The sequence below is a fragment of the Pipistrellus kuhlii genome, unplaced genomic scaffold (genome assembly GCF_014108245.1).
Source record: "Pipistrellus kuhlii isolate mPipKuh1 unplaced genomic scaffold, mPipKuh1.p scaffold_m20_p_1, whole genome shotgun sequence".
Lineage (NCBI taxonomy): Eukaryota > Metazoa > Chordata > Mammalia > Chiroptera > Vespertilionidae > Pipistrellus > Pipistrellus kuhlii.
The window spans coordinates 20,225,349-20,802,064 of NW_023425404.1; the positions used below are offsets into that span (position 1 = coordinate 20,225,349).

The 576,716-nt window shown below is 38.7% G+C and overlaps 3 protein-coding genes, 1 long non-coding RNA gene and 1 other non-coding gene across 5 annotated transcripts; 4 read left to right on the forward strand and 1 right to left on the reverse strand.

The window, feature by feature from the left end:
- Window positions 1-2,565: 2,565 nt before the first annotated feature.
- LOC123651017 lies at window positions 2,566-24,661 on the forward strand. Its single transcript, XR_006741230.1, has 3 exons — window positions 2,566-3,493; window positions 23,223-23,371; window positions 24,370-24,661. It is a non-coding gene; the product is annotated as an uncharacterized LOC123651017 (long non-coding RNA).
- A 2,236-nt stretch (window positions 24,662-26,897) lies between these two features.
- GPHB5 (glycoprotein hormone subunit beta 5) lies at window positions 26,898-30,133 on the forward strand. Its single transcript, XM_036434620.2, has 2 exons — window positions 26,898-27,255; window positions 29,848-30,133. The coding sequence occupies exons 1-2, from the start codon at window positions 27,052-27,054 to the stop codon at window positions 30,034-30,036; spliced, it is 393 nt and encodes a 130-aa protein (XP_036290513.1). The 5' UTR covers window positions 26,898-27,051; the 3' UTR covers window positions 30,037-30,133.
- A 12,464-nt stretch (window positions 30,134-42,597) lies between these two features.
- Window positions 42,598-125,221, reverse strand: RHOJ (ras homolog family member J). The gene is made up of 5 exons (XM_036434627.2): window positions 124,337-125,221; window positions 68,493-68,551; window positions 58,495-58,659; window positions 54,968-55,063; window positions 42,598-45,064 (listed from the first exon to the last, which is right to left on the reverse strand). Exons 1-5 carry the CDS (start codon window positions 124,575-124,577, stop codon window positions 44,921-44,923), a joined length of 705 nt encoding a protein of 234 aa, XP_036290520.1. The 5' UTR covers window positions 124,578-125,221; the 3' UTR covers window positions 42,598-44,920.
- A 92,627-nt stretch (window positions 125,222-217,848) lies between these two features.
- KCNH5 (potassium voltage-gated channel subfamily H member 5) lies at window positions 217,849-470,206 on the forward strand. Its single transcript, XM_036434639.2, has 11 exons — window positions 217,849-218,854; window positions 240,754-240,877; window positions 250,697-250,803; window positions 255,773-255,901; window positions 263,606-263,721; window positions 268,917-269,309; window positions 288,782-289,208; window positions 370,330-370,529; window positions 397,266-397,518; window positions 410,569-410,765; window positions 465,059-470,206. The coding sequence occupies exons 1-11, from the start codon at window positions 218,782-218,784 to the stop codon at window positions 466,004-466,006; spliced, it is 2,967 nt and encodes a 988-aa protein (XP_036290532.1). The 5' UTR covers window positions 217,849-218,781; the 3' UTR covers window positions 466,007-470,206.
- LOC118710785 lies at window positions 332,331-332,462 on the forward strand. Its single transcript, XR_004985527.1, has one exon. It is a non-coding gene; the product is annotated as a small nucleolar RNA SNORA11 (small nucleolar RNA).
- Window positions 470,207-576,716: the final 106,510 nt, after the last annotated feature.

Consider the following 576,716-nt stretch of genomic DNA (forward strand, 5'->3'; position numbering starts at 1 on the left):
GTGCAGCATCCATTCCTACAGCTGTTCCATTTCATCTAGGTCACTATGCTTTTCAGTTCTAGCCAGGATCAGCCTGTTCTCCACTCTCATGTAAATATATTCTCCTTCCTTCCTTCCTTCCTTCCTTCCTTCCTTCCTTCCTTCCTTCCTTCCTTCCTTCCTTCCTTCCTTCCTTCCTTCCTTCCTTTCTTCCTTCCTTCTTTCCTTTTCTTTTCTTTTCTTTTCTTTTCTTTCTTCTTTTATTGATTTCAGAGAGAGGAAGGGGGAGAGAGAGCGAGAGAGAGCGAGAGAGAGGGAGAGAGAGAGAGAGAGAGAGAGAGAGAGAGAGAGAGAGAGAGAGAAAGAGAGAGAGAGACATCAATGATCAGAGAGAATCATTAATTGGCTGCATCATGCATGTCCCACACTGGGGATGGAGCCCACAACCTGGGCATGTGCCCTAATTGGGAATTGAACTGTGACCTCTTGGTTCATAGGTCAACACTCAACCACTTAGCCACCCTGGCCAGGCCCTGTTTCTTTTTTTGAAAGACTCACTTTTACTTGTCTCTTAGGAAAACAACCTTAATCAGGGTGGCCTTGCCTTGTAATTACCCCCAGGAGCCTTTAAGTTTCTGGTCAACTTTCATTAAAACTCATTATCTGTTTTCCCCTTTTGTGTGGATTGGTGTGTCCAGCGTTGTATGGATAACAGTAATTTCAGTTGATGTGAGAAACTGGTTGTCTTGGAGTGCTCTTCTAAGTAGAAAATGCTAATTCTTTAAAAAAACACACACACCATGCAACTCAAGTAATTCTTGTGTTATTAGTTCTTTTGAACTGGGCTCCTGTTCAGTGCAAGGTCACATTGTTTTTGATTGTCAAGTCTGGAGTGTAACTCGTCTGGAGGGAAGAGCACGCAGGCTTTGCAGAGGCGAGTGTACAGCTCCTTCACCCTGCCCACCTCCTCTCAAGAGCATTGGCCTCTTCCCTCTTCCCTTTTCCTGGGCTGTAGTGAGTACCGTGATGGCCCCAGAAGATATGTTCACCAGAACCTGTGTCCTGACCTGATTTGGAGTGGGTCCTTGCAGATGTAATTAAGGATCTAGAGGTTAGATCTTTCTGTATTAAGGGCGGGCTCTAAAACAAATGTCTGGTGCTTTTAGGAAAGAAAGATGGAGTGAGACAGATTCACACAAAGATGTAGGCATACAGAGAAGATGATGCGAAGATAGAAGCAGAGACTGGAGTTATCAGCTCCATACCAAGGAACATGGAGGGTGCTGGAGCCAGGGGAGGGGCACTGAGTAGATTCTCCCTAGGAGCCTCCAGAAGGAACAAATCCTATTAACACCTTGATTTTGGACTTCTGGCCATCAGAACTGTGAAGGAATACATTAACAGGTTGTGGTAATTCATTTTGGCTGCCATTGGAAACTCAGACATAGGCCATACGCAGGGATGTGAGATGTTACTATCTGTAGTGTTTGTTTGGATAATCTGAGTTCCCTTAAAGAGAGAGAATTGGGGACTAGCAGGTTATTTGGAACTGGTGTCATGGGTCCACAATGGCTATTGCAAGGTCTTTGAGGGAGGAGTGGGGTGGGGGAGAGACAAAAAGGCTGGAGGCCTCCTTGACCTCACAACACCAGGGATTTGGCTGAAGAAAGACCAGAAGGGACGATGCCTCTCCTTTGAGACCAGTCCGTGCTCTCTGGGGAGAAAATGAACACTTGCTGGGATAAGATTTCTTTGCACATATTTAATTTGTGAGGAAAATGACCAGAGGAAGTGAGAGGGATAGAGCTATAGAAATACCGATGAGATCAACTGCCTTCTGAACATCCCCTACCAGGGATCAAGCCCACAACCCAGGCATGTGCCCTGACCAGGAATTGAACCTGTGACCTCTTGGTTCATGGGTTAACCATCAACCACTGAGCAACGCTGGCTGGGTGAGGCTAGATTTTCTTTATATGCATCACCAATATTATATACCATAGCAGACTGAATACAAAGATATCTATGAGAATTCAGATGTTTCTATAATTTATAAATGTGTAAAACAGAACAGTTTCTCTTAGTCTTTCTTTTGGAAAACATAATTATTTTTCCTAAAAATGTCTTATTTATGTTAACATGTAACGGGCTCATTATTGTTATTTTAAAATTAATTAATTAGATAGATATATTTTTTTAAATTCTCAGTTTTAGTTTTTACTATGTTAGATACCTATGGGCTGAACCTACAAAAGCTCTTGAGAATACACAATACTTTTTAAGAGAATAAAGGGATCCTGAGACCAATATGTTTAATCATGTACACATCCAATATTATTCATGTGATAAAGTCTTTAATTTCAAAATTCTCAGAAGTGAAGCACAAATTACTTGTATGTAAGATACACAATGATTAAGATATTTAAATTTTTACGCATTACTCTTGGTAGTTAATTATTCTTTTTCCTATAAAATACGGTTAACATCAATTTAAATGGGGTTGTTGCTGTATGTATGTAAATGTATGTAAAAAGATATTTGTAGACTGCATAGCAGGATTCCATTTGTCTCTCAATACTCTATACTTTTCAAGTACATTATAAATATGCTTAAATACGTTGAGTTAATCTGGGTTGTATTCCTCTCTGGTGGCTTTGTGAGCACATTCCTGGGTGGTATGGTTAGTCCTACAGCATTGCCCCTCACCACCAAATAAAAGTGTCATGTAAAGAATATTTTAGATATTTTTCTTCATGCCCCATAAAGAGAACAGATCCAAGTGGTAATCCCTCAGTAATGATTGTTGTTGCTTCCCTAAACAGAAAGAGTGACGCGGCCTGCTACAGAACGTTCTTTGTGGAGAGCTGAAAAACGGCCATGACACCACGTTGTCCTGAGGCTGTCTCAGAACCTTAGTGAACCTGAGTGACAAGTTCCTAAGAGGAGAGATTACAGAATTCTTTTGGTGCACTGAAAAATCCTTACTCACTACCTTTTCTTTCCCCCCCTCCACTTGACGAAATGCCCCTAAAAACTGTTGCCATTACTACTATTTTCTGTTTTTCTTTTTTCAGATTTACCTACAACCCCTCTAAGAAATCCCTGGTTACATTGTCTGAGATTTCGGAACAGAATGGCTCATGAATGTGACTAGAAACCAGATAATGAAATTTGTGTTTGGCTTAACTACCAGGGAAAAGGGCATGGAAAAATAAGCCACATGTAGCCCTTCTAGTATTTTCCTTTGATCAAATGTCATGATTATGAATACTAGAAATCCTGGGTTAGTTGGAAAGTTGACTAAACAGCACAGAGTTACTATGTTATTCTGAAGTAAACAAACACATCTCTGTTGTCTCTAGTTTCTTTTTACAGATGTGCTGAAAATGTTTTACGTTTTAACCATATGAATTTCATTACCATCGATGGCATCTGATGGACAGATTATGAACATGAACTGGAAGAAAATTAATTCTTTAATGTTGGGAATGGCTGCAGGATGTTTTGTTACCAGGTAGGAAACTTTTCCAGTATCCAGTCATGGGACAGAAACCCTGCTTATGGTCTCCTGGAAAGAAACTGGATAATAGAACTGTCCAATGAGTACAGAGATTAGGTAACTTGGACCTGAAGATATAGTCCATAAAAGCCAGGGGGCTCTCTGATAGCAGGTCTGCCTTTCAACTTTAGAAAAATATTTATTTTTATTAATTTAGAGAAGAAAAGAGAGGGAGAGAGAGATAGAAACATCAACGATGAGAGAGACCCATTGATCGGCTGCCTCCTGCACACTCCACACTAGGCATTGAGCCTGCAACCTGTGCATGCGTCCTGACTGGTAATTGAACCATGACCTTCTGGTTCTTAGGTCAATGCTCAACCACTTAGCTACACCAGCTGGGTTGCCATTGAACCTTTGGATAGTTATTGCACCCAGTTAGTCTCTAAGGAACTCATCAGATCAATTAACCATTGCTGCATTGTTATAGTTGTAACAATACTACATCCTTATGTATGGATTTAATATGACATTGAGAAAGTACCTATTTTTCCCATGTTACTAAGAATTTAAATATTTTAAATCGGAAATAACCTTTGTGTTTATTTTATCACAAGCTTTTGCAGTCTCTGTTGAGATGACATCATGTGTTTTTCCTCCTTTCATCTATTAATACAGAGAATTATGTGAACAGATTTCCTGTTACCAAATCATCCTTGCATTTCTGGAATAAACCCAACTTGGCCACGATATATTGTTTGGTTAATATAATGCTGGATTCAGTTTGCTAATATTTTATTTATCACTTTTACATCAGTATTCACATGAGAAATAAGATTATAGCTTTCTTTTCTGGTGCTCTCTTGTTCTGGTTTTAGTATTAGTGTCTTTGAAAAGAGAATTGGGGTGTTTTTCTACTCTCCCTGAGATTGTTAAATAGTGTCAGCATTTTCTTTCCTTGGAGATTTAAACAAATTCAGTTTTTATGGTTAACACAATCTACTCACCTTAAAAACCCAATTATTTTTTATATAACTTTCCAGTTTTTATCCATATGCTTGCATAATTGTTCAACAGATATAGTTATACCATTTATCATGTATAATTTACATTCTGTTTTTTCCTTTAAATTTATTTCAAATGCTTTTCTACCTGCTGCAGTCTCAATGATAATTTCAATGAATGAATACTTTTCCATTGTGTGGATGGACCATAACTTAATAATTTCATATTCTTGCATAACTAGGATGTTTCTTGTCACTGTTTCTGAAAAATAATACATCAAAAAGGCAGTTTGCATAAGCTATATTATAATTTTAGGTATTTTGCTTTAGATAAATTCCCAGGCATGGGAGGGTGTAGAAACCTTTCTATGACTTTTTAGACATGTGGGTCAAATTATTTTCCAAAAGGTTTGTAACACTATACTAGGTCTTCAGAATTTGGGGACATAATTTGCACAACACTTTTGTCAGTATTAGGTATTTATTATATACTAGAGGCCCAGTACACAAAATTCATGCACAGGGGGGTGTCCCTCAGCCCCGCCTGCACCCTCTTCAGTCTGGGACTCCTTGAGGGATGTCCGACTGCCCATTTAGGCCTGATCCCACCCCAGGATCAGGCCTAAACAGTCAGTCAGAGATCCCTTTCACAATCCAGGACTGCTGGCTCCAAACCGCTGACCTACCTGCCTGCCTGATTGCCCCTAACCATTTCTGCCTGCCAGCCTGATCACCTCCTAACCACTGCCCTGACAGCCTGATTGATGCCTAACTGCTTCCCTGCTGTCTAGATTCCCCTAAATGCCCTCCCCTGCCAGCCTAGTCACCCACACTGCCCTCTCCTGCAGGCCATCTTGTGGCAGCCATCTTTGACCACATGGGAGTGGCCATCTTGTGTATTCGAGTAATGGTAATTTGCATATTATCTCTTTATTTTATAGGATATTTCTTGTCAGTAGGTATGAAATGGCACCACAAACATCTAGTCTGGAGTCTCAGGGGTGGGGTAAGGAGGAGAGAACTTCCCTTTAATGCTGATCACCTTTCTGATTCCGGAGCTGAGTTAGTTGCTGTTGTTCCTCAGGTTTAATGAGCATCCATCCAGAGGTCTGTCTGGGCCCCGGCCCCAGCTCTTGGATGCATTGTCCTAACTGAAGTCAAAGTTCAGAACTCAGACTTTGTTACCTTTTTGTCTTTATTTGTTTAGCCTTTTAATGAATATTGACTGAGCTCTTACTATATGCCAAGCACTAGGTCTTAACTGCATTTGCTTAGTTTCCAAGCAAGATACGATAGTTGGGAATACGAGGACTTCTCCAGGCAATGGAGTAGGAGCCTGCATCTGATGGCCTCCTTTCAAAGACAAAACGCCCTCCTCCTCTGCTTCCCCTCAAGACCTCTAATACACTGACTGTAAACACTAGTCACAATCTTCTGAGTAGGATGGAGGCTGGCTTAGGGAGGGGAGATAAAACCTTGGCTCCTTGACACTGAACTTGTAGTTCTTACCTAGTTAATCTAGAAAAAACAAAACCTCTGTTCGCCACCTCAGCAGAAGAGACCTCTTATTTTTGTGAAATCAAAGTACTTTGTAACCATGACGAATTTCCAGTGTCAGTAAACCGTCCCCAGGGAGAGGTTCTGATTATAAATCCTCACGTAGGATAACCAGGCTCGCCTTTGCTGGTGCTGGAATTGTCACACACGTGGTGTCTCCGGGAGGGAGCCTGGTCTCTCCCCACCTGCCAGGGGTGTTGACAAGGATTAACTGCAGCACAGAAGCCAGTTGACACAGTTTCTATGGTTTTAAAATTTAGTTTAGTTAAGTGAGTTCAGGCAATTCAGAAAAAAGAAAATACTCCTGTTTTCATGGTGATCAAAAGAAACAAATGGTAGAGTCTAGAAAACAGACTTCTGTTCTTACGCAAGTAAAGAGAATGAAGGGGTGTGTTCTTAGATTAAAAATCATCTTGAGTAATATGCTAAAGCCTGGCACTTCCCTGAATTTGAAGCACATCAGACTTGCTATTTTTTGCCTTTTCTATTAATAAACATTTATTGAACATGTAGAATATTCTTAGTTGTGTTTTTGATCCTGGGATTACTAATTCAAATAAAAATTTGTATCTTATGAAGGGGAAATAGCACATGGGCATGAAAATGATGGATGTTAGGTCAAGATGTGGTGGGAACCCTGAGGAGATAAATACTTAGTGCAGATGAGCTGAGTACTGAGCTCTGAGGCTTCTTATTTGATTTCTTGCCCCTCTTTTCTCCTCTATACCTTTCCTGGGATAACGTGTTCATCCCCAAGAGCCCTACCACTCCTGTGTGCAGATGACTCAACTGTCTTCTTTGTTGACCATCCTCTGCACTGCAGACCCATGTGTCCACTTGTGAGAACATGTCTCTACTCAAATACATGGCAGATATTTCACAGTTAACACAAAGGGAACTCATTTGCCTCTAAGCCTATTTCCACAGGTTTTCCTGCTGGTCAATAGCAGCATCATATACTGAGTCTGCAAAGCCAGCTACTTGGGACCATCTGAGATGCTTCCCCTCCTTCATCCTTTATACAATAGCTGCATCTTTAAAAAAAAAATAAATTAAAAAAAAAATATATATATATATATATATATATATATATATATATATATATATATATATATATATTATTGATTTTACACAGAAAGGAATTGAGAGGGATAGAGAGTTAGAAACGTCGATCGACCAGCTGCCTCTTGCACCCTCCCCCCCACCCTCATTGGGAATGTGCCTGCAACCAAGGTACCTGCCCTTGACCGGAATTGAACCCAGGATCTTTCAGTCCGCAGGCTGACGCTCTATCCACTGAGCCAAACCGGTTTCGGCTATAGCTACATCTTGTCGCATTAACCTCCCAAATAGATTTTTATTGCTCTATTTTTTTCTTTTATCCACACTTCCATTGTCTTAGTCGACACTCTTGGGATTTCTCCCATCACTACCTCAATGGCCTCATGCCGGTAGGTGTCTCCTTTCTCCAGCCTCACCCTCCCTTCCCTACTGCGCACACACTTCAATTATCTGAGTCAGAAGGAGCTATCTGGTCATATCACTCCTCTGAATAAAATCCTGCAGTGTCTTCCCTCCATCTCCTGTCACTCATCCCTATGCCCAAATGACTTCCCATTCCCTGACCCTTCTGAGTTCCCTCTTACTTCTGAGTGTTCTCATGCTCTTTCTCTGCCAAGTTTACTTTTCCTTTTTCTACATGTTTAGTCTCAAATCCTTCCTGTGCTCAGAAGACATCTCATTCCAGGAAGCCTTCCCTTCCTCCTCCAGGTTGGGTTAACTGTCTCTCCTAACCTAGAGCCTCTATACATATATCTACCATAGCCCTTATCACTGTTGAAATTATTGATTTATTTTTCAGTTTTTCCTAATGGCAAGAACTATTAATTTGTTTTTCATCTCTAACTCAATACCTAAAATAAGTGCTGAATAAGTAACTGTAGGATAAATGTTGAAGAGGCAACTAAAACCAAATGAAAAAAAGTGGTCAAGTATTTAGGGCCGAGTGAATGGCATTCAGATAGATCTTACAGAACTGATAGCAGAACCACCGCTAGTGAACTCTTGGAAGCATGGAGGACAATAAGAGAGACAAGAGATCAGCAAATGCTGCTTAAATAAAAAGCAAAACAAAACAAAAGGTGAATTTTTGAAGTTAGGTAAGATTGATAGGTGTACATGCATTTAAGAAGGCACGAGTTAAGAGCAATCAACATAAACTCACAAAAATGTCATGCCAAACTAAAAAAATTACGTACTTTGAGAGATTTATGAAGCCACTAGATAAGGAGGCTACAGAGCATATTGATTTTAGAAAAGTGCCTCAGATATCTTATTTTTTTTCTTTTATTCAAGATGGAGGAGAGACCCAACATGATGACTGTCATTAATGATATTCCAGGGGCTCTGTTTGTGGCCCCATCTGTTTTCTCAGCCCCTTCCCTCTCCCCCTAAAACTATTTGGGAAGATGGGCCCATTGGCCAGTAATTTTTAACAAGAATTGAATGAGAAAGAAAATACTTAGCTTTGGGTTCAAAGAAGATTCCATCTTGGTGCCCATTTGCCTATCCCATTCGTCCCTCCTTGACATTTTAAGTCATCATAGGTCCTTTGTGGGAACTTTGGGTAGGATGAAGAAAAAATTATGCAAACTTTTTTCTCCCTCTCTTCTCTTTATTGAAAACCCAAGTAAAAGTTTTAGCAAAGAAATGCAGTACATAGTTAAAAAGAGCTAAATAAAAAAATGGTGTTTTCTTGTTCTGTCCCACCTCACTCCAAATTCAGCTCTCCTGCAACAACCATTTTTAATACTTTTTAACAATTTCTTTTGTAATTTACTTCTTTATTTCCAAGTAATATGCCCCTACTGCTATTCCTACATGTATAAATTTTAGCCTCTCTGTATTGACTTTGAGCTATGGAAGATGAGAGGGCAATATAAGCTAGGAATAATGGTAAAATAGAGCACACACATTGCCAGTTCTCTTCCCCTTTCCATGTCCTTCAAATGCAGTTACCCTGTACCCTCATGCTCCCATTTGAGCCTTTATACAGCTGTTATTTCTGGGCTTCTCTTCTACACTCTTATATCGGATCCCTAATTCCTGCTTTCAATGTTTTCTTCTTCTATTATTTACTTCCTTGTTTACATTCTTTTGGGAGCTTCCTGAGATGATGCATGTGTGAACATTTATTTTTTTCTTTTTAATCCTCACCAGAGGATATTTTTCCATTGATTTTTGAGAGCGTGAAAGAGAGCGGGAAAGACAGAGAAATATCACTGTGAGAGAAATACATTGATTGATTGCCTCCTGCACAAACCTTGACCAGGGCCTGGGGCAGGGAGGAGTCTGCAACCTACGTACATGGCCTTGACCTGAATCAAACCTGGGACCCTATGGTCTGCAGGCTGACAGTTTATCCACTGAGCCAAACTGGCTAGGGCTGATCATTTCTTTATTCTACTCTCATGATTGATTGAAAAGATGTCTGAGTATAGCATTTTCCAAGATGAAAATAATTTTAATTAGAATTTTGAAGGCTTTGTTCCATATTCCTGTGAAGAAGCTGTGGTGGAATGCTACTATATGTTCACCAATGTATTTCGTCTCTTCAGGCCTACAGGACAACCTCGTTCCTCAGCCTCATTGGCAGTTAGGTCAGGGTTGTCCAACTGAGTTATGGCCAGTGGATGTGGGCAGAAGGGATGTACCTCCTTCAGACTTCCACAGTCCTCCAGGCTCTCTCTTGCCCTTCCATGGGTGTCTTAACAGGCTATACCTTGGAGATGGTGGCACCACAAGATGGATTCTCTGTCCCTTAATGTTTGCAGAGCCCATCTCTCTGTTTTTGCTGGCTGTGACTGATTTTATTGTCTTAAGTCATTGAGATTTGGGGGCTACTGTTAGCTGACCCTGATTCATAATCAAAACTCATGCCATTCTGATTCTAGTTCCCTTTTCCATGACTTGTTTTCCATGTGACCTATTTTTCTCTTTGGAAGATGGATGGGAAAAACACAACAAAGATATGTTATTTGAGCACATTTTTGAGGGAAGTGTCTGTTGAGCAGAAGGAGCAGTATAAGCTAGGGTACAATGATATAATAGAGTGTGTGCGAAGAACAGTGGAAATCTGCACAGAAATTTATTCATTCATTCACTCACTATTTATTCAGTGTCTATTACCTGATAGGTACAATACTAGGATATATAAGAAAAAATGGGTTAGAAATAGAAATGTAAGCAAACATTTATAAGATAATATTTTAACACTGTAAGAACAATATAACATGTTGACTAAAGTCATGGGCTCTGGATATAGGCTGCCTAATTCAAATTATGTCTCCACCAGCTTTAGATGTGTGACCTTGGGCAAATTACTTTCCTATGGTTTCTCCATAGGTAAAATGGAGATAATAATATTTTAATAATATTATTTAAAAAAATATATATTTTTTTTTACAGAGAGGAAGGGAAAGGGATAGAGAATTAGAAACATCGATCAGCTGCCTCCTGCACACTCCCTACCGGGGATGTGCCTGCAACCAATGTACATGCCCTTGACCGGAATTGAAAAAGGGCCTTTCAGTCTGCAGGCTGATGCTCTATCCACTGAGCCAAACTGGTTTTGGCAACAATATTCTTGTTGTGAGAGTAAAAGGGACAATGAAATGTAGAGTGCTTCACAGAGGAAGACTAAAAATATTGCCTATTATTATTATTCAGTATATAGGTGTAAGCTGATGCTTGGCTGGGAAGGTTCTGATATGTCAAGGTGTTTGCTATAGACATTAGCAATTCTTTCAACTCAGAAATGAAGGAGAAATCTATTTTTTAGTGCCTTGTCATTCTACTTTCTTCCAAAACTCAATTTTAAGGGAACAGCAATTTTCCTAAACTTTTATAAGCCTTTTACATGGCTACTCTCAATAGCATGCTTGGGGCATGTTCACAAGTTCCTATTTTTATTAAACTAGTTTCAGAGTTCATCATTCTTTCATCATATACTAGTTCGGCATGTACTAGTTTTGATTTCCCAAGGCAAATGTGAGTCAAATTTCTTCCTTCCGTAGCATATCTGAGGCTATTGTGATTTGACTTATTGCTTCGAGACATTTGAATGCCAGGGCTGGAAGGAGGCTTTGGAGATGCTCTCATCCAACCTCCCAGCTTTCCAGATAAAGAACCTAAGGGCCAAAGGGGTGATGGTGATAGATTTTCCTATAGTCAACAATGCTCCTGGCAGTGATTGTTAATATTTGGGGATAATAAGTAATCATGACCCTTTCCTTGCTCTGAGCTGCAAACTAATAAAATAAAAATAAAAATAAAAATAAAAATAAGAGGCCTAGCTGGTTTGGCTCAGTGGATAGAGCATCAGCCTGAGGATCTAAGGGTCTCAGATTTGATTCCAGTCAAGGGCACATACCTTGGTGTCAGGCTCCTCCATGGCCTAGGCCCTGATCAGGGCACATGCAGGAGGCAACCAATTGATATGTTTCTCTCACATTGATGTTTCTCTCTGTCTTTCCCTCTCTCTTCCGTTCTCTCTAAAAATCAATGGAAAAATATCCTTGGGTGAGGATTTAAAAACTCCTCAAAAAAACACACAGAAATCTGACAGGAGGAAGTAAAAACATTGGCTTTCATACTGAATGAAGTTAAATTAGAGAGCGCAACTTGATATGTAGTCACATGACCTTTGTTCTGAATTGAACCAACACATTTGACAGGCCCTGGTGGCTGTCTACTCTACAGATCTTCCTTGCCTTTTCCCATGTTGGCAGAGCTGCTCTTCCACTGTAGAGGCTTGAATACCAGAGCCTTCCTTACAGCTGTGACCTGGCCATGTGGCCTGATTCTGGCCAATGTGATGGAAGAGGAGTTGGCAGGAAACTCTTATAAGAGCTTTCTCTCTTAAAAGATAAATGCTTGTGACAAGATACTTCTCTCTCTCTGTCTCTCTCTCTCTCTCTCTTTCTTTCTCGCTCGCTTTTGGGCACTGTTGCTGAAGGACACTAAGCTTGGAGCTGCGGCAGGTCACAAAGGGATGCATGCCAACATGGCAGACCAGAAAAGAGGAGCAGCAGGTCCCTGGTGACAACTGCAGAGCCACACTGACACTTCCTCTCCCCAAGTCTGGGCTTCTTGTTCCTTAAGCCTAAGTACATTCATGCCACCTGCAGTGGTTTGTACTTGTTATTTGCAGCCCAAACCATTGTAACTGATAAACCTCCCTGAACTCTAACCTTTCAAGGTGTGGAGTCACCATGTTTATTGACCAATCTCAATCAATCAATCATCAATCAGATAAGGGTTTGGGTGAGTGTCTGTGGAGAATGGCTACAGTGTTTGGACAGGTTCAAGCCTTGGGCTAATGAGAGGTCACAGTCCTCTCCTTTCCACGTGCAAGTCCCAGCTTGGAGGGCAGTGTCCTCCCAGCACAATGATAGCCAACAGCTATAGTGTAAGCTTAAACCTATGGTCCGAACACATGACCCCATGTGCCTGAGTGATATAGGCTGCAAGTAAACAAAACTTGATCACTTGCATGTAATTGAGTAGGATCAAAACCCATGGGAATGCTGTAACCATCTTGACCACACCCTTACTTTGCCTCAAAGCATCTGGAAATAAAATAAAGACACGGCTTGTAGTCTGTGGCGCTGTCTCTCCATCAGAGAAGCAGCATCCCACCGGGACCCAGCTTGTGTTCTCTTGTCTGTCTTTTCTCAATCCTTCACCGCCCCCTCTCAGGGTCACTGAATCTGGCTGAGCTGGTGTGGCACATAAGGCGCCCTGGGGCTGAGTATGCCATGGCCGTGCCAGCTCGCCACAGTGTGGAATAGAGAGATGGAGGCCTGAGTGTCCCATCAGACTTTTTTCTCTTGTCTGCTTCAGAAAAATGAGAGTGGGAGATAAACACGTCCTCCCCCAACCAGCTCTGATCATAACAGTGGGAGGAAAAGATTAGACTGGTGTCTAAAAAGAAAAAGGATCCTGTATCTTGTAATTGTTTAAATGGATAAATTGGACCCATAATTTTATGTGAACAGAGTTGATCTGTGTGTCTGTGTATGGATGTGTGTTCTGATAGTGCTTCTAAAGAGTCACGCCTTTGGCTCAGTCTGCTGTGGGCCTCATGGATCTTCAAGGCAGTTCAGACAGCAGAGCATCAACCACAGCGTTAGGCCGGCCTGAAATACGTGTCTTATTTCCAGAGTCCTGGGCATGAACAATGCAAAAAGGATGACTCTAATGATTACATCTTTGAGGCACAGTAATTTCATTATGAAGTTTCCTTTTTCACTTTTGACCCTGAAGGGAACGGATGATTAAAATTATGTCATTACCTATTAGGCTGTCAGAAAAGGCCAGCTCCTTAAGAGAGCTCTGGAATAACAGCAGTGATGGAAACGAATAGCTCTCTGCCTGGCAAATCTGATTTCCACACTCTCCACATTTCTTTGAGGAGGTATTTCAAGCTGCAAAGAGGGAAAATATTTCCCCCCTCTCCACGTAAGTGAAATTAATCACAAAACCCAGCCAGACCAATGTGCCAAGGAGCCCATGTGTGCCCTGTTCAAATTGGTGGGGGGTGGAAACCAGGAGGTTTCCTGTCCTGAGATGGGCAATAAAATAATTGCTCGCTGCCTGAGTCAGTCCGCACCCCCACATGTGGCCCCACTGGCACTAACTTGAAGTTTGAGGCATTTCATGATGGTGCCTGTGCGGACCCACTGAGTTTTCACTTAGATATGGGAAGGCAAGTCTTGTTGAGTAGACTATTTGCTCTTCTGGATATATTTGCTACACTATAATGGAGACTGACAAAGTTCTGAGTTGGAGGAGAATGCAAATGTGATATTTGCTGTTTTAATTGTTTATTGCCTATCATGTGTGGGCATTGGGGATGGAAGGGTGGTCAGATGATCACAGTAAAGCTACTTGGAACTAGCATCCGGGGGCGGCTGGAGACAAGGGAACTGTGAAAGGACCTGTGACAGGGAGGCAGAAGCCACGATGAAAGCAAGTGACTTGGGCACCCACCTCCGACTTGGAGGATCAGAGGAGGCCTCCTGAAGGATGCAGTAGCTAAGCCAAGTCCTAAAGGAGGCATCTGGGTGAAGCTGAGGTAGGGGTTGGGGCGGGGAAAGGGCAAGGGCGAAGACCTGATGGGAGAGAGAGTGGTGCTTGGCTCAGTCTGTAAGTCCTGAGCTTGGAGTGAGCCTGGGGAGAGGCAGGAGGAGGGGTGGCGGGGCTAAGCAGAGAGCTTTGGTGAGGAGTTTGTATTTTGTCCTGTGTGCCTTGGGGAGCAGGGCAGAGTTTCAACCAGAATATATTGTACAAATCAGGACTAGACTAACATTTACAAAGGACCTCTCCAGTTACAGTGAGCAGAGAGGAAGGAGCCAGAGGCATCAGGAGGAAAGGTCCTCAAGGATTCTGAATTAGGAAACGGAGTGACAATGTGTATGGAGATAGAACTGACAGAATTGTGTGTGTAGGGGTGTGGGGTGCGGGACAGGGAGGTGCCTAGAATGAAATCTCAGGGGTGTCATTTAGAGATGGGGAATGCCAGGTGAAGGGTGGCGGGGAGGGGGGGGGGATGGGAGAGCCTTGAGAGAAAGATAATGAACTTTGTTTGGGACATAATAATGTTGGGGTGTTTCTGTGATATTTATATAAAGAGGTCATGTATATAGGAAGGAAATCCATTAGATATTTATATGGTGACATTCAGACTGTTTCAGCTTTGTGTTCTGGGCTTAGTTGGTTTATTATCCATGGCTTGTTAACTCAGAATCATGGTTTAGAGACTTTGACTATACTCAGCTCTGAGGTCCCAAACTATACCTCTAATCCTTGGCCAGCATTTTGTAAAGACGAGTCAGAGGTTCCAAGAGATGCCCCGGCCCCAGGGGCCACAGCTAGAGAGAGAAATGGGCCTTTGGTCTGTCTACCCTTTATTTATTTTTATTTTTTTATTTTTTTTTTTTCCTCAGCGATGCTCTATCCACTGAGCCAAATCAGCTAGGGCTGTTGTTTTTTTTTTGTTTTTTTGTTTTTTTGTTTTTTTTTTTTTTTTTTAATAAGTTTTTATTGTTCATATTATTAGAAATGTTCCTTCCCCCCCCCCCACCATTGCTCTCCTCCACCAGGTTCCCACCCCACCCTCTGCCCTTTCCCCTCTCCCCATTGTCCTCATCCATAGGTGCACAGTTTATGTTCAGTCTCTTCCCACGCCCCCCTCTCCCCTTTTCCCCAAGAATCGTCAGTTCACTCCCCTTCCATACCTCTGATTCTATTATATTCAACAGTTAATATTGTTCATCAGATTTTTTTTTTAATTTCCTTGGTTTTTAGATTCACTTGTTGATAGTTACGTATTTGTTGTTCATAATTTTTATCTTTGTTTACCTTCTCTTCTGAAAGAACCCCCTTCAGCAATTCATATAATTCTGGTTTGGCAGTGATGAACTCCATTAGCTTTTTTTTTATTAGTGAAGCTCTTTATCTGGCCTTCGATTCTGAGTGATAGCTTTGCTGGGTAGATTATTTTTGGCTGTAGGTTCTCGCTATTCATCACCTTGAATATTTCTTGCCATTCCCTTCTGGCCTGCATGGTTTCTGTTGAGAAGTCAGCTGACAATCGTATAGGTGCTCCTTTATAGGTTACTACCTTCTTTGCTCTTGCTTCTTTTAATATTCTCTCTTTGTCTTTTGCTCTTGGAATTTTAATAATGATGTGTCTCGGTGTGGTCCTCTTTGGATTCCTTTTGTTTGGAGTTCTGTGTGCTTCCTGGACTTGTAAGTCTAATTCTTTCACCAGATGGGGGAAGTTTTCTATCACTATTTCTTTCAGTATGTTTTCGATATCTTGCTCTCTCTCATCTTCTGGGACCCCCATAATTCTGATGTTGGTTCGCTTGAAGTTGTCCCAGAGGTTTCTTACATTATCTTCAATTTTCTGGATTCTCTTGCCTTCTAGCTTCTGTGGAGGAGTGTCTTCTGGCTCTTTATGTTCCAAATCTTTGACTTGATTCTTGCGATCTTCCCTTCTGTTTTTAGGACTCTGTAAAATATTTTTTATTTCAGACAATGTATTCTTTATTTCTTGTTGATCCCTTATCATTTCTTGTTGACTCCTTATTAATTCTAGTTAATCTCTTTTCATATCCTCATAGGCCTTATCCATCTTTTCTAGGAAATTCTTGAAAAACCTTGTAAGCGTAGATTTGAACTCTATATCCAGACGCTTTTTGTCCTCCATTTCTTTCGTTTGTGATCTATTTTGTTGTCGCATTTCGCAGTTACAGATGGGATGGGGTTTCAGGGTGGAGCCTGCGGCTTTGGCTTCCGTCAGCCCTGCCCTATGCGGGTCCTTCAGTGCTCGCTGCCGGCGCCTCTGAGAGAAAGGTGCCCTCGATTTTCGCCTGCTGCCAAACAGTCTATGCTCTCCCCCAATGAGCCCGGAACTGGGGTTCAGTTCAGTTGGAAGTGGAGTTGGAGGTGGCGTTCAGAGCAGTCTGGAGCCCCAGTCTCCTTCCCGTCAGGGCAATCCCGCTGCACAGCCGGCCGTCCCTTCTCTGTGCGCAGTGTGCGCGCCGCCGCCGGGACCTCCTTTCACTGCTCCCCGGGGTTCTGCCTTACAGCCCGGCTCCCTATGGCTGAGCCTGAGTCCCCGGGGTCTGGCTTAAAACTGGGGATCAGAGCAGTCGGGGGCCCAGCACAGTCGGAGTTTTATCTCCTTTCCGCTAGGGAACGCCCGCCAGGCACTCGGCCTCCCTCCTCTCCGGCTCTGTCCTCTCTGCGCGCCGCGTCTCCGCGTCTCCGTACCTTGGCTTTTCCAGCTCCTCCGCGCCTCCTTCTGGTTTTCTCCTTGCTTCTCGCTGTAGAATTTCCAGTCAGTCAACCTTCCTGTAGTTCTGGGCAATGTCCGTTTTATATTTTAGTTGTATTTTATTGAAATTGTTGTGTGCGGCTGCGGCTAGGTGTTCACCTGGGCGCAGCCATCTTGGATCTGTCTACCCTTTATTATGAAATTCCTCTAGCCCCAGATTATATTAGCTTCCCTTCTCTCCATCTGATTACTCTGCGGGCTCCATTGCTCACGAAATGTCAAGGCCATCTCTGCTTTGGAGAAATTTCTCTTCATAATTTGTTTTGGTGCAGGCCCTTCAGTGACGCTAGGTAAGAACCCGTGCTTCAGTCAGGCAAACAACCCATTTCCAGAAATCTAGACTCTCAGACAACATCATTAGGCACAGCGGATCAGAAATCAGGTTCTGGATAAACAAGCCGTTTGACAAATTCCCAAACAAAAATCTTTTGTGGGCTCTTGGCCGCTTTAAGCTTTGAAATTCCCCGTGCATCAGCTGCACGGGCTCAGCTGGCGAGGACTCAGAGATATCAATAAGGTTGATCTAATAATCCCTTTCTTGTAGGCCATGGTTTCTCGCTGCAGGAACATAACAAGTAGCCATGGCAGCCGAATGCAGTAAAGGTCAGTGGATTTGAATCCTAGCTCCACCATTGATTCGTCAATTTGTTTAACTTTTGGGTCCCAGTTTCCTCATCATAAAGGGTACGTAATAATACTTCATGGGGTGTTGTTGTAGAATTCACAGGCATGCCACATGAAATAGGGATAGAAAGAGTTCAAATGATGACTCCTTTCCACTGGGTGGTAAATCTGCATCTGGCCTGCACTGTAGCTCTTGAACACGTGAAGTGTGGCTGGCTGGTTTGAACTGAGATGTATTTATTGTCAATTATATGTGTTATCAATACAAATCAGACCCAAAGACTTGGTGTAGGAAAACTATGTAAAAAGAATATAACATCTTTTATTAGTAACTAGAGGCCTGATGCACAGATTTGTTCACCAGTGGGGTTTCTCAGCCTGGCCTGTGGGGGTGGGGCCGAAACTAACTCTCTAACATCTCTTGAGGGGTTCCAGACTTTGAGAGGGCACAGGCCAGGCTGAGGGACCCCGCCAGTGCACGATCGGGCTGGGGAGGAACTGCAGGAGGGCTCCAGGGCATGTCCGGCCCATCTCGCCCAGTCCCCATAGGCTGGAACCCAACAGCATGCTAACCTACTATCAGAGCATCTGGTAGTCTGTGCACGTCATGGCTACTGGTCAAACGGTTGAATGAACAGTTAGACACTTAGCATATTAGGCTTTTATTATATACGATGTTTTAAATTGGTTACTTGTTAAGATATAAACATTTTGGATAATATTAAGCTAAATATAATGTTTTATTTGTAACACTTATCATACTGGAATCAATTATTAAATGAACCTAGTGACCCCGGTGCTCGACAGTGCCTGGCCTACAGCAGTTGCTTAATAAACATGTGTTAAATTCTGTAATGGCTACTATGGGGAGTGGAACAGCTCCCATCGTCTCCTCTGTACTCTCCTACCACCTTGCTCCTTCACCCAGGCACAAGCATGGACACACACAGATACACGCACGCACTCTGGGGCCACAATCCTAGGAATACGTTTCTGGAACAAAGCCGATAACTAACAAATGAGATGCTGTTGCTTCGTAGCTTAGCAAACAACAACGTTGGCCTTCTCTATGCGACTGCCTGGGGAATTACAAATGAAGGGTTTGGGGACCCAGCCACTCTGTGGACTCATTCCAATGAGAATACAGGGTGCACTTGAAATAAAGAATGCCTCTTTGTGACTCATTAAGCTCCTCTCTGTTCCTCTCTATTAGGCATGTGTCTGCCATGCCCTGCAAAGCTATGACATTCAAAAGTGGAAGAGTCAGGCAGAAATAAAAACATTCCGCTTCAGTGCCTAACCGTGTGCCCTTAATTTGGAATAAATCTGTGGCAATTGACAGATACTTCTTTCAGGCAGCTGTGGAGGAAGGCTCGACTTGTCCTAGCAAATCAGACACAGGCTTCATTATTTTTAGTATTGTTAAAAGAAAAAGTCACCATAGCAACTGTGCTATCATCTAGCAAATGCTATCTCTTTAAGTCAAAATGAAGAGCCGTCCCACAAATACCCAGCTCTGTGAAAGGAAGAAAATGACTTTTCAGTAAAATAATTTCTTCCAAGACATCGCCATTCATCTTCATTTGTAATTTTAGAATTCCCCCCTCTGTCAATAAGGAATATTACAAGCAACATACAACTTTATAAAATCCAAGGCTAACCTTTCTTGTATCTGGTTTTGGAAAGTCATTAATTTTATTACTTCCTTGAGACATGTAGCTTTATTTGTGGCTTTTTAAATTCATGCATAGGAGGCATAATGCTGATGAATTTGACCCTTGGACAGAACATTGTGTATTCTGAGAGGACAATGGGGAAAAGCATAGGGGAGCAAGCACATCCTTTCTCAGCTCTCAGGAGAGCGCTCATTGTAAGGGATGCAGCCAATGGCTTCGTCCTCTGGGTCCTTACTTCAGGGTCTATGGTCCAGAGAGGGTTTGCAGGGCGTGTTGATTGGCTCAGTTAGTTTGACTCCATTCTTGGTCAGAACTGAAATTGTTTGGAAGCAGTCATGAAGATTTATTGACATATTGAATTTTGCTAGTATGGTAAACCCTACACCCCACAAAGTGTGATTTATAACTTAACAATTAAATCTAACACTTCAGCTTTTTTTTCTTTTCTTTTTTTTTCTTGCTGCAAAACATGTTAGTTTTAGTGTTGGATCAGAGCCCCACAGGCTGATTTTGCTTGGTACCCAGTCTTCCAGTTTCAGAGCCTTGATGAGGTCTCATCGCCCCCAACGACTTTGCTTCCTCTATTCTCAGAAACATTTTTCTACATTAAATACCTTTTGATATCAGAAAATGCCTAATAGATAGTGACATGTTTTTTTATTTATTATTATTATTATTTTCAAAAATTTTATTATTTTTATTATTTTTTATGTATAATTTATTGATTTCAGAGAGAAAGGGAGAAGAGAGAGAGATAGAAACATCAATGATGAGAGAGAATCATTGATGGGTCGCCTCCTGCATGCCCCCAGCTGTGGATCGAGCCCACAACCAGGGCATGTGCCCTTGACCAGAATTGAACCTGGGACCCTTCAGTCCTCAAGCTGATGCTCTATCCACTGAGCCAAACTGGCGAGGGTAAGAAAAAAATATTTGAAATATAATAATGTTACATGCAATAAACATTAATATTTCAAGAAAAATTATTTTAAATATGATAATGTTACATGCAATAAAAACCAATATTTCAAAAAATTTTAAATATAATAATACTAGTGGCTCAGTGCACAAAATTTGTACATGGGGAGGGGGGTTCCCCTCAGTCCAGCTTGCACTCTCTCCAATTGGGGACCCCTTGGGGGATGTTCGACTACCAATTTAGGCCTGATCCCTGTGGGACATCCCTCTTGCAATCTGGGACTGGTGGTTCCTAACATTTCACCTGCCTGCCTGCCTGCCTGACCACCCCTAACTGTCTCTCCCTGCCTTCTTGATTGCTTCTAACCCCTCTGCCTGCCTGCCTGCCTGATCGCCCCTAACTGCTCTCCCCTGCCAACCTGATCTTGCCCCCAACTGTCTCTGTCTGCCTGATCACTCCTAACTGCCCTCCCCTTCTGGCCTGATCTTGCCTCCAACTGCCCTTCCCTGCTGATCTGATATCTCTCCCAGCTGCCTTTCCTGCCAGCCTGGTTGTCCCCAGTGGTCCTCCCCTGCTGGCCTGATCTCATCCCCAACTGCCCTCGCCTGCCAGCCTGGTTGCTCCCAACTGCTCTCCCCTGTTGGCTTGATCTCGCCCCCCAACTGCTCTCCTCTGCAGGCCTGAACTCACCCCCAACTTCCCTCCTCTGCTGGCTAATTTGGTTCTGATTGGCTGGTTTCTATGCCAGTTAGCATCAAAAGCTCCACCTCCTAGGCAGCCATTGGCTCCTCACAGTTCACCCAATTTGGTCTGATTGGTCAATTTCTATGCCAGTCAGTGTCAAAAGCTCTGCCTCCTAGGCAGCTGTTGGCACCTCACAGTTCACCAGATTTGGTTGGTTTCTATGCCAGCCAGTATCTCTAGGTCTATCAATGGGGCCTGATCAGAAAGACAGGGCTGATCAGAGAGATGCAAATCAAAACAACAATGCGATACCATCTCACAACTGTCAGAATGGCCAACATCAACAAATCAACAAACGACAAGTGTTGGTGAGGTTGAGGAGAATACAGACTGGTGCAACCACTGTGGAGAACAGTATGGAGTTTCCTCAAAAAACTGAAAATGGAACTCCCATTTGACCCAGTAATCCCACTACTAGGAATATATCCCAAGAAACTAGAAACACCAATCAGAAAGGATATATGCACCCCTATGTTCATAGCAGTACAATCTATAATAGCTAGAATCTGGAAACAGCCTAGAAGCCTGTCAGCAGATGATTAGATCAAAAAACCATGGTACATCTACACAATGGAATACTATGATGCCATAAAAAATAAGGAATTCTCAACATCAGCAACCTGGATAGAACTAGAGAGCATCATGCTGAGTGAAATAAGCCAGTCAATAAAAGAGAAATGCCACATGACCTCACTTATTTATGGATAATAAAGAACATTATAAACTGATGAACCAAAAGTCAGATATAAAGACAGTAAAGCAACAAGCAGACTGTCAAATTACATCCGGGAGGGTAGGGAGATCTGGGGGAGATAAGAGATCAACCGAAGGACTTGTATAAGTATACATGCATATAAGTACAACCAATGGACACAAAACTCTGGGGAGGGAGGGTATGTATGGGAAGGGGGGCAATGTTAAAATATGTACACAGATAATAATTTAATTAAAAAAAAAAAAGAAAGACAGGGCTGATCAGTAGCCCTGGTGGAGGCCTGGAGAGAAATGGAGGTGCAGCTGCTGGCCCACCCCAGAGAGAAAGAGAGAGGCAAGTGCTGAGCAAAAGCTGCCACACAGGCTACAGATTAGACCCTGCTTCTCCCTTCAGGCCTCTCTCTGGGCCTGATTTGCAGCCTCCTCAGCAGTCAGTGCTGGTTCACCAGGCCTGCAGCCACAGCAGTTAGTACTGGGTCACTATGGCAACCCAGTACTGACTGAAGGACTGACTTCTGGCTGGTTGAGACTCTGGTTGTGATGGACCCAGGGTTTTTATATATTAGGATTACCAATACTTATATAGTATAGTATAATGTCACAAAAATTGTTGGAAATATTAAAAATCTGAAAATAACAGGATTACTTTTATTATATTCTAAATTTTTCCCCCTCTGGCTCTTTTTTGGTTCATCAGTTTATGTTGTTCATTATATTCTACAAATGGGTGAGATTATGTGATATTATTATCTTTTTTAAAAGAATATTTTAAAAATTTACTTCAGAGAAAGGAAGAGAGAGGAAAAAAGTAATAGAAACATCAATGATGAGAGAGAATAATTGATCCACTGCCTCCTGCATGCCCCCTACTGGGGATAGACCCCAAAACCCAGATATGTGCCCTGACTAGGAATTGTACTAGAGACAGCATGGCTCATTGGTTGATAATCAACCACTGAACCACACTGGTTGGACATGACATTTTTTTAATGGCAGCTTTTTATTTCTCAGGGGTACATACAATGGTGATGAGATAAGAAAGAGAAACTACCTTTATTGCCTATTTATCACATATCAAGAACTGTGATGAGCAATTTTTGGACATAATTTCACAGAATCCTCCCATGAACCTTATGAAGGTGGCATTTTCAGTTTTGTGGGAGGCTTAGACTCAGAGGGTTACAAGACTTATCCCAAGATCATAAGTTGGCAAGTGTCAGAGTTGAGATTTGAACACAGATCAGGATGGCTTTATTATAATATGAGCCTTTGGATTCTCCAGCTGACTGTCCCTTAGTTTGTTATGGTCATAGAATAGTTTGCAAACCTTTAAGTTCTGGTGCTAGGAAGGACCTTATGATCACAGGGTCCAGTTTATCATGTTACAGAGGAGGCAACTGAGGTAGAGAGAAGTGGGTTTCTCCGGGCAGTCACAAAGGAAGTTGTGGCACCGAGAATCAGCATGGCCGAGGGGACCAGTCTCGGTTGCCCATCATCTCTTGAGGTACTGGCACTGAGCTCATTCCTCTCCTGTTGTCTTGCTCCTTCAGACCTCGGGACAGTTGCTCACCCATGTCCTTTCCTCCTCCCCTAACCCTAGAGAACCTGTATCTTGTGACTCACCCTCTGAAGTGACAATGAATGCTTATGAAGATGATAATGGAAGAAGATGAGAGAAGATTCTCTGGGGCTTTGCCTGGAGACATCGCCCATACCTTTATTTGTTACCTCAAGAGAGTGACTTGAATGGTAGGAATGCCAGCGGAGAGGGAAGGGAAAGTGGTGGATGTACAGACTATGGCGGTGATGCTCTCGAGCAGTGGTTCTCAACCTTCCTAATGTCGTGACCCTTTAATACAGATCCTCATGTTGTGGTGACCTCCAACCATAAAACTATTTTCATTGCTACTTCATAACTAATTTTGCTACTGTTATGAACCGTTATGCAAATATCTGTGTTTTCCGATGGTCTTAGGTGACCCCTGTGAAAGGGGCCACGACCCACAGGTTGAGAACCGCTGTCAGGGGTCGCCGAAGACCATTGGAAAACACAGATATTTACATTATGATTCATAAGACTAGCAAAATTACAGTTATGAAGTAGGAACAAAAATAACTTTATGGGACGCCACAACATGAACTGTATTAGAGGGTCGCAGCATTAGGAAGGTGGAGAACTACCGGTCCATAGGGATCAGAGCCTCAAGCACCTTTGTCTCACACAGCAGCCCCTCACTCTGCCGGTAGAGAGGCAGGTGACGGGGCCTAGTGTAAGGATTGGCCTCCATGCACCGTTCCCCTTCTCTATCCCCAGGCGAGGCTGATGGGCCTCTGCCCTCCACTGGGAATGGGTTCAGAAGCCTTTTTAACAGGGTTCCAGACAGAACCTTTCAACTGACCCCGGTTGGTTATAGGGATGAAACACCTATGTGCCATCCCCAGTATCATCGAAGGCAGATGACAAAATAGCTGAGCCTCCATTCCTCCCAATGGGCAAAGGAGAAAATAATCACAGAACTGTGGTAAGATTTAGAGAATATAGGTGAGAGCGCAGCAGATTTTGCAGAGCCTGGTCCTTATAGCTGCTCAGCGACTACCAATTGTCATTATTATCACATTAATGCTGGGGGCGGGAGCGGGGAGGAGAGGCATGCTGGCACAACTGCGTTCTAAGGAAGTTAGCGATTGTAGAAGAAAGGTACTCGTGGCCTCCTTTTGTTATCTCCCTTTACCGTGTGACATTGCAGACACAAGTCCGGATGTTTCAGGTCAAATCTAAAAGGGTTGAACCGTTTTCTTGAGAAATCCACTTCAGGATGACAGCTCACCGCCCACTGGCTGGCTCTAGACCCGGCACCAGGTAAAGCAGTCTGTCCCCATCCCACCCAAGTTCTGATCATGCTACTCACAGGCAGAGGGTTGAAGAAAGTCCCTTATTCCCAGACTAGTTCAATTTTCTATAAAACCCATATAATAGTCTGACTCTAGAAATAGGTATGTTGATACAGTGATGGATTCACTGAGAGTTGTTATATGTCTTGGAAAAAAAACAAAAACAAACCCAAAACAAACCCCCAAACATTTAGGGAGTAGGATGTATGTTTAAAGAACACTTTTTATTTTGCAGAAATTGGGAATGCTTTAACTTTTTTTTTTTTTTTTGTATCATTTATCCATTTAATGTGCATCCTAAATGTCTCTGGCTATGTCATTATTTTCAGTGATATGTAAACTCAAAGGGCAAAGGTGATGTCTGCTTCATTTATTTTTTAGAGCATCCAGAACAATACCACGGACATGAGGTCTTCAATCCATTTGTGTGCTGCTGTTGCAGATTTGAGTACAAACGCGTCCCATACTCCTATAGAACACTATTTCATTCTCATTTTAGACTTTTAAGAACCAGAAATCATATCATTATATGTAGCACAAATGTAACTTATTGGTTTATTTTAATTTTTAAAGTATCACTATTCATTGTCTTTCTATTACAGAAGGCTGCTCAATGTAGAAAATGTGAAAAATGCCGAAAACTCTGTAGAGGACATCCAATGTCATTAACTCCCATGCTGGAAGATAAATCGCTTTGAACATCTTGGTATTTTTCCCCCCCTTAATGATTCATTTTCAAGTGTTATTAATATTATCTAATCCTTAACTCATCTTAAGACTTTCAAAATGATTCTTCTCCCTGCGATTTCCATCCTTTCAGCTAGTGATCCAGTGTTCTTTCCAGGAAGAATTATTGCTTTGTTATTTCTCAATGCATTGAATTGCATTGTGAGTTAAGGGAAAGAGTTTGCCACGAGCTACTAGTGACTGACTCCTGTTTCGAAGGAAAGTTGTGGTTACCACGAAGGAAAATTTAATCCATCTTGCCCCAATGCATTTGTTGTCCCTAGAGCCAGGTGAACTACCTTTGACTGCTTCCCTAGGATTATGTCACCCACCGAGGTAACTTTCTGTTTCAGTAGGTGATGTTAAGAAACAAAACAACACCCTTTGAGTTGATCAGTTTTGGAAAATAGAGACCTGCTTTATATCCCAGGTCTTTGATGTGCTCGGTGGCTCCTGTAAGGATCTGCCTCTCTTTTGTGTTGACTGACAAGACCTTTCCTATATATATGTGAGCAGTCAAGCAGCCCGGTATCCGAGGGTAGAGACATTTACCCAGAGCGAGCTTCTGCCACTCATCGTGACTTGCTGAGTCCTTGGGCAAGTGTGAGCTCTGAGAGAAGAGTTGGCTCCGGCAAGAGCAGGTGAGTGCATCTCATCTCTGGAACTTCATTCCTCACCAGGGGAAGTCCAAAGAGCCCTGCTGAGCTGACAGGTCAGAAGCAAGAGCTGGGAGGTCAGGTTTGGAAATAAATAACTCTGCAACCTCTTTTAAGTGATAATGAGTTGGGGGTATTCCATAAGTGCAATGTCCACTCTCACTGTAATACCCATATGTTCTGTCTAGTGGGCCGAGCATGTAGGGAGAGGCTCTGGCCCCCGAAAGAGGCAGGGAATGATCAAGATGCAAAGCGGGCAGACTCACAGTAGACTTACAGGGATTATGTTTTAGCATCTCCAAGCTTTTCATCATCTGGATTTAAATGGAGTCACAGTGAGGGGCCATGGCAGCAGAGGCACAGAGCTGAGGCCCCGGGCAGTGAAGGGGGCACACTTTTATGGACGGCCACCAAGTCAGGTGCCAGGTTTCATAATATCTGTTCACATCCAGGCTTTGTGGAAAGTTGGGCTAGTAAAAATATAAAAAAAATAATTTATTGATTTTTACAGAGAGGAAGAGAGAGGGATAGAGAGTTAGAAACATCGATGAGAGAAAATCATCGATCAGCTGCCTCCTGCACACGCCCCACTGGGGATGTGCCTGCAACTATAGTACATGCCCTAGACTGGAATCAAACCCGGGACTCTTCAGTCTGCAGGCTGACGCTCTATCCATTGAGACAAATCTGTTTCGGCTGAAAATATAATTTTAAACAAACATGCAACATGGCACCAAATACAGTGGACCTGAAGAAAAATAATGTGTGTGTATCCAAGTAGCATGTTAGGATATGCATAATTTTGGGTGTGATTCATAGTCTGTGTTCATTGAAACAGCTTTTTTATTTTTAATTTTGATTTTTAACACCCATTTCAAGTCCAGCAGTTGAGACACAACAAGGAAAAGCCCGAGGTTCCCCTTGGAGGGCTGAGTGTCCAGTGAGCACACGGGCCTGTGGGATCTGTATTGGAGTTGGTGAGAGGGAAATAAGGGCCCCTATAGTGGGGTTCGTGGGCATCTGCAATTTCATGGCTTATTTCTTCTGAAATGCCGAGAGCCAGGCCCCTTTGGTGTCAGCCTCGTTGGCTGCCCCACGGAGGGCAGCTGGACCAGCTAACAGACTCTCCTTCCTCTCCCTCTCCCGGGGAGCAGCATGAAGCTGGCATACCTGTTCCTCGGCCCCCTGGCCCTCCTCCTCCTGGCCGGCTGCTGCTGCGTCCTCAGCACCTCCGGCGGGAACCTGCGCACCTTCGTGGGCTGTGCCGTCAGGGAGTTCACTTTCCTGGCCAAGAAGCCGGGCTGCAGGGGCCTTCGGATCACCACCGATGCCTGCTGGGGCCGCTGTGAAACCTGGGAGGTGAGTCCAAGACAGGCCCACTGGCCTGATTTCTAAGCATCTGCTTTTTCCTTCGGATTAAAAAAAAAAAAATTTTATATTTCCCTGGCTGGTGTGGCTCAGTGGTTGAGTGTTGACCCATGAACCTGAAGTCTAGGTTTGATTTCCTGTCAGGGCACATCCCCAGGTTTTGGGCTCGATCCCCAGTAGGGGGTGTGTAGGACTTAGCTGATCAGTGATTCTCATCATTGATATTCCTAATCCCTCTCTTCCTTTCCCTTCTTCTCTCTGAAATCAATTAAAAAAAAACCTCACACAATTATTTGGCATGCTCAAAAAACAAAACAAAAACGGAAAGAAATCCGATCTTGTCCCTCTAACAATGCATTGATAAAATTAATAATTTTACTTGTGTGTATCTGTGTATTTGGGAATCATCTCTAGGAGGTTAAGACCTGCTGTTATTCTGCCCACTTCACAGATGACATGGAGGAATTTGAGGGATAAGTAACTGCAGAGTCATGTTTATTCCTGGGGTGCAAAGGTGGGAGTAAATTCTTGGTACAAGCATGTAACCAAAATGCTCAGTGTTCTCCCAGCAGCGAGGAAGCCAGCCAAGAGACAGCCATCGAGCGGGCGAGGGTGGGTCCTCGGTGCCTCTCCCAAAGCCCTGCCCCCGCCCCACCCACCTGCTCAGGATTATCATGGGCAGAGCCACTAAGTTCCTTTATATTGAATTATAATCAGCCTTTTCAGCGGCATTGCATTTTAAATGGGGATAAAAAAATCTCAAATTTAGAACCCTACAGGGCTGTGTTGAGGATGTGTTTGCCCGGTGAGAAGAAAGAAGGTCATTCAGCACCCCATCAGATCACAGGGAGTGACAGCTAGCTCTTCCCCCTGAGCTCTGAATTGGTTATAATGAGGGACCGGCTCTGATCTTGTCACCATCTCGAAAATCATTAAGGACCACCCACTCCTGCCAATTCGGTGCCCAACGTTCAAGGTCCTTAGCAATGTGACAGTCTGGCTGGTTCCCAGCAGTTACACGTAGCCTGAGGCCTGGCCTTTGTCAGATGGATTTGTAAAGGTTTTATTAAACACCCTTCGTGAGATCTCACCTTTGGTTCTCTTTGTATCCTTTCTCCTTCCCACCTGTCACGATCAGACTTCTTCTCTGAGGCCCATCTCCGGAGCTGACTCCTCCCCAGGGGCCCTCTGACTCCCTGGGCGGCCCATGACGCTGCCCTGCCTTGCTTCTCACTTCCTTGCCTGCAATACAACTGTAGGTTTGAAGATTTTTCAGGGCATGGGTAAATTCTTGCACCTTTTACAGCTCTTGTCAAAGTCATGTATGAACAAAGCATTCGTAAGTACCTGCTGAATTCCATGGGATGGACTCTCCCGGGAGTTACGGTGTTTCTCCTCTAGCTTCATTCACACCAGCTTAGAAGCCCTGAGCACCACGAGGGGACACACTGCCATTGGGAAAACTGTGCTTCTGTTCAGGGACTCAGGCAGCAATCTGCTATTGCTTAAATGACTGGGTTATGGTGATGAAACCTCCGAATTAAATGAAACACCGAATTAAGTTTTATTTTTGCATCATTTAGGGGCTTGAGACCGAGTAGCCATATGAAAATGAGGTGGCCCAGGATGCTGTGGCTGTGACTTGACATCACACAAACTCAGGGAACTTGGACACCTTCTCATCCTCAGGGTGTGGCCTGATGGGGAGCCCTCTGCTCCAATTCCATGTGGGGGCTCTTTGGAGCCCAGGTCTCAAGCCACCATGTCCCTCAATCCTGTCTTCTCTTCTCCTTATTTATTGAGGAATGACTTTAATTGGATCACGGTCACCCAGAGGAGGTCCCAGGAGAAACGGAGGCAGCAAGGCCATGAGAGACAGGATTCTCCTTGATGCTAGCTCGCTTTTATTTATGCCTTGATCGTGGAAAGGGAGGTTACTTACAGAAAATAAATAAAAGGCTGAGATTTACTTTCCCAGCAATCTGAAAATTTCTGAGATAAAAAGCATTTATTTTTATCTGGGAGCACATCTGAAAATAGGATGTTCCTGACGAGAAAGTGGCTGCATTTGCTTTGAAGGTCGGATGTTGCTGAAAATAGCCTTCGCTCATGGCCTGGGTTTAGGGTTTCCAGATTTAGCAAAAAATAAACCCAAAACAGAACAAACCCACAATGCATTAAACTTGGATGCCAGATAAACACAACTTTTGGGGGGGTACATGTCTTCCCTATACCGCCTTGCTCTTGTTGTCTTGGCTTTTATTTGACCATCTAAGTTAGTGGTCGGCAAACTGCGGCTCTCAAGCCACAGGCGGCTCTTTGGCCCCTCGAGTGTGGCTCTTCCACAAAATACCACGGCCTGGGCGAGTCTATTTTGAAGAAGTGGCATTAGAAGAAGTTGAAGTTTAAAAAATGTGGCTCTCAAAAAAGAAATTTCAATCGTTGTACTGTTGATATTTGGCTCTGTGGACTAATGAGTTTGCCGAACACCGATCTAAGCTATTGCATGTTTAACAATTCTTGCTGCACCTCGGTTGAATATGGCTGTCCTAACGGTTCCCTGTTTTCTACCTGTGGGGACAGAAGCCCATTCTGGAGCCCCCCTACATCGAAGCCCATCACCGAGTCTGCACCTACAACGAGACCAAACAAGCGACCGTCAAGCTGCCCAACTGTGCCCCGGGGGTCGACCCTTTCTACACCTACCCCGTGGCCGTCCGCTGTGACTGCGGGGCCTGCTCCACCGCCACCACCGAGTGCGAGACCCTCTGAGGCGTGGCCTGCAGCACGATGGCAGCCTCGAACCTCGCAGACCCTTTCCCCCCATCCCCCACCCCGCACGGGCAGCACCAGCAGCGATTACCCCGGATTGGAGGACTGTTTACCTTGGACCACACCGTGGAGGAGGTCACCTGTCTCCCTTGGCTTCAGCTCAGGCCCAGGCCCAGGCCCAGGCCCAGGCCCAGGCCCCGGGGGCAGCACCCAGCTAACGAAGCAAAACCATATTTGTGCCTTCGCTGGAGCAATTTCTCTAGCTCACACACCTGCAAATTAATTTTCCTCTACCTTGAAGCTCAGGACGCCATTGGTATAGCACCACAATGGGTTGATAGCATGCCAATGGTTTCAGGGCAGCGGGCGTAATCAGGAAATGGGGCTAGAAAGCCTTTAAATCCTCATGTCCTCCTGACTGACAGGCCTCCCATAGAGTTATGGCGAAAGGGCCAGAAATCAATAAAACCAATGCTCCAGTCCCCATGCCTCCGCCCCAAACCCCACTGAACGCTTCCTTAGGGAAAGTCCTTCCTCTCCTTTGAAGTGGGCAGTTATTAAAGGAGGCAGGGAGATGGTAACTCAAAAGGAAAGGAATCTGGATTTGGGTGATTCATTTTTCAAGCAAAATTCCCTAAATCCCCTCAAGATCCTTACGAACGAGGTTCCTTTTAAATAAACGTTCTCTGAAACAACAGGGAACAGCAGCTGTCCTTCACACTTAAACACTTACTAAACGAAACTCATGTTTTCAGACTCATGGGATGCTCTCCCAAAACGATGAACCACAAACATTCTTTCCCATGTAGCTTATTTTAAATGGAAATTGTAATTTCTTTTTTAAACTCAGAAGAAATGTTTGTAAGGGGTAAGACTGCATTGCTGGCTCGTGACTGTGTAGCTTCTGCCCTCTCTACAGCCTCCGGCAGCTGGTTCTCTGGGGCTCTTTTAAAACTCTAGTGCTTTGCAAGTGTCTTTAATGCTGACATTTTGGGGGTTGACATTGACCTGGCTTCTTTCCCACAGTACGCCATAAGAATCTTATTGCTGCAAATAAAGCCTGTCTTCTGTCTTGAGAATTGATGAGAACTTTCCAAAATGGTTTTTCATACACCTGGGATAACAGTCACAAGCCCTCTTTAAAATGAACCGGGACGTTACTTTTACATCAATGTGGGATGTCGTGTTTAGGAAGGAACATGGAGCCGGCTGGATAGCATGAGTCCCTGGAGTGGCTCTGTCTGTGTTCCTACCCCTGACGCATCCCAGCTGGGAGCCAGGAGTCCTCGCCGAGGGGGGGAATAACGAGTCCCCACAAAATCAGTAAAGCAAAAGTTGGGATGGACAGTCAGGGACTGGGAGGCTGACATCTGGGAGCAAAATCCACCCCACTGGTTAGTGCAGGTCTGTTTGGGAGGCAAGAAAGTCAATGCTGGCATGGCAAGTAGTTGAGAGCGTGGGGCCTCTGCAGGGACAGGGGAGGTGGGCGGCGACAGGGGATAATATTGAGTAGCACCATTCTAATGTTCTCAACCCATTCCCGAGAACGTCCCTCAGGACCCTTTGAGAGAAAGGGCTGCTTCTTAAGGAAACTTTGGGTGCAGAGTCAGAGGTTATGGCTTGCCAGAATTTGAGAAATTCATCAGTAAGGGTCCTGGCAGGAAACCAAGGATGCACTGCAATGGACATTGAGGAGGGTTTGAGCAGAGTTAGGGAAACCAACCAGGGCTGTGAAACACTTCTAAACACTGGTTTAGAAGCAACGGGCAGCCCTCGGCGAAAGGAACAAGAAGGGGAAGTGACTATCGGACCCCAGAGAGAACTGTAGGAGAGGGAGGCATAGGAAGAGGCAGCCATCACCAAAGTGAGGCCAGGAGGCTGGCACCCCCTCCTCCCTCCCTCTGCTCCCATGCCTGGATCTCCTGCCGAATCCAACGGGAAGGCAGAGAGTGAGGGAGCCCATGGATTCCGTCCATAAATGCTGGCCTCCCGGGAATCGGGGGGCTGCGTGCACCCGGCGGGTCCCGTGGCCACGGCCCTCCATAAGGCAACATAAGGAGGGCACAGGGGAGGGTGCGTGCCTCATGGGAAGGCTGGGTAATGGCGGTCCCTTGTAGACTGGGGGTGATGGCAGGAGAAAGTGCCCTGACACGGAGCTTCTCGGTGCCAGGGGAAGGGAGCGGGGTTCTGGAATAGCAGACCAGTGGCGACACGTGGCTGTAAGCGGCATTATTGCTGCCCCAGGCAGCAGAGCAGAGCGCCTGGCCGCCAGGGCACTCTGATCTTTGGGGTCCCTGGGGCTGTTCCTTGTCCGTGGTGTTCAAAGACTTCTATAGTAAATACACACTGCAATCAGAAAAGTTATTAATTACAAGAAGGAGCCCAAACCGGTTTGGCTCAGTGGATGGAGTGTCGGCCTGTGGACTGAAAGGTCCCAGGTTTGATTCTGGTCAAGGGCATGTACCTTGGTTGCGGGCACATCCCCAGTAGGGGGTGTGCAGGAGGCAACCGATCGATGTTTCTCTCATCGATGTTTCCAACGCTCTATCCCTCTCCCTTCCTCTCTGTAAAAAAAATCAATAAAATATATTAAAAAAACTAAAAGGAGGAGACTATCTCTGTCAGTGCTGAACTCAAATCTTTCCAGATTTCTCTCTTCACCTTTCCTTTCTCCTTCTCTCTTTCACTCCTCTCACTTCCACCAATATTTACTAATTCTCATCTCGTGCAAGGCACTGTGTTTGGGGAATCAAGCTGTAAATATTACTACATTTGATGGATTTCTGACCACGAGCAGGGCGCTTTCTATTAACTCTTTGTAATTCCTGTGTCAACCACACTCAGAGGCGTTGTGGTGACCCTTCTCCAGAGGATGACGCCGAAGCTCAGAAAGGTCAGGCACCTTGCCTCAGACAGACAGCTGACAGACAGCACGCCCGGGTTTCTCCGACCCAGAACCAACCTCTCCCTACGGAGCACGGTGGCTTCTGGGAGAGCTCCTTCCGAGGCAGGATTCCTGCCGGAGCGGCCTTTCCGTGGATTGCTGCCAGCCTCTCTCCACACTGAGCAGTTTCTGCTGGAGGTGTTTAATGCAGACTGGGGTTGTTTTATGGAGACTGCAAATTTTCTCTCCTTTCCTGTATAACCGCTAGGAGGACAATGCTTTCCTGTTGCTCAAATCACAGCTCACACCAGGAGAGACGGAGGTGGGGGGCGGGGGAGGAAAGGAGCAGGGCCTTGATGGGGAATTCAGAGAGACCTCTGCCGAGCGGAAGGTTGTGTGCTCACAACTCGCTGCCCAGGTAATGTGAACGCTGGAAGTAGGCCAGTGGTCGGCAAACTCATTAGTCAGCAGAGCCAAATATCAACAGTGCAACGATTGAGATTTCTTTTGAGAGCCACATTTTTTACACTTCAACTTCTTCTAACGCCACTTCTTCAAAATAGACTCGCCCAGGCTGTGGTATTTTGTGGAAGAGCCACACTGAAGGGGCCAAAGAGCCGCCTGTGGCTCGAGGGCCGCACTCTGCCGACCACGGGTGTAGGGGAATGACTGCCCCGGGCTTGTAGGGGAGCTCTGGATAAAACCAACTCTCAGCAGCTCCTTACTCTTGGAAAGTCACTTATTTTGCAATTAACAGAAGGTAAGGGGAATTTCCCGGATCCCCCCTCACGAGAGCATTTTTGGATGGAGAATATAGATTCGCACAGCTCATTCTCCTTCTGGGTTTATTAGCTCCATTGGTGAAAATGAATCTGATTGTTTGAAGGCCTGGGCTTACTGGCTGGTTGCGGTGATTCTGGAGTGAAGGGGCTGCTGATGGCTCTGAGGGGATGGTTTCTGTGGAAGGAACGAGAAGAGGGAAAGGATGAGAACAAGAGCAGTGCGGGCGAAGCCCTGTGACGGGAGAGGGAGGCAGGGGTTTGTTTCTGATGGAGAAGAATTTGAGGGTTATTCTATTATCTGCTTCAGGTCCTCATTATGAGGAGTAAACAGTTTCGAAGGTTTTGGCTTTATGTTTGACTCTAAATTCTTCCGGCTGTACCACTTCTTTAGCATCCTGGATAACTGAGTTAACCAAAAAGACTTCCTGATGCAAGAATCAATTACATCCTTTGTCCTTGATTGGTAAAAAATTGGGGCTTTTGGCCCAGCCGGTGCGGCCCAGTCCTTCAGCATTGACCTATGAACCAAGAGGTCAGCCCACTTGGGGCACATGCCCAGGTTGTGGGCTTGATCTCCAGTAGGGGACGTGCAAGAGGCAGCTGATCAATGTTTCTCTCTTATCATTGATGTTTCTCTCTCTCTCCCCCTCTCCTTTCCTCTCTCTGAAATCAATAAATATATATTAAAAAAAAATTGGGGTTTCTGAAAAGTCATTAAAACCTGCAATACAACTACCTCCCCATAGCCAACCAACCAACCAGACAACATTCCCCAAAAGAGAAAAAAGCATTTTATTTTAACAAAGAATATCAATATTACCAAAATGAGAATGGTAACTTGTTTTTTTAAATGATATTGAAGGATTTCCAGGAAGGAACAGATGAAAATATCCCCAAGTTGCAAATAATATACAACTTAAAATCATTTGAAAGAGCATCTGTTCACCTAAAACATAGTCTACCACAATAAAGGATATAGGTGCATCATAGTCATTATCATGAGAAAGTGTACATGCAGGATTATGCACTTAACGTGGAAAGTTAACCTTGTTTGTTTGCACGTTCCTTCCACTGGAAAGGCCCAAACAGCTTATGCCTCACTGTGTTGGTCATGCAGATGCCTGAGGCGCCTACAACACGGGGAGGAAGGTGAGCTAAGTTTCGAGGCTCTTTTAAACTTCCACCTTCCATCTCCTCTTGAAATCTGCATATTGAAATGAAAATATTTTGGGGGACCAATGTTACTGCGTGGAATTAAGCCATTCAGCCTTTTAAAATGTGTGGGAAGTTTTTTAAGTTGAAGACTTTGCTCAGCTTTTGGCTCCTGCTTGTGCGAGCTCAGAAGCTCATGCTGAAACGTAAGTGCCAGGTAATGAGAACCGAGCTCAGCTGAGATCGGCTGCAGATTCCGGCACTAACAAACCCCGAGCCAACGTTAGGTCAAGCCAAAGAGAACTGATCTAGCACCCGGTCACTCATGCCGACCTCCGGAAGCAGCAGACAGGTGGAGGGAGGGAAGCCAGTGGGTCCTCTTCTTGAGCACTTAATTCTTTCTTTCTTTTTTAAAATATGTTTTTAAAATTTATTTCAGAGACGGGGAGAGGGAGTGAGAGAGAGAGAAACATCAATGATGAGAGAGAATCATTGATGGGCTGCCTACTGCATGCCCCTACTGGGGATGGAGCCCACAACTGGGGCATGTGCCCTTGACCAGAATGAAACCTGGAACCCTTCAGTCTGTAGACCAACACTCTATCCACTGAGCCAAACCAGTGAGGGCAGCACTTAATTATTTCAACGTGCTTCATTCAGTAGGAACATTTTTTATTCAAATGAATAGAGGCTTTCAGATATCTTGGACTCGGGTTTCATGTTATTGTCACTATACTAGTAAAGGGACAGTGAATCAAACATTTAAAAGTTACAGGTAAATAGATTCTTTTTAAAAAAAAAAATATTTTATTGATTTTGTACAGAGAGGAAGGGAGAGAGATAGAGAGTTAGAAACATCGATGAGAGAGAGTCATCGATCAGCTGCCTCTTGCACACCCCCTACTGGGGATATGCCCGCAACCAAGGTACATGCCCTTGACCGGAATCGAACCCGGGACCTTTCAGTCCCCAAGCCGACGCTCCATCCTAGGGGTGTCGAACTCAATCAGAGAAGGGGCCAAAATCTAAAATCCAGCCTAAATCGAGGGCCGAATGGTTTACTGAACAGTCGTAAACTGTCATTGTGATGGAAACGCAGCGGAATGCAGTGATGACAGCGCGGTGCGGGCCACATTGCAAGGCCTGGCGGGACGGATTTGGCCCGAGGGCCTTGTGTTTGACACTTGTGCTCTATCCATTGAGCCAAACCGGTTTCGGCGGTAAATAGATTCTTGAAGGGAGATTGGTTATTGATGCCAGTTCTCTTGCCTTATTCATTTCTCCTGAAGGAGATAAAATAGACTTTACTGTATGGCCTGGGGAAGGGAGTGGATGTGGGGGTGGGCAGGGCCGTGGCAGGCTGCAGGAGGGCAGGCAGTCCCCGGTGTGAGACACTTTGGGCAGCTCGCACCAGTGGTTATGAGCAAGAACTCAGGGGTGCATCTGCAATAAGGAACACAATCCTTGGTAAGACTCTGTTTCTGGATTTGATAAAACCCTTCCAAGAACACCAGCCACGTTGGGTAGCCACGCTGCTCCCAGATGTAAACACTTTCCCAGTTTAAAAGCCTTTCAGTTAACAGCATCTTGAAGACAAATGGGTTCCTGCAGCCTGGAGCGGGAAGGCAGGCCTGCGGGCAGGGCCAGGGGAAGCTGCCGCAGGGAGCGGAAGCCGGTCCGGGCAGAGGAGGTGACGCGTGTGGCCTGGCTGTGCTCAATGACATCAGGCACTTATTCCTCCATTTCCAGGTGCAGAGGGAGTGGCAACCCTCGTGCTTTTTCTTCGTTTGCTTGAAGGGAGCTATGATTTGCCCTCAGAACTTCTCCGGCAACAGTGGAACTTGAATTAGACGGTAGGCTTCAGCGTTTTGTGTGTGCACGCACACAGATGTGTGCTTCCTTAAAGGGCTCTTCCACACAAGGTGGGAGGTGGGTGGAAGAACAAAGCTGGCTCCCTGTGATGGTGAGTAAACGCCTGTTGAATAGGCGACCACCACTCTGGTCTGCGCTCGGGGCCTGCAAACAGGAAGAACTCCGCTTAGAGGACGAACTGTTTGCAGTCAATCCTTATTCTGGCATCTGGAGTGCTGTGTCTTAATGACGTTTCACCAGAAACTTTATGCCTCAGAGATGTGTTTTAGCTCCCTTTTCTAACTTCCTGTGATATGAGTCTCTCTTATTTCTTCATGGAAAACCATTCTAGGGAGTGTTTTTATTTTTTTATTTTTTTATCTCCCTTATAATCACCAGAGAGGCTTTCAGAACAGCAGTCCTTCAGAGGTTGCAGAGCTTTCTCTTTTGATTCCAAAACATGGCTTTTTCCTTTTCTGCAGCTGGGCAGCACATGACAAAAAAAAAAAAAAAAAAAAAAAAAAAAAGAGAGAGAGAGAGAGAGAGAGAGAGAGAGAGAGAGAGAGAGAGAGGGCTTCCAAAAACCTTTTTATCCATCCAATAAGTGAACAACTCAAATATTAGCTTAAGGAACACCCAGAAGGGAGCATCTGAGAGGCAAGCGAAGCTGACGGTTTCTTCAGCAGGTAGTGATGTGTCTGGATATAAAGGCTGGTGATAAACTTGGCTGTCTCATAAATCAGCATTCTCAAATATTACTGTGTACATGATTCACCCAGGGTCTTAGTAAAATGCAAATTTGGGCCCAGCCAGCATGGCTCAGTGATTGAGCATCCACCTATAAACCAGGAGGTCAAGGTTAAATTCCCAGTCAGGGCACATACCCAGGTTGCAGGGTTGATCTCCAGTGTGGAGCATGCCTCTAGGAGGCAGCCAATAAATGATTATTTCTCATCATTGATGTTTCTCCCTCTCCCTCCCTCTCTGAAATTAAAAAAAATAATTAAAAATAATAAAATGAAATGCAGATTTGGATTCATTGAGTCTGGAGTGGGCTCGAGGTTCTATAGTCCTAACTAGCTCCTAGGAAATGCTCATGTTGTTGGTTCCTGAACCACACTTTGAGTAGCAAAAAGTTAGACAATATTCCCATTTTTACAGAGGCCCAGGAAGGCAGTTTCCTTGACTGGCTGCCTGAGACACCCTCAGACTACCCAGAAATGAAAACAGGAGAAAAGACTAGTGACTTAAAAGTCAGAATATGGCACAAAACAAATTGCAAGGTTCAAGAGAACATGAAATTATATTCCATTAATTATGATAAGTAGACATAGGAAAGTCATTATGTAAGAAGAAGATTGCGAGAAAGCCAACCATGAGCAGGTCAGCCATCCTTCCCTTGTCAGATCGTTTCCTGTGTAGAGATCACATGGGGAGGAACAGGAGCTGTTTCAACTGGGATGAAATTCTGCTGAGAAGTCCTTACACAGCAATTGCTATTTACTCAGAACAAAAAGCAATTTAAGTCAGGCAACAAGAAGAACATAGAATTTTGAACCTTCTGGCCCAGGGCTCCTCTAGGGAGAAAATAATTGATTTATTTGATAGTGGGTGATACTTTTAGGTGTGTATTTTCAAAGTGCCACAAACATATCACCTTAATTAACCATGAAAGAGTGTTCATTATTTCTCCAAAGAATGAACATGAACTCAAAAGACCGACTTATGCAGGGCCTCTAGGAGGCGAGGTAGGTTATGATGGCTTCTGGGCAGGAGTCACTTCTGGGCCTTGGGGACCCTTCTCAGGTTGCCCCAGACATCATATTCTTAAAACAGGGATCAGAACCTGTTCACCAATCAAGATAACTGCATATACTGGAAGGCTCGGAGGACGTGGCTGAAAATGCAACAAAATCACTTCAGCTAGAGAGTATCCTCAAGTTTCTGAGTCACTACAGAACTCAGAACAAAATGCAATTACCAGGGCAGAACATGTTTACAACACATGCACACACACATGACTCTAGATTGTGATATAATATTCCCTAAGGGGGGGAAAAACAGATTGTGACCAAGATTAATCATGCATCCCTTACTCTAATTTCCTGTAGTGGATATTAAAAGCCAAGAACTGTTGTTGAACTTGCATCCCACAAATTCAGAGATGAGCCACACCCTCCTGACTCACTCCTGCCCTAACCCTGAGAGCTCTCCGGGGGAGCAGGGCCAAGCCTCTGCTGCCTGGAGTGCCTCTGGGTAGAGTTTGGCCCTTGTCTCTCCTTTCTGATCTTTGCTGGCCATGGAAGCACCATCAGTTGTTGCTTTGTCTCGTGCTTTTTTTTTTTTTTTTTTTGTGCTCCATGATTGCTGCTGTGCATTTTACATGCAATGTTTCCATTCAGATATATTTCACTAACGATGATTAAACATCATTCGTGAAATATAGTGGCAACCATATTTTGGTAAAAACTGCTGTTTGAATTTTAACCCGTCTAGTTTAGCCCCTGCATCTGATTAAAACACAGGGTACTTACCTCAGCTTCCAGGTGAAGGCCTGGAGGCTAAGGCAGTTTTCCCTTGCCTGGGACCAGGACCACAGGAGAATGATTCCCACTGACTCAGTAGCTTTGGGGATAGAAACTGTAGATAACCTTTAGAGTCTAACCACTGAGCTCTGCTTCTGTGTTATCGCTATCGCAAGATAGGGCCACATTCCATGTCCAGCAGGATGTGACTGGGAACCAACCCTGCGGGCTGTCCCCAGTCTTTAGAATTTAGTCTTTAGGATTTAGAATTTAGAACAAAGGAAAATTCCTGTGGTTTGAACCTTTAAAAGGGACTGCCCACCCCTGAAACGGTGCAGTCATTTGGAGTCCACCTGCGTGTGGTGCTCTTGTGGCTGTCCTGGCCAGTTCAATAAATCCTTGCTAGATTTTTTAAAATTAATTAACCAGCCTCCGGTGGTCTTATTTTGAACCCAGGGTTCGCCCCCACAACAATTCATACAAAGAACTGTCTTTACAGATATCCCAAAGTCATGCATTTCAGGTTTCGAGTCATGTCTCTTCCCAAGGAAACTTTCAAAATGCTTTATTTATTCATGTTTCTTGGCGAGTTTCCCTTGACTGCCTGTTCTGTGTTAGCAGAGAAAGTATGAGGGTTATGACTTGCCCTGCTGTTAAAGAGCCCCCGACCCCCCAAAAAACCAAAGAGCATTTTGTCCATTTTTAATGCATCGTGGGGTGGGGTTATGGAGGATTATCACACAATTTACCCTGTTGGTTGACTCTGCTTAGATACCGGGAAATATGGAACGCTCTTCCCATTGACAGCCCTCCCTTCTTCCCTGTGCCTCCAGAGGCCAGGCAGAAACCTGCAGTTCTCTGGGAGAATTTGTCAGGTGTGTGTTTGTGTTTGGTTTTACTTTTCTCTCCATTCTCTAAACATTTCCTTTAAAAAAGTACTTAACTTCCTTTGTAAGAAACTCAGTTTCCCCGACCTTCTCTTTTCTGTAGAGAGCGCCTGGGAAGGCACATGGGCATTCTTCCTTAATGATTGTCAGCTGAACCCCAGGCGACATGTAAAGCTGAGTCTTGGTTACACATCTTACCAAAAAAAGAAAATGTGTTCTCAGCATTGACTCTTATCTTTGCCCAGGTGTTGGGAACAGGGTTTTAATATGTAAAACCAGTCAAGCACTAGGAATGAGTAAGACTTGGGCCTATTCAAGAATGCAAATAATCTTCATTGTCTTGACTTTTGGTGAGATTTCCAGGTATTTGGGGGTATAAAATAAACAGGTTGAATCAGCCCTGGGTCACTGTCTCTCCATCAAAAGAGGGCAGCAGTCCACCTGGTCCCAGCTTTTCCCCTCTATCTCTTTGTCTCTTTCTTTCTTTTATTTCTTAATCCCCAGCCCTTCTACTCAACGAACCTGATCATCTCTCTTTTTTGTGCTGGACTCGGAAAAGAGAGACCCCGCCATACTTTCACTCTGTGTTCCTAATGGTCCTTGAAATGAAGATACTTAGTTGAGTTTCCTGATTTGTCAGCCTACACAATGGCTCTCAAGAGAATACCTGGTGACCTGTGGCATTCTCTGTTGAGATAAAATGCACATTTTGCATTCTGGCATCTAAACATAGGGGTAGATTTAAAATCAAAGACAAACAAGGTTAGATAATCGTGTCCAGTATGGTATCAAACAGTCCTTCAGAGCAAAACCTCAGTCTCTAATCTTCCATCACTTTGGTGTCATGGAGAGTTTGCCTTTAGGAATGCAATACTGCATTGTTAAAGGCTTACCTCAAGTCAAATATTTCTTCTTGAAGACCTTCCACTTTGCAAGATCATTGCTCACAAGAATTTAATGCTCTAAATAAGGACATTTGTTTGGGCTTCAAATTCTGGGTTTAAATTTTTTAAAATTTCTCCTTAAATTGTGAGCATGGTTGTGATTTATTCTTTATTATTATTTAAGTTTTATTTCCTTCATAAGTTGTACTGTTTTAAACATGTTCTACCCTGGTAATTGCATTTTGTTCTGAGTTCTGTGAAAATAGCGTATGCTTATATCCACTTCATCTGGCACTTACAGACCAGGATCTTTCAACTGGTTCTTTGAATATCATGACCAGACATATTGTTATCAAAGCCTTATAACTAAAAGTCCCTCTTGTCATATGTGTATGACTTATTTTTTTGATTTCTCAGTTTAGTGCTTCCTATTTGGGATTGCTGTAGTTATTATAGTTATTGAGTTACTGTTCGTTGAGTATAACTTTTCTTGGCAGAAATCAGCCCAGATTTCTTCCTTTGACATAGCTTTGACTTGTGTCTTAGTACTTTTGTGTTTCTAAAATTGTTCAAATAGTCCATTAATTCTACCAAACAACCAATCATCTGATTGGAAAAAAAATACCTGTCAAACTAGTTATTTGAACCATTAGAGTTGGATTACATTACTGTATACTGTGCACTTAAATTAGGGTTATATTATATTGTATACTGTGAATTCCAGGCATATCATATGTTGATCAAATTCCTGTCTCTAGGTTTGATGGATTACCTTTGTATAATGACCTAAGTCATGTGTTTGAAATATGGCTGGGATCTATAGGAAAAACAAATGCATTCCAGTAATATACCTACAAACGTCCAATTTAATGTCTGTGATAATGATATAGTATGGAGTCGAAGGGCACTGGGTGGGAAGTAGAAAAGCTGAGATCTGTCCCAGCTCTGTTACAGAATGTCTTCTTTAACCCATGTAGGCTTAAGTTTCCTCACTGTGCGATGAGGGTATTGGACTATAGTTTCTGAGGTCTCTTCCAGCTCTGAAAAGTTAACATCTACCAGCAAATGGAGATGGGCCGACCCTTCTTATCTTTGGAAAATGGTGTAGAACATGAAAGGACACTTCTTCAGATTTCTATGCCTCTTCTCATGGTTGGCTTTAGGATATAACTGTATTCAATTTTCTGGAAGAAAATACTTTTTCATGAAACAAACTACATCTTGCCATGAAACGTGATAAATGGGTAATTGGTGTAATGATAATAACTCATTTAGATTGCTTTGTTCTTCATTATTTCATTCAATCATTAGCTCATAAGACCTCTCGGAGCCTATGTCCCATCCACACCTAACAGTCCCTCCAAGTTCTGGTTCCAGGAGAGAGTGAGTGTGACCTCCCCGCTGTGACTGAGGTAATCCCTGTGGCCCATGAGGGAGGGGATGGCCTGGGAACCATTTGCCTGTCAAGTGTACCCATCTGCACAATTCTCCTTGGCTGCGCAAACATACTGCTCTCAATTTTTCATTCATATCAGTGAAAGGTGAGGCGAGGCCCTCTTTTAAGATATAACTATGCAATCATGTAACAAAACTGGCTAATGGCACTTCATTTATTTCAGGGCTAAATGCTCATTATTGTTTGTAAAGGATGAATTTATAACCTCAGCAGAGTTAAGTTTATACATGGTTGATTTCTTACAAAGGTAGGAAGTCCTTGTGTTCTTGTCAAGCTTTGACTTACAAAACTTTCGTTTTCTTTTAGGTTGGTGTGTGTGGGTATCTAAGAGAATGTTAGCAACTAGATGGGGGAGAAGGGATATAGAATTTGAAATGTGGAAGAAGGGAAAACACATTTCAGAAATTGTAAAAAAACACACACACACACACACACAAAACCCAAAACACTGAGTGGGTGTCATGGGCTGTCTTGACAGAAAAGACCCACACATGAGCTCCTGTGTTTATGTGCTTCCTGCAGGGGCTAGGAAGACTGGATTTTCCTCACGGAAGGAGTGTGAATCTGGAAATTCTTAAACGAAAAGTGGTGTAATTTCATGCTGCAAAGAGGCACTTGGCTTATGCAATTGAAATAAAAAAAGTAAAGTGCCTACCTGAGTGTTTCTAGGGTAATTGTAGGCAAATGAGACTAATTAGAAGCCTTTGCAGTCTGTAATTAAAAGCTAGTAAGCAATGAATTCTGTGATGAAAGATCCCTGGATGTTTGGGAGAGTCATACAGAAAGAATACTAATCCTTTTGGGGGGTTTTTACACATTTGGGACAATGAGTGTAGGAAATAGGGAGAGGCAATATTTTAGTACCAGTTATAGTTGGAAAATGACATTTAAATAGAATGGGAGCTTACAGGGGCAAGCTGAGAAGTACAATTGTCTCCCTTTATTTGTGAGGTACATATTCCAAGACCCCTAGTGGATGTCTGAAACCAAATCATATATATATAAAATTTTTTCTTATACTAGTACACACATCCCTTTTCACTTAAAGGAAGCACTTTACAGCTTCTCTTTGGCATGTCTAAATTGCTAACATCATTACTCTTGCGCTTTGGGGCCATCATTAAGTAAAATAAGGATCACTTGAACACAGACACTGCTCCTGCATGGCAGTTGATCTGATAGCTGAGATGGGTACTGAGTGACCAAGGGCAGGGAGCATAAGCTGTGTGGATACGCTGGACAAAGGGATGATTCATGTTCTGAGTAGGACCAAGTGGATGGTTTGAGGTTTTATCACACTACTCAAAATAGCACGAAATTTTAAACTTATGAATTGTTTGTTTCTGGAATTTTCCATTTAATATCTTCAGATGGCAATTAACCATGGTAACTGAAATGGCAGAAAGGGAAAGCACAGATTGGGGGGCATGTGGAGAACTATACTTTCAGTTGAAGCAATAGGAAAAATTAACTTTTGGGGACTTTTAAACACATACTTTTTCACGCCCCATAGCCAGACCCTTTGTTTAGATCCGGTTATTATTGGAAATGGGAGAAGGTGTGAAAGCAAAGGAGGTAAAGGGAATGCAATGGGGAAAGGAGGAAGCAGGAAAGTCCACTTTGCTGAATAAAGAATATTTCATAGGATAAGCCTGACATATTCTCCCCCCAATCAATTTGATTAAAAAGCAAAAATGCTACTTTTAAAAACACAGTTCATTCCTTATTTGCCATGACAATATATAATACAGAGAAAATACGGCTACCTATCAACATAAGCATTTCCGGGGTGAATCTTTGGCAAAAATGTAACCGGCAACAATTCATTCAACCAGGTTCCAGAATCATGGCCCTGAACTTTCCAAAAGCTTTCCCTCAGAAAGGCTTTCTTGTATCTTCTCAGCCAGGCATGCAGAGGTCCACGTTGGTTCTAATCTAATAGCTTTGGTAGAAACAGGCTGAAGACGGACATGAATACAAAATACTTTGTCTGTAGGCTATTTTGGCGTGGATGTGTAAGGCCCGAAGACACTGGCAGATTAGTAAATTTCTTAAAATAACACCAGTGACGGTAAGCCACACAGGTAGAATAGCCGATGCAGCAGAAGAGGTCAGCGCTGCATTCTCATGGTTTGTAGAAGGCATCTGAGTAAGGCCACCAGGACAGGAAGCAAGTGTCTCTTTGGGTTTTCCCGCGATGATTTCCCATCAGCTGCACGTTCACGGGAGGGGGGTATGCAAGGCAGCCTTGGACTTTGCTCCCACGCTGTCAGCAGGCTGCGGCTGCAGGGAGGACGTGGCAGTGGGCTGGCTAGTGGCTGTGCGTGGAGGGCTCAGGGCGCAGAGGCCCCCGGTGCAGGGACTTCCTCTCGGTCCGCCCTCCGCAGGGGCTTGAGCTGGGCTGCAGAGGCTGGCTGGCTGCCCTTCTGGTCCTTGAATGGGGTGGCGGAGGGTCCCGCCACCTCAGATGATGGAGCAGCAGCGGTGACACCCAGAGCAGCGTTTCTTTTTCTTGGGGTGGAAGATGGTGAAGATGGCTTCGTCGAACACCGCCTTGAGACCTTTCTGGGTCAGGGCCGAGCATTCCAAGTAGCACTGTGCTCCGATCTTAAACACACAAGGGAGAAAGGCGTGAGAGGAGAAATGGAAAGGGCACCTGGGGTCAGCCCTCTGCCCACCCTAAAGGGCTGCTGCAGCTGGCTCCTCAAACAGCCTGGGCTTGGGTTTCTGTTTGTTTGTTAATCCTCACCCAAGGACATGTTTCCATGGATTTCTGGAGAGCGTGGGAGAGGGAGAGACAGAGAGAAACAGCTATGTGGGAGAGTCACATCACATGGATTGGTTGCCTCCCGCACCCACCACAACGAGGGAGGGGAATTAAGCCTGCAACCCTTGAACATGCCCTTCCCTGGAATCGAACCCTGGTCCTTTCAGTCCGCCCATAGGCCAATGCTCTATCCACTGAGCAAAATCAGCTAGGGCAGATTGTTTTGTTTTCTTTTGCATTTCACTTTGCCTCTGCTATCTTGATTTTTTTTTTTTTGTATATTTTTTACTTTCTTCCATTAACAATACATGGTTATGAATCACTTTTGGTAAGCAATGCATTCTGAAAGTCATCCATAACCATTTATTCTTTATATAAAATTATGAAAATAGAGGATTGTATTATGGTCTCAATATATTTTTGTGAACAACAGGTGTAAGCATCCTCTCATTTTGTGCCCAGAATGTATAAATTTGGTACAGTGAAATATATTTATCACCTTCGGTACATGGTAAGGCAAAGTGTCGACTTGATTGATAAAACATGAGGAGAGAGTGGGTATATGGTTTTACAGGTCATTATTGAATACAATACACTTTTGATAGGGTATTTCTCAGAAAGGTAATATCTAGTTGATATTATTATTATTATTTGGTTTTAAGACACTTGAAAAGGCATATTTTTAAGCAGTTAAAAAACCCAAAGCATAAAAAAAAAATCATAAAATGCACTTATTGACAGAGACTATCCTTGTCAGTAGATAGTCTATGCACTATTTAAAGATAAATAATTTGTGCTTGCTTAGAGCTTTATTTCAAAGCTTTTAATGATTTCATCCTATGGTATACTTGATATCACAAAATTCCTGTGAGAAATATAAAAACTCAGAACTACAGATTGTCATTAGAAAAGCTGTAGGGCAAAGCAGATCATGCTTTGCAGTCAACTTTGTGAGATAATTCATGAGAGGGCGATCCCGAGTCTTAAGTTCTCACAACCTCAGTATGAGCCAACCATTGGATGAGGGCCTTTTAATATCAAGGACCTATAGAGAAATGCTTCTATTAGATGCTTCGCATTACAAGAATAACTGAAAAATTAAAGCAGGTTTAGAAGAGGGTGGCTGAATGGCGAGCTCCCAGAAACCAGAGCAGATTAGGGCCAGCAGCTTATGCCAGTGATAAAGCAGGGCTAGTGCCAGGTGACAGGGAGTGGTGGGGATTGCTGTGGACACCAGCTCTGGAGTTGGCGGTATTACTCAGTTTTAGGTAATGTTGCCATGCAGGCATGTTGGTTCACTGTTGCCCAGCTTTGTATTTTTCAAGAGGAGTTGGACATTTGGATGTTTAGTTAATGTTTACCAATTTTCAAAATGCTCTGTGGGCCAAGCAAAAACACTGATGTGGGATATCTTTGGCAGCAGTCAGCCAGCTTGTAATGTGTGGACCAAAGAAATTTATGGCTTAGTTTAGCACAGAGTGGGAACAGCTACAAGAAGGTAACATGAATTGTTTAAGGACACCCAAAGAGAAAGTGAAAGAACTAGACCAGAACCTGAGTCTCTTTTCTGGGTGTTCTTTGCCTTGTTCCAGGATAGAAATTGTGACCCTTATCACTCAGCCAGAAGCTGGTCAAGTAGACAAGCAAAGAAGTGAGGTTGTGTACTCACGCAAAAGCCCAGAGATATAAAACGAAGCATGAAATAAAATTGTTCTGATTGAGTTCAGATATTATGCACCTTTTTTTTTTTTTTTTTTTTTTTTTTTTTTTTTTTTTTTTCTTTTTTTTGAGTAAAGAATGGTTACTGTCTGAGCCAAAGGAGAACACCCAAAGAAAAGATATTGGATCTTGAAGATCGATTTTATGGCTTTTGTTTTACCATGGCTCTTTGAGCTAGAACATAACTTTTTTTTTTTTTTTAAATAATGAAAAAAAAAGTTTCAAGAGAGGGATAAAAGGTAGAGAAAATTTTCTTAACAATGCTATGAAATGTCATTTGTCACATTTTGGGATTGTGTCCAGTGCTCAATGTAAACACCTGTGAAAAGCACACTACCCTACTGAATGTGTCAACTGAAGGACTGCTTGAAGTGTGCTAGCTCTTGTCAGTCATCCTGAAAAAATGCCCAGAAAGTGGGGGCATTCTCTCTGGAATACCTCCCCACGAATGATCATGAGCCTCAGCAGATTCTGGAAATTACAGGGGAGTTGGGCTGAGCTCGGCTGGCATATGGGGTTCTTGGCTGTCTGGTCTACAGATGGGCCACGTACTCTCTCCTTATCCTCCCCTCAACCCCCACTGCTGCTGAGTGTGTCACTATTTGCCTTTTGATGGTGCAAAAGGAGCCCAAACTTGTCTTTTCCAATTCAGACATCCCTGAAGATAATGAAATAGTAGATCAAGGGTTACTGTAATATTATTTTGTACTCATAGATCCAGGAAGAGTAGCAAGCAGACTACGGGTGTGATTTAGGAACTGTGTATGAGAAACAGAACCCAGGTAGGAGGTGAGTACTGTTAACCAAGTATCAAGTGCTCTGAAGGTCAGAGGGAAGAATGCATCCTGGTGCAGGGAAAAGGCACAGCCATGTTATAGAGATTGCTAACAAACAAACAAACAAACAAATACGCCACCCCCAACTAAAACAAAAGCACACCATTTGCACCTCAAAGGTGGGAAATGGAATACTGATACTGTCTCAAGGAAATACTGCTTTTCTTCTCAAAAAATATTTTTATTGATTTTCAGAGAGAAAGGAAGAGAGAGGGAGAAAAAGAAACATGGATGTGAGAATGAAACACCTGTCAGCTGCCTCCTGCATGACCTCTACTTGTGATGGCGCCCACAACCTGGGCATGTGTCCCAGCTGGGAATCGAACCAGCAACCTTCTGGTACACAGGACGATGCCCAACTAACGAGTCACACTGGTCAGGGCAAATGTTGCTTCTCTACAGCAGCTATGGCCTCTGCTTCTCGGAACAAAGTGACCTACATAGACATGGACTTTAGAACCAACCTCTAAGAGCTCAGGATTTGCAGACTCTTGCTTAGATAAACATGCCAGCAATCTGGAACATGCCTCACAAAGAGGATTTCTTTTCAAGAAAATAAAGGAGATTTAGGAAAGTATAATAAACTGAGCAAAAACTTTTCTAATAAATTATAATAGCTAAGATTCATTGTCTCAAAGCTGGGACACTTATCAGACAGAGGTGTGCAGAACTTAAAGTATCTGGTAAGAAGAAATGGAAAAGAAATAAACAAACCCACAATGACTAACCAAGCAGAAGAAAACTTGGTCCTCCTTCCAGGCTGTCCTTGCTGAGGTGCGACAGGGTTCAGAATAAGGGTGTGACTGGAAGGAAAAGAGGCAAAGAGGTTTTCCCCGCTGTAGACGTGTCTGAGGGGGCACACAGATCCAACAACTATCGTTTGCTGAGCCAGACCTTGTGTTAAATTAGCTAATTTAATCGTCCATGAGAAGCTTTTGAAGCAAATCTATCACCATCCTCATCTGCAGCTCAGAAAACTGATGCCCAGCGAGGTCAGGGAACTTCCGTCAGGCCTCACAACTGAGATATTTGAATTTGTTTGTCTCCAGAGCCAGAGTCTTAACCACTCTGCCAGGCTGTGTCTAGCCAACGTAAAGATGTGGCTGAAAGAGCACAAGTGATGAACAAATAGAGAAGGAAAGGAAAGGTAAGGCGATTCCTATAAAAGGGAGGTTAGCAGAATAAACAGAGTAAGCTGGAACCTAAAGAAATGGCTAATAGCAGGGAGGCTCTTTATTTCTTATTTAAGAACTAGGAACGATACACAGAGAGGGCAACTTGCGAGCCAAGACACGGAAAAAGAACCGAATGGCTGTGCGGGAAAATCCATCTCCACAAATCAGTATTGTAATCAAACTGCTGAAAGAGGAAAAGCGTCTGCAAGCGCAGTGAATCCGCTATTGATTTCTTTTAAGACTATAGAGAAGAGATTGCCAACTCAAGGGCGGATAATGTGAGTGCATTGCTTGAGTGCAGGTAATATACAGTGGTAGGGATGGTGGCAAATTGAAGACTTACGTCTTGTCTAAAACACTGTTTAGAACTTGTAGTTGATCTGGAAATGCTGGCTACTTTGGACAGACCTGATTTTTTTTTTTTTTTTTTAGAAGCCAGAAATGCATATATTTATGTAAAGTTTTCAAATTGTTCAACGTTGGCCACTAAATCACATTAAAAATATCTGTGTGGGCCAATCAAAAGATTTATAGGTGAAATTTGGCCCATCACTTGCCAATGTGCTCCTCAGGCTTTAAAGGATGCTTATGCATGTACTGGTCCCCCTATTTGAAAATTTTCTCCCCAGTCTCCTATCTTTGCCCCCCTGACAAATATCCTTATCCTTAAAACCTGGCTCAGATACCGACTGCTCCAAATTTTTTCTCTGAATTCTTCTCCCCTGAATGTATCCGTTGCTCCCTTTTCTTCGGTACATGTGCTGTGTTTATTCAGTTGGCATGCTCTGTTTGCCTGTCTCTGCTCTTCTAGCCTTTTGAGGGCAGGGGCTGTCTCTCTCATCTCTGTAACTCACACCTCAGTGATGAAGTGACAGGCTTCGATGACAACAGGAGAAAGAGGACATGGTTGGTATACAAAACCAACCACGGAGGGTAGCAATGACTTATGCCATCAGGGGGAGAGTAGTAAAGCCTACAGTTGATGATTATGGCTGGACATCGATGACAGGATTTTTGCAGCAATTTTGTTGCTTTAACCCCTCCCTCTTTCCCCCATGCCTATTATAAGCCCAGCAAGAAACAGTGCTGAACCAAAGGGAGGGAACAACAATATATAGGCACAAGGTGAAGAAAATGGCAGGGGGGAGGAAAGGGGGCCAAAGACAGAAAAAGGAAAAATGGTAGTACTGTAAGCGTTTTAGTAAGAAATACCGAACGACTGAGCTTAGAAAATCATGTTTAGGTTGTATCAGGAAGAATTGGGAAAAAGACACACAGAGAATTATAATCTTAGAGCTAAAGTGTGGCAAAGCTTCTGGTACATACTGGGTATTCAGTCAATTATTATTGAATATATCTAGCAATGTGGGCATACACAATGAGCAAAGAATGGGAAAAGAAGGCTGACGATGAAAAAATGCAATGATGAAAAGAAGAGGGAGGATCAAAAAGTACAGGGATAATAATAAATATTTATTATAAACTGATAGAAAGTACTTATGTAAACAGGATTGACTTTGAAGTGTAAAAAAATTAGAAATATATATGATGCAAAGATGTCCTTTAAAAATAAAATGCTATCAAGAACAAAAAAAGATGGTAGATGAAAAATGCTTTGGAAAGCGAAAAATACTAAAAAAAAAAAAAAAAAAAAAAGGAATTGGATATGAAAATCTCAACTTGCAAAGTGTTTATGTATGGGGAGAATATGCACATTAAAATATGGGCCTTAAGTATGGCTGATGTGGCTCAGTGGTTGAGCATTGATCCAGGAATCAAGAGATTGCAGTTAGATTCCCCGTCATGGCACATGCCCGGGTTGCAGGCTCAATAATTGGAAGGGGGCATGCAGGTGGTAGCCAATTGATGATGTTTCTCTCATCAATGTTTCCATCTCTCTATCCCTCTCCATTACTCTCTCTAAAAAAAAAAAAATAAAATAAATATTTTTAAAAATACAGGCCTTCAGCATATAAAAAGAAGCCCTGAACCTAAGGATTTCTTTTTAGATTAGGGGAGAGGGCAAAGGAACGTTATAGTTAAAGCCCACTTTCATATCTCAGCTCTGCCACCTTCTAGTGGTGTGATTTAACTACGCTGAGTGCCAGTTTTCTCCAGGAAAGTGCAGATAATAATATACACGCCTCAAGGGTTGCTGTGAGGATTAGTGAAGACAAGGCATGCGAAGTGTTGGCACCAGACCCAGCACACTTGCGCACACTCTTTAATGCCAGATGTTATTATAAACTGCTTGACAGGAAAGTGAGGGGGCAGAGAAACTTAACGCATCTCTATGATTACATGAATTGTGATGAAACCAGTTAAGCTCTTGTTTGGTTTTCTTCTAAATTGGATCTTGTAGGCTAAGCATATTCTCTCTGTATCTGGTAGCAGATTTGTATGGAACCACAAAATACCCCAAAGAGCCAAAGCAATTCTGAGAAAAAAAGAATGAAGTGAGGGAGCAGAAATCACATTACCTGACTTCAAATTATATTGCAGAGCTACGATAATTAAACAGCATGGTATTGGCAGAAAAACAGACACATAGACCAATGGAACAGAACTGAGAGCTCAGAAATAAAACCACACATATAGGAGCAAATAATTTTTGACAAAAGAACCAAAGACACACAATGGGGAAAAGAAAGTCTCTTCAATAGAAGGTGCTGGGAAAATTGGAAAGCCAAATACAAAAGAAAGAAACTACGACAGTTTGTCCTCAGGTGCAAAAATTAATTCAAAATGGAACAAAGACCTAAATATAAGATCTGAAACAATAAATTACATAGAAGGAAACGTAGATACTAAACTTTGGACCTTGGTCATGGAGAACATTTTATAAATTTGACCCCAAAGGGGAGGTAACGGGAAAAGTAAACGAATGGACTGTATTAATCTAAAACCTTTCTGCAAAAGAAACCACCAGTAAAAAAAAAAAGGGGGGGGGTCAACCAACTGAGTCAGAGAGGATATTTGCGAACAACAGCTTCGACGAGGAGTTAATATCCAAAATATATAAAGAACTCATACAACTCAATACCAAACAATCCAATTAAAAAAAAATGGGCAGAGGACATGAATAGACACTTCTCCCAAGAAGACATACAAATGGCCAACAGATATATTAAAATGTATTCAACTTCACTAGCTATTAGGGAAATGCAAATCAAAACTATAATGAGGACCACCTCACACCTGCTAGAATGGCCATTATCAACAAGATAGGTAATAACAAGTGTTGGAGAGGTTGTGGAGAAAAAAGAACCCTCACTCATGGTGGTGGGAATGTAGACTGGTACAACACTATGGAAAACAGATGGCAGTTCCTAAAAAAAATTAAGAATAGAGTTACCATATGACCAGCAATCCTGCTTCTGGGTATCTAACAACAACAACAGCAACAACAACAAAAACCCCTCAAAAACAGTTATTTACAAAGATATATGCATCCCTATGTCAACTGCAACATTATTCATGGCGGCCAAGACATGGGGAAAACCACAGTGTTCTTTGAAGGAGGATTAGATAAAGAAGATGTGGTATCTATAATAATAAAAGGGTAAAGGGGCCCAATATAGAAAAGGAAAAAGAAGCCCCAACCCAAGGGGGCTTCTTGTTTTCAGATTAGAGGAGGGGCAGAGGCGATTAGTGGTGGTGAAAGCCCACTTCCATATCTCAGCTCTGCCACCTTCTAGTGGTGAGGCTTCAACAATGCTGAGTCCCAGTTTTCTCCAGGAAAGCGGAGATGATAATATACACACATCAGGGGGCTGCTGTGAGGATTAATGAAGACAAGGCATGTAAGGCGTTGGCACCAGGCCTCGCACACTGCGCACACTCCGTAATGCCAGAGGTTATTATAAGCTGCTTGACAGGAAAGAGAGGGAGCAGAAACACTTAAAGCATCTCTATAATTACACGAATTGTGATGAAACAAGTTAAACTCTTGCTTGATTTTCTCCTAAATTGGATCTTGTAAGCTAAACAGGATCCTCTCTGTATCTGAGAGCAGTTGCTAGGAGAAGCTGGCAAAAGGCAATAACGTGGTGAACTCAGCCATTGTTCCTAAAATAAGTATGAAATGAGATGGGAGGTTCTGGAACAACTTCTTTTCAGAGGAAAAAACACACACAAAACTTCCCAAATGAGAAGTCAGGCTAGGATGCTGATGATGGTGGGAGACAGGCCTAAAGCAAGGGATACAGAAACTGCACTTCTTGAAAAAAAACAAAAACAAAAACAAAAACCTGCTGGTGCTGAGCCTCGGGGATCTTGTGAAAAACATGTATCTGGGAATCACATACGACTATGTGTGGAGGTATATATTTACGCACCTTCGCAAGATCGTTTAAGCTGGATGTTTGAGGAGAAGGTAGGAGAACTTCTAGATCTACCTACCCATTTCACAGGAGAAAAAATAAATGGTTGGAGGAGACAGTTTACACAATGGTCAGGGGCGCAGGTGTGATGCCTGCAGAGTTGGAATAGAATTGTTGATGCTGTCATCAGCTGAGTAAATCAAACATGGCTGTCTTCCTCAGACTCTGTTTCCTCACCTGCAAGTTAGGACAAACCCTATCTACTCGGAAGAGTTGTCCTGAAGCTGAAGTGAGACAGCTGGTGAAGGGCAGAGCATACTAAGAACCGCGAGAAAGGCTCACCCGGGAGCTCTGACGTTATCATCCGCAGAAGTAGGAAGCATTCAGCCTCTCAGGTGTGTGTGAGATATTCTCTTGCATCACACCCACACAAACATACTGTTATGGAATGGATTTCTACTCAAGTGTATCGTGATTAGTTTTTGGTACCTAGTAAGAGGAGTGCATATGCTTTTATTGATGAAGCATTTGTAGTTCATTCGTTCTTCCTCACTTTAAAAGGGTGACTCCTAACTCTGCTTGGGGCATGCATTGGGCAGGGTTAGTTTCTTCAGAAAATAAAAGAGATTTCTGAAAACCGCTGGCTTGAGTGGATGGGTTTGTCGCTAAATTAACGAAGAGTGGATTCAGGTTATGGAAAATAACTTATAATCCTTTTGCTTATTTTAGTGTCTGTTTTTGCATACATCTCAGTGGTAATCGGGAGACAAAGATTTGGTGTCTGGCAAATGCTTTTTAAAGTATCTCTTCCCCCAACCCTCAACTCCTTAAATTCATGTTAAGAGTGAAGAAAGGGCCAAAACCGGTGTGGCTCAGTGGACAGAGTGTCGGCCTGCAGACTGAAAGATCCCAGGTTTGATTCTGGCCAAGGGCATGTACCTTGGTTGCGGGCACATCCCCAAGTTGGGGGTGTGCAAGAGGCAGCTGATCAATGACCCTCTCTCATCAAGGTTTCTAACTCTCTATCCCTCTCTCTTCCTCTCTCTAAAAAATCAATAAAATATATTAAAAAAAAAAAAAAGAGTGAAGAAAGGTCTGAGAAAACAATCCAGCTGCGAGCGAATTGCTATTGTCTGCAGCTTGGGTTCTCCAACTAGGTACCTTTCGGTCTCTTTTACTCCACTCGATGCTGTTTGTGACACCAGCCAGCCTCTCTACGTGGCTGTGCATTATGTGGTGAGAAAAACTGAACAAACATCACCCTGCCAGATGCTTTACCTAAGTTTCTCCCAAGAAAACCACAAAATGCCTTTTATGGGGTCGTTTAAATGAGTTACACCGATAATAAGCAGTGCGATTTACAAATACATATCTAATGACTCTCTTTATTCATACTAACTACGGCAAATGGATATTCTGGAGGTTGCTAAATCACATGCTAAGTGCCTCAGCTGTTTGAAAATCACCAAGTTTCTTTCCTTAATGAAAAACAGATAATGCTGGCTGACGAGAACGTCCACCAAACGGTCCCTTTTGGCCTGGCGGGAACAGAGCGGGAGAAGATGAAGCCGAGAGGAGGTTCTGAACACGGTGCACTTGAAGAGCAAAAGCCTACGCAGCACATGCCTTCCAGAGCGGACAGCAAACCCCCCTCGGCGTACGTTTAAAACGAAATTCAAACCAGACCCTACCGCCTTGGCGAGCTTCACACCGTGCTCGTAGGTGAGAGGTTTCTCCTTCATATACAGCAAACGGGCCAAGGTCTTGGGGTCATCGCGGAGATCAATCTGCAAAAAAGCATCCACGCATGTGATAAACTTCTTCTCAGGTGTGACCAGGTATTATTTTATTTTATTTTATTTATTTAATATATTTTATTGATTTTTTTTTTTTTTTTTTTTTTTTTTTTTTTTTTTTTTTTACAGACAGGAAGAGGGAGGGATAGAGAGTTAGAAACACCCATGAGAGGATTGGTAGAATCAACATCATCAAAATGTCCATACTTCCTAAAGCAATCTGTAGGTTCAATGCACTCCCCATTAAAATACCAACGACATATTTCACTGACCTAGAAAGAACTCTCCAAAAGTTCATTTGGAACAATAAAAGACCCCGAATAGCCACAGCAATCTTGAGAAAGAAGAGTAAAGTAGGAGAGATCTCAATACCAGACTTCAAACTATATTACAAAGCCACTGTTCTCAAAACAGCCTGGTACTGGCACAAGAACAGACATATAGACCAATGGAATTGAATCGAGAACCCAGATATCAACCCAAATCACTATGCTCAATTAATATTTGACAAAGGAGGCACGAATATACAATGGAGTCAAGACAGTTTCTTCAATAAATGGTGTTGGGAAAATTGGACAGACACTTGCAAAAGAATGAAACTAGATCACCAACTTACACCATTCATAAAAATAAACTCAAAATGGATACAGGACTTAAACATCAGATGGGAAACCATAAAAATACTAGAAGCATCCACAGGCAGCAAAATCTCAGACGTATGCCAAAAGAACTTCTTCACTGATACTACCCCTAGGGCAATGGAAGCTAAAGAGAAAATAAACAAATGGGACTACATCAGAATAAAAAGCTTTTTTACAGCAAAAGAAACCATCAACAAAGCAACAAGAAAGCCCACTGTGTGGGAGAACATATTTGCAAATGATACCACTGATAAAGGTTTAATCTCCAACATCTACAAACAGCTCATACACCTAAATAAAAGGAAGATGAATAATCCAATTAAAAAATGGGCAATGGATCTAAATAGAACATTTTCAAAAGAAGACAGAAGGAAGGCCAAAAGGCACATGAAAACATGCTCAAAGTCACTAATTGTCCGAGAGGTGCAAATCAAAACAACAATGCGGTACCATCTCACACCTGTCAGAATGGCCAACATCAACAAGTCAACAAACGACAAGTGTTGGCGAGGTTGCGGAGAAAAAGGAACCCTCGTGCACTGCTGGTGGGAATGCAGACTGGTGCAACCACTGTGGAGAACAGTGTGGAGTTTCCTCAAAAAACTGAAAATGGAACTCCCATTTGACCCACTAATCCCACTTCTAGGAATATATCCCAAGAAACTAGAAACACCAATCAGAAAGGATATATGCACCCCTATATTCATAGCAACACAATCTACAATAGCCAGAATTTGGAAACAGCCTAGGTGCCCGTCAGCAGATGACTGGATAAAAAAACCATGGTACATCTACACAATGGAATACTATGCTGCCATAAAAAAGAAGGAATTCTCATCATTTGCAGCAACCTGGATGGAATTGGAGAACATCATGCTGAGTGAAATAAGCCAATCAATGAAAGAGAAACACCACATGACCTCACTCATTTGTGGATGATAAAGAACATTATAAACTGATGAACCAAAAGATAGATATAGAGACAGTATATCAACAAGTAGACTGTCAAATTACAGCGGGGAGGGGAGGAAGATCTGGGAGAGATAATAGATCAACCGAAGGACTTTTATACATGCACATAAGTACAACCAATGGACACAAAACTCTGGGGAGGGAGGGGATGTATGGGAGGGAAGGAGGGGGGCAAAAAAAAATCAATAAAATATATTAAAAAAATAATAATAATAAAAATAAAATAAATTATATTGGTAGCCTGGAAATGCAAAAAAAAAAGAAAAAAAAAGAAAAAAAAAGAAACACCCATGAGAGAATCATCGATCAGCTGCCTCTTGCACAGCCCCTACTGGGATGCACCCCCAACCAACGTACATGCCCTTGACCAGAATCGAACCCAAGACCTTTCAGTCCACAGGCCAATACTCTATCCACTGAGCCAAACCGGTTTCGGCCATGACCAGGTATTTTAAACTGTGACATCACAGATCTCTCCCCTCCCCTCCATGACATCTATGAGGTTGATACATCTTCTTTAAGAAAGCACACGCACATGCCCATGTTAAGTCTAAACATGACGGTGACTTCCTCGTCAGTGTATGCACCAGGCTTTCCTTGTCCTCTCCCCTTCAAAGCAGTTACCCGGGGGCTGAGGACTGTCTCCAAGGATTCGGTGGCTGTCTCAGATGTTTTGGAAATTTTCTCTTTATTTCTAGAGCATTCTGATAGGGCATACAAGATAACTGATGGGTCTCATTAGCTTGCAGTGATGCTTAGTTGATCCTACACTATATTATTCATTTTTAATAGTTTATTTCCTGGCAAAAAGAGATATATGTTGGCTTTTTAAAACCAAATCCTCCCCCTCTCAGGACATTGTAACAAATACGCTGCGGGCTCTGAAGGAAAGTCCGAAGGAGAAATTTCCAAAGGGTTTGTTTGCTTAAGGAATAAGCATTCATCTCTCCAAAGGCAAGACGACTCTGCAAGTAGCATGTATGTTTGGTTAGGTTTTATAGTTTAATTAAATATTTTAGTTGCTATAAATCTCACTGTGTATGAGAACCCTGGCATGCATGAATGTGTGTGAATGCGGGCCCATGTCCTTCAGCATCTTCCCTTTCTGTGTCTTGGGGCTAGTACTTTGGGTTTAACACAAAGAACAAAATCTACTTAAAACTATAAAAAGTTGGAACAACATTTAACACCTTTGTGCAATTACTGTGGGAAATCCAAGCAGCGGAACTTCATTAGCTTTGAAAACACTTTAAAGCCTTTGTGGTCGCAGTTTAGCTTTTCTGGAATATCTGTCTTCACTTTGTCCTGAGATCTGGAAGACCCAGGTGCTTACGGGTAAGAGGGAAGAGTGAATCTGTTGGCAGGAGCGTCACCAAGGCTTTCCTGTACATCCTGATTGCTGGCGTTACTTTGCTATTCACACCTATTTTGGAACTTAGTTATACAAAATATCAGCTGGTAAGTGTACTTGACATCCCTTCTTCATTCTTCTGGCTCAGGGCAGGAGAAGGGTGCCAATTTCAAAAATTACTTGGTTATTTAAGAATAAAAAGCCAAGTGATTCATTTTGAAACGTCACATTAAAACTTCCTGTTTTGAATTACATAGCTCTATTCTTTTCAACTATGGCTAAGTAATTATGCAGACCGTAAGAACGGCTGGGCTGTTTGTAGGATTGATCTCACCTGAGATCCTCTTCTGCAGTGTTTGGTAGGAAAAGGATGTTCAAGATATTCCCTCAAAGACCTTCCCTTTTATGGCCACCTCCCACCAGCCCCATCCGCCCTGCCATCGCCCCCTTTATGTAACCTGGGTCCCGATGAGGACGTAAGGCACGTGGGGCATGCAGTCCTTCAGCTCCGGGACCCATTCCTCCTGGACGTTGTGATAAGAGGCAGGATTTACCACCGAGAAGCAGATCAGAAACACGTCCGTGTTGGGATAGGAGAGAGGCCTCAGCTGGTTGTAGTCCTCCTGTGGGGAGAGGGGGTACAGCCTGGTGAGCGGGTCCCGTTTGGTTCCGTGGAATCCTGACACAGGCAAGATCCCACAGACCCTGTGCCTTCCCTGCCCTGGAACCTGGTGCTTCCTCATGTTACTAGAAATAAAGGAGCCATCAGTTAGAAAACATCTTTTTGCTATGTGTGGAAATGATAAATTGCTCCCTTTTAAGATGAACTTTAAAAAATATTTTTAACAGCTTCAGTGAGATAATTTACATACCTCAAAGTTCACCCACTTAATGCACACACTTCAATAAGGATTATTGCAATTCTGTCACATTGGAACCGTGTTGTACTGAATATGTTTTTGAATTAGTGGGCCATTGGCCAAGGCAGTGAAATGCTCTCCTTGTTCACTTTTTAAAAGTTGCATTTACATTTAACTTAGAAAAGCTAACTAAAATGCAAAATAAGGAGTTGAAGAATTATGTTGTGTGAAGGTTTAGAGCTCAGAATTTGGGATTTGTTTCTAAGTCTAACTACCACCCTAGGGTGGCCTAATAAATGTAATGCCAGTTTAGTTGTTTTCTCCCCAGAGACTTTTCCGAGCAGAATATGCCCTGGTAAGAGGCCCATATGCTAAGAACACTCCCTCCCAGGCCATAACCTACAACTGCTGATGACACCACCTGCCCTTTTCACTTATTCCTCACACCTGCGGGGTCATAAACGGAGCAGGACTTTGTGGATTTTGTCCTCATGCCCAACTTGTACTCTGTTCATGGCAAATGTTCCATAAATGCTGTTGACTGATGAGATGACCTTGGTCTTCAGTGACCTGCAAATGAACACATGGCTTTTCCATGGGTCACTTACTGCGATAGAATCACCTGGGGAGTTTTAAGACCATCTTGATGCTCTGTTAGCCAACTACCTGCCCTTACCCACTCTCCTACTCTGGGGCCAATTAAATCAGAATATCTGGCTTGCATATTTGGGCATTTTGACTTCCTTGATCTGGAATTGAGAACAGTTAATTACATAGTCATCATTATCACCTCCATCAACTATATATATATATATATATATATATATATATATATATATATATATATAAATGATTCATTCTTAAAGGCCAGCCATTGTTTCAAGCACTTACATGCATTATCCTGTTGAATCATCACTACTGGAAAGATGGTACTATCAATGTCCACATTTCATAGAAGAGGAAATTAAGGTTAAGAGAAGTTCAGCAACTGACAAATGTCACAGAACTATTAAATATCAGGATGGGATAGTTAGCCTGAATCCAACTCTAGCTCTTAATCGTGACCACACTATTGCTTCAGAATTTTAAGTGGCAGATTAAACATTTTCTCAAAAATTCAGTTACCCAGGAATCTTAATATAGACTCATGCTTTACCCAAGGGGCTAAGAAATATAGAGACCACATGGTGTGTGTGTGTGTGTGTGTGTGTGTGTGTGTGTGTGTATTACTATATATATATAGTAATCTCCTTCATTGCCTGCATCTATCAGAAAATACCACCAGATGGCAGCAAACACTGTATATTTAAAACCTCAAAGTAAAAAACAAAAAACAAAAAAACAAACCCCAAAAACAAAAAACAAAACAAAACTGGGAGGAATGTCACAGCTAGACGAGGTAGGAGCAAATAACTGGGAGTCGGAAAGGATCATGACTTTCTACCCAGAAGCTATCAAATGAGTCCCTCCAGCTGAGGGGCTTCTGACCGTGTCCTTCATCGGACCTTATCCTGCTCTGTATTCTGATCTCTCTTGTGTGGAAATAATACTCTTGCTGGGTTATTCCCTTTAAAAATGAGTATTAATTGACTCCTGAATATGTTATGGATGCCATAGGAACTATAGAAAGTGAATAAGAATTGTCAATCCAGTCGGGAGAAAGAAAGGAAAATATGGGAAACAACTCCATTTATGTGGAAGTGAGATGGGTGAATTATTTCTTGTTCTTTGTTAGCTCCATGATCATAGAATAATGAGAATCTTATTTATTTTTATTTTTAAAAAGTATATATTATTGATATTTTACAGAGGGACAGAAAGCTAGAAACATTGACGAGAGAGAATCATCGACCAGCTACCTCCTGCACACCCCCACCAGGGATGTGCCCGCAACCAATGTACATGCCCTTGACTGGAATCGAACCTGGGACCTTTACAGTCCACAGGCTGACGCTCTATCCACTGAACCAAACCAATTTCGGCAATAATGAGAATCTTGATTTGCCTGAATGATTTGACAGTCAGTACAGTGGCTCCCAAAAGCATGGTCCCCTGCCAGCAGCATTGGCGTCACTTGGGAGCGTGGTAGGCATGTCCACTCCAGCTCCCGCCCAGCCCTCCTGGGGCTGAGGCTCTGGGGGAGGGGGTGCTGCACCCTCTGTGTCTCTGTGTGCCCTCCAGGTGACTCTGTATCATCATGTTTCAGAAACACAGGTTACCATGCTTCCCTTCCACCCCAGCCAATTTTGTAGTTTAAGAAACCCCAGCCTAGGCAGATTATCTAAGTGACTGTATTGGGATTATAGAGCAAACATATCTTTATTTTAAAAAAAAATATATTTTATTAATTTTTTACAGAGAGGAAGGGAGAGAGATAGAGAGCTAGAAACGTCGATGAGAGAGAATCATCAATCAGCTGCCTCTTGCACACCCCCTACTGGGGATGTGCCCGCAACCAAGGTTCATGCCCTTGACTGGATTCGAACCTGGGACCTTTCAGTACGCACTGAGCCAAACCGGTTTCGGCAAGCAAACATACCTTTAAAGAAGCCTCACACCTGGGCCGCCTGGGCTCTTTCAGCCCCCATTTGCCACTGGCCAGAGCTGTGAAGTGTGGCAGGGGCTGGGGATGAACAACAGGGAGCATCTCCTGGGACTGAGAGCAGGGCAGTGTGAGGTCGAGAGATCTGAATGTGTACCAGCTGATAACGAAGTGATTTTTATGTTTGTGAATGAGCACAATGAGAGCCTAGATTGGAGGTTGAGATGGTGTAAAAGGGCTGAGGGAAGTGGGTAAAAAGTCTAGCTGGTATTTGAAATGACTGGTAAGACTGGACGACCAGTGCTTGAGTGCTTCTTGAAGGGACAGTGTTTTAATCTAAAAGAAAAAAACTCAAATGGGCCTTTGGAGGGTTAAAGTGGACAAAGAGGTTGGGGTGAGGGTAGGGGCGGAAAATCGGGGGGATGGATATTAGGGAGAGATGTGGGGAAAGGTAGGCTTTGTACTTCCCACCTAGCTACACCCCAAAGAGAGTAGAGTGGTTTGAAGGCAGGCCTGGTGTTCTGGGAGGACTGTGGGTGACTATTAGAAAAGTTCAGGGACCCCCTTAGCATCCAATGGTTCTGGTGGTGAGCGAAGCCATTAGACCAGCCCTCCTCAGACTTGATGCACATTTGAATCCCCCGGGATCTTGTTAAAGCGCAGATTCTTAAAAAAAAAAAAAAAAAAAAAAAAAAAAAAATATATATATATATATATATATATATATATATATATATATATATATATAATTGATTTTTCACAGAGAGGAAGGGAGAGTGATAGAGAGCTAGAAACATCGATGAGAGAGAAACATCGATCAGCTGCCTTCTGCACACCCCCACTGGGGATGTGCCTGCAACCAAGGTACATGCCCTCAAGCAGAATTGAACCTGGGACCCTTCAGTCCACAGGCCGACGTAAAGCGCAGATTCTTATTCAGCAGCAGGTCTGGGATGAAGCTCGAGAGTTTGCATTTCTAACCACTTTCCAGGTCACGCTGACCCCGCTGGTCCGGGGACCACACTTGGAGCGGCAAGGACAGTGCTTCGCACATTCCTTCCACCTCTCTTATCCCGCAGTCAGTTGGAAGTAGGAGTCTGCTTCCAAGTCTTCTTGGGTTTAGTGACATTTATCCCAGATTTCCAGCACAAGTCTCATTTTCCTATTAACCCATAAACACGCTCATAGCTGTCAGGCTTGGCTTGGAAAACCTGGGCAACATACCTAGGGCGGGGGTGTAGCCCAGCGCTTAAGAGCATGGGCTAGGGAGGCACATTCTCTGGGTTCAAATCTCACCCTGTCCCGTGACTACTGTGTAGTCTTGGGTAAGCTCTCACTGCCTCAGTTTCTTCCTCTATAAACTGGTTGGCAATAGTGTTGGCATCATAGGACTCTGATGGGTATAAAAGGTGTTAATATTTGTAGGCCACTTAGAACAGAGCCCTGAATGTAGTAAGCTCTTCAGTAGTCCAGAGTCCATCCTGCATCCCGTGCCAACGATTGCTGCAGCGCCCTTATCTTCATTGGAGAGCAGGGCTGAATCTGAAATGAGCTTTTCCCTAAACTGAGTAGTAACGAGACCCAAATGTTTACATGCTCTGGTCGAAACTCTGATTCAATGTCTCTACAGATTCATTTTTCAAAATGTGGGGGGAAGTAAGATCGTGTCCTAAGGTTGTCATGTGGGGGAACTGCTACCTAACCCCCAATTTGCACACTCTCAAACCACAGTAAGAAGCGTGTGATCAAGAAAGGGTGGGTTACTCATTGAGGAAAAACAATTATTTTGAGGTTTTAGGCAAACTTTCCATGGAGGATTGAAGCCAGGTTCTGTTCTCCAGATGGCCCCACTGGGTGAGCCAACAGCGAAAGGGAAGACTGACGTCCATCCAAGTAGACCCTGGGTTGCCTTTAATGAACCCCAGCTGTACTTGCCGCCCTGCCTGTCCCATGTCTCTGCAGCCCACTGGGGAAAGGGACCTTGAGAAATCGGGGCCGGAGCAGCCCAGGCTGAGGCGTGCAGCTGACGGCCTTTCTGCTCCCCCGCGCCCATGGTCGCTGGTGACGGACAGGCTGCCGTGGGCTGCGGTTTCTCAGTGACACACCCATTCTGTGCTTGCCCACATGCCGATCCTGCGGGGCTTGCATGCAGGGAACTCGGGGATGTACCCTGCTGAGAACCAAACTCCTGACACCAAAAGATTCTCGTTCTTCTCTGGCAGCGCCACCAACAGCCACTTCTGCAGATGTTGCTTTGAGATATGTCCATCCTGGAGTTTGGTCCGAGAGGCCTCCATTTGAGCCGCGGTTTGCCCATATGTAAGCCAGGGCCTACTCAGAGAAGGAGGCAAGACGTCTTAGTACCATGGCTGGCTCCACTCTGGGTGGTAGGAAGACGCTGGGCGCAGAGCCATGACCCGGGAGAGACCCCTGTCCTAGCTTGGCATTCCTCGGCCTGCGAAGGGCTAGGCGTTGCTCCAGCATCCCCACCCCAGCATCCTGCTCTCCATTGGCCTCTCATGATGCACTCTAAACAACTGGCCTGCAAGCACGTCATGGAAAAGTTGGCTCTCGGATTCTTTGAAGCTGAGCCAAAGACCTGAACTCTAGAGATGCCTTTCAGAGAGATGCTCAGAAATACACTCCTAGGGGGCATGTGCCGGACAGGATGAGACGGCAAGACTTAGAGGGATCTGGCTCCCAGGCCTGGCATTATTGCCTCCCCAGTGTGAGCTGAGGGGCAACATGCAGAGTCACCCTGAGAAACAGCCCTTATTTCATTGACTAACCCAGTGATTTTCAACTGGTGTGCTGCAAGTGTTTTTAAAACATGCAATATCTGACTTAGGGGCACTGACACTTTTCCCTTAGATTGTCAAATAAAAAAGTGATAAAAGCCAATATAACAAAAGTTGTCCAGTGTAGCTGAATCAAAATTACACTTATTTTATTTTATTTTTTTGGTTAGATTGGGAAAAAGAACAGTCTTTGGTGTGCCACAGAATTCTGGTAATTAGCTTATGAGATGTAAAGGGTTGAAAATCCCTGGCCTAACCTAATATTTGGAATTCTAACAGATGAAGCAGAGTTCTGAAGAGACTGTTTGTAGAAGACTCTACTCCAAGTCCAAATATTAGTTTGTTTCAGGCTTTGGGGAGAGAGCTAATGCCTAACAGCAGCTGCCATGTGCTGGCAGTGTATGTGTGTGACTTCATTGTGAACTGTTTTTATAAAGCAAATGCTTGGCTGGCTTGTCAGGGCTGGGTTAAGGTCTTAGTTGTGCCCAAGGCCAATGAAATGCAGCCAAGTGGTGGGAACAGGTCAAAAGATTTGTTCAGGGGTAACTTTGAGGGTAGAAATAATGAATTCCTATCAATTTACCTTTCAGAACACGTGCTTTTTGAGGTTGGTTTCATTAATTCTGACCCAGAGTTAGCTCAAGCTAAGATGAGGGACTCTGCTCCTTGGTTTATTCATGAAATAAAATTATGCACAGCAAGGCATCTTGCTGGGAACTCTATAGCCGGGCTCAGAGACTTATTACCTTTTTGTGGTTTAAAAAGGAATCAAGTTTGAGATCACAGCTCTTTCTTACTAGCAACTTTGGCCAAATGAGTGTTTTTGAGTTTGTTATAGATGTTTCTTAGCCTCATGACTGCACCAACATTATTAGACTATAATGGAGGAGGGTGACTACTCTATCTGAGGCAGGGAGTGGAAATTTTGGGACAATGCTTCTAAATTAAATTTATCATAAAGACTGATTGGCAGAGTCATTGAACCATGGAAATCAACTCAAGTAATATTTTTCACCACCTCTTCCTAACACTAGGAACCATGCCTCAACCACCAAGGACTTCTAGAGGGGTGCTTCTCAAATTTGTATGTGCACATTAATCACCTGGGGGTCTTTAAAAATAAATTTTAGAATGTAGTAGGTAGAGGTGGGGCCTGAGATTTGCATTTCTAATAGGGTCACTGGTGACATTGATGCTGCTGGTCACTGGAACATACTTTGAGTGACAAGGATGGTGTACAGACCAATAGCAGTATCATCAGGAAACATGTGAGAAAAGCAAATTCTTGAGCTCTACCTGTAGAACAAGAAATTGGGGCTGGGGCCGAGTGGCTGGTTTTTGTGTGATTGTGATGCCTGTTCAAGTCTGCGCACTGGTCTACAAAATGGACTACCGGTCATCCTTAGTGTAACAGATTTCAACATTTAATAGTTCTTTAAAAAATATATATTTTAGGGATAGAGAGTTAGAAACATCGATCAGCTGGCCCCTACACACGCTCTACTGGGGATGTACCCACAACCAAGGTACATGCCCTTGACCGGAATCAAACCTAGGACCACTGAGTCCATAAGCCGACACTCTATCCACTGAGCCAAACCAGTCAGGGCAACATTTAATAATTCTTTACTCTGAAAAGTTTCCCTTAGGTCTAGCCTCAAATCATTTTGCTTAATTACTCTATTTCTTTTAGTCTTTCTTAGAGTCATCTTTTTTTATTTTTATTAACTTTTTAAAAAATATATATTTTATTGATTTTTTACAGAGAAGAGAGAGGGATAGAGAGTTAGAAACATCGATGAGAGAGAATCATCAATCAGCTGCCTCTTGCACACCCCCAACTTGGGGATGTGCCCCCAACCAAGGTACATGCCCTTGACTGGAATCGAACCAGGGACCTTTTAGTCAGCAGACCAACGCTCTACTGCTGAGCCAAACTGGTTTTGGCTCTTTTTTTTATTTTTAATTCTCATCTGAGGATTTTCAAAAGAAAGGAAGGGAGAGAGAGAGAGAAGACATTAATTGGTTGCCTCCTGCACACCCCCTGTTGGGATCAAACCCATAGCCAAGGTCCTTGCAAATGCAAATGCCCTGATTGGAAACAGATCCCACCACCCTGTGATGCCCTGGATGATGCCCAACCAACTGAACCAATCTTGGAGACATCTTTTAAAGTTCCTACCCATAGAATTTGAGGCCTAGAGGAAAATGTAAGACATGTTTTGATTCTATTTCCTCGTGTTTTATGTTCCCCCAGAGCTTTGTCTACCTCTGAGCTTTCAAAGTAGCTGCTGGAAAACATTAAAGTGAAAGTTAAGTTGAAGAAATACCTAAAACCATTTGTTGTTATATTTTATCTGTGCCCATCACTTTCCCCTGTGTCAGAGGTTTAGGTCATTCTACTTTCTTCAATTTGGTGTTTAAAGATATTTTTGCCCTACCTTTAGAGCTTCAACTCCTATACTAGTATAAATTTTTGTTTTTCTAAAAAGGACCGAGCAGTGGGAAAGAAGAATTTAACTCCACATGAGCTTTTAAACCATTTTATTGAATTTGAAATTAAATAGAGGCCTGGGGAGGTTGTTCTGGGGACAATTAACTCACAGAAGTTAACAATTGCATGGACTGCTATACAAGGGGGAGGGCATGAGGGGCACAGAACACTTTTTAGAAGGCACGGGAAACAGAGGTTTCAGAGTCAGGCCATAATTCTTGCTGTACAGAACTTTTAAAACTGGATTTAATATCTATAAAACCTGACTATAGGGGAGAAGGGTGTAAACTCCTCTTTCTTTAAGACTGTGAGTCCCTGATGAAGGGGAATACCCCAATGATTATGTGATTGAGTTTGGCAACTCCAGACCAAAGAGCTGCACACCCTTCTTGCTGGAATGCTTTCTGGTGGAGGAGTAGCCAAGTATGAGGCCCCTGTACTTAGCTCAGAGGAGATGAACCAATCTTCCCATATTGGGGATCTGGGGGTATCCTGTTCTAGTTCTGTGTCTTGGTATTACTGTGAGTTCCCACTTCCTGAGAGTAGATGGCCCAAATAGCCATCTGCTGATGAGGGGAAACTGGATGCTCTTAGAAATCTTGAGTTTGGAGCTAGATTCTCTAGGTTCCCCACTTCTTAGACCTGCCCAATATTAGCCTTTGATGTCCCGCAGACATTTATACAGTGGTCCTTGCAAATGACTACAGAAATCCTAAATAAAATTCCATTTACTTTTTTTTTTTTTCTCTCCTAGTAAAGAGCTTTCAAGTTGAGCAGAAAGACATATAACCAGATACTTGGGAGGAGTGGGGAGAGAAAGGGGCGGGGAAGGCCTAGACAAATGTATAACTATAAATAACAATTACCAGGAAACTCACAGTGGGAAAGAGCGTGGTCAGATATTCACTCGAAAGGACTTAAGATGTAAAACTACACAACCCACTGATTTTGACCTTAACAAATGACCCAAGACATATGGTAACAAAAGCTCTATCAAAGAAATTGGCCCACAGCTATCCATTGCTTAACCACCTCCTCTCCAGCCGGTGAACTTGTAACATTAGAAACTTTTCATAATGGAGTATGGGGTGTTTTGAAAGAAAGTTAAGGCGGCATTTTCACCAAGTGGAGCATGTGCTAACTGATTAAGTGTTGAGAGTTCTAGTTCATTGCTTTAAGTTGATGGTTGGCCAGGTTTTCCAGACTTGAAGAGATATATCTAACAGAGTGAGAATATTTAAAAAATCTTAGAGACGTGAGAGTCAACTTCTAGTTATTCACTTTTGGAAAACATCTAGTTCTGGTTTTTCTTTCTCCCAACACTTACTCTGTTTTCTTCCTACCCCTTACTCACCATCTCCTATCTTATTTGGAACCTTTTCACAGCTCATTAGGCAATTCAAATAAAGGGTGGACAAAGAATATAGTGCAAAAATATAATGGGTGAAACTCAAACTTGAAATTGACTCAGTAATCCTAGATCTGGAATTGATATGAGTAGGAAGAACTTGAGAGTCTTGGCCAAATACATTATTTTGGTTATTGTTAGTCATCAATCAATGAATAAATTATTATTTGCCTATTAACATCTTGAATCATATAATGCTTAGTTTTTTTTTTGTAATTATAAATATTTTTAAGATATTAAGAATAAGCTTTGGTTGTCATTTAGGTAGATAATAAATTTGCCCTCAATGATCAGAAGAGGTAATATCTATTGAAGGAACCAATATAATAAAAATAAAACAAGATAATAATGTACCTGTCCTGCCGTGTCATACAGTCCGAGCAAGTGTTGCTTGTCTCCCACGGTCACAGTAACTAGGGGAGAAGAGAAAAAGAGAGTCCATAAATACAAGCTTTAATCAGGAGCCTTCACATTTCTCCATGCCAACCTCTCTTTGGGCAGCGAGGGTAAGCATATGCCTCATCCGTGTATATTCTAAACCAAGATGACAGCATGGTTTCCAAATGAAAGACAACCTTGGGCTGCAGTAAGAGTGGATGGGCTGAGCCAAGACCAGATTTTTCAAATGAGATTGTTATTGGGGGAAGTTGGGGTATCACTCTCCTATTGACTGCCAGAGTTGGAGTCCTTATGATATCTAAAGAAAAAGAGTTTTCTGAGACTTGCATGTGAAGATGAGTGATTAAAAAAAAATATTTTATTGATTTTGTACAGAGAAGAAGGGAGATAGAGAGTTAGAAACATCGATGAGAGTCATCGATCAGCTACCTCTTGCACACCCCCCACTGGAGATATGCCCGCAACCAAGGCACATGCCTTTGACCGGAATTGAACCCGGGACCCTTCAGTCCCCAAGCCGATGCTCTATCCATTGAGCCAAACCGGTCTCAGCTGAAGATGAGTGATTTTTATTTGCATGGGATTACATCCCTGGGTTTCGAAAGTCCCATTTCCCTTAATCGAGTCCGGGAAGAAGTATAATTGGGGTTTTAGTAGAGCTAAAAGCAAAACCAGTGCCCAGAGTTTCCTTTCCATGTTGCAGATGGGTCCAGTTCAGCATTAGTCTAGTTTCAGTCCATTAGTTCATTGTGTGTGGGGCAAATGCAGGTGAGTCAAGAGAGCATTACCCCCCCCCCCCCCCCCCTGCTGCCCCGCTCCACAAAAGAGTCCCTAGAGAGCAAAGAGAGAGAATTTCTTTGTTCAGGGGATTACATATTCTGAATTTCTGGCCCTTGCAGTGGCCACACCCATTCTGGCCAATGACCTATTCCAGGTGTGACTGACAGGAAAGCACCCTCCCTATGTCATCCCAACTTTACCGGGCATTTATCTATCTTCCTTTGCTGGACCCCTGGAAGTGTAAAATTGTAGCTTCCTGGCAAAGCTGCCCAAATGACATGCCTATAAAACTGGGCCTTCCCTTTGCTCTTTTCCTGTTATTAATAACTAGGTTAATTACAATGATATTAAGATGAATATTAATTGATGACCTAAAGGCACTCTGTAGACTTCTCATTGATTCTTATTAAGCCCTAGAATATCAAGCTTCTGAAGGGAAAAAAATGCCAAACTTTTTATTGGTTAGGTTATTTTTTCATTCCATTTGTTTGAGCCACCTTTCAGGACACAGAATTGTATAAGCATTCTCTCTGTTAGAAATCTGTTTTTATCTGTCTTTGAAATGTTAACAAAACCTCCAAAACAAAGAATATTAACCCATCTGCATATTTTATAATCTCTAAGGCAAAGCAAATAAACAAAATGGACTTCATATTTATTTTAAAAAGTTTCTTAAATTGAATATTCTGTGCTTTAGCTCAACTGATTCATTACACTTTTGAACCTTAGTTGCAGGAGGACATGTTGTACGGATTCAGTTTCGCATACCTAAAGGTGTATGTAGAGTGAAAAGTGGAGAGTTTGATTTACCCAGTAGGCTTACTGCTTTGCCAAGCAATTGTACCCAAAAATGAGAATAGAGGGATACCATCCAGTCTGTACATGTCTGGCAATGAAAAAAAGTCTCAACTTGAAACTAAACTGAGATTGAGCAGATTGAATGCATAATACACTTCTCTTGGTGAGTAGAAAGAGCAAACTTAGATTTCAAAAAAAAATTGATTTCTCTTTGGAAAAAGGATATAAAATAATAAAGGAGAATGTGATTCTTCCTATTTGATTAAAAACTGCATATACAATGGAAAGACGCCTCCATTAGCTATGCAGGAAATGAAAGGGAAACTGAATTAGCAATCTTTTATTTTTATTTATTGGTTTTAGAGAGAGAGGGCGATAGAGCTAGAGAGAGATCTATTTGTTGTCCTACCTAGTTATGCATGCATTGGTAGCTTCTTTATGCGTCCTGATTGGGGATCAAACCCACAATCTTGGCATATCGGGGATGACACCCTAGCCAACTGAGCTACCCAGCCAGGGCTGAAGTAGCAACCTTTTAACCAGTTAACTACCACGATATTTTGAATTTAATTTAAAAAGTCCACTGCTTGCATCTATAGATGCTTATGATGTGCAAATGGTTAAAACCCTATCTCTAACATATGCCAGCCAAATTCTCTAGCCTGCTGCTCAGTAGCTGCTTTTACTTTTATTTGTTTTCAGGCTGATGGGCTACATGTATGCAAAGTACTTCTTTTTTTTTTTTTAATATATTTTTATTGATTTTGTACAGAGAGGAAGGGAGAGAGATAGAAAGAAACATCGATGAGAGAGAGTCATCGATCAGCTGCCTCCTGCACACCCCCCACTGGGGATATGCCGGCAACCAAGGTACATGCCCTTGACCGGAACCGAACTCGGGACCCTTCAGTCCCCAAACCAACGCTGTATCCATTGAGCCAAACCGGTCTCGGCCAAAGTACTTCTTAAGTGGCTCCTTTCTCGCAAAGCACTTGTTTAAAAGCACTGCCTCCACAAACACTGGGATTTTTTATTTTATTTTTAAATCTGTACAGGTCAACATGTATTAAGCTTGATAACATCGCTGCAGCCACTCAGCTTTTAAATGTGTACTTTAAAAGTGAACCTGGCTCCATCCAACCCTGGTGACAACACTGACAGAAGGGATTTTAAACATTTTCACTTCTCTCCAAATGCCAGGCTAGTGGTGGAAGTGACGGTGAGTTGGCGTGGCCTGGAACTCTTTGTCCTGCTCTGTTTTTCTCTTCCTGAATGTTTTTGCTTAAGTCCAGCTGTATGTTCCTGAAATCTGATTAAATGCTTTCTTTCGTGGCCAATTCACTACCTAGTCATGGATCAGGAGCAAAGGGAAGAAAGCCAGCCATTTCCAGGAATTTCCTAACCCTACCAAGCCCAGAACATGCAGGTCAGGGGCAGCTGTTCCAGGGACCTCCTTGGACCATGCCACGACCCACAGGCCCAGAGCCTCCTGTGGCGCAAGCCCTAGTAGCCGAGTCATCCCGGGGCTCCACGGAGAACCGCAAATATTCCTGAGCAATGGCCCTGACCTTTGCCACCGGAGCCCTGAAGCTCCTGCTCTGGCTTTCTCAGAGAACTATGCCCTCCAGTCTGCTTGTCCTCAGGCCTTACTCTTCCTTCCCTTGGCAGCTTTGGGGCCAGTGCCAGCCCAGGAAGGGTGGGCTGCGGGCGGAGAGCCTTCTTTTCTCTCAGGCCTTCCCGCCTGCAGGGTGTTTGAGCTCCTGGTCCTCATTATTGGGAGTAGGAAGACTGTCCAACTGGAGAGGAGGGGTTACCAGCAAGGCGTGGGCACCCTGCAACATAGTGAACTCCATGCCAGGGCAGCGTGGAGGCGTGGGAGCTCGCAGAGAGATATTACTGTGCGTGCGTGCGTGCGTGCGTGCGTGTATGTACACGTGCGTGTGCGTGCTGTGAGGCGTGGGGGCACCCGAGGGGGCCCTGCTGGGTGTGCGCATGCGCACTTCTGAAGCTCGGTCAGAGAAGGCTTCCCGGAGGACGTGTGTGAGCTCAGGCCCCAGGATGGTCACACGTTACCCAAGGTGCATTGGCAGAAGGGATGAGGGCGGTGCAGGAGCCACTAGGGTGTGCTGGGGTGGGCAAGGGGTGGCGCCCTAGCTCCCTATGCTGCCTGGGGAGATGGGGCAGAAGAGGTGGGCATGCAGGGTGAGGCTAGACCAGTGGTCGGCAAACTCATTAGTCAGCAGTACAACGATTGAAATTTCTTTTGAGAGCCACATTTTTTAAACAAACTATATAGGTAGGTACATTGTTATTAACTTAATTAGGGTACTCTGAAGCTGGCCTTTATTAAAAACTCAAGGGTCCAAAGAGCTGTATGTGGCTCACAAGCCGCAGTTTTCCGATCTTGGGGCTGTTTCACGAATGTAGCCTTTATCCAGAAGGCTTTGTTTATCAATGGAAGCCCCCAGTGCTCACTCTTTCTCCTCTCACTTCCCCAAGAAACTGAAAGAGAAGGAATGAAAACAATTTCCTTGGGTTCTGGCAAATGGTGGGAAGATGGAGGGTGACATGTTGGGGTGGGAGTGGTGTGATTTTCAGCTCTGCCTGGGAAGTGTCTGTCTCTGTGTGCCTGGCCAGCTCTGCTGGAGGAATCGAAAGGAAGGGAGCAGAGCTTGTGCCCCTGTCTCTGGAAATCACGTTTATTCTCTCTTCTCTGCCCTTCCATTCCCCCATTTTATTGGAAGGGAGATAAGTGGATCACACAGTTGATGCTAGAGAACATCTAGGGACAGCTGGAGACAGATCCGAGCGTTAATCACAGATGTGGGTTGTCCAAATGGCTTTGTGAGCCCTTATCTCGGACCAGCAGTGGAGGCCTTACTGTTGCCAACAGGCTGCAGCGTCCTCTGAGGCCCCTTCGTTTGGAAGTGAATCAGCCACAGTAGCACAGCAGGCAGCTGTGCCCTAAAATGCTAACAGTAAATGCAGTGAGGTCGAAAGGGCAGGATCTTTGAAGCCAGGTGGGTCTCATTATAATCCCACCTTTGCTATTCGCTGTCTGCGTGGCCTTGGGAAAGTAACCTAACATCTCCGTGTCCTTATTTGTTAAAAATGGGGACACCGAGGCCTACCAAGGTGAGGACTTGTGAGAAGGAAATTCAGTGAGAAAATGCCTGGCACACAGCCTGGCCCATTCGTAGCGGGTGATGAACAACTGTTCTTTTCTCTCCGCCAGCAAATGCTTATTAAACCTCTTCTAAGGACAAGTCTGTCTTGCTCTCCACTGTATGCCCAGTGCACATTAACCGGCACATAGTAGGGTCTTGATATTTGTGAATTACCCGTCACTTTCTATCCTAAAGGGTAGCTATTTAGATCTTTGTCTTATGTCTCCCGCTGGACAGGAAGACCCCCGCGGACAGGATTCCCATACCCCATGTCTCACACAATTTGTAGCACACACCCTGGCAGGTGTAGTAGACGCTGAACACGGAAATGGAGCACCAGGGGGCAACTCAGGCAGAGGAGAGTCCTTCCAGCTGTGCAGACCTGCAGCTTGAGGCTCCCGGCAAAGCACTAACTGCTGGGAAGTGCCTGCAGCCAGCAAATCTGCCTGGCAGACAGTGGTCAAGCTTAAAAAATCCCAGGCAACCTTCTCTTCTCAGACTATTAGCGCTGTTTCCGAGTTTGGAGAGGATTTCAAGAGAGTGGGTCACGTGACATGCTCCGACAGTTCTCTCCACAAAGTGGGAAAAGTTGTCAGTGACCCGTTAAGGATGTGAAATGAAGGCCTTCTTTGTAAACCTTTTGCTTCTCTTGTGTTTCTCCTCTGTGCAGATTGAAGTGGCTTCTGTGAGTTGGAGTGAAACCTAAGCTCAGGCTTTGATTTCTTTCACCCAGAGAGAATTTACTCTCCTCAGCATGTCGGCCACCTCACAAAACCGCATGTCATTTGCAAGATAAGGACGTGTTGGTCATTTGTAAACCAGCCCAGCCAACCTGCCTAGCCCATCAGCAGCAATAGGAAACTGGCTCAAAGCCCCTTCCTTGCTGCCTGGAGGGCTGGCCTTCTCAGCTGCCAAGAATGGGCTTTTGAAATCAATATTGTGAATATATGATGAACCCTGAAAACTCGAAGGCTGGAAATGTCAGGCCAGTTTGGAGGAAGCCTCGAAGCGCCCTTCTATTCCCAACATAGAGCCAGCTGACTGCATCACTCATGTCGAGTGTATTCTATTTGGCAGGCAGAATGAGGCAGGCCTGATGAGGTGTGTGGATGTAGTACCGTAAAAGTGCTATTTTGGAGGAAGAAACACTAGATTATAGACATTGCGAGAAATAGAATTTTAAGAAAGTTAAAATGTGACTCTCATGGAATATACAGGATGAGGGTATGTCGAAGATTTATTAACTCAATAATGAGAGGACCAGTAAGATAGTAAATCTTATTCAAAGGGCATTTTGAGGAAGCAGGCATCGATGGGTTCTTAAAAAGCAAAATGTTGGAATATGATGACTACATTCAATAAAAAGCTGGTTATTGTCCTGTGGAAAAGATAGCCTTTTGTGTTTTCTTTTATACTAAACAGTAACTATTGGCATCTGTACCCAACAAGATTTACAAGTTAGCATGCAGCTACAGGAAGTCTAAGCTTTTAGTTAATAGTAGAATCAAATGAAGGTATATTGCCCTAGATTGTTACTTATTGGGGGAGGGAGTTAAACACTGCCCCAGCAGGACATCGGACATTAGAAGGACAATTGCATGCTCTTGGTCTTATATCCAAGTTTCAGATAAATTTTCTCCATGCCTGAATTCAGGTCCCTACTTTGCTACTCATTTGGGGAGATGTTGGGCAACTCTGTATGTCTCCCTCTCACCTGAAAATGAACAAATCATGTTTACCCTAAAAGTGCATAAAACTCTTTATACGTCATTCAGAAGTCAGGGGGTAATCATCACAGCAGCTTGTCTGTGTCTAGGGTGTGGCAAGAAATGGGGAGTTTAAATGGAAACTCACAATCCTGAACCTCATCATACTTACTGATTGGCTCTCTTCAGCAGCATCCACTCACCTCCCCCTTCCCCCAACCCATCCCTCTTGTACTGATCCTCATCTGCTGCTCTGCTTCCTTCCTAGAAGATCTTGTCTGGGACTGACTCACCTGGCTCCAGTGTCCACTCTAGGGGCAGCTTGTGTGTGTTTGTGACCTGGCTTAAACCTTGCAAATATGCATGCACATTTTATAAGGAACCATTTTATAAGAGGCCTCTGGGATGAGAGACCCCTCAAGTTAAAATAAGTTAGGAACCAGCATGAAACTAGAAATAAACAATACATTTTCATAAACAGGAATGGTGGCGAATTCCTTCCTGGTGAGGTCACATCCATCCCACATACGTGGTCTTAATGTGGCTTGAAACCCTTCTTACTCATCAGCATGGCTCACCTCAGCCTGCTCTTTTCCCTTATTTGCTAAGAATGCTTCTTGTTTTCTGAGCAGCAGCCTGTGTGTGTGTGTGTGTGTGTGTGTGTGTGTGTGTGTGTTGTGTGTGAAATAAAAGTTGCTTGTGGCTCAGGGAAGTCTTGTTTGACATGTTTCTATAGAACAAAGACTGAGGAGAAAATCTCATAGGCTTCCTGAAAATCTGTTCGGACTCTGAGTTGAGGGCTTGCTTTTGTGAGGCTTGGGTATCCATCCTGCAGTAATGGGAGTCCCTGTGAACAGGGTAATGCGTCTGCCACACATCTCCCTCCCTGGTCATGTTTCTTTGATCTGTTAGGTAAGCCTGTTGCGACAGGGCATTTGGTTTGTAGTTATTCCAAATTGTAACCACCCGGAATTTAAGAACTGGTTGGAGCCCTCAGCTTATTGTGAAATAACTCTGGGGCCTTGAGCAAGCCACAGCTTTCCTATGTCTCCATTTTTTTTTTTTTTTTTCCTGGCAGAATGGAATTTACTGAGGAACAAAGGAAATAATGAATATGAAAATTTTGTTCACCAAAGCTTACACAAATGTAAGGTGGCATACGGAGCACATGGCTTCTTAACAACACTTGGGAACAGAGGTTGCTGGAATGAAGTTGCACTGGTTCTGGGTGTGGGAGGCTGTTCAGGAAAGATCTTTCCTTGCCAGCACTTGTTCGATGATGGAAGGGCAGGAGGGAGAAGTGTGGGGAAAGGAGAAGGGGAGGACTTGGAATTGACTGGGGATGGGGCCAAACCCAAGACAGAGCCATGATTCCATGACATCCACATCCTGGAATTTCAGAGGCTTGGCCTCACCCCTCCTCAACATTCACTTGGTCTCCATACCCTGCCAATTCTGCTTGCTAAATATCTCCAGAACCTAACTTCTCTTTCCCATCTCTAACTATCTCACTGCAGCCCCTCACCCTCATTACAGAGGGCTCCCGGTCTACATTCGTTCCCCAGACTCCATCTTCTGTGCTGCTTTTCCCTCACTGCCACCAGCCCCACAGTTGTGGCTCTGTCGTCTCTAAGACACAACTCAGATACCTTCAAGAGTGTACGCAATCTTTGTAACCTGGCTTCTGGTTTACATTTCCAGATCTCTCTTATTTTTTTCCTGTCCTACAATCCAGAGTGATTGCAGTCTGTCATACTCATGATGCCTTTGCTTAAGCTGTCCCATGTTCTTGGGAAAAGAAATTCTAGAATGCTTTCCCTATCCTTGTCAGCCTAGAAAACTCCCATAACCTGAAAAACTCACTTCCATAACTCCTCTTTGATGCCCGCCTAACACCTTAAGCCCCTCTTCCATGCTTGCTTGCCCACGGGGCCATAAAGTGCTGTGTCTTATTTATTCTCATGTTCCAGCATCTAGAATGGGCCGGGCACGTAGCTCCATAAATAGGGGTTGAGAGACTGACAGTGCATTAAACGCCAACCAAACTGGAGGTTTTCTCTGAGGCCTCTGTTTTCTCTAGATTAATCTTTGGCATTTCCTAACGGGTCACCATGAGTGTTCCTGGACACTAAGGGGCAGGATGGAGTCACCACCGATGACATCCTACCCTGATGCTGGCCTGCTTGTTGTGAGGGGATGCCATGGAAACGTGGCTGTCCTGAATGGCCTCTGTGCTTGGGGCACTTTCCCACTTTTCCAGGCAACTTTCACCAGCTACAGGGCTGCCAACTCCAAGACAGTGAAGCAGGGCTAGGGGCAGGGCTACTGCCAAGGTGTCTTGAGGGTCACTGTGATGGCAAGTTATAGTAGTTAGGCTTCCTGGCGGCAGCCACAGGGTACAGGGAGCTATCTTTTCATTGAGACTTTGGGAAGAAGTGACTGCATTATAAATGAAGCCTGCGTGTGGAAGCTTGTGGTCTGCAAACCAGAGCATACTTTTTGCAGGATCCCCTGAAAAAAAAATCTTAAAAAAAGTGCAAGCTCCTTTAGTCATGTTCATATATAGCTAGGAACTCACAAAAATCCAGCTGCCATTGAGGGATGGTAGGATAAATACCTAAATTAGAGGCAGGAACTTCAGGTTTTAGCCTCCACTTTGACTTGGTGATCTTACATGCACCATAGCAGCCACCAGGGGAGCGAGTTAAAAACACAGATTCCCGGGGTTGCACACCCTACCCCTAAGATTCAGAGGAAATAGGTATGGGGTAGGGGCCAAGAGTCTGCATTTTTATCAGATTCTCCAGGCGAGATCTGAACCTCAGTTTCATCATCATTAAAATTCTGAGACTAACAACTCAATTACTCTATAGTATCCCATCCACTTTAGACAGGTTTTGTGAATAATAGATGAAGCAACATGAAGGAAAAAACTTAAAATTTATAAACTCCTTCAGAAAGATTATTTTTCTGATTATATCTGTCTCACAGTACAAAAGCAGGCAGTCTGTTTGTAGCAACTCTCTCCCCTTCTTGTCTAGGAATAATCATAGAGGAAATTCAAATACCACGTGTTTATAAAAGCGGAATAATGTGTTCCTACCAAGAGTTCTTAAAGAATTATTAGGCTCATAAAAATTCTATCAGGTACCAGCTAAAACTAGTTAGAAAAAATGATGGAAAGTATTATTTTCACGACAACAACAAACGCTGTAATATGTCTGGTAATGTGCAAGACCTTTATGAGAAACAGCACAAGAGGCACTTGGTTGAGATACATAAAGGAAGACAGATGGGGAAACAGCTCAAGGTCTTGGGTGGGAAGCTCTGTGTTGTAAAGAATGTTACAGCTCCTCAATTAATAAGTTTAAAGTAAGTCTGATAGGATTTTTGAGTTTGGGAACATGACAGAGTGATTATATTTGATACATAAGCATGCTTACTAGTCAATAAAGATAATAATTCAGAAGCAAATAAAGCATAAAGACAACTTATAAATAAACAAAGGGCCAATAAATAATGGAGTAAAAAAAATTCAAATTAAACAAGATGAAATCTCTGGCCTGTCAAATTGACAAAGACAGTGAGGGATAGCCAGTGCTGGTGAAGCGGCACTCACATACTGCCGCAGGAAACGTACATTGGTTCAAGTGTTCTGGCAAATTGTTTGGCGGGATAGATCGAAGGCCTAAACGAGGGTCTGTCTTTGACTCAGCAAGCCGATTTCTGCAATGTGCTCCCAGTAATAATCATACAAGCGTAAGTACAACAATATATGTGTAAAGGCAGTTCATCAACTGTTTATTATAACTGACAGCTGGACACAACCTAGATTTTCAAGAGTTGGTGACTGGTCCTCATCAGTTATGGGGAAACTTACTATGTAACTTTTAAAAACATTTTTACTGATTTCAGAGAAGAAAGGAGAGGGAAAGAGAGATAGAAATATCAATGATAAGGGAGAATCATTGATTGGCTGCCTCCTGCACCCCCCACACTGGGGATTGAGCCTGCAACCCAGGCATGTGCCCTGCCCAGGAATCCAATTGTAATCTCCTGTTTTATAAATTGACATTCAATCACTAAGCCATGCTGGCTGGGCTATGTACTTTTTAAAGAATATTGAGGAATGTGGCAAAGTATTGAGGATATAATGCTAGCTAGTAGGAGATAAGATTCTACATTGTATATGTAAATCAGAAAAAGGTTATGTTGTTGTTATTACTGTTATATACAGATATGATTAAATGTCATCACATTTAAGTTAAATTGTCTCCCATTACTTAACTTCTACCATTTATTCTTGGTCCTCTCTGACTTTGTCTTAGACTTGTCTAGATTTACGTTAGCCTGTAGGGCCAACCTTGTGTTTTTATGAGTAGAACATGTGATGAACAGGCCTGCTGCAGTGCAGATTTATAAACTATAAATTGCAAAGCAGCTTATCTTTTTCAGAGAATTATGATGAACCACTAATGCTTTACTAGGTACCAAAGAAATATTGTGCATTTGAAGTTGCTAGAATCTGCCAAAAACACATCCACTGCAAACTGAAAGAAGTATATGAGCTGTAAAGACAACAGCAGTAAATTGCTTCTAAATAGCCCTTTATTGACAATGTCTGGGCCTAGCAAGATGAACTAGTCAAGTGAATATTTGGAGTGTGTGTTTTTGCTCTCAATAACTTCTTTTCCACAGTATTATAAGATTAATTTGGAGAATGTGATGAGATTGTTTCTAGTTGTGCATGGTGGTTATTTTAGATTATACTTACTTGTCTTCCTGATAGTTACTCAGGATCCTAGCATTTTATGTATTTGTGAGTTTTTTTTTCTTTTTGTTTCACTTATTTTAGTCTAATATCCCTAATCAAAATAGGTGTTCTTTTCTGTAACTATATATATTTTTTACTTTTTAATGTTTTCTGGTTAATTATGATTCAAGAAGGATGTATGTATGACAGTTTGAGATAAAACAGTTCTTGGATTCTTTCTGCAATGAATATTTGGGAGCCCATCTCATAACTTTATTTATTTTCTCAAAGTTTATATAAGGTAACAGCTACCACTTCTATGTCCATTTTCACATATTTTCCCAACAATTGTTTCCCCCCCCCCAAACATCTAAAAATAAAAGTTTAATTCTTGATGCTTATCAGCAATATAAGGTTCATGGCTAGCCAGTCCTATTAAGGAGAGCCAGTGAAGTGTTGGCTACCATTAGAATCTATGTTAAGTATTATTCAAAGCTAGGAGGCCTCATGAAGTGCTTGGCACTTGGGGTCAACTGGGTCAATGAATTAGTAATATGAAGCTTTGAATTCTTTTTTATTTTAATTTTTTTAAAAATATACTTTAATGATTTTTTTTTTTTTTTTTTTTTTTTTTTTACAGAGAGGAAGAGAGAGGGATAGAGAGTTAGAAACATCGATGAGAGAGAATCATCGATCAGCTGCCTCTTGCACACCCCCTACTGGGGATGTGCCCACAACCAAGGTACATGCCCTTGACCGGAATCGAACCTGGGACCTTTCAGTCTGCAGGCCGACACTCTATCCATTGAGCCAAACCGGTTTCAGCGGCTTTGAATTCTTATTCTTTATTTTGCTGATGTTTTTTTCTGTTAGGTTCTAAGTGAGGTACAATTAACCTAGTAGAGTTTCTGTGCATTTTCAAAGATTTAAAAAATATAATAGATAAGTGGGGACCCATATGGTATGGTCTCAATATAGCTTCACATTCAAGGACACAACACTAACAACCCAAAGTCCTTAAAACCATTCTGACATTAAGAGCAAGAGCAAGACATCAACTTCTCAGTATTTTTCATAGACTAGTTCAGCCTTGACCCAGCATACCTTCTGTAAATATTTTAGTTCTCTTTTTGCCAACCTGAGAAAGACTAGGACGTGACTGGTGCTCTTCTTTTGGGCTTTGGAAGAGAGGGAAGCTGAGTAGCCAAAGACACTTTCTCTTCTCATCAGAAGCGGGAGGGTTTGAGGGAAGGGAAGGATTGTAGGCATTTATAATTTAACTAGTGGCCCAGTGTACGGATTCATGCACATTGAAAGGAAATTAACTAGAAGAAATATTTTAATTCCACTATTCACCCTTTCTCTATAATAGAAGTGTCAATCAAATTCACAATTGACAATGACAGATTGAAACACATGTGTGCTTTTGGCACCAGCAAGATATACATACATACATATATATATATAAATTTGCTTAACACATTGCAGATGGATCACAAGAATTCTTGCGTTTTAAGGCTTGTGGCCAATCACGGGGATTCTTTAAAAAAATATTAGCTTCTAAGAACATCTAATAAATAACTTCAAAATGCAATGGATATTTAATTTTAAAGTGTGCCTTTAACGTTTATATAAAATGTTTTTTGTACTTGTTCAATAGAAACTTATCTGGCCACTGGGTAAAGCTAGCAATAAAACTACTGGTCTGCAATGTATTAATTAGAGCTGCTTTCTGATTTAGCTAAACTTTTTCCAGTTCAGTGAAGCACCCCACCTTCTCTTTTAGGTAATTGTCAGCAACACAGCAGTAAATATCAACACAAAGCAGATTATTATTGCAGAGCACGCAGGGAGAACAAAGGATAAAATATTTAACTGCAGCAGTGTTTGACTATATTCTGCGCAGTGAAAAAACCTGAAAAAATTTTCAAGGTGCACCATTTCTTACTTCTTTTCAGTTGGGTCAAGTTTCTAAGCTTTCTAAAGCTCCATTTTCCAGCTAATGAAAAAAAAAAAAAAAAAAAAAAAAAAAAAGGGATTCCACTGAGTCTCCTATCTATCCAGAGTGACACTCTCCAAAGGGAAAACCAAACCTGTTCTGAAGGAATATTAAAGTCTTGGTTTGAACTGGCTGTGGCAGGAAGAGTGATTGGGCCTGGTCCTGGGCTCAGCTCTTTCAGGAATAGCTATTAGGGATGCCTGGGACTAGGTGATAAAGAAATGCTCATTGTTTCTGTCTAGCTTATTCTTTTCTGCATGGAATTATATGCTCCTGATCCCTAGCCTCCATTGAGGGCGTTGGTAAATGGAAAATGGTAGATGAAGGATGTTGCAGAAGACCTAACTCTTGGCCTAGGAGGAAGGATGCACCAACATGTCTATAACCTTCACTGTATTCTGGTGACCCACCTTGTGATGCTGGTGCCTCTCCCTCCCCTTCCTATCATGAATTTCTAATAAGGCTGTGATAGTTCATTTTATGTGTCAACTTGGCTTGGCTATGGGGTATCTAGATATTTGGTCAAACATTATTTTGGGAATTTCTGTGAGAATGTTTTGGAATGAGATTAAAATTTTAATCAGTAGAGTACAGCAGATGTCCCTCCATAATATGGGTGGGCCTCATCCAATTATCTTAAGGCCTGGAACAAGGAAGAAAAAAAAAACCAAAAAAAAAAAACAACCACTGACCTTCCTAAGAGTAACAATGAATTCTCCACTAGATTGCTTTAGGACTCCATTGGTACCATCAACTTTCCTGGGCCTTGAATCTGCTGACACAGCCACACTGCAGATTTGGACCTACTAGTATCGATAATCATGTGAGCCAATTCCTTTTAATAAAAGTCTCTGCCTATATATATTCATATCCTATTGATTCTGTTTCTCTGGAGAACCCTGACGAATACAAGGGCTGTGTGTTAGGACTGCACAGTCTGACCTCCAGGCTCTCAGCTAGAGGACAAGTGTCTAGCACATTGTTTGGCCCACTATAGGCGTTTAACAAATGGATTTAACAAATAAAAGGATATGTTTAGTCACGGCTTTTTAGGTGAGAACTGATGCCAGTGCCAGTTGATGTATAGTGTGGTAGGTAAGGGACGCAGGGATGAGGTGTGTTAGCATGAAGCTGATGAATAAGGTGTGAAGATGATTTTCAAATGCCTTGTTCAACAACGACACAGACCACCCTTCTGTTCATGATGGAGGAGGCATCCTTATTGAAGCCAGTGCAAGAGGCACTTCTTCAGCCACCGAGAAATGTGGTTCCAACATAGAGACAGAAAAGATAGCACATGGAGTAGTGGCCCTTCAACTGAGTGGGAGACAGGAGAAAGCAGGGCTGGAGCTGTTTTTATCCCCTGCTGCCATTAGAAGGTGCATTTGAACCATGAGGATGGTGAGTAGGGATGGTGGGTAAGGATGACGGGTAGGGTGGATCTTGTTGAAGTGCCGATGCTGACTCAGTTGGTCTGAGTGGGGCTTGAGAATCTGCTAGTACATTTCTAATAAACTTCTGGGTGGTGTCTCAGCTCAGCTACTGATCTGCAGGCCACACATAAGTGATAAGGCTCTCATTCCTCCTCCTCTTCCTCCTCCTCCTCCTCCTCCTCCTTCTTTTAAAAATATATTTTATTGATTTTTTTTACAGAGAGGAAGGGAGAGGGACAGAGAGCCAGAAACATCAATGAGAGAGAAACACCGACCAGCTGCCTCCTGCACACCCCCCACCGGGGACTTTACATGTGGCTCTTTGAGCCCCTCAGGTGGTTGACAGAAGTGCTGTCTACTCCACTTACTCCACCAAAGCAGTGCAGGAGGAACAGACTCTGAGCAGTAGCAGGTGTACTGGCTCTCACCTGCCCACTCACTGGTCTTCAGAAATGAAGGGGTCCAAGCCCAAGGCATCTGCTCTCAGGAAGCCTGCAGAGAGGGCTACCGCTTCCCGCGGTGGAGGTTTGAGGCTGGGAAGGGACTTGGGCCAAAAAAAGAGGACTGTAAACCGACAAAATTATAAACAAGTAATTTTGAGGCCCGGAAAATGTTGCCTCACTCCCCTGGGTCATCGCTGAGGGGAAATCGACCTCAAAATGTGAGAGCATGAGTAAAGGAGGGAGGCAAGCAATTTGGGCAAATGAGACCATAAAAAGGGCTGATTTTCCCAGTCATTTATTTCAATATTTCAGTAGGTTGTACTCAGCAGCTTGGAGCATAATAAAAACTAATGTGTTTCTTTCTATGTAGGGATTTCTGAGTATCTTTTTGGAGTTCTGTGACCTAATTTACAAAAATGTGCTTCTGGACCTCAGGAAGCACCTACTGCTTGTCTGCCTGCCTCCTAACGGCCTGGTGGACATGGTGAAGTCAGACTAGTTTATCTTCTTAGGCAAGCTCCCTTCACCCCAATTTCTCCTCTCTGGTACTGTGATTAGTCTCCTTTCCTTTTCTCCCTTATCAAAATCTATCTTCTTTCCAGTTCACTACACACCGAGGTTCTGCAAATGATTAACTGTGAACTCCATACACACAAAGACAAACCTCTAAGGCCCAGCATCTTATCTTGAAAATAATGTACATTCAACGGATACTTGCTGAATGAATGGATAGCTTTAGATGACCCCCACCCCCAGGGAGGATATTCATTTTAGAGGATCATGCCAAACTGCTACATCTCTAACTGGGATCCCAGGAGCAGCTGGCAGGCTGGGGTGGGGAGGATTGGGGAAGGGAAGGAGTTTGTGGAGACTTGCAGCTTTCCTAGCACTCAGGAATAACAGCAGGAGGTCCTGGAGATACTTTCAGGCATGGATGCCAAGGATACAATTGCAGAATTGAAAGTGATCAATTCTAGAAAACAAAGAAAGCTATTGAGTCCATGGCTTGGTCACACTCTAAGACAGACAGTGATGGAGTCTGGCTAGTTCCCAGCACTACCAGTTGAGATGACACTGATTCAGTCTTAAGGGACAAAAGCAGCCATTAAGGGCGCCAATTTTAGGGGCCAAGGGGAGCAGCCCAAGCCCTTGACCCTAACCTCTTCCAGGAAGGGGCTCCATCATCACTCACACCGCCATGCTGCCGGGAGGACTGTGGGGAATATTGTGAGAGCTGCAGACTCTGCTTCCAAATCTGACTTCCCAGCCAAGGAACAGAGAGAAAGATAGCAAAGCACACCTGCCAAATACGTTTCAGTAAAAACAAACAAACAAAACTAGTGAGAATAAATGAACACTAACCATAGCTCTTCAGACAAATCTAGTTTTGCTTAAAAATATAAATAAATAAAGTCATCACATTGGCTGATCCTTGAGAGGTCAGCAAAAAGTTTTCTGTTTTAGACTTTGGTCTGAGGGTCAGGTCTTCTGGTTCTCCATGAGGTACTGCATTTGTAACGAGTTGTCTTAGATATATGACCCCAGGAAGAGTGAGAAGAGAGTAGCCCATCAATAAGTGCTGCCACACGTAAAAGCAGAAATAGCTGGGGGGAAGCAGAGATAGGCGAGAAGTGGGCAGTGATCTGAACCAGTGAGAGTAAATACTAAAAAAATGATTTAAAATAGTATCTAAGACCTACATGTACAGCTGACCCTTGAACAATGGAAGGGTTTTAGGCCCTGATCCCCACACATTTGAAAATCTGCCTATAATTGTTGACTCTGTAGTTAAGTCTCTGCATCCAGGGATTCAACCAATTCTTGTGGGGTTGGGCCTAAACTGGCAGTTAGACATCCCTCGAGGGGTCCTGGATTGGAGAGGGTGCAGGCTGGGCTGAGGGAACTCCCCACCCCCTGTGCACAAATTTCATGAACTGGGCCTCTAGTTAATAACAAAAGTTTTGTTATGTGCATGACACAATGCTGGATTCTTGAAGGACTTTCACCTTGAGAATTATAGAGGTCTTGACCTTTTGGTCAAAAGTAAGAAAAGACAAGAAGAATGAACAATATGTATATAAAATATCTAGAGCTAGCAGTAAGACTAGAAAAATTGTCTAAAAATCCAGCCAAATTCATCTTAAAGAGTTTTAGGGAATTTCCTAATTTCTCTGTCAAATATTACCTCGTCACCTTTCTGTTGTTAGGAGATGCGTCTCATCCCATCCTCATATCCCTGTTCAGGGGCTGCTGGAGTTCTGGGATGGGATTGGAGGCATGAAGGGAAGGTAGGAAATGAGAGAGAGAGAGAGAGAGAGAGAGAGAGAGAGAGAGAGAGAGAGAGAGAGAGAGAGAACGAGCGAGAGAGTGGGTGAGCAGTGTGCAGGGAGGGTCTGGGGTATCATAGAGAGGGTGGTGAGTTCCAGGCAGGAGGAATAGCAAATAGCTTCTTTCATCAAAGCTGCATGCTAGAGGGCTATTGATTAGGAAGGAGTGACATTTTTCTTAGGGTTAAAATCAATTGTAGAAATATCCCTGGACTACTTTTCCAGGGTGAAAAAGTATTTTATATCATTTCTTTGGAATTCATGTTGGAATGCATGAATTGGCTTGAACGGCTGGTACTGGACTGGTAACAGTTCTTTGATATGGTTTTAAACACATGCCTAATTCATACCTTGGCATTCTACAGGTACCTAATTACTTAGTGTGATAATAGTAGACAGAATAATCCATATTCACCCCCACCCCAAGCAAAATAATTACCCATCTTTTAATTATCCCAACCTGTAAATAGGTAACCTTATATAGTAAAGGAACTTTATAGATATGATTTAAGTTAAGGATTTTGAGTTGAAGAGATTATTCTTGATTACTTGGTGGTCAGAGTGGAAGTAGGGGTACAAGGGGTGTAAAGGAGACCGTGAGCCAAGGAATGAGGGCAGCCTTTAGAAGCTGGAAAAGGCAAGAAACAGGTTGTCCCCTAGAGCCTGTAGGAATGCAGCTCTGTGTACCCTTTGGCTTTAGCCCAGTGAGATACATTTCTGATCTCTAGAAATGTGAGATAACAAGTAGTGGTAATCTGTTACAGCAGCAGTAGGAGATGAATACAGGGAAGTTTATATGCTAGAATATGTACCAGCTGAAATACATGCTTTGAAGTGGATGATGTTTGAGGAAGAGGATATCCTTCCCCTTGGCTTAATGTTTGCATGTGAAGGACATCACTTAATGTTAGCACTCGGACCTGCTTGCTCCCAGGGGAGTGGAGACCATGGAGAATGGTCTGCTTGGTAAATTTGGGAACAGTAACTGGGAAACATCACTTTCCCTTTGAAGTCTGTCTGCCTAGGGACGTAAAAGCTCTGCTCTCTCTCTGTGGATACTTAGGCCTTTGTTTTCAATGCTTTTTGTGATGGATTAGGAAGCCTACTGTTACCCATGGTCCTAAGCCCATCTGGTCTTTTTCTGTTTGACTCTTTTTTTCTCTCTCAAGCAGGGAAAAAAGTTATTTTTTGACTCCCCTGAAACACAGTTAATCACATAGATATTATCTCTTTTCTTTGAGTGACTTATTTGTCACTATTTCATTTAATTACTATGTCTTGCTTAGTTCTAGAGAGTATTTAAGATGGGTTATAAGTACATTATAATTAAAAATGATCAGAGGAAAAACAAAGGAAGGATGTATTGGATGCAACTGGAGGGAGATTAGATGCAAAATACATATCGTGAGAGTGTTCTGGAGCTGGCACGGGTGAGCTTGGGGAGGGCCAGCATTTGGCTCTGAGCTTCTTATCAGTCAAAGCAAAGAGGGACGCCTAATCGGGTAATGATTTGCAGAATCACAGAATCAGAATAAAATGATTTATGAAATATGGCAACAAAACACCAACTGGTTACTCAAAGGAAGCCTAACTATTCCTAGAACTGATTCTGTGAAAAACTCTATCTTATGGGTTTTTGTAAAGAGAACACTTGCAGAATGTAGTCGTTTTGAGTAAATAGGGTTGTCTTCTTCATAAGCTATTTCTGACAGTATTCCTACAATAAGGACACATGCCCTATAGCATTGAGAATTTTTTGAAAATCTACTCTGGGTTGGGGCAAAGGTTGGTGCTGGGGCATACATGGGTGAGCAAAACAGAATCATCATTGGCTTCATGGAACTTATGGTCTAGAGGGGAGCCAGTTAGTATACAAGTAACGCCACACGATGAAGGTATAAAATCAGGCACAAGTAATGCCACACGATGAAGGTATAAAATAAGACAGTGTAAGACAGGGGACTCACTTTATTTTTAAAAAATACATTTTATTGATTTTTTACAGAGAGGAAGGGAGAGGGATAAACATTGATGGGAGAGAAACATCGATAAGCTGCCTTGACTGGCATTGAACCTGAGACCCTTCAGTCTGCAGGCGGATACTCTATCCACTGACCCAAACCAGTTAGGGTAGGGGAACTCACTTCAGATTAAGGGTGAAGGACAATCTCTTTGAAGAAGTGACATTTAAGTTGAGAGACCTTAGTAGTAAGTAAAGTGAGCAAGCAAAGGATGTTTGTATGTGCAGTGAGAAGAGATCAGGGGTGTGTGTGTGTGTGTGTGTGTGTGTGTGTGTGTGTGTGTGTAGAATATTTTAAACAAAAGAAACAACACATCCAGAAGTACTGAGATGGAAAAGATGGAGGAAACGAAAGGTCAATGTAGCCAACATGTACTGAATAGGGTAGTGGGTGGGAGTGAGCAGACAGTGGCCTGGAGAGCTTGTGTATTTTGTAGCATAATCAGTGGAAAGCCTTTGAAGGTTTCTGAGGAAGGATATGACATGTTATAATTTATATTTTAAGAAGCTCAACTCCAGCTGCTATGTGACAGCAGACAGGCCCTCCTGTCTTTGGGAGACTATTGCAGGGGCCCAGGGGAGAAGGTGATGGTGGCTTAGACCAGGTGGTGGCAATGAAGATGAAGGTGGCGGGGACAAAAGCATGCACAGATAGGTGCTTGCTGATGACCCAGAGAACATTTCTTCCTATTGCCAAACTTGATTGAATCCTAAATCAATGTTAACTGTTTCTTAATGGATTATAGCATTTAAATTAGTTGCAATTGCAAATTGGGCATGTTTCCTAGGAGAGACATATTTGTATCTCTAACAAGGTTCTGCTTAGAGCAATGGCTTTCTACCTTGGCACACCCTGGATCAATGAAAACAGCATCTCTGGGGCTGAGACCTAGGCACAGATATATTCTAAAGCTCCCCAAGTGATTCCATGATGTGGCTAAGATGAAGACCCGCTGACTGAGAGCAGTAGATTGATGCTGTAGTGTAACATGTGAGTTAGAATGAAATCCAACATTCAAGATGATAAACAAGTTGAAGACAGAATATTTCTACTAACGCGAGTCAACTATTTACAGTTTTCTCTAGCCAGCTCTACATGGGAAAAATTAAATCGTAATTAGCTGAGGAAACGAACATCCTTGCAAACACTGTATTTCAGCATCTCATGCCAAATTTATCTGAAATCTTGAACTTTATAAATAACTGTGAATTCTTAGGCACTGCATGAATCAACGTGTGGGCTAATTGGACTTGAAAGGTTTCATCTCTAAATCACCGCCAGGGGCCAGCAGTTTTGAACATATGGTAGCTGCTCAGTGGCAGTTTTGAACAGGTCAGCCTGCATCCTGTTGCTATGGAAAGATTCCCAGGATACACACTTGTTGGCCTTCATGTGCCAGAACTGGTTCACACATGCACTGAGCTGATGGGTTCCCATCATCCTGCCAATTCTTCAGAGGCTACCACTTCTGCAAGGACAGGGAGTATAGTGTATGTATCTTGTTCCTTCCAGCATCAATTTCACACCTCCCTCTGTTTTCTAAAAGTGCCCTGAGCTTCTCAGCATTATGCAGTGGGCTCTGACTGGTTGTAGCGGTGAGCTGTGATTACTGTAGGTCTACAATGTATATCCGATCCCAATGAACCAAGTCTTACCAGTTGGAATCAACAAGACTCAATTCAGGCTCTTATTTGAGCCACAGGGGAATGGATCCTCTTTCTGGTTGGAAGTGAATGGGCAAAGAGGTAGGTCCAGGAGCTGCTGGTAGCTTTTTAGGAACTGTGAAAAGAAATCTCCCTGAGAATGAGCCAGTCCCGAGAAGGCAGGGCTGAAAGATGTGCAAGTCGAGTACAAAGCTCCATCTGAAGCTAGGACTACCCCTGCAACTTGCAATGATATAGGGACTGTGGCTCCAGCACGACAGCAAATGTTTGTTGAGTGAATGAATGGTAAACAGAGAAAAGAGAATAATGTTAGGAAAAAAAAAATCAGTGTTGAGCTTATGTATTTGCAGAAGAAAAGTCGGTTATCTAAGAAGCAAAACTTTTATTGTTTTTCCGACTCTGAAATCTACTTAAAATAGCAAAATATGGAATTTCCTTCTGACTACTTACAATGACAAAGAGAGCTAACATGGGAAAGATCAGTAATAAGTAATAAATCTGGCTATGGGATGGACAGGAAAGAGCAAATCTTTTTTCCATAACACTAGTATCAAGGGAAATCTGACTCAGATCTAGGCATGTAAGTCAGTGACTTCCCAAACTGAAGTATTTTATCATTTCCTCAGCTTTACAAATGATTCACTTCATTTAATCACCTTTACTTTGACTTAAATTATTAACACTTTGCCCATATTTGAATTTGTAGAATCACCATATCATGAAAGAAAATATGTTCATGTGTTTCAATACACTTATCACTACACTATAACTTGTTATATCGTAAGTTGTTGGAGGCTACAAAGATACTTTATATAAGAAATCTGTCTCATTTCACTCATAACATGTGGGTGAGAAAACAGCAAAAGAAAGATCTACTGCCGACTTCTCTGATGACTTTTACCCAAGGATGTATTCAAATATGAGAAAGAGACAATTTTTATAAATGGGAAAAAAGATAGTTTGTATTTGCCAATTGAATCTTATATAGTTTCTTCCCAGACAATATACAATGAAAATATCATTTCTTCCTTTCCTGATTTCTCTCTCTCTCTCTCTCTCTCTCTCTCTCTCTCTCTCTCTCTCTCTCTCTCTCTCTCTCTCTCTCTCTCTCTCTCTCTCTCTCTCTCTTTCTCTGTCTCTCTGTCTCTCTCTCTCACCTATTCACTAGAACACACTAGATTCTAGGCTTGCAGGAAAGAGGAAAGCAGAAACAGAATGAAAAAAAGTGGGTAGAGTCTGCAAAGAATAAAATTTTTAATTTCACATTTCATGCTTTGGAAATCCAGATAAATTTGGTGAGCAGTTAGTCACCACTGAAGATGCTACCTTAGAACTCTGAACTAACTATAGAACGGGCCCTTGTAATTCCATTGCTTAAGAAACTTGTTGAGGATCAAAGGGGACAATGTAATCCTGAGTGTCCACACTGAGAGAACCTCAGTGTATTATCTCAACACAGTTACATAAACTTTTGCTTAGTCTTTGATCTGGTTACTCTATCTTCACTTCATCAAACTTTACAGGCCAAGAGCCATATATCTATTGGGATCCTCTCTGATTACTATCTCTAATTCTTTCTGAGCCCAGCCTTGTTCTGAATCCCCTTCTAATTCCATCTCCAGACCTGTGACATAGAGCTTGGGAGCAACCCAGAGGAAAAGTTAAAAGGAATTTATCACTCTATTTCCACAAGGGCTGACTCTAAATCTTCTCTTATAAACCTGTAAACAGATTGTGATTTGAATTTGTCAAGCAGAATTTGCAACTTGGAATTTATTCCCCCTCAATCCTCAATGTTTAGGTTTTTAGGCTAGTCCACAACAGCACATAATAAAGCCGAATTCTTATGAATGTATATAAAAGCAGTAGAAAGTTTTTTTTTTTTTTAAATTGAAGTTATTTGGGTGATATTGCTTAATAAAACCACATAGGTTTCAGGTGTGAAGTGCTATAGTACACCATCTGTATATTGTTTTGTGTTTCACCGCCCCAAGTCAAGTCTCCTTCCATCTCTATGTATCCCCGCCCCACCCCCCTTTCACCTCCTCTACCTTCTTACACTACATACTGTTATAGAAGAAAATTGTTAAAAATGTACCTTGAATCTTAGTGGTGAAAGAAAAACGAGGTGAGGGAAATAGGAGGAGGACACTAACAGGATTAATACTAGCTAACATTCCCTGAATACTTGCTATGTAGGCACTGTGCTAAAGTGCTTTACCTGAATTATATAATATCATTTAACAGTTAAGGGAAAAGAATCTCAAGTTAGACAATTTTCCCAAGAACACACTAGTAGTAAGAGTCAGAGCTGCGAGTGGAATGTAGGTTGGTCTGATTTCAAAGCCCAGGCTTTACGCAGTATGTGGTTTCTGTAGAGATTCTGAAGAAAATTCTGGACACTTACCAGGCTTTTGATGTCATTGGCTTTATTATTAAGTCCAATTTTCCTAAACACTTAAGACTTTTTAAAAATTTTTTTTATTGTGTGCTGTGCTTTTTAAAAGCTTATACATGAAATGTTAGAGGAGAGACTAAAAGAGAAGTATTTTGAAAACCAAGATGAAAGATGGGGTTAGAGATGAGTGGTAAGAAGTAAGAACATGAGGAGAAGGCAGCAGGGGAAAGTGAGTATGTGAGAAGGTGATAGTAAACAGACATGGGGTTGGGCCCTTTCCCAGAGTTCAGCCCAGTTCCTTTGGTTGTTGCCAGCAGAGAGCTGAGGGGAGGGAGGAAGGAAGGCTAAGACTGTCCTAAACTGGGTCTTTTAAAGATGGGAAATCCTTGTTTTAACTATGTATGGATCCTTGCACTAACTATGGGGTGGGCCTCCTTTGACTTTAAGAAATGGTTACATATCATCTGTGTATAGCTACACAGTGAATTGCTGATTAAACTAGAATTAGAATCCAGGTCTATAAAATTCAAAGGCTGGGCTCTAATCAGTTCCTTCTTTCGATGTCTCTGATGGTCTGAGCTACTGTGTGTGACTCTGGATATCTGGATATCTTCTGTGACTTCCCTCCCTTTGGTGGATATGGATCTTACCTTTTCCAAACCCTCTGATTTATAAGCATTTGCCCATGAAGAGATCATAGGCCCAGATTTATACACTGGTCTATACTTAGGTCAGACTTGGACAGTTAAAAAAATATATTTTTCTCAGTAATATATACTGTGTATTGATGAAGCCAATGGAGTCTTTTGCCTTTTTTCCCAATGAAGCAAAGCCATCTTGAACTTTTTCCCATTGTTAAGCTTACATCGTGATGACTCTAAGGTAAGAAAAGTAATGCTGACAAGTGACAGCACTGAGAAAGTAACTTATGGCATACAAAGTTCTTTAGAACTCATTGGAAGCTTTTTGGGTTAAGTGTTTCCATAGATGTGATTGAGGTGATGAAGAAATGTTTTGTTTTCAGTTATTCAGTGAGTTGATGTTAGGTTGTACTGGATCAATTATTTATTAATAATTGATAAGTTGTTCAGTTTTATTCTTTATATGTCCAATATTATACTTTTTCCAGAAAGTGTCTAAGGGGCTGGTCAAAACAAATACAAGAGTTTTTTCAAGTAAGAAAATCAGGTGAAAATAAAATTAATGAAGGAAAACTTAAGTGAAGGCAAACAAAATGTAATACAAAATGCACCATCTGAGCTCCTCTACACTGACTCATAAGAGGTAGACATGAATTTGGTCGTGCACTTTCCACAGTCAATGTGAAGGAGGTCATAGATGACTCTTCGAAGTTTGTATAGGTCTGTTATGTAGTTAAGGACACAGGTGTGCAAAGAGGGTCACACAGCTAGTCAGTGCTGGACGTAGTATTTAAGTTCTTGTCTGTCTGACTCCAAGGCTCATGCCATTTTCAGTAAGCTGTGCTGCTTTTGTGCACAAATACCCATGTGTGAGTGGACTCACTCAGAGACAAGAAAGCTAAGGCTCTGCATGCCTGAAAATGCCTTTATTTGTTGAAAATTAATTTTTATGTAGTATTGTGACCTTGGAAAATTAATTAATGTATTTGAGTTTGTTTCCTTGTTTTTGGAATTGGTATCTAAATACCTATGAGCTACTGGTGTAAGGATTAGAGATAATGCGTATATGTATTGCTAATATAATGCTTGATTGAGATTTGACAGGTGTTCAAAAACGATAGCTGTTAGTAATTTTCCAAGCTGTGCATTTTATACCAGGCATTACCATGATTTGCTCACATCTCAAATTGTTTTACCAATGCCAAAAATAATAGTAATAATAGCTAAAATGTATTGTCTTCTTGTGCTAATCGCATTTTTTTTTTTGGTGTGTTGTATCTCAGGTATTCCACCCAAAAGTCCATGAAGAGAGAGCTCTACCATTACCCTGTTAGAGGCAATGAGACTGAGGATGAGAAGTTAATGGGACCATCTGTTTTGGAAATGCATATTGTATGTGTTCTGAACAGGAATAGGTGTTATTGACCAATTGATGTTATTCAGTTGTAGGAGTTCACCTATAAAACCTGCTTGTTATGATACTACCCTTGCTAGCCTCACATCAATGATATTTAATAGCACCTTTTATACAGCTATGTAAATGATTATGTTGTCTTAGAAGAGTCTGCGATTCTCATAGTCCAATTCAAAAGAAGATCACTATTCTAGAGTAGTTGCTGTTATTGTGTTTCCCCCATCATGTTTTTTTTTTTTTGTCTAAAGTTTTATCAATATATATGTCTTCTTTTTCCCCAATTGAAATCCCCATCCCCCACAACCATTCCCACACTGGGAAAGCCCCCACTGTCTCAATGTCTATGTGCATTGGTTACCGCATCATGTTTTGAGGAGTCATGCGTTAAGCCTTCCTCAGTTGCTGGAGAGTTGTTTCATGGCCATGTTTTTCAGGGTGTCCTTGCCATTTAGGCATAAGATGATGTGGGTCATGGGTAGAATTCTTTGCTAGGACATCAGAAATACCAAGTTTCATGCCACGATGTCATTCCAAAGAGCAGAGGAATAGGAGGAGCTAGCCTTGGTTCTCATGGGTGGGTCATTCCAATTGAGAGACCAGCTAGTGATGCCACCTGAGTTATCTCAAGATGTCTAGGGAAGCAATAATTTTCTTTACTTAGTTTTTATTAGCACTTGTTCAGATTGTCATTAGGGAGAGACTGATGGTATATTCCATCACCTTTTTCCTTGGAAGTTATTTTTCAGATTACTTTAAGTTTAAATTAAGAAATATTACAAGATACATGGAACAGACTGACACCTGTCAGAGGGGAGGGGGCAGCGGGGACTGGATGAAAGAAGATGAAGGGATTAGCCAAAGAACATATATGTATAGCTCATGGACACAGACAACAGTGAGGTAATGTCCAGAGGGAAGCCGGAGGGGGGTGAGGGGAGGGATGCAGCTGGGGCTGGGTGGAGGTGAGCAAAGGGCGGGGTAGGAACGGGACCATCTGTAGTCATGTCAAAAATAAAAAAGTAAAAAAATTACAATGAGGTGCAATTACTATAGTTCTCCATTAGGTCACCCTATCATTTTGAATATTTCTATACCCCTAGAATCCAGTGGGTTCTTGGTATTTGGCGATATCGATGACATGGCATATGACCCCTATTGTTTTGAACTGTAAAACTCAATAGAAAATGAACCTTTATTTTTGTATTATTTGTCAGAGTTTTTCATTTATATAAAAATAATATATGTAGCAAATAATTGTGGCTATTTCATGTTTCATCTGAGTTATCTGTCTTACATAACCACAAATATAACATAACTGCCTGCATGGGTCTGTTGACAGTTGTATTTACTTCGGATAAGAGCTTATGGATTTTTCTCACAAAATGGGAGTCGGGAATGGCTTATTTACGGAGAACGATAGTGATTGCTTATGTGTGCCTTTCCCTCAGGGCCAGGCTTCTTAAACAGGCAGAACAGAGGTACTTCGTCCTATGTATCAGCTCCCAATAAAGCAACCAAATAGAAGGCCATTATAGGGGAGATTATAAAATTCATATGGATATTAGAAATAAAACATGGAACTTCAGAAAAATCTTTTACTTGCCATTGCTGGGTATACTCTCCTACATTCCTCTCCCGCCCCTACCTCCCCCCCCCCCCCCCCCCCACCCCGCCAAAAAAAAAAAAAATACAGTTGGTGGAAAATCTTGAGAGGTACTGATGATTCTACTATGATCCTTTTATTCACTTGAGGGTAATGCGGTTTTTAAAAATAGTAAATAGTATCCTTATACCATTTATTCATTTAATACCATGGGATCTCCTGGCCTGAATATAAATGACCTTGACATTTAGCTACTGAATCAACTAGTGCCTGCAGGGGATCTGCTTCTGCAGACCCCCTGCAGGCCTCAGGCTGACTTCCTAGTTGGCCCTGGATGCCAGCCTGCCCTTTTTTGTCTTCAGCTCTTAACAGCTTTACTAACTGCTCTGCAGAGTTAACTGGGCATTGATGTCCCTGTCAGCTATAAAGCTACAGAAAGCACATAAAGGTAGTTGATGTGATTGTCTTTTGCTTGTACTTACATTTCTTTATATCAATAAATCCTAAACCCTCCCTTTGAAGTGACCCCAAACAATTGGCAAGTCATTCTTCTGAATGTGTGCCTAGAGACAGGGGGAACAGATATCTGTTTAAAAATTAAAAATAGACCAGCTGGCATGGCTCAGTGGTTGAGCATCGACTTATGAACCAGGAGGTCATGGTTTGATTCCTGGTCAGGCCACATGCCCAGGTTGCAGGCTGGATCCCCAGTGTGGGGTGTGCATGCAGGAGGCAGTCAGTCAGTGATTCTCTCTCATCCTTGATGTTTCTCTCTCTTCCTCTCCCTTCCTCTCTGAAATCAATAAAAATATATTGAAAAAATTAATGATGAGATTAGAAATCTTTCTTTTCCTCCTCTTTCTCTTGAATATTTATGACTGTATCAAAGACCTGGGAGGATGCTAAAGATTTTTGGTTCTTACTTTCTCAGAAGCTTGGAGGACAGAAGATCAATACTACTAGGATGGCATTGCATTTTTGACTCACAGTTTAAAAATCCACATTAAAAAAAATGTCTATGGTCAATGACGTGAAAAGAATGCACATGTGGCGTGGCCTCTTGGTGTGCTTGCCCGGCCCCTGAGCAGCATTTGGTGAGGCACCCAAGAACTGGTAATAACTTCACAGCAACTTCCCTGTGCAGTGCTCCTTTACAGGTAACTACCTGCTTTTCTCTTGCTGCTTTTAATATAATAATAAATACATACTGTAGAAAAGGATAGGATCCTTAATTTCTAAATAAATCTAAATAGCTGGAATTTATTTAGATTAGTCATTATTTTTCATGAGCACCCTGGGAAGAAAGCAAGTGAAATATTGAGAGAGGACTTGCCATGGGTTGAATCAGAAATCAATAGCTTTAGGTACTCAATCCGCTGTTGAACACGCTCTTATCAAACTACAGTTTTTATCTCACGGAACCATTATGACAAACGGGAGAACAAATGCGGTGGAATCCTGTGACAAATGTCTTAGTGACATGAACCAAGTTGAATAATTTCCCTTAAACATTGTAATTCCATGGGGGAATGTCCTGATATAACTTGATCTCATTATTTTTTACTTGTTCTGTAAAGCTAGTAGGTATCTATGCAATATCCTCTGTGAGGCTTAATAACAAGATTCTAAAGTGGTCCCCTAGTCTGTGGACTTGTTTTCTTCTTGACAGCTGCTGCTGTGTATTGATCATCTGCTCTCTGCTGCTTCTGCCGCATGTTCCATGTAAATATTCAAGTAACTTTCATTTATTCACTATTTCCATTCTGTTGCCTGGAGCCTTCCACATCTCCAGTCACATCATTTCCCCCCTCTGTTTTCAGTCAGCTAGCAGTATTTAATTGTTATATTGTTGTGGCAGGCTTTGCAGAAATTAAGCTCTAATTTCTAAAGGAATGGGGAACACTTCAGTTCAAATTGCTTTGCCTAGCAACTAGTATAGTAATATTTCATGCCAAAAAGTACTTAATGGGCCCAGCTGAAGTGGTTGAGCATCAGCCTATTAACCAGGAGGTCAGGATTCAGTTCCTTGTCAGGGCACATGCCTGGGTTGTGGACTCGGTCCCCAGTAGGGGATGTGCAGGAGGAAGCCAATCAATGATTCTCTTATCATTGATGTTTCTATCTTTCTTTCACTCTCCCTTCCTCTCTGAATTCAATAAAAGCATATTTAAAAAGTACTTAATGGTTTTGATGAAAATAATAAATACATACTGTAGAAAAGGATAGGATCCTTAATTTCTTTTATTTTTTATTTTTTTTAAAATAAATCTTTATTGTTCATATTATTACAAAAGTTCCTCATTTTTCCCCCCTCCACCAGGTTCCCACCTCACCCTCTGCCCTTTCCCCACCTCCCATTATCCCCATCCATAGGTGCACAGTTTATGTTCACTGTCTTCCCATGCCCCCCTCTCCTCTTTTCCCTGAGAATTGTCAGTTCACTCCCTTTCCATACCTCTGAACAGTTAATATTGTTCATCAGGTTTTTTAATTCCCTTGGTTTTTAGATTCACTTGTTGATAGTTACATATTTGTTGTTCATAATTTTTATCTTTATTTTCTTCCTTTTCCTAAAGAACCCCCTTCAGCAATTAGCTTTTTTTTTTTTTTTAAATTTTTAAAATTTATTTATTATTTTTTTTATTAGTGAAACTCTTTATCTGGCCTTCAATTCTGAGTGATAGCTTTGCTGGGTAGAGTATTTTTGGCTGTAGATTCTTGCTATTCATCACCTTGAATATTTCTTGCCATTCCCGTCTGGCCTGCATGGTTTCTGTTGAGAAATCAGCTGACAATCGTATGGGTGCTCCTTTATAGGTAACTACCTGCTTTTCTCTTGCTGCTTTTAATATTCTCTCTTTGTCTTTTGCTCTTGGAATTTTAATTATGGTGTGGTCCTCTTTGAGTTCCTTTTGTTTGGGGTTCTGTGGGCTTCCTGGATTTGTAAGTCTATTTCTTTCACCAGGTGGGGGAAGCTTTCTGTCACTATTTCTTTCAATATGTTTTTGATATCTTGCTCTCTGTCATCTTCTGGGACGCCCATAATTCTGATGTTGGTTCACTTGAAGTTGTCCCAGAGGTTTCTTACACTATCTTCAACTTTCTGGATTCTCTTGTCTTCTTGCTTCTGCAGAGGAGTGTCCTCTGGCTCTTTGTGTTCCAAGTCTTTGACTTGATTCTTGCAATCTTCCATTCTGTTTTTAGGGCTCTGTATAATATTTTTTATTTCAGAGAATGCATTCTTTATTTCTTGTTGATCCCTTATTATTTCTTGTTGATCCCTTATTATTTCTAGTTGATCCTTTATTATTTCTAGTTGATCCCTTTCCATATCTTCATAGGTCTTGTTTATTTTATCGGCCTTTTCTAGGAGATTCTTGAAAAACCTTATAAGCGTGGTTTTGAACTCTAAATCCAGTTGCTTTTTGTCCTCCATTTCTTTTGTTTGTGATCTGTTTCCTTGTCTTGGCATTTTTGCTGCTTCCCTGAGTTGCTAGGGTGGGAGGATCAGCTGTTTCTATGCCAGGAGACAGCCTTATTTGACTAGACTTGGAAAACTGCAAGATCCTCTGTGCTCAGCTTGGATGGGGCGGAGTTTCAGGGTGGAGCCTACAGCCTTGGCTTCTGATTAGCTCCACCCTATGAGGTTCCTGAGTCTCAGTATTCCTCAGTGTCCTTTGGTACTCGCTACAAGCACCTCTGAGAGAAAGGTGCCCTAGAGTTTCGCCCACTACTAGACAGTCTAGTCCAGGCATCTTCAAACTACGGCCCGCGGGCCACATGCGGCCCGCAGAGGAGTCTGATCCGGCCCGCCAGGTTTTTTGGGCAGTGAGCGCAGCCGAGGTGTTACAGTAGGAATTAGTAGTTAATATAGTCCAGCCCTCCAGCTCTTTGAGGGACCGTGATCTGGCCCCCACTTTAAAAAGTTTGAGGACCCCTGGTCTAGTCTCTCCCACAAAGAGCCCGCAACTGGGGTTCAGTGCAGTTGGAAGTGGGGTTAAGAGCAGTCTGGAGCTTATGTCTCCTTCCTGCTAGGGAAATCCATCAGCTCAATCAACAGTCTGTCCTCTGTGCAAAATGTGCGCAACTCAAGGGCTTTGCCTTTCACTACTCCCCTGAGCTTCTGCCTTACAGCCCAGATTCCCTCTGTATGAGCCTGGGGCCCTGAGGGTCTTGCCCAGAACTGGGGTTCAGTGCAGTCGGAACTGGGGCTCAGCACAGTCTGGAGCTCTTGTCTCTTTCCCGCTAGGGAACGCCAGCCAGTCACTCAGCCACCCCTCCTCTCCGGCTCTGTCCTCTCCACGCATGCAATATGTCTCCATACCTTAGGCTTTTACAGCTCCTCTGATTTTCCTTCTGGTTTTCTCTTTCCTTCTCGTCGTAGAATTTCCAGTCAGTCAACTTTCCTGTAGTTCTGGATAATGTCCACTTTATATTTTAGTTGTATTTTTTGAAATTGTTGTGTGAGGCTGCAGTTAGTCGGTTACCTATGCTGCCATCTTGGTTTCTCCTCCCTGTATTCCTTAATTTCTTTTAAACACAACCACATAAAACCTATTCTAGAAAGTATATTATACTCTTAATATAAAAACATTTATGATTTTTTAAACCATGAATAACATTTATTTCTTCCTATTAATCAAATTCAACTCCTTTATGGTTTTCTCAACAGCCCTATTTTCAATATTATGAATTATTCATTTTATCATTCTTCCATACTTTCATAGTACTTACTATACAGAATAAAATTCTGTGACACTTTATAAAGGAAATTCAAGTCAGGGCCATTATCCCTGAGGACTGGAAACAGTGACATTGAGACTGCCATAAGTTTTCTATTTTAGTTCTTCAGAATTTCACATCTGGTCTTCCAGCATAGAGCCGACTTGTTTGATACTCTCCCCTTTCTGCTCTTCATTCCAGAAAATATAACACAGGTTGGCGAAGAACCTTCTCGTTTCCTTCCCCTACTCATCTTGAGAGGTCTGTTTTCATGTCTCTCTGTCCTGCAAGTAGTCAGCAGTGCCCATCACAAAATTATAGCCACGGCATCCTAACCTGACTCCCTGAACCCCTGAAGTAGAGAAAAGTCCTCAACAGATGCAGTGGGTCAGATTCTGACAACTAAATTAGTGGTTCTGGTCAAAGAAACTTTCAGAAATAACATGTAGCCATTTTAATCCCCCAAAGGGGTCAGTAAAAGTATTTGGACTGCTGACTTCTCATGTTCTTCTCATGATATGGGAACCACAGAAATTCTGTGAGGCTTGCCCAGAGTTTCTCTGGTAACACAGGTCAAATTTGTTGGATGAACTCTTCTTTCTATTTCTACTTTAAAGTGATTTGTTACTCTTTGAATAAGTTATGGTCCAGCTGTGTGCAGTGACGTAGAAAGACCATGGGCTGAGTTTGGGTTCCCAGACCCCCAGCACCCAGCCTAGGCTAGGATAGGCAGTGTGGTTTTATGGTCTGAGCATGGGATGGAATGTCAACTCCGCTGCTTGCCTGTGTGTGATGTGACCAAGGACACATTCCTTAAGTGTACTTTATTGTCCTCATCTCCAGAAGTGGAGAAATCAGAGTTACCTCCCAGGATATGTATGAATGTCCCCATCACAGTTCCTGAAGTGGGAGCTATGTTCCATAAACTCCAGGGTGATTATATCACCATTCTAAGCATGACCAAAAGTACATAGTTTAGGACTTTCCCTGGCCTTCATTTCTCAAAAGCTCGTGTTATATGATCTGATGATGACTACAGCTTTAACAATTTCCACAGCTTCCTAAAGGTGGTCTGCTCTGAACTTTATAATTTTCCTATGTCCCAGGAAAACAAAGAAACAGGTGAGTAACCAAGCAAAATATTGGAATGACCTTTAATAACACCTCTAAGATGGACTTGACTCTGCATTCTAAATATACCTGATCACTGCAGTTTTCCCCTTCAGGTCTTACTTAGGAGTTTTCAAGAAAAAAGTTTTTCCTACATGAAAGATTTGTCATGCTAAGCTGGAAGCTACTGCTGGTGGAAACCAAGGCCAAGAGAGACCCATTAGAGTGAATCTAAATTGTGTTGAGCACAGTCTGGAGCTTGCCAACGCTTGGCAGCTGTAGGACCAGCAGAACAAAGCAGGGTGGAGTGCCAGCCAGGCTTACATAGCAGGGAAAATTCCTTTCATACCTAAATTGTAGTCGCTAAAGAATGAGAAGCATGTGAAAAATCCCTTGACCTCACTGTGACGTGTAGTAACAGGACCAGGTGTGATGGAGATGGTATGATGATACCCATCAATTAATTCAGCCTAACCTGCAAATGCAGTAGAAGTTCATGATTAAATCTGACTTACAAAATGGACATCTGCATTTCATCAGCATTTCTGTCACATCTCTTGTTTCTACCATATTTGAATACAACTTGGAGCTGAATTAACCTGACTGCTTAACAAGTGCATATTTGGAGGTTTTGATTAATTGATCGCTAATTGAATGCTAGGTTACACAGCACTCTCTTGTTGTTGGCCTCCAAGGGAAACCAGGAGAATTTAAGAAATACTAATGACTCTCAAGAGCAGATCTGTTTTAATGTTTAAAATGAAAGTTTCCAGGAACTGGTAGTGATTGGACATTCATACTATTTTCAGTGTTGCATAGCATACTTTGGAAACTAAAGGAAATTATTCTTTTTAAGTTTTAAAGTTTTTTTTTTTTTTCTCATGAGATAAACCGAATTGGTTAATGTTTTGGCAGATCATACTTTTGAGCTTATGTCATCTTGTTTCCTGTTAGCACCAAGCTCTTTCTTAACAATAGAGAAACTGATTACCCACCCTTGCTCATATTTTCTCTCATTTCTGTAGACAAACTATATCTCATGAAACACCCTCTTTTGTCTACCCAGTGTTCATTGAAATAAGGTTTCCCACTGTGTGTGTGTGTGTGTGTATGTGTGTGTTTCAAAGTTCTTTCTCCAAAGAGAAAGTTTCAGACCCTTCACTGCTTTTTGGCCACCAGAAAACATTCCGTGACACATACGGACTTGGGAAAGAACATCCCAAAAGGCATTCAGCTGGGTCATCTACCATCACAGCTGGTTCACATAGCACATTTCGTTGAAAGGGCTTTTTTAGAGGCAAAGGAACTATGTCAAGTGCTTTATGAGACTTGCATCCTCTCTCTTGGAACTTGCTGGCCATTTAAGAGACTTTTTGGAGTCACAGGAGAAAGGACATGGAAGTGGAGATTTGATGTATGTAGAAACAATTTAAACTCTTTGTGAGTGCTGTGTTTAGCTTTTAAAACATTGAAATAATGAAGAAATACGTTTATGAAGGGAAATTTTTTCTACGTGTCCCATATGCGGACTTTTCTCTTGGGAAATTATTTAAGGAAAAAAAGATATTTTTAAAGAAAGTAATATATTTCCTTGATGTGTGAAAATAATTCTAAGCTCAAGTGGTTTGGTAGGTTCTAGAGTAGGATTAGGGAAATTAATAATCTGATTTAAACACAGATCTAGATATAATAATCAGAAACAAGCCACTTCTGTAGTGTCAACTTTAACAACACACTGATATATGTCTAATAACAAATGACCAGCTCAATTTGAAAAGTGTGTGTTATAGCATTAATAAACACACAGAACTTCTTTAAAAAGGACTTCATCCCAATTTTTTTGTTTTGAAAAGTTGAAAGAATGAACTCTATCACCCACCTAGATTCAACAGTGCTAACATTATGCCACATATACTTTATTTCTCTCTCTGCACACATTCTTTCCTCTCTGAAAGCATTTGAAAGCGAATCGCAGACATAGTGACACTGCACCCATAAGTACTTTAGCAGCATCTCCTAAAAATAAGGACAGTCTCCAAATAATCAGTGTTGTTATATACTAGAAAATTTCCCACAAAACTGTTATAATAAACTAGAAAATTAACATGAATTTTCTCATAGAGTCAAAAGTAATTCATATTAAAAATTCCAAGTTTTTCTTTATATTAGGACCCAGTCTGGTTAAAACAAGCCTTTAATCTAGAGTGGTATTTACCTTTTTTCCCTACCTATAATAGTTGCTACTTTATATATATATATATATTTTTAAAAATAAGACTCCAGGCCAGTTTTCCTATGGAAAATATTACACTTGGAACTAGTAATAGTTTTTATATGCCTTTCAATAATTTAGAATCACAGAAGTAGCAGCCTAAGAGCTTAGTTTAGTATATCAGTAAATAGATAGTTACCCAAGTGGTAAATGCTTTCATAATATAGAAACCACAGGAGATTTATATAAAAAAGAATACATTTGGCAGGAAACATCATAGTATCTTGGGATCACAGTGTTGACAAGTTTTCTGGTTTTTAAATATTCTACAATCAAAAGAAAGGGAACTCATTTCTTTACCAGGCCATCTTTCCTCAGTGGATGTGTTTAGCAAATGGCTAAGAATGCCAGTTTGAAGCCTGAAAGAACAACTGTGGCTAAAGAAAAACAGTTATTTGTACAGCAGACAGAGATCTGTGGGAGCAGGAACCTTCACCTTCACCACACGTACAGGTTCACATATGATTTTTAGAAGTGGCTCTAAGAGGTAGACTGTTTTCCTTGTTGCCCATTTCCCAGGCACCCCAATGTAGCTTTCTGCCTTTTGCTTTCTCCCTTTGCTCTTGTCTGAGTACTCCTTGAGATGATAATCTAGCAAAGTGTAGTTTGGGGGAAATAAGACAGCTTTTCCTATCCATCCTGAATTTAACTGTAATAAGCGCTTTTTGAAAAATTAGTCTTTTCAAGTATCAAAAAGGAAGAAAGTATGGCCAAACACCCATGAGTATAAGAATTTACTCGAGGCAGGTAGTAATAATTCTCTAGTTGAAAATGATTTAATGAAACCTATAGCGTGGGAATGCTTTACCAAGAAAGAGGAAGTGTAGGTTTTATCTAGAAGGGACCCCAGAAAGTTGTTTCATATCGTCCACTGCCTCAAAGCATGTCAGTGTCCTAACTACCCAAGCACTGTCATTTTCTGTTCTTTCTACAGAGAGATATTCATATATACACACTCCATAAACTCCCATCCTCGTCACTGTCTCATGAACCAAACCAAGTTAAGATTCATTCTGTACTGGTTTAATATGTGGACATTTTGTGTTGTGTACTCTTCCCTGGATATTCGAAACTGACCAGAGTCAGGGAAAATGCAGCCTAGGAGATCAGATGTCACAGAAGAACACAGAAGTTGGATTAAGTACCTCTTCCACATGAAACACATACACAATAATAGCAAAGCCACTGATGGTTATTCAACAGTGATGCATATGTTGACACATTGGCTCACCTCCTGTCCTTGATGAATCAAGTCCTTATAATGTCCCCATTTTACAAATGAAAAAACCAGCTTAAAGAATGTAAGTGAAGCCACGATGAAACTACCACTGAAAGGCAGAGCCAAGTGTCTAATTTAGGTATATTTGATCCAGAGCACATCTTGACTACACGTGCGTGCATCCATTCCTACCATGGTTGTGCAACATAGTTATAGGATGAAATTTTGTAAAAGCATGACTAGTTCTTTGCCCAAATAACCAGGAAAAACAGTAGTTCAAGTATGGCATGTTTTACAGGAAGTAATTTTGATTTGTTTCATTACTTGTAATATCACCCAGCAAGATGGTTGGGGGTTCACTGAATTATGAAATTATTTAAATTTTCTGTGCTTATTCATAAGTATGCTCTAATATCTACTATAAAGGACTAAAAAAAAATCAGAGGGAAAAGGTGGATATTAATAAAAATTTAAGAAAAAACCAAGGTATAAAAATAACTAGAAAGTGAAAACCCTTGTAAACTTTAATCATTCACTCAAAAGAATGATTTTTAAATGATTTTACTAGCCCTCATCTTAATGGACACATGGTAAAGAAATGTGCTATATATCATGTGGTGATAAATTCTGCAAGGTAAGTGGAAGTAGTTCATTATTATATAGAGAGACTGGAGAAGACCTTACTAATTAAGTGACATTTGAGTAGATCTCTGAAGGAAATGAGCAGGCCAGTTGTATGGCTATTGGGGACAGAGTGCCAGGCAGTGGGAACAGCAAAAGCAAAATCTCTAAAACAGAAATTTACTTACAAGGAACAGCAAAGAGCCCAGAATGAGTGGAGGAGAGAGAGTAAACTTAAAAAAAAAATACCGCTAATATTTTTCCTTTATCCAAGTGCATCATCTTGTAGTTCCCATAAGGTGTTAGATAAAAATGGTAATATGGGAATCCTTATCTTATTTTTGACTTCAGTGGAACTATTTCTAGCCTTTTCCAGTTAAGCATGGTCATTGCTTTTGGACTGAGATAGATAAGCAAAATACCCAAGAGTAAGTGGTCTATTGCTGTATGAGAAACCATGCCAGAATTTAGTGACTTAAAACAATAATCATTATCTCATGTTTCTGTGGGTTGACTGGACTTGGCTGGACAGCCTTTCTGCTTTATAATATGTCAGTTTTGGCTGCAGTCTTCCAGAAGCTTGACCTGGTTGGAGCTTCCAAGATGGCCCACTTTTGTGTGTGGTGTTTGGCGTTGACTTGTCAGGAAGCTCAGCTGGCTCTGTTGATCAGAGTGTTTTAGTTCTCTCCCCCCCCCCCCCCCCCCCACTATGGCTTGGATTTCACAACATTGACAGTTGGGTTCTAAGAGAAAGGAAGTCCTGAGTTTTGATGTATCAGAAAACCAATTCCTCTTCATTCTCTTGGTCAAAACAGTTACAGGACCAGTCCAGATTCAAGGGTTGGGGAATGAACTTCATGTCTTGAGGGTGGAGTGACATAGTTATATAGGGAAGGGAGAAATTTGACAATGGTCATCTATCATATCATTTCTTATTTTGTTATTTAAATAAAATAATTAATAAAATAATTTATTATAATTCTTTTTCAATCCTCTTGAAGATGATTATACTACTTTTCTCCTTAGGCTTATTAATTTTATTAACAGATTTTTCTAACATTGAAATATTCTTAAATACTTGCCAGAAATCTCTCTTGCATCTGCCTTTATTTGATTCTTTATGAAGTACTTAGCTTCTGTGCTCTGAACCAGGTCTATGGAGGCTCCTGACATCTTCAGGTTATTCTCTTATCTGGACTCTCTTATGTACATGGGCTATAGATCTGTTTTTCTTCTAGGTCTATCCCTCACTTTCTTCAAAAAGCATATTTTTTGTTGGCAGTTTTTGAGACCTATCACTAATAGGATCTCTCTCAGCTTCTTACTACTCCCTTTCTTTCTTCAGAGAATTCTGTTGTTTTTGGCATTCTTTAAAAAATATTTTGGAATCTATGTCCTGATTTTACTGAAAATACAGTTTGTATTTTTATTTTCTGTGTTTTTTTTTTCTTTTCTTTTGGAGGTTTTCAAGAAGAGGAAAAAATTAGATTTTTGTAATTATGGTTATGAAAAGTCTCAATGAAATATTACTAATTTTATAGAAGTAAATATCAAAATATTAAATTGATTTCCACAAACTCTGAATAAACATTTTGGAGTTGAAATTGCTTGAGAAGGGAAATATTTATGGAACTTAGGGATGAGATTATTATAAGTTAATAATTTATCTTCTTTGTTAACAAACAGCCTCTGGAAAGCTTAGAGGCAATTTATATTGCTCAAGGGAGAATTTATCTCCTGCCTCAACTTCCAACTATAGCTTAAAAATGTACCAGTGATAATTATTTAAGTGAGAAGAGTTGTTTAAGTGATAGTTGGATGCAATTAGGGAAAATGCTTTTTCTTGATGGGGTTCAAGGGTTGAGGAGGAACAAGGCTGGGAGTTAGCGAGAGTCCCCAGGATGTGGGTGTGGGATAAGGGTGATCTTGAACTTTAGAAGTCAGAGAATGCTAGGGAAATCAGAAAAAAAGCAGACAAAATCTTCTAACCAACCAACTTCTGCATTGATCCCAGGAGGGACTAACTGCACTTATTAACTACTTGAAATTTGGTATAAAGTAGGCCTGGATTTTTCAGTAGGCAATAAATTGTTTGAGGTACATTACCAACAGTAAACAGTAAAATTACAATTATGTCTTTAGAATAGAGTACTTTAATATCCAAATGTTCTTACTGCGAGTCTTTTTAAGGTAATAAAAATGGATTTACATGTTTGATTAGAGATAATTTTTTTCTGGTATTGCAGCTGGATGGCTTGGGCTGTGGAGACCCTTACACTCCCCTCTCATGTCTGCTGCTGAGATAACGCCAGCAATTCTGAGGCGTTTTACACCCACAGAAGGAACCAGCAGCCTGTGTGCGTGAGGTACAGCACACAAAGCAGAGATCTCTGGTCCTGAGCCTGATTTCTGGCACTGGAGCATCCATGCTGCTTAGGCATGTGTAGAGGAGCAAATAAGGATTGACTGCATTCCTAGGGATGTGGTCCTAGGGAAAGATGACGTTTGGTTTTATGCCTTGGCTGTACCCTGTGGCTAATTACTTATGTCATTCTATACTTGTAGTGCATTTAATAAATAAAGTGATTTATTATAACTAAGAAAAAGTAGCATTTGATAGTGTTTTCTAGCACACAAAATGCTTTCATGTGCAGTATGGAATTTGTAATTTCTTAAGAATGTTGGGCTAATACAGATTAGTTGCCTGGGGAACCTTACAATATTGTTATCAAGAAGACAGGTTACTTCCTAGATAACTTGTTTTCAATATAAAATTTCATGAAATCTGGCTAATCAGGAGCTGCTTGTCAAGCTAATATGGCACTGCCTTTCTTTTAGAAGTGGGGCCTCCCTGTCCTCAGAAGGGAAGCAAAGCTCAGGTACACACCAAAGCAAGTTTAGGGTCCTTAAAAAAAGAAGTAGGAGAACATGAAAAGACTTAATATGAACCAAAACCATTTTAGTGTGGCTCTTTCTTGAATATGTCATATATCTTTCAATAGCAGATTATTGATTTTAAAAACCATGAAAAGAAAAAAAATGTGCACTAAATCTTTTAAAGTCACCATTTTTGGTTACTTTGTTTAAAGGTCTTTGGTGCCCTGTTACAAAGAAAGAGAAAAATGTGAACAATTTTTAATGGGCCAAATGGGTCATTCTGTGGGCTGATTCATCTCGACCTAAAAATGCTTTATTTGGTGCTCATTTTCTCTGGGCTTTGAGTAAATTGCAGGGTTTGTGACAGCAACCAGAAGTTGGCTGTGAAAGTGGAACTAAGTGTCTCCTTCAATGGACTAGAAATTCTCTTCCCCATTTCATAGTCAATGGGCTTCTTCACTGTTTACGAGATGATGACAAATGGGAAAGTTGAGGCAGCGATGATTTCACATAGGAAAGCTATGAGGGATGTACTAGCTCCTTGTTACAGTGAAAGCAAATAAAATGTTGTTTGTTTTTTTTTTCCAACTGATGTGTGGATCCTTTGAAAGCTATGCATCAATGAATCTATTTTCCTGACCCCCTTCCACAGCTTCCCTACTATTGTAAGAGCTAACACTTGGGTATCAGTTGAAATTTTGGAAATGACTTGAGGACACAAGTTATAGTGAAATAACTTCTTTTACTGAGTACATTCCTATACTTCAGGTTAGTTTATAATGTGGTAGGGTCCAAAATAACTTATTACTTCTTATAGATACTTCAGGGTTTGTGTATTGGTTGGCATGAGGTTTTCTTTTTGCATCCAGAAAAATCCACGGAATTCTAGATGACCTTGGACCGAGTTCTAGATTACCATGGAACATTTCTTTTGCAGAACTGGAATTCAATCTGTGATCACTGGTGAAATTGCTAAATAGCATGCTTGGCTGATGTACACTACTCTTAAGAAGGTTTTACTATGTTAACGGATAGGAAGTGAAAGGAGCATAAAAGTCAGTTAGGATGATTTGTAATCTGCTGCATACTAAATCCCAGGAATACTAGCTTGTCTGTTACAATGTCAGCATGAGTATTCACTGCTATAAAACACAGTGATCTATTGTAACCACAGGGACCAAAATGTTTCCTGTAACACCAAAACACGTGTCAACCTAAGAACACCTTATTTTCCTCATAACAAGGGCAAAAGACATCAGATAGTGGTGATCAAAAAGATTATTTTGTCTAGACTTCTATATCCTGTTAGGGCTGCACCTAACCTGTTGACAAGATACCCGTTCCTGCCAAACAATTACAAAAGCTACTGTGCGTTGGCTATGGATTTGAACTACAAGTTGTTTATGATGGACTTGAAGTGAATTCTTGAGAAGCTTCCCATTAAAAACGGGAAAAGAACAGGTCATATATTTAATGGGCGTTAGAAAGGTCTGGATGTAATTATTATCTCAGGATGACAAGGCTGAAAATTTCCTTGATTTTTAAATTCATTAAGATTCATTATTCTGCGCATGATAATGAGGGTTTCACTATCCTTGCTGAACTTGTGTGAGAGGAAGTGCCTTTGATCTGCCACCTGATTAGTTTCACCTAAAAGGGAGGCTGGCATAGAGAGTTATTAGGAGGGTAAATGAATGAAAAGAATACTGTAAAATCTCCACAGCAGCATTTATGCCTAATATTGACACTTAAGATTGAATATTCACTCTGTCTCTCTTGAAAATTTTGGTTAAAACCTGTTTATTATTAAATATTCTTAAAGCTCTTATTTATCATCTGAAACTACTGCAAGTGCCACATAAAATTCATTTTAGTTGAAAAAAGAAGCATTTAGGGCTTATAATACAAGCTAATCCAATATGATCAGAGGGGAGAGCGCAGAGCCATTCTTCACTTAAAAACTCTGACAGTATAAAGTGCCCCATTATTAATACATATGAACATGTTCATTGAATTTCTTGCTAGCATACCAGCTGAAAATTAGTACACTTTCTAGAAAATGAATGGCTGCAATTTATAAACATCATTATAATTCTTAGGAGGTTTATATCTGATATACATGAAGGAGATTATTGACTTACTATTTTTTCTCTTAATTTATCTCATTATTTAAAAAAGTGGTACAGTACATACTTTAAGGATTTAAATTTTTCTTTTTTTGCTTGTAGTATATGACATCTGAAAAACAGATATTAAATAGAAATCTTTAATATAATTGGGAAAACAACTTTTTTTGGTGTAAATTATTAGAATTCATAAGTTTGGAATTTGATTGGAAGCAAAATCTTTTGGAATTTTTTTCCTAAAAAAAATAAAGTTGTTTTACATGTTTTAAACAAAGGCAGTACAATATTTCAGAATGTATATTAATGATGCTTAGGATATATCCTTTTAGGATGCGGGAGGGTTAAATTAAACATAGAAAATTATCCTGACACTTCACACAGGTTTCTAACTTTAGTGCAATGGATAAGACTTGTGAGATGCTTGGATGTCATTCATTCATTCAACTAACCAGTCATTCAGTAGATATTGTGGGGTTGCAGCCCTATTCCCAGGCACTGGGGACATAAAAGTAAATGAAACAGATAGAACTTTGCCTCCATGAAGCATATATTCTATGGGGATATAAGCAATGGACAATGAAACAAACAACATAATAACTACAGAGGGAATAAGCAGGTTTTGAAAGGGAGCCAATTTGGTCAGGGTGGCCTAGCCTCGTTGAGGAGGTGACATTTGAACTAGGTAGATATGAATGTCCATTCTGACACTTAGCCATGTGATGTTGGACAAGTTACTTCTCCGAGTTTCAGTTTTCCTGTCTATGAAATGAAGATACTTATGACCTGGAGATAATGTAAGGCTCAAGAAAGATAGCAGTGGTAACACAGGGCTTGACACATATTCAATAATTAGCTAATTACTATTTTATTAAGTAACTGTAAATATTGCTGCAAGACGATCAGGAAGCAGTTTTGTTCCGTATGGTGCATTTGCTTCAGCCACACAGATCATTGTTTCTCTGCTGTTGGCAAGTAGAATCACACTCTAAGTCCTGATTTACTAATTTGCTTTAAAATAGCTGGAGAGGCGCCAAAGGAAGGCTTGGTTCCCCACTAGCAAGAGCGCTTATCAATTGATTGTGCAGATAAGGTTGTCCGAGTCCCAGTTACGCAATTTCTGCCTCTTACATAATTTACATGCTGTCTCTTTCAGGAACCAGATTCTAGTCCAAGCTAAAACTTTTTGGACTCCGAGAAATTAAATTTTAGGCGACTTTCCATTTTTTTTCTCCTTTCCCCCAAATGTTAGGTCAAAGCATGAAGAACAGAAGGATTTGCAGAAGAGAAACAGATGTTTCTGTTCATTTCACAATAGTAGAGTTGGATGGATATGGAAGAACTATAACAGCGTCCAAGAAAGAACCACCCCAAAACACCCCAAGGATTTCAGGCTCTTTCCTGTTTTTTAAGACTCCTTTGCTCCAGAGGGTAAGTGTTCTTTGATTTCCCTCAGTGACCCCTGTGAAGGTCTGACAGTCTTGCTGATTATTGTTTTACAGGCAGCAGGCCCAGCCAACAGCCATTCATACTTATAAAGCTTTGCTAATCAGGACTGAGGCCTTTCTCCCAGCAGCTCATGCTTGGTGCCCCAAGTTAGCCTGGTTAGTATCCCTCCTGTGTGGTGCCCCCAAGTTAGCCTGGTTAGTCTCCTTCCTGTGTGCTGCCCCAAGTCAGTCTGGTTAATTTACCTTCTGTTTGGTGCCTCAAGATAGCCTCCTTCTTGGGTGCTGCCCCCAAGTTAGCCTAGTTAGTCTCTCTCCTGCTTCGTGTCCCCCAGGTAGCCTGGTTAGTCTCCCTCCTGTTTGATGTACCCAAGATAGCCTGCTTAGTCTTCCTCCTGCTTGGTGTACCCAAGTTAGCCTGGTTAATCTCCCTCCTGTTTGATGTACCCAAAGTAGCCTGGCTAGTCTCCTTCCTGCCCTGGTTTATAGTCCCCACTTATCTCTGTTCTGAGTCTCTGAGGCTTTCCCAGCCTTGTACCAGCCGTCTCCCAACACTTTCTAGTTCTCAGCCTTGTATGTTCTCTTTCGTTCTGGGTCTCTATGTCCCAGCCATGGGTACAGAACTTTTTGGCAAGCCCTCTAGTTCCTCTTTTAGGAATTTTCTAGCTGTTTTGGAGCAGCTCTGAAGGCCTCTTCTGGTTTTATACATTTCCTCCTATTAAAAACTATCAAGTCAAGAAATTTTATATGTATATGTATTAGAAATTGCATGTTATTTTTATTTATAAAAATAAATATAAAATTTGTTATTTTATATTTATATATACACATAATTCACATATAAAATTATTTATGTATATTTTATATATTTTAAATTGCTTTTTTACTGATTGATGGTTGAATATAGAATTGTTCTTCTTAATTTTATTTATAGGCACCTTTATAACATAAAGAAGGGTTTTCTGAACTTGCTAAATTACATTAGATCAAACAATGAACTTACAATCTCCAAATGGTATTGAACTCTAACATGGGAGCTTCATAGGGTTCATCTGATCAGAAATGCCTCAGATGATTGTAGAAGTTTATATTTGCAGCTCTGTTTCTTAGTGGGTCTGGCATAGCAGCCTTGGATGACCAAAGACTGCATGCTTAACAAGCAGATTTTTCTGATGACCAGGCAAACTCAAGAAATACAGGCTTGTCATTTGTAGTTGAGTAAACACCTGACTAAATGTGATGCTTAGGGCAGTTTATATAGTTATGTGGGTCTAGTGTGTTTAATGTAAAATCTATTAAAACCAGTTTGCTCTTTCTTTGGGCCTATAGCTCACCTCTTTTACAATTATGTGTGGCCGAGGGTCTAACTTCTCTCCAATGAAATGTGAACAGAACTAGTGTGTAAGTAGCTTGTGGACCTGGCCCATCCATTACTCCTTGCCTTCACTGCTTCATATTCGTTCATCTCTCACTGTTTAGATACAGAGCACTACAAAGTCCTACGCAACAGCCGAGTCACACGATGGAAAGAAGTCTGTCTATGAATGACCACACGGAACGAACCATCTCACCAATGTGAACACTTGCTCAAGTCTGTGATCTGAGCAAGAAATAGAATTCTAATAGTTTAAATCACTATATATTAGAGCCTATTTTTTTATAGCATCCTTTCCTATCTTGTGTGCTGCTCTCATTAAAAACAACAACAACAACACTTAAAAAATGTTGTCTTAGCCATTAAGTGGCAGGTGATTAAAACAAACACAGAACAGGCTGGAAAGATAAAGATCTTTGTTATTCTGTGGCAAAATATTTTACAAGGCTGTTGGCTGTGGAACATGGAAAATAAACCTAGATCCTACAGAGTCTATAGCATTCAAAGGAAAGGTTGGGAAGTGCCAGAATTCTTACTGTATTTAGCAAGGTGTTACAAGGAAGAAAAGAGCTGAATTTGTTGTTTTTAAAGCAAGGGTAAATAGAACACATATTAATGGCCTTATAGAATTGGAAAATTAATTATTTTTAAAAGGTATTTATTTATTGTCCTGACTGGTGTGCTCAGAGTTAGAGCATCATCCTGAGTACCAAAGGGTAGAGGGTTTGATTCATAGTCAAGGGCATGTGCATGGGTTCTGGGTTTCCTCCCTTCTCCCCTCCTCACAACCTTGGCATATTGGGATGATAATTTGGCCAACTGAGCTACCTGGCCAGGGAAAATTAATTATTTTGGATTTCACAAATAGGAGATACAATTAAAAAAGGGTTTGAGGAAAAAAAAAAGATTTGAGCAACAATATTCATTTCTTTATTTAAATAGAATCATCTCTGTGTCAAAGATAAGACCCAACAAGTATTGCCCTTCCATCTAAGCCTACTGCTTCATATGGCCTCCAGGTAGCCAAGGATAATTTGAGAGCAAAAGGCATTGGTTAGAGGAAGCAGACAAATAAAGCATGTTTAAGAAATTATGTCTAGGAAAGACACTTCAGTCTTAGATGTGGTTGCTGACACATGGAACTTACCAGAAGCCCAGTAAATTTTGGAGAGTTGTATTTCCAAAGAAATGTCAAGCTTGGATTAAATATGCTATGATTACAAAAAAAAACCCAAAACAAACAAACAAACAAACAAAAAAACCCCACACACACAAAAAAACCCACTTGAGCCCCCAAACTGCACAAGTAAGAAACAGGCTCTGAAGTTGTACAGCCCCCAAGGAAAACCTACCCTCTAAGATCCAATTCAGATGTGAGTCCTACAGGATAATCGATGAGGAAGAAAAACCTTCTGAAGAGCCTCGCCAGGGAAAGTCAAGAAGAATGATGAAGGAATTCCTCTCAGGGAGCAGCATTAGGATCAATTCCCCCCACTTCCAGCGCAGGGTCTTCCTTGCGTTTGCCTTCAGGGGTCTGTTATTGCTATGGGTCACACATTCTTCCCTTTTCTGAAAGGAGGCTGGAATATATTAGCTATCCCATTCCCACCTGTCACTGTCCAATGGGTGATTGTGTATATAGGACCACAGGAGTCACATCTCCATCAAATGGAAAGGAGAGTGTGCCATCTGCAGATGCTAGACTTTGACCTGCTTCAGTGACAGAATGGAACACTGGGTGGTTCCTCTTAGGAAAGGGGTGAGTTTGCTTTGTATGTGGGAAAAAGTGTGCAGGGATATCTGGTGACTGGAGAGTCTGATGCAGGCAGAGATGACTGGTTTCCATCAGAGTCCATTCTTCCTTCTTTTAGCCACGTAGATGGGCTTCATTGCCCAGCCTCACTTCGAGTGAGGTGTGGCCTTGTCACTAAGTTATCCCCTCTGGAGAGCTACAAGAAATGATGTCTGTCACTTCCAGACCTGGCCCATAAAACCTTCTATTCAAATTTCTCCATGTTCTTTCTCATTAGGCTGCTTGGGTGCAGATAACTGGAGATCCTAGGGGACGGCAGGGTCACAAGGTGCAAGGAGCCTAAGTCCCTAGATGACCACATGGAAGAAAGCAGCCCCACTGACTTAAATGCCCGTCCAAGACCATAACATTAGCAAGGAACACCCTTAACTGTGGTGTTAATCCCTTACATGTTGGGGTCTGTTTTTTATAGCAGGCTAGCTAATATTGACTTTTTGATTAATGTTGTTAGCTTAAACTGATACATGGCTTACTTGTTTGTTTACTATTTCATGGTCTTCCCTTCTTCCATTACAAGGTCTCTGACCTTGGGCAAATTGGTAAATATCTTTGGGCCCTGATTTCCTCATTAGTAAAATTGGGAAAATAGTAGCACCTCATAGGGTCATTGTGAGGAGGCAACCATCGATGCATAAAACACAAGTGTGACTGAAGGACTATAGGAGTGTACAGTTGTCGTTATTGCTATTAACACACATTCTAGTGGTGTTTGTGTTTCGTAATTAATACTACCACATACTGAGATTGGCAATGATGAACACCCTGGATAAAAGCTGCATTATGATCTAAGACAAAATGCTGAGTGAATACACATGAATCAGCTCTTTTTGTTTTGTGAACATTGGGCAAATCCAAAAGTTCAGAGTAGCAGGAATGATGCCAGGCTCTCCGTTACTCACAGACGGTCCCTACTGAATTCATGATGGGATTTATCCTAACCATGCTACACCCGGAAAATTAACTGTTTGGATTCTTGTTCATGGTAAAGTAATTTTTCTGCCTGATCAGAACCTGTTTCCCCACACAGTGGGCAGGGCCTCCACAGGCCTTTGTGATTATGTGCTCATGACTGATGAGAGACAGTCTCTGTTTTCTTCCCTCTCCTGTCCCAAGAGGCCTTGTATTGTCCACCTTTACCTACATTTGTAGAACAGGCCTACTGTATCAAAAAACAGACATCCAGTGTACTGAGCCCAATTTGCTATTTGACTCACAAAAAGAGGAGAGATGGAAGATTTTGAGAAAACTATCCCAGAGATAAAATACTGTTTACTTGAAGCCCAACCTCAAGAGGCAGTTAAGTAGTAAAATTTATGAAGCATTTCCCAGCTGGTCAGCAAAGGGAGCCAGGCTCTGTGGAATTAGAAGCCTCAGTTGCTGGAAGACTGTTTGCTGAAGCCTGAATTGGTCACAGTCCTTGGTTTGTGGGCAGCTAACACTGACAGGTAGGCAGGTTCTGCAGGTGCAGTTTCTAAACCAGGGAGCATGGCTTTTCCTGGATCACTCTGGTCATAGATACTTAATCTATCTTCCTTCCTTCCTTCCTTCCTTCCTTCCTTCCTTCCTTCCTTCCTTCCTTCCTTCCTTTCTTCCTCCCTTCATCCCTCCTTTCCTTCTCTTCCCTCCCTCCCCCCTCCCTTCCTCTTCCCCTCCCTTCCCTCCCTCCCCCTCTCTTCCTCCTCCCCTCCCTCCCTCCCTCCCTCCCTCCCTCCCTCCCTCCCTCCCTCCTCCCTCTCCCTCCCTATTCCTTCTCCTCCTCCTCCCTTCTTCTCTTACCAACTCTGCACTATACTTTTGCTTTCTGAGTGTAATTTCTACCCCTGGAGCCTCTGATGGGTCTCATAGGCATCACAGTGTGGAAGGCACTAGCCACTTAATTCCTATCACTGTGCCTTTGGTGTAGCCTCCCAGAGTCCAGAAAAAGCATTAGACACCCATCACAGTGCTGCAAAAAAGAGATATTGGGGGGTTGGATACCTATGAGACTGGGCTTTGAGCATCATTACATTTAGAAGGAATAGAGTGAATGATCCCACTGACTCATTCTTGTCTCCCCTTTCACTAATTTCTTTTAGATTTGTATCTAAAGTTAAAATCCTGGTGATTTATTTCATAGACTCATGAGAGTTGTTTTAGGTTTCCTTTTTAAAAAAATATATTTTATTGATTTTGTACAGAGAGGAAGGGAGAGAGATAGAGAGTTACAATAGAAACGTCGATGAGAGAGAGTCATCGATCAGCTGCCTCTTGCACACCCCCTACTGGGGATATGCCCGCAACCAAGGTACATGCCCTTGACCGGAATCGAACCCGGGACCCTTCAGTCCCCAAGCCGACGCTCTATCCATTGAGCCAAACCGGTCTCGGCTGGGTTTCCTTTTTGGCTTACAAAACATGAATTGGATCCATTCTCCAGAGACTCTCAGGTGTCTTCTGAAGGAACAAAAGATAAACTATTGAGTATATGTTTTCAAATGGGCAGAACTGTGTCACAGCTCTGTAAAGGCCTGGAAGTTTTAAAAATTTCACTTTTTATTTTATGTTATTCCTCCCCTCCCACCCCCATCCCCGGTGCAAAGTGGACCCCACCCTCTGCTTTGGCCATTAATGTTGTGGTTGAATCTACCTTGGACCATTTAATTAGGTGGAAGAAGTTAGAATTGACTTTCAACTCTCTGTGAAAACTTCCTTTTACATATCACTCAGTTGATAGAGTAACTCGATTCCTCCCCTTTTCCACGAATTGTGTTAATTTCCTGCACAGGCAGCCTGGGTTTGCAAATAGTGGCTTAAAATGAGTTTCCAAACACAGGTGGTTTTCAACAAGCTCTAGGAGGGATGGGTGTTAAAAGAAAGAGCCACAGACAAAATCAACTCTGATTCTGAGAGTGATGGAAATGGTGCATGAGGTACATCTTTCCCAGATTTCAGCTGAATGGGCTTATTTCATACACCCACACACATAAACATACAAACCACCATCACAGTCTGACTCAACATGCACTCTGACTAAACTCAAAATGGAAGTGCTATCCTTTAGTCATGTCATGTGAAATATTATTTGCTAGTACTTTCTCAGTGGTGGGTCTGCTTCAAAACTCAAAGCTTACAGACAGGATAAAAACAGGGTTGGAGAAGAAATGTGGTTGTTCATGGTAAGCTGTGAAAGCTCTAAAGGTTGTTAGGGCATCTTGAGCCATCCTGAGGGGAGGGGAGAGAAGGGCCCAGAGATATTTCTTAGGTACACCTGTAAAAAGCATGAGTGACCTTTTCTACCATCATTCTACTGCCCCCAAATTTTAGTCCTAGCCCTTAGTTGAACTTGGGGCTATCCCAGAACATGATCTTTATACAAGAACTTATATGTTTGAGTGTGCCATCCAAAATTTAGGCAAGATTTTGGATATCTGTAGGAATTTTAATACATCCATTTGTTACCAAATGAAGTTTACAATTTAGACGTACATATTTGATAGATCTGATATTGGCTACACAGGTCAAGTAAATTCAATGATGTATTATAATTCCAGCAGAGATGAAATGATTATTTATTCTAACATGTGAACAATATAGTTCACATGTTAGATAATAAATGTACTAATTTTATATGTTCATTCCTAAAGAAATAACTATGGGATCAGCAATTTGTTCATTTATTCATCAAAGCTTTAATGGACCAGGAATTATCTTAGCACTAAAGGGCCCCAAATGAGGAAGGCATACTACAATAATTCATTTATTTAATGCTTATCTATTGAGGGCCTATATTGGGCTCTATTTTAAAAGCTGAGGATAGAACAAGACAAAGTCCTTACCCTTATGGAGTATACATTTCAGTGTGGGATACAAATGGTAAGCAAATATAAGTATAATGCCAGGTATATTAAACATTATGAAGAAAGACATAGCAGGATGAGAGATTAAAGAGTGACTCTGCAGATCTAATTGGTTTGGCTCAGTGGATGGAGTATTGGCTGCGGACTGAAGGGTCCCGGGTTTGATTCCAGTGGAAGGCACATGCCCGGAGTTGCAGGCTTGATCCCTAGTGTAGGAGGCAGTCAATCAGTGATTCTCTCTCATCATTGATGTTTCTGTCTCTCCCTCCCCCTTCCTCTATGAAATCAATAAAAAAATTTGGAAAAAAAAAGAGTGACTGTGTGTATGAGTGTGTTAACTAGCATAGTCAGTTGAAGTTGAGGAGGATCTGGAGAAATAGTGTCAGGCTGGATACTATAGAGGAAGAGCAAATACAAAGTCTTCCAGGGAGGACAGAGTTGAGTGTGTTTGAATAATATCAAGATGGCTGATATGGCTACTGCAGGAACACCGAAGAGCAGAGTTGGGAGATGACGTTGGAGAGATAACAGGGATGGAGTCATGGAATGCCTTGTAGACCATGATAAATGATGGAGTCTGAGTGTGATGGAATTTGGGGTCTGAGTGTGATGGGGTCTGAGTGTGATGGAGGATTTGGGGCTGTGGATAATCCTCCTGCCAGTCATGTGCAGAACTGACTATAGGGGACAAGATTAGAAGCAGGGAATCTGGAGGTGTTTACAGTAGTTTGGTTGAGGAATGATGGTAGCTTGGAGAAGAGTAAAGGCAATGGAGGTGGGGAGTAGTCAGGTTTGGGATATATTTTGAATATTGAGCTACTGGCAGAGGTTGGATGGAGAGAGAGAGAAAGGCGTGGTCAAAGGAAGAAAGAACTTAAGGAGAGTACCAGCTTTTTCAGGTTTTTATGGGAAACCTAGGGGAGAATTAGATTGGGGGAAATAAAAAGTTCTGTATTGGTCAGGTTAAGTTTGAGATGCCTGTTAGATACCCAAGTGGACAGTGCATATCTCAGCTGGGTCTCAGGAGGTTATTGGGGGTGAAGTACATATTTGGGAGTCATGTGTGTCTAAGTAATATTTAAAGCAATGACTCAAGATACAATCAACAAGGGCATGAGTGTAAATAAAGAGGGCCAAGGACTGAGTTTGGATGGATGCCAGCACTTAATGGCTGGGAAGAGATGGAGGAAGCAGCAGAGAAGATGGAGAGAGATCTGCCAGCGAGAGCAGTATAGACCAATAGACTGTGGTGCCTTTGAAACCAAGTAAATAAAGTGTTTCAAGGAGAATAACAAACTATAAGTAAAGCCTCCGAGAGACCAAGTAAGAGGAGGACTGAGCACTGAATACTGATTTGGCAAGATGTGACCCTTTGCCTCAAGAGCTCTCAGCACAGTGAAATTGGGAACCTAAGAAAACGGATAAATTGTTATCCAATGGTGGAAGTTGTGTTCCAGAAATTTAATACATTTATGGAGATGGGTTGAAGATGGAGCAAGGAAAGCGTCATGGAGGAAATGTACTTTCGGATTCTGGCACATAAGGAAAAGGGGAAATTATTGAGATTCTAGTTGGTTATTGATTTTTCTATAATCACTCATGCACAACTGATATTTCATCTCCCAAGTGAATATCTCACTATTATAACTCCGTGTGTACATATTTATCAATTTTCATACTCATGATAACTATAAGGACAGTACACATACTCCATCACACCCTACTCGATGTGGAGGCTACTCTTGGAATTATATATTTTTTGTTATAGTCTTTATCTTTTAGTTATATTTTAATTTGCTTTTAAATATGTGTGTAAGTGAAGAGACCCTATTTTTAATGATAATAGCTATGATGTACCTAATGCCTACCATTGTAAGGCACTGTTGTAAGAACTACATGTATTAATTTATTCCCCCCCACCAAAAAAAATCCTAATACCTTTATCATCTATTTTATTCCATTTGTGATAATTGAGGCATAGAGAGGTTAAGTAACTTTCTCAAGGTCACACAGTAATGGCAGAGCCAGTATAAGAACCAGGCTATCTGGCTTCAGAGCTTACCATTTTGAGCGGTATGCTGTACTTCCATCCTTACTATTTTATCTCTACCTTCCTGGGAAGGCCATCTATTAGGGAAACATATTCAAGGGGTAGGCTTTCTTTGACTTGAACTATAATTTTCTAAAGATTCAGTAAGTCAGTTGCATGCAAGTTTTTATTTCAGAATAGTGTGGTAGGACCCAGGTACTGGATACTAATTACTCCACATGGAGAAGAGACCATTAGTTTTATTTTGTTTTAACAATTGATTATAGGTTCTCATGTGTAAGAATTTAGCTCATAGATTTAGAAGATGGTGTTAAAAGGAACTAGAGTTTTGTGATGAAGAAGATCCTTTTATTGATGGAAACATTCACTTCATTACTATCCTAGATGTATTGGCTCATGTCTTCATTTCCTTTGTAATCTAGTTGAAAGCACATGAGAATAGATTGCCTATTTAAAAAGCTATAAAGCTCCAGGTCAGTATGGTTCAGTAGTTGAGCATTGACCTATGATCCAGTAGGTCATAGTTTGATTACTGGTCGGGGCACATGCCTGGATTACAGGCTCAATCCCCAATGAGGGGCATGTAGGAGGCAATAAATCAATGATTCTCTTTCATCATTGATGTTTCTATCCCTCTCCCCTTCCTCTCTGAAATAATATATATATATATATATATATATATATATATATATATATATATGAAAGAATATATATATTATATATTATATATATATATATATATATATATATATATATATATTTTTTTTTTTTTTTTTTAAGAAGAGGTACAAAGTATAAATTGGAGCAACAATGTTTGGCAATGCCTACTATGTGCAAATAATTGCTTTGGGTATAAGGAAGGGCTGTGATTTCTTAAGAGCTAAAATCAATGAGTAGTCAAAATCTTTAAGATGCCTTGATGTTCAAATAACAATAAGTATATGCACAATTCTAAATAATAAAAGCCTAGGTGGAATCATGCCCTCACGTGACATCATCCCAAGATGATCGCCACAAGATGGCTGACAAGGGAGGGCAGTTGGGGTGAACAGGCCAGCAGGGGAGGGAAGTTAGGGGCCATCAGACTGGCAGGGAGCAGTTAGGCATCAATCAGGCTGGCAGGGGAGCAGTTAGGGGGCAATCAGGCCAGCACAAATTTTATGCACTGGGCTTCTAGTTGAAATATAAAATAATTTGACTGTAGTGGAATTCAGTAGTGGTTCAGCCTTTGATCTCTAATGTTTTTGGTTTTGTTTGTTTGTTTTTTATTGGCTGACTTTATCTGTAAAGATGGTGTTATTTTCTTTCTTTCTGACACTACACTGTAATTGCTTCACCCAAGGATGGGGATGGGATACATGTGTTTCAAAACAACTTGAAACCTCTTCCTTTAGGATATTTTGAGTTCCACCTTTGATTGAAACACTTTTTAAATTAGGTACCAGCCAGTTTTTCTTTTCTGGCCGAAAGAGAGTGTGGAATAAGTAACCTTACAACTATCCCAGTAACTTTAAGTTACAGACCCCATAGTTTCATTATTTGTTCTTTCCCCTCAAGGTGAAAGCCTACCTGTTCTTCTCTTTATTCTATTCTCATTAAAATATTCTTCTCTTGGCATAGTCATTTTCCTATATAAGAAAAGGCTAATATGCACATCGACTGAACGGGAGAATGACCACTCACTATGATGTACACTGACCACCAGGGGGCAGACACTCAATGCAGGAGCTGCCCCCTGGTGGTGAGTGTGCTCCCACAGGGGGAGTGCTGCTCAGCCAGAAGCCGTGCTCATGGCTGGCGAGCGCAGTGGCAGTTGGACATTCCCCAAGGGCTCCGAACTGTGAGAGGATGCAGGCCGGGCTGAGGGACCCTCCATCCCCTGAGTACATGAATTTTATGCACTGGGCTTCTAGTATTTTCAGAAAAGCTTAAGGGAGCCAGCATTCAAATTCGCTCTTAATTTCTACAAACACAGAAAACCAGCTGGGAAATGGAGATTGTGGCTCTGTCCCTGTCTGCTCTGTAATATTGCCATAAGCTATGGAAGCTGAGGAGGGGTGGGGAGACTTAGGTGATTGTTTAGCTCGGGAAAGAAGCTACTTCCTGCAGAAAGAGGCTTCCAAATGGCTCCATAACAAAGCCAACACTCACACAGGTTTCCTGTGGGCCACTTCCCCTCTGGGGCGTCTGTCCCAGAGCCAAGGGGGGGAGGAAATTCTCCTCTTACAAAATCTCAAATCTCTGATAACTCACCGAACTGATCACTATTTTGAAAACTTATAAAATCGAGGCTATTGTGAACTTCTGAAGAATCTCATGAACATGCTTTTAGGAAATTAAATAAGATTTGTTTTGGAAATTGAGAAAAAAAGAGTAAAATGGAAACATTTAGATAAGATATCACATTGATAAGCAGTCTCACTACGAACTTTAGAACGCTTAAAAATATACATACCTAGAAGAATTAAGTCGTGACTAAAGTATGTTAACTATCATGCTTTAAATTATTTTATCCCCAAACTTGTCCTTTTGGGACATACTTTAAAAAGTTTTAGATTTTATTTTTATCTCTATTTTTACTTTGTAAAACCTATCAATGAAAAATACTTCTTTTCCTTCAAGATACAGATCGCCTAATAAATACTTGAATCCTTTTATGATTCCCCCCCCCCCCGCAGGAAAATCAAAGTATTGTATAATAGTACAGCACCAATTGTTATATCAGCATAAAAATTCTGATGCTTATTATTCCCAACATTTTCATTTCTGAATGGCCTGTGGTGAATATAGGAAAAGTGGCAAGAACACTTCTTTCACCACTTGTGTGGTTAGTGGTGATTTTTAAAAAAAAGAATTGTGGTGCAATTACACTATATTTTAAAATATTCACAATAAAAAAGTTGATGAGTCTCAGGTGCATTTTAGGGAATTTCCCCAGTATTATTCATTTGATTTTTTTTTTTTTTTTGGTGGGGGGGAGAGTTACAATACAAATCGATGTGCCAATTGTTCTCCTAATAATTCCAGCAAAGTCCTTGGTTGCATGTCATGCTAAGTTACCTGTCTATTGCCAGGCCCGCACCCAATACTAACATCAGAAGCCAGCCAGACTCCTGGGGAGGGGGGTGTCGCCTCCGCCTCACTCACCGTGCAGGCAGGGACCGGCCTCCCCGCTCCTGCTCCTCTTACCTGCATAGTGGTCAAACACGGTGGGCACGTACTCCTCTGGGAAGGCGTCGTTGGCATAGCTCATCAGCAGGCAGGTTTTGCCCACGGCGCCGTCCCCCACCACCACACACTTCAGCATCTTCTTCTCCTCGCTGCCCCCGCAGCCGCAGCTGCTGTCACTCTCCTTGCAGTTCATTCTCGCCGCTCCAGCTGCTGTGCCTGAGCCGCTGCTCTGGCTTCTCCCGCTTCTCCCAGAGCCCATGGAGCTGCGGGAAGGGATCTCAAGCACCAGGCTTGAGGTCACTTTGCTTTACTTTGGGTACCTGGGGTCCCGCAGACTTGTTGGAGGCAGCTGGCATACGCCCTCTGGCTTACCATGCTGGCAGAGAAAGGTAACACACACTTGGGAGAATTACGAACCCCTTTTGCCTAAGCAGTGTGAGTCCAGAAACCCTCATTTTCACCGAGCACTAAGGGCAGTCTGGAAATTTCACCAGCCTGCGGGTTTCACTCTGCTCTCCCCCTCTCCAGCCCGGCTGCAGACACGGGGTTTTGCTGAATCTTCCCCATTTCCCCCTTCACAGCTAACATGGAGGAGAGCCGGGCTTTTTAATGGAGTTTCCCCCTGGCTTCCTCCAGCCTGCCGAGTGTCAGGAAATCATGGGTTTCCTGCTGCATTCCATATTAGGCTCCGTGGGCTGGGGAAGGCTGCAACAATGGGAGCTCTGTGTGCGTGTGTTTGTACTTCTGGGGAACGCTGCCAGGACCTGAGTGGGAAAGCACTAGGGGTCCCACTGCAGACTCAAGCTGTCAGACTTCCTGTCCGTCCGCTGCTGGGGAGGCTGTTTGCCTGTGGCTGGCCGGGAAGAGGCTGATGAAAGGATGGAAACTGGGGAGCACTGTCTGCCCCAGAAACAGGGGAATGGCTTAAGGGAGCAGAGAGAACCACACCAGCCGTGCTAGGATAACATATGACATCATCCCTCTCTGAGTCACCACTTAAAAGCTCTGCAAATGAAAAATGGACAGTTCGTCACATACTTAAATGAGAAACCTTAAGCAATTCCTTCCTGCAATAAAGAGAGAGAGAGAGAGAGAGGGGAAAAAAACACACCAAAAACCAAAAAAACCATCCAGGATTAGTTAAGGATTTCAAAAGGAAAGTTGGATCATAGGTATAACGTGTGTTCAGGATCGAAAGTTGCCACAGTTGAGCACAACGCTCAAACAAATGTGTATTCCAGACACAAGCCTTTTTATGGTCATAGCACATAAGAAATCAATCAGATGTGGGACATTTGCATCTTCTTATTAGTGAGGAAACACACATGTGCTTGGCTCACTCTTACTCTTGGAAGGGAGTGTGTGGGATGGCTGCATTGATTTGGCTCAGGCCCCCAAATGCTGCTTTTACTGGGAGGGTTCCCTGTTTGATTTAGCCCCATTCCCTTGGGTCAGCCTGGTTCCCTTCAATTACAAAGGAACCATGGGCAGCTAATTTATTTGTCTGTTGGATCACTCAGAATGGAGTCCCTTTGAAGCTCTGAGTTTGATTAATGTACTTGGTCTTAGAAAAGAAGTGGAACTCAGCAAATGATTTTGACAAATAAGTCAAGTCCTTTTTTGATGGAGCAACTGTGTTTCTTTGAGATTTTTGAGCACCGACTTTTGAGTATTCAGGATATCTAATTGACTTGAGGAGGTTTCTTTCTGTGTGTGTGTGTGTGTGTAGAGGGTGGGAAAGTCTCTGTATATCCACATATACACTGAGTGGACAGATTATTATGATCTCTGAAAGCATAATAATCTGACCACTCAGTGTGTGTGTGTGTGTGTGTGTGTGTGTGTGTGTAGAGGGTGGGAAAGAAGTCTCTGTATATCCACATATACACTGAATGAACAGATTATTATGATCTCTGAAAGCATAATAATCTGACCACTCAGTGTGTGTGTGTGTGTGTGTGTGTGTGTGTGTATACACACTCATGCACTGGGCCTCTAATATATATGTGTGTATACACACACACACACACACACACACACACACACATTCATGTATTAGAGGCCCAGTGCATGAATTCGTGCATGGGTGCGATTGGGACATAGTGGTTGACTGGCCTGCCTACTGGTCGAACTCCTGGTCAAGGGGACAATTTGCATATTAGCCTTTTATTATATAGGATATACACTGAGTGGCCAGATTATTATGCATTCAGAGATCATAATAATCTGGCCACTCAGTGTATATACTACTGTGTAATAGATACAGCCTAGATTTCTCCTATAGTTACATTTGCCATATTGCATCATGTCCCAAAATCTTTCCTACAAAGGGCTGGTGTTTCAGTCAGGTTACCTAGTAGATATACTAGGCCATGTTGCCATGGAAAATAGCTCCCAATGCTCAATGATATAGAATATCAGGTGTGTTTCTTGCATCTGTAGTGTGTCTTTTTGTCACCTTCATTCTGAGATCGAGGCTGATGGAGCAGCCACCTGGAGCACATGGACGATCACCTCCATGGCAGAGGAAGAAATCCGTGTGGGAGGTGGCGTTGGCTTTCAAGGCTTCCTTCTGGAGGCAACACTCAGTTGTCTACTTGTCAAGTGCTGTGGCTGAGGGTTTACCTGTGTGTAGATGACTGCCTTTTCCTGAGCTTGTGCTCAAGTTTCACACGGGCTGGTAATCCAACCTGACCCCATCTCAGGGCTTCAAACGGGGATCACCGTTCTCTCAGTTGCTGGGTTGGCAGCACCCAGGTTCCAGGATAGCCCATAGGGACTGCAAACCAGAGAGAATTTGTGGGACTCTTGTCTAGGGGTCACTGGTGGTTTAGAAACCCAGAGATCACGTAGTTGAGGTAGAATTAGCAGTGCAAAAGTTGAATTGTTTATGCTTCATGCCGTTCTGAAGCATTTGAAAGCTCCCATTACTTCATGCATGTGATCTATGTACTAGTATTTTCATCCAGTCTACCTGAAACATCTGGAATATGGTGTAATGAAATTGCAATTTGAAAACTTATATTTTCCTTCTAGAAAATAGGCTCAAGGGTGGAAGTGGCAGCCAGATAAGCCTGTGCTGGTGAAGGAGTGACTGACAGTGTTGAGAACTCCATCCTGAGGATGAACAAGATCACTTTGAGCACAATGTGATGATACATATTTGGAACACCATTGAGGAGTTTTGCCTTTGACCTTTTCCCTGAGAGAAGGCAGTGAATGTGGCCTGGGTAAGTATGCCATTCAAATACCATGTGCTGCCCAGCCTGAACTCCTCCGTTACAAATAGGCCCCAACCCACTAAACACTTGGTCTGGGAAAAAACTGAGAAATTGGATTGGGTAACATTTTGCTACATCCATATATAACCTAAACCTTGTGCCATCAGACACAGATATTTAAGTTCGTGTCCATTGCTATACCTTAATTAAAAAAAAAAAAAAAAAAGAGAGAGAGAGACAATTAGGAGAAGACACAACCAATTATGGGTCTTTTACCGCTGACTCAGAGGGTAGGTACATTTACTAGATTGGATCATATGCAAACATGGACCAAGGCTGTTGAGGATGTTGGCTATATTTCTCAAACTTGTTTCATTATTCTTACTGGACCCTCCCTCCCTCCATTGAATTTGTACAGGGAGAAATGTTTGGGACATTCATGTAAAAATGGCAGAAGAGTTAACAATTTAATAATCTGCTTATTATATAGACCAATTTGTCCACGAAAGAATAAATCTTTTTAAATATTAAAAGATATACCTGAAGCAGAGAAACAGATTTTTTTTTTTTTTAAAGATAATTCATCATTGTCCTTACAGGTTCACAAGTTTAAAGAATTGTGATTTCTTGCCCTGGTAGAATGGTCAAGAATGTACTTTAATTCCAAAGGCTTCTAGGTATGAATTTAGAAGTGCTATGAAGACCGTTTGCTAAAATGTTTTTTACTAGATGCCTGTCCGTCAGGATCCTGGCCATCTGCAATGACTGGGGTGTGGTTTCATAGCCATTAATTATGTGGTTTACCTCAAGCACCAAGTTTACACAAACTTACCAGCACATGGTGAAGTCTTGTTGGGCGGCATTTCCTGCTTTTTCTAAGAAGCCTTAATTCCTTGGCTCCCTCTTGTCCTCTGAACTTTGAGGACAAAATTCTCTTGGTGTCACATGAATTTCGCCAAGTGCCAATAGAACATGTTTGTATATAATTCGGACTCCTCTGATTACGCCCAGTTTTGGTGTGACTTAAAAAAAAAAAAAAAAAAAAAGAACTCAGACTTCCTCCTCTATTTTTCTTTCTTTTGTATTTGAAATTCGAAGCTACACAGGGAAATAACGCAATAGGATCAGATACGCTGGTTCTGGATTAGCCTCTGTCTCGGAGACTGCTTTAACTCTAATCTTAGGAATGTGCTGTGTTTCCTAGGATTCTGGATGCCCAGCCAGTCATGATGCGTCACTCCCATTCCAGTGTCAGGCCTCTCCCGGTGGTGGGAATGATGTGAGGCAGGAGGGGCTGCTAGTTGTAGGAGTTCATTCCTGAATCTCCCACTGGGCCCAAATCTCAGGATCTGTTGGTCACTGCTAAAACTTAACGTATTGTCCTAGGACTAGTCTGGACAGGAACCACCCTCCCCAGAGGGACTGAGTCATTGCCAGCAGGGACACTCATTCCTGAACCTCAGAAATCTGGAATGGATGCTGATGTAATATAGCTCCGCTCACAGTTATGTTAGAAAGATCAAATGAGCATTTTGAGAAGCAGAGGTTCTTCTGTGGGGCAGTAGGGTAAGCTGTTAAATCCAGGGCGTTCCGATGCCACCATTCTCCCCTCCATCACCGGGGTAAATATCATTAAGGCACACGTTCTAGGTGGATCTAGGCACGGCTGCCAGAACCTTCTCAAAGCTGTGCTTCAGGCATCTGTCGCAGACTGATCAGCATGTAAAGTGAAATTCTTTTCTAACCCTGCTCAACCTTCACCAGCTACAGAAAGTACCGTATTTTTCGGACCATAAGACGCATTTTTTCCCCCCCAGAAGTGGGGGGAAAAAGTCCCTGCGTCTTATGGTCCAAATATAGCCTACACATATACTTAAAAAAAAAAGTTTTTTTACTTACCCGGCTCTGTGTGGTCTCTGTGTGCTTGCCCGGCTCTGAAATGGTTCTAAATGCTGCTGTTTACTTTACAGGGTTGATTACATGTGTTTATGACTGTGATGTTGGGTTTTAATGCACATAAAATATTTTAGGACACTTTGTTTCAGAATCTTTTTTTCTTCATTTCCCTTCTCTAAAAACTGGTGCATCTTATGGTCCGGTGCGTCTTATGGTCCAAAAAATACGGTAACTCTTCCTATATAATCAAGGAGGAAGGAGAAAAGGCAGATGGATCTTCTTACATTTAATGAACAACTATTTATATGTTAGACACTGTGCTAAGAAAGTTTGCACACTTATTTCATTCAATCTTTTTAATAATCAGGGTGGCAGATGTCATGATTTCTATTGTTCTTAAATGGGAACAGTCTCACCCGAGTCACAGAGGTGGTCGGTTAAGAGATGAAGCAGGGGTTCAGGTCTAAGTCTGAATCTGAAGGCCATATCACCCTTGCTCTTCAAGCCTTTTTATAGTCATTGTTAATAACCACTTGTTTTTTATGATTTTAAATGTAGTGTATAGGTTTGGGGAAGTGGCTGAAAGCAGAGTTTACCATGGATTTATTAGTTTCTACAACAGATGTTCCATGAGTACTTACCAAGTACTGGGGATATTGTGGTGAACAAATCAGATTTAAAAATTATTTTCCCATGGAACTTACATTCTAGTGGGAGAAAGTAAACAATAAATAATGGACAGAGTAAATATGTAAATTACCTTTATAGTGCTATGGGAAAATAAGAAGACTGTAGCAAGATAAGGATAATTGGCTAGAGAAGAGGGCTGGGTTCTCAGAGACTCTAGATGTCTGATATGTGGGGGAAGTGTATTAGACAGAGGGGCTAGCTAGTTTAAAGGCCCTAATGTGAGAGTATCCCTAAAATATTTGGGCTCCAGTGTGCCTCAAATAGAGCGAGCGAGGGATAAAGTGATGGGAGTTGGGGGGGAGGGGAGAAAAGGGGGCGGGAAACACAGTGCCAGACTGATGGACTTTTGTCAAGAGTGATGGGGAGCCACTGAAGGGTTGGAGCAGAGGAATGATATGATATGATATTATATGATTGAGTGTAATTTGAAAGGATCACTCTGGCTTCCGTGAAAATTTTAGACTGGGAGTGAGGGGAGAATGAAAGCAAGGAACTCAGCTGTAATAATCCAAGTGAAATACGGTGGTGGGTTGGACCAGATTGGAAGTGGAGAGAAGAGGCCATATTCTGGGTATACCAATGGTCTAAAGGTGGGTCTAGAGAGAGTAAGAGGAGTCATGGGTAAATCTGAAATATTTTTTTCCCCCTGAGCAACTAGAAAGATGGAACTTCCATTAACTGAGGCTGTGAGTAGAGGTTTTTGGGTAGGGAAGACCAAGACTTCAGTTTTGGGGATGGTGTGTCTATTAGACAAACAGGGACATATATGGGCCTGGATTTCAGGAAAGAGCTGGGCTTGAGATGTAGACCTGCTTCCCTGAAGAAAGGAGAGACCTCTTCAGATAAAAGGAGCAAAGGAGATTGAGGAAGAGCAGGAGGAGTGCCTCCAGGAGGAACCCCAGAGAGTGTGGTGTCTAGGAGGCCAGGTAGGGAAGGTGTTTCCTAGAGGAGGTAGTGACCAACAGTGCCAAGTGCTGCTGATGTTCAAGTGGGAGGAGGATTGACAAGTAACTATAATGTGAAGGTAATTAGTGATCTTGACAAGAGTGGTTTTGGAGTGCATGGATACAGAAACCTGACTGGAGAGGTTTAAGAGGGGAATCAGAAAAATTGGAGATATTTTTCTTTTAAAGTCCAGAATAAGAGCATAGTTTTTGGCTTATAGGAATCTACACTAATAAAAGAGTAAGATAAAAATTGACATACCTTTGCAATGCCCACCAGCCAATCAGGAGTGAGTATGCAAATTAACACAACAAAGATGGTGGTTTAATTTGCATATGCAGGCACTGAGCTTCCTGGAGGCAGGGTGGGATGTAGGCATTCCAGGCCCCTGGGCAGTGTGGGAAGGTGGAAAGATGGTTCCCGCTAGAGAGAAGGCGGTGCTGGCAGCCAGGTGAAAGAAGCCCATTCTTGCATGAAGCTTCGTGCATGAGGCCTCTAGTGTCTTAATAAAAAGGGAAAAATTGATTTCAGAGATAAGGAGAGAATGTGGATGAGAGGAAAGGTGTTCACAAGATTTTGCAATGAGGGAAGAGATGAAAGATATTTCTTTATGATGATCTAATAATGATAGTTTTGTGTCATTGAAACATTTTAAAAATATATATATATTATTGATTTTTTACAGAGAAGAAGAGAGAAGGATAGAGAGTTAGAAATATCAATGAAAGAGAGTCATCGATAAGCTGCCTCTTGCACACCCCCTACTGGGGATGGGCCTGCAACCAAGGTACATGCCCTTGACCAGAATCGAACCCGGAACCTTTCAGTTTTGGCTCATTGAAACATTTTAAGTGGCTTGCTCAAGTGGTATATTTTAGTGATATCAGAATCTCAAATAGCCTGACCCATTACTTGAAAGCTGGCATATCAATATTTTTAATGTTAAGGATAAAAAAATGGGATTTGTTATAAAGAGAATGATCTTCAGCAAAAAAGGCTTCATTGTTACGAGTTTAATTTTTCCCTCAGTCCATGATGATGTTCTTCACTGGTTCCAGCAAAAGAAAAAAGATTATGTGCTATTGGGATATTTTGAAAATCATATTTAAGTGCTGTAGGAGAAACTGAAGAAATGCTGTCAGAATTGGATGCTATAAGAGTGGACTGGGAATTGGTTCAAATGGCTAACCTTTCTTTCAGCCTTATGTGTGATATGTTCCTTGACTTAACATCTGACAGAGCTTTGAAATAGATCTTCCCTGAAAAAATCATGCCACAAGTTTGGATCGTCTGCTTAATTCAGTTATGAGGTCTCTGAAAGATCCATTTTAAATGGCTATTCCTGATATCCACATTGTGATTTAGGATTTTAAAGTTTATTGGCAAGAAAATATCAAAAACAAATTATCTATATGTGGACGGAAACTGATCTAAGTTGACATGGAATTGGATGCCCTGGTGAAAAATTGTGAACAATATTCTACTTTTCAGTTATACATAACCATTATTTTTAATTTTTAAATTATGAGTTTATTATCTAATATTGGGATAAGCCTTTGTTTCTTATCCTTTTAAAAATACATTTTTATTGATTTCATAAAGGAAGGGAGAGGGAGAGAGAGAGAGAAAGAGAGAGAGAGAGAGAGAGAGAGAGAGAGAGAGAGAGAGAGAGAGAGAGAGAGAAACATCAATGATGAAAGAGAATCATTAGTCAGCTGCCTCCTGCATGCCCTCTAGTGGGGATCGAGCCTGCAACCTGGGCATGTGACCTGATTGGGAATTGAACTGTGACCTCCTGGTTCATAAGTTGATGTTCAACCACTGAGCCATGCTGGCTGGGCTTTGTTACTTTTCTTAACCTAAAATTCATAACACTGTCAACTGACTGCCCATCATGAGGCCTTTAGCTGTCAAAAGTTGGGGAAACTCTAGAGTAGGCTAGGTCATGCATATAGCCTTTGAACAAAAATGTTTGGATTATATTTAAAGGCCATGGGAAGCCACTGGAACATAGGGAATGACAAGTTTTTTTGTAAAAAATACATTTTTATTGATTTCAGAGAGGGAGAGAGAGAAATAGCAGTGATGAGAGAGAATCATTGATTGGCTGCCTTCTGCATGCCCCTTACTGGGAATTGGGCCCACAATCTGGGCATATGCCCCGACCGGGAATTGAACCAGGGATTTGAGTGTATTGAATTGAATCAAATCACAAATGAGTGAGCTCACTTATAAAATTCAGGAACCTCTTGGTTCCTGGGTCAATGCTCACCTACTGAGCTACATCCGGCGGGCACCCAAGCTTTTGTTAGTGTTTTTATTTTTATTTATTTATTTTTATTTTTTAAAAATATATTTTATTGATTTTTTACAGAGAGGAAGGGAGAGAGATAGAGAGCTAGAAACGTCGATGAGAGAAACACTGACCAGCTGCCTCTTGCACACCCCCTACCAGGGATGTGTCTGCAACCAACGCACATGCCCCTGACCAGAATTGAACCTGGGACCTTTCAGTCCGCAGACCGATGCTCTACCACTGAGCCAAACCGGTTTCGGCTGTTTTTTTTTTTTTTTTTAAAGCCTCACCTAAGGATATGTTTTTATTGATTTGAGAGAGAGAGAATGAAAGAGAGAGAGAGAGAGAAGAGAGAATCATGTGAGAGAAACATCAATGTCTTGCTTCTCCTACACACCCTGACTAGGGATTAAACCAACAACTTTGGTATGTGATCTGATTGGGAATAGAACCTACAATGTTTTGATATGCAGGACAATGCTCCAACTAACTGAGCTACTGGCCAGGGCCTTTTGTTAGTGTTTTTAATAAAGATTCTTCAGTTGTTGTATTGGGGAGAGAGGTGAAAATGTGGAATTAGGGAGATGGATCAAAAGTTAGTTTATCTATTTGAGAGATGATGGCTATTTGGACTGCATTGATGGGAAGGTAGATAGTAATATTTAACAGTTATTGAGCACTTACTGTAAGAATACTATGAAATAGGTACCATTACTGGTCCCAATTTTATAGGCAGGGAAACTGAGGCACAATGAGGCAAAGTTACTTACTCAAGGTCACATGGCCATGAGATAGATATTGAAATCAAAGTAATCTGATTTCATAAATCATGACTTTAGTCACTAAACTTACTTGTCTCTCCTAGAAGGAGATGAGAAAGGTAGATAAAGATATATTAGAGATAGGAACAAGAGGACTTGATATCTGATTGGCTATGAGTGGCGAGGAAGGTGGATGCTGCAGAGATGGTTCCTGGAATCAACTAGAAGGATTCAGTATTAATTGAAACAGAAGAAGACTGGAGGACACACATATTTGAAGGGGAGTTTGACACATACAAGGTGATGCCTTTAAGACATCCAAGTGAAGACATGTAGAAGGTCTTGGCCCATGTGGAATTCAGCTCAGGAGAGTTTTGGGCTAGAGATATCCATCTGGGAACTGCCAGTTTATTGGAAACAACACTTGAGCTTTGAGTTGGCCTACAAGTAGTGCAGTAATTGCTATAAAACGGGGCTCAGTGGTATGCTGAAGGAATGGATTTGTAGAGGAGCCATGGAGCTTTGGATTTGTAGTGCACTGTATCTATTATCTATCTATCTATCTATCTATCTATCTATCTATCTATCTATCTATCATCTATCTATCATCTATCTATCTATCTATCTATCTATCTATCTATCTATCTATCTATCTATCTATCTAAAAGCCTAAGGGACTGTTAGACTATTCTTCTGTTTGACCTCAAGACTATTTGACAGCTGGATCGTTCTACTGGTAGCTATGATGCACACTGACCACTAGGGGGCAGACACTCAATGCACAGGCATGGAAACATGGAATAAACTGATGAATCTCAGACGGAAGGGGAAGGGGGAGAGGGTGGAAAGAGATTAACCAAAGATCTGATATACATCCTAGAAGTCCGCTGAATGTGCACCAGTGGGGTCCCTCGGCCTAGCCTGTGGGAATCGAGCCTAATCTGTGCATTGGGCCTCTGATATCATCCAAGGGGTCCCCAATTGCAAGAGGGTGCAGACCAGGCCAAGGGACCCCACTGGTGCATGAATTCATGCACCGGACCTCTAGTATCATAATATGGATATTAGGTGCTTAATAATGTGCACTCAAAATAGTTTCACTCCTCAGAATTTTTCAATGAAACAACTATGAAAGAAAAGCACTTGAAAAATATACATTTCAAAGACAGGCGTTACTATTTAAAATGTTTAATGAAGAGCTCTAATGATCTGTATTCTTATTTTGCTAAGACATAAACATCATTTTTTTAAAGTTATAGACTTTACCAACATTATTAATCAATATGGCATAAAAATAATAATTTCTCATTTTATATTCTAAAGTATTAGTACCCTCATATTTTAAGAATTATACTTAAACATTTGAAAGTTTATTAAATTTAAAGAAGAGTTACAAGAATACTACAAAGAACTCCTATAAATTCCTTATCTAGATTCACTAATTAGTAACATTTTGTCACATTTGTTTTATTATTCCTTCTTTCCTTATATATACATTAGAGGCCTGGTGCACGAAATTCATGCACAGGGGTGGGGGATGGTCCCTCAGCCTGCACATTCTCACAATTTGGAACCACTGGCTTCTAACTGCTTGCCTGCCTGCCTACCTGCTTCATCGCCCCTAACCACTCGCCTACCTGCCTGATTGCCCATAACCACTTACCTGCCTGCTTTATCATCCCTAACTGCTCACACCCCTAACTGCTCACATGCCTGCCTGATCACCCCTAACCACTTACCTGCATGCTTGATACCCCTAACTTCTCATCTGCCTGCCTGTCTGATTGCCCCTAACCACTCACTTGCCCGCCCCTAACTGCTCATGCCCCTAACTGCTCACATGCTTGCCTGATCACCCATAACCACTCTGCATGTTTGCTTGATTGCCCCTAACCTCCTCTTCCTTGGCTCCCACCCCCTGGATTTGTCCGGAATGATGTCAAGAAGGTTGTTCTGCTGTCCAGTATAATTAACATATTACACTTTTATTATCATAGATAGCATTTCCTGAACCTGTGTTGCAGACATTATATATTCTTACTTCTAAATACTTAAGCATGTCTTTCCTAAGGATGAGTTTATTTATCAAATTCAGGAAATATAACATCTTGATAATTTGCAGTCCATATTAAATTTTTTAAATAGCTGTAATTGAAGAATAACCATAAACCCCACAATTTCTTCAGAGCAATTTCCCCTTCAATAGAGGATACAACCTGAGAATCTGCTTTTCATCTATTTATCATGTCTTTTTAAACCTTTTTTTAATTTGGACAATTTCTCAGCCTTTATTTGTCTTTCAAGATGTTTAAGAATATAGACCAATGTTTTGTGGAATGCTCCTTGCTTTAGGTTTATGTGATGTTTCCTCAGTGTCAGATTCAGGTTATGTGTTTTGGGTGGGACTATTGGAAGAGTGAGGTGTGTTCTTAGTGGATCATGTCAGGAGGTGAAGATGCCAGCTTACCTGACTATTGATGATGTTAACTTTGGTCACTTGGTTAAAGTGGTATTTGCCAGATCTCCCTCATAATCCTATCTAATAAAGATGGAATATGCAAATTGACCATAACTCCATGACAAAGATGGCAGCGCCACAGCCAATAATGAGGGAATATGCAAATTGTCATGATGAGGTGAGAGGTTGAAGATGGCTCCAGGCCAGAGTGAAGGCAGAAAGGCAGCTCTGGGCCAGAGCAAAGGTGGTGCTGGCAGCCAGGGGAAGGAAGGCCTCTTCTTGCACGAATCTTTGTGCATCAAGTCTCTAGTAAAGTTATAATTTGTTCCTTTATAATGTTAAATTATCTAAAAAAGTTAAATTTTGAAGTAAGACTTGCCCCCTAAAAGCTATATCTACAACTCAAGATCTGGTTTGTTAATTGCCAGATCCCCAGGAAGAAGATGCTTTAGGAATCTAGCAGCTAGCTTATGGCATCTGGCATGCGACCAATGTTAATTTGTTCAGCTTCTAATCCTGAGTTGGATCTCTCAATCACACCAGAGTGCTGAATGGAAGGGTGGTGGTCTGAGATCATCTTTAGAATGTGGTTCCAGCCGTTTGTAGGCAAAGAGAACATCTGGTTTTTATACCACTCCTACTTTCCCTCACAACCCAGTTCTAAAGAGGATTATTTAACATACATTTCCATTGTATTATTTCTCCCCTTTACATGGATTTTAACATTCTTAATATCATAAAATTGGCTATTGGCTTTTTTCCTTGCTGCTGCTGCTGCTGCTGCTGCTGCTGCTTCTTCTTCTTCTTCTTCTTCTTCTTCTTCTTCTTCTTCTTCTTCTTGTTTTTCTTCTTGTTTTTCTTCTTCTTCTCCTCCTTCTTCTTCTTCTTCTTCTTCTTCTTCTTCTTCTTCTTCTTCTTCTTCTAAAGAATATATTATTGATTTTTAGAAAGAGAGTAAGGGAGAAGAGAGAAACATCAATGTGAGAGTATAACATCGATCAGCTGCCTCTTGCACACTCCCTACTGGGGATGGAGCCTGCAACCTGGCATGTACCGTGACCTAGAATCAAACCAGCAACCTTTTCTGGTACATGAGTTGATGCCCAACCAACTGAACCACACTGGTCAAGGCTTCCTTATCTCTTATTCTCTACACTTAGCAATCTTAGAATGCTGAACAGACCTTAAAACATCAAGAATACACTCATCTATACTAATAAAAAGGTAATATGCTAATTGACTGGGAGACCTTCCTTGAGACTTTCCAGATGTCCTTCTAGACAAAGCCATGGTGACAGGGCTGAGGCAGAGGCAGTTAGGGGTGATCAGGCTGGCAGGGATAGTTGGGGGTGAGCAGGCTGGCAGGGGAACAGCTGGGGGTGAGCAGGCTGGCATGAGGGGCAGTTGGTGATCAGGCTGACAAGGGGGGAGACAGTTGGGGGTGAGCAGGCTGTCAGCCAGAGTGGTTAGGGGCAATTAGGCAGGCAGGTAGGTGAGTGGTTAAGAATCAGCGGCCCCAGATTGCAAGATAGATGTCCAACTGCTCTCTTAGGCCCCACAGGGATTGGGCCTAAACCGGCAGTCGGACATCCCCCAAGGGGTCCCAGATTGGAGAGGGTGCAGGCCAGGCTGAGGGACACTCTCCCATCCCTGTGCACGAATTTCATGCACTGGGCCACTAGTATAAATTTGAAGAAATATACAACTGAGCTTATTTTCATTTTATTCTTGAATTAAATGGTTATTCTCTCAGGCCTGGTAGCATCAATTTTAACACAAATTTTGCAGCAACTATTAAAACATGAGAAAACAACATATTTGTGTAAGGCTTTATGCATATTTTATCCATTCTTATTTTATAAACTTCAATGAGTCATCCAGTATGAATTTTGGCAGACTAGTGTGAAATAGTACAGTTCTATGTTTTTTATTTGATAACATTGGGACACATTTTGCCTTGTTACACATCTGTTCAAAGCTTGCAATAAGTTTACCAAAATTCTTGCTGTATAAGGGCAGCTCTAAATGAAATTTCAGAGAGAACTCATTTCAAGCATAAATATTTAAATAAAGCATTTGTACTTAATTCTCTTTCATAAAAATTGGCTTCCTAGTCCTGTGGTTCCAGTTATTTGACCCTCAAGTGAACTCTACTGGGTCAAAAACAATAAGGAAAAATTTGTTCCATTTAATCATATTGTTTTCATGATTGATCCCCCATGCAATGGAATGAATGAACCACAGCATAGAAAGTATGTCTTATGCTCTTAAGTAGTATATCAAATTTGCTAAAAATCAGTTGCCTTATTTACTTTTAAGAAATTTAAAGTATTGACTATCCAAGTTGAAATAGGAATCTCATCTCATTTGGTCAAGAATTAAAATTGGAAACTTCAGACATATACATTGCTAATCTGAGCAACTAATTCTAGTCCAACAGTAGATGGGATGCTTTGAGTGCTCTTAGAATCCTTTTCAACTAAAGTCACAATTGCATGAAATATTTTTTTTCATAGCCTTGATGACATTGTATCTTACAATAAGTTATAAGAAATTTCCTTGCACAACATTGTTTTAGATTGTCTTATAGTATTCAACTGCAGCAAGATACTTTTTCTGTAGAAGATTATTGAAAGACCCTAATAATTTTATAATATTCCCATCATTTCCCCTTTACGAAAGAATATAAATTAATTCCAAATTGACCTCAAGCATTATTTAAAACTAAGGCATAGGGGGTATATCAGATAGATTCAGACTAAGATATCATAACAAGGAAACTGACTAACAATGTGACTTTAAGAACAAAGAAGCATATTTATCTCGTGTTGTAGTCTAGTGAATCTAGGCTGTGGGCAGGTTGGGTCCACCTACTGATTCAGGGCACCATATTCCTTTCTTTTTGTTTCTGCACTATTTCTTAGGTCATCTATATTTGCTTGAGTGAGGGTAGGTTTGGGGCACATCCATGTTCCAGTCCTTTATAAAGAGAAGAGAGCATGAGGAAGTGTATTTCCAATGACTTTAAGGTCCAGACCAAGAAATGGCACACATTTTCCTGCTCACCTTCTTTAGTCACATGGTCACCAAGTGTAAGGGAGGCTGGGAAATGTAGTCTAGCTGGGCAGTTGTGTACCCAGTGAAAATTGTATTACCATGAAAGAAGGGGTGGGCATCTAGCTCCACAGAGAGGATGGATAACTTGCCTAAGGTCACACAGCTATTAAGTGGAAGAGTGAGTGGGATTTAAACCCAGGCTCTTGAAATATTGGGCTTAAATATTGTTTTGGTTTTTATTGTTGTAGAACAATGATTTAAAAATGTAATTACTTTTCATGATTCCGTGGGTTGGCTGGGTGGTTCTCCTGTTCCCTGGAGTCACTCAGGTGGCTATTTTCAGCTGGCAGGATTGGTTTAAGACTGGGCTCCAGTGGAGTTGCAAGTGGGGTGTCTTGATGTTCTTTTGGCTTCTTGACTAACTTGGGTTTCCTTACAGTGCTGTGTTCTCAAGGAAGCAGTCCTACCAGGAATGTCCAGGAGCATGGAAATAGACACTGTAAGTTCTCTGAAAGCTTAGCATTGGAGCCACACATCTTCACTCCTTCTGCATCATCCTTGTAATAGAATCAAGTCAGAGGGCCAATACAGATTTAAGGGGAGGCTCCAGAGCTTTATGAGAGTAGTGGAAAACTCAGACTGCAGTAGGTATATGGGATAGAGCTACCGCTGTGACCATCTTTCTGAACAATTTCCAATAAACACTAGGACTGTAGGTAAAAGCTAGGACTGTAGGAAAATTATAGCCCAAGGGCTCCTCTGATTCAGGTCTGAAATTCATATGACAGATAGGATCTGTAGTCTTCCCTTTTTCATTCTGTCCTAATGGAAGTTCATGACAGAAAGTGCTGAAGATTAGATTAAGAGACTGAAAAAGAATGTCTGGTTTTGAATGGGTGATACACTCCACTGGCTTCCTGTTGCATGATGTTACATTTTTGAGGTATGTTCAAGGGACTAGGAGGCTTAATGAGTCGATATGTCGTAGAGGGCACTCGAGGTTGGGAGTAACTTCATTTAGGGTATGACCAGGAGATGTTCCCTAAATAAAAATGCTTGGATCTAGGATGCCTTGAATCCAGAGGCAGAGTCTGTGAGAAGCAGAGAACCTCTCTAGAGCAAAGTAGAGGGGCAAGAGTTGTTTCAAGTAGGAGTCAGGGATCTGGAAGGCAGTCAACAGTGAGAAGTAAAGTTCACTGAGGACACTGGGCAAGGGGATCATTTAGGGTTGGGGGCATGGAAGAGGAGGGGATTGAGAAGAGCTGAGACCTCAGATGGGAATCTGAGATAAGTTACTCCTGAAATTTTTAAGGGCAGTAAGTACGTCCCATTTATTTTTAGAGGCAAATGAGTAGTTAAGCATTTGGTAGATATTCATAGATGTTTATTTAAGTAAAGTAATTTTATACTGAAGTGTGAAAATTCCTAACTAATAAAGTCTATTAGTAGTGAGTGCTAACAAAAAGGCCGGGAGGCTAGTTGGTAGTGAATGGTCAGAATCTGTGATTGAGAAAATCAGAGGTTGCTTAAAAGAGCCCTGGTACCTCTCTGCTCTCTTATCTGATGGGAAATACAGCCTCTATGTGTCCATTCATGGAATCTTGTAGGACTCTAAGGAAAAACCAAATTAATGACATAGTGGGGCATTTTAAAGAGGTTTTACTAAATTGTATAACTAAATCCCCAAAACTTGAAGGTGGACCATCCCAGTTGTATTGAATTACTGATTTTCAATAACTAGTTCCATATTTTTAAGTCTCTTTCGATATGGTGTGCATCAATTCTGTAGATTTTTTTTGTCTTTGGTTTTACATGCACTATCAAATCTAACTTTTTTTTTAAAAATATATTTTATTGATTTTTTACAGAGAGAGGAAGAGAGAGGGGTAGAGAGTTAGAAACATTGATGAGAGAGAATCATTGATCAGCTACCTCTTGCACACCCCTACGAGGATGTGCCTACAACCAAGGTACATGTCCTTGACTGGAATCGAATCTGGGACCTTTCAGTTTGCAGGCCGATGCTCTATCCACTGAGCAAAACTGGTTTCGGCTCAAATCTAACTTTTAAATTTCCTTTTTTTTTTTTTTTTTTTTTTTGTCACTGTGGTTTATCAGTTCAGGCAAAGTAAAATTCTTATTTTATTTTTAAAAAATATTTTATTGATTTTTTACAGAGAGGAAGAGCGAGGGATAGAGAGTTAGAAACATCGATGAGAGAGAATCATCGATCAGCTGCCTCTTGCACACCCCCCACTGGGGATGTGCCTGCAACCAAGGTACATGCCCTTGACTGGAATCGAACCCAGGACCCTTCAGTCCACAGGTTGACGCTCCATTCACTGAGCCAAACCAGTTTCATCAATTCTTGTAGATTTTAGTGAGCAGCATTGCTAGCAGCTATTAGTTGGCTCTTATGTATACTGTCTAGTGTTTAAGATTTGTTGATTATATTAAAAGGTTCTTTATGATTGAACCAAATTTGGTCACATATGCCAAAGAACAGTGATGTAGCCCTTGAGTTTTTGTATAAATTGCCTTTGGAGTTTCTATATTTCAGGGGTATATATGAGAATCAGGATAGAAAAACCTTCTCCTTCTGGTTATGATATAGAAAAATAGGAAAGATATTTGCTTCTATGGTAATAATGACAACTAAAAATCCAGATTAAATTAAAATTATTCTTTTTTAAAAAATATATATTTTATTGATTTTGTACAGAGAGGAAGAGAGAGAGATAGAGAGTTAGAAACATCAATGAGTCATCAATCAGCTGCCTCTTGCACACCCCCTACTGGGGATATGCCCGCAACCAAGGTACATGCCCTTGATCGGAATCGAACCCGGGACCTTTCAGTCCCCAAGCCGACGCTCTATCCATTGAGCAAACCGGTTTCAGCTAAAATTATTTTTGTTTGTAGGATAAATGATGAGGAGTGAACACAGGGAGCTTTGAAGAACTTTCTGGGAAAAAGTAAAAACAAAATCAAAATCTATATTCAGTCATGATATTATATCCAGGGATATATTATATTAAATATACTATTATATTTAATGACATAATGCAGATATATTATTAAATATCTGTATGTTTTATCAGTAAACCCTACTTATAAGAACTCTGGTTTGTTTTAAATATTTTGTTTACTTTTTATAGAGAGGAAGGGAGAGAGATAGAGAGTTAGAAACATTGATGAGAGAGAAACATCAATTGGCTGCCTCCTGTACACTCCTTCTGGGTATGTGCTCGCAACCAAGGTATTACATGCCCTTGACCGGAATAGAAATTGGGACCCTTGAGTCTGTAGGCCAACACTCTATCCACTGAGTCAAACCAGTTAGGGTAATAACTCTGTTTTACAATTAAAAAAAAAATTTTTAACCCTCACCTGAGGATAATTTCCCATTAATTTTTAGAGAGAATGGAAGGAAGGGGGAAAAACACACAGAGAGAAACATTAATTGGTTGCCTCCCGTATGAGACCTGACCAGGGCCAGGGATCAAGCCTGCAACCCAGGTACATGCCTTTGATTGGAATTGAACCCAGGACCCTTCAGTCCACAGGCCGACACTCTATCCCCTTAGCCAACCTGCTAGGTCAACTCTGCCTTTTGATTGCTTAGTAATCTATGCTGTAGTGGAGCAATTAGAAAGCCACAGATAAAGCCACAAGAATAATAAAAATGAAACCATGTGGCTCTCTTATTACATAATTCTGGACATAATCATGTATATTAACCAACTATGTTGTAGTGTTCTGAAAATGGGTATCACTACTCTATTTCCATGTCACTTCGTACTGTATATACCAGGTTAGTATATATTACCTTAAAGGTTACACAGTGAACATCTACCCAGATATAATAATTCAATCCTGAGTCTTGAATAATTAATTGTTTTCTACTCATCATTATAAACAAGTACACACCTTTGTGCTCATCCCTAATTATTTGTAGGATAGGTTTTTGGAGCTTAAGTTCCTTTTGATATATAGTCATTAATCTTCCCAGTGTCTGTACCAATATAATGAACTGTTGCAGTGTAACTTTTTCCTTTATAAAAATTACCTGGAAAAAATAATGATGGTATTTCTATTGTTTTGAGGGTACATTCTGAACCGGGAAATGTGCTGTTTTGGATTTTAGAAAATTCAATCCAAGACAAAAGCATTGTTTGAAAAAAAGAAGAAAGGTTATGCTCCAGTGGAAAAGTCATGGCTCAGGTTGACCACCATGCTTCCTTCTTCCTGTTGACTGGGTTTTGCTGGAATCATTACACGGTGTATGATGAGGGGAAAGAATGAAAAGGAAATAGTGGATAGTGGCTAATAGGATGAAGGGAATGCATGGAGACAGGGTCTAGGAACAGGGCAAGGCAAATTGAATGAGTCTGCTGTGGTAGGAAGAATAATGGCCCAAAAGACGCCTATATCCTAATCTCCTGAACCTGCCAGTATGTTACTACACTTGATAGAAGGGACCTTGCAGATGTAATTAAGGTATGGATCTTGAAATAGGGACGTGACTGTGGGTTATCTGGGTGGGCCCAGTGTAATCACAAAGGGCTTTGTGAGTTAAGAGGAAAACAGAAGAATGGGATTCAGTGACAGAGACAATGACAGAAGTAGAGGTCAGAGCCACGCCATTGCTGGCTGGTGAGGTAGCCTCTAGAAAAGGCAAGTAACCGAGCCTCCCCAAGAGTCTCCGGAAGGAACGCAGACCTGCCGACTTTGTGATTTTGGCCAGGAAGACCTAATTTGGGCTTCTTACCTCCAGAACTTTTAGACAGTACATTTGCTTTGTTTTAAGCCACCAACACTGTGGTAATTAATTACAGTTGAAAAAGGAAAGAAGTGCAGATGCCAAATTTAGTGGGGGGAGGGTGTTGGGAAGGTATGTGATTTGGAAGAATGTAAGATGCTATCAAAATGAGTTTGATGTTTGGATGGAGAGACAGTGATGAAGAAGATAAAGTATGTGTGAAATGGCAGGGAGGGGATAGAGCAAAAGAAGGTTGACTCAATATGCGGTCATGACCCCATTTTTTTCAGCTCTATGTGATTTTCCTTCAGTGCACTGCTTGAAGGTAAATACATGTTTATGTATTATTTATTTAATCTCATCTTTTCCTCTATATTGCAAACTCTATGAGGGAAGAGAATTTTTTGATCATCATAATCTCCTGAGCAGAGCTGAAATAGAAAATAAAGAAAAAATAAAGACTGAAGTGAAGGAGTGCATTGGGAGAAGAAACCAGTGGGTAAATAAGAAAGAATAGAAAATCCAATAAACAGGTAATACTGAAGTATGTTCTTAACATGTGGGCTAACCTACAGCAAAAGGCTGCATCCATCCATCCATCCATTTCTTCATCTATGCACCCAGGGCAGTGGTTTGGGAACACAGCTATTGAGGCAAGGGTTCAGCTAGTTGCTATGTGACCTGGGGCACATTATTTAAATCTTATTTTTGATCTGTGAAAGAGGGACACAGATAGGGTTGTTGTAAGAATTAGATATAAAGCAAATTAGAATAATTTCTGACACATAATCATTTATAAATATTATCCATTATTATTTTAGTTGAATCAGATCCATTTTGCTGTACAAAGAAGATAAGGCCCACCACTTTATCACTGAGTGACTGTGGCAAGACTTCACTGTTCTGGTTAGGGGAAGGGATTGTTCTAAACCAGGGGTTTTCAGTCTTTAATGTGCATGTGAACAACCCAAAGGTCTTTTGAAAACGCAGATTCTGGAGTGAGATTCTGCATTTCTGAGAAGCTCCCAGCTGATGCTGATGCTGGTGATTTGTGGATTGTCCATTGAGTACTTGGGTGCTAGACAACCTCTAAGGCCCCTCCTGATTTCAGTATCTCTGCTATGGAGGCCATCTTGCTGTTGCTCAGGCTGTGCCTACCTTGCAGTTTGCATCAACTTTTCCTCCCTTCTCTTTGCCTAAATCCAACCCTTTTCCACCAATTCTGTTTACTCTTTGAAAATGTCTCTTAAGTATCCACTGAATCTAAATTATGTTACAATGATTTAGAAAATTGATAAAACTACTTAATGGTGGAGCCTTTAAAAACTGTAAAGAAGTATATAAGTGTCTAACCACTGTGCTGCATACCTGAAACTATCCTAAAATAATATTGGGTGTCACCTATAATTGAAAAATAAAATTAAAAAAAGAAGCATTAACTTGATAAAAACTTATAAAATTTGTCACTGTGTGCTGAAAGGTGGCTGGTTCATTTCTCAGTCAGAGCACATGCCTGGGTTTCGGGTTGGATCCGGTGGGGAGAGTGCAGGAGGCGGCTGATCTGTGTTTTGCTCTCATGTTGATGTTTCCCTCTCTTTCTCTCCCTCTCACTTCCCCTCTCATATGATCTATACACACATATATCATGTATAGTTATATCTAGAAAGGAACTCAACCCCTCTCCCCCCTCATTTTATATACAGAGAAAAGGAGGGCAAGAAGGAAGTGCTCCACACGGGCTGAGTTTGGATGGAAGAAATACTGTTCTCTCTAGGTATTGTTATTTTTTCTTTTCTTTTCTGTAGTTTCTTTAATGAGTATGTTTCATTTGGAAAATGAAAACATTGCTTAAAACAAATTATGATACTGGAATTCTTCCAATTTAAAGGTGTTTCTGGGACCCTTAGGGACTGTTGCTCTCCTTTCTCTCCTAAATATGTATGCCTCTTTTTCATTCTTCCTCTTCACACTTCACTGACACTAAAGCCCCTGCTCTCCAAAAGGATTTTTCACTTCATCTCACCTGTGAATGGAGACTTACTCTCTCCCACCCCCTCAGGTCTAGCCTGATGGAAGGGATTAACCTCTTTCCTAAATGATAACATGGGTATGGAAGGCCAGTCCCCACACAGCCAGGTCTCACTTCCAGTGGCTACTGAGGCCTCACCCCGAGTCCTTTAGGGTTGGTCTCTCGTAAAAGGAGAGGGGGAGGCAGTGGAAGGATAAAGTCAGATGTCCAAAGACAGCTTATGCCAGAAGCAACTCGAGATGCATCTCCACAGCTGGGAAGCAAGCCAAGCAGCCAGCCACGTCCACAGCCGCTGAGTCTCCAAGGGGAACAGAGCTGTAGAGCCAGATGTTCCTTCCAGAAAAAATTGCTGCATGTGACTTGGCCTCTGCATGGTGCATCTGTCCAACTTATCATCTCCTTAGTCATAAATAATGAAAACCCTGCTAGGAGGGCCTGGAAAAAAAACAAAGCAGGAACATAACTCCACAATGAAGAGAAAGTCACGGTGTATATGTTTTTGTCAAAGCATTTATTTTTGGAGTTCCTCAGATTTCTCAGCTTGAATTCATATTGACAAATCCTTTCTGGGAGGAAAAATGTCTGTCGGTAGCTTCGAATACACCTGCTGCTTAATTCTACTTTTTATGTCACGTAAGATATAGGAGGAGATTTGGTCATACCTGAGAGGAGAGAAGAAAAACCTTTCCCTTGCCCCAGATTCTAGACCTTTCCAGAACAAATCTTCTATCACTGTTGTGCCAATGTACTTTCTAGGTCTGCTGGTGTTGGTGATCGGGTTGTTTGCTGTCTGATGAAGAAGGAGGAGGAGGCTGAATCTTGCCAGTGTTCCACATACGAGGCTGTGCCTGGCGCAAGTCTGTGTTCACCTGGAGTGGCATCTTTTTACAAATAATACAGAGATGCTGCTCATTTGCCAAGTACTGTGCCCACAGGTTTACCTCTGTGTAGATGGAATGCCTTTTCCTGAGTTTGTGATATAAAGTGTTATACGGGCTGTTAGCCCAACCTGACCCCTATCTCAGGTCTTCAAACTGGGACCAAGTTCCAGAATGACCCCCTCCTAACTGTAAACTGGAGAATGTTTGGGGGACTCTGTGCATTGGTCAGAGTACCAGGTCTGGCCCCAAATTTCTTTCTCTGCTCTGATCAGGGAGGTTTTGCCCTGAGACCCAGGTTCTCCACTTATACTTAAGAGATAGAGTCTTTTCTTATTTTTTCTGAGCTAAATTGATAACTCAGACACATGCCTGGTCCCTTGGTCTCTTTAGAGAGGGGGACCTGTCTCAGTCTGGTCATTGTCCTACCAGGGGTTCAGCAGTGCTCCTGCTTTCCAGCCTGGCTGGTGCTCCTACCTTTCTGCTTAGATCTCATCATGTGACCCTCTCTAGGGCGAATCTCCTCCTTATTCTACTTGCCTGGATGCTTCTGTGAATTTGTGCTATGTTCTGGAAGTCAACAGCTGCCTGCGCCACTTCCTAACCCTGTTGCCTTATATCCTCTGGGTACCATATTCTGTTTCACCGGCTGAGCGAAACTGTCCTTGAGGTCTGGCTCTCTCTATTGGTTCAATTTCTTTTCTTTCTGAGGCTGCCTCATTCTGCTGAGGGATGAGGGCACATATCTGGCCATCCCCTGATGAGTAGCACTTAGCTCAGGGAGGGGATAACTTTATGTGAGCAAACAATTGTTTGTTATAATGCACATGTGTCAAACACAAGGAAATCCGTCCCGCCAGGCCTTGCAATGTGGCCCGCACCACGCTGTCATCACTGCACTCCGCTGCGTTTCCATCACAATGACAGTTTATGACTGTTCAGTAAACCATTCGGCCCGCGATTTAGGCTGGATTTTAGATTTTGGCCCCTTCTCTGATTGAGTTCGACACCCCTATAATGAATGCACCTTTCTAAAAATACCTCTCTAACAGGTGTGCAGTGTCTGAATTCTACCAAAGGTATTGCCCCCTCCAGGAGTCCTCTGCAAGGGTAAGGGACAATGACCAGTGGGTCACAATACCTATGGCCATGAATTAGTAACACCATTGTGTGGAGAGTGGCCACAGCGTTTGGACAGGTTCAAGCCTCAAATTAATGAGAGGGCAAGATCCTCTCCTGGCAAAACCATGTGCAGGGCCCAGCTTGGAGGGCAAAGCCCTCACAGCACAATTATAGCCAAAGACTATAGTTGTAAGCTTGACCTTATGGTCTGAACCTGTGGTCCCAGGTAGCTGAGTGATGTACGTAGACTGCAGGAGGTGCAGCAAGTGCTGCCAAAACAAAGCTTGATAGAGTTTTCAGGTGCATGTAAGTAAGTAGATTAGTAACTCGTGAGAATTGTAAACATTTTGACTACGCCCTTACTTTGCCTCATGAGATCTGACTATAAAATAAAGACTTGGCTTACAGGCTGTGTCACTGTTTCTCCAGCCAAGAATGGTGTCCCACCTGGTCCCAGCTATATTCTCTTGTCTGTTTTCTTTAATCCTTCACCACCCCTCCTCAGGTTTGCCATTGTCTTTCCAAACTATAGGAATCCAGGGTAGCAGGCTGGCACAGGAGGTCTAGGGAGAGCAGAACAGAAAAGATCTATATAGGAACAACTAGAGGTAAGTGCTGAGGACACCTTTTCCCATTTTTCTGCCTTTACCTGGTCTCAGCCTTTGGCTGGCAGCTCACAAACCTTTAGGCTTTTGTGGTTTGGCACATCATGGGCATAGAGAGAAGATTGGAGAAAAACATTGTCCTTTAGGATCATTGGAAAAAGAAACAGAAATGAGATTTGGGTACTATTTGGAAGTGGGCAGAAAAGCTGGGGAATGAGCCACAACTGCACCAATTCAATAGATTGTAATGTAAAATAGGGACCCCAAATGTGGCCATATCTGACATGAGTTAGGAATAAAGGTAGGGGAAGGATGCAGAATCACAGGTAACTGAACTACCAATTGGTTTGCACATCACTCACATTAAACTTGTAGGTCAGTGTTCACACTCAGACCTTCACCTCTCCAGGTCAGCCTAGAGCCGCATTTGCCTCCACTGGTGGTCTGAGGACCAGTGATTGGCAACTGCTGGCCTAGAGCACCTCACCTTCTCCATATTCATAGGGCGATACAGGTCGATGGGAAGAGTTTAATATCTGATAAGTTGCTAAATAGGAATTGAAAACCATCAGGTGGTTTTCATCCTGGAAGGTGGTGATCCAGAGGGGCTGGAACCTGGCTTTGGTGTTAGCCAGGACTGGGTTCTTTCTGATCCTGGTTCACCCTCTTACTAGTTGTATGTCCTCAAGTGCTTGGCCTCAGCCTCACTTTCCTCATCTGTGAACTGGATACTATGCCAGAGGGTATTATGAGGATTGCATGGAATCATGTTATCACATGATAAGATACTGCACTGCTCCACATAGAATGTCCAGAAGAGGGTTTCTGAATGGTGCTTCTGTTTTGGAGGAATTCCCAGTTTTCCCCACAAAGCAACCTGGTATTCCTGTTAGCAGTTTCATGGATGTCCAAAGAGGTCAGAACACTTTAATATTTGAATCTTCTGGCATATGAGGATGTGAAATACAAGAGTAGGTAGATAGTTTGCATGATTACATTTAACACATCAATGCTGTTAACACCCCCCCCCCCACACACAGCATCATCCAACATGACTGTGTTATTCATATGATTTTGTTGCCATACAGGGTGGTCTGGAAGGGACCCAAGTTTAAAATTGGGCGGGGAAAGTCTTTCAGTTCTGTTTGCACCTTTCTATAACTGAATGTTTAACCTTATTTGGAAATAAGGTGAAAAGTCTAAATTTGGGGCTTGGGCTATTGGTCCTCCTAAGTCCTCATTGGATGACAGTTGGACTGTCAGAGAAATCTGGGCTGCACAGACCACTGTTCCATTTCTGGTGGTAGAAAGCAGAGCATGTCTGCTGTTTTCCTGTCCATATAACAGACACATGCATTTTAGGCTGAACTCATCTTTGTTTCAGGAGAATCACGGTGTTTGGCACAAGCCCTGGACTGGGAGTGGTACTGCTGAAGGTCTGAATCCACGGACCAGTGTTAGGAGATGGGGGAGGTGCTTCTCTCCTCCAGGCTTCGGTGCCCTGTCATTCGAAAGAAAGGGCTAGGATTAGATCTTCCTAAGGTCTCCACTCTGTTACTGTGATCTCGTTTGTGCATGGAGTTTGCAGTGTGCATGAGGCACACTTTCAGGTTGACGTGATCTAGCAGAGTAAAAGATTTATCTCACCATTTTCAGACCAAGTTAATTATAAAAGGTAATAAGTTGGTAGTTAGTCACTAAGTTAATTATAACGACTCCTTGGAATAATCAGTTAATGGTTGTCTTTGGGTCTATTGATATCTTCACAAGAACTAAAATATCAGGGAAAACAATGAATCTGGAAATTATTGGAGTAAGGAATCAAATATGAAAAGACCTATGATTAGAAAGGAACAGATCTGGGGTAAAAAAACAGCAACCCCCAGGTCTTCAGATACAACTCCAGACTGTACAGATGTTTCTCCATTCAGTCCTTCACTTATTTTCTCATTCGGTTTCTTTTTTAGCTGTATCTTCCCCTCCATGTATCTTTGACCATCCATTATTCCACTTTTATCATTCATTTTTGTTATGTTATTCCTCACCTGAGGACATTTTTTTCCATTGCTTTTTAGAGAGTGGAAGGGATGGAGGGAGGGAGGGAGAGAGAAACATCGATATGAAAGAAACACATTGACTGGTTGCATCCTGCATGCACCCTTACCATGAGTGGTAATTGAACCCACAACCCAAGTACGTACTCTTGACAAGGAATTGAGCCTGTGATTCTTTAGAGCATGGTCTGATGCTCTAACCATTGAGTGACACCAGCCAGGGCTTATCTTTCAATTTTTAAAAATAAATTTATGGTATACATAGAATGACTTGACTTAATATATTGTGTAATGATTACCACAATAGTTAATGCTCAGCACCTCATATACTAGTAGATGCAGGGGAAAAGAAAGGTTTTTCTCCCTTGTGATGATAACTCTTAGGATCTACTCTCTTACATTTTAAAATTTATACAATATAAAGTTTAAAGTGGCAGCTATTGGAATATTCTTGCACAAGAGGAACATCCTATTTATGAAACAGTTATGACTTAATTGTTTCTCTGCCAACAGTGATCAGTTGGAAAGTAGAAAGATATTTTCTAGTAAATAACTCACATACTTGGACGTGCTTAACTATTTAGATGAGGGAAGGGAAAAAAGTATATAAATTTATTTAAAGAGAAAATTAAAAAGGTGTTTTGTGAAAGTAATATGTTAAAAATGGGAGAGATATATACTCAGGGAAAATCATTAGCAAGAAAACAAAAATTATGCTGTTATTTAAAAAGTTTGAGAGATAAAGAATATAGCCAAGGGCATTTAGTAGAGTTAATTTCTTTAGTTTAGTTGAATAAAAACGTCTTTTAGCTGGAGGAACAGATTTCTTTATAAAATATCGTTCACATAAGTTTTTCAAAGATAGTGGGACATTTACTATGATTTCAATCAAGACAGATCTTACAGTGGGTTATAGGTGTGTCAATCATGGCTCTCAAATCTCACCCTTAAGAGTTTTATTCCTTTAGATCCCTGTAGGGTATGGTCCTTTATTTTTTATTCTTTACTAGAGGCCCAGTGCACTAATTTCATGCATTGTTAGGGTCCCTAGTGGCTGCTGGCTGCTGGCCGGCTGGGGCCTCACTCCTCCACCTCCTGGTCAAACTCCCAGACAACTCTCGGTCGAGGGGACAATTTTCATATTACACGTTTATTATATAGGATTCTTTTGAGGGCAAGGCAGGGACTGGAGTAGGAGACAAAGGGGCATAATCCCCTCTATTTCACCAATGTAGCTAGAGAGCTGTTATCAGGAGCTGTGCAGAAGGCTAAAGGCAGAGAGGCAGAACAGTAACTTGTTAATTCAAATTCTGAGGGTTATCTTGATCAAAAGGGCAGGGAACTCATTCTTGGGGAGTGAATGCATAGATTCCAGGGAAAGGAGTAATGACCCGAAGTGCATGGAATACTTGGCATCACCATTCATAGAGATTTCTTTTGTTCAGAACTGAATCCAACCTACTGTCTAGGGAAGTCACTGAGCGAATGTGGGGACCTAAAAATTCAGTTCATGTCTTTGCCTAGGGGGTCAGTGGGTATCTCTCTCCACCTAGTGGCCAGTGCCTCCCAACCACAAAAGTAAAAGACAATTGGTTATTATGGCAAGGACACAAGTGAGGTTTTTTGTTTTTGCGATACCAGGCTATCAGATCCTAGAATGAAGAGGATATTTAAGCATATGTTTGGAAAAACCAGTGGGTGGAATGATAATTAGGTTGGTTTGTATGGTTTCCATTGTTCAGTGACATGCTTTGCATTCTAGTGGAGCATGAGCAGTGAGGGATGGTTGCTGATTAAGTAATACTAATGGAATTTAAGCTTGTGGTCAATTTCATAATATCAGTTATTCACACTGAAAACCCACTTTTTAAGGATAGATAAAGATGAGAAGAGATTTAAAGAATCTTTAATTATTAATTAGACATGAATTTTTAACATGAATTTTGGATAATCAGTCTTAATTATTGAGCACACTAGAGGCCCAATGCATGAAATTCATGCAAGGGGCTCGGCTCTCGCAGCCCTGGCTTCATCCGGAAGGTCACCTGGATGGTCGTTCTGCTGTTCAGTCTAATTAGAATATTAGCTCTTTATTATATAGGATTGTAGGTGCTCAATAAAAGTACTTATTGAATTGAATTTGATAGATCCCACTGTGCCTCAATTTTTAAATTGCTCTTAATTGTTTCTATTTTCCCCAACTAAAGTCATATTTCATTGAAAACAAATATGTCTTTATATAATATGCATGAAATGAGCATTTTTCAATTGTTTTCATGCTGGTCTTGGCAGACTTTGACACTGCTGAATACTCCCTTTGAGAAACTTCTCTCTTCCCCCCTCCTCTAGTGGCCATGACACCACCCTCACCTGCTTGTCTCCTACTTCCCTGGCAGGGTCATTTTTAGTGTACTTTCCAGGGTCACCCTCCTTTCATGGCCTCTTAATATCAGCGTGGCCTGAGGACCTTGTCTTAGCCTTCTCCTTTACTCCATACAACTTGTCTTCCTCCAAGATCACACATGAATATTTGAACTCTAACGCAGATACTGGTGGTTCCCAAGTCTCCATTTCCAGTTCTCACCCATTCTTTCTCCGAGTTCCAGACACAAACTCCTGTTTGTTACATAGCTCTACCATGGCATCTTGCAGGCACCTGGGACCCTGTGCAATCCTAGCTAAGCCTGTTATTTTGTGCCCTTCTGCTGCTTGCACTTCTGCCTGCATTTCCTATCTGATAGGTATCATTATTCAGAATTCAGGACTCAAAGGACAAATGGTGTTTGTTTTCTTACAGCACGACATAGTTTCTGATAACAAAATTGATATTAATAGGAGCTGTGCTTTATTAAGCAATTTTTCCCATATGTTGTGCTTAGTATTTCACATATTGTATCAGATAATGTCAGAATCCACACCATTCTGCCTGCGACAGAATGATTTTAGTGTAGCTGTAGTAAAAAGTTCTATTCTTGTTGCCACCATCTCACTTCAAGAACATACTTCAACTTTCCTGCCTCTGGGCATCGTCTGAAGCTGGGGAAGGCGGTCAGCTGGTGAACGAGCCAGCTGCCAGGTTGTGAGGAGAAATTAAAGCTTTCAGGAGTGAACCTCAACAAATGAGGAGTGGGAGTTAATGATTTAGTGCCCCAAGCTTCTTGCAGAGGCAGAGTTTTGAGTGCTATTTTTTAAGGTACTTAAAAAGGCCCCCTGCAGGATTGAGCCCTGGTTGCTCAGTCAGTAATATATGGTTAGTGGGCGTGGTGTTTCTCCCTCCCTGGCCTCACTCTTCCTGTTTCCTGGAAGGACCTCCTAAACAAACTCCCTGAACCTGAGTCCCGTCTCAGGCTCTTGATTTTTTTGGAAGAACCCAAATTTAGGCATAAATTTGATCATCATAATATTATCCTTTGTGATAATATTATCTGTAGCCCCATTTTATAGATGAGAAAACTAAGGCACAGAGAAACTGACTAAACTTACCCAGTGTTACTTATCCTACTAGTTGAAGAGCTGGGATTTGAGCATCGGTAGTCTGACATTGGAACCTTCCGTCTGTTAAAACTGAGATCGAGGCGGTAAATGAGAGAATAGCTGGGCAAGTGTATCTGATTGGCCGTGATGTTTGTAGATCACTGTTCCTTCAATGTCAAGAAAGTTTTTTATTTTTTTCTCAGCATTTTCCAGTTTGGTGATGAGAATTCTCAGATTTTTGGTTTATCTAGCAGAATGGGAAGATTCACAATTTTAATGAACAGCACTTCTAAAAAGAAAACAAAATAGATGGCATATTTTGACAACTTTAAAGGATATTAATGTTGTACAAGGAAAAATATGCATGATTTCTGAAACTTTTGATATATTGTATGCTTGAAGTTAATGCTTGGATGTTCTTATGAATCTTTCTGCTTTAAAAACAGAGGCATCCAGAATGTTTCCATAAAATGAATAATCAGCTTCATTGTTAAAAGGCATTTTTAAATGTAGATAAATTGTGATCATTTATACTAATGTGTGATAAGAACTTTAGAAACGGGAGTGGTTCCTTACAGAATCTTACTATTTCATTCAAAGAGAGAAATAAAAAATGGGAATTCATTTTACTTTAAAGTAGCAGATGGGTTTTGAATATTATTTGAAATTGGAAATAGAATGAAGAAATGGAACCGTGTATTCCCCTAGGTGCTTCAGATACGTGATCTCCTCCTATTTCCTTATAACCTGTAAATATTACTGTAATTTTCCTCATTTTATAAAGGAGGAGCTAAGTTTAGGGATTGGACACACTCCCTTTTAGTCATATAGTTATTAAGTGGGACAGTTGGGATTTAAACCCAGTTGAGTGGCTATTTAAACAACATTCTTCTTACATTGCCTGGGAAATAAAACATATGATCAGGAGGCAAGGATTTTGTAGATGCAAATTTATAATGAGAAATCAAAATGTAGAAGTCTTTTCCAGGTTGTAAGATATGACACCTGATGCAGAGGATGTGGTATAGCACAGTGGTTGGTAAACTCATTAGTCAACAGAGTCAAATATCAACAGTACAATGATTGAAATTTCTTTTGAGAGCCAAATTTTTTAAACTTAAACTTCTTCTAGTGCCACTTCTTTAAAATAGACTATCTCAGACTGTGGTATTTTGTGGAAGAGCCACACTCAAGGGGCCAAAGATCCACATGTGGCTCGTGAGCTGCAGTTTGCCGACCACGGGAGAAGATATGCACAAGCACCGTTTTGGTGGACCTTGAATTAATATAGACATTAATTCCCTTGGAATATCTACCTTTAAATTTCCTCCAACATTGTTCCCAGCTTATAGCTATTTTTAGAGCACAGCATTTGAGTTTGGTAGTGGTGACAGAAACTATATGGCTCTCAAAGCCTAAGATATTTACTCTTAGGTACTTTATAGAAAAAGTTTGTTGATCTTCCTATGGCTTTGTTTACTAAAAATCATTACAATGTTCAATGCAATTACAATGTACACTCAAATACTAATGTGCTTGTACATTTTTTTTTTGTACAGATTACATTTTCTTCTCTACTTTCAAGATCACACTATCTTGAAACTTCTATCTTTCAGAGTCAGCTCCAATAATAGAGACAGGGGTGTGAAAACAATTCATACCGGGCCCAAGTGTTACGCACCTCGCAGCCATCCTGGTTGTCTCGCGGGCTGTCTGGCAGCGCATGCGTTCAAGTGACCCTCACAGCAACCTTAGGCTGCCCCAGGGCCTGCGTCAGTCCCCTCGCTTCATCTCGTCACGTGGCCTCGTTTGACAGGGTCACGAGAAAGGAGAAGGAACACCACATAACCAGACATCCTGAGAAGAGAGGCCATGGGGAGACAAAAACATAGTCCGCACATGAAAGAAAAGCAGGCATCACCAGAAAAGGAAGTAAACGAGTCAGAGGCAAGCAGCCTACCAGAGCAAGAGTTCAGAATAATGATCATAGGTTGGCTAAAAAGAATGGAAGAGAAATTTGACAATAACCAAGAAGAAATGAGGAAGAACCATGAGGAAGTGAAGAAGAGTCATGAGGAATTGAAGAAGAACCAAGAGGAATTGAAGAAGAACCAAGAGGAACTGAAGAAGAACAAAGAAGAAATGAAAAATGACATCACTATCATGAAGAACTCAATAGAATGCATAAAGAGTAGACTAGATGAAGCAGAGGACCGCATCAGTGAGCTAGAAGACAAGATGGAAAAAAATACCCAATTAGAGCAGCTTCTAGAAAAAAAGATTAAAAAGCAGGAGGAGAGCCTACAGGAGCTTTGGGACAATACAAAACAAAATAATATTCGAATAATAGGGGTTCCAGAAGGAAAGGAAACTGAGGTAGACATGGAAAAAGTATTTCAAGAAATAATGACAGAAAACTTTCCTGAGATAGAGAAGAAAAAACCCACACAAATCCAAGATGCTCGCAGAGTCCCAAGCAAAATGAATCCCAGAAGACAGACGCCAAGGCACATTATAATTAAAGTGGCAAACAACAACAACAAAGTAAGAATCTTAAAAGCAGCCAGAGAGAGACAGAAAGTTACATACAAAGGAACCCCCATCAGACTAGCAACTGATTTCTCAACAGAAACATATCAAGCCAGAAGGGGATGGGATGAAATATACAAAGTCATGCAAAGGAAGGGTCTGAATCCAAGAATACTATACTCAGCAATGCTATCAATCAAAATTGAAGGGGAAATCAGGAGTTTCACAGACAAAAAAAAAGACTGAAGGAATTTATCTCCACCAAACCAGCAATGCAAGAAATGCTAAAGGGTCTACTGTAAAAATAAAGAAATAGGAAGTGAAGAAGGAACACCGGTATAGAACAAAAATGGCGTCAAATGAGTACCTATCAATAATAACCTTAAATGTAAATGGATTAAATGCTCCAATCAAAAGACATAGGGTGTCAGACTGGATAAGAAAACAAGACCCATACATCTGTTGTCTACAAGAAACCCACCTCAGAAAAAAAGATGCACACAGACTGAGGGTGAAGGGATGGAAAAAAGTTTTCCAGGCAAATGGAAATGAAAAAAAAGCTGGGGTAGCAATACTTATATCTGACAAATTAGATCTCAGAGTGAAGGACATAACGAGAGAGAATGAAGGCCACTTCATAATACTAAAGGGAACAATCCAACAAGAAGAAATAACCCTGGTAAATATATATGCACCCAATACAGGAGCACCCAAATACATAAAAAAACTGCTGGAGGACATTAAGGGAGAGATTAATAGCAATGCAATCATAGTAGGAGATTTTAATACCCCACTGTCACCCTTCGACAAATCATCTAAACAAAAAATCAGCAAAGAAATATCAATCCTAAACGACTCACTAGACCAGATGAAATTAATTGACATCTTCAGAACATTCTACCCCAAAGCCACAGAATATACATTCTTCTCAAGTGCACATGGGACATTCTCAAAGATAGACCACATTTTGGGGCATAGGCAAAGTCTCTTCAAATTCAAGAAGATAGAAATCATATCAAGCATCTTCTCAGATCATAATGGCATAAAACTGGAAATTAATTACAATAAAAATAATCCAAAGAAATCAAACACATGGAGACTAAACAACATGCTATTAAACAAGGACTGGGTTACCAGAGAAATCAAGGAAGAAATTAAAAACATCCTGGAACCAAATGACAATGAAAACACAACAATCCAAAATCTATGGGACACAGCAAAAGCAATTTTGAGAGGGAAGTTCATATCCTTAAAAGCCTATTGCAAAAAACTAGAAAAAATGGTAACAGATGATCTAACTCTACAACTCAAAGAGTTAGAAAAAGAGCAACAAAAAAAGCCCAGTGTAAGCAGAAGGAAGGAAAAAACAAAAATCAGAGCACAGATAAACGACATAGAGACCAAAGAAACAATACATAAGATCAACAAAACCAAGAGCTGATTCTTTGAAAGGATAAACAAGATAGATGGACCTCTAGCCAGGCTAACCAAGAAACAAAGAGAGAGGACCCAAATAAACAAAATCAGAAATGAAAGAGGTGAAATAACAACAGACCCCACCGAAATACAACGGATTGTTACAAAATACTACGAACAACTCTATTCCAACAAACTGAACAACCTGGAGGAAGTGGACATATTCCTAGAAAAATACAAACTGCCAAAACTCAATCAGGAAGAATCTAAAAATCTCAATAGACCAGTGATGTGGGAAGAAATGGAAACAGTCATCCAAAAGCTTCCAGCAAACAAAAGCCCAGGGCCAGATGGCTTCACAGGAGAGTTTTACCAAACATTCAAGGAAGAACTAAAACCTATCCTCCTCAGACTATTCCAAAAAATTCAAGAGGAAGGAACACTTCCAAACTCCTTCTATGAAGCCAGCATCACCCTAAGACCAAAACCAGATAAAGGCAACTCAATGAAAGAGAATTACAGGCCAATATCCCTCATGAACATAGATGCCAAAATCCTCAACAAAATTCTAGCAAATCGACTCCAGAAGAACGTCACAAAGATCATACACCACGACCAAGTAGGATTTATTCAGGAATGCAAGGATGGTACAATATCCGCAAATCAATAAACGTGATACATCACATAAACAAATTGAAAGATAAAAATCATATAGTCATATCAATTGATGCAGAAAAAGCATTTGATAAAATCCACCACCCTTTTCTGATAAAAACTCTTACCAAGGTGGGAGTACAAGGATCATACCTCAACATAATAAAAGCTATATATGATAAACCCACAGCCAACATTATACTCAATGGGCAAAAACTAAAACCATTCCCTCTAAGATCAGGAACAAGACAGGGATGCCCACTCTCGCCACTCCTGTTTGACATAGTACTGGAAGTACTAGCCATTGCAATTAGACAAGAGGAGGAAATAAAAGGCATCCAAATTGGAAAAGAAGAAGTAAAGTTATCCTTATTTGCAGACGACGTGATATTGTGCATAAAAACCCAAAAGACTCCATTAAAAAACTAATTGACTTAATAAATGAATTTGGCAATGTAGCAGGATACAAAATTAATGCCAAGAAATCCATGGCATTTCTATACACCAACAGTGAAACCGCAGAAACAGAGACTAAAAAAGCAATTCCATTTACCATCGCACCAAAAAAATTAAGATACCTAGGAATAAATTTAACTAAGGAAGTAAAGGACCTATTTGCGGAAAACTACACGGCACTGAAAAAAGAGATAGAGGAAGATGTAAACAGATGGAAGAACATACCATGTTCATGGATTGGTAGAATCAACATCATCAAAATGTCCATACTTCCTAAAGCAATCTGTAGGTTCAATGCACTCCCCATTAAAATACCAACGACATATTTCACTGACCTAGAAAGAACTATCCAAAAGTTCATTTGGAACAATAAAAGACCCCGAATAGCCACAGCAATCCTGAGAAAGAAGAGTAAGGTAGGAGGGATCTCAATACCAGACTTCAAACTATATTACAAAGCCACTGTTCTCAAAACAGCCTGGTACTGGCACAAGAACAGACATATAGATCAATGGAATCGAATTGAGAACCCAGATATCAACCCAAATCACTATGCTCAATTAATATTTGACAAAGGAGGCACGAATATACAATAGAGTCAAGACAGTTTCTTCAATAAATGGTGTTGGGAAAATTGGACAGACACTTGCAAAAGAATGAAACTAGATCACCAACTTACACCATTCACAAAAATAAACTCAAAATGGATACAGGACTTAAACATCAGACGGGAAACCATAAAAATACTAGAAGCATCCACAGGCAGCAAAATCTCAGACGTATGCCAAAAGAACTTCTTCACTGATACTACCCCTAGGGCAATGGAAGCTAAAGAGAAAATAAACAAATGGGACTACATCAGAATAAAAAGCTTTTTTACAGCAAAAGAAACCATCAACAAAACAACAAGAAAGCCCACTGTGTGGGAGAACATATTTGCAAATGATACCACTGATAAAGGTTTAATCTCCAACATCTACAAACAGCTTTTACACCCAAATAAAAGGAAGATGAATAATCCAATTAAAAAATGGGCAATGGACCTAAATAGAACATTTTCAAAAGAAGACAGAAGGAAGGCCAAAAGGCACATGAAAACATGCTCAAAGTCACTAAGTGTCAGAGAGATGCAAATCAAAACAACAATGCAGTACCATCTCACACCTGTCAGAATGGCCAACATCAACAAGTCAACAAATGACAAGTGTTGGCGAGGTTGCGGAGAAAAAGGAACCCTCGTGCACTGCTGGTGGGAATGCAGACTGGTGCAACCACTGTGGAGAACAGTGTGGAGTTTCCTCAAAAAACTGAAAATGGAACTCCCATTTGACCCACTAATCCCACTTCTAGGAATATATTCCAAGAAACTAGAAACACCACTCAGAAAGGATATATGCACCCCTATGTTCATAGCAGCACAATCTACAATAGCCAGAATTTGGAAACAGCCTAGGTGCCCGTCAGCAGATGATTGGATCAAAAAACCATGGTACATCTACACAATGGAATACTATGCTGCCATAAAAAAAGAAGGAATTCTCATCATTTGCAGCAACCTGGATGGAATTGGAGAACATCATGCTGAGTGAAATAAGCCAATCAATGAAAGAGAAACACCTCATGACCTCACTCATTTGTGGATGATAAAGAACATTATAAACTGATGAACCAAAAGATAGATATAGAGACAGTATATCAAGTAGACTGTCAAATTACAGCGGGGAGGGGAGGAAGATCTGGGAGAGATAATAGATCAACCGAAAGACTTTTATACATGCATATAAGTACAACCAATGGACACAAAACTCTGGGGAGGGAGGGGATGTGTGGGAGGGAAGGAGGGGGGCAAAAAAAAAAAATCAATAAAATATATTAAAAAAAACAAAAACAAAACAAAACAAAAAAACCCCAATTTATACCGGGACTGAGTCATTCTTTGAAAGCAATTTGGCTGGTAGGAATCTTATTAACAGTGGTAATGATGTTGTTTTAGGTATTAGTTTTTATTGATTTTCTGTTTTAATTAATTCATTTCTGCTTTGCCTTTGTTAATTCCTTCCTACTGCTTTTTTGGGGGGGTTTATTTTATTATTCCCTTACAAACTTTTGAGCCCTATGCATTATTTATTTTCCCGTTTTAAAGGTTAATTATGTTGAAGTTAGGAGTTTCCTCCTATTCATTGCTTTAGTTGTAGCCTATAGGTTTTGATAAGTAATTTATTTTGTTACTATTGCTTTCTAAAAGTTCTGCAATTTCTCTTCATGCTACCTGTTTGTCTTATGAGATCAGGATTTTTATTTTCTGGGTAGAAGAGTCTTCATTTCTGAATTAAAAAAAAATATATTTTATTGATTTTTCACAGAGAGGAAGAGAGAGGGACAGTGAGTTAGAAACATCAATGAGAGAGAATCATCGATCAGCTGCATCTTGCACACTCCCCACCGGGGATGTGCCCGCAACCAAGGTATATGCCCTTGACCGGAATCGAACCCAGAACCTTTCAGTCCCCACGCCAACGCTCTATCCACTGAGCCAAACCGGTGGCGGCTTCATTTCTGAATTTGTTATTAATTGCCAGTTTTCTTTCATCATTATTAGCTAATATTATCTATATTCTGTTTATTCCTTGGGGATTTATGAAGATTTTCCTTGTAGACTAAGATTTAGTCAATTTTAGTGAATGTTCCATGGGCACTTGAAGATAAGATATATTTTCTATTTCCAGACAAATAACTTGGATAACACATCAATCAGATCTACATAATTGATGAGTTGTTTAGGTATTCTATGTTCTCCATTTTGTTCAAATTGATCTTAGACAAAGAGAGATACATTTAAATCTCCTTTTGTTAGTACCTCATTATATCCTTCTGTAATTTCTGTTTTATGGAAGGTAGCTATTCTCCTTTTTGTGTGTATAGATATTGAGGAAAATAAGAGCAGGTAATAAGAGGGAGGGGGAAGCAGCTCCTGATAGAAGCTGACAATTGGTATCTTGCCTGCCTCTTATACGTAGTTAGACAATGCTGTTCTGCTGTTGAACATATATTTCACAGGGTGCCAACATCAGACTCATGTTGGCCACAATAGGGCTGAGTATGACCAAATAAGACTAGTCCGTAATCATATGTGAGCAAAGGCAAAAATAAGAACTTGTACAAATTAGACAAATGACTACAGATGTCTGCCCCTCCCAGCTATCTTGAGTGACTGCTGCTTCATTACTGTGCTTATTAGAGTTCTCCAGAGAAACAGAAACAGTGGGATCTATATAAATATGCAGAAAAAGGCTTAATATAAGATATTGGCTTACATGATTATGAGAGCTGAGAATCCTATGATCTTCCCGGTGGAGTCCCAGGAAAGCAGATGGTATAGTCCTGGTCCAAATCTGAATGTGAAAGCTGAAGAATGGGGCCGGGAGGGGGACCAGGGAGAGTGGAGAGACGGTGCACGCCAGTGATGCAGTACTGGTCTGAGTCTGAAGGCCCAAGAACCAGGAGCACCAGTGTCAGGGGGCAGGAATGTATGTGTGCCCAGCTCAAGCAGAGAGCAAGTCCACCCTTCTTCCACCTTTGTGTTCTATCCTGGCCCTCCACCTGCATGGTGAGTGTGATCTTGACTCAGTTCACCAAATCGGATGCTAATTTCTCCTGGAAATACCCTCGCTGATCCATGTACCTAGATATAATGTTTTACCAGCTATCTGGACACTCATTAGCCCAGTCAAGTCAAATAAAATTAACCATTACCTTTACCAATGAAAGCTTTAGCCTCAATGTGTGTTTTCACCTCCTAGATAAACATCATTAAGATACTGGTCTTAGAATTGTTCCTCCTTGCAGACACCATCTGTCCAGAGCTAAACCATACTTCCCTATACCCTCCTCCTATTCACCCGGCAGGCCTCAATCCTCTAACAAGCCCAGAATAACTTGCCGGGACACTTGGGGTGTGGCCTTCCTTGTTTCAACAGTGTCACTAAAACCAGTGTGATTGTTATGTCTTCATTGTGAATTGTACCCGGTGGCAATATGGTCCCATTCATATTACAGTCACAATCTCTGCTTTTTTGCTATGTTTTTCTATGTTTTAATTGTGTAAAATTAGTTTCAGGCATGTCTTTTGTATATAGCACAGAACTGGATTCTGTTTTGGGAGACAACCTGAAATTTTTTTCCTTTTAATAGCTTTACTTAAGCTTCTGCACATGTCTTGATAGAAAATGTGTGTTCTGTAATTTCATATTATGTTTTCTGGCTTATTTATAAAAGTTTTAAAAACTTTTACTCTGTGTACCATTTTTCTTCTTCCTTTTCCAATTACAGTCTGTTTTCCCCCTTGATATTTAGGAAGTCTTAATTTTAAATCTGGGGGCTGCCTTTACCTGATACCCTCATTCCACTTTTATTCAAAACAATAACTATCCCCAAATAAGAAGCAATGAAACCAATCTGTGTTCTCTTGCCCAACTCCTCTCTTCACCTCTAATTTTAGTTAATCTAATTTACCTCTCAGTTTGCTGGAGTTTGCCCTCTACAGGTTTTGTAAAGAAACTTCCATGTGAACATTTTCTGAGCTTTTGAATCTGCAAAACTATGGTCAGTTCTGCTTGTTTGCACATTATGTATTTGAGAGTTGCTTACTCGCTAACATTTACTAGTAAACCAAAATACATGCTTGTGGTGATTTGAGATCCCTGGTGGATGTGTGCAGGGGCGAACATTTGTCACCTGATGCGCACGTTCCAGCAGAGGGAACACAGGGCAACGCTTCCCCTAATGGTTTGAGCTTTCATCATGCAGTCTATTTAGCACCATTTTATTTTTTATTTTTTACTTTTGTTGGCGAGTTCAGTGTTTAAAATGGCCCTTCAGCTGAATGATGAAGTGCTGTCTAGTGATTTTAAGTGCAGGAAAGCTGTGAAGTACCTTATTGAGAAAATACATGTGTTAGGCTTCATCCAAACATGAGATATATGCTGTTTGCTGTGAGGTCAATGGTCTATGACCTTCTAGAACTGACTTAAAAAATAAATATTTTTGTGTACTGCTTTTTCCCTCCCTCTACTCTATTTTGCATTTTTGGTTTTCTCATTTCAGTCTTCTATATCCCCACTGTGCTTTTTATGGTGTCTAGTCTTCCTTTTATTCCTTATCATTTAGTCTTCATTTCTGAAAAGGCTTTGTTTTTTTCTTCTATTTCTTTCCTGAGTTGAGTTGTGGTATTGCTCCTCTGTAGTCCCAGTTGTGGCATAAAAGTTTAACATTCTCAGTTGGCATGTTAGGTTGTACTTTTTTATCCACCTTGTGTCAGTATTTTTTCTGGTTGTTTTCATTGTCTCTAAGAAGGCTTTCTTGCTCTTTTCATCTTTTTTACTTTCCTGGTAGTATCTTTGTGTAAATATAGAGAATGTCTCTTTGTCATTATGCTTAGTTTAGTGAGGAGTGAGGAAATTTTGTGATGTTTAGCAGGAGCTCTAGGCCTGGGTGGATCTCTAGGCTCACAGCTCAAGGGCCTCCTCTCTGCTGCCCTAGCAAATGATTTAAAGCAGTGCCCCTTGTGTGGTCCCCTCTTTCTGGCATCAGCTTTGGGCTCACCTAGAGACAATCAGCAAGAGATAGAGCCTTCTAGGGAGACCCATGCTTTTATAATTTTTATACTCTCAATATGTGCTGGCTCTTTCTGAGATGATGCTTCCTCAGGCCTTCTTTGCACCTTTTATCCCTCCCCCTGGTTCTGCTCCATCTTTGGGCAGCACTTATTTGAAGTTCTATGATGTTTCTTTCTCCTAGGTTCATTGAAAATATATGAGTTTAGTTTTCATTTTTCTTGCTGTTCTTTATGCTGGGAAGCTTCAGAACGAAGCTGCAGTTGTGTTCTTTCTGAACTCTTCTGGGTTGATGGTTCACTTGAATTAGAATCAATATGATATAGTGCTTGTGTGTCCTCAGATTCATTTGGATTCCAGTCTTGATTCCCCGTTTCCCAGACCTGCAAGCTTGTTCCAAGGCCACAACTGAGTTGATGAATAACAGTTGTTTCAAAGAAATGGAGAGCTAACAATTGAGATGAAAACAGATTATTTTTTATTTTACATTTATTTCTCTTTTATGCTGAAGATGTTGCTTCCTAGTGACATTTCTTATTTATTGTACTTGAAAAGTAACACTGGCAGCATTTTCACTAAAAATAATACCACTAAATGCCATTTGTGATTCCATGGCTCTTCTTTTGTCTTTCATATACATTCCCAGAGAATGATACACCAAAATATGTTTTAGAGTCACTTGAAGTAATTTTTCCTCATATGTTTCTATTATCAATGTGGTAGACTATTAAGTGCATTTGTTTCAGTGTATTTATGTGCAGTATAATTTTTAACATCTACTTTTAAAAATTATGTAAAAACATCTACATGGTTCCAAAATCAAAACAATAAGCCAAGTATACCATAGGTGGTTAGATTGGGACTTTTCTTCCAAGACAATCATGTTGTCTGATAATATCATGGTGGCTGTTTTTTTTTCTTGTTTTATGGAATTTAGTAGGAATTCTCTCCTTTATACTCATACTCTTCATATGGAGTTTAGTTGTTAGTCAGTGACTTGAGGAATTCATACGCATATCAGGGGGTCACTTTTCCATTGTTCCTTTCCGTCTGTGATTATCTTAAAGTTCTAGCTACTTTGATTGCCCAGGATCAAAACTTTTTCTCCATAGTTCACTAAGATCTACATATTTTTGCTGGGTATCTATTCCCCTGCTTACAGGAAACATAAAGCAATCTCAGAGAAATAGCTGGATGATGTGGTAAAGCTTGACACCTGTACCTTCCTTTCTTTATGCACCAAAGCCCCTCAAGACCCTGCCTGTACTCGTTGCTTGGAGTTATTTTAAATATTTGTTTAGGTTTTATAATGTTTTCAGTGGTTAGAATTTCCCAAGCCGAATCCCAAAGTATGACTATCCTCACATGATACCCACACACTCTAGGTTTTCCTGAAATCTGATAATATGAGTGCTTAATATTAGTAATTTTATTTTTGCTCCTATAGTGTGGTCCAGGTATTTTGACAACATCCCAATCTTTTATTGCCCCAAGAAATGACTCAAAAGCATTGTTGAGAAAGATTCTAACCAAAAAGTTGCTTATTCCTGTTTCTAGCTGAAATTTCTATTGCCAATCAAAATTTTTATCTTCAGCCTTGAGAGACTTGCCCTTTTTTATGCAATGCTATAAAACTGCTTCCATTTGTCCAATTTTCCTCCTAGCCACGTTTCTCCAAGTTGCCATACAGGTTTACTGCTTTTCTGGCTTGTTTCACACCTTCATTTGATGACTCTCAGGGCTTACATTCCCACTTTGATTTCAAACTAGTTTTTACCTGTATTTTCAAATTACAATTTTGTCTTCCATGTTCTGAGCCCCATGTAGAGTGGACATTTCTTCAAAGAAAGGATTTTGTCATCTATATATTTTGCACCTACCTCATATCTTAACAGAATCTATTGGTTCAAAACTACTCTGTAAAAGTTCTCACCAGCTAACCCATAGCTTTATAGAATATCAGCTTTTAGTTGCTGTATGGGTAGTTTTTCAAGACTATTTTTTCCCGATGTTATTGGTGTTGAACCTAAAATGAACTCCTGTCAACAGTCTGAAGCACTGAAGCTGCTGCAAGGGCGCCATGAATATGGTTGGTGTCAACTGCCCAGGTCCAGGTGGTGCTATAGAACCGACTTGACTGACCTTTTCTCTTGACCTTTAATGTCCGGGGTTTATAATTGCAAAAGTGAAATAGGATGCAAATTCTATTTCAGAAACTCATAATTCTGTTTTGGAAGCAGTTAGTAGTGCAGCACGCATGTTGCAAGTTGTTGTAGAAGAGCTAGGTTCCTGGGTCATTTGGTGTCATGACTGAAGTCATGGTGATGGTCATTCTGCCATGCAAAGCAGCACTTCTTTCTGCTCCATTAATCTTTTGCCATTGGCTGTCTTGTGAGCAGATTAATTCTGGTAGAAAAGTGGGGATGCTTTATAATGAAACTCAATTTATTCTGGAAATGAAGACCATAAATGATTTTTTTTTTTCTTGTAGTTCTGATAGACACAAATAAATGTTAGGAATATCTAGAATTTGGTCCTAGAGATTGAAAATGTTCGCAAGCTCTTTGAATTACATTTCTGTTAACATTGAGGCCTGTTCTCTATTGTCAGAGATTAATGTTCCCTCTTTATTCATGCAAAAAATTAAAGAGACATATAAATATAAAACATGTACTTTTCATTAATCAAAGTTTTAATTCATCTTCATCATAGACACTTCATCAAAGACATATATTGCTGGTGAGAATTAGAACTATCTGATACAGCTAATATGAAGTGGTAGGTAGCCTTTTTTATATTTATATTTTTAAATTTTAATTTTTCCTTCTCTTTGTGGGAATAACAAGAATATTTTTGTTGTTATTTATTTATTTTTGTTAATTCTTCCCAGAGGATATTTTTCCTTTTTTTTTTTTTTTTTTTTTTTTTTTTTTTTTTTGAGAGAGAGAGAGAGAGAGAGAGAGAGAGAGAGAGAGAGAGAGAGAGAGAGAGAGAGAGAGAAAGCGTGGAAGGGAGGGGGAGAGACACACAGAGAAACATAGATGTGAGAGAGACGCATTGATTGGTTGCCTCCTGCACATGCCATATGTCCCAACCATGTCCCAACTGATAAAAGTGGAAATATAGACAACACCAATTCTGACACTGCTGAATTTTGCTGACTAGAGTTAGGTGATTTGGCATTGTAAATAGAGACAAAGTAGTCAAAAATTGGGGTGTCTGGTATTTAAAAAACTGTGGAAATTATGGAAATGATATATGGTTTAAAACATTTAAATATCACCAAAGACACTCTTACCCTCCCTTTTTTGCTTCATGGTACCCACTGGCATCAAATTAATGAGATTACAGCTTTTTCTATGTGTACAGAAACAAAAGAGTTGGAATTTTATTTTGTTTTTATTAAAATGAAGCCTTATTCTGTATACCTGCTTTCCAACCTCTTTGCCCCCAACATTTTTTCTTGGATTTCATTCCATATAAAAACCCGACTACATAGAGTCCATAAAGGATATTCTATTATATATTGTAACACTTCTGTGTTTAAGGGCATATCATTACCTCTAATTTTTTACTTACAAATAAATACTAGAATGAATATAGCATTTCCTTTTGTTAAATTTGTAGAGATTGAGTTTTTTTGGTCAATGCAGTTAGGCATTTAAAATTTTCTAGATATAGTCAGTTCTTGGGATTTGATAAATTGGTGAAAACCAAAGTAATGAGATAGATCAGTGGTTCTCAACCTTTCTAATGATACAACCCTTTAATAGAGTTCCTTACGTTATGAATCTAATGTAAATATCTGTGTTTTCCGATGGTCTTAGGAGACCCTGCTAGCAGTTCTCAACCAGTGGGTTGAGAGGTTGAGAACCACTGGGATAGAACTATGTAAAAGGCCTGAGTGTTCTGAGTACCAGAACATTTACAGGTAGAGAGAAGCCAAAATATCTGGCTTCTCTCACTCCTGCATCAGAGCCCTTCAAGACCAGACTCAGACTCGATGATTTGCTAGGAAGACAAACAAGATTCAGAAAAGTTGTTACAATCAGCAAAGGTAAAAGACAATTAGGGTGAAGTCCTAGAGAAGTGAATTTGAGGTTTGTCCTTTCCCAGTGGAGTCACTTGGACACCCTTAATTCTCCCAGTTATCTGTGTGATAACATGTGCAAAGCATTGCCAACCAGGGGACTTACCTGAGCCTTGGTATCCAGGGTTTTTAGCTTTATGTTTCAGGTCAGTCTCAAAGGAATGAAGCACCCACCTGATTCACCTCAGTGACTCAGTTTCCAATCCCTCTGAGGTCAAACTGGTATAGCATGACCCAGGACCTCAGGCATACACAAAAGGGCATTTACCATTAGTCACATTGTTAGCACAAATCAGCTTGTTCCTGGCCCAAGGCCTCAGGAACATAAAATCACTGTTATCCAGCAGGCTATTCTAAGGGGATCGAAATTATCTCTTTGAACAAGGACCAGTTGTCTTGTAGTCAGACCTTTCTTTGGAATGTGTAGATCTTGGGCAACCAGGCCTGAGTTAACCCTCCACTACACAGGCTCCTTGTACTTTCTTAGAGGGATTCTGTCATCATAGGTCCTTATGATCATATTAAGGCTTGAAGAGGAATTATTAAGGCTACTTGGAGGATGTTTGATCATATTTAAATTTTAGGACTGAGTAATTTCTACTGCTTCATAAAATGGAGCTACATAGTGGTACCAGTGTCTGACCAGGGCTAACATACTTGATTTGAGTTCTAGTCTAAGCATATCTTGAATTTGAGTCTGAAGAGACTCACCATTTCAATACAGATCAGGGATTTGCACATGGGAGTAGAGTAAAACTTTTCAGGACTGGAAAGGAAATGATATGAATCTAAGGGAAGATGTGCTTTTGGGGTATTGATCCTTGGTTTGGTGCAGAAGAAGCGATATTAACAAATGCTCAATATCCAAGCTAGTTATTCAAAACACACAAATATTTGTTGTGTACTTTCTCCCTGCAGATACCATGATATCTAAGGGTTGACAGAACCAACAGCTGGTAAACGTGTTTAAGCTACCCAGTCTGGTGCCTTGTTACAACAATCCCATCAAACTAGTGTACCTTTAGTACCTGCTTCTTAGGGCATTTCTGCCCTGTCCTCTAACTCCAAGGCATGGGCCTTTCTACCTTTTATCTTTACCTTATATTTTCCTATTCACCAGTCACTGCATAAAGTAAATGTATTTGAGGTCAAAACAGTAAGTCAATACAAAGTCATGTTAAGAAAATGATTGGAGCCGAAACTGATTTGGCTCAGTGGATAGAGCGTCGGCCTGCAGACTGAAAGGTCCCAGGTTTGATTCTGGTCAAGGGCATGTACCTTGGTTGTGGACACATCCCAAGTAGGGGGTGTGCAGGAGGCAGCTGATAGATGTTTCTCTCTCATGGATGTTTCTAATTCTCTATCCCTCTCCTTTCCTCTCTGTAAAAAATCAATACAATATTTTTTTTTTTTAAAAAAGAAGAAAATAATTGGATAGGTCTCATGTGGACTGTAGCCTAGGAGACAGTGAAGAAGAAAAATAAAGAATAGAATAAGTAGAACAATGTCCATTATGAAACCACAGAATATTCAAGACTATTCAGTTTCAAGTAGGTCACTGGTTGGGATGATAAAGAAGGAGAGAACTGATTCTAACACTCTTCTCCAGGGGTATTTTGTTTCTTCAATGAATAAATGACTAAAGCAATCCTCCATTACATTAACACTACCTTACTGATAAGTTTTGACATGTAGTGATTTTATTTTTGTTACTGTCAATCTGAAATAATGTTTGTGATCAGTTTTCTATCTTACAGTATTTTATGCTTTTTGTAGTTGACATAAAGATTTATGGTAGTTTATTTCTCTTGTCAACATAAACTCGTCTCTGTGCTATTTAAGCCTTTGTCTGTAATTGGTATGTGCCCCTGGCTTACTTTTGCTTTCTATATACCTGACAACTGTATTGTCATCCTCTTGTTTTTGGTGTGAAGTGCTCCCAGTTTGATTCCTGGTGTCTGGTAGGCATTCATGTGATGCGGTCCTGCCTCACTGAGGCAGGATCTTATTCTGTTTTTTTTTTAAAAATATATTTTTTATTGATTTTTCACAGAGAGGAAGGGATAGAGATAGAAACATCGATGAGAGAGAGACATTGATCAGCTGCCTCCTGCACACCCCCTACTGGAGATGTGCCCATAACCAAGGTACATGCCCTTGACCGGAATTGAACCCAGGACCCTTCAGTCTCCAGGCCGACACTCTATCCACTGAGCTAAATTGGCTTTGGCAGGATCTTATTGTGTTTTTACCACCTCTGATTCCATGGATCATTGTGATACATTAAAAATGGCAATCCCAGCATCTGCTTCATGCAGAGCTGCTCTTCCTTTCTCTACCAATCTCCAAGGTTTTACACTCAGGACGATACCCCTCAGGATGAAATATGCTGCCCTTGTGCTCCTTCCCTCCAATTTCTTAGTTACTAGTTGTTTCCTTGAAATTGCAGCCTCCGACGTGTGTTTAAAGTGATGTAGTACTGCTTGAGCCATCTGCAGAGTGGTTAATCTGCAGAGTGGTTCCATTTTTGCATTAATGGAATTTTTGATCCAAAGACAAGAGTGGGTATAGTGGACATTATTTTTGCCTCCCCATTTGATCTTTTTTTCTGGTATCAAATTCAATTTTTTTTCTCTGAGAGAAATACCTCTTTATTCTCTGATATGTGGTAGGAATAGGGAAACAATTATTTCACTAGAGCACATTATCCCAAAAGGATGCCTTCTCAGAGGAATTAGATACATTGAGAAAGTGGCCAAGATGTAGCTTTGCATATCCTTATTCTCCCTGTTGGTAAGGATATTCTATATATAATATAATAAGGATATTCTACCAATAGTAAGTGATGCTCTTCCACTGTCCTTGTGCTTTCTAAGGAGTTCCTCCCCCCTGGTTCTAGGGAGGAGGCAGGTGGCCATGGCATGGCAGACTAGAGCATTGCATGCTCCCATGGTCACAGTTACTCATTCAAAGATGGGATGTGAACAAAGGCCGAGCCAATGAGACATAATGTTCCTAGGCTGAGAAAGAGATGGATGTTTTGTTCTGCGCTTGAGCCCAAGAGAATATGATCCTGGAACTAATAAGGGTCACCACATGGAGCCAGAGATCCATTAGATTCAGCTAACACAAGAAAAACAGTCAAACATGAAGAGGACTTGAGTCTTACTGATATTACACAATCCTCTAGCTTACTTTTGGCCTGAAATTTTATGTTAATTTGAGTTGGATTTCTCTTATTTGGAAACAAAGAAGCACTGGCTGCTATAGTGGCAGAGTGTCTCTGTTTTCCGTCTTGTGCCTATGCTTCTGGTAGCAAAGCGTGACCTGTAAGTCACCAATTATTTCTTTTTCCTCCTTTAATAGCCTCATAGTTATTGAAATTCCTTCCAAATTCTTAGCATACATTATCAGTCAGGCCTGGTTTTCTCTTTCTGGTCCTTGTAAATATTTAGTGGGAGGTTAGTGAGAGTTAATGAAGGACATCTGGATGCATTTTTAAACTGGGATGGTGATGCTGATGGTTGAGCTTTATCAAATTCTCATTTAACAAGCTTTCCCAGTTATCTAATGTTGGTCCCTTATTAATTAGGCTTTTTTTTGTTTTGTTTTTGTTTGGCCACATGTAACAGAAAAACCAAGTGAGAGCAGCTTAATCTAATTTTCTCATGTAATGTGGAGTTCTAGGTAGGTAGTGTAGGGGATGGCAGGGTGTTGTTAGGGACCTGTCTTTCTGTTCAGATATGTCAAGTGTGGATTCTCAGTTTTAAGAATGCAGGGCCTTGACATAATTCCAGACAGAGAAGAATGAGACCAAGGAACAAATATCACATGTCAGCTGAATGAATCCTTTAGGAAAGCCTTCTTGGAAGCCCTACTGAATGACTTCCACTTAAATTGTCACATGGCCATTCCTAGCTGCAAAGGCTGGAAAGTACATTTCCTTCCTTCCTTCCTTCCTTCCTTCCTTCCTTCCTTCCTTCCTTCCTTCCTTCCTTCCTTCCTTCTTTCCTCCCTTCTTCCTCCCTTCTTCCTCCTTCTTCTCTTCCTTTTTCTTCTTTTTAAAGCACTTTTATTGATTTCAGAGAGAAAGGAAGAGGGCGAGAGAGACAAACATAAATGATGAGAGAAGATCATTGATTGACCACCTCCTGTTTGCCCCCCTACTGGGGAAGGAGCTTGAAACCTGGAATATGCCCTGATCAGGAAAGGAACCATAACCTCCTGGTTCATAAGTTGACACTCAACCACTGATCCACTGGCCGGGCAAAAGTACATTTTCTTAATTGGGTAAGTTTTCTTAATAATAGTATTCTTTTATTAAGAAGGAAGGGAGTTAGGCAGCTGGCTATCTCATCTATAAGGAGAATAAATACCAATTGAATAGGTAACCAGAAGTCTCATCTATGGAATCCTTAATGCAACAACCCTTTCTGACATATTAACTGCCCTGTATCTATTCCTGTATTTTTTGGTTGTCATAAATATTCTCTGAAATTTTTGTTGTTGCTTTTGGCCTTGTGTCTCTTTCCTTCAGTGCCCTGTTCTCTGAAGTCTCTAAAGCTCAGACACAAGTCACATGTTGAAGGTGGGTTGTAAATTACTCATTTTCAGGATGGTATTTTACATACTTAGGCTGGACTAGTGGTCTGGATGGAGCCAGCTCTACTATCCTCTGAGAGTTGGCTGTTGAATTGTTTAGGAATTTTGCAAGCTGGCTGTTAAAGCCAAAATTAAATAATAATTGTGTGAACTTACAATAAAGTGAATTACATTAAAAAATAGGAAAAATACTAGAAACTCATTACTTCTTAATCATTTTGCTCCATATTTACAATTTATGTTCTTGATGTTATTTATTTTACCTATATGGTGAAAATTAAATAATAGTATGATATTGTGCATTTATCCCAACTTTGCATTTAAAGACATCATGTTGATAGGAACCATGGTGAGAATTTTTATATCATGGAAATCAATAAATCCTGAGGTAGTATTTTGTTGATTGTCTATCGAGACCTAAAAAAGTGATGGAGAAAATGTTAATAATTCAGACAAAACTTAAGTGTGCGGTGTCTTCAGCTGTTTCATTGTGACTAGCACAGAGAAACTGAGAAAATATTATTTCAGTATTAGGAAATTGGTTCAGCAAAGTTGTTCACAAAATGGTAAATGTGAAATTTCAAAATCTTAATTGTTTCACATTTGTCCTACTCACTAATAGTAACCAAAACATCAACTAAAATTCATGTCAAAATTACACCACGAGAACTAGTTGTTAAACATTAGACAGCACACTGTAGCTGCAACCTAAAAGGGAAGGAAGACATGTTCTGGACTGCTAGAGTTGGTTTATGTTAGAAAGAAACATCACCAAAACCAGTTTGGCTTAGTGGATAGAGCGTTGGCCTGTGGACTCAAAGGTCCCAGGTTTGATTCTGGTAAAGAGCATGTATGTTAGTTGCGGGCACATCCCCAGTGGGGGGTGTACAGAAGGCAGCTAATCGATGTTTCTCTCTCTTCAATGTTTCTGGCTCTCTATCTCTCTCCCTTCCTCTCTGTAAAAAAAATCAATAAAATATGTTAAAGAAAAAGAAAAAAGAAAGAAAAAGGAAAGAAACATCAAGGAGCCTTCCTTATTTGTGGTGGAGAAGTCAACACAACATCACTAGATCTGGGCTCTACCTTTGACCCGCCTCTCATGCCCAAATTAAACCTGCCTGGCACCAGGCTCACTGAATCACTTCTCTAATATTCTTTACTTTGTGTGTGGCTTTCTTAAATCAAGTTATCCTTATTTCATACTTTAAAAAATATATAGTTGATAGATCTCATGTGACCACTCAGGCGATGTGCTTTGCGGACAATCACTTGTGTTCACACACTCAGTATCTTCCAGCTCCTCTTACCTCCCACTACTCACTGGGAAGTTGGCATTTGCAGAACTTCTCCTCAGCTACATTTTCAAACACCCTAAAGAGCAAGCATGCAAGTTTGCATTGCACCCGTCATATTAATCTGTCTCCTTATTACAGTGTACTTGGGTACACCAGCTTCTCAAAGAGTATTACTCCAAGGAAAACTAAGTTGAAGTTTGTAGTTAGCTATTCTGAATATAAGAGATGCAGCAGAAATCTTTAGAACACTGGGTAGAGAAAATTGGACATGGTCCACCAGCTCAGTAAAATGATTTTACTGAATCACTTTTCTTGCCAGCTCATGATATTGTTGACTACTTCACTGGTGGTGTTTTTCAAATTAATAGATGCAAATCTCATTCATGTAGATGCCACTAATTTGAACAAAGGCTGGTTTGAAGTTTACCTGTGTGCCGTTCCTAAATAACAAATATTACCAAATGAAGAATCACACAAGAAGAGTAAAGCAAGAGTACAAAATGTTTTCAATTAGCAGAATACTTGTAAGTATCATGTATTATAAATTATAGCTTTTAGTCTGGAGAGAAAGTGAGAGTTAAATCATGATGGGGCTTTCAGGGTCCTCTAAGGAGCTGAACTTCATCCTGTAGATGTGGAAAAAATTGTTAAGAAAGAAAATAACTTTGGAGATTTGTTTTAGAGATATTATCACAATTGCAGGAGGGAGAATGAACTATAAGGGCAAGTTATACCATCAAAGGATTTACTACAAAATGATGAGGGTAGTTTGCAGGGAGCAGGGTAGAAAGGAGTAGGTTTGAAAAAGATCTAAGTGTTGAAAGTGACAACATTGACAACTTTTTGAATTGTAGGTGAGGAAAAGAGAGGGCAGAACATGACTAACCAGGTTTCTGGCTTGGGTTCTCCATGGATAGGGAGATATCCCATGTGGGGAACAACTGAGAGAAAGAGCAAGTAGGGGTGAGTGAGGAGATTCTAGTTGTTGGGTGGGTGTAATTTTTAAAGGCGTGGATTTAGAGGTGCGTGTGGAATATTTAATTGGCGATCACCAGTGAATGATTGCAAATTCAAATCTGAAATGGGAGAGAAGTGCTGGGGATAGAAATTTCTGTTCATTAGCAAGTTGGTAATCAAAACCAAATAAAAAAAACATGTGAGGCAAAAAGTATAGAAAGCAGAGATTGCAGTAAATCGACATTTAAGAAGCATATAGATGAGGCCACAAACAGATAGAGAAGGGATGTTAGGGAGAAGAGGAAAACCAAGAGTCATAGGACAATAGCTGCCTGTCTCATTCCATGAACACTGCTTTCTGATCAGGTGTTACCTTCACTGGAAGGTTAGAACCCTAAAAGTTTGGGTTCTTTCTTAATTAGAAAACTTTTAGAAATTCGTATGGATGTCAAAGAATTTTTTTGTGTTGTAATATTTTGTGGAGCCTCAATATAGTAAACAGAAAGAAGCTATAGCTGTTTTGATTGAAGTCCGGTCAGTTGTAAACAGGAGCTCTGTCCTTACATGTCAAGTTACCCACCACAAAAATGTTTTTTAGAATTAATTTCAAGCCTTTGCTTATAGACCCAAGTCATCATAACACACTTAAATAGAGAAAATGTGCTTTGGCTAACAATATTTCTGAACTGTGACGATGGTGGATATTCTTTTGTGGATATTCTTTTTAAAGGACACTGTTAGATGCCTTTTCCTTGTCAATTTCGTTTGTCATTTCTCCCCGACCCTCAACTTTTTATTGTTGACAGAGCTCTGTTTTTGTTTCTTGGTTTTCTTTTACTGCTTAAGAAAAATGAACTTCCTCCTAGCCCCGAAATATAAACAATAACTGGCCCAATTAAGGTGATCTTCCTTTTCTTAGTGATTTGGTTAGGAATGGGTAGGGCATATAACTCAATCTTGGCCTATAAGACTGAGGTTAATTTTACTGAAGGCCTTCTCAGAAGGTTTCCCTCATTAATGCAAAGAGCTGGATGGAGGAGATAAACCCATTGTTAGCTGGATATTATCATCTACCTGTGATAGCTGAAACGATACCAGTCAGTTTGTGATTGAAGGGGATGGCCCGGCTCATGCACAGACAGAGAGAAGGAAAGAACCTGAGTGTTTGAAGATGGTATTCTGAAGCTGAAATAATTGACCCAAAGCTGACCCAAAACTGCCTATCCTTGATCTTCTTGTTGTATGATATAATAAAACTCTTTATTGTTTAGACCTTGCTAGTTGGATCATATATACTTGCAGCTAAGAGGATCATAATGGATCCCACTGCTCTCTGGTATAAAGGTGATGATCCTCAAAATCATTCATCCTTTAATACATTCAGTAAGCATTTTTTAAAAAAATATATTTTTATTGATTTTTACACAAAGAGGAATTGAGAGGGATAGAGAGTTAGAAACGTTGAGGAGAGAGAAACATCAACCAGCTGCCTCTTGCACCCCCCCCACTGGGGATGTGCCTGCAACCAAGGTACGTGCCCTTGACCGGAATTGAACCCGGGACCTTTCAGTCTGCAGGCTGACGCTCTATCCACTGAGCCAAACCGGTTTCGGCTCAGTAAGCATTTTTGAGCATTCTGTGCCAAGCATTGCCTATGTGTGGAGGATACAGTAGTGAAGGGCACAGGGATGGAGTTGACATCATGGGATGTTGTAAAAACAGAGAGAAGCTTAGTGTAGCCATAGCATAGCTAGCAAGAGAGAAGAACACTGTGGGTGCAATCAGAGCAGGGGGCATTCTAAGGGGGAGGAGTTATGTGCAAAAGCACAGGAGCATAAGATAATATTGGTTTGGGAACTAAAATTTGAAAAGAGAAATCAACTGTAATGGAATATAATTAGAAAGGACAAATAATCTTCTTAATATTATGCAATCAGTTCAGATAGCAGTGTATCATGTTATCTAATCCATGTGGCTAGAAATATGTAAGGATTGTGCACATAGTTTGGGGTGGACAGAGGAGATTAATGCTTAGAAATAAGGCTGATTCTGGGGCAGGTATATGGTTAATCATGTATGCTATAAAAGGTATTTAGATTTTGTGTTGTAACTCAGTTTGCTTGAACCCTTGTCAGGGGAAGCTTGGATGCTGATAAGAGAAGGACTTTAGTTTAAATTCAACAAATAATTATTCAGAACTTATTATGTAAGCTCTGGGTAATAAAAAATGAGGCCAGATTTGCTCTGACCTTGGAGATGATCATCTTGGTAGTGAACACGAGACATGCAAACTAATAGCGAGGTGGAATGTGAAGCCAGAGGACTTGGAAGGCAGGAGATGTGGGACGTGAGGATGTTGCAGGGAAGGCGGGTGCAGAATGAAAGGCACAGGCAGAGTTGTTGTGAATATGTATGCACGTGGGTTTGTCATCTAGGAGATTGTCAGCAAGCGGGGAGTGGGGTCAGAAAGAAATGAAGACCAAATTTGTGAACAAATGCAAGTCACTCTAGGAAACTAAACAAATGAAGACCTAGATGTAAAACAGATACATTAAAGATAACAATGTCACTAGATAAAATTTTATTTTATGAAAGAATTCACCGTAGAATAAGTAGGTAGTACTCTCTTCAAGACCAGAGAAATGTTATTTCAGACCTTTTCTTTATACGACTCTACAGCTCTTCACACAAAAGAGGTCTTCTGTCATCTCCACACATATGACACTCGCATTTTCACTTCCCAGGTGCATGTGGCTCTACGGCGACACCTCATTTCCTGAACCTGTAACTGTCTGAAACCAAAGACAAGTAAGGGCCCGCACCGCGGAGGATGGAAATGTAGGTAATGAAAAGAGATTAATAGCTTAAGCAGGTAGTTGAGTGGCTGCTTTAGGGAAAGCTGATCACTTTACTTCACAGGATAAAGATATTGTGATAATGTTGGTCAAAATCTGCCCAAGGGAAACCAACCGCTTTTATCTGTTCTGCTGTTGGTTGGCAAACCATTAGACTGCTTTTTGTGTCTGTTTATTAATTCTCCATTAAACCTGGATAATACTATGAGCATAAAGCAGCAAGGTTAACATTAGAAAAATTTTTTTTGAATTTACTTTGAAATCTCATGGCACTATATCCTAAAGGAGAAGAAAAAAAAAAAAAAGCACAATTGAGTTTTGCCAAAACATAGCTATTTTGCTAGAAAAAGTTGGGAGGTTCATCATGTAAAACAGAGGCATTATGTTTTTGATATTCTGAGATTCTAAGCACATGGGAGAGAAAAGATCTAACACTCTTAATACCCATTTAATAACTAGCTCAGAGTGTCTAGTTTTTACATGCAGAATTAAAAAGTGTGCTGGGAAGTGATGTGGTTTTGGGGAGTTCAGGTTTTGTTTCTCACCTGGCCCTCATTCCCCAGGAGCCGTATAGATCGGCGGAACACTGCATCGTGTGTGTGCGTCTGTGTGTTTAAATCTTCTGCTAAATTGGATTTTTCGTACAAATCTCGCAGAGGGATTTGTGGAATCCTTTCCAGATATGATATTCCATTATTGTAAAAGCTTTACTGCTCTTATCTTTGTGGGCAGAGGGTCAGAATGGACTGCACATGAGGATTAAAATCAGCCAGCCCAGGAGCAGAATGAGCTGGGATGGATTACACAGAACATTTTAACAAATGCTGGAGGTCCTGGCTTGCCTTTATCTTTTACCTCCGAGATTTCAGCAAATGTTCCAAGAACATCATTTGGAGGAAAGCAGATATCAGATACAACATTCCAGTAGCCACGAAGGCTGAACTTACATAAAACATTGATCTTATTTTCAGGAACCACTTAACTTAAAAAAAAATAATGGTAGAAATATTTTTTTTTAGATCTTCCTGCATTGGAGAAACAGGGTACTCTGAGACTCTGCCTTATACTCTACGCTTCCCCTCTCTGTCTCAAAGGGGCTCACTTCCCTTCCCCAGCTTCCTATGCAGCCTGCAAGTGAGGATGTGGGCAGCTTCCAGCCACACCTCTGAGCTGGCCTCTGGTCCTGGGGCCATCCCGCTGCCTGTGGTGTTCTGATAGAAAGTTCTAGAGCTGCCACTCATCCCATGTGACTAAAACCTGGACCAGTCCCTTGTTACTAAGTTGTTATTGCTAAAGCTTTTGTGGGAGAGTATTAATCAGGATATTGATAGCATGGTCCGGGATTAATAGAATACTTTTTCCCCCCTCTGAAATGTTGCAACTTAAGAACTGTATTGGTCTGCCAGTGGCTCTGGAGAATTAGTAAGAACACCTCTTGCCACCTCCTTTCAAAAAGACAGGTGTTATCTGTGCAATTAAAATATTGGTAAGTTATAAGTAATTAAGGTTTTAATAGGAAACAGTTTAAAACAAACCAACCAACCTCCAATTACAGTGAGCAGCATCTGCCTTTTGAAGTTGGAAGCATGATTCACAGAGGTGGGAGAAACAGACCTCCACATGGGAGCTGATGGAAGAATCATGGGAGGTGGCTCACCTATTTCTCTTCTCCCTTCTTTCCTCCTTTTTCATCTTTATGATCATCTGTATTCCCTGCTCTGACACTGACATGGGGTAAGAAATGAAGTCAGGAGGTAGTTCTAGGTGGGGAAGGAAGAAAGGAAAAGGGGTGCTTAGCAGCAAAGAGGAATTTCCTTGGTCTTCTGGTCGAGGCAGCATTTCCTGTGCTCATTTGACTGACAGAGAGCTCCCTCCACCTGACCCTACTCCAATCCAAGTGTCCCCTCTGGCACCTCCACCTACCTTTGTCTCGGGCACTGTGCTTTCTAACAGATGCCTGTTGGACAGAGGGGTGAGGAAGGACAAACCATCCTAAGTTATTGGTTCCCCGGAGCTGCTACTGATTTAACACACACAGAGAGTCCATGGTGCCTACTTCTGCTCCTGGTGCCTGTTTCCTGCCACCTGTCGTTGGTTCTATCTTCACGTAAGTTTCCCATGGTTTTTGGCCTTCGGGGTTCTGTTAACTTCTTCCTGGTGTTTGGGCATCTCCAAGGCTCAGTTCAAGGATGAGAAAGCCAACTCTCTGTGTTAGTCATCCTTTCCCCTAACTCCCTTTGGAAGTGTTCTTTTTTGCGACTCTGATTCTGTTCAGATGGTACTCAGCTGGTGAAAACATTTCATTTTGTAATCAGTCTTTTAAATTTGAATGAGTCTCAGTATTGTGGAACCATGGCTACATTGATTAGGTTGCAGTGGAGGGTGACTGATTTCACAGAAGGAGGAACTCCATTAGGCGCTCATTCTGTGTAGTAGAGAGAGTTTTTTTTTTTTTTAAACTCGTGAAAGGAATCATTTTTGAGAAATACTTGCACATTGTCCTGCAGTATAATTTGAGAAAACGGCAAAGTGTCAAGCTTATCACTGGCTCTATAGGATGGGCCTTGTCCCAACCATAGAGGGGCGAGACATTGTTTCTTCTTATTTTAAGATCACAATAAAGTATTTCAGATTCAGGAAAGAGTCAAACCCAACAGGAACCTCCATCACAACGTGGTGGCAGAGGGGAAGGATGTGGCAGATTGGCCAATTCTGTTTCCTTGCTCTAAGGGAGAATTCCATCACCGAAGGCACCGTGTGAAGGAAGACATTGTAATTGCAAATTATGCTTCTATGAGAAACATGACAAACCTATTGAAATCGGCTTACTTGCTACATCAGCTTCTCTGTGCTCTGAGATTTTGAAATGTAATTACTGGGCAAAGCAAAGACAATGAATTAAAAAAAAGAAAAAAAAGAAAAAAGAAAAAAAGGGGCAACCAAGCGAGAGAAGCACACTTCCCAGGCTTTCCTTGGTCATCTGTAAGCTGCTCTGCTTCCGCAGAATAAATAATCCTGTGGGTTTTCTAAAGCTTTGTTAATATTACCGTAAATTAACTACCATGAGAGAGTGATTATTTTTCTTTAATGAGTAATAATATTGTACTTGTTCTGTGCTGGCTTCTTATGCTACTGTTCTCAGAAGAACTGATGGTCTCTGTACTTCTGTTATACTTTGAGGATTTTATTTGTGATTTTAATTTTTATCGTATGATAATGTTAAATGAGATAACTAAGTATACCATATATATGCCATTCAAATGAATTTGTGAAACTAGAGAGCACACCATTAAATGCTAGCTGGGCCATTTACCAGCTGTGTTATCTTGGTCAGGTTAATTAACATCTTGCATGTCCATTTCTTCATCTGTAAAATGGGACTAAATAACACTGAACAAATATGAACAATAAAAATTTATTTTAAAAAATAAAGAATAAAAAAAACAACAACACTGAACATATGGCGTTTATAGGAGGTGTAAAACAGATTATGAATGGGAAAGTAGTTTTTAATGCATGATGCCAAATACAGATATTTTAAAAGTTATTCATAGTAAGAGAATAATTTCTAATACTTGATGAATGTGTTCCTACCATTTACTGGATACTCGTTTTTTTTTTTTTTTTTTTTTTTTTTTTAGAACATTTTTACCTGCTCTTAATGGAATGTTGAAAACCCCCACACAGCATTAAAAGTACTTGCTTCTAGTTTGAGTTTCCATGGTAAGCTTCCTTTTTATTGCTCAGGGGTCTATCCCCTCCACCCCCCCATGAATAGTCTGAGGGAAAAGGAACTTTCACACTATTCTACAAATCCTAGGCCCCGTCCCTGGTATGTCAGCCTTTTGTGTGAACAGATTTGGGAAAACATCTTTTTAATGAATGACCTTAATGCCAACAATTTGTTTACTTTTATGACATTGATCTAATTTATTTGACTTGATCTGTCATCAAGACTCCATCTTGGGCATCACACTTCATGTTCACCTGGAAAACTCATTTTATCACATAAATGGGTTTCACATTCATGGTTTGAGTGGTCCCGCATGTAGTGTATTTATTTTATCTGTGATCACTGTTTAAAGAAAGTCCCCCAAAGGCTCAAGTCAGTCTGTCAAGAAGGTTAACCTTGGTTCACTCCTTGAATTTGTTTGCAGGACAACTGGCCTTTAAGGGAGAACTATACCAGTACCAGTTGCTTTATTTAGTTCAGGCAACCTTCAAAAAGCACGTTCTATGAATTTTGTTGCTATGATTTAGGATTGTGAACCGCTAGAAGTTATATCAATGCTATTTTTAAAAAAATCTTCACCTGAGGATATGTTTTACTGATTTTAGAGAGAGGGAAAGAGAGGGAGAGAGAGAGGAAGATGGAGGAGGGGGAGAAAGAGAGAGAGAGAGATATATGAGATGAGAGAAAATTGATTGTTTGCCTCCGGAATGCAGCCCACTAGGGATTGAACCCACAACCCAGGTTTGTGCCCTGACGAGGAATCAAACTGGTAGTCTTTGGGTGCATAGGACGATGCTCCGACCCACTGAGGCACACTGGCTAGGTCATAACAATGATAGAGGCCATCTCTCTGCCATGTTTAAGCCACTGCAGATCTGAGTGCAGCAAGATTCACAGTAGCCTAGGGACACTGCCTGGCCTAACAATTATATGATCCTCTAAAGAATGTCATACTTAACTAGAAAATAAAACACTTCACAGCACCATCATATTTTCTCATAGTTTTCTTTTATGTTCTACATTGTGACTTTGTAGAACAGTGTCTCTCTTTGATCTATCTGTAAAATATATATTTATAGATAAATCCCATGTGTTTGTGTTGGAATTTAAGAGATCAAATGCTACAAGTTTCAAGTTGATGAAATACGAACTCTTCAAATCCATGTCTTAAAATGGCTTAAAGAGATAAATTCTTAAGAAAAATGCACATTAAATTGCAACTTGTAATTTATTTTTTTGTAGGAAGACAGCCATGTGTTATTTTGACTTTAGATAATTTTATTCTGAATTTCCAAATATTCTCTGGTTTTCTAGGAACTTTGTTTTTTACTCCATATATTCTTCAGTATTTTTCCAACTATGAGTTGGTGGCCTACTTACTTTGAGATGTCATACCTTTGTGAACATAATAGTGTCTGTCATTCTTCCTACCCAAATGGGGTCTTACATTCACTGAGGATTATATGCTAGGTACTATGCTAAGAGCATTGCTTACATTATTTTATTAGTTCATAGAAAATGCATTCTTCTTCTTCTTATACAAATGAGGGAAAAAGGAGAAGAAAAGAAGGTTTAGCAATTTGTCCCAGATTAACTGTAAACAAATTAGTGTATCACAGCACTTGGATTTGAATTTAGATGTTGGACTCTGACATTTATGAACTTTCTACTATGCCCTGTATAGTAAGAATGTTTTAAAGAAGTCATCAAGTTATAGCAGTGTTCATAAATCTGGTGTGTGTATTTCATTATAGCCCACCAACTTGCAATAAAGACTTGAGGCATCTCAGTGTCCCAGTGTGTCTTGAGACCACAGTTGCAAAACCTGAACATGGACATGGTCTGACATGTACCTGCACTGCTGCTTAGACAGCATGGACATTCTTCCCCTCACATGACTTGGAAGCAGAGATTTCATCTTTAGGTGTTTTCGACTGTTGACATCTAGTGCAGGAGTGTCATTGCTAAAGAATGCAAACTGGAATTTAGAAAACTCTAGGTTATTATGAAATTCTGTCCTGCTGGTGTGACTTTTAATCACCATGGTGTTACCAGATAGGGACTAACCCCATCTTATACATCTTCCTTGGGATAGCTGGTAGTGTGTAGGTTCTTGACTTTGGGTAGGAAAGATTTCACAACAAGAGTCCAGGTGATTTTGAGAGTATGTTAATTAAAACTGGGGACAGTGAAACAAAAAAGGATTTAAGGTAGAAGAAACAACAGGAGAGAGAATATCAGAGAAAAAGGGGGCCTTGGAGACAGGTTCAGGGGTGAGCCTTCCCACTGCTCCCCTTATTGTAAGTCTCATGGGGTCCCTTGGAGTTTAGGAGAAAGGGAGATGCAAGGCATGGGTCTGCTATTTCTTTGGCCTGCCAGAATCCTAGGGAAGGTCTATAGGGGAGGGTTTTAACACAATATTCATTAGCTGTTTAGGTGTGTCCTTCAATAAGTTGATTCATTAAAATGTGCATATTTAGGGGTCAGGATTATTTTCTGGTTAGTTTCTTGAGGAAGGACCAGGACCAAGGCTTGCTTCCCAGGATGCTTTGGAATGTGTAAACCATTTGCTCATAAATGTCCTTGATTAGGGAAGATAAAACCTTGTGATTCATTAGTTGCTGTAAACTGCTCAAATTGTTTAGCTTTGTTTAATTATTTTGTCTCAGCTTTTCTTAGTCCACTTATTAAGGAATTTCCCAGGTTTCTTACTACCCTGAGTCGATGCAACATAAAGTATGTCAGCATGAGATGACGCCAATGGTCTAGGACAGTTTTAGAAGTCAGCACTCAGCTCCCACTTTTGGCAGTGGTCCACATCTCTCTTGGAAGCAATAGGAATCAGGAGAGTGGAACAATGGCGGGATTAGGCCTTTTCATTCTCACTCACATTTTACACAGAAGAAGATTTTAATTAATGAGGATTTAAGAAATGGAGGCTTTTTTAGGAGCTCCACATTAGTAAGGTGGTATATAGGTAAAATAACCTGGACAATACGTGGCTCTACAAAATTTTTACAAATCTACCTTTGCCCGAATGAGGAGGAACTGATCACATAAAGTGTAGTAACTTCCTTTGCAGGGGAAATTATGTATGCATTTAGATGAGTAGAGAAGTAGATCTATCCATCCACTGATTTCATCAATCCATGTGTAACATGGAAAGTTTAACAACTGCAATACTAAAATGGAATAAATAGTACCAGTAACTGGATAGGAAATTAAATGACCTTGATACTTGCAGTGACTCCAATAAGGAATTATCCTTGCCTTAGTCTCTTTTGTGCTTTTAGTCCTTCATCAGTAGAACAGTGGTATTCCTGTTATTATAACTCTCAAAGAGTCAGGAATCAGAAATTCTACTTTTATTCCTAAAACTTTCCCCACATGTAAACAAAAGGGTAAATCAGAGGATCACTAAGATCCCTGTAAATGGTACAGGATAAATGGGAAGAGCTAAGACTTAAAAATCTGACCTATGTTTGAATCCTGGTTTTATTCCTTTCTAGTTATGCAACTCCTCTGTGCCTTGGATTTTTGTGTGTAAAATGAGAGTGTAATATTATTTCATATGGTTAATGGAAATATTAAGTTAGACTAACAAAAATGGCTTAGCACATTGTTGATAGATAAGGGATTTTTTTGGTGCCTTTTTTTTTTTTATGACTCTAAGGACTAATTGAAATACTAAACAATAGTACTATTTTATTGCTCTTGGCTTTAATTTTACATGGGTCTATGGACAAATGCATTACTATAAGCCATGGTTTAGAGAGAGATATCTCACCGGGCTGCTGTGGAAATTAAGTAAAATATTTTAAAGTGATTTGTTGACTCCTCCATTCAAAAAATATTTACTGCTGCTACCATGCTGGGTACATGCTGGATGAGGCTCCCGTTTTCAGGAATTTTAGATGCTAGAGGTGGGGAGGGGGCATTTATTTTCAAAGTAGCACACTTCTCTAGTCCCTTGTTTTGGAACTTAATTAATTTGGAGAGTTAATCCACATTGGTTCCTAAGAGATACTGGGTATGGTAGGCTTCTGGTTACTCAGTGGTACATCAGGTGCAGTGCATGTGAAGTGAAGTTCTTTTGATTTAATGAATCAAGAGGTTCACTCAAGATCCTGCTCACCCCAGTTTATCTTGAAGATATCTGTGAGCTGAAAAAGGAGAGCAGCCAAGAACTGAGGTCACCTTTGAAGACACCCTCTCCCTCCTCATGGCCTGCCATTATCTATCAGCTCATGGAGTCTTGTTTCTAGCTGTGGGTTTTCTGTCTCATAACATTAACTTCTCATGACCCACTGTGACCCTACCAAGACTTCATGGCTTTGTCCCAGCTTTTGCTCGCATTAGCAGCCTCATTATCTTAATAATGCCTACTTAAAATTTCTGAGAGGCAACTTGAATCAACCCACCTTTTAGCTTCAAGTTACACCAAAGTCTGACCAACATGTGGAATGCTGCTCTCCAGTCACTGGCACATTTTTTATTCTCTCAGTTATGGCCAGGGCTGCTAGACTCTCAGAGAAGCAGTGCATAGGAAGACCCTGGGGTGTCTGCTGTGGTTTATCGGTCATCAGCATCAAGCCTAGGTATAATATCTCTCCAGACCATCTGCTTTGTATGCTCTGTTAACGTACATGGCTGTTCAGGTACCCGACCTTGGGAACATGAGGCTGTAAATAAGTTACATATGGAAAGGTTGCTGACATGTAATGGTCACTTCATTAAAAAGTAGTCCATGGATATTTGATCAGTAGATTCTTTCTCTTGTTGGTTAGTGGCTACCCAACTGACCAGCTTTCGGTATAATGACAAACCTGAATCTGCAAAGTAGAGAATAATATACTGGGATGGTAACCTCTCTTTACAGATATAATAAAAGCATAGTATGCAAATTAATGCCTTGACTGAAAGTTGTCTGGGAGTTCAACCAGGGGGTGGGGCTGACCCAGGGAAGGGAGGAAGGTCCCGGCTGGCAGCCAGCAGCCCCTAGAGACCCTACCAGTGCATGGATTTTGTGCACTGGGCCTCTAGTTTCATATAAATAGAAAAATATATAGTCAGTTATGACTGGCTTCTTTCACTAAGCATAACGTTGTTAAGATTCATCCATGTTCATATTAAAATTTCATCAGTTGCCCAAGACTGATACTAATATGTTTTCTTCATTCTAATCCAGATTCATGCAGTGTATTTATTGAGGAATTGATTTGTTTACCATTATTGTGATTTCTTGAGGAATTGATTTGATTACCATTATAAAATGTTCCTCAAATATTTATTTAAAAGTTATTATTACATTATTATTGAGTTTAGAAATTCTATATATTCTGGTTATAAGTTTTTGTATTGCAAATATTTGTTTCTGATATGTTGCTTCTCTATTCATTTTTTGATAGTATCTTTTGATGAGAGGAAGTTTTCATTTTGACAAATTCTAATTGAATATTACTTTTACTTATGATTTTTCTTTCTGTATTTTAAGAAATCTTTGCTTATCTTCATGTATCAAAGACATATTTTATTTAACAGCCCTTCCTCTGTCCCCATTACCCTCCCTGCCCCAGACCCCTTACTTTTAACTTCCTCATTCCCAAGTTCCAAGAGCCCTTCCTTTACTTCTATAACTTTTCCCCTAAGCCTGTTTCTTCTAGATATTACTGCTTCTACCTTTGTGATCTATCAAATAAATGTTTTCTAAAAAATTCTTTTTTGTTTAACAGCTTTATAGTTTTATCTTTATCTTAAAATTAATTAATTCAAATTATTTTTTAATTAGGGGCTGAGGCTTAATTTTTTTCCCCCAGTCTGGATATTTACTTGTTTTTAACACCATTTGATTTTTACAAAAACCATTTTCTTTGTTTATTGGGCAGCTTTGGCACTTTTGTCGAAAATCAAATGACCACAAAATTTGGGTCTATTTCTTCGTTCTCTATTCTTTCTGTAGATCTCTTGTTTTATTCTCATGCCAGTGCTATAGTCCTGATTATAATATACTTCATAGTATGTTTTAATTTCAAGGAGCCCAACTTTATTCTTCCCTTTCAACATAGCTTTGGATATTCTAGGTCCTTTGCTTTTTCATATATTAATATAATTTGGCAAGAGCCGACCAGTTTCTACAAAACATCAGCTGGGATTGTAATTAGAATTGTGTTGAATTGCTATATCAATTTGGTTATAGTTGACATCTTAATATTATTTCCAGTACTTGAACATGATATATTGCTCCATTTTAGTTAGGTATTTTTAAATCCCAGCACTAGTTCAAGTTTACATTGTAGATATGTCATATATTTTTTGTTAAAGACATTACTAATTATTTAATTTTTGATGCTATTGTAAGTTATATTTAAAAATATTTTTTGTCTCAATGGTTTGCTGCTAGTATATTCACCTTGTTTTTGTATGTTGATTTTCTTCTCAGAGAACTCACTAAATTTATTTATGATCATTAGGATTTTCTAGGTAAGCAATCATATAATCTGTGAATAGATTTGTTCTACTTTCCTCCCCCCACCCAATCTTTCTGACTTGTGTTTATTATTCATGCTTCTTTGCACTGGTTAGGACCTTCATACAGTGTTGAATAGATGAGGTGAGAGTAGAAGTCCTTGTCTTGTTCTTGATCTTGGGGAGGAGCAGTCAATATTTCAGTTATATATAATGTTAGGGTATTAGGTGACCCTTATTAGGTTAGAAAAGTTCCCCTTTTTCCTCATTTGCAGAGATATATAGCTATTGAATTCCATTAAATGCTTTTCTGCATTGATTTATATAATCATGTGTTTTTTCTCCTTTATTTTCTTTAACATGATGAACAATTGATTTTTGAATGTTAAATCAAACATACATTTCTAGGGTGAACTCCACTTGGTCATGCGCTGTTTTTATTGTTATGTTTTGATGGATTTCAGTTGCTAGTTTTTTTTTTTTTTTAAAGAAATGTAACTATGTTCCCGAAGGATATTGGCCTTGATAAAGCTAAAGAAGACAAATTTGAGTCCCTTTTTATGTTTGTAATGCGTACATCTAATAATTTGAAAAGTGGTGAGAAAGGTGTTGAAAATTTTGAAAGGTTGTATGTATTTATACATAAAGAAGAAAAAAAAAGGCTTACAAATCCCCTATTGCAAATTGTCACGTAGATTTAACTCACAAAAAATCAAATTAGAATTTGAGATATTTTTATTTTCTTTTATGTAGCTAAATTATTCTGTTTCCTTGACTACTCTTAAATTATTTTAAAAAAAGGATTACTTATTTTTTTAAAGTTAAAGTATTAATAGTTATGATTACTTATTTAAAAATATTGCATGTAACTATTCTTTTATCATTGGACTTATAACTTACGTTCTTATCTTTTCTTACGTTCTTATCTTTTCGTCTTGATTTTGCCTTTCCTAAATTCAAATCCTACATTCATAATAATACAATTATTAAGATGGCCTTTATGTCTAAATAATCTTTGAGTTTCCTGGAATGGCCATCAGGAAACACAAAGATTTTCTCATACTTTATCCTCATAAAAGAGAGTGTATAGAAATAATTATGCTTGCTTGGCACTCTCAATGCTTTAATTAATTCAAAACTATTGTGAGAGCTCTTCTGTTGATCAAACATTGCATAAAGGAACAATGTATGAAACTAACAAATCAGGAGAGAGTTTCAGCCTCCCGAGGGTATTTACGCAGGGATAAAATGTGTTAAAATGAATAGATCTCAATGACTGCACATCTTTCATATGAAAATAAACATTATCACGTTCATGCACAATATCTCCAAAAAGGCTTTGTTTCTAGGTTTTAATATTCTTGTAAATCAGGGACAATCATAATACAGTTTATGGGATAAATTAAAGGCCTAGGGGTTTGTCAGTTTTCTCACTTTTCATAATATAATCCTTCTCCCAGCATAATCAGTGACTAAATCTTGATAAAATTGATTGTGTTATAGCTCAGTAGAAGGTTCTATTCTCCTTCATTCTGGTAATTTTAGTTGTTATGATAAATTAACTAGAGCATTTGGCATTTGATTTTATGATCCACAGTGCTTTCTGCCCCTTCTTTATATTCACTTAAAGACCTTTCATGTAAGATTCAGATCTGGAATGTGTCTTCTGAAAGGAATACCAAGAGAATCTGAGTAAGGACTGCAACGGGTTCTGGGTTCTCTCTCTTTCTCTGTGACTTCTCCACTCCCCTCTTTCTCTTTTCTCTTTCTCTTTCTCTTTCTCTTTCTCTTTCTCTTTCTCTTTCTCTTTCTCTTTCTCTTTCTCTTTCTCTTCCTCTTCCTCTTTCTCTTTCTCTTCCTCTTCCTCTTCCTCCTCTTCCTCCTTCCTCTTCTCATTTCCATCTTGTTCCTCTTCCTCTCCCGTTCCTCTTTCGCTTTCTCTTTCTCTTTCACCTCCCTCCTCTTTCTCTTCCTCTTTCCTTTCTCTTTCTCTCTGTCTCTCTTTCTCTCTTCCCTTTCCTTCTTCTTCTCCTTTCTCTTTTCTCTTTTCCTCTTTCTTCCTTCTCTTTCTCTTTTCTTTCTCTTTCTCTTTCTCTTTCTCTTTTCTTTCTCTTTCTCTTTCTCTCTCTTTCTCTTTCCTTTCCCTTTCCTCCCCCCCCCCTACTCTATCCTTTTTTTCCCCCCTCTCTGCTTCTCACTCTCAAAAACGTCTCTCTGCTTCTCCACCTCTCTAAACGTCTCATCCTTCCCTCAACTTCCCTCCTCTTCCCTCACCTTTCCCCCCTCTCTCTGATCCTCTCAGGATGTTCACTTTTGGAAACCTGTGACCATGTAAGGAAAACAGGCCACACATATCCAATATCTGGCCACTGTCTTCAGCTAAGTTCTCAATCCATGACCAGCATTAAACATCAGACAAGTGACTGTGCAAGCTTTACAATTATTCCAGTCTCCTTCAAGTTTTCGCGGCTGATGCCCAGTGAAGCCATAAGCTGTCTTTACCAAGCCTTGCTCAGATTACAGATCCAAGAGTAAATTAAGTGTTGTTTTGAACCATGAAATTCTGGAATAACTTATTATGCCATCTTAATAACTGGAGTTGATTTGAGTTCTGGAGTATAGCAACTGAAGCAGAATCAGGGAATACATGTATAGGTATCACTGACATCACAATCCCCACAAGGTGCCTAAGCCAGGGCATCCAGAGCTATTTGGTTTCAGAGGCATAAAGACAGCATAAAGCAGGTTGCTTCCTTCCCAGATTGCTGGCACATGACTCCCAGATTCCAAGAGCCACTGATTGCCAGGAGCTTCTGTGCATGTCTTTTATCCTCTTCTTTGCTGTTACACCTTTATGAAAAAATACTAGTAGGCAGCACTGTTCTTTTGTTACAGGATTCTCAAACTCTTTATTGACAATGACCAGCTATGTGACTAATTCTTTAAATACTGGGAAGTTGAACAACTCATCCCTAATTGTTATCTAAGGAGGACCCAAATAAATTAAAGAAATATTTGGGATATGCTTTAAACTTTAATTATAATCTTTGACCCTGGAAGAAGTCTGCAAAATGGCTTTGATATATTGGGAAATTATAACCCAGGGTAAGTACCACAAGAAATCTGTGGAGGGCCATTTCTACATACTGGAATAAACATGGATTTTTCATAAACTAAACATAGCTTAGTCAATCTGATAAAATGCAAACAGGTATAAATATTGTTGAATTTGAGTTTAGTTGATTATCCCCTTCCCCAATGACCCTCTCCTCTGTTCAAAGCCAGAGACTGTTCTGAGAACTAGAAATGGCTCCAGCCTTCTCCCTCCCTCCCTCCTTCCCTCCCTCCCTCCCCCCTCCCTCCCTCCTTCCCTCCCTTCCTCTTTCCCTCCTTCCTTTCTCCCCCCCACCTCTTCCTTCTTTCCCTTCTTCCCTCCCTCCTTTTCTCTTTCTTCCTTTTAGGTACCAAAATAGCTGCCTTAACTCTAGGCTTCATAATCTACCAACTAGGCGAGAGAAAGAAAGCTTCTTTTCTGGAGTGTTCAGTCAAGTCTTTTCACATCTTTTTAGTTGTTAAGTAATGTGGTCATCTTTAAACCAACCATCAGGGCCAAAGTGAAGAGGGAATGCTGATTGACTACAGCAAAATGGACTCCTCTCCTAGGATTGGTGACATAGTGCAGTTAAGACAGTCTTCACACTAGGACTGAGGTTGGGAGATGGACGCTGCCAAAGGAACTTAGGGTACAATTGAGAAAGGAGAGGTGACTACAGGGGGATCTATTTTAGAGAAGGAATGAATAGACACACACTATACATCTACTGAGCATTTACTCTGCATCTGGCACTGGATGGAAAATGCTGCTACTTTTTTGGCAGTGAAATATGGTAGCACTCATACTTGGGTAAAAACTGCTGTCTGACTTCTACCTTCGATTGCTTGCTTAAACAATAGGGTAGTTACAGGAGATTGACTCCCACTGACTCAGTAGCTTCAGGGGTAGAAACTGTAGATAACCTTTAGTTCTGCTTTTGTATTATGGGCAAGATAGGGCCACATCCAATGTCAAGCAGGGTGTGACTGGGAACCAACCCTGTGGGCTGTCCCCAGTCTTTAGAATTTAGTCCTGAGGGGCCAATCAGGGTTAGCCGAGGCAGTGACATCACGTACCTGAATAAAACTCCTGGACTGGGTGATATTCGCTCTCTTCCGCCATGCTGCCGGCATGAGTGGGATAGCCTATGCTAGCATAGAGATGGCTCTTTTGTTTATTGCATCGGACTCGGCTCCCTGGTGGTCCTTGGGGATCATGACTGGAATCCCCAGCCAGGACCATGAGGGACCCCCATTCCGAAGAGCCTGACTGGCCGCGGTAGGTGTGTGTTTGTCTGTGTTTTTGTGTGAGCACTCTGGAGGGACTGCCCCTCCATCAGGGCTCTTACCTGGGTGTTTACCGGCTGCTGCGTCAGCCATGGTTTGAGTCCAGATTCGAATCTGTAATAAATTCTAGCATGCTTAATCAAATTGGCTCCGGTGGTCCATCTCTTGGGGACTCGCTTCGTAACATTTGGAGGCCCCAGCGAGATCCCACCAGGGGGCGCTTCTCAGTAAGCCCCTCTAAGAAATTTAAGAAATTTCACGTCCTCTGGAACATCGGACCACGCCCGGATCCGCCTGCTAGGTGCCGGTAAGTCAGGCCTGGTTTCTCTTTTAAGTTTCTTGAAGCTTCTTGTCCTGGTTTGGTACGTACCCTGTTATCGTGAACTCGGGAGGCGGGACGCCGCTAAACTCCCGGTTCGCAACCGAGGTGGTGACGACCACCGAGGCCTGGTTTTGGAGTCTGGAGACTCCCTGGTTCTGCCTGGTTTTTGAATGTGGAGACTCCCTGGTTCTGCCTGGTTTTGGAATGTGGAGACTCCCTGGTTCTGGTCTGAGTGAGTGTTGTTCTGGTCTGAGTGAGTGTTGTTCTGGTCTGAATGAGTGTTGTGAGTGTTGAGAGAGTGCGGCCGCAGTTGAGTGTGTGGGAATTGGTAAAAGTGTTTTCGTTTTTCCTCTTTTGGATTTGTTTTGGACTTATTTGTTGCCTAACTGTTTATAGATTGGGAAGAAAGAGAGAAATGGGACAAGGAAACTCGAAGGAGAGTCACCTAAGTCCCCTTGAATGTATGATTAAAATTTTTTCTGACTTCAAAAAACGAGGTGAAGGCTATGGTGTTTCTGTAGATGCCTTCACTCTCCGGAGACTCTGTGAGTTGGAGTGGCCGACATTTGGGGTTGATCGGCCTTCAACAGGGACCCTAGACATGGGGCCCTGCACAGGAGTCCGGCGGATAGTCTATAGGAGCCCTGGGCATCCGGACCAAATTCCATACATTGATATCTGGATTGATGTTATTTTTGATAACCCCAAATGGCTGAAGGAGTGTGGTTGTCTCCCTGACAAAGGAAAATTGGGAAAGAGACCTCCCAGGTCCGTCTTAATCGCCCGGCCACAGGCGAGCAGAGAGAAAGAAAGAAACCTTTAATTTGTTTAAAGCTGAGTGCTCTGATGGCTAGCAAACCACCCCGAGTGGCCACTGGGATTCCTTTTTCCCAGGGGTGCTTTGTTTTCTGTCAGAGGGGTATCAGCCCACCTAACAATATGTTAATTGATTTGAAGGTATAAAATTGTAACAATTATGGTACAAAAAATTAAAAGCAGAGACCAAATTCTAAAGTTAACTATTTACAAGAAAGAAGCTTGAACTGGCAAAGTCGCCAAGTCTGCCCAGCGAGCTCAGAAACTAAATGAATCTTATTTCAGACACCTGCCTCCACGAGTCTTCATCAGTGCTGGAGGAACGGTCTCAGAACTGTTTGTTTCAATTAGTCATTTAAGTTTAATGTAATTAATGATTACAGTACATTGTAAAATCTTTAAAGGAAAAGGAAAATATTTTGTGGGCCATTTGGTCCTTGTGTGTGTGTCAACTCAAGTTATAATTTTAAAATCAGTAAGAGCTTGTCAGAAAGTTCAGGGAGTGTGATTGCAGTGGAGGGGTCACCGGTTCCCCCATTGCACCTTTGCTAGCAAGAGGCAAGCGAGGGACAGTCTGATGAAAACGCCCTGGTGGCAGCACCGCCTTCGCCACCTGGGACCCGCTTGCTCCCTGCCTCCATTCACCTCCAAGAGTTGTTTGAGTAGCTGGAGGCAGCAGATAAATTAAAACTGGTTTCCCAAGTCATTGTAAGCAGCTTTTGAAATTCCCCACAGTGAGGAGGAAACTACCTAGATGGTAATAGTAACAAGTTTACATGGATGGCTGGCTGGGAGTCTTCAGCTAAAGAATGTGTTCATTTGCATTTGAATGCTACTCCACTGATCTGCAGGGAGTGGCAGGTAATTCCATAGTGAAGATGCCCTGATGGCCTTGCTTACAATGTTTAGTCTTTGTCATTGGTATCAGCTAAGCAGAGTCATATAGCTACTTAAGTATGAATTGTGATTGAGAAATGTAATGTTACTTGCCAGCTTTAAAAGTTCAAAGTATAAATTGAATTAGGAAAAGTTAATTGCAGTAACTAGATGCCTAGAATATGGCAGGCTGACTGTTTTATATGTGTTAAGAATAAGCAGTAATGATCAAAGATCTCAAGGATTGATTTATTCTCATTTGTCAGATGAGGAATCTATATGATGCTTCAGCCCTATCCAGGTTGTTTTATACAGACCTAAGTAAATTTGTTGGGAATTTATAGTGTGCCTCTTGTGAAGAAGTAGGCCAAGTCATATATTTTTCTCTTAATGTAGAAAAAGTGATAGCCATATTAATTTGTTTTGTTTTGCTTTTCTCATATGTCATTGTTATCATTTCTAATTGCATTGTAAGCTTGAATTTGGGCTTGTACCTGCATCTTGTATTTTGTTTAAACTTTGGGAATCATTTTTGGTTTCAGTCATGTGTATCTACTTTATAGATTTAAGTAGACTTCAATAATTTATTTAGAATTGTGTTAAAACAATGTGAAAACATGATTTAACCCCCTGTGACTGCTTGGACACTTTTCACCGTGTTCTATTAGGGGACTTAAAGGCACAGTTAAAATTCTCCTGTTCCCCTTTTCAGTCTTATCAGAATCTGAGATCTTTATCTGTAGGAAGATTTGAGGTATGGTTATAGACTTTTGAAGGACATAGAAAGAAGGTTTAAAAGCTAAAGTAAAATAGTGAAAGTTTTTATGAAAGTTGTACATGTGATGAGAAGGAGAAACAGGGAGAGAGGGAAAGAACGAAAAAGAGACTCTGGGAGTCCGAGAGGGAAGGATTTAGACAGAAGCAGAAGAGAAAGTGATATGAATGTGTAAGTATAAGTACAGAAGGTGAGGCCAGAAGAGACAGAGAAGGTCTGTAAGAAAGAGAGACTTAGACTCCAAGGGTTTTTAACCTCGAGGAAGAAGACTGACAGGACCAGGGCTCCTTTCAATTAAGCCCCCAAGGGTAACCTTACAAGTGAGAGGCAAAGCTATTAATTTCCTGGTGAGCACTGGGCAGTTTATTCAGTCTTAACAGAGCCGATGGGACCTCTAGGAAGATATCAGTCCAGGGAGCCACCAGACAAACTGACTGTTTTCCTTGGACATCAAGAAGGACTGTAGACCTCAGAAGGAACACGTACTGGAGGAACGCAGCAGCTGAACTGGACTGAAGTAGAACAACAGGCCTTTGAGGAGCTAAAGAAGGCTCTCGTCTCAGCACCTGCCCTAGCCTCGCCAGATGTCACGAAGCCCTTCCACCTTTACGTGAGTGAGGTAAGAGGCATTGCCAAGGGGTTCTCACTCAGACTCTAGGTCCCTGGAAGAGACCTGTGGCCTATCTGTCTAAGAGACTGGACCCTGTGGCAGCAGAGTGGCCAATGTGCCTCTGGGCAGTGGCCACCACAGCATTGCTGGTGAAAGCAGACTCTGGGCCAAGAACTAGCCCTGACAACACCCCATGCCGCTGAGACCCCCCTTCGGGTGCTCCAGAGAGATGGATGTCAAACACCAGAATCACCCAGTGCCAAGCTCTTCTCCTGGACCAGACCTGCATCCGGTTCCATAAGACACTGGCCATCAACCCTGCCAGCCTGCTTCCAGATGATCCAGAGGAACCCATTCATGACTGCATACAGGTAACAGACGCAGTACTGACAGATGTCCTGCCGTCATCACCAGATGAGGTACTGTACACTGATGGGAGCAGTTATGTTCAGGATGGGATCTGATATACAGGAACAGCAGTAGTCACCCTGGACCATACCATTTGGGCACAGTTCCTGAACAGAGGAACATCAGTAAACCTTTGGCCCTAATTGAGGCCCTTTGATGCGGACACTGTGCCATTCACTGGGAAAGAGGGTTACCAACTCCAGCCAGAAAGGACATTATTTTAGCCTTATTTGAGGCCATCTGACTCCCAAAAGCAGTTGCAATAGTGCACTGCAAAGGACATCAGAAAGGGGAGACAATTGAAGCCAGAGAAAATAGAGCCACAGACCAAACTGCAAAGGAAGATGCCCAAAAACCAGTGGGGCCTTTACAAGTCTTAGTAACCCTGCCGGATCCCAACCTCTACACCAAAGAAGAGGAGGAATTGGCTGAACAGAAGCAGGTCATCAAAGGACCAGATGGTTGGTGGACCCTACCAGATGACAGACTGTTGGCTCTAAGTCGAATGTTAGTTGCCCAGTCAAGCCAGGTTACCCACTTAGGCATCATCAAGACTCCTGAACTTCTGTGAGGCAGATACTACGAAGCTTAAGTAAGGTAAAAGCATAGTCACTAGAAGTACTGTCTGTGTACAGGTAAATGCTAAGGAAGAATAGAGGGACCCCCTGGGAATTTGGGCCCCAAAGAAATTCCCTAGGAGAGCATTATCAGATGAGAGCACAGTCTTTGTAGCAAGGTATCTCAAAGTATAGCTCAAGCCTTAGGACAGGCATGAGTGGAACTCTAAATTTGTCCTGAAAACCGGTGAAAATTGGACCAACCCCCTGCCCTTCACCCTCTTATGGGCCAGGTGTACCCTCTAACGGGAGAGGTTCCCCCCCTCTTTTTGAGATCATGTATGGTAGAGCTCCCCCCATCCTTCCTGCGGTCAGGGAGAAACTGAAAGCTAGAATTCATAACCATTCCCTTGCTCAAGTCCTTACAGGCTCTGCAATTTACCCAGAAGCCATGCATAAGCTTGTTCCAGATACACTGCCAGTGCCCCCCGTGGACCCTGTACACCCCTTCCAGCCCGGAGACTGTGTGGGTAAAGAAGTTCACTGTCTAAGGACTCACCCCAACCTGAAAGGGATGCTACACTGTTATCCTGAGCACGCCCACGGCTGTTGAAGTAGACGGCACCCAGACCTGGCTACACCACTCCCAGCTCCTGCACAGAAAATGGCCTGGATCCTGGCAACCAGCAGCCTCACCGTGAGATCCCTAGCCTGGGCTCCACACAGGCCAGGAGACTTGATGCCTGCAGGAGGGGAACTGGACTTCAGTGAGGACAGTACTGATGGGAACTGTGTTACTAGGGGTCTTGGTAACTGTAAAAACATTTTTTGCTAACCAGTGAGAAAGTCTGGGGCTAAGTAAGGCTAAATGTGCTAGGGGACTGGAAAGCAAGGAAGTAGGATGAGTCAATGATTTGACTCATGTACATAAAAACCAGTGGGGAATGAAATATGGTAGCACTCATACTTGGGTAAAAACTGCTGTCTGACTTCTACCTTCGATTGCTTGCTTAAACAATAGGGTAGTTACAGGAGATTGACTCCCACTGACTCAGTAGCTTCAGGGGTAGAAACTGTAGATAACCTTTAGTTCTGCTTTTGTATTATGGGCAAGATAGGGCCACATCCAATGTCAAGCAGGGTGTGACTGGGAACCAACCCTGTGGGCTGTCCCCAGTCTTTAGAATTTAGTCCTGAGGGGCCAATCAGGGTTAGCCGAGGCAGTGACATCACGTACCTGAATAAAACTCCTGGACTGGGTGATATTCGCTCTCTTCCGCCATGCTGCTGGCATGAGTGGGATAGCCTATGCTAGCATGGAGATGGCTCTTTTGTTTATTGCATCGGACTCGGCTCCCTGGTGGTCCTTGGGGATCATGACTGGAATCCCCAGCCAGGACCATGAGGGACCCCCATTCCGAAGAGCCTGACTGGCCGCGGTAGGTGTGTGTTTGTCTGTGTTTTTGTGTGAGCGCTCTGGAGGGACTGCCCCTCCATCAGGGCTCTTACCTGGGTGTTTACCGGCTGCTGCGTCAGCCATGGTTTGAGTCCAGATTCGAATCTGTAATAAATTCTAGCATGCTTAATCAAATTGGCTCCGGTGGTCCATCTCTTGGGGACTCGCTTCGTAACAGGCAGCCCTTCTGGCTTTTCTCTTGTTTTACATGTAGAATCTTGGACAAAAGAGAATGCAGAGAGAGTAAAAAGAGGATTCTCCACTTCTCTTCCCCACCCCCCCATCCCCCCTCAAGTATGTTAAGGAGGACATATTGCTGGCATTATCCTGAAGATTGCTGTGAGAGAGGGAACCTGCTTGCCATTTAGAATAGAGTCTCCCATTTGATTTTTGTTACCATGGTCAGGTAAGTTATGTTAGTTGTTTGCACTTTGGGCAGTCACCCTTTTCTCCAGCTAGATGGTGCTTTCTGTTCCCTTCCATATGGAATATAGTTTAAAGCAGAATGGATGTTTAGCATTCCTGAACAAAGCGAGTGGAATTTTTGAATTCGACATATGGAAAAATTATTTTAAATCTTGTAGGTGGTTTCAGCTTTTTAGTCTCTGGTTTTATTTGAGCCTCCTGATTCACCTTATCACACATAAGGCAAAGTGATTTGAGGAGTTATTAATAGATTATAAAGCTCTATTGTGTTAGTTCATATAATCTCACCCTCTGGAAATTTCATTCCAAGTACCCCTTTCCAAGGTGCTACAATGAAGATTTCTTCATTTTTAAAAATTACATTTTGGTCAATCTTTCTGAATTTTGAATGTAAATAATAAAAGTGTTATATAGTATCTGTTTTATAAGAAGATGAGAGTAATTTTCTTTATGTTTATTTCATGATTATTATTCATTATTTTGTAAGGTATTTCTGAATATTTGGTTCAGATTTCACAAAATTTAAGAGACATCAATAGAAAATCATAAAATATATAGAAATCTTACTACTGATAGTTTAATTTTGTGGATTCTTATTGTGGACTGAATTGTGAATCCTCAAAATTTATATGTTGAGTCCTAACCATTTTGGCTTAGTGGATAGAGGGTCACCCTGCGAACTGAAAGGTCCCAGGTTCGATTCCAGTCAAGGACATATACCTTGGTTGCAGGCACATCTCCAGTAAAAAAAAAATCAGTAAAATTAAAATAGATTTATATATTGAAGTTAATAACATCCAGAACCTCAGAATTATGATTGTGGGCCCTAGTACAGTGTGACTGGTGTCCTTATAAGAAGAGGACATTTAGGCACAGGATGTGTGCGCAGAGGAAAGAACATGTGAAGACACAGTGAGAAGGTGGCTGTTCTGTAAGCCAAGTAGAGAGGCCTCGGATGAAAAAAAACCTGCCAGCTGACACCTTCATGTTGGTCTGCCAGCATCCAGAACTATGAACAAATAAATCGTGGCATTTTGTTACAGCCATCCTAGCAAAGTGACATAACCTTCTATAAGTGTATCTAAAGCCAGGTTATTTCCTTGTGAGTTTAACTGAGGTCAGGGAATATGATGGATTCATCTGTGCTTCATCATCTAGGAGGAATCTGGCCCAGGATAGGAAGTGTTTTTGAACCGAATAAACACAAACTACGTTTTGATCACAGCGGCGGCAGAGCAGCTGGCCGCAGCCTGTCTCTTTTCGGCTTCCACCTGAAGTTTCTGAACTGTGGTTTGTCTGCTTCTTCCTAAATGAAAGTGGCTGTTTTCGTTCTTTCTGATTATAGAGGCAGATGTAAAAACACACGCACATGTAAATGTGTGGTCCTAGTAAAAATAACCTGCTAATGCATTAAGTATGATTACTTAGTTCCTTGACTAAGTGATACCCAGAAATCCACCACTGAAAGTAACTGCCATTCAAATTTTGGTGTATATATCTCACAAGGTTTTTTTTTTTTTTTTTTGTCATATTAACAGTGTTATTAATTTATCTCTCCCTAACAAATAAATGACATTTTATATAGCATTTGTTTACATCACTTAATGTTCTTCTTCCCCTTATCACTTCACTCACCTCACTTTCTTAGGGTTTCTTTAGCTTCCCAACTTTCCCCACCCGAGGTCTGATACACCAGCTGTTCCCTCAGTTGGGATTACTCTTCCTTCTCCTCCTTTCTGGCTTAGCTTCGTTCCCTCACCTAATTTGCAACTTAAATGTGATTTGCATAGAGAGACTTTTCTTGAGCACTTTATGTAAAGTACCAGAGGCCCATTGCATGAAGATTTGTGCAAGAATAGGCCTTCCTTCCTCTGGATTCATTCTCAGCTACTGGGTAGCCTGCAAGTCCTTGCTCCCAGCTGCCCAGGAGCCTGCATACTTTGCTCCCAGCCCAGTGCCTCCAACAGCTCTTTCCTCTCTCCCCTGCCCTCCCCACTCCACCCTAGTTCTCCCCTCATAGCAGTCCTCCTGCCCTGCCCGCCCAATGGCAGCTCAGTGCTTGCATATGGGAATTAACTCACCACCTTTGTTGGGTTAATTTGTAGACTCACTTCTGATTGGCTGATGGGCATTGCGGAGGTATTTTTGCACATTTCTCTTTTTTTACTGTAAATGTCCTCCTTTCTTTGTTCTCAGTCTCTTGTTTCTTTGTTTTTTTCTTTCTCAGAATTTCTTTGACTTTGACTTTCAAAGAAATATTTTGCTTGTTAATTGGGTTTTTTTTTTGTGTGTGTGTGTTTTGGTTAATTCTTACTCTGATATTTTTTCCATTGATTTTTAGAGAGAGTGGTAGGGAGTGGGAGAGACATCAGTGTGAGAGAGACACATGGGCTGGTTGCCTCCTGCAGGTGCCTGTCTGAGCCTGAAACTGAGGTATACACCCTAAACTAGAAATCGAACCCCTGAGCCTCCGCTCCACAGGCCAACACTCTAACCACTGAACGGAACTGGATAGGGCTTGTTAATTGGGTTTCTTGCTTATTTCCTGTGTCCTCTTCTAGAAGCCATGGTTGGATGCCAATGCTGAAGACCCTTAGCCTGTAGGTTTGACTCCACTCAGGGGCAGTCTCAGGACCCACAGAAACATGTTCCCACCAGATATGGCCTTGCTGCCTTACAGTCAAGGTGTAGTGACTCTGAAATGCATGCTAGGGGCTTGCAACCTGTTGAACTATAATTTTCATCTCATCTCTTCTCCCCAAACACCTACCCTATATGATAAAAACCTAATATGCAAATTGACTGAATGGCAGAATGATTGGTGAAACGACCAATAGCTATGATGAGCACTGACCACCCAGGGCTGATGCTCAATGCAGGAGCTACCCCAGCCCACAGGCTCCAGGACAGCCAAGGCTGGTGCCAGTGGGGGGCCCCCCAATTGCCCCACTAATCGTCCCATAGATTGGCCCTTATCACCAGCCAGGCCTAGGGACCCTACCTGTGAAGGAATTTTGTGCACAGGGTTTCTAGTTCCATATAATGAGGCCTTTGCCTCCAGTATGAGTTTGAATTTCAACTTCCAGCCAGCAATGATGGTTCCTTGATGATAGATAGCCATGCCAGTCCCTATCTCTGAGCTGTGGCTTGTTCCCACTTCCATCCCTAGCCATTGGCTGGGTGTTGCCTTTAATCAGAGAGGGCCCTTCTCTACTTGTCCTTCTATCCCTCCCCGCCTGTTTGACCCACCTGACAACATACATTGCCACTGTCCAGAGCTTTCTGCCATCCTTCACTCCCAGGTATACATGATGCCTACACTGGAACTAAGCTCTCCCTTTGGATATTGGGATTTGGACTGTTTGCTCTCCAGTTTCATTGGAGCCAACCTATGGAAAGAGGAGTTTGTAGCCAAATAGTTCTGAGTTTGAATTCTGGTTCTGACACTTACTAGCTGTGTGACGTTAGGCAAATGATTGATTCCTCTGTGTCTGTTTCACCATCTGGAGTGTGGACTAAATGGTATCTTTCTTGAGGAGTTGTGAGGATTAGTGATTACCTGTGACAAGCAGCTAATGCAGAGCCTAGTTCTCAAGCCTCACCCTGCCAGCTGCAACCCCCTGTTCCTAGCTTCTTTCTCCCAGGCCCACTATGCAGATTCTGGCCCAGGTTCACAGAGCTGCGTGGGCTGTTCTTTCTCTCTTGATCTAAGCTGAGCTGACTTTAACTTTCTGAGTTTCTGTTTTCTTTTTGGCCCATATTCTTTAAACAAAAACTGTTTTTTAACTGCCTCTGGTTTACACATCTGAGCTACTTTGATCTATTCTTTCTAGCCTAAGAGCCATTTGTTCACTTTTGAATGTAAGATGTAGTCCATCGTGTTTTCAAAGAGCCCTATAGACATCTCCAGAGAAGATGCCGGTTTAGTTTCCCAGAGATGCTGCACAGAGTGGATGGCATTCGTTACCTTTTCATGAAAAAGATGTTCTTAGAGTAGCGAACAATTCTTGCCCAATTTTAAGGCTATAACAGTGTTTTATACTGAAAACGGAATGTAATAGAATGGCTCTTTATGATAAGAATCTATTTTTTGCAATGACTTTTTAAATGCACCATTTTCCCTCCCAAGGTTACAATTAGAATTACATGACCATATGACTTCTCTGGAAGGCATAAAGCTGCTCTCTGGAGCCCAGCCCCCTCAGACACCTTGGCATGAATAATTTGAAAAATGGCTGGGATCCCATATGTTTCTTCATTCCGCCTAGACAGAGCTGACATTTGGGGATTTATTCTTAGAGTTTGCTTCTTTGAACACGTTTGGTTCAATTAGTCTACTGAAGCTGAGGTGGCATAAACTGTTTTTTAAAGAAGTGGTACTGTATTCAGAACATGGTGTTTGAGACACAACAGATGGGCTTGTGATCTGGTTAGATTACCATTTATCAAATTTAGAGTAAACCTAAGTGGATCCATAAGATCTAACCCAGTTTCTTAGAAAAATAGATGATTAAGCAATGCTAGTTAAAAGAAAATGAATAATAAACAGCTAATGGCTGGTATTCTATTGATGTTGTAGGGAAAGGCTAAAATTTAAATGAGTTGGAAACTATTTAATTTGATAATGTCAGATGTACTCTAGAGTAAATTATTGCTAATTTTATTTCCTGAGGTGATAGGTCAGAACTGCTTTGCATGATAAAGGCTACTGTTTTTGAGTATCTACTGTTATGGCTGTCTTGTTTTTATTGGTCCAGCATCTCTATTCTTTTTGGGGAACTATGCCTGTCTGCATTGTCAGTGAGATTATAAAACATGGTTGTGCCCAGCACATGCTGCAGGCTGAATCAGGTCCTGTATTACATCCCCTCTACAACTGTTCTCAGTGTAGCCACAGACATGTAGACATGTAACACAGGTAGGTTTTCCTTTGGATTGATAGCTAGCTATTGAGAAGAGAAATTTCTCTTTGCACTGGATGGTCAAACCCAGAGTTGATGAATTTGGGAACTAGCATATAGTTAAATGTTTAATGGCTGATTTTGTCTGGCTTTCAAAAACATGCATCATAAATATCTTCACCACCAAACGACTGGAATGACTGGTCAACTAGTTGCTATGATGCACACTGACCACCAGGGAGCAGACGCTTAATGCAGGAGTTGTCTCCTATGGTCAGTGCTCTCCCACAGCCAACCTTTCATGGCCCCTCCCCCCGGCTGGCTGGCCCCCTGATAGGCCTCTGTTGCTGGCCAGGCCAAGGGACCCCACCTGTGTACGAATTCATGCACTGGGCCTCTAGTACACATATAAACATATTTAAATTTATTATAAATTCTGCTCATATAATATATGTAGCACATAATTTTTTAAGTAATATTGAACTATTGAGCATCCTTTATTGTAAATTCCACATAGGCCATTGATTCTCACAGTATATTTCACTGGTTTTTGCCTGACTCTTGAGTCTGTGGCCAACCTATGGTTATCATTGATGATGCAGTTCCAACATGAACATTGGTTGGTATTTTCATTTGCCTTAATGATAAGTATGAAACAGTGAAGATGTGTGCTAGAATTTACAAGCTTGCCAATGATGTGAGTGACTTCTTTGTTGAATTGGATAATAGTTTTTGAAAACTGGTTGAATATTTCCTCAACTATTTTGTTGCTATTTACAATGCACTTGCTAGACACATGAACACTTTAAAGTTTAATCTGCATTATTTATAATCTGCATTTTCTTCATCAGTTTCTTAAGTATAGATAATCAACAAAACAATGAATACAACTGATTTGTAGCATTAGCTGATTTCCGTGGCTGATTTCCTGTTTCCAATGTGACATCACTGAACATGGGGTTGGAAATTGGTATGGGTAGCACACACTACAGAGACTTTACTCCATACAGACATAATAGACGCAAGCAATCTCAAGAACATAGATAATAGTAAAATGTGGTAATATAATTAGGAAGTGATAAGTTTTGAGTATTTATTGCCTTCATTTTTAATACAATTTACTTAACTGCCAAATAACATAGTTTAATGCTTATTAGTGATTATGTTTAACAAGCTACTTACACGATCTCTGAAAATCTAGAAGTTGGCTCTCGCAAGCTGGTCCCAGTGCACCACTGAACACGGGGCTGTTGTTGGGTGGACACTTCCCTCCCCCAAAAGTTGGAGAGGGCCAGTCTGCGAACAAAGGCTTCTCCCAGGGAAAGCACTGCTCAGAGAGATCAGCAAATGGGATCGTGTCCAGGGATTATATCAGTTTTCCATTTTGCTCTTGCTAGATGGACTACTGAATGGTCCTGAAATGTGGAAGGCTCTGTTTATAGTACTTATTTCCATGTTTTGAAGGTAATGTTTCCATTTTACAGGTGCAGTATTTTGTTTGTTAAATGCTGTTTCATTTAATCCTCAGAACAATTTATAAAATGTCTGGATACCTGTTTTTCTTTGTTCTAATTTTTCCGGTAAACTGGGAGAAGTTAAGTGGCTTGCTACAAGGTAGGTTTCAAGTCCCACTCTATCTAAGGTGACCAGATTTTAACATTGGTAAAGCTGGACACCATTGACTGGGGATAGGGGAGGGGGGTTGTGGGGGGGAGGTGAGGGGGTTCTTGATTAAAAATTTGGTCTATATGGAGAAACAAAAATTTTCATAGAATGCAAAAATAGTATAGTAATATATTTTTTAAAATTTCAACATAAGCACAATTTACAAATATAATGAAAAAATTATGTATAGTATTATTTTGTCCTTTGGCATATTTCTCATTTGAGTGAATTTTTTTTAGTAGATTGCTGTCGTTGTTTAAAAGGTTATGAAATTTTTCACAAGAATTTGTTAAATGATATTTCACACATAAAATAGCTTTCAAAGTCTCAACATTTAATTGTGATTTTTCTGATGTCCACACTTTATTTACTATTTAGAAAAAATGCGTTCAGTCACAGCATTAGTTCCTATAAGGACAGCGGGTATTCCACAGTTCTAACAACTGATCAACAATGCAAACTTTGATAAGCAGTTCTCGATAATCAGTTCTCAACAATTATTTATTATTAAAGTTTAACATAAAATCAACAAAAATAATATAAAACTCATATCCTGGCTAAATAGCCACATGGCCACCAAAAACCATATATTCCCTTCCCATTCTCCCGCCGTTCCCTAGCTTGTTGTGTATTCTTTCCAAAAACCAGAACTTTTTTTTAAAAAAAATATATATTTTATTGATTTTTTACAGAGAGGAAGAGAGAGGGATAGAGAGTTAGAAGCATCAATGAGAAAGAATCATCTATCAACTGCCTCTTGCACATCCCCTAGTGGGGATGTGCCCGCAACCAAGGTACATGCCCTTGACCGGAATCGAACCTGGGACCTTTCAGTCCGCAGGCCGATGCTCTATCCACTGAGCCAAACTGGTTTTGGCAAAAAAACCGGGACTTTTTTAAAACACCGCGGGACAAGGGACAAATTGTTAAAAATCGGGACTGTCCTGCCAAAAGCGGGACCTTAGCTCTGTCTGACTGCAAGGCAGCTTCCTCAGCCTGCGTTCTCAGCACATGCAGGGTTGGACAGCAGTGAATAGATCAGCATCTATACTAGGGGTGTCGAACTCAATCAGAGAAGGGGCCAAAATCTAAAATCCAGCCTAAATCGCAGGCCGAATGGTTTACTGAACAGTCATAAACTGTCATTGTGATGGAAACGCAGCGGAGTGCAGTGATGACAGCGCGGTGCGGGCCACATTGCAAGGCCTGGCGGGACGGATTTGGCCCGCGGGCCTTGTGTTTGACACATGTGATCTATACAATGACTAAGCTTTAGGTCACAGGAAAATCTGCCCTGGCTTTCTCTACCTCTCAGCTACCTCTCCTGTCTGCCAGGGTTCCTTGGTGCCCCTTTTCTGCATTTCTCAGGTATTTCACCATTTAATCCTTGTGTTTTCTCAAACCTAGAGATATTAACAGCTTAGGGGAATAAAAAGTGGCTCCTCCCTACTAAAAAGAGTCAGTGCTAACCTTCTTTCACAGATGAGCACACTGAGGCATAAAGTCTCAGGCCCCAGGCATGGAGACACCTGGAGCCAGACTCATTGCCTTGCTTCCTAACTGATGCTCATTCCCTCTGGCTGACTGCTGATAGAAAAAGTATTTAAAAATACCACTGTGTCTCCCCAGATGAATTCTTCAAATGCCAAAAGGAAGTTATGCTTTGGCCATTATTAATGCCCCATGACTCAAAGTTTAGGGGGCACGATAACCACCTGGAGAAAGGCGATTTTATCAACCATTCTGTCAATACCCACAAAAACGTGCCTGAACTGTAAAGAATTATCCTGAGTGAAAGAAGGCAGAGAAATAAGAGTACACACTGCATTGTTCCATTTATATACCATTTTAGAAAATGTACACTAATCTATAGTGACAGAAAGCAGATCAGTGGTTGCCTGTGGGCCGAGAAGGAAGGGTGGATTGTAAAGGGGTGTAAGGGAGATTACAGTTTGGTTATAATATAAATTAATAAATAGTATATTAATTTTAGGTGTACAACATAGTTATTAGACATTTATATAACTAATGAAGTGGCTACCCCAATAAATCTACTACCCATCTGACTACCTGTAATAACTACTACCCATAGTTATTACATTATTATTGACTATATTCCCTATGCTCAAATTCTACATTTTAAATATGTCAGGTTATATATCGTTTTTTTTTAAACAAGTTGCTTTATATTTATTTTCTGGATGTTTTATGTGTATGTGTGTCTTTTTTCTGGCCAGACTTTTGATTTTTAAAGATCTATTTAAACAACTGATAGTGAACATTAAATAGAAATATTAGTAAATACATGAAATATTAGTAGATGAAAAGATAAAACCCCAAACCTGTAACTCATTAATGAGTCATAAAATCTATAGTCTTTCCCCATGCTTCTACTCACAAGTCAAAATATATAGTGTAGAAATCAATGAATATATATTTCTCATATATATATATATATATGTATATGTATAATTTTTCCATGACCTTTATTTTAAAAATCTTTTCCAAATTTCTACACAGTCCTTGAATTTATAAATTAAAAATTATATTGTCAGGCATATGTGCAATAAAATACATTTATTTGCTTTTGATAGACATGTACAAGAATGTAAGAGCAGTTTTATTCATAGTAGCCCCAAGCTGGAAACTTCCTCAAAGCCCATCAATAGTAGAATGGATAAATTGTGATATATTGACACAATGCAATACTATAGAGCAAAGAGAATAAATGAGCTATAACTACACTCAACAACATAGATGGTTTAAAAAATTTATTAAGTGTATTGGGGTGACATTGGTTAATAAAGTTATATAGGTTTCAAGAATATAATTCTATAATATATCATCTATATATTGTACTTACAGTTAAAATAACATACCATGATCTGCCTGTTCATTTATTCATATCTAAATATTTGGGCCATTTAGATTTACTAGTATTAATTCATAATTTAAGCCATTTTTGTAAATTTTTTTTTCATTTGGATTATCCCCTGGCCCTATATCATTGATATTCCAATGTGACGTAGGGAAAGGACACTGGACAAGATGTCAGAAGCACTGAGTTGCGCCTTGACTTGCCACTTACTGGCTGAGGACCTTCTAAAAATCACTTAAATGATCTGGGACATTTTTAAAAATGTGAGCAATAGGAATAATTATACCTGTTCTAGTAATCTCACAAGATGCTATTGAAAATAATGACTGATTTTCAATTATGATTATTATCCATCAATTCCTTTGGCAATGTGCTCGTTTGGTTCTTTATAGATCTTATTTTGTATAGCTCTGTATTCATACCAAGCAGATTCTGAAGAAAGAATGTTTTCTAATCATATTATGATTTTTCCTCATTCCTTCAAGTTCTTTATCTACATTATTCTTTTTGTATTGTGCAGGTGATATAGTTTTGATGTAATCAAACGTGGTAACCTTGTTATTTATCATTTCCTATGCTCCAAAAATAATTTAGATACCCATTTTAAGTAGTTTTAAGTGTTTAACCTGGTAATGTATTTGGAATTTATTGTAGAGTATGATGTAAGTTGTGGGTAGAAATTAAAAAAAATTAATTTGACACTAAACATTTCCCAACAGCACTGAATAATTAATAAATCTATTTATTTTGTGGCCTGCATGTTTTGGGCACTGAATCAGGGCTAAACATATATGCAGAAGACAACATCTCTGACCTTAGGAAATTTACAGTGTAGGGTCAGAGACAGGTAGGAAAGCCAGCTGTAGATGTGACATAATTTCAATGGGTTTCACTTTCTCTGCTTCCTGGGTGATCTCCAGGGCATGCAAGAGTCATTTTACTGTATTCACATCCACATGCCTACTGAGGTCTGGGGACTTTATGCTAATTAACATCCCATCTCTGTAGCTACCTGATCCAACCTTCTCTACAGCCTTATTGTGTCCCTTGAGTTCTATCCAGGAGATGGGACAGATCATTCTATCTTGACTCTCATAAACCTATTAGGTTTATTTTGTTCTTTTCCTTGGAAATCCAGGACTGTGCCCACATGGCAGCAGAGATAAGACTTTCTTACTCTGCTTTTTCTCCAGTTTGTCTCCCTTCCCATAGCACTGCGAACTTTTTTCTCATTAAGGCTGAAAGTGGGAACATGTGAGATAGCTAGTTCTGATTAGTTTCCCCAAAAAACTTTTGGGAAATAGTATGATGCAGTGGTTTAACAGGAGGATTAGGAATCTAGGCTCTGAAGACAGAATACATAATCTTTGTTGCATCACATACCATTTTTGAGCCTATGCATATTTATTCCATGCCTCAATTTCATTTTGGGAATAATTTAAAAACATACTATAGTGCCTGGCACATAAATGTTCAGTAAATATTTGCTGAACTGAATGAAATTCACTTTTACTCTATTAAAATTAAATAAATTAAATGAGAAAATGTATGTAGCAACTGGTAGATTATACATAGCCTTTATTATAACATCTAGAGGCCCAGTGCATGAAATTCGTGCACGGATGGAGTCCCTAGGCATGGCTGGCTATCAGGGCCAATCAGGTTCCCTGTTCCCCTGCCTCCCTGCCTCCTCCTTTCCAGACTGCCCACTTGCCACCACCATGCAGTTCCCTGCCTCCCAGCCTTCCCCCCTCCTCCTTCCCTTGCCTCCTGACTCTGCTGCCATCTATCCCTGGTTCCTTGTCCTAGTCTAAGGCCTGACCCCAATCTGATGATCGGGACCTTCTGGCCTGGGACAGGGAGGTTGGCCGCAGGCCCTAATAAGGTGATTGGGACTGGCTGGTCAGGGGGAGGTGTCAACCGCTACTGCTGTGGCAGGTGAAGGGCTGATCAGGGCCTGCTGGACAGAGGGAGAGATAGTGGGATGGACTTGGGAGGTTTACTGCTGGCCCCAAGGAGGGAGCTGGCCCTCAGGCCCCCTGGGAAAGGGACCATGTCCATTGCCACTCACCCCCTGTTTCCCATCCCAGCCTGGGAGCCTGGCCCCTAATGGGCGATCAGGGCCTGCCAGCCACAGGGAGGACTGGCAGGCCCCATTGGTGATTGGGGCTTGTGGGCTGGGGGCAGCTCCTGCATTGAATGTCTGTCCCCCAATGGTCAGTGTGTGTCATAGCGACCAGTCGTTCCGTTTGTTCCGTCTTAACGGTCACTTAGGCTTCTATATATATATATGATTTCCTTATTGTACTTCTGCTTTTCCAATGCTTAGCTTTTGAAATTCAAAAGCCAGGAAGAGGTAAGCATGTTGGGGAGCAATGGTGCACTGATAGCAAAAAAAGAACAAAAAGTATGAGGATAGGGAAACATATATTAATATTTCAAAAATATAATCTCCTCATACGCAGGGTTCTCTTACCCAGTTTATTCAGTTTTGGCCTTTTCTCTCTCAAAAACATCTTTTATTTTTTTTTTCTTTAAAAGAAATTGAAGTGTAATTGACATAAAACAATATCTTAGTTTCAGAATATAAGGAAATGATTTGATATTTGTATATATTGTGAAATGATCAGCATAATAAGTCCAGTTAACATCTGTCACAATACATAGCTACAATTTTGTTGTGTGATGAGTTCTTAAAGTATCTTGTACACAATTACAGAGATTCCATCTTCTAAAATACCATGTCACTTATGTACTCTAAACATGTCCTTCATGGCTACAAAATAAGTCCAGACTAATTAAACTTGTCTCATGAATTCCTAATTGTGCCTTAAATTCGATCTCCCATTTCTCTTTGTTAAGTCTGAATTATCTATGTTCTGTCATATATTATAAACTTTTCTGTTATTCTGGTTTTCCTTTTTTTTCTAGTTCTCCCCCTAGAAAGCCTCCCTCCTTCCCACCAAGGATACCCATCAAGGAGGCACATGGAGGTTGAAATAAGTCCATAATCATCTCACCCGTGGGTGGGCCACCTTTCTGGGCAGCTGCTCCCCTTGTGTTACACATTCCATAGTCACTGAGGAACTGAGTACTTGCTCTCATCTGCTTTCACGTATTACCTCCATTAACATTTCATTGACCAGAACTAGTTTTTGGCCACAGCTCATTTCAAGGAGCTGGAAAAGGCAACTGGATATTGGTGAATGTCATTCATGACCAACACCTCCAGCTTTTGTTGTAAATGAAAGTAGAAGGTGATAAAAAGGCTTACTCACTTAGAAACACGTATATAGTGCTTGTTAATGCCAGATATGATTGTATTGGCTTTCAAATAGGAACTCACTTAATTTTTGTAACAGCCCTATTAAATAGGTAATTTTATCCCCATTTTATAGAGAGGGAAGTTGAGGCTAAATAATTTGCCCTAGGTCATATAGTTAGTAAGTGGCAGATGCAAAATTAAATTCCAGGCAGTATGGGTCCAGAGTTCAAGCATTGAACCTTTCTTGACATCTTTATCCTGCTTTCGCTCAATTTATATTCATGGAGGGGATGCAGAGAGTGGGGAGGAAGAAGAATATAAGTGTAGGTGTGGGCCTTTGCATGCAGAGGAATTGAGTAATGTCTGGATGTTTCACTGCTAGAGCTCGCCTAGGGCTCTGCGGGGAGGTAGAGAGTGAAACTTGGGGAATGGGCTAGGGAGGAGGAAATGGTTTGAACTAATACTACTGCTAATGAGACCAGGAGGCCAGGATGGAGACCAACTTCTGGCACTTTCCTTTCTTCTTTCCTCTCTTCCCTCCCCTGTCAGAGCCACCCATTTAGCATTCAAAGATTGTAGGTACCTCATACCTTTGCTGACGCTAGCTCAGAAACAGAGCAGGGATGGGGACAAAAATCATTCCCCTGGAGAGTTGTGAGTAGGCCATTTTCACAGTAGGGATTCAACATCAGACTGTACCCATTTCTAATGCATTTCTAAGAGTTTACGTATAATTACAGCAACTGACAAATAAACTGTATTTAAAAATTCTCGAAGGAGGGGTGCTTGATAAAAGAATCCTTCAGCAAAGCAGCAGTAGTTAGAAACCATCACTGCTTAATATATCAGCTTTTTAAGTCTTCACTTTTGTATTAGCCGCTGTTAAACTGGAATACACTTGCAGCTCAGCCAGTTCATTCCATGGCTGTGACCTGGGAGTCAGCGAACACCTCTGGGTACTGGAACTCCTGTTTCTTACAGACACCACCACTCCAATTGCAATTCCTCAAAAGAGGAAGAAAGGACACATGATTCTGCTTTAAAATGGGATGTCTGCCCTATACAAACAAAAAAGAAACCCTCGGTGTGACATTGAAGCTTTTAGATTCCTGTCTCTCACCTGTGAAGTCCTGCAGTTCGGTTATAACATATGGACTCTGTCTGCAAAATGCTTCTGAAATGCTGTATTGGCACCTTGCTGCCATCTGCCAGCACATGGGCAGTGAGTCCATACGGTGCTGCTCCATTTTCTTAAATTCTGCTTTGATTATGAGCTATTGCAAGTTGTCAAGGGTTTCTCTTCCCTTTAGTGCTACAAAATGAAAGATGGCAATAGAGGTCACTGGATGTTGCTGGTTATTACCACACAAGCCAAAAATCAGATCATTTTCCATTATTTACAAGGAGCTCTGGCTACAGGGTCTGGGGACCCCATTCTAGTCTCGTTGCAGCCACTAAAGCACCATGTCATCTTGGACTAGGCACTTCATCTCTGAGTCTATTTCTTCCTCTGTGAGATGAAAATTTAAAACAAAAGATCAAGAAAAGCATGCCAACCAAGGATTTGATATTTATAATTACAATTTTTACAACAATTAAAAGGATTCAAAAGTTATAAAGCTATGCAGTTATTAAGGACAAGGAAGAAAGGATAAATGTCATTTTAATTAAATCTGCAAATGGAAACGAACGGGAAGTTCTACCAGTAACTGTGACTGTGTCTTAATGGAGTCCAAAAGAGTTTCCTCTTTGGGAAGTGTGAGCTAATACACCCACAGAGGAGTGATTTAGGACAGGGATATTTATACTGGATGGGAAATGCTGGGAAGCCGAGGTTTTATAGCAATACCCAGAGGCAAGAGTGGGCAGCTGCTGAGGTGCAACATAACATATAGATTTGAAATAGTTCCTCTTAATGTTGATGATGGATTTATCATATCACATTAGAAGTCTAGGATAGCAATCTGTAAGTTATATATGTACAGACTTTGAAAAGATTACCCTGCCTGTTTACCACCCCAGTCTGTGAATAGTTGATTAGTCTAAAAGGCAAACTCATTAGTCAACAGAGCCAAATATCAGCAGTACAACAATTGAAATTACTTTTGAGAGCCAAATTTTTTAAACTTCTTCTAATGCCATTTCTTCAAAATAGACTTGCCTAGGCAGTGGTATTTTGTGGAAGAGTCACACTCAAGGGGCCAAAGAGCCGCAGGTGGCTCAAGAGCCACAGTTTGCCGACCATGGGTCTAGGACAACAAATTTCAACCTTTTTCATCTCATGGTACACATAAACTAATCACTAAAATTCTGTGGCACATTAAATATATATATATATATATACTAGAGGCCTGGTGGGTCATTGGTCCTTTGGCCTGACATGCGATTGGAGCCCATTTGAGCTGGACCGGTGGGGAAAGAAGGAAGGGCCATGGGAGGTTGGTCAGCTGGTCTGCCCCATCTGGGCCTATAGGGATTGGCTGGCCATGGGGAGGGACCTGGGGAGGTTGGCCAGCCATGTGAGGTTGGCTATGGGAGCCAATTGACCACCAGGGGGCAGCTCCTATGTTGAGTATCTGCCCCCTGGTGGTCAGTGCGCATCATAGCGATTGGTTGTTCTGGTTGTTCAGTCCTAATGGTCACCTAGGCTTTTATATATATAGATTTTTGCCAACAAGAAATAGGTATACTTTTGATTCATTCACACCAAATAGCTATTGCCATGTTGGCTGTTGATTTTTTAAAAAAATATATTTTTATTGATTTTTTATAGAGAGGAAGAGAGAGGGATAGAGAGTTAGAAACATTTATGAGAGAGAATCATCTATCAGCTGCCTCTTGCACACCCCCTACTGGGGATGTACCTGCAACCAAGGTACATGCCCTTGACCGGAATCGAACATGGGACCTTTCAGTTTTCAGGCCAACGCTCTATCCACTGCACCAAACCGGTTTTGACTGTTGTCCTTTTTGTAATTTGACAATCTAAGGGGAAAGAGGTCAGTTCTTTTCACTAAGTAGTCTGCGCCCCTCACTAAATTTTAAAAATTCTTGTGGCACAAAGGTTGAAAATTTCTGGTTTAGTACTATGATGTCTGTGCACTACACTAGTGGCCATGGACACAGGTCATATAAAACTTACCTGAGGCTTTTTTTTTCTTTCTTTTTTAACATTTTTATTAATATCAGAGAGGAAGGGAGAGGGAGAGAGACAGAAACATCAATGATGAGAGGGAATCATTGACTGGTTGCTTCCTGCACAACCCCCCAATAGGGATGGAGCCTGCAACCTGGGCATGTGCCCTGACAGGGAATCAAACTGTAACCTCATGGTTCAAGGTGGATATCCTCATGGCCATGCAGTTGGGCAACAGAGGTTTTTGATTTGCATTTCTCTGATGTTTAGTGACATTGAGCATCTTTTCATATATCCATTGGCTATATGTATGTCCTCTTTGGAGGTTGGGTGGGGATGATGGAGGCATTGAGAAAAAAAAAAGAGATAAACTCATGGATATGAACAACAGTGTGGTGATTGCTGATGGGGAGAGGGGGGGAAGGGGGAGGGGGGAGGTGGAGGAGAGTATAGGGGGTAAAGGGTGATGGATGGAGACTTGACTTGGGGTAATGGACACATAATACAAGTGTACAGATGACGCATTGTAGAATTGTGCATCTGAAACCAGTATAATTTTGTTAACTGGTATCACCCCAATAAATTTTATAAAAAGAAAAAAAAACAACAACCAAAACTCACCTGAGGGGAAAATCCAACTGTATAAGGACACCTCTTCAGCTCCCCTCTGCTTACACACACCCTGTCAACTGCAGGGAAGGAGCTGTACCCTCAGCTACATCTTTGACTCCTGCAGGAGGCAGGCGAACCACAGGGATCCAGTTTGTGCCCAAGTCCCTTGTTATTCAACTAAAGACACCCCGAGATATTGTGAAGGCATTCTATATAGCTGCAGGGAAGATCCTGGCACAGTGCACCACCAGCAGTGCTTGGGTAGAGAGCGAAAATAGCCTGCTGTTATTCCACAGAATGTCTTGATTTCTTGGTAGAAACAATCCTAGCAGAGCAAACTGCTCTTTGCCTCCAGTCAACCTTCTGGGTTTGCTCAGCTGCCCAAGCTCTGGGCAAACGGATGGACATCTGTGAGAGCAGAGGGAACAGATGACCCTCAGCTAAAGCCGGCATTCGGGTTATGCCTATATGCCTCAGCCATAGGCGAGGGCCCTCACTTTAGGGTGCTCAGGAGACAGAGTGATGGTAACTGGAGCCCTGTGGCTGGTAATCTAGGGGGTCCCAAAGTCAGACACCGCCTCTCCCTTCTTTTCCTTCAGGCTGTGGTCTAACACGGAGCAGGAGACATTTCCTTGGATCCCCTCCTGGGGATTCCCTGTGCTTCTGGGCAACGTAGCCTTGACCATTTCTAACAGGCATTACCTAGCATATTCTGACCCCAGGAGAGGGGACACCCTGCCCAATGTTCCGTTTGCCTTCACTGTTTCATACTTTCCTGCACCAGCAGCCTCTGACCCCGCCTCAGTGCACATTTTGCCCCCTTCTCCCCCCCCCCCCCCCCCGCCCCTTTGTGACCCTTATGCAATCGTCAGTTCTCAACAGGTCCAGTCAGAGAGGAAGCCTCCCATCAGTGCTCCCCAGACATGAGCAGACAATATTTACCTGGAAGGCTTATTGAAACAGATGGTTGGCCCCTGCCCCTAGTTCCTTCTCTGGGGTAGTAGACAGAGCCCCATCATTTGCATTTCTAACAAGTTCTTGGGAGGTGCTACCAGGTGGGGCCACTTTGAGAACCACTGTCTGGGATAAAAGGAGATGCCCCGGCAGGCTCACTCAGGCCATTTCCCCCTCTCCGTAGGAGATTCTGTCTTTGGGACTCTGTTTCTAAGGGTTGTACTTCTGTCCCCCAGGAACCTGCAGATAGAGGGTTGTTAGAGACGAATCCTGTGGGCACTCCCAGCCCCGCTCAACTTTGCTCCCACCGCTCCTCACTGGCTTCCACTGCAAACGCTGCCCTCCCTCCCTCAGTGGTGTGAATTATTCACCTCATTCCCTACTCCTGGCCTTAAGTGCAATCTTTTCAGCAACTTCGCAGCGGTGGCCGGGCTCGCCACGCGCTCCAGCGCTCCGCAGCACCCGGAAGCTCCCCTGTGCTGTGCGGCTCAGCTCCCGGCGCCAGCCCAGCCTGGGCGCAGGGGCCATTGGCGTGCTGGCCCTGCTGGCTCCGCTCCGCCGCGGGGGAGGGCGGGCGCTGGAAGCTCCGGCGTAGAGCTCCGCGAGCCGAAGCCCGACAGGGGGGAGGGGGTGCAGCAGCGTCAGGTGGCAGCTCTGCGTCCCCGCGCGCCGCCCAGTCAGTCCCTGCTCAGCGCTCAGCCTCTGCGGAGCCAGAGCACCTCCAACCCCGCAGACTGACAGACGCGTTGGGGCGGGAGACCCCAGCGGCGGGGAGAAGCCGAGATGTGATCCCTGCGATTGCCCACTGCCCTCTCTGGCTCCTGCCTTGCTTCTCCTGCTTCCTTTTCCCTCTCCGCGCGGTCCCTGGACGGCGAGTTTTTGCCTCGATCTCCAGGGAGAGAGGAGCGGACCCGAGGCGCGCAGCCCGGCCGAAGTTGATCCAGCTGCGGGGACGGTGGACCGGGGCCAGGGGAGAGAGAGGAAGGCGCAGCGAAGGGGTCTGCGTCTGGCCAAGAGGGACTGGAAGAGAGGCGCTGGAGCTGGCTCTTCCCGCTCCCCCGCCCCGGGGCGCGGGGCAGGGGGAGACATGGTGAGCCCGCGCCTGGGCGCCGGCGGCCACCGCGGCGGCGGCAGCAGCCTCGGCAGCAGCCTGAGCATCAGCACCGGCGGGAGCGGGACAGCGACAGCGGGGGCGGCGCAGGCGCACTGTGCCCCGCGGAGGAGCCTGCAGTTCCCGAGCCCCGTGTGCGGCACCGCCACAGTCTGGGCAGCAGCGGCCGGGGGAGCGCTACTACCATGAACTGCCTGGTCCTCCTCCCCAGAGCTGCTCATCCGGGTCGGGCTGGAGACACAGTCTGGGGACCCCGCCGCCGCCGCCGCGCCCCCTCTTCTTTCGGCGGCTCCATCGTCTCCTCTTCCACCTTTTCCTCCTCTTCCTCTACCTTCTCCTCCTCCTCCTCCTGCATCCCCCCCTCCCCCGCCGCGGATCCTGGCCGCCGCTCTCCAGACCCAGGATGCCGGGGGGCAAGAGAGGGCTGGTGGCACCGCAGAACACGTTTTTGGAGAACATCGTCAGACGCTCCAGCGGTAAGAGGAGTTGCAGTTCAAAAACACCCCACTGCTGTCCTGCCTATGCGCGCCCCCCATCCTCCCCATCCCATCCCTCTCCCGGAGGGAGGGGTGGGGGATGCAGGCAACCCTACCTGGTGGCTTCAGTTAAGAGCCGGACCTGATTTGGGGTGGGGGCAGGAATGAGGTGGTGGTGGTGGTGGTGGAAAGTTAGTTGCATACCCTCCTCTCAACGTGTGCACACCCCCCCCCCCCCGACCTGTCCAGAACCAGGAATCGGAGGGAGCTAAGGGGGAGCTGGTAGGGTGTAGACACGTCTAGAGAATAGAGTTGAGTTTCAGTTTGGTGAGGGATGTTTTCTTGTTCATCCTCTTTCCACACCTCCCTCTGGCACCCAAGTAGGCTGCAGAGACTGAAGGAAGTAGAAGAGTTTAGTTAATCTCAGTGCCAGGGTTTCCCTCAAGTTGGGAATGGCTGCAAAAGTGGCTACTTGATAAGATTCAGTCTCTGGATTTTGGGCCCAGTGGGTTCCGCTGAGAGGAGCCTTGGGCGAGGGGGAGTAATTGAAGTTGAACCTCATGAAGAGAGTATTTGAAAAGTGGGAAGACAGTTACCATGGTCACATTGTGTTGAAAGTTTCTTTCTTTTCTTGTTTTTAATTGTGCATTGACCTATAATGATTCATATGGTATTTGATTTGACTAAAACAGGAGCAATGTAGAAGGGAAACTAAAAAACTGTGCTTTTACAATAATTGGAGAAAGAATTTTAAAAACGACATTTTACCTTGCTACCGATGTGATGGTTTGCTTACCTTAAAGTGTCACCTTAGTGTCGACAAAATATCACCATTTATGCACTTATTGCCTCCACGGTGTTGGTGAATGATGATTCTTATATTTTTCATATTTTAAGATCTTGTAAACTTTGCATTTTACTGATATCTCTACATCTTCTACTTGTTTTTAATTCTTTTACATAATTTTCAAATTTTTATCGGGAAGATATGTAAAGTATCTTTTAAAGTGTCCTCCCCTCCCCCTTTTGAGGCCTGTATTTTATTTTGAGATCCCTTGCTTGCAGAATTATGAGAGGGAAATTTCTGCATATTGATTAGTATAAAGCTTAGACCAAAACAATTGAAATACTCTCTGTATTTCCATAAGTGTTTATTCATTCCTTTGCTCATTCATTAAAACAATATATTTTTGGGTGCCTTATACAACAGACACTCTGTGAGGTCCTTTGGATTAAGAAATGATTAAGACACTTCAGTTCTGAAGAAGTTCCCTGCCTAGTGGGTAAGACCAAAGGACACTCAACTATAATTATGCTTTCCCTGAATTGGTAGAATATATTATATTAACTCTTATATTAGGATCCCTTCTAAAACTAGGCTTGCACATTTTTCTCCTGATTTTGGGACTATATATATTTAACTGTCCCAAGCTATTTTTCATAAAGTTCTGACGAATGACTTTATTTCTCCCACTGTGGTCAGTACCTGGTACTATACAAGTCTAAAGTAGACTTTCTGGGTTGGAAAAAAGAAAGAAAGAAGCTGATTGGCCTGATCTAATTTAAGAAACCTATACTATTTTTTAGCCATTCCAGTGTAATTTCAAATGTGTTATTGTTTTCTGTGATGATATAAAATATAAATTTACAATGGTAGGCAATTTCTATGTTTGTCTACTACTTTTTTTGTATTCATATTACTCACCTCAAGTACAAGGGGATATTACTGTTAAAACAACCAGTTGGGGAAATTTAAAGGTTATTAGAATCAGTTATTTAAGACACATGAGTGTTATTTCAGCTTTCTCATCCTCTTGAGTTATTTCACCTCCTTGTAGTTTGGTCTGTGAAAGAACTTTTCAGAATAAAGAATAAAACCATGGGCTCTATAGGGTAACCAGAAGGTCACAGTTCTTGGACTGAAGTTTACTAATACAGCATCTTTGAAACTTTGTATACAGACTGGAACTATGAGCAGGCTTTTAAATTACATTTTATTTCAGAAATACCACGAAATTGAGACTTACCTTGTGTGGCTTAGAAACATCTGCTTCTGTTGCCTCCATTTTACTTCTTCCATCTAAACGTGTGACTATTCTATCTTTTCCACATGTCATGATTATAATGCTTCATTGGTTCAATGGTTCTTGTTATGGAAAACACCTAGTACAAATGAAAATTTATCTGTTTTGGCATTTTACATACCATCTCTAATTGCTTATGGATAACTTTTCATACCACAACTCAAAAGCTCTGAGCTTTGTTTGAAATGTGTTAGATACTTAAAGTTAGTATATGCACATGTGTATGTAATAAGAACTGGAAAGTCTCAGGACCGCTTATATAGGAAGAACCCTGGAAAATAAGGATGACAGTATTAAATTGGTCTACATATTCATGTGAGAGTATCCCATAGTTGTCATTTCTATATAACTTGGCAGAGAAATAAATTCATGCTGAGAAGTTGTTTAATTGAGATTAATGAAGAAAATGCTCTTCAGAATTCTCACATATTGAGTTTGTCACAGTGATTTCACTGTTATCTAAATCAAGCATGTCAAACTCGTGGCCTGCGGGTCACATGTGGCCCACATGAATATGTTTGCGGCCCAGCCAATGTAATGGTGTGAGCAGTTATTTACAATTTGAAAGGAAATAAGTCTCCTGTCAGATCCAGAATTACTAACATTCACTTTGGGTAGATTTTGAAAGTAATTAAAAATCTGTGAACAAGATTTTCCCCGAAGTAGGAAAGATAGTAGCAGAGAAGAGATGCTGAGTGTCAGGTAGAAAACAATTTTTATCAGTGCTTAAATATATATATATATATATATATATATTTTTTTTTTTAATTGTTTTTTTTTTTTTTTACAGAGAGGAAGGGAGAGGAATAGAGAGTTAGAAACATCGTTGAGAGAGAAACATTGATCAGTTGACTCCAGGCCCTTGACTGGAATTGAACCTGGGAACCTTCAGTCCAAGGGCTGATGCTCTATCCACTGAGTAAAACCGATTAGGGCTATCATTGCTCTTTTTTTTTTTTTTTTTTTTTTAATGCTATACTTTTCAAAATAAACCTACATTTCTATGAAATTTGAAGATTTTGTTCTTTTGCAGCCCATATAAACTTAAACCTTGTTTATTTGGCTCATGTTAGCCTTTGAGTTTGACATGCTTGCTTTAAATTAACAACATTGAAAGTGAAGTGTTGGTAGAGTTTTAGTGAAAAAAAGGAAAAGAAAAGAAGAGAAAAGAAAAGAAAAGGAGGCAGTACTCCCAATATATTGATATTTAAGAACTGGAGAGATAGCCTGGGATTGTCTGTTTACCTTTACCCCATGAAATGCTTCTCTTTCTGGTGCGTTTCTTTCTTATAAAAAGATCAGATCTTTTAGCGAGAGTCAGATGAAATAGAAACATACACATAGAGATGCACATAGAGAAACATATGGACCAGCATCCACCTAGATACAAAGATAGATGCAGAAGAAAACCCTCTCTTTTTCACAAACCCAGAAATGTAGAAAGTAACAGAAATACAGAGGGAAGTAGGGTGAGAGGAAGAGAGTGAGAGGAAGGAGGGAATGGGGAGGGACAGAGGAAGAGAGATTAGACATGAAAGGGAAACAGATACAAAGCAAAAACAAAACAGGCTTATTTGTCCATGGATATCACTAATGAGCTGAAATCTCAGCCAATTAGAAATCCATCAGAGAACTTCTTGATAACGCAGAACCAAAGAGCAAGGAGCCTGGTATATTTGGGTATACTTTTTAAATGTGAGGAGTTCCTAGTAAAATTTCAAACTCCTCAGTTGCAATTTCCCAGAATAATGTTGCTATATTCTGTGCCCTAGAGTAGCACTGTAGCCTATTTGCTGTTGTTTCACACCTGATGAGGGGTTTTTATTTCCCTTATTTAGTTAACTCAGTCCGTTATGGGAAGGCATTTCAAATTATTACTGGTGATTCAAAGTCTGTAAAATAAAATAATGAGGGCCATTGAGTAGGATGGACACACATGCACACATGCACGCATTTTATAGACAAATACCAAAATATTAGAAATATACTGAAACAACTTCTTTCAGTTTAAAGATAAAAGGCAAGATCATTTTAGATGAATAAAAGGAATTACACTAATTCTTGGCATGTGATTCCAGTAGGTAGAGAGAGAACATTATTACTCCAAGAAGTTGTAAAGGTCAAAAGCATAAAAAGCAAGGTTTAGATACTTTTTTTTTTCTTTTTGCGCCTGCAGGAATAACTTGGTAGGTAGGGAAAGTTTAGGAACTACATGGTGAGTTCATAACACCATAGAAAGTCTCTGCCCCAAAGTACTATTGACCAAATCTGTGACTGGAACACTATTAGGCTATCTTCCATTATTTTAATTTCAATTATTTATGCAAGCTACTCATCAATATATATTAGGCTGTAAGGAGCTGCAAGATCCTGGGCAAAGGGAAATAAAACAACAGTTTTCAGGACTATTGAGTGGGAATTTTAAATTATAAAACAAAATAAAACATTTCTAAGGACTTTATTTGGTTATATCTTTGGCAGCACATGCTATTCAGACGTTGTCTGATTCCTTGAGAAGTCAGCAGAAGTGGTTATTTTGGGTGATGGTAAACTAGGTTGCCATTTCGAAAAATTATAACTTTGAAAATAATGTATTTTTATTACAAATTAAGTATTACTCTTTAATATTTTAAACATTATGGAAAACTAGAAATGTTTTTCTCTTTAGAGAAAAAAAAATGGACTCAGGAAAGTAGGCAGAAGTGGCAGTATGTTATGAACCACTTAACTTTCAAGAGAAGTTCAAGATACTCAATTTCGACCTTTCTAGAGGTACCCAGTTTGCACAGCCATTTCTATATGCAGTGATTTCTTATAGGAACATCCACAGTTATTTTTGTACTGTAATTAATATTTGTAAAGACTGAGATCTTAAAGGAGAACCTGTGGGAGAGGAGAGAGAGAAACTAGTGATTTAAAACCTAAACCAAAAACGGAATAATAACTTTTAAGTATTAGATATTATACACTTTAAAATAATGGTGAAAAAAATGGGTATTTTGGGTATAAATTTCTTGATATTTTTCTTGGAAGATTTTCTTTAATATCTAAACCACTATTTTGGGAATATTGCTAAAACAATAAAGTATCTTAGAAGCATTGGTTTATTCAGGTATTATAATGTACCTCCCCACTATGAAGACATCATAGAGGTCGAAATTATACTGACAGCTTCCTAAATAATACACACAAACGAGCCAGAGGATTGTCTCTTGCTTTAGAACCCATGCTGCATTATATAACAAATGCAGCACTTTCCTGACTAGAGAGCTGGTTATCCCAGGACACTGTTGTCTTCACTAGAATTGAAGACATTCACTGTTGTCTACGTTTTGCTTGATTCCAGAATAGGGTATGTACAAAATCTATGTACCTAGCCATCTTTTAACTGCCCTAGTAACAGAAACATAGACAATATTTTTTGATAGAGGGGAGCAGCTATGAGTATTTTGTCAGTGAATGGTTAGATTTCTCAAAAGAAATCCTTTAGTTTGGTCAATATTTATCTCTGACTTTCATTGTTAACAATAGTTAGCTGTTTGCTAGCATGGACAAACAATGCTTCCACATTCTCCAGTGTCTGGCCTAGGAAAAGGTTATATGTATTATTATTCTCCAAAGCTCTGTAGTTAGGATTTACCACAAGAGGTCACTATAGGTTCTGTCACAGGTGAACCAAGTACTTACTATTTATTTTCTTTTTCTGTTTTCTTTCTTTTTTCCCCTCTCAAGTTTGATGGGTGGTTAAAATCAATGTCATTAGTTGTTACTCTTGGAAGAAAATGTTTAAAATATAACACATAGGAAAGCAAAACAAAGAAAGGTATTTATTTCTTTTAATGATAACAATCTTATTTTAGTTGATGGTGACCAATGTTTTGTGACTAAATGAGTGGGGAATAATAAAAACAATTTATGTAAAAGAATAACTTTAAATAAATTTTAGATTAGCGAAAGATTTACTTTAGCAGATGATGGTGATATATATAAAATATAAAGAAAATGTCACATAAATAATGTTCATTCTGGAGAGATGAATATACATATAAAAATCTTAATAAAATTTGTTCCCTAGCATATGTCTTGATACAATTTATATAAAATTGGTGAAGGAATCAGTTCAGGACAGTACCGTGTTTTTATGGACAGATAGTTCACAGATTTATGGTTCCTTGCCTAGGATATGATTCTAGTATTTTGATATTACCCAAACTTGTAAAATAAAATATAGAGCTAAAACAAATATTCTCCAAACTTAACTACTCCAAAAATATGATTGGAGGTAATCTTACTTTAAGAGGTGTTATTTCCTATTAACAGCAAGTCTCTATCTTAATTATAAGATTTTTTTTTTCTTTTTGGGAGGATTAGAAACCACATATTGAGATATGTTTTGTAATGTCCTAAACAAAATTAGTTTTAATGGGAAAATTAAAATATGCCATATAGTAACTTTATGAATAAAATAACTATGTAGTGAAAACAAATAAACGTAAGTAACAAGTCACAGCCAAAAACCAGTGATAATTGTTGTAGAAACTAAGGTTAAAGGAAGTAGTCTTGATGTGCTGTAGAAAATAGATATTTATAAAACAGTTTCCTTTACAAATAGCAGAGTAGAATTTAAAAAAATTCCATCTTATGTTCTTGTCATACATTTTTTTTTTCATTCCAAAAGGAATGAAAATGATAACTATGGGAGTTACTGGATAAAATAATTAGCTTGATTGTGGTAATCATTTCACAAATCACTTCATCAAACCATCAAGTCGTATACTTTAAATATACCTATACAATTTTTATTTCTCAATTGTACTTAATAAAGTTGAAAAAAATCCTCACTATATTCCACAAAATACTCTGACTTAATAATGTATGGCATGACTCCTTTTCATCATTGAGTAATGAATAAAAACAATTATTTAAGTATTCTTATTTAATGCAATGTAGAAGTTAATATTGGAAAGGTTTAGTCTTAAAAATTATTTGATCGGCTGGGACCGGTTTGGCTCAATGGATAGAGCGTCGGCTTGGGGACTGAAGGGTCCTGGGTTCGATTCCGGTCAAGGGCATGTACCTTGGTTGCAGGCCCATCCCCAGTAGGGGGTGTGCAAGAGGCAGCTGATAGATGACTCTCTCTCATCGATGTTTCTAACTCTCTATCTCTCTCCCTTCCTTTCGTATAAAATCAATAAAATATATTTAAAAAAATTATTTGATCGAATGAGGGCAATAAAAATAATATAGCCTCATAAATCAGTGTGTATTGTAGATGTTATTTTAGTATTTTATTGTATATAATTACTCTTAAAATAAAGAGATATCTTTATATAATTCTTGAAAGTTTTGTGATATAAGTTTTCACATGAAAAAAGGTAGGAAAATTAAGTAAAGAGCAGAGTAATTTAGAAAGAGTGGTTGAAAAGCTATTTGAAAATTTGTTGTAAAGAATTTCTACCTTTCTTGGGGTCTAGTCCCATGAGAGAAGTCCTATTGACTTCACAAAATATGTGATTTGAGATCTGAGCTAAAGTACACAATCATAGCAATTTCTAAAGATAGTGACATAGAACTGGGAAGTCATGACAATGTCCCTATATGAACTAAGCTCTGTAAGGATATGGGTCATACCGTACACATTCATTATATCCTCCACCATGAAGAGCACATAGCACTTAGTACTAGCTGAATAAATGCTTTTTTTTATTATGTCTTCTATATTAAACAAGCTATCATTGATCCCCCCCCCCAAAAAAAATAATGCTGATTAAATTTGTTAAGTAAGCTTGTATAATTAATTGCATATTTTAAGATACTTAATCAATGTGTACATTTGAAAATGGAAATTGCATTGGGAGGTAAATATGTTATTCCAACTTGATATATACCGTATTTTTCGGACCATAAGACGCTCCGGACCATAAGACGCACCAGTTTTTAGAGAAGGGAAATGAAGAAAAAAAGATTCTGAAACAAATAGTGTCCTAAAATATTTTATGTGCATTAAAACCCAACATCATAGTCATAAACACATGTAATCAACCCTGTAAAGTAAACAGCAGCATTTAGAACCATTTTAGAGCCGGGCAAGCACACAGAGACCACACAGAGCCAGGCAAGTAAAAAAAAATTTTTTTTAAAGTATATGTGTAGGCTATATTTAGACCATAAGATGCAGGGACTTTTTCCCCCCACTTCTGGGGGAAAAAAAGTGCGTCTTATGGTCCGAAAAATACGGTAACTGAAATAGTTACCATCACTTTTGTTCACATCTCCAAGGGCTTAAAAGCTCAACTATTTTATGAGCTTTTAAGAAAGAACTGTTTAGAAGTTTGTATATTCCATTTAAATTAATTTTAAAACAATTTTGCAGTTAGGAGTTACTGATGGCAAGTTTTATCATTGAGAATTGTTTCTTAGTATCTTTTGAGTGTTTTGCCTTGAGGAGTAGCTTACAGTCCTATTCTGTATTCAGTGGAAGAGGGAAAATGGATTTTGGCAATTTAGAGATTGTAGAGCCAGCCTCAGATCACCGAGTTTAACTTAAAAAAATCAACTCACTTGGATTGAGGAGGAAAGTTAACCTTTATCCTGATTTTTCTCTAGAAGTCTTTTTTTTTGGGGGGGGGGGTTAGGGGGCAAATTAAAACACAACGAGTTTGTTTTCACATATATAGTTATAGCATTGAGAAAATAGAGGAGTTTTTCAATGAAACTTAAATAATCCCAGAGTGAAGTCCCTTAAAAACAACTTTCATTCTTTTGCTTGATCCTCATCCTCTTTCTAATTAATCATTCATTAATTCAATAAAAATAATATTGAGTGCCTACTGTGTGCTAAACACTGATCTAAGCACTGGGGGTGCATAATGAACACAACGATAATAATGATACCTTAAAAAATGTGAGAGCAGTGTACACATTGGTTAAGAGCCATAGGTTCTGGAAGTTTGCACTAGAGTCCTGGCTCTGATGTTTACTAGCTCTGTGACTTATGTATCTGTACCTAGTTTTCTCCTCTATAAAATACAACTAATAATAGTACCTAGTTTATGGTGTTGGAGAGGTAATATGTGTAAAGTGCTAAGAACAGTATCTGGTATATATTATAAGAAACAGTATCAGTATCAGTGCTGTTAGTTATTGTCATCATTTAGACTTTTAAATCTTTGAATGCACCATCTGTAATTGATGCCTTTACTTCTTGGTCACCATTTCCTTTTGTATCTGTTTTCAACTGATGTTGAAGCTCCCTAAAGGGTTACATACAAGTGAGCATTCTTGTGAATCTAAAGGCCTTTTATTTGTTCGTATTTTCCTGGGTTCATAGGATTTGAGACTGTGCTCCCCTACCCTCTCCATCTCCATGTTCACCTTTTGGATTTCATGCCTGCACTTCCTCCTGCCCTTTCCCCTGGGTTCTCTTTCTGTTCCCTTTTGCCTCTCCTCTTCTCCCCATCCATCCCTTCTCCTTCTCTTCTTCTCCCTTCTGAAGAGTGAATAGTCATCCATCATCCGAGTTCAATCTTCAGCCGTCTTTCTTACATCTTCACCCTCCTCTTCAGAGCACATTCATCCTCTGTGCTGGCTCTGTCCTCTGTGTGTTCCAGTCCCGGGTTTCCAATGGCCTGTAAATTCCTTCTCTTATACTTCTCACAAGTCAACTGCAACTCAAATGGCCAGAACAAAATGGCTTCAAACAGACTTAATTTCTTTGGTATTTCCTCATTTTTTGTCAATGGTAGTATGATGTAATTATCTTTTACATGGGTATAAATTAATTCACTCACTCTGCACACAGCACATATGGAGGGTATAAAAGAAATACATGGCACCCTCAAGAAAGTTCAGTTGGTTAAGAGTGTTATCTCAATATGCCAAGGTTGCAGGTTCAGTTCCCGATCATTTATTACTTTTTAGAGAGAAATGGTAAGGAGAAGGAGAGAAAAAGGGAGAAGGAGAGAAAGGGGGAGAGGGAGAGAGAGTTATTTGTTGTTCCACTTATTTTATTGCTTCTTTTTAAAAAAAATATATTTTATTGATTTTTTACAGAGAGGAAGGAAGAGAGATAGAGAGCTAGAAACGTCGATGAAAGAGAAACATCGACCAGCTGCCTCTTGCACACCCCCCACCAGGGATGTGCCCACAACCAACGTACGTGCCCTTGACCGGAATTGAACCTGGGACCTTTAAATCTGCAGACTGACGCTCTACCGCTGAGCCAAACCGGTTTCGGCTTTTGTTGCTTTTTATTGTGACCTGGCCAGGGATTGAACCTACAACCATGGCATATTAAGATGACACTCTTAACTAACTGAACTACCTGTATGTTGCCATGTGCTTCTTTTGTACCCTCTGTAAGTGGTTTGTGCGGAGTGAGTGAATTTATGCCCATTCACTATACTGGCTCATCTTAGGGCATGAAATACATCTGTAACTGACATCAAATGCAGCTAGTATATATACATATGATGGACCAAAGAAAGAATTAGACGAGGAAAGACATTATCCTATTCATTCCTAAAGCAATCTTTCTCTCTACTTGAGCAACAATAGCCAAGGTAACTGGTAATCTTTCTGGAACTCTATGGGGCCATTTCCAAGTTCAAAGAATAGTGTTTTCAACATATAATAGCAAAGGCATTCCCATCTTTATGACACAGACTTCTGTCCGGGCTTGAGCCTTTACCTACAGTGGGACACTAAGACTCTCCAGGATTATAATAACTATCTTTCAAGGTTGCTGGAAAAACTCAGCAAAGCCACAAATGAGCAGATCTTGCCCTTTGCCTCATCATAGTAAGGGCTTAATTAATATTCATCTTTTTCTGTTTTCTCTACGTAAGATAAGTAAGGATGGGCAGGTTTTCTTTTTCTTTTGTTTTCTTAACCTGAGGAAAGCAAAGAATTAGGAGTTGAGATTTTCATAAACTGGTGGATCTGAGCTTAAAAAGCATTTGGATTCACCTTATCAAGATTGAAGAAAAAGAAACACACAAAAACCGAAAAGCAAAACAGACAGGCACCCCCCTTCTCTATGCAACAAAAGTCTATTACTTATGGCCAAAGAAATATCAGTTCTCCTCACCTCAGTAAGTGGCAAAGCTAGGAGAAGCTGAGGAAGGCAGAAATATCAGCCTCTTTTTGTAACTGGCCCAGTGAAGTCTAACCAAAGGAGAGAAATGAATTGAATTTGTGGTCTGTAGCTCCTAGTGCATAGATAGTAGAAATTAAAAAACAAAACCACACAAAAAAACCAAAAAAAAAAACGGGGTTGGGGGAGAACCAAAGCTTCAGAAAATTAATTGGATAGTAAATGTATTTAGAAAAGCCTTGCTTGTTTTTCTAGTGGGTGTGCAGGTTAGACTAGTCTTTTAATTGAAATTCTTCATAGTTATCTTGTCATTAGTGCTTGATTGCCTCAAAAGGTTAACTTCAAAGAAAATACATAATCCTTTCAGAACAGACACATTCATTTGTAAAAACAAGGTTTGTTTATTCACAGGATTGAAAAATGATGCTGAATCATTAAATATGCAATACTTTTTCCCTTGATAAACACATTATGACTGATTTAGCTTTTATCCAAGATTATATAATTAGTGGGTGTCTTATGGCTTCAGGTATTTTAAGAAATTCTATTGTAACAAAATCCAGTAAAAAAACCCCATCATTATCTCTATTTAGGTTAAGGTTTTTTTTTGTTGTATTTTGAGACTATGAGTTCTATAAGCCACTATTGCAGTCATATTTTTCTTCTAATGATTCTGACCAGTGTTTTTAAAAAAATCCATTTTCTTATGCACAAAATACCAACTATTAAAAGTAGTTATTTTGAATTGTTGAACATTTTTGGTTTGTTTTGAAATTTTTCTATAACAAAATTGATATTATTCCTACCACTAGAATTTCAGAAATATGAAGTACCTCTTGCATTCTGAACCACTTTGGCTTAGATGGAAAAATAATGCCATCAAATAAACACAGAAACTTAAAATACACCTTTGATCTTGAAGGAGATGAAACATGGAGGCATATTTTTAAATTTGATGACAGCTGAACACATTTGAATAAATTAACAGATTTTTTTTTTGCATATTTCAAACTCCCACAGTGATGGTCTGTCTATTGTTGCCAATATAATTATATAATAATTAGTATCACTGTGGAAGGCACAAAGTTTATGTGTTGACACACACACATTCACACACACTATCCTATATAATAAAAGCCTAATATGCTAAGTGTCCAACCGTTCATTGGGCCCTTTGACCAGTTGCTATGAAGTGCATTGACCACCAGGGAGTAGAGGCTTCAGCTTGCAGGTTAGGTTGCTGCTGAAGTCCTGCTGATTGGGACTGGGCAAGATGAGCTGGACAGGCCCTGGACGAACCTGTGTACCAGGCTGGTTTTGGCCCAGGCCCCACAGGCCAGGCCGAAAGACCCCAGCAGTGCACGAATCCATGCACTGGGCCTCTAGTTATATGTATTTCTTTGTAGAATATTAGGATATAGGTATATTGTAAAGACAGGAAAGATAGCAGTCTTTTATTCTGTTGTTGATATAGTAGAAGGCAATGTACCTCCCAGAAGTCAACATTGCATATGTTGGTCATGGCATATAAATTATTTATGCTTTTGCTTAGTCACATATTCCAAGACTGTATTTAACCCAGGAAATATTTTGTTGTTACTATTCTATGAAACTTAAATATATGTATATATATAGCTCACCCAGAAAACAAGATTAAAAAAATATATATACTTATGATTTAAATCCACAAGTTTCCAGAGTGCAGGGAAATCTGCTATTTTTGTATTTTATTTTATTTTATTTTATTTTATTTTATTTTATTTTATTTTATTTTATTTTATTTTATTGCAGAATTGTCAATTCTTAAAAAAAAAAAAATCTAGCACAGTCCTTATTTATATTCCTGACAATGTCTAGCATTGCTCTAGTTATTATTCATTGCTATGTGACTTTAAATAAGAATCAGAATATTTATATTTGATTTGATCATTTAACAAGTATTTGCAGGTATGCAGATATGTTCCCTGATCTCATGGAACTTAGAATCTAGTAGAAAGACAGGCATTCAAAAAATTGACATAAAATATATCATTACAAATTGTGTAAGCAGTTTGAGGAAAGAGGGGAGGGTGCCATGGTTAAGTGTACTAGGGACTGGGAGCAAGAAGAAATAACCCTGGTAAATATATATATGCACCCAATATGGGAGCACCCAAATACATAAAAAAGCTGCTGGAGGACATTAAGGGAGAGATTAATAGCAATACAATCATAGTAGGAGATTTTAATACCCACTGTCACCCTTGGACAAATCATCTAAACAAAAAATCAGCAAAGAAATATCAATCCTAAATGACTCACTAGACCAGATGGAATTAATCGACTTCTTCAGAACATTCCACCCCAAAGCCACACAATATACATTCTTCTCAAGTGCACATGGGACATTCTCAAAGATAGACCACATTTTGGGGCATAGGCAAAGTCTCTTCAAATTCAAGAAGATAGAAATCATATCAAGCATCTTCTCAGATCATAGTGGCATAAAACTGGAAATTAACTACAATAAAAATAATCCAAAGAAATCAAATACATGGAGACTAAACAGCATGTTATTAAACAAGGACTGGGTTACCAGAGAAATCAAGGAAGAATTTAAAAGCCTCCTGGAACCAAATGACAATGAAAACACAACAATCCAAAATCTATGGGACACAGCAAAAGCAGTTTTGAGAGGGAAGTTCATATCCCTACAAGCCTATTACAAAAAACAAGAAAAAATGGTAACAAATTATCTAACTCTACAACTCAAAGAGTTAGAAAAGCCCAGTGTAAGCAGAAGGAAGGAAATAACAAAAATCAGAGCGGAGATAAACGACATAGAGACCAAAGAAACAATACATAAGATCAACAAAACCAAGAGCTGGCTCTTTGAAAGGATAAACAAGATAGATGAACTTCTAGCCAGGCTAACAGAAAACAAAGAGAGAGTACTCAAATAAACAAAATCAGAAATGAAAGAGGTGAAATAACAACAGATCCCGCCGAAATACAAGGGATCGTTACAAAATACTACAAACAACTCTATTCCGACAAACTGAACAACCTGGAGGAAATGGACATATTCCTAGAAAAATACAAACTTTCAAAACTCAATCAGGAAGAATCTAAAAATCTCAATAGTCCTGTGACTTGGGAAGAAATTGAAACAGTCATCAAAAAGCTTCCAGCAAACAAAAGCCCAGGGCCAGGTGGCTTCACAGGAGAGTTTTACCAAACATTCAAGGAAGAACTAAAACCTATCCTCCTCAGACTATTCCAAAAAATTCAAGAGGAAGGAACACTTCCAAACTCCTTCTATGAAGCCAGCATCACCCTAATACCAAAACCAGATAAAGATAACTCAATGAAAGAGAATTACAGGCCAATATCCCTCATGAACATAGATGCCAAAATCCTCAACAAAATTCTAGCAAATCGGCTCTCGCAGAACATCACAAAGATCATACACCATGACCAAGTAGGATTTATTCAGGGACTGCAAGGATGGTACAATATCCGCAAATCAATAAAAGTGATACATCACATAAACAAATTGAAAGATAAAAATCATATAGTCATATCAATTGATGCAGAAAAAGCATTTGATAAAATCCAACACCCTTTCCTGATAAAAACTCTCAACAAGGTGGGAGTACAAGGATCATACCTCAACATAAGAAAAGCTATATATGATAAACCCACAGCCAAGATCATACTCAATGGACAAAAACTAAAACCATTCCCTCTAAGAACAGGAACAAGACAGGGATGCCCACTATCACCACTCCTCTTTGACACAGTACTGGAAGTACTAGCCATTGCAATTAGACAAGTAGAGGAAATAAAAGGCATCCAAATTGGAAAAAAAAACCAAGTAAAGTTATCCTTATTTGCAGACGACATGCTATTGTACATAAAAAACCCAAAAGACTCCATTAAAATACTAATTGACTTAATAAATGAATTTGGCAATGTAGCAGGATACAAAATTAATGCCAAGAAATCCATGGCATTTCTATACACCAACAGTGAAATTACAGAAACAGAGACTAAAAAAGCAATTCCATTTACCATCGCTCCAAAAAAAAATTAAGGTATCTAGGAATAAATTTAACTAAGGAAGTAAAGGACCTATTTGTGGAAAACTACACGACACTGAAGAAAGAGATAGAGGAAGATGTAAAGAGATGGAAGAACATACCATGTTCATGGATTGGTAGAATCAACATCATCAAAATGTCCATACTTCCTAAAGCAATCTATAGGTTCAATGCACTCCCCATTAAAATACCAAGGGCATATTTCACTGACTTAGAAAGAACTCTCCAAAAGTTCATTTGGAACAATAAAAGACCCTGAATAGGCACAGCAATCCTGAGAAAGAAGAGTAAAGTAGGAGGGATCTCAATATCAGACTTCAAGCTGTATTACAAAGCCACTGTTCTCAAAACAGCCTGGTACTGGCACAAGAATAGACATATAGATCAATAGAATAGAATCGAGAACCCAGATATCAACCCAAATCACTATGCTCAATTAATATTTGACAAAGGAGGCACGAATATACAATGGAGTCAAGACAGTTTCTTCAATAAATGGTGTTGGGAAAATTGAACAGATACATGCAAAAGAATGAAACTAGATCACCAACTTATGCCATACACAAAAATAAACTCAAAATGGATACAGGACTTAAACATCAGACGGGAAACCATAAAAATATTAGAAGCATCCACAGGCAGCAAAATCTCAGACGTATGCCAAAAGAACTTCTTCACTGATACTGCCCCTAGGGCAATGGAAGCTAAAGAGAAAATAAACAAATGGGCCTACATCAAAATAGAAAGCTTTTTTACAGCAAAAGAAACCATCAACAAAACAACAAGAAAGTCCACGGTGTGGGAGAACATATTTGCAAATGATACCACTGATAAAGGTTTAATCTCCAACATCTACTGACAGCTTTATACAACTAAATAAAAGGAAGATGAATGATCCAATTAAAAAATGGACAATGGACCTAAATAGAATATTCTCAAAAGAAGACAGAAGGAAGGCCAAAAGGCACATGAAAACATGCTCAAAGTCACTAATTATTCGAGAGATGCAAATCAAAACAACAATGCGGTACCATCTCACACCTGTCAGAATAGCCAACATCGACAAATCAACAAACGGCAAGTGTTGGCAAGGTTGTGGAGAAAAAGGAACCCTCGTGCACTGCTGGTGGGAATGCAGACTGGTGCAACCACTGTGGAGAGCAGTGTGGAGTTTCCTCAAAAAACTGAAAATGGAACTCCCATTTGACTCAGTAACCCCACTTTTAGGAATATATCCCAAGAAACTAGAAACACCAATCAGAAAGGATATATGCACCCCTATGTTCATAGCAGCACAATCTACAATAGCTAGAATCTGGAAACAGCCTAGGTGCCCGTCAGCAGATGATTGGATCAAAAAACCATGGTACATCTACACAATGAAATACTATGCTGCCATAAAAAAGAAGGAATTCTCATCATTTGCAGCAACCTGGATGGAATTGGAGAACATCATGCTGAGTGAAATAAGCCAGTCAATGAAAGAGAAACACCACATGACCTCACTCATTTATGGATAATAAAGAACATTATAAACCGATGAACCAAAAGATAGATATAGAGACAGTAAAACAATAAGCAGACTGTCAAATTACAGAGGGAAGGGTAGGGAAATCTGGGGGAGATAATAGATCAATCGAAGGACTTGTATACATGCATTTAAGTACAGCCAATGGACATAAAACTCTGGGGAGAGAGGGTGTGTATGGGAGGGGGGGATGTTAAAATATGTACACAAAGAATAATTTAATAAAAAAAAAAGTGTACTAGAGACTAGTTTTGATTGGGAGATGGTGTCAGGAAAGGTCTTTCTAAGGAAGTTGTGCCAAATTGAGACTTAAATCAAGAGGTATGTAGATGGTAAGTGGGCAGAGGAGGATTTCAGGCAAAGAAAACATGTGAACATGTTTATATTTGATTTGATCATTTAACAAGGAGGGAGAGAGAAAGTGACTGGTTAAGTTTGTGAAGCTTAAAGGCCAGTGCAGTTGGATTGCAGTGGGAAAGAAGAATAAGATGGGAAGCAAGGGAATGGGTGTCAATTAGGGGCCTGGCTCTTCAGGGCCAGGATTTTGCAATATAGTCCACGGCAGTGGTCAAGTCTGACCACAAGGGTTACCTGTTGTGTAACCACAAGTTGGATTGGAGGGAGAAGGAGGGATGCTAGGGGACCAGCTAAGAGACTATGACAATAGTCCAGGCAAGAGATGAAGGTGACATGGCCTGGGATGGTAGCAGTAAAGATGAAGAGAAGTGGATACCTCTAACATGTTTTAGCGCTCTCTCTCTCTCTCTCTCTCTCTCCCTCTCTCTCTCTCTCTGTTGGAATTATTAGGGTTTAGTGATATATTGGATGTCATGAATGAGGGAGTATAAGGATAACTTTCAGGTTTTTTACTCAAGCATTTGGGGATAGATAGATTGAGGTAGGGAAGATTTCCCTAAAATGGGGAGAACTGAAGACAGCCAGATTGGAGTGATGCTTGTAGAGATCACTTGCATTATCAATTTGTTATCTAGCTTCCTTTTTATTCCCTTGAAGTAAAAAAAAAAAAAAAAAAAAATGCAACCCAAGGGAACTTAGCGTGACCACATACAGAGGTGGTTCTACTTATAGACGTTCAGAAAAGAACATCCCAGGCCAGGCAATTAGCTTGGTCAGTTTGCTCTTGTGGATTAGAAAATGTAGCTTCAGATTCTAATAAGAGCTCCATTCAGACTTGAAACAAATGTTAAATAAAGCCAAAATTTCAAACAGAAACCTGACTTTCTAATGAATATTTGACAGTCAGCATTGTTGAAATACCCTCTTCCACCAATCTCTTGTAGAAAATGTTAGTGATTATTGCTACGTGGATTTTGTTGTGTTGCTTTTAAGCTTCAGATTTCTCTTCTTGATCTTTGGAATATGCATTTTGTAGCTTTTTGAATCAGAGGATTGGGGAGGTTTGGGTAACTTGGAGCTTCAACAGCTGCTTTCAAGTCCCTCTTGGAGGATCAGGGATCTGGTAAACATCTTGAAATAGCCCTGAGCCGGGTTCCATTTCTCTCTGCTGGAGGGGCTCAGTGGAGGGTTTTAGGGTTTTTAGAATAAGAGTGATGATTTCCCCAAAGTAGGACTAAGAGAGTACAGTCAGTGGGAAAATCCAGTTGACTTTCCTCAGAAGCCACCCTAGACCTTGGAAAAACTGTAAATGAGCAAAAGTGTTTTAGTGTTTCGGTGTCTTTTTGTGAAGTTCGTTCCCTTCACCTCCACTCCATGTCTCTTTGTCAGCACTCTAGAATTCTTTTGTATGTCTTAGCACTTCTTAAAATATCTTAAAACTTCTCTGTGCTAGTGTTCTGCATTATATCCCCAGGGTCATTTGCATAACAAAGATGGGGCAGGAAAGGGAGGAGGAGAAAGATTTAACCTTCCTCTCCATTGTCAACGTGCATAAAACTTCTGGATCAGAACACACAGTTTTCATAAAAACAAAACAAAAATAAACCCACAAAACTGTCCAAATCATGTCAGATACAGGTATTTTTGGAGCAGCTCAGAGGAAAACATTCTTTTATTGGAATTGCTGTAGATAGGAAAGAAACATTCACATACTTTCATATTATTTTCATTGACTGACTATAACTTCTCTTCTTCCAGAAATTTAAAAAAATATATATTTTATTGATTTTTTACAGAGAGGAAAGGAGAGATATAGAGAGCTAGAAACGTCAAAGAGAGAGAAACATAGACCAGCTGCCTCTTGCACACACCCTACTGGGGATGTGCCCACAACTCAAGTACATGCCCTTGACCGGAATTGAACCTGGGACCTTTCAGTCCACAGACCTACGCTCTACCACTGAGCCAAACCGGTTTCGACTTCCAGAAATTTCTATCAGCTGGATTATTAACCAGTTTGCATATGATCTTCTTTAGGAATGGAATTAATATGCAGAGGTATTGAGTTGATGTAGTCATTTTCTTATTGTCTGAAGGAAGAGCACCGTAAAAAGGAAGTGCTTCTTTTACATTATAGCAAAACAAAAGCTTAGACAGCAGTTGGGAAATATAGAGTGATACAATACAAAGTCTTAGACAGTGAGGCCTGATTCTGTGTGTTTCCCCCACCACACACCCTTTTCCCAAGTTCCCTGAGTCCTTCCTTTAACTTTTCTGGCCTGCTTTCCCATTTATAAAAAAGAAGGAAAGTATGCACAAGATGAGTGCATTCACGAGCTTAGGGTCACCTGATGGTCTTGCTAAATTCAAGTTGGGGTGGGGCCCACATCTATATTGCTCATAAACTCTCAGGCGGTACAAGTCCACACTTTGAGTAGCAAGGTACTAGATTAAAGTTTTCCAAAGCTGGCTGAGCATGAGGCTTTTTTCCGTGCCTGTGTTTTTGTGTTCTACCTTGAGGGAGTCTGTTCAGGGTGCCTGCATTAGAATTTAGCAATCTGTATTTTCGACACTCATCCCAAGATTCTCTTGCGGCTGCCAGCATTTAGCAATTGTTGCATTAGTAAATTGGTGCTTCTCCACCCTGAATACACAGAAGAACCACCTGAGAAGATTTAAAAACAAATACTGATGCCTGGATCTTATTATTTCTGTTTCCAGTATCAACTTTCTCCTCTATTGCTTATTTCTCCCTTGATTGTTGTCACAGTTCTCTGGTTTTTAATTTTTATTTTTTTGCATGCCTAATAATTTTTAATTGTATACTGCCCATTGGGTTGACACATTGTAGAGATTTTTAATTATTTTTCCTCTGAAGAGGGGTGCATTTTATTTTAGCAGGTAGTTAAATTTTGGTGGGTCACCTTGATTATGATTTCAGCCGTGTGTGTGTGTGTGTGTGTGTGTGTGTGTGTGTGTGTGTGTGACAGAGAGAGAGAGAGAGAGAGAGAGAGAGAGAGAGAGAGAGAGAGAGAGAGAGAGAGAGAAGACTCACTTGTCTATATATTTTTTTTATCTTACTTAGACCTTTATTCTGGGATTTCTTTCCTACTCCTAAGCATGGCCTTCTGTGGCTTAAATGGAAATCTTGAGGAATTTACGAAGCTTCTCTAGCTTGATAGGACTTGAGCTCTGAAATTTGTCTTGTAGCCTTGGTTAGGCTGTGAAATTTCTGCCTGCTTCTTGGCCTTCTAGTCATTTCTAGATTTGAGTTCCTTGGTAGTCTTATCCTGTGTATGAACAGGTAAGAATATAAGGTAAATTCATGTATAGATTTATGACTCTTTATGTCAAAGCATTCTCCTTAACTTTAAGCTGCTCTGGAAGCCCCAAATTATGACCTTTGACTTTTCTACTTGAAATCTCTCACTCATGAACTGTACAGATTGGGAAGTGCTCACAGGGGAATGGACAGTTAAGTGAATATCACATTTAATGTATCTCCTTTTATTCAAGGATTTGTATTTTTCAGTTTCTGCCTACTTTTGTTTGATTTTCAGTGCCTTGAGACAGACTTTCCTTCATATTTGTCATATACTTCTTGTTTTAGCATCTATTCTGCTAAATTGTAATTGGTTGTCATATAATTGTCTTACTGAATATGTAAGTGTTTTGAGAGTAAATGGTTGATCTCCATTCTAGTCAATTATCTGACCCAGAATAGTGCCCTTTAGTTAGCAGCTACTTAGTAAATGTTGCATTGCATAGTGATTTTTTATGAAGACCAATTGTGAATCAGAATTTAAACTTAAAATTCTCTACTCATAAGTTAATTTATCTTTTTTGTACTCTACTCTGAATATAAGTTCAAAGGAGCTTATTTCAGGTAGATATTTTGAGTATTTTGAAGTGAAGTATTCCTTTTAAAAGTTGTAAGCTTTTAAAATATTTTTTTTCATTTTTATACCTTAATATTATTTTAATTTTAATTCATTTTAATGCTAACATATTTATCATGTTGTCTGAATATTGCTAAAGTTTTTGCCTAAGATTATTGGACTTTTAATCAAGATGGACATTAAAAGGTATTTTGTATTAATTTTTATACATAAAGTAAACCACTTATTTATGCAAAATAGTCCAGAGATGATTCTTTATTTAGACTAAAGAGAGTTTCCAAATTTTGTGTACCATATGGTTGAAAATATCTTTAAATAATTTTATTTTAAAAAGAACTCTTCAATGTTATTTTAAATTAGACTTCTTAAGATCAATTGAATTTATTCCATCATGTCCAAAATTATATTAATAGAATTTTTGGAGGAATCATCCAAGTTTGTTTCTGTTATCAAGTCCAATATTCCCAATTTGTGGAGAAATGATTGTAGCCCCAACCTTAATAAATCAACCTGTTTTTTAGGTATAATTATAGTCATTGACATTTTTAATATTAACCATACTTTGTTTTCATAGCTTAGAGTATACTTGAACATAAAGAGGTATTATATAAACTGGCTTTTCTGTTCAGTGGAGTTTTTAATTTGTATACAGGTCGTGTCCTTATTGCAGTCTCATTTGATGATCATGCTAAACTCGTTATGTCAGTTTCAAATATTGGTTTTATTATTTGTACCATAGAAAACCATAGTTGCATTTGTCTTATCTTTATGAATTTGTGTTTTTGGTTACTTGAAAGAAAGAAGTACATTGCTCAATGAAGCTAAAAACTTCCTTTTTTTTTCTTTCTTCTTTAGAATCAAGTTTCTTACTGGGAAATGCCCAGATTGTGGATTGGCCTGTAGTTTATAGTAATGACGGTTTTTGCAAACTCTCTGGGTATCATCGAGCTGACGTCATGCAGAAAAGCAGCACTTGCAGGTAGGTAATAGAACTAACAGCTCAGGAGCATTTTCTGAGGTTTCATGTTGAATATGGCTAAAAGGATTAAACTGATTTAAACAAGGATATAGTAATTTATAATAAATATACATTTGGTCTTCAACCTAAGTCCTGGTACAGAGCTCCTAAAAGGCTTGGCATTAAGAACAATAAAGGTGCCTTTTGTTATGTTAATAAGGTGACTATTGGAAAGCCCTTAGGCAATCTGAGGTTGTGGGCTGGTTGCCAGGAGAACCAAACACATGACTAGAGGGAGGTAACTTTTAGTATTCCCACCCCCATCACCTAAGAGAGGGATTGGAGGATAATCAAATGCCAGTGACCAATGATTTAATTGGTGGAGACTAAGTAATGAGGCCTCCATAAAAAGCCAAAAGACAAGGTTCGGAGCTTCTTGATTGGTGAATATCTGGAGGTGCCCGGAGAGTATCCTTTTTAAATAAACCAGTAATCTAATAGGTAAAATGTTTCTCTGAGCTCTGTGTGCTGCTCTAGCAAGTTAATCAAATCCAAGGAGGAGATGTGGGAACCTCTGATTTATAGCCTGTCCTTAGAAGTACAGGTGACAACCAGGGCTTGTGACTAGTGGCAGCTGAAGTGTGTGTGTGGGGGCTGTCTTTTAAAACTGAACCCCTAACTCGTGGCATCGGATGCTAGCTATTTCGGGATAGATAGTGTTGTGATTGAGTTGAATTATAGGACCCCCAGAATTGCTTGTTGTTGGTGTGGAGACCCTCCCACTTCCACCACACACATTGGAATTGGTACCAAAACCTGTTTACTCATTTGTAAAAACTGTAGGGTAAAAATTATGTTAAAATATTAAGGAGCTAAATTGTCAGTAGAAATATACAGCTTAAGAGTCATTGGTGAACATTTTTGCAGAGAGAAGGATTTTTGCATATCTGGGAATGTATGAATTCATCCAATAAATATTTTTTTGCCAACCTACTATGAGCCAGGAACTATCTGAAGAGCTGAATGATCAAAGGAGCATTCTACCTCAGGAAAGCACTGATGGGTGCTAAAACTGTCTTGAACAAAGTAGGGGAAACAATTTCCAATCAAGTAGGACATGGCTTATGAACACCTAAAGAACATCAAAATAAAGTCCTCATGCCCTGTATAAATCATACATACTTTGTAATGTTGGTACATTGTACCATTGCTATTTTGTTTGACTTATGTAAAAACAGATTCCGGCATTTATATTTATAAGAATTCTTTCAAGATATGCCATATCTGTGAGTTTAAAGAGTGTATTGCAAAAAAAGAGCATAAAAAAGAAAAGGAAATTCTATATAAGGAACCAATTTAGAACTGACAACTTTTCACAATATTTCAATACTGAGATGGTATGTTTTTCCCTTGAGCTAATTTTTCTTTAAAGATCTCATGTAACTAAGCACCAAAATTATGTTATTTTAGAACTGTGAGTGATCTGAATTATTTTCTATTCAAAATCTTTTGTTTCTCAGAGGGGAAAACCTAGGTGGAGTTTTATTATGGGATTTGTGCAGGGTCACTCACTCACAGTCGTGACATTCTTCTGAGTTAATAAACTATTATAATAACCATAATCTGCATGCCATCTTTCTTACAAACATAAACCTACTTTTGCTTACTCCTGTTCATTCTTCATCTTCACATAAGGCAAGGGTTCCTTCATACCATGAGTCCAAACCTGACTGCACATAGGAATCTCTTAGGTTTTACAAAACACAGATTCTCATACCTCACCTCTAACCTATTGAACCAAAATCAGCCAGAGTGGGTGTGTGGGGGCAGGGATGAGTACTTTTAACTGTCAGCTCCAATGGTTCTGATGCTTAGGTAGATTTGAGAAATAATCTGTTGAACCATCTTCTTTTTTTCCTCTATTAAATCATTCTCACATTGAGTCTTCACTCTCTGCTCCAAAATTGGGAAGCAAGCTGATGAAAAACTATGGCCCCTTATTGAAAAACTCCTTTCGGTAGCATTGATGCCTTTTGTGCCTTTATATCTGTTGGGTAGATATTAACTCTTGGGCTAGAACTTTTGTTAAGGTGTGTGTTGTAACTTCTGGGAGGTTAAGGTTTGTATGGAATATCTCTCTCCCTTATGCCTTAGAAGGGTTTAGGGTAGAAAAAGGTTAGTTTTATGCTAGATCTTACCTGTGGAACAGGCTCCATAAAAATTCTAGGGAATATAGATGCTCCCATACCCATTTCCTCTTCTTGGACTTTGGACATCCCATCATCTTACCCATGCCTATTTCAGGTGCCATCTTCAACCTGAAGATATTTATGATTTTCTCAACAAGATGTGGTTTCTCTCCTATGACTCCCATTAGCTCATCATGTGGCATTATCTTCTGGCCTTAAACTAACTAGCTTTCCTTTCTTCTGGGGTTTTTATTGCTATTGCTTTTGTTGTCGTTTTTGTTTTTGTATGTGGATCTATTGTGAAGTCCATGCTTCCCACGTATATATGCCTCTCTTCCCCTTATACACCACCCCAAGCCTGTTTTCTTTGGCAGGTGCAATTTTTCCTACAGAAAGTTCATTTGAAAAATGCTGGCATATTATACAATATTAGCATATTCTATCCCCTAAAAGAGTTGTTTTTTCCTTCCTAGCACCAGTGCCAGATTATAAATGCGTCAAAAATAAGGATTCCATCTTTCTCACTTTTGCATGCACTACAGGACACAGCTCAGTGTTTTGTGTCAGCATTGTTGAATTAGATTGTCTTGTTTTGCAGTAAACCCTAACTGAGATCTCACATGCCTCCATATAACATGCTTTTATTCACTGTATTTCATCCCAAGTGTTATGGTATTTATGGTGGGCAAGGGAGCAGAGAGCTTTGGATTATGTTATGCTTTTTCATTTTCCATTGTGGGAAGATGTCTCCCCCAAGCTCTGTTCCCTATTTTTAGAGGCTATTTTAAAAATGATATTATTTTTCAAAATGTGTTTTTGTTGATTTTTAGAGAGAGAGAGAGGAAAGGAGAAGGAGAGAGAGTGATAGAAACATCAACACTGATCCACTGCCTCCTGCATACTCCCTACTGGGAATTGAGCCTGAAACCTGGGCATATGACCTGACCAGGAATCAAACCATGACCTCCTGGTTCATGGGTCAAAACTCAACCACTGAGCAACACTGGCCAGGCCATATAGCTTTTTATTTTTTATTCCCTGTGTAAATCTATGAAAGACTTTGAATATGAGACAGAGGAAACAGAAGGAGGAAAGAAGAAAATTAAATACATGTTTAGAACTACAGTGTTAATGGCTAAAAGTTATTGTAGAGTTTTGGAATCACTGAATTCTGATTGAATATAGAGATAAATCATTTGACAATAAGGAGAGCCTTGTAAATAATTCAAAGAATTTTATTGATTATCATTATCAATGATATAAGAATAAGAAACTACAAAATCAGTGAGTATCAGTTTGTGTGAAAAAAATGACACTTTATATTCTGGAAAGAAAATAATCATCTCTATATACAACTTGCATTAGGTGAATTAAAGTCAATATGATTAAAGTAACAACTGGGTAAATATTCCTTTTTTATTTTTAATTGTTCAAATATGAATTGTTTTATGGGAAAATAAAAATAGCAATTTGTATTTTTATGAAGAGGCTAATATGTATTATTTTTGTTTTCTTATTTTTTTTCTTTCCAACCCTTCCCCTATTAGACCAGGTGCACAAAATCTAATTAAACATACTCTTCAGTTAGTCTCAATGTTATCATTATACTCTCTCTGGAAAGTTCTCTATTTTATTAAAATTTCTTTTATTTTTTTCCTTTGATCACATCTCTTGTCCTCTTCTACAGTTATTCAAAGTGTGTTTATTGTATGCCTTTCTAATCTGTCTCCGATTTGTTAATTAAATATGTGTATTCTTAAATATTGTTGCTTTGAGCTTGCTTTTAAGACCCATGCAATTCATACTGTGCAATAAGATTTATAATTTCTTACTTTTTTCACACAACATTATGTTGTTTTTTTATCCTCCGTGGAAGAGTGAGGATATTTTTTCCATTGATTTTTAGAGAGAGTGGGAGGGAGTGGGGCAAGGGAGAGAGCTAGAGAGAGCGCAAAATATTGATGTGAGAGAGATGTGCTCTTTACTGGGAATTGATCCTGTGATCCTTAGGTTTGTGCGCTGACACTCTAATCACTGAGACAGGTTGGCAAGGGTGTTTTTGAGATTTTTTAAATGTTGCTGTATATGATATCCTATTTCATTACGTTTATTGTGTAGTGCTTCTGTGCCTTCATAGCCTTCATTTTATTTATCTATTGTATTAGTCCAACTTCTGACATTTTGCTACCTCAAACAACTTGGAGATAAACATCCTCATACACATCTTCTTGTGGCCCGTGTGAGAAGTTTTCTGTCTGTGTCCAGAAATAGGATTGCTGGATAGTAGACTATATAAGGATTTGTACATTAATTGCTCTCATATTGCTGTCAAGTGGTCTTCTGTTTCCAAACTCCCCAGCTGTGAGTGAGGGTTCCAGTTTCCCTACATCCTTGTACTTCATAGTAGTATCTAAATTTCTATTTTAATAAATATGATGTATTCTATGTACTGTCTCATGACTAGATTAAAAAAAATTCTCATGACACTTTAGGGTTCCTAGAATTTCAAGTCTAGCCCATTTTATTGTCTAATAATTATACTTTAAGCCTTTGGATTATTTGGACGTATATTGAAGGACACAAAACATATTGCATGTATAATGGAGATTGTAGGTTTTGTGGGAATGGATCTAAAGCATACAATCTTACCTCATGACTACTAGAAAACCCTGACATTCGAGACACACTACCGCAGGTTAGGTACAAACTACATCAGCACTTTAATCTTTTATCTACCTGAAACCTTAAAGGCCCATTCTGTTGTTGTTTTTAGGATGGAGGGGTGAGAAGAGCAATCATGTAGGTGGGGAGGATTGGAGTAGATAGATGCTTTCAAAATTATTTCTTTTCCCCTTGAAGGACCCATTAATACTCCTTTGTCCATGCATCAAATTAGAGAGAGAAGCAGAGGTAGTAAGAGACACTTTATTGGATGCACTTCACAAGTGGTTTTATTAACACGGGATTATCTCAGCCAAGGTGAGCACATTACACATGATGGATCTCAGTCAGTCTGGTTCCATTTGGCTGCGGGCTCTGCTTTGCACAGTAGGCACTGAGGGGAAGTGTTGGAGAGCCAGGTGCTTCAGTGATGCTCATGCTCCAAGGGTTGGAGATGTCCAGGGCTATCCCTAGCTTCCCTCAATTACATGTCACGGACGACTCTTTACAACTATCTGAATCCTTCTAAACCCATAAAACTTAATGGGCTGTGAAGCATTTTGGTTACAATCTATGATATAAAATAATGCTTTGGTTTATTCCAAAATCACCTCTTTCAGATTTGGAAAGACGTGTTCTTATTTGTTTCTAAATTCTCCTTCTACTCTCCCTTGCAGGCTTCTTTTTGACCCTTGGGCCATAGATCTCAGCCCATCCTCCCATTAACTGGATGATTATTTCACTGTTGTGGCTGGTTCCGAGCGGAGGACCACATTTGCCAGCTAACTGCATTAAGTCAATCTGTGTGGTTTCTGTGATGAAGCATTTGCTAGCCTGTGGACTAAACACTGTAGATAATGTTATTATCTAGTGGTGACTGAATGTGGTGTTTTAGTTCAGGAACATTGTTCAGTCATTAACAGATGGAGCTAGATGGCAGAACTCATGATTAGGTTGTACATTCTTTTTTAGTTTGGAAGTTCCTTTGTCCCTTGAAAGTCTATTAACATTATAGCCATTCTTACTGTGAGTTCTCATAATGAGGCTTGTTTGTGAGATTTTGGTGGCAGAACAAGGGACCCAAGAATAATTAGTAAATCCTGCTGTAAACCAAAGTCACCTGTCCCCAGAAGTTTCCGAGGACAGAATATACATAAAAGATACATTGCCAGCTGCTTAGGCAGCCTGGATATGGCTTAGGTCAGGCCAGAGGAAAATTTCTTCCTTACTTTCAAGACCATATCTTACCATCACTTATTTGTGTGGCAAGAGAAGTGGCCAGATAATCCAGGAGCAGGTCCTGGGTGAGTTTCAGCCTCATGGGTTAGAAAAAGAGAGAGAGAGAGAGAGAGAGAGAGAGAGAGAGAGAGAGAGAGAGAGAGAGAGAGAGAGAGAGAGAGAGAGAAGATACAAAATGATGAGCATTCCCTTTAAGACTCAGTGACCTTGCCCATTAGCAGGTGTGGCCCAACCCCATTCTAGAATTGTAGGGACACAAGGGTGTGGGGTTGGGGCTTGAGTGGCCTTCTAACCCTACCTATTAGAAGCATCCTAGGAATCACTCAGCCACTGTGCCACACATTCTAATGGCAACTTCATGTGCATTATGCTTTTAGACCTCACTCTCTGAGTTATGTTAATGTCATCATTTTACTGATGAGGAAACGAAGAGTCACGAGGGGTTCCATCCCTTATAAATCATAGTCCTCCAAGTGCAGTGGTTCTATTATATCACTACTGCTCAGTGTTATAGCAGAGATAGATCGCTTCTGTGCATTGAATTTTCCCCTCCAATAAAATAAACAGTGCAGTTGTAGGAATCATTTATAACATCAGTGGAACAATGTAAGAGACAAAAGACTTTCAAAAAAAGTATTCAGATTGTAATAGTGTGGGATTGTTTTCTTAAAATGCCTTTGCATTCTTAGGATAGGAGATTTTAGCACTGGGAGAGCTAAAGTGATGAAGAATATATTATGGAATTTTCATAGTTTACTTGAAAAGTTGTGGGTTTGCATTTTCTCTTCAGATTTTTAGCTGAATCAAATGTGTGTTGTAAGTGGTATTATTACATCAATTTTCAAAACAATGTGTTTTTTTAAGTTGTAACTTAATTTTCAATCCTCTTAGAGTTTATTTTTCAAATTATTATCATATTTGCTTATTATATTATAGATGCCTTTTCCCTCCATGTTTTTCTGATGGCCAGTTGTGAATGTTGTGTTTTGGTTTATTGAACTATAGAACTCTGACATTTACTAATAGGAGTAAAATGGTTTTCTTTTATGTTTATTAAGACCACAAACATTTAGTTAGCTTAATTACCCTTATCTTATTTTTTGTTCTCTTTGTCTTTATTATAGTAAAGAGTTTTAGATTAAAAATAATCTGTTATTTTCATTATTAAAAATACTGGTTGATTGAAAGTTTCACCTGTTTGTAAAAATATTATTGACAGTATTAAACTAATATTTTATTTTTGGAAAGTGGGACTTTTTAATTTAATTATAAAGCATTCTAATTTAATTATAATGCCTTCAGGAGATTTTCATAAGACACACAGGAGCTGAAACCCAGCCTTCAGATAGGAACAGTGGCTTTTCAATGCCATCTTACAGGCAGGCATTGAAATTTCCTTTGCTAGTTCAGCTGTGCGATTAAGGGGTTAGAGTCTGATATTTTATTATGAGATTCTCATTTATTTTAGTATCATAAAACACTAAAATATCTTTTTAAAATAAAAGATAGAAATATTATAATTGAAAGTGCAGGATGAAAATTGTCAGGGCAATTTTTTTGGTCTGCTACATCTACTTCCTTTCATTTCTTAGTTTCTAAAATTCTAGTTGTGTAGGTTAGTGTTACCATGAGATTGGCCTGAGTTACTTCTAATTTCTAGATGTATGGCATTGCTATTTAATCATGCTAGTCGTGGATGGATCTTGCTAATAAATTGCTTTTCAAGTTGTAAATTTCCCATGTTGATATTTTCAGGGGCAGTTTTCCCATGAGAATAATGAATCTTAAACTTCAGGGACCCCTCACGTGAGTGGGTGTTTTTTAAGGTTCTGTGCCTAATTTTATTCTATATAGTTTTTTCCTTTCCTTAAAGGAGGCCCTAAAATTGTATACTCTTCAGGCCTACTACACTTGGATTTGCCTGTAGCCAACAGGCTAAGTCATTGAAAACTGGAACAAAAACAACCATAAAGGTAGACTTGAATTTTCAAAAATATATTCAAGGTATTAAATAGGAGCTCACAGATTCTTTCCTGTTGGGAAAGCGCTGGGAACAGAGTTTTAGAGGTGTGTAGTCCTTGACTAAATTTTGTTTTGTAGATTATCAAACTCTTGGTGAATTTCTTTTAGAAAAATAGATAATTTTTAATATTAGGACAATTTTGTGGGATATAGAAGTTCACTCTCTAATCTGTTTTCTATGTTGTTGTTTTTTTTAAACTATAGTAACAATTTATGCCTCCCTCAGTTTTCCTCCAATTAGCCATAGTTGTATTTAAAAAAATCCTCATAAACGATGAAAATGACAGTATATATGTGATATGAACTTTTCACGTTTCATTGTACATTGGAGTATAGAAAAGATCATGCAAGCTGAAATGATGTAATATTATCTTAATACTAAATGGAAAAATTACAATTGTTCTATGACCTTTAACAGTGTCAAAACATTGAAAACTCTCTTTCTATTGGTTATTAATACATAGAAATGAAAGTAATTGAAAAGTAATATATAGCATACCATGATTCAGAACATTAGAAGCTTTAAAAATTAAAGTGTTTCTTATCTTTGTAAAACCTATCAGTTGAAGGTCTCTTGCTTTTTTGTAATATAACTTATGACACAAAGAGAGCATTTTTTCCTATCTCTTTGCAAATGTTAAAAATCCTTTTAAAGTTTGAAGCAACTTTAACTCCTTTTTTCTCCCATGATCACTGTTGTGAACTATCTCCTGGGCTCCTTTAATGGGAAGTTTTCCTTCCTTCCTTCCTTCCTTCCTCCCTCCCTCCCTCCCTCCCTCCCTCCCTCCCTCCCTCTTTCCCTCCCTCCCTTCCTCCCTCCCTCCCTTCCTCCTCCTCCCTCCCTTCCTCCTTCTGTTCCTCCTTCCCTCACTCCCCCTCTCCCTCCCTTTCTCAATTTGCATCACTTTCTCTGGGAACCCTTGATCCTTTCATCCCAATCACTTTTGTGATTTAGGTTGGTAAGTTTACCTTCACTCAGTTCCTTTGGCTGCATATCTAGAGTCTCTCAATGGCAGTAATGTAACATCTCCATATTCATCTTTTTCTTTTCTAACTTTGTTTATGTTTGATTCAAATTCACTTTCAGCATTATGATTTTCACTTCTTGATGGACTTTAATCTTTGATGGCCAATTCCTGTTTTCCATTTTCATTTTCATAAAATGTCATGTGGATTTATCACTGAGAAACCAGGAGGCAACACATCTAACGTGCTTTGCTTCTGTGTGTAAATTGAGTAATAGATGCACAGTGACCAATATTGATAGATTTTGAAAAAGCGAGGTGATTGGTCAATGATTGTGATATGGTATCTCTTATTCACCAGTGAATTTTAGACTGAAGAGCTAACAATAAAGTCTAAACTTTATGTGATTATTCAGTTAATATTCCATAGTAACTGAAATATGAATGGTGCTATTGAGAAACTGACGTTTATAACTACACCATAGTAATAAAAACATGTACATGTATGAACAGTGTAAAGCGAGGATTGCTTTTTGCTCTCTTTCTGTAAGTTTGAAATAACTTCTAATGCTAGCTTTTAGCAGTACGTTTAACAATAATTACAAAAAATATGGTATAAATATTTTAGTTCGCTTTGTGGGAGCAACATTATATTTTTTAGTTAAATGTGATTACTTAATTTTGCTACTGAACTTGACAATGATATGATTTTATGTAGCATTTTAAAAGCAACACAAAGCTAAAATGAATTGTTTCTCCCCCAGTTTTATGTACGGGGAATTGACTGACAAGAAGACCATTGAGAAAGTCAGGCAGACTTTTGACAACTACGAGTCAAACTGCTTTGAAGTTCTTCTGTACAAGAAAAACAGTAGGTATCTAAATTATCAAGAAGATGCGCCAACTCTTTATTAATGTTATATTTTGGTAAGTAGTAGCTGAGCTATAGTGTAGAGAGAATATAAAACTTTGTTCCTTCTCTTGGCAAGTAAAATTAGATAGGAAAATTAATAATTGATTCTGGCTGTGAAAAGAAATCTATTGAAGAATGGAAGAAAAGCATGGTGCATTTTGGATGTGTGTGTGTGTGTGTGTGTGTGTGTGTGTGTGTGTGTGTTGGCAAAATGCTTTGTAATTAATACTCAACAATTTTATAGTTATGTGACAGCAATTTAAAACGACATAAATTTATTCATTTCTTCTAAGGGTTAAAGAAAAAGTTGATTGGCATCATTGGATATGTGATTACATATATATATATATATGTGTGTGTGTGTGTGTGTGTGTGTGTGTGTGTGTAACATGTGAATGTAGGCTATTTACTTGAGGAGAATCTTTGCTAATATAGCCTTTTGTTGGACGCAGGCTCTTTTGTGAGTAACTAGTGGAAATAGTCATTATTTTATTTTTTAAACTATTATTACTATTATTAAACCTGTAGAACAGGCCATTCACATCTGGTATATGTTGTGAGCTGTTCTCTAGGATGAGATTTGTGAGTGGTCAGTTAACCATTCTCTAATCACACAAGACATCATGGTCTGGACTCTCCACCCGAGTTTAAAGGAAGAAGCCAACCAAAACAAACAAACAACAACAACAAAAAAACCCCACCACAAAACAACAAACAAAAAGACAAAACAAAAAAACAAAAAACAAACAAACAAAACAAACAACAAACCAGAGTAGGACTCCCTTCTAATTCATTTTCTTTAAATAGTTATTTACTTTTTTCCTTTTTGCTACTTTTGCAAATTGATCTTTCTGTTTTAAAACAGTCACTTCATAAGATGGGTTCATTTATTTATTGTTAATAATAGATGATTGCAAAGCCAATTATTATCTGCAGTGGAATAGATGCACTGGAAATAGTGACCATGGGACACATTCTAACTTCAATAGGAAATACTTGCTCCACGCTCAGTGTCTGTTGGATCTTGTGGAGCATAATTTGTTCTCTCCATTTTACCTCAAACATTTGTTCTCTGTGGACTGTTTGGAACTGAACTTAGGTTCTCTTTTTTTAATTAACAGACCAGCATAGGGACAATCACAGCCCTAGTTATTGCTTCACAGTAGTGCACTTGGTAATGGGAACATTAGTCTTTAGTGATTTTACCTAGAGAATGTCTTCACATCTTATATTTCATTTTAGAATCAAGGCTGAGAGGTATTTCTCTCTGAAGTCATACCCAAATGTCTGTTGGCTTGTAACCTAGAAAACAATCCATTGTGAATGATCAGCTCTGTCTTCTTCAAGAGAAATGTCAGTTGTTTTCTGTTCATTTTTCCTCCAACCAGGTCCAAATACATATTGACAATTTATAGTAGATTCTTATACCCCAATCCCCTTTCATTTTCATATAGTATTGTTATCCCTAAAATGACTTAGATATATCTCAAGTTTAGCAAATAATTTAAGAATATTTCATATTACCTCACTCTGGCATTTAAGCAAAATAAACAAATCTTTGCCTGATTTTAAAACATCAGAGGCAAGTTCATAGTTTTTGAGTTTCTCAAAAATACCTCAGTGGAAATTCTTTGTTTATATCATTTAAATCATAAAAGCAATGAATCAGATTTGGCATTTCCAAAAGTCTCCTTTTGAGGTGGTTTAGATAGTTTGCTTTACTTTAATGGCTTTAAATAATTATCTGACCTTTGTTCAGGCTTGTTTGGTTCTCTTCAGATAAGTATCTGTATGTTTAGGTTTCTGCTTAGAGCTAGTAAGATACAGAGCCCATTGCACTGTAGATTATAGCTCCTCTCATCTGTGCAGCATATGCATTGAGTTTCCCCCCTTTAACAAGAAGGAAATATATTATCCATGTATTATAATGGAGTTCTATACTTAAAAGCAGCTTTAAAAAAAATCTTGTAAATAATTAGTGAAGCTTTTGAATATCAACTGAAAAGAGTGCTTTTGTGTGACTTTTAAAAATGTTAAAAGGAAAATTCACATGTCTGTAGCAAACTGCTTTGGGAATGCTTGAATGCCAATGCCTCCCATTACTTTCATTAAATAATTAGGTTAAAGACCATTTTGCCAGTGAGGAGATGGAGGTACCCTATTTAGCACGTGTCACGATTGACATTTCAGTTTGCAACTTCTATTCTTTAGGCCCATGGCTCTGATTAGCAGGGGGCTGTTTCTACTGTTGGAAAAGAAACATTGGCTCTGATACGATGACTGAAAATGACTCTTTCTGTCTACACAAAGGGCAGAACTGTGATATCTGGGTTCATTCCAAATAATCAATGCCAGGGCTCTGCCTTGACCTTCTAGCAGCTGCAGGCCTTTCTGCTTGGCCCTCCCAGATGCCCCCTCAGATTCTGAATATGGGTATTTCAAAAGACACTCAGCAAGTACTCAGCCTGCTTGCAGAAGTCTGACCTGTACTTCAACTTGAAAAAAGTCCACCATGATATCTGAAAGCAATTTAAAAAAATAGCCGACTCTGTACCACAATTTGAATTGTTGCTGTTTTCACAGATACGAGCTGTAACGTCATCTCAGATTTCCAACAGAACTTGGAAAACAGCTTATGTTTAAGGCCCCTTTCCCTCTGTTTATGACCCTGCTGCCTCGAGCTCACTATGTTGTAACAGCCTGTAGGTGTTTGGGGCTGGTGTCTGGGGCTGGTGATTTGTAAAACTGCGTGTCACTCACAGTTCCCGGACACAGTGTGTAAAATCTGAATCTGAAAACAAAAGAACAAGCCTCTCTGGAAGATGGCGTAATTGTTTCTGAGATCCCTGCAGTCATTTTAAAAGGGACCATGTCCTTTCATTGGCCTCCTGGTGTTGCCAAGAACCTGGTTGTCTAAACTGAACATTTCCATAGGACTCTCTAATTCTCTGACTTCTTTTTGTTAATTCTCAACTGAGGATATTTTTCTTCACTGATTTTTAGAGAGAGTGGAAGAGAGGGGTAGAGACAGAGAAACATGGGTGTGAGATACACTGATTGCTTGCTTCCTTTCTGCAGGAGCCCCCAACTGAGCCTGTAACTGAGGTCTATGCCTGATGGCGTTTAAACCTGGGATGCTTCAGTCCATGGGGCCAACACTCTAACCAGCTGGGGAAATTCTCTGACTTCTTGAACTTCTTGTCTAAATGGCAAACTCCCCTTTATGGTGACATTATTATGTAGTTGATTTCTTCCTTCCTTCCTTCCTTTTTTTTTTTTTTTTTTTTTTTTTTTTGCCACAGTATGCTGGTGCTTGTTATTTGGTTTTCATTGGTAGCTACTAACAGGCTAGCAAGTCTCACCTAGAGACTATTTATAGCTGCACAGTTCACCTGTACTTCACCTCAAAGTACTTTCATGTCTTTAAGGGAGAGCATTTGCAGAGGCTTTACTGCATTGTGGCTTAGAGAAAACATGATGGAAAATAAGTCTTTTTGATTCTGATGGAACATTGCTCCAGTGTTTTATTGTTTAATGGATAATTACTCCTTTGAAGTTCTTTCTCTTGTCTTCAGATATTTATTTGACATAATGCCAGTTCTGATTTGTCCAGAACTTAAGCCATGAAACTGGCCTCTGTAGTCTTCAAGGGCCATTGTTGTTGGAACAACCTGGTGAGAGTCCAGCCTCCTGCTTTGAGGGAGGGAGGGAGGAAACAGTAGCTCATAAAGACACCTGAGGTTCTCAAGGGCTGGGGACAACTTTTCCCCCTTTAACGTCGTTTTAAAGGTGTCAGGTAGAGCTCTGCGTACACAAGCCTTCATGTTTCTGATGTGGGGGTATAGTCAAAGCCATAGAGCTATCTTAGAAGTCTACCCCAGCATTTCAGTGTTCCTCCCAGAGGAATACTGACCAGAGCATCAGGAATGACTGTTGAAGTCAAGTGGAAGCACTTCTCAAAGTGACAAGGATAAGCCCTTGGGAGTGGGCACCCGTGGTGAGACTCTCTAAACCTTCCTAATGCTGCGACCCTTTAATACGGTTCCTCATGTTGTGGTGACCCCCAACCATAAAATTATTTTCGTTGCTACTTCATAACTGTAATTTTGCTACTATTATGAATCGTTTTGTAAATATCTGAGTTTTCCGATGGTCTTAGGCTCTACAGCAACGGTTCTTAACCTGTGGGTGGTGACATGAGGAACTGTATTAAAGGATTGTGGAATTAGAAAGGTTGAGAACCACTGCTTTAAAGAAAGCTGGTCAGAGCAGCAGTGGTGTAGAGAGCCAGGCCTAAAGGTGATGCTCCTGTCACTTTAGTAGCGAGACTGCCTTTGTGCTCCCACATTGTGAAAAGACACCCTTGGCTTTGCTTTCAAGTTTTGATATTTTGTGTCAAAAATATGTTTATAAATTTATTATTATTATTATAATAATTATTTTATTAAAAATTTTTTAGTGTTGACATTATGGCAAAAGTTCTCTTCTCCCTCTTTGCCCATTTCTACCCTCCCCTGCCTGGCTTTTATCAAATTATTATCTGTGTCCATGGGATATACATATATTCTTTTTAAATTATTTAAATTTAATTTAATGTAATTATTTTTATTGTTGACAATATTACAGATGTGCCCCATTTTTTCCCTTTTTGTCCCCCCTCTACCCAACTCCTGCCCTCCCCCCCCCCCCCCCCGGCCTTCTCCATACATATGTTTTTTTTTAGTTATTTCCTCATGTTTATTAATTTTTGAGCAAATGGTCGTTATACAAAAGTAAAGTTTCTTAAATCGTTTTTAGCAATTAAAATACTATTGTATTGGTGCTAGTTCCTGGCATAGCAGTTGGCAGCTGAAGGACGGGGAAAGGCAGGAGACCAAGTCATTGGTGAGGCTTTGTCACACTCCGTTGTCCTTTCTTTCTCTCCCAGGAACTCCTGTTTGGTTTTATATGCAAATTGCACCAATAAGAAATGAACATGAAAAGGTGGTGTTGTTTCTATGCACTTTCAAGGATATTACATTGTTCAAACAGCCAATAGAGGATGATTCAACAAAAGGTAATTTTCAAAGGAATTACTACACTTAATAATTAGGCTTTTAAATATATTATTGTTATTATTATCTTAAAAAAACCTATTGTTTGAACTCAAAAACAAAATTGTCACTCCATGATTCTTACACATTTGTACTAGTCATTGTCCGGATAATTTTTCAATCATATTTTTGAATGGCAAAAGTAAGTTGAGATAACAGTTACTTAAATTATAATAAGGGGAATTGAAAAAAGACATAAAGAAGAAATTTCTCAGAACATTATTAATTTAGGATCGATGTAATGGGAGTTTCAGCAACTTATAGCATGGTGGGTTTTAAAAAGAAAAATTATAACTTCTGGGATGGCTTGCGTGAAATCTTACTGGGAAACAATTGATTAATTTTAGCTAAATTGATTAGAGTTTTATTAATTGACTTTTTAAGGTTACTTTTTACCTTGTATTTATTTTTTTAAAAATATGTTTTTATTGATTTTAGAGAGGAAGGGAGATGGAGGGAGATAGAAACATCAATGATGAGAGAGAATCATTGATTAGTTGCCTCCTGCATGCTCCCTACTGGGGATCAAGCCTGCAACCCATGTGTCCTAGACAGGAATCTAACCCAGTACCCTTCAGTCCAGAGGGTAACACTTTATCCACTGAGCCAAACTGATTAGGCTACTTTTCACCTTTTAAAAATTGGGTTGTTGTAGATTCTCTTGGGTAGATGTTACTAGTTTGGGTAAAGAACAATTTTGTTATCGAGAGAGTGGCTAGAAAATGAAAACATTCTCATCGGAGTCTTAATGACTACATTCAGAGAGACTGCTATAGAAAACAGTCATCAGTGGCATGGGCTTTTACTCCCTTTTGCTTTCGTTTTATTCTCTTCAATTATGTTTAAATTAGAAATTGGTTTTATGGCCAGAATGGGATCTACCTAATTTCATAAATGAAGAATTTAAAAACCCTTAGGAAAAATTTTTATGCAATTTTTTAATAATCTCTTAGAAGACTAAAAATTAAATGTCTTCCTTTTTGCATTTGGCAAACATTGCTTTTTCTTACATCTTAAAAAACTGGCATAAAAGCTTTAATCTTTTCAACTGTAATCATAACTGTAGAGAAATTGCATTATACTTATTTCCTGCAGATAAAATCACATGTATAATACTATAGTTGTTCAGTTTCTGATTAGCATCAAATTACAAGGAAAATTTTATAATGTGCAAATAATTTAAAGCATGATATAAATCAATTCACTTTTGAATTTCTGAAAATGTGTGTATTAAGTCATCACTTGGAAGAATGAATAAAGCATTCACATTTGGACCTGTCCTACCTGTTTCTATGCTTTTTCTCATATACCCAGTGTCTAGGAAGTTTAGGGTAAATTTAAATTATTTAAAATATAATAGTCTTCTAATGGAATAATTTTCTAATTAATGCTCATTTGTTTATTTGAAAATTCAAAATGCTCCATCCAATAGCAGCAGAATACCTGTTCTTCTCAAGAATAAGTAGAAAGTTCATTAAGTATATCTTATTCTGGCCATAAAACATACCTTGATAAATTTAAAAGAATAGAAATCTTACAAAGTATATTCTTAGACAACAATAGAATTAAGCAAGAAATCAGTAATAGAAAGATAGAAAATTTTAAATGTTTGGAAATTAATACATTTTTAAATAGACCATGAGTCAAAGAAGAAGCCTTAAAATAAATCAGAAAAAATATTATGAACTAAAGGAAAATAAAATACAACTTATTAAATATGTGGGATGCAGTAAAAGTGGTGCTTAAAGGGAAATTTATAACATTATATGCAAATATTAGAAAAGTAGAAAGATATAAAATTAATGACCTAAGCTTCCACCTTGGAAAAGTAAGCCAAAAAAGAGCGACTTAAGTCAAAACAAGCTGAAGATAGTAAATACATCTTAGAGCAAAAATCAATGAAATAGGAATCAGAAAAACATTAGATAAAATCACTACAATTCAAAGTTGATTCTTTGAAGAGGTTATTAAAGTTAACGAACCTCTAGCTAGGCTAACCAAGAAAAATGGAGAAGGCACAAATTACTAATATCAGAAATTAAAAAAGGGCCAGCCATGGATATTAAAGCATTGCAAAAAAATGGGTGTGGGAGGGCCAGCTAGGATGAGAAAGAATGGGTGCATATGTAATACTTTCAGCAATAAAGATTAAAAAAATACTTTGAACAACTCTACAGCCACCACATTGATAATTTAATTAAAATGGGACAATTCCTTGAAGATAAAAACTACCAGAACTCACACTAGGGGCAATAACCTGAATTGTCCTGTAGCTATTAAGTAAATTAATAAACTTCCAAAACAAGAAAACACCTGGTGCAGATGGTGTTACTGTGAAATTTATTGTCTTTTCCAGAAAATAAAAGTAGCAAGAACTCTTCTCATTCTATGAGGCCAGCACTACCCTCACACCAAACTCTGAAAAAGATATTACAAGAAAGGAAAATTACAGACCCATATTTCTCATGGATATAGATGCAAAAATCCTCAACAAAACAGAATACGACAATGTATTAAAAGAATTACACACAGCCAAAACCGGTTTGGCTCAGTGGATAGAGCGTCAGCCTACAGACTGAAAGGTCCTGAGTTTGATTCCGGTCAAGAGCATGTACATTGGTTGCGGGCACATCCCCAGTAGGATGTGTGCAAGAGGCAGCTGATAGATGATTCTCTTTCATCGATGTTTCTAACTCTCTATCCCTCTCTCTTCCTCTCTGTATAAAATCAATAATAATAATAAAAAGAACACACAATGACCAAGTGGGGTTTAGTCCACATATGCAAAGCTGATTTAAACATTTAAAAATCAATCATTCTAATTCACTATATCAACAGACTAAAGAAGAAACATAATATGATCATCTCAGTTTGCATAGAAAAAGCATTCAACAAAACCTAACATCCATTCATGATAAAAACTCTTAGTGAAGTAGGAATGGAGAGGAACTTTATCAACCTGAGAAGGGAATGTCTATGAAAAACCTACAACTAAGAACTGATGATGCCTATTGTTTTCTCTAATTTACACCAAGTGGTATCATGGCACAGCTAACATTGGCCAAAATGAGTATAATACTTCCTCACAGTTTTGATCTGCTGAACATTAAAGGTGGTGTCAGTAACTTTGTAGCCTATCTATGGAAAATGAAAGTTGGAAGCATTTTCTGATGACATTGGGGAAAGGGTATTAATATTAAGGGTTGAATTTTATTTTTCAAATTAATGCGTCTCCATTTTCCTGCCTCCACCTTCATCTCTGCATTTGCACATCAGGATCACAGAGTTTTTTTTTTTTTTTTTTTTTTTTTTTTCAGGTACAATCTCTTAGAATGCATAATCCATTCTTACAAAAAATGAATAAACTCCAGATAACACAGATCACTTGATTTTGAACTAAGAGCTTGTTAGACATGCAAATTAGATTCTATAGAAAAAAATCTGACTCCATTGTGGAAAGGACCCTACTATCTCTTTCTAGTGCTAGAATCTGTAGACTCTACAGTGTAGAGGAAGAGCTTATTTTGAATAGACGTTTATTTTGAGACTCTGCCACACCTTTCAAATACATAACAGATTGCTGAAAAAACTATTGCACAAGGTAACTATGAATGGTGTATATGAGTAACTTTCTATTATTCATGCAAGTTATAAATTTAATATGAAGGATTCAATAGAGATAAAATATTTATGCCATCAAGTAATCATCCTACCAATGCTATAAAACTAGCAGTATGCGAAAGCAAGTTTTTAAATGTAGGCAAAAATTTGTATCTTTCAACCTTTTAAGTTGAGTAAAGGGAACCATGGAACTTTTGGAAAATGAGATTTTGTGATAAGACCATAATATCAAAGTGATTTGGGGCTAAATAATTGAGGTTGAAGATAAGATTTACTTTTCATTCAGCCTTAGGTTAAATAGAGTTACTTAACATATTGTGGACGAATCACAAGAACTCTTGTGTTTTTTGTTCTAAGGCTTGTGGCCAATCACAGGAATTCTTTAAAAAGATATTAACTTGTAAGAACATGTAATAAATAACTTCAAAATGCAATGGGTATTTAATTTTTAAAGAATGCCTTTAGCATTTATGTAAAACGTTTTTTTGGTACTTGTTCAATAGAAACTTATCTGCCCACTGGGTAAATCTAGCAATAAAACTAGTGGTCCGAAATGTGTTAACATGAACCTTTTCATGACTCTTCTAGGACTATTTTCTTTTCTTTATCTATTTTGTTCATTAAAAAGCTCCAAAATACAAGTTGAGCACACAGTATGGGGCAAGCACTATTCTAGGTTCTGGAAATACAGAATTCCTTCCCTTATATCTTAATAGATGGGACAGACAAACATATGTATAAAGTGGAAGTTTTTTTCTGATTGTATTTTCTCAGCAATGTAGGATTCATGATTATCAATTGAGAGTAAAGATGGGGATGGAGGTGAGGAAGTGTTAAAGGTGTGAGGAGAGAGGAATAGGTATGAATAGTAATCTGTGCATGTGGAGAAGAGAGTGGGCAAAAGCAATCTATTAGGTTTTCTGAGCAGCATTAATGTCTACTTGAGGCCAGTAGTCTTGAGTTTCACTAGTATCTGTGAACATAGTTATGTGTTTTACTCCACCCATGTTAGGTCAAAGGTGTACAGATATAGAAGTAGGTGAAGAGTTGGGTTTAACTAGAGTTAGAATTTGGTCAGGTGAGTAAGAGGAAAAAGAATTAGGAAGCTCAGGGATCAGGGAACAGGATCAGAAGGTCAGGGAATTGAGAATGCTTGCAAGAGAATAGTTGAGAGCATTTGCCTTGGATATAGGAAACAGTGTTTTGGGATGCAGAAAGACATGTGAATCCACATGCTGGCAAACCAGAATGCAATTTTAAATCCCAGAGCAAGGACGTTTTACCTTCTTATTGTGAAAAGGTGCCAGTGATTGGAAAAAGGGCCCAAGTCTTGAGGTTTTGCCAAAATTGATTGGATTGACATCAATCTTATACTTCTGATATATATATTTTTTTTACCAAGAAACTTATGGCTGAAAGACTTGAGTACACTGGCTAAATCTGAATTTTATTTCTCAATATGTCTGGGATAGTAACTGTAAACTGACAGCAGCCAACTAATTTGAGTGTAGTTCTTCTTCAAAATGAATTTTATGATCACCAAAACTTCATGCTCGGTTGATTTTTGCCTTTAAAATGAACGGCACTGGGTGATGTCAGCAATACCTTTGATTTTATACTGTGATGGATGGTAGCAAAAACCATTGGAAGGGAAGGAAAGCAGTTTGGATGAAGCAGTTAACATGTGGCAGGAACTTCATAGTTTTTATCACGCATTTCTATAATTCTGGAAACTACTGCTCTTATCTCATTTTACTGTTGAAGGTCCTGGCACCAAAAGTCTGACTGATTTCCAATCCCATGTCATCTCTATGGCACAGTGCTGACTCATTCTTTCCAGTGGAAACTTATTGTTTGGGTTTAAAGATGTCCATTTTTCCCTACAAAATTTTCACATTTATGGCATCCCCTTTTGCTCTTCTTTTTAACAAACAAAACAGAACAAAACAACAAAAACAAACCCAAACCAAAAACAACAACAACAAAAAAACACAAGTTGAGAATACATTGGTTCTGACAGAATTGTACTCTTTTGAATCAACAGAATTTACTGAAAATAATACAAGGGGGCAAAGTGTTTTTGTTATTTTTTGTTCCTGGTATTGAGGTCTTGGAACTGTTGCTCAGGTAATCAGTCAGTGTTACTCAATACATCATTTATAATAATACAAAAGGGAAAAAATTACAGCCAAGAAATCCATTCTGTTGATTAGCCATATGTGTTCTAAAAAAGATGGCTCAAATCTCTGCCCATTTATACTGTATAGTATTTTCAAACAGATTCCAAAATTGCCAAGAGACTTACAGTGTGAAATGTCCTGTGCCAAATAGTTATGGCATCTTTGTGCCAATAATGCCAATAATTGAGACAAAAAATTTTCTGTAGGATGAAAATAAGGGAACAAATAGCGACTTTCCCCTGTGGGAAGCCAATGATTTTCTTTAGAGAGGAAACAACAGATGAAATATGAGTAATTATACCATGTAGTCTCTTTGGCCAAGAGTATAATTGTTTACCTAAGCTTTTTTTCTTATGGATTATAATCTTATGTTGCAGTCCAGTAGATTGTTTTAACTGCCTCTGCAACTTCCTTTTATTTTTAAGATTAAGCAGTCCATGACATAGAGGTTAATTGCAACCCAATAGAGCTAAACTAATGTTTTATTAAGAAGGAGTTGGCATCCTGAGCTTTTAGGAGAACAAATGTTCTCATAATACCATGAACAACTTACAGAGCAACTATTAGGCTCTTCATATTCATCTGTCTGTTCACATTATCCTGTATCGACCACGTCTAAGTAACATCAGCGAACTGTGCTGAATAATCAGTCACACAGTTAGGTCTCTGTAAAGGTGAGATCAGTAAATGTATCTCTGGGAGAAGTTAGAACTGCTGATGTGTTGTTTTTTTCCTCTGACCTAGACAGTGTGGCTGCTCAACTTTTTCAAAGTTTGTACAGTGGGGGTTGGTGACAGATCAAATGAACTAATTTAGCTAATAACAGAGGCACTTCTAGATGTGTCCAAGAGCACAGAAGGATAGGCCTAAGGAAATTTACTGAGACATTGTTCATGATAGTGAAAAATCTAGAAACCACTAATATATACATGAATAGAACATATGAATGATCAGGAACGAGCAAATACCTAATTTTCTGAGATGATAAAGTTTAGGCAAGAATCAGTGTCATATGGGTGGGTGTAGAGGTGGAGGGATGGAAGGAACTGGAACATGAACTGAAACTGTCATGTTTCTTATAGCTTTTGTTTCCTCGGTAACCTATTTGGTGAGGTAATCTGCTGAAAGTGAGGCAAGGCAGCCGGTAAAGGGGTCTGGAGAAAAATGATGACTATTTAAGAATGAGGATTACAATAAAATCCCTAAACCTAGGAAATGGGGGAACACATACCATTTGATAATTTGTATTCTTCTATGTGTCATTGAACTTATTCCTTCAGTAGATCCTCAATATTTTTTCCAAAATATTTTCTGGTTAAACATTATACACAGGGTATGAAAATAGACTGGTCTTTTAATCCAGTACTCAGATGTACCAAGGGATATACCATCACCTGACTTAGAAATATGAAAGTTCAATAAGTATAAGAAGTTTCTAAAAATATTCAGTGCAATTATAGTGTTCAGTTGATATAAGAAAGAGAAGTGACAACAAGGAAATATTTGAATACATATTTTGCCAACATATAGTTACTATTATCTAAGGACATTCTTGTCACTTTTTCCCAACAAAGCAAAACCAACCCTATACAATGCAATGGGGGTACAGAACTTTGTGGATAGATAGCCATGTTGGCTACTGGAACTGTATTATAGATATGAGCTAAAAACAAAAGTCACACATAAAAATTACTTATTATTTTACAGCCACAATTGAAATATAGATGAGTCTATATATAAATAAAATACTTTTGGTTGATACTTATAATTAGTTTTGGAAGTTATGTTATTTCTGAGATCATTTGAATATTATCAAGAATGTTGATTTTGTGTGAAAAAATGAGACTTTCTCTTCTTACTTTTAAGGTTGGACCAAATTTGCTCGATTGACACGGGCTTTGACAAATAGCCGAAGTGTTTTGCAGCAGCTCACGCCAATGAATAAAACAGAGGTGGTCCACAAGCATTCAAGATTAGCTGAAGTAAGTGTGAGACTAACTTTGCTTTCCAAGGTGGTGGTGGTGGTACATTACCCCCCTCCCAAATGATTCCGTATTGATATTTTTGGCTATTGTTTTACAAATGCTAATCTGATAATTTATTTTTCCCTTACAGAGTTATAGAAATTTCAGATTATTTCTTTTTATTTTTGCCCACTTTTGAAATTGGAAAGCAGTTCATGACATCTCAGGTGATGTCTTTGGAGTGTGAGGAGTCCTTTGAGCAAATGAGATAGGGAGTACATGCATTCATCCATTTATGGATGAAGCACACACGTATTGAGAGTTTGCTCTGTACTTGGCACTCTGCAAAGGATGTAGGTACAAAATAACAATGGGCTCTATCATAAAGGCACTAAAAACCTAACAAAGGAATCCAGTAGTAGGATGTGATAAATATTATGTCAGGTGCAGTGGGAGCACGTGCAGGATTATGGGGAGAGGGCTACCTGAGTGAGATGGTACCGGGATTGAGTGAATCTTTTTTTTTTTTTATAATATATATTTTATTGATTTTTTTTTACAGAGAGGAAGGGAGAGGGATAGAGAATTAGAAACATCAATGAGAGAGAGTCATTGATCAGCTGCCTGTTGCACATCCCCTACTGTGGATGTGCCGCAACCAAGGTACATGCCCTTGACCAGAATCAAACCTGGGACCTTTCAGTCCGTAGGCTGATGCTCTCCACTGAGTCAAACCGGTTTCGGCGGATTGAGTGAATCTTGAAGGAAAAATATGAGTGAATCTTGAAGGAAAAATATAAGAGCAGGTAAAGAAGGTTATTTTTGCCAGAGAGGCCAGCATATGCAAAGGCTCAAAATGAGATAGTATGATGACTTTGAGAGTGACTTCAATGTGGGTGAAGTTAGGTGGGGAAGAAAAGGTTAAGGTGGCATATAGAGAAACAGCTGTGGTTGGTATCCCATATGCCAGGGAAGTGACATGATTGTGTTCATGTTTCAGAGAAATTTCTTAATGGGAGATTGGTCCCAATGGTTTCCTTTGTAATCCCATATTTTTATTGCATTAATTAAAAAAAAATTATTCTAAGAAGAGGTTCATAGATTTCACCAGATTGCCCAAAGAGACCTCTGGCACAAAAATGTTTGAGAACCCCTACTTGACCTAGTGGCTCTGTGATGAATGAGTTTATAGGGAAACCAGTTAAAAGTTTCTAGTGGACATTCAGCTGGATGACCATGACTTTAATCAAGGGAAACAGAAGCAGAAGTGGGCAGATTGCAGACACATCAAGATCAAAGTCAACATGTTTGTTGACAGGTTAGAATTGAATGTGAAATAAGGGGATGAGTTCAGGTCAACTCTGTGTTTTTAGTGTGGACAAGTAGGTAGAGAGTGAGTGCTGTTGGTTAATAAAATAGTAAATATAAAGAGAAGGAAGATAAGGTTTGGAGGTAATGATAATGAGTTCAGTTTTGGACATATTGAGTTTTAAGTGCCTGAAATCTGAGTGGAGACTTAAGGGTCAGGTCCCAGAGGGATATTTGTGTTTGCATTGAAGGCCTTACTGTCATCTTTACAGATATGACTGTTAAAGCCAAGGATTAGACCATGTTACCCAGAGTCAGTGTATTGAAACCAGAGAGAAAAGGAATGAGCACAGAACTCCAAGGCAGCTCAAAGCTTTATTGTTCTCATGTCTTCTGTAATCTTCATCTGTCTTTCTGATATGAATGATGTCAAAAAGCTGATCAAGGTACCAAAACTATGCTGAGCACTTACTGGGGATTCACAAAATATTCTGAGATAATTGAGAAAAGAGAAATTAAATGCATGTGTTCATCAGTTTGATCTGCTGAAGAAAGGTGAATTGAAGTGCACAGGACTAACTTTTTTCACTAGCTGAAGATATTAGTTTGGTTTGGAGAGGGTTAGGAAGTAAGTATGTTCCTTGGAATTGAAGGGTTCTGCCCTTGTTCTCAGACCTTAGCTAACAGAGGGATTTGTATTGTTTTATGCTCTACATAGATTGTTAGCTTTGGGAAAGAGTCATACTTTTATGAGCAGACATGTTTATAAAAGAACAAATAAGACTTGGCACTAAGTATTAATTAATAATAATCATCACAATATTTTAAAAAAGATGATATCCAATTGGTACAATATTTAAAGTAGATAATTAGATATAACTTTCTTTTCAATAATGTTTGTTACTAAGAACTACTTGTTTTTGAAGCAACTTTTTTTTTCTTCCTTATCTGTTTCTTTCTATAAATCAAGCTGAAGTGTAGGAGCTTGTTTCTGTGACTGCTGACTGTTATAGTTGTGATTCTTTCTGGGTCTTAACTACACCCTATTTAGAGCTTTCCTTTTTTTTTGTTAACACATTGGGCAAGAACCAGAGGAAAGGGACCATGAAGAGGAAAATTTTCTATATTAACATCCAATCACTAATGACTCCCCCCCCCTCTCTACATCAAGTGGAAAGTTTCTCTTCCATTGACAGCTCATCATTTTTACTTTTATTTTTGAGGAACTCTCATTCTGGTTTCTTCTTATCTGATTTTTTTTTTGCTTTGCTTTTTTGATTATTGTTAGTTTCTTTATCAGTCATCCCTAATTCACAAACCTGATTTAGATACAAAACTACTTTCTGTCAGGACTTAGCCTTGGTTTAAGAGAACATACAAGGTTCTCAGTATATTTAGTCATATCTCTAAAGACTGACCCAGAACAAGCACTAAGTTAGCACAAGGATATTGTCTTTCCAGGTGTTCTCAGGATCTTTTAATTTGCTCAACCAGAGTATTTGGACTTGCTGTTGAATTTCAACAGCTGTTTTACTTTCCCCAAGACATTTAAATGTTGTCTTAACTCCCCTGGGACCTCTAAATTTGGAACTGATCTACAGTTTCAGGGATCCTGGTCTCCCTGTAGGCCAGTGTTTCCCAAACTTCTCTCATGATGAGAATCACCTGGTGGAGCTGTTAAAATACAGATTCCTGAATCCCAACTAAGAAGTGCTAAACTAGAATTTTTGGGAAAATATATATATATATATATATATATATATATATATATATATATATATATATATATATATAACAACTCCACCAGGTGATTCTCATCATGAGAGAAGTTTGAGAAACACTGCTGTAGGCAATACACCAATTTTCTACAAGCTCTGACATCCTGTTGATTGGCTTCAGCTTCTCCCTTTTATACTGGGTAGAGGCAAACACACCACTGTCCATGGTCCTGACACAGTAAGAGTCAATACTCTCAGGTATTCAGAGAGAAAAAATGTATCTGTATTGGCACAAAAATATACCAGAAAACTTTATTTTATCTACCCTCCACCTAAGGCGTATTTAGGAAAGTACAAATGAAAATAAAGAGTTGTTACTGAACTGGTTTATAAAAAAGCCCCAGTAAGGGAGTTAAGATTAAAGCAGTGCTCTGTACGTGAAAAAGATCAAAGCTTAAAGCACATAACACTTTAGTTGATGTTGCCATTATCTTTTTCCTCTCCCTCTTCTTTTTTCTCCTCTTCTATATCTTCATAGTATTTTGGAATAACTTTATATATGCAAGTCACTGTCTGAAGAATGGGGTTCTGAATGTCTAAAGAAATAGAAGATAATGGTTTACTTTGGACTGTAAATTATAATCACCTGGAAAGGTTCTGAAAACCCATGCAAGATTAACAATTATTTTCTGGGTTGGGATCTAGGTATGAGTATACTGTGCTTTTAAATTTCTCCAGATGTCTAGTTTGTAACCAGATTTAAGGAATACTGAACTTAGGAGTGATCCCATTCCATCTCTAGAGGAGACATCCTACACTATTCCTGGGTACCGAGCAGGGTGGATTTGTCTGTCTGTTAGCAAAGCATGTAGGGCCCACAACACTGTTAGAGCTCTATGGGATATTTGAATTTCTATTAATAGTAGAAGGAAGAAATGAGCTTCAACTTCTTTTCACAATTTCCAAATTCCAGGTTCTGGAGAGCAATGTTAAATCCTGTTCCCATGCCCAAGGCTGCCCAGACCTCTATTTTTGGTCTGTCCTTTGCTTTTTTGTGTGTGTCTTTACTTAGGCCTAATCAAAGTAAAGTAAGTCAAGGTTCATATAACCTTGCTCTGAATAAATTTTCATCTGTCAAAAAGGTATGAAGAAGCAAACTTGAATATTTAGCTTTCTTTTCCTAAAGGAAATTTATATCTGGATAGGAAACACAGTATTCTTTTAAGTCTTGATTTAAGGGAGAAAAGGAAAAGGTAGGCTATAACATTTTTAACCCTGATATCACTGTGCCAGTCATTAGGGCACTTGCTGGGTCCCCCTCAACAACATCACCAACATAGGACTCAGCAAGGCCATCAGAATTAAAGTTATGCTCCCTGAGGTGCTTAAGATGTGTGAAGAATGAATAACAGTGAGTCACCCAAATAACTGTTGGATAGTCAGTGAGACACATGTGATTCCAGGCATGCTTGCCAAGTGAGTGTACAGAAGGCACTCCCAGAAGTGGATGTCCAGCAGTGCCATGGGTCATTGTTGGTGTTGGAGGAGGCCATTGAGAGGAAGTGATCGCTGTTTGACCCTTGAGCTGGACCTGGGCAATTGGTCTCTCCCCCCTGCCCCCCCGTCCTTGGAATGTATGCATTGTCCACCCTTCCCACAGTGGGAGCCATTTTCAAGGACATAATCTTGAGAGAGTTCTGTGTTAAGACCATCAGTACAGCATGCATGACTGAGCCCAGTGCAGGTCTACATGTAAACTTTTAAGATTCTGGTAGGTATGTGTAGAGATCTACTCATCTGCAGGCACCCAAGATGAGCCTTGTGCAGAAGTTCCCTTGCTTATTAAAACTGTCACCTACCATCTGGAGTGGTCTGCCTCTTTATTCAGTCTCTTACCCTCTGTATATGGTGCCCAAATTTATCCACCAATAATTGGCCACTGGCGAAAAAGCCGGATGGAGCAGCAGTCAGGTCAACTTTGGTAGAAGGATTGGACTTGGGATGAATTCCTTTGAATAAACTTTGGTAAATCTCAGGAGAAGAAGGGGATGGAATTATAGGGTGTGACTGGCCTTGAAACCAGAAGTCATGAAAATGGGCTGTGGTTTGGCTGCCAGTCAGTTTGAATTCGTTACCGACTGTGCAAAGATGTCCACATTATTTATATGTGCATTTTCTCTCTTTTAGGTTCTTCAGCTGGGATCAGATATCCTTCCTCAGTATAAGCAAGAAGCGCCAAAGACGCCACCACACATCATTTTACACTATTGTGCTTTTAAAACTACTTGGGATTGGGTGATTTTAATTCTTACCTTCTACACCGCCATTATGGTTCCGTACAATGTTTCCTTCAAAACGAAGCAGAACAACATAGCCTGGTTGGTGCTGGACAGTGTGGTGGACGTTATTTTTTTGGTTGATATTGTTTTAAATTTTCACACGACCTTTGTGGGACCTGGTGGAGAGGTCATTTCTGACCCCAAGCTGATAAGGATGAACTACTTAAAAACATGGTTTGTGATCGATCTGTTGTCTTGTTTACCTTATGACATCATCAATGCCTTTGAAAACGTGGATGAGGTAAGTTTCTCTCTCTCAGCACTGTGGATCATGTTTTGAGAAAATTAGGATAAAAGGAACTTGTAGATAATAAAAACTTATTTTTAGCTATCAATTAATTTTTACCTTCTTTTCCCACCTGATTTCTGGTCGAAAAGACTAACAACTAGGAAAATGGCTGTGGTTGGAAGTTGTGGTTGGGAGAATTGGAGGCTGTGGTTGGAAGAGGTGGAGCAGAAGAAAAACAGCAACATTGGAGGCAAATACAGTTCAAGAGCTAGATAATTGATTGAAAGTTAATTAAATACATGTATTTACTTTAGAAAACTGTAGCATTTTAAAGCCCCATACATCCATAGTTCTTTTGTTACCATGTATATAGTAGCAGTGGTTGGATTAACATAAGAAGAAAACTTGTGTGGCAAGGCAGTTCTTGAATTTTTGCCTTTTTGGTTTATTTATAGCTTCTACTGTAAATGTATCTAAGTTTATTTTTAGTGAGAGACTGTATTAGATGTCTTCTGATATCTTGTCTAATTGGAGATTCTGCTAATTCAGTATTATCCACACAACAAAAATACTTAAAACAGGTATATTTTAAAACGATTTCATCTGGAATTTCTTGGCCTCTAATTTAATAGTGGATCATTTCAACGTGGTACACCAAGCTGATGCAATGCAACCAGTCATCTCAACTAATAATATATAAATGAGCCAATATAAAATGTATCTGTTATTAAAATGTGTTCATAATGATATCTCAAATTTAATTTCCCTGAAGATTCTAGTCTGTCCTTGAAGACTATCAAGTGGAAAACTCTCCACTATGTTGTTGTTGCTGTTGTTGTTCTATGTGTGTTGGGAGGTAGATTGAAACAGTGACTTTCCTCCCCATAACATTTTCTATTTTCAATCAACTTTAAGTATATTTAAAAACCTATTTGCCTGAATGTTACATATAGACATTATATTTTGATACTGTACATGTAATTGTTAGTTTAAAAATTATGGTGAAAAGGGAATCATAGTAATTTATTTCCTAATTAGGGATTTTACCTATATCGAGCAATTAAAAATGCATTTATTTCTTTCCTATTTACCTTCTGAAAAGGGTTGTGAGGAACTGATTTTGAAAAGTTAATCTTGTGATAAGGGGATAATAAACAGAATTTATATTAATCTTACTAAATGGATTAATACATTAAAATTAATACATTCAGTTTTCAATTATTTAGGACATAGACATAAATATTTCAATAAAATAATCAAAGGGTTGACTCAATTCATCGGAAAGAAAATACATTAAATACATTACATAATAAATTATAAATTTGGTATAATACATAAATACATCAGAAGGTCTTCAGCCTCATTCATATGAAGGAAAATAAAGTAAAACGATAAATACCACTGACATACTATTTTTAGTAATCACGTTGTTAAGATCAAGTGGCTGCTAACATATGAGGAGGCTGAGGCTGGTGAGTACTGTGCCTAAGAAGGTGCACTGCTCAGATCTCCCTGCAGGAAAACTGCTGCGTGGAGCACAGCTGGTGTCCTGCTGGATCCGGCTCTGGTTTGGGAAAGCCAGGTGTTAGCAGCTTTCAAACTCAGCATTCGGTGAGTCATCACACTGAAACTCTGGTGGCTGGAAACTGCCCAGAGTGGAGTATTTACGCCCAGAAAGCTGCAATGCTACAAATACAGAACTTTTTTTTAACTTGCTGTAGAACCAGTTATTCATCATTTACCAACACACCACTGAGCACAGTTGAGGACAGCCACTGCATTTTCTGTTCTCTGGTGGTTCACACCCTGCAGCCACATTTTCCCAAGGCTAGGAATTTCCCCAGTGATTAAGCGTGGGGGTAATATTATAACTCATCTATTCCTGATCATTGTAGAACTCCCTATTGAGCAGTTTTTGCTCCGGACTTCCCCTTTATGGGTACAGTAGTCTGAGGCTGTTGCTACCCAATCATTCATCCCCTTTGTCCAGGTGTCAGAACTGCACTGTGGTCCTCCCTTCCCCCTTTATCCTTGCCAGGAATTAATTTCAGTGAGATCCATGCACCTCTAACCCTGACTTGGCATCACTCCCAGGGGACCTGAGATGATAAAGTGATGGTGTGGGCATGCCCATACATTGCTCTGGGGAGTATAAATTGGTATGACCTCTATGAAGAATAATTGGCAATATTTGTTTTTATAAAAGAGCAGAAGCTAGAGAAAGCCACTTTAAGTTGTTTGGAGGATTCTTTTATTATTTGCTTCCATGTCACCAAACAGTAGGATTATGTACCTACCTCTTGGCTTTTCAGTTTTAGGTCTTGGCTTCGACTTCTCACTATGGAATTTGAGGTTTTAATCTCCCTCTCCTTCCCCCCACCCCCAATCCTCACTGTATACTTGCACTATTTCCATCACCCCTTTCTCACAATATAGATTTACCCATTTGGCTCAATAAATATTAGGTGTTTATATCATTAAGACTACAAATATGCTACTTATAGCTAAATTTCAGCTATAATGCTCTGGTTATTTTTCCTTTTTGTACTTTCCATTTTCCTGAGAGTTGCTAACTGTCTGTTTTTATCATTTGTTTGTCACTTATCTATCAATTGTTGAAATCTCTCCTTATTATAATAATGAAAACAATATTCTATCAACATCATTTTCTTGAGCAAATATCTCTTCTTTCTACCCTCCCATCATATTGACAGTTTGGCTAGTTATAATATTCCAGGCTAGAAATAATTTCTCTTCAGAATTTTGAAAGTCATAATGCCACTGCAGTCTACCTTCTAATAATTCTGTTAAGCAACTCAAAGCCATTGTGATTTCTGATCCTTTACACGTGACCTATTTTCTGTTTCTAAAAGTTTGGTGTATCTTTTCTGTCCCAGAGGTCTGTAACTTACTCATGAAATGCCTTAGTGTGGGTCCATTTTTATCAGTTTTTCTTGAGCACTGACTGGGTGGCCTTTTCAATCTGGAAAGAGCATGTCTTGATTTTTTCTTATGTTCTTCACCTTCTCCCCATTTTTCTCAGGTTTATTTTTTTCTTCCAGCATTCCTTTTATTTGGATATTATACCTACTGGACTACTAGTCCTCTAATTTCCTTGCTTTTTGTTCCCCTTTCCTATTTCTCAATATTTTATCTTTTTGCTATATGTTCTGGGAGGTATCCTTAATATTATTTTCTAAGTTTCTTTGTACCTAATAATTTTTTTCCCTTTTCTTTTTTTGCTTAAGGTCTATTGGTTGATACTATTAAAGCTAAATTCAATTTGATATATATTCTTATCCTTTAACTTTTTATCATTCTGGATTATTATACTGTAGCTGTATTTTTCAGGAACAGTGTATAGTTTTGAACATCTTCCTAATTGACAAATTTTATCTATGTAAATTTACTGAGATGAATTACACTTTAATTTACTTATAGGATATATTATTTTCCATTTTAAACTGCTTTTTCTTTGCTTTTCTCTGGGTTTTTGATTGTACTTTTCTTCTATCTTTTGGGTTGATTAAAGTTTTATTTAATCTTCTGGGTCTCCCCACTGGTTTGGAAGTTTTTCTAATTAATTACTCTTAACATCAGGATTAGTATTTTCACATCAATATTTGACTTATTGTTGTCTTTTCTCTTCTCCTCAATAAGTCAAGGACCTCTGTTCATTTTCTCATCTTTAAAATTATCATTGTTTTGTACTTTGGTTCTACATTGTTTTTAACTTTCTCTTTTTAGTTATTATAATATTGTCTTATTTAATTACAGCATTTATTTAGTGTTATCCACACGTCTACTAGTTTCTTTGCTGATATAATTATATATATATTTTTTGCTTTCTATTTTTAGTTCAGTTCCTTAGGCTGCCTCTTCATTATCTATCATATAATATCCAATTTTCTGGAACATACTTCTTACAGGAAGCCTTCTTACAGTATTCCCAAGCAACTCTAATGAATATCTTCACCATATTTTATCTTTACTCTGTACATGTACATTCATATTTTAAAATTACTTTTGTTTTGTTGCTTTATGTGTGTTCATGGGCACTGTACCAATTGTCTGGTGGTCTGGGTGTTATACCTTCTCTAGGACATATTTGTTGTGAATGGTTTCTCTTGCTGTCAGTCCTAACTGTAAAAAAAGAGAAGGAACGCATTCCTGACATATCATAAGGTAATTATAAGGAAGAGATGGGAAAAGAGACATGAATGAATTTTGCTTGTAGAATTCTTCCTGTCTGAGGAGTATCATTTCACTTCTATATGTTTCTTTCTTCAGCTTGAAGATAAGCCCTGTGATGGTCAGAATGTGGTCCATCTCCTTGGTGATCCTTTCTTTGCTCTGAGTGCTCAGTGGTGACTCACTGACTTAAAGCAATGAAGTGTCAACAAGGTTTAGGAAATTGTACAATGACATAAAACTAGAACTTAGCAGCGAGGAAGTAAACTAATGGTGGCTTGGGAAAAGGCGAGTGCGAGTCTGAAAATCAGTTTGATCCTTTAACCTGATGCAGGTCCACAATGACTTGGAGGCCTTAATAACACTCTTTATTTTCAAGACTGTCTCAATTGTTGTGCTCGCTGAAGGTAATTTGATTTGCCAGGAATTCATGAACTGGATATGTGATTAAAAAAAGAAAAGAAAAAAAGAACAAAAGAAAAAAAGAACTGGGAGGCAGGGAAGGCAGCGTCCGTTAAAGAAAAGCATTCTGTTTGAGAAGAAGTAATGCAGGTTTCCTCGAAACCATAACAGGGTAAAAGACGTTGTCACTATGCATCCAGGCCACAGAAACAAGCTGCCTCGCAGCGTGCGTTGAAGACAGCTCTGGGAAGTCGGGAAAGCGTGATTTCTGGGAGAGGAGGGGGGGCCGGATTAGAGAACATCAGAAAAAGATGGGAAGCTGCAGGTAATACACTGTTTGGTAGTGTAATTGAACTTAGGAAACATACCATGGGGAATTCAGAGGACAATGAGTGGTAGCTGTAAGTGGTAAACATGACAAACTAGGTCAGTACAAGTGGCAGCTGGGAAAAACATAACTCCTGTATTGTTTCAGGAGGCAAAAATAAATGGGTCAGTGACTGCAGAGTGGAAATCTATTTCTAATTTTCAGAAAAGTTTATGGGAAGTAATTTTCTTTTTAAAATGAATTTACCTTATTACAGATGTGCCCACCCTTCTCATCCCCCTTTGCCCATCTACACTCAGCCCTTGCTTTCTCTTCCCTCTGACTAATCACACTATTGTCTGTGATCTATGGGTATGCATATATATTTAGTGTGTCTCCCCCCATATGTATACACACTGTAACAGCTGATATAGCTAAGTTTTGAAAATTAAATGTATGTTTAATAAACATTGCCTTTATAATTATTCAAAGTCTGTTGTATACATTTTGGGGGAACACCTTATATGCCCTCTGGCTAATCCCTCCCTTTCTTTCATTCAGTCCCTCCTCCTACCTCCTCTCTAACAGCTGTTGGTCTATTCCATATGTCCCTGCCTCTGTTTCTATTATGTTTTAAGGTTTTTTGTTCATTACATTCCACATATAAGTGAGATTATGTGGTATTAGTGTTTCTCTGACTGGTTTATTAATAATTTTAAAAGTTTTAAATGAATTATTCTGGTCAAGTGTCTACCTGCATCAGTTCATTTTAGCATATATGTTTACATTGTAATTCTTATTTCTTATCTAATAATCAAAATAAGAATTGGAACTCAAAGAAGCTAATTATTCTCATAGATTTTAATGACTTTTGTCAGCCTTAAATCTCTTTTTGTCCCTTTTATTGAATCTTAGACCCTCTTCCAAAATAGTGTATTAGAAATTGCCATTCAATACAATGTGATTGCTATTTTTTCCATTAAAGCCTATTTAGGGGTGTTGAACTCAATCAGAGAAGGGGCCAAAATCTAAAATCCAGCCTAAATCGCGGGCCGAATGGTTTACTGAACAGTCATAAACTGTCATTGTGATGGAAACGCAGCGGAGTGCAGTGATGACAGTGCGGTGCGGTCCACATTGCAAGGCCTGGCGGGACGGATTTGGCCCGCGGGCCTTGTGTTTGACACATGTGCTATAGATAAATAAAAATAATGTTGGAGTAGTATAGGTAGGAATTATGTAAATTTTTTTAGTGTTTCTAGTTTTAATCTTTTAAAAATATATTTTGTTGATTTTTTACAGAGAGGAAGGGAGAGGGATAGAGAGTTAGAAACATCAATGAGAGAAAAACATGGATCAGCTGCCTCCTGCATACCTCCTACTGGGGACGTGCCTACAACCAAGGTATATGCCTTTGACTGGAATCGAACCTGGGACCCTTCAGTCCACAGGCTGATGCTCTATCCACTGAACTAAATCAATTATAGCTCTAGTTTTAATCTTATTAAATCCTTAGAAACATTGCCCAGTCCACCTTGGAATTGATTGATTTTTCTTATCAGTGTGTTTGCCTAGTTGGTAAGAAACTTCATATTTAAGGGCAATTTTAGGTTCACAGCAAAATTAAGTGCAAAGTATAGAAACTTCCCATACAGAGATTGCCCCCATACATGCATAACCTCCCTCATTATCAACATCCTCCACCACATTGGTACATTTATTATTAGAGTGGAGTAATAAATGAACCTACATTGACTCATCATTATCATCCAAAGTACATAGTTTACATTGGTGTTGTACATGCTTTGGGTGTTGACAAGTGTGTAATGATATGTATCCAGCATTATAGTAATGTAAGAGTACTTTCATTTCCCTAAAAATCATCTGTGTTCTACCTATTGATGCTTTGTCCCTTGAACCCCTAGAATCACCTGATTCTTTTAATGTCTCCATAGTTCTTCCTTTTCCAGAATGTCATATAGTTGGAATCAAACAGTATGTAACCTTTTCAGATTGGCTTCTTCACTTAGTAATATGCATTCAAGGTTCTTCCATGTCTTTTCATGGTTATGAACTCATTAAAAGGAAAAAATACTGAATAATATTTCATTGTCTGATGTACCATAATTTGTTCAGTTCGTTCATCCAATTACTAACTGAAGGATATCTTAATTGCCTTCAAGTTTTAGTAGCTATGAATAAGTTGCTATAGACATCTGTGTGCAGATTTTTGCGTGGGCATAAGTTATCGATTCATTTGGGTAAATATAAGGAAGCACATTTGCTGGATCATATGGTAAGAATATGTTCAGAAACTGCCAAAGTATCTTTCAAAATGGGAGAGCCATTTTGTATTCCCTAAGTAATGAATGAGAGTTCCTACTGGTCCACATCCTCACCAGCATTTGATGTTGCCAGTGTCTAGATTTTGGCCATTGTAATAGATGTGTAGTGATATTGCACAGCTGTTTTAATTTGTAATTCCCTAAAGATATATAAAGTTGGACATATTTTCATATGTTTATTTGCCATGAATATCATATGTGTCTGTTTAGATCTTTTGCTCATTTTGTAAGTATGTTGTTAATTTTCCTAATGTCAAGTTTTAGCTCTTTTTAAAAAAATATATTTTTATTGATTTTTTACAGAGAGAAGAGAGAGGAATAGAGTTAGAAACATCGATGAGAGAGAATCATCAATCAGCTGCCTCTTGCATACCTCCTACTGTGGATGTGCCGCAACCAAGGTACCTGCCCTTGACCGGAATCGAACACGGGACCTTTCAGTCCACAGGCCGATGTTCTATCCATTGAGCCAAACTGGTTTCGGCAAGTTTTAGCTCTTAGTATATTTTGTATAATAGCCCTTCATCAGATATATCTTTTGCAAATATTTTCTCCCAGTCTTGGCTTGTCTTCTCTTTTCTTTTTTAAATATATTTTTATTGCTTTTGGAGAGGAAATGAGAGGGAGAAATAGAAATATCAGTTATGAGAGAGAATCATTGATTGGCTGCCTCCTGCACACCCCACACTGGGGATCGAGCCCGCAGCCTCTGCATGTGCTCTGACTAGGAATTGAACTGTGACCTTCTGGTTCATAGGTTGACACTCAACCCTGCTGGACAGGCTCATTTTCTTGGCAGTGTCTTTCACAAAACAGGGCTTTAAATTTTCCTGAAGGCCAGTTTATTAATTTTTTTTCTTTTATGAATTGTGCCTTTGGTGTTGAATCTGAAATATAATTGTCATACCCAAGATCACCTAGATTTTCTCCAATGTTATCTTCTAAATGTTTTTATATATTTTTTGTTTTACATTTAGGCTTATGATACATACGAAGTTAATTTTAAAAAAAATATATTTTATTGATTTTTTACAGAGAGGAAGAAAGAGGGACAGAGAGTTAGAAACATCGATGAGAGAGAGAGAGAGACATGGATCAGCTGCCTCCTGCACACCCCCTACCGGGGATGTGCTCGCAACCAAGGTACATGCCCTTGACCTGAATTGAACCCAAGATCTTTCAGTCCACAGACCGACGCTCTGTCCACTGAGCCAAACTGGTTCTGGTCATATGGAGTTAATTTTCATGAAGGGTATAAAGTCTATGACTGTATTCATCTTTTTTTTTTTTTTTTGCATTTGGATGTCTATTCCAACACCTTTTGGTGTAAGACTTTCTTTGCTCCATTTACTTCTTTGTCAAAAATTAGTTGACTATATTTATATGGGTTTATATATTTCTGGGCTCTCTATTCTGTTCCACTGATTGACTTGTCTATTCTTTCACTGATACCTTACTATCTTGATCACTATAGCTTTAGAACAAATGCTGAAGTCAGGTAGTGTCTGTCTTCTGACTTTCCTCTCCTTCAGTATTGTATTGGCTACTCTTCACAATTTTTGCCTCTCCATATAAACTCTAGAATTATTTTATCACTAAATACAAAATAACTTGCTGAAATTTTGATTTGGATTATGTTGTAGCTATAGATCAAGTTGAGAAGAACTGACATTTTGCTAGAGTATTTCTATGAACATAAGACATCACTCTATTTAGTTCTTTGATTTTTCTCATTAGAGTTTTGTAGTTTTCCTCATATACATCTTGTACATAGTTAGATTTTTATCTAAGTGTCTCCTTCTCATAGACAATAGGGCATTATCCTTTGGCTCCTATGCTAACCTCTCTTTTCATGAGTTCCTTTACATAATATTCTTATTCTCTAATATATATATATATATATATATATATATATATATATATATATATATATATATATATCCCTGTGTGTTTAGGGATTGTCTTAGGGTTTATTTAGGTCCTCATGCTGGGATCTCCCATTGAAAGTGTAAAGCATTGTGGACAAATGAATACAAAGACAAAAAAAAGGCACAACCACTAAACTTAAATGTACTTACTTTCTAGTTTGAGAGAAAAATTTGCTCACAAACTATTCAAGGTTGTGAATAAAAGAGATTGTAAGTAAAAGAGGAGTAAGTATGAGGGAGCAGATGGGGAAAGGATTGGAGAATGGGAAAGGATTGAAGAATGGATTGGAGAAAGGTTTCATTCAAATTGGAACACGGTGACAATGGTCTGAGCTGTTAAGTTCTATTCCAGGTGGGAATGGATGGTATAGAATGTTATCAAGGATGGGTAATAAATATACATTTTTCTTATATTTGAAAATTTTGGTTATATGTTAGGAATATATTCTTTTGCATGAATTTTCCACAGAGACAAAGCAGTCTGACTAACTGAAGGAATTAGCTCTGGGAGGGTAGTTAGGTAGTAACAAGTAATGAATACAGCGATAAGATTCCTTTATTTATTTATTTTATATATATATATATATGAACAGAGATTTTTAGCTGTACTGATCTTCATGCATGATGAATGCTTCCTATTGTTAAGCATTAGGTAATGATTTTGATGTAAAGGCAAAGGAGGTGGAAATATATTGCAATCTGTATATTATAAGTATTATTTATTTATTTTTCCCTTAACTAGTTATTGGTACTTGCATAGAAATTGCTCTTCATTGTTTTGAACATAGTCATTATTCTGATGCTTGAGAATATATCATTTCCTCACTCTTCTTTGAGGGAATTTCTAAACTTCCATTCCTACTCCATGTGGTGTTTTTATGACTTTATTTTATTCTATGATTTCATTGATGCTTTCACATAACAAATACTAACTGACAAGAAACACGATTATCTTTATATTGGAATTCTTCATCTTGAAGAAATCTGTTTTTTAAGCATTGTGGATAAAGGGTTAACAAAACCATTTCTCTGTCTGCATTAGGATTTTACCTTTGATCCTCTGTATTCTTTTCCCCCCAGGAAACTGATGAAGGAAATATGTTACTATGCTTCTAGGCAATATTAGACATATCGATACTTTAAAAATACCCCATGGTCAGTAAATTGCATATGGGCTGGAAAGCACTTTTAATGAGCTATAAATAACATGATGAAGACATCATAGTGTAAGAATTCCTGAATAATCCAAGTAGGAACATATCCCTTTTGACTCTGAAAGCTCTGCCTGTGTTATTATGATTGTTATTGGATTAGGTGGAGCATAAGGTATCAAAACCTAGATTCACAGACATTACCAAAACAACCTGTTGATAAGACAAAGCTGAGCCAAGTTCATTGTTGGCCATTACAAGGAAGAACACTATCTTGCAAATATATGGCAGATTCTCAGAATAGAAAAAGATAGACTTTATTGGGAACTGGAAGTTTGATTTATGATGGGTCTTTTAAAGGGAAGGGCTGGAGAATGGGTTTTATTAGGACTGGGTAAGGATTAAGACTTATGAAATAATAGTCCAGGATTGGTGAAAACAGCAAGGCAAAGATTTTGAGGCATCGGATTCAAAGAGTCTTTAGGTGTCAACTGCCTGTTGATGCTTTCTACTTAAGAGTTAGTTAATCAGTAATTGGGAAGCTTCTATAATGAGAAATCAAATCATTTTCTGGGCATGGTCATGGAGTCCTGGAAAAGCAAAGCCCCACTATGGACAACAGAGGCCTAGCACAAAGCCGTGTTAACCTGGTAAGTTATGGTTTCAGGTCTGAGTGTACAAGCTGAGTATGAAGTTAGACAATTTTAGTTTTAAGGCCTTTATGTCTAGATGGTTTCATTATCTTCCATTTGAGTCTCATTTTTACACTTCTGAGTTGTCCCCTGGAGGCAAGAGCACAAGCAGCATAGTTCTGTGGACTTCTGCACAGACAGGTAAGAGGTCAAAGCTGTGGAAGAAGATGCCTGATACAGCCCCTCTGATAAACAATGATTTCTTCCCTGTACCCTCTGAGTCTACTGAGAACAAGTAGGGTCTATAACAGACTTGTGAGTCTGAATGTTCACTTGGTCAGCATTGCAGACACAAATATGGACTTTATAACTAAATGCTTGGTGTGCATTTTTCAAGAAGATGTTAGTTTTCACAGTGATTTGTTTGTGTTTAGGTCATTGTGTAAGTAAAAATCAGCATTTTCAGTTACATTCCCATAGGATGAGTTATAAGTCGTCATACTCAAAAATTGTTGTCTGAGCATTTGCAGATATCACAGTTGCTTTGGCCACAGTGAATGAAGAGGCCTAGATGACAGGAGCTTTTGTGATAATAATTTTATCATAATTACATGTAGACTAGCAGAAATTTTTACCCAAATAGAATCCAGCTGGAATTTTAAAACCAGTTGTATTTCTTGTGTTCAGTATTGACATCTAACAATTACGTTTGATAATAGCATATATATTCAAAGACAGTGTCACCTATGTTAGTAAAGAAAGTAATCATAATTAGGAAATACAATTTCCATGTACTAAAATCTGTTAGTGAATAAGATAAAGTCATATCACGAGGACTGTTCATTTCTGCCCTTCGTGTATGTTAAACATACATTAAAACTTTAAAACATATATACATAGTTTCAGATAGTAATATGCTTACAAATAATAATAAGGCATTAGAGAAAAGATAATGACTCTGGTGATCAGCATTGAGTGATGTAGGAAAGCTTGTAGTGAGGGCTAACTACAGCTGTTAGATTAGGAATTTAATTTAGTTGCAAAGAAAAGAGACTCAAGTGACCTCAAATGGTGGGAGATTTAATATAAGGATAGATTTTTTTGAGTGCTGGAGAAGAAACAATGGGACTTAGGAACTAGTATATGGTCCTGGACCATGGCAGCTCTGGGAACCTCGGCACAGCTAAGTTGTAATATCAGGGAAGTGAGCCCGGAAATGAGACTAAGCCTAAGGGCTGGGAAAAGAGGGACAAATCCTACAAAAATAGAGCTGCTCTTTGACCACTTTCCTCACATGTCTCACACACTTGCTTTGCCAGTTTTAAAAGCTGTATCCTTAACAATCTCGTCATCATGTATTATCATAAAAATGGTTGGAAAAGAGTCACTTTTAGAAAATAATTTTGGAAGACATGACCATTCACTCTGTTCCGTGAGATGTCCCAAAAATGTATACACACACTTTGAATAATTACAAAGGCAGTGTTCATTAAAATATATCAATATTTCATTTTCAAAATTGAGTTGTCAGCTGTGAAAGTGTGTGTGTCTGTGTGTGTGTGTGTGTGTGTGGGTGTATTTATGGATGTCCTGTATTTTTGCAGTTTGTAGGTCTTCACTTGAGTGTCCCTCTATTAATGTGATTCACTTAATCCTGTCAATATACTTATCTATTCTATGTTTAATAAGTGCATTCTCTCTCTCTCTCTCTCTCTCTCTCTCTCTCTCTTTCTCTCGTCTCGTGGCTCCCATTCCTGATTCTTTGTAACTTTCATTACATCATGGCCAAGCCAGCCTTTCTCTAATTTAACCCTCACTGCCTTCTGCATCATTTTCTCAGCATTACTTGGAATGTTACTCATACTATAAAACAAGGGTCTTAACCTATTCAAGGATGGAGATAGTTAGGGGAAGTGTCTGAGGAGGTAACATTTAAGTCCAGACCTGTAAGATCAATAGGAATTAGATGCATACACAAAAAATGAGTGGTTTAGGGAGAGTGTTTTAGATATTGTGTTTGGAGACCCCCAGGTGAGAGAATATAAAATTTTTGAAGAAAGGAAAGAAGTTTTCTTTGACTGGAATACAGAGAACAAAGACAGAGAAGCATAAGATTAAACGGTATAGGCAGGCAGGTTGTGGTAAGGAGTTTGGATAATTATAAAAGCAGCAACAAGTTATTGAAGGTTTTAGAGCATCCATCAACATAGTTTGCTTGTATTTTATCATAATATTTAGGTGATATACTTTTTCTTAGGATGCAAGTTTTGATCATGCTTTATATTTGCTGTAGACCCAGTGGATATCAAAGAGAAAATCTTTTCCACAAGAAGAATGCATTATGGATATGGTTGAACATCAGTGTCTGTTTATCTATCTATCTATCTATCTATCTATCTATCTATCTATCTATCCATCCATCCATCCATCCATCCATCCATCCATCTATCATCTAACATTAGTATCTATCTATCTATCTATCTATCTATCTATCTATCTATCTATCTATCTATGGATGCCACCAGGTTTTGATAAGAATATAGACTAGCTAACATAAATTATTTAAGTTGAAGTCCTCTACTGAAGCATGTTAACTAATGCATGGAATAAAGAGGATTATTTATTTCCTCATGGATCTTTTGGTAGCATGAGTTGGATAAGTGAATTCTCAATAGGAAGAAGGCAATAGAATTTGTTATCTGGGTTAGAAGTTCAGGTAACAAATGTAGTTTACAATTTTCTTTTAGTCTTTAAATTGTGCTGTATAAGAGGAAATAGAAATGGACTATGTAATCATCCATGTATAAAACATATTTAGGACAACTATAAAGATATTTTGTAATAATAAATAAAAACACAATGGATATGAAATGGAGTTTATCATTGTTTGATAGTTTTTATTTAGTTGCCTGATATGGTACTACCTGTGAATATGAAGTAACTAACATTAATTGTTAATTATAACATTAGTGCTAGAGGAGTAAGAAGTTACTATGAGAGATTAATGTATTCATTTTTTCAATAAATATTTGGTGCCTACTACATGCCAAAGAGTGCTAGAGAGCGTTCAAAAGAATGTTCAAAGGAATTAGCATGATATGAGTACACAGTCATGAACAGACAAATGTCAAGAAGGGAATGTATGTGGTCCTTTGAAATTATATAATGAAATGACATGACCTAGACTGGAGAGGAAAGTTCCTCTGAGAAAGCAGTGACTGAGCTGAGATCTGACATATGAATAGAACAAACTAGGCTAAGGACAGAGGCATAAGACAGTTGTAAAACACTCCACTTAGAAATAATAGCAAGTGCATGGACTTCATGGTTAAGGGGCATAGCATATTTGAAGAACAGAAAGTTGAATGGAGAGTGAGCTTAAGAGTGTTGAAAGATGAGGTTAGAGTGGTGAGCAGGGACCAGACCATACAAATCAATGTAAACAAAAACAGATTCTAAACAATGGAAAGCTAGGGGATGGTTTATATGTTTTTTTTTGTTCACAATGCTAGATCCCCAATATTTAGAATAAACTCAGTAGACATTTGGTGAGTGGATGAATGAAATCATGTATGGCAACTTTTGTTGTTTGTATTTAAAAAAAATATATTTTATTGATTTTTTTACAGAGAGGAAGGGAGAGAGAGAGCTAGAAACGTCAATGAGAAAGAAACATCGACCAGCTGCCTCTTGCACACCCCCTACCGGGGATGTGCCCTCAACCAACGTACATGCCCTTGCCGGAATCGAACCTGGGACCTTTCTCAACCAACGTACATGCCCTTGCCCAGAATCGAACCTGGGACCTTTCAGTCTGCAGACCGACACTCTACCACTGAGCCAAACCGGCTTAGGCTGTTGTTTGTATTTAAAGAATGAGTTAGAGAAAAATAAATAAGTCCTTCTCGGGCAATTCTTTTATATTTCTGAATGTACCACCACATTTCAAAAGTTTACCTAAGTAGGTAGATTATTGTCTATTCTTATATTAAACCTCCATCTTTCTATTAAATCTTTCATTACTTGAGGTCACTTGAATATTTTTTTCTTTGCAATTAAAAAAAAAATCCTAACAGCTGCATTTGGCTCAATACATGCTTTTCTACATCCCTCAATTCTAATCATCCCAGTCATTATCTATTCCCTATTGCCTTGTATTATTTTTATTTGTAGAGCATATTCCTATCTAAAATTATGTATATACTTTTTAAAGTTTTAATGTATGTTTAGAATACATGAAGAGTAGAAATGATGAGTCCTGGTGCAGGTGCTAAAGTGCTTTGTTAAGTTATACATTAGGCTCTAGTTACAGTGAGTTCCAGCCAGTGCTCAGACAGTGTGGTGAGGAGCAAGACTGTCTGTAGTTGAATCTTGGCTCCTCCTTTTACTAGCAGCATGAACTCAGTCAAATTACTTACCCTATCTGGGCTATGTTTTAATGATACCTTTCACGTAGTGTTGTTTTGAAGATTACATTTTTAAAATACACATAAAGCTCTTACAACAGTACCTGGCACATAGTAAGCATTCAGTTTTATCACCATGCCTGTCTTCCAAGTAGCTGTAAATGAACTTGTTTTCTGATTGGTTTACCGTGTGGAAGGGAGTATTTGGTACAGGATCGTTGCAATCTTTATTGCATCCTTCTATCCCTGTAGGTCAAACTGTAATTCTACCCCATTCTCATTCCTCCCCCTGCTCCATTTTCTTCCACATTGCCTGATAGTGTATATTTTTCAGTTTGCTTTTTTCTGACAGTCCCTTTCTAACTATGTTTTATGTATCTCCTATAGCTGTGGTCGGGTTGGCAGAGAAATTAAAGAGACTTTCTTGTTCATACTTGATGCCATGCCTTTATATATGCAACTCAAAGCTACATTGTCTGCTTTGTTGTCCATATTTTCATGTTAAATTACATTTAGTTTATTACCTACTAAAACCCCCAAATTCACCTCATCTGCATTTGCTTGTGTTGCATTTCCCCCACTTCATGTATAACATGTGGCTTAACATATCATTTGCTGTGATTTGTAATGGACACTAGATACCTTCTTCAAGGGGTTTAGAATTTCCTGGGATTCTAAGCATACAAACGGAGACTTGTAATAAAGTGTTATTGTGACAGTTGTTCTAATAAAGATGTGCAAAGGTGAATGGTAACACAAAGGAAGGACACCTAACTCTCATAGTTAGAGAGAAGGTGAGGGTATGATGATTCATATGATGGTGGTAGGGTGGTTGGGAAGAAGTCAGAGTAAGGCACATGGAGGAGAGAATGTTTGTCATAGGCTATACATAAGACCCTAGCCACCAAGAGTATGGGAGGAACAAACTTTTTCAGAAGAGGGTACGGCTTGTAATGTAAAATGAATCAGAATGGACAATTTAGGAGCTACACTTTGCTGAGGGTGATAGATCATAGACAGCCCATGGAGGAGTTGGTGGTGGAGATGCTGATTAGGCAAACAGGTACCAGGTCCTAAATGGCTTTCCATGTCATAGTGGAAAGTGAATCCTTAATCTTAAAGCATTAAATATTTTAGATTATGGAAGGACATAATTAGATTGATGTGGTTTTAAAGAACACCAGGCTGCTCACCTGTATAGTGTGATCTGTGAATTAAAGGAAGTGAGACTAGAGGTATAATGACCACTGGAGAGGCTATTCCTTGTCACACAAGTAAGAAAAAACATGAAGTCCTGACTAAGGCATGGCCTTAGAAATGGGAAAAAAAGGAAGTTTTTGAGAGATTTAAAAGATAGATATGGCTTGGCTGGTGTGGCTCAGTGGTTGAGCAGTGACCCATGAACCAAGAGGTCCTTGGTTAGGGTATATGCCCCAGGTGCAGGCTCGATCCTCAGTAGGGGGCATGCAGGAGCTGCTGATCGATGTCTCTATCAGAGATTCTTCTATCTATCTACCCATCTCCCTTCCTCTCTCTCTAAAATAAATAAAAACATTTTAAAAAAAGATAGATATGTATTGAGCACTTGGGCATTTTGGATTTGATAATCACCTTGACCATTTGGACTTGATAATCACCTGTATGTGGCAGGGAACAGAGGAGCTGAGGCTCAGCCCCAGGTTTGAGGGACTGAGCAGATAATGATATTATTAAGAAGAAATGGAAAATTGATTCGAGAGAGGAGAAGGCTTCCCTTTGGGACCTATCACCTTTGAGCATCTATGGGACATATAAATGGAATGCAACTGTAGGCAATTGGCTTCTGTATCAGGAACACATTAGATAATTTTGTGCTAAAAAGTGAACCTGTCAATCTTACATCTATAGAAGTCAGTTGAAACATTGATATGCATTGAATCAACCAAGAAAGGGCTGAGGGTAAATAATAAAGTGATCCTAACATAATAGTATAATAGTATGGTGAAGAGTAGCCCTAGAAAATTATTTTGAAAGAAATGTCAGTTGGGGAGTTGGCTAAGACCCAGGAGAAAGTGGTGGCATAGGAACTATGTCAGAGAGTTTACAGAATATTTTGTAATATTAAGTGGTGTTGGACATGGCAATAGAAAATGTGCTTTTCTATTAAGTGGAATCCAGAGCAGGTGCCCCTCTAGGTAGACTGCCTCCTTTTGAAAAAAGCTGCCTAGGAGAGTTTCCTTCGATCTTTGAGGCCTAGTCCTTGTAGGCTCTGATATTTCACATTCCTGTTGAGAGTTGTGACTGTTTTAGTTTGAATAGGGATAAAAAAATTCTTTCTTTTTAGAGAAAAGAACCTAGGTAGAAATGACTTTGCTCTGTAAAAGTAAAAATGACTTTACTTTTCATAGTATTTAAACAGAGTTACTATGTTTTCTTTTAAGAATTTTAGTTAGCTAGAAAACAGCAACACTTTTTATTTTTCCACTTAACCCTCAGTTTCCCATGCATTTTGGCTATGGGTTTTATTAGAGCAGAAGCAAAGCATGTTTATCTCATTGTCCCCAGGGCCCAACCCAGATTCTTGGCTTATAGAAATTATTAACAAATACTTATTTTTGCCTTCCTTGTTTATGGTTACATAATTCCAATTTTTAGGGTTTCCAAGGTTCTTTTGAATCTTTTACCTATCAAAATCTCATGTCATTGAATTATGCCAATTCATCTTCTGTGTTTTATTAATGCTACTCTTTTGATCTGCTTAAAGTTTAATATCTTTTCTCTCTCCTCAAATGTTCAAGTGAAATGAGAACTTATCTTAAGGCTTTATTTATACCACAACATTGGAGGGTGGAAGTTGAAATAGAGCCAGGCTTCAGGACATTTGGGATTGAAAACAAAAACTACCAGGATATTTCTGCTGCTCTTTCACTTCCACAAGGGCTTCTAATTCTTCTTCTCTTCATTTTCTTTCTCTTTCTTTCAAGTCTTAATTTTGAAAATTTTCAATTAAATAGAGTATAGTATAGCCAAATTCATTTTTAACCTTTTAATGTTAACTGTCAAGAACTTTATGATGCCATAACTTAGAGTCTGATTAATGTAACATCTGTTCCATAACCAATTCCTCCATGTTGGTCAGAAATAAGCTGAGAGTAAGTTTTGGCAGATTCCTTGCATCCCTTCTGGGAGACAGAATTAGCACTAATGATGTCATGAGACTTGGAGGTGGTGGTCAGATGAGAGGCTTCCAGGATCACTGCTCTATCTTCCATCCTCTGATCAGGAATGCATTTATCCTATCTTCCCAGGTGACTTATTATATGCTTCCCAAAAAAACCCTCCAAAAAACAAAAACTATTACCAACAACAACAACAACAAAAACAATCCCCAAACACACCAAAATCCCAAACTATGGGACTTATTGAATGAAGAAAGCCTATGCTATATTTCAATTTAAGTAATGTTATATTTGGAATTTTAAGCTTCTCAACAAAATATGATTTTGCTGCTGTTCCCTTTTGCTAATCTTTTCTATGACTATTGCTAGGGGATGATAAAATTTGGTAGGTTATGTGACTATTCAAGGTTAACTTCACTTTCTCAGAGCTCTGCAAATTTAGTGCTTATTATGACTGGTGGGAAGTAGTGGAACCAACAAGGACATTTGCCTGCTCTCCTCATTTGCAGAGAGGTATTTCCCATGTGCAGGATTCTTTTTTCAGAAATTTTACTATTCATAGGTATTATAAAGTGAGAAATAAAAAGAAATCTTCTAGAGGAAAAGTTTTATAAGAGAAGAAAGAAAATGTCTGAGCTCATCACCCTATTTCTAGACTCTGTGTATATTGCATTTGAACATTATTCTCCTTTCCTTCCCCTGTGCTATTTAAATTGTACTTATAAAAATAAGTTGGGTCTTTCTTATCTAATGAAATGGTTTGCTTAATAATTGACAAATACCTTGTTTTTGAGTAGGAAGGAATCAGCATTTGAAAACTTTGTAATTTCAGATTTTTTGTTGACATAAAGTCAGAGCTACAGTATGATTATGTTCTTAGTATATAAGTAATTGATGATCAAGTTCATGAAGGTGAGCCATTGTACTGCTTTATTTTCTGAAAGTGTGTGTCATTTCTTTTCAGGGAATCAGCAGTCTGTTCAGTTCTTTGAAAGTGGTGCGTCTCTTGCGACTGGGCCGTGTTGCTAGAAAATTGGACCATTACCTGGAGTATGGAGCAGCCGTCCTCGTGCTCCTGGTGTGTGTGTTTGGACTTGTTGCCCACTGGCTGGCCTGCATATGGTACAGCATTGGGGACTACGAGGTCATTGATGAAGCCACGAACACCATCCAAATAGACAGTTGGCTCTACCAGCTGGCCTTGAGCATTGGGACTCCATATCGATACAATAGCAGTGCAGGGATATGGGAAGGAGGACCCAGCAAGGACTCACTGTACGTGTCCTCTCTCTACTTTACCATGACAAGCCTTACAACCATAGGATTTGGAAACATAGCTCCTACCACAGATGTGGAGAAGATGTTTTCGGTGGCCATGATGATGGTTGGCTGTAAGTATCTTGCTCTCTTTAAAACATTTTCCTTCTTTACAAACAATGGTTGGTGACAGTTTTCCAGGTTCTAAGTTCTGTCAGGATTAAAATGAAGCTGCTTTGTTTTCAGAAATGTGTTTAATCTGTATTATTTGCACTGGTTTACTTTTTATTCATCTTTAGAAAATAAATGCAAAATAATATATCTTACTTTTTAGCATATATTGAGCATTGAGACGCCATATCCAACACTCTAGGTTGGATATATGCCTATTTAAGAGAATGTAAGGATTAGTAAATATAAACCTATTCAGCAATGACAAGAGTAGCTAGGATGTAGCACGAGTACATGAGTACTAAAAGAGTCTTCTTGGGAGTAGAATGTTCTCTAAAGGAGCCAAAGACCATGTATTCTACACTCAGAGAGACCAGATGATGACCGAAGACCAGATCATTAAGGAAATACATACCCAAGAAGCTGTTGTAAAAGAAAATCTTAGGGAGTAGTCACCATTATTCACATCTTCCAATGGACTTAGGTGATTTGTCCAAATCTATTTCTGATACCTAAAGTATCCTTAAGATCATTGTACTGGAGTTTTGATTAGTGTTATTGGCAGCATTTAAGCCTTTGGATCCTGGTAATTGTTTTTTGGTCTAAGGCACCCTTTTTAAGGTTTCACATTGCAGAGTTTTACATTTTGACTCTGATTCCAGGAATGTCAGCTGGCCCAGGAAGGCTCAATATCTTGGGTTTAAGCAAAGTAGTTTTCAGAGTTCTGAACATCTGAGAGCTATTGGAGCACCTAGGCTAATAGCTGTTTAGCTTCTGTCCCTCTGCCTCCTTTGTATAGGTATAGAAACACGAACTTATGGGTTCTATTTGCTTGTTAAAGGTAACAGAGGGAGAGTGAGAATTCCAAGTGTTGTTTGCTCCAGAGGCTTTTAGGAGAAAAAAAAATGTTCTTACATACAAAGAAATCCTAATGATTAATTAAACTGTTGCCTACATACCAAAAATGGTAAGATGTATTGGCAAAAAGGTGCTTTATAAATTCAGAAGACAACATTTTGTCAAATGTAGAATTTATTGTTATACTACTTTTAATATTTAATTAATTTTGCCTTACACATGAGCATAATTTGATTAAAAAATTTATTTCAAGTAATTATATATTCACTGAAAGTTGCAAAGACAGTACAGAAAGGGATTTTGTGTTCTCTGCCTGGTTTCTTCTAGTAGTTCCACCTTATCAATCTCTAGTACAAGACACATACTGACATTGGTGCAATGTGTGTATCTTTCTGTGGTGATCTATCATGTGGGTAAATTCCTGTCACTACCATGGAAATCAAGATACAGAATAGTTCTATCACCACAAATATGTCCCTCATGTAACTGATCTATAGTCACACCCATCCCTATCCCTTGGTAACTATTGATGTGTTTTTAATCTGTATACTTTTTTTTAATTGGGAATGTTATATACATAGAATCATACAAAATGTGACCCTTTAAAATTGGTTTTTCCCACTTAGCATAATCTCCTGGAGATCCATCTAAGTTGTTGAGTATATCAATAGTTTGTTCCGTGGTATTTCTGAGTAGCATTTCATGGTTTGGGTATAGTGCTGTTTAATGGACATTTTGGTTATTTCCAGTTTGGGGCTATTACACATAAAGCTGCTATGAGCATTCATGTACAACTTTCTGTTTAGACATAAGTTCTCAGTTCTCTGGGATAAATACCTAGAAATGTGATTACTGGGACATATGGTAAGTGTATATTTAGTGTTTCTTTTAAGAATTTGGCAAACTATTTTGCAGAGTGGATATACTAGCATGGTTACATTTTTCCACAAAAGAATAATAGGAAAATGAAATCTATGGAGAGTTGAAGGGTACCATTATCATTTTGTTTCTAAGGCCCACAAACCTGGAAATTATCCTAGATATCTGTTTTTATTTTGTGTTTCATCTAATCATAACAAGCTTTGCTGGCTTTACCTTCAGAATACATTTGAATCTTTACATTTCCAAACCTGCCACCCAAGACCAAGTCACCACCATCACTGGCCTGCAGGTTTGCAGTAATCTCATGTGCTTCTTCTGTTTCTACTGTTGTCCCACATCCCTACCCACAGTGGCCCTTTAAGTAAATGAGATCACACGATTCCTTTGCTCAAATCCCTCCTGTGCTTTTGCATGCACATAAAGTAAAATTCTGATTTTCTATCACTGCTATCAAAGCCTTAATGGCCTGACCCCTTGCCTGCATCACCCACTTCACTGTCTCCCATTCCCATCCTTGTTTATTCCTCTCCCTCCAGGCAAGCCATCTTGATATCTCTACACAAGCAAGCTGAGTCCTGTCTCAGGGTCTTTGTATTTGTTTCACCCACTGCTTATAACACCCCTGCCATGTATTATGTCTTGCATCCATGCAGATCTATACTCAGATTTCCTCTACAGAAATTCCTCCCAATGCTGCCCTACTGGAAAAACCACCCTAATGCCAACCACCTTTGTTCTCTGCTCTTTTACCTTTTCCTTCTTCCTTGTATGGACCAAGTCCTGAAACCACATTGACTCTGTTTTTCTTTTCCATCAGTATGGAAGCTCCATGAGAGCAGTTGTTTATACCCAACTTAAAAACAGTTTTTAATATCATGCTCAATCTGTATTTGTTGTATAAATGGATGAAATTGAAGGCGTCCCTGATGGTCATAGTGAGGTTCTCCTGTCCTTAAGTCCACTTCAGTTAGGTCTCTGATGAAGATACATGCCAGAAAAATGCAGTTTTTGAATTTTGGCCCCGATTCCTTTGTGGAAGTCTTGGTGACCTCATCTGTATTGTTTGCCTCTGGAGTGCAGTGGTCTCTTTAGCTGGATTTTGCCTCACCCTAAGTCTCTCAATAGGCCTAGTCAGTAGGAGCTGTTACCTAAGAAGCACCAACAATTCCTTCATCACTTTTTATTGTTTACCTCCAGAATCTGCCTACATTGGAAATTTTCACATAGATTCAGTCAAGTTTTCAAAATTTCATTTGATTCAGAATTGGTCCCATTCCTTTTCAACTTCATGTGTGGCCAATTATATTACTATATGTACATTTTCTTATTCTCTTTTCCTTCAGTTCCTATCTTGATTTTATGATGGAGACCTGGTCTTAAAGTTGCGTCTTTTTCTGAGTTTTCCCTATATCCTTTCAACATCTGAGTTGTTTTCTGTTTAGAAACGAATTTCTGACATCTTTTGCCTGTTGATTTAGATTTTATTTTTATGTCTCTGAATAAATTTCAATCTCTATAGCCAGAGTGTTCCTAGGAGATGCCTTTTAATTTTCTTCTTTGACCCGGGTCGTTAGTAATTTTATGGCATGCTTCCTTTGCAACAACCTAAGAAGATAATAGAAAACTGTCAAGACCCATGAAGTGTTATAGTAACTTCCCACAATTCCAAAATTTATTAGATACACATGCACAGAACATCAACCAAATTGGCAGTTGTAGTTGTTTGAAATCTTAGTCTAATTTTCCTCCCTACAATAACACCAAGGAAAACAGACAAAACAAACCACCCGTGTTTCCAGAACCACCCAGAATCAGTATGTGTTATCAGCCATAGATGTAGCCAGGGGTTTAATGGTAGTAGTGTGGTGTGTGTGTGTGTGTGTGTGTGTGTGTGTGTGTGTGTGTGTGAGAGAGAGAGAGAGAGAGAGAGAGAGAGAGAGAGAGAGAGAGAGAGAGAGAGAGAGAAGGAGGGGGGAGAGATTGAGAGAGAGGGAAAGTGAAGAAGGAGAAAGAAAACAGAAAGGCTGATGCTGACGCTTTTGGTTGTGCTAGGATTCTAGTCAATCCATGCAGGCTGTTTGAGAAGCATCACTTGCAACCTTATAACAGAGAAAAATGTTTTATCAGAAGATTGTTGGAGCTAAAAATTACTTTTATTCTGCTGAAGAAAATAATCACTACTTATAAATGATAGCCTCTTTTTCAGAAAAGTCACCTGAAAGTTTCATGCCTTCCAGCAATATTTAGAAATTTCGATGGCAGCACTTTCAGTACCTAGGTCCTGTCTGACAAATCTTCAAGTAAAATTTATGACCATGGCCTCCCTTCAATTCTGGTGTCCTGGTGTTTCCTTTCGATCCCTTCTGTGTCAGCAAGATCGCAGCACATTTCCCTTCCCTGCTACCCAGGACTTTTTTTTAGACTAAATCCTTTGTTCCTACATTTGCCCAAGGTGGAGAATCCTCTTGCTCAGATTCCAGAACTGGAAGGTTGTTTGGATCTTTTTAAAATATGTCTACCACCATGGATTTTCTAACTCAAATTTATCTTTTTTAGTTTTAGTGTGCACTGTGCTTTGATTGTACTGCACAGCTCTGATTGTCATTCCTGGATAGTCACCTCCCACATTTATCTGAATTTCCCCATTCATGAATGAACCTGACTACTCTGCTGATGGTCATGAAATTCACTACCAAAGGGCTTTCCTGAAAGAGGATATTTTTGTGGTTTATTCTTCAGCACTTGTAGAAAATAGCATTTTTTTTTTTAAGATCAAGATGTAGGTAATCTCTTTCCTAATTTTCTCAGTAAATACTTAATGATGCCTTTCTGAAATGTTTTTAAATCAATTACATTTATATAATCTCATTATTAGGCCCCTAATAATTTTCTTTTTTCTAAAAATTAGCACACTGGCTGATTTTACTTCTGTTCAGAAAGCACCTTACTGTTCAGATGATGAATTTGCTGTCTGTGAAAGAAAGGAATGGGAGTGTGGAACTTTTTGATATGATTATCTTTGTGTCTTAATGTATTTGATGAATTTTCTTCTAAAGATTTATCAAGAAAATAATGCTTATTTAGTTCCTTCTTCATTACTAAATAATTACATAATTGTATTTTAGTTTAATTCAACCATTAGAAAAACTATATTTTTGCATTATTTATTGCAGTTTAATAAAAAAAAGAAGTTATGAATAACTTTTGGCCATAATAATTTGTGTTCAACCATAAATTTCTCTCTCTAAATATACATCTATTTCCTCCTTCTATATATAATTTATTTGCTTTATTTTTATACACTACTAAATAAAGTAATAAACATGTAAACAGCATATTTCGAAAGTCTAGGTTAGACTTTGAGTATTTATAGGGTGGGGGAAATGTAGGTTTACATGTTGTTTGTTTGGAAAGTACTACAATAAGTAAGAAGTAATAATACAAGAACCAACTCTGTTTCATGTATTCACAACTGTAAACCCACTTCTGCCCCACTCTGTGTTTTACTTAAAAGCATGTTGACTTTTTCACTTGTTGCCTGCTTATTTGTTAACTTTAGACAGCCTGACTCACATGGTACTTGATAATTAGAACCTGTCCTGCAAGGATGCTATTCAAACGAAGTCTTTAATAGTAAAATGATGCAAAACCAGAAGCTACAAATACAAAAATTGCCGAGGTTAAATTGTTGGTACGCAGGACACCCAGTCTTAATATTGCTAATCTGCAGTTTTAAAATTGGATGTAATTGATGATAGCTTAGGCAGTGGGAGAACTTTCTTTAAATGACTGGTACAGTGTATAATGCAGAAGCAAATGTTTAGTACATTTAGAAGTATAGCAGGGCCATCTGCCAGCGGGATATGTATGAAGGGAAATTTGAATATCCATGTAGGTGGTTAAGTGCTGCTGGGGAGCATTTAGTTCCACGCTGGTCACTCAGCATCATGCAGAGGAGATTCATGCCACACATCATATTCTCCAGCTGGTGAGCTTATTTAGTATCCTCTGTAGAGCTCTGATGAAAGCCAAGTTGAGATGATGGGCATTTTCCTTACCCCTCTCCATAGGAAGAGGAAATAAAGAGAAGCTGGTGAGACCCAGAGAGTGGGAGAACCTATATATATAAAAGGCTAGGTGACTGATATGTCCATCTGACCCACTGACCAGCTGGTATATATGATGTGCACTGGCAATTTAAAAATAAATGTTGACTGGCACATGTGCAATACATATAAAGCTTTCTCTGGCGCCAGTTGCACATGACCGACCAGCCAGTACATATGACATGCACTGGCAATTGATCAAAACCTCTCGATAGCAGTTTTAATTTAGGAATGGATATTACTGAAATCCCTCATGAAATGATTTGTAACAGATCTATTATTGAAGCTACCTTTGGAAATAGTATATCTATAGATAATATTAAAAATATACTTGAACGTGCAATTCTTTGTCCTAAAAAATAAGCACATTCGTAAATGGAAGAAATTTTGGATATACTTGATGGAAATTTTCACACCTGTTTGAGTGATGATTCTATCGATTCAATGGTTGATGCTGAAATGGAAAATTTTCCCATCGAATTTCTTTTTCTTTTTCTTTTTATATTTTATTGATTTTTAACAGAGAGAAAGAGAGAGAGATAGAGAGCTAGAAACGTTCATGAGAGAGAAACATTGACCAGCTGCCTCTTGCACACCCCCTACCGGGGATGTGCCCGCAACCAAGGTACATGCCCTTGACCGGAATCGAACCTGGGACCTTTCAGTCCGCAGACCGACGCTCTACCACTGAGCCAAACCGGCTTTGGCCGAATTTCTTAAAAGTATCACTCCTTCGGCAATGCCATGTGATAAATTAAAATTGAATCATTATGCTACTGAAAAATTTTAATAGTAAATGGGGTCTTTGTAATGGTACTAGATTTATTACAAAAAGATTGTGACCTAACATAACTGAAGCTGAAGTATTAACAGGATCTGCAGAAGGAGAAGTTGTTCTGATTCCAAGAATTGATTTCTCTCCATCAGACACTGGCCTCCCATTTAAATTAATTCAAAGACAGTTTTCTGTGATGCCAGCATTTGCATTGACGATTAATAAATTACAAGGACGTATTCTAGAAAGACTAGGAATATTCCTACCTGAACCTGATTTCAAACATGGTCAGTTATATGTTGCTTTCGAAGAGCATATGATGTTAAAGTTATAAATACTTCATCACAAGGGAAATTAGTCAAGCACTCTGAAAGTGTTTTTCCTCTTAATGTGGTGTACAGGGAGATATTAGAATTAGTTTTAATCAATTTATCAGTCATTTTTTATCAATGTTGTTTTTATATTATATCTTTGTTGTTTTTATATCATGTTGTTATCTTTTATTTATTAATCAATTTATATATTATTTTCATATACATTTTACTAATTTTCTTTCATCTCTGACACTTCTATTATAGAAAAAGGGTAAATAGCTATATTAAAATATTTTGTATTTTAATTTTATAATACTGGTATATCATATATACTATTTAGACATGTACTTTTTTTGCAGTAACATAATTACTGCATGAATCTTTCTTCTAATTAGTTTCCCTTCAATGTGCATGAATTCATGCACCAGGCCGCTAGTATAAAATAAGTGAAGGACAAAGGCCTGTGTGACATTGGAGAGTCTTTGAATCTCTCTAGGTTTTATTTTTTTCAATTGTGAAATATAGAAGTTGAAATAAATGACTTTTAAAGTAATTTTCAGTGTTAACAGTCTACATATCAAAGATTTTGTGCATGTGTGTGAGAGAGGTTACTGTAGAAAAGAAGTATATGTCACTTAAAGGTTTTAGGGCTTTTCACATGGATTGCATACCTTGTTTTTGAAGAGTAAGGTGTCTTGTATGGAATATGTTCAGTCAAGAGTTAAGAAGGAAGACTATTAGGGGATATAATAGAGAGAAAATACGGTTTTGAAAAGACAAGTGTTGTTGTTTTTTTTCATATAGAAATTAGGAAGCATTTGCCTCTAGGGCAGAGAAATGGGGCCGGGGAGAAGTGGGTACACCATGCCAGTGGGGACTGTGAAAGCTGTTTGGCCCAGATGGATATCCAGGCTGGTTTAAAAGTGAGTTGTTACCCTTTTCCAATTCTAAAATAATTCCTCTGCAGATTTTAAGATGAGACTGCAGGTGACTCAGATACAATATTAAGTTACATGTTAACTTTTCCTTGCCCTTGCTATTGGGGTGTAGGTAGGAAATGGAGTGTGAACATTCTGGTTTTCATTTCTAGTTTTAGTTTTAGCCAGATGGAGAGTGCTTTAAACTTTATGTTTATTTTGGAAACTGGGTCAATTCTTTGTGCCTACTTTACCCCTGCTTGTAAAAAAAAATTTTTCCCTTTCTCCCCCTTGCTTTTTAAGGAGCTGAGTATCCTGTGAGGAAATTTTTTTGTGGAGCCCAAAGTTCAGGGCTATTTATACCTTTTTCATGGTTTAGTAGTTTCAGGTACATAGTCCAATAGTTAAAATTAGACCAAGTGATGCTCATTTTTAGCTCCTGTTTCTTATTCAAAGCAGTACTTGTATCTTTTTCAGGAATATTCGTTTGTACTCATGTTTCTTTTTATGCCTGGTCAATTTTTTACAAAGGCATCTTAGATTCTGTTAAGGTTGAATTTTCCCAAAAAAACAACAAGAAATTTTCTCAGTGACCTATTAAGTAGCCTGCCCTCTTTGCTTGGTCTCTGGAACTACCTGTGTCTCTGTATCACTCAAAACTATTTAATTCATTCAGCATTGTCCCAAGTATTCAGATAGGTATTGGTATTAGGGAAACAAACTAGATAGTTCCTGGCCCTCAGTAAGTTAGTGGGTGTCTGATAAGGAAATCACGGAATCATCTCTTTTTCTCCCATTCTCTCCATCCCCATCCCATCTCTCTTTATACTGTAATCTAAGAATTAAGACTATGTATAGGTGAATAGAGAAGCTGGGCTAAACTGTAAAGCTGGTGTTTTCCCTTTTTTTAAACTAAAATAGAATTTTTATCTTAATGTGTGGTTAAGTTTTATTTTATTAAATATATACTTATTTATTTCAGAGAGGAAGGGAGACGGAGAGAGAGATAGACACATTAATGATGAGAAAAGATCATTGATTGGCTGCTTCCTGCACACCCCACACTAGGAATCGAGCCTGTAAACAAGACATGTGCCCTGACCAGGAATTGAACTGGTGGCCTCTTGGTTTCTGGCTCAATGCTCAAGCTGAGCTGTACTGGCCAGGCTCCTGTTCATTGTATATTTAGCACAAAGCATTGTGCCTAATCGATAAGTTATGTTCATTAAACATATATAGAATGAATGAATGAATGAATGAATGAATGAGTGGAAGTTCACCTCGCTCAATCTGAGGAATATAGGAAGATTGTAAGAGGAAGTGACTTAACCTCAGACTACAAACAAAAGAGGTAAATGATGCAGAACTTAGGTACTTCCCAGGTAAAGAGATGTATGTAAAGGAACAAAAATGAAATGCTTGGTCTTTTTGTGGGACTTTGTGATTTTCACTTTGGCTTGAGAAGAATGTAGAGGAAGGAAGAAAGCAGGATGTTAAATGCCTTCATGGCTAGATGAAGAGTTTGTAAAGGTTATGGGATAAATAAGAATTTTGTTCTACAGTGCAAAAAATGGATCAGAGGAGATAAAGGCTGTGGGCCATTAAATTAGTTAGAAGGTAGTAATCCAAGAAAACATAAACTAAAATGGTAGGAATTTGGAAAAGGGTGTAGTTTTAGAATTGGCAATATTTTATTTTTCTCCTAAAGGTCAGATATGAACTGTCTTAGGTTTTGTGGGCCCTAAGGTCTCCATTACAACTACTCACCTCTGCTGTGGTGGTGCTAAAGCAGCCATAGACATAAATAAATGAGCATGGCGTGTTCCAATAAAACTTTAAACAGGGGCCAGCTAGTTTTGGCAGATTGACCATAGTGTCCCACCATTCAGCACAGACAACATGGTTTGTGAAAGGACAATGGATTTTAGTGTCAGACAAACCTAGGCTCATTTTTTGCAATACTTATTAAGAATTTACATTTATTATCTAAACCATCATCTAGAAAATGAAGATAATAATCCCTACATTTCAGAATTATTTGGAATACTCAAAAAGATATTGCATGGAAAGTTCCTGGAATAATTTTACATTGTTATCGGTGAATGGATGAAAGTGTTAGATATGGCAGAAGGAAGAGTTCAAAGGACTTGTAGATTTTTGGCTAATTCAGCTGAGTGAATAACAAAATTCTTTTTTTGAGATAGAAAAGAAGGAGTAGATATTACTGGTGGGGAAGGGTAGTTGTTTTTTGGACACATTGAGTGTGAGGGCCTATGTATTATATTCCACAAATGAGTGAGATCATGTGATATTTATCTTTTTCTGATTGGCTTATTTCACTTAGCACAATGCTGTCCAGATCTATCCATGTGTCTGGTTGGAGATCTCCATATGTTTGGCATTTACATGTGTGGTTGTGGTTCCAGAGATGTTAGGCATGGAGAGATCTCTTTAGGAGTTACAGTGTAGAGAAAGTTACTGATGTCAGAAGAGTGCAGGATAGAGTCAGAATAAAGCTGGCCAAGTGTGGACACCTGGGTAAGGAGAGACACAAAGAGGTTAAGAAGAGAACCCAGAGAAGAAAAAGAAATAATGCTAACAATGGATGAGAGAACTTCAAGAAGGAAGGGGGAATAGCAAAACCAGTTGGACAGCGAGTCAGGAGAGATCTGGCTGGCATTGGGTAGTCGTTGGTGACCTTCAGTGAGTAGTTTCATTGGATAGTTGAAAGGGGTTTGGCTTTATGGAATCTAAAACTTTTTTTTCTATGTGAGGGAAAATAATTTTATCAGTAACCATTAATCTAGTGTAGGTAGATTTTGTTTATACAGTATTTTTTTTTACTGCAAATTTGCTTTTATTCTGAATCAATTTTCAAGTTCAATAAAATATATTTACATTAGATTAAATCTCACTTTCTTTTTTTCAAAAAATATATATTTAATTCTTTATTGTTTAAAGTATTACATAAGTCTCCTTTTCCCCCCATTGACCTCTCCCTGGCCCCCCCACCCCCAAGCACATGCCCTCAGCCCCCTATTTTGTTCATTGGTTATGCTCATATGCATGCATACAAGTTCTTGGATTGATCTCTCACCCTCCACCTTCCCTCATAGGTTGGACAGTCTGTTAGATGATTCTATGATTCTGGTTCTATTTTTGTTTCTCAGTTTGTTGTTCATTATATTCCACAAATGAGTGATATTTATCTTTTTCCAACTGGCTTATTTCGCTCAGCATAATGCTATCCAGATCCATTTATGCTGTTGCAAATGATAAAAATTTATATAAAATATGTTTTATTGATTTTAGATAGGAATGGAGAGGGAGAGAGAGAGAGAGAAACATCAATGATGAGAAAGATTCATTGATTAGCTGCCTTCTGCATGCCTGAGCCTGCAACCTGGGCATGGGCCCTGACTGGGAGTTGAACCATGACCTCCTGGTTCAGAAGTCCACACTCAACCACAAAGCCACTCCAGGTAGGCTGAAATCTAACTTTCTAAAAGCAGGTATTTTACTCAGGAGAATGTTCTAACTGATTGCTACAAAATTATTTGATGAGCTTCCAATAAATGTAGTACTGATTCCTATGAATGCATAAATTGCCTGGGATAGGTTATTGTTACCTGGCAGGTGAAGTGATGTTCTTTCTGCTAGACAAAAACATTGGGGGAGGTCTTACAGAATCCTTACATATGTGGTATTGAGGATCAATTGAGATATTATTTTAATTTTGGTTAAAATAAAATTCTTAAAAAATTTTTTTCACAGACTGAAAGTCTAAAAAATTCATAGATGAATTATTTAGAACATGTTAAAATAAATGTTATACCCAAAGGCCTCTATGCAGAGATTTAAGCTTTGGTATGCTCAGAGAGTGGAATTTTTTTAGAGTAATTTTAAGCCAGTTCCCAAGTGACTGCTTCTTTCCTACTTATATAACATTTATATAAATTGCGATGACTGACTTAAGTCTCATTGGGAGTTCACATGCTGGCCACATGATCCTGGAATTGGGCTGTGTGTGTAAGTTAGATTTCTATAGGATGGCACTATATCCAAGTTGATCCTTTGGAAATACTGGAAGCTTAAAAATATTCTCACTGAAGTTAACTCTGGAACTACCTTTTTGATCCTATCTTATTTAAAATTTCATTTATGTTTAACAACTCCCAAAAGTCTTAATCTGTGAAGATCTAATTTCAGAGCCTTATGGATTTAAAATAAATGTAAGGGAAAGACACTATACTCATACCTCTTGTTAGACTTTGACAAAGGAGATAAATTGACTTTTCTAATGAGACTTTGGGGTGGAAGCCATGGACTTTAGGAAATTTTTCTCACTATCTATGAGTTTTCCAGTTAGATTCTTTAGAAAAGGACTAAAAGAAATCCTATAGTAGGTGTGATTCCCCAACTCCTTGCCTTTAGAAAGGCCTACCTAGAGAATAACATAATTTGTTCTAGCCTCATGCATACTCCAACTCTAGATCCCATCATCCCTTGTCTTTTGCTGAACCATGGCCCCAAAATTCCAGATCTGGATATACTGTCTCTTTTGCTACTGTTCCAAGATCACAGAGCACTATCTGGAGTAAATTATACAGTGGTGTGAACAGGTGCCGCTAAAATGCACTGTCCACAATCTCATCTCACGCCACTTATTTTAAGCTTATCTCCTCACATTTTTTGAGCAGCTATTCTTATTTAACTCTCACATGTTTCCTTCCCACTTCTCCTACACCCAGGGCCACCCTTTTTCATCTCAGCAGATGGCCTTCCTTTTGTTTGAGAAAGAAAGGGTAGCTGTAGTGGACACACATTCCTTTCATTCCTGGCCTTCCTCTGACAAAAAATGGCTGGAGTGGGAGGGCAAGGGGACAGCCAAACCACACAAACATCTGGGCCAAAGTAGTGGCTTTTCTTTTAGGTCAGTTGGGAAGACTTTGGAAGGTTTTGGGTCCAAGAGTGGCACGTTTTGCCTTATGTTTTATAAGGATCAATCTGGCTGCTGTGTGGAATTGAAACAGTAACTGGTCAAGGATGGAAGAGGGCAGACAAGTTAATAGTCAAGGTGAAAGATGATGGAGGTGGTGGTCAGAATTGGTTAGATTCTTGACAAATGGTTAGGACCAACAAAATATGAGAGTATACTAGGAATCAGAAAGGATCAGGATTTTGTGATAAGTTGGGGATGGCCATTTGTCATGTCAAGTGGACAGTTAACATATCTAAGTCTAGAGTTCTATGGAGTGGTCCAGGGTGAGGACTAGATATGCCCTTCTCTCTTCTGTATTGTCAGTTTCTCTCTCTACTGGTTCTTTTTTATCAGCTCATAAACATGCTAACATCTCTTCAATATTTAAAAAAAAATACATATATGAATAAGACATTCAACTCTGCACTCTTTTCACTTATTTATCTATCTACCAGTTCTTCCTCTTTCAAGTGCTTCCTAAAACATGTGTCTTTACTTTCTCATCTCCACTATTGTAAGTGGGTGTCTTCTGCTATGCCACCTCTCAAAGTACATTTGCTAAATTTCAAAGACATGTTCCATCTATGTAGAAACATCTCTCTTTGCTACTTTTATGTATATCTCTTCCTGGTTACCCTCCCACTTCTATGGCTATTCTGTTAGCTTTGCAGGATCATTATTCTCTGTCTTTTGAATATTAAAAACTGTGATATTGGGAACAAATTATTGTCAGCCTCTTGAGAGGCTAAGCAGTGTCTTTCTTTTTTAAAACTGTTAATGTGTTGGTTTATTTTGTTTTGAGTTGTTTTTGTGCAAACATATTTCTTTAAATAAATTTAAATTCTTTATTGTTAAAAGTATTACATGACTCTCCTTTTTCCCCTATTGACCCCTCCCCAGCCGTGCCCATCCCCCAGGACATGCCCTCACCCCCCTGCTGTTTGTATCCATTGGCTATGCATGCATACAAGTCTTTTGGTTGACCTGTTACCCCCTCACTCCCCACTTCCTCATAGGTTCACAGTCTGTTCGATGCTTCTATGTCTCTGGTTCTATTTGAGCAGTGTCTTTGTGTAGGAACGGCTTAAGGGGGGCCAGCCAACTTCCAGATATCTCCCTAACCACTTGGCCCAAAGATCTCTGCCTTGTGTGTTTGTTCTTCCCTCCCAGAGGCCCCTGTGCAATTGCCATTTGAGTCTCTGAAATATGTAGTTCTCTAGTGCCTGTCAGCATACTGGCACATACCGAGTTTCAGACTAGTCCAATGCCACAAAGAAAAGAAACGAGATGCTGTGATTTCAGAGGAGGATGGAGGACGCATTCAGACATGAGGTACTTGTTGGCAAGCAGGCGTGGGAAGGAGCTATGATTCTGCTGCCAGAGGGAGGAGACTCTTCAAGGACTCTTCCTTTTCTTCTTAGCTCTGTGGTGGGAAAAAAATAACCAGGGATTGATAATTCACGCCCCTTTTCTCTGCTTTCCTGCCATGAGAACTTTCTTCCCCAGCCTATTAAATGAGTCCCTGTCCTCTAAATATCATTATCCCTTTATCATGGTCTGTAATTAGACTTTTTTAAAAAATATATATTTTATTGATTTTTCACAGAGAGGAAGAGAGAGGGATAGAGGGTTAGAAACATCAATGAGAGAGAGCCATCGATCAGCTGCCTCCTGCACACCTCCCACTGGGGATATGCCTGTAACCAAGGTACATGCCCTTGACCGGAATCGAACCTGGGACCCTTCAGTCCCCAAGCCGACGCTCTATCCATTGAGCCAAACCGGTTTTGGCTGTAATTAGACTTTTTAATTTTTCTTTATGTACTTACTGTTTGTCTCTCCAACTAAAATGGGAGCCACGAAGGCAGGGAGCTTGTCTGTCTGGCTCAACTCTGTCCCTGAGGTTAACAGGAGCATAGTAGGTGCTCGTTCCATAAATTTTTTTTGAATGGATGAATCGATTTTGATACTCCATATTTGAAAATTTCTAAATTCAGAGCAAAGCAAAAGCACATTAGTTTTCCAGACCTAAGTATTTTAGTGGTGGCATTAAATAGATGTACAATGAAGCTTAGATACACGAATATGTGGCTGGGCTTCATTTTTCTCTAACAGAGCTCACTTCATTTGTGACTTTCCCTCTATTCTTTTTCAACTTTCAACCTGTCCTGCTGCATCTGCCCTACGATTGTACTGTCACTGTGCCTGTCATGTCCCAGAGTTGTGGCTAGGAAGCAAGTTACACTTCTCTGTGGCTTTCAGGTTTCCCATCAACTTGTTTCAGGTTTCTTTTTTTCACCTTATATTTCCTTTGATTCTGTCCACCCTCTACCCCTTCACCACCTGCTATGTTTTCTGGAGAAAGAGCTGAATTTTTAACTGTAAAACAAAACACAATGAGCACATCAATAACAACAAAAGCCATTTGCTGTCTCAAAGGCATGGCACTATAAAAGGCAATTTATACTTTGAAGATTATTGTTTTGGTTATGCATTAAAAAAAAGTCTAATTTGAAACTTAAAGCTATGTTGCTTTCTTTCCCCCCTCCTCTCACTTTTTTAAAAAAATATTTTTATTGTATTGTAGATGTCCCCCATTTCCCCACATTGTCCTCCTCTACCCTTTCTTTGTTCTCAGTTGTATGGACACTCTCCTAGTGAAGTGACGGCCACTGTTTCGGGGGAAGACAGCAGAGGGGCCATTAGAACTAGAATTTATGGGGACTGGAATAGTGTGTGTGTGTGGCGGGGGGCATGTGTGCTTTTATTTTCCTCATTCTCAATCACGAGTGAGTCCTGGCCTAAAAGAATGAATTCTCAATCTCTTTTTGTTCTTTGGGTATCTATAGAAGGGAAAACCATGGGAAATTAAATAGTTTGGAAACAATTGTCTTAACCATAGAATTTGATGATGAAAGTTTGTATATTCTATTCTCTAGAGGCAACATAATATTAGAACTGTTTCAGTTTAGATCAGAAATAGAAATATACTTTTTTTTGTTATCCTCTAAAGAAATAAAAACAGATAAGTGTGTTTTAATGAAATATGCATTTGAAACAAGAATGTCCATGTACTCAAAGGGACATTTCAGTGGCTTTGCTGTTTGATGAGAGCCTTCCTATAGCTATGTGACTTTAACTGCTAACTTAGTCTTTAGAGAGAAAGTTACAGAGGAGAAAAGGTGATTGTAGTGGGATTTGGTTAATATGACAACACTAGAGAAGACAGCTGAGATAAATGGGAAAAAACCCAAGGTCCACAGAGGAAGGGAAGGAAATCCCAAATATTTTCTGAATTTCTGATTTTTAATTTCTTTTTTAAAATTTTTTATTTTTATTTTTTTCATTTTATTCACAAAAAAAGCAGATATTTGACATTTTGTAACCCAACTTCAACTGAAGAAAAGATACAAGGTTCTACTTGCTGAATTTTTCTTTATTCTTTTGCCCAGTGATTTCAGTAGCTGGTAAACGCAGTTTTTAATTTAAGTTGTGTGATAATCCAGGTTATCTGCCTGTTTTGTTTTTTTTTAGAGTAATATTTAAACCAAGGTAACACATACACATAGTTTAAAGAGCAAAATAATGCAAAAAGGTTTATTTTAAAAATGGTTCACAGTTTTCCATGTCTTTTTCCATTTATCAGAGACTACTTTAAAACATTTCCACCTTTTTGGTGATATTTATCTTTTTTTTTTTTTAACCTAAATAACATGAGTATTAAAAGGATTTTTAGTTTTTGTCATTATCTATTGACTTCTGTCTTTGGAAGATGAAAATATAGTTCTCTTTCCTGTCCCCTCTCTGTCCCTTAACTACCACTATATCTACACTTGCCAATTTTCTATCTTCTCAATATAATTAGATCATAATCTTGATGATCAATACTCTGTTTTCATTATCATGACTATGCAGATACCTGTACACTATCATTATTTTTCTGAGAAACATTTGGTTTTCCCTAGGATAATTATTGTGATTAAAATTTTCTTCTTAGTTTTCACAAACTTCTCTTTAAAAAAAAAAAAAATATATATATATATATATATATATATATATATATATATATATATTATTGATTTTTGTAGAGAGAGGAAGGGAGAGAGATAGAGAGTTAGAAACATCGATGAGAGAGAATCATCGATCAACTGCCTCTTGCACACCCCCTACTGGGGATATGCCCGCAACCAAAGTACATGCCCTTGACCGGAATCAAACCTGGGACCCTTCAGTCTCCAAGCCGACGCTCTATCCATTGAGCCAAACCGATCTTGGCACTTCTCTTTTACTTCATTTTCAAGCTCTTTTCTATTGTATAACTCTCATAGAAAATTGTTCATATTAGGTAGTGATCAACTCATCTTTTTTTATAATTTTTTTGAAACAAACTATATTTTTATTGATTTCAGAGAGGAAGGGAGAGGAAGAGAGAGACAGAAACATCAATGATGAGAGAATCATTGATCACTTGCCTCCTGAATGCCCTCTACTTGGGATCGAACCTGCAATCCAGGCATATGCCTTGACTGGGAATTGAACTGTTGATCTGACTCATAGGTCAATGCTCAGCCACTGAGCCACACATGCCTGACATGTTCTCAACTTTGGGGGCATTTTCTTGGAGGCTTCTGACTGTCTCTAGATTAATCACTCTAAGCCTGACCCACAGTTCTCAGCCTAACTCCTTTTAGTCATGATCTTCAGGAATCCCTTTGCTTTTCTCCTGTTTTCTATGTCTGTGTTGAAGGAACAATCCTTACAGTTAGCCTCTAGAGAAAGGATGCATAAAAGATATTTTTTTTTGAGATTGCACATGTCTTTAAATGTCTTTCATTTATCCTTAGATTTAATTGATAGTTGATCTGAGCAGAGATTTAAATTAGAAGTGATCTTATGACAGAATTTGAAGCATTCCTTCTTTGTTTTTGAGGTTTGAATGAAAGTATTCTTGTATTTTTAAAATCTAAAAAATTTACTTTTTAAAATGAAATATAATAGACCTTGAGAGCTTATTTGGAGATTCTAGCAGGGGAGCGCAGCTATTCTTATACCCTTGACCGAAGATCGGTCCTCTCTTCTTGGGGGAAAGTCGTCCTCTTCGACCGAGCGCGCAGCTTCGGGAGGGACGCACATGGATCGGTGAGGGAGGAGGGGGGACACCCGCCTAGCCAGCCAGATCAGCTGAATCAACCCTGGCGATCAATGAGGTGACAGATGTTGCAATCAGATCGCCCTCACATCCTAAAATGAAATATAATAGATATATAACATTTACATTAGTTTCATGTATATAGCATAGAGATTTGATATTTGTATACATTGCAAAATGATCACTACAACAAATGTAGTCAACATCCATAAACTTAAGTAGTTGCAAAATTTTTTTTTCATGTGATGAGAACTTTTAAGATCTATATACTTTCAAATATACAGTACACTATTGTTAACTATAGTTACCATGCTGTAACATACCCATGACTTATTTATTTTTAACTGGAAATATACCATCTGACCCCCATCACCCATTTCCCATCCTCCACTCCCACCTCTGGCTCTACCAATTTGTACTCTGTACCAATGATCTTGGTTTTTGTTTTTGTTTATTTGTTATATTTTAAAATTTAACACATAAGCAAGATCATATTTTTCTTCCTCTGTCTTATTTGTTTCATCTGTGTTGTCACAAATGGCAAAATTTTATTCTTTTTTATGGCTGAATAATAGTATATTGTATAAATATACCACATTTTCTTAATTCATCTGTGGATAGTCACTTAGGTTGTTTATATATTTTGGCTATTGTAAATAATGCTGCAATTAATATGAGGTGTTTTCTTTTCTTCAACTAAATACACAGAAGTGGAATTGCTGAACTATATGGTATTTATATTTTTAATTTTTTGAGGATGCTTCATAATGTTTTTCTCTAGTGGTTGAATCAATTTGCATTCCCTTTCTCCACATCCTTACCACCTTGTTTGTTGATTTACTGATAACAGCATTCTGACAGATGAGAGATAATACCTCACTGTGGTATTGATTTGTGTTTTCCTGATGGTGAATGATGGTGAGCACCTTTCAATGTATCTGTTGGCCATCTATAATGTCTTCTTTGGAAATATTTCTATTCAAATCTTCTGCCTATTTTTTAATTGGATTTTTTTTCTTTTGAGTTGTATGAGTTCATTATATATTTTGGGTGTTATGTCTTATCAGATATATGAATTGCAAATATTTTCTTACATTTAATAGCTGCCTTTTAATTTGGTTAATGGTTTCCTTTGGTGTGCATAAGCTTTTTTAAAAATTTGATGTAATCTCACATGTTTAATTTTGCTTTTATTGCTTTTGCTTTAGTTAAATATATTAAAGTCTTGATTCTTATAAATAATAGGTTTTTCTCTCTCCTTCCTTTTTGGAAACCTTTGGAATCATCCGTTGGTAAGCAGTGTTATGAAATACTATGAGTGATGTCTTTTTCTATGGGTCTGTTTTAACCCACTTTTCAGATTCTCAAAGGACATGTCTCATCACTTGGAGATACCTATTTTTCACTCCTGGGAAATTTTCTTGAGTTATTTATTGATACAGTTCTTTTCTTTTCTTTATTGAAACTTCTATTATTTAGAAGTTGGATCTCTTGGTTCAATTTTCTTATCCCCATTTTACAATGTTCTATGATTTTTTTCTTTTTTTCGCTCTATAGTGAAGTTTTCCTTAAGCTCAAATCCCTCTTTGAGTTTTTATTTTTCTTACCCTACATCAATTTCCAAGAGCTTTAGAGTGTTTGTGTGTGTGTGTGTGTGTGTGTGTGTGTGTGTGTATGTGTGTGTTTCTTCTTATAACATTCTGTTTTTTGTCATGAGTTCAAACTCTATGTTCTCTCTGAAAACTTACACTAGTTTATGTCCAGTTTTCATATCCCCACATAGTCTCTGTTTCCTTTAAATTGATTTTTTTTGTTGGTTTTTGTCTCTGTTTCTCATGTTGGGAGTTTTATGAAATTATATGAGAATCTTTTTTATAGTTGGACTTGTGACTATGGCTTTAATGTAGGGAGATTGGATTGGGTTATTTTGTGGGGAATATTCAGCATCACAACTTTTATGTCATTTCTTTGGGGCTGCCAGTTTCCTCAGAGAGAAATGTTTCCATATTTCAGACTAGAAAATACAAGCCTTGCTTCCAGCTTCGAGGGAGCTGAATGGGAAAATAGAGCTGGGGGTTGGACATACATTATGTAAACTTTCATATCTCCCCCTTGAATTCAGTATGGTACCCCTACTTTCTGCTGCTCCCTCAGTCCAGAGGTGCTCTCCAGTCTTCTGCTGAGGCGTGATGAGGGAAATTGCCTGGCTCCATGGAATTCGGAGGGCATCTGGGAAATGGATATTTATCTGCTTCTTAATTAGACTTTCATCCAGTCTTATAATCTCAGCTCCACCTTTGCTCCTACCTTTCCAGAAGTACCCGGTGGTAGCAAGTCCTGTGATTTTTGGAGGTTCTGTAGGGCAAATCAGGTTGATTCTTGGCTTTCTCTCTGCTGGTTTAAGTTTACTATTTGTCCTATGTTTTTCAACTTTCACAAATTTGTTTTACGTTTTCCTATTCTCTTATCTTTGTGTCTCTATGTTTTTTTTTTTTTTAAATCTATTTACTGTTATTTTGTGGAGTTTTGAGAGGAAACAGAGGCAAATGCATGTGGTCAACCTTCCATATTTGGCTGAGCCTCTCTGCCTCTTTGCCTGGTTCTGTCACTTCTGCTGGCTCTTACTTCTCTTTCCATCACTTATTATACAGATTTATAGAGCCCTTGATATACAACTATTTGCCATTTTCTCTTGGTTAGTGGGGAGTATCCCATCCTTGCTATACCCATTAGTGGTCCATTGCTATACTATCTGTCTACTGCACCTGTAAGTCAATCTACTCCACTGTTTGTGTGGCCTCTCAGCTATGCTGTGTGGTCCCTGATTTTTGGAAGTCCTGTGCTGCTATAAAATCTCTGCTCCATCATTCTGTCTGGCATTCTTCCCCTCTATATTCATTAGAGCCAAGTTTTCTTTTCTACTATGTCACTCCTCAAACCCATCTCCAGCAGAACATCTTACCCAGTTTTCTTCTTACATAGAATAACACTATAAAAATGATCACACATGCTGTTATTAGCTAGATCAAGTCAGGGCGGTGTAACGTTTTTGTGTAGGTTTACAGTTTGGAGTTAAAGGATGGTTTGAAATTTACCAATACCATGATTGAAGTTGGACATAAATATCTTCAATTTCTTAAAGTTAGGATTCTGTTACAGAATAACAGAGTGAGAGGAAAACCACACTAAGTATTGTGGGCTAAATTTAGAGCAATCAGGGCTAAAATGCCTCTTCTGCCTTAATAAACAGCATTTGATAGCCCACAGTGAATTTAGCACAGTGATGCTTGGATTGTGACGATAAACCTGTTATGGGTATTTTCCAGTTTGTGTTTGGCTGAAATACTGGCAGCTGGAACACTTCACTGAGGCACTCTGTGTAGGATGGGAATGCACATGCCTTTGGTGAAAGCTGCTTTGCAGCAAAAATCACTGGTATCTTGTGAACATTGTCGTGAAACCACTGCCTTTGAAATATTTGGCCGAAGTTTCAAGTAACTAGGTTTACAGAGTAAGGGCCTACTGGGTGAGCATGTCTCACTACTGTGGTGTGAGGAATTTTTTCTGTTGTCATATACAACTTCGCCTACATTAGTTTAAAGCAGGGGAAGACTGACTAATAAAGGTCATCATAATTAGTGGGGGGGGAAAGAAAAGCTTGAAAAGGATCATTATTAAAGGCTGTGTCCCCATTAGAAGTTGAGTAACCAGAGTTTCTGTAACAGAGTGAAAAAGGGAAAAATGATGTGGGATGAGTTCAGAAAATAATAGGACCTGGTCATTCAAGGCCTGGAGACCATGCTATTCTGTGGATGGGACCCTACAGTGTAGAGGGTTCTGAGGAGAAAATGATGTGACATGTCAACAGTATCACTCTGGGCAACATGTTGAAAATAAACTAGGATGACAAGAGAAAGAAGAGATAATTCAGGGAAGTTCTTGAATAATTTTAGTGAAAAATAATGATGGCTTGGACCAAAGCAGTAGCAACGCAGATCATGGGCACTGGTGAGGTTCTAGTTATAGTTTGAAGATTGAACAAACATTATTTACTGACATATCAGATGTGGGGCATTAAAGGAATAAAGAAATTATAGATTATTGCAACTTATTTATTTATTATATTATGCATCTTAGGGATAGAGATAATTATAGGGAAAGAAGGGGATTTCTTGGGAGGGAGAGAATGTGATAGAATTAGGAGTTACATTTTGATAAATTATGTTAAGTTTGAGATGCTTGTTAGACATATAGGTACAAATGTCTAATAAGCAATTGGACAGAGAAGTCTGGATTTTAGGGGAGAGATTTTGCTGGAAACATCAATTTGAGAATTGTTGGTATAGAGATGATATTTAAAGTATGGTTGAGAAGGTGGGGGTGGGTGAGTGAGTGGACACAGACAATAGTGTGGTGAAGGCCTGGGGCAGGGGCATAGAAGTAGCAAGGAGGGGGTCAATGGGGGGAAAAGGGAACATCTGTAATACGTTCAACAATAAAATACATTAAAAAATAAACAAGATACATTAAATAAAAATTCTGGCTGTGATTGGTTGAACCCTCAGGATTGGGTGTAGGTGAGGAAGAGGTCTAAGAACTAAGCCCTGGGACATTCCCAGGTTAAGTAGTCAGTTAGATACCAGCAGAGATTGAGAAGGAGCACGTAGGGAGATAGAAAGAAACCTAGGAGTGCAATGTCTTGTGGGCCAGCTGAAGAAAGTGTTATAAGGAGAGATGAGTGAGCAGCTATGACAAGTGCCATAGGTCAAGCAGGATGAGACCTGGGAATCAGGATTGGATTTTGCAGTGTGGGGATCACTGATGGCCTTGAGCAGACTTGATGGAATCATGGGGACAAAAGAGGTTACCTCTTTAAACCTCAATTTTCTCATCTCTAAAATGGGGTACTATTACCACGTCATAGGGTTGTTGTGAGAACTAAATTAATTGATTCATATAAAGGACTCAGAACTGTGCCTAGCATGTTGTAAATGGTAAATATTTTTATTGCTTTTAGACACCTCTATTCAGCTGGAAATTAATTGCCAGATAATGGTCCTTTTGGGAGGTCATGCAAATTAATTAAGAATCCACCTAACTGAATGAGTGTCCAGGGCAAACACCTCCCTTCCAGGCTGTCAATGAAGACCTTGTCCAGTAACTCACCAAAGTGTGGGTAACTCCACACAGTGTGGTAACTCTTATCATACAAGAAATGACATGACTTCTTTCTTAAGGTCACATACTAGATATTAAAGATCATTCCTGTTGTTTCTAGATGCTTATTTTCTAAATCTTATCCAAAGAAAATGCCCAAGTTTACCAGTTTCCTATTGGAATTCACCAATTTTGTTATTCTTTGGGTTTGAAAATTACAATTGGGTTTGCCTCATTAACTGATATTTTGCCAACTCTATCCTCCTTAAACCTAAGTGTCAGGGACACAATTATTTCTTTGGCAGGTCCTTTAGTGACTTGGGATGAAATCTGATGGAATCAGAACACACCAACTCTTTTAGAGCTATTAATGTTTTATTTTTTCTAAGTCAGCCTGTCTCCTGTTGGGTTTATGTCCTCTCTCAGCAATGCTCATTATAATCTAGTCTGAATGTCATTCGGCTTGAAGTAGAGGGCAGGCTGAGCAGGAGTTGAGGACATGTGTATTCCAAGTGTCTTCTATCAACACAGACACGAAGCCCAAGAAGCAGGTGCTGTGGAATGAATTGTGTCTCTCCAAATACACATGCAACTACGATGGAGAAAGGGCATTTACAGAGATGATTAAGGTTAAACGAAATCATTAGAGTGGAGCCCTGATCAGATAGAACTGTTGCCCTTTTAGAAGTGGAAGGGACAGGGTTCTCTCTCTACCATGGGAGGACATGGCAAGAAGGTGACCTTCCACCGTTAGATTCCTGGTCAGGGCACATGTCCCCAGAAGGGGACATGCAGGAGGCAGCACATCAGTATTCTTATCATTGATGTTTCTTCTCTCTGAAATCAATAATAATAATAATAATAATAAAATATTTGAAGAAAGTGATCTTCTGTAAGACAGGAAGAAGGCTCTCACCAAAGTCCAATCATGCTGGAACCCCACTTTCAGCCTCCAGAACTGAGAGAAAATAAACTGTTGTACTCAAGGGGGAAAAAATAAAATAGTGTACTGTTATTGTTGTTTGAGCCACCCTGTCTATGGTATATGGTTATGGCAACCCAGAATAGTAAGCCAGCAGGGCTCTGCTTTTTTATTTTTATTTTACTATATGTTGTCTTTAACATTTCTTTAAAACATTAGTGTGTTTTTTTTTTTTTTTTAGAGAGAGGGGGGGCAGAAAACTTTAAATCACCTAACAAGGTAGTTAACCATATTCATTTAAAAAAAATTGTCATTTGGCTATGAAATACTGTCAACTTCTTTAATTGCATCCAGTGGAGTACTTACCACCTGTAAGTTTTATAAATTGATCAGAACACCTATGAAGATGCATTCCTAGTTAATCAAGCTCCTTAGCATTGAATTCTTTTAATGTCCTAGAATTAAAGGGTAAGGTAGCTGATGCAAGCCTATCCTTCTTGCCATCCTTGCATCCTTTCCTTCCCCCTCTTCCCATTTCTTTATTGTGTACTAACAACTAGCATTATTTTCTGCCTAAAACAGTTTGAAATGTTTACTGTACGGTATTTCAGGACACATTCAGGAAACATTCATTCAGTATTGATCAGTATCTAGTCTTTGTAATTTTAAAGCTTGTGCAAGCCTATAGAGGCAAGAAGAAAGCCTGTCTATTTCTCTGGTCTATGAATTAACAACAACAAAAATGCCAGTACCTGTAATGCTTTTTCTCTCATTGTTCCAGATTTTTATTTTTAAGGTGAGCATTTCTTTCTTCTCTAATAGTGTGTCAGAAAGCACTAAAATAGCAAGCTATTTTTTGTAGTCTCTGGAAATTCATAATTGGAAATCTAATTTCAGATTCCAGAATTATGTCTACATGGGTTGATTTAAGGCTGCCTTGTGGCCACGTGGTCCAGAGTGTGGACTGACCATCCCTGACCTACCGGCACAAAAGAGAATAGCTACTCATTGGGAATTCAGTGGTTTAAAGACAATAGTAGTATGTGTCAGGAGCAGTGGAAGGGGCTTGCTTAATACTTTAATTTCTCTAACTTGTACCTGTGAAATGCAGAATGAATACACATCTATCTTATTTATATCTATACCTATATCTCTATATAACATTACCCAACTTATAAATATATAAATATATATTTTAGGCTGACACAAATCTGTTGTTGAAGAATATTCATTATGGTACTGAAGGGGAAAAAATAAAACAGTGTACTGTTGGAGAATTTTCAAAGAGGAGGAGGAAACATTTAGAAGGACAGTTAAATATGCAAGCTACAGTTTACAACAGAAAGCCCATATGGTTTAATGCCATACATTAGTTTGTTGTAAAACTTTTGTGGTTCATTTTCAACTTAAAATGAATATAAGCTTTAATTAGTTGTGAAGTGAGCTAAGGAGGCATATGTCTTTTGGTAAACACAGAATAATTTGGTAAACAGCCAGTGGGATGGGCAGGGGGGGAGGGGAAGGCTGTTTTAGTGTGCATATGATATTCTCTCCCATGTTCTTGGTGATAGGTCTAAATTTCAGTTTACTAACAACATGGGGTCCTCAGAGACCCTGGCCAGCCAATTCTTAATGTGTTGAGAATGTGGTTTGTTTGTTTTTCTTATTACATTTTGCTTAACTGAAAAGAAAGAATTTTTAGGCTTTCATTAATCTATTAGTCAATCAGTCAAACATTTATTCGACATATTTCATATTGATGTGTATTTACTATGAAATAGAAATGTATGTGTGTCTTCAATGCCTGGGTGTATCTCTGCCTGGCTATCAATCTATCAACATAGGTATAGATATAAATAGAGATATCTAGGCCTAAGGATACAAAATCAAGTAAAATCCTTTTTCTTCTCTCTATACCTCAAGAATATCAACTTCCTTATGTAGTTGAATTTGGAAGAAGTAAAAACTTGGATACCCCAATGTGCTTACATAAGGTGGAAAGCAGAATCTCTATCTTCTGCATCATTGTATCCTAGAATAAGTCAGAAAAAGAGACTTGATTATAGATATAATCATATATTCCTATCACATAGTATGTCACAGAGTTGCCATGAGGTCAAATAAAAGGACACATGATGAGCATATTTGAAGCTTTTAAGGACAAAAAATGATTGTTGTTATTCTTAGAATACTCAAAATCCAGCTCCTATGTGTCTGTCCCTGTTAAAATGGGGCAATTTAATATATATTTTATTCATCATATGTGGGTCTAGCAGGTTGGTAAGTGAAAGGACCTGTCCTTGTTCATTCTGAAACCAGTCTGAGAGATATAGACAGGTCAGCCTGACTCATTCAAGGCCTTGAGAACAGCCTTTGGGATATGCAGAGGGCTTTTTCAGTGTGATTCTCTGGTGTTCGGCTTTCCTCAGGATGGTTCTCTGCTCTCCATGTGTCCAGAGATGTACACTTCACGGACATAAGAAGTTGTGCTGCTTAGTCGAGATTGTCCCAAATGATAATGACTCAAAACTTGATCAGACCAGGCTGGGTCATCTCCAAATCTTTGTCGGTCACACTCCATTTCCAAGCATTTTCTTCTTGTTACCATCAGACACTGTACATTCAGTTAGGGTTTTGAGAGTCTATTCATAAAGTCGTGCCAACACAATCACACTTTCCTATATTTTAAAGAACAAGTTCAATTTATCTTCAATTTCTTTCGTGAAGGGATAGGTTTTGAAACTCCTATTTTTGATTTGCTTTGGATTAATGATTTTTGTTCGCAAAAGAATGAAAGCGAAGCCCTCTGTCCCTGAAACCATGTTTAGTTATGGGGCACGCTGGACCACATTTCACCACTTTCTGTTTCTGAACCAATGTTAGCTTCTCTAGTCTACGTGGAAGATGGTTTGCAGCTCCTCAGCAAAGGATAAAAGTAAAGTAAATGTTTGAGAAAGTGCTTTGAGATAGCTAAAGATAGGGAGCCACACAAAAGCACACAGGCAGTGGTAGGAATGACAAATTAATTAATGCACTTAATTGCTTTATGGAAATAAACAGCTCTTTTGCAGTTTGCACAATTTTTTGTGTGTGCAATGAGAATGCTTCATAAATTTATAAATGAATGCATAACCTCTGTGTGGTTATAGTTTGGGTAGTTTATTTATTTAAATTTCTTTATTGATTAAGATATTACATATTTGTCCTCATCCCCTCATTACCTTTCTCCCCCTCCCCCATGCATGGCTACCCCCCTATTGTCTGTGACCACTGGTTAGGCTTATTATGCATGCATATAAATCCTTTGGTTGATCTCTCCCCCTTACCCCCTCCCACCCTTACCTTCCATCTGAGGGCATAACCTCTGCTTTTGGGTTCTTGGCTAATGTATCTCTTTCTATATTTTTAAATTGTATTTTCAGACAGTATTTTTCTTTCTTATTGTGTAAATCCTGAACTGAGTTCCTAATGAGAGAACTTATTATAAGTAGTTAGAAAAGAGAAAGAAAACAAATTATTTTAAAACAGTTAACAGCTTTGAACAACTTATTGCTATTTCAGATTTTACCATTTAATGAATCTTGTTTTCAAGACTGTAATTTTTATTTCTCGCTGGAAACATACCCTGAATAAGGTGTTTTTTTTTTGTTTGTTTTTTTTGAAGATTGTCTAAGAAACACAGAACAATAATTTCAGAGGATTAATAGTTTTTCTGGAGGCTTAAAGCTTTCTGAGGGGTCATCTCAGAACTGGGGTCACCTTATAAGATAGGTGAGCACACAGGCACCACCTTGTAAGCTATTAATACATGAGAGTTTCTGCACTTCATTATATGGCTAGCATGTGGCACACTGGTACATTGGAATAAATGCAAATGAATAACTTAACCCCCAACCTTCCATCCCTGCTTTAACTTGTGGGGTTCTGTTTTTCCTCTTGCAGTCAGAGTTCACTGGAGGGGGCTTCTGACCTGTTGCTGCTCCCCACACACATCCATACCCTGGCTTGTCCTCTCCCTATAATCTGCCCTCTCTTCCCCCGTCCTCTCCACCATTCTTTCCAGGCCCCTAGCTCCCCTGTATCTTTATCCAAGTGGGAGTCAGTGTCCTGAAATGACGGTCAAGGACCAGTCTTCAATTGCCCACGAAATTGGAACAGTGATCAGAAACATTGCCAACCCTTTTATGGAGATGGGCGAGCTCTCTGAAAATTGTCATGCACTGTATAAGTAATAGTTTTATATAGTAGTTTATTGATTTGTCGAAGTAATTGATATCACCTTGCCAACTTGGACAACCTCAGATATCCTGGGACTCTGGCTGGTATGCCTTCCTAAGCCTTTGTTGACCTCTCTCTGTGTCCTTGGTTTAGAGATGCTATATTTAAATTCAATCATGCTCAATACAATATTTGACCCTTTGTATTCTAAGACAGAGAAAATGACTTGTCTTCTCACAGTGCCCTTAGGTGTCATGTGATGAGCAGGTAGATGATAATAGTAAATATTTATTTACTTCTGTGATGGGCAGGGATAATTCTATAAGTATCTCATTTTACAATGAACAGTTGGTATTTTTTTCTTGGATGTCAGGTGTGAAGCTAAGTGCTTTCATAATTTGACTTAGTTCATCCTCATAATAACCTTATGAGTTAACTTATACAATTACCCTCATTTTACAAAGGGGAGGAAATTAGCACAGAGTGGTTAAGTAACTTGCTATTAAGACCAGGAGTCATTACTCCCAGCTATTAGGACATGAGATTTGGTTAGGCAGTCTCACTGCAGTCTAGAATGTCCTTTTACGTTCTTTCTTTTATTCCTGTGGATCCTAGAACGCTTTTCTAACTTTTATGAAACATAAGAGTAGCCTATTTGTTTTCTAATATAAAAATAGCTTTATTTTTTTTTCTGGTAATAAAAATAATTTAACTTGTGAAGAAAAGTGAGACAATTCAGAAAATACAAATTAGAAGTTACAATCACCTGAAGCTTCATTACCTATTGGTATTTGGGTGAATATGCTTTCTGACATTTCTCTGTGTATATGCATGTATGTATATGTATGTGTATGCACCTGTGTATGTGTGCATGTATATATGTGTGTAAATATGTGCCTATATATGCATGTAAGAGATTATACTATGCATGTTTTTTTTTTCTAACCTATTCCTATGCTTACAATGTCTTTTGAGGATGTATTTTCTGTGGCAGTGACTGTCAGAATATATCTTGCTTTTGAATGACTAAGCGGTGCTGCCTTATGTGGCAATACCTTACTTTATTTAAGTGATCCCATATTAATAGACATTTAAATTGCTCCCAATATTTACAGTATAAACAACATCATGATAAACATGATTTGCACAAATCTTTTGGTGAGTAGACAGTTGCTATTTGGGAGCAAATTCCTGAAAGTGGGATTGTTGACGGAAAGGACATTTACATTTTTTGTTTAGGTGTACAGAGCCAAATCAGAGAGGTTAGTAACAATTTAGCACTTCACTAATGTATTTTGAGTGTGCCCATTTCTTCCGTCTCTTGCCAATGTTGATTCTGTTACTTTTAAACAATCATTGCCTGTTGGATAGTTGACTTATTTTATCCGCTGCTGACCTGGTCACCCCATGTAGCCTACTGTTCAGCCATTTGGTCCTTCCTCAATAACCCCCACTGCTGGCCTGGTTGTAGGCAACCATCTTGTGAGGGCATAAGAGTCAATTTCTGTATTACTTTCTAATGCTCAATGATTAGTGGCGTTATTATGTTTATTGACCATTTGTGTATGTTTTGCAAATTACCTATTAATGTTCTCTATCCATTTTTATTAGTGTGTGGTTTCTATTTTTATAGATTTTTATCTTTTTAAAAAAAATATATTTTTATTGATTTTTTACACAGAGGAAGAGAGAGGGATAGAGAGTTAGAAACATGGATGAGAGAGAGAGTCATCGATTAGCTGCCTCTTGCACACTCCCTACAGGGGATGTGCCCGCAACCAAGGTACATGCCCTAGACCAGAATCGAACCCAGGACCTTTCAGTCTGCAGGCCGATGCTCTATCCACTGAGCCAAACCGGTTTCAGCTAGATTTTTATCTTTTTTAACATTTTTTTCCCCACATAGTGGTTAGTTTTTCAGCCTTGTTTTAGTAGTTTATTGACTTATTTATCAATTATTTGCCATATAGGAATTTTAAACTTTTATTTCTTTTTATGGATTTTTCTGGCTTTTGAGCTTTTTTTTTTTTTTTTTTTTTTTTTGTTAATCCTCACTGGAGGATACTTTTCCATTGATTTTTACGGAGAGTGGGAGAGAGGAAAAGACAGAGAGAAACATCGATGTGAGAGAAACACTTCAATTGGTTGCCTCTTTCATGTGCCCTGATCAGGGCCCAGGCAGGGGAGCAGCCTGCAACTGAGGTATATGCCTTGGGCTGGAATAGAACCATGGACCCTTTGGTTTTCAGGCCAATGCTCTATCCACTGAGCCAAACTGGCTAGAGCCATTTTAAATAGGATCTTCTTTACCCCAACATCATAGAAATGCTTTTTTCTTGATAGGACACAGAACCAGGCCGTGTAATTGTACCTATGTGTCAATCACTTTAAAGTACACTAATTTTTCATGAACACATACTCATTTAATTTTGTTCACAGTTTCACATTATTAATAACTAGAGGCCCAGTGCATGAGATTTGTGCATGACAGTGGGTGGTGGTGGTGTCCCCTCAGCCCAGCCTGTACCTTCTCCAATCTGGGACCCTTCAGGGGATGTCCTACTGCCGGTTTAGGCCTGATCCAGGGGTTTGTGCCTAAACCGGTAGTTGGACATCCCTCTCACAATTCTGGACTGCTGACTCCTAATTGCTCACTTGCCTGCTTGCCTGGTTGCCCTCATTGCTTCCGTGTGCTGGCCAGGTAACCCCCACTGCCTCCTCCCTGCTGGCCTGGTAACCCCCAACTACACCTCCACCCCACTGGCCGGTTACTTCTTCTGCTCCCTCTGTTGGCCTGGTTGCACCTAACTGTCCCCCTTTGCCAGCCTGGTTACCCCTAACTGTCCTCTGGCAGCCTGGTCTCCCCTAACTTCTTCCCCTGCTGGCCTGGTCACCCCACACAGCCTGTTGTTCAGTCGTTTGGTCATCCCTCACTAAACCCCTGCTGACCTGGTCGTCCCATGGAGCCTGCTGTTCAGTCATTTGGTCATTCTTCACTAACCCCCCTGCTGGCCTGGTTGTAGGCAGCCATCTTATGAGGGCAAGAGGGTCAATTTGAGTATTACTTTATTATATAGCATATTTCTCAGGTGAGGAAAATGAGACAAAGAGAATGATTAACTTACCCTGAATTATACATCCAGTAAGGATTAGAATATAGGTTAGTCTGATGTCAAAGCCATGCTTCCTGCCATGGCACTACATTGTGATCTCTTAGTAGGTAGAGGAATAGGAAGGTTAAATGGCCTGTCTCTTGCTGAAATGTATTCCCTTCTTTTGATAGAAAGATTAGGAAATGATCCTTGACTGTTAATATGATGCTTCTTGTAGTAATCAGATTCCAGTTCAGTCTTTTACAAAGAATTTCAGTGGAAAAGCAATTATATATTAAAAGAAAAGAGACATGGGAATGTTACAGTATTAAGAATAATGTAGGGTATGCTTTGGGTTTTAAGAAATTAAGAGGATGATGTCCAAGTAGTTAAATGAATTTGTGAAAATGGGTCAATGAGAGAGCACTGCATCAGAATGCTCCGTCTATTTTCAGGCAGTCACACTGAGCAGATTCTTCCCTCATCTCATTTCCAGTAAGTAGTCAGAGCAAGTATTAAGCAGGATTTTACATGTACAATTAGAAAGGATTTTGTGCCTTGTATTATGCTGGATTTTGATGCAGATGAAGTATTCACAGAACACTTTCAGTCCTTAGGTCAGAATTCACTGTTAGAATAAAGGAGTATGTGATTTCAGTTGATATCGCATCACTAATTATAAACACTTGTGTGAATGAACTGATATTTTTGGCAAGCACTGTATTTGAGACAACATGAAAAGTAAGTGTTTTCCCTTTTTGTCCCCCTCGAAGGATAAATTTGACTGGAGAGGGTGTGATTCCTGGTTTTGCAAGGAGATGCAGAGCTCAGTGTCAAGCTAGTCAGAGAAAGACAAATACCATATGATCTCACTTATATGTGGAATCTAGTGAACAAAATAAACCAATGAACAAAACAGAAACAGAGGCATGGATAGAGGGACCATACTGACAATTGTCTGCCAGTGGGGGGTTGGTGGGAGACTGGATGAAAGAAGGAGAAGGGAGTAGCCCCAAAACATATATGCATAACTCATAGACACAGAAAAGTGTGGTGATGGCCAGAGGGAAGGGGTGTGTGTGTGTGTGTGTGGCTGGATGAAGGCGAGCAAAGGAGGCGGAAATGGGGACATCTGTAATAGAGTCAACAATAAAAATAAAATTTTAAAAAGACAGAAATATTTGGAAATTCAATGCAGAACAACAACAACAAAAAGCTATAAAACAGTGTAAAGCTCTGTGATAGGAGTGAAGCAGATCTCCTATGGTGAAATATAGAGTCATTGTTCTCTAATCTATCCTCTCATTGCAGTTAAACATTTTAAACTCTAGTGCAAGCTCAAATCTTTGTTAGTTTGGATTCCTACTTCATTGCTGCAAATCCTCAAACCCAAATTTCTTGCATTTCTAGAAAATGAACTACGTTACTGCCAACACGAATTGCTTCTAGATCTTCCAGGACTCTTTCTGAGTGATTGAGTTGAAAGAAAATTGCCTCCCTGTACCACGTGGGCTCTGCTATTTTTACCTTTGTCTGGACTTTTTCCCTTACAGTTGCAGTAAATCAATCACTCACTGGGACGGAGAGCCATAAAGGCTGAGAAGACTGTTATTTGGGAGTCTCAGCATTTATTTGGCCCACGACACAAGGACAGGATATTGGCATGACCCTTTGTTGAGTCGTGGTTCTCTCCTCCTCTCTCTCTCTCTCTCTCTCTCTCTCTCTCTCTCTCTCTCTCTCTCTCTCTCTTTTAAATTAAATATTTTATTTATTTATTTATTTATTTATTTTATTGATTAAGGTATTACATGTGTACATATCTTCCCATTGCGCCCCCGCCTCCACTCTCATTCATGCCCTTACCTCCCAGTGTCTTGAGTCCATTGATTATGCTTATATGCATGCATACAAGTCCTTCGGTTGATCTCTTATCTCCCCCACCACCCCACCCCAATCAAACCCTTCAGTTCCAGACCTTCTTTATGTTCTCAAATCCCATTAGTAGTGTTTTCTAGTGTGTAAGTTTCCAGAACAGAATCCAGAGTTAATAAGGCAGTGGGAAAATAGTTTTTTTCTCATAAAAAAGACAGACCAGTCACCTCAGTGGTACAACAAACTTAATTTTCTTGGTATTCTAACAAAAAGCTTTCTGCTGAAGTTAATTACTACCCACATCAGGGTTGTTCTTTCTAATAAAATAAAGCAGTGATCCTAAGATGAGACGGATTTTTTTTTTTAATGTGTGATAAGGAATAACATGAAGGAATTTGGATACTCAAATTTTTTGACCATCTTGTTAGTTGTGTACTCCTTTTAGTAATATTCCCCCAACTAACCAATTATTCCAGGTATGGTTGTTAAGAATATGAACATCAGGCACACTTGGATCCAAATCCTGGCTTTTCTACTTACTATGTGGGTGGCTTTGGGAAAATGGATTATTTGTAAACCACAGTTTTCTCATTTATCAGGTGGGACTTATGATACCTTTCTCTCATTAAAGTCACATTTAAGATTAACTGAGATAATGAACATAAAATGCTTTCATTGAACCTGAGATCAAATAAGTGTTCAATGAAAACGGAATCTAGTATGATTACTAGGCACTAATTGTTATAAATCTGTTGATCCTTAATAAACAGCTAACCTTTATGAGTGATTTTGGAATAACACTTCCCCTCTCCTTCCCCATTTACTTATACTTCAACATATTATAAATTGAGGGCCTGCTATATGTTCAACATTGGGATGTAAAGAAGAATAACATATGGCTCTTGAGAACTTAAAGAGAATAGGAAATAATTGTACCTTTACTTTTACTTCCTTTACCTGTTTATTATCATGTGTGACCTTTCATGGTATTTATAACCCTTTAAAAGCCTACCTACCAGGAAATAGTATACACATACTAGCTATAAGAATTTCATTTCTTGCTTTGGTGTTTATTCACCAGATTCCTTCTACAAATGACAGTAATTTTGGAAACTTACTCTATTTAGTGTGGTGTATACTTACACCTATAGTTTCCACTTTCAAGAAATGGGGAAAGAAAGATTTAGAATATTATGCAAATTTATGTAGTGATTTGATGGCATTAATTTAGTTCCGAGAAAATAGAGAAGCACAATTAGTTATATCCAAGTAATTTGTAGGAATAAGACTTTGGGCCAGTTAACAAAGTCACAGAGCCAATTAGGTAAAAAGATTGTTATGATTCATATATTGCTTAATTGGAGCAGGGAGATAGATCTCTCATTGAGACCTGAGGCATATTGATCAGATTCCATAAACATTTATTGAATGTTTGTTCTGTGTTAGGCACTGGGCTAGCTCTGAAAATACAAAGGTGAACACGAGAAAGACCCTGTCTTCAAGGAATATTAAATCCAAAGTCTAAAGGGTTTTGCCTGATAATTTATGTTTGAATATTCACTTTTTATCTATTTTTATTGCTCAAATGGCAAGGTACACACTTTGAAATGTGGATATTCTCATGAGTATTTTATCAAATGTGTTCACTCTTTGTAACATCTCATATAGCAATTTGGCATAGAGTCAATTGCCAGGTTATGAGTGGTACTATGTATTTCTACACATAACTACTATGTATTTTAATCCTCACAGGAGGATGGAAGGAAGGGTTGGAGGGGGAGAGAAACATCAACGTGAGAAAGACACATTGATTGGCTCCTGCCCGTGCCCAGACCAGGGCCAGGGATCAAACTTGTAACCAAGGTATGTGCTTTTAGCAGGGACTGTGACCATTCAGTCCACAGGCCAATGCTCTAAACCACTGAAAAAAAACCAAAAAACAAAAAACCAGTCAGGGTTAGAAGTAGGTGAGACTTTAAATATAATTTCAAATTCTTCCTAATTCTTCAAGTAGTAAAAGAAGGGAACAAAAAGAAAATATTTTTTTAAAAAGCCAGCTTCACAATAATTTCAAATACATACCTTTTCCCCCCCAGTGTGATAATACTTCATATTTAAGCTGAAAAATGACACACAGAAAGGAAGGTTGGGTAAATACAGGGTATTGATCATTTTAGACTGTCTAACATTAAAAGTGTTATTTTATTCATTTATAGTCAGTTTCTAGCTAGAATAAGAAGCAATTTTTCTTAAAAAAAACTTACGGGAACTAGGTCTGGTAGGTTCTTATTATGACAGATGGGTTCTTCTTCTACATAACTTTCCTAAGTATGGTGGTGTTGAGAAATGGGCTATTTAATTGCACTACCGTTCTTCCTCTTCATCACTTATTTTCTGAAAATTAGAACTATTGATAATGGGTTCTGTTTATAACTTGTTCCTTCTTCTTCCTTTTTCTCCTATGTTTACTGAGCACTTATTGAACACAAGACATAGTACTAGTGGGGAAAATGAGGCATGCTTAGAACTAATGTCACTCTTAAGGTCAAAGTATTGGCTATTATAATGTAGGTGCCCTAGTACGGTGTAGTAATAATTCTGCTTCCTTGCTTCCTGGTTGTGTCACCTTAGATCAGTTCTTGATCTTTCTAATGTTTTGTTTCTTAATCTAATGGGTTGTTGTGAGGCTTAAAGACACATACTCATTATTCCATTCAGCAAATGTTTGTTGAGCACCTACTATGTGTCAGGTACTGTTACGGGCTCTTGAAATACAATAGTGAACTAAAAAGGATTCCTGCTCTTATGGAGCTTGCATTCTAAAAAAGGGAGACAGGCAATAAATAACAGACATAGTAAATAAGGAAATGAATAGTATATTAGCAGATGGTAATAATGAACAGATGGATAAAAGATAAGTAGAGTGGGATCTGAGCATTTGGGGGTGTGGGAGAGAGCCAGGTATGTTCATTGAGAAGGTGGTGATTGAGGAAAGACTTGAAGGCAATGAGAGTTACCTTGTGCATATCCTGTGGAAGTGCATTCCAGAAAAGGGCACAGATAGTGCAAAGCCCTGATGGGATTGCTCCTGTCCTGTTAAATCTGAGGAATAATGAAGAGGCAGCCACTGTGGCTACAAAAGTGTAAGGAACATGCCCTACAAGTGCGTGAGCAATAATAGACATGATTGAATTATATCATTAAAGCAGCAGAGTCGAATGGGCTGAGGCAGGCATCATCGTTTTGTGTGGAACTGTTGGTACCTAAGATGTACCTTAAGGGACAGACAGGATGTAGACAGTGCCTGCGAACTAGCCTAAATTTTGTTATTTAGTCCTTGTACTAGGACTTTACTCCAGACTATGTTGCCATCACAGTAAGGTGATCTACCAAACCTCTTGTTTCATTGCTAAAGGTTGGGCATTGTAAGATCACTCTCCCACCTATATCCCACATGTCCCTTATGTATCTTCAAAGACACTTGTCAGGTAATATGTGTCAATGTGAGAAGAGGGAGAGAAATTAAGAGGTTTCCTTCTCTTCCAATGAAATGAACAATTCTGGCCACCATATTATAAAGCTACAGAGTAATCTATTTTTATAAAGTTTTATATAAAATCATAATTTTAATAGTCTGTTTTTAGCTGTCTCTCTGATAGAGGAAAGTTTTATTAATGTATTCAGTGATTGGAGGTCTATGGTGGTACAGAATTCCTGTAGCATTCTCTATTTACATAGCATTCCCCATACTATTTTTTTCTCTTTCATGTCTATCTCTCTCTGTCATCTTTTCAATTTAAAGGGGTGGTTTAGGGGCCTCCAGAAATTAGGCTAATGTGAGTGATGACTCACCATGACTAACTCAATAGAGATGGTGTTCTATTTTTGTAAAAGGAATATGGTTAATACCTCAAGCTCTTTATATCTCATTAGCAAATTTAATTTTTTATAATAATCTTTGATATATTTTTCTATTTTAAGAAAACACATTAGAATGGTGTTTATCTACTCTGAAAAATTCTCTCTGTATTTATCCATTAGCAGGATTTTTTGTGAATGTGTTTTTTGTTGTTGATACTCGCCCAGACTTAAGGATGAGGTGAGAATTAATTCTTGATTTTCATACGCAAAGTGAAGGATTTTAGTTGGGAAGTTTGAGGCTAAAATTGTTGCTCTTCTCTCTAAGACTCTATGAGTTTATTATTGGAAGAAAGCCAAGAGCACTTTTTTAAAACCTAAGGGATGTATTATAGTTCTACATTTACTTGAAGGATGAAAAAAATTCTTTGACAAACTATGTTATTTTAGGTAGTGATTATGAATCATTAAGAAACCAAAGCTTCTTCCAGTATGCATTAAAAACCATTTTGCCTTCAATTTTAAAATGTTTTTACTCTTTAAGTTCTCCTGAGAACTGTAATTATTCTAGGTGGTTATATAAATTGAATTTAGAGAGTTCCTATCAATTAGACAAGCCTTGCTTTATTACCTACATTTCTGAATCAGCTGCCCACCACTACTCCCCAAACATACAAAATTTCAAATTTACTTTGACATGTGGTCTATTCTTGATTTATGTCACTATTGATTACAACTGGCTCATTTTATCTCCTAGGCCAAGAAGATGCATTAGATTTATCCTGAAGCTTTATTTGTCCAGACAAATCACTGTCCCAGCCACTCCCCTCATCTATTTTTACTTCTTAGGAAGAAAGAATGTAACTAAGTAGCAATTTAGAAATCATTTTCAGATAGATATCATTAGATACATTTTTAAAAGTAATATCACAATTTAAGGGAAAAAATTTACCACATTTAACAATTTATATTTCTAGCAGATTTCCAGCAGAATTGTAGTCTTAAATAGACGGATATACCAATTGGTGAACTTAAAGGGAAAGATACCTTCATACGTATAAATTTAACTTTTAAGAAAAGTAGTTGAAGCTTTCTATTCCCTCTCACTTTTCTGCTCAAGATGGCTTATAAAAATGATTAATTTTATATTTAACTGTGTTGTATTTGGGAATGAAGTTTGCTTTTGAGGCAATTATTAAAATAAATCCAGTTATAAGAGAAACTAAAAAATAATAAAGCAAGGTAAGAGAATGGAGTACTGGATTCTGATTTAATTCAGCAAACATTTTAAAGATTATAAGACAAAGAAGAATATTTGATTGTTGTCATCAATCAAATTTTAATGTATTCTAAAATTTAAAAATAACTATTAATACTATATTTACTAAGTGTTTATTATGTTAGGGACATTTTAATACATTTTATTGTTTTTGTTTTAGCTTTTTTTTTTTTAATATGATCTATCTCATTAAATACAACAACTCTAAGAGATAACCAGGCTTAGGTAAAAATAATTTTCAGTAAATCTTTTTCCTAAAGCTTTTTTGAGATATAATTGACATATAATATTCTGTAAGTTTAAGGTATACAATGTTGATGAATTGAAATATGTATATATTGTGAGATAAACAAAGGAGTGTATTACTTCATATTTGATGCTTAATAAAAACTGGTTTATTTTTTATTTTTAGGTCAAATAAAATGAAATATATAAATAGATTATAAATATATGGAATCTACAATATTAACCACAAGAGTTTCTTTGTATACATAACTAGGTTTGAAAATCAATTATATAAAAACTTGGATGATAGATTTGTAATGAGTTATTTAGTATACCCTATGGGACACCTGGAAATATATTCTCAATAGTATGCTTAGTGATAGATGACCTTCATGTTGCAAAATGCCCTCATGTGACTCTAACAGCAGGAGAACATTGGCTATTAGTTGATCATGGAGTTACTTATGATGCTGTTATTTAGGGTAGAGGTCAGAACAAGTGTCAGATGCTGATATGCTTTATGCTAATCACTTGCCACCCCATCCAGACAACCCAAATTTGGGAACTGCTGCCTGCTTTATAGAAAATATATGAATGAGTAGGGAATTACAAAAAAAGTGACTTAGTATCAAGATCCTACTTGCTTTTAATTTCCAATATTTATTACTCCCTGTTTAAGTATAGACTCTCAATTTCCAAACCCTGTAGGCATTCCTGGATAGCAGTTACTTGGTTTCCTGTCCTGGATACTGATCTCCTTGGATTTCAAGCCCCTTGCTATACACTAACTGAGGCAGTTGTGCTTTCCTTTAAGACACATGATGTTGTCAACATGACCATCATGTGGGAGAAATAAAAATGCAAGATAACCTTGCTGATGTTGCTCAGTGGTTGAGCATTGACCTATGAATCAGGAGGTCATGGTTTGATTTCTGATCAGGGCACATGCCTGGGTTGTGGGCTTGATCTCCAGTAGGGGTCACATAGGAGGCAGCTAATTAATGATTATCTCTCATCATTGATGTTTCTATCCCTCTGTACCTCTCCCTTCCTTTCTCTAAAATCAATAAAAAACATATTTTAAAAAGGTGCATGATAAAATAGGAAACAGTCAGTGTGGTTCTTTGAAGACAAATCATGGCAGATTTACTTCATTTTCTTCTTTGATAGATTGACAGGCCTCATAAACAATGGGGAGTAATGGATAAGATCTATGTTGCTTCCTTGTAATCACTCCTGAAATGTTCAGGTGTGAATGGGTCATATTTTATGTTTCCATAGAGAGAAGAAACACAGGGTCACTGTCACTGGGCCTGATTAATAGCCCTGTTTCTCTGAGATTCTACATCCAAGCCAGGCTGGTAGATAAGTTGTGCTAACAAAAATAAGGGCAGTGGAATGAAATAAAGAATCAGAGTGAACTCTGTCTATCTTTCTAGACAAACCAGGAGAGATTTCTTACATGAAGTAAATTGTAGTCAGAATTATAGGAAGGTATTGGAATTATAAGGTTAGGAAAAAATATTGGGGCTTGAAGATGCATACCATATCTTAATAAAAAAAAATTAGGAAACATTGAGATGGTGTTGTAAATTGTACAGTGAAGGACACAATTTTTATTTTGAGACACCTGAGGTAAGGTGTTTGAGAATGCTTTGAAGTGGGTTGGAGTCTAATTCTCTCTTAAGTTCAGCAAAATGTCTTTACAAATGAGTACTTTTATGGGGAATATGGAATGAGAAAAGATATTAATTTCACCAGAAAATGAGACAAGAAAAAAAAAGTCTTATTATTAAAGGGAAAACAAATTTTCTAACTTTTATCCTACTTTTATCTAACTTTTATGGTAGAGGGGTAACATGTGAAGGGTGATCCATCCATTTAATCATTGTGAGTTTAACAAATTCAATTGGAAAGCAAAGGGAAAAAGCCTCTGTGTTCTCTTTATTTTTAAACACAGAGATGAATGGGTTTTATATTTTCAGTTCCCCACCATCCTAATATATAAAAACCCAAGATCTGTAACAACCCACCAAAGGCTTGACTGAACACAGGAAGTCAGTCCTGCAGTCAGTGCTGGGTTGCCATGCAGCAACCCAGCATTGACTGCTGAAGGGGCTGCAGATCAGGCCTGGAGAGAGAGGCAGGATCAGATCCACAGCCTCCATGGAAGCTGTTGATCAGCTGTTGCCTCTCTCTTTCTCTTCAGGTTTTGTCAGCAGCTATGCCTCTGTTTTTCTCTGGCCTCCGGGGGCTGCTGATCAGCCTGCCTCTCTGATCAGGACTGGAGATAGGCCTGGAGATGCTGACTGGCGTACATACTGACCAATCAACCCAAACTGGGTGAACTGTGAGGAGCTAATGGCCGCAGAGGAGGCGGAGTTTTTAACTCTGACTGGCATAGAAACCCACCAATCAGAACCAAATTGGCTGGCAGGGTAGGGCAGTTGGGGTCCACCAGGCTTGCAGGGGAGGGCAGTTAGAGGCAGATCAGGTCAGCAGGGAGTGCGGTTTGGGGCGATCAGTCAGGCAGGCAGAGAGGTTAGGGGCAATTAGGCAGGCAGACAGAGGCAGTTAAGGGTTATTAGGCAGGCAGGCGGGTGAGCAGTTAGGAGCCAATGATACCAAATTGTGAGTTGGACATCCCCCAAGGAGTCCCCAATTGGAGAGGGTGCAGGCTGGGTGGAGGAAACACCCTTTCCATGCATGAATTTCATAAACCGGGCAACTAGTCCACACTAATAAAAGAGAAACATTCAAATTGACCATCACTCCACTATGCCTACCAGCCAATCAAAGTGAGTCTGCAAATTAACCCAACAAATATGACAGTTCATTTGAATATGCAGGCACAGAGCAAAGACTGAAGACAGTATACAAGGAAGAGGGAGGGAGAGTGGAAAGCAGGGTGGGGCAGTGGCGGTGGCAGCGAGAGGCAGGATGGAAGCCTGCCTTCGCAGGCTTTGCTTCCTTCTCTGCTTTGCTCAGGCTGCAAGAAGCCCTATTCTTGCAGGAATCTTTCTGCAATGGGCCTCTAGTTTTTTTTTTTTTTTTTTTTTTTTTTTTTTTTTTTTTTATAAAAGGAAGATGGATTATTCTCATTCTTTCTGGAAATGATGAACAGTGTTGACCCAAGTGAAATATAGATTTGTGTAACAAAGAAGATGGTTTTGTTATATAATAAGCTCCTATGCTTCCTCTACATCTCAGCTCAATCACTGTTTCATTAGAGGAATCTTCTTTCACCTGTGAGGCTAGATCAGCTCAGCCTTTCATAAACTCACAACACCATGAACATGTGTCCACCTGTGTGTAATACAAAGGTTATATTTTTGACTTTTTAATTTATTTAGATAGGCTGATAGTTTCACAGAACACAGGAAGTGTGCAAGTTCTGTCTCACCATTTTCTAAGCAAAGCCTAGTACAATATCTGACACCTCTTAGACTTTCAATAAATGAATAAGACAATGAATGAATGGATGTAGTGAAGATATCAAAATATAGGAAAAAAACAAACCTGAAAACAATCTCTCCCTCTCCTCCAAATATTAGGTTGAATAAGACTGTAGTCATTGCCACGAAAGAAGTTTTCATGTAAAAGTTCTATAGCAGGTGTGTTACCTTTCTGAGTAAGGGAAGCAGCTTTCCAAACATAAGGAAGAGGCACAGGGGTGGAGAGTAGGCAATGCTGGCACATTCAAAGTGGGTGGCAGATGGATATGAAGTGGGCCTGGTTCCAGCTTCAGTCTCAGCTCAATTTCAGTAACTGTTCCTGAACATGTTTCTCTTTTATCGTCCCATTGAAGGCCTATTTAAAAGCACTCTGTGGGTCCTTTTGATACAGCAGGTGAGGGTGATCAAAGCCCTGAGAACTAGGCATCATTGGCACACGGTGGAAGCTGGTTGCAGGAGCAGTTCTTCACTCCTTTGAACTGACAGTGGGGTTATTGAGCAGGAAGTGAGGATTCATTTACTGGAGAGCAGGAATGGGAACAGGGATTTCACAGCAATTAAACACATTTAGCAGAACTATTTTCTGACCTCTGGCACTTTCACAGTTTTGTGGTTTCCCTTTTGTTGGTAATGTCTAGGACTCTTACCTAATATCTGTCATCTTTTTTGTTGTTCCCCCAAACCAGAAGAGATGGAAGGGAAATATATCTTAGCCAGAAAGGGAAAAAGAAGATGAAAAGAATCCAAGTGTTCATCTTATAGTCATTATGAAACCAAGTCCAGGTTATGGTGGCTTTCACAGGAGACACGCGTGAGTTTCACCTTCTATGACCTCGTTCTCTGTGCCCCATTATTTCCCATATTCATTAAAAATTTTGTTATTGGAGTTAGTATGCAAATGTTACCAAGTATTTTCCCTTTTGTTTTAAGCTCAAACGAAACAAAAGAGGTTTCATTGTATTTCCAAAGGATCTGATGAACTGGCAAGGTTTTGAGATTTAGAGCTAGGATAAGAGAGGACAGGTGGGATGTGAGGAGAGAGCAGAGTGCCTGAAGAATGGCTTCCTCTGTGTATAACACACCCAATGGTAACGTAGGCTAACTTCTCACTGGTGGTAATATACTCTGACCTTCCTGTGACGTTATGCCCTACACATAAAAAAAGAAAAGAAGGGACATGTGGATACTCATTTGTACTTGATTAGAAAGGAGAGAGATATTTCTTCTTAGCCTTATATTGTTTCAGTTCCATCTGCACCTGGATGATTGGCGTGACAGCTTTTCAATGATTCTTCCAGCTATTTGATTCTGTGAATGATGCTAAGGAAATAAACTGATACTCATAAATGCATCTAGATAAGTGGTTGGTAAATTTTGAACTTTATAAATAAATGTTGTTTTTTTACATTGTAATCTAAGTAACTGTAGTCCTATTTTTTTTCCCTCCTGAAAAGCAAAGCTTGAACATGTAAGCTAATGATTACTGTTGGTTTACAAAAGCAAGACATAATCAAATTTCAGATGCAAGACCTTCATTTGGCTTGTGGTAAGAGGGAAATGAATTGAGAAAATTAGGAATTCAGCACTTTTATTTTATCAAAGTCTGGACTAGTGATTATCACTAACAGGTACTTAAGCCACACTGTTTCATCTGTGAAATATATGAGAAATGTTTTTCTACCTGATATGAGGGCTTAATTTCTGTGGAGTTTATATGTGCGTGTGTGTGAAGTGACTCACAGTGGCCTCTCCAAATCAGGGAAAGTGTGACTAATGAGGATACCACAGGGGAGCTGCGTGGGGTGTGTACTTAGTGTGTGTGTGTGTGTGTGTGTGTGAGTGTGTGTGTGTGTGTGAGTGTGGTGTGTGGTGTGTGTGTGAGTGTGTGTGAGTGTGTGTGCGTGTGTGAGTGTGTGTGTGGTGTGTGTGTGTGGTGTGTGCGTGTGTGTGTGTGATTTTGCAGCAGATGAGAGGTTCTCCTCTGTGGTTGGGTGGGAAGAACCAAACATAACGCACCCCAGAGCCTAATTAACTATGATGTTTCTACCTAGCTTTCATTTCCTTTTGCTTCTGTAATGATAGCATGAAAGTGAGATAATATAGCTGAATTCAGTGTGGAGACCTGCCACTTGTATAAAATCAGATTCATGCCAAGGAGGGGAAAATACAGTGATTATGAGTAATTATTCTGATAGCTTCATTTATGATGGTTAGAGTTTACTTGGACTGGTATTATTTATCTGTCTGCATGGAAACAATTACTTCCTGACCTCTGGCATTTTTAATGCAGATCTTGTGCATTTCTGAGGGAGTTGCACTTATGACAAATTCATCAGGGAGTCTTGGAGTATTTTTATAGGACTGCCATCATTTATTTTTATTTTTTTATTATTTGAAGCATTACAGATAGTAGTACATATGTCTCCTTTTCCCCTCCTTTGACCTCTCCTCAGCCTCCCCTACTACCCCGAATATGCCTTCAACTGCCCTCCCGTGTCTTGTATCCATTGGTTATGTTTATATGCATGCATACAAGTCCTTCGGTTTGATCTTTTACAGATCCCTCCCCAACCTTCCTTGTTTCCCACTATAGTTTGACAGTCTGTTCAATGGTTCTTTATCTCTATAACTATTTGCCCCCCATTTCTTTTCTTTAAAAAATCTTGCAACTGCAGATTAGAAATAAACACATAATAACAGAAAACGTTTGAGTCCCAATTTCAATGTCTAACAGTTCTGAGACCCAGTTTCAATGTCAAATAGTTCCTTATGTGTACGTGTCGGAAATGATATCTGGATGATGGACAGATGGTGGCAATGCAGGTCTGACCCTTTCTGGTTTGGTCCTTGGCAACCTGTAGCAACGCACATCTGCTGACTGCTGGCGTGGCCAGGCATTGTCAGTGTCTTCCATTTCTGGACTGTTTCTCCTCTTGTCTTTGCAGTTGGAGCAGACTTGACAACTCCTTTCTGTTGCAGGAAACCTCATGGTCTTGGAGTAGTTTTCTGAAAATATACAAACATATTCTCAACCAAATGTTAATAAAGGAGTATTTTCTATAAAATTGACATGGGATCCTTTTTATTTTGTGTAAATGATTTTCCTTTGGCTTATTTTGACATCATGTGTGATTTTCATGGGTGTCTTGCTGTTAGCATTACAAATGAAAATTTTCTACAGTAAAATTTTTCTAGATTTTACTTACAGGATATTTTTCCTTACATAATATTACCCTACTATTCCTCCTTTCTTTTTTTTTAATGGATGCTTTTGTAAATTTTGTAATGTAGTCTTGATAACTTTAAATTTTAAGTTTTTGCACAAAAATAAGTCTGCTTTAGGTTCATTTCATGTTAAGCAATTTTACTGTGAGATGCACTACCAATAGAAATTTTAGTTAATACTTTAGGAACAGCTTTTTATCCAGTACACTTAAATTTTCTTGATGTTCACTTATTTCTATTAACCAATTTAAATTAACCTGAAAACTTGATTACTATTTTACTGTCAAATTTAATACCCTAACAACAATCTTAGTTTACCCTGTAAATATTAGTGGAGAGGATTATTTACATTCTTGAGTAGGCCCTGAACACCCCTGGTGCTATGCTGGATTTAGACATAGGGCAGCTGCTGTTGGCCAAGTCTCCATCCGTTACCTGGGTCTCAATCTGAGTTGGGCGTAGGAAGCGAAGCAGTCATGGGGGCAGGAAACTTCCCTCTGAAGGGGTGATGGTTCAGGTCCCTGCAAGGTGGGGGGAGGGGTGAGGGCCTGTGCCCCACCTCTGTTGATCTCCACAATCTCTCCTGATGGCCCCTCTGCAACTGTGCCTGTCTTAGGTTGTTCCTTCCCTGAGGAATCTTAACCGTCTTTGGCTTACCAGCCATCCTCTGGGGCCAAGCAGGGTGTTTTGAGGTTCAGTTCTGTTACCTTGGTAGCCTATGCCCCCATGGGACTGCCATCATTTTTGACATATTTGAAAACCATACTCTCAGTGGTAAGTAAATGTTGTAATTCTTGAAGAAACTGATGTAAGAATGATTTTTTTTTTCATTTAAGAAAACAGCCTATGATCCCACTATTTTCTGAATAATAAACAAACATGATACAATGAAATCAGTTACATGTAACATCAAATCAACTCTTTAGTATGAAACTCTTTCTAATATCATTAGTAACCTTACATTTTGTATAACTCTGATAAGAACAGAGCCAACCACCATCATCTATCCATTCATTATTTTTCTAGCTATTGCCTCAGGCTCTATGAATGATACAGTCTAGTTTCATCTTTGTCATTGTAGCACAATCTTTTTATTTATTTATCATAAACCCCTGGCTCATTCACCGCAGCTTCCAGATTATGTTTTCTGAGCTCACAGTGACTCAGCATTCTACATAGGCTAATATCGATAGAATGCAAGAACTGAAGAAGGGAGTACATGTTGTCTGAGTAAACTTCTTCATGAACATGACCAGAGATACAAAGTGCTAAGATGATGATACCTGTCTGCCTTTCCAGTCCTCGTTGTTCCTCACTTGACTTGTCTGCCTTTCCACCCCTCATTGTTGCTTTCCAATCTCAGAGGAGAGTGCCTGTTTTTGAACTTTGTATAAATGGATTCATATACTAGATGCATTCTTCTGTGACTTGCTTATTTGTCCCATCTGTCTATACTTTACATTAATTCTTGATGCTGTATGAGACAGTTTATCCCCTCCCACACACACACACACACACTCTGATGAATTATGTTCTTTTGTATGACTGCTACAACTATTTTTTACCTGTATGAATATGATGGGTGGTATATATTATTATTTTCTCTGGTTTAATTTTTTGTGTCCAAACGATGCTTTTATAAACATTTTGTACACATCTCTTTTTGCTCATGTGCAAGAAGTGTGTGTGTGTGTGTGTGTGTGTGTGTGTAGAATGGCCATGTCATGTCTGTGCTCTTGGTCAACTTTACAAGATAATGTGAAATGTTATTTCCTACTCTTTCACCAGTGGTAAATGTGAGGTTTTCATCCACATCACCACCTGATAGATGACAAATGAGGTTATTGTGTTTTCAGTTACATTTCCCTGATTACTAATAAGGATTTTAAAAAGATGAGAATCATCCTATTCTGTAATCAACCTTTTTAAGTTAATTTTTATTGGGTTGTTTGTTTTTTTAATTTGTTCATAAGAGTTTTTCCCGCCTGTATAATAAGGATATATCCTTTGTTGGTTGTAGCTGCTGGAAATATTGTCCACTGTGTTGCTTATTTTTTATTATTTTATAATATGTTATGAATCATCTTCATTTAATGTGGTCAAATCAATTGTTCACAGTTTATGCTTTTGCAGCATGTTTGAGCTCATTGAAATATTCTATATTTTCTTCTAAATGTTTTTAAACATTTTCACTTTTATTTAAATCATAGATAGATCTGGAAATGTATTTTTATTCAGATATGAGGTAGGGGTTTATTTTCATTTTCCATATCTGGATAGTCAATTATTTCAGTACCATTTTTTTTAAATTGTTCATTTCCCCCACTGATTTACAGGGTTATCTGCTTCATAGGTGAAGATGTATAGATTTGATGGAGTTACCTGTTTTTCCATGTATTTATACAGCACTATTATTTATCAAATATGAATATAGAGCTTAATGTGTGTCAGACACTGTTCCAAGAGCTTTAGAAAGGTAAACGCATTTGATCTTTACAGGGAAGGTACTCTTACTATTCTCACTTTATAGATGTGGCAACTGAGGCACAAAGAGATAAGTTAACTTACCCAAGGTCACTCATTCAGAAAGTGGCAGACCCAGGATTCACACACAGGCAGTCTGGCTTGAACATTATGCTACCTCTCCAGTACTAACTTGTCTCTAGAGATTTATGATTAATACTAGAGGCCTATGGGGTCCCTCAACCTGGCCTGCATCCTCTTGCAATGTCGGACTGCTGGTTTCAGCTTGATCCCCGCGGGCCAGGTCAAGGGACCCCACAGATGCATGGATCTGTACATCAGGCCTCTAATATGCATATAAGATCTTTGGTTAACCTCTTCCCATCCTTTCCCTCCCCACTTTCCTCTGAGATTCATCAGTCTGTTACACATTTCCATGCCTGTGTATTGAGCATCTGCCCCCTGGTGGTCAGTACCCTTCATAGCTACTGATTGAATGGTCCAATGGTCCAATGGTCCAATGGCCCAATGGTCCGATGGTCACTTTGGCTTTTATATATATAGATTAACAAAAACCACCCAGTGCTGTTGCTTTCAGTGTGCTATGATACATTGTGGTATGTTCTCTTCCATGTAAGACTTAGATCAGCAAATAAACTTATATATACACACAAGAATACCAACAAACTTAATAATTTGATTTTATGCTAAAACTATTGATCAATTAATAGAGAATTGGCATCGTATGTTATTGAGCATGGTACATCTTTCCATGTGTTTACAATTTTCTCCATAAAAGGTCTTATATGTTTATTGTTAAATTTATTTTTAAAACACACATACATATGCTTTTATATATATTATGATATACATATATAATACTTTATAACATATACAAATTATAATATATATTTGCTGTGAGTGACACAAGGGCAAACATTTGCATTTGTCTCTATCAGTGATTTTGAGATGGAGATCTATTTTGTCTATTATTAATACCAGAATTATTTAATTGGTATTTGTCCAGCATATAATTTTCAGCTTTTAATCTTCAACCTTGCAATGTTTTATGCTCTTTTGAAGCCCATAAGTAGCTCATAGTTGTATTTTTAAAAAATTCAATTTGACAATCTTGTTTTTATATTTTTAGTTTTTAAAAAGATTTTGTGCCAATTTTAGAGAGAGAGGAAAGAAGAGGGAGAGAGAAAGAAACATTAATGTGAGAGTGAGAAATCACTTCTGAGCATATATCCTGACCAGGAATTGAACCAGCAACCTTTCTGTGTGCAGACAATGCCCAGCCAACTGCATAACACTGGCTAGAGCAACAATCTTGTTTTCAACCAAAGATTTCAGTTCATTTCCATTAATTTTAATTACCAATACTTTAAAAGTTATGTCTATACTCTTTGTGCTTTTAATTTCTAATTTTTCTGTTTCTTTTTCTTTTTGTTGGGTTGACCTTGGATTGAATTCCCCCCCCCCCCCTCTCTTGTTTTGGGAGTTACCTCCATGTTTATTCTTGTAGTGATTTCCTTAGAAATTTTAATGTATATGTTTAGCAAAATCTACTGTTAATTAGTATCTTTACTTACTTCAGTGAAATATGGATTTACAATCATACCCACTAATTTTCTTCTGAACTTTTCACCATTGTTCTAGTCTTTTAGTTCTGTTTAGTTTTTAATGCCAGAAATAATATAGTTACTAAAGCATATATCAAACTGAATATTTTTCTCGTATTTTCTAAAATGTAATCTTAGAATTTAACCCTTTATTATATAATATAATGTATTACATTATATTCTCAAGTCTGTGTCACAAACATATTCTAAGCTTTTAAGACTTAATTTTTTCCCCTGTTGTAATTAGTGTTGGTTTTTCAGGCTCGATTTCCATAGAACTAATTCAAGTGAAAGTTTCAATTACTAGGTCAAGTTGGTCTGAGAAATACTGGGTAGGAAGAGAGATAAAAAGAAACAATGGGGAACACAAAAAGTGTTACTGCATTCTGTGACTATGTGAAAAAGAGGAAAACTAATTTGGTTCCATTTTTTATTTAGTCTTTACTTTTCTACTTACTGACATCTGTAAGTCCTCATAATATTCCATGCTGTAGATGAGTCAGTGATCCATTTTATTCCTTGGCCTTGTTCTGGGTCAAACAAAGCCATGATAAATCCAAGACAAAATTCATGCCTCTTTTCTTCTTTCATCCATGCCGCTCTTTTCTAGTATTCCAATGTCTTTCAGATAAATATCTTCAGTCTTATCTTTTCCACCTGCTTCATCTAGAAAAACATTTATTTCCCACTAATAAGAATACTTTCCTTGCCTTACAATGCGTGATTGAAGAATATGTTAAAAATAAACCCAAATATTACTTAAGATAATGTAATAAAGGACTCCAGATCAGACGTCTATTACTCATTCTTTATAAACCTCTGGCTAGAAGCCATGCTAATCAAGATTTATTGCTATTTATTTCCCAGACTGCTTGCTCAGAGGACTCCTCAATTGTCTTCAGTCATTTTCAGTTTGCTTATGATATCAATAAAGCATAAGTAAAATGTGAAAGACTGGTTGCTATTGGGAATTATATTATTTATATAATTTTCAACAATTTAAAAAATCTTCCATTGATGTTATTTATTGTGTTGTTACCCAGATAATGGCTTTCTGTGACTTTATGTAGATCTTTGTTTCTGAAGAAAAATCATTTAATTCTGAACAGAATACCTATAAAGAAAAGGGAATTCACTTCATAGTCTGTTAGTCAAGTAGCAGGTTATTGTGTAAATTTTGTTGATGACGGGGCAATGTGAGCCATGTGGACCATAAAACTGAACTCTGAATCTACCTCACACAGACTTGAAAATGTGGCTAGATCTACTTTTCCTTTAAGGATAGTCCCCATAATAAGAGGAAGGTGGAGGGAACCTTCTCTCATCATCTCCAGTATTCAATGGCAATGTAAAATGAAGAATTGAAGCACCTATACCAATAGTAGGCCACCTTCTTGGACTCTCCCCTCCACCCCCCCAAGCATATTTTCCTCAATTATCTGTGATTTGCCATCAAAAGTGAATCAAGCTGTTTCACTGTATTAATATAGAGTTTTTAATGTGGTCAAACAATGTAATTTTATTTAGTACATAGCTTATAGCTGTAGTGACCTATTGCCATTGCAAATAGAAAGAAGGATTTGCTTGGTACTACTGAAGACTGTTACTAGGACCTCTTCTCTTTTTATCTTGGTCTAAGTATTGCCATCAGGGAAAGCAATATTTCTGGGCCTGTTTCCCTGCTTCTGAATATACCTGCGGACTATTGGATTGAAGACTCAGCCAAGGTTTCCACAGTTTCTGCTCACTGGAAAAGCTTATGGTGTGAATGTTATTTCTTTCCTCTATGCCCCCAAACGTGGGCACTGTGTTTTCTACTATAAGAGTAAATTAAGCCTTTGTGTAAATGGGGTTAAGTGTTATACCTGCTATAGGAATTCATAGAAAGGAGTGTTCATTGTAGGCTATTCATGCAAGCTAAAAAGAAGTGTTCCTTAGCAATGCTGATGAACCTTTATAAGGCAACTCTTTGGAATATAAGTTCTGTCACCAGATTCTTATGACAGAAAAAAAAAAAGCTTAAGTGTTCTGGTTGTCTTAAATTTCAATGTCTTCTTGTCATATCTCTGAACTAAGAAAATTGTGACTGTTGATGCATGTGATATATTTCGATTTGCTTTATGACCCTTTTCTGACTCAGGAAATGCTTTGCTTTATTCAAATCCTGATGCTGAATGAGTTATTGTTAACTAATGAATTCCTTAATTTGCAATGATAGTACAAGGATTAACTTTGTAGGGTACTATGTAATCAGAATTTTTCTATAATTTCCTAGGATCTGGAAGGAAATAAAACAACAGAAGATATTTATAGTTAATGTCAATACTCCAAAGTATCTCAAAATAGATGTAGGAAAGACTCTCCTATCTTACCTGTTTGAAGTGTCAATGGCTTATTTAAAACTAGTACCTCAGTACACTGATTTGTGCACATTAAAAGGAAATTAATTGGAAGGTGGCTGGTGGAATGAGACTGAGCAAGACATGCCCTGGTCCCTCCCCGCTGGCTGCACGTGGGGGATGGGTGCCATGGCTCGAAAGGCAACTGCAGAGTGAGTGGGGTCCCTCTGGCAGGTGGGGTCCCTCGGCCTGGCCTATGGGGATCAGGCTGAAACTGGCTCTCTGACATCCCCCAATGGATGTGCTAAGTGGATGCCACTGAGATCCATTGGCACTTATCCACTGGATTGTGAGAGGGTGTTTCTCCGGTGATGCACCCTGGAATCCGGCTCCTTCCTCTCTTGTACCAGGATGCCTCATCCAAGAACTGCCACTGTCAAGTCACTATAGCAGCAGCTCCTGCATTGAGCATCTGTCCCCTGGTGGTCAGTGCACATCACACCTACTGGCCGCTGGGACGGTTACTTAGCCTTCTACCTGTTTCCCGAAAATAAGACAGTGTCTTATATTAATTTTTGCTCCCAAAGATGCGCTAGGTCTTATTTTCAGGGGATGTCTTATTTTTTCATGAAGAAGAATATGGTACACATTTATTGTTAAATGAAAATAAAGGAAATTTATTACCTGTATATGGTACAGTAGTATGGTAGTTGTCAACACAAACCAGACAAACTGTGAATCCTACAGTATCAAGAATTTACTCATTTATTCAATGATAATCATGTCATCATCTTCTGGAAAATCATCATAGCAATCCAATTCCCGAATTTCCTGGTGAATTTCTTGTGACTCCATTTCTTTCAGAATCAATGGACCAAATTTCTCATGTTTAGCAATAGCACTGTCTTTAAATGAGTACTTCTTATCAAGGTAGCCTGCTTGCAGTGCATTTGCAATGCAACTGTCAGTGATTTTCTCCCATAAATTCTTCACCCAAGTCACAACTTCTTGCAGTTTAGGTTTCACAAAGTTTCCATACTGATTTCTCTCCATTCTATTTTCAATGTAGTCATTAATTTCCATGCACAAATTGTCTTGTTTATTGCAATATCAAGAATCTGGAAATAGGCCATCATTCCTGTGGGAATCATTATCTGATCTATTTTTCTTTCATGAAGAAATGTCTTCATGTCTTTAGCGTGGTGAGTGGGAGCCTTATTTTTGGGGGGATGCCTTATATTTCACTCAGAAGGAAATCTGTAAGTAGGTCTTATTTTTGGAGAATGTCTTATTTTTGGGGAAACATGGTATATATATATGTTTGTAATTTTATCAACTGAGTCTAAAACTGAAGACAAGCTGAATGTCAAGTTTCCATCCATTATTAACTTCTGTATTATGAATTTAAGCTTTTTTTTTTTGCTTTATTCATAAATTATCATTAGATTATAGGCTTGGCTATCTTTAGATTTAAAACAGAAGTCAGGCCGAAACCAGTTTGGCTCTTGGTAGAGCGTCGGTCTGCGGACTGAAGGGTCCCAGGTTCGATTCCAGTCAAGGGCATGTACCCTGGTTGCGGGCACATCCCCGGTGGGGGTTGTGCAAGAGGCAGCTGATCCATGACTCTCTCTCATTGACATTTCTAGCTCTCTATCCCTCTCTCCTCCTCTCTATAAAAAATCAATAAAATATATTTAAAAAAGAAGTCAGGGAAATGTATTCACTATGAGTGCTAGAAATTAAATTAAGAGGACTTGTCTTTTGAAATATCTGAAAAGTTTATTGAGCTTTAATTAATTTTAGTGCAATTAATGAAAATCAAAGGTGGATTCATTTAGTTAAGGGCATCAGATGAAGGAAACTGTTCATTCTGTGTAAAGACCTAAAGTGAGAATGGAGAATGATTTATAATTAGCCTTTAGCTTCTAGTTTAGCAAATGGTCAGATGCTATCTGAATGTTAATTGATGTTAGATAGCTTTTGTTTTAATGCAGTGGAAATAATTACCTTGACTTCTAATATTCTAAGGATGAGGGAGTAATGTGTAGTTTCATGTCTTAAGTCTCCTATTGATTTGATGACTGGTTGATCCATGACATTTTTATGACCTTCAACTACCAATTTTTCTGCTAGCCTTCTAATGCCTTTCTGAACAACTGTCAATACTCATGAATGATTAGCTTATCTCCCATGTACTTATATATGCCACTGAGATGCACTGGCACTAGGCAGGATAATTTATTATCGTACAGAATTATTATTGTGCGGAATTTATGATATGAGCCAGTTTTGTCTCATATCCAGAATGTTGTAGGTGCTGAAATAGTCTGTGTCATAATCTGCCCTGGCCTCATGCCTTGTGGAGATTTCTTCTGAAAAAGTAGAGAGGCAGAGCAGTGGGATCTGGGCCAGCACTAAAAGCCCATTCCTGGCCTGTCAGTTAATATGACCATTGGCTGCTAGACTACTGCATCATCTTCCCCCTGCTTCTGGTATGTGACTCTTAGTTCTCAACTTTCCCTTTGCTTCCTGTCACTTGGCTATACTATTCCTATATTCTGCTCCCCGACAATTGAGCTTTCTTTGGTGCAGTCTCTAGACATTTCCAGGCTGGGCCACACGTGTTCTGCTAGAATGTAAGCTCTACAAGGAGAGGATATGCATTTATTTTGTTCAATGATATTCACTCAGTGCCTAGAACAGTGCTTGGTGGGTATCAGTAAACATGTGTTGAATGAAATTTATTGACCTTTGCCTCTATTGTTTGCTTTCCTCTAACTCTCTGACCTTCGCATTTTCATGAGTAGCCTTTGCCATCAGGTGTCTGATTTGGTAATCTAAGGGTGATACTGAAGCTCCAGATAAAACCCACTCTGTCTCTGAGCTCATGCACATCTAGTCATGCCTAGCCCATGGCAGTCTATTGTATAGACATTAATGCTGTAAGGTATTATCACTCATTAGAGTGTATTGCAGCTGGTACTGAAGGATTAAATCTGCAAGTGACTTTGTCTTCTTCTAAACTATATATTTTCATAACTAAGAGATTCTTAGGTTTTGTCAAGAGCAACTTCAGAACATTCTTAGAGAACTGGATTTATTTCTGTATGCTGTCTAATTGAGTTGGGGTCACTGATCTTCTGTATGATGCAAAAAATAACCTTTGGGAAGATCCAAATGGATTATGCAAATGGGTGACAGCCATTCTGCAATCTTAGGACATCTACAGGTAATAATGATGCTATTGTCTAAGTCAAGATGTACATAAACACTTGCTAATAATATCTAATTATGCCATTTCTGCCACTGAGAATCTAATACAGTTTTCTGAGGGAACCTCAAAATTATATAATCTGAGTCTTATAGGAATGTACAATATATAAAATTACATTCCAATTTAAAACCACAGAAATATAGATCTTAGAGCTGAAAGACACCCTAAGATATCAGCTATCTCAGATGCCTGCTTACAGGAGGGTTATTTGAATTTCATGCAAAGCATCCATATGAGACCCAGACAGGTTGAATGACTTTCTTCCCAAGGGTGACATAGCAAAGCTTTGGGTGAACACAAATTTCATCTATTGTTATAATTTAAAGGGAATATATATTTCCATAATTTCTGTTTGAATTTTTCTTTCATAGAAAGCTTCAAAACAATCTGCAATGTCACAAGCACATCTTTTTATGATATGCACAAGACATTGCATCTTCAACAGAACGGAATTAGGTGCTGAAGATAAAATTAAACATTTTTCCATTCTTTCAGGCAGAGGGCTTATGCTCTTGGTAAGACAAAGCACAGTAAACACGGGGTGGGGCCGAAGTAGGTTTACAATTGTGAGTATGCAAAGTGCAGCGTTTTTTGTTTATTTGTTTGTTGGTAATAATATAATTATTGTATTGTTTTCCATATGACCAACTGTAAATCTACTTTTGCCCAACCCTGTATTTTGTATTGCTTATTTCTTATACTCCTGTGCTTTGTCTTCCTATTCTGGAAATACCTTATAGTGTCCAAACACTGACCTTGAATTTCATGAGCCACGCAACTTCTGATCTGAAGTTTTGAGCAGTCCTCATTTACAGTCTGTTGCAGGAGCAGAACATCTAACTAATACTATTTTGCTTCTCCCACAACCAAAAGCTGATTGGTTTGTATTACTTTCCTGCCTTTGCCGAAAAGACCCCACAAGCTGAGTTGTAGAGTTCCGAAGTCCACCTGTAGGCCAGTGTGGCAGATAAAATTGATTAGACTGTGTTTTCTCAAATCTACACAGTGAAACTAATAAAATACACATATCATTTAAGTAAGATAGCATAATAACTTATTAGGAGCAAATGTCTTCTCTGCCATTATCAGAGGTAGAGAATTAGATAAACCAAAGTGGCCTTTTGTTTGGTACTTTCTTATGTCTAGAAATACTATTTTAACAATTTTGAAAAGTACAACTTCCCATATCATCATACTGTCAATTCTACTCATCTCTATAAATGTTCTATTATTCAACTATCACATCTAATAGTCTTAACTGTTCTGGTATTAGCTCCTCCCCTCGTTTTTTTTAATGATATATTTTTTTATTGATTTTGGAGAAGAAGGGAGAGGAAAAGAGGGATATAAACATCAATGATGAGAGAGAATCGTTGATCGACTGCCTCCTGCATGTCCCTCACTGGGACCAAGCCTGCAACCTGGGCCTGTGCCTTGATCAGGAATCTAACCGTGACCTACTAGTTCATAAGTTGACATTCAACCACTGAGCTACACCTGCCAGGCAGTTAAAAAAAGCCAAAACCCAGAAATATAGTAATTTACATGTTTTGTGACTTTTAAAAAATGCTTCATAAACTCAAGCCTATTCTATTGTGTACTCTGAAGGAAGTACACATCCAACCATGTGAGTATGTTAGCATAATGCTTATGTTGACAGGAACCACATTTTTTCTCAAAAGTATGATTGATGAAGCCAGTTTTGCAAAGAGCTCATGACCAATTTCTTTCAAGGTTCAGTTCAAATTTGACAGCATGAAGAATTTCATGTAGCAAATGAGAAATGTTCTTTTACATTTTCAACGGCCATGATACTCATTTTGGGTTTCTGAGCACATCCATACTCAGTCCTGGTTAAAGACATGGGAGGCCCCACTGTGCCAGAATTCTGGTGCAGCACAGCCATTGAAGAGAGCAGGTGTCTGGTTGTGTTCTCAAAACCATTCACCCTGCAGGATTCTGCTTTTTTGGGGGTCAGTTTTAAGTGGAGACCACATGGCACAATAACAACAATCAAAGCATGAATTTGTATATGCTACGAGTATTGCAGTTTTGACCAAACTGCTTCATGCTTGGCTGTTATCTTTTGGGTTGATGGGTTTCCAGAGAAAACCAGCTGTGCAGACAGGGAGGATTGGTAAGGGGGGGCTGTCAGAGGTCAACCGAAGGACTTGTATGCATGCATATAAGCATCACCAATGAACATAGACACTGCATGGGGGGTGGTGAGGGCATGTACTAGGGGCTAGAGGAGGCGGGGAGGGGGAGGTCAATGGGGGAAAAAAGGAGACATATGTACTACTAATTGTAATATTTAAAAAAATAATAATAATAATAATAATAATAATAAAAACAACAACAAATAGCCCACAGCTGTGAAATTTGAGATGTTTTGGTACATCTGTACCAAAGTTACAGCCTGAAGATGCCCAGAAGAGTGATATTTGATGTGTGTGTGTGTGTGTGTCTGTGTGTGTGTGTGTGTGTGTGTGTGTGTGTGTGTGTGTGTGTTTCCTCTGCAGATGCTAGGGAGAGAAATGTTCAGCTTGAGCAAACATGACTAATATTATAATTGTTAGATGTTTATTTGCAAACAGACAAGTGTTGGCAGCACAGAATCCAGAGCAGACATTATGGGACTTGGGGGCTTCAGATTTTCCTCAGGGCCTAACCTTTTCTTCTAACCTTCTTTTTGGAATTTTAAACATTTCATTTATTTGTAAAAGAATACGCTTTACCTAACTTTGTATTTAATTGTGCTTCTCCCATGTGTTGATAAATAATCATGCTGAGACACAAATGGATACTTGGGTAATGATCCTCACCATCCTGCCAGCAAATGTCTCTCTTTATTCCCACAACATTTTAAAGTACTTACTTGTTCAACGTCTTGCTAGTTTTACTGGAACCTAACTTCCCTGAAGGCACAGACCATGTTATTTTGTCATTGTCTTCCTACTGTCTGCTGTTATGTATTTGGAAAATGTATAGTGAATGAGTTAATATTATTTTTAATATTTATTAAATTTGTCTTTGTACTTTAAATATTTAAAAATTTTGTCTTCAAGTATGCTATATAGGATAATTCTCCACTAGTCAGTTCTCAGAGTACCTAATCATGTGAAAAACGTTTTCCTAAATCATTTGATAAAATCCTGCACCCATTTATGTTAAATACTCCTAGCAAAATGGGAGCAGAGAGAATATACCTCATTTTTATTAACATAATAAGGACATATATGACAAACCTATAGTTAATATTATATTCAAAGGATAAAAAGTAAAAGCATTTCCCTTAAGATTAGGAAGATGACAGGGATGTCTACTTTCACCCCTCTTATTTAACAGTATGGGCCCCCTGCACGAATTTGGAACTGTGTTCCATGAGGCTGCAGTGGGCACAGGGACAGGTCTCAGCCCAGCCTCTGCATCCCCGCCCAGGCCCTCCCACTGCAGACCCCAGTCCTGTGTCTGCTGGCTGCACTGCTCTCACCACCACTGCTCCCATGTGCTGAACGCTCCAGCCAGGGAGAAAACATAAGCAGTAAAATCTTGGACATTTCTTAGGCAATACTTTTTCTTATCTATCTCCTCAGGCAAGGAAAACAAAATAAAAATTAAACAAATGTTACTTATATGTGGAATCTAATGAAAAAAATTAAAAAACAAAACAAAAGAGGAACAGACTCATAGATACAGAGAACAGACTGACAACTGTCAGAGGGGAGAGGGATTCGGGGACTGAGTGAGAAGGTAAAGTGATTAAGGCAAAAAAAAACCCCCACAAAAACCCCAAATAAATACCTCTAACCAAATTAATAGACACAGACAACAAACAGTATGGTGATTACCAGGGGTTGGGGGAGGTAGAAGAGGGTCAAAGGGGGTATAAATGGTGATGGAAGGAGACTTGACTTTGAGTGCTGAACATACAGTACAATATATAAATGATGTATTATAGAAGTATACATTTGAAACCTATATAATTTTATTAACCAGTATCACCCCAATAAATTCAATGAAAATTTAACAATTGTGTTTTACTGTAAGACTGTTTTTATCTATAATTCTTTAATGATTATTTATGAACCTGGTCAATAATGAAAACTGATCATCTTAGTTATAAGCCTTTACTTTTTATCATTTTCCTGGAAAATACTCCCCCCCCCCCTTTATATATTCTTACTGGAGGCCTGGTGCACGACATTCCTGCACTGGAGTGGGGGATCCCTCAGCTGGGCCTGCACCCTCTTGCAATCCAGGACCCCGGGGATCAGGCCTAAGCTGGCAGTCAGACATCCCTCTTGCAGTCTGGGCATCTCACAGTCCAGGAAGGGGCTCCCACCACTACCACTGCACACACCAACTGTGAGCCTGGCTACTGGCTGAGCGGCGCTCCCCCTATGGGAGTGTACTGACCCCCAGAGGGCAGCTCCTGCATTGAGCATCTGCCCCCTGGTGGTCAGTGTGTGTCATAGTGATGGTCTTTCTGTTAGGTCGATTTGTATATTAGCTTTTTATTATATAGGATAAGATCATATCTGTTCTATATTCTCAGAATATGAGATTTAATAATAATTATAATTAACATAGTTATCTTTGAACTATAAAGAACTTTATATTTCATGCAATCCAAAGGAAAGAAAATTAAGGTTCAAGGAGATGACAGAAATACTCTAAAACTATATTGGTTGGTTTTAGTTTTAATTGTGGGATATTTGGTTATATAATTATTTAAAATGTGGTGGTATTTTAGGAGTCTTTTTCTGAGCATTGAAATATAATTATTATTATTATCCAATTCATCCTTCAAGAATTGGTCTTTATTTTCATTCCTTAAAATAGAATACTTAAAAAAAAAAAAAGGGATTTGAGATCATCTTTGTTTTTTATATTGGCACCTATAAAGTTATACAAATAATTCATATATTAATTATGTGTCTTTTTTCAATGATTTTTTAAAAATACAAGCATCTAGTTTATATCTAAATTCAATTATTTTATATTGATGTGATATAATTTTGTGTTGCAGAACTCAAATAAAATTTTCTGTACTTTGAACCTGCATTGAGTCAAACTCACCATCAATTTTTAACTTACTTCCTTATTATCTAGTCTTCTAAGCCTTTGTGTTTGTTTTTTGCCTTTTTAAAAATAGCTAGCATATTTATGGCATATTTATATCCACTACATTTACATACTTCAGTGTTGGTTAAACGGCAAGGCTAAAGTAATCATTTTCATTTCTAAGTCAATTGTTTGGAATGCAAATCACAGAGCAGGAAAATTAGATTTTAACTGTGGGCTATATACACACAGACTGCTACTACTATTATAGTATCAGTACATTACAGGCTATTTGGATTTTGTGAGTTATTATGCAGTTTTATTATAATTTCAATTTGAATTTTTTAAAATTCCAACACAGAAAATATTCCCTTTCTAGCAGTGTTGATGGTTCTCTAAGCGGCAAAAAGAGCTGAGACTGTCAGGAAAGATGCTTTGAGAACTAGAAACTTTTAAATTTCTGTGTCTGAATAAGAGAAAGCACCAGGCTATGACTCTAAATCCAGATATTCTAAATTGGGAGCAAAGGACATTTGCCCCCATTGCTTAAATATTCTTAACTCACGCTCCTCCAGCTTTACTCTTATGAGCCATTTATCATGGTGGTGGTGATGATGGTGATGTGATGATGATGGTGATTGCTATGATATAATATATGTCCATGGTGGAGAAACAAACAGCAGAGTCTGACATAATGCATTTCCCTCCACCCTCAGTAACCTATCATTGTACATATGTACCGTGTTTCCCCGAAAATAAGACATCCTCCGAAAATAAGACCCAGCGCATGGAAAGATAAGACATCCCCTGAAAATAAGATCTAGCACAACTTTGGGAGAAAAAATTAATATAAGACACTGTCTTATTTTAGGGAAATAGGGTATTTAGTATTATTAACAGCTTCTTGTGCACTCTAACAGAAGTTGTATCTATCTACAAGTTTATATTTCATGTAGCTTATCTCAATCTCAGTTTTCCTCTCTGGGTATGTCACCAATAGGTCAAGTCTTAATGAACACTAGGTTTCCTTAAAGTGTCCTAGAATTTTGATATAAATATTTACATTCCATGAATAGCAGAAGCAGCAGCCACCTAATGGATTAACTCATTTACTAGCCTTCTAAATAGGGCAGCTCAGTTTTCTTAGACACAGCCTAGGCAATCAGATTCTCCTGAAATTTGAAAAATGTTCAATTCTTACTCAAAATGTTGTCCTGATTGAATCAAGTCGTTAAATGGACAAGGAGGAGTGGGGAGTGAACCACACCTCAGAGAGCAGAATGGAAAGCATCTGCTGCTCATTTCCCAGATTGATGAGTGCAGCTATTTTGGAAGAGTGAGTACTAATTAACCCATTAAACAGTTCCCACTGTGATTCATCAATGTAATTTCGGGTTAAACTGATGCTTGGAGACTTAAAACCTAACCACAGAAACTTTTCATTGTAAGCTGACTTCCCTGTAAGAGAAAATTTTCAGGGGTGTTAGAAAAATTTCTTAGGACATGTAGTAGAAAGGAAGTAATAGAAAGCGAAAAGCTCTTGTTCTGCAGAAAGTTCTTTTAAAAAAATTAGCTTAGTTTCCCAAGTGCTGATGAAGTTGACCAAGTAGAGCTAAAGTAGCATGTTTTATTAATAAGAGCCTTGATTGGTTGTGTATTTGTATCTGTGTCTAATTCTGGAGAGTTATACTGCTCAATTAAAATCCACCCAGGAAGCATGTTCAACATGTACAGTATTCTAACAATAAAACAGATTTAGTAAGCTGCATTAAAAGAGAATAGCAAGAAATGAACATTCCAAACTCTGTTGTGAAGCAACAATTGGGGTCATGAGGATGGTGGCATTACTATTCCAGAGAGCATATTACACTAGCAGGGGTCCTCAAACTTTTTAAAGTGGGGGCCAGATCACGGTCCCTCAGAGAGCCGGAGGGCCGGACTATATGAACTACTAATTCCTACTGTAACACCTCGGCTGCGCTCACTGCCCAAAAAACCTGGCGGGCCAGATCAGACTCCTCTGCGGGCCGCATGTGGCCTGCGGGCCGTAGTTTGAAGACGCCTGCATAGGTTAGAAGCGGGAGGGCATGTGGTTCCACTTTGCAGTCCACTCTCAAGTTACATGTTATATAAATTAAGCATAAATCTGATTGGCAAAGAGCACATCCAGGACTTATTTTTCATTATTTTCTAAAAGTATATCCATGCTTCTGAGATGTTTTCAAATGAACAAATATTACAATAAATTTATACAGACTGTTTATTATTAAAAAAATAAAGGTTGTGCACAATGAGAAAGTTGCCACTAAGATGATGAAATTCTTCACAATCCTCTCATCTCTGCTTGCCTACAACCCACTAGCTTTTATATCTTGCTCTTGTTCATCTACATATCACCATTCTCTATTCATTTCATTCTAAAAATTTATGATAATATGTGGTTTCTGGATTATAGTCGGAACTCAATGATTTATTTATTTTTAATCTTTGTTGTTGAGATTATTACAGATGTCCCCCCTCCACCCCCTTCACCATTGTCCTATTCTACTTGGTTCCTACCCCGCCCCAGGCCTTTACCACCTTGTTGTCTGTGTCCATAGATAATGCATATATGCATATAAGATCGTTGATTAATCTCTTCCCACCTTCTCCCACCACCCCCCTTCCCTCTGAGAATCATCAGTCCATTCCATTTCCATGCCCCTGATTCTATTTTATTCACTAGTTTATTCTGTTTATTATCTTTCTTATTAATTTATTTTGATTTTTAGATTTAATTGTTGATAGATATGTATTTGTTGCCATTTTTGTTGTTCATATTTTCTTCTTTTCCTCCTCCTCCTCCTCCTCCTCCTCCTCCTCCTCCTCCTCCTCCTCCTCCTCCTCCTCTCCTCCTCCTCCTCCTTCTCCTCCTCCTCCTCCTTCTTTTCCTTCTTCTCCTCCTCCTAACTTTCTAGAATACCCTTCAACATTTCATATAATACTGGTATGGTAGTGATGAACTCCTTTCTCCTTTTCTTGTTTGTGAAGCTTTTTATCTGATCTTCAGTTCTAAATGATAGCTTTACTGGATAGAGTAATCTTGGTTGTAGGTCCTTGCTATTCATCACTTTGAATATTTCTTGAATAATCTTATTTCCATGGTTTTGAATTCTATATCCAGTAGTTTGCTTTTTTCCATTTCTTTTATTTGTGACTTGTTTCTTTGTCTCCACATTTTGGCTGCTGCCCTGTGATTTTTTTCTATGTATTGGGTAGAGCTGCTATGTCTCCTTGAGTTGGTAAACAGCTTTGTGTAGTAGGTGTCCTATAGGGCCCTGTGGCTCAGCCTCCCCAGTCACCTGAGCTTGGAACTCTAGGTGCACCCTTTGTGGGCTGTGTGCATAGTCTTGTAATAAGTTGAGACTTCATTGCTGTTTGTATCACTGGAAGAAATTGACCTTCATACCAATTGGCTATGAAGACCAGCTGCAACTATAGTGGGAGACACCTTATGAAGCAGAACTTGCTTCAGTGGGGCTTTGGTGCTCACTGCGTTTGTCCCAGAGTATGTTGCTTATGGATGTGTAAAGTTGTAATCTGGTATGATCTGAAACTGACCACTGGGTACACTGGCTCTTAGGTCTTCAGGGAGGTGTAAAGTAAGCTACTGCCTGGGGCCACCCAGCAGGAGCTACAGAGAGATCTGCAGATTCCTCTGTAGATTAGTATCAGGTTTGGGAGTACCAAAACAAGGCCCAGCTGTGAAGCAAGGCAGGCTGGTAAAGGTGCTTGTGTCGGGTCTTGGGCCTTTTATTGATAGGTTTGGGACTTCCTGACTCAGATGTATCTTGTTAGAGAAATTTAACCTGAGCAAGGACAGGTCATTCAAGTGCAAAAGCCATGGCAGGCAGCTTGGGTGGGGTTGTAAATTGTATGAGGCCAGGTCTCAGGGAATCACCAGGGCAGAGCAAACAGAAATAGCTGCTAATCAGTGACCCCTGTGAGCACTTCTATCTGGGAGAAAGCCACCCAAGTTCTTGCACCAATGACAGACAATCCAGTTCCTCATCATGTGTGTCTGTCTCCCACAGCCTCGCCCTAATGCTGGAGCTCAGAGGAAGCAGGATCTTGTAAGTTTAGTTCATGTGTTGGTCCTTTAAGAACAGTTGGGTCTCCAGCAGTCTGTGTTACTGAGCCCCAATGCACATGGGTTTTAACAGCCTGTAGTTATGGGGACTTCTCTTCCCACCTCTGGGACCCTGGGCTGGGGGTCTAGTGTGGGCTGGGACACCTTGCTCCTCACAGGCGGCCTCCGCAGAGACGATCTCCCCGTCCCCCCATTTAAAAAATGGCACACATCGGTATCTGGGTGTTGGACCAGCTTGTTCTGGGCCTCAGCACCCTTTACCAGTGTCAGTGTGCTTTCTTCATTACTTCTCTAGTTGTAGGACTTCCATTCAGCAGCTCTATGGCGGTTCTAGATGATGGTTGTTCTGTATTTTAGTTGTAATTTTGATGTGGTTGTGGGAGGCAGTGAGAATAGGCATTTACCTATGCCAACATCTTTGGAAACAATAATTTATTTTTTTGAGTGAGGCTTGTTCTGGCTATAGAATGCCACAATATCTGGCCATTGAGATGAGTTTTGTTTCTGCCAGCATTGAAAATAAGACCCCTCTATTTTACTTTTTTACATTCTGAAAGGACCTTTAAAATTCAGTATAGAATTTTCTACTTGGAAAAATTTTTCATAATTTCTTTTGAGATGTTTTTTCCTTTAATTTTGGGAATTTGGACTGGTATGTATAAGTGCATGAGTGTACCAGTGCGCGCATATTTTAAAAAGATAGAATTTACAGTTGTAATTTTTAATTGCAACCACTAACAAACTGTTTATTTAAGTGCCAGTCTTTTCCACAGAAAATACATTTACATGTAAAATTAGCTTTTAATAAAGAAGCTGTTAGCATGCCCTTAATTATGAAAGCATGAGTAGGAATTGAGATAAAATGTTTAGTTGTTCAGTGTCTCACATATTATCACCACCAAAAACTTCTCTGAATATAAATCTAGATCAATAAATTTCTGATAGAAAACAAAATTTAAATGCAGCTTGTTATGGAGCAGAAATGTAATTAAAATTGCTTAGTGTACCTGATTAAATACTCTTTAATAAAACTGTCCTCATGCAGCAGAAAGTGGACACAAAGTCTGGTCTGGCTCTGTGTATTTAAAATTGTTATATGGGGTATATTATGACTACTAGTAAAAGATATGGATGACTTTTGCTTTTAAATAGTACTAAAAGCAGAACTATAAAAATAGGTTTTAAAAAAATATATAAGGAAGAGACAAATTATATGGAAAAAGATCAACAACTCTGATAATGAACAAAAATGCAAGCTAAAAAATAAAAAATTCCAAATTGTCAAAGGCATAGTAATTTTAACGCCTATCCTTGGTAGAGAGCAAAATGAGATAACTGTATCACACTTCAGATAGGTGTACAAATTGAAAGTTTTTTATGTCAAATTTCATGTCTTTAATAGGGTTTCAATTTTTTTGTATTCTTATGGCTGCTAGATCAATTGTGTCATTCCAGGAATTTATCCATTCTACCTAAGTGATTGATTATTGACATATTCCCATTAACAGTATACAGAGCTGACAAAATTTCACTATTTTTTCTCATAGGATTATAGCTTAATTTCTTGAGTGTTTGTATGTTGTAGCCTTTGTGCTTAACATTTTATATACATCATGTCATTAAGTTCTTCCAAAAAGTTTTACTGTTATCTTATTTATTTATATTTATTTATTTATTTATTTATTATTAATCCTCACCTGAGAATTTTTTTTTCCCATTGATTTTTTTTTTGAGAGAGTGGAAGGGATGAGAGAGACACAGAGAGAGACATGTTGATTGGTTGCCTTCTGCATGGGCCCCAATGGGGCCTGGGGACCAAGCCTGCAACCAGTTATGTGCCCTTGACCAGAATCAAATCTTCAAACTCTTCAGTACACAGTCTGTGCTCTAACCAGCTAGGGCTATTATCTTTATTATTTTTAGCTGAGGAAACAGAGACTTGGAAAGAAGAAATAACATTCCCAAGCTTACAAACTGTTATGTGGTGCTTTTGAGATCCAGAAATCCCAAGCTCTTAATCTTAACAGCCATTTTAGAGAAAAGAAACACATCTATATACAAGGTACTCTTGCTTTTATTATGAGCTTTTTTTTGTGAAATTCAATTCTTCTATGGTAATAAACACAGAAGCAGAATCTTCAGCAAAACCTCACTTCTTCAGGAATGAACTTCTTAGAGGCAAACTTTATTCTTTCTTCTGTGGGAGGATTTTTTTTTTTTTTTTTTTTTTTTTTTTTTAGTTTAAAACAAATTATTTTTGTTTTTCTTCATTATTAGCCTTAGGTGTTCCCGGGCCTCAGGCATTTTGCAAGCTTAAGAGTCATGGGTATTGAGCCTCCTAAAACACCTTATTATCGTAGAAGCCTGGGTTCATCACTAATAGTAGAAATCGTACAATCAGCTCAGCCCCTGGAGCATGAACCATTGGTAGACCTATGCATATGCAGAAATCACTTTGTGCTGTAACAGACTTGTGGTTTGTGGAGTCTAAGAGCTGCTCTCATTTAGTTACTTCTACACTCTGTCCCCTGATCCTTTAATTTGGGGAAAAGTATTGAAGAGGACTTTGAGCATTTATGGTAAATGGATATGAAATTTTATTACTTTCTTATACTCCAAGTCTTCTCAGAAGAGCAAAAATAAGTAAGAGTTTCATTTCTGTAAGTGCCTCAAAAAAACAGTAGTTAATAAAATTCAAAGAGCATTGAATTATTAAACAATCATACTCCAAAAAAATAGTATTTGTGGCGTAGCCAATTGGTCAAGTCATTTCTACTGAGTGCCCAAGGATTATAACGTACTGATACATGCTTGCATCTTTGATTTGTGTATAGTTCTCCTTTTTCAGGTAAATCATATGAATTTGCAGCGATAATTACAAAAGGGATTTATTTCACGCAACAAGAGCCCCATTGTGGCCTGTAAATTGGTAAAACATGAAGGACTATCTAACCCACATCCACCATGTAATTATATTATTAAGCAGCTGAGTTTTCCATTTCTTTTGTCCTCTCCAGAAAAGCCTAATATTACTCGGTTGTTACCATTGGCATGCGATCATTGGCAAAAAGGGCAATAAGGAGGCTGCTGTAGTAACTCAGCTGAGAGATGATGAGTGCCTAAACCTGGGCAGAGGGAATATGGATGGGGAGTAGAGACAGATTTCTCACCCCTCAGTGGAGACTAAGGCAAACCCTTGTTTGTCCAAAGGATTAAATGTGAATGTGAAAGCACCTATAAATTGTGAAAGCTGGGGAATCTTAGGTGGCATCTTTCTTCTTCTTGATAGTGTTAATGACAGCTGTCAGCCTCAGTCACCCAACCTCTTCATGTAAATATTCACTTTTAACCTACTGTCGGCTTTATGGACTGCCTGCTAGGAGCCCTGAAGATCTTTTTCATCACATGCTTATTGTGGTTGACATTTCTGCCACAGTGATGTGCCTAGTGGAATGAATTTGGTATGGCTTTATTCCATGCACGTCAGACCTTGACAGTAATGATTTATTGAAAAGGTGAACATTTGGTACCAAGTGTTATCAGGAAAGAAAGAAGCCTGGTAATATGGGAGATAGAGAACTTAGTAATACATCATGTAGTGTTTCATGGGGTACACAGTCTTGCAAATTAGAAAGATGAGGATAGTTTTTTCAAATAAAAAAATTTGAAGCCTTTTAAATCAGTGCCATTTCTGTTGATATAACAGGTTGGTGTTGCTCCATTCAATATAGGCATTGAACTAAGTTTTCCTTTCTAGCTAACTCCCATTGAATAGTTTTAAGGTAGTAAGTTTCTGTAGCCAGCATACTCAAAGTTTCTATGAATCAAAGTTCTCAGAAACCATAAGTGGAATAATATATTCTGCTCTTTAATCTCCAGATGATGGATTTTTTTCATCATATATTATGTCATGGGTTTGTTCTCTAATCTATATATATAAAAGCCCAGTGACTGGAATAGCAGAACAAACAGAATGACTGGTGGCTATGATGTGCACTGTGGCAGCCAACCAGCCTGATCTGGGCCCCTATTGGCCTCCTTCCAGACAGCTGGCTCAGCCCCGGATTGGCTCCCAACACCCCGATTGGGGGCAGGGCTGGCCAACTGCCTTAGGTTTCTCCCCCCACCTCCCTCCACCCTACTCTCCCACCCCCCGCGACAGGCCCCGTGGGGGCCACCTGGTCAGACCCCACCTGTGCACAGATTCGTGTATCAGGACTCTAGTTTGATAATAATGTGATTGCCTTATACATGATACTCTCTTGGTGATTACTCATTCTAAGATTTAATTATGTTTTAACTTAGGATGGGATATTATCTTTAAAAGAAGTCAGCGAAGTACCCTTTCATATGTAAATCCATGCTAATAGTGCATGTTATCTTCAGTTAATTTATTGCTGCAAGCAATGCATAACTTCTAGAAAATGCACAGTTCGTGGAAAATACACTATCTTGTCTACGATAAATTTATAGTTTATGTAAAGAAGTAAAGGTATACAACTATGAATTTATTTACAAAAATAATTGAGAAGGTATAAATCAACACAACAGAAGATAGTACAAACTGAAAAAGCAGAATGCCAAGATATGACCACCCTTCCCAGGCCCTCCAAGAATATGGGTTCAAGTACTCTGTCTTGCTGATTCTTCCTGAGGACTTTTGGTTAACCTGTCAGCCACTGGTCTATTTCTAATCCTTATCATTTCCTTTACACAGAGATGGTGATCAACTTGGTAGTTTATTTGCCCAGTTTCAGTCTCTTTTTCATGCCAGGACTTTTCTAAAACCACAGAGTAAGCTTTTTCAAATAGCATTTTATCCCTTATTCAACAAACACTGACATCAGAGTCATAAGACCCACAAATCCTAGTGGCAGGGGAATGCATGGAGTCTGTGCCCCAAAATCCAACAAGCCGTGGCTAGAGAAAGTGCTGATCCATGCCAACTCATGTATTGTCCTTCACCTTGCTCTCTGCCATTACCTATATTAGTGATTTTCAACCTTTTTTTTTTTTATCTCATAGCACACATAAACTAATTACTAAAATTTTTCTGCATTCCAAAAAAATGTATCTTTTGCTGATTTGACAAAGAATAGGTATACTTGTCATTTATTCACACCAGATGGCTATGTGTTAGGCTGTTTTCATTTTTTAAAAAATTTTACAATCTAATGGAAAATAGGTCAGTTGCGTGTTTTAAAAATTATTGTGACAAATCTGTTGAGATTAAATTCCAAGTTTGGCTTCATCACCTGTCACTCTTACTCTTTTTCTTTCTTCAAGGAGACATTTCATGACTAGTTTCTCCTGTACCTTTACCCAATGACACTGGTTGATGTAGCACTACTAGTTTTTAGGTTTGAGAAAATGGGTTTCTCAGCTGCTGGCCTGCGTTAGCATCCTGGGATTGTAGCACCAGTCCCCAGTATGTCCTGATGTCTGTACCTCCTCCCTCCTGCCTGCTGCAGTGATTATAAAATAGTTTTCTATGGAGATATGTAAAAAGTTCATACTTAAGAAGTTTTGGTCAGACCACTGACAGATAAGCAACTAACATTGGCTACAACAGGTCTTCTATGGGAGGGAATGATTGTTATTTACTATTTTAACTTTAAGGCTCATACAGATGTTAGGCCATGTAGCTGTTGAGACTAAATTCTGGTCTTATTTGTTTCCTTATATTTATAACTAGGGGCCCAGTGCATGATTTGTGCACCTTGAAAGGAACAGTGGGCCGAGAGGCTCCTGTGGGCACAGGGGCAGGTCTTGTCCCGTCCTCCACACCCCTGAGCAGCCCCTCCTGCTGTGGGCCCCAATTCCCTGTCTGCTGGCAGCCCTGCTCCCGCTGTTGCTGCTCCCACACGTTGACAGTGCTAGCCCTGCTTGCACCGCTGACAGCGCTGAGTGTGATTGGGGCTGGTGCCAGCACTGGGTGTGAGTGGCAGCTCTGGCACCGACAACTGAGGTGAGGGAGCCATTGCTGGCAGTTGGTAGGAAAGGCAGCTGCTGGTCCCGATCATGCCTCAGGAGCAGGGGGAAGGGGAGAAGCCCTGAGGGCCATTGAGACCAGCAACCCCCACCCGCCCCTCGCACCCGCTGTTGGCTCTGAGCGATCGGGGCCAGTGCTGGGCACCTGCAGCAGGTGTGAACAGTAGGCAGGACCACTTTGTGTAGGAGCAAAGAATTTTTAGTAACCAGCAGAGGCTCACCCTGATGACAACGACCAGTGCCTCGCCTTGGTCTGGTGCCCCTGCTCACCTGCTCCACCATCCTGCTGTGGCTGATGCCTGCCATGTTCCATGCTCTGCCTCCTGCTGCTGACACCCACCATGTTCCATGCGCTCCCCCTAGTGGTCAGCACATGCCATAGTGACCTGTTATTCGATTGGTTGTTCAGTCATTTGGTCTATTTGCATCTTAGGGTCATATATATATATATATATATATATATATATATATATATATATATATATATATATTAGGTTAAAACAGTAACTCTTTATGAAAGCTTATAAATCTCCCTTTCTGAAAAATGCAAATAACTTTTTCTTTTTCTAAAACTGGTGTATGCTTACTACAAAAAATCAAATATTGCAGAAAATTTAAAGAACATAAAAATCACTGCAAATACTATTGCCCAAAGAGTGAAGTTAAGTAACTTTTTTTTTTCTAACAAAACCACACCATTAATATTTGCTAATATGTGCCCAGAAGGCCCATCATCATTTTGATGGTTTCAGTTGTATTGTTGTTCCATCATTTGTATCACACAATCTTCATTTTTGAACATTTTACTTTTTTTTTTTTCATTATGAAAACATTTCAGCCGAAGCCGGTTTGGCTCAGTGGAAGAGCGTCGGTCTGGGGATTGAAGAGTCCCGGGTTCGATTCTGGTCAGGGGCATGTACATTGGTTGCAGGCATGTCCCCAGTGGGGGGTATGCAGGAGGCAGCTGGTCGATGTTTCTCTCTCATCGACGTTTCTAACTCTCTATCCCTCTCAATTCTTCTCTGTGTAAAATCAATAAAATATATATTTAAAAAAAACATTTCAGTGAACATTTTATTGCACTCATTTTATAATGCTACCATATAACTTCCAAGAAATGGAATAACTGGGCTAAATGGTACAATTTGAATTTTTGATCCATACTTGGTACAGGCAAATCTTCTTGATTATTTTCTGATAGAACCCTTTTCTACAATAATAAATATTATTTATATTACTTTTATAAACTGTTCAGTTTCAACAATTGATATACCCAGGTTGTAATATTCTTGGAATTGATTAGCAAGTAATTTTTGCTGTAGCCATAGCCTTTGTGATTTTGCTCATCTTAATAGAAAGTTTCCCCTCCATCTCTTCAAACTGTCAAGTCAGAATACTTCGACAATACTCTTAGTCAGATTAGACCTGGGACAGTTTTTAGGTCCTTGTCTACTTTGCTACATAAGGAGAATCTTTTAAATTTAATCCAACTTCTGTTTTTATGTGTTCTTTAGTTTCATGTTCAGAATTATGCTGTCAATATGTAGATTTTTAACAACTTTAAAAGGTACTTGCTTTTAAGAACTTCATTATATATAGCAAAATATGTTAACATATACAAAGAAACTTAAATATATAAAGCAAGACATATCATTACTATCTTAAGAAGTGAGGTATTGATAGGTTCTGTCTGAAAAATAAGAGAAGTTCCTTGACCTGTAATGATCAGAGAAGGTTTTATGAAGGAGATAATAAGCCTTGAGAATGGCTGGGATTTAAAAAAGGAGGGCTTTCATTCACAGGGGAGAGATCAGTTACCTATTGCTGTGTAAGAAATGACTCCAAAACTTAGTGAAGTAATACTGCCATGATTTACTACTTTCCCTTGCCCTACTGGTCTAATGGGTTCTTCTGCTCCTCTTGCTTGGGCTCCCTCTGGCAGCTACATTTAGTTGGCACCTCAGCTGGGGGCTTGGCTCCCCTGGCACCATAGGATGAAAAGACCTCTCTATCCTTGCTGTCTTGCTCAGTACAACCCAGGCTTTTTCAGGAGTGGTGGTCTCAAGGCAGCGTTACAAGAGAGTACAAATCAAACATGAAGGTTCTCTTAAGGTCTAGCTTTGGAAGCTGCATAATATCATCTCTGCCACATTCTATCGAGATAAATGAAGTCAAAGCCAGCACAGATGAAAACAAATAGATTTTGGTGGAAGAAGCCCTGAAGTCTTCTTACAAAGAGATGTACATATCAAGATAGGAATAATTTGTGGTCATATTTTGAGATTCACCACAAAGGAACTGAATGAATAAATATTTGGACACAAGAATAAATTATATTGAGTCAACAAGAAGATAGGTTATGACACTATTTCTCAGAGGATACGAGAAGCTCTTGGCTATTCTACAGGTATTATTTTTAGGATTACCAACAGGTTATTTAGGTTGTTAGCAGTGGATAAATAATACATGTGGTTTGGCACAAAGGTGTTTCAATATTATGTCAAATTATTATATTTAGTACTTCCATTTAGTAGGTAACACCTACTATATAGAAATGTAAAAGGAGTAATATTATTACTCTATTGCTTCTTTTCATATCCTAGTGCTAAAGATTAGAGAAATGATTGAGAGTATCATTACTGAAAAGTAAAGATCACCAAAAAGTAAGGAAAATATATATCTAGTACAAAATAAACAGAGAACAACCATAAATTTTAAAAACTCAATTTTTTTTTTTTTACCATAGTGAAACTGCTGGATTCACTGTACATCCTCGTTATTTTTCTGTAGTTGATAAAGCTACACTTACAACTAGGTAAAACAGGTAGATCTATGCATCTTATAATTTGAAAAACATAGGATTATCTCTGCATCAAATCATTGGGTTGCTGTGGTATCTAAATCTCACCATTGTGGTTTCCTTATTTTGTATTTTAAAGTTTTTAAAATAAAGAGATACAATATAAATATCCTGAAAGTACCACATGTGTCATTACCATCTATTCATCAGGCCATATTATAATTGAAGTCTGGGTGTGTGTGTACACATGTATCAATGGAGATGATAAGTAGAAAATGTGCCTTCTCCTAACTTAAGAGAGGAAAACATATTGGGAACAAAACTGAAGCACCAAAAACATAACCTACATACATAATTTGTGAAATTTTATATCTTCAGTGGTTTGTTTTTTTTAAAATATATTTTATCGATTTTTTTTCACAGAGAGGAAGGGAGAGAGATAGAGAGCTAGAAAAGTCGATGAGAGAGAAACATCAACCAGCTGCCTCTTGCACACCCCTTACTGGGGATGTGCCCGCAACCAATGTACATGCCCCTGACTGGAATCAAACCTGGGACCTTTTAGTCCGCAGACTGACGCTCTACCACTGAGCCAAATCGGTTTTGGCCCTTCAGTTGTTTCTTAAAACTATAAAAATACCAAATTTTAAACATAGAAAATGAAAACAAAATCTCCTTAATTGAAAAAAAAAAAAAAGGGTCCATCATGCTATCTTTTCCAAGGTGGAATACTGTTTCTTGTGTTTGTGCTGGCCCTTGCCCATCTTTATGTTACCTGACACAAATATATCTTCTTTGTGTCATTTATGTTCAACTAAAGTTTTAGCCTTTTTTTGGTAACTATGATTTAAAAAATAATGTCAAAATAAAAGCATCTTCTTTTCCTTCTGGCATGACTGAGTGACTCTATCACTGGCGGTCTCTGTGTATGTGCCTGTTTATTTCCCAACCCCTCATGTTGATTCTTCCTCTGCTTCTTTCTAACCTGGTTTAAGAATTCCTGAGAAACATGGAAGAGTGACTGGTGTCCCAAGGTTGGCATATCTAGGAGTACCCTTAATTAAAATTGTGTCCAGTACCTAAGACAGCCCTCCAAAGATTGTGTGTGTGTGTGTGTGTGTGTGTGTGTGTGTGTGTGTGTGTGACTGAGGTAGTCTTTGTATCAGGTGCTGGGTTCATCTAAAGATAATATACAATTTTAATCTTTGGTTGCCTGACAGTTGATAAATTTTGGGACTTTTTGTTTGACTCATAATAAATGATTCTGAAATGATGAGATAAGTATTCATTGACATCTATTATTATTGATCCCCCTATTTATCAGGCTTTGTTCTATCTTGCCTAGTTCATCTTTATCAGTTATAAAAACTTCTATAGCTATTTAAGCAATGTTAGTGTACTAGTTTTATTAGAATCAAATGAATTGTGCTAATTATAGAGAATAAAGAAATTATTTATTTACTTACATAAAGATAGAGTAACTATCATAGAAGGATAAAGTGGAGATAAAGCTATATTGATCCTTTAATTATTTGTTTTTACTAATTATTAATTTCTTGGAGTTCTTTTGAAAATAACAACCTTTCTATTTATCCTCCTCTCTCCTTTTCTAATATATTTGACCTTATAGTAGTAATTGATGAATATTGGTTCATGATTAACTTTCTAAATTGACTCTTTAGGGTATATAGGAAATATCAATAAGCATTGAGGCTAATTTAATGGAGTCAGTTGTATTGTAATCATGGGGTCAGCCATAAGCTGGTGCAATCTGTCCAATTTATGCAATAATTTGTTAAGTTCTAGGATGTGCCCCTTCTGTACTCCAGCTTATCTACTAGCTGACAGTTAAAAATGATTCAGTCAACTTGCATTACCTGGAATCCCCCCTTCAAAATTCCAGCATCCCAGATACGGATAATGTATTTGTTTTTTATGATTAACACAAATAAATTAATGAGATTAGTTCTAACAGGATAATGTTCCTACTTCAGGTACTAATGGGGCATAGGCTAAGTGAAGACTGAAAGAAGACATATCTGGCTCAATAGTGGATGCCCAGAGGGTGCTTACATATATGGATTATTACAGAAGAGCATTAGGGAGATAGTAGCCGTTAAAAAAGAGCAGGAAGGAGAGTAAAACCCTGTAATGGCAAGTTTTGAAGATCAGCTTCTTTACTTGTTCTAAAGCCAACTAGAGTTATTTCAAATGTTTTAAGATGCTGTGTGCTACACATGCAATCACAGATGAGTAGAACATTTTCCTTTCACACCTTAAATATCATTATTAAATGTGGACTTTAATGAATACAAATAAAAAGGGCAATAAGTTTGGACCACTTATGTGGCTTTAAAGGTTACCAGAAGTGCTTTCTCATATTAATATTTGAAATTGCTCAGTCTAGGGCCAATGATTACTTGCCAAGGTATATAAAAGAAAGATAATTAGGAAAAGTAAATGTCAGATGTCATCACGAAAAGTCTAAAAATACAAATTATTAATAAGGAGATGAATGAATGCAATTTGACCTCAGGAACAAACAAAATGAAGTGACTGGAGAACATCCTTTCTTCAGAGATCTGTGTATCAACATCTTGTCTGTTAGCATGCACAATCATTGGAGTGGAGGCTGAGTTATAATTAATTAGCCGAACACAGATTTTTGTTGGCTCTGCAAGTTGTTTAACCATGAGAAATAAACTATAGTTTATATACTTGGAATGGTTATAAGTTTATTTGTGGATTTTTCTAAACTATGAAAAGGAAAAGATTATTAGCCTTCTTTCAAAGATTATGATTTGGAAGAATTAAATACTAATAATAGTTTTCTGTAGGAATTAGTAGATACTACTGGAGAGCAGGAATTATGTCTGTCTTTTTTTTTTTTTTTTCATTGTATCACTAGTGACTAGTGTAGTGCCTGGCATATAATAGGTATTCAGTAAATATCTACTGAATGCAAAAATGCTTGAATGAATAATGAAATCTATGATTTATGTTATTGCATCATTCAATCTTTCTATCTATGTATCTCTTTGAAAACATTAAACATTAGCTCATGACTTTAATGCTTATATTATAAACACAATGGGAAATTGTTAGTTTAAAATATAAATTACATTAAAATTTTAGAAAGCACTTTTCTAAAGGTACTGTTGGGCTCTGGTACATGAAAAGACGCTCACCATCCTCCTCTCTCAGGTTTCTGACAAGGTTAAGAACAAATCTGTCCTTATTAGAGTTTATTATTATGGTTGCATGACTAATCAAACTCAGTGGCTTGAACAAGAATAGCTATTTGTTTTACTCATGAATCTGCAATTTCTGCAATGCTAGTAGGCCATCTGGTGTCAGCAGGGTCGGTTTGAATGAGTCTGAAAAATTCACTTCTTAATGGCTCAGCAAGCTGAGCTTACATGGCTGCTAAGCTGATGTTATCAAACTACTTGCTGCACATACAATCATAGGTTGATGAAACAATTTCCTTCATAGCTTACCTATATTATTAAAAAGAATATAAGTAGAAAGAGAAGTGATGGTTGAACCTATGTAACCTCAATGTTACTTTCGTGTCTTCTCATATCAATATTTTAATTTGCTCAGTTTAAGGCCAGTGCTTAGCTGGGGCCTTAATTCCTCTCCAGGTTGACTTCTCTAGAAGAAGGCTTAGGCTTCCTCACAACATAAGAAGCAAAATTCAAGAGCAGGCATTCTAACAGTGTGGAATTGCAAGATTCAAGTTTCTTTTGTAAAAGACATATATTTTTATTGGTTTCAGAGAGGAAGGGAGAGGGAGAGAGAGAGAGCTAGAAACATCAATGATGGCAGAGAATCATTGATTGGCTGCCTTCTGCACACTCCACACTGGGAGTCGAGCCCACAATCTTGGCATGTGTCCTGACCGGGAATCAAACCATGACCTCCTGATTCATAGGTGGACGCTCAACCACTGAGCCACACCAGAAGAGCAAAATTCTAGTTTCTTTAAGCATGGGCCTAAATATTGGCATATGAGCATATTACCATATTCTATTGTTAAAACAGTTGTAGAGTACACCATGATTCAAGGGGAAGGGATATATACCCTGCTTCTCAGTGGAAAAGGTGTCAGGGAATTTGCAGCCATTTTTATTCTATCATAATTATATTCTAAATAATCCCTTTATGGTGAATAAAAAAATGTAAGACTTTTCAAGAAGTCATTTATTGGTGTGTATGCCAGAATTACTGACACCCTAAATATGGTAAGCTTTGTAACGTTAGCTTGTTTTAAGTTGCCTTAAGCCCAAAAGGTTGCAGGATGGCATATAACAATAGGCTTATCAATCAAATTTTAACAAATTAGGCTAATTATTATTATTAGAGTATGTGAATTGACTATAGAGCATCCCTTTCAAAAAGTAAAATTATATACCAAAACTCTACAAAACTGGCCAGGCCAAGCATGGGCATTCATGTTTGATGAATGACAATAGGTCTTCCCAATTTATTTATTTATCTTCATATAGTCAGGACATGTATCATCTTGACTTCTAAATATTTTATTCTGCTACCTGCATTAATAATATATATTTCTTCTATGTTTTTGTATCACCAGAGATTTTGACTTGAAAGAGAGTGTGTCTGAAAAACTATTTTCTAGGTTTTTGTTGTATGAATTTACTGGGGGGAAAAAATGTAATACCTACTATGTTTCAGGAACTGGTCTGTGTTCTGGAAATATAGCAGTTAGCAAAAAAGAGCAAGGGCTGTACTTGCACTCATGGAATTTGCATTTCTAAAGTTGAAGGTAGATAATAAACACTCAATTAATATGCAGTGTAAATTAAAGTAGTGATAAATAAGATTAAGAACATAGTCATAGTAAGGGGATTAAGTGTGATACTGGAGGAAGATGTTTAGACCAGAGGTCATGAAAGGATTTTGTGCTGAGTTGGTTTCTGGGCCGAGATCTGAATGAGGAGAGGATATTGACCAGGTAAAGATCTCACAAAGGGTGTTTTAGCAGAGAGAACAGCTAGTGAAGTTACTCTCTGAAGAGTTAATGTGTTCAGAATGTTTGAGTAGCACCAATAAGGCTAGCATGATTGGAGCAAAGGAAGTGAGAGATTACTGGTAGAAATTATGATCATTATAATATATATATATATATATATATATATATATATATATATATATATATATAATTATTTCTGTTGCATAAAAATTAATTATTTAGAAACTATTTTCATGATTATGATTATGATGATGATGATAACAATTCATAGATACTTATTCACTATTAGAATTTATTTTTTAACTTGTTTTGTATGAGTTACCTCATTTAATGCAACCCGTTTGTGAAGATTCCAGTGCAATTTTAAAGGGATGAATGATATCATAGAAGTCTAGAGATATTTAGTAACTGGCCCAAAGACACAATGCTAGTAAGTGGAAAGGCACATACTATTAAAGACTATGCAAAGGTGCTGATTAGACATGGAGAAGTGATTGAATGGAGGCTATAGTTTGAAGGTAGAGTCAAGAGGAATTGTTGATGGATTAGATGCAGGAGACGAATCAAAGAGTGAATTGACAGATGATTTGGTAGTTTCTGGTCTGAGCAACTAGGTGTGGCTTTGCAATATACTGAGGTTAAAATGTATATTTGGCTGTTGGAAAAAAGGTGTTGTAAATTAAAGAGTTCTTTTTTGGACATGGTTGACTTGACTATCTATCAGGCATCCAAGAAGACGTGTGTGTCTATAATTCAGGGCAGAGGTGTATTATCATTGAGAGAAGTTGCATATGGAGACATGCAAATTTTCTGCACTCTTTTTGCAACTTATTATAAGTAAAAATAAAATTTTTGAATATATATATATACACATATACTTGAATCTCTTACCTTAAATTATGACCTTGTTTAGGACACCATACTCACATGAAAATGGGAGTCAGAAGTGGATATCTTTGTGAATATGCCAAACTTATTGAGATGTTGATTACATTTTTCATTTATTAATGCTGCAAACTTTTAATATATTGGCAGTTTTCTTTATATTTTAGTACTTAAACTTTTCATTGGAGCAGAATGTACGCATATTTAATGTACCCACAAAGATGAAATGTGTGGTAATTTGTTACACTAAAAAGCAGTAGTAAGACACTTTGGCAAATAGAATATATTGCAAGCATTTAGGAAGCCAAACAAGTTAAATATGTCAAATAATAGGCACTTCTGTGATATTTATTGACAACTTAAAATAGCTGGGCATTTTTAAAACACATGATTGTAGCATTATTTCATTAATCCTTAAAATGCTTGTTAATTTCTTTTATATTTTTATTGACTTCAGAGGGAAAGGAAGAGGGAGAGAGAGCTAGAAACATCAATGATGAGAGATCAGTTGCCTCCTGCATGCCCCACAGTGGGGATTGAGCCCACAACCCGGGCATGTGCCTTGACCAGGAATCAAACCGCTTCACAGGTCTCTGCTCAATTCCTGAGTCACACCAGCAAGACAAATGTTCATTATTTTAAAAAAAACACATAAATTCTCATTCTTTTCTCTGAAAATGTGAAATTCCATATTTTACATGTTTTTTTCTATCATCATTTTACATATTATTTCTGTGTTTGACTTTCTTAATACCACAATGGTGGAATAGACATGTTAAGTCTGTGATTACCTCTATTTTTTAAACACAAATATTCAAAGGTTTAAAGACCCAGTTGAGAAATGTCAGCACAATATTATTCTTTCTCAGTTTTAACAAAACATCATTTACCTTGAAAATTACCTGTACTCACATCAAAATCCCTAAGTAACAGTAAAAACAACAATAAAAATAACAGCAATAACTGACTAAATACTGATAAAATTATAGCTTCCTGATGTGAAATTGTAATTTGTTGTACTCGGAGAATAATTGTTCTTAAAACTCCCCACATGATTTTCTGAAAATATTGATTATGTTAAGGATGTTAAGTTGCATCACTAGCTTGATTTCATATCACCTCTATCAAAAGGAATTTTGGTGGATGAAATGGCAAAATGAATTAGCCCATACTTTGTTTAAAGGAGTCATTTAAAAAAAATGCTTGGAGGATGTAGCATGGAAGTGATCATTGTCTGATACTCCACTTATTTGTAAAATGCTTATGGAATGTATGAGGTTACTAAACACTGTGTTTACTGAATACTAAGGTGAATAAAGTATTGCTTGCTTTCAAAAGAGCTTAGTGTTAACCAAGGGAAGGGATAGAGTGAGGGTTGTATGCAGTTGGGGGCAAGGTCAGTTTGAGCTGATCTCAGCTGCTTTTCAGAGCTTTTATAAGATCAGGTAAACATTAGTAGTCTTATCAGATGTGGAGAGAGGAGGGTTGGTAAATTATGGGTTGAGGAAGGGGATTGTAGTCAGGGGCATTACAAAACCCTCTCCCATCGTAGGCTCCTATAGATAAATAGCACTGGTCTGCAAGCTGGCTTTACTCTTCATTAAAATGATGAAATAAAACAATTTACAATACTAGTATACTGACATAAGTTTAATAACTTGAATTTTCAGGCTCTCCCAAAGTTTCCTTTTAGCTGTTAATTCCAATTGCGTTTCTCTTCAGAACCTTCTAAAAATGAACACTTTAATTTGTCTCAGTCCCTATATTTCTTATGTTATGTCAACAATATTTATAAGTAGGGAAGTGTTCCAAAAGCTAGAAGGAGCAAGCAATGAGAAAGAACATACATTTCTAAACTGTATCATCAATCCCTGGAGAATTCAAATCGATCATTCAGGAGCACAAGGCTGGAGGATGAGTTTAGATGTGAGGCTAGAATTTCCTAGGCAAATTATAATTTTGGAGCATTTAATTCTTCATGAAATCTGCTAACCACTCTCATGTTTTGCCACATTGACCAGAGTGTTGTATGCATTTTTGTCCTACTGTAGGTGACATTTACTAAACTAATACCAAATTCCAGGCACTTTTCTAAGGGGTGAACATGTATTAGCTCCTAAAGTTTATATAAAGACATCTCTGTCACACTATTCATTGAATGGACCAATATTCACATTTTCTTTTCACTTGGATATTTGTTTCATTTTCATCATTTCTTCTCTTTCAGCTCTTCTTTATGCAACTATTTTTGGAAATGTTACCACAATTTTCCAGCAAATGTATGCCAACACCAACCGATACCATGAGATGCTGAATAATGTACGGGACTTTCTGAAACTTTATCAGGTCCCCAAAGGCCTTAGTGAACGAGTCATGGATTATATTGTCTCAACCTGGTCCATGTCAAAAGGTATCGACACAGAGAAGGTAGGGGTTATCATTATCGTTGTTATTTATTTTCTGTTTCAATAGGATTCTCAAATGCCCGTAGTTTTCTCACTCACATATTGCTTATATAATTGCTTCATAAATGTTACTTTATTTGGTAAGTAACATATCAATCATATTATTGAATGCTTAGAAGGTGCAAAGCACTCAACCATTAATCATCAATTAGTACTAGTCATCATATTCAATTTAGAAATTATGGGTCCTGAAAACAGCTAATTACTGCATTTCCATAAAACACTCTCATTACCACTAGGAGTAATTTCCTACATTCCTCTAAAATTCTAACAGTGTGCCATTTCTCCTGATAGATCTTATTCTTGATTTTTTTCTTTGACCTTTTCGCTCATTTAAAATTTAGAAAACAACTTCCTGGCTTAAAAACTAAAAAGTTATGTTTGCGATCATCCCCTAAAATCTCTCTCCTTTCACATGTTTATAAAGCAACTTACAATTCTTTGTTTTTTCCCACACAAATCTATAAAATGGATACTATCCTTCCCATTCATTTGATAGCTCTAATTTCTTGCTTATTTTTTCATGAAAAATTTTAAAATGTTTCCCATCTATCTCATTTTATGGGCAAAGAAAGAACTGAAGGCCTTCTCACAATAAACAAAATCAAATTTTAAAAAAATTCTCCCTTCCTACACCCAGCTGATTCAGGTCAAATATAGAGGATGACAAATAGAGCTTGCACACAGAAGTTTTAGGGAAAACTGAATGGGAGCTACTTTACTTTATAAGCATCAGTGGGGACTTCCATTTTTAGGAACTGATTTTTGACCAATGATATTGAAACAGCACATTACCTTCCTTGCCATTTCCCACAAACTTGATTTGTTCTCTTAATCATATGAGGTTGACCTGTGGTTTTTCTATTAGACCTGTTCAACAAGTACCTTTCAAAGTCAAAGGGAAAGAGCAAATGAACAAAGTACAATAGATGTTTATTTAGGGGAATTTCATGAAACAACAAGCAGATAGTTCTTCAAGCCAGAGCAGGCATTGTTAGGAGCAGGTGGTTGAGTGGATGTGTAGGGAATGAACATGGAATTTGAAAAGTAAGGGAGAGAAACCTGCTGGTAATTATATGAAAAAATTGTGAAAGAGGGTGACATGTGCTCCTCTTAAACATTTTACAAGATGAATTTTCTACTTAAATGGCCTCTTAAAGTGGAAAATGTGACCATAGAGGAGAAAAGGACAAATTACATTTCCATAGAATTTGATTAATGTATAAACAAGCCACTATGTGGTTAGTTGGGAGGGTATCCAAAGACGGAACAGAATCCTCCTCAGGGGTGCAGATGTGAGTCAGTGTTTAAGACATCAAATGAAGGAGGTCCTTTGAGGTCCACTTTCAGTGAAACTGAGGTCACGAGGCAACTATCTACCTTGCCCATCGTCATCTCAAGTAGAAGCTTTTATTCCAGAAAATTCAGTGAGGTCACGTGGTAGACAACAGAAACACCAGTAAAAATTATGGAATAATGGCCTTTTACATTAGAAAAGAGCCAGACCAATAGCCTGTGCTTCTCCTAGATGACCTGTTCAACTGCCTGCTTTATGTCATTGGTAGGGTCTAACACATTGGCAATGGATGTTGGCACAGTACATTGTTATGACTGGCATGGGGTGCTGGCCTGGAACTTGCCATGTTGCAGGAGGTGATTTCTGTGTTCCTATTATTCACCATATTTTTTGGTTCATAATTTGTGGTCATAGAAATGTACTTCTTATCACAGTATCCATGGAATAAAAATAGATAGAAAGGCTAATATTAAAAGTGAAATAAAATTTTATTTCAAAGGAAAATACTTTTAAAGAAGTAAGTATACATATAAAATGAATTAGTTTTTGGGTAAGGAAAAAAAAAATTATGGTTGTGCCTCCTAACTGAATGGGGAATCTTTGGATAGTTTATGTTTAAAAGAAAAAGTAGATTTAAATAGCTGGTAAATACGTAAGTTTTGCTGTGTATTTTTAAAGACATATCTAAATTTATTTTAATGTAGCAGCAAACTCTCCAGGCCTTTATTATTTCTCCCAACCTATTAAGAAAATCTCCACCCAGATGCATAAGAACTAATTGTAATAGCACTGTAAGTAAGGAGACATATGCCAAAGTCTTGTCTTCAAAAGGGGGATAGGAGATTTGCGCTAATTTCATAGGCAATGGGGGTGAACTTAAAAAATATATTCATAGACTACCCACCATATGCTATACGAAACAAGAAGAAAACAAAATTGACATCCAGATCTCTGGGTTAATAGTGACCCTAAAGACCCAAATGCCTGTTGGGCATTTAGTTATTTGACAATTCAATAACCGAACACATAACTTTAAAATACTATAATAAAGTATTGAAGTATAGACCCAAGACTTAGTAGCCAAAACAAAGAAGGAGTCGATATCTCAGAACTAGACTTTACTGTGGATAAGAACCATTTATAACTTAAAGGACCATTGCAAAAATGGAATTGACTTATTATTTAATCCTATATAATAAAAGGCTAATATGCAAATTGATCAAACTGTGGAACAACCAGTCACTGTGACACACACTGACCACCAGGGGGCAGATGCTCAATGCAGGAGCTCCCCCCAGTGGTCAGTGTGGTAACACAGTGGGAGTGCTGCTTAGCAAGAAGCTGGTTTTCATGGCTGGTGAGCACAGCAGCAATGGCAGGAGCCTCTCCCACCTGCCTCTGGAGGAGCCTCTCCCGCTTCCATGGCAACACTAAGGATGTCTTGTGGGGAGTGGGCCAAAGTTATCAGTTGGACATCCCCAGTGGGCTCCCAGACTGTGAGAGGGCACAGGCTGGGCTGAAGGACCGCCCCCCCCCGAAGTGCACAAATTTTGTGCACTGAGCCTCTAGTATAATTATAAAATGAGCTAAAAATCTAATAAAATATTTAATGAGAGTCTTTCTACATGACCTAACATAAATACCCTTTTTCCCCGAAAATAAGTGTCTTATATTAATTTTTTCTCACAAAGTTGTGCTAGGTCTTATTTTCAGGGGATATCTTATCTTTCCATGTGCTAGGTCTTATTTTTGGAGGATGTCTTATTTTCGGGCCCGGTACTTGGATCGGGTCTAGGTGGGCAGTCAGACATCCCTCTCACAATTCAAGACTGCTGGCTCCCAACTACTTGCCTATGTGCCTTCCTGATTGCCCCTAACCACTACCCTGCCAGCCTGATTGAGGCCTAACTGCTCCCCTGCCAACCTGATTGCCCCTAACTGCCCGCCCCTGCAGGCCTGGTCACCACTAACTGCCCTCCCCTGCAGGCCTGGTTTTCTGCAACTGCCCTTCCCTGGGAAGTTGAGGTCCAGTCACTCTCGACTTTCCTCCCTGCTGGCCTGGTCACCCCTAAGTGCCCTTCCCTACAGGTTTGATTGCCCCCAACTGCCCTCCCTTGCAGGCCTGGTCCCTCCCAACTTCTTTCCCTTGCTGGCCATCTTGTCATGGCCTTCTTGTGTCCATATGGAGGCAGCCATCTTTGACCACATGGGGGCAGTCATCTTGTGTGTTGGAGTGATGGTCAACCTGCATATTACTCTTTTATTAAATAGGATAGAGGTCTGGTGCACAAGTGGGGGCCAGCTTGTTTGCTCTGAAGGCTATCCTAGATCAGGGTGGGGGTTCCTTTGGGGTGTGGGGTGGCCTGGGTGAGGGGCCTGTGGTGGTTTGCAGGCCAGCCATGCTCCCTGGCCCAAGCAAAGGCCCTGGTATCTGGGGTTTATTTATCTTTTATAATTGAAACTTTGTAGCCTCTAATGGAGCCAAGCCTCCTGCTCACTCTGTGGCCGCAGCCATTTTTGTTGGGATTTATTTATAGTCTATAATTGAAACTTAGCAGCCTTGAGTGTAGGCCTGTGCCAGCTAGGGTGGCAGGCAAGCGTGGCTTTCTCCATTGCCGGGGAAACCCAAGCCTCCTGCTTGCTGCAGCTCTGTAGTACTAGCCATTTGGTTGGGTTAATTTGCACACTAGCTTCTGATTGGCTGGTGGGTGTGGCTTGTGGTGTAGCAGAGGTATGGTCAATTTGCATATTACTCTCTTATTAGATAGGATATCTTTACTCTAGGATTTTTTGATAATAAGAATGAAATTGCTTATTGAAAATATAAGGGTGGAATAAAGAAAATGAATGGCTAATGACAGTAATGACATAAATTCTGTAATTGCAATAATAAAATATTAGAAATATGAATATACTTGATCTTGTAACTTTAGTAAATAGTGTCTCAATTTTAACAAATATCCCCTATTTGTTGTTAGAGACCTTTGTTAGATTTTTTTATTCCTCAATAGTCAAATACTAGTCTTATTATATTTTTATTTTATATTTTGTTGATTGCTTCCTTCAAATATTTTATTAATGATTGTTGAGAACATTTTTAACTATGAGTATATAATGAAAAATATTGGAATATAATGTATCAAAGCTAAATGTCTTTGTTCTGATGCTTCTCTTATTAGTTCAAAAGAGATATTTTTTTAGTTGGTACTACAATAGAATTTAATGATTCATTGCAGCTAATTACAGAAAAACCTTCACCCTGATTACTGAGATTTCCTTCTATCATTTCTACATTGTTTTATAGATTAAAAAAAATTAGCTTTAACCCACAAGCAAATTAATCACTGTGATTTAATTCAGTCTTAACTCGCCTTATGTGAATAATGTTTTCTCTAATTCAAAATTGTGGCATTAAAGTCAGTACTGATGTGGAAATTGTAGCATTTTTATCATGAAAGGTAGCCTTAGGCAATGTTTTTTATATATACATAAAGAACAGTATCTAGATTAATTTTGCTTGGTTGAAAGTATTTTATTGACTACTAATTACAATAGTTGCTCTAAATTCTTTTAAAATTTAATATCCAAATCAATCCCATGGGCTTTGCTACTTGTTCTCATTCTGTGCACCTAGAAGACAAAAGAAATAGGTGCAATGAATGAGAATTTAGAAGTGAAGAGATGATCATAGGAAAAAATAAAAAGCATGATGCTTAAAGCTAAAAAGTATATCCTACAGTTTGAAATTATTTTACTGGGAAATAATTCAAGTGAAGTTGATAGTTAGGGACTTCATTTTCAGCTTTGGAGATTGTATGATAAAATGTACAACTTGTATAATGTATAGACCATACATTTTTCATCATACTGGATTTTTTTTTCAGTTTATTTTGTGGAATGAAGCTTAAAATTAATTATATCATAATTTTCTAATTTTTCAATATCTTTTTTTCTAATATGTAATTTGGAAAAATCAGTAGAAAAAGCTCTTCAGTCTTCATTTCTTGTTTCATAATAAGCATAATATATCAGTTGAAAGATCTTGTTATATGAAAAGTTCTATCAGAATTATGCAAAATAGGCAAAATTATGCCTGTAGAATTAAAGAAATTTACATTTTGAATATTTTAAATTCTTGGGTTATTTTTAAATCAAATCTATCACAGAAGCACTCTGCTTCTTCCAAATACAGTAGGCAACATATTATTTTTACAACTAGAAGTAACTTCCTTTTAATCAGTTTATTTTAATATATTTATTTTTAATTTAGAAAAGCATGTCTAAATATTACTTCGTATTTTTAAAAGTGAAAAACAGGGATAACATTCTTATATATACATGACATCTTTTTATCTTTTTAAAATTATATTTTTATTGATTTCAGAGGAAAGGAAGAGGGGGAGGGAGATAGAAACATCAATAATGAGAGAGAATCATTGATTGGCTGCCTCCTGCACTGATTGAGCCCATAACCTGGGCATCTGTCCTGCTAGGAATTGAATCATGGCCTCCTGGCTCATGGTTGATGCTCAACCACTGAGCCACACTGGTCAGACTGGCATCATTTTATTGATTCAATATTTAAATACTCAAGAGGTTGCTATAACAATGTACAGCTAAACTCAAAAATGAAGGCAGCAGCCTTACAAGAACTCCACAGACAAATGTGCTGGGTTTAGTGTACTACACTAACTAATAAAAGAATAATATGCAAATTAACCATCACTCTGCCACACATAAGCCACACTCACCAACCATGCCCACCAGCCAATCAGAATGAGTATGCAAATAAACCCAACCAAAATGGCTAGCAGAAGGGAGGCGTGAGTTTCCCCAGCAACATTGGAAGCCAAGCTTTCCACACATCTGGCAAGCCTAGGCCTCCACTCAAGGATACACAGCTTTAATTATAGAAATGGTGGCAGCCATGGATGGAGTAGGAGGCTTGGCTCTGCTCCAGGCTACAAAGTTTCAATTGTAGAAGGTAAATACATTAATACCAGGGCCTCTGCTTGAGTCATCAGGGGGCGTGGCTGGCCTGCAAACCACCAATAGGCCCCTTGCCCAGGCCACTCCACCCTTCAAGGAAACCCCACCCTGCTCTGGGACAACCTTCAGGGCAAACGAGCTGGTCCCCACCCATGCACCAGGCCTTTATCCTATTTAATAAAAGAGTAAATTGCAGATTGATCATCACTCCAACACACAGCATCAAGATAGCTGCCCCTATGAAGTCAAAGATTCTGCACCCATGTGGACACAAGATGGCCACCACAAGATGGCCAGTAGGGGAGAGCAGTTGGAGGCCATCAACCCTTCAGAGGAGGGAAGTTGGGGGCAAACAGGCTGGCAGGGGAGCAGATAGACATCAATCAGGCTGGCATGGGAGTAGTTAGGGGCTGGCAGGCAGAAGCAGTTAGAGGCAATCAGGCAGGTGAGAGGTTGGGAGCCAGCAGTCCTGGATTGTCAGAGGGATGTCCGACTGCCCGTTTAGGCCCAATCCCACCAGGAAGTCAGACATCCCTCGAAGGTCCCAGATTGGAGACTGTGCAAGCTGGGCTGAGGGACATCCCCCCCACCCCTGTGCACGAATTTCGTGCACTGGGCCTCAGTATAAATATATACATGTGAGTATAGTAAAAGGAAGCTTAATTGGTCTTAAGATGCATTAAAACACTTTTATCTTCTGATCAAAAGTGGTAATAATCAGCTCAAGAGAGTCTATGTTAATCAGATTACAGATAAAATATTGTGTTCAGCTTCAAGCTGGATATTTTAAAAGAAATATTATCAAGTGGCCACACACTTACCAGAACAGAAGGTATAAAGTTCTGGGAATCTTGTTATAAGTCAAATAAGATAAAGGAAATATGAATATTAAGTTTGGCTAATTGAAGATGGGGAGAGTTATGCATATTACTTAAAATATTTGCAACAACATGGATGGGCCTTCAGAAAATTATGTTAAATGAAGTCAGTCAGTCAGAAAAAGCTCAGAACCATATGATTTCACTCATATGTGGAATATAAAACTGAAATTCATAGACAAAGACAGCAGTGTGGTGGATACCAGAGGGAGAGACGGTGATGGAAGATTATTAGATTTTGGTGGTGGGCACACAATGCAATATACAGGAGACATATCATAGACTTCTACACTTGGAATCTATGTAATCTTATTAACCAATGTGACCCAATACATTTAGTTAATTTTAAAAACTAAAATTTAAACAATATTCGAAGTATTTAAAAACACAATGATTTATCTCCTTCAGGAGGAAATGAACTACCTGCCATTAAGGATGCGGGCAGAATGTAGTACAGGTCCCCACACACAGATTGCATGGTAATTGTGTCTGAGTGCTTTTGAGTACTATTACATATCAGATATTGTTTGTAATTCAAACGCATATATTCACAAGGCCCTGTATAAGAAAATATAGGAAGGAGACTTGACTTTGGATGTTGAACACACAACAAAATATACAGATGATGTGTTATAGAAAATTTTACACCCGAAACCTATATAATTTTATTAACCCAATAAATTCAATAAAAATTAAAAAAATATAGGCCACAATTCTGTATTAATTCAATAACGATTTGCCCTGATTTTTAAAATTAGTACATCTAAATACTATAGTTTTGCAAATGAAACTAACTGCTTTTTTCTAGGTGATAGTATAAAGACCATCTTTAAAAAAATTATGAGGACCCAGAATCCATGTTTTCTGTAGTCTTTAAATAGACATCTAGATGAGCCTGAGAAACTAAGCCTAGTCTATCATTACAAAGAACTATATTCCTCAGTCTGTAGTGTAAAAAGCATCATGCCCCAAGTATCTGAAAGCCGTGACCTTTTTCCCTCTACTTGAACATATTAAGGGAACTTAACTATTGTTGTGTTGTTACTTACTGAAATATTACAGAGTAAGTGTTCAGAGTTACTTTTGACATTTATCTTTTCTAACTGACCTTCAGACCTTATCTGAAAAGGTAGGCATTATCTGAAACCTCAATTTTATTTTTCCTTTCATGTATCAGGTGTGAAATAAACTAAGGCTCAAGTGTTTATTAGATACATTACAAGTAAATGAGAACTTTAATATTTGCTGTGATAGGAATTTAGAACTTTAATATTTGCTGTGATAGGAATATACACACTAGAAGCCTGATGCACGAAACTCATGTAAGGGGCTCAGCCCTTGTTTTTATGTTTTTTTTGTTTTAATTAATATATTTTATTGATATTTTACAGAGAGGAAGGGAGAGAGATAGAGAACTAGAAATGTTGATGAGAGAGAAATATCAGCCAGCTGCCTCTTGCACACTCCACACATGCCCTTGACTGGAATCGAACCCAGGACCTTTCAGTCCACAGATGGACGCTCTACCACTGGGGGCTCAGCCCTTGTAGCTGCAGCAGCTTGCCTCAGTCCTCGCAGCACCAGCTTCATCTGGAAGGTCATCTGGAAGGATGTCTGGAAGGTTGTTTGGCTGTCTGGTCCAATTAGCATATTAGGCTTTTATTATTACATATAGTAGAGGCCCAGTGCACAATAATCATGCACAGGGGGTTGTGTCCCTCAGCCCAGTCTGCACCCTCTCCAATCTGTGACCCCTTGAGGGATGTCTGACTGCCCGTTTAGGCCTGATCCCTCTCACAAACCAGGACTGCTGGCTCCCCACTGCTCACCTGCCTGCTTTCCTGATTTCCCCTAACTGCTTCTGCCTGCCAGTCTGATTGCCCCTACCTGCCATCTGCTGTCAGCTTGGTCACCCCTAACTATCCTCCCCTGCAGACCTGGTGCTTCCCAAACTGCCATCCCCCTGGGGTCCTGGTCCCCCAACTGCCCTCCCTTGTAGGCCTGATCCTCCCAAACTGCTCTCCCCTGGAGGCCTGGGTACCCCCCAACTGCCCTTCCCTGCAGGCCTGGTCATTACCAACTTCCCTCCCCTACAGGCCTGGTCACCCCCAACTACCCTTCCCTGAAGGCTCGGTCATATCAACCTCCCTCCTCTGCTGGCCTGGTCACCCCTAACTGCTCTCAGCTGCAGGCGTGATTGCCCCCAACTGCCCTCCCCTGCTGGCCTGATTTCCCACAACTGCCCCCACCCTCCTCCCCTTGTAGGCCTGGTCCCTCCCAACTGCCATCCCCTGCTGGCCATCTGTGGCAACCATCTTGTGTCCACATGGGGGCAGCCATCTTTTACCACATGGGGACAGCCATCTTGTGTGTTGAGGTGACAAGTCAAGTTTCATATTACTCTTTTATTAGATAGGATAGTTTGTTATGACTTTTGGCAGTTTACGAATGCTGCATTTCAAGCTTTACATTATTGTTAGCTAATATAATTATTTGTAAACTTTTTAAATTTTTGCAGGTAATAGCATTTGTTTTCTCTAGTAAGGGTAGGGAGATGTTATATAACTATGTTACATACTAAATGACTCAAACCTCTGTCTAGGAATTATATTAAGTGCATTCTTTTTTATGTACCGTGTTGAAATTATCTTAGTGCAGTCGTTATATAATGCCACTTTGCCACTAGCTTCTGAGGAAGGGATAAATGAATCATTTGATAGTTATAGTCCAGGAAGAAGAGGTAGGAGTTGTCCATATGGGGCCATGGATGACTTGTTCAGTAGCCTGGCTTTGCCATGAGGAGTGTGTTCTATGGTTCTGTGTCCACAGCTATGATGGAGATACCACCGCCCACCTTACTTACTTAGCTGAAGTAAAAGTACCCACACAGTACCTGTGTAAGATAAGCAATAATAAGTGTTAGCAAATAATGTAGACAATTGTGGTTATAATAAATTTCTTTCTTTATCTGTTATAAACTGCACAAAATAGGTCATGCCAGGCACCATTTCCAATCTTAGTGTTTTCTTACCATTTGGTACAAACTGTTGTCTTTAAATATAGATGAAAATGGAAACACAGTTGGAGAGTAACTTGGGTGAATAAAATATTTTTATACACATACACACTGAAGGCAAAGACACAAATATATTGTGGACTTTGGGGAAAATGTAAGCCATGAATGAACCCACATGCTGCAGACTATGTCATAGTATGAGGAGGTGTTTGTATCTAACCTGCTATTTTGTTCTGAGTTGCCTTGATTGAACCATTTTCAAACTATCACTAGAATAAATCTACAGAAGTGGCTATTGAAACACTTACTTTTGAATGAAATTCTAGTGCTTCCCACACAAGTTTTATAGTTTACTAGAAAAAGGTAGGATTATGCAGATGGTTGGACTTTACAAACTGAACTTTTTAAAAGTGATATTTTTATTTGTGTAATTTCTGTTGTTATTATTTGATTATGTTTGTTATATTTTATGTTTCTTCCAGGGCTTTGTGGTTTTTCTACTCCCCACCCAGTCTCCCATCTATTTTATGGTTTTCATGATAATGCCTAAGAGGTGGCTGTCGTTTGGCTTGGGAAGATTGCTTTTGATTTTTAGATTCATTTATAGTCTAGAAAGTACTGATAGAGCAGAAGGCAGCAAGAGGGTAGAAAAAATAGAGCAAAATAGATAAAAATAAATATAAAATATAAATTTAGTTATGTTAGAAAAAGATCCCGTGTTTCCTGCACAGGTAGGGCCCATAGGCCTGGCCAGTGATCAGGGCTGATAAGGGCCTTCCAGCTGCCAGCTGGGGCCTGCCTTCATTTTGCACTGCCCCCTGGTGGTCAGTGCACATCATAGTGAGTGATTAAACTTCCTGTCTCCCCTTCGAATTCCTGAGGGGATACTTTATATTTTAGCCTTTTATATATATAGATAAGTACTATAATTATCCCCTATTTACTATTATGGAAAATTGGGCTCTAAGAGATTAAATGACTTGCCTTAGGTCTCACACAATAAAACTTGGATTTGGACCAGGTCTGCATTACAGAGAGAATGATCTTTATTAGCTACTATGCTCCTTGTTGCATATCATTATGTGATGGACAAGTATCTCCTTATCACACTTTAATTATTCTGTTTCCCCCCCCCACATGTTTATATATTTTTTAAATAAAATTTCTTTAACCTCCCCAATCATCATCTTCTTATACATTGAAAATATAAGTCCCGTTAGTTCCCCATCCCCCCACTAGAATTGCACTATCATAATCTCAGAGTTAAATATACAGCAAAGGCCATCAGAAAACTTATACAGGTTTGCCGCTCAGGTGAAATATGGCAGGCTCGTGTGAAGGAATTCTAGACCTTGGGCATAACTTTCTAATGCAGAGTTAGAGGTTCCACTCCTAGAACCCAATGTGGAGATCAGAGGATTCCATACCTTGGGTACAAACTAGAGGTAAAATAGGTGAGGTATGATGGACAAAATGCTAGATCAACAGTAAGGAGACAAGTTCTAGTCTCCCAGTCTAGCTGCCACATTCAATCACTTAAACACTGTCTTAGAATTTATATTCTATCATGATCTTTACATTTCTAAGATTAAGATTTAAATGTTTATTTGGGAAGATTCTGTGAGATATATTAATAGTACACAGGAAGAGTCAGAAGATGGAGTCTGAATTAATAGTTTAATATTAGAACCTTTTATCAAACTTTATCTTGATAATAAATGAGGAATTAATGGAAAGCAGCCTTTCCAGGGGGGACCTGTCATTGTTAGAAGAGAAGCAACCCAGCACAGCCCCCAAGTCACACCTGGTTGTTTCAGTTAAGCTCCCTCTTGTCTAATGACACAATTTAAAATTCCAGTACATTTGAAGATACTTACATGCTTAATCTGACAGTTATTACTTGGCTTTAGAGTACCTTCTAAAGTAGGAAAATCAATGGTCTTATAATTTCCCCATGCTTTTAATGACTCATACATTTCAGTAAATTAGAGAGCACAGTACAATTAGAAGTAATTCATTCGACCATTCTCAATATAATTGAGAACCATTTCTCCATATGATAAGGAAGCAAATAAAACTAGAACCCAAGCCAACATCCTCTTTACTGTAAATGGTAATACTTTATTATCATGTAAATCTTCTGTTAGAAGAGTTTTGATTTAATAATGGCTTATTAACTTCATAATAAATATTGTGTGGTTAAAGGAAAATGAAAAATTATTTTTAAAAGGAGGTAAAATTCTCTATGTTGAGAGCTGAGGCCTGAGAGGAAGTTTGGTCATGAATTCATAAGTATTTAAATAGCTATTGATGCAGAGATTAGAATGTAAAGATTTGTGTCTTGTTCCAGTATTTAATAATAACTGTTGATTCAGTCCTTACGTGCACTCGACAATGTTCTAGGCTCTGGGATGGCAGTGATGAATCAGACAGTTTCTGTCACACAGGACTTTCAATCTAGCAAGATTGATGAAGTCAGTTTCTGCTTCATTTGATACTGTTTTACCTGCATTACATACTTTTTGTAAAAATTGCTTTTCATTCTCTATTTCTTTCAAAATCTGAATGAATTCAGCCTAAGGAAAAAATACTGAAACTCCTGTTGATCTGTACATGAACCTTAGGAAAGGGAAATGTGTTTGATGTGTTTGCTATTCCACTGCAATACTAGATACCTGTTACTGTGATTTCACAGACATAAAGGTGCTGACAACCCTAGGAAAGGTATACTTTCAGTCACTCAGGTATTTGGCCTTTCCCAATATGTTGCTCAGGTCTCATTGATAAAATACTATAGTTTATTGTTGTTAAAATACCTTACTCGTCCAATAGACTAGAGACTTCTGAAGGTAGTGGCTGTGTATTTGTGAGTGTGTGTGTGTGTGTGTGTGTGTGTGTGTGTGTGTGTGTCTATATCCAAAAGACAGCATATTTCTGATATTCATAGGTCATCAATGAATCAGTGAACCAATCCAATAGTAAGCAATCATAGAACTGCTTGAGACACCTTGCAAACCTCTGTGAATTTAGGGAAGGAGTTATTACCCTTTCTTTTAAACTGCTTCCTCAGTTTGTTAGATTAGATAGAACTTACAAACCTAATATAAAATAAAGGCTTTTAAAAAGAGACAACAGTAGAATAGTTTATTTGGTTAAAAAGCATCACCAAGGTCCAAACTCTTTGTCTAAATGAAAATGTCAATACAGTTTTGTAGTGTGCTGGACATTTAAGATGAAGTTAGCATATTTTATAGAGAACTCTGTTATAAATTACGAGGTTGCAAATTGATTCCCCAGAGCAGAGATTTTGGCTCTGTGCTCGAGGCTAATGCCTCAGGTCAGAGGTTTGGCTTTCAGTCTTCTTGGGAGCAGAAGGACAAACCGCAGTTGTCCCTGGTGAGATTCAGCTAATCTTCCTGTCAAGCTGGCACATGTAAATCCAAGGCACACAGACAGTTCTGCTTACTGAGAGGCTTTCTCAAGGGCTTTTTGCTTTATGTAAAGTAACACAATGAAAGGGTGTTAATGGCACCGAGTGCAGTATCCTGTTGTTACTTGATGTTCTGGGGGGTTTGGTTATTTGGAGGGCTATTATCCTTCTCAAAAGGGAGGGACAAAACTTTTAGCTTTAGCTAATGCAAAATTTTAGCTTTTAAAAAAATATTATTTTGAGATAATTGTATATTCACACGCAGTAGTAAGAACTAATACAAAGAGACTATATACCTTTCACCCAATTTCTCTCAGCTAGGAACTTGACATCGATAGGAATCATCAACCTAATTTAGATTTCACCAGTTTTAAGCATACACATTTCCCCTCCCCATCCTCCTCCTCCTCCTCCTCCTCCTCCTCCTCCTCCTCCTCCTCCTCCTCCTCCTCTTCCTCCTCCTTCTTCCTCTCTCCCTCTCTCCCTCTCTCTCTCTCTCTCTCTCTCTCTCTCTCTCTCTCTCTCTCTCTCTCTCTCTCTCTCTCTCTCCCACTCAATTTATTATATAACATTTTCATCACCAGCATTTCCTGTGTCACCATCTACTGCCAAAGCCATTGCCCTTTTCACCCATCTTCCCAAATCCTGGCAACCACTAATCTCTCCTCAATGTCTTTAATTTTGTCATTTCAAAAACATTATTTGAATATAATGCAACATTTTGCAATTAGCTTTTTTCATTGAGTGTAATTTTCCAGAGATTCACCCACATTATTGCCTGTAATAAGTTTGTTCTTTTTTATTGCTGAGTAGTATGCCATGACCTAGATGTACTGCATACAGTTTGTTTAACCACTTACCTGCCAAAGGAAATTTATGTTGATTCCAGTTTGGGGCTATTACTAATAGAGCAGCTGTAAACATTCAGGTGTAGGTTTCTATGTGAACGTAAATTTTCATTTCTCTGGGATAAATGCCCAAGAGCACAATTGCTGGGTCATCTGGTAAGCACACAGTTTTGTAAGGACCTATCATACTCCTTTTCCAGAGTGGATGTATAATTTATATATGTAGTATATGAGTAATCTAATTTCTCTACATTCCCACATCATTTAGGGTTATCACTATTTTTTATTTTAGATGGGCAGTGATCTCATTGTGGGTTTAATTTGTAAGGGTTAATGGTGTTAATGTAATTTCTTGTGCTTATTTTTCATCTTGTATATTATTTTCAGTGAAACATCTTCCATGTCTTTTGCCTATTTTCTGAATTTTTAATGTGGAGTTTTAAGAGCTCTTATATATTTTAGATCTTTGTCTTTTGTTGAATATGTGATTTGCAAGTCTTTTTTTTTCAGTTTGTAGTTTACCTTTTCATTTTCTTCAATTTTTATAAACATATTTTATGATATATTTAAATCTATGATGCATTATTTTAAAAATATATATTTTTATTGATTTTAGAGAGAGGAAGGTAGAGGGAGAGAGAGAGATAGAAACATCAATGATGAGAATCATTGATAGGCTGCCTTCTGCACACTCCCCTACTAGAGATTGAACCTACAACCTAGGCATGACTAGGAATTGAACCATGATCTCCTGGTTTATAGGTTGACAATCAGCTGCTGAGCCATTCCAGCTGGGCAAACCCATGATGCATTTTGAATTCATTTTTGTATAAGGTGTGAAGTTTAGGTTGAAGGGTTCCCCCCCCCCCCCCCACAATGTATGTCCAATTTCTTCAGCACCCTTTGTTGAAAGGCTATGTTTCCCCAACAATACTATACAGTCTTTATTATTATAGCTACATAGTATGTCATAAGATTAGGTAGGGTGATTCCTACTAGTACTTTATTTCTTTATCAATGGTCTTAGCTACTCTAGATCTTATACCTTCTAATATAAATTTTAGAATAAGCTTTTTGTCTATGTCTATAGTAAAAATTGCTGGGATTTTGATAGAAATTGCATTAAACTCATACATCAGTGAAAATTGACATATTTACTATGGTGGTTCTTACAATTCATTAAAATGATACATTTCTCTATTCAGTTAGGTGTTGTTTAATTACTTTAATCAGTATTAAGTAATTTTTAAGATACAGATCCTGTCTCTATTCTATTAGATTTATATCCAAGTATTTAATTTTGTGAATTATAAATGGCATTATGTTATAAATTTGTTTTCCATATGTTCATCATTACATTTCAGGTTTTTGAATATTTCTTTGGCAGTAGGCTCGCATCTATTGCTTTTCCTTAGAGTTAGAATTCTCACTTCAAACAAAATTTTTATCAACTTTCTGTCTTTGATTTGCCATGGGCAGAAACCAGGTCATATTTGCAGGATCTGGAACTCTGGTAGGGTTGCCTGCAGCATTAAGTGACATCTGAGAGTGTCTGTTAACGTGAAAATTTTACATGCTCTGTGACAGTCTTTTCTCCTATTCACAGACATTATTACTTGCTCTGTTATTTATGGCTATTTTCTGGATGATAAGAATTGCGATGGTTTGATTTATGACTTGTGTTACTGACATGTTTAGTTTCTCAGTTATGCTGACAGTGGTGACAAATATTAATGTAGGTAATACAAAAACCAAAATTCACTTATGGCTAATTTCTCCCAAATGCTTTAAATAATATTTAACAGAGTATGCTATATAAAAAAGATGATGGTTTGGTTTCTAGGATATTTAAGCATACTAATGAACTTTAAAGGTATTTCTTAAACTTAAATATATATATATATATATATATATATATATATAGATATAGATATATAGAGATATAGAGATATAGATATAGATATAGATATAGATATAGATATAGATATATATATAGATATAGATATAGATATAGATATAGATATAGATATAGATATAGATATAGATATAGATATAATAAATGGCCTGCGGCTGTAAAGCAGTAATAATCTAACAACTGGTTGCTATGACGCCTACTGGGGCCAGCAAACCCAGCCTGATTTGGGGGGTGGGGCCAGCTGGCCAATCCTCCTGTGGCCCCTTGCCCAGAACACCCCACTTCTACCCCATACTACTTCCTGTCCTGACCACCTCCATTCTGCCCTCCTGCCCCACACACCCAGCAGCCCTGTTTCCAGGATAAATGGTTAGAACAAAGCTTTCCTTGGCCGGAAGAAACTCTCCAGGGAGCTGCATGCAGAAAGGCGCTCCCAGTCCTGTACCTGCAACTGCTCTGTCCTGCCAGATGTGAAGCAGAAATTGTGTCTCTGGGGACAGAGGGTAGCAGAAGTAGGCTGCTGTCCTTTGAAGGCCCTCATCAGGAGGAAACTCTCTGCCCCCTCCCCCCCCCAAAAAAAAAGTTCACCGTGCTGCCTCCCTTATCACTTTCAACAACCCTCTGTTTCCCCTTTCCCTGGAAGTGGAAGGATGGGAGCCCATCTCTGTATATAAAAAAGTAATATACAAATCAACGAAATGACAGAACAACCAGAACAACTGCTCAACCAGTCGCTATGAGGTGCACTCAGTTCCTCCACCTGGCCAGCAGGTTTCAATCCCTCAATGGCAAATGGGTAACCAGGGGTGGGTGGCAGCAGCTGCCGGCAGTCTGGGAAGATGGCCTTGACCCCAGGCCAGGCATAGGAACCATAGTCACGAAGAATTTCATGCACTGGGCCTCTAGTATATATATCATTTGTAGGACATGTATTATAATTATTTCCTTTAAATATAAGGCTTTCCTTTTCATTTTCTTAACTTTAGGAATTACATTTATTTTGCATGTTACATTTTTATTTTATTTGTTTTAGTCTATATGTTGTTTCTTACATTTTACTTATGCATGAGTTACTGCCATAGAAAACTATAGGAAGCAAATTTGTACATATAAGTATTCAAATAACTATACCCTTGTCTATTACTCTGGTCCCACGGAGTGAAACTCCTGAGGCACTTTGCTAATAGTGAAGGGTTTAATTTACCAGAAAGCTCAGTCTAATATTACTTTCCTATTTCAACTATAAGTAATAACAGAACAGGCTTTACTCATAAGAACTTATTGATTGGGGTCTAGTCTGATAAATGACAGCATATTGGGCGAGTGGAAAAGCATGGTGCTCTTTGAAAGGTTTCTAATTTTATAGTGCATTTTATATACATATGCATGGATATGTATATATACATACTGTATCTGTAATCTATAGATGCGTGTTAGGGTTGTGAAAAAATGTTTCAATATGATCTAAATTGATCAAATGTTGCTATTTTATCTTATTTAGTTTTTTCCCTTTCTAATTTTTCAAAATGATTGAACTTTCTAGTTACTTTCTATATGATTTTCTGTATATATGCACATATACGGTATAGTACATATACATATATATATAAATACATATACATGTACACACAAACGTATTATACTATATATATTATAATCATATCTCAAATTATTTTTGGAATTAGTGTAATATAAATAAATATAATCAATACACATATCATTGGCTTTATTTACTACTCTGTAACTACTTTTGACTACCTTATTTTTTAGTTGGTCTTTCTGTGTGTGTGTGTGTGTGTGTGTGTGTGTATATGTGTGTGTGTGTGTAGGTATATTCCATGCCATAAATAATTTGAAAGACAGATGATGAATATCTTTAGGAATTTTAGTTAGCTTTCCTTATTGGAAGAATAATAATTTGAGACCTAAGTTTTCATAAACATAATCATTGTTGTTGCTGCATATCAGTCCATTTTGTGATTGTGCTACAATGTCTTTCTTCTAATGTTTAAGGATCTTTTGGTAATTTTCAGTTTGGAACTATGATGAGTAATGCTGCTACAAACACATTTTTGTGTGTGGTTTGTTTCATATATAGACATTTCTGGTGGACATATACTTAGAAGTGAAATTGTTGAGTCTTAGGAGATATCTATATATATGTACAATATATATATATATATATATATATATATATATATATATATATATATATATATATATATGTATATATATGAATTTGTGCACTGGTGGGCCCCAGCTGACCTGCCTGATGGGTGGCATAGGGAACTGGGCAATCCAGGGCGATGGGCTGCAGGCATTCTGGTTGTTCCACCATTTGGCCAATTTATAATACATATTACGCTTTTATTATACAGGGCCATGGTCGGCAAACTGCCGCTCTTTGGCTCCTTGAGTGTCGCTCTTCCACAAAATAACATGGCCTGGGAGAGTTTATTTTGAAGAAGTGGCGTTATAAGAAGTTTAAGTTTAAAAAATTTGGCTCTCAAAAGAAATTTCAATCATTGTACTGTTGATATCTGGCTCTGTGTGTATGTGTGTAATATATATATATATTACACACACACATGTGTAATATATATATATATTACACACACACACACACACACACACACACACATACATACATACACACACACACATAGAGGTCGGTGCTTGAAATTTGTGCATGGGAGTGGGTGTTCCTCGGCCCAGCCTCACCAGGAGCCTTGGCAGCTGTGGATAAAGCCCTGCCTCTCTCTCCAGGCCTCTCTCTGAGCCTGATTCACAGCTATCATGTAGCAATTAGGTCATTAGGCCTCCAGCCTGGCCCCAGGCCAGAGGCTAATGACCCCGCTGCATTAGCCCATTGGCTCCCATCATTGCTGTGATAGGAGCCTGTGGGCCATGGGGGAGGGACCGAGAGGTGCTCCACACACTTCCTGGTGACTGGTTGTCCATTTGGTCATTTAGGTCATGACAGCCCCTGGCCTTTTATAATGTAGATATATATACTAGAGGCCTGGTCACAAATTTGTGCATGTGTGGTGTCCCTTAGCCTGACTGGTGATTGAAGCCTATGGTGATGATGGGGTGGGAGGACGCACAGGTAGGGGGTTGAGGAGAGAGGCCACGGGAGGTTGACCAGTCAGGGGTGGGGCCCTTGGAGGTTGTCTGGCTGGGGGGAGTGGCTAGCCAGGGAAAGAGGCCATAGGAGGTTGGCTTGGAGCTCACTGACCACCAGGGGGCAGCTCCTGCATTGAGCATCAGTGCCTGGATAGCAACTGGTTGACCAGTTGTTCTGGTCATACTAGTCGTTTAGTCAAAATGGTAGCTTAGCTTTTATATATATATAAATATATTTAACTTTTGTCAATATAGCCAAGTAATGGAAGTACCAATTCACTTCCACCCACAGTGTATGTGACGAACTTATTTTTTTAAAGGAGCTGGTAACCTCATTTGTCTTAGATGACTGTAAAAAGATCATGGCCGATTTTTCCCAACATTATTTCCACTCTGAATAATTAATCAAATATATCTTAAAATATATTTCTAATTTTAGAAAATATTTTCTATACATTGAAAAGTATTTTTATTTAGTCAAATATATGCATATTAAAAAGCACAGACATAAGATTAAGAATGGAGAACAATAGAAAGTCTAAATGTATTCAGAGCCCTCACTTTGGAAAGTTAGTGGCCCCAAACATCTGCAGCTTTATTTAACAAGTTAAAAAATGGTAACATTTTTTTTTTATTAGTGACATTACTGCAAAACCAGGACCATGAAAAACTTGATAGAATTGGTTCTCTATAATTTTAAACAAAAAAACTTAAGCCTCACTTTTGTACACAAAGTCTGTTCACAGGAAATTTATCTCTAAAGTGAAACACATTATTTTTAATCTTTAATCTCTCACTGGTCTAAATGTGACCTTTCAGTTTTAAATCAAGGACGTTAATGTGCTTTGGTTTTATTTCATTACATTGTTCCTGAGTTAATTCCTTGGAGGTTTTGATAACCTCAAAGTTGGCAGACATATATCCAGACAGCTGGCTCTCCCTTGGTGCACATGGCTGCGGGTTTAAGGCTTTTTTTTTTTTTTTTTTTTTTTTTTTTTTTAATAAGGTGAGCTTTCTTTTCTTCCCATAAAATGAATGAGAATTGAATGCCTGTAGAGAACTTTACTTCCTTTGTTGGTAGTCTTTGAGTACTTCATTGTAAAAATGTTTGATGTTTAAATGTCACTTGCTTGACTCTTCCCATGGATTTTTACTAACTTAATACTAACTCATTGGATTGGTGAGGAGAGATTAACCAGCAGTGCATAATTTAATTGCATAAAAAAAGCAATAATTTTGAAGAATGTCCGTGGTAGTTGCGTTGCCTAGCAAAATGGTGTTAATGCATATATTCCTTTGTCCTAACAAAGAAAACAGGGAAATCTTCTTCACTTATTATCAATTTCTAAAAATAGCTGACACTTTATTATTCCTGATTATATATAATCAATATAATAATTTACTTTAGAGCAGTAATGAACCTCAAGAGGGAACCTTGTTTAGTTGACTACTTTCAGGTACTTAAAGTAAAATTATCCCTATCAGCCCCATTTTCACATTAAGAATTGGTTATAGGTTGATTAAAACTGACCACTCTGTGGTCATTGAACTGGGGTACAGTGGTAGGAGACTACTCCAGTAAGACTAAAGTTCTCCAGTTCTCTATGTCATTACAGTATATAAATCTACATCTCTTTCACATAAAATTGCCTTTTCTCCTTCAAATGTAAAAGGGAGATTTTGTGAGGATTATTAAAAATACTAAGCTACTTCCATACACTACTGGTATGAGTGTAATTTGGTACAACTGTTCTGAAAAGCAATTTTTCAAGAGACTTTAAATGATTTTATATTTTACCCATTAATTTTACTTTTAAAAATTCTATCCTTAAACAATTAGTTATCAGTATAGGTTAGTTATTACAACTTGATTTATGAAAAGAAAACTAAAAATCTTAATATCCAATTATAATTCAGTGGTTAAATGAATTGTGTTTAATAATATAATGAGCTATTATGCAGTGATTCTAATTATATTTTTAAGTCACTAATTCATGTCATGGGAAACTATTTAATATGATACTGGGTGACTATGGCTGGAAATAAATCTTTAGAGATTCAAATTTTATGAAAATGGTATATAAATACGTATAAATAATGGAGAGATTTTATTTTTTCTTTGTTTTTTTATTTCCTGTATAGAGTATAATAATTGTTAAAATACATTTTAAGTATATTTAAAGAACGAATAAGAGAGGGGAAAGCCTTCTTCTTTTGACTTTCTCCAGATAAACAATTTCTAGAGGATCTTGATTAAACTCGTTGGCCTCTAATTAAAGTAATTATGCTCAGTCTTCTTCTTAGCTTTTTCTATATTACTAATACCATGTTTAAAAGTGACGGGGGAAGGGAGTTAAGGAGAGTGAAATTCACCAAATGTTCACTCTATATTAGTATCCAGCATAGGTCCATTTCACAAATAAACTAAAATTTATCTACACTAATAACAGAGAAACATGAAAATTGACCATCATTCCCTACACTGACCAGCCAATTAGGAGGGAATATGTAAATTAGAAGGACAAAGATGGCGGCTGCCCAGTTGCTCCAGGTGTGGAGTGAGTGGCTGGGTGGGCCAGGACACCTGCTATGAGAGGGAGGACAGTGGGCAAAGGGATCTACAGGAGTGGCACTCCAACCACAACAAAGACAAAATAGCAGACTCTGGCCAGTGTCTGCTGCCTTTGGCCGGAGTCTGTTGCAAAGGCAGCAGACACTGGCCAGAGCAAAGGCCTGGGTCCCCGGTGCATAGCAAAACCGGTGCTGGAAGCCAGGGGAAGGAAAGCCTATTGCACGAATATCTTCATGCAATGGGCCTCTAGTATTTCTAATAAGATGACTCCCTTTTGGCAAATAGTAATCGAATAAATAAATAACTTATCAATGAATATTTTTGTCTTTACTGACACTCTAAAATATATAATACATTTATTGGAGTTAAAAAGTGTTTAGGAATGAAAACAAATTTGCAAAGAAATCTAGGCAGTTCTGTGGTGGGGGTGACAGTGATTTCCTAATAAGTAAACTTATCTTGATTAATTAGACTCCAGATAATTTTCAGAAATCACCATTTAGATTTTTGTACTATTTAAAGAACCAGAAAACATCAGAAAATGCCAGATGTTCTATTTTACTCCTGGTTAAGCTTCATTGAGGAGCATTGCTTAAAAATGAGAAGTCAAGAGTTTCGGGTTTTGCTGGAAATTTATTGAGAGGCCTCGAGCAACTCTCATAACCTTTATGCTATATATTTGCTTCATTTGTAAAGTGGGGCATTAGACTAGGAACAGTGGTTTGTTTTGTTTTTTACAGCTTTTCCTGACTAGAAGCTCCTGCAAGGCAGGCACTATAAAGTTTTTGCTCTTGGATCTGGGTGGCCTGCAGAGTAGCCAGCATGTAACTAACACATGACTAACACTTGATAGCTATGAGTTAAATGAATGAGTGAATGTGCCCCTGTGGAGCCCTGCCTGGGAGTCTACCTTCCCATCAGAGCTTCACCCAGCATAATTCTGCTTGTATCAGCTTTTTCTATTGGGCATAAAGAATATTTCATTATAAAAACCAAAGAATAACTTTACTGTTGAAAGTAAAAAATTTGAAATCCTTAAGCTGAAATCCTTTTAACTCTGATAATTCAATGTTACTATTGTGTGCTATTATTTAAAAAAAAAAAAATGCAGATCACAACACCCTTACTCTCATTTTCCTTTTCTACGCATTACCAAATTCTGTGACAGAACTGTTTACAAATTGCACTTATGGCCAAGAGAGGAATGGTCTGTGCTTTGTAGATGAATCAGAGGTGACTAGGCAGAGAAGGGGATGATGGGATATGACAGGCAGAAGGAACAGCATGTAGGAAGGCAGTCATGAGAGAGTATGGCAGGTTCAGAGAGCGAGAAATATTGTGTGACTGAATGCAGGGTTAGAGCAGGGTAGTAAGTGATGTGGCTGAAGGAAGCTCCCATCATAAAGAGCCTTATGTGCTTGGTGAGGACTTCGGCTTTATCAGGCTGTTGGATATTTAAAGAGAGCAAGGTAAAATGATCATTTTGTGTTATACTCAGTGTTCTGAAGTTGCAGTGTTGAGGTTAGCTTTTTGGAGCCAGAAGGATGTCTGCTAAGATACCTCTTGATCTTAGGTTTAATGGGACTGGTATAATAAAACATTTCAAAAGAGTTTTCTTTTCCCAACCATGTCATTCTCTCTCCTCCTCCCAGGAATTTATTTACGGAATTCTAGAAATGATTCCTTATATGCATGCAGCCATAGCTCTTCCAAAGAGAAAACTTACTGTCTTAATTAAGAATCAGCTTTAATTTATAAGTATCTTGACATGAAGAGGGGATAAATAATCAACACTAGAGACAAAAAAGTCACTTTAACTTAAATATTTTCTACTGAAATGTAATTTTATTTGTGCATAACTATGAGATACCTATGAGGTAACTTACAAGAGATTGGATATGACATTCAAGGCCAAGTGCATTGAATTGGGATTAATGGCCCATGTCTTAGTGTCATCTTGAATGATAATTTTATCACTTAAAACTAAATTTTTACTACTTAAGATATGTAGTAGTGCCTTCACTTATAGAAAAAATAATACTATACTCATATTTGGATGGCAGACACACCATGTAAGGCACATATGATATCTAGGTATGGAGACAGAGCTGGGTGTGGCTCTGGTATATTTTAACACGAAGTTTTAACTTGTCACTTTATGACATCTTGTCACTATATACCACCAATCAAAATGATAAATCAGTGTCATAAATGAAGTAAAACATAAAGGAAAGATCCACTTAAATTAATAAAAATCCTCTTTTGATAAGAAACAGAGAATGTTACTAACATTGGAAGATTTCATTTGCAGCATGAATCCTGAAAGAATTAAAATAACATAAAATGACTATTACCAAAATGAATCTAAGACAATGAAAATTCTGCAGAGTAAATGAAATAGAAGAATGATTCATTTTTCCGTTAAGCTATTCAGTGTAATGTTAATGTGTGTGTACTTTAAAATTACTTCTACTTTTTTGCTTTCCTAGCATTCATTCTATTTTCAACTTGAGAAAAATGTTAACATTAACTAGTGCTTGAAATAACTTTAGGTTCATGCTGAAATATTTTCTTAATTGTACCTAAATCTCATGGAACAGTCAAGATACATAATTTAGAGAGGTACAGAAAAGGAAAAATAGCAAATTGCTTTTGTAGGAAGCTAAAGTGACAATAAATTTTGTAGGAATATTCATTTTCAATAAGGTTAATAAAAGATATCATTTTTTTAGCCCTTGCTATATGCAAGGCTAAACTGGGCTAAGCTTAAGCCCTTCCATTTAATTCCAGTAATGAGTCTATGAAATAAACACTACCAACCCACTACACAGATGCAGTTTAGAGAGATTAAATACCTTAGGTTACAGAGGTGATAAGTGATAGATTTGCATCCACACCTATCCTCTGGAGTCCAATCTTTTATGCTACCTCTAAGTCATAAGTATTGACTTTTAAGCAGCACATGTCCAATGTCACCTGACCATGCCCTGCCATTTTTTTCTCATTGTGTTATAATTGTCTCTTTACAAACCTAACTCCCCCTATTACATGGTTATCTACTCCAAGGTAAATAGAGTGTCATATTTATTCTTCTAGTTCCTGGGACTTAATGCAGTGGTGTACCCCATTGGATGAATAATGCTGTCAGAAGTCACTAAACATTAATATATCAAATAAAATATTATATTATTCTGAAAAGCAACTGATGTGGAAAGGAAGTGCTAATTGCTTTTGAAGCTCCGTTAGGCATTCCTTTCCTTAAAGATGAAATTTCTTCAGAAAGCTAGGTGGGCTGAATTGTGTTACCTATAGGAATTCCAGGAGTATGAAAAAAAAACAAACACACCCCACAGATATACTATATATGTAAAATCATATACACAGTTTTAGGAATAGTTAAGGGAAGGGGTACTGAAAGCATACTTTAATTTGAAGTCTTGACATTTATGATGGGCTTTTCTACACAGGGAAGTAACCAACTTTTATTGATATTGAGCTCCAAATAAAAGGAATAATCAGGGGATTATTTTAACCTTTAGGTGATTTTTAAAGGTTAAATGCAATTAGTATAGGAAAGAAAACTATTTTATAGTAAAACATTGCTCAGGGTAACTTAATGAGGGTGGGTGGGAATCAGCTTCAACTTCAGCTTGAGGGGATTGAAAGCCTAGCAAAGACAACAATTTCTGATTATAAAGAATGGTTTATCAAGAGGATTGAGAGAAGGTTCTAAGCGAGCTTGCACGTGTGTCTTTAAATTGGGTAGTGCTGACTTCTGTAACCACATCTTGCTGGATGATGCCCTGATTAAATATGATGATACTGTCTATTTTAGTCTGGGCCTTTAATTGCCCTGTCTGAAAGCTGTCGGCAATAAAAGCTCCCTGACCCTGGCTTTTCTAAGGGATGCCTAGAGCTTGAATCCTGCTGCTATCCTCAGCAGTCTTTAGGAGTCAAAGGCCAGAATGCAAGGGCCGCCAGCAAGATGATGTGCCCACTCTGCCGGCATTGACATTTGCAATTGCCCAAGCCCTGTGGAAGGCTGGTGGACACACGTTTCACTTCCTGGGCATAAATTCATCTGCAAAATAAAAAAAATGTGAGTGGAAAAACACATATTGAAAGTGGAGTTATAGCAGCCAGTGATACAGCATGCAAAGTCACAAGGGTGCTTTTTTATTGATTTTTGTTTTCTTACAACTGGCTTCTAGAAATCCACCTCTGATATAGAATAAAGTACATTATCCTGAATTTTAAAGTTAGTTGTAAAAAATTCTAAAATGGAGGCTGGACTGAAATGAATGTTAATGCCTTACTTTAGTTGGCCCTTGGGTGAAGTTATATTATGTTCTATTATATTATGGGTTTTTTTCTGACCACCTCCAGACTCTTCTTTCTATGCTTCCCTACGTGGTACTCTATTGAAAGAGTCCGTTGCTCATGAGCCCATTTCACTGGATTATTATTTGGTTCTTGAGAGCAGAGCTGTGTCTTTGAAACTCTTCCTTCGCAGTACCAAGTACAGTGTGTCACAGACTGTCATAGTCAATAAATACTTGTTGGATGATATTTCTGAAATAGCCCCTTTTTCATTTCTTCCCACTTATCCCTCTTTCACTTTCTTCAGGTTCTCTCCATCTGCCCGAAGGACATGAGAGCTGACATCTGTGTCCACCTAAACCGGAAGGTGTTCAACGAGCACCCAGCCTTTCGGTTGGCCAGCGACGGGTGCCTGCGCGCCTTGGCGGTGGAGTTCCAGACAATTCACTGCGCGCCCGGGGACCTCATCTACCACGCCGGGGAGAGCGTGGATGCCCTCTGCTTTGTGGTCTCAGGATCCCTGGAGGTCATCCAGGATGATGAGGTGGTGGCTATTTTAGGTACTGTGAACTTTCTTAATGCAGTCGCAAATGCGTAACGGTTTTTCTTAAGAGAAATTCCCTTTGCTTGCTGACTTTGGAAACTGGGTCACTGATCAAATGATAAATCTTCGTGAAAACTAGAAATTAATGCTGCTTCAACAAGGAACGTTAGTATGGGTCGCAGCCTAATGGGCTGCAGGAGGGCTGAACTCCATTTTCTTTGGCAACAGTAGGATAGTGCCTTTTGGACCTCAGCCTAACGTGGCGGTGCCCCGCTGTTGCTGAGTGTGAAAATGGTTTGTAGAGTGATTGTCAGGTTAGTAACCTAGAATGTTGGCCTCCGAAGAAGAGCAACAGAACCTTTCTAATTCAACCTTTTCCTTTAGAGATGAGCAACGTGCGGCCCCAAAATGTTTGGTGACGGGCCCAGCTAGTCCACGAGTGAGGGCTCGAGTGCAGATCATCTCACTCTAAATCTTTTCACCTCGTCACAGCGGACCTAAGCAGTGAGCTGAAAGTGACGAGGGAATAAATGAATTTGACCCACTATCTTGGAGTAATCACAATGCACGTAGGTTTAGACGTTTAAAGCTGGTTCTGTCCATTCGCAAACCGGGAAAATTATTTGGCTAATAATAAAGTCATTAAAAAATTCAGAGTCCTAGTAATTGGTTGTACTAACAACAATAACAAAAAAAACAAAACAAAACAAAACAAAAAGCAGTGGCAGTACACGGAAATGACAAAACACTTAAAAATTACGTGTTTGGGGACAGTGCACTAAATGTATTGGTAGAACAAATGCTAAGTGATATTTTAGATTTTTTTTTTTTTTTTGCTCCAATATCAGCAGCAAGTTCATGAAGCCTGCATAGCTATAAAAAGAAGCAATAATAAAGTCAGAGGAGAATCATTTCTGGCTTTTTCCTCAAGTAAAATAAGTTAGAATTGCAGGATGTCAACTCCATTTTGATCAAATTTTTCCTGGCTTGTGTCTCATGAAAAATGAGCTCAATTTTAAACTATTGGATTTTTTTTTTAGCTTCCGAGGTCAACCTTCCATAGCTTGAAAGCCACTTATTCTCGTTAATACAAGATTGACTGATGTATTTTAGCAACTGCTAAAGCAAACTCCAGCACAGAAATGAGGAACTGATCTCAAAAAGCCCCATTACCTGGCAGAGACAGAACTGAGCCCTGAGGAACAGCGACCCCTCCCAGGAAAACAGGTCCTGGTAACTGCGTAAGGGTAGGAGGCAGTGGTGCAGAGTGGCAAACGACTGAACACAGTTGTTTGTAAACATTTTTTTTAACTGTTTAGTCAGCACTGTGCATGTCTAATGCTACTGAGTGCTTGCCCTGTTCTGTTTCCTGGAGAACAAAGGAGCCGTATGTAATCCTTCATAGTAAGTGCACATTTCGTCAGAGCGATTCTTTGTGGTGAAATAAAGCACATCCACACTACAGCCATTCTTGTTTGCTAAAAGAAGAGGCTAAGACACAAGCCCCAAAACATCTGTATTTTCTTTTCCTGCACGTTCCCATCAATGGCAGGTGGGGGAACAGACATCCGATATATTATACTGAGGACCGTTGCGATAAATGGCCTCAGCTGTGTGCTCGTGCCATTTGCGCTGCCTATATTCTTCATTGGTAACTTTTTTTTTTCCCCCCCAAAAAGGAGGCATGGAGAAAGCCCCGAGTTCAGTGCTGGGTCTGCTAGGCTGCAATCCTTTGCTCAGTGAGACAGACAGGATGCATTTTCTTTTTATTTTAAAATAAAATGGTTGCTGGTGTTGCCTTGTGACACCGTCAACATGAACACAGGGCCTCTGGGTATTGGGCCAGTCTCATCATCTATCTGTCACATTTTATTTCCTTGAGTGTGTGCTTCTAGTTTATCCTCCTCAAAAGTCTTGGGATTCAGAGACTTTTCATCTCTGGGCTTAATGAGTAAAATTATGTGTACACATCATTGGCAACCTTTCATTTGCTTTTTCATTGCGCCTCTAACAAGGATTAGTTCAGCCAAAAAGCAGTCAGAAGGTTTTTGTTTTAAAAACAATGTTTTGAGCCGGAAGTGATCTTCCCAAGGCAGAAGTAAGCAGGAGAAGCAGGGAGCTGACAGAGGGATTGCATAGATCTGAGACTCAGGAAGACCCTGTCTGCTCTTTCAGTCCGTGATTTGGAGAATCTGTGGAGAGACAGATGTGGAGACGGGCTTCCGGAGCTCCTCCTGTTGTGGAGCCTTCCTCCAGTCTGGGTTTAGAAAAGGGCTCATCTGAGGGAATTGTATGCTCGGATTGTGGACCCCTGGCGACTTTCTGCAGGAGAGGGGGGCGCGATGCTGCAAGACAGAGATGATTGCACTACATGCCTCTGAGAGTGAGTCTGCCGTGAGCCAGATCCACCCTTGTGTTCACACGGTCTGCAGGCTCCACCTTCCAGGCAGCCATAGCTGGTACACACTGCTGCCTGCGCTTCGCTGGAAGGGCTTGGAACCTGCTAGAAGGACCTTCCCTAACTCAGCCAGCTTGCTTCTAGACTTGAGAGCATCACACTGGCTCCATTTCATGATATCTCAGTGTGGTTTCCATTGAGAATGCGTGTTTTGTTTGTATTGATTTCTGAGAGGAAGGGAGAGGGAGAGAGATAAAAACATCAATGATCAGAGAGAATCAATTGATCAGCTCTCTCCTGCACATCCCCTCCTGGGGATGGAGCCTGCAACCTGGGCATGTGCTTTGTGCAGGAATTGAACCATGACCTCCTGGTTCATGGGTTCACACTCAACCACTGAGCAACATTGCATGTTTTCAGACTTTTCTAAATTAAAAAATACTTTATCTTACCATTAAAAGTGAGGGAAGGGGTTTCTTTAATGCTCATGATTGGTTAATGTTTTAAGAAAGAGGAAAATAGTTACTTCTGATATTTTGATGACCATTCCTTTCCAGCTCCTCCTGTTTTTTCTTCTCTTTCTCCTTTCTACTTTCCCCTTCCCCTTCCTCTGTCCTTTGACTCCTTCTCCTAATATTCTGGTTGCTTATTTTTGGAATAATTGCAAATTTAATGAAAAGTTCCAGAAATTATCAGGGTGCAAAGTCTGAGAAATATCTTTAGGTTTTCTACCTTATTAAGTAAGTTGGTTAGGTCTTCTATACACTTACTTTTCTCCTCTTCTTGACTTATCCTTGATTAGGGAGTGGCATACCAAAGTATCTTATTGTTAATGTGCCTTATCTATGTCTCCTTGTACCTCCTGTAGTTTGTGCTTTGTAGTGATTGTTGCAGTTTTATTCAGTACACAGATATTCATAACTTTTTCATTGAAAATTATGGCTTTGAACATTGAATTATGTCCATTTTCATCTTGTCTAGTGATTTCTTTTTGCCTTGTAAGGCTTAAACTGAAATTCATTTGATTGTACTTGGAAAAAGGAGAATTTGTCTAAGTTAGTTTGATAGGAGATATGTTCAGGCCTTGCTCTCCCTAACACTGATATTTTGCTGGTTGCAAGGAAGAGAAGGAAGGTCATTTTAAAATTAATTAAAATCTCTGGATCCAAAAAACAAGCGCAGTTTTATTCTTTTGGATCCTTGCCTCTAAACAGTCTTTTGGTAGGTGCATAATTCTTTAGTGTGTCAAAAGTCCTATGGTGTTTAATGAATGAGTTCTGAAGCATAACTAATTAATGGGAAGATTAAAAGTGTAGTCAAAAAATACCCTTTTTTTTTTTAAACATTGAAGGATGGTTTCAAAATGTTTTTTTAAATAGGGCAAATGAAAATAATTGCAGTTCATGTCTTTTTTCAACTTGAAGTTCTTTTAGTTCCTACACCTCCACTTTTTCTTGACCTTCCCACTTTTTATGAAACACAAAGAATTCTAAATTCAGTTCATGATGCATGCATAATATTTTATATTCTTTCATCTCTTCTTTCTTGTTAGTTCCAACCTTATAATTACCTAATGTGAACAGATTTATGGGTAAGGCTAAAATAGCCGGATTCCTCCTAAGAGACTCAATGAGGTGTATTGTACCTTCTAGAGACTATAAAAATGGCATTTCCCCATTAACAATAGGCCCAGATTCTAAGATATTTGTTTTGCTGCATTCACAGTTTGTCCTTTCTGTGTTTACTGATTATTAGAACCATATGATTGGAATCATTAATCTAAGACAGTCTGTATATAAGTATTTTAATTGTGACTTCAAGAAAACTATGCTTGTTTATGTTCCATTTTGATGGATTAGATGTTGTTATGTGGTTGAGGGGAAGGGAATAGGAGAGGAAGGAAAAGACAGGATGAAATGAACTTAATAATGTGAAAAGTTAATTAGTACCTGTATTAAGATTTCATTTTAATTAGAATCAGTCCATATCTTATAAATATTGGTGCATTATCAAATAAAACTTATAAATGATGGTTCTCAGAATTAAATGTCTGCTTCTTATTTTTATTCCAAAAAGAAGAACATCTGAGATGTGAATGAATAATATTTTGCTATTTTGAGAACCTGTGAAAATGTGACTTTTATTCTGTACCTAAGATTTCTTTCTGTATACTTGCTGTTAGAAGTGCTTCACACTTTAAATCCTTACATGGGCATTTCCCAAGCCCTAGAAAATTATTTTTGCATCCACATTTCTATGTTTTTAGATGCTGAACTATGAACCAAGACAGGTTTGCTTTACATATTCTGATGATGACTAGTTAAGCCAGACATTTTTATAAAAGGCAAACTAGTATTTGGTTTTAAATATGTATGCTTCTCTTTAAACTTTCCTAACATCATTTATCCATGGCTTGAATTGTACATTCTAAAGATCCTCAGCCTACAGATTTCTGAATATAATCAAGTCTTTACAATCTGGTAGTTTAGATTCAACTTCAAACTTAACCTTACCATTCTTCAGAACGAAGTCTGTGCATTCCATCTCCTAGGAATCCTTTTATCCTATCTTTATAACCCTTCCCATGACCACTGCTCCTACGTTTTTGGTTCTGGGCTACGCCTGCCTCTGAAAGGCCTGTCTGCTTGCAATCTGTCATCATCTCCAACCTGTTTTACATTCTGCTGCCACTACAAGAATCTTTCTAAAATATAATTTATCATGTCAGTTTCCTCAGTTGGATCAGCAACTTGAGTATAAAATGTAACTGTTAGCATGTTTAAGTAAAATTTAAAGTTCATAAATACATTTTGATTTGTAACATTTCCCATCAAAACTTTTAAAGTATATTTATGAAAAATGCACTTCAGGCCCCTTTGAAAGTCTGTCTGATTTGGATACCTATAATTATTGAGTACCCATTATTTTATATGCGTTATTATATCAATTCTGTGAAGAACACACTTAATATAGTTATCTTATGGATGAAGAAACCAAAGCTCTGCAGTATCAGATGATTCACCCCAGGTCACAGCTAAAAAAATAAATGGTGAGCACAGGATTTGAACCCAGTTATGTCTAACTCTATGCCCATTCTCTTAACCATCACATTTCAAACATGATGTTTTCTTTGACAGAACTTTTCAAGTACAATTTTGAATTTATACAACTATTTTGCTTAATCTTGACAAAAAATAGAGGACCTAGATTTTTACCAATTTGTTTCCTTTTATTTAAAAAAAAAAAGGTTCTTCTAACAACACCATTAAGTACCATTCCGGCGTGTATTATAAAAATTCTTTACCAAACATTACTTGAATATAAGACCGTTAATCAGCTACTAAGTACATAAAAATATTGTCCTCTCCCTAGTGACTGGTTTACCACCTGACCAGTGTGCAGGACTGGGGAGCCCTGACTTAGAGAGTCAATCTCATGACCCCTCAGAACACAAGATGAGGATCCTAAGTTCCATGAATGGGTTTTTCATCTGGCTCTTGGAAGAGTTCATATTTCACCTAGTTGGTAGGGATTAAAGTGGAAATGAAACTCTCAGGAATGCTTCAGGATTGCAAGAATGCCACATATCTTTGCAGCTCTTCCAATGTGGAGGTGGTGCCTCCTTCTCCACCCCTTGAGTCTGTCCTGGTCTTGTGACTTGTTCTCATGCTGAATCCTCCACTCTTCCCTTAGGTGCTGATGTTCTGTGGTTAGGGCGGGACAGCTTGGCCTGCTTTTCTCAGTGCTCTTTTGTTTACCTAAGGCCCTGACATCCACTTACAGAAAGCTTTATCTGCATTTTCCTAGCCATACTTGTTCTTGTTGCCTCTCATCCACCATTATTTTTAATAGTTATGCTATATGTAATCATTGTCAGAGCATGTAGCCATACACACTCTACTTTTAACCTTTATTTAGTCTTAGTTCTACAAATAAATATTAGTTACTGCTACCACTAGTCTTTATGTCAATGTCCCTTTAGATATTTTGATTGTCTGAAACATTTTCACTATTAAATTCCTTAGGAAAGATATATGGGAACAATAATGAGTTCTTTTATGTTGGTGATATTGGTTTGTGTCCTTTATACTTGAAAGTCAGTTTTGCTGGATATGAAATTCTTGATTCATATTTCTTTCCTAGAGTATCTTAAATAGGTCACTCCTATTTCACTCAAATCAAAAGGCATATTTTAGAGCTTTTCTTTACTACCATCTGAAGAAGAAGATCATATCTTCTATAAAGATCATGTCTGTTGTATCTTCTTCTCTTTACCCTTGTTGTCACTGCCTCCACTCTTGTGGAGATAAGGTGAAATTATATGTATGTAATCTGTGAAATACAATATTATTGTTTCTCAGTGAGGTAAATAGCCTTCCAACAGTGCTCCCTTTTCTACTCTTCACCCTGTTGTTAGTTTTGTTCTTAAAGTACTGGACAGGTCATGACTCTCTTTAACTCAAAAACTTTTAGTAGTTTCCTCATTAAAACAGGATTAAACAGAATCTGCTGCATGGCATTCAAAGTTCTCATTATTGGGTCCCACTTTTCCCTTCTAGACTTGGCTCTATCTTTATGTCCTGTAGGTTTCTTGGGTAGTGGGCTAATGTTTTTCATCACTCCCTGGGCAGATTGGGCTCATACTATTTGTCAACCACAAATACTGCCCTCCCCCTTGAGACTCAACTATGATTAAACTCAAACATGATATTGTTTGTGAGTTCTTTCCTGAATCTCCTCAAGTTCAAAACAGTTTGTGTTTATGTGCTTTGTCTATCCTGGTCCTTTAGAACTCTCCCAGCCCCCTGTTTTGTCAAATTTTCTGGCATGTCTCTTTTACTTAGAAAATTAAAGACTCTTAAGAGCAGGATTTTTATTTTTTGCATGTCTCTATCTCCACACACCACACAGCCCATGTACCAGTTTAAGTTAGCATTAAGACACTGGTTGCATAAATTAAATGGGGTGAATAGTACAGTTATAATTTCTCCCATATGTGAAAGTTATAAGACTTTGTTATATAATATGAACATTATTATAGGCATCAACTCCAAATCCTTTATTAGGAAAAGGAAAAAGAATAGCTTCAAGATGTAACTGTTTTTCAGTTTAGTCTTTTTCTTGGACTTTTAAATAATATGCTATAACTTTCTTCATTTGGGCACATCTTGTTAAGAACTATATATATATATAAAAGTTCTTAACACTAATAGCTGCCAAATTTAGGATTACCAGCCTGTGAGTTACCATATAATCTAACTTCTTAAAGATGGTTACCATCATCCTATACATTTAAAGATACTCTCAATTTTTTACAACTACTTAATAAGAGCTACTTGGCTCATTCTTTGTGTGTGAAAATAAAAATTTATAAACTTCATTTTTTTTTTTTTTAGTAGATGAGATTTTTTTTAACTTATCTAAAAACACCTACAACTTTTAATATAATTTTTTTTTTACAGAACGACTTTAATCATTGAGGATTTGCAGGTATCAACTATAAATGTTTTGAAAGATTCTGTTCTAACTAGAGGCCCGGTGTACGGGATTCGTGCACTGGTGGGGTGTGTGGTATGCAGGGATCATCCCGCTGTGGAAGTGCTGCTCATCCTGGTCAGCCAAGTGGCTGTGGACCCGCCCTCGGAGCAGCTACTCCTGCTGTGGGAGCACACTGACCACCAGGGGCAGCTCCTGTGTTGAGCATCTTCCCCCTGGTTATCAGTGCACATCATAGCAACTGGTCAACCAGTTGTTCTGGTCATTCCACCATTCAGTCGCTGGGCTTTTATTATATAGGATAAATCCATATAGTTTTGAAATTTTCATACTCATCATCTTATTTCTGTTATTTTCCTTAAAATATTACATTATGACACTTGCTGTTTGTAAATACTCAAAGTTCTTAAAATTGTATAATTTAAAAACTCATAAGGTTGTTTATTTATAAATGACTATATTTTATACATATGTATTTATAATATACTTTGAGCCTACTGCCATATCAATTAAAGTGAAGGGTTGCTAATACATGAAATGGATTAAGTTCACTCTAGAGAAGAATAATCAAAATAGAGCTATCACTATGCCCCCCCTTACTCTTCCCTATCACACTTACTAAGTAAATTTCAAATGCTATCTTTTTAGGGATTTGTTGGCTATATTAGAAAGCTGTATCCACTGATGACTAACAGATAATTTGTATGCATTTATTTTACCCAGGTCACTAACGCATTAAATGATGTGTTCCAATTTTAAAAAATACTCTGGCTGTAAAATCAGCACATCAGGAGACCATAATCCCCAAGCATACTATGATCTGTATTAGTCCTTTAACTATTTTGTAACTCTGTCTCTATTTTGTCTTTACGTTTTTCAGTTTCCCACTCTATGAATGTTTCACATTTGCTTCTATTTTACAGTGCTGTGTTTTCTGTGGTTTAGAAGTTAACTACTTCATTAGACTTAATGCAACGAACTGAGAAAATATAAATAGACCAAACAACAACTTTCCTGTTGAGTGTGAGCTTTTCTACTAATTTTAGGGTTTTGAGGGAAGGTTCATTTTCTCAAGCTCTAAAATGTTCATAGCTAAGACTACTTACATTAAGTGGGAGCCGACCTAAAAACAAGCATCAGATATTCTGCACTCATCAAGATGAACAGTAGTTCCCAGCCCTGGAAATGTGCAAAATCTTCATAATGAAGAGATGGGCACTTCTCTATTGTGTATTTCACACATAATCTCATATCTCCACAATCTTTGGCTTCTACAGATCACTCAGCGTAAATGAGCATAATATTTCTTGAATAACTGTGAATTGAGTGACTATTAGGTGGTAGAGATAACTGGATAAGCACATTTTGAAATGGTTGATTAATTTCCAATTGATATATTGTGTATGATAATGGAAATTCTCTGTTATAAAACAATTAGTATTTCTTACTATGTAAAGCCAGTTCTGATGTTGGAAGCACATTATCCACATTTGTTAAATTTGCTATTTTCCTATAGACTTTTGAGGGGAGAACAGGGGGTAAATTTTACTTAGATTGAGTCAGTTAACTTTTCTGTTTCTTTTCAACCTTGTAATGGGATTTGGAATTGAGGCCATAGATTTTAAAGTTCGTGTGTGTGTGTGTGTGTGTGTGTGTGTGTGTGTGTGTGTGTGTTGACAGTGAGATACGGACAGAATATTGCCTTGAAAATAATTTGATGATTTGAGTTGACTCACTATAAAATTATAGGTGTAGAGAAATGTTAAGCATTAGTTTTTGTCTATCCAGTTCCCTTTATAGTCAAAGGAACAGATGATGATGCAGGTTCAGTAACCTGATGTAAGTTACACTTAGTGGCAGAGCCACAATTCTATCTTTAATATTGAGTTTCCCAGTTTTTTTCTCTCCTTTTCTAATGTGTATTTTTTCTTTAATAAATATTTGTTGAACTCTTGAACTGTTCTAGGCACTGAGGTTAATGACAGTGGTCAAAATAGAGGAAATTCCCTGCCCTCATGAGTTTATAGTCTAGTTTAATTCTGTTCATTCCACATCATGGCTTTTTATTTATCTAAGATACTGAAAATATAAATTATTCAAATTTTAAATTTTTGATAGAAATATGGTAAGGATTTTCATTTCATTAGTTAGGTAAATTTTGAATGCTTTCATAATTAAAAATAGCAAGGGGAAATTAATTTATATATTGAGTATATTTTACCTATTGATGATTTACTTATCGTCAATGAATATTTATTTATCATTTCATAGGTTTATGTACATATTTATTAATTTAGTTTTATTTAAAAGTGTAAGGGAAAACATCTGTGAAAATAGTTTGCTATTTTTATTTAAGCAGATTTATTAAAGAACATTTTGGAAAACATAAAGTGGAAAGAAAAAAATTACATCACTTGAAGCCAATTGCTGTAATTCTTTAAATACATTCTCTTTTTGTCTTAATCCTTTTGATTTTTAACACAATTTGTCAATTGACAAATTAATAGCAATATAATATACTATACAGAACAACATAGAATAATAAAATGCAATATACTTTGGCTTTATCAAGATTATTTTTCTTTAAGAAATTAAGAGGTAGATAATTTATTCACAATTCATTTAGTCTTGGAGTTTCACTTTCATTTTTGTGTACTTTATGAGAGCTGTGATCATAATCATATACTTTTTATCTTTTTAAAATTTTATCACTAGAGATAAGCATTTTTTGCATTTATTTTAAAAACTAGTTTTAATTCTGTATGAATTGATGATAGGTAGTTATATAAATTTCCATTGTCATTGGACATTTATTTATTTACTTATGCCAATCTGGAATTGTGCTTAATAATACTACAGTGAATATTACATGTGTTGGTTCTCAACCTCTTGATTTATGCTCAGAGTAAAATTAGTAATAAGTCAAAGGCATTAATTATTATTATGGTTATTATACATAAAAATCAAATAGTTGAAAACCAATGAGCACTTATAAATGGATGAGAGGTGTATTATGAGTGATCATTTGAGAACTGGTCACAGAAATGAAACATAAAGAAATATAACCCTTTTTTCTCTCTTCAAACACCCCTAGTTCCCCATATAAAAAGAGTAACAATGTTGACAGAGGAAAAGAAATGAGGTAAATCAAAACAGCCTTTTAAAAGCCCTGTTATTTTCATAGCACCAGGGATTCCAATAATATAGCAGCTGTTAATCTCTTCTGTTAAAAAATAATACATATAAATTATAAGATTAAATAAAATCTACCCATTATCCCATAATGCAGAGAGAATCTACCATTTTAATGCATTTGCTTTGTGCATATGTGTGTTTTTGGCAGGTGGGGTAAATGTATAAAGTGAGGTCATACTACATGTGTGACTTAATATCCTGCTTTTATTATTTTACATAATGTGAACACTTCTCTGTTGCCTTTTTCAATTTACTTAGTGTCTGTATAATATTCCATAATTTATTTATTTATTTATATTTGTCTTATTTCTACCTTTTCTGGATATAGTAAATATTAATCAAATGTACATTTTAAAGCAAATTGGTAGTTCTAATAATGTAATTCAAATAAATACATATAATTAGGACTACTAATTTAAAGAGAATGCCATTTCTGAAATTTATTTGTGTAAGTGGAGGTAGGGTTTATCTTTTAAATTTTTGTACCAAGTCTCCTTTAGGTTATTACGATGCTCTGTAGCCTTTGACACATTATTTGGGTCTCAGATCTATAATTATTTTTTTTGGACAAATTTATGCCTATCAGACAGTAGTTGAGTTGTCAGTGTCACTAACTAAAAGGAATTTCTGAGGGTTCAAAAACAAATGAAATTCTCAATATTAAATAAATATCCATTATGCTTATTTTGTGCTGACCATATGATTACATGGTGATTTTAATTACCTCCTCAATAATATATATGTTTTATTTATTCATTTATTTTTATCTGAGAGTGCTTTAGTGCTTTGTAATTCTTTAAGGATTTCCAAACTGCATGTGTGGGCAAAGAAACTATAATCTCTCTCATGCAGTTTCTCTTTCTATTTCTCTCTCTCTCTCTCTCTCTCTCTCTCTCTCTCTCTCTCTCTCACACACACACACACACACACACACACACACACACACACATACACACACTCTTCTATGGTTACATGTTATTTTTTTCTTGCTGTTGGTCTGGCTGGCCTGACTTTAATCTTCGGGATGAGAACAAATATTTACAGAAAGAGTAAGTCTTTGGCAGACTACCTGTAAGAAGGTTTTTCTACCTGCCTATACCTTGGGCTCTTATGGAGCTGCCTCAACAGGAAGGGCAACTAAGTATTCTAGAATCGGGATGATAAATGGTTGAGTTGAGGTCACCAATTGGAATGAACTCTGAAGTGAGTAGTAGATTTGTATGTGATTGCTAGAATTTTAAAAAGACATCCACATTTGACTATAGTAGGGCAGTCTTCATGGAACTGTTCATGGCATAACACATCTGGGTCTCCACGTTTTACCCAGCTCAGTTCCTTAGGCTCTGTAATTGTGCATGGGAGCTCTTGGGCTGTGCCCTGAAGACTTGCACAGTATAAATTTGGCTGGGTGGAGGAAGAAGAGCATCCTTGGAGAATAAGTCGTGGTAAGTTTTAGTGTGCCTGGAGCACAAAGCTTAGTTGCTGAATAATGTATATTTAGTATATGTTGAATCAGTTCCAGATTTATAAAGGCTGTAACAGTACATCTTGTATATTATATTTTAGTGTGGCCTGTACCAGAAGGGACAGAAGAAGGGATGAAACTAAAAAAACCCCCAAAAACCAAAAAACAAACAAACAAACAAAAAGCCTCTCTTCCTCCTTTTGGCCAGAATGGGATAAGTGAAGGTGGCAGAAGATAGTGAAACATTGTTAAAGTGAAGTTTTTAGTTTCTCCATCTGATCTCACTTATTCATATCCAGATTTCCATCAAAAACTGATTTCAGGGTGAATTCTTTATATATACCGTAAACAGTGTTGTAAATTGTTAAACTAATATGTGTATAGATGGGGTCCCACATTCAGGCTTGACATTATCCCAGGAGATCAATACCATATATGAAATGCAATAAAAACAGTAGTTAGGATAGGAACTAGTGTAGATGCTTGAATACATATCTTATACTATTTTTCAGGGAAAGGTGATGTATTTGGAGACATCTTCTGGAAGGAAACCACCCTTGCTCATGCGTGTGCCAATGTCCGGGCGCTGACATACTGTGATCTCCACATCATCAAGCGAGAAGCCTTGCTCAAAGTCCTGGACTTTTACACGGCTTTTGCAAACTCATTCTCAAGGAATCTCACTCTTACTTGCAATCTAAGGAAACGGGTATGTTATCTGGATCCATTTCCCCTTTTATTATTCAGAGGGTTACTATGTCATGCTTTATTAGTGGAGGGTTGGAAAGTTATTTAATTTTCAGGAGTACATCCCAGCAATGTGAAGTAACATCATTTTTCCCCCCTTTATTTATCTTTTGCTTACTTTTTAAGGGGAAAATAGCACCTGAATATATGGAGAAATATTTAAATCATTGCAATTTAAGATGTAAAATGAAAAAACAGGCTTGAGGAAAAGCAACCAGCTATACTATAATTAGTTCTCGGGGTTTATAAAACTGCTAAAAATTACTATTAGTGTCTCTTTCTCTATTATGTGGATTTTTTAAAATCTGGTAAAATTAATCAACCTGGTTGTATGTTATATACTCCTGATTCATTTTAATGTTTTTTATTGGTGAGAGAGAGAGAGAACATTCATTGGTTGCTTCTTATATGTGCCCTGACTGGAGATTGAATCTGCAAAGTTGGCATTATTGGGATAACACTCACCAACTGAGCTACCTGGCCAGGGCCCGATTCACTCTAAAACTTCCTTCTCCATTAATTCTTGTTCCCTATTAATTCTTTCCAAGCATACTATCTCAAAAAATAATTAACCACACTGACATATCCTGCAAATAGTTATAGGGATTTTTTTTACTTTGCACTGCTGATGCATATATAACCTTCATTGCCATTTTATTTTTTTATTGATGGTGTGACACAGATTTAATTTGCATAAAGAAACCTCCTAGCTCTGATTTGTGGGTCTTTGGGCATTAGATAGCGCTCTTTTATTGCCATGGATGATATGCACATTTGAATAACTGCACGGAAGGAATTTCATGTAAAATGATTGGCTGTCTATTGTGGTAAAATATTTTGAAATAACAAGCCTTCCCTTCTACCCCATTAAACTGAACCTTCCCTGTAGTTAACATGGAGGAAAAAAGTCAACCCAAGAGACAAATTAACTTCTCTACCGTACGAACAGAAAAATGACAATAAGCAGATCAATGTTCTAAAGGAAGATAAGGCTGCAGCAGTCATATTCGTACTAGCTGTGTCACAATATTTTGTTCTGTTCTTGAATAGCATTTTTGGTCTGTATTTTTGTTACTAACAAATAGTTATTGAGCATCCACAGCCTGCAAGACAAAATGTAAAGAGCTGTCGGCAGCACAAAGACTAAATACAGTCTTTACGTCAAGGAGCCTGCAGTCAATTGCGAATATTATGTGAAACACAATTATTGGGAAACGTATATTTGTGCAAGTAATTGAAAGTTAAGGTGGTGATAAATGTGGGAGAGGAGTGCCATATATAAAGTCAGGGTTGCTTATTTGTTAGGGAGCTCTGAGTCCCTTTAAATATTAAGCAAAACCGTCTCCTTTGGTGTATGCTCTACCTTCTCCAATGATAGATTCTTTCTCTAGAAGGCAGTCTGTTAGATATTTGAAGCTCTTATATTTTAAGTCTTTTACAATATAAATTTTCCAGTTTGGGAATCTTTTCACTTACTGCAAGGTTATCAAACCTCCTATCTATGTTGTTCCAGTCCTTGTTATGGTGATCTTATTTGTCATTGTCGTCCTGAAAGCATGTTGTTTACACAGAATCTCATCTGATGTTTATCATATTCCTGTGGAGAAAAAAGGGCCATTATTTTCTCTTCAAAACACATAAGGAAGGAAACTCAGCCCCAGAAAAATTAATAGCTGATCACCAATTGATATGTTTATAATGCAAGGTCTCATAGACAGATAATTAAGAACTCACCAAGAAAAAATAAATTTTGGTTCTTCAAAATGAATTCATCCCAAAACTCTATTGTCCCTTTTTCTCTTTCATACATCTGAGCATGTGCACACACACACACACACACACACACACACACGTGCAACACACACACTCACATAGCCATGTATACACACACACACAACACACACATACACACACACTCACAGGTTGTAAGAGTTGAGTGCACATACCAGCATGATTGCCTCTGATAGGAAGAGAAGCCAGAGACAAAATCAGGTAGTTTTTGTAAGGAGATATGAAAAAATACACTCCAATGATTCATGAGAATAGCTACCATTTTAAGAGCCTCTTTTATAGTCAGGTACTTCAACATATTTTACATATAATAATTCACCTTATTAAATGTCAACTACCCACAGACAACAAAACCCTGTATAATCTATTTTGTCGATGAGGAAGTTGACACACTCTCAGCAATTTACAGCTTTACCTTTGTTCAATCATTCCCAAATGAGCTACTAATAAAAAAAATACTTTATTCTTACTGCTATTATTGTAAGGATTCTTGCAATTAACATTTGCTGTGAGTTGTATAATAAAACGATGTCTTTAGTGTGCTACTGACATCTCAGAGCTGTCATACTCATACTTAAAGGTGTGCTTCTAGTAGATTGGAGGGATCCGGTTTTGAGAGTCCCGATTTAGAGTCAACATTGGGCACAGTTTTGGCCACATAAGTCAGTGGCTTGTATGGTGTGCAGTTCTCCGTGGCTGCCCTAGGGAGGCATACCACAGTGCTTTAGCAGCTTGCCTTTATTCCAATTAAAGAACAATCATATTTTTTTTGTTTTGCAAATATAGCTCTCACTAAACATCCGTAAGCCCCTTTATATAAAACTGGTAATTTCATCCAACAACCAGAGCAGAACTTGGCAACTTTTTCTGTCAAAGACCAGAAAGTTGATGTTAGGATTTGAGGGCCATTTGGTCTGTGTCTCACTCCTCACTGGTGCCACTGCAGAGTGACAGCAGCTGCCGTAGCTTGGGCAGCCATCACAAAGTACCAAGATTGGGAGGCTTGGACAGCAGGAATTTAGGAATTTATTTGTCTCAGCCTGGCCCCTGCAAGCTACCTTTCTCTGGAATGCCAAAATCATGTTTATTAACCCAGGGACCAGCCCTTCTGAATGGGTCTGAGAAGGCAAGTGGCACATCCAGTACAGGTGACATATGAATTTTAAAGGATTCTAATTGGACTTTTAAAGCAGTTTGGCTCTCCTGCTCATGCTGCCTAGTGGTTACAGAGTGCCTTTTACTATTTATGTAAAAGGAGTTAATACAGCAGGTATGACTGCTGTAGTTTGAAAGACATGCTTGTGCTTTGGGCCCTTGGGCTGGCATCTGGAAACTTGAATTTCAAGAGGGTTCCAAAAACTGAGAAGAGCGGCTCCCTGTGGCCACACTCTTTATTCAAACAGCATGGTTTATGCTAACCATTTACTTACAGGAGTCTGGATTTGGTGTGTGCCAGGCATGTGACCAGCTTCCAATAATATTGCTGGGCACCATGTTCCTAGTAAGTCTCCCTAGTGGCAACTTTCCCAAGTGTTGTCAGGACTTGTTAGAAAGAGGACCTTTGGAAACTTGTGCTTAGCGACCCCTGGACTTCACCCACCTGTTGTTTCCCTTTGCTAGTTTGCTTTGTATCCGTATGCTGTAGGAAGTCAAAGCCGTGACTCTATCCTAAACTCTGTGAGTCCTCTTAGCACACCATCCAACCTGGGTGTGGTCTTAAGGACTACCGATGCGCCATTTATAAAGGTTGATGAGAAGTCTGTATTCTCATCAAGTCTGCAGATATTTTGGTAATTTCACTATAACCTTTACCCCATAAAAGATGCTGACACCTACTGATGGAATGCTTTGTGAGTGTAGAAGGAAAAAGTATTTTAAAATTGGTAGCTATACTTGTCCACGAGGCTGTCAGGAATATTCCATTTCTTTGAAACCTAAAATAAATGCTGCATTAGCACTTCTAACAACATTAAATGTGGCTGGGAATTTTTATTATTTTCTAAGTATTTTCTTCACTTTCAAAATAGCCAGAACACATTTTCCTCCAGATTGACTGTTTAAATAGGATGAGTGAAGAGTTTTATTTGTTACTTTCTGTACCTCTTCTGGTGAGACACTTGGATAAAGTGCGGCACAGAGAGTATTGGCTGGCTCAGTATATATTCGGTATACAACCATCATGCTCCTACTGCAAAACGATGGGATAAGGAAGGTAAAAGGCCAAGTGCCTGCTCTTCAGGAGTCTTCAATCTAGTGAGGGAGTCAGTTGAATACCAACACTAGAGTCAGATAAGTGCTATGAGAGGGCTACCCTCAGGGCATCAAGGGGGCATAGAGGAGATGAATCTAATTCATCCCAGGAAATAGGGATTCCAGAAGGTGATGCAATGCTGGAGTTAGAATTTTATTTCAAACAGAGAAATCTTCTAGAGCAAGGAAGGATCTTGCAGATTGTTTAGGTCCAATCTATTTTCTTTAAAGATGAGAAAACTGAGACCCAGAGAATTGCACGATTTGCTCAAGTTCACTTAGGTCAGTGGTCGGCAAACTGCAGCTTGCTAGCCACATGCGGCTCTTTGGCCCCTGAGTGTGGCTCTTCCACAAAATAGCACGGCCTTGGTGAGTCTGTTTTGAAGAAGTGGCATTAGAAGAAGTTTAAGTTTAAAAAATTTGGCTCTCAAAAGAAATTTCATAATTGTACTGTTGATGTTTGACTCTGTTGACCAATGAGTTTGCTGACCACTGGCTTAGGTAATTAGCTGTAGAGGTGGGACTGGAATCCCCATTGGTGCACAAATTCATGCTGGCTGTATTTCTGCTGTTCAGCCCAGATTAGAAGCATTATGTAGGAAATTATGAGTAAGATGCAATACTGAATTGTATTCATTTTTAATAGGGAAGAAGGATGTATATGGCATGAGTTTGTATGAGATTAATAGTTTGATTTTAGTGTTTTTCACACTGCTTCAGAATAAAACTAATAGTGGAGCCAAAAAAGAAAGCTATATGTAGTGTTCAGAGTGCTAATCAAGACTCCAGGCTCAGCATGAGCCATTGTATATGGTATGGCCACAGAAGGTATGTCACTAGCATTATGAAGAGTCTTGTTTTAGTAAAAGCATGTAACTTACCTATAGTATTGTTCAAGTGATGTTGCTGAATATGGAAAATCTGGCTTTGCTGATATTACTGTGTTCTGATGTACTCCTTGCTAATAGTTTTAAGAACTGTTCTGGCTGCTGCACCACCTAGTATAAGCATCTATAAAAAGAAATTTTCGCACATAAAACAAGACCCTTACTTTTTCATCTTTATATTTTGTTATTGTTTAACAGGTTAGCACTTTCACATTAGAAATTATGAAAAAAAATAATGGCAAGTTTACTGCCAAATGTGGCAATTATGAATACTAAAATTTTGTTAATTTTTTTAAAAGGGAAAAATAAAGGAAGGAAGGAAGAAAAGAAAAACAAGTATTTTCATGTAGAGTTGGGAAAATCTGAAACCTGGTTGATAACAGGAAAAGGCATAGAATGAGCTGGTGCTGAGAATAATTCTTTATTAGAAATAAGAATTATGGTAACTATATGGCCACTCCCAAAAACTCAAATAAATATATTGGTAACTAAAATTTAAAAAATAATGAGGATTGAATATGTCAGTATAGGCTAAAATGCTATATAATAAAAGCCTAATATGCTAAGTGTTCAGTTGACTGGCCAGCCATTCAACCAATTAAAGCATAATATGCTAATAATATGCTAAGGCTGCTCAACTGCTCACTATGATGTGCAGTGACCACCACGGGGGAGACAACGGACCAGTTTACCAGTCACTATGACAGCCACTGACCACTGGTAGGCTGATGCTCCTACTGGTAGGTGAGCTTGCTACTGGAGTCTGGCCAATCGGGACTGAGCAAGATGGTCTGGACATGCCCTGGAGCCTTCCCGCAGTCCCTTTCAGGCTGGCCAACCTCCCACATCCCTCCCCAGCCCTAATTGTGCACTGGTGGGGGGGTCCCTCAGCCTGGCCTGCATCCTCTCGCAATCAGGGACCCTTCATGAGAGGATGTTGAAGAGCGGTTTTGGCTTGATCCCACAGGCCAGGCTTAGGGACCCCATTGGTGCACAAATTCATGCACCCAGTCTCTAATTGCATAATAAAACAGGTTTCCCTAATGAAGACCATATCCATTGTGTTAGTGAGTGTAAACCTCTCTTGTGGTCATAGTGTGACCATGATTGGCCATGGTCTTTATTCCATAGTTTCCCTGAATTTGTTGCTGATGTAATCAAAATTTTGTTGTCAAATAGCTCCAGAGAACATGTTTCTAGTACATCTACTATTGTCATGGAGTGGAGCCCACTGGACCTTGATCAAAATGACCCCAAACTGACACTTGCCCTTTAGTTGTGGTCTCAAAGAAAGGCTTCCATTGTTGCCTCAAAGACCCATCTTGCTTCTGGTTTAGACTCATTTTTATTGATTATATCCCTTAGTTCAAGACATAGTCTAATCTGGGATCTTTCAACAATATTAATTTAATCCTGGTATTAGACTGCTCAGACTTATATAACAAAATAACACAGACTGGGTGGTTAAAACAGAAATTTATGTTTTCTCACAGTCTGAAGGGTAGAAGTCCAAAATCAAGGTGCAGGCAGGGTTGACATCTGGTGAAGACTCTCTTTGTGTTGCAAAGGATTGATTGCCTTCTCACTGGGAGCTCACTTGGCCTGCCCTCTGTGCATGCACATGGAGAAAGAGAATGAACTTCCTGGTGTTTCTTCTTTTAAGAACACTAATCTTATTGGACAAAGGCCCTACTCTTTTGACTTTATTTAACCTTATCGTCTTCCTTAAAGGTCCTATCTCCAAATAAACTTACACTGGGGAGCGGGGGTGAGGCTTAGGGTTTCAACATATAGGTTTGGTGGGGAGGACAAAAACATTCAGTCAATAACAACCCCATTTGTTGTTTGTTTTAAAATTTAAAATCAAGACAGCTGAAATGAGTCCGTTTTATTGGGGATGTACAGTAGCATCAGCATTCAGTATTGATTTTTGTAACTTCTTGGCAATATATAATTATCAAGACCAGCAAAATGTTTTTGCACTCCTACAGTGATTTAAGAAAAGATGCTCATTTAAACTTAAAAAAAATTCCCCAGAATAATGAATACAAATTGAAAATTTGTAAAACAAAACAGAGAGGTGCTTGCAGCACCTCTTTTAACCCATAAAACCAGAGTCCTTTCCCATGGATGACACTGTTCTTAAGTAGAGAGCAGTTGAACCTAGCTTTTTATAGCTAAGTATAGGACCAATCCTGTATTCTAATGTTCCAGGAGTAAGAAATAGTGGTTCAGCCCTAACTGGTTTGGCTCAGTGGATAGAGCGTCGGCCTGCAGACTGAGAGGTCCCAGATTCGATTCCAGTCAAGGGCATGTACCTTGGTTGCAGTAACATTCCCTCTAGGAGGTGTGCAAGAGGCAGCTGATCAATGTTTCTCTCTCATTGATGTTTCTAGCTCTCTATCCCTCTTCCTTCCTCTCTGTAAAAAAACAATAATATATATATATATATATTTTTTTTTTAAAAAGAAAGAAATAGTGGTTTAGGCTCACTCTTGCATTAGAACAGATTAGCACTCACTAACTTTTTCTTTCCAGAAAGCATTTTTTATCATGGAGAATCTAGCAGCACAAAATACCTTTTTTTTTTTGTTTGTTTTTTTCTTTTTTTTTCCTGTGAGCAATGAAGCATCTCCATAGCAATTACCTTTTGTGGATAGAAAGCACATGGAATTGAATATGAAACAGGCCTAGAGGACTTGCTAGATATACATGTGTTGCAGTCAGGTTGTATTTCAGTACTGGCATCTTGAAAGAAATGATATAAGAATGTAATAATGGGTGTTCAGACTTCACTGATTTCCTTTCTTCTCCCAGTGATCACACTGGTATGTCAGTTAAGAAAAAAAAAATGGGAGTATACTCCTTCCAGAAATCCATAATTTTTTAATCCCATGAAAAAGAAATCACTTACTAAATCATTGTCCACAGCTGGGACAAATGATAGTGGTTTTCATAAAACTCCATAGTCCATGGTATCTATGTTTACTTCTCTCATAGCATTGATTGTGGTGTCATGGTTTCCTATTTTTCACCTAAACAAAGAGCCCCAAGAAGTAGGAATTTTCTGTAATCCTGTTATTGCAATAAGCAGAAGTGCTTGTTATAACTGAGTGAATATGTCAGTGAATGAATGAAATGTGAACAGACATGCCACCCAGCCCAGCTTTTATCAATACTGACTAGAATAAACACTATCCTCCAGGAAAACAAATGATACCCTTAACAACTTTGGCAAAGAATCTTATGAAATAGGATCATGAAAATGGCTATTACTAATTTGTGTTAAATCACAATTGGAGTTAACTTGTAGCTGCAGTTCCTCACCTGCAGATTCTGCCACAAGGTAGCAGCTTGTCATGTGCTTTCAGGATAGTACAGCAGTTTGGACATGAGCATTGAGTGAATTAAACTCACATGATGCCAGGGGCCGTGATTTCCAGAAGAGTACCCTAATCTCATTCTAAAGGACTTACCACACTGGACTCTAAGCAGACAGTAGTTTTAACTCTCATGACCTCAACGGATGACCAGGATTGCAAATTCACTGTGCATTACGGGGCCTGCTGGCAGTAGCTCTGCACACGTGTTATGGCGTGTAGAACCATGAACCCTCTGAACTGAGCTGTATCCACACGGATGGAGCTCACCGCCTGGCAGTTTACACAACATGGAGAGTGAGCTAAGAGAGATGAGGTGACTTGCTCTTAGCTACACACCTGATAGCTGCTCTGAGGTTCCAACCTCAGTTTCTCAGGTCTGAGCTGGTGCTCATTCCACTAATGGTGGTAGAAGGAGGCTGACTCTCGGCAATCCGAGGAGTTTGTCGTGTGCATTTAAATGAAGCAGAGACCTATTTATGCAGTCTTTTGAGCCCTTTAGGGCTCTCTGTTGGTCTGCTTCCAGATGGAATAGCGATGTTTCCACATTTAGTTACTGGGACAGAGGTTCACAGAACTCTCACTCTTCTAGGCTGCCCCCAGTTCTTTAAGGACAGTTTCCCAAGTTTCAGAGTGAGGACTGGATTCAATAATTTACCAACATACTCGACAGTAAATTATCTGTTGTTCGACAGTGCCTCTTTTCAAAACTAGAGTTTATTCTGAGCACAGAAAATATGCATTTTAGCAGTAAACAAGAAGAAGGTGCATAACTATTTAGTGTACAGAAGAGTAATTAGCTAATGTAACATATTTTATAAGTTCTTTTTCCTGGGAACCCTCAACATAACAAGAACCTATTTTTAGGTGCAATGCTTCAGCATTTGTTTTACTTTAGGGCTGACTTGTGCCTTACAGTAGTGCCTTTCTGGGGGCATCATAGCTGATGCAGACTGTTCATTTGCAATATGTCTACCACATCTTAGTTCTGAACACTTATTATTTCACCAGGGGCCACTGAAAGCATGGTGCTATACCACACCATCTTTATTTAAAGGAAATGCTCCTTTTGAACGAAAAAACAAGGATTCCTATGAAGAATGAAAGGCATGCATTATTTTTCTCCCCTAATGCCTTTTGGTATTGTTTTAAGTTTGGAATACATGTACTCTTAAAATATACGACTTATCTCCTTATGCCTCTTTTTACTTCTCTCTTCTGGAAAATGAAGTCAGTTGATGTTATCTGTGCTTGAAAAAAAATAAGCTATATGTATAATATTAAACTTGTATCTGTTTATAGACTTGTATTCTTAGGCTGAGTTTTTTGGGGGAGGGTCCTTCCTCCCCTAACACTAACATATTGTTTAAATTTGATCATATAGTTTGTCATTGTAGTGAGTTCTTCCCTTCACTTTTTGAGCTGAATCCACTGACTCATCTTTTTCTGGTCTCTGAGGTACCTGGAAAAAAAAATCTGCTCAATAGACACACATTATAAAAGCTTCCATGCTGCTTCTGAGGGGGTAGCTTTGCAACACTTTACAACCAGAAACTATTTTGAGAAGCATTTGGTTCCTTAGAGGAGGAGTTTCAAGATGTTTACAGTGAATTCAGTATTACTGTGAATTTAGACTGTTGACAAAAAGGTAAAATAAATATTGTAATAACACATGTCAATTTATATAGAATAGAAGGCATTTTATTTTTATTTTTTTAAAATATATTTTATTGATTTTTTACACAGAGGAAGAGAGAGGGATAGAGAGTTAGAAACATCGATGAGAGAGAATCATTGACCAGCTGCCTCTTGCACACCCCCTACTGGGGATGTGCCTGCAACCAAGGTAAATGCCCTTGATCGGAATCAAACCTGGGACCTTTCAGTCCGCGGGCCAAAACTCTATCCACTGAGCCAAATTGGTTTCGGCAGAAGGCATTTTAAACATTACATGCACTTTGCAAATGAGAAAATAGAGACTGTTCTCTGGTTGGATTGCGTTCTGAATAGTTGACTCATGACCAAAATGGCATCTGCCTTTCTGGAATGTCCATGTTTCCCCCTCCGCTGGGAGGTGCATTTCATAGATTTTGATATTCCAGTCAAGTGATCTTTTCCCAAAGGAATCAAATCTAGTCACTCTATTAAATAGCCAGGGACACTCAGATGACCCAGCAGGGCTACAATAATTTCTTCCAGATAAAGTCCTTCATTCGTGCCTCTTCTTTCTGAATCAGGTTACACCTGGTTCATCCAATATTCCTAGAGGTTAGCACTTGACTTCACTGGGGATTGTTCTGTGTCCACAGTTTCATCCTCTGGAGAGTGATTTCATTGGTAGAGCTTCAATCCCATAGGAAATGAACACCCACAATGGGAATTGCAGAATGAGAACTCGTAACTGCTAATTCTGCACATAAGAAGCAGCCAAGTTTCCCTAATGCGGGGCGTTGGACCCTGGCCAGGAATTTGCTTCCCTCTTTTAATAGGTGCCTTAGCAACTGCTTGAGATACGGTTGTGGAGTGCATCAGAGTTCCAGCACTCAATGGGTGATATGTCACACAGGTCCTTTGAAAGTTAGTTTTCCAGGACAGGAAGATACATACCCCGCCTTGAATGAGAAAACAGTGTTTCCTTCTGCTCAGGAATTCAGAAACCAAGATGTAGAATGACCTGCCTAGCCATTGTGGAGGGTGCTTTTCTAAGGGAGGGTCTGCTGTGCCCACAGAAAGCAAATCCGAGAGATCAGCTCCAGCCTGAGGGATGTATGACTCCATCAGATGAAGCTGACTGCCTGCTTGTTAGCATTAACATTTCCGCACCTGGCAGTCACAGGGTGGCTTGTTACTGAATGAAATCACAGGCCAGGAGGACATTCCCTGGGCTGTTGGGATGGAGGAGGGAAGTGGGGAGCAAAGAGAGTGACTGACAGGCCTGATCCCCTTTATTCTAACACAGCTGACTTCTCCAAAGTATTTGCAAAGTAGGCCCTAAAGCAAATGTTTGCTCTCCCGAGAATATGAAAGTATGAAAGTAGATTTGGGTTTGGTAGCTTTGGCATGATGAAAAAATCTATGTTGTTGGGTTCCTGTGGCATTCTACTTAACACATTCCTATAGAGAGGTGTTTTTAATTATGAACGAGAAATTCTGGTCATTACAATTCTTCATAATGTAAACATTAATGAAGCTCAAGTAATCAAGAGAGAGAGAGAGAGAGAGAGAGAGAGAGAGAGAGAGAGAGAGAGAGAGAGATTTAAAAAATTTAAATCAGCTGAAACTGGTTTGGCTCAGTGGTAGAGCGTCGGTCTGCAGACTGAAAGGTCCCGGATTCAATCCTGGTCAAGGGCAAGTACATTAGTTGCGGGCACATCTCCGGTAGGGGGTGTGCAGGAGGCAGCTGGTCGATGATTCTCTCTCATCGATGTTTCTAGCTATCTATCCCTCTCCCTTTCTCTCTGTGAAAAATAAATAAAAAATATATTAAAAAATTTTTAAAATCAATCAGAATGAGTCTGTCAGCAGAATAGACTTACAACAAATATAATTATATGAAAATGTATCTGATGCTTGATGAGTAAGCCAGCTTTACTATACCAAACAAAATAAGAGACTTGAATTTTCAGCTTTTGAGCAAACTTTATAAAATAAACTTATCCATTCTTTTCTGGATGCTTAGGTACCTCTGTATTTTCCATCGTAAAATATCTAAATCCCAGGAATAAAATCATAATTAATGCCATAGAATTTAAAATTAACCAAGTGTGTTCACACTGTTCAGAAAAACTTAACCAATTTTTAAACCTGCTGCTTTATTCTCAATTGCAGGCAGTAGAGGTGTTTAGTATTCAGGTGTTTTCTGATTTGCCAAACATGAAGCTAATTAATTTTGGTTAAAGAAGATTAGAGATTCATTTGATATCTCACCAAAATGAAGTCAAACAAATAAAAGTGACTAGGGCAGTAATAAAGTCAAAGTATAGCCACTAATACAGCAACAGAAGTTATTTTAAATGGAAAGATAGGGCAACAGTATTTATTTAGTTATAAAAATACTTTTTCTCTAAAAACTAAAATTTGAGATCACAAATTTGAATGAAATATCAAGATGGAAAATGGAAGTGAACTTGGAAAATATATTACAAGGAAAATGAGATGAGTCATTTTAATTGCTATTATATAAAAGACTAGAGGCCTAGTGCATGAATTCATGCATGGGTGGGGTTCGGCCAGCCCCTCCCCCTGGTTGAACTCCTCATTGAGAGGATAATTTGCATATTAGCCTTTTATTATATAGAATACTGGTCTCCTTATCATGTGACTTGGGCTCCTCCTCAAGGATCAGCTTGGACCTACTCTCTCCATTCTTCTCCCTATATGCCAATTCCACATGATCTCTCCTTTCTTAATACTTCTGCGGCATCCACCACTGTATTATTTATTTGATAGTTACTATATGTTACTTTACAGGGTTATGTGTATTGAACAGATGCCCTGTCCCCATATGCTGATTGTTAAGTTCTTAGAAGATAGAGAAATGTCTATTCTCTCATACATTCAACTGCTTTTTGTACTCTAGCACTCTGCAGACATCTGTTGATTGAATGGCTGAGTAATAATGTTGCAGAGTTAATTAACTTAAAGCAAAGCTTTCAGATAGTACATCTGGATACCCCTAGGGGAAAAGGTATTTCAAGGAAAGAATCAGGAAATAACAACAACAAAAAAATTTCACCTTTTTTTTAATTCTGAAAATTGCTGGGCTAATTTTAGAATTATTATTATTTTTTAAATTATTTATTATTTAAAGTATTACACGAGTCTCCTTTTTTCTCTCATTGACATCTCCCATGCCATCTCATCCCCCAAGCACAATAATTATTCTTTTTTTAAAATTTTATTTTATTGCTTAAAGTATTACAAAGAATAGTATATATGTCTCCTTTTCTCCCCCCATTGACCTTTCTATAGTCTTCCCTGTCCCACAGTATCTTGTGTCCGTTGGTTATGCTTATATGCATGCAAAGTCCTTTGGCTGATCTCTTACCTCCCCGCTGCCCCAACTCTGCCCAACCTTCCTGCTATAGTTTGATAGTCTGTTTGATGCTGCTCTGCCTCTGTATCTATTTTTTTCCTCATTGGGTTATAATGTTCTTTATTATCCATAAGTGAGTGAGATCATGTGGTATTTTTCTTTCATTGACTGGCTTATTTCACTTGGAATAATGCTTTCTAGTTCCATCCATGCTGTTGCAAATGGTAATAATTCCTTCTTTTTTGCAGCAATGTAGTATTCCATTGTGTAGATGTACCACAGTTTTCTAATCCATTCATCTGCTGATGGGCATTTAGGATGTTTCCAAACCTTAGCTATGGTAAATTGTGCTGCTATGAACATAGGGGTACATATATCCTTTCTGATTGATGTTTCTGGTTTCTTGGGATATAGTCCTAGAAGTGGGATTACTAGGTCAAATGGGAGTTCCATTTTTAACTTTTTGTGGAAACTCCATACTGTCCTCCACAGTGGCTGTACCAGTCTGCATTCCCACTAGCAGTTCGGGAGGGTTCCTTTTTCTGCACATCATCACCAGCACTTGTCCTTTGTTGATTTGTTGATGATAGCCATTCTGACAGGGGTGAGATGGTACTTCATTGTTGTTTTGATTTGCCACTCTCAACTGATTAGTGTCTTTGAGCATGTTTTCATATGTCTCTTGGCTTTCTGAATGTCCTCTTTTGAAAAGTGTCTATTTTGGTCCTTTGCCCATTTTTTGATTGAATTGTTTATCTTCCTTTTGTTAAGTTGTATGAGTTCCCTATAAATGTTGAACATTAAGCCCTCATCAGAGATAACATTGGCAAATATGTTCGCCCATGCAGTGGCCTTTCTTGTTTTGTTGATGGTTTCTTTTGCTGTGCAGAAGATTTTTATTTTGATGTAGTCCCACTTGTTTATTTTCTCTTTAGTTTCAATTGTTCTAGGAGCTGTATCAGTAAACACATTGCTACATCAAATGTCTGCTATTTTTCTACCTATGGCTTCTTCTAAGATTTTTATGGTTTCTCACCTTACATTTAGTCTTTATCCATTTTGAGTTTATTTTTATGTATGGTGTAAGTTTGTGGTCTACTTTCATTTTTTTGCAAGTATCTGTCCAGTTTCCCCAACACCATTTATTGAAGAGACTGTCTTGTCTCCATTGTATGCTCTTGCCTCCTTTGTCAAATATTAATTGAGCATAGAGGCTTGTGTCATTCTCTGGGTTCTCTGCTCTGTTCCACTGTTCTATATGTCTGTTCTTATGCCAGTACCAGGCAGATTGGAGAACAGTGGCTTTGTAGTATAGGTTGATATCTGGCATTGTGATCCCTCCTATATTGTTCTTCTTAGGATTGCTGCAGCTATTCAGGGTCTTTTTTTTTTATTATTCCAGATGAATTTTTGGAGAGTTTGTTCTATGTCTTTGAAGTATGCCATTGGTATTTCAATAGAGATTTCCTTGAATTTATAGATTGCTTTGGGTAGTATGGACATTTTAATGATGCTCATTCTACCAATGCATGAACGTGCTATATTCTTCCATTTGTTCATGTCTTCCTCTATCTCTTTTTTTTAATGTCCTGTAGTTTTCTGAATACAGATCTTTTACATCTTAAGTTAATTCCTAGGTATCTTGATTTTTTTTGGTGCAGTGGTAAATGAATTTGTTTTCTTCACTTCTCTTTCTGCGAGTTCCTAATTAGTGTATAAAAGGCCATAAATTTCTCTGTGTTAATTTGTATCCTGCTACTTTGCCAAATTCACTTATTAGGTTTAGTAGTTTTTTTAATGGAGTCTTTGGGTTTTCTAGGTATTGTATCATAGCATCTGTGAATAGGACAGTTTTACTTCTTTTCCAATTTGAATGCTTTTTATTTCTTCTTCTTGTCGATCGCTATGGCTAGCACTTCTAGTACTATATTGAACAGAAGTGGTAAAAGTGGGCATCTCTAACTTGTTCCCATTCTTAGGGGAAATGAGTTTAGTTTTTGCTTATTGAGTGTGATGTAGGCTTGTTACATAAGGCTTTTATTATGTTGAAGTATGATCCCTCTAGTCCCACTTTGCTGAGAGATTTTATCAAGAAATGGTGTTGGATTTGTTAAATGCTTTTTCTGCATTGATTGATATGATTATGTGGTTTTTGTCTCTCAGTTTGTTTATGTGATGTATCACATTTAATGATTTGCACATATTGTACCATCCTGCATCCCCAGAATAAATCCTACTTGGTCATGGTGTGTAATCTTTCTAATGTAATGCTGAATTGATTTGCCATAATTTTGTTGAGGATTTTAGCATCCATGTTCATCAATGATATTAGCCTGTAGTTCTCTTTTGTTTGTGGTGTCTTTATCTGGTTTTGTAATTAGGGTAATGCTACCTTCATAGAAAGAGGTTGGAAGTCTACCTCCCTCACTCACAAATACTGACACTCCCCACATGTCCATGCACTCTCCTTTAGTTCTCTCACTCTCACACTATCTAGAAGCCTGCAGTCCTGTCAACAGCCATCTTATATCTTCCACAAGAATTATTCTTAATAAGACTTTACAAAGGTTACATTTTTGAGAAATAAAAAATTCTTTGGGAAATTAAAGTTAAAAAAAAACTTTAGACTTGGCATTGGATTATTATGAATAAATAACATTTTAATAGGTTAAAACCTGCTCCAAAATAATGAGAAATTGTAATATTGAGATTCTCCAGAAGGCACCTGAATTATTTATTTTCAAACAGCATTATGAATTCAATTTAGATAAATGGTTAGTTGTTGTTTTGGTAAAGGGGAAAAGAGGAAACTTCTCCCAAACACATAGTTCTTTCTCTCTTAAACAACTGTAGGCAGGAGAAGTGGACCATTGCTTCCACCCAATTCAGAAGTATACAGCAGTTCTGTTTACACCCACGGTCAAGCAGCATCTCTACTCTATCCTAGGGAATGTTCCAAGATCTCATTTCATAAGGAATAGAGGTCCAGTCAGGGTTCAAGTGTATGGTCTTGGACACAGGAATTTACTCACTATGCCTTAGTTCATACACTTGTATAATGAAATAATAATAGTCAAATCTATATGGGAGTGCCTCTCAAAGCCAAGTGCTTTTCTAAATACAGAATGCCTATGAGTGAAAAAAAAAATGGATGTGTCCCTGTCATCATGGGGCTTAGGGTCTAGTACCTATCTCATAGCTATGTTGTGAGTATTAAGTGCATAGTGAGGTCCTAGTAAAGGTTAGCAGTGATGATAATGATGGTGATGAAAATGGTGACAGAGATGTGTTTCATAAGGTGCAGTATCAGACTGGAGCTCAATAGTCTGTCCCAAAATTCTAGCGGAAAGAGAAGGTTAGGCTGGAGTCTGTCATTCACTGGTGATCATAAAGTAAGGAAAATGTTAATGAGGCACCCAAATCTGGTCTCTTTTGAAACTAGAATCGCCCTCTTATAAGCCAAAGGCCAAATGTAGTGGCAAAGATTCTATATGCAGTCATGGAATGTGCTGAGAATTGTGGAAATGAACACTTCTACACTTGCCCAGAATAATGTTGAGTTTTCCCAAAGGAAATGGCTACTTTCTTTTGTTAACACAAAGCAATATCTACCACCACCTCTTTCTAAACTCCACACATTTAGCATAACCTCTATTGTGGTAAAAACTCAAGTGTGGTCCCTAATATTTGGTAGAATGATTTGGCTAATGATACATATTAAGAGAGCAGGCAGGGGTCTTGATATCAAATCCAGTTCTTAGTACCTTTAATGGATGGATTGCATGCCTCTAATCTAGGTTAATGAGCAAACTTCTGTCTTCTGTTTAGCTGTATGTGTAAGATTAGCAGTTAGCCAACTTAACTTAATCTAAACCTTGCATTTTAGTTATAGATTCTAAACTCATCTACATTATATCTATCAAGGTTGGCTATCTGAACACTCTACTACCTATTGGAGTACTGTCCTCTTAATCATGCCCCCGTGGCTATTAAAACAGAGTTATTATGTAAATGTGTTCCTCTTAATGGGAGACACCCAGGGGAAGCATTGGGAAAAATGGAAAAGAGCTTTTCCAATCTGTGTTCAGTATTAACCCAGTAGTTTTGTAAAACAAGAGCTAAGTTTACTCTTTTATTTAGAACCTCAAGCTAAATTTAAATTGCACTTTTAGAATTATAAAGCAACTGCATTTTGTTTTCATAAAACTTTAATTTCACATGCCCTCAACATTATGACATTTTTGAAGAACTTAATTTTTTAAAATGCTATTTGCATCTATTCATTTACTTGTGAAAGAATATAATAAAGACAGGCCACTAGTATGGGAAGAAAGAAATATTGCTTGGACAAGCTCATTTCACTAGTCAAATTTGTCAAAGAAAATGTGAACTAATATCTTCCTTTTTATAATACTCCCTGTAAGAAAAAGTCACTCATTTTACTCATGTTTGACATTTTGTAGTAAAGGTAAAATTCATTTTTAATGGAAAATATTCCACAGGGTTATTAATTAAAAGAAATGCAGAAAGAGAGAACTGTCATTTAAAAAGAGCAACTCATGAATTAAAGAAAGTCTCTAGTCGAAAATACAGCCCAGTAAAGTTCTCTCAGGATTGGGGGTTGGCTGGGTGTGAGGATGACTTGCTCCTGGATGCAGAAGACCTATGTCATCTGGGTCTGAGATGCTTTTGCTTCAAAGCTTAGGTAAACTTCCCTGGCAAGAGTGGCTCAGTTGCACAGCAAGTTTGATTTTTGGTCAAGGCACATATCCAGGTTTCAAGTTTGATCCTTTGTCAGGTGTGTACAAGAGGCAGCTGATTCATGTTTCTCCCTCACAATGATCTCTCTCTCTCTCTCTCTCTCTCTCTCTCTCTCTCTCTCTCTCTCTCTCCATTTTCCATCTCTCTAAAATCACTAACAATACATTTTTAAAATGCTTTGGTAAACTTAGAGACATAGATCCTTGAGTTTATTGCTTAAATAATTTATTATACTTCTTATTTTTGGTTCATAGTTCTCACAATTTAAACTACTTGAGGTCAAAGATTGTGACTAATGTAATCATAGAACCTAGAGTAGTACTTTGTACTGTAATGTTCAAAAAGAGCAGGCAAGTGAGTGAATCAATATTTTAGTGCCTCCTGTTTGGAAGAAGACTGGATGTAGTTATTACATGGATTTATATTCCCCTAACATAAATAATATCTCTCAGAAAAGATTAAAATGGCTAAATTATTTAACTTGTTGAAGAGGAGCTAATGCTATAAAAATCAGTAGAGCCAGGTCATGAGGAAATGGTAATGTAAATTATCCCTTAGGTGGTTTCCTACTTTCCTCCCACCTTGTAGATCTTCTAGTCTTGCCTCAATCCCTCTTACCTATACTTTTTTTTCCACTAAGCTTTTGGTACCTACTCTTTTGTTGTCCCGGACATCTATCTTTTGGGGCATGGAAGGGGTTTGAGGGATCCAAGATATATAATCCTGATGTCTATCCCATATTTGGAACCAATGGAGAGATCAAAATATGACTATCATTACTGATAAAGGTGATTAGAAATAATGGCCATTGGGCTTTATCAAGTGAATTTTCTAATACTTAACTCTGAATCAGGCAGTTTTGCAATTCAGGCACTGATCTGGCTGGGTAATCACAGCTCTTCCACATAAGGGCAGAGTCTGCTCACATAGCTCATTCCACAATAGATAGGCCCAAATGCTTTGTTTCTGCAGGAGACCTTAAGGTAGTGTAGAGGACTGAGACCAGCTTTTGTAATTCCCTATTTCTCACTGAAAGGAGAGAGGAAATGGCTACGCTACAAGGTGAGTTATTTATATGATGAATGAAGATCCTTCTGACCATAAGGGTGACCAAAGGAACTGCTGCTCTGATTGAGAACTATGAATAGTTCTATGTGTGCAGCATGTCTTACCCAGAAGTTCCTGGCACTTAACTCATATGACCTAGGGTCTATTTGGGAGTCAGGGTATCTACTATTATTTGTCAGTCAGTATTCTTATGAGCTTCCATGATGAATACCTTAGCCCTGTGGTCAGCAAACTACAGTTAGCGAGCCACATGCAGCTCTTTGGCCTCTTGAGTGTGGCTCTTCCACAAAATACCAAATACAGTGCAATTGGAACTTCATGGCCCATGTGCAGAAGTCAGTTTTCGGCTCGCAAAAGAAATTTTCAATCATTGCACTATTGATATTTGGCTCTGTTGACTAATGAGTTTGCTGACCACTGCCTTAGCCCTTTATTCACTCTCAATTCCCATTCAGCCTTTATCCTTAGAATCTTGCTGGCCCCTTGCCTTTAAACAAAGTCACTTTTCCAAGCATTGTTAATTAAAAGTGAATAAAATATGTGATTGGTTCTCTGAAGATTTTAAATCATGTGACATACAGGTATTAAATTTATACTTGTTTAGAGTAGATGAACTTGACTTTTGAACATTCCATACAATGTTAGATATTATGATAAAATATTGCTTTTGATGGAAAGTCAAACTCAACATTGATTTTAAAGTTGTCTTTCCTACTCGATAACCTCTTATTGAGTGTGAGGACTGTTGGTTACTCTTGCTGCTGCCCTACCTGGGACAACACAGGCTTGAAGTTGAAAAAACTAATGACTTGTTGAGACTTTCCACCTCATGGACTTGTGATCCACATAGAAAAACTGAGTAACCAGCCACTAAATTGATTTGCCATACTAGATACCTTTTGTATATTAAAAGCCTAGAGATTTGACCTTTACTCCTATTGAAAACTTGCATAATGTGTATCCCACATGGAACCAAGTAGTAAAGAACTTCCTCTGCTAAACTCCCGATCAGAACAAAAGCTACATTGTGTAAATCTGCTGATGTTTCCTTGGAAGGACATACCCTTTATATTCTCCTCAGTTTTTTACCCAATTTCCTCCTTTCCCCGTTCATTACACCTTCTGCCCTACAGTCTTTTGAAAGTGTTCTGAAAGCTTAGAAGGTGTTCTGAAACTATGATGATTTATTTAAAGTATTTTCAAAAAGTCCGATTTGGAAAGCATGTGGTGTGGAAAGAAAGTCCCTGCTGTCTTAGCCATTTCAAATCGGAGGAGTTTTTCCCAAAGGCTTTGTAAGATGAGTTTGGTCGTAGTTTCTTACCATAGTGTGAAGTTTGATTCCAGTTGCGAAGGGACACTGTTTTCATTTAGTTTTTTTTTTTTTTCCTGCTTGTTATTCCAGAATATATAAGCTCATGTGATTTTAACTTCCTTCCCGAAGATATGGTCAAGATATGAAAAGCTGTTTTTTCAGTGTTTAATATCCCAGACCATAATAAGTTTTCTCCTTTTTTTTTTTCTTTCCTTGATTTGATCTTAGAATGTGCATTTGCCAGTATCTAGGATTACCTGTGATAATATGGGGGGAAAAAAACCATATTGACAAGGAATTTAAACATCTATTTTTAACCATAGTAATATGTTTAACTTATCTTGGGTGACCACCTTAACTTCTTGTGCCTCAATTTGATCATCTTTAAAATTGAAATACTTATACCATCTGACTTTTCCATAGCTCTTACAGTTTAGAAATCTATTTAAGATGCAGTATCTTATGTGTTCTTTGGGGAATATGTAATTGTCTTTATTTTATAATTGAGAAAACCAAGTCCTATATAAGTAAAGTAACTGACAAGATCCCTCAGTATTAAATGGCAAAATAACACTTCTGGAAACAAAACAAGTCTTCAGAAAGTTTACTAAATTTTTCCAGAGCTTAAGGAATTATTGGAAGGAATAAATGAGGTAGTAGCAGGAGGATTTTAAAGCAATCAATAGTTATAAGTATAAGTTAATATTTAATAAAGCAGGATTATTTTTTATTAATGAAACCCTTCGGTGTTCTTATTTTTCTCTTTAGTTCCCTGAAGTTAGAAAAGTTCAAAGCTGATATTGGAAAAATAAATAAATATAGAGGTTGACCTTTGGATGGCAGTTGAAAAACTCAACTTGATTCTTTATTTCTTGTGTTCACTAACCATTCAACCAAGCTGAGGCTATTTCTCGGCTTCTGTATTGGGTCAAGACTGCCCTGCCAGCTCCTAACCATACGTGGCAACTCTGCAACCAGCTTTCTCTTCTTTGCTAAAATAGCTTTCTTTTCAGAACCTGTGTCATTTGATGACTTTCTAGTGACTTCCAAGGCCACACTTAGGCGGAACATTAGCCATTGTTCAAATTAATAAACGCCTGTTATTGTTCTCACCAAAGCCATTTAGAATTGTCCATGTGAGGAGACAGGTTCTTTGCACATAGAGCCCTGCCATTCAAAGCATCTGCCCTTGTGAGTTTTGATTTTGGACTCATATTTAGAGTTTTTTATTTTCTCTGACTACAGTGTTTTAATACATACAGCCTGTTCTTCCTGTGTAGCTATCACAGGGGCTTTCATTGCATCTTAGCTACTCTGGAGAGTGACTGCTTAGCTTTCCATTGTGCTCCCCAATATGTGACTTTCATGTGTGTCATACAGCGAGTATATGTCTCAAATGTGCCCTCCCAATTTTATGAAATCAGTCTAATTATTTTTCATGATGTGGTGGTAGATATATTAATTTTATTTGTGTAAATTTTAAAAAAAAACCTGTCAACAAGTTTGGAAATTGTAAGTTCACCTTAAGTTGTGCAATGCTATGACTACCATTGTGGCTTCATATTGGAACTAGAGGTCCTCTGCATGAAATTTGTGCACAGGGGAGGGAATCCTCTCAGCTCAACCTGCACCCTCTCCAATTTGGTACCCCTTGGGGATGTCCGGCAGTAGGACATCCCTCTCACAGTCCTGGACCACTGGCTCCTAATCACTCACACACCTGCCTGCCTGGTCACCCCTTCTGCTGACCTGATTTTCCCTCAGCTTCCAGAACTGTAAGAATAAATTTCTCTTTTGTATAACACTGCCATTTTAGTGTGTGTGTGTGTGTGTGAGAGAGAAAGAGAGAGAGAGAGAGAGAGAGAGAGAGAGAGAGAGAGAGAGAGAGAGAGAGAGAGAGAGAGAGAGAGATAGCAGCATGGGCAGACTAAGACAGAGATCCGTATCCAATCAACAAATATTTATTGAGTGACTACTATGTGACCAAAAGTTGCAGCAGAATAAAACACAATAAAGTGGAAAACCTGTTTAGCATCAGTTCTATTCTCAAGATTAAATTGCTCAGATTGGGGGTGGAGTTGAGTGGGAATGCATCCCAAGATTTGTTTCTGCATGGCTATGGGAACATCATGAACACGCTGCTGAAGGACCATTCTAGCCCAGCAGTGAGGCCCCGCTGCCAGTGTGCACAGAAAAGTAGGTGTGTGTTTGGATACAGCTGAGGCAGGGCATTCAAGAGCAGCAGTTTTCACCCAGGCTGAACTTTTTAATCATTCTGGGGACTTTGGACAAAAGTATGATGCTGGGCCTCACCCCTAGACATTCTCGTTTAAATTGGTTTGGGACAAAGGTAGATACCTTTCCACCTCCGGACCCTCCATCCTCCAATATGTTCCCCAAATGATTACAATGTGCAGCCAGAGTTGAAAACTCTATTAGATCAGTGACTCCAAAACTATGCAGAAGAGTCACTTGGGAGATATGGGTTAAAATTCAATTCTGTTGGGTCTGCCTTCAAAGATTCAGATTTGATTGTTCTGAATTGGGACCCAGGAATATACCCGAAATGATTATAATTTGTTTGCCTCTTGGAAAACACTGAGAAACACCCTTGTGAGCTTCAAGTGTTTGTAACCTGATTGGCTGTCTGTGGGAACCAGAGGAGAGATTTTAGTTCACTAAAAATGAGTGTCTAACTCAACATTCCCAGATAGCAGAGGGAAAAGAATGTAGCAGTTTCTTCCTTCTTATTTTTTAAAAATATCTGCCCTTCCACCCACCTATGAAATTATGTTTCCTGTGCAAGAGCTTGTCACCTTTTAGACAGAGACTCAGTCTATATAATCTCTAAGAGTTTCTGCTTTTGGTTTTGTGAAAATTTAATTGAACTATTTTTATTCACTTTACTTAGGATTTTACTTATTAAATAGAATTATGATGACTTATCTAGATTGAAGTTTGATAATAAGACCTATAAGACATGAAGATGTTTCAAAAATATAAAGTCAGATGAATCACATACTCTAGGGAACCATGTACTTTTTTGGTACTTATGACATTAGCTATCCTAAAACTTCTAAAATAGATTGTATGCTTTTTCTGCCACCAGTTTCTCAGTGTTATTTTGTTTAATTCTAACAGGCCATTTAGGAAGATATTACTGTTGCAGTTTGTTATCCTGAACACTGAGATCCACAGAGGCTGAGACTAAGTGCATCCCAAAGGTTGTAACTATAATAAGCAGCAAAAATGGCATTTAAACCCCATGGTCGTACTTTGAGGTTTTTTCTTATTCTAAACTCTCTTTAGCTACAGAAAAGTCACAGGTGATTTTGGCAGAACAATTTACAGTTCATTGAAAGCTTTTAAATTTTAAAATGATGCTTCCCCCCCCCCCCCCCGCTTTGCACAGATATGTATTAAAATGCAAATATAGAGGCAATTGTAAAATAAAAGCAGAAAACAAAACTGTATTACTGCATATTGCAGGAAAGAAGGATTAGATGAGTAGTGACATTTATAGAAAACTAGGGGCCCAGTGCACAAATTCATGCACCTTGAAAGGAACTATGGCCAGTGCTGGTCCCCAGTCTACCAGCAGACCCACTCCCACCACCACAGCTCCCATACACTGAAGGCACCAGCCCAGCTCACACCCACGGAGTGATTGGGGCCAATGCCAGCAGCAGGCGTGAGTGGGGCCAGCGCCATCTGTGGGTGTGAGTGGTAGCTGCTGCCCTGATTGTCCTTCAGGAGAAGGGGGAGGTGGAGAAGCCCTCAGGGCAATCAGAGCCAGCAGCTGCCACTTGCACTCACTGATGGTGCCTGGTGATTGAGACTGGCACAGGGCACCAGTAGCAGGTACGAGCCGCAGCTCCAGCGCCAGCAGTGGGTTTGAGTGTGGCAAGCACGGTAGCAGGTGAGAGTGCTGGGCAGGACTGTGGCGCATGGGAGCAGTGAATTTTTAGTAAGCATCAGAGGCTCACCTGCTCCACCATTCCACTGTGGCCGATACCTGCCATGTTCCACATTCTGCCGCTTGGTGCCAAGGGTGCCATGTTCCATATATGCTTCTCTGTGGGCAGCACACGTCATAGTGACCATTTGTTTGTTTTGCCATTCAGTCTATTTGCATATTAGGGATATATATATATATATATATATATATATATATATACATATATGTATATGTATATATATATAAATAATATCAAATTTTATTAGCTGAAAGTTTCTCTCTCTCTCTCTCTCTCTCTCTCTCTCTCTCTCTCTCTCTCTAAAATTTTAAGAAAACTGCAGCCTTCACTCTGTGGGTTGATCCTCCTCTCCATGCCTTCCATTGTAACTGGGTAGTGGGAGAGGACTAAAGGTCAGGTCCTATAAGATGCCAGAAGAGATGCAAAAGCTTTTACAAACTAAAATCTGGGAAACTCCATCTTAACTTCAACTGAAAACTGGCTTCCATTCCTTAAAGAATGAGCCATGGCGTATTAGGTCACTATCTTCAGCCTGTATTACAAAGCTAGAAGGGCACTCCATCTGCCCTGTCATGAGCTGTCCATGGAAGCTTTACCCCCTGTGTAATTTAGCCTGTGGCTAGAGCAGATTCTTGTTTTGTCAATCATCCTCCCCTCTGAAAACACAAATAGTCCTTTTCTCTCCTACATCTGAAGCATGAAGTTCCTTAGAAAAGTTCTTAAGGAATAGTGCAAACCACTTTATCTATCACTACACAGGCTTTGCTAAGAAAATTCCATTATACATCTTCTTCACGTAGCAATCAAACCAGTTTAAGATTATAATATTTCCCCTAAAAATGTGAGAGGGATGCAGTTTAGATTTATATGCATTTTCCATTTATTCAAACCCAAAGAAATCAAAGCATGTGTTGAAGTGATTTCTACTGAAAAATAAAATATGTCTGGAAATTAGCAGATTAAGTTTAGAAAAGTAAGTAATGGAAGCTAGTAATGAGACTATTAAAAGCTTCCCATGAACATTATAAACTGATGAACCAAAAGATAGTTATAGAGACGGTAAAGCAACAGGCAGACTGTCAAAATACAGTGGGGAGGGGAGGGAGATCTGGGGGAGAGAATAGATCAACCAAAGGACTTGTATACATGCATATAAGTAAAACCAATGGACAGAAAACTCTGGGGAGGGAGGGTATGTATGGGAAGGAGGGGGGCAAAAAAAATCAATAAAATATATTTTTAAAAAAGCTTCCCATGAGTTCTTTGTTTTAAATTGCTAAACCAAGCTCATCAGAATGTATTTACTATAAAGAAACAAGGGGAAGGCTTTACTTGTTAGTGGGTATTAATTTCATTCTTACTATTATCCAGAAACAATTTCTTGACATTAAACAATCAGCTGTGTAATGTAGAATTAGCCACACTCCACTCCTACCTCCATATTAGTGTTTTTTATTTTATGCATTGCTTGTCAAAATATATGAATGGCAAAATAAACAAGGAAGGAAATCAGAATGAGGTTGGAAAATAGGGACATTATCCTCTTGGGGTTACATCTCTTGAATATCATGTTCTTCTCTAAATTATATTTGCAGCCCAGGAAGGCTTTTTCAGGGTGAGGTGAAAGCAAAGGATGAACTTAGGAAACAAATAAAGGAAATGGTGAACAAAGGGAGAGCAGTAGATTAAATAGTAACTAGAACATGTAGACTGACCAACTAGGCAAGAGATATTATTGACACACACACACACATGCACACACACACACACACACACACACACACACACCACATACACACACCACATACACACACCAAGGGTGGGCAATGGACAGATGGAGCATAATGACAAGAAGTGTGTCTTTTTGCAGTCAAACACATCCTGACAAAGCAGGCCCGCTCCCACCACCACGGCTCCCCTATGCTGATGGCGCTGGCCCTGCTTGTACCTGTGAAGTGATTGGGGCCGGTGCCAACAGTGGGTGCCTTCTGTATATTGTGGCCAGTGGTTGTTAAAACAATACATTGACGCCTTAGTCCATGTAATGATTCTATCACAGACGAACTCCTACTTGATCTTTCTTCTTTGGTTTAACCAGACCTTGTACTTGTTTCACTTGTTTACATGTGTGATCAGTAGGAATGGGAAGCAGCTTAACTATTTATATGGTCTGTTTGTGAAGAGAAAGAATTTTTGCTGATTCAGAGGTCCAAACATTACCACCCCTCCCTTCCAAAACACCTTCTTTCTTTGCTAAAAGGTTTACATTTTATTATGTTTTATGTTTATGGCCTACCTATAAGATACCATTAAATTGCTGTTGTAAATCAAAGGTAATGTTCTATTGGCAATCTTTGAACTAAGCAGCAAACTTTTCGTTCAGTAAGATCCCTGCAGGTTTATATGACAAAGAGCAAACTCTTAAGTCCCATGCCCTAGTCTTTTTCCACTTGTACTGTTGGCACAGAACTTTCTCATAGAATTATTTCAATCTGCATAATAATGTGTGATTGAAGACAGCAAGCCTTTGGGACTTCCAGTTTCAATGGGTCACAGAACTCCCTGTCAAAATGTTTCCATTAGGATAGCAAATAATGACATTCTAGACAATAATTTAGATACTCTGTAACACATTGACAAATAATTTCTTGTTCTTTTCCAATTAATTTTAAGTGTTACTTTAGTATTCTCTTCAAAACTTTGCTTCTAAAAAATCCTGTATGCCTTGGCCAAAACAAAACCCTTCAAACAAATAGTTTTGTCATTTTGACTAGAGAATCTAAGCCTGAGATTCAAATGCAAACTTCAATGAAATAAGACTAAAATTTTCCGTTTCCTGGATAATGTATATTCTTGAGAGAGGTTTTATAAGTTTTATTTAAAAAAAAAGTGTGTGACCTCCCCTCAAGAGATTGAATACTCCTTTGATAAACCACTGCCTTTGACTATGGTGCCATAGTATAATTTGTATTTGAGGGGATGTTTACTTTTGACATTATTAATTCCAACAGATTAAGGATGACCCCTTAATATCTACATTGCCCAATTAAACCTGCTTACAGATAGAGTTACTACACATCCATGTAAATTCTTCTTGGACCTTTTTATTGCTCTTGTCAAGTTGCTTCTTCAGCCTGGCATGCCCTTACACCCTCCTTACTTCCCTTCCTGTTGAAGTCCTTTGTGACCCAACGAAAATAGCACCATCTCTTACCATTCCTCCAGAGCTAGTTTCCCTCTTTGACAATGCACTTTGAGAATTCCTTTATTAGAGGCCACTTACAGTCTGATTTGTATGAAAGTCCTATATGGCTTGTAAACTACTATAAGAAAGAGATCATGTTTTATTTATTGCTGCTCCCTCCATCAGGCACAGTGCTTCACCCTCAATAGATACTAAAGAAATGCTTCCTGTTTAACTGTTGGGTGAATATGAACCTGATACCAGATCTCTTAAGGGGGAGGAATACAAACTATACATTATCCATGGAATACTTATTCAGCAGGAGTAAGTCATAGTGCACAAGGTAAATTAAAGAAACCACAGTATGATGTAATAAGTCCCCACTTGTCAATAGGTTCTGTGACTTTAACAGATGACATACAAAGAAACCAATTTTACAATTGTTCAATTAATGTAAACATAGTTAAGCTCCTATGGCTTCTCATCAACAATCTAATGAGTTGACATTGTTGAGTGAACCAATGCTATTTGAGGACCTGCTGTATTTTAAAAATATTTTCTCTTACCCTTTTTTATGAAGTGATGCACTTTCTGGCTATAGTGCTGAGTCTCATTCAGTCATAATGAGCTCTCTGTGGCACCAAGAAAGCTTAAATGTCTTGCATTCTTAAGTAGTTTGCTATATATGCAAGTGTGTTCAGTAAATCTTGGCAAGTAATAGCTGTTAATAATGCACGCCGCGTTTCATAGCTCCCACTTTTAAAAATGATTTCAGTGATTCTCAACAGGGGCTCCTTTTACTGTCTCCTTTTGAGAACCTATTTCCAGGAAGCCTGATGTCTTAACAATTAAGAATGTCATCTTTTATTACTTACCTCTTAACATACAGAACCATTTTCACTCTATAAAAATAAATAGATTAATTTTAATAATAACTCATATTTATATAATAGTGTACAGATTATAGAGGTACTTTTATATGCAGCATCCAAAGTGACCCTTAGAACAGCACTGTGAAGGAGATGGAGTGGATTTCATTGTCTTAATTTTCATAAATGGGTAAACAGACCTGAGGCTACTGAATGATTTAGTGGGCTATAGAGTCCAGGCATTCGACCATCAATGGCAGTCAATATCCATTCTACTACTTTGTGCTACCTTTAAATACTAGATATAATGTACGTATGCACTCAATGGATTCACCTCATACATTTTTCATGTGCCAGAATCTGTATGTTCCAGGCACTCAGTGTACACCAGCGAACAAAGGAAACATCAAATCTTTGTTGAAATTAAATTAATGTTGAGAAGCCAACAGACAAATAAGGTGATGACCATTACGGAGGAAGAAGAAGCAGGGAAAGGAATTGGAGCATTTTTAGATGGTTGCAATTATAATATATATATAAGATAATTTAAGCCTGGTAAAAAAAAGTGATGCTTGAAAAAGACCTAAAAAAGATGAAAGAGTAAGGTTTAAGGGTATTCAGAGGGGGTGTAAGTAGAGGAAACAGCAAGTGCAAAGGCCCTGAAACAGGAATTTTTCTTAACGTTTTTGAGGGACAAAGAGGAGGCCACTGCGGCTTGACTGATGAGCAAAGGAAGAATAGTGGGAGATAAGAATAAAGTAGAGTCATAGAGTTTAAAGACTTTGATTTCTACTCTGAATAAGATGGGAAGCCATTGGAGAGTAATTAGCAGTTATATTTATTTCTGTTATAAAAATTGTTATGATCAGATGGTTACAGTAGTCACAGTACTTGTGTGAAGGTAACAAGTTCATATCTCCTTAGGTGATGCATGAGGAAAATGGTATCAGTGAAATTGAGGAGTCTCAGGCATCAATCAAATTCCTATCTTTAGTTCCAATCATCTCTAGGGTAACTCAAACTTCTGGCTAATCTTGCCTCAAAGTAGTCTACCACCTGCTCTGCCCTGTAGCCAGGACCACTTTTACTCCTGAGCCCATCCAAGTCACTTCCTACAATTCCAGCATACTTGTCATCAGCTCTTTATGTCGCCAGCATTGACTTGATTATATCAACTCTTGCTTTGGACTCCATAAGTTCTTGCGCTACAGAATCATTCCCCCACTTTTCAAACTGGACATCATTAAACTTTATTTTCTAAAGGACATCTAATGGGGCCTCAGGTATAGAATTGGATTATAGCTCTAAACCTGTTGACATGATATCTTCCTTAGCCTGAAGGTATATAAAATAAGCCTGGTTTTCCCCTCAGGACTTGTCTGCACTTTTCTTGATTTCAAGTGAATAAATAATATAGGACCTTACTCTGGTGTATCGCTGCTGCATATAATATATCAGTTCTGGTTAGAAAACTGTCCTATAATATGTATATCAAAATACTAATTTTTTCATGTATATTAAAAATGTTTTTTTCTAAGTAATGACTTTGAGGTTAAGTTGTAACAAGAGGCTTATTATTAATACTGACTTTTAAGTATAAAATTTATGATAAATATTTGTTTTAATTTAGATTACTGTGCTCTGCAGTTGTTAAAAGATGGCCAAGGTATGCTTCCTGCCTTAGAGTACTTCTAAATTTAATAAGGTAGAGATGCTAGCAGATCGTTTTAATATACTATCTGAGATTCTCTGAGAGATTTTAAAATGTTCTGGGAGCCCAAGTGTGGATACTTATAAGCAAGAAAACAGTGCAGAAGGTATAATGACAGTTGAAGAAGGAGGTGGGGTAAATAGTGGCAAGAGAAGGGGCTCCCCAGAAAAGAATGCTGTTTAGGCTAAAACTCTAAGGGCACAATCAAACAACATGATCAATAGCATTTGGGAAAAACAAACAGACTTAAGAAGTCATGGAGGCATAAAATATTATGACTTGAACTAGAAACTATAAGCAATTTGATATATATTTTGAATATATATATATATATATATATATATATATATATATATAAATATATATATATATATTGGGTCGGCAGCTAAGTAATTGCGGATTTTTTAAAGAAAATCAAAGACAATTTTTTCATGGAACTAAATAACTTTATTCTGTAATGTATTGCCCATTTTGATCAATGACCTCTTGCCATCTTTCAGGCAGCATCATAATCCCACGTTCAAAAAACTTCTGGTTTTTATTAGCAAAAAACTGAATCAGGTACGATTTGACATCATCATCATTATTGAAATTTTTACCATTCAAGGAGTTTTGTAAAGATCGAAACAAAAAGTAATCAGATGGTGCAAGGTCAGGACTATATGGTGGATGTGGCAAAACATCCCAACCAAGCTCCATTAATTTTTGCCGAGTGACCAAAGATGTGTGTGGCCTTGCATTGTCATGATGGAATACAACACCTTTTCGATTTGTCAATTCGGGCCGCTTTTCTTCAACTTCATTGTTTAATTTCGTTAGTTGTTCAATGTAGACATCAGAATTGATCGTTCGGTTGGGTGGTAAGAGTTCAAAGTAGACAATTCCTTTGTAATCCCACCAAACTGATAACAAAACCTTCTTTTGATGAATATCAGCTTTTGATGTTGTTTGAGTTGGTTCACCTGGCCTGCTCCACGATCTTTTCTGCTTGATATTGTTGTAAACAACCCATTTTTCATCGCCAGTTATCAGTCGTTTTAAAAATGGACCATTTTCATTACGTTTTTTTAGCAAATCGCAGCTGCTAATGCGTTGCGTTAACTCTGATTCTTTCAGTTCGCGAGGAACTCATGTATCGAGTTTTTGAACATAGCCAAGTTGTTTTAAGTGATTTTCAATGCATATATGTGATACATGAAGCTTCTCTGCAATCTCACGTGTTGTACTGTGACAGTCCGAATTGATTATTGCTTTGATTAGGGCTTCATCAACTTCAACTGGACGACCAGAGCGTTTTTCATCTTTGAGTGAAAAATCACCAGAACGAAATTTGGCAAACCAATTTTGACACTGCCGTTCTTTTAAGGCTTCGTCACCATAAACAGCACATAACTTTTTATGAGCTTGCGATGCGTTTTTCCCTTTGCGAAAATAAAAAAGCAAAATATGACGAAAATGTTCCTTTTGATTTTCCATTTTTCAACGAACGCCAAACGAAAACTACAAAACAGATCAAAAAACTTTTTTTACTGATTAACAGCTGAATAGCCAACTATCAAATAACAAAATGTGTTTTACATTTGTACTACGTCTGCAAACCTAAAAATTCAACTGAAGCCATATATGTGTGAAACCAGCAATTACTTACTTGCCGACCCAATATATATATATTTAAATCTTTATTGTTCATATTATTACAAATGTTCCTCATTCCCCCCCCCATTGCTCCCCTCCACCAAGTTCCCACCCCACCCTCTGCTCTTTCCCCACCCCCCATTGTCCTCATCCATAGGTGCACAGTTTATGTTCAGTCTCTTCCCACACCTCCCTCTCCCCTTTTCCCTGAGAATCGTCAGTTCACTCCCCTTCCATACTTCTGATTCTATTATATTCACCAGTTAATATTGTTCATCAGATTTTTTTTAATTCCCTGGGCTTTTAGATTTACTTGTTGATAGCTACGTATTTGTTGTTCATAGTTTTTATCTTTATTTACTTTCTCTTCCAAAAGAACCCCCTTCAGCAATTCATATAATTCTGGTTTGGCGGTGATGAACTCCTTTAGCTTTTCCTTTTTATTATTAGTAAAGCTCCTTATCTGGCCTGGGATTCTGAGTGATATCTTTGCTAGGTAGTGATACCTTTTTGGCTGTAGGTTCTTGCTATTCATCACCTTGAATATTTCTTGACATTCCTGTCTGGCCTGCATGGTTTCTGTTGAGAAATCAGCTGACAATCGTATGGGTGCTCCTTTATAGGTCACTACCTGCTTTTCTCTTGCTGCTTTTAATATTCTCTCTTTGTCTTTTGCTCTTGGCATTTTAATTATGATTTGTCTTGGTGTGGTCCTCTTTGGATTCCTTTTGTTTGGAGTTCTGTGAGCTTCCTGGACTTGTAAAGTCTAATTCTTTCACCAGGTGAAGGAAGCTTTCTGTCACTATTTCTTTCAGTATGTTTTCAGTATCTTGCTCTCTCTCTTCTTCTGGGACCCCCATAATTCTGATGTTGGTTCCCTTGAAATTGTCCCAGAGGTTTCTTACATTATCTTCAACTTTCTGGATTCTCTTGTCTTCTTGCTTCTGCAGAGGAGTGTCTTCTGTCTCTTTATGTTCCAAATCTTTGACTTGATTCTTGCGATCTTCCATTCTGTTTTTAGGACTCTGTATAATATTTTTTATTTCAGACAATGTATTCTTTATTTCTTGTTGATCCCTTATTATTTCTTGTTGATGCCTTATTATTTCTAGTTGATCCCTTTTCATATCCTCATAGGTCTTATCAACCTTTTCTAGGAAATTCTTGAAAAACCTTATAAGTGTGGTTTTGAACTCTATATCCAGTCCATTTCTTTTGTTTGTGATCTGTTTCCTTGTCTTGGCATTTTCACAGCTTTCCTGAGTTGGTAGGGTGGCTTTGTGTGCTAAGATGTCCTATATGGTTCAGTGAGTCAGCCTCCCAGTTACCTGAGGTTGACAGTCTTGGTGTAGTCCTTTGTGGGCTATGTGTGCTGTCTTGTTAAGCCTTGCTTGTTGTTGGTATCACTGGGAAGCGTTGATCTCCAAGCCAATTGGCTATGAGGATCAGAAGTGTCTCTGCTAGGAGGGTTTCTGTATTCTGCTTGAATGGGGAGGAGTCTGGGGTGGCACAGACAAGCTTTGTTGAATCCTGTACAATTAGTTGCAGGCGAGTGCACCTCTTTGGTATAGGCGTAGACAAGCTTTAGATTCCTGTCTGTCACTCCCTAGGAGAGTCCCATTCACTATGAACGAGAAAGCTAGCCACTGGAAGGGCTTCTGTGCTCTGCTTGGATGGGGTGGAGTCTCGGGTGGTGCAGACAAGCTTTATTCAGACCCTCCCTATGAGGGTCTGATTTCTGAGTCCCGCAGTAATGGCCGCTGGCTTCGCACACCTCTGAGAGATCTCTGCCTACTGCCTGACAGTCTGGCCTCTCCCTGTCTGGGGCAGTCTATCAGCGCAATAGGGTGGTTCTGTTTTCCTCCCAAACAAGAAAGCCAGCTGTACATTAGCTGTCCGCCCTCTCTGCGTGCAGGGAGTAAGCCAGCAGTGAATTAGGCCCGCCCACTCCCTGCTCCGCAAGCAAGCAGGCAGCGAAGTGGGGCGGCCGCCTTTTCGTGTGCACAGTTCTCTGCACCTTCATAGTTCCTGAGGTTCAGCGTGCCTTCTTTCTCCTTCCCAGATGGTAGAGCCTCCTCTCAGCCCGCCGTCTGGCACTTCAGGGTGATGTTTCCTGTTTTTCAGTTCTAAATTAAAATTTGTTGTGGTAGGCTGCATTTGGGTTTCTACCCTATGCCACCATCTTGGTTTCTCCAGCAATTTGATATTAATAACACCCAAAGCACAATACATGATAGTTTCCCTGCTGAGAATATAGGTCATGGTCAGGACACGAAGAAAGCACCCGTGTGCCTTGAAAGATTCAAATTACAGCCTCTGAAGGGTCTTCAGCTGTGGAATGATGTGGTCAGATTTTCATTTAAGAAATTTCTCTCTGATGGAAGTATGAATGATAATTTTAATGAATCATGACTGGGAAGTGGGGATGAGAGAGGAGTCTGAGATGACTCAGACTTCTGATTGAATAAATGGAACCATTATCCCAGAAAAAAATACATGTAGGAGCAATTATGAGTATAAGCACATAGTATAAGGATAATGATTTTAGTATTAAGTGTCATTTGAATATACAGATAATTGTTTCTAGCTAGGTTTAGACTATGTTTCACTTAGGAAAAGCATATGATACTAAAAAAGCATTGGGCCAAAGACTGAACTCTGGGGAGCACCAGTGTTTGAGTGGATAATAGTAAGAAGAACCTGTGAATGAGATATAAAGGTAAACTATACAGGGTATCAAGGGTGCTAAGGAAATAGATCTACTAGAAGAATAGAATGGTCAACAGTGTAAAAAGCAAGAAAAAATACCAGTTAAGTATGGACTGGAGAATAACCACTGTATTTGTCTATGGGGATCAATAATAATGACTAGAGAGAAAGAAAATTGTTTTGTATAGGATTGGTGGGACAGAAGCTACATTGTTTGGGTTGATGACTGAATAGGAAGTGTGGAAGTAGTGTCTATATAAACTATTCTTTCAAGAAAATTGTATCAGACTTGAACCCAGCAGCAGAAAAATAGCAGACTCTTATTGGATAATTTAAGGAAGGCTAAATAAAATGCTTATTTGTAAAGTGTTGGGCAACCCTGTGGTTTCTCTGCATAAGGGATAGAGCTACCCATGGGCTAGTTATAGCACACCATTACCACCCATTGGCCTAAACAGGTAAGAAAAAGAGAAGAGAGAATGATAAACAGGAGAGGAAAAAAGAGAAAGATAGAGAAATCGTGTAAAATAAAAGGCTGCCTGACACAAGCTATGGCCTTTAGTCAATGAATTAAAGCAGCCCATGGTGACACCACAGAGGGAAGCTGAGATAATAAAGACCCTCATCCTCTCTTCTTTTTCCCTTACCGCCTCTAGTGTTTTCCACTGGCCTAACCCAACTGGAAGCAAGGCATCAAGTAAACCTATTAATGTAGATACACAGGCTAGTATCTCTGAGAATAGAGCAGAGTAGAAAAGGGTGGAGAGTGGATCTGGAGAGATAAATGGAATATTATTAGCACAAAATTAGTTTGTGTAGAGAAGTAAGAAGGTATTAAAGTAGCTGAAAAGTCAAAGGAAGGGTTGAATTTTGTGAATTTTTTTTCACCTCCACCAAGATAAGTGAGCTAAAACCTGAGGTGAAGGATTAGCAGAAAAGTCAAAGCTATTGGAGGATATAAAGGTAATTGATGGAGAAAAATCCTAGAATATTCAGGTGCTCAGATAAAGAGTCAAAATGTTTACAGAAGGAAGAACGTGTCATTCTCTCAGATTAGAAAGAAGAGGAAGAGGTATAATAATATTGAATGTCTAGGCGATGAGGGAGACAAAGGCAAGAGTCAAGAAATTGAGGGAACTGACCACCTTGCCCAATTTCTCAACGAAGAAGGCATCATTATCTTCTGAGAGTGAGAAGGTGGGATCTGGGTAGGTTTTGAGGAAGATTATATTTCTTTGAAAGAGATTTGGGGAATGGGGTTAGAGAGAGGGTAGAAGAAATTGACCAAGAACAAGATATATCCACTTAAAGCCCCCAGATAATAATGGAGATCCTGAGCTAACTCTTGTACCCTGTATGTATGGTGGGTGAGTTTTTCTCAATTACTTGTGTGCACACAGCAGCCCAGCTATGTAAATCATGATGGCCAGTTGAAGGGATGATTCAGGATCCTGGTTTTATCAGATTAGTTCAGTAGTGGGGCAGAACCACAGAAAATGAGGCCACTGATGACCATCCTTCAAAATCCATCTTATACCACTGGGATCCTTTTAGTTTATCTCTCTTCTTATGGGTGCTATTTTTAAAAAACATATTTTGTTGATTTTTTACAGAGAGGAAGGGAGAGGAATAGAGAGCTAGAAACATCAATGAAAGAGAAACATTGACCAGCTGCCTCCTGCACACCCCCTACTGGGGATGTGCCTTCAACCAATGTACATGTCCTTGACTGGAATTGAACCTGGGATCTTTCAGTCTGCAGACCGACGCTCTATCCACTGAGCCAAACCGGTTTCAGCAGGGGTGCTATTTTTTAAACGTATACTTGCAACATACTTATAACCTTGACAATTGTGTTAGAGCATTTCATAACATTCAGATAAAATTTCCATATGTATTATTATTAGCATGTTCATACTCAATACAACATATTTATTCTGAAGGATAAAACGAGGCATATAAAAACAATTAAGGTTTGTATTTTAATAAAAATTGCACTATATTTATATATCCACATTCCATGTGCAAACCATCAATGCTGTCTGCTAAATCCATGTAGCTTATAATTAAAAAATAAATTCTGTATTTCAAAAGGCAACTATATTGAATTATTGCAGTGACATTTCCTCTTTATTTCTTTTGTTTTTTTCTAAAAATATAATTTTTTTTTCTGGTCAGTAATTATATTTTAAAAATTTCAAAAAACTCATTTTTTACAAATAGAATAAGTGAAAAAAATTATATTATTAGAAGAGTGTCACATACTATAGCCATCTCCCAACTCCCACCAGTCTATACTTACTGTTTGGAATATAGTTTAATGTTGCCCAATTGGAAATTGTGCCTTTGTAGTTGTACTCTACCTGTTATCTACCAAGGAAACAACATATGTGTGTCCTTGAGTCAGGGATGAAATATGTCTACCAATAAAGACATATTTTTATTATACATTAATGTCATCCCAGTAGAAATGAAGATTTCTGTGAGTCTATTTATTATCAGATTCATTTAACAAATAAACATTCCCATATTGTTGTTCTTGATTAGATGTGAAAAGAGGTTTCTTGATTCTGTCAATATTAAACAAGATAAAACAATTTGGATAGCTTTCTTTCCATATAGTGAAGAGTAATAACAGAAAAAGGAAGAGAAGGGATGAGTCATGTAATTTGGTTACGTGTGGTATTGAGTCTAGTAATTGATCTACAGTGGACATTACTGCTGTAAAGTTATTGATCCTGCTGTTTGGCAACCATTTTCCCCATAACTATCAAAGTTGATGAGCAAATCTTATCTATAGGAATCACTGCTTCTCAGAGAATACTTAAAATTAAATAACTATACTTTAGCAGCTACTTTATTTTGGCTTTAGTAAAAAAAAGATTTTTAAAAATCAGAAGATGATACTTTATCTTCATGTGTCTTCTTGCATACAATCCATTAAGACCAAAACTATATTTTCATTTAAAATGATAATAGTAAATGCCTAGGAAAACAAAATATTCTTGAAATGTCAGGAAAGAAAAAAAGCTACGCTTGATTTTCATGTAGAGTGTAGATTATTTTAATTTACTCTTTGATTTCAATTCTATAAAATAATATTTATATGACACTAAGAGTAAATCAAAATGGAAATTCTCAGAGTCCTTCAGTTTCTTTGTAAAGGAATTGCCAGCTACTAGGATAAATGACCCCAAAATTTTAGTATTTTAACACAATAAGATTTAAATTCTCATTTATATATCAACCCAAAGCAAGTGTTTGGTGGGAGTTCTTCCATTGAGTGATTCAGATACCCAGAATCCTTCCAGTTTTTAAATGCATCATTGCTTAAATGCACTGGTCCTTCCTTTTCTGCTGACAACAAAAGAGTGGATCCTGCAGGGAATTGTATTATCCCTGGACAGGATGCATTTTTGCTCAGATTTCCTTGACTAGAGCTCAGTCATATGACGGCTCCTATTCTAAAGGAGGCTAAGAAAGTGGTATTTAGTCTTATGTAAGGGAAGCAGAGGAAACAGTTGTCTTACCCATTTTTTTTTTTTACACTTAGAACACAGAGTGGACAATAGCAAGTATCATCTAGGCATTGTTTCCAGCTCAAAGTTCAGGATCTACAGGCAATGTGCAATCTTCTGGAGGTCTGACAGGCAAGAGTTTGTTTTGGGACTTGTTAAGGCTGAGATGCCTATTGGTTATTAAAAGTGGCAATGTTGAGTAAGCAGTTGGATCTGTGTGGTGTCCATATGTCAGTACAGTTGTCTTGGAATCATTATTAATAACACCTCTGTCTCTAAACTGTGTTCAGTATAGATAATACCTTATATGGATATATGATTCTTATCAAAGCATTTCATGCAGTTTAAAATTAGTAGTTTAATAAATATGTTGATTAGATGTTTTATTTCAACTTAAAACCTTAAAAAATGCACATTTGAATCACTGTTTTGAGGCATTAATAATCTTTTTTAAAAATAGAAAACATACCATAATATAGCCTCTGAAATGTCCAATTTTGGTTTGTTTTAGTGGAACAAGAGATTCTACTGGTAAACATATATACAACTAAGTATTAAAAAAGCATGCAATTCAACTGATGGAAGTAGACTTTCACAGGTTAATTGTCTAGAGTTTCTGATCTTGTGGGCATCAGTCAGTGTGTTTTACAAAAAATGAGAGGTGGCGGTCAAACTAATCATGTTGATTAAGTGAAGGTTGAATAAAAATACACTGGTCTGTTTAGTAGCATGCAGTACAAATACCCAATAGAGAACTCATATCTAGAATATATAAAGAATTGTTTCAGATCCTCAAGAACAGAGACAGATATATGCATTTGTATATTATATTGAAAATCACCTGTTGATATATCTTGATTCTTTACCAGACTGTAAATTTAACTTATCCATCATTTGTATCCTCAGTATCTACAAGCCTGTAGGGAGCGGCTCCCATAAATCTTTGATGAAGTATAATACACTGAATTATCCCCATTGCATTGTAGTAATATACTAATGAAAGGGTCTATTCCTGCTATATCCTTGAGGGTGAAACAGAGTCTTATTTATTAAGTAAAATTTGATTGAAATAAAGCTCATACATAGAAAAGTATATAAGCCATAGTGTACTGCTTGGAGGAGTTTTATAATCTGAACCTATCCATGCAACCTAACTTGAGAACAGTCCAGGGAACATGTAAGCCCATTCTCTCCAATCCTCAAGATTTAACTACTGTTCTGACTTTTAACACTTTAGTTTTACCTTTTTATTTTTAGATTTAAATAAGTTGAATTATACATTATGTACTCATTTGTATCTTCTTTCACTTAATATTTCTTTTGTAGGAATCCTTCATGTTGCCTGTACTTGTAATTCATTAATATTCATTGTAGTGGTTTTTGTTGAGTGAATATACTTCAACATATCCCTTCTACTCTTGATAGACATCTGGGTTTCCATTTGAGGCTATTCTGAACAGTGTTTCTTCAACATCCAGAGGTCTTTATATTTCAATATGTACAAATATTTTGAAAGGCGGTTATATACCCTCAAGTGAAATTCTTGAATCTTGTTTATCCTTAGCTTTATTAGGTGCTCATGAAAGTTTTCTAAATGATTGAATAAATTCAAACACTGACCAATATCTTATTGAGTATTCAGTTTTTCTGCATTCTCATTAACACTTGTGGTTTTCTTTCCATTTCAGTTATTTTAGTGAGTGTTAAGGGTAACACATTGTGGTTTTAAATTACAATCCCTTGACAGCTACTTAAGATGACCACTGTTCCATATATGTTTAATATATATATATATATATATATATATATATAACATATATGGAACAGTGGTCATTATATATATAAATTGTGGTCATTATATATAAATTATATATATATAATTTTTTAAAATAAAATGTTCATTTTTCTATTGAACTTGTCTCTTTGTTCTTAAATATTTGTAATAATCTTTTATATATTTTGGATATGAGTCCTCTTTTGGGTATTTGTATTGCATTTATTTCCTTGCACTCTAACTTGTCTTTGCTTCTCTTCAAATAACAAAAATACTTAACTTTATTGTAGTTTAACTTACTCCCTTTTCTCCTGTATGATTACCCTTTTCGTTTGCAGTTTAAGAAATATTTTCTTACTCCAAATTATTGAAGATTTTTTTCTTATACTTTCTTTTAATAGGTTTATGTTTCTTATCTTCCACAATTTGATCTATAATCTGTTCAGGGTTGATTTTTGTGTATAGTGTGAGATACATACAGGACACCAGATATGCAGTGCCTTGATTTTGGACTTGCCAACTTCCATAACTTTGAGAAATACATTTCTGTTGTTCATGAGCCACCAAGTTTTAGAAGTCTGAATGAATTAAGACATATGCTAATACTCTATTACCCTAATTACTATAATTTTTAAGAATAAAATATGGACAGTATAAGTCAGTTTTTTTGTTCTTATTAGTATTGCTTTAGCTGTTGTGCTCATTTTGCATTTTTATATAAATTGTAGAATTAGCTTGTTAAGGTCTTTAAAAGATCTACTAGGATTTAGATTTGTTATAATCAATCAATGAATCAATTAGGGAATCATTTCTTCCATCTTAATATTAGTCTTCTAAACCATAAACATGGTATATCCCTGCATGTATTTAAGCCATTTATTTATTTATTTTTTTATCTCTGTGCCTTATCTGTGCCTGGAACTCAGTTGACCCTCAAAAATATGAACTCTCACATTCCCTCTTTTTCCACTCTTATGTCCTCAATCAAAGATGAACTCTCATATTTTCTCCTTTTATATCATGTGATCCTCAACTGAAAATAGTAAGTTCTGTCCTCAGAGATTATCTTTCCCTCAGAGTGAAAACTCTCTGAAGTATCAACTGGGCTAATGTAATTTGTGCTTTCTAAGAAACATGGCAAAAACTCTTCTCAGGTTACCTATATTATATTATTTATGTTAATAGAAGACAGAGCCTCCAATCATGGTAATATATGGAGTATAACGTTCTTCGCACCAACACTAACAAAACTAGTTAATGATAAATAGAATATGACTGTGGAAGATCTGTCTTGACTATATAAAGATACTTCCAAATAGAATAAGTAACATATAAGTTGTTTTAATTAACAAATGTTAGATTTGGTGCCAACTACATGGTTATATTTATACTAGAAGCCCAGTGTATGAAATTCATGCACTCAGGGAGGGGGTCCCCTCAGCCCAACTTGTGCCCTCTCACAGTCTGGGAGCCCTCAGGGGATGTCCCTGACTGATGTCCCTTAGGCCCACTCCTAAGCTATCAGTTGGATATGGGAGAGGCTGCTGCCCTCGCCAGCCATAAGCTCAGCTGGCTCAGGGCTTCTGGCTGAGCAGTGCTCCCCTTGTGGGAGCTCACTGACCATTAAGGGGCAGCTCCTACATTGAGCGTCTTCCCCCTGGTGGTCAGTGCATATCTTAGCAGCCAGTCATTCCACTGTTCAGTCAATTTGCATATAAGCCTTTTATTATATATATAGGATAGAAAGTTTCAAGTGAAGTATTCATGTATAATTTTTTCACAGTCTGCTCCAATGCTATGCAGATATCTTTAATCAGTCTTCCCAGTGATGACTGTTTAGGTTGACTTTGTGGCCTCTGCTGACTTTGCTGTGTGCATATGCATATGCACATTTGCGGACAGGTTTATGGGCCTATCCCAGTCACTTAAACAGCTCCACTCTTTTTTCTTTTTTTTCTTTTTTTAATTGAAGGATCCAGCTCTTGGCTATTGCAAGGCTAAAGAAACAGCCACAGAGCTTCTCATACTCTACTTTGACTAGAATAACTAATTGTAATTCAGCACTGTAGGGACAGAGTTATTAGCTCCTTCTTAACTCTAGACACTACAGTTCAATTTCTGGCCGGCAATGTTTGGAAGCAGAAACCTTAGTAATTAGCAGCACATTTCCATTATCTCTCAGCGCAGCATGTAAAGCAGTTGCCTCTAGTAGAAGCAAAATCAGAACACATGTATCCTAGATCTATACTTGTTACTAGAAGCCTCAGTAGAGTTTGATGCAAGGAATTTTTGACACCTGTAAAATGAGGCAAGTGTGTTATCATCTGGCAAGAAGTTATGTTAGGAAACAGTTAAAGGGCATGCAGTAGATTTTCTTATTTCAAGGTGTTTGTTTGTTTGTTTTATTTTTTTTTTTTTTAGCTTCAGGTACTGACCTTTTATTTCATATATTTAAAGTATGTTAATGCTGAAAAGAAAACCAAGTCTTACACCATCATCATTATTTAAAAGAATTAAAGTAAAAAATATGGGACTTGCACACAAAGTAACTTAACTGATTAGAGCCCTGGCTATGACCGGGAGTCTGGTCTCCACATGAGCTCTCATTGCTCTTTCTGTAAGGTACTCTAAGTCTCAGGTCTAGAGGATCCCGCAAAGGAAGTTTTCATGTTGGAAGTGTCACTAGTCACCAATTCTGTTCCGAGTAGCCTTTTACTAAATTAAACATCAAGTAGTGTATATAATACACAACTTTGCATTATCTAAATGTATTGAACACATTCTTCATTTTGGAGTAGAGATGGTCCAAACAGGGAAAAGTCACTTGCATGGCTAATTTTGTTTCTATGGACAGTTCAAAAATTCAGTGGTGAATGAAAGAGGAGAATTTTCTGCACTAGGTGAAGATATGCTATCCTTATGCCACTTGTTAGATGTAATATTGATATCTGTTTTACATGGAGTAGCTCTGTCATCCTATTAAAATAGAGAATGGTTTACCTTAAATATATCTTACCTCAACTGATGTGTAGACGGGCTAATTGGATTTGGCAAGTTTATACAGATGGTCTGTGTCAGAGATAGTATTAAAATCCTTGCTTCTTAACGGACACCCCAATACTTTACAAAAACATTTCACTGCACATTTAAAAAAAATATATTTTATTGATTTCAGAGAGGAAGGGAGAGGGAGAAAGAAATAGAAACATCAATGATGAGAGAGAACCACTGGTCAGCTGCCTCCTGTATGCCCCGTACTGGGAATCGAGCCTGCAACCCTGGGCGTGTGCTCTGACCAGGAATCAAACTGTGACCTCCGGTTCATTGGTCCACGCTCAACCACTGAACAACACTGGCCGGTCTTACTGCACATTTTGATGTAGAATTAAGAGCTATGTCACGACAGAATTGGAGAGTGGATTTAGAAACCAGGAAAAAAAGGTCGAGGACCAGCTGTGAATGACTGGTTGTATAGACATTGCCTAATCACTTTAACTCTTCTGAGTTTCAGCTGTCAAATTTCACAAAATGAAGAAATACCCTAGAATTATTTCCTTTTATATAAATTTGATTCCAACTATAAAATATTGAAAAATTAATCTATTATATAGACTAGCCACATATTTCTAAATATGTCTAAAAGATAATACTCCAATAGAAAAAAAAAACACAGACTATATTTCTTAGCAGTGAAGAAATTGTATGTAATCTTGAGTAAAAGCTGCATTATTTTCTAGATATCAAATGCAAAAACTAACACGTTTTTAAATAAACATGTCATATATTGTTTGCAAACAAAAGCTGCAGAAATTGTTTTTATGATGAAAAAACATCCTTAAAAGGATTATAACTGCCCTACCTGAGTAATTGTTCTCCTTTAGGCCCACAAATTATCTTACAAGGCAAAAGCTAAGGCCACATGTTAGCAGTGTACCTGGGGACAAAGGAATAGCGTCACCTGAGATCTAGTAGGTAATATAGTTGAAAGTGCATTGTAAGCTACATAACAAAATTATACATAGCATTCGGAGTGCTGGTATGGAATAGCAGAAGGAACATTGGAATGGCCATTAGGAAATAGATTTTAGTCCCAGCGTGGCCATTTGCTGGCTAAGTGAGCTTAGGTAAGTCACATAACTTCTCTGACCCTCATTGGTCAAATAAGGATTATCATAATGGCCCTGCCTGATTTATAGAGTTGTAGGAAGAAAATGAGATATCTATGCTAACATGGATTGTAAAATGGATCAATTTTGCCAAATGTTAAATAATGTTATTTTCTACTTGCATACTAGAGTCCCATTACATATTCATGTATATACATTTCTCTCTCTCTCTCTCTCTCTCTGTCAAACTTCCAGCCTGGAGTCAGGACTTTTGGCTTATTCCATTATTAAAGTGACTCAACCTCCTTTTTCATTTCATGTCCTTCTCCCAGGCCTTTGGGCCTTTAAATACTTTGTATCTCTCTTGAATTTAATTTAGGAATCAGTCTTTCAGTCCAGTAGACCCAGGTTGGAAACCCTGCTTTGTTATTCATTGGTTGTATAGACTGTGGGGAAGTTTTTAAATCTCTTTAAGCCTTGTTTTTTTCCATCTATAAAATGGATCATTGTGCAAATTAAATGAGCAAATAAGCCATGGGAAATATTTAATGCAGTTCCCCTAATTCTTGTGTTTTTATTGCAATTATTCTAAGATGGAAGCAATTGCTTCTTTGGCCAGAATAATTAAGTTCTTCACGACAGTGTAGTCAAATGGGTCACTTATGGGACTGGGGCTGCGTTCTTACATATCCAACAAAACAAAATGGTGATGCTTTTCTCTATCAATTTTGTTCCTTTGAACTTGAGTGTGCTAAAAATCTATGCTGAGAACTTAGGGGGAAAAAGAATATTCTAAATGTGCAAATGCTAATAAGTTGGTGGCAATTGCAGTGATACTAGATATTAGCTTATATAGCAAGAGTGGGGCTCTGCCACCATTTATTCTCAAATGTGTGGTATTGACTTAGTAGGAGTCAAATAAGTAAGGAAATTGATGTTTCAGACTTGGAAGGGTGAAGACAAGTAATTTTCAGTGACAAACCATTTAGTGAAATTGCTACCTGTGATGACCTTCTAATGCTTTGAAAAATGTTGGAAAGCAGAATATCACTAATGAGTGGTGTTTGGGGCTCCTTACATTTAGTAAGCCATGAGAAGATGACCTCAGGCAAGTGTTAGCTGGCTTATAAGCAAATATGGAAAAGAGTCAAGAATAGGGGGGGGGGTATTGGGGGTTGAAAAATAAGATTGAAAATTCATTGCACAGAAAAGCCCTTTAAGACAGTGGTTGTCAACCTTTCGGACCTTACAGACACTACCAGTGGTCCATGGACCACTGATTGGCGACTGCAGCTTTAAGATTCAGTTTTGTGGCAAAGATCAGGTAGTGAAAGTGATGCCTGTTGGCATCAATGTAGCTGCCAGTATGGAGAAAGATGGAGACAGTTACATGAGGCCAAGAAAGCAAAGGATTAAATCAGGCTTGAGAATCATGTCAAAGAAAGAACTTTTTGTGAGGTTGCAGTGTATGGAATTCACTGTGAATAGATCAGAAACGGACTAAAATTCCTGAGAGCGTTTTATTGCTACAGAAACCACAAGTGTGCTCTTAAGAAATTGTTTCACTGTGTGAGCCCAAAACCTTAGGCTCCCAAATTTGCATAGACAAAAAGTAGCTGAAACAAGACAAACTATTCAATCCTTGTATCAGTTCTGACGATAGAATAATATGGACAATAAAGATGATCTAAAACAATGGAATTAGGAGCCACAGAAAAGAATGAGAGAGCTAATCCCAGGTAGCAGACTGAGAGACTAATAAAGGAATTTCCCCTACTACCTGTAAGGGGGCCCTTCAAGACTTGGCTGGCAAATTTCAGCATTGCTCTATACCAGTGTCTGCTGAGCCTCTCAGCCATTGGTCCCTGACTCCTCTGATGGAAGTGTTTGGTCAGTCATCCTATGCCTGCTCCACTGTTGTATATTGTGCATGGGGGTATACACCTGTGTGTATCTAGTGGGAGAGGGAGGTGAATAACGTGTCTTTCTAGTTTGTGTATTACCATTCCGGGCTTCCTCATCTCAGAAGATGGCAGTTATTTATCCTTTCGCTTATTAGACTAAAGACAGTCATCTTCAAAAATTTCCTCTTTTTCTCTCAAATTGTTTATGTAGCCCATCAGCAAACCTTGTCAAATTTACTGGCAAAATAAATCCAGAATCTGACTACTTATTACCTCCATTTCTGCCTCCTCCTTGGTCTAAGTCACCATTATGACTCACATGAACTATGCAAAAACAAAAACAAAAACAAATAACAAAACCAAATAAGTTATTCTGCCTCTATCTATCCTTCCCACCTGACAGCTTATTTCCCCACAGCAGCCTGGGCGGTCCTTTCCCATGCCTTTCCCTCATGTTAAAATCCAGTGTCTGGCCTCTTACCCAACCTCCTCTCCCATCACTCTCTCCATGTTTACTAGCACCCACTTTGTCCTCCTTACTGATTCTCAGATATAGGTAGCATTCTCTCACCTGAGGGTCCCCACTCTCCATGCTGTCTGCATGACCTGCTTCTTCATTCCATGACTCTCTGTGCTCAAATATCTCTTCCTCACAGAGACCTCAACCCTCAGCCATTCTCTATGCCCTTACACTATTTTTCTTTGTAGCTCACAACACCTTCTGACATCATAAGAAATATCTAAAGGGTGTTGTTTTGTTTACTAATGTCTATCAAACTCCAAATCAGAGAGTGGAACATGGTAGGTGTTTAACAAATATAATGATATATTGTGAATGGATATCTTGTTTGCTGCTAAATCTCAGCATTAACAAGTGTCACAGAGTAAGTGCTGCAGAATAGATTGGATCCAGTTCCTCCGGGGGCATTAAGAGAAAGCCTCCTAGCAGGGGACTTTGTGGGTGCTCAGCCTGTGCAGCTGTACAGGGCCTTGCACTGAGAAGTGCCCTGCTCCTGGTTTAATGCCCGGCTGTTACTATCGTGAAATTCATTGATTTGAACAGAGAGCCCTGCTTGTTTCTATTTTAAATATATTTTTATTGATTTCACAAGGGGGGGGGGGGAGAGAGAGAGAGAGAGAGAGAGAGAGAGAGAGAGAGAACGAACAATGAAGGAAAAGAATCATTGATTGACTGTTTCCTGCATATGGGATTAAGGCTGAAACCCGAGCTTGTCCATTTATGGGAAGGGGCTCCAGCACCAAGAGATTCCTGGACAGTGGACCCTTTGCTTCTAAAAGGGTTTTGGTGTTCACGGTCTGCTTATGTCCCAGTCCTTTGGTTCTGTGTGACCAGCATCCAGAGCTTCCATTCCATGTTATAGCTGGTTGTAGTTTAGTGTTTAGTCCAGGTTTAGTCCATGGATCCATTGTGGGAGTCCCACAGGCTGAGCGTGAGGTGGGCACAAGGAAGAGCAGCTTCCTGTGACAGGAGTCCAAAGAGGGCCCAGGGTGTGTGTGTGTGTGTGTGTGTGTGTGTGTGTGTGTGTGTGTGAGTGAGAGAGAGAGAGAGAGAGAGAGAGAGAGAGAGAGAGAGAGAGAGAGAGAGAGAGAGAGAGAGAAAGAACTAACCTTTGTTTGAAAGTTTAAATATTTAGGTTTCTCCTGCCTGAAGTGGCCACGCCCATTTTGACCACTAATTTGTTCCCATGTATGAATGACAGACATACATTCATTCATGTCTCTCAGACCTTACTGGACATTCATCTAAACTGCCTTTGCCCAGTCTCCTTCCATATAAATCAGCAGGGAGCAGACTTGGAAAGTGTTTAATGCACTTTTTGGTAAAGCTGTAGACATGGCATGCCCATACTCTTTGGTCTTCCCTTGCTCCTTTCCTGTTTGAGCTGGTTTTGCAGTTACACTTACCCTTGGAGAGCTTAAAGATGTATAAGTGGCTTAAGTAAAGCAAGGCCACTATTTCAAAAACAGTTTGATGAGTCTTCCTTACTCTTCCGTCACACATCTGAATTTGTTGAATGGCCATCAGCCACAGCTCCATCACTATGGCCTTTGTTAGAAAGAGCTTATAGCCTCTGATCTGGAAATGACAGTGTGTTTAATAAATATAAGTCTTTGTCATATTAGTTTAGGTTGGAATGGAGCGAAAGAACTAGAGTTAGGATTAGTGATTAAGTTTATAGAAATAGTAAAAAGAAGCAAAGAACCAAACCAACTAGACCCCATGAGTCAGATGAATGGAGCAGCTGCTTGACCACATGCACCTACAAATTCATAGTCAGTTCCCCAGACTCACAGATCCAGAAAACAATGGGCCATTTGAGAGAAAACACCGCTGTTATCCTCCTTCAAATTATAAACCACTGAAAATATGTCATTAAATAAATTATTCTAACCTTTTTTTCCCCCTGGCCTTTATGGGATTTCAAAGTTCAGTACACATTCAATTTATTCCATTTTGATATCACTTTTATAATCAAATGTCCTACTTTTGAAATGGAAAGCTTAGTTGGCCATGTTCCCTGTTAAGTTTTAGGAGCTTTTATCATTTAAATGAATTAAACCTTCCAGCATGGGCTTCACAGGACATAATGAAGCATGGAGAAGAAAAGCTTAAATGAAATAAACCTCTCTGATCATAGGAATAGTACATGCTATTGTGCATTCTACCAATAGATGTGTGACAGGAATCAGCCTGATTCATGATTTTTCTTTTTAAATTTTGCTCTCAATTTTATGTCATGTTCACCAGCTACTTAATTAGCCATTGGTGAGAGGAGTGAGGGGAGACAGAGTTCATCAAGTGCAAGGGCTCTGAGAGAGAAAAACACCCAATTTTGGATATATTTAAAAAAAATTAAATTATTTATTGTTGAAAGTATTAGATATGTCTCCTTTTTTTCTCCAGCTACTCCTATCCCCTAGCAGTGCCCTCACCCCTCTACTGTCTGTGTCCATTGATTAAGCTTATATGCATACATACAAGTCCCTTGGTTGATCTCACAATTGGATTTTTAAAGGCTGATTTCTTTCAATACCATATTGATAACCATGTGTATACATTTTTTACATGGTTTAATTCATTTACGTTGCTTTCCTATGAACTTCAGTCAGATCTTTTAACATTTTTAAAAACTATTTTGGGGTGGGTTGTTTTTGTTTTCTAGAAATAAATCATCATCATTTCCATGTAATAATTGTGTAAATTTATATAGTTAATGTATTGAATTAACAGGGAACATTATGGTTCTGTATGACACCTTACCCACACAAGATTCAATTGGATTATGAAACTCTTAATAAGTTTGCAGATTCTTCCAGTTTCCAAAGAGTAGCATGCAGATTTTTTTTTAAATCCAAATAGGAGCTTGCTAATTTTTAGGAGTTTACTAAATAAAATGTATCAATCTTCCATTCTGTTACTAAGCTGAACTATTTTATGATATGCATTATTAAATAGTTAAAAGTAAAAGGCATCTCTTAAAAGGAAAGATTCTGCAGAATACATTTGAGAATGCTCATAAAGGTAATGTAGAATAATTGCCATGCTCTTTTTATGATGAAATGTAGCTCTTTAGTAATAAAAATACATTGTTATTCAAACGTAGAGATAAGGATCATAAAGTTATCTTCAAAACTATGAGGATTTAGAGAGAGGCCTATCACTTTTAATGTTTTTGAAATATAGTGAATTTCTTCAGGCATCCCTACTGTTTTATTTTCTTATTTGTAACATAATGCATCCTTTGTAACAAGACAGAACACAAAGCTATTTTACTTTACAGACAAGAAGTGGATCAAGTGGTGGTGGCATCTCCGTAGATTATTAGTTTTTAATCCTTGTAAACATGATAAAATCATCTTTTTATCTTTTTCTTTGTTTTTAATTTTAGTGCTTATATTCTCTAACTCACATTAAGAAAGTGTTGTATTGCCATCAGCTGAAAAATAAGTTCTTAATGGGTGTTATTACATCCTTACAATGAAACTATTCTGACTCAGGTTCTTTAAAGATTGTTTTGTGGGTTGAAGCTCTGGTCCTGGATTACAAATGAGGAAATAGGGGTGGGTGGGCATTAAGATTAACTGCAGTAGTGGGGATTCTTTTCTCTGCCAAGGGTCATTTGGATATTTATAACATCATTTATGGGCCACACAATATTTATAACATCATTCATGGGCCACACAAAATTATCAACTTAAAAATTAACTGTTATGTTTGGTCAAACATTTAATTAACTTGCCCTTAATGCCTTGGCAGGGCCAGACAGAATGATTTCCTGGGCCTTGTACTGCCAGTGGGCTGGGCACTCCCCACCCCTGAATTATAATACATATAGCATTGATTTATTGTTTAGACTAAGAGTGCAAAATAATAAAAGAAATATAAAACAATTTTCCTGTTTGTAATATTTTTGATTTGTCGACTAATCACAAACATGTATTTGCTGAGTGTATGAAAGGGTTATTGATTTGATAAATAACATTTATTTATTGAGGTCTTTCAAGGTAACAGACCCTGTTGTAGGCATGAGAAATACAGCAGTTAACAAAACAAAGGTCCCTGTCCCCACAAACAAATGAATCTAGGTATTAGTGTTATCTGTGTCCCCACCTGTGGAAGTGGAGTTCCTGGGATGCTGCAAGGAAAGGAATTTCTTGAGACTTGCATGGAGGAGGAGTGAACTTTTTTCCTGTGGAACTAACCCCCTGGCTTTCCAATGTCCCATTTCTCTCTATCTGCCATAGAAAAAGTCCAGTCTTGTCTTCAGCAGGGCTAGGATTAAGGCCCAGAAACTCTGCTCCACATTAAAGTCCAGTTTTAGTCCGGCATCTGGCCAGTTTAGCTTGTGTCCCAGCTGCTATCCATTGTATGTGGGGTTCACATGGCCATGGGCTGTGCTGCTGCTTAAGAGCACACGGTGGGTGCAGGTCATGATGCAAGAGGGTGCAATAGGGAACAAGAAGCAAGAGATAGAGGGAAATCCTTTGTCTGGAGAGTATGACCAGGGCTTAACTGGTTAACCCTTCAAGATTTCACACCCTTGCAGTGTCTCTATCCCCCAGCCAAGTATCTTCTTCCCAGATTAGATGGACAGATTAAGAACCTTCCCTACTTCATCCCTGCTTCACTGCACATGCACCCATCTCCTGCTTTGTTGGACCCTTTCCCCGAGTGATCTGCAGAGAATGGACTGGTGGTTCTGTGGGGAGTGTGAAGTTGAAGCTTCCTGAGGAGGCTGTCCAGATGACCATGATTATCATGTCAGGCCTTTCCTTTGCTCTCTTTCTGTTATTAATATTATTAACTAGCCAATCACATTATCAATGATGTTAACATTAGTGGGGTCAAAGATGGTATAGGGAAAAGCACATTGTTTGACCCTTGCTGCTCCCTGCCTTTCATAAATGTAATACATTTAATATATGTAGAAGCAAGTTAAAAGAAAATGCAAGGGCTTCTTTGAAGGGAACAAGAAGCTACAAATGGTGGCATGTATTTGACTGCCGGGAGAGTAAGCAGGCCTACTGCCTTTGTCTCGGAGAGTGAGGAGAGTTTAGAGACTGTCTCCTTTAAGCCTCTCTTCAGCTCTTTTTGTCAAGGATGTCAGTTACTCAACAAGCACAGGGATGGTCCTCCATGGCAAATGCTTTGTGATGCGTTCCCTGTTGGGTATAAAACTCCCGATTTCATCCACTTAAATATCTGTGTCTTCACAAGGTCCAGAAGGAAGTGTCAATGTTACCCTAAGAGATGCAGTGAATAACTGTTTGGAATCCTACTCCTTAGATTTGTATCCTGGTCACTTACCAGTCGTATGAGCACAGGCAAACCACTCACACTTTCTGCACCTTAGTTTGCTCTTCTGTAACATGAGAATAATAGGACTTCTTGCACAGAAGAGTTACAACAGTTCGATAAGAAAATAAATGTGTAGACAATCTCTTTGTTATATGTAAAATTCTTATAACTATTTCTCAATTAGTCACAATTTCTCTTCTGCAGTCACAATATACATGATAAATTCAGTCTCCTTTAACAAACTCCATCTAATCCAATGTTTTTTTTAAGTTAATTTTGTTTTAAAAGCCTGATGATAGTAAATAGTTGATCCAAACTAAGTGTTATTGTTTTCAGTGAGGCTCCAGTTCAAATTCTGTAGCTTGGGTAGGACATTACATATAGCAAACAAAATAAAGAACCACCCAGTGAAATTTAAGTTTCAAGTAAATAATGAATAATTTTTAAAGTTCAAATATGTTCAAATAAATAATGTACACATTTTTCAGTGTAAGAATGTCCTAAATATTGCAAAAATATCCTGCATTTTATTTGGCATCCCGGTGTCAGGCACCAACCCTGCTCCACTGAGAGTTTGCAATAGATTCCTTTTCCTCAAATGGGAAGGCTATTGGCACTTCCCAAATGGGAAGACTAGTGCATCAAGGCTACATCTATCAGAGGCTAAGTAACAACCTTTAAAATAAATAAGCAAAAAAGGTAGGAATTGAGTATGAAGGAGGATGTGGCCAGTTATTTGTGTCAGTCTCCTCATGTCAGTTCATAGACCCAAAGTGAGTACATTTTCGGTGACAGGGGATGAACAGGAATAAAGTATCAATGTTTCCATGTATGGGTCTGTCTGGTCCCAATGAGTGTTAATATCTTAAAGTCTTAGAACAAGCTCTGTTTACTTAGGAAGTGTAAGAAACATGTCAGCCCTTTGAAAGACCTCTAAGCACACTGGTTGGTGCTTTGATATCAGACTTGGAGGTACCTATTGCATCTTTTTAAAAAAGTGCCTTTAGAATGGGGGGGGGGGAATGTTCTGGTCTTTGCAGACAGTTATTAAATTTAGAAAATATTTATTTTAACTTTCAAATTATTAGTACATGATAAGCTGCTTTTAGTGCCTCAATCTCAATTTTTAAGATGTTCTCTTAGAGAAGTGCTATCTCCCTGACTTTTTTCTGTTAACAGTGACCATCATTAGTTTTGGCTTCTGCTATAAAATCAATGATTATGTGTTACTCCTGGAAACTGCTGAATCTTCAAAAGGTGATTAAAATGGTTTCAAATACAAAGTGTTTTATGAGAGTTCAAGGGAGAGAAACAACATTTTTTTTTTAGTGTCTTTCATATGCCTGGGACTCTGTAATTCTCATATATTTCTAATCTAACCAACAACTTAATCAGAGGGGGTAGTGGAGTTAAGTTATTTTGCTATTATCATAAAATTGTATGATGATAAAAGCACTTCATCTCACTTCCTTTTGAATTTTCCTTACAGCCTTCTCCTGCAGTTATTTTGTTCTTCAGCAAAAAATTTCATACTATTAAATTCTCTTCTAACTCTGATAATGTAAGGGGTAATGTCCTATATATTTTGATATTTTTTTTATTTTTCTTGAAATTATACATTCCCAGTATTATTTTTAAAAATATGTGTGTGTGTGTTTTCCATGAAAGTTTGCTAATTTATTTATGGATACTCATCTAACATCACATATACTACATATTTAGTTTTATGTTTAAAATGTAAAAAAATATTGGAATTTGAATATTCCATCCTCCCACTCAGTGAAAGTCTCACCTGGACAAAGTCCTTACTTATGTTTGCATATTTTAGTCGTGTGAGGATCATGCGTTTTCAAATTATTCAATTAATAGATAGCAGCTTGAAATCAAGTGTATATATTCAGGTGATAGTTACCTTCCAGAAACTTTTTTTTTTTATAGATCCAAGTTCTGCCCTCTGGAGCTATATGAATACATTTATTCCTTCCTCATGCCCAACCCAGGTCCAGGTCCTTTGTTGATAACCTGTATAACTTCTCAATACTTTTAAACCCTGGAAATCTTACTATTTAATCCTTAAATGGGATGTATTAAAGTAGTTTTGAATCATATATATATATATGTATGAAAAAATCATACAATATATATATATAAAACATGCAAAAACAGTGACACATCACAAATACATTTAAGAGATAAATATATATTTCTTCACTCAAATATGTATATAAACATATGCATATACTAACATATTTAGTATAACGTATACTAATATATTTTCCATTAAATAGGAATATGAACTTGAAAGGCAGTATCTCTAGTCAGTTGTTTCTTCACTACATTCACCCTAGAATTAAGTAAGCTCTGTAATCTTAGTCAATGGCCCTATGTTGAGTTTTAAGTAACTGCATGTGTTAAATAGTACAGGAATATTTTTTCCCTTCAGAAATGACCTTGCCCTGCGTGAGAGGGTTTCCTCTGTAAAACCAAGCACATCTGTATGCTGTCACACAGTTACAAATTCATGTGTTTCTACCGTGTTTTCCATGTCTCTGCCCCACCACAGATCATTTTCCGTAAAATCAGCGACGTGAAGAAGGAGGAGGAGGAGCGCCTCAGGCAGAAGAATGAAGTCACGCTCAGCATCCCCGTGGATCACCCGGTCAGAAAGCTCTTCCAGAAGTTCAAACAGCAGAAGGAGCTGCGGAACCAGGGCTCCTCGCAGAGCGACCCCGAGCGGAACCAGCTCCAGGTAGAGAGCCGCTCCTTACAGAATGGGGCCTCCATCACAGGCACCAGTGTGGTCACGGTGTCACAGATCACACCCATCCAGACATCTCTGGCCTTCGTGAGGACCAGCGAGTCCCTCAAGCAGAACAACCGCGAGGCCATGGAGCTCAAGCCCAACGGCGGTGCTGACCCCAAATGCCTCAAAGTCAACAGCCCCGTGAGAATGAAGAACGGGAATGGGAAGGGGTGGCTCCGACTCAAGAACAATATGGGGGCCCAGGAGGAGAAAAAGGAAGACTGGAATAATGTCACCAAAGCCGAGTCTATGGGGCTATTGTCAGAGGACCCCAAGGGCAGCGACTCAGAGAACAGCGTGACCAAAAATCCGCTAAGGAAGACAGATTCTTGTGACAGTGGGATTACAAAAAGTGACCTTCGTTTGGATAAGGCTGGGGAGGTGCGAAGCCCGCTGGAGCACAGCCCCATTCAGGCTGAGGCCAAACACCCCTTTTATCCCATCCCCGAGCAGGCCTTACAGACCACACTGCAAGAAGTCAAACATGAACTCAAGGAGGACATCCAGCAGCTGAGCTGTAGAATGACTGCCCTGGAGAAGCAGGTGGCAGAAATTTTAAAAATACTCTCGGAAAAAAGTGTGCCCCAGACCTCTTCTCCGGAATCCCAAACACCACTCCAAGTACCTCCCCAAATACCATGCCAGGATATTTTTAGTGTTTCCAGGCCTGAGTCACCTGAATCTGACAAAGGTGAAATCCACTTTTAATATATATTATACATATATATTTGTTAATATCTCAAAGACAGTATATACATCTATATACAGAATGTGTATATACAGTATATACATATATATTTTCACTTGCTTTCAATATGATGAACCCAATATGGATTTTGATATGTAAATATTGCATGTCCAGCTGGATTCTGGCCTGCCAAAGATGATTATTAAAAACATAGGTATTGCTTGTACATTATGCAGTTGACTGCATGCACACTTTACTTTTATTTATAATCTCTATTCTGTAATTTTTTAAAAAATATGATTTTTGTTAATCAAGGCAATGTAATATTTGAAGAATCAGGGTCCCACCTGCCAATGTTGCCATGACGAATTTGATCTCAGGCTGAGTCGACTGCACTGACATTTCCTCACTGTTCTGTTGAGTTAAAATTATAGATTAATGCCAAGGAAGAGTTCAACTTTGCAAGCTGTTAGGACCATTTCATGATCTCTTTCCTTAGGATATTTTTCTGTAACTGAGAGTTAGGTTATTTTCTCCTAAGAGGCAACATTTTCACCACTTAAAGGACTGTTGTGTTGCCTGAATCAGATAGCATTATGGAGTATTGAAAATTTATTGCTATGGGTTTTGTGCATGAATTGCATTTTTGCTCAATTATACCTCTTCTTTTTCAACATTATATTTAGATAGTAATCATTAATATCTATGTAAGGAAATCCCTATCCCCTCCATCTTGGAGAACAGCTGCCATCTTGTAAGCTGATTTTATCAATCCCATAAACACAAAACTCTTAATATAGTGTATACTATTATAGAAACACTGCACTACAGGGTAAAAGGGCCTTTTAACCGTTCCTGTTAGAGACGCTGATCTTCTGAAGGTGATGTATGCTCTAAAGTTATGTTTCTAAAACTTATTCAAGGGTGAAGTTAAAAGGCTCTTAACAAAGAAAGAAACAAAAAATATTTAAGTAGTTATATCAAAATTTTAACTATAATGACTTAAATAAAAAAGAATGTAAAACAGACAAGTTTTGTAGCTTATCTATCACTTAGGAGGAATGAAACACAGGGACAGAATTGCTCACACACAATTCTTACTGTGTGTAGCAATAACATATGAAATGTGGTTTAAAAACCCAGAAACAAGAAGTAGGTGTTAAAATGCTCAACTCAGATAACTGCTTTTTTATAATTTTATTCTGGTTACAGTTTTCTAAAGCTTTTTTGCACACAGTTCTACTGCTTGACTTCTGCTGTGTTCATAGGCTCCTGAGGCTCAGGCAGATCACTTAGGAAAGGGAAGTACTAGAGACTGAATTCCAGAGTCTTTTGGGTCACAAATCCTCTTAGAAAGTGCCTATTATCAACTAAAAAAAAAGTCACAAAGAGTTGTGTATAGCTAATCCTTTAAGTGCTATGTATTGGGAATCAAATACTCATTCATTTCTAAGAACACAGGAGAATTTATTTCTTTTGACTAAATGGTATTTTGTAAAGTTGGTTAGAGAGACTTACTTTTGAATTGGTGCATGCTTGACATTTAACAGTGGGAGCAGGGCAGTTAATGTTTGCATCAGGTTGAAAATACATACCAATTGAATGTGTACATCGGACCATCTGTCCCCAAAATGAAAGCAAAATCAAAAGAGATATTTTGATCAATTGTACCCATTTTTATGAGCTTTTCTACCTATCTCACAGTATCCATAACAAAACCACCAGAACCAAAAGTTATCACAGTTAGACTGGAGAAGTGCAGAACAAAGTAATTTATTTAAAAAGTTGATATTTAGAATCTGTAATAAAACTTCACATTCCCTCAAGATGTGCCTGTTTCATTCAGGGGTCTCAGAACAGATGTTCTGTGCCATGGGTTCCATTTTCCTTCCTTTATGCTCATAACTTCCATGAGCGATAATGGAAGTTTTCAGGGGACAATGTCTCCATGCTATGCTACAATATCTACCTACTCTAGGCATGTGAAAATGAGGTAATCATGGTATGAAACAGGGATGGGGAAACATCTGACTCATGGGCTGTGTATAAGGCCCACAAAATCGTTTAGTCTGGTGCGGCCAAAGTATTAGGGGTAAGTGAATTGAATGTTTGACCAAACATAACAGGCTAATTTTTAAGTTTATAAATTTGCATGGTCCATGAATGATGTTATAAATATCTAAGTGGCCTTTGGCAGAAAAAAAAAGGTCCCCCACCCCTGCTGTCTTGAAAATGGGATTTTGTTGCTTTCATGGTAAGGATGGTACCTTTTTCTTGACCTCTGACATTTATTGAATTTCAGGGTACTTTTCTACTTAACTAAATGTGAGACATGCTCGGCTAAGCTTTTTAAAGGCAGATGAGTGGTAAAAATAATCTGAGTACAGAAAATGGTCAGTTTGACTTTAGCCATGTGCTTCAACAAAAAACATTTGTAATAAAGCAGTAAGAGAATGACTGTGAAACAGCCAGCCAGTGTAAAGCTGCAATCCATGCCTTTGCATATTAGAGGTGCATATACTTGCTGTGTGCTGGCACTGACTCAAAGTTTCTTCAAATTGACCTATAATATTATTGTTCACATGTACCGGAAAAGAAACGTAAGGTGTTTGAACTACTACAAGTGTCACAAAGGGGAGAAATGTATCAATTGCTTATTTCTGGTACCGTTATGACTGTATTATTTTACAGCCAGCTCTGTTCCAGTTTGCATGGCATGACAAGCCGCCGAATGCACTCTGCTGTGTCAGCAGGGATGCACTTGTTGAGCAAACAGTGTACATAGAGTAATCTTTTAGGTTCCCTCATTCCTTAGTTCTTACCAGTTGAACTTACTCAGATTTGAATGAAGGGTGAGCACCTGCTTGAATATGTGCTATAATAACACAATCACGTTCTGTGTTGCCTCAACCAGCATAGACTGTAGATTCCCTTTGGGGGGACCAGATGACTGCATGTTTTATTCTTACACTGTATAGATGCTCTTGGTGCATCCACAATAAAATTTTTACTATTATATTTCTGAACAATGCACTAATAGGAATACATAGAAATGTATTTAAAATCTAAACTTTTTCCAAAGCAACTTACACACCTTCATTATTTTTCTATGGTAATATATAAGATCGGATGCTATACCCTGGGCAGGTGGATGTAACACAATAGTGAAAGTCAAACAAAGAAGGAAATGTGAGCTGTGCATCATAATGGCAAGTTTTATCAGTCTGTTTTAGGATATTATTGCACTAAATGTGATCTGGTAGATAAAGGAGCTTATGATAAAAGACAAATAGGCACACGAAAGGCAGATGACAAAGTTGATAGTGTTCCACATTGACATAAGTAGAACAGGATGGTTTTGGCATAGATGTTGAAGAGATATAATACTTCATTGTTAAAATGGAAAACTTTTATTATTGACACTGGTTTCATCTCACATTAAATATAGAAAACATAAATGTCCCAAAAATTTCATTAAAAATTATGTAGAGCAGATAATTAGAAAATTTGGGGTTTTAAATTGCTCCTAAGAAAACAAATGTACTCCTGGAGTACCCAGCACTTTAATAGGAATATGAATGATGACCACTAACACAAGTGCCATTTTGAAATTTAATCTTATTTAAATTTGCATTAAAAGCTGTGATTTTAATGCAAATCACAGCTTCCCTTAAACTTAAGAAGATTTTGTTCACCTGTGAGATCTGGCCCATATGTTGTTCTATTTTTAATAAATTCTTTCAGAAAACATTTTTTTTAATTAGTCTTTAGAGTAATGACTGTTTTAGAAGTGTGCACTGGCTGGTACTGGTGAAATTATTTGTCATTCTTAATGAATTGTACTATCTTGTATGATTTTTATCTTCTAAGCTATTTTATCTATCTCTTTTCCAAAATTTTATGTAGCTATTGAGAACATTTCTCTAGAATGTACATACATACATGGACAACTTTAAAATAATAATATTTTAATGATGTGAATGTTGTGTTTTAATACTTTGTTATCTAAGAATATTTCTCTTGTGGTCTTGATGGAAAGGAATAGAGAAAAGTTCAGTCTTATGGAAAACAATTTGTCTGTGGTTCTGAACCTAGATTTGCCATAAATGCAGTGTATCTTTGGGTAAGATACTATTGTTTTTGTTTTTGATATGTTCTGGACTTCAATTTCCCCACCAATAAATAATAAAATGAAGAGCTGCTCCCTTCTTATATCAAAATAATGTTATTTTTCCGGCGTATAAGACGACTTTTGAAACGAAAAAAAGTCAACCGAAAATCGGGGGCAAAAGACCAAAATTGCACAAAAATTGCCTGCAGATCTTGACGGCAAAGTAAGTCTTTTCTTTGAAGTGGGGGGGTAGTCTTATACAGCAAATATAGGCCTAAACCTATGTTTTAACTGTAAAATTAGGGGGTCGTTTTATATGCCGGAAAATATGGTAGGTGATGAAAATCATCTTCCTCTCAAATGAAAATCACATTAAGACAAATTATCATTTAACAATTTTTTCCCCTAGATCAGCCAAGCATTCCAAATATTCTAGGTTTTAGAGAAGACTTCTTTGGTCAGAAGTTGATGGGGAAATGCATGGGGTGGCTAAATAATCATTAGTAAGTGGCATGTGAAAATTACCTGGGTATTTGGAACTCCTAATCAAAGAAACATACAAAAAAAATAAAAGTCTTTTGAGGGAAGAGAGAAAAAGATATATGTAAATATGACTTTTTTCTTACTCTACTGAGTCATAGTGCTCATCAGAAATTTTCAATTTTGTGAGAAAAGTAAATAAATTGGTGAATATTCAAAGTATAAGGCACTTCACTTTTCAACTTTTTTTTGTATAAAAATAATTATGACTTACTCAAGATATACTGTTTCACAACAGCAGTTGTTCTTACAACAAAATTCTTAATATTTAAAGAATTCTTTCCAATGACTAGTCAGTTTTCCAGTGTATACCTTCAATTGAAGAAAGTCAAGAAAAAGGCTAAAACACACACACACACACACACACACACACACACACACACATTTAAATCACATTTTAAAACCACTTATGTTATTGTGTCTTTAGTGAGAGGGTTTGAATTTTAAAAATTATATATTAGTAATATTGGTAACTCAAAGAAGCCACTTTTAACATGTGAACATTTTGTTTTTTATTGTTTAATATGTTATTTATTGATTTCAGAGAGAGGAAGGGAGGAGGGGAGAGAGAGAGATAGAAAATTAATGATGAGAGAGAATCATCATTGCATGTCCCCTACTGGGGATCCAGCCCACAACCTGGGCATGTGCCCTTACCAGGAACTGAACCTGACCTCCTTTCATGGGTTGGACACTCAACCACTGAGCCACACCAGTCAGGCAACATTATTTTTTTAATGAGATTTATTTTGTTATTTTGTGCTTATTCTACAAAGAGTCTTGTATCTTAAGGGATAAACTCAAACCTGTAGTCACTTAATTTGCCATGACCCTTTGGGTAAGGAAAGTAGAGCACATAGAAACAAAGGAGAAATTTTTATGAACTTGAGGAGCTAGTTAGTTTTCTTTTGGGGTTTTGTAATCTTCCCATTGAGTCAGAATTTAAAAACTGTTATATAATTAGGAGTTAAATGTTATTTTGAAAGTGGACACCATTTCTCAAGTTAAAGAAAAATTAATTATAAATGCCTGATATATTTGAGAATATTAAAGGAGGGTTAAGGGGATTGGTCATTATTGACCGTGACTTTTCACTATCCATGTAATCCTTTAGATTTATTTGCGAAATGGTCAGTGGCATCTATATTTGTATCCACTTGATAGGCCTATGGCATTCCAACTCACAGTTGCATTACATATGTATTCTACACATATGTAAATAAATATTTTCAATCTATTTGTTGTCAGTGTAAACTTTGTACTTACATCTTACATGTTGTTAGCAGCTTAGATAATAAAATCTCTTACAACTGTGGCATGACATTTAATTTTTTAGAGGGTTGATATAGATCAATTTGACATGATGGGAAATATTCATCTTGGTCTAGGAAAACCAGTCAAGAGGAGATGTATGTGAAAGTACACAGTCAGAACAAAAACAGTCAGGTTTAAAATGGGTTCTGGTGCCAGGCTAACCTGAGCTCACAGGACTCCAAATCAAGAATTGCATTTCCAATTTGGAACAGATGTACAATGAGGATCATAAAGGAGATGGCCATTTAGACTCAAGGGGTGTAAGCATGGTCACTGATAATGCTTAAGGGTGAAATCAAATAAACTCTGGTGAGTTTATATAGAATATTTTTTTATTGTTTTACCTTAGTTTTACTGGTACACATTGCTTTAGATTATTTTTATTTTACTCACTAGAGGCCCAATGCATGAAATTTGTGCAAGGGGCTCGGCCCTCACAGCCACGGCAGCTTGCCTCGGCCCTCATAGCCCTGGCTTCGTCCAGAAGGTCATCCAGGAGGACATCCAGAAGGACATTCTTAGGGCCGTTTAGATGTCTGGCCTAATTAGCAAGAACGCTTTTATTATTATAGATACTTTATTGTGTAAGTATGTGCAGACTTCTCAATGAGAAAGATTGGCTAAGCCTGGATCTTCCATTAGTCATAAAAAACAACAACACACACATAGAAACATTGTGATTGGGCAACAACAATAAGGATATTCCAACAGAAGCAAAACTTTAACATCCACATTTCTGTAGTTATAACATTTTCTGGCATATCACCAGGCAAAATCAAATGGCAAATTCAGATGAGTTCTCATGTCAGAGTCTTGAAACATTAAATAATGTGAATTACTAAGTGCAACCTTAGGACATAAGCAAGTAATATGTTCAAACTTTCAAATGTTGCATACATTCCTTATATCAGTTTTTCTCATTGTTAAGTAAAAGAGTGCTTACCTGAGATGTTTTTAGTACACATTAAATGAATTATGAAATGTGGTTTTAACAATATAGTTACCAAATCATCCTCATTTAAAGAGACATGTGTTCAGGTTTGCCATACCTCTCTTCTGTGGAATTTAGATAGTCAATGAGTTATATTTCTCAAAGTTTATTTGCACAAAACAATTACCCACATGCTTAATATTTATTGATGTGTTCTTTCTTTGAAGCATTTTCCATTTACCTTTTTTCCCTCTGGGAAGGTATCTATTCCACAAATCTACAGGTCTTTTATCTTCTGGATTTTACCCACCTTTTCTCATTTAGAATATTTTTTTAGAACTGGAGATTTAGATGCTAAAAATAATGACCTTATTAGCAATTCTGTTCCTGGAAATGTGAGTTATTTAGTATGTTTAACATTTAAAAATCAATAGATTTATATTAGGATAAAATGCTTACTCTGAATTTCAGTAAAATTTAAAAAATTTTCTTTGACCCTGGTGAAAATTTCTTCACTTTGTTTTTATAATAAAAAAATTTAATTTTTGATTATCATAATTTTGAAAATAAGTGATAAAGATTTTTCCAAATGCTATAGTAAAAATCCGTTAGACGCCATCAATTATGTGAAGATGAGAAGTGCAAAAAACTCTTTATTAATGAAGTAATTAATAGAATTATGATATGTAATTATATCAAACGTCAATTTGTTAAATAGTGCCCATGTTAATTATTAATAAGTTTAATCTTCAAAGCATTTTATGTCAAATAATTAGTTCTTAGCTATCCAGTGAGGGCAAATAATATCATTTATCCAAGTCTAAAGGCCACTAAAATACTTTGGAGTTCTGTCTTTATTGTTCTCTACCTCTCAAAATACTTGCAGGTATACATAAGCACACAAAACCAAACAAATCATCTTCAGTTTAGAGGAAGGTAATTATTTTTTTTAATTCTTTGAAGAGTACTTAATTTCATAAAATGGCATGATAGAGTTTGGGAATGTTTAATTGAGAAATTGAGAGAAAATAGGTAAATATTTATTTTCGTTGGCATACTGGTACTTGTTTAGGTGGTACTAGAGTTTGTAGTTGGTCCTACATTCTAGTTAATTCTGAGTCATATCATGCAGGGAAGGTGGATGGATACAAGCTAGAATTTTTTAATGCCTATTATGTGCCAGATGTTTTAAGAATATTGGTTTGGCTGAAACCGGTTTGGCTCAGTGGATAGAGCATCGGCCTGTGGACTGAAAGGTCCCAGGTTCGATTCCAGTCAAGGGCATGTACCTTGTTTGCAGGCACATCCCTGGTGGAGGTGTGCAGGAGGCAGCTGATCTATGTCTCTCTCTCATCTATGTTTCTAAATCTCTATCCCTCTCCTTTCCTCTCTGTAAAAAATCAATAAAATATAATTTAAAAAAAAAGAATACGTATTGGTTTGTGTTCTAACTTGAGATTTTCTACCTTTTGATTTTTTATAATGAGACCAATGTTTTTACATTCTTTATGAGGGTCAGGACTGTTGAAGATTTGGACTGGGAACCAGGAAGATGATGAAGGCTGAGTGGAATCTATCAGCTGCTTTACCTTCAGGCTTAGAAGTTAAGAAAGTTAATTAAGCTTATATTTATTGAGTGCTCACTCTCTATTTACACTATGCTAACCATTTTATTTAGGTTATAAACTTAATTATTGCAAAAGCCCTGTGAAAGAACAGATTAAGGAACTTGTCAGGATAGCATAGCTATTAAGTGGTCATGTAAACCCTAGGGAGACAACTTCATCTTTCATAGTACTGACATTGCAAAGCTATTTAGTTTAAATGCAGATTCCAAGTCTTTCAAGACATGCACTTTTAAAAGGTCCTGAATTAAAAATAAAATTTAAAAATTTACTTTATAATGTTTATGTATATGTTTGCTTTGCCCGTAGTGGGTTAGAGTAAATGACAGAGGTTGAACTCGTAAGGTGCCCCATCCAATAGTGGAATTTTCCATCATTTCTCCCCACAATCGAAAGACATTGGTGCAGGTCAATAGCCAAATGTGATTATTAGTAAGAGGCAATTCATAGTCGCTGGTATTAGCATTTCCTTTTCCAATTCAATTTTAACCTAAAAAAAGTAATGCATGAATAGGAAAGCAAGGAAAGCAAGAGATATTTGAGATTTTTTTTCCTCCAAAATATTTTCCCCCACTTTTAATATTGGGGTTTAGATGAGTCTCCAGAAATATTTTATTTTTAAAATCTGGTTTTTTTGACCCTCTGAATTTCAAGTAGATTAACACAGTCTTGGCCAAACCACTATTAAATGCATTATCCAAATGAACTATTTCTATTTTGAATGGCAATTTGTGTTATTTCCAAATTTAATGAGCCTGTGAATATTTACTTCAGAGGATTTAAAGAATATTCTCTAATGAAAAAAATATTAATTTTATGAATGTGATTTATTTGTTCTACGCTTTGAGAATTGTTTAAGCTAACATCTGTAGATAAGGAGAAACATAAGGTATTATGATCTTATATTCTGGAATCTTCAGCCCAAGCCATCTTGTTTTCACTTTTATGTTAACATAGTCAAAGGTAACTCTAGGAAAGACCATTCTACTGTTTTTCAAACCACTGTGCAGGACCTCAGGGATATTATACAAAGCTTTCTAAAGTTAGCTCATTTTCACCACTGGGTTTTATATTAATACTGCATTATTATTTAAATAAAGTCCTGATTTGCACTATATCTAAATGCACTTGGTCAAAGAACAATTGACCAAAAAGTACATTTTTTGACTAGAGTTCTAACTGACAAAAAGGAAAGAAAGAGGTAGGAATAGCAGTAGCTTTTTATTTTTAAAACATTACAGTTTACTTTAAATATTATTTTGTATTGGTTTCAGGTAGACAGCATAGTGGTTAATTAGATACTTTACAAAGTGTTCCCCCCAGCTATTTCCAATACCCACCTGGCACCGTGCATAGTTATCACAATATTATTGACTATATTCCCTATGCTGTACTTTATATCCCCATGACAATTGTAATGTGGTTGTTTTTGTGTGTGATGCTTTTTAATAGTTTTTATTTATTTATTTGGAGATAACACATTATCATAACTCTTATTAGATTTTAATGCAACATTAGGAAGCATTTTGAAAGCTTGTCAAATATTGGGGCTTTAATATATATATATTGCTCTTCTACCAATCAAATTTATAACATCTACTTCTGATTACCTAGAAGCCCAGGCTCTAAGCACTTAGCTGGTTGGACTGTATCTTCATGGAGTAAAATCAAAAGATTTGACCAGTCTCTCCTCATGTAGAAACACTATTGAATGACAAGTGCACACAAGGCTAAAATAACCATACTGATACCTGAATAAAGCTGATTGAGAATTCATAGTAACTAATTTAATGATCTCATTGTCAAATATTTTACCTCCTCTGTAAATCATCTTTGATAGCATGAAATTTAACCTTTTTCTTCTATGGTCACATTCTACTGAATTAAGGAAATTGGACTTTGTGATTAATGCAACATAAAGGTTGTTGATCAGAGAGCTGTCGGTGTCATGGATCTCTCATTTGTTCCTCAACTTTTTCCAACCAAAGTATGATGGGAAAAATTACAGATGAGGTTGAGATAAGGTAAACAGGGAGAATAGCTAACAAAGTATGCAAAACAACAATAAAGATTTATTTTGAAATCCATGTCGAAAAAGGTTTGATAGACTTGAATCTTTAATATTGGTGTACCATGTCACACCCATGAATTATTAGTTTATACAAAAGGCAAATGTACTTTCTTTTTATTAAAAAAATATTTTTATTGATTTTAGAGAGGAAGGAGGATGGAGAGAGAGACAGAAACATCAATGATGAGAGAGAATCGTTGATTGGCTGACTCCTGCACGCCCCACACTGGGGATGGAGCCCGAAACCTGGTCATGTGCTCTTGAAAGAATCAAACCTTCAACCCCTTAGTCCGCAGGCTGACACTCTATCCACTGAGTCAAACCAGCTAGGGCCAAATGTGCTTCCATTTAAAATCAAGATTAAGGTTATGTAACATATTCCATATTTAGAAAACAATGGTGATGCTTTTTTTTTTTTTTTTTTTTTTTTTTAATCTCTGCTTGAATGTTTTCATGTTGTGATTCTTGAGATTCTTCTTCAGAGAGGGTATAAGTGTAATGTTCATGTGCTCCTCGTATTGGTTGGCAGTAATGGCATTTTTCACCAAGTGGTCATCATGCACCTCAGAACCCATTCACAGTTAAAATGAGACAGAACACACATTTCATCCTGAGGACAATATGATTGTTACCAAAATGATTGAAATTGGAAAACAATTTAGAACCATTTCCACCCTGAAATATCCATTGTAGTTTATAAAAAAACAATGAGTCCTAAAAGTGCTTGGTACTCAGACAATACAAATTAAATGTGCACATTTATATATATTGAAGACTATACATTTCTTTTTATTCTACATTCTGGTGACTTTGGATACACTAGTTAATGGCATTCTGTATAGTATAATGAAATTTCTGACTATCACACCAACTGTGGGAATTAATTTTGGCAAACACATAAGTTTGCCAAATTTATTTGTTGGGAACTGAGTTTATTAAAGATACCTCTACTATGTGAATTCACTGGAGATAATTAATTCATGCATTGGAAGCAATGCAAAAACTTCATGTGATTTTTTTAAATATTATTCTGCTAAGCTGTACTTCTTATTTTCTCTTTTCAAACTCTCATACTTAGCAGATAACTTTTTCTACTTAAAGGTATTGCAATGTGTAATATAGACATTTTGTATGTACTGTTGAACAATTACCCAATTGCTGAGAGAATTGTGAAATATTTTAACTTTATGAATTAGGGTCAATTCTGGGATATTTGTGATAACAATTTGATTAGTTCTAGGAAATTTGTGGTGATTATTAATTTATTTAAAAATTGTCCTCCAGAAATATATGTCATTTTAAAAAGTGAATTGATTGTCAGGAAGAAGTTTTAAATTGAAAGAATTCTGGGTTTCAGCACAATAAACTCTTATTTTATCAGGGAATATCAGCTTTGTTTTTTTTCTTCACACTTTATTTAAATGTGAATATTTTTTCATGATACAGAATAAAATGTGCATTTTATGGAACTCATTTGAATTGAGTCTTTGTTGAAAATTATTGTTTTGATTCTAGTTTATTAAATGAAAAGCTTCCCATGACAAATACCTAAAGTGGTGAGTTCAGAAAACTCTGTCTTCTCATATATTAGCTCTGATAATCTTATTTTAAACTCTTATTATACCTTATGTTTGATAAATTTTATTATGACAGTATAAGTAATAAAATTAAAGAAGTGCCTGATCAGAAGTTAAAATTTGAAACCCTAGAGGAAACTACGCTTGAATTAGAAGATTTCTGTCTCCCATGAAAGATAATGATAAAGTCTACATAGAATTTTGAAGAAATTTTCATTTTATAATGGGGTTTATTTTAATGATTTTTAATTTATCAACCTATCAAAATGTTATTATTTTCCTACTATTATGGGTTTACCCAAGTTTGTGAAATTTAGAAGCATAAGGGCAGGATATACATGAAATAATAGAATAATTTCATTTTTTAAGAAAAAAATCACAAATGATTTTGCCACTAAGCCTTGAGGCACTGACAGGCAAGAGGTGAATAAATATGTAATATAGGGTGACTGTTATATGAAAACTGCATATTTTTTCTAATTAAAGAAACACTAGCTTAAAGGATGTATTTTGGACATTACTGAATGATTTTTTATACCTATTACTTTTCTATTCAATAGAACATTGTAGTTGGAGAACAACTAAATAACACTTTGTCTATGTTATAGGTATAGTATGTATATTTACACAAGGTAGGAATTCTAGAGTCAGCTCTCATTTGTACAGGAGTCAAGTATATGATGATACACATAATCAAGTGGATCATCAAGGTGGTGGCATCCTTTCTACATAAATATTCAGTAATTAACACTTCACTCTTTGTCCTTTTCCTTCCTTACATACATGTGCACATACACATACACTTAACAATTCATTACATTCTTTCCTTGTAAATTTTATGATGATACATCAGTTGAGAAAGATACCAATTTTTAAAAGACAATAAAGCATGCTATTGGTTTGTATGAGTAAATACTCAAGTGCCAAATACCATTAAGATAAGATGGAACAGGAATTCTTTCATTTAGAGTATTTTCTCCTGTGTGTGATGAACATGCTTGAACCTTCTACTCCTCAATCTTTTTGTGTCAGTATGGTGCTATTCCCAACCAGCAAGGAGGGACTTACTTTCTGTAAGACTGTTGAAATCAATTATACATATTTTACCTATATCGTATCAATTTTATTTAATCTAGACAAATAAGCATAATATACCTTAACTGGATTAAATGAAGATGCGCCCAATGTGAACAACCTGAAACAATCATTTTACAGCTGGAAGGGACTCTGGAAATGAATCAGCACCTCACCTGACTTTGAGAAATGAAGAAACCAAGAATTGGAGAGAGAAAGCAATTCTCCGAAGTAAAATGTATAGTTAGTGAAAGAGTTGGGATTAAAATTCAGTTGCCCTGATTCCAAGTCCATTGTCTTTTCCACTGTATCACATAACTGTTTGGGTTTTCCACTGTGTAACACTATGTGCTCACACACGGGTGCGCACCCACACATAGATGTATTCTAGCAAATGCTGCTGAAAATGTTGCTAGCCTTATCTCTGATTGTTGCTGAAAGGACAGTTGTGTATATAACTATCCTACTTATGTAAAGGTATGTGTCCTTCATTTTCTTTTTCTTAAAAATATTTTTATTGATTTCAGAGAAGAAGGGAGAGGGAGAGAGAAACATCAATGATGAGAGAAAATTACTGATTGCCTGCTTCCTTCACACCCTCTACTGGGGATCAAGCCCACAGCCCAGGCATATGCCCTTGTCCGGAATCGAACCTAGGACCCTTCAGTGCAGGCTAAATGCTCTATCCATTAAGCCAAACTTATTTTAGGCTAGAGCTTATTTTTCTTAAATTAAAAATACCATCTTACAAAAGGTGTACATTCCCTTTGATATTAATATTGCTTAGTATCCTATTATCATGATATCTAATAGTTTTGGAAACAGAATTAGATAGACAATCCATTTGTTGTATTTGGTTAAGGCGACCCAATTGGGAAATAATTTAAAAAGACTGGAGGAAGATTTGCTGGATACCGACCACCCCAGATCACTGTGTGAAGAACAGAGGCTGAAACTTCTGCTATTCTTTTCTCCTGTGGGCCCATGTGGGTGCATCAAACACTAATTCCCATCTCGCCATATTCTACTGTTTTCTTGGGCCCAAACTTGAGTCTTTACGTGTGTGTGTGTGTGTGTGTGTGTGTGTGTGTGTGTATGTTTAGGGAGGACATTCCCTTGTTTCTTAAAATTCATTGAAACTATTCCTATGAAAAGGGAAAATATATGCCTGTGACCATGGTTTATAAATAACTGTTCAATATGGTCAGTGGCTGGTGTAGAAGTGTTAGCATCCTGTCACCTGAGGTCATTCAGCCCAGCAACAAATATCACTTCCATGTATGCTATGGTGATCATACTGATCAAATTCAGTTGCGCCCAAATTATGGACATTAGGGTTGTGAATATCCTGTTCTAAGACCAACAAGAGTCTGTTGATGTTCTGTATGCTAATGACTTTGAGTTGCGTAATTTATGGATTGGTGGGTGTGAGTTCCAGGAATAATAACCAGGTGTAGAGAGAAAGAAATTTCAGCTATCTCATGCCTTCTTTAAATTTCCTTGCTCTTCATCCTTAATACCTTTCCCTCAAATCTCAACAACTCAGGCAAGGAGACAAGGGAGCAGATTTTCAGGATCCTGGTTCTTTTACTGCTACCTACGCACATACTGTCTTCTGTTCCCTGTTGTTTTCCACTGGGCTTGAAACAGGAGACCAGAAGAAATACTCTGAGCTAGTGGCTGGGTGGCTCCCTGCCTGTCTAGGAAACAAAGGAAGACTAAAGCGAGATATCCCACAATCCACCATTAAACCCTCTGAGAGGTAGAATCTGAAAGGAGAGAGAGCAAGGAGGGGCTTTGTCTTTCAGCACATTAGCAACAAACAGGACAGGTCTGTGCTGGTGGAGCTGCCCAGAGCCTCTCTCCTCTTTCCTCTGCTAGGGGGTATTTTATTCTTTGTGTAGCTAACTTAGAGAGAAAATATCAGAGGAAGTTTTTCCACCCAGATCTCTGACTCCAAATCCAGTTTTTATTTGCCTCAAAGTGACTCTTGGACATGCATTAATATATGGTTTTCATATTAGATTTTATAAAAATAAAACAAATTGCCGAAACTGGTTTGGCTCAGTGGATAAAGCGTTGACCTATGGTCTGAAAGGTTCCAGGTTTGATTCTGGTCAAGGGCATGTACCTTTGTTGTGGGCACATCCCCAGTAGGGGGTTTGCAAGAAGCAGCTGATCTATGTCTCTCTCTCATCAATGTTTCTAACTCCCTATCCCTCTCTATTCCTCTCTGTAAAAAATCAATAAAATATATATTAAAAAAAGAAATAAAACAAATGTTAAAATTATTTTGAGGAGGACATTTAGTGGTCCAGTGTCTTTATAGAAAGTTATGATCTGATTTTTCAGGGTTTGGCCTTGTTCTGATTTTAAAACAGGGGGAAAAACACACACAACTGAATCTTAACTTCACATAATGGTCAGCCTAGTCATGTATATGGAATACTAGTGGCCCGGTGCACAAACATTCATTCATAGGAGGGTGTTGCTCAGCCTGGCCTGCACCCTCTTTAATCTGGGACCCCTAGGGGGATGTCTGACCCTAAACTGGTAATCTGACATCCTTCTCCCAGTCTGGGTCTACTGTCTCCTAACTGCTTACTGCCTGACTGCTGATCACCCCAAAACACTCTGCCTGCTGGCCTGACTACTCTTAACTGTGCCCCTGATTGCTTCTAACTGTCTCCCCCTCCCCCCTCCCGCCAGCCTGATGGCCCCAAACTGGTCTCCCAGTCTAATTAGCATATCATACTTTTATTAGTATAGATTGCAAGTTCATGGCATCATCTTAGCTTCTCTTCTGCACATAAGCTCCACAGGAGCATTGAGATTAGTGCAGGATGCTCTGATGTTGTAGACATGAGCTACTTAAAGGAAAGGACTATGTTTTCTTTTTCCGTCACTGTTCCCTGCAGTGCTTAGAAGTGTGCACCGTACCCAGGACAGTTACTACAATTACAAGTATTGAAAGAATGCTCGGAGTAGTTTCAGATCTATTATTTTACACTCACCTCTGTTTTGAAAAGCTTTAACACAGCTAACTCATGCAGGAAAGATATAGCTACCATGTATTTCCTCTTTTTATCTAAGAGAAATGAACCAACATAAATCACTCCTAAGTGTCTGAGAATATGTATTATAAGGTCGAAAATTCCATACACTGCCTTAATATCTCTGTGCCTCCCAGGGACCCAAAACCTATCTGGGAATTCCCCCAATACTATCAAATGGGCAAACCCTAGACCCTTTATCTCTAAGCAGGAAAAGCTCTCACCTGACTAGTTCTCTGTTAGCCAGGCTAGGTGCATTCCACCTGGTCCTCAGCCTAACAAGGATTTCACTTCCCTGCAGCCCATGAGTGTGTTTGTTTTTTTCAAACAAGCCAATCACATTCCCACGTGATAACCAAAGGTCATTTCACTCTTATAATTACTAACAAACCTTCCCACCCCTCCTCAGCCCCTGCTCTCTGTTCCTGAATGCAATTCCAGTGTGATTCTACATGATATGCAATGTCCTCCTCTCCCCCAACTGTGAGTATAGGTGACTAGTAAAGTCCTATTTCATTTGTCCAGTGTTTGGTGGTGTGCATTTGATTATCTTGTATTCTTTAAATGGGGTATCCCTTCCTTTCAACAAGATAATAGAATGTAATTAGAACAGAATGTTAATTCAGTTTGTTGTACATAAGGTCTATAAACTAACAATGCTCATCAAAAGTAAGCACTTTTTATGTCTCTTCTTATTTCCATGGTTTAATTAAGTGACAATCTTTATATACAGTGGAGCTTTATACTCAAATGCGGTGATGAAATTTGATTGGGTACAAATTTTGCTAATATTTCATCATAAAGGCAGTTTGTTTAGCATGGAGGCCAGCTATATAGTAAAAATCAGACCCCTTTTATCCAATTTGACTACTACATAAAAGGAACGTGTTTCCCTTATTCACTGTTTCTGCTGCTGGAATTTGATGATTCAATAAAATTGTAATGATACGTTTCTTCTTGCAAATATCTTCACTTTCCAAGACACTTATTGGACATTCTTTAGGTATTAACAGATTTAAAGTTATCTGGACAACTCAATGGTGAGAAAAATTATACTTTTTCAAAGTTCTTATGTGATTTGCTCTAAAGAGTTTTGGACTGATTGTTTAGACTAGGGGTGTCGAACTCAATCAGAGAAGGGGCCAAAATCTAAAATCCAGCCTAAATCGCGGGCCGAATGGTTTACTGAACAGTCATTAAACTGTCATTGTGATGGAAACGCAGCAGAGTGCAGTGATGACAGCGCGGTGCGGGTCACATTGCAAGGCCTGGCGGGACGGATTTGGTCCGCGGGCCTTGTGTTTGACACATGTGGTTTAGACCATTAGTTCTGAACTGGATGAAATTTTGCTCCCACGGGAAATTTGTCAATTTTCCTGGGGATATTCTCGGTTGTTTAACTGGGGCAGGAGTGCTATGTGTGTTTACTCTATAGAGACCAGGGATGCTGCTAAACATCCTACATTGCAATGGATTAACACCCTATCCCAAATAAGGAATTATCTAGCCCAATTTATCCATAGTGCTAAGGTTGTGTGATATTGTGAGTTGTAACAAAAAAATATGTATGTGGTCTTCATCCCATTTCTGACACAGAGCTTCCAAAACTCTTATAATTTCTAAGGGATGATAGTGATAAAGGTGTCTTTTCTTATGTCAATGAGGTCACTTTTGGATCACACCTAAGGAGGGTAGCTATTGCCATTGGAACCACCAATTTAACTAGTGGATTGGAACTTTCAGTCCCACCACTGACTTCAGGGGAGGAGGGAGGGAAAGAGACTAGAGATTGAGTTTAATTGACAATGGCTAATGATTAAATGATTGGATTAATTATGCCTAGAAAACGAAGCCTATGTAAAACCCAGAGGACTGGATTTCAACATCTTCCAGGTTGGTTAACACTTGAAGATTTGGGGTGAGTGTTGTGCCCGGAGAAGGGATAGAAGCTCTGTGACTTTTCACCATATCTTGCCTGATGTCTGTCTCCCATTGGGCTGTTCTGGAGTTATATCCTTTTATAATAAACAGGCAATATAATAAGTAAATTTTCTCTTTGAGTTCTGTAAGTGTCTCTAGCAAATTAATTGAATCCATGGAGAGGGCTGTGGAAACCTCTGCTTTATAGCCAGTTCTAAAAACTATACTGTGAATAATTTGACTCAAAATAGTGTCAGGCATTGGCTCATTCAGAAAACAGCTTTTGAAAACATTCCTAAAAATAGTCTTGAGGCTAAGGGATGGCTGATCCAAGATTTTTTAAAAATATATATTTTATTTATTTTGTATAGAGAGGAAGAGAGAAGGAGAGTTAGAAACATTGATGAGAGATAATCTAGAGAGAATCGATCAGCTGCCTCTTGCACACCCCCTACTGGCGATGTGCCCACAACCAAGGTACATGCCCTTGACCAGAATTGAACCTGGGACCTTCCAGTCCGCAGGCTGACACTCTATCCACTGAGCCAAACCGGTTTCAGCTGATCCAAGATTTTCAACCTTCCAGTCTGTATATAAGGTCTACACCCAACACTCCCTTTCCACCTGTCTGAACAGAGTAGAATTATATTCTGTCAGGATGGAATGGCAATTTTCAGTCCAGAGCTATAACTTTCAGCTCAGTAGATCTGTTTCAGAATATTTGTATCTTTCATTTAATTTTTAATTTTTCACATATTTATAATAGCTCCTTTCAGTTGAAATTTATAAAGTAAAAGAAAGCTTTATGAATTCCTAACTATTTTGGAAGAATTTCTCATCCTTTAAATGACTCTTAAGTAGCTCTCAAATTCTAACTTAGCCTTTTTTTTTTAATAGTACCCATAGCTTAAATCATAGGGGATAGGATAAATGTTGACCAAAATGTCTTCTCCAGACTCACTAAGATCATTGTAAAATAAAAGCACTACGTCTTAATTATGTTGGGATTCCACTTTCCACTTTCCCTTCTAAATTGTACTCAGCTTTGAGGGACTCTTAAAAATTTGAACCACACCTATACATCACATACAAGTGAGTGGAAGAAGCTTAACAAATACTCTTACCTGAATAGAACCACTCTCATTTCTGTGTGAATGAGATGATTCCTAGAAATATTTCTTAGCCCTGCTAATGATTCACAGTTTGTTTGCAAATTAGTTTTGTCTGCCATTGGAACATTGCTGCAGATGTATTGGTGAACCTGTCATTAGAGAAACTTTATTACCTCTTTTCAAACAGCTATTTATAAATGCAATTTAAATAGCATAAAATTCACTCATTATAAGTTATAATTCAATGATTTTAGTAAATTTTTGAAAAAAATATTTTATATTTCAGAGAGGAAGGGAGAGAGAGAGAGAGAGAGAGAGAGAGAGAGAGAGAGAGAGAGAGAAACATCAATGATGAGAGAGAATCATTCATAACCTGCCTCCTATACTCCCCACACTGGGGATGGAGCCCGCAACCTGGACATATGCCCTGACCAGGAATCAAACTGTGACCTCCTGGTTCATAGGTTGATGCTCAGTCATACATATAATATGTATGCTTTTGTGTCTGACTTATTTCTCTAACAAATGTTTTAGAGGTTAACCTATGTTGTTGCATGTGTCATTACTTTTTTTATTGCTGAACTAGAGGGCCTGTGCACGAAATTTGTGCATGTGGGGAGGTGTCCCTCAGCCCAGCCTACATCCTCTTCAATCTAGGACCCTCTCACAATCCAGAACTGCTGTCTCCCAACTGTAGATAGTAAAAAGATTAGTAGCTGCCAGGGGTTGGGTGGAAGAAGGGATGAACAGGTGAAGCCCAAAGAATTCCTAGGGCAATGAAACTACCATTTATAAAGAGCTAATTTACTGATCAGACCAGACGACAGAATGACCTTCTGGAATGACCTTCCAGAACAACCAGTAGGCAGGGGGTGGGGCCACAGGGCTGCAAAGGCCGAGCCCCTTGCATGAATTTTATGCATTGGGCCTCTAGTAATACTATAATGCTGGATGTGTGTTATTATACATGTCTCTAAACACATGTGTACAACACCATTTAAATTAGAACTCTGATTTAAACTATGGACTTTGGGTGGTAATGATGTATCAATGTAGGTTCATCAATAGAAATAAATGTACCTCACCCATGGGGAATGTTATAACCAGGAGGTTATGCAAGTGTGTGGACAGAGGGTATATGGGAAATCTCTGTACCTTCTGCTCAGTTTTGCTATGAATCTAAAAATACTCTAAAAATAAAATCTATTAAATATTAAAGTGGTTTAAGTAAAAGGTGTTCCTTGCAATCCAAGCAACTTAGTGTCTGAACCAACTTCCATTTACTTTTCACACTCTCTCTGTCAAGTCCTTTATTTTGTGGAAAAGTCACTTTGTTGGTTCTGTCCACTAATTTCTTCAGCAGCCTATAATCTTTTCAGAGGTGCCTGCCACTAACCACTCCACTTGCTATTCACTGTTTATACTACCTTTAAAGTTTTAAAATTCATGTTTGGAAGCCTATACTTTTTTATTGGGGTGTTTTTGATTGTTTGTTTTTCAGATAAGTTAAAATAAAAAAAGATTCTTCTTTCTCTTTAAATCAGGTGACATAGCTATAGAACAATGCAATATAACAATATTCTGTTTAGAACATTCATAGTTTGGTTCGCAAGTTTAAGAAATGCAATGATAAGGGATTTACTAATATTCCTATGATGGTTTGTATTGCAAATTCACTCCTGGAATATTATGAGGAAAGGATTTTTTTTCTTTTGACTTGTCAGCTGTGGTTTATCTTCCCAGAATAACACAATGAGAAAGGGTTTGAACTGTTCAGAGCAGAACAGACTGGCTTGCAGTTAGAGGGACGTAGTGTTGCTCCAAATCAAGTCTTTGGATCCCCTTTTCCCTGCAACATCTCAAGCCACAGTGCAGCTTTGAAAGACACCCATTGTAAAGCACTTCACAATCCTGGAACCCAGGCTGTGCTGCTTCTCAATATATTTGTTCTGCGCTCATACCGAGTAGACTAGGCTCCCACTAATTTACAAAATGAATTTCGTTCCCAGGGGACTGTCTGTGGCCTGATTCAGTGAGGGCTGAGACCACATCTCCTGGACACTTGTTTCTCCAGGACCTGAAGGAGAGCCATGCATATAAAATATATTCAGTAATTATTTGTTAACTCGGCATTGAACGTTATCTTAACATTGTTAAATGTTAACATTGTGAAATGTTAAGTGACTATCTGAGTACCTCAATGGCTTACTCCCAGAGAGACTACCTTCTAGCTCACTATTTTCAGGTTTCTTTAAATTTGTTCCTTTTGGTGCAATATGGGTAAAATGAAGTCACTGACATTATATATTCTGGTATGGTGCTAATAATAGAATATGCATAATCATCAATACATAGCTGTGCCATTTTAATTCTTCTGTAATTATTCAAGTGAATTTTATTTTACAAAAATGCACTTGATATTTTCTGTGTAAAACTACTATGCCTAGAGCCTGGCTGGCATGACTCAATGGTTGAGAACTGACCTATAAACCAGGAGGTCACAGTTCGATTTCCATCCTGGGTTGTGGCTTGATCCCCAGCAAGGGGTGTGTGTGTGTGTGTGTGTGTGCAGAAGGCAGCCAATCAATAATTCTCCCTCATCATTGATGTTTCTATCTCTCTTTTCCCCTCCTTTCCTCTCTGAAATGAATAAAATATATATATATATATATATATTAAAAACTACTAAAAAGGGAGAGTTACAGAGATAAATCAGAGAGTGAGAGCTTGCCTTCAGAGGAACTTAGAACTCAGGGTGGGAAGCAGAGAGGTAAATACATAATACAAGGGGAAGGTATGGGGTAGGAAACAGAAAAAAAGCTGATTGTGGGAAGAACCTTCCTGAACATTCCAAATGGGGACAGCAGGGACAGGGCCCAGTTTGTACTCCCAGGAATGTAGAGCTGTGAGCAGGGAAGCAGGTGACAGAAAGTACTGCTCCTGAGTCCCAGTGGTGTGGTTAACGGACAGAGTGCACCCTGTCCCAGTTCAAGGCAGCTGAAGGATAATAGAATGATATACACACTCCTGAGATCTGTTGCATAGGTGTATTAATTTACTGTATTACCTAAGATTTTTTCCAGAGTCTACTTTTAAAAAATATTTTTTTAATTGATTTTGGAGAAAAACGGGAAGGGCGAGAGAGAGAGAGAAACATCAATGATGAGAGAGAATCATTGATCTACTGCCTCTTGCAAGTCCCACACTGGAGATGGAGTCCACAACCCAGGCCTGTGCCCTGATCAGAAGGCAAACCATGACCTCCTGGTTCACAGGTTGACACTCAACCACTGAGCCATGCTGGCTGCGCTCCAGCATCTATTAATAGTTGATTTCAGATGAAGTATATGCAAACTATATTATTTTAGTGGATAAAAATTAGATTGAGCTGAAACCGGTTTGGCTCAGTGGTAGAGCATCGGTCTGCAGACTGAAAGGTCCCAGGTTCTATTCTGGTCAGGGGCATGTATGTTGGTTGTGGGCACATCCCCAGTAGGGGGTGTGCAAGAGGCAGCTGGTCGATGTTTCTCTCTCATTGACATTTCTAGCTCTCTATCTCTCTCCCTTCCTCTCTGTAATAAATCAATAAAATATATTTTAAAAAATTAGATTGAACATGTGTGGCATCCTATCTAATAAAATGGTAATATGCAAATTAACCACCACTCAATCACAATGATGGTGTCGCCCATAGCCACAAGATGGCCACGCCCAGTCCCTTCTGCTCTACTGGAGTCCCCCAGTCTGGGGGTCAGCCATTGAAAGCAGGCAGTATGAGTGGCCGGGCAGAATGCTTGCTTTGATGCCACGGCAACGAGGCAAGCGTTCTAACCTGGCTGTGGAGGGCCTCTGGGCAGCCGACATGGAGCAGTGGGGGGTGGGAAGGATGCATGCATTGTTGCCCTGGTGATAAGGCAAGCATTCTGCGCCTGGCCGTGGATGGGCCTCTGGGCTGCAGAGAGCCTCTGGGCAGTAGACGTGGAGCGGCCAGCCCCCACAAAGAGCTGCTGGTGCAGATTCGTGCACAGGGCTACTAGTATAGAACTAAAGATGTAGCATGTTTTTTCCCTGACTTTTCGGAGTGTTCCACTATTCCAGAGTTTCACAAGGATTGTATAATAGTTGACACCCCCAACCCCATCTTTATTGTCCTTTTTTTTTTAAATATATTTTATTGGTTTTTCACAGAGAGGAAGAGAGAGGGATAGAGAGTTAGAAACATCGATGAGAGAGAATCATCAATCAGCTGCCTCTTGCACACCCCCCACTGGGGATGCGCCCGCAACTAAGGTACATGCCCTTGACCAGAATCGAACCCGGGACCTTTCAGTCCCCAGGCCTACGCTCTATCCATTGAGCCAAACTGGTCCCGGCTTTATTGTCTTTTAGTGAATGAAATTCATCAACATTTAGAAGGAATCTTTCAAGAACAGAGCTGCAAAGACAGTTGACTCCTTTTCAATTCAAACTGCACATTAAATTCTTAACAGTATGTTCCAACACTTATTATTTGATCTTTATAAAATTAATTTTATAATTTAATAGATTTTAATTAAACTTTTTATTTTGAAATAAATTATAGATCCTCAGGCAATTGTTATGTAGTACAGAGAGATTCTGTGTATCCGCCACCTAGTTTTCTCCAATGATTATGTCTTACCTAATTATAGTGTAAAATTAAAACTAGGAATTTGACATTGTCACAATCTAATTATGGTTCCAGGCATCTTCAAACTACGGCCCGCGGGCCACATGCGGCCCGCAGAGGAGTCTGATCCGGCCCACCAGATTTTTTGGGCAGTGAGCGCAGCCGAGGTGTTACAGTAGGAATTAGTAGTTCATATAGTCCGGCCCTCCAGCTCTCTGAGGGACCGTGATCTGGTCCCCACTTTAAAAAGTTTGAGGACCCCTGATTCTAAGCCATCTTATCTTGTGAGTCAGTTTCATGTAACCACCACTACAATCAAAATACAGAACTATTTCATCACCACAAAGATCTCCCTTGTGTTGCTACCTTATAATTACATACTCTCCTCCCTGCCATCCTAGGCCAACCCCATTCTCTGGCAGCATCTAACTTGTTTTCCATTCCTATTCCTATAATTTTGTCATTTCAAAATGTTTTGTGAATAAAATCCTACAGCATGGAGCCTTATAAGACTGGCATTTTTCTTTCAGCATAATGCTCTAGAGATCCAGCCAAGTTGTGTATAATAATAGCTTATCCCTTTTTATTTTTTGCACTAGAGGCCCTGTGCATGAAATTTGTGCACAGGAGGTGGGGGGAGGTCTCTTAGACCAGCCTGTGCCCTCTTATATCCTGGGACCCCTCTGCAGACATCCCTCTCACAGTCCAAGACCCTTTTCTCCTTACCGCCTCCCTGTTTGCTGCTCCTTACTGCTCAGCTTGCTGCTCCTTAGCACTGCCACGGAGGCAGGAGAGGCTCCCACCACCACTGCTGTGCTTGCCAGCTGTGAACCTGGCTTATGGTGTTATGCCCAGATTTTAAGATCCCTAAGGACCACTAGGGAGCTGAGTCTGATGCAAAAGCAAAAGAGCTTTTATTCAAACTCAAGCCTGGTCTCCCTGCTTCTAACAATGCAGAGGCAGAATGCAGAGAGCCCTGAGCTCTGAAAGTGTGGTTACCTTAGTGTGGGTTACTTACCTCTGTATTTCTATTGGTTGATTTAAGGGTGGGTTGGGTAATTGATACATTTTGTCATTTTTCTCAGAAAGGGGTTATGTTGGAGACATAGTTATACAAGATAGTTACATAGTACAAAACCGAGTTAGTTCTGCTCTGCCTTTGAAAGAAGACCTACGTGCTGGGAAGGGGCCATGAGACCATATCTCAAAGCCTGGCTTGGTTTCAGCATTGATAACTCTGGGGCACAGTCCATGGCCTCTCTGGAAGCATGCTCCAACATTCTCACTCTCCAATAATGGCTGAGTGGCCGTCCCCCTATGGGAGTGCACTGACCACCAGGGGGCAACTCCTTCATTGAACCTCTGTCCCTTGGTGGTCAGTGCACATCATAGAGACCAGTTGTTCTGGTCATTCCACTGTAATGGTGACTTATGCTTTCATTACATAGACTAAAGGACTGGTGCATGAAATCCATGCATGGGTAGGGTCCATAGGCCTGGCCAGCAATCAAGGCTGATTGAAGCTTGCTGGCTGCCAGCCAGGGTCCTCCTTCCTTCTGCACCACCCCCTGGTGATCAGTAAACATCATCACAAGTGGTAAAACTCCCGAGGGGGGGGCAATTTGCATATTAGGCTTTTATTATAGGATAGTATTCTGTAGTATGAGTGTACCATTGTTTGTTTAATCATTGAGGGGCATTTTAGTTGCTCACAGTTTTAGGCTATTATACAAATCAGGCTGCTATGAACAACTATATAGAGACTTTTTGGGAACATTATTAGTTGCATGTGTCTGAGATAAATGTTAGGAGTTCAAATTGCTGAGTCATATGGTAAGTGTACATTTTCACTTGTGCTCTTCTATTACATATATAATGATACTTCTTGGTCTAAATTTGCATTTCCCTAATTTCTAGTTATGTTGAACATCTTTTCATGTGTTTATTTATCATCAATATATGAGAAGGCTCAGGGAAATGTCTTTTCATGTATTTGTCATTTTTTAAATTGAGTTGTTTTTCTCATGTTGAGTTCTGAGAATTAATTGCATGCTCTAATTATGAGTCTTTTGTTGGATGTATGGTTGGCAAATATTTTCCTGTAGTATCTAATGTGTCTTTCAATCTGTTAACACATTCTTTTGTAAAGCAAAGGTATTTAATTGTGATTAAGTTCAATTTATAGATGTTTTAAAATAATAAACACTTTGATTACATGAGCTAAGATAGGAGAAATATACTTTTTTATTTCTTTTTTTTTTTTTTAATGCTGTGGAGTCATGTCTAAGAACTCTTCAGGGAGTTTTAAACCCTGAAGATTTTCTGTGTTTTCTATTTAAGTCTATGGTTCTATGAGTTAGTTTTTATAGAAAATGTGGATTTAGGTCGAGGTTTACTTTTTTGCCTTGGTTATCCAATTATCCAACTATTTGTAGACAAGTTTATCATTCTCCATCAAATTGTACTTACATCTTTCTAAAAATTCAGTTGACCACATTAATCCATCCCATTTATTTTTGTGTCTATTGGTCTACTAATACTATATGATCTTGATATATAAAAAGTCTTAAAATTGGGTAGGCTATATAAGAAGTCTTAAAATTGGGTAGGGTAATTTCTTCTTATTTTTCAAAATTATTCTTAGCTATACAAGTTCCTTTGCCTTCACATATAAAATCTGGAGTAATCTTGTCTAAATCTATAAAAAGTCTTATTGATATTTTGATAGAATTTGCATTAAATCTGTATATAAATTTGGGGGATATTAACATTCTTACCATGTTGAGTCTCCCAATTCATGACTATAGCGTATATGTTTATTTATTTAGAGACCTTGATATCTTAGCATGTTGCAATTTTCAGCTCACATTTTATGTAAGTTTTGTTGGTGATATGTATATCCAATAAATTTATTTATTTATATATAGTGATTATAAATGGTATTATATTCTTAATTTGATTTCTACAAATTTACTGACATTATAAAAACTATGCTTTTTGTTATGTTTACCTTATATCCTGAGACCTTGCTGAACTTATTAGTTCTAGGAGTGTTTTTATAACATTCTTAGAATTTTCTGTATAGCTATCATATCATCTAAAAATGGAGACGTTTTACTTCTTTCTTTATTCCTTTCCTTGCCTTATTGCACTCACTAAAACATTTGATGAGGAATGAAAAAAGACACTGGCTGGTTAATGCCATCTTCAGGGAACAATGAGAAGTTGAACTTGGCAGAAACAAAGAGTAAAGCTAGGTTATTAAACTCTTGTATTAAATACCTGATACAGTGGAGGAAGAGAATGGAGAGGTTTTTTTTTGTTTGTTTGTTTTTCTAATCACAACGAAAAAAGACCCCACGTGACAGAATAAATGCTAGATTCATGTTTAAAAGAAAATTAAGAAAGTAATATGACACATTAGATGCAAAAGCCACAAACCAAAGGTTTTCATAGTTTTTTTTTCCCCTTTCCTAAAATTGGAAGGTACCAGCCATGTTTCTCATTTTGAAACTTATTAGAATTTTATTCTCATTTTGGCGTTTACATTCTAAAAATTTTTAAGAGTCAGCAGAAACTTTTCTTTATTTTTAAGTAATGGATTTGAAGTTTTTGTTTTTTAAAGCAAAAAACAAGTATACTTTGTTATTATAAATTATTTTTACCTTTTTACTTTTTATTTTCTCATCTTTGTTCATTAATACATTTATACATTCTTATAAATGATCCTTGTCCAACCCTAGCCAGTTAGCTCAGTTGGTTAGAGCATCATCCAGATATGCTAAGGTTGAGGGTTCAATCTCTGGTCAAGGGTGCATACAAGAGTCAACCCATGAATGCATAAATATGATAAATGGAACAACAAATTTCTCTCTCTCTCTCTTAAATTTTAAAGTATTTAATAAATAAATTATAGTTCACCAGAGTTATCAAAATTTTCTTATAGAAAAAATATTTTAGAGAATGTTTAAAGGAGATTCTTCAGACCAAATTAAGGATAACTGACCAAGTAATATTTTTCTTAATAACTTATAAATATTGCTAACTTCTAGTAATCCCTTTTTTTTTTAACTCACTATAAATAACAGTTGTTACAAAAGAGCCAAAATAAGGGTTAATTTCATCATATTTACAAAAGAGCTATGTAGGTTGAAATGTTTGTTAAATGGTAAAAAAAAATTTAGCAAACAATAGAGAAGCTGAAAAATAAGGTTGCAATGGGTGGTTGAAACATTGTCCCATTAAGTAATGTCATAAATAATTCCTTCACATGCAGACTTGCCTCATTTCTTAGGGGATTTTGTTGTCATGGCAACAAGTTTTACAAGAGCATTTCAGCTCCCATAGTTAGAATTACACAAAAAGAGTTTGATACAATGAACATAGGTGAGCTTTAGTTATTATATTTGCATAAAAACCCCTGCTTTATCACAGTCATATCCTTAAAAATATTAAAATTTTACACTTCTTTCCTTTTCAAAGGAAGGTCATTTTACTATAATGTGTGTACTTTTTAATCTTGAGAAAATAAAGTTAAGAGGTTCTAAGTTTTTCTCAGTTTAGATACAAGTAGATTGAAAGGTTATTTATGATGAGTAAGACATGATTAAATCTAATACATGAAAAAACTTTGAAGTTATAGTCTACCTCTTGTAGAGATGAATTTTAAGGAGTACCAGCAAGCGAAATATAGTTAAAAGCATAGTTTGAACATAAAAATATTGTTAGGAATGTGATGGTGAGCTGCATATTTTATCTTATGTGAAAATCTCATTAATATGAAAAATACCTCTAGTTTTCCTGTTTGCCTTTTGCAAATAGTTTCAAGATAAATAGAAACTCTCTCTTCATGATAAATAAAAATATATACTATGCTATGCTATTGTTTTGTAGCTATGTGTTTATTGTAATCTTTTAATCAACACAAAATCTTGGAATGGTCAGTATCATCATTTCTAAATAGATAAGAGGTAACAAATCAATATTTTGTGCTTTAAAAATATTTCTTTAGTAAAGACTTTATTTTACCTTACTAAAAATGCAAATATTCTGAGAAGACTTATATTTTGCATGATCACCATAACCTATCAATTAGAATATTATGTATAACATATTATAAATTGCAGCTACAACTTCAGGACATTGCATAGCATAGTGGCTAAGAAAGAACCCTCTCTCTGGGATAAGCTTGCTAGGTTTTAGCAATAGCTCTATTACTTAAAAGAATATAACCATAGACATCTTCTTTTCACCTCTATGCATCTTGTTTCCTCTTATCCAAAAAAGGACTGATATGACTATTCTAGAGCCTTCAGGGAATCATGTTCCTTTCAGTTTTCTGATTTATCATTCCAAGGTAGGGCGCTAATTCTCATTGTCAAAGGTGGATACTGGAGCCTCATTTATTTAATCTGCATTGTAAGAAGCAGATCTAGGGCAAAGAATGGAGACAAAGGGTGCCCCGACCTTTTAAGGAGACTGCGTAGAAATACTACACAACACTTCTGAACTTCTCATTGACCGTGACCTAGATCCAAATCCTACTTAGCTGCAAGAATAACTGTAACATGCTGAGTTTTAGCAGGGTGGCCAGAAGCTTGTGGTAAGTAATTTGTGATTATTATTATAATGATCATCATCATTATTTGTTAGTTATTCTCATAGTGATTGTAGGGGACAGGAAGGAAATGTTGAGCTGGCAAAGAAGACAGAGGAAAAAGGACAACTGAGAGAATATAATGGCCAGAGTCCACAGGCAGAGTTCCGAGATAGCAACTAGGGGTCTAGAGTCATAACCTTCTTAGAGAAAGAAGGCAGAGAAAATGCCAATAGATTTGGAAAGCACATCTGAGATAACATATCTGGTATAAGAGCGATAGGAGAACCCAGACTACAAAGGTAAAGTAGTAAGTGGACTCAAGACCATTTATCCTCCATATTTAAAAATTGGTACTAAAGGGAAAAGGAAGAATTAAGTTCAGTAGCCTAAGTTGATAGCAGAAAGGAAAGACATATTTAAGATTGGGTTGGTTGTTTTTGTGTTATGAAAAGGTGAACATGTTGAGAGATTATTGTATTCTGAGAGCCTTTCCAAGACTTTCTAGGAAAGCATTTTGCCTGAGTATACACACACATTTGGGTTTGTTTGTTTAATGGTTCATAGCTATAACATCATTTATACGAAAGGCATCACTGTTGTTTACAAATGGAACCTTGTGGTAATCTTTTGAATTTTTTATATGTGTAAGTTAAACCTTTATTTTCAGTAAAAAGGTAGATGATAACTTAGTATTCTGTGTTAGAGTGTTCAGTGTTTTCAGCATTTTTCACTCATCAACCAATAAATACTTATTGGTTCTTTCTCTGTGTAGTCATTGCGGGGTGCAGTGGGAGACACAAAGAAATAAAGGATTTCTCATTGTGTTCATGAGACAGGTGGAATCTGGGAAAACACACTTTTTAAAATCCTGGAAAAATATACCTATGGCTTTCGGAAAAAAAACAAACAAAACAAAACAGCCCATAATTTGTGTTGCTATCTATTTATTCATTTTGGTAGGAGGTTCATATAGTTTGCCTAAATACTTTAAATTATTTCTGTGATATTTTACATTTTCCACTAATGAATTATTTTCTAAAATGTATCTTTATTGTCGAAAGTATTACAGATGTCCCATCCCTCCACCACTGACCCCTTCCAGACTGCACCTCTCCACTCCCAGGCCTTCACAGCACTATTGTCTGTGTCCATGGATTATGCATACCTGGTATATGCACATAAATTCTTTGATTAATCTCTTCCTGCCCTCCCCTTCCATCTTCTCTTTGAGATTTGTCAGTCTGTTGCATGCTTTCATGTCTCTGGATCTACTTTGTTCATTCGTTTATTTGTTCATTAGATTCCACATATGATCCCCTGATTAATTTATTCAAAAATATTTAAGAATGCTACAAATAGATACACATATACACATACTTCAATAATGTGACTCGTTTGGGAAATGTCCCCTCAGAATTATAGAACTATCTTAAGAATTATATATTTTAATTTTTAAATATATATCTTAAGTGGAATTCACTGATGAAAACACTTATAGGTAGATTACACATTAAACTTTATGTTCTAAATATGACTTCATAATTCTTACTAGTGACACGGTGCACAGATTCATGTATGTTGAAAGGAAATTAATTAGAAGGTGGCCAGTGTGGTAGGACTGGGCAAGATGGGCCAGACATGTCCTGGAGCCAACCTTCCGTGATCCGTCCCTATCCTGCTGCACCTGGAGCAGTGCCACAGCTTGAAGGGTGTCTGTGGAGTGAGTGGGGTCCCCCTGGCAGGTAAGGTCCCTTAGCCTGACCTGTGGGATCAGGCAGAAACCACTCTCTGACATCCCCAGAGGGGTCCTGGAATGTGAAAGAGCACTCTGCAAAGTTCCACTGCTGCCAAGTCATGGCAGTTCGGTTGCTCCTGCATTGAGCATCTTCCTTCTGTGGTCAGTGTGCATCATAGGTACTAGCCAATTGGCTGGTAATTTAGCCTTCTATATATATAGATTATTTACCTACAAACAGTTTAAGGCTGAATTATGGAGCTACACATACAGCATTATCCTCATTGCCAATGTTTTGATACATGTTGACAAGCAGAAGAGAAGTGTTGTGGTCCTTTCTTTGCAGGTGTGACTGATAGTGATTACCATCTGTGTGTGAGGCTGTGGCTCAGAGGATCAATACCCAGTGGTAGGGCTCACCATACTATACCCATGTGCCATTGATCTTGGATTTGTGGTTGAAACCATTGCCCACTATAATCTACTTCAGAATCTGAATTCTCAATATTTATGTTGAAGAAGCCAGACTGTAACCAAAACAGTCTGTTGCTAAATATTCCTTACATCTTAATGAATAATGAAGTCAGCAGAAAGCCTGGAGATGCAGGCTTTATTGACAACATATTTGCTCACCATCACAATTCTTACAGGGTTCCTGGAGGCCAAAAAGTAAGGCCATGCATCACCTCTGTCAGCTCAGTTGGCTACCTGTACAACCTCTTGACCAGACCTAAACTCAAAAACAACTATTAGGAATAGAAAGTATGTATTTGGTTCTCCCAGTAACTCCTCCTCTTCATATCTCCTCTTGTCTTCTGTCCTAAGCCAAAGGCTTAAGTAGTCATTTCTCCTTTGCAATCTATCAGCCAAGTGCCTCTGAGAAAGTGAGATTCACCTTGTTTTACACAGCATTTGTATGTATGCCTGGTACTAATCTAAGAGTTTTACAAATATTGACTCATTTAATGCTTATAACCCTATTATCCTACGTTTTTAGATGATAAAACTGAGCCATAGAGATAACTCACTTGTCCACGGTTGCCTAGTTAGACTGCCTGGGTCATAGTCACACTTTGACCCAGGCAGTCTAACCTCTGCACCTCATACAACCTTTCCAATTAAGATTAATTACTATCTCCTCTTCATGGGTATTTGTAAATATTCAGCAAGTTGTACTTAAGATCGCAAGAATAGTCTGGGTTTACGTCTTACTTTAAAGCAACTTTCTATTTTCCATTTTGAATATAAATGTTATTTAGACAGGTTTATTTTCTCTGTTTTAATAGAGATGAAATAATTTTTGGTTATTAATTATATTAGTACTTGTGTATCCAATATTGACAAGTTATTATTAAATTTACCTGGAATAATGAGCCTTCAAGAAGAAGATAATAGAGTTAATCATATTAGAGGTAGCTGTGAAATACCAGGGGGCCTTGAAAGTAGGCACCTCGTTTTATGTGAATATATTGATATTATAAAATAGGCAGGAGATATTTGAGTTCAAAGACCAGGAGATGCTATAGATGAAGAGAGAAATGGAGGAGCCAGGTGAAGGATCATTTCAGGATGCTGAGAGGAAAGCACTGGATCATAAACTATGAACTCTGCAGGAGCCCTTCTGGCACAAGAATACAACTACTATTAATTGGACACTAGCACTGTATAAAAACTTATATGTAATTTAGTAGGATACATCTCCTATTGAGTTGGCTTAATGCCAAGAGATTGGAGGAAATGGAAGTAATATAAGAAAATACAAAAGAAAAAAGCATTTCTAAGGGAAACATTTTTTAATAGCCACCAATTTTCTCATAATATTTATTCATGTGATTAAATATGACAAGGCTAAAACCAGAACAAAGCTTTAATTAAATTATCTACATATGATCTCAATGCAGATTAATATGTGAAGCTTCTTCCATTGTCACCAAGACACATTACTCTAAAAATAGCCACAATTTAAAAATGTGCTATACTGGGGATGGAAAGTGTTATTCTTGCTGTGTTTTTAATATTGGTAAATATGTTCTCCTTGGCATATTATTCACTAAGACTATGCTATTTCACCTTTGGTGAAGCTCTTCTTTACTTCCTATTAAGTTGTTTGATTAGTTAAAAAATTAGGATTAAGGATGGTATTTGCTATAAATATTAATCAATAACAAAGACTCAAGACCCTTTCTAAATCTTGAATGGGAATTAGGAAAGATTCTTTAATGATAACTTCTATGGAGCCTAGAAATGTAGAAGGTGAAAGAAGGGGGACAAATAAATGAAAGTTTTGCTCTACTCAACTATGGCTATGACTTCCATTTAAACGTTTTTCCCCTGGGATATCACACACTCCTATACATGAATGCACATGTAAAGTATAAAATGAAATGCTTTTGGGTTGTCCTAGTAACCAATCTTGTCTATGACTCAACCAATAGTGGTTGTATTTACAGATTCCCTATCATTAAAGAAAGCAACAACAGAAACAAAGAACTCCTGAATCCTACACTTTATTTATATGAAATAAAAAGTCTAAAACAATTATTATTTCTGATTTCTTGGTGTAGTAGGTGTCCCAGCATTTTTATAATCTTTTTAAAATATATTTTTTATTGATTTCAGAGAGGAAGGAAGAGGGAGAGAGAGACTGAAATACCCATGATGAGAAAGAATAATAAATTGCCTACCTCCTCTCCATGCAAGTCCCCTACTGGGGATCAAGCCCACAACCTGGGCATGTACCCTACACCAGAATCAAACCTGGGACCCTTTAGTTTGCAGGATGATACTCTATCCACTAGGCCAAACATGCATGCTAGGGCCATTTTTATAATCTTAATCAAGGCTGATAATTAATTTTTACCAAAAAAGCAGTTGTTTTTTAAATATTAGTTCTTATTAGTTATTGAGTACATATTCTGCTACCAGAAAAAAATTAAAATACATAAGCTGAGATGGAGATAAAAGAGAGGGAGATAAAAATCATAGATATCATAAATCATTTGGATCCCTAGGAACCATTCATTTAACATTCAAACAAGGGTTGGAACAAGCTGGCAGCTCTTCACCTCTTCCTCGGGGCTTCAGAGTACATTTGAACCACACTGGATGGTCTTCACAAAGCTGTTGTGCAAATAGCCCTCAATCCAGAAAGCTGGCCATTAGCATGGAGAAATTTCGCAAAAAAACAAAAAAAAACTAAAAAAACTCATGGACACAGACAACAGTGGTTGTTAATTGCTGGGTTAGGATGGGATGGGGGACGGTGGAGGAGGGTCAGTAAGGGATAGGTGGTGATGAATGGAGACTTGACTTGGGGTGATGAACATACAATACAGTGTACAGATGATGTGCTGGGCAATTGTGCACCTGAAACCTGTATAATTTTGTTAACTACTGTTACCCCAATAAATTCAATAAAATTCATAAAAAAGAAAGAAAGAAAGAAAGAAAGAAAGAAAGGAAAGAAAGAAAGAAAGAAAGAAAGAAAGAAAGAAAGAAAGAAAGAAAGAAAGAAAGAAAGAAAGAAAGAGGGGGAAAAAAAAAGAAAAGAAATGCAATATGGGGACTTTAATAAATCTTGGCTCTTTCCTATATAAAAAAAATCAAATTTTTGATCAGTTGGGACTGGCAACTATTAAAAGTGATAACTTATGCATGGCATGTGCAGAATTGATCACATCTATGCCTCTGAGGGCCCTTCCCACACTGGCTCAGTTGCATTACTCTGGAGTGAATGCCTGGCACATGATATAAACCATAGTCTCAGAACATGTCTTATTTTAGGCAGTGGTGTGAGTAGGGAATTTGATCCTTGGAGCAGATAATTTTTTAATTTATTCTTTCTCTGTAGGACAAAAATATTTATGGTAATAAGAATGTAATTAATAATCATAAATAATAATCATTTTTTTAATTTTTTCATTTTATAACAATTAACAAAGTGAAAAACAAAATTTAAAGAAATTACTCAAATTCAGTAGAATTTCCCTATGAAATAAAAGTTGCAATTACAAAAAAAAAATATACATATATATATATATATATATATATATATATATATATCCTATTGTTCACACTCTCACTATTTTGAATTATAAACCCAAATAAAAATGTTATATACTTACATTAATTTGAATATTTAATTACATAGTATGTATTAACATATGTCATTAAGATGCAATAGTAATTGCAGGAATTGTTTAGAACTTAGATGAACACTTTTTTTTTTGAGAGGAGTATTTAACACTGTTGTAGTTAATTAAGGACTGCCAACTAATGATGCTGATAAATGAAGATTCACACTTAGTTGGTTTCATTATTCTTTTTTAATTATGTAGAATCAAAGCATCTCCTGAACACCTTATTGCTGCCTGGGGAAGACCTTTCCCACCACTGGCCTTGGTGTCACTCTGCTTGTAGAGAATTCCCAGTAGCTCATATTAGCATCTCCAATGCCCATCCATGTAATTGAAAATATTTTAGTTCAAATGAGTGCTTTTTGGTGTATAGCAGCCAGTTATTCTGCACCCCCCTAAGTCCTCCAGGCACCTATGCATAGCTTATCTCTTTCAAATGGCAGTATTGTTTTTTCCCCCCCTAGAAACTCCCTGTGAGAACTAGAGTTCTGTTTGATCTAACAGCTAGCATGAGGGATAATGGATACTACTGACCCCGATATGATTTCTCCCCAAGTTCCCTCTGGAAATCAGCTTAGACCAATTCTCTATACATCAGATTTCAAGATCAAGACATCTAGAATTTTTTTTATGTGCTCCCAGCTCAACCAGAAGATGGGTTTTCTTGGTCTACATTAAATGCATTGAAATTATGCAGAGATGAAAGTGTAATATCCTAATTTTAACCTTAAAGCTGTTATCAATAGTGAAGGGGAACAGAAAATAGACTAAAAAAAAAAAAAAAAAAAAAAAAAAAAAAAAGGAGCATGAATGAATATCACGTGAATAGCTTTCTTGCTGTTTAGAACCCAGTGAGCAAATAAAAGTAAGGGTAATAATTCAGAAAGACAGAGGATATTGAAGCGAATCATTACCAAAACGTGGCCTAAGCCAATATTGCTGAAGTAGGCTCCTTTGTGAATTTATCATGTCTTGACAGTGGGAGTTTTTATTTGCTGAGTCTCAAAGATCTGTATCTACAGAAATTGTTATTGCTAAGCAAGGGATCTAATAATCCAAAGAGCCAGAAAGCTGTCATTACTGCATGTTTTTCCTTTATTTCCAGACTGGCTATAAATAGCATGTAGCTGCCTCAGAGTCTTCTTGGACTTCTTTCAAAAGACATACATAAACACGGGGTGTGGGGGGGGGGGGAGTGGCAACAGGATGCACATCAGTAATTTCATTAGCTTTGATATCCCATTGTGTGAACTCCAGAAGTATTTGGACCTCAAAGCCAAATTTAGTCAATTTGCTTGTTTATATACACGTTTATGGCAAAAATATGAATATTCAACTGGTAAAGCACAACCTAATGTGGGATAATGGATCTCTATAACTACATCATACTCACATAAATAATGTCTATGAAATTATTTTGCCCCAGTATAAGTAGTTTAGGAAAAACAAATAGTCTTTGAATTTAGGAACTTCAATTAATCACAGAACCCTTATCTCAATTCTACTAAAGATAGGGTGTCTCAAAAAATTTACACATATTTTAACAGCTGATAACTCACTTAATTTTCACTCCTTTCCAGGTTTAACTGATTTGAAATAGTGAGTGAAGCCAGACTAAGCTGTGAACAAAGCGAATTTATCCTAAAGTGCCACTAGACTTTTTTTATGGCCATATATAAAATATAAATTTTATGGCACAAAACTGGCAACAGTCAACAAATTGAAGGTGCACAAATACTGAACTAAATGGTTCTTGATGTTTGCAATTCCATTGCTTCACATTATCAGCAGTGCCTGGGCCAGAATGGCCAACAGTTTAAAAACAGGCATTGGCAAAAATATTATTCATTTCTGTCAATTCTTTTAAATTTTGAAAGTGAACTATATAGTAATAATCACTGACTTTATAATCATTTAAAGTGTGTATACATTTTTGGGGCATCCTGTGTAATGGTCATGAAAATGGGGTCAACATAGCTTCATTATATGTATAGAGAGTATATATCTTTCTCCTTTACTTACCTAGTACATCATACACAGTAAGTCCTCTCTTTTTTGTTTTTTAATATATTTTATTGATTTTTTGCAGAGAGGAAGGGAGAGGGAGAGAGAGTGAGAAATGTCGATGAGAGAGAAACATCGACCAGCTGCCTCTTGCACACCCCCTACCAGGAATGTGCCCGCAACCAATGTGCATGCCCTTGACTGGAATTGAACCTGGGACCTTTCAGTCCGCAGAAGCTCTACCACTGAGCCAAACCGGTTTCAGCTGCAGTTTGTTTTCCAAGCCTACAGTTTTGTCACCTTTCCTTGTTCCCTGTTTTTTTGTTTTGTTTTGTTTTTTTTTTGTTTTGTTTTGTTTTTTTCCTAGCTGAAGGAATCATTTAATCAGTGTACACACTAATGGGACTAATCCTGACTTCCAGCAAGAGGGACCAGAATTTCAAGGAAAATGTTTTATAGTTCAACATTGAGTCAGTGTGACTTGCCTCTAATCTGGCTTTGAGCTTCAGTACTCACGACTGACTGGAACTTCATCTTTCTCACACCTAAATCTCAACATCACTCATGGGCTTAGCTCATTCTCCCTGGAGAATGTTTCTTGTTTCAACCAAATAGCCCAGACCTCGAGGCATAGAGGACCATTTCCTGAACATTTCTCTTGCATCTTAAGTGCCCAAATCTGGTCCTCAACTATTGATTTGTTTTCCCCCTTTGCTCTGTCATTTAAATTACATTGTATCCAAGTTTCCAAAATTTTAGACCTGCCTTGATTGACCTCTGAACCTGGTGCTTTCTGATTCTTTTCTTGCTAATTACTCTCCCCAGCCTTAACTCTTCCTCTATGCTTGTAAAGGTTTTGCCTTCCTGGAAAATGTTACTAAGAATCTGGTACTCTCGTATTGGGAATGTATTTCTAGATTCTTAATTTTACCTTGTTCATCTGCTTCTCAGGTCTTCCCTATTCTGATTGATCTATTTCCTTGAGGTCTTATCATTCTAGCCTGGCTCTTTGCTCTGAAATATTTACCTTGTCACTGACATCCCTAACGTTGATGTTTAATGTATTTTGATTAGGGAGAAGGAGAACTTCATCAACCTATGTGACATAGAGTATACCATAAAATTTGAATTTGGTGTCACAGGAACTCATTGGGAATGTCACATAAATTGTTTATTCCAATTTATTTAAAATGATGGTTTGTGATTTTTTTTTCATTATTGACACTATTACCCTTTTTGCCCACCTCCATCCAGTCCCCTCTCCCCGCCACCCCATTGTCTGTGTACATGGGATATGCATATATAGTCTTTGGCTAATCTCTTCACCTTCTTTTATCCAGTCCCTCACATTCTCCTCCCCTCTGACAGCTGTCAGTCTATTCCATGTATCCATGCCTCTAGTTCTATTTTGTTAATCAGTTTATTTTGTTTATTAGATTTCACAAATTAGTGAGATCATATGGTATTTGTCTGATTGGCTTATTTTGCTTATCACAGGTCTACCCATGCTGTCCCAAAGGGTAAGAGTTCCTTCTTTTTTATAGTCATGTAGTATTCCATTGTGAAAATGTACCACAGCATTTTTATTCACTCATCTCCAGATGGGCACTTGGGCTGCTTCCAGAACTTGGCTATTGTAAATAATGCTGCTATGAACATAGGAGTGCACATATTGTTTTTATTAGTGTTTCAGGATTCTTAGGATATATTCTCAGAAAAGATCACTAGGTCAAACTGCGGTTCCATTTTTATTTTTTGAGGAGACTCCATTGAAGAAAGTGTAGCAATTCATCCATCACAGGGCCTGGCATACCTGCTGTGCTTGACATTGTGTAAATGTAGGCATTGGTGAAACAATCTATTTATGGCTTTGCTTTTTCATCTGTTTCTGGGTCTGAGATGAACAGGGAGAAGAGATGGTGCGAAGTGGAGGAGAACAAGGACAAATGGGAACCCCGGAGGATAATCTGGAACCTGCCAGAATAAGTTGGAAACTGAACTGATCTGTCAACACTTCCAACCTTGTAATGTTGGTGAGGCGAGTAACCTGCAGGAGAAGCTGACACAATCAGAATCCTAAAAATGCACCTGGTCACTGGAGCTGGAGAAGTGCAGGGAGGAGATTAGATGGGCTCTAACAAGGTAAACCAGCTTCTGTGCAATATAACATGCATGAGCTGCACTACCTGTGGGCCCTACACTGACTGCTAAGCTACACAGCACTCCCAATTTACTTCTGGATTCAACCTCCCTCACTAATCTCTGTTGTGGTCATCTCTTGTCCATACTCGTACAGAGAAGATAATTCTGGGAACATGCTGCATGTTTAACTAAGCTGACATAGTACATAGACATTAGGCCCCTTTTTGTCTTCTCACCTGAGCATCAAGAATATAGCTAAAAGGGTGTATTGAAAAATATAGACGTTATTTAGGTCATGTTTAAATGACCTAATTGAATTGGCCATCTCCGATTTAATCAGCAGGGTCAGTTTATTCCATTTGTGAGGAAATTAGACATCTGGTCAACTTCATTTTAGCCTGTGTGCTTTAAGCTGGATCAAGATTTCAATTCTCTTTGCCACAGCTATTGTGTGTCTGGGGTTAACACTACCTTTGAGCCTCTAGCTACAGCAATTTGTACTTCTTTCAAGCGAGATGGAAAAATTATGGGTTTATGACATAGGAAGCCCTTTTAAGCTTGTGGGTAAGTATAAGGGGATCATGGCACCAAAGTTCATAAAATTGTTCATTTAATTGTTTTACTCATCCAGGTCCACTGCTGATAATCCTGATATGAACACCATGTGTATTCTTCCAAGGGCAGGGTTATTTTAGTTGTAGAAAGGTTTCCAAAGCTTTTTAAATCTGTTTGAGCTCTTGAAGGTCTGCAAGAGCGATGCATTTTTTTTTAACCACCTTAAATAATACATTCTAGTGTAAGTGGTTCAAAGTGAGAAACTAGAGAAAAGGGCACTGGATGAAGCAGCTCATGCTGTGTCTCCAAGGTGACTGTTTGTCACATAGCAATAGGCCTGCCCCGGACAAGGCTTGTAACAGTGGCCTTGGTGGAGAGGGATGGTGTAATCAATAAAGCCCCCTTTAGTGCTGTCACTCACAGGCTAGATCTGACTAAATTCCTCAAAAAATTGAGGTCAGGATTTGGGAGAAATAATTTGTTTCTGTGGCAGAAAAGGAAATAGCATACCCCTGTATCAACTTCCCACATTTAAAATCAAAGATGACCTGTTAATTTATTGAGAATGAATTTCTTAAGAACTCGGATTTGCAACACTTGCAAATGCATAGAGGGAGAAGGATCTGGGACACACATTCTGATCAACCTCAAAACGAAAGGAGGATATAATATTTGAATCCTACTTCACCCCTTAATACCCATTCCCCCCCACCTGAAAAAATTCAGCACTTCTTGCAATATTTTAGAATGCCTCATTAAAGAATTCATCTCTCAGTTCTATTAATATTGAATCTAAGTTTAAGCACCCTATGGAAATGATCCCAGTTGAATCATTTTATTTCCAGTTTCTATTAATTTTACTTTATTTATTGTACTACATTTTATTTCATTTCTAGTTTCTGATAATTTTATTTCTAGTTCCTGTTTCAAGTTGATTTCAGAGAGAGGAAGGTAGAGGAAGAGAGATAGACGCATCAATGATGAGAGAGAATCATTGATTCAGCTGCCTGTTGCACACCCCTTACTGGGAATTGACCCTTGCATGAGCCCTGACAAGGAATCAAACCTTGACCTCCTGGTTTATGGGTCTATGCTCAACCACCTTGTCACACCAGCTGGGCTATTTCTAATTTCTACAATTTCTAGCAACAAGTTTATAATGTGCCATCTAACCACTTATTAAAGATAGAATACTATATTAGCGATTCATGATGCTCAAACACAAGCCTGATTAAGACCTCTAGTCATAGTCTAGGGCACATGTGTCAAACACAAGGCCCGCGGGCCAAATCCGTCCCGCCAGGCCTTGCAATGTGGCCCGCACCGCGCTGTCATCACTGCACTCTGCTGCGTTTCCATCACAATGACAGTTTATGACTGTTCAGTAAACCATTCGGCGATTTAGGCTGGATTTTAGATTTTGGCCCCTTCTCTGATTGAGTTCGACACCCCTAGTAGACTCTAGGGAGAAATGAGAGAACCTAAAGTGTGACAGTGGGACCAGAGAGAAGGGGATGGCATTGAAATTTCTTGACTTTGGTGGTTGAGAAAAAGCCAATTTGGGTATTTCCAGCTTGGACCATTGAGTAGATGATAATGCAATGATCTGAGAAACGCAAATGGAGGAGAAGAAGCAGGTGGGAGATGAAAAGATCAGTTGTAACTAATATCTGGAACTAACTGCCACATCACTGGATGCATTTATGGAAGGTCTTTGAGGCTTTTCCTTCAGTAGCCATTCTTCTGAGCACTCTTAACTTCTCATCATCTGCACCGAATGAGGGGGATCGCAGCTGCTTTCTGTGTCTCTACAGTTGGAAACCCCTGTGATGTTGTCAGCATTTCAGTGGCTAGCTGGCAAAGGTTCAATTTGTAGGTGGATTTTATTGTTGATAATAATAGTGGTGTTCGCTGTTTTCGGAGCTAGTGATTTTCCAGTGCTTGGCATACGTAGTAAAATTGAAAGAATATCCGAGAGAGCATCTTAAAATCTTGTCCTTTTAAAATGTTAACTAATGAACTTCAGTTTGATGCTTTTACCAGGGCCTGTGGGATTATGGGTAATAAAAACAGGAAATGTGAGGTTGATGTACTGGAAGCAATGATAAAATTTGCTTTTTATGCACCTCTAGAAAATGCATAAATGTTCCAGGTCAGGCGGCACAGTAGCTGTCATATTGTGCTGGCTTCTTGTCACTCTTGCACTTTATCTTCAGTGTGAGTTTGTTCAGACTCTGCATTGCATTAGGCTGCTCCTTGTTAGAATAAAATATGCTCAAATCCCTCAATACTGAACTAAATTCACTTGGGTATTTTTTTTTAAATAGGTTTTTATTGCTTTCAGAAAAGAAGGGAGAAGGAGAGAGAGATAGAAACATCAATGATGAGAGAGAATCATTGATCAGCTGCCTCCTGCACGTGCTCCACCTGGGGACCAAGCCTGAAACACTTGGCATGTGCCCTGACCGGGTATCAAATCAAATGCACAACCTCTGACCCACGTCAACGGGGCTCACTTAGGTAAAGCTGGTTTTTAGTCCAAACTCTTGCTTTTTATGCCCAAACTTAGTAAACTCAGATCCATCCATGCATTGACAATTGAAATGTCCTATACATTATTGTGTAGTGAGTAGAAAATGGAGTTTCATGAATACTAACTTATTGTGTGGACATGTTATAATGTACATTAATTTTTTTTTTATCTACCAAGTACACTATAACTTGTATTAGACTAGCCCTATCTTTGCACACTTACTTTTGTATTATTCAGAATACCTGCCTACATCTAGTATTCATTCAGAATATGTTATTCTGGTGGTCAGTGCATGTCCTAATGAGCAGTTGAGCAGCCTTAGCATATCATTAGCATATTATGCTTTGCTGGGTTGACTGGCTGACCAGAGGACTAGACACTTAGCATATTAGGCTTTTATTATATAGGATAGTAATTCTACTATCTCGTAGTTTTGACCTGCATTTCCCTAATAGCTAGTGAAGTTGAGCATCTATTCAAATATCTGTATGTTTTTTGAATCATGTCTTCATGGGAGAAGTATCTGTTCTGCTCTTCTGCTCATTTTTTAAACTGGATTGATTGGTTGGTATTGAGTTGTATGAGTTCTTCATATATTTGGATATTAACCCATTGCTGGAGCTATTGTTTGAAAATATCATCTCCCATTCAGTTGGCTGCCCCATTCAGTTGGCTGCCTTTTTGTTTTGTTAGTGGTTTCTTTTGCTGTTCAGAAGCTTTTTAGTTTGATATAGTCCCATTCATTTGTTTTTATTGCCCTTGTATTTGGGATCAAGTTCATAAAATCTTCTCTAAGACCAAGGTCTATATGTTTAGTACCTTGTTTCCTTCTGTGTAAGTTATTATTTCAAATCCATTTTGAATTAATTTTTTGTACATGAGGACAAGCTGTAATCTAATTTAATTATTTTGCATATGGCTTTTCAATTTTTCCAGCACCATTTATTAAAGAGGCTTTCTTTTTTCCATTGTGTTTTTGGCTCCTTTGTCATGAATTACTTGCCCATATACATGTGGTTTTATTTCTAGGCTCTCAATTCTGTTCCATTGATCTGTGTATCTGTATTTCTGCTAATAATGTACTATTTTGATTATTATTGTTCTGTAGTATAACTTGAATTCAGGTAATGTGATACCTCTGGCTTTGTTCTTTTGTCTCAGGATTGTTTTGGCTATATGGAATCTTTCATCATTCCATACAATCTGATGATTTCTTGGTTTTATTTCTTTAAGAAATGACATTGGGTTTTTATGGGGATTGCATTAAAGCTGCACATTACTTTGGGTAATATGGGCATTTTGAATATGTTGATTCTTCTAATCCATGAACACATAATATCAGTGTTCAAAATCATTGTGTTTTTTTTCAATCTCTGTTAATAATGCTTTGTAGATCACTATATAGATCCTTCACATTCTTTGTTAAGTTTATTACTATGTATTTTATTCCTTTTGTTGCAGTTGCAAAGGAATTATATTTATGTTTCTTTTTCTAAAAAAATTATTGTTACTATATAGAAATGCAGTGGAGTTCAGTACATTGAGTTTGAATTCTGCAACTCTACTATATTTGTTTATTGTTTCTATTTATTTTTTTATTTATTTATTTATTTATTTATTTATTTTTTTTTTTTTTTTTTTGGAGTACTTAGGATTTTCCACATAAGGAATCATGTCATCTGCACAACGTGACACTTGTACTTCTTCATTTCCAATTTGGATGCCTTTTATATCTCCCCCCCTTTTTATTTTTCTTATTACTCTGGTTAGGACTTCCAACACTATCCTATCTAATAAAGAGGAAATATGCTAATTGACTCTCAGGCCATCACAAAGATGGTAGCATCCACAGCCAATAAGGAGGTAATATGCTAATTAATTGCTCCACCTTTAAAGATGGTGGTGCCCATAGCTACAAGATGGTGTGCTTAGGCCCCTCAGCCCCCCTGAGGCAACAGGTGTGCAGCAAGGCCAGGCCTGCACCAGGTGGGCCGTGCCGCTCCTCGCATCTGCCTCCAGAGTCCCCCAGTCTCCTCAGTCTCCTAGTTGCCTAGGGCCAGTCCGAGGTCCAGGCAAGCCTCAGATGTTGGCTACCCAGCTGCTCAGGGCCACCCAAGACTCAGGTAATCAGGACCTGCCGAGACTTGCACTGCCGGCAGTGGCAACAGCAGAGGTGTGATGGGCTGTCGCCTTCCCCTGAGGGCTCCCAGACTGTGAGAGGGGGCAGGTTGGGCTGAGGGAGCCCTTCAGTGCATGAATTTTCATGTACTGAGCCTGTAGTATTGAATAAGAGTGGCACAAGTGGACACTCTTGTCTTGTTCCTTGTTTTAGAGGAAAAGCTTTCAGTTTTTCACCAATTTGCTGACAATTTGTCATATATGGCTTTTATTATGTTGAGGTACTTCCCTTTTATATCAATGGTATTGAGTATTTTAATCATAAATGGATGTCGTATCTTATCAAATGCTTTTTCTGCATCTTCTGATAAGATCACATACATTTTATCTTTGTCTTGTTAACGTAGTGTATTACCCTGATTTGCTTGTGTATGTTGAACCACCTGTGCTGGAATGAACTCCCAGTGCTGTCTCCTGAAGCCAGACACCACTGGCAGTACAGCCTCGATGTTTGCAGCTGGCTGAGGTGAGCTGGGGAACTCGGCTGCCTCCTTTGCTGCTTTGCCCTCCCAGCAATGGCAACCAGAGGACTTCTATGGCATCCCCAGGCAGCCCCTCTGCCCCATTCCCTCTCTCCCCGCCATTGAGGCACCTCCACCTGACCCTTTTCCTCTCAGGGAAAAAGTGCTTCTGTGGCTTCAGTTCTTGGGTTGCAGGTAATGTGCTCTGCAACCCAAACACGAAGGTTGAGGGAGATAAGCTATGGGAGGTTAAGGAAAGGTGTCTTGGCCCCATGGCTTTGTTTCTCTGCCTGGAATGCTCAGTGCTGCCAGACAACTGTGGCCACACCTCTGTGCTTCATCTCTGTCCAGGTCACTGGGCTCAGCTGCGGCTCCTGCCCCTCCTTCAGGAATGCTCATTAAACTCTGCTCTTCCTGCCCGAAGCGAGTGCCATCCACACCCAAGTCCTCCCCTCTCCAGGTTGAGCCCTGATTAAGCTCCTTTGAGCTCTTCTCTCTTCTTGACTTTCTGGCTCTCTCCCACTTGCCCACCTTTAGATGTTTCAATGCAGGGATCTCTTCGGATGTGTTTGTGTGTTGAGCAGGGGAAATTGTTGAAACTTCCAGGGGAGAGACTAAGGGAATCTCTCACACTCTCATTCCACTGATGTTACTGTCAGTGTTTGACAGCACTGCTTACCTGCTTTTAATTGCCATTGACACCTGAATGAATCCTGCAATGGTCAGGAGGTACAGACCTGATTCAAACATCTATTTTGACCTCCATATCTATATCCACATATATATTTTTATCTATGTTAACATCTCTATCTGTATCTGCATATATCTGTACCTATGAATATATTTCTATATCATATCAAAATGTTTATATCTTTCTATATACTGGAAAGGGGTTCACAATCAAAAGATTTGTTAACAAACTCAACCCATGTTATGGAATGAGAAGAATTCACATTCTACTATTCATTTGGCACAAGCATACTTAGATATTAAAATTGTATCTTTTCCACATTAGGTTTCTCATATTAGTTTGCTTTCTCATTAAGGAATGGCAACCAGAGGACTTTTGTGGCATTCCCACTTATGGAATCAGTGCAAATCTTTAACCAAGAGTCTACTCTGCTTCTGGCATTGTCTAGCTTCCTCTCTTCTTGTGTTATGTAAATTACACAGATCCTCTCTGAGTGTTCTGTGCTGATTTGTTCCACATAAATCTATTCTGGGATGCTCAGTAAATTTATCACTGCCCTTGCTAGGTGTCCTCAACTGATAGATCAGTAAATATTTCAAGTTCAATTTATACCCTTAATCAACCATAATACTAAAGAAGCTTCAGGTTCCTGTAAGATGCTCTGCAAAAGGCCTGACAGTGAACACAGGACAGCCACTGAGTACCCTGGGAATGACTGCTCTACAGTTGTTTGAACTCTATGAGGTCTTTGGCCATTTGCTTTTTTGTTCTACCCTTCCGTTCTCTGTAACTGTATTTTCTTTTCTAATTGGTAGATAAAAACTTCTTTTTTTCAGTTAGACAAATAATTTCCTGATTAGACTCAACTGAAGATAGTTCTCCCCATTTTCTGGAAGGTAGAAATATGGACATCATGACTATTTCAGCTCAGGGTATTCCTGTTAACACACTGATATGTAGACTTTTGTTAGGGAACATTTTGGATGGTATTATATTCCCAACTCCTTTTCAGGCAGCAAGAATATTTTATGCTTCAATCTGAAGAACATTTCTGGGTACCTACCACATGACAGATATTTTACTAGATGCTGGATCATTTGGGTTTTCAAAAGACACTTTCCCTTTTTATGATGGCCTTACAGACAATGAAAAAAAAGTCAGTTTAATGTGGTATCTATCAGACCATTTTTCTTAAATTTATCTTCATCTCACCATCCTGTGTGACTACTGTTCCTAAGGTCTGCCAGCTCTCTAATCAATTCTCCTTTGTTCCCAGTACAGGCTCCTCTCTTTCTGTCAGTTTCTTACAAGGAGGTGTGCTCCAACACACTACATTTTGTCTTATTCTCTCATTATTTTATATATTCTCCCAGAGTCACCTCCTATACTTCATCCTTCTAATTAAAATATCTTCTAATTAAAATATCTCTCTGGCATTCCAAACCTGCATTTTCCAATTTACTGGATGTCCTTTTTTTTTTCCCACTCAATCTTTTACTTTTCTTTCATTGGTACTTTGTATCTCCACCAAAGCCTGGCTGCAAGCCCAGCATGTCTCTCCGCCCATCCTCTCACTCCTTACGTGCAGCTAATGGTAACGCCCTGCCAATTCTTTTCTTTATTTCTAAAATCCTTATCTCCAATTCCATCAAGACTTCAACTGCACTATCTTTGACTCTTTTCTTCTCTTACCTGACTTATTACCAAAATCTATTAGACTTTCCTGTTTCCTTACTTTTTAGCTTTGTGTTTTATGAAACCTCTTATGAAGATTTTTTTTTTTCTGATAAAAAAAAATCTTCATAAAAGGTTTCATAAAACACAAAGCTAAAAAGTAAAATATAAGATTCCTCTGATTACATTTTTTAATGATTCCCTCTTGCCAATATGATAAACTGAAATTCCCTATTTGGGTCAGGCTCTCCAAATTTTGACTCTATTTACTTCTGCAGTCTTATTTCATGATTCCACCTATCCCTACTTTCACCTCCCGAACCCAGCAACATGTACACATTAACCCATTTTTGAATCACATGCTACTACTTCTGTTCCTTTCCTCATGCCAGGAAGTCCATTCTTCTACTTTCCCAAGTTACCCTCTTTCATTGCTGGTGGGAATGCAGACGGGTGCAACCACTTTGGAAAACAGTATGGCTTTCCCTGAAAACTTTAAAAATTGAATTTCCATTTGACCTAATAATCCCATTTCTAGGAATATATATCCCAAGAAAACAAAAACACCAATTATAATAGAAAGGATATATGCACCCTTATGTTCATAGCAGCACAATTTACAATAGCTAAGATTTGGAAACAGCCTAAATGCCCATCAGATGAGTGGATTAAAATACTGTGGTACATCTACACAATGGAATACTACGCTGCTGTAAAAAAGACAGAATTCTTATCATTTGCAGCAGTGTGGATAGAACTGCAGCACATTATGCTAAGTAAAATAATCCAGTCAGTGAAAGAAAAATACCACATGATCTCACTCATTTGTGGAATATAAAGAACATTATAAACTGACTAGAGGATCGGTGCATGAAAGTCATATATGGGGAGGGGGTATCCCTTAGCCCAGCATGCACCTTTTCCAATATGGGACCCCTCGAGGGATGTTCAACTGCCCATTTACAGAGATTGGGCCATGGAGGTTTGGCCAGCCTGGGTGAGGGGCTGATGGCTATTTGTAGGCTTGCTACACCCCCAGCAACCCAAGCTCCCGGCCCCTCTTTTTTTCTTTTTCTTTTTTTTAAGTGCCTCCTTGAGTGGAGCCCAGGGCTGGCTGGAAGTAGGTATCTGGGATTTATTTATCTTCTATACTTGAAACTTTGTAGCCTTGAGTGGAGGTCAGGGCTGGCCAGGGTGGAAGCTTGGCTCCCTCCATCACTAGGGGCAACCCAAGCCTCTTGTTAGCTCCAGCTCCTTGGCCACCACCATCTTTGTTGGGTTAGGTTGCATACTCACTCCTGATTGGGTGGTAGGTATAGTAGAGTGATGGTCAATTTGCATGTTTCTCTTTTATTAGTGTAGATTAACCAAAATAGCTACAGAGGCAAAGAAACATTGAACGGACTATAAAAGTACAGTGGGAAAGCTGAGGATAGTTGGGGAGGGGAGTAAGAGATCAACTGAAGGACTTGTATGCATGCATATAAGCATAATCAATGGACTCAAGACACTGGGATGGGGGTGTGAGGGCATGTGTGTGGTGGGGGGGAGGTGTAGGGGAGGCCAGGGAAAGTTCAATGGGAAAAAAAAGGAAACATATGTACTAGTATTTATAATACTTTAAAAAATAAAATAAAAATTATAAAGTATTTTTTTTTCTGCTTAAATTTGATCCCTCTCATATTTGTACCTCCACTGTGCTGTGTACATAATTTCACAAAGCACCCAAGCTACACTACTGAATGGTCTGTTTGCACATATATCTTCTTCTACTATAATATAAATTGATTGAGGACAAGAATAGAGTTAAATTCACCTGTGAGTTCCAGTACCTAACAGAGCACCCACTTTATAGAAAACACTAAGTATATGTTTATTGGCAGATGAAATGGAAGAATGATGGAAAACTCATATTTACTTAATGTTGGTCAGCTACACATTTGTGTGTCTATAAACTATTTCTTTGCGGGCATAAATATCTGATTCTCTGAAGAATCTGTACTAGTTAAAACTCCTTAAAGTTATTACTATTGTGATATGAATTTAGTAGTTAATTTTACTTCTTTAGATGTGGTGCATCTCATATTAAACATCATATTAAACATTAGTTATTTTGAGCCAAAAGGCTCTAAAGAAAACATAAGTCAAACTTCTTATTAGGCCTTGTTGGTGGACACAAGGATTTTTTAATTGCCCTGTATCTGAATCCCCTTTCCATGTATTTTAATTTTACTTTTTTAACTGCAATTTATATTCAATACTAGAGGCCCTGTGCACAAAATTCATGCATGGGAGCAGGTTGGGGATGTGTTCCTCAGCCCAGCCTACATTGTCTCCAATCTGGGACCCCCTCGAAGGATGCCCAACTGCCTATTTAGGCCCGATTCCCCTAAACAGACAGTGGGACATCCCTCTCACAATCCAGGACTGGTGGCTCCCAACCACTTACCTGCTTGCCTATCTGCCTGATTGTCCCTAACTGCTTCTGCCTGCCTGTTGGATCACCTCCTAACCACTCCCCTGCCAGCCTGATTGATGCCTAACTGCTCCCCTGCTGGTCTGATTGCCCCTAACTGCTCTCCCTTAAATGCATGGTCGCTCCCAACTTCCCTCCCCTACAGGTCTGGTTGCCCCAACTGCCCTCCTCTGGAGGCTTTATCCCCCCCCCCCCCAACTGTCCTCTCCTACTGGCCTGGTTCCCCCAAACTATCCTCCCCTGCAGGTTTGGTTCCTCCCAACTGCCCTTCCCTGCTGTCCATCTTGTGGTGGCCATCTTATGTCTACATGGGGGCAGCCATCTTTGACCACATGGGAGCAACCATCTTGGATGTTGGAGTGATGGTCAATTTGCATATCACCCTTTTATTAGATAGGAGTGTTTATATTTGTATTAGTTTCAGGTGTATATCCTAGTGGTTAGACAATCACACTTACAAAGTGATCTGCCCAATGTTTCAAATACCCACACACCACCTGTAGTTATAATACTTTTGACTATATTCCTACATTGTACCTCCTGTCACTGAGGCTATTTTGTGATTACCAATCTATACTTCTTAATCCTTCACCATTTTCATCCAACCTCCCAAATCCTCTCCCCTTTGGCAATTATCAATCTGTTATCTGTATCTATGAGTCTGTTTCAAATTTATTTGTTCAATTATTTTATCCTTGAGATTTCACATACAAGTGAAATAATGTGGTATTTGTCTTTCTTTATCTGATTTATTTCTCTTGGCATAATACCCTCTAGGTCCATCCATGCTGTTTCAAATGGTGAGCTTCCATTCTTTTTTTAATTTTTTTTAATTTTATTGATTATGTTATCACATAGTTGTCCTCATCCCCCCATTTCCATTCCAAACCCCTCCTCACATATGCCCCTATCCCCCCTGTTGTTCATGGCCACTGGCTAGGCCCATATGCATGCACACAAGTCCTTTGGTTGATCTCTCCCCTTTACCCCCACCCTCCCCTACTTTCCCTCTAAGGTTTGAGAGTCTGATCGCTGCTTCTCTTTCTCTTGGTCTGTTTTTGTTCATCAGTTTCCTCTAGATGTGTGAGATCATGTGATCCAAGAAATACCCTTGTAAGAACCGAAACTGAGACAAGCCATAATGGTTATTGGTTATGCTGAGAGGCAAATGAATCAGTCTGTGTGAGGTCCTTTCTGGGCCAACAGTTCTTTTGAGTCCCAATTTTAATGTCAAACAGTTCTTTATGTGTACATGTCAGCCATGATATTTCAGATCTGGCTGGTAGAGCATCTCATGGTAAAACTGCATAACATGTAATGAACCTAAAGCAGTCATAGTTTAGCACAAATAATTAAAATGTAAAAGCTATCAAGACTACATTATAAAATTTTCAAAAGCCTCCTATTATTTAAATTAATGAAGGGGGTGACAGTGGAAGAATATCATGTAAGGAAAAATATCCTGTGAGTAAATTACATCTAAAAAATTTGTACTTTAGGAAATTAACCTTCATTTAAAATGCTAACAGCAAGATACCCATGAAAATATACACATGGTGTCAAAAGAAGCCAGGAGAAAATCGTTTGGGGGGGGGGGGGAAATGAAAAAGGATCCCATGTCAAGTTTATAGAAAATATCCCTTTATAAACTTTTGGTTGAGAATATGTTTGTATATTTTCAGAAAAACAATTCCGAGACCATTTGGATTCCTGTAACAGAGAGGAATAGACAGAAATACTCCAGCCATGAAGACAGGAGAGAAACAGTTCAGAGATGAAAGATGCTGATGACACCTCGCCATATCAGCAGACAGCAGCTGCGTGTTGCTGAAGGATACCCAGGATCAAACCAGAGACGGTCGACCTGCATCACCAACATTTGTCCACCAACCAGAGCTTTTGTTCTTTTTGTATGGCCAAGTAATGCCATATTTATTTGTGAGAGACAAGGCTTGAATTCTACTAAAGCTCCAGAAAACCCAGTTAATTCAGATTCAGGCTTCTCCCATTCATGAGATCTAGCCTGGGCCAACATGATGAAAATAAACTTCTATTTAAAATTCAAAGGAGTGGCACAAAAATCAGAGTCTTCACTCATTTATGCAGCAACCACACCCATTTCCCTGATTGGTAGCAACAGCCAAGTTCATTTTTATCTCCAGTGGCAGAGAAAACAATTACTTTACATAACAGTTCCCATGATCCTGGCACCTACCAGGTCTTTCCTTCTTCCTGCTCATTTTCCAGCCCTCATGCTCTAGCCTTCTGAGGCATTTCCCAAGTTACACTGCTCTTTTTGATAAAATCGTTCAGTTTCTGTCTTTCTGCTAACAAAATTGACTAATAACTATTGATGAATTTTACTTATGCAAAATTGTTTTAGTGGAAGGCTACATATTAGTATGCCTCTAATGTAAAAAATGGATGTATTTAATTCACTAAATACATTGGGCATAGCTCTCCCAGGCAATGAATTCAAAAGCAAAATGTTCTTCGAACACATCACCAGCGAGCAGGCTCCATGGGTAAACGGCATGAGTAGTTTATGGACAGTTACCATTGCTTTGCATTCAGATATTTCTTTATCTCTTTTGCATGCCTTTCCCCAGGTGCCATCTGAAAGGGGAATAGGAGGCGGCTAATGAAGGTGGTCTCTATGGAATTATAGGCAGCCTCAAGAATAAGGAATAGAGCAATTGTCTGCAATCATAACCAGATGTTGCAAGGCACTATAAGTCTTAATGGCTGTTGTTTCAATACAGCTTTTTAGGAGGAAAAAATCAATAAGACTAAAATAAATTATCTATGGGAAGCACTTACTGGCCATTTTTCATGAGAAAGTTGCTGTAGAGAGACTTAATTGTGCTCTTTGGATATAGTTTGAAAGTTAAAAAGCTAAAGGATTGTTTATACTTGCATGTTTGGCACTTGTGAGAAGTTTTATGAATTATCAATGGGATATTTATAGAGCTTGTACTATTGAAAACTATGCCTGCTGTTGGACTTTATGCAACTTAAATATATGAAAGAAAAATGACATCCTGTTCAGCTGAAAACAGGATCTAAATGGAACAGATGTGGGGTCTTAAGATTTGAATGTATCAAAACTATAGGTCCTTTCCTCTCTTTTAAATTGGACCTCTGATGGCCACAATAGTGAGCAATCTGTTCATAAAGCCATCCAGATATTTTTTCTCCAACTCAGATACCAGTGTCCTGGACAGGCCAAGTTGTAAGTTATCTAGGACACAGACACCAGACATCTTAGCCATATTTTGTATGTGAAATTTGGTAGTTTCTGCCAGAGTTTCCCAAAGAATGGCCCTTGGACCACATATATCAGAATTGCTAGGGCTGCTTATTAAAATTCAAATTCCTTGGTCTCATTCCATTCACTCTGGGGGTGTGATCTGTACATCTGTATATGATTCTTCCTAGGTGATCAATACACTCTAAATATCAATCATTGATAATGTTTGTCTCCTCTTAAATATCCATCTTAGGACCAGAATTAATTCTTATAAAAATATTAACAAGTACATATTTATATTTAGAGACTTAATTCTCTGACCCAAAATACCCCCTGTTCCAACTCACTTAGCAGGCATCTTTGAAACACTCCCCTACCCTATTCTACACAATCCATTATCTGTGCATCCTCTTAATGCCTCTGGCGGCTTTCTGTGGTCTCAGATACTCAGAATTTGGTCATCATATTTCTTTTTTTTCTGTATTGATTAAAGTATTAGATATGAATCCTTATCCTCCTCCCCCCCATATCTTCCCCTCACCCCCGACTCACACCCACATCCCCTGGTGTCTATGTCCATTGGTTAGGCTTATATGCATGCATACATGTCCTTTGGTTGATCTCTCCCCTTTATCCCCACCCACCATTACCTTCCCTCTGAGGTTTGACAGTCTGATCAATGCTTTTTTGTCTCTGGATATGTTTTTGTTCATCAATTTATGTTGTTTATTATATTTCAAAAATGAATGGGATCAGGTGATATTTATTTTGCTCTGACTGGCTTATTTCACTTAGCATAATGCTCTCCAGTTCTATTCATGCTGTTGCAAATGGTAAGCATTCCATCTTTTTATAGCAGCATAGTATTCCATTGTGTAGATGTACCATAGTTTCCTAATCCACTCATCTGGTGATAGGCACTTAAGCTGTTTCCAAATGTTAGCTATTGCAAATTGTGCTGCTCTGAACATAGGGGTGCATACATCCTTTCTAGGGGTCGGCAACTAAGTAATTGCGTATTTTTTAAAGAAAATCAAAGACAATTTTTTCATGGAACTAAATAACTTTATTCTGTAATGTATTGCCCATTTTGATCAATGACCTTTTGCCATCTTTCAGGCAGCATCATAATCCCACGTTCAAAAAACTTCTGGTTTTTATTAGCAAAAAACCGAATCAGGTACGATTTGACATCATCATCATTATTGAAATTTTTACCATTCAAGGAGTTTTGTAAAGATCGAAACAAAAAGTAATCAGATGGTGCAAGGTCAGGACTATATGGTGGATGTGGCAAAACATCCCAACCAAGCTCCATTAATTTTTGCCGAGTGACCAAAGATGTGTGTGGCCTTGCATTGTCATGATGGAATACAACACCTTTTTGATTTGTCAATTCTGGCCGCTTTTCTTCAACTGCATTGTTTAATTTCGTTAGTTGTTCAATGTAGACATCAGAATTGATCGTTCGGTTGGGTGGTAAGAGTTCAAAGTAGACAATTCCTTTGTAATCCCACCAAACTGATAACAAAACCTTCTTTTGATGAATATCAGCTTTTGATGTTGTTTGAGTTGGTTCACCTGGCCTGCTCCACGATCTTTTCCGCTTGATATTGTTGTAAACAACCCATTTTTCATCACCAGTTATCAGTCGTTTTAAAAATGGATCATTTTCATTACGTTTCCTTAGCAAATCGCAGCTGCTAATGCGTTGCGTTAACTGTGATTCTTTCAGTTCGTGAGGAACCCAGGTATCGAGTTTTTGAACATAGCCAAGTTGTTTTAAGTGATTTTCGATGCATGTATGTGATACATGAAGCTTCTCTGCAATCTCACGTGTTGTACTGTGACAGTCCGAATTGATTATTGCTTTGATTAGGGCGTCATCAACTTCAACTGGACGACCAGAGCGTTTTTCATCTTTGAGTGAAAAATCACCAGAACGAAATTTGGCAAACCAATTTTGACACTGCCATTCTTTTAAGGCTTCGTCACCATAAACAGCACATAACTTTTTATGAGCTTGCGATGCATTTTTCCCTTTGCGGAAATAAAAAAGCAAAATATGACGAAAATGTTCCTTTTGATTTTCCATTTTTCAACGAAGGCCAAACGAAAACTACAAAACAGATCAAAAAACTTTTTTTACTGATTAACAGCTGAATAGCCAACTATCAAATAACAAAATGTGTTTTACATTTGTACTATGTCTGCAAACCTAAAAATTCAACTGAAGCCATATATGAGTGAAACCCGCAATTACCTAGTTGCCGACCCAATAATTGGTATTTCTGTTTTCTCAGGACATTCCTAGAAGTGGTATAACTGGGTCAAATGGAAGTTCCATTTTTAATTTTTTGAGGAAACATCATACTGTTTCCACAATGGCTGCACCAGTCTACATGTCCACTAGAAGTGCAAGAGGGTTCCTTTTCTCTGCATTCACTCCAGGAATTGTCCTTTGTTGATTTGTTGGTGATAGCCATTCTGACAGGGATGAGATGTTGTTACTCATTGTTGTTTTGATTTGCATCTCTTGGATGATTAGTGACTTTGAGCAGATTTTCATAAGTCTCTTGGTTTTCTGAATGTCCTTTTTTGAAAAGTGTCTCTTTAGGTCCTTTGCCCATTTTTTAAAATTGAATCATTTATCTTCTTTTTGTTAAGTTGTATGAGTTCCCTGCAAATGTTGGAGATTGAACCCTTATCAGAGATAACATTGGCAAATATGTTCTCCCATGCATTGGGCTCTCTTGTGGTTTTGTTGATGGTTTCTTTTGCTGTGAAGCTTTTTATTTTGATGTAGTCTCATTTATTTATTTATTTATTTTTTTACTTCGTTTCCATTTTCCTAATAGCTTATTGCTATGACAAATGTCTGCTATTTTGGTGCCTGATGCTTCTTCTAAGATTTTTATGGTTTCCCATGTTATTATGTTTCTTTATCCATTTTGAGTTTGTTTTTGTGTATTGTGTAAGTTGGTCTTCTAGTTTCATTTTTTTCACCTATCTGACTGTATTTCCAGCACCATTTATTGAAGAGACTATCTTTACTCCCTTGTATGATTTTGCCTTCTTTGTCAAATATTAATTGAGCATAATGGCTTGGGTCTATTTCTGGTTTCTCTGTTCTGTTCCATTGGTCTATCTGTCTGTTCTTGTGCTAGTACCAAGAAGTTTTGAGAACAGTTGCTTTGTAATATAGCTTGATATCTGGTATTGTGATCCCTCTAACTTTGTTCTTCTTTCTCAAGATTGTTGTGGCTCTTCAGGTCTCTTTTTATTCCAGATAGATTTTTGGAAAGTTTGTTCTAGGTCTGTGAAATATGCTATTGGTATTTTAATCCCCATTAATATATATATATATATATATATATATATATATATATATATATTATATTAAAATAAAAAATATATATATTTATATATTGCATTGAATATATAAATTGTTTTGGTTAGTATGGACATTTTAATTGTGTTATTTCTACCAATCCATGAACACGGTATGTTCTTGTATTTGTTAATGTCTTCCTTTATCTCTTTTTTCAATGCCCTGTGATTTTCTGAGTACAGGTCTTTTACTTCCTTAGTTAAGTTTACTCCCACATATCTTAACATTTTTTTTTTTTTGCAATGGTAAATGGGATTGTTTTTTTAGTTTCTCTTTCTGTGAGTTTAATATATAATAATGAAAGCATAATACAGGCAGTTTTCAGGTTACATCAGAGATTCGTTCCTATGGCATGACGTAACTTGATTTTCACCCTAAGTTGGATCCCACCTTTATAAGCACTTATGTCGTCACTCACATGGAGCACATACACAGCTGTAATGAAGTGAAACATTAAAAAGTATTAAAAGAAAAAACAATTCCTGACCTTTAGTTGTGGCGATTAATAATAGAAAACATAAAGCACATATAACATATGTCAAAATGATGAAACTTTAAAAAAATAAATACTGTAAATGGGAGATAGCAACATAACCACAAAATGATCTAAGTCGAGTCCTATGTTACCCGAGGACTGCCTGTATGCTAATTAGACTGGATATCCTTCCAGAATCCCTCCCTTCCAGACAAAGCTGCAGCGAGTGAGGGCCATGGCAGAGGCCCCTGGCCACAGCAGCGGTGGGCAGAAGCTGGGGTCAAGGCCCTTGCACAAATTTCATGCATCAGGCCTCTAGTTGGTGTATAAAAGGCCACAGATTTCTGGGTGTTAATTTTGTATACTGCTACTTTACAGAATTCATTTAAGTGTTGTATGTTTTTGATGGAGTCCTTAGGGTTTTCTATATACAATATCATGTCATCTGCAAGATATGACAATTTTACTTCTTCTTTTCCAATTTGGATGCTTTTTATTTCTTCTTCTTGTCTTATTGCTATACCTAATACTTCTAGTACTATATTGAATAGGAATGGTGAAAGTTGGCATCCCTGTCTTGATCCTGTTCTTAAGGGAAATGTTTTTAGTTTTTGTCCATTGAGTATGATGTTGGCTGTGGGTTTGTCATATATGGCTTTTATTATGTTGAGGTATGTTCCCTCTATTTCCATTTTGTTGAGAGTTTTTATCAAGGAAGAGTGTTAGATTTTGTTAAATGTTGTTTTTGGTTTGTTGTTGTTTTTTTATTGAATAATATGATTATGTGATTTTTGTCTCTTAATTTATTTATGTGATGTATCACACTTATTGATTTGCGGATATTGTATCATCCTTGCCTCTTTGGAATAAATTTCACTTGGCCATGGTGTATGATCTCTTTAATGTAATGCTGGATCTGATTTGCTAGAATTTTGTTAAGGATTTTAGCATCTATGTTCATCAGGGATATTGGCCTGTAGTTCCCTTTCTTTGTGGTGTCTTTATCTGGTTTTCGAATTAAGGTAATGCTGGCTTCATAGAAAGGGCTTGGAAGTGTACCTTCCTCTTGAATTTTTTGAAATTGTCTGAGAAGGATAGGTTTTTAATTCTTTGAATGTTTGGTAGAACTCCTCTGTAAAGCTGTTTGGACCAGGGCTTTTGTTTGCTGTAAGATTTTTGATTACTGCTTCAAATTCTTCAGTAGTTATTAGCCTATTCAGATTTTTTTTTAATTCTTTCTGATTGAGTTTTAGAAGCTTGTATTTTTCTAAAATATGTTAATTTCATCTTGGTTGTCCAGTGTGTTGGAGTAGGGTTGTTTGTAGTATATTTTAAAAATCCTTTGTATTTCTATGGGTGTCTGTTGTTACTTTACGTCTTTCATTTTTTATATTGTTTATTTAGGTCCTCTTTCTTTGTTTCTTGGTGAGTCTGGCTAGAGGTTCATCAATCTTGTTTATTCTTTCAAAGAACCAGTCCTTGGCTTTATTAATCATATATATATATATATATATATATATATATATATATATATATATATACACACACACACACACACACACACACACACACACACACAACATAGAGACCAAATTTGGTCTCTATGTTGTTTATTTCTGCTCTGATCATTTTTCCTTCCTTCCTTCTGCTTCCTCTGGGCTTTTCTTGTTTCTCTCTTTCTATTTCTTTAAGTTGTAGGTTTATATAATATATTACCATTTTTTTCTTGCTTTTTTTGAAGTAGGCCTATAAAGATATGTACTTTCCTCTCAGGACTGCTTTCATGGTGTCCCATAGATTTTGGATTGCTGTGTTTTCATTGTCATTTGTTACCAGGATGCTTTTTATTTTTTCTTTAATATCTTTGGTAACCCAATCATTGTTTAATAGCATGCTATTCAGCCTACAAGTGTTTGATTTTATAAATTGTTTTTATTATAGTTGACTTCTAATTTTATGTCACTGTGATCTGAGAAGATGCTTGGTATAATTTGTATCTTCTTGAATTTGAAGACTTTGCCTGAGTACCAATATGTGTTCTATTTTAAGAAATGCCCCATGTGCACTTGGGAAGAATGTGTATTCTGTAGCTTTGGAGTGAAATATTCTGAAGATGTCAATTAATTCCATCTGATCTAGTGCATCATTTATGATTGAAGTTTCTTTGCCTATTTTTTGTTTAAAGGATTTATCCAGTGGTATCAATGGGACATTAAAGTTCCCAACTATGACTGTATTGCTGTTGATCTCTGTCGTGATATCTTTTAGAAGTTTTTAAATTTATTTGGGTGCTCCTGCATTGGGCACATATATGTTTACCAGATTTATATACTCTTGTTAATTTGCTCCCTTTTGTATTCTGAAGTGACCTTCCTTAATTCTTGTTATGTCCTTCACTTTGAGGTCTATTTTGTCAGATATAAGTATTGTTACCCCAGCTTTTCTTTAATTTCCAATTACCTGAAAAATTTTTTTTCCCATCCTTTCACTTTCAGTCTGCATGAGCCCTTTGTTCTGAGGTGGGTCTCTTGTAGACAGCAGATATATAGGTCGAGTTTTCTTATTCATTAAACTACCCTATGTGTTTTTATTGGAGCATTTGATCCATTTATGTTTAATGTTATTATTGATAGGCATTTGTTTGTCACCATTTTTATTCTTTATGCCTATATTTCTTCTTTCCTTCCTATTTCTTGCTTTTACAGCAGTTCCTTTAGCATTTCTTGCATTGGCAGCTTGGTGGTAATAAACTCCTTTAGCCCTTTTATGTCAGTGAAGCTCCTTACCTCACTTTCAAATTTGAAGGTTAGCCTTACTTGGAATAGTATTTTTGAATTTAGTTCCTTGATTTGCATCACTTTGTATATGTCATTCCATTCCCTTCTGGCCTGATGTGTTTCTGTTGAGAAATCAGTGATAATCTAATGAGAGAACCCTTATAGTTTACTTGCTGTTTCTCTTTGGCATCCTTTAAGAATCTTACTTAGTTGTTGGTGTTTGCCAATTTAATTATGATGTATCTTGGTGTAGGTCTTTTTGGGTTCATCTTGTTTGGAATTCTGTGTGCTTCTTGAACTTGTGTGAATTTTTCCCTCCCAATATCAGGGAAGTTTTCTGCCATTATTTCTTCAACAGGTTTTCTATTCCTTGCTCAGTTTCCTCTCCTTCTGGAACTCCTATTATACAAATGCTGTTTCATTTTATTTTGTTCCTTATGCTCTCCTCCTGTTTTTTAATTTTAATTTTAATTTTCTTTTTTCCAGTTGCTACTCTGTTTGGTGTTTTTTCCTACCTCATATTCTAGCTCACTGTGTTACAAAAGGTAAGAATCCTTTATTTTGTATGGCCAAGTAATATTCCATTGTATAAATGTACCAAATCTTATTTTATCCATTCACCTACTTCCAATGATGAGTATGGAGGCTGCTTCCAAATTTTGGCTATTGTAAATAACACTGAAATGAAATAGGGGTGCATATAGTGCTTCTAGTGCAACTAGTGCTTCAGGTATAAGATGGCCCATGTTAAAAATTAGCCATTTTGTGTCAAAAGGCTCTGAAAAACACCTAATTCAAATTTCATGTTAGATCTTACCATTAAGTGTAGTGGACAAAAGGTTTTTTTTGGCCTGTTTAGCATCTCAATCAAGGTCTGTATTCTTTTGCCAGCTCTTCTCACTATGTATTCAGCTCCACATAAAGAAGTACATTTTACTCTGAAATGGAGAAAAGGTTGTTACTGAAGTGTGCATATTTTTGGTCCTAAATTGAATATGAAATAAGAAATTTGATTTTGTTTCCCCATAACATAATTAACTATGTCTTATAAACTTAGTAAGAACACATAGTAAAAAGTAAATAGCAAAAATCTACATAGAATGGAGACACTTGTAATCTTCAAGGTCTTCACAAAAGTAATCTATATCATGTTAGTGACATTTCTAATTCTTGTTACAGTTAAAGTGAATTTACTCCAAAGGGTAAAGAACCTATCAAATAATTAAATAGTATATTATTTGTTTACATTTCTATCAGATTTTGTACTATCAAAGTATTTTTTTTAATGATTTTAAACTTACTTATTTAATCTTCACAGCACAAGAACTAGGGAAGGCAGGGAAGATATTATTTTATTTTGATGCATGTTAAAATTGAGCTGGTAAATTACTAGACTTAGGTCTGACAGCTAGTAAATGGCAAAGCCAGAACTCAAATCTTGGTGGTCTTCCTATTTCAAGGGGCAGAGTGCCAAAAATGTAAATGAAGTAAAAGTGCTCTCAAGTTTTGTATAGATATTCAGAATAAGGCTATCACTGATGTAAAAAAAAAAAAGGTACAAGTATATTTCATCAATGGATCTTTTTAATATATTCTAACTTTTATGAAATAACTTGTGAGATAGTAGGTTTTTTTTAATAGAAAATACAACTTAGCTAGTAAAACAATAATGCTACACAATTTTTTTTTAAAAAAAAACTTCATCACAAAACACCTTGCAAATTTAGAAACTGGAAATCAGATAAAAGCTTAACTATAAGGTGCAGAGTAAATTAATATTAAGGAGTTAAGCAGTAAATTGTAATAGGATAGATGGATAAAAGTATTCTTAAATGGAAAAAAAGTAAGGTAAGTAAAACACTTATTTTAATACCATATATTTTAATATATTTTATTTATTTATTTTCAATAATAAATACTATATAATGCTATAAATACTATAAAATATTATTTTCAACTCACAATTATCAACCATTTAGACTCTGATGAGGTTCTACCGATGATATTTCTATATAAGTCCATCTGGTTAGCAAGGGCTATCTTAATTTTTCACAGAAGTTAATCATGGCAGCATCAATAATTAGTACTCCATTTCTAACAGTCTAAATACATGAGAAATGGAAAAGCTAATTATGTGGAATGGCATATTTAGAACAAGTTGAAATATGTGAAAATTAGAAATTTTTCAAAAGGATGGGTGTGGCCTTGGCCTGTGTGGCTAAGTGGATTGAGTGTCAACCCATACACCAAAAGGTTACTGGTTCAATTCCGTTCAGGGCACATGCCCAGGTTTTGAGTTTGATTTTCTGTTAGGTGTGTACAGGAGGTAACTGATTGATGTTTCACTCTCACTTCATGTTTCTCTCTCTCCCCCTCTCCCTCTTCCTTCCTCTCTTTATAAAATAATTTTTTTTTAAAGGATGAGTGTGATTGTCCCATGACACTTGGCATAGTAGAGATAATTTCATAGGAAAAACTTTGGATAACATTTAGAAACATGGGCAAACATATGACACACTGCCATGTGGGATGATAGATTTAATAGGTGATCTTTTGAGTCCATGGGCCGCCATGTCCACATCTTTGCTGTATCCTCCTTTGACAGACAGGAATGTGTTTCTGTGTGTTATTTATCTGCCTTTCTCTTTACTACTCTTCTCAATACCATTTGCTCTTTTCTAATAATTATTTTGAGGCCAACCAATTGCCTGAGTTAAAGGGTTAGGAATCTTAGACTATTATCTGGGAGAAACTTCAATAACAAAGCGTAGTGTCTGAGAAGCATGATAAAAAGAATGAATCTTTACTAATTATCATTTCAGTCCCAGGATAGCCTGCTAAGCATTAAAAATATTACTCAAAATTAATCAAAAGACAAGCAAACACTAAAGTTAGTATTTAAATACTTCATTATAATTTTTTTAAATTTAAGTCTCTAACAATTTAAAACTTCAATCATTTTAAATACCCTAAAGATAAGTCAGTCATGCCGAAACCGGTTTAGCTCAGTGTATAGAGTGTTGTTCTGCGGACTGAAAGGTTCCAGGTTCAATTCCAATTAAGGGCATGTATATTGGTTGCAGGCACATCCCCAGTAGGGAGTGTGCAGGAGGCAGCAGGTTGATGTTTCTCTCTCATCTATGTTTCTAGCTTTCTATTCCTCTCCCTTTCTCTCTGTGGAAAATTAATAAAATATATTAAAAAAAAAAAGATAAGTCAGCCTGAAGCCAGCAATTCATGGAAAGCCTGAACAAAATCCTTCATATTTCTAAATTATGATATATTTTAACACTTCTTAGTTGAAGCAGGAAAAATTATCATCATGATTGATGACTTGCCTGAAGGCACTTGTATCTTTTCATTGGAGTTTTTGAGCTTTTAAATCAAAAGAATGAATAGAAACTATGGATTGAAAATATGCTAGTATTTTATGAGAACACTAGCAGGAAAAAAATCAGTTGATATGAGATTTCATGAGGCCTCCATTCAAAAAAAGTTTCATAATCAGATCAAAAAGTCCAAAGCACCATCTATTAATATAAAAGCCCAGCAACCCTTATGGCAGAACGACCAGTTGCTATCTTACACACTGACCACCAGGAGGCAGATGGTCAATGCAGGAGCTGCCCCCTAGTGGTTAGTGCACTCCAACAGCAGGAGTACCACTCAGTCAGAAGCCAGGCTCATGCAGGTGAGCGCAGCAGTGGTGGTGGGAGCCTCTCTGGCCTCTGTGGTGGTGCTAAGGAGCAGTGAGCCAAGTGGTAAGGAGCGAGTAGGCAGGCAGTAAAGAGTGAGGGGTCTAATTGGGCCTAAACTGGTGGTCAGACATCCCCAGAGGGGTCCTGGATTTCGAGAGGGTGCAGGCTGGGCTGAGGGACCCCCACCCCTACTGCATGAATTTCATGCATTGGGGCCTCGAGTGTTAATATAAGAGAACACATACTTGTATCAATTAAAAAGTATACAGCATGATTTTGGTATCAACTTCTAATTCTATCTAAGGATACTTCAGTGTGCTTAGAAGTATCTCTCTAAATTTCATGAGTTATCTCTCTTTCATGTTTCTAATTTTGAATTTCAGAGTTCCGAATTTACCGTCAGAGCAGTTTGCCTTTGATATTGGAAGGAGGATTGGTTCCATAATGCCCAGCCCCTGCAGACACAAAAATCTGTGGGTGCTTAAGTCTCTTATATACAATAATATAGTATTTGAATATAATTTATGCACATTTTCTCATATACTTTTAATCATTTCTAGGTTGTCTAAATATATATAAAAAGCCAGTGACCTTAATGCCATCATGACCGAAATGACCAGAGACCAGAACACTGTGGCCCCTCGCCCAGGCACGCCTCACCCCCCAGCAGAGATTGCCACCATGATCAAAAATGTGGCCTTACTGCAAACCACCAGCGGCCCCTAGCCTAGGCCAGCCTCGCCCCCCAATGGGGACCCCAAACCTAATGGAGGTATGGCTGGCCTGCACACCACCCATGGTCCCTCACCCAGGCCAGCCTTGCCCCCCATCAAAGGCCCCCACACCTATATCTGGGGCCCCTATCAGGGCAGGCCAGCTGGTCCCCACCTGAATATCAGGCCTCTATTCCAATATAATAAAAGGATAATATGCAAATTGACTCTAACAGCAGAACGACCAGAACAACCTCTGGACTAGTCATTATTCAGGCGCACTGATCACCTCTTGGTCCCTTTCCCCAGCGGGCAGGCTCTGATCACCTGATGGCGAACAGGGAACAGGGGTGGGTGGTGGGTATGTGGATGGTGCCAGGCCAAGGCCCCTGCATTACTGGTCACCCCACACACAGAGGGTGACTCACAGCAGGGGTGAGGTCTGTGAACAGGCAGGAACACCCAAACTCCTTCCCCCAGCCATCAGGCACTGGTCACCCTATGGATAAAGGGGAACCAAGGGTGGGAGGTGGTGGGGGGCGAAGCTGGCTGTGGGCAGCTGGGGAAGATGACCCTGATCACAGGCCAGGCCTAGGGATGGTACCTGCACATGAATTTAATGCTTTGGGACTCTAATCCAATATTATAAAACACTAATATGCAAATAGACAAAACAGCAGAATGGCCAGCAGAATGACTGGTCACTATGACACGCATTGACCACCAGTGAGCAGACACTCAACACAGGAGCTGCCCCCAGCCCACAGAGCTTGACCTGTGGCGGTGGTGGGAGATGGAGCCAGTGAGTGGGTGGTACCAGGCCACCAGCCAAGGTAGATGCCAGTGGGGGCCCCTCCAATCGCCCTGCTGGTCACCACGCAGAGGGAAGTGATTGGTGGTGGTGGTGGGGCAGGGCTGGCAAGTGGGCAGCACCAGGCCAGCCAAGATGGGTGCAAGCAGGAGCCCTGATCACCCCGCCAATCCCCCGACATATTGGCCCTGATCGCCAGCCAGGCCTAGGGACCTTGCCCATGCACGAATTTCATGCACTGGACCTCTAGTGTATAATAAATGCTTAATAAAATGTAAAAACTACATAATTAATTACAATTATGTATTTATTATGGAATAATGATAAAAACAAACAAACATCAGGACATGTTTAGTACCGATGCAATCATTGTAGACCTAACTACATATAGTACACATGAGCAACATTTTAAGTTTTTTCCAAATACTTTTGATTTGCAATTTGTTGAATCAACAGATGTGTAACTCATGGATACAGAGGGTTAATTGTACTTGGGTAGCACTAGCACGGCAACTTTAAGAAAATTCTGTCTCAATTTGCATTTTTATAACATTCACAGTTTAAATACATCATTTGTTCAATTTTTATTTTGCTTTTAAGTTGCTCTACAGAGTTCAGAGAAAAATGATAAATGAGGAAGACATGTAATTTTATTCCTTTACAGTGTGGTGTTTGTAAAAATATCTACAAAGTTCCTATCCCAGAGAATCCTATCTAATAAAAAAAGGAATATGCTAATATGCCATGGCAAAAATGGTGGCACCAATAAGGAGGGAATATATTAACTGACTAAAATGCCCTCAAAGATGGTAGTGCCCACAGCCATAAGATGGTAGCGCCCAGTTCCCTCAGCCCCATTGGGCAGCAGGCATGCGGCAAGGCTGGAGTTTTTTACAAATACTTTTGATTTGTAATACAACAGATGTGTAACCCATGGATACAGAGGGTTAACTGTACTTAGGTAGCAAAAGGGGAAAAATGAGATAAAGTAAAATAATGATAGAGAATAGAAATAGAATGTAGAACACTAATCCAATAAATAAATAAATAAATAAATAAATAAATAAATAAATAAATAAATAAATGGTTAAAATAATAATAAAAAACATAAAGAGAAAACATTTCCCCCCTTCCTTTCTTAAGTAAAAATAAAAAAGTGAAATAGTGAAGTGTCATTCATGTCAGCTGTGTTTTAATGTCCCTTGGGGGCTGGTTTAAGACTCCCACTCCTGTTCTGTCTGCCACGTCTCAGTTTCTTGTTAGGTAGTCAGCACCGTGTTGAAGTTCCCAGCAATCCAAGTTCCTCTGTGTTGGTCTCCACAGCCTTGGTTTCAGGCAGGCAGGACCAATCTGCTCACTTTGTTTGTGTGCCTGCTCTCAGTCATAGTTACACAAACATCTATATCTGACATGGGCTCCAGGTCGGGTTGTTGCTGTATTAGTTTCTGGGACCAAATGGCCCCTCAGCCCAGGCTTTGAGGATTCCTTGGGGGTATCCAGAATCCTGTTTCCCTGCAGAGCTTGAGGCTGGGTGTTGCTGTGCTACTAGGAGGGGCTGGCTCTTCAGAAGAAAAATGGCTGTTTACGGTTGGAGGCCCCAGACTACCCAGAGCTGGATACCTGGTCACTTCTCCCTGTTTGGGTCCCCAGCCTCCACAAAACCACCTCCACCTGCACTGCAGCCTCAGTGTTTTTTTTGTTTGTTTGTTTGTGTGGTTTTTTTTTTTTTTTTTTTTTTTGTGTGTGTGTGTGTGTGTGTGTGTGTGTGTTTGTAATTGAGAGATCCTATGTGCTGGGTTTAGCGTTTAATTCACCATTTCCAGGTAGATGTTAGTCAATTCAACTGTTTCTTCTATCTGCTCTGTGAGAAGGTAAAGGACATGTCTGCCTTTCAGCTGCCATTTTGTCTCCCCCGGGGAAACTTTTTAAGAGCCCATGACCAAGGAAGCTGGAGTCTTGGTGCTTATGGGTTCGCAACCAAGGCAATAGGTCCCCCTGGCTGGTGTGGCTGTAGGGACCTGGTGGTGACAGAGGGCTCCCTGGGTGGAGGTGTGGCTGGGCTTCCAGTTACAGCAGCTCTTCCCTTCAAAATGGCGTGGTGTCTGTGGCAGAGGAGGCTCTTTGGGGAGAGATTGCAGTGGTGTTACACACACACACACACACACGTCCATGAACTCCCATTTTGCTCTCTCACTCACTCACTCACTCACTCACGCTCTTTCCCTTACTGCCCCAACTGACTGTAGTTTTATTGCTTAGCAAACAAATCCAAGATAGTATTTACTATAATGAAGCAATAGGTTGCATAGCCAATTTGGTGGGGAAAAGTGCAGAATGGGAAGGGCTTGACCTTGGCCATCTAGAGGTCTAAACTGGAGATGGGAAGGAGGGAGTTGGCATTGGAAGCACATAGGAGGAAGAATGTGAAGAGAATTGACTACAGTTTTATGTGAGCACAGGGGAGGGGATGCTGACTGTGATTTCAAGTACAGTCGACATTGAAAATATTTGTAGTTTGAGTGTGCTAGTAAAGCCTCATATTTCAAGTAGTCTTAACACTCTTTTCTCTGTATGTTCTGCCCATGCAGAGCTTGGTTCTCTTTACCTGATGGTTCTCAGAAATTAGTGAAACACACAGCTCCAACTTTCCATCTTTCTGTTATTAGTATTTGCTGAAATCTTCCATGTGACTGTCTTATTATTGAAATTACCCAAGTAAGATTTTCAGGATATGGAGAAAAGATGTTTGCTTTTCCTTTGAAATGTGAGGCATGACATAGTAGGAACCAAAGGCCCTTGATTTGATTTCTTTCTGTCACAGATAAACACCATTTGTCATTCATATGACAGATTCTAAATTTATGTGGTTCATTGTAAGCAAGTTGAGTTGTTAAGTTCAGGCTTGATATTTGTACTTCATTAATCAACAAGGGTTTTGCTAGTATATATGTTGATGAACAGAGGACTCTGGAAGCAGCTTAGGTATCTAGCTTCCTTTTAGGGTAGACATGTTATCACAGAGAAGCAGGGCCAGACATTTGGTGGGCCGAAGCAGTTATAGGACAAGGGATCATTCTGATTTTCCATGCCAGGGGTCGGGGGTGGGGGGGGGAGCCATCAAGATCCATTAATGGAGTAAGAAGTTGAAGACAGCTTTGCTGGCTGTCCCAGGAACCCAAGGTAATTTAGCCCTCATATGTTTTGTGTCCCATCTCATTGTTTTAAGGTTTTTTAAAAAATATATATATATTTTATTTATTTCAGAGAGGAAGGGAGAGGAAGAGAGAGATATAAACATCAAAGATGAGAGGGAATCATTGACTGGCTGCCTCCTGCATGTTGGAACAAGCCTACAACCCAGGCATGTGTTGTTGGACCCTGGGATCCTTCGGTCCACAGGCCAATGCTCTATCCACTGTGCTAAACTGCCTAGGGCTGCTTTCAGGTTTTTTTGCTTGGTTATCCTATGCAGATCCTAATTAGGTTGTACAGAGTTTGATTTGAAAAGAAGTTTCATTGGATGGTAGGACTATAGTTCTAAGCTATATTTCAAATCCGAGATAAAAGCTATTTGGAAGCCTAGAATAGGTAGGAGTTACATAACTTAAAATAATAATTGAGGATATAATGATTTTAAAAAAGATTCTAAAATACATGTAAAAAGAATAAAAGACGCTAATATATTTTTTCCATTATGTGCTTCTGAAAGGCTAGTATTTTCTCCTTTCTTCTCCTTTTATTATAGTTCCATGTAATTGAATTCCACCTTCTGCTTCAATAACCCTCAAAGAAGCTTATCAACAGGTGCCCCACTCAGGTAATGTCAGGGCCTTATGAAGATGCAATAACAATTAACCATCCATCAATGCATTCAACATTTTTTGAAAGGACTGTCAGTAATTAATGTTGTTAGTGTCCAATGTATGAGGAAAGTAATAGCTATAACTCTTACTGACACATTGAAAATAGGCAACATATTTATTGATCTGACCTTACAAAGTGAACATCTAATCTAGTTACAGCAACAATTTATACTCTATTTATAATGTATTTCAACCATTACTTGAGACTTGAAGCTACAGGACTTCTTATTTCCTAATGTTCAATGGTACCTAAACCATAAGTAGACTTTTTTTTTCTTTCTAAAAGTAATACCTAATATATAGATGTTTTAATTCCTGCAGTAGTTCATGTGGGTAGAATACAGAATTAGGTCAATCTTTACATTCTGGTCAGATGAGCTGCCATTGTTTTTTCCTTTAAAAAATAATACTTTATATACTCTGCTGTATTTGCAAAAAAAGGCATTCAGTTTAATTTTTTTTTCCTCCAAAGGAGATTAGCAGAGCACATGTGATGTAGAGTGCCCTATTTCAAGGCTTTTTAAGGATAGTATTCTGATCTTTTTGGCTTAACAAGCAGCTATTTTTTAAGCTTGAGCAAGCAATAAAAGCACTCCTTCACAGGGTGAGTCTGAAGAGATCAGTCGTCTTCACCTCAGAGGCATTCTGCTCAACTTGAAGTAAAACACAGAAAATAAACCTTCTGGGCTGAATTATGAGCAACATACATATCAGATGCGCAGCTAATAAAATCAGTGGGATACAATATTTACACAGTTTAACATACATAGTATTTTATTTTTGTTTCTCTCAGTGCCACTGTGGGTGTGGAAGGTAAACTGTTCAAACATGAGCATCTGCTTGGAAATTTTATTTTTTTAAAAATATATATGTCCTATATAATAAAGAGCTAATATGCTAATGGTGGTGATGCCCTCACACTGTAACAAGCATTCAGCAGGAGGCTGCATGTGTGGTGGGGTGGAGACACCTCATTGCTCCAGAGGCAGGGAGGAAGTACAAAGGTGCCCGGAGGAGGTGGGACCATCCCATGGCAGGGAGGGCGGCGGGGGTGAGAGCCTGTAGAGCCCCCCACATCAGTCCTTCACCACCCACTGTTCACACTCAGTGCGCCTGCCACCTACCTGCCAGGAGAAAAAGTGCAGAGCACCTGCCACCAGGAAGCAGTGCTCAAAACTCTGAAGTGGCAGCTATTGACAAGTGTCATCATAGATCATTGGTGATATCGCCAATTCACTGATTTCCTTCCTGAAAATGCTGTTTTCCTACTCCAATAGTGAGAATTTTAAACAGTCAAGTAACAAGGCAGGAGGCTTCCACATTCTCCTCCAGTGCTATGACAGGGCCGAGCTGCTGGTCAGAAGATGGGGCAGAAGCAGGGAGGCACCTAGAGGAGGCAGAATCAGCCCAAGACAACTCTTGGGACCAAGGTGAGTCTTGAAGCAGCCAGAGAAGCCCAGAGGAGTCAGGGGTGGAGCCATGTGTGCTTGAGTTTTAGGTAGAGAGATTAGGGTGTCAAGGCAGGGCAGCAGGCAGGTGGGTAGGGTGTGCATGGGTGGACGGGGCTTCACAATTTTTTTCCCCAGCCATTAGTATCCTACATAATAAATAGGTAATATGCAAATTGACCATCACTCCAACACACAAAATGGCCACTCCCATGTGGACACAAGATGGCCGGCAGAGGAGGGCAGTTGGGGGTAACCAGGCCTGTAGGGAGGGCAGTTAGGGGCAATCAGGCTGGCAATGGGGCAGTTAGGCATTGATCAGGTTGGCAGGGGAGTGGTTAGGTGGTGATCAGGCTAGAAGGTAGAAGTGGTTAGGGGCAATCAGGAAGGCATGCAGATGAATGGTTGGAAGCCTGCAGTCCTGAATTGTGAGAGGGATGTCTGATTTTCCCTTTAAATGTAGTTTAACCCATTTATTAATTAAATGGGCAGTCAGACATCCCTCAAGGGGTCCCAGGTTGAAGAGGTTGAAGGCTGGGTTGAGGGACATCCCCCTGACTGCACAAATTTTGTGCACCAGGCCTCTAGTATATTAATATATATATATATAATCAACATAGACACACACACACACACACACACACACACACGGAAGCACACATGCATGCAAGCACATTCACACGCATTCTCAGGAAAACTAGTGTAATTTTATATTCTCTTGTAAGTTTAAATTCCTAAACTTTTCTGATCCAACAAGCTGATAGTTTTTGACTCCAAACTTCCAGTTGACTGCCCTTCCTGAAATATCCTTTGTGATCCTTTAATCTTTAAGCAGCTTGAATTTTGCTTAGCTAAGTCAGCCCAGTTTTTTTATTTTCTCCATTTTGCTGAACAAAAATTGGGATGTGGCCAATCTCCATGATTCAGATGACTCAGGAGAGACATTCTCCTCATAAAATAGTCATCCTACTTCCAAGAAACCATTGGTGGTTCCTTTTAGTGTGTTGTCTTGCTATCAAATTTCAAAATCATCTGTATTTTGAGATGGAAAATCCTCTGAGTTGGGTACATAGACAACTAACTTAGTTAAGAAAGGAAAGTGAAGTACACTACCACAGCAGAAGCATAAGAGCATCATGAGGAAGGAATTACAATGATCTCCTCAAAGTATTCAAATATTCAAGCTAAAGAAGTGGCAGCTATTGACAAGTCTCATCACAGATCATTGGTGATATTGTCAATTCACTGATTTCCTCCCTGAAAATGCTGTTTCCCTATTCTGATAGTGAGCATTTTGTAAGCTTTAAACAGTCAAGTATCATGTTTCAAATAGATTAACTAAATTGAAAACAAAAGGCCAAGTCATTTTATAATACCAAATTACAAATACAACCTAAATGCCATCTTAAATAGGATGTAAGATGTATTTTTATTGGCTGTTGACATAGTAAGCAGATATGAGAAACATGTCAGTTTAAGTGCATTATTTGATTCCAGTGATTAAGTATCTTCTGTGTGTAAGACAATATGCAAGCTACTGTATGCACAGTATGCACCATTACATGTGTAAATGAAAATCCATAGAAACAATATAGATGTGAGATAAGTTTACCAGGGCCTTCATAACCAGCATTGATTCAATATTAGTATTAACTTGAATGAACAATCAAAATTTACTTTTAAAATAATTTCTGAAAGCATAACCAGAAATGTTCTTTAAAGGGAAGATCAGAGCCTTGGCCGATGTGGCTCAGTTGGTTGAAGCGTCATCTGGTACAGAAGGCAACTGATCAATGTTCTCTCTTGCATCAGTGTTCTCTTTCCTTTCTCTTCTCTCTAGAATCAATGAGTATATCCTAGGATGAGGATTAAAATAAATAGGTAGAGTAGAAAATCTTTAAAATAAAGTTACAAAAGGTTCAGAAAAATGCTGTTGATCATGAATGAATTTAATCACAACTTACAAATATTGTATGAACCGTAGATAGTATAAACACCTGTTATTTACATTGATGGGTAATTATTGTTACCTTATACATAACTTACCCTCTGAGCATAATTTCCTAGTGTGTGAAGTGTGGAAGGTGATAATCTCCCCATTCTATAGAATTAATGGAGGACTGACTGAAGTAATGTACATAACACAGTAAGCCGAATGTCCTGGACATAGAAAGTTCTTTCAAAATACAGCATCCAGCTCCTCCAGAGTGGTTTTTGTTTCCTTTCACCTTCTGCTTCCTGTTTCTGTGGCTGCCTCCATCCTCTTTTCTATTAACTCTTTCCTGACGCTCAACCTGATCATCTGGAGAAAAAGGTGAAGTTAAGTTTTAAGTTAACAAAAGAAATACGTATTTATTTGTTCAGTACACCTTTCAGTAACACCTTCCAAATATCAGCCTACATGTCTCTCTGCATGCCAACTAGTAGAAAAGCAGCCAATTTCTATATTTTAAAAAATCACATCTTTCTCCCAAGCCCTGAATGTAATCTATTCCTCTCACTCTGCCAGAATTATGCCTTCCCATCCCCCTTGGGGTCCATACTGCCAACCAGAATGGCCTTTCTGAGCCCTTGTTCTGATGACCCCTGTGTAGTACATTCCACATAGTCATTTGGAATATTTCTCTCTGAATAGAGCAGTTGCTCTCAACTGGACTGAGGTGAGAAGGGCAATTTTGTCCCCAGAGGACATTTAGCAGTGTCCACATTTTGATTGACTTAACAATGATCTGCCTCAATGATCAGAGGCTAAGGATGCTGCTAAATATCCTACAATGCATAGCTAGCTATCCTCCTCACCAACAAAGTATTATTCAGCCCAAATGCTAATAGTGCCAAGGTTGAAAAACCTCTAGACAGGGCCAAATGGAAGAGAATTATTGAAATTTTTTTGTGGATCAAACTCCAAATAGGTCTATGTGGTTTAAATTACCATAATTGGGTTTCGGAAATGTTCATTCCATCTCTATTTTTCACTTCAGCATCTGGAAACCAGGACTTTGACACAATGGTATAAGCAACAGAGAGAGCACATTATGACCAGGCTCTGGGTGTGTGTAAGAATATAATATCAGGTGCTATCTACTAGCTAAAAATTTTTTTATAAGGTTTTCAGTCTGGATGCTTTGCAAAATGCTTTTCACCTGCTTGCCATGATGTTCAAATTGTCGGTGGTATTTTTATTAGCAGTTCTCAAAATCCAGGTTGAGGAATCTAATGATAGGGAATTTTCCGCAGAGAGACTTGTGCTCCCATTTCTCTCCGTGTCTGGCTTGTCTTGTCAGAATAGAATTCAGTTTCCTGGTCATCCCTGGTCAGGCGTAGGGGATTTTTAGGAGGAGTCAGTTGTAGACTTACGAAAACAAAATTTATTCTATGTGGAATATCTGAAAAAATACACAATAAAGTACAGGAAACTTAATTCTTGATATAAGAATTGCACATGTCCTATTCAATATAATCTTTCCATTTTAATTCCAGAAATTGACATCAACAAATCTCTACTCTGAATTCCATAGTCCTCAATTCTGGTACCTTTTCTAATAGAAAATGTCCCTACCTACCTTCAAGTTGCATTTCACACTAATTTTGTTTAGGAATCCCTGATTTATTCAAATGTGTATAACTAGAGTTTTAAAAATATTTAGTCTGTTCCCAAGAGTCTCTAAAGGTACAAGACTTGTACAAGAGGAAAACTACTAAAAAATGTAAATTTTATGCAATAAGGCCCAATAATTTTAATTATTTTACACAGGCAATACTATAGGGTTAACTTTTACTAGTAGTGCATACAATAAAAATTATCCTTTGTACAAAGTGGAAAAAATGAGTTTCATTCAAGAAAAAAAATATATATGTTAACAGGCTCTTATACATGGATCTGATGCACCATGACATTCAGCCTTTTATTCAAGTAGGGAAAGCTTGCCAAAATGTCAAAACATGTTAACAACACTTTTCTTTGCCTACTTAATGGCCTTCTGACAAATCCTATAGTACACAGAGCACTTAACAATCTCCATTTTTCTTACAGCTTCACTAGCAATTAGAATTCTACTAAGTTGACTTATGTGTAATCATATTTAACACTAAAGGAGCCTCATCAAGATCCCCTATTTCCACAAATGTCCTGAGGACATCAATTTTTTTTGTCCTGTGTTGTAGCAATGACTTATTCTCCCAAAATCTCACTGTTCTACCAAATTTATCATTTCTTAACTTCCTATTTCTATTGCTTTCTTTTTTCATCTCTCTCTCATGAAGTTCATTTTACCCCAGCTGTGATATACCACAGGAATTAAGAGACTGCAGCTTTGGAATTAGACATTTTTTGGATCTTAGTCCACATTTTGATATTTATTTCTTGGTACTTGAGGCTTGGTACTGGATTCAGCCAAGATGGTTGTTTCTTCTTAAATCATTGCTTGCATGTTTCAAGCTAAAAGAAAACAAAAGACAAAAAGTTGAAGTCCTTCTAGCCAGGCATTATCTCAGATAGATGCTTTCTTCAGAGACCTTTGCCTATACATTGGCTAGAATAGTTCCACCTCTAGATTAAGGAAGGACTTGGAATTCGTTTATTTTGTTCTCCCTATTCATATTAGAGTAAACAGAGGGACTGAGAAAGAAGGAGTTTATAAAAATTCTCACTGAGTCTTCTTTCACTCTTTACTATAGGAAGTATAGGAGGTGTGCGCTAGTTACACCAATGCAGAAGCCTTGATATGGGACCTTTATTGGTTAAGTGTATTTATGCCTTATCTTATCTTATTATAATAGAATGAAACCTTGCATAAAAGACATCCCAAAAGTGATTCTTGCAAGGAAACCATGATATGAAGATACTAGAAATAATTAAGAAAACACAAGCGCCGAAACCGGTTTGGCTCAATGAATAGAGCATCGGCCTGCGGACTGAAAGGTCCCAGGTTTGATTCCAGTCGAGGGCATGTAGTTGCGGGCACATCCCCAGTAGGGTGTGTGCAAGAGGCAGCTGATCGATGATTCTCTTTCATCAATGTTTCTAACTCTCTATCCCTCTCTCTTCCTCTCTGTAAAAAATCAATAAAATATATATATTTTTTTAAAAACAAGCTATAAAAGAAGGTTATTATCACACACATTCTGTGATTAAAATGATCAGATTACAAACAAATCATATTAGAAGTCAGGCAAAACATAGTGAAATTATCCAAAAGATTTAAGAATGAACCACATCTTAACTGTATATGGGATCTTGAAATACCTTGCATGATGTCATTGTGATTTGTCTGAAAATACTCAGAATTTAAAACATAATAAACACTATTAACACAGGACATAAAAAGAAAACTCTTCAACTTCTTTTTAGCTATGTTTAATTTATGGGATCTTTTTTGTCTATTAAATTCTTCAATGAATTTTATAAACATTTAAAATTTCCTTTTAAAGTTTTCTTACTTAATAGAAAAAGACAGAGGGACATCAATAGAGAAACACTTATTTCTTTTCCACAGCAAGGTTGGCTGAAATGATATATGGAAAATAATATAGTGATAAACTAAAGTGCATTTCTCTGTCAGCAGGTACTATTAAAAAACTCATGAGGGAAAACATTGCTGCTGCAGAGTTGGATAAGATAGTATTTGGATAAATTATCCAGTGTGGGAGAATGGCTACAGTGTTGGATAAAAGTTAAAATGTTTTAATATCTCAGCTTAAGACTTTTTTTCAGATAATTTTTCAATAATGATTATAAAAACAACTGCATCTTTTTGAACCACTAAAGGAATTAACTCAAAATTATAATGGCATAATATATCAAAAGTTTATTTCATGCTCACACTAGGTTTCCAATAGATATAATGGCTTCTTCCCAAGGGAGCTATCTCCCCAGCAATGACCCAGAGATCTAATGTGCTTTCACTCATGTGCTCTATCATCTCAGCACAGGCTGCCAGGTCACTATAGTGTGGTGATTTCCAACCTTTATAATCATTGCGCACATAAACTAATTAATACAATTCTGAGGCATACCAAATAATACATATCCTAATATATAAAGAGCCAGGGTGCATCATGATCTAAATGTCCAGACAGATGACCCAACACTAGGCTAGGATCCGGGCCAGCATGGTGGAGTCAGTCCTGGAACCCAGCAGCCTATGGTGGGAGTCAGTTCTGGGTCCCAGCTGCCTAAAACACAGTAGCAGGAGGGAGCTGTGAGCCCTGGTCGCCCTCTGTGTGGCAGTGGGAGGAAGCTATGGGAACAGAGCCATACTGCCATTGGACTGGCCTCTGGGTCCCTCCCACCGCCTACAGGCTCCATGGAGCCAGAGCCATGCTACCATTGGACTGGCCTCTGGGTCCTTAACCCTGATCCACAGGCTCTAGGAACCAGAGCCATGCTGTGATCTGGGAATCTTGGTCCCTCTTCCTGCCTGCAGGCTCTGGGGAGCTGGAGCCATGCTGTAATTGGACTGGCCTCTTGGTCTGTCCCTGTCCAGCCTACAGGCCCAGGGAACCAGAGCCATGCTGTGATGGGACTGGACCCTACCCGAGGGGTCCCGGATTGTGAGAGTGTGCAGGCTGAACTGAGAGACTCCACCCCAAGTGCATGAGCAGGCCAGTGGGGAGAGAAGATGCGAGTGAGCAGGCCAGCAAGGGGTGGGGGTGGGGGGCAGTTGGAGGTGTGTAGGCCAGCAGGAGAGGCATTTGGGGGCTGGCACAGGGGGTAGTTGGGGGTGATCAGGCTAGTGGGGGGGGTGTCATTTGAGGGCAAGTAGGCCAGAGGCAGGGGACAGTTAGGGGTGAGCAGGCTGGCAGGCAGAGTGGTTAGGGGCAATCAGGCAGGCAGACAGGTAGGTGAGCAGTTAGGAGCCAGCTGTCCCAGATTGCAAGAGGGATGTCCGACTGCTGGTTTAGGCCCCATCCCTGTAAACTGGCAGTAGGACATCCTTTGAGGGGTCCCAGATTGGAGAGGATGCAGGCCGGGCTGAGGAGCACTTCTCTCCCCCATGCACTGAGCCACTAGTAGGATAATAAAAGGCTAATATACAAATAGACCGAAGGGCAGAAAAACCAACTGGTCACTATGATGAGCACTGACCACCAGGGGGCATGCGCGGAACATTATGGTCATTGGCCATGGAGGGATGGTGGAGCAGGTAAGCAGGAGGGCTAGAACAAGGCATTGTGCTGGTCACTGTCATAGGGATGGTTACTGAAAATTCTTTGCTCCTGTGTACTGCACTCCTGTCTGGTGTTTGCACCTGCTACTGGCTTCAACCCCACCCGCACCTGAGGGCTTCTCCACCTCCCCCTGCTCCTGAGGGGCATTTGGGGCAGCAGCCACCACTCACACCTGCTAATGGCGCCAGCCCCAATCACTCCATGCAGTCAGTAGGTGCAAGCAGGTCTGGCACTGTCAGCAGACAGGGAATCAGGGAGTCTTGCAGGAGGGGCCAGGCAGGGGCCCCAAGAATGGGCTGAGACTCGCCTCTGTGCTCACAGCTCACAGTTCCTTTCAAGGTGCACAAATTCGTGCACAGGGCCCCTAGTAGGTAATAGATGTATATGCATGCTAGATTGCAATATAAAATTCATTTTTTAATGTGGATCCCGGTCAGAACTCTTTTTAACCTCCCCATTTTAGGGAGGTTCTTGGTAAAAGCCTGGGTCATTAGGCTCATCAGTTACTACAAAGACAGCTTCATTGCTCTAATTTATAACTCTCCTGTTTGGGAAACAAAAGCAGGCAACTTTTCAACTCTATTAGGCTCCAAATTATGGAACTCTAATTCAATTTAGATTCCAGGCAGGACAGAGAACATCTTTTTAGCAGTGTCATAATCCTTTCTAGCTTAGCTTTCTGACTGGTGAGGTCCAGTTTAAGCTCATACTAGTATTTCTCTATCAAGACATTCTTGCAGAAAGCACCAGGAAATAACCAGCACATACACACACACACACACACACACACATAAATAAATAAATAAATAAATAAATAAATAAATAAATAAATAAATAAATAAATAAAATTTTAAAAAATCTAGATTCCTGCCATTTTCCCTAACACTGAAGGTTTATTTTTTTAAAATATATTTTATTTTTTATTTTTTTTTTACAGAGAGTAACAGAGAGGGATAGAGAGCTAGAAAGACTGATGAGAGAGAATCATTGATCAGCTGCCTCCTGCACACCCCCTACCAGGGATGTGCCCACAACCAATGTACATGCCCTTGACCGGAATCAAACCTGGGACCCTTCAGTCCACAGACTGACACTCTATCCACTGAGCCAAACCACTTTTGGCACACTGAAGCTTTAATGGGAACATGTTTTGTGTTTCAAGATACAGCAGGTGAAAAATTATTCCAATGTTTCACCACCAGTTCTCTGGTCTACAGTGCGTGTGTCCTCCCTTCCAAGGCTAAGTTAATTCCATATTATAGCATCCTGCTTCCCCTTACCAAATTCTGTTTCAGGCAAGGATAGTAATTAGCCACATGCACAGAGAATACAAATAATAGTTATTTAAACAAACAGGATTTTTTTTTTTTTTTTTTTTTTTTTTTTTTTTTTTTTTTTTTTTTTTTTTTTTACTTTTCATGAAATAGAATAGCTCAGGGCTGTTAAAACAATTCCTCAATGCCACCAATATCCAGAACCTATATTTCCACCAGTCATCTTTAAATATTTATCTGTTTTCTACCAGTTTATTCTTCTCTACTCAGCTCTGAACTACTGGGTCTGGGGATTCTGCAAACTATGTTTCCCAGCTCTCTTGGCAGCTGGCTTATTGTTAAATTCTGATGGGAGATTTTGAAATGGAAGGAAGGAAGAACAATTCTGATTCTGGCTCTGAAAGCATCAGCAGTTACACTGGTAGCTGGTGGTTGTAAGAGTAGTGACCAGATGGTTGTGCATTCTCTTCAGCAGGCCCACTCTTCCTGGATCCTGGCTTTGGCAGGCTAGCTCTGTGGAAATTCTAACCCTTGCGTACTAGACTATGAATGCAAATGGGCTCCATTATACAGATGATGGCAGTATTTTGTTTGATTGTTTTTTTCAGGATGACATAGTAGTTTCTTTCTTCTGCTCCTACAGTCCTTCCCACATGTTTTAACTGTTTTATATTGAACTAGAAGCCCAGTGCTCAAATTCATACATGGAGAGGGGTAGTCCTTCAGCCCAGCCTGCACCCTCTCAATCTGGGACATCCTTCTCATAATACAGGACTGCTGGCTCCCAACTGCTTACCTGCCTGCCTTCCTGATTGACCCTAATCACTTTTGCTTGCCAGCCTGATCACCCCCTAACCACTCCCATGCCAGCCTGATTGATGCCTAACTGCTTCCCTGCCAGCCTGTTCATCCCTAACTACCCTCCCCTGCAGGCCTGGTCACCCCTAACTGCCCTTCCCACCAGGCTTGGTATCCCCAACTGCTCTCCACTCAGACCTGGGTACTACTGCCCTTCCATGTAGGCCTAGTCACCCCAACTTTCCTCCTCTGCCAGCCTGGTCAACCCTAACTGCCCCCCCCTGCAGGCTTGATAGCCCCCAACTGCCCTCCTTTGCAGACTTGGTCCCTCCCAACTGTCTTCCCCTGCTGGCCATCTTGTGGTAGCCATCTTATGTCCACATAAGGACAGGATCTTTGACTACATGGGGGCAGCCATCTTGTGTGTTGGAGTGATGGTCAATCTGCATATTACTCTTTTATTAGATAGGATAGAGGCCTGGTGCATGAGTGGGGGCCAGCTGATTTGCCCTAAAGTGGGTCCCGGATCAGTGTGGGGGTTCCCTTGGGGCATGGGCTGGCCTGCGGAAGGGGCCTATGATGGTTTGCAGGCCAGCCACACCCCCCAGTGACCCAAGCAGAAGCCCTGGTATCTGGGATTTATTTACCTTCTACAGTTGAAACTTTGTAGCCTGGAGCAGAGCCAAGCCTCCTACTTGGTCCTTTGTGGCAGCCATTTCTGTTGGAATTTATGTATCTTCTATAATTGAAACTTTGTAGCCTGGAATGGAGGCCAACACAGGCCAGGGCTTTAGAAGCTTGGCTTCCTCCATTGCCAGGGGCAACCCTAGCCTCCTGTTCTCTCTTGCTCCTTGGCTGCTGCCATTTATATTTGGATTTATTTATCTTCTATCACTGAAATGTTGTAGCCTTGAGTGGAAGCCTAGGCTGGCAAGGGCAAGCAGAAAGCTTGGCCTTCTCCATTGCCAGGGAAACCTAAGACTCCTTCCTGCTCTTTGTGGCTGCAGCCATTTTTGTTAGATTTATTTGCATTTTCACTTCTGATTGGCTTGTGGGTATAGCAGAAGTATGGTCAGTTTGCATATTACTCTTTTATTAGATAGGATACTCTCTGCTTGAAATATCTAATTTTGATTTCCTGTGTACATCCTGATTGCTATTGGTACCCATGGGAGTATCTTGGAAAATATTATTAAAAATAAAAATATGAATGAATAGCCGAAACTGGTTTGGCTCAGTGGATAGAGCGTCGGCTTGGGAACTGAAGGGACTCGGGTTTGATTCCGGTCAAGGGCATGTACCTTGGTTGCAGGCATATCCCCAGTTGGGGGTGTGCAAGAGGCAGCTGATCGATGACTCTCTCTCATCAATGTTTCTATCTCTCTATCTCTCTCCCTTCCTCTCTGTACAAAATCAATAAAATATATTTTTTTTAAAAAAGAATATGAATGAATAAAATGGTAAACTCATTACTAATGGAAAATATGATGTTTATAGCTCATGGTGAGGCTAATTTTCACAATTGCTGTAAGTATAATCTGTTGAAACTTGGGAAAGAATGGCTATAGAAGACAGGGGGTGGGGAATCAAGTGGACACTGAATCAGTCACTACCACAGTGGTGATGATGGCAGAGGCTGTTGAGATACTTGGCTGGTTCTACATCAGAAGCTTACACAAAGAAAATAACAAGCTCAAAGCTTACAGTTTTCAGCATCCATAAGACTAAGAGCTTAAATTCTGAAATACACTGATAATTAGTTTTTATAGTTTGCAAAATACAACAGAAGTCTATTGTATGAAAGATAAGTCCTTGGGATGGAGGGAGACCCTTAGAATTGAAATGGAGCACTTGTCCCAGCCAGTGTGGCTCAGTGGTTGAGCATTGACCTATGAACCACATGGTCACAGGTTTGATTCCCAGTCAGGGCACATGTCCAAGTTGCAGGCTCAATACCCAGTAGGGGGAAGGTAGGAGGCAGCCAATCCATGGTTCTCTCTTATTATGGATGTTTCTATCTTTCCATCTCCCTTTCTCTCTGAAATCAATTAAACATATTTAAAAAATGAAATAGGGCACTTGGATAAAATCCAAGAACTAGGAACCCACCAATTTGATGAGCATCCCTTGCCAGTAGAAGAAATTCTTCCTCTTCTATTAATGCCAGTTGAAGCAGGTAACTTGCAAGAAGATGCTCATGCTCTCCTGATCCACTCCACTAGTCCTGATTACTTCTAGACCCATAACTAGAGCAAAGGTAGAGAAAGCTCTAGAGGAAAACTTAAGTTTAACTAGGATACAGTTGAGTTTAAACTAAACAGAAAAATATCAATTTAAAATAATGGAAACTTGAGAAATGTGTGTTGCAATGGATTCTACCGTTTCTTGTTGAGCATGCACTCCTCAATGCCACCTCTCTTGTTGAGGTTTTATAGAGATCAGCTGTTAAATGGGGACCTAATGGATCTAGTCATTTAATGGGTATTTCCTCAGTTCCTAAATACAGAATTGGAACACCCATGAAATGGCAAAATTATCCCATTGTTCAGGAACTTCCCCATCTTTGTCAGCAAACAAATCAGAGTCTAGGCTTTATGTGTGTGTGGGAGAGAGAGAGAGAGAGAGAGAGAGAGAGAGAGAGAGAGAGAGAGAGAAAGAGAGAGAGAGAGAGAGAGAGAGAGAGAGAGAGAGAGAGAGAGAGAGAGAAATGCCCTCTTCAAAGACTTGAGCATTTAGAGGTGATAATGCCTATCACATTCTGACTTAACTGCCCTGTTTGACAAGTGGATTATAGAGAATCACAATGGAGTATCATAGATCCAATTAGGCAGTGATTTTATTTCACAGCTGCTGCTCCAGATGTGGCATGTTTATTGAAGAAAATTAACACAGCCCTTGACAGCTGGTCTGCATACTGATCAGATAAGCGCTTTTTTCTCCTTATTAACATCAAGGACCACCACAAGCTATTTCACCAGAGAGGGAGAAGGCCTTACCAACTTTCCTCCTCTCAGTTATAACAGAGTGTCAATAACCTAGATCTACCTGACCATCCCATAGATCTTTAATCAGCAAACTGCAACTTGCGAGCCACATGCGGCTCTTTGGCTCTTTGGCCCCTTGAGTGTGGCTCTTCTACAAAATACCACCGCCTGGGTGAGTATATTTTGAAGAAGTGGCATTAGAAGAAGTTTAAGTTTAAAAAAATGTGGCTCTCAAAAGAAATTTCAATCATTGTACTGTTGATATTTGGCTCCGTTGACTAATGAGTTTGCCGACCACTGCCATAGATCATTCATTATGCTGACTCACCCTGAGCAGATTTTGTGAGAAGTCTCCTAGAAGTGTAAATATGACAAATGGGGGCCAGACTGTGGGAAATAAACACCATGAAAACTCAGACATCTATTTCTTAAGAAAAGTTTCTAAGAGTTCAAGTGCCTGGGGTTTGTTGGAATAGCCCTTCCAAAGTGAAGGACAAATTTCCTACCAACCATCATTTGAATTTTGGAAACAATATACAATATATTAACTAGAGGCCCATTGCATGATATTCCTGCAAGAATAGGCCCCTGGCTTCACTCCCAGCTGCCCTGGAGTCCCCACTCCTGAGCCACCTGGAGCCAGCAAGTACTCATTTCTGTCTGGAGCACCACTCCTGTAGCTCCCTCCTCTGCTCCCCTTCCCCTCACAGCAGGCTTCACACCACTCCAGGCCTGCATATGCAAATTAACCTCCATCTTGTTGGGTTAATTTGCATACTCACTCTGATTGGCTGTGGGCAGAGGGAAGGTATTGTCAATTAGCATTATTCTCTTATTAGTGTAGAAATGAGTGTGATGCTCTCTCTAATTTGCTGAGAACTGACAGTTAGGTGAGACTGGGAGCAAAAGAAGGTCTGCACAAGGACCAGGTTGTACTGAAAACTATTCACTTAGGCATTTGACCTGGTTGATACAATGATGCTGAAATCTGTGTAAAGAAGGATGCTGTGTAGACCCTTTACTCCTGCTTGCTACAGTGCCCAGATAAAGACTTACTGACTGACCATGGGATACCAGATAGTCACAGAATCTGAGTTACTCATCATGAACTGAATGATATCTAATTCAACAAACCATATGAAGTCTTGGGAAATCAACACTCTGCTATTAAGTGGAAGGGTATATACATTCTGAACATCCTTTTCAAGGCTGTCTGAAGCAATTGAGGAGGTGATTCAATTGTGAATTCAGCAAGCAGAACTGATAAGCAGGGTCAGACCAACCTGCCAGGAGTCAAAACAACATCTCATCAACATCATCTCATGGCATGATGACTAAAAGACAATAGCTGACATCTGCAGACCCCTTGGGCTGCACTTGGCCATTTAGCCCCCTCCCCTATATAATCCTGTCCCCTGCACCTTGCTGGGAAGGCAGGATTTGATGCTAGTAAGCATTCTGGTTTCTTGGTTGGCTAGTCTTCTCAATAAATGCCTAATATGATTCAACCCTGCCTTGGATATTGGACACAGTGACAGGCAGCCCAAGCCCAACTGGGGGTTTCCCAGTAACATTTTCAGCTATTCCCAGATGTGTCTTAATCATAGTTAAAGCTCAGTATTGGGTCTCTATTAAAATACTTTCAATACTTGTATTTTTTAATCTCTTTAAGTCTTTCTAATGTTCCCTAAATGTCATGCTGGATCATGGTTAATGATGAGATTTGGTGAGAGAGGCATGAATCATGACCTGGAAGAAGAGTCTGAATTGTGGGCTCAGGGCTTATTTGAAGAAAAACACATAAAACTGGAAACAAGAATAAGCCAGATATGGGGTTGTCAGAGAATGCAGCTTGAAGTCTAATCAGACATGCAGGGACCAGTCACTGAATAATTACTTCCATTCTTCCATCATCCCTTTACTTTTGATATAGAAGAACTTATAGGGACAGAAGTGGACTTAATGAGTATGAAGGTTAAATATTTCTAAAACAAGAATTTTATTATATCTATTTTTGATTTACATATTTTAGTAGCTCCACATTGTCTTATGAATAAGACCATAAAGTCCTAAACATGGCCAGGTAAATGCCACCCTAATCAAGTCCTTGCCTACCTTTTCAGCCTCATCTCCTGTAATAGGTTTCTATGACTGCCAAGACTAAATGGCTTAAATAATAGATATTTATTTTCTCAGTCTGCAAGCCAGAAGTTCAAGATCAGTGTCATCGTGATTGGTTCCTTCTGAGGGCTCTCTTCTTGGCTTGTAGATAACGCTATTCTCCCTCTGCCTGCATATGGTCTTTCTTCTTTGTGTGTCTGTGTCCTAATTTCTTTTAAGCTATTAGTCGTATCAAATTACCACCCATCCTAATTATCTCATTTAACCTTAATTACCTTTTTAAAGATTCTATGTTCAAATACAGTCATATTCTGAGCTTCCTGGTGGTTAGGGCTTCAATGTAAGTTTTGATTAGACCAATGAAGCCCATGATACCTCCTGTTAACCCTCTCCCCCCAATTTCCCTAGACAAACATATTTTAGTTATACCTAATGTTTCTTTGGATGTTTCTCACATATGCTGTTATTGTGTTGGAATGATAAAAAAAATATCCTTTAAGCTCAGCTTCCTCAAAAGTCTTCATTGCAGTTCTGTTCTTTGGATTAGGCTCCCAAAGAACTTTCTGTACAGTTCTATCATGTTGACTATCATTTGGAATTATACTAGTTGATCTCCTTTTCTTTCCTCCACTAGCTTATCAAAGACATATGTGACCTCTATCTGCACATAATAGATGTCCCACAAATATTTAATAAATTAATGAAAAGTCTATTACTTTTGTTATGTCTAACAATCAGGTGACAATAACAATTAAGTTAAGAGAGGGGCTATGGATACCATTCTGACTTCAATTTTTCCCTTGGCTAGGGCCAGAACGAGTGCTACAAGAAATAGAGGTAAAAGGCTGCTATTGTATTCAGAGTCTTATGCATAGGAGTGGGGTAGAGACAAGGCATCATGGAGGAGGTTGAAGCAGCATGGACTCAGGTTGAAGCAGTCTGGGTCCAAATGCTGGTTTTACTCTCTGGCTCTGCTTACTTTGTGCCCACAGGTAAGTTACTTGACTTTTCTGAACTTCAGTTTTTTTCCTTTATAAAAGGATTATTAAAAATGCCTATTTTGAATAGCTATTGTGAGAATCCAGTAAAATAATACACACAAGTATAGAAGATAATAGTTAATCAGACCTTAAAAAGATATTGAGCCCTGGCCAGTATGACTAAGTTGGTTACAGCATCATCCCATATATGGAAAGATTGTGGGCTTAATTTGTGATCAGGGAACATACCTAGGTTGTGGATTCAATCCATGGTTGGGGCACATAGGAAAAAAACAACAACAATGTTCTCTCTCACACAGATCTTTCTCTCTCTCTCTCCGTCCCTCTCCCTCTAAAACCAATAAGACTGTCAAATCTTAGTGGGAAGATAGAGGAAGGTGGGATGGGGAAGTAGTAAAGAGAAAAACCAAACAACTTGTATGTATATAAGCATAACCAATGGACACAGACAACAGAGGGTGAAGGCCTGGCTTAGGGGCCAAGGCAGGCTGGGAAAGGACAATGGGGGGGGGGGGGAAAGAGACATATGTAATACTTACAACAATAAATAATTTTTAAAAAATAAAATAAAATCAATAAGAATATCCTTGGGTGAGAATTTCAGGTAAATATGTTGATAAAAGAAGTTTTAATGACATGGAAACATTCTAATATTTAATGTGAACACAGTAGAATAATTTTATGAAATTAAGTTTATGATATCAGTTCAATTATGTGACAGAAATTACACACATGTACACATAGATACTGACATTTAGAAAGCAATAGAACCTTTCTTGGATTAACTTGGAAAAGAAATGTGTTGGGTAGACACGAGGAAGCGAACAGAACTTACAGGAAGGCTGAAGGATGGGGTGGGGAGCTGGAACCCAGGGGTGGGAGCAATAAGGCCAGGCCAGGTGCTGTCTATAGCTTCATCACTCCTGGATGCTGGTCTCTTGGCATCACCCACTTCTCATCTCTCCTTATATGTGCACTCCTACCCACAGAGGCAAAGTCTCAGGGGGAAGAACTCTTGGCTGAAATGAGGTCACATGCTGGAGCCCTAACCAACAGGATAGGAGGTTCAAAGGAAATCTGGCCTCCTTTGGCCTTTATGATGGAAAGACTTACAAGTAGCAAATTCCTCAAAAGGAAACATGGGACAGTTGTGTGACACTAGGAAGGAAGAAAGAAAGGGAGAAAGAGAGGAAGAGAAAAAGGACAGGAGAAAAGAATAGAAGAAAAAGAATAAGAGAAAATACATCCTCTATTTTGATTTTATAGATGACATAACAGAAGTTAAATAACTTCCTCTCAGACTTACAGATGATCAGTAGTGGAGCCAAGATTCAATACCAGGCAGTGTTTAATCATGCTACTGTTCTTGCAGTGCAGACTGATAGACCAGAAGCATAGACAAGAGTATGCTAAATCCAAGTTTCTGTTTTTCCAAGGTCATTTTACTCCCTAGACTCCAGCATCCCAGAATTGCATACTTGTTTGATTTGAACTCTTCCTCTGCTCCTTACAAAAAGCATGTACTATTTGAGAAAATGGCCCTAGCCAGTTTGGCTCCCTGGATAGAGCATCAGCCTGCAGATTCACGGGTCCAGGGTTTGATTCTGGTCAAGGGCATGTACCTTGGTTGTAGGCACATCCCTAGTAGGAGGTGTGCAGGATGCAGCTGATTGATGTTTCTTGCTCATCAATGTTTCTGACTCTCTCTCCCTCTCCCTTCCTTTCTGTAAGAAAATCAATAAATTTTTTTTTAAAAAAAGGAAAGAGAAAATGAAGCACCTACTGCAAGCCAGAGAGGGAAATAAAAGCTGATCCTAACTGCAGACACTGATATTTTAAGGGAAAGCACACTTGCCGATAAGCAGCTTTTCTCCTGGCATGCTGTCTCCCCATGAGTCAGGCAGGAGCAAACACCAGCCTAGAATGTTGCTTCAGAATCAAAATTATGTTCCTTGCAAGTATGAGCCTCATAAAACAAACAAATAAAACAAACAACAACAAATAAAACAAACACAAACAAATTTAAAAAATCTCTCTGCTTTTCCTTATAAGTATGCTTTTCCTTGTGATTCTCCCCACCTCTATCCCCATGGATACAATAATCTACCTTCTTATTCAATGTATTGCTTCTTATTATTTTTCTCTCTAAGGTGAATTCTTTATTTCCCAGTGTAGGATGGTAGGTCTTCAGGAAAGAACTGGTTCTAGAGGAAGAGGAATGTCCTTTGAGATTGGCTATTCAAATTTTGAGGTTCTTTAACATCCCTTTTAGAAATTATTTAAACTTACAAAGAATGGCAAATATAATACAAACAATTCTTCCTATTCTATCGTCACCCAGATTCCGCAAATGTAACACCCCTCATAAAACCTCAGGGAAATAGATTTGTAAATTCAAGATCCTATTTGTCACTTTCTATTTCTCCATTTCTCATGGACTTTCATTTCATAAAGAGAGTGACCCAGGCTATCTGACTTTCCTTCTCCTTCCAAAAGACATTTTCACAAGTTCTCTTCCTCGTGGCTCCATTCTGTTCACAACAATTAAGTTCCTAAAGAGTAGTTTTATTACCAAGGTCTCAAGAACTTGAAGACAACTAAAAGCAGGATCTAAACAATTATTCGAGGAATTGATATGATTCTTGGAGGGGTGAGCTATAGGGCATGGTAGAAAGTTCCTGCTTTGGATTCAGGAGAGCTGGGTTTGAACCCCAGCATCATCATATGTAACCTTGAGCAAGTCATGTATCCTTTCTGAGCCTTGATTCCCTTGAGGATGAGAATACTATTAGAATGTGTTTCCCTGGATGGAAATTCAAGCTGAATAATGTGTGTGGTTGAGTTTGGAACTGGCGGGTGATATATAGATAATGCTATTTTCATTGCTATGAAAAGTCTAGAAGGAGTCTTAAAAGCTAGAAGAGTAACTTCCAAGGAGCCTTCCTGTCTTGCAACAAACATTAAATTTTCTTTGTCTGTTCCAAAACCTTCCCAGGCAGTGGTTTGTCGCAGAGATTTCTGGGCTGTTAGATAGAAGGATGCTCCCAGCTGGTTCCTGGCCAACACAGCAATGGACCTCAATCACCGCCAGCAAAACAGCAGGCTGCTCTGCCCACACTGGGGCTGAGAAGTTGTTAGCTCACACCATTCAGGGAGCATGCTCTGCACATCTGTGCCAGGGTTGGAGGTGGGGCAGAGAAGGCTGCCTAATGCTTCGTGTTCTCACATTCTATTCTCACATTCTTTGCTTTGACTTAATATCCTCATCACAAATATAGTCATATCTATTCATGTGAAGGAAAGTTTAATGCTGGTCTCAATTTCTGTATTTTAAGTTCATTGAAAGTGTGGGATGTCTATTTTTAAAACTTTGGGATTCTCAACACCAAGTGAGGAATTTGTCATAATTCACAAGAAGAATTTACTGATTAAATTTATGAAGAGCAAATAAAGTATTCTTGAGAATTATAGTAATTAAGTGTAGCACCACAGTAACTGTCATCTTGTGTAAGAATGTTTTCTTTCCTTTCATTATCTGGTAAAAGTGAAATCAGGGGAGAGGGAGTTAAGAATTGATATAGATACAAGGTACAATGAAAACTTTGTCTTTTCTCTATTACACATTTAATCAGTTATCTGAGCAGCTAATCTTGAATGATTAATGTATGGAAATATATGCTAGTTGGTTTTTGTTTATTTTGTTTGTCCTTTTTAATTTCTAAAGCATAATACAATAATAAGATGTTCAAGTTTAGATTTGCTCTTCAGAGATCCTTTGGGAAACCTGTCCCTTTAAAGGAGACCCAGAACCTTGGGGATACTGCTGTAGAGTCCATGTCATTCACCTCTTTGGTGGCAAAGAGACCAGCCTAGAAACAGCTGGGAGCCAGTTAGGGGTGAGCACAGACATACTCAAATTCACTTTCCTTTTTCCATGCACAGACAATTCATGCAGCTAATGACAGATATAAACTTTGGAGAAATGTTTTCTGCAAAACACTTCTGGAGAGTATCTATAATTTACCTCATCAGGCAAGAAATATAATTTTTGGTTGTTAATAAAAAATAAAATGCTTTCTCAAATTTAGTCTGGCATTGATTGGGAGGAAAAATGAATTTCACTAGCTCTGAGATATATTCTCCCCCACCATTCCTATTAAAACTCCATCAGAAATCCAGAATTTGGGTTGTTGCATGAATTGGATTAATCAGACGATCATGGCACAGTGTTTTGCAGGCCTCCGGCAAGCCCCGAACTAATGGTTTACAGCTGTCACGGTGCACCAGGGGGGCTAATAAGAAAAGCTCCAGGATATCTGTTAAAGCAACTGGAATGCAAAATAAGAAAGCCAACTTGAGTATTCTGTCAGAGATAAGGGACTGATTTAATAGAAAAGCTGGGGCTCTGCCACTCAGCTAAGGCCTGTGTTGAGAGGAAGCATTACATCCATAATGCCTGGATACAGCTTGGGCTTCTGCCAAAGTGCTGAGGGATGTGAAGGGAAGTCATGAATGATTTTTACCACAATATATAGTTAATATCTTTGCTCATTTGCAGATAGGCATGCTTATTTTTAAAATGCTACCTGGAATTTTAAGGCCCCTGATTTAAGTATGGTAAATCTGAATCCAATCTTTTTCTAAATTCTCTCCTGAGGATTTGTTTTTATTAGAGAGAGAGAGAGAAAAGAAGGGGGAGAGAGAGAGAGAGAGAGAGAGAGAGAGAGAGAGAGAGAGAGACCTATTGATTTCCTCCTGCACCCATCCCAACCAGGGATCAAACTCATAACCTGACTGGGAATCAAACCCACAAACTTTTAGTGTATGGGATGATGCTCCAAGCAACTGAGCCACCCACCACGCCAGGGTCTGGAGCTATTATTTATAAGTTTATTAAGCACACGGAGTGTGCCAGGTACCAACTTTGGAGACCGAGATGTTCTGGCCTCAAGGAACTCATAGTGTAATTAAAAAAGTGTGATCAGCCTACACAGTGTGGAAAGGGAGCTAAACTAGAGTACTTGGTCTAGTCTAGCTTCCTTTCCACACTATGTAGGCTGTTACACCCTTTTTAATTAGGCTGATCACACCTTTTTAATTACACTCACATAAATGAGTGCTCATTATCAAGGTGGATAATGGGCACTCATTTATGTGAGGTCTGGGCAATTCAAACTAAGATAGGTTGTTGGATGGCAGAGCAGATTATAGCTCATAAAAGAGCTCTGGGATAATGATATAACTTTGAGTCATTGGCTCATAACTTGTCCTGGTAGCATAGAGACTAGATGAAACATGCCTAAGAGTACAACTCATGAGAGGAGAGCTTGGAAAGGAGCCTTACACAAACTGCAGAAGGAATGGAAAGCTTCTCTGAGTACCTTGACTGAAAAAAGCAGCTAACTGAATTGGGAAAAAGAAAAATGTGAGCATCTGGAGTAGATGTATATCCATGAAAGGAGTAGCACAACAGCACTAACAAAAGCTAAATAAAGGATGGGCCAGCACCTTGACTCTAAGGATATTGTTAATTTTACATTTATTGTCTCTAATATCCAGCGTTCCTTTATCATAGATTAAACCAATGTATGTGGCAGCAGAATGTACCTGTCAGACAATAGTAACATGACAGGAGAACCCCTAGAGAAAAATCTTTTCCATTTGGGAATCAGAGCCAATTGAGCTCACTCCTACCTTTTCTGATGAAGCTCTTGCTGCTTAGTTTGGCATGTGTGTTGTTATGGTGATGGGGGTGGAGTGGATGAAATCTAAGAGGAGGAAATTGTAAAAGATGCCATTAAATATAGAAGGACCTGAACTTCATATATCTTTGAGAAAGTGTATATCCTTGCAAAGTCTGTATTGAGATTTGCTTCAACTATGCCTGGGTTGGTGGATGGGTCCTGCATAATCAATAAGGTTCCCATTGTCACTTCAGACACTGGGTGGTTTATGGATTTCCTTGAAATACATTTTTGAAAACTTTTTATAATGCTCTTTCTCTAATTAATTGGAGTAGTTTGCTATATAAAGTCGACTTGACTTGTCAGCCTTGGCACTTAATTTGATGCCTATAGTCCTGCATTCAGTGATACTGGCAATCACCTTTAAAATGAAAATCACCAAAATGAATGTAGAATATCCACCGATTTATTGTATGCAGCTGAGGAGCCTAAAACAGCCTAGCTCTAATGTTAATTAAAAACTATATGTTTCCTGGCTGATTCTATTAAATTAAATTCTTATTATAGATGTTTCTAGATATAAACATGTAAATATCCACTCCAGCTACAATAAAAAGGAGTGTAGTATAGATATGCATTAAGATAGAATAGTGAGGTCTTGAAACAAAAAAGGAAACTTACAAATCTTTCTTAAAATATATACTCAAAGCCTGGCCAGAGTGGCTCAGTAGTTGAGTGTTGACCCATGAATCAGGAGGTTACAATGCCCGGTCAGGACACATACCCTTCTTGGGAGCTTGATTCCCAAGAGTGGGTATATAGGAGGCAGCCAATCCATGTTTCTATCTCTCTATCCCTCTCCCTTCTCTCTCTCTCTAAAATCAATAAAACATATTTTCAAAAAATATATAATCAAATAAAAGCAAAAATAAAAGGTTAAAGAACAGTAGTTTTAAATAAAGCTATTGTTTTTTTTTAAGTCCTTTAAAAAATTAACCACATTTTAAGAAATCCTTTACACTTACTATTTTGCTGCCTATCTACTAACCCTTTCAAGGCAAGCGTTATTATCCCTATTTTATCTACTAATAAACTGAAGCAGGGAGAGTGACTTCATTAGGGTCAGAGATAGAGAAGAAATCAGAATTCAAATCCAGTCATCCATAGTCACCTGTCAGAAATCAGTCTATTCCATGCAAGCAGAGAACTGGTGATTTGCAATTCTATTGTGTGTTTTTTTTAATTGAGAAATTATACAATTCCAAAATGCATTAAAAGCCTCTGAATTACCAAATTTAGGAAACACATTTTGTCTAAATAAAGACACATGTAGGAGTGTGTGTGTTTGTGTGTCCCTGTGCTGTGCGGTGTTCATTAATTTAAAATTTATTAACAACAAGTATATTACACAGGTGAAGTCCAGCTATTCTACCCAAAATAATATTTGTTAGTGTAACAAAATTCCTAGTTTAATTTTGTTTCTTTCTAAAAATGTAGTAAACCAAACTTAGTCCCTTTGCTCATTCTTACTGGTTTTATGAACTTATTTGATGTGAATATTGCAGGATAGGCAGTTCATTGAGTTCACAATGATCTAACTTCCACTGGAGAATATTTTAATAAATATTTTTGCCAGTGACAAATGTTTTTCTAGCAAGATCTGAAGGTTCCTTTAAATACACATGTAATTAATATATAATACATATATATGTATATTCGTTACATATTTATACATGCATTTATATATATATATAACTAAAGAAATGTACACACACACATACACACACATATATATGTATATGTATATATACATACATATATATACATACATACATATATATATATGAGAGAGAGAGAGAGAACAAAGACTGAGACTCAAAGAATAGAGGATGCTGAAACATTCTGTCCTTTATTCTGAACAGTTTCTTATTCTTCTAAATAGCATCATTTAGAGCTATTCCGGACTAATAAGTCCAATCAGACTCCATATTATACTAAAGATTGAGATTTTATTTCTCTCCATGTGAGATATATATTTTAGAGCAGGCTTTGTTGCAATTATTTGTAAGAGTTTTATATTTATTGCATGCTGTTAGTTTAATAACTGAATTTTACTAAGCTTACTGCTCATTTAAAAATCGACCAAATTTTTTGCTCATTGGATTTATGGTTGACCAGGCATTTTCACATTAACCTGTCTTCCATGCCATTATTTAATCCAAGAAAAATGTTTCAAATTTATGCCGAAACCGGTTTGGCTCAATGGTAGATCGTCGGTCTGCGGACTGAAAGGTCCTGGGTTCGATTCCGGTCAAGGGCATGTACACTGGTTGCGGGCACATCCCTGGTAGGGAGTGTGCAAGAGGCAGCTGGTCAATTTTTCTCTATCATCGACATTTCTAGCTCACTATCCCTCTCTCCTCCTCTCTGTAAAAAATCAATAATAAAATGTATTAAAAAAATTAATCTAAATACATCTGTGTTATTGCAATGTTTAGACTAAATTAGCAAGTCAAGCTTAAAATATATAATGGTATTAGTTTAATGGTGGGAATGTGCATATATTAAAATATTTTATTTAACATAATTTGTATTGAAACTTTATCAATCCTATTTTTTCAGAAATATAATTTAATTTTGGTTTAGGATAATATAATTATTGCTATTGCAAGACATGGACCTCATTATTTTAATTCTGGAAATTTGGAGAGCACTGTTTTCGCCAGGTCATCATTATCCTTATATTCCAGAATTTTTCTGTATATTCCTATTTTTTTCTGTATGAGTTATAAAATCACATCATTAATCTTCTCTCCCACCCAAAATTCATGCTAGTATTTTTATAGTCAATTTTATTGAAGTATAATTTACATTAAGTACACTCTTTTTAAGTGAGCAGTTTGATGAGTTTTGATAAATATGTAATACTACAATACATTTCCTTCACCTCACAAAGTTCCCTAATAAATCTTGGCTCAATTCTCCTACCTTCAAGGAATGGTTGATCTGCTTCTATCACTGCAGATTGAAATTTCATGTAAATGGAGTCCTACTATATGGACTCTTGTATCTAGCTTATTTTATTCAGCATACTGTTTTTGGTGGTCACACATGTTCTTGTGTATAGTTTGTTTCTTTTCATTGATGTATGGGACTATCACTTTAAAAAAAAATCTCTTCTGGAAGCATAAGGGAATTTTTTTCTAATCTTCACAATGGAAACCTGGTGGGGCTCCTGGAGATACAATTTATGAAAGTGTGGAGATTCCCTTTATTCTGGGACATTTCCCCCTTGGAAATTTTAACTCTTAAGCTCTTCTACATTGAGTCTCCAGCAATACATCAATTACAGTTTATACTGTTCCCACTGATACTGATATTGGCTCCAGTGGCAGGCTTCTTCTCTCTCCACCATGTAATTCTTTGTATCTGTCTGTCTCCAAATTTCAGAGGGGCAGTTTGTCCTGTGACTTCAATTCTCTGATGGATCTAAGAAGAGTTGTTGGTTTACAGATAGCTTAGTATTTTTCTTGTGAAATGGGAATGATGACATCTAAGATTTTTACATGTCAGCTTAGAAAATGGAAGTTCTCTTGTTACCCTTTTTTTTTGGGGGGGGGGAGCTATCTGTAATTACAAAACAAATTGTCTTTATTCTTGAAAGTAAAGGACCAGGAGGAGTAAGAGGTAGAGGAAGTGGAGGAGGAGGAGGAAAAAAGAAGATACATAAATAACAAATATCAGCAATATTAGGAATAAAAGAATGACCATCACTATAGACCCTATAGACATTAAAAGGATAATATGTACCATTTAACTAAAAAATTTCCAATAAATTTGTCATTAATAGTTATACGGTGAAAATCAAAGATCACCAGCTATTTGAGGAAAACAAACAGAACAAAATAATTCCAGTGTGAAGCAGCAGAACAAAACCCCTGGAAAATTAGAGATAACTGTGAGAAAGAAAAATAATTCTAATTAGGATGATTGAAGAGATTTGAAAGAATACTGCATTCTTTTTTAAAAAAAATATATTTTATTGATTTTTACAGAGAGGAAGGGAGAGAGATAAAGAGCTAGAAACGTTGATGAGAGAGAAACATTGACCAGCTGCCTCTTGCACACCCCCTACCGGGGATGTGCCTGCAACCAATGTATATGCCCTTGACTGGATTGAACCTGGGACCTTTCAGTCCGCAGACCAATGCTCTACTACTGAGCCAAACCAGTTTTGGTGGATACTGCATTATTAAAGAAAAAGCTGATGGACCTGCAAACTAAGTTATCAGAAAACAAAAAACAAAAGTTTTAAAATTAAAATATTTGAAAAACAAAAATTCAACAGATGGTATTAAAAAATACAGATTCATTTCAGTATTCTAAAATCCATGCCAACCACCTTGCAATTATGGCAAAATGGTCACAACAGGACTGAGATTAAGTGTTATACTCAGTTCAATGTAAACTTATTATCATGTTTATTACTGTGAAAATAACCACAATATTTCTTTGGTTGGTCAAAGTATCATTTTAGTAAAGAAAGAACAACACATTGCAAAATACTATGCTTACAAGATTTACTCCTTAAATTCAAGTGTTTCCCAGCTGTGCATTCTTTGAGCTATTTTCAATTACATTGTCCTAATCAGAGAGAAGTCTTTCAAAATGTAAGTTACACCAGGAAAAATATTGAAACCCATTTATTTAAGACAAACCTTACCTTGACCAATCTTGCTGCATCATGATTCAGAGTTCAAATTAAGTTTTATTTAGTTGCCTGTGCTTTTAAAATAAAATAGCAGAACTGGAAACTGCTTGCATATTATACCATTATAAAATTAGAGTCAGTCCATTCATAAATAATTGTTTAAAGATTGACAATAGAAGCAATAAATGAATTTAATTGCCTGGGCCAGATTAATGATCATGGAAAGTTTGCTTTTAATAAAATAAGATTATATAAACAAAACACTGATGAATGGTTAACACCAAGCCAATGTTTACACTAAATCAAATCAGTTGTGCTACCATAGACACAAGCTAATAAACTAGACCCGACTTTGTTTCTTTAGGGTCGTTAGCATAAGAGTGTCTATCATGTTAAGTATGACTGATAATTACTTTTTATGAATCATAATAATGAGCTTAAGTCATCAAAATGTCTCAGATAATCATCATTAGCATCTAGCATTTTATATATGCAAGATGCTCTGCAAGTCAACATGTTTTTTCTTCAAATTACTGCTCCAGGCATTCTTGTGTCTTAGTCCCATCTTAGTTATTGCTGGTTCTCACATATCAAGAGGTTATTTTTCACAAGTTTGTTTATAAGGCAAGCTTTTGAAAATGTCAATGTTTTAAATGGTGCCTTTATTCAAGAGTTTTCTCATCACAATAATGAAAATAATATGGTTGAATATTAAAATTATTATTTCCTGTCTCTGTGTTATCGAAGACTCTGGTGAAAAATGACAGTCATGTATGTAGTAATCCTTATTTCTATTGATCCCAATTATGGAATTTTATTTTATTATTTTTTTGTAATTTATTTTATTTTAAAATATTTCCTAATTCGGTTTTCTATCTCAATAATGGAATAACTGACATCAATGGTCCTTGAAACATGCACATACATATTGGGAATATAAAAAATTAGAAGAAACTTGCCTTTTATTTTAATTTCAAGGAGAAGGGAAGTTCAAAGACATGCTCCATGAAGAGAGAAGTTGTAAACCTGGTAGCTGCAGGGAGTAATTTCATCAAGTTACAGCCTAGGACTCTAGTTTTCTCTGCAAGGAGGCTGACTGCTGTCCAAGATTCTTTCTTTCAGTCCTTTCTACAAAACCGCATCTCTTTCCCCTGAATTTCCTCATATTTTCCTTGTCCTCAATCCTTTCTCAAATCCCTTTCCTGCCAAGTGTGTTAAAATAGATCAAATAAGTAAAAACTATCACACAGTAAGCAAATCTATGAATTTAATTAATTTTTATGTTATTCTGAAGCAAAAATCTGAAAGCATAAATTCCCTCCTCAAGTCTTTTCATTTTCTACTTTGCTTTGTTATTTAGGTTTTTGAAACGCCATGGACACTGAGCAGATTTTCACTTTCTCTCTTTCTATTGCCTCCATTTCTCTCATCAGGTACATTTGTCTATGTTGAGTCTGTCCCTAGTTACTGAGTATAATGCCCATACCACCCTTGGAAAGAGTGGAAATTGGACTACCAACCCTCACATATTAACCAAAAAGCTTATACCACCTTGGGTGTTTCATAGTTACCACATACTGGGCTGACCAGTTACAACAGTGGGGTCTGAATGATTAAGGGCCTCCACCTGGGAATAGTAAGCAAGCATATGAAGAAACACAAGAAGCTCAAATTCAAACCTAAGCTTGGATAAAGCATAGTATGGGAGAGCCTATAGTGACCTGTTAGGGAGATAGGTCCAGATTACTACCTTTTAAATAGGTCTGTGTCATTTCAAATAACTAGAGTACTTTATGCAAAATAACGAAGTAGCTACAGTGAAGGTTAAGAAGAGAAAAGGTGTACGAAACTTTATAATAAAGAGCCTGAAACATTGAGACATTTAGCCAACTAGAATAATACAAAATAAGAAAATGTCGAACAAAATGCTACTGATTTCCTATGCTATATATAGGAATGGGATTTTATGTGAGTAGTAACTATTTTATAAAATAAATCTCCACTAATCATAGAATGAGAAAAAATAGACACAAAGTTAAGCCAATGGGTTTGATTATACAAAGCATGTCATAAAACAGAAGATGGTAACAGAAGATGAAACAAAATAGTAGTGGCTTTGTTTGAATAGGAATTGGACAATGCTATTTCATGGTCCCTTTGAGACCTATGTTTTAGATAATAATAACTTAATTATTTTAATCATTTTTATTTATAGAAATATTTTATTAGTGTATTTCAATGGTGACAAATATCCTGGACTATGGAAATACATTAATTAACTATGCGGTTGAGCGGCCTTAGCATGCATTAGCATATTACGCTTTGATTGGTTGAATGGCCAACCAGACGACCAGATACTTGGCATATTAGACTTTTATTATATAGTATTAGATTACAATATACTATAATATAACTTTTTCATTTTTTTTTACTTATAGTTATGTCTGTTTTGCACCAGTGCAAAACTGTTTTCATTATTGGAGCTTTATAGTATAGTTTTAAATCAGAAAGCATGGTACCTCTAATTATGTTCTTAAGATTGCTCTGGCTATTTGTAATCTTTTGTGATTTCATATAAATTTTAGAATTATTTGTTCTAGTACTGAAAATAATGCCATTAGTATTTTTATAGGCATGGCACTAAATCTATATATTGCTTTGGGTGGTACGTTAATAATCTTAATTCTTTCAATCTATGAATACAGTATATCCTTCCATTTATTTGTGTCCTCTTCAATTTCTTTCTTCAATGACTTATAGTTTTAACAATACAGGTCTTTCAACTCCTTCATTAGATTTATTCCTAGATGTTTTTTTATTGTTTTATTGAATATATTGGGGTGACATTGGTTAATCAAATTATGTAGGTTTCTGGTATGTACTTATTTCATTCTTTTTGATGCAAACATAAATATAATTGTTTTCTTAATTTCTCCTTCTCATCGTTCACTACTACTGTATACAAATGCAATGGATTTCTGTATATTAATTTTGTATCCTGAAACTACTGAATTCATTTAGTTTTTTGGTATAGTGTTTAGTGTTTTCTATATATAGTATATGTCATCTGAAAATAATGAAAGTTTTACTTCTTCCTTTCCAACTTATATGTCTTTTATTTATTTTTTTCTTGCCTGAATGCTGTGGCTAGGATTCCTAACCACATTGAATAGAAGTGATGAGAGTGCACATACTTGTCTTGTTTCTGATCTTAATATTTTACCATTGAATATAATGTTAACTATGAATTTGTCATATGTAGTCTTTATTATGTTGATCTATGTTCCCTCTAAATTCACTTTATAGAGAGTTTTTATTAAAAATGGATATTGAATTTTGCCAAATGCTTTTTCTATATCTACTAGTGGCCTTGAGCATGAAAATCATGCACCGGTAGGGGGTTTCCCTCAGCCCAGCCTGCATCCTCTCAAATAGGGGACCACTTGGGGGATGTCCAACTGCTGGTTTAGGCCCGATCCCCGTGGGATGGGGCCTAAATCATTAGTCAGACATCCCTCTTGCAATCTGGGACTGCTGACTCCTAAACACTCACCTGCCTGCCTGCCTGATTGCCCCTAATTGCCTCTGCCTGCCTGCCTGATTGCCCCTAACTGACTCTGCCTGCCTGCCTGCCTGATCTCACCCTCAACTGCTCTCCCCTGCTGGCCTGACCTCAACCCCAACTGCCTCTGCCTGCCTGATCACCCCTAACTGCCCTTCCCTTCAGGCCTGATCTCACCCAACCACCTCTGTATTTACAATGAAGTGACCAATTAGATTAAAATTGTTGCTTAGTTATGCTTTTACTTGCACACTGAATTATGAATTTGAAAAAAAAATAACAGGAAATAAAAATGATCTAGTTTTAACAGAATATTCTAATATTCAATATGAAAAAAAAACATAGACTTCACCTTGGCTGGTGAGGCTCAGTCAGTTTGGCATTGTTTTATACACCAAAAGGTTTCCAGTTCAATTCAGGGTCAGGGCATATGCCCAAGTTGCAGGCTCAGTTCCCAATTGGGTACTTGCAGGAGGCAGCTGATCACTGTTTCTCTCTCTCTTCTTCTTTCTTCTTTTCTCTCACAAACGCAAGAACAAATCTTAAAAAAAACACATAGACTATGGTTTTATTATCTATGTTTCTTGAGAAATACAAATAATTCTAAGCAATGTTTATCCTAAAATGCAAACCTCCAATATCCTCTGAGTCAAAATATCAAAATACTATAGAGAGGCAAACAGATAGCCATAATGAGGTACAGAACAGTGCTATTATAGTTTTAAGAAGCAGTTTCTATTTATTAGAGGCCTCTTATTAATCATCAGAGAAATGCAAATTAAAATCACAGTGAGAATCACCTTACACCCATCAGAATGGCTATCATCAATAAATCAACAAAAAACAGTGTTGGTGAATGTGGAAGAAAGAGAATCTCTCTGCACTGTTTGTGGAAATGCAGACTGGTGCAGCCTCTTTGGAAAGCAGTAAGGAGTTACCTCAAAAAATTAAAACTGGAACTGCTTTATAACCCAGTGATTTCATTTTTGGGAATATACCTGAAGAAACCTGTAACACTAATTTGAAGGAATATATGCATCCCTGTGTTCATTGCAGTATTATTTACAATAGCCAAGATTTGGAAGCAGCCCAAGTGCCCATCAATATATGAGTGGATGAAATCCTGTGGTACATTTATACAATGGAATACTATTTGGCCATAAAAAGAGAAGGAAATCTTATCTTTTGTGACAGAATTAAGCCAGTCAGGAAAGACAGTAAATATCAAGTAAGTTCACTTATATGTGGAATCTAATGAACAAAATAAACTAACAAACAAAACAGAAACAGACTCATAGATACAGACTGAGAAATATTAGAGGGGAGGGGTGTCAGGGGGCTAGGTGAAAATTAAGGGATTAAGCAATACACACACACACACACACACACACACACAATATACTATGGAGCAAAAGAAGGGTGGAAGGAGGTAGAAGGGTTTGGTAAAGGGGGAATAAATAGTGATGGAAGGAGTCTTGACTTGGGTGCATAACACACAATACAATATATATATATATATATATATATATATATATATATATATATATATATATATGATATAATATATTATAGAGTTATACCCCTGAAACTTACATAATTTTATTAACCAATAACATCCAATGAATTCAATTAAAGTAAAATAAAAAAAAAGACCTAGTACTCTAGTACTTACACTACATTTTTTAGAGCAAAATTCTGGATCAGAGTTTTAAAAAAGAGGCTAAATGAATAAAAGTAAGAAGACTAATAGTTTAAGATTGGCATTATGTCAGATGCAATGCGGAAAAAAGAACTAGTAGAAGAACACACACGTCAGAGAAAGATTGAGTCATGGTGACTTGGCGGAGCAATTGTCTGAGAACCAAACAAATTATAAGCAAGAAAACAAAGCTAGCGAAAGAACTGACTCAGCAATACTGAGATAAGATACCCAAATAAAGCAGTTGTTCTCACTTGGATTAGAGATTTTTATCCTATTACAAATTGCATTGTCTAGTATAGTAGCTATAAGCCTCATGTGACTATTTAAATTAAAGAATATTAAAAAATCCAGTTCCTCAGTTGCTCTAGCCACATTTTAGGTGCTTAGTAACTACATGGGGCTAATAGCACCTTTATTGGGTAGCAAAAATGTAAACTATTTACGTCACTGCAGAAAGTTCTACTATAGAGCGCTGCCTCAGAAATATGAATGAATTCCACCATCAAACAGAAGAGAGTCATAATCGAACCAGCTACCTGCCTGTGGTTAATATTCTGACCACAGCACAGTGAGCCAGAGTTCAGATAGAAAATGGCAGTTAGGCTGAGCAGAGGAGTCAGCTGTCTAGTCATCCTGGCATCTTATATCATTGGAATATATGGGGAAAGACACTGCACAGAGGGTTTTCTGGTGGTCTTGGCAACAGGGTAAACTGTGCATGGGCAGGGCAAGAGAACATGAGCCTTACCAAGTTGCAGCTGTCATGGGATTGAGCCAGATTGTAGAAAATTTGTAAACATTATTTTAACATGGTGTGCATTCATTATAGACATCATAAAACCCCAATCTTAAACAAACAAACAAACAAACAAACAACTCTACTCTAGATCTACCCTAATAAAGCCTAAAGCCATGATCTACTCAGATATACAGAGTACAAATATAGAATGCTATCAAGTTAGATGGGCTTGGGAAATGTAGCAAGTTTCTCAAATATCTTCACTAACAAAATGTTAAGTATGTGCATACACAGGTTCAAGATATTCAGCCAGTAATTGAATGGTGAACTTGAACCAATAACACCATAGGAGGGAAGATCACAGACATCAGAGCTTCTAAAATTATTAACACTGTCTTGTACAGAGTAAAATATTAGATATTTATGAAATAAAAAACTGTGACTTATACTCTGTAAATAGAAAGTAGTCAACTGACCCATAGTGACTCAGATGTTGGATTAATGAGATAAGGACTTTAAAGCAGCCCTGGCTGGTTTTTCTCAGTGGATAGAGCATTTATCTGTGGACTGGGGGGGTACTGGGTTCAATTCTGGTCAAGGATGCATGCCCAGGTTGAGGGTTTGGTCCCCAATGGGGAGCATGCAGGAGGTAGCCAATCAATGATTCTCTCTCATCATTGATGTTTCTATCTCTCTCTCCCTCTTCCTTCCCCTCTGAAATTAATAAAAATATATTTTTAAAAATACTTTAAAGCAGCTATTATAAGTGCATAAGTTAAAAGAATTAAGGAGAAATATAGTCTTAATGCACATATTTGTGCAAATTTAGAAATTAGGATGGACTAACAAAATAAAATAAAAAACTTAAAAGAACTAAGTTTACTTTAACACTAACCATAAAACTGGTAATCAATATAGCTATCGATGTAAGAGTAGTCATATAAATCAATGAAATAGAATAGGTTATTCAGAAATAGACCTCTATATACAGTGGTCTATAGTAGAGTATGGCCTGTGGATGCTAAAGACCACCAACTCTAATACAGACAAGTACTATAGTTGAGTGTAAACATTTATACATTTTTATAGTAATTTGACATTACTGTGACATACAAGAGCATGATCAATGGATTTGTCTTTTGGGCAAGACCTAGACAAATTTAGTTGTTGAATTCATATGCTACAAACTGCATACTACTATGCCTTGTAGCTCAATGTTATGATATTTATTTATTTATTTATTTATTTATTTATTTATTTAAAAATATGTTTTATTGATTTTTTACAGAGAGGAAAGAAGAGGGCTAGAGAGCTAGAAACATCGATGAGAGAAACATCAACCAGCTGCCTTCTGCACACCCCCTATGTGCCTGCAACCAATGTGCATGCCCTTGACCAAAATCGAACCTGGGCCCTGTCAGTCCTCAGACCAACACTCTATCCACTGAGCCAAACTGGTTTCAGTGAGATTTATTTTTTAAAATTTAATGTATCATCTGTAATTCAAAAGATATAAGAATTCGAGAATACATGATCACTTTATTTATTATAACAATATTTCATAATTATTTTATTTTTTGGTCAGTTACATTTTTAAATAAACTTAGCATTTATAACTACTAACTAAACTAAGGAAGCATACTTTGAATAATTTATTTTAAAATAATTTATACATGGCAATAAAAGCTTCATTGGACTCTTTTTCTCAAGTGGCAATAATAATGAAACAAATGATAAAAATGAAAGTGATCCTGAAGAATAAAGACAAAGGTAATTCATTCAAGTTATATATACTGGATTCAGTTTTGTAAATATATTTGATGATGAAGTGAGAAAACCACTATTTGCAGAGATATACTGACTAATGAAGCAATGAAACCATCGAAGTTTCAATGGAATTTTCATACCAACCATTACAAATAAGTTCAAACAAATAATAATCTGAAAGAAATAATAGCAAATTATAAAGTCATATGAACATGTTTAACATATTATATATAAATATTAATAATATAAAATGAACTCTTTAATTGAAAAATAGATTTTATAATTTTTTTAAAGCAGTACATATTTTTTAATATATTTTATTGATTTTTTACAGAGAGGAAGAGAGAGAGATAGAGAGTTAGAAACATCGATGAGAGAGAAACATCGACCAGCTGCCTCTTGCACACCCCCTACTGGGGATATGCCCGCAACCAATGTACACGCCCTTGACCGGAATCGAACCTAGGACCTTTTAGTCCGCAGACCGATGCTCTACCACTGAGCCAAACCGGCTTCGGCAGATTTTATAATTTTTATATTTTATGTGTGTTCTGATTATATTTTTGAAATGTAATTCTATGAATCTAATAAAAATCAGGATTTTATATCATATATCTTATTTTTATATTAATGTTTTTATTGCATGCTACAGATGTATCCGTCTATGATGAATATGAACCGCAAACACACAAAAGTTTAAATATATCCACAGATAGTTTAAGAATCACTTTTCCAGGCAGCCTGTATATTAGCTTAGTGTTTCTCAGACTTTATTGTGTATAAGAAGCACCTTCGGATCTTATTAAAATACACATTCTTATTCAGTAAATTCATAAAACCTAATATTCTGCTTTTGTAAATATTTCCCAGGTGATGATAATGGTGCTGGTCCATGTATTATACTTTGAGCCATTGTATTTATCTTATATATTATCTCACTACTAACACTGACAAGTGTGGGTATGCCTTTCATAAAAGAGTAGAATAGGAAGCCATTAGTTATCATATAAGTTTTGATGTATTAGTTTGACTTGATATAGTGATATTATCAAAAGATATTTGGAATTTTACTATTGTAATCATGATCCTATGCAGACACCCCAAAGGAAATGCTTTTACACTCTTTCTGAGGGCAATATAGATATGCTCTGTGCAGATATATTAATGTATTGTACTTTCACCTATGACGCTGATTCAAATGCTGATCTTCCTTGATCTAGAGAGAGTATCAACATCCCTGGAGACGGCTGCCTTTTCCCACCCATAATCACCTCTCTCAAGGGTGCAGTGTTATTGTGGTACATAAACTTGGTGGTCCAAATGCTGAAAATAATTGACAGTTTTAAAAAGGAGAACAGGATGTATTTCTTGTTAGAAAAACTAAGCATAACTTAACAAGGAGATCCATGGACTGAATAACACTTTCTCTGAACTTCACTATTATAACATGTGATATCCACACCAAAGTAGTTTAGGGGGCTTACAGGTTCCAGTAATAGCAATGTGACATATATAAAGATATTTCAGAAAAAGAGGTGCCATATATAAAATCTGACACATGAAAATCACCCAATTCTATTCAGACAGTGGATAATCATCCAAAGCAGGCAGAAACTATAGAGGAAACTTCCTTTGAGAGACAGAAAAGATGAGACCTGGTTATAGTTATAAATTAAAAGCTTTTTTGTTGCTGTCTAGATGTACTCCTTAATCTTCTCATAATTCAGGGCATCAAAAAACTGTTCAGGGTATCAGAAAACTACAAATTTACTGGCTTTATATATGAAAAGACAAATTTGAGACTGATAGAGCATAGGAGAATTAGGTTTGAAGTATCTTGGAAAGAGTCATATAGATGGAAGCGCCAAAATCTGTATATGAAATGTAAAAAAAAAAAAAATCATCAAAATCCTCCAATAATTGCTAAACTGTGCAATTTGCTAAGGAGACACCACACTCTGCAAAAAGCCTGATAGAACTGGGGATATGTAAACAGGGAAGACTGAGTTTTGAATATGAGCCTAACTAAGTTGGTTTTCTGATAGAATAGGAATACATTTTCAAAGAAAGATAGCCAAATTCAGAGTTTCTACAATGTATCTGTCATAATGTTTACTATCCACATAAGAAAGCACTAAATATGTGAATGGAGAAGACAATTTGATTTCAGGGGATTCAGTGGCAAAATATTGAACAAACGCCTCAAAAATTATGCACATGAAAATGTTCAACATTAAGCCACATCAGAGAAGTGAAAACTAACATCACAATGAGACACTACAACCTATTCATTAGAATGACTGAAAATAAAAATCTTGTATAGAAGTAATATTGGTATTTTATCATATAACCTAAAACTGGAAAGAGTCCAAGTGTTCAATAAAAAATGGATAGAAAACAGTGATACATTCATTCAATAGGATGATGCTCAACAATAAAAGGAACAAACTATGACTCATGCAACAATATGGATGACTCTCAAAGACACTATGTTGAGTAAAGAAGCATTACGCAAATGAGTGTATACTGGATGGCTGTATTTATATGAAGTTCTAGAACAAGCAAAACAAACTACTGTTGAAAAAATACATTAGAACAGAACTTGCCTCTGGGACCTGAATTAACTGAGAAAGGGCATGAGGAAATTTTCTAGGAAGTTTGGTATCTAAAAAGGGATAGAAGTTAGACAGGCAAGTTTACAATATTAGAGAATAGTACATTTAAAAAGTCTTCATTTCATTTCATGTGAATTTTACCTCAAAAGAAAAAGATGGAACTTCAGTTAATATACGCACATAGAAGTACTAGGAGATAAATACACCAATCATTGTACTTAACTTGGAAACACACCAAAATTTAAATGGACTTATATGTGGATAGATGAATAAATATATGAAAAGATGTATAATAAATAAGATAAAGTATATAATAATAAATGTAGAATGCAAGTGTTAGTTATATGGTTTTCACTGTAATATTCTTTCAAGTTTTCTTCACGTTTGAACATTTAATAACTAACTGTTGGAAGAACTCTATTGATGAAGCTTTACGAGACAATGTGACTACATTACAAAACAAGAGCCAAATTCTGAGGAAACTGTTTAGAACACCTGTCAGGGGAGACATTTCTCTAACGTGGGGGGAATCTGAAGGTGGTTAATGATATTGTTGCATTACACAACTCCAGGGGATACCTGAGAAACAGGGCAGTCAAGTTAGGGGAGCTAGAGTAACAAAGGTACTATAAACCATTCATACTCACTTTTCTACCTACTAGGTAAGAAATTTTATTTCCATAAGTCGAATAGCACTTGTTTAAAACAATACTTTTCTATAAATTTGATCAAAGAATCAACTTTTATTTGCCCAATTTTTAAAATTCAGTTTGAAGTTTACAAAAAAGGGCACAGATTCCATTATGTAATTTAGATTTTATTTAGTATAGAATTGTTATTTATGATTATTTTAATTCAATAAATATATCACATAATAAAAATTAACTGAATTAGAACACTTTATTTTCTACATTACTGCACAATCATTCTGAATACTTGAATTTGGGATTAAATAAAATGTTTCTATCTCATGCATGATTGAATTATCAATTTTATAAATATATTTATTTGTAATTTTCCAGGAAGATTGAATTCTAAAATTTATAATCATATGTCTTCTTGTGCTTGTTGACAGGACTTCTATTCATTACTTTATTTCTTAGATGTAAGGACATGTACCTTAAGACTCAAAAGGATACACCAAACAGTGCTTCTTGGGGATCCTTCACAAGTCATACATTAACAAGCTTTCAGAAGTTCATAGTCATTTCTTCCACTTAAAAGTGAGAAGAGAGGGATGAACTAATTTGCAGGAGACAGAATTTCTGGATTCTCTATTAACGGTATGAATTAATTCTTCTGAACCTCTCTTTGGTTATACAATGTAATGGCATATACTGCCTTCATTACCACAAAAGTACAAAGCTTAACACAAATAGTTTATGGGATGCTTTTGTCTTCAGAGAAACCTAAGTCTGTTGCACAAAGTAATAAAGTTTTTAAAAGACGTTCATCAATATTTATGAGTATTTGCTGTAAGGTAGAATGCATGTTGTAGAAATTTGCTATATTGTGCAATTTATATAAAAGAGTAACATCAGATTTACAGAGCTACACACATACAGAGTTATATATAAATATGTACAGACACATATGTCTTCATTGATTTTTCTTGTCTCCCTCCACTCCCAATATGATGCTAAGTAGTCATAGAGAAGGTGAGTTGCAAGGAAAAACTTAAAAGGAAAGCCTCACCAAGCCTGGCCTTTCTGCAATTAGTTATTCCAGAAAGGAGCTGACTCATGGGAGAGAGGGCATGAAGCACAGTGGGAAGGAAAGGACAGAATATGAGGCAAAGTGAATTAAGATTAGGAGCAGGCAGCAGAGGATTTCTCAGTGGAGTTATAAACTCAGGTTTTCGAGAACCCAGAATGAAGAATCTAAATTCTGTGAAATACTCTACCAAAGACACAATGAGGAAATTGCGTGGGAAAGTAAGCAGTGTTATCACTCTACAACTTATCCCCTGAAGGTCATAGATGCATAGAGTCTCAGTACAGTACAGAGGAGTAAGAGACCACTGATCTCAGCCAATGCTCAACCCAGAACACTTTTGCAGAGACTGCAAGCTTGGTATCACTTTATATTTGCTGTCCCCTTTTATTACCATGGACCAAAAATTAAGGGAAGAAAATGAAATAATGATGCTCCTTTTGCTTTTAGCTTGTTAATTTATTTTTTATTTTATTTTTTTCCATCACCATTTATCCTCTCCATGCCCCCTTCCACCTCCCTTCTCTCCTCCCACAATCACCACACTGTTGTCCATGTCCATGAATTCTCTATTCCTTTTTCTTTTTTGCTTAATTTCCACACAACCCCAACATCAAACCCCATCATAGATACTGATAATCTTATTTAGAGATAGATTCATTCATTCATTCATTCAGGCAACAGGAGGAGGACTTGTGATTGAAAGGAGGTTTATCTATGAGACCTGAACATGTTTAATATAACCAGCTGAAGGATCAGTGCAAACGAGAAAAGGGACAATAGGATGTATAATAGTTACTGAGAAGGGCAGAAGGGGTCATACCCAAACCACTAGTGGAGGAAGTGGATTTAGATAGGAGGAAAGATAGCCATGTATTAAAATAGAAGAAAGGAAAGAGACGATGAGTGTACAGTAGCTTGGATTGTTGGGTTGGAGGCAGCATGGGCTGATGGGAGTTTCCCTCTGATAGCTTCAATTTTCCATTTGATGTATGAACTGAAGCTATCTGCCAGGAATCAGGAAGAGGTTGGGAGATGGACATAATTCTAAAAAGAGTAAGAAGGGTATCACTGCAGAAAGTAGGACAGTAGGTTGATCAGGAATAGCCTAGGATTGCATGGCATTACTAAGTATTTATTTGAGATTGGTAACTGTGACTTTCAAAAGGAGACAATTGCCCTGTTTGGAGACTTTCTCAACATATGACTACCAGTCTATTCTTTGATAGACCATGTATGCCCTCTACACACTAGGTAAAGCCATTCTTCTCACATTTTCCTTATGTTACAAAATCATCATCATCATCACTATCATCATCATCACCATGATCCTAAATCACATCTATTCTGTGACTAAGAGAAGAAAATGCCTCACTCTTCTCCTTTTTTACCCTTATCTTACTCATTGCAATTTATCCACCACCATCTCCCTAATCCAGAAGCCTTCAGACATCAACAAAGGAATTTCTAAAGGAGTCACTGCCTAGACACTCTTTATTCACTTTGATCTTGCCCTTCTTATCTCTTGACATACATTTATTCCCTTCTTTTCCAGTTTTAGTTGTTTTCCTATGTTGTGCTCTTGTCTTCTCACTCCTAAAAAAATTAGTAAAGTCATTGTGCAAGTTATCAGTTTTAGAAGATTTATTCTAAATAAGGAGATGATGAATCGAAGACTTAAATATTTTTCCATCTGATTCAATAAAATTCAGCTTAAACGTTAGCTCTCTCAGTGCTTAATATCCAGTTTCTGCAGCATCATGGCTGTGCAACCTTCCAAAAGGTAAGGTATTAAAAATTCTTCAATAAAACAAGATAAATGAAGAGAGAGAGAGAGAGAGCGCAAACACATGTAGAATTATATAAAATACCTTTATTAAGTTATGAAAGATAATTACTTGGGTACAACACAGCTCTCAGTCTATAATTCTTAGCCTTTTAAAAAAGTTGAATATTAGAAGGCTGTTTAATTTTGCTGCTCTCCTCACAAGTGCAAAAATCAAAGGAAAGCAAAGGGAATGGAGTAAGGGGAAAAATCTTACTACTGAGAACATGACTTCTTAAAAACTTTAAAATACCCCACTTATTTTTAAAGTTTTTAAATAAATGATTTTATACATATAAAAATTATATATACCACCATGGTACAAAAAATTAAAAACTGAATATTCATAAACCTATCACCAGCTAAAATACAGCATTCTGTTCTGACTTTTTAACTGCTATCCCTAAAGATATCTATAGAAAAAAGGAAATACATTTTTTAAATGGAATTACCTCAGACCAACTCCTGCCCACATGAA

Excerpts from the sequence above, each read along its gene's own strand:
- KCNH5 (XM_036434639.2), top strand. The coding sequence starts at position 218,782 with ATGCCGGGGGGCAAGAGAGGGCTGGTGGCACCGCAGAACACGTTTTTG. Across the intron at positions 240,878-250,696 it reads CAGAAAAGCAGCACTTGCAG|TTTTATGTACGGGGAATTGA; the intron begins GTAGGTAATAGA and ends TTTCTCCCCCAG. Across the intron at positions 263,722-268,916 it reads AGCATTCAAGATTAGCTGAA|GTTCTTCAGCTGGGATCAGA; the intron begins GTAAGTGTGAGA and ends TCTCTCTTTTAG.
- GPHB5 (XM_036434620.2), top strand. The coding sequence starts at position 27,052 with ATGAAGCTGGCATACCTGTTCCTCGGCCCCCTGGCCCTCCTCCTCCTG. Across the intron at positions 27,256-29,847 it reads GCCGCTGTGAAACCTGGGAG|AAGCCCATTCTGGAGCCCCC; the intron begins GTGAGTCCAAGA and ends CTGTGGGGACAG.
- RHOJ (XM_036434627.2), bottom strand. The coding sequence starts at position 124,577 with ATGGGCTCTGGGAGAAGCGGGAGAAGCCAGAGCAGCGGCTCAGGCACA. Across the intron at positions 58,660-68,492 it reads TGTATGACACGGCAGGACAG|GAGGACTACAACCAGCTGAG; the intron begins GTACATTATTAT and ends CTCTCCCCACAG. Across the intron at positions 45,065-54,967 it reads GTGTGAAGCTCGCCAAGGCG|ATCGGAGCACAGTGCTACTT; the intron begins GTAGGGTCTGGT and ends TGTGTGTTTAAG.